At 39.0% G+C, this 501464-nt stretch overlaps 3 protein-coding genes and 1 long non-coding RNA gene across 5 annotated transcripts in view; 1 reads left to right on the top strand and 3 right to left on the bottom strand.

The window, feature by feature from the left end:
- Window positions 1-7148: 7148 nt before the first annotated feature.
- Window positions 7149-121257, bottom strand: si:ch211-102c2.8 (trichohyalin). The gene is made up of 27 exons (XM_051931940.1): window positions 121180-121257; window positions 106089-106161; window positions 103085-103176; window positions 99430-99490; window positions 98508-98633; window positions 95532-95648; window positions 93934-94041; window positions 85012-85078; window positions 81386-81554; window positions 77342-77434; window positions 74750-74862; window positions 74129-74264; window positions 67734-67904; window positions 66536-66646; window positions 53952-54233; window positions 51708-51770; window positions 51161-51256; window positions 47404-47505; window positions 43834-44016; window positions 32776-32907; window positions 29255-29493; window positions 19559-19697; window positions 17590-17673; window positions 16603-16805; window positions 15297-15372; window positions 11477-11692; window positions 7149-8786 (listed from the first exon to the last, which is right to left on the bottom strand). Exons 2-27 carry the CDS (start codon window positions 106153-106155, stop codon window positions 8721-8723), a joined length of 3312 nt encoding a protein of 1103 aa, XP_051787900.1. The 5' UTR covers window positions 106156-106161; window positions 121180-121257; the 3' UTR covers window positions 7149-8720.
- Window positions 121258-183429: 62172 nt separating this feature from the next.
- On the bottom strand, window positions 183430-438289 carry LOC114656790 (oxysterol-binding protein 2-like). The gene is given in 16 exon segments (XM_051932156.1): window positions 183430-185100; window positions 194620-194840; window positions 199343-199527; window positions 202141-202236; window positions 204963-205066; window positions 208155-208275; window positions 212152-212397; window positions 213635-213639; window positions 215718-215753; window positions 215756-215876; window positions 223211-223277; window positions 228843-228960; window positions 241477-241675; window positions 244349-244599; window positions 410371-410579; window positions 437810-438289. Coding segments are annotated over 16 exon segments (2382 nt in total). The 5' UTR covers window positions 438070-438289; the 3' UTR covers window positions 183430-184957.
- On the bottom strand, window positions 387290-388455 carry LOC127529198 (uncharacterized). The gene is made up of 2 exons (XR_007935889.1): window positions 387956-388455; window positions 387290-387803 (listed from the first exon to the last, which is right to left on the bottom strand). It is a non-coding gene; the product is annotated as an uncharacterized LOC127529198 (long non-coding RNA).
- Window positions 438290-465771: 27482 nt separating the features above from the next.
- Window positions 465772-501464, top strand: part of ap1b1 (adaptor related protein complex 1 subunit beta 1) — a 148431-nt gene continuing 112738 nt past the window's right edge. Inside the window, exons 1-3 of one of the 2 annotated variants that reach the window (XM_051931943.1) lie at window positions 465772-465905; window positions 490339-490399; window positions 497049-497154. In XM_051931943.1, coding sequence (XP_051787903.1) covers window positions 490363-490399; window positions 497049-497154 — 143 coding nt within the window. In that variant the 5' untranslated portion in view covers window positions 465772-465905; window positions 490339-490362. Of the gene's footprint in view, window positions 465906-490338; window positions 490400-497048; window positions 497155-501464 lie in introns of those variants that run through there. The other variant, XM_051931948.1, reaches the window with a different exon arrangement.

Here is a 501464-nt window from a genome sequence, read left to right as displayed (position 1 = left end):
ATCTCAGGAATTCCTTTGGTAAACAATGACGACTTCAGGCTGACTTGAACCATTAAATCTGTCACACAAAACCTGCAGGTCCCTGTACTGTACAATGTGTGAAGTCTGGACGGTCGGAGCTCAGGCCTGTGGAGCTCACGAGACATCTGTGTGTCATTCTGTCTTAATCTTACCTAACTGCACAATCTGTGTACAAAAAATAAAAAGGCGAAGGAGGTTATAAATCTGGCAAAAGGTCAGAAGTTGAGACGTACAGAAATGGTGAAGTTACAAATACCAAGTTTATTTCTGGATCCACTGAAATTTTATTCCAAGATGTTACAGGTAAGAACTTTAAAAGGTCTTTTTAGTAAGCAGGTTATGAAGCACAAGGGTCCTCTTCTGTTTAAACTGCACCATTTGCATTGGCACTTTTTGTGTGAAAATGATTTGATAAAATGCCATGTTGTTGCATTAAACATTGCAGGTGAAAATGAACATAGAAGAGAATGGCGTACATACAGAAGATGGAGAGAGCTGGAGACGATGGCCACGATCGGAGTCCTCGAGGAGAGGTTGGGGCTGGCGATAGCACCAATTGTAATATCGTCTTGGATCAAAAGCCATACTGGCGGTCTGCAAACACCCAATAGCAGGCCTGCTGGGATTTTTTGTTTTGTTTTTTTTTTAACCCTAACTGCATGTTAACAGGTTCTATAGCCATTTTTAAAAAAACAAATGAAGTTGTTATACCTGCTATACATTTAATTGTCTTCCCCATACATTCCATTTCCCAACACAAGAGGGCCCACACACTAAGACAAGTTATGATAAAAATATCATACAATTTACCAGATTTAAAAGTAAAGTACAAATAAATTAGACATTTAGTTTATGACCTTTTGCATGTAAAATACCAAAATTTGTAAAACATTGTGTTCTCAGCAATAAAATACTGTATATTGGTTCGTGGTTCACAAACTAGTACTGGAATTAACACTAAAAAATAAAAACACAAAATAACAAAGTGAAAACTACCTTTATAAGAAGTTTTGATGCCTTTACTGAGAGCAAAGTGCTTACATTTCCAAACCTGGTTATTCCACAATTAGATTTCCTACTGTTGCCCAGACGGATGGGTGGCTGTCAAGTTCACATCTACTCCTCATCACTAGTTGTCATTCTTAGGATAGATTTAACTGAGCAAACACAATAGTAAAACACAAATTAATGGAAAAATGACGAAAGTGAGTTAGGAATTTAAAGCAAAAATCTAACCCTACTGTGCTATCCGAAAGCATACAAGAAATAAAGATGGCACGGTAATGCAGTGGTTAAAGCTGCTGCTTCCCATATCTGGTGTTGAACCCCATGACATGTTGTCCATGTAGTATTCGCATGTTCTCCCCTGTCTATGTGGGTTTTAATTCCACATCACTAGAGGTGTGCAGGTCAGGTGGATTCTGAATTGGCCCAAATGTTTGGCCATGGGTCTAGTGCACTGACTAGGACCAACAGTCTCCTACCAGCCTCAGATTAAATGGGTTTGGGAATGACTGGCTAACTGATTGATAAACAATTACAGGTAAAACAACTCACTGATTGTGAAACTGGCTGGAACAGAAACATAGAAGTGCCCTCTAGGACAGAACTAGAGCTAAATCAGTGTCTTTTCAAAGTGTTTTGGACTGAGGGCCATTTTTCTAAATTCAAAGATACAGTGGGATGCCTAAAGCCAAAAGACAATTCTTATCGTAAATTTAACATTACATCTGCCATATTTATTTTATTACACATATTCATGAAAATTATCAATAGTCAAATCCAAGTTATCATCCATCGGTTTATAAGCGCTTAGCCTTCAGGACAGAGTGGTGGCAGGCAGACAGACAGCACTGATTTCAGCAGAAGTGGTGTGCGTCTCCAAGATGGGCTTTCCAGACTGATGTGAATTTAGAAGAAAGCCCTGCACAGTGACAGACATTGGCTGGGTTGGACAAAGATAAAGGGAGTGGGCCAGGCAGGGTGAACAGGAGCAGAGGGAAGCATTTGGGCTCTTTCAGAGCAGTTTTTCCATGGCTGTAGCAGTGGAGAAGTTAATTTAGTAGCAAAAGATGGGGCATAACTGCAGTGGGCTTAACTATATGTTTTCTGGGAAAACACAAAAAAATTGCTGCTTCTTTTAATTTTATGAAGTTGCATAAAGCTTCTAATGCTGGAAAACAAAGCATTAACCAAAATTGTACTCGCACTGTAATACAGAATTGTCAAAGAGTGAAATGACACAAGAAATTTAACTGCTAATGTGAAAAGGCTACAGCATATTAATAAACTATGAAGATAAAAAAATGACATAGTGGCAGACAGGGCAGTTACATTTAAGCTCTCATGGACCATATGTCCAATAACTGCTGTAACCTGAAAAGATCTTTTCCAGGAAGACTGTGCTTGCTCTTAAGAATGATTTATTTCATGGCTGGGCACCCCATACTGATATCTTGAAGAATTTACAAGTGATACTGTGAATGGGTTGGTGACAGTTTTGGTTGGGTCAGATGGGCCTGGGAAACAGATGCTATCATAAGGTATGGAGCCATCCTGAGAAGTTACACGGACGGTAAGAGGGAGCGAGAAAGAGCAGAGCTCACAATACCCACTAAATGGCTGCCAGCGAGTCGCAAAAAGGATCCTGGCTTGGATTGGCTCAAAGAGTTGGGATAAAGTGTTTACAGATGGTGTTGCCTCTGCCCCCAAGTGAGTGATGTGGAGTGGAGCTGGTGGTGTGAATGGCCACGAAAGGCATACAGCAGAGAAAAGACCATTAATCGGCACAGGAGGAGCCATCTGTGTGTGTTAAACTTAAACAAATGAAAAACATTGTGCAAATAATACATGAAGTCTTCAATGAATACACATAAACTCATCCCAACCTTAATCTCCACCATATACAAAATAATAATCCTACAATCACATTACTAAGGCACAGCCCCTAACAATGAAATAACTGCAATCCAGGATGGATGTTGAATAACCTGTTCGGTTATAAATACCTCATCTTTAACCTCATCTATAAAACAAGTGACTAAGGGGGGATGTTGCCTTGAACAAATTGATCTTGAGTCACTCAGAGATTGTAATGGTTGTGAGTGAAACAAGGCCAAGACCAAGCCTTCTTCTTTAGTTCAGTTGGATAAGGTGCTGCTTACTAACTTGGTGACCCTGGGTTCATAAGGACATGAACTGGGGAGGGCTGGAGTCCTGACTTGCTTGTGCTGAATCTAATCCTCCTTATTGACATTAAGGGACAGAATGTTGTCCCCACACCAGCTCACTGTTCCACCTCTGCTCTGTAAGGTGTTTTGTCTTCATTACTGATGACTCCCACTACTGTTGTATCATCAGCAAACCTAATGAGTTGATTTGTGTTGGATCTGGCAGAACAGTCATGTTTTAGCAGATTAAAGAGCAATGGACTGAGCACATAGCCCTGAGGGGCCCCTGTGCTCAGGTGCATGATGTCTTATATCCAACATGTACCTGTCTGTTGTCTGTCTGACAAGAAGTCCAAGATCCAGTTACAAAGTGAGGTGTTCAATCTGAGCAGACAGAGTTTCACTATTAGCTGCTGTGAGATAATTGTATCAAAGGCTGAACTGAAATCAATAAACAAAATACTGGCATAGCTGTTGTTTTTCTCCAGGTCCGATAGTAAGGTGTGTAGGACAAGTGTGACTGCATCATCTGTGGACAAACTGGCACAATACACAAACTATCAGGGGTCCAGTGAAGGTGGGAGGCTAGCTTTAATGTGACACGACTAGTTTTTGAAAATATTTCATTACGACAAAGGTCAGTGCCACAGGACGGTAGTCACTGAAGCAGGTCACAGTTGTTTTTTGGGCACAGGAATGATGGTGGCACTAAAACATTTCATTATGACAAAGGTCAGTGCCACAGGCTGGTAGCCACTGAAGCACGTCACAGTTGTTTTCTTGGGCACAGGAATGATGGTAGCAGTCTTAAACTATGTCTGTACAACAGACTGCTGGAGAGGGATGTTAAACATGTCTGTAAAAACACCTGCCAACTCAGCAGCACAGTCTTTTAACACCTGACCAGGCATGTTATCAGGTCTTGCAGCTTTATGTGGATTGACACTGCTCAGTGTCCTCCTCGCATCAGCCATACACAGTCTAAACACCCGATCACCACTGAGGGTGTGGTTTTCTTCCCTGGTGTATAATTCAGTGTCTCAATCCTGCAATAGATCTCATTCAGACTGGCAGGGATGAAGGCAGTGATGACCTCAACCTGTGGTGTTAGTTTATAGTCCTTTTTGGCCTGAATCCCCTGCCACATGCGCCTTGTATCTCTGGAGTCACAACATTTTATAGTTAATAAACTTAGCAATAGTAGTTCATTTAATTAGTAATCCAACAGGAAATTTTGTAGCCTCTGATTGGCTGACCGTCAATCATCCCTTACGGCAAGCTGCTTGTGATTTGATTTTATCATATAACCTTTTCAATGAATTAATATTCCAAGTCATTTAAAAGTACTGTTTTTAACCTGTTTGCCTTGTCAGTCACAGAAGTGCCAGTAATCCTGTATTATAAAAACATGACATACACAATTTCAACTTGACTCCTTGTCATGTTTTGAGGTCCTGATAAATAATTCACTTTAAAGTGATTGCAACCATTAATGCATATATAGATCCATTTTAATACAATATATAAGAAACACATTTTTGTGTGAAATTCTGAATTTTATTGTAACAGCAAAACAAAAAATTAAAAATAGAAAACACACGAGCAACTCGTTAATACTCATTCAAGTACTATTTTTTTTTTTTTTTAACAAAAGCAACAAAAGTGCAAAAATTGACCGAAACTTTCAAAAATCAATGTTAAAAAATAGACATAAAATCCATTATGTTTAGTTTGGGTCTTCCTAGTCACATATTAAGTTAATCACAGGTACAAAATCATTGGAATGTATTTACCATTACATTATAAAATAAACTCTTAGCAGTTACAGTTTTTCTCAATTGCTTTGGTGCATTTCTCACAACAGAATTGCAGTTCTCAAAACTGCTCGTTCAATTCCCACAACCTTTAGTCAGTTGTGCACATCATAACAGCAATTTCTGGGTGTTTTCGTCATTTTGAAATTGCTTTAGTTCACTCAGGCAGATGCTTATGTGCAATTCTCAGCTATATCATGCATCAGCGGTTGCTTATGTCATGATGATCAAAATGCATTGTGTAGCCCTCTTTTGCCTAGTCTTACACTCCAGACAAACTTGTCATTTTTTCATGATATCTTGTTCAACAAGATATCATTGGCTGTCAAGTGTATTTTATAGGTTTCTACAAAACTTTTTTTGGTTTGTATTCACAATACTAATGATTCCTGCACCACCTTAAATTGCTCTCAGGTGACACATTATTCGGGGCAGGTGTGAGATCTTAGATCAATCAAGCAACTAATCACTGAGCAGTCCCCTAAAATTGCTCCTGAACCTGCAGCTGGCAAGCATATAAAGACAAGGCACAATGCAGTGTGGAAGCACATCAAGGAAGGACAACCTGAAAATGGAAGAACAGCAAGAAAATGAACAGGGCCAACAGCCCAGACCAAGAAGAGTAGGGATGTGTGGTGTAAGGAGACAAAACAGAAGAGGTAGAAGAGGTTCAACACATAGGTCAGTTTCTGATGAAATAAGGGCCACAATTCTGGACCATGTTATAAATCATGGCCTTTCAATGGCTGAAGAAGGTCAAAGGGTGCAGCCAAATTTGGGGAGAACAACCGTATCCTCGATTGTTCAGACATTTCGCAGAGAGAACAGGTGTTTAAATCAATGATTTTACTCTGTATTTGTGTGTATTACTTTATAATGTTACAGTATGTCATATATTTACAATAGTCCACACTAGACAATATGTATGTTACTGTTGTCCATTCAGTGTTGTATTTTTACTGTGACACATAGGACTTCAAGACTTCCTGGAAGAGGTGGCAGGGGGCCTATTTGCACTCCTCGACAGGAAGAGGCTATTTGTGCTATGGTCATAGCAAATAATGCCATAAGACTCAAGGAATTACAAACTGCCATTATTGCTGACAACGATGTGTTTGAGAATGTCCAGTCTGTCAGCATCTCAACTATTGACAGAGTGCTGAGGAGAAACCAAATGAGTATGAAGCAGTTATACTATGTACCATTTGAAAGGAATAGTGAAGAAGTGAAGGAACATCGGACTGAACATGTGCACTAATATTGTAACTGTAATCTGCTATACAGCAAATAGTCCAACATTGTATATCAACATGCAGTACAGTTGATTTCACCTTGACACACTTGCTACCGCTGTGAAAGCAACATGAATGTTAGATTTGACTCTATTGTCTCCAAAATGAAAATGCATTTTACATCAAACTTACTGTAGTATCTTGTTTGATACAGCGTATAATGGACCTGGAATCAAGTGAACCACCACATATTTTCATATACATGGATGAGGCTGGCTTCAACTTGGCCAAAGGAGGAAGACGTGGGCGTAATCTGATTGGACAGAGAGCTACTGTTGACGTGCCAGGCCAGCGGGGTGGGAACATCACTATGTGTGCGGCTATTTCGGACAATGGGGTCCACACTCATATTCCTCTTGTGGGGCCATACAACACCCAACATCTGCTGACCTTCTTGAACACCCTCTACAAGGATCTCATTCCTGAAGAGGAGATTGGTCAAGAAAATGTACCACAGTATGTGATCATTTGTGATAATGTGAGTTTCCATCACTCCAACCTAATCAGACAATGGTTTGCCAACCACCCCAGGATGCTGATGGAATTCCTACCTCCATATTCCCCATACCTCAACCCAATTGAGGAGTTCTTCTCAGCTTGGAGGTGGAAGGTATATGAGCGTAATCCACATACACAAATGACACTGCTTGCTGCCATGGAAGCTGCGTGTGGGGGATATAACAGCAGACGCCTGCAGAGGCTGGATAAGACATTCTAGGAGGAAGATATCCGTTGTGATGTGGATGAGAACATGTGGCCCAATATACAGGATCAGCAGCAATTGTAGAGAGCATTTGGAGTTTCAGTATGCATATATTGTTTTCGATGTTGTAATTTTTTTTCCTTCATTTCATATGTTATGCATAAAGTATTGAAATTCATTTTTTTGCTAGACTCCAAGTGCAGTGCATGGTATGTCACCATATACCTGTGCAATCAATAAAATATTCTTCTTGAATCAATCTCCCGCAATTGGTGTTTTGTATTTTTATGTTTCCTGCCCTTGTCATTCAGATGTTTTGTGCATCAGAAAATGTTTAGATTGTGCCAATTTTATATTGATAACATGACTTTACATTTTGGCTGTCATGTCCGTGGACGATGATTCATGGACTTGGCATTTTGATGGCACTGACATATTCAGCGATGTAAATACTTGCTTTTGAGGCATGGATTAAGGATTTTGAAGAGGTTACCTGCTTTTGCTGGTCATCCATGATGTTTTGCCATTTGCACTAAGTGTTTTGAGAAATGCACTCGCTGTTATGCAAATGTTAAGTCTGTTGTGAGAAATGCACCAAAGCAACTGAGAAAAACTGTAATAACACTGTGATAAATATTAAAAAGTACAACAAATTAAAGGCACCTTTACATATGTGTAGAAATGTATAACAAAATTATGTAATTTACTCAGGCTGCTCACTGCAAAGACTGACTTGGGGACAGAAGGTGTCTGAAAGTCCCTTGTTAACGCGGACGTATTTCTTAAGTTTCTGGCGCATGCCCCATGAAGCCTTTGCATTACTGTACATGCTTTCACATAATCGACATAATCCAGGAAGCAAGAATATTCACTTTTCAATTACTAAGTCTGCATGGAATACAAATAATCAACATTAATTGAAGCTACGTCTAAACTCGTTTGTACATTATTTACATTAATGAGATTTTTGACAGAAAAGAAATATTCATATACAATATTCATATATTGTGTCATAATGAAGGATGGTTACTCTTCACTTTTAATCCCTCACTAGAAGCCACCCCAGAGCAGTTTTACTGTACAGTGCCATTTGCAGTGGTACACGCTGTACTGTACACATGTAATTAGAGCACAGACAGGCTGAATAACTGCTGAGGCCATCTTATGCTATGACAATTTTCTGAGGTTAACCTTTGTTGTTGTCTCACTTTGTTGTAATTGATGTGTATTTAAACACAAAGTTTTGGGAGAAACACAGGGTTTTGTCAGCACAAAAACAATTAAAAATTATGTATTTTATGTGAGAATAAAAAGCAAGCAAAATATATTAAATGGGTGTCACTTTACATCCAATACAATGGGACTAGATCTGGCTGATCTAATCATTATCTCCTTATTTTATATGAAAAGTGAAATGGTGTCAGCACTATATCACAATTCTCGAAATGTAGGTGATGAAATTATATTCACATTCTTAAAAGGCATTGACATGAAGTTTCTCATTGGGAAGGTCCAACTCTCCATATTTCCATTGCAGACAAACACAGCATTCGTCATGGCCTTACAGTGAGGCACATCTGCAGTTGAAAGTCCAACTCACTAGCCAGGATGATATCATTTTCAGTCATGGCTAATAAAAAGGTTGTCCAAAAAAATCCTGAGAATATTTCAAAAGCAAATGGATTCTGTGCTGAAAAAGAACAACTCACATATGCTGCCTTCAGAAATGAGACTTTCCTTTGCCTGATCTGAATCTGGAAGACATCCTCTCTGCTGGAGCTTGCATCTGTTAATAGAAGATGTTAAAGCTTGTGGCAACCATTACATAGTTCAAAAATGGCAGTTCAGGTCATTTATACTATTTGTGCTTCTTTAAATAATCTTCAAGAGACAATTATAGTTATTATGGTGTTGGCTACAGTACAATGCTTGTATCTATAGGATATTTTATGGGATAGTTAATATTTTGATATCTAGGTTATGAATTTTACATTTGCCCATTTTTATTATTGCACTTGGAGACTTTTGATGTCTGACACTCTTAAAAACAAAGGAGATAAGAGCTACAGACTTTCACAAAGGTGACAGGTGAGAATATAAGTAAATATCCAAAAATAAGTATAGATATAAAACCTCAAGTAGCAGACATCTCCACCCAGCCACACTTTTCAAAACATACCCTTATTTATAGCAAGCTGGGCAATAGTCCGTGTGTACTCCCCGCCATCACCACCAAGCCTACATTAAAAGAGTTATGTGACAATCATACACTAAAAACTAAGTATGAGAAAAGGAGATGCAATCAAGAAAAGTGACCACCACAAGGCCGCCTTCCACAATGTCTTATGAACTGTACTTTACAAGGTTAAGGCTTTGGGATGTGCTACTTAGGGTTAATAGCTGACAATGCCATTTTGCTATAACGGCAGGTTATTCATACAGGCGTCTGTCATAAGACAGGGTGCAGTAAGCTGACCGAGGAAAATTTCCAGTTTCTTAGGAATGCATCTGTTTGACACAGGAAAGATTACTTTTCCTTCTTTAGGGTCTATCTGACAAGTGAAAAAAATAAGAACAGATGACCCATTAGCATAATAAAATAAAATGCTGAAGTAAATGATATTATGCTTTTTGATTAAGTAAGGGGAAGAAGAAGAAATTATAAAAAGCCAAACAAAAAATGGAACTTTGCTCTTCTGCCTTGCAACATAGAATCCTGGTACTCATCTGTGACTGAATAAAAATCTATTTGATCGAACTATTCCTGTTTTCCTCAGGGGGGTTTCTTCCACAAGGATCAGAAGGTGTTTTGACCAAGATGTCTGTGAAGGTGGGTAATTAATCTGAAAGGTACAGAGTTTACGATAAACTGTGAAATCAGAGGAGTCAGGAATGAGAATGTGCTGTAACTGTTTGGAAGTCTCCTGCCTTGAGACTAATTCGGATTTATCAGTCATGGTACCCAAAGAAATGAGCTTAAGTTATCAAGAGTTGAGTGTAAGATTAAATACGTCTAGCAGTATGCAGACGTCAGGGGAGACCACAGAGTGTGATCCTCATATAGAAGATAATGACACAGGACCAGAAAGAGAATATAAAAAGCAAAGTCACTGGGTCATTGACGGAACACTGATGACACAAACTCTGAGACAACCCTCATGGCAAATTGCAAAAATGAAAATTTTGTCTGATCAAATTACTCCACATCCTTGAGCAGTAAATGACACTCTTGGTGCTAGAAGGCCATTGTGGCTACAGTCATCCTTCTTCCAATTTGGTTTATGGGAGATGTACAGTAATTGCACATTCTATCACTTGGAGCTGCTATTACTTTACTCTTCTAGCTGTCACTATCGAAACTGCTTCCAGCCTACATTTTACATTTCTCTCTATTATAAAAAAATTTTGGAAGGAGACGAGATGTGATTTTCTCAGAGAGACAATTTCACATACCGCGAGATGAGTCTTTGTGCCAAGAGATTTAACCACGCCCGGGGCTGGAAATAGAAGACAAAGAGTAGATGACAAAGTAGAATGTTGTAAAGAATTCAAAAACATTGGCGCGATACACATGCAGAGCAGTTTAGAGATAATGGAAGAACAAAAATTCGAAAGTCTCAAAAAAAGGATAGTAAAGATTGCATTAGTGCAAACAAACGGAAATTATTACTCAGTGAAATAATGGAACAGCGAAAAGAGATTGAATATATTGTTTGGATTGGAACTTGAAGTCGGAGACTTGTAGATCATCTAATTGTGTTGCCATTAGGGAAAAAAAAAGTAGTGTTTCTTCCCAATGAAGAGGCGATTCCACGAGAATTGAAAGATTTATTGTTTGGTGAAAGTGAAATCCACATACGCGCGTGGCAGAGACATGAAGTTGTTGGCGCAAAGCGCAGGCGTTGGCGAGTGAAGTGAGCAGGGGGCAAAGCCCCCTAAGTCTATGAAAAATCAAAATGGATTGAGGAGGATTAACACTTCTTGAACCTTCAACTTCTGTGTTTATTTTCAAAATATTTTATTTAAAGCAGCTGTTCAGTGATGAACAAATACAAAGATAAAACTGGAACTAATTTAGCCAGTTACTTGTTGTCTTCCTTGTTATTTGGGATTCATGGCTAAAGAACTAAGAGCTTAAAATTCTTGAAAAAAAGTGAAGGAAAATGATGCAAAAACATTAGACAATCAAGAGCCTTTTGTCTGCTAAACACTGCACTGGTAAGGTTTCTCGTTTTGAAATTTAGAAAGACAAAATCACATTATTATTCATTTCAAAGAGTGCAGATAGAGAGCTAGAACAAGCAGTTAACAAGACTAAATTTCAATTAAGACATTCATGGGAACAAAAACCTGCAGCCACAGCAGCCGTCCAGGTCCAGGGCTGTCCACCTCAACCCTTACATTGTCAAGTGTGTGGCCAAAGATCATGGGTAACTACCACAAAACTTTCATCTAAGGTGAACCTAGATGACTCACCATTTCACGGTAGGTCCCAGAAAAATCCTCATGAACTGACGCTATGTTATCCAAGGAGCTGCCATGATACAATGTATTCTCTGCTCTTAGCTGCTTCACTCTGTTTTTCAGATGCTGCAGGAGCTTCAAAGTACCAAATTCTTGATGACCTGTGGATGATGTTGTAGTGAGAGAAGGACTAGATGCTGATCTCAGATTGGTGTTTTTATTTTGCTTCTGGGAAATAAGCACAGATAGATGAGAGAAGCACATACATAAAAAATCACCCATAACAGATCTAAGCATATACAATATTTACTGTTTAAAATGTCCCTGCCAAATTTACACAGAACACAGAAAATGTTTTGGTTTAGTTTGCATGATGACTATAGAAATATTTATTTCCATAAATATTAAAGTGAGATTGGTCTAAACAAATTGGAAACAGCAATGGAGCACAATAACATGCAATATGCACTGCACTGACATATTTGAGAAAAGATCGTTGGATAGACGTAAGAACATTCCTAAGTTACAAGAGTGCTGCAATTGTCCAGGACATGAGACATGTTTCTTTGTTGCTGTGTATAGTTTTGTAGTATAAACCCTGAATTATTGGGTCTTGATTTAAAATATAAGCTGACAATAGCTTTAATAAAACATGGCTGAAAACCTGAAACACAGCACAGTCTTTATTTAGTGATGGCAAATCAGATTCAGTATTTTTCTTTTTTTTATTATTTTGCAGACATTACAACCTATTGTATGACATTTTTTCATGTGACAGAAGTCAGGTCAGTTTCTATGTATGTTGCAAAACTAAAAAGACTATTTTATACCTCATTCTTTTCATCACCTCAAAGATCAACAAGGTTTCATAAGCTGATGCTGCACACCACAATAAGTGAAACTGGATTACATTTTAATGGTGCCAGACACATTCCCAGTTGGGTAGTGTTCTGCCAAGAAGGCAGTGTTCAACACTCTAGGCTTATTTGGGGAAAATGTCTTTGTAAGAGTTAGAAGGGCTTACATACTGTATACTATAATTATATACATTTAACCAAAATCATCATCATCATCATTCTAACAATTGCCACACTAACTCCTCCCTAGCCCCTACAGGTTAAAATATGTGTAAATATTAAACACATATCATAAAACGGCCTTCTATCTACTAACACATTTCATTCTAACAGAATACCATAACCTTGGGCTGCCAACACAAGTAAGAGCTAAAATATTTTTCTTCAAGCCTTTTTACAGAATCTTTGAACATTCAAACTTTACCTAATTTAAGTGTATACATCTGAACAAATGATGGCTCCCACAACCCCCAAAGCATCCCCTCTCACATTTTCTTTTTTATAACTAATATGGAGAACGATGTTTATGGAGATTATTGAACACGTACTTAAACTCTGGACACATACTTTTTCAAAAGTCTCTGCAAACTAAAATCCTGTTTTCACTTTGTCATTCTGGGGTATTGAGTGTTCCTTGATGTGGGTAAAATGAATTAAAATAATATTAACATAAGGCTAAAACATAATGAAATGTAAAAAAGTGCAGTGGTCTGAATACTTTCTGAATCCACTGGATGCTGAAATTACATGAGGAAGAAACAAAAGGATATAGTTAGAGAGATGCATATGATATAATTTATCTTGCTTTTCAGAAAGCATTTGTTAAGGTCACATGTGAGAGGTTTGGCGTCAAACTAAAAAGATGTGGGAGCTCACGGCGTACTGTACAGATGAGTATAAAATTGGGTAAAACACAGAAAGCAAAGGGTTATGAAACCTTATTCACCAATGACCTGCTGATGGCAGCTGACTCTGGGCTGTTAACCATACTTGTGCTCCTTGATCTGAGCTCTGCCTTCGATACAATCTCTTATGAAGATCGATTGGTATTATTGGCACTCCACATGCCTGGTTTAAATCATATCTCTCAGATCGCACACAGTTTGTACAGTTAAAAAATTTCAGATCACAAGTTTGCCCAGTTGTTAGTGGTGTTCCTCAGGGAACACCAGGTCTTGGGTCCCTTCTATTTATTATTTATCTTCTGACCCTTGGTCATATCTTTAGGGAATTTAATATTCATTTTCACTGTTATGCTGATCACACCCAGCTATATCTGTCTACTAAACCCTATGTCACTCTTCCACCTTCTTCCCACTCTCACTGTCTGTAGGAAGTTAAATCATGGCTGTCTGCTAATTTTCTTAAATTGAATAGTGATAAAACAGAGGTTCTTCTGGCAGGAACTAAATCTGTTTTAGATACATGTGATAAAATTTCATTGACTGTTGATAATTCTCCAATCTCTTCTTCCTCCCAGGTTAAGAGCTTAGGTGTTATTCTCGATAGTACCTTAAAATTAGAGGCACATATTAATAATGTCACTTAATCTGCATATTTCCATTTACGTAATATCAGCCGTTTACATCCATCTCTTTCAGCTACCAGCACTGCTATTCTTATTCATGCTCTAGTTACATCTAGTAATGATTATTGTATTTATATCCTTTCTGGTCTTCCTCACAAACTCCTTTACAAACTCCAATTGGTTTAGAATGCGGCAGCTCGTATAATTATCAGAACCCCTTCCATAGAATACATTACTCCTGTTCTTCAACAGCTTCACTGGCTCCCTATCAAATATCACATTGATTTTAAGATTCTGCTTATTACTTACAAGACCCTTCATAATCTGGCACCTCTTTATCTTTCCGATCTTCTTCCTCTATCAATCTTATTATACCTCCTGCTCGCTTGACTACCATGGGGCTTAGAGCTTTCAGTCGAGTGGCCCCTCAATTCTGGAACTCTCTCCCACAAGACATTCGTAATATCGACTGTCTTCCTACTTTTAAATCTCATCTTAAAACACATCTTTTTAAGATGGCTTATTCTGTCTGATAATTTTAGCTGATAAATTTAAATTCAATTTTATTATTGTATTTATTTTGGTTTTATTGTACTGTAATATTTTATTAATTTCATGTTGTGACTGTTGTTATTAATGTGCTCTGTAAGGTGTCCTTGTATGCCTTGAAAGGTGCCTATAAATAAAATAAATTATTATTATTATTATTAGAATTAGGGGACGTTAGAAGTGGTTTCGCTCAGGGTCAGTGCTAGAGCCACTGCTATTTTAATGTTTATAAATGCAATGAGAAGTCAAGAAAATGACACCTTTTATTGGCTACTGGAGCAGATTACAATATGCAAGCTTTTGAGGCAACTCAGGCTACTTCTTCAGGCAGTTTGTAATGTTTAAAAATGAAATAATTACAAATATAAAGAAGTGAAACTTTTTTCCAAACGATATTTGGAACCTTAAACCTTAAGTTGAACTTTGCGATAAAATTCCAAATTGTCCAAATGGTGAAGTAGACATGGTTTAGACCTTCAAACAGTGTATGTATGTGCATGCCACCCACTAACCCTTACAAGTAACATTGCCACAGAATGGTTTCACAGAGCTGATAAGTGACAGACGACTACACAAACGTTGCACAGTGAGCCCCACCAGTGCTGTAATACATTGTATCTTGAACATCACCAGAACTATCAACTCAGAACCAAAAGTATTATTTGTAATGATTCCTGGTTTAGCAAGCATAATGAATTAGATGTAGTATGCTGTCAAGAAATCCCCACAACACATAAAACCCAACTGCATCACAAGGTAATTTGCTTAATAACAGAAAATATGTTCATGCCTAATACTGTACATACACCTAATACATATTAGTCTGAAAAAAATGTTTCAAACAATGATAGGGACAGTTTAAGAAATAAAAACTATTGCATTTGCTTGAAATTCTTACCTTTGCAAGCCACCTCATTTCAGATTCTAGTTTTTCTATTTTCTGCTGATGCTCTAATGTACTGTGAGACAGTCGCCTGGAAGAAAAACGAGCAAAAAAGTGAAGTGAATGATATTAAACACAGTGCTGTAACACAGGATAATTCAGCAGTATTAGTAATGTGCCATCAATTGCTGAACTGCTTTCAACTATTACTCTGCTGACACCTTATGGGGACAGTTATGCTAACACTTAGGCTATCATCATTAACATTCAAAGTAGTTAAACATTAGATTAGAGAGGTGACAGAAATGCAGATTTTGATTTGGGATCATCTAAATGTCGGGGGGCGGCATGGTGGCGCAGTGGGTAGCCGCTTCCCGGGTTCTCCCTGCATGGAGTTTGCATGTTCTCCCCGTGTCTGCGTGGGTTTCCTCCGGGTACTCCGGTTTCCTCCCACAATCCAAAGACATGCAGGTTAGGTGCATTGGCGATTCTAAATTGTCCCTAGTGTGTGCTTGGTGTGTGGGTGTGTGTGTGTGTGTGTGCCCTTTGGTGGGCTGGTGCCCTGCCTGGGGTTTGTTTCCTGCCTTGTGCCCTGTGTTGGCTGGGATTGGCTCCAGCAGACCCCCGTGACCCTGTAGTTAGGATATAGCGGGTTGGATAATGGATGGATGGATAAATGTCAGGGTAGCTATTTATCTATATGTCTTTAAGGGATACTCTGGGTAAGAGAGACAGATATACAGATAAACTGTAGCACTCTAGATCACATAATATATAAAGAGTTCAAAGAGTACACCTAATGTGAAACAATAACGTAAATAAATATGTCCAGAATGTAATTAAAAAGTGACATTAAAATGGCAGAAGACAAAGTTTATCCAGAGGTTATGTGGTCAAGAATAAGACTTGTGCTACATGTGCCTGGCAGCAAGAACACTGAACACTGTCCAACAGCTGACAAAATTGTTCATATCAGAACAAGTTAGTCTGCTTTTAAAGATGTGTAACCATATATTAAAGCTATTATCTATAGAATATTGCAGACTCATTTTTATTTTAATAACTTACTGTGCTTTGGTTGAGATACATTTAGTAAAATAATAACGCGACTAAAGCTTGCATTTGTGTTTTCTTAAATATCTGTAAGCCAAAACATATGAATGGTGGTTACTCATCGACATGTCACTCTGTCACTCTAAGTAATTAACATGGTAGAGCAACAGACTCTATAATGCTTAAGACAAGTATAGTTAAATATGATCTGCTTAAAAAAAAACTAAAATGGAGTCACTGTCATCACTGTTAAGCTATAGACTCTTACTTTTCAAGTTCTCCATTGAGCTGTTCTTCAAACTTGCACGCCAGCTTTGCAGCGGTCTCATCTTTCCATTTGGTCATGTTCCTCTGTATCGCTCTCAGTTCATTGTTCTTCTCCCTGAGCTGCTGGCGGAGGGATTGCTTTTCACTGTTACCTGAATCACCCAGTTGGGTCCGTTGCAGCATGCTTATTTCATCAATGTGTTCCTGCCCAAAGAAGAATATGTTGTTATCATTGTAAAATGTTTTTACTTCTTTATTCAAAAATAATGTATTACATACTGTATATTCAGATATGTGAAAGAATACTTTGAATGTTGGGCTATTTTTTCAAAGCTGTGTGTTCCACATTGAAGCTTAACCACTTAACAGGCAGTAATGTTCTATTTTAGAAAGCTATTCTGAAAAATCAGACTGTTATATTTCATTTTATTCTTTTTTACTACACTTATTTGCTGACATTTAACTATGAAAAACAATATCAAGGAATAAAAAGAAAGGCTAAAAGGAAAATGTACAAACAATACTATTTATTGATAATATTAATACAAATATTTAAGTCATTAAGTGTGTGTGGTGCAGTAGACATGAAGTGCACATCTTTGGGGAGTTACACGGAGGAAAAAAAAAACAAGCAGACAGATGGAGAATGTGCAAATATCACACAGACAACCGCCAAGCACAGGCTTCAAAAGCTTTCCTGGTAGGAGAGATGTCTTCCAGAATGACACATTTCATGACACATACGGTACAAGTTATCCTGGTGGAATGTTTCGTTTCAATGTTCTGCTATATAGGTTGACATTAGTGCTCATTAAAAGGTTTCTTTATACTTTTGATAGGTATAGAATGATTATTATCATCACAGCCCTTCTCACAACAGAAATGTTGACATGACTATAGTATAAATGACATTTCAGTTAACTTAATTGACTTGATTTAATGCATTACAGTCAAAGCCACAGTGAATGGTTATATTAAAGTTTGTTACCTGAATAAGACGTTCCTTTAGAGCCATCAACGCTTCTTCCTTTTCCAAAAGTAGTCGTTCGCGCTGTTGTTTCAGGTCCCTGTCCTGAAAATAAACCATATTCAGTTTAAATAGTTAAACCTCATTTAAATACATGAGAACACTGGAGTTTTCCATCCATCCATCCATTGTCTCCCGCTTATCCGAGGTCGGGTCGCGGGGGCAGCAGCTTGAGCAGAGATGCCCAGACTTCCCTCTCCCCGGCCACTTCTTCTAGCTCTTCCGGGAGAATCCCAAGGCGTTCCCAGGCCAGTCGAGAGACATAGTCCCTCCAGCGTGTCCTGGGTCTTCCCCGGGGCCTCCTCCCGGTTGGACGTGCCTGGAACACCTCACCAGGGAGGCGTCCAGGAGGCATCCTGATCAGATGCCCGAGCCACCTCATCTGACTCCTCTCGATGCGGAGGAGCAGCGGCTCTACTCTGAGCCCCTCCCGGATGACTGAGCTTCTCACCCTATCTTTAAGGGAAAGCCCAGACACCCTGCGGAGGAAACTCATTTCAGCCGCTTGTATTCGCGATCTCGTTCTTTCGGTCACTACCCATAGCTCATGACCATAGGTGAGGGTAGGAACATAGATCGACTGGTAAATTGAGAGCTTCGCCTTGCGGCTCAGCTCCTTTTTCACCACGACAGACCGATGCAACGCCCGCATTACTGCGGATGCCGCACCGATCCGCCTGTCGATCTCATGCTCCATTCTTCCCTCACTCGTGAACAAGACCCCGAGATACTTGAACTCCTCCACTTGGGGCAGGATCTCGCTACCAACCCTGAGAGGGCACTCCACCCTTTTCCGGTTGAGGACCATGGTCTCGGATTTGGAGGTGCTGATTCTCATCCCAGCCGCGGACCCCGGAGGCAGCTGATAGGTACCGGCAGGCCAAGCGGAATGCGGCTTTGGTGGTTGCTGAGGCAAAAACTCGGGCGTGGGAGGAGTTTGGGGAGGCCATGGAGAATGACTTTCGGACGGCTTCGAGGAGATTCTGGTCCACCATCCGGCGTCTCAGGAAGGGGAAGCAGTGCAGTGTCAACACTGTATATGGTGGGGATGGTGCGCTGCTGACCTCGACTCGGGACGTTGTGGGTCGGTGGGGGGAATACTTTGAAGACCTCCTCAATGCCATTAACATGCCTTCCAATGAGGAAGCAGAGCCTGGGGACACTGGAGTTTTCCAGTGTTTAAATGTTATTTGCATTTTATTATTAAAGTTGTTAAGGCAGCAATATGGTGGCATACATGTTAGTGATACTGGCTCACAGTTCCAGGGACCAGGGTTGAAATTCCAGCACAGACAATGTCAATGTTGGAGTTTGCATATTCTTCACTGCTTTTTCCCCCCAATATTCTGTTTTTCTAATTTCCAAAAGCATGAAGGTTAGCCTGATGGACAACTCTAAATTGGCCCAGTTATGAGTAGGCAATACTATATATGATATATGATGTGACAGGCAACACAAAAAAAGAAAAGAAAATCACCTGCTTTTTAGAAATACGAAAATAACCTCACACAACACAAATGAAATATGACATTTGTGTTTTATTTTCAGCATACAATGTTGCAGAAGATATGTAAATACTGGTATATCACCAAAAATGTTTTCCATGCCATGCAATCCTTTAGAACAAGTAATAATTCATATTTTTCTGCACTTGTTGTTATCATGCTACATATTTACATCAGGTGCCTGTTGTTGCAGAAGCAAGAATGGAATCTACTAACATTATTAAAATAAACGTGGGTTGTGTATTTCTGCTGTGATCTAATATTACAAAGATGTGAAACAACAAAAGCCCAAAACTAAAAAGTAGAACAACTGCAGATTAAACCAATTTACTAATAAAATGGGAGCTGATTTAGCAGAATCCTTGACATGATGATGGAAAATATTATGAGAGAGTAACAGTTTATGAAAAGATATTTTGATATACCTTGTCTCTGTGGACATGTTGAATGGCCATTCCTCTTCTTTCTAGTTCCTGATGCATGTCCATGATATTTTGATAAAGCTCCTCACAAGCCCCTCGCAAGGCTTGCAGGGCCTGAGGAACTGTCAGGACAGACGGAGTACTGAAAGGGAAAATGACCAAAATATAAAAAATACAGTTCATGAACAGTATGATTTACAGCCATAAGGAGAAACAAAGTCTGCACTTGTGTATGTATGACTGCCATTAAAATGTTTAGGCTGCAAAATAAAACGGAAATATCCCCTCAGAATAAAGAAATTGAAATAATTCAATTAGCTAAGCATATGAAGTTGAACATTTTCATGGTGATACTTTATATAATGTAATTGTTGTGTGTGCATTCTCTAGTTTTGCACTGCTTCTGGGAGCAAGAATAAACCAAAAGGGATGCTGCGGCACAAGCAGCTTTCCCCAATTCAGTATAAAACCAGCAGTATTTATTTAAAATATAATAGTAAGTCAAAAATACATTTTTACATATACAGTAAATAGTTTATAAATTACAGCATTACTTACACATTTCATGGATTAGGTCAGTAAATGGTAGGCAGTGTAGGAATGAAAAATTAATTTTAACTTGCCCACCTAGGAACGGTCATAATAATGTGGGAAAGAGAAGAGATTTAACTCGGTTAATCTGTAATTGGTCGTGCCTTCACCAATGGCGGCAATTGATTAAACACTTTGGCAAGGCTCCTACTTTATTTACCTTACCTTTCACTGTTGTAGGATGCAAGACCTTTAGATTTATATTAAGACTGCTGAAGCACACTCATTTTAAGAGACAACATAATACAATTTGTTGATAAACACAAGGATATAATAGACATTAAAAATGGTCAGAAATTGAGATAAACAAAGGAGAAATAAACTGATTTAAGGACTGCACATAAGTTGTGTAAGTGTAAGAGCATAGTTGTAATTGCATGTAATGTGTATTTAAAAAATAGGTTTGTATTAGTCACTTAAAGAAAGAAGCAGTTTTCTATAGATAGATAGATAGATAGATAGATAGATAGATAGATAGATAGATAGATAGATACTTTATTAATCCCAAGGGGAAATTCACATACTCCAGCAGCAGCATACTGATACAAAAAACAATATTAAATTAAAGATTGATAACAATGCAGGTAAAAACAGACACTAACTTTGTATAATGTTAACGTTTAGCCCCCCCCCCCACCCCCACCCCCGGGTGGAATTGAAGAGTTACATAGTTTGGGGGAGGGACGATCTTCTCAGTCTGTCAGTGGAGCAGGACATTGACAGCAGTCTGTCACTGAAGCTGCTCTTCTGTCTGTAAGTAATCCATTGTAATCTTCTTCTCCCATAGTTTTAGAAAAGCCATTATAATTTCCTCCCTCAAGTCTTTAGGAGACTGTAGAACAACTGCACTGGTGCAGGATGTGAAATTTACAGTAGGGGGGATGTGAGTATCAAACTGGTTTGGCAAGGCAGACTGTGTTTGGACTTACACAAGCCTATAAGCCATCCCACACAGGAAGGTCATAAACTGCCTAGCTGGCAGGGACAGGCAACAAGTGACGAAAGCAGATAGGGGATGGGTTGTACCTGAGCGCTTTCATTGGTTAATGGCTCAGGTAGGAATTGGTAAACTTATTCTATTGGTCATTGGAGTTGGATTGTGGCTGAAACGGGATTAGATGAAACAAGACAGTTGGCTGCATCCATTGGTCTAGGATCTGGATAGGAAAGTTGGTCACCCCACCTTTACCCCTCTCTCTCACCATCTGGCCATGAAGAGGAGACTACGATGAAGACAACTCTATCTCGGCAGACATACTGAGTCAGGCATGTGGCCGGTTTCAATATTCTATTTAAACGCCGTGTGGTAGAAAAGCAAGCCAGACTGATGATAAGCTGAGCGCCACCTATGGACTCAAGATGTACTGCTACTTTGTCTGTAATATTATGGTTTGCCAACACTTACATTGTACTCTGCTTCTTTAATATTTTTGGGCATATTATCAAAACACATAATTAAATGTGTAACTTATCTCCGGCCTGTTCCTTTACTCTATCTAATTGCCTGAGGTTATAGATAAAGAATGGAAAGAGAAAGGAAGTGCTAAAGTACAGTGTCTGCCCACAAGGTATTAAGTATATGGCATTTGAGGCGTTTTGGCAAGGTCTACACAAATAAAGAGTATAAAAGGGGAAAATAGGATCACAGAGGATCCTATACAACAAAACTCATAACTGCATAATATATATCGACATATAAGACAGGCCACAGACAGTCTAGACAGACAAACATAACAGACAGGCTGGCTGTTTACTTATTTTGAGTTCTAATTTATTTTGGTACAGACAAGTCTTTAAAAGGTGATGTCCAGTTGTGTGGAGATGTTGCTTTGTTGTTGCTCTCGGTTCAAGTGAAGGATTCTTCTAGCATTAGAGTGCACACTTTCATTCTGCTGTGTGATTCCTTTGTCAGTGCTGTGCCAATACTTTTTCAGTTAAGCTCTTTGTGGTGTTGTATGCAACTTCATGGGGAATAGCATTACTCTTTCTGGCACAAGAGTTTAGAAGTTGAAGTCCAGACTAGGCTCAGTGCTTGGCTTGGCAGGATGTATCTCAACTTTCAGCTCCTTAAATAGGCACTTGCTCATCAGATTTCTGGTTGCAGAGACAGAGAAGTTGTTGTAGAGCTTTTTAGTCGTTTTTTGGAGAGTGTGCCCAGGAGTGACCCGAGGCTGAGTGCTCCAAGGAATCCCCTCATAGATTCTCAGAGTTCCCTTGAGAGAGCCAGAAAGAATGTCTTGAATGGTGCAGTGAGTATTAAGGAAATATAAAACTTCTCTGGACTGGACACAGTCACATTCAGTTACAAATTCAATGTCAACACATTGGTGAGTTCTTCTGTCCATCATAGCTGTCATTCCTTGATTTATAGCTCTTTACAGTTGCTGGAGTCCATGTGTGCTTTCTGGGTCAAGAAGTTTTCAGAGGGGGCTCTGCAAAGATGTCTGTTCAACTCAGATTTACAGTACACCTCTGTTATTAGATGAAGTACAGGCTGATCCTGGTATGAAGAGTTCAGTTGCTTACTTTGGAATGTAAGTTGGGGGTTTGGCACAACTGGATTTCTTTCAAGTCTGCTGCCTTATAGGCCTGGTGTGCCACTAAAGCCTATCAGAATTGCAAATGTCCACTTAGTCCGTCTTGCAGCAGTAGGACAATGTATAATGTTGTGCACATCACTAGTCTGCTATCATTTTTGCAGTCTAAGTGGCTTGTGCACCATAAGGGATTCACTTTTTTTTGCTGCTTGTGTGTTCTGCACTTGAATCGGTTTAAAAATAAGCCATCTTAATGTTCAAAACTAACTAAATAAAACAAGAAAATGGACTGAAAAAATCAACTCAATATGTGAACTGTGTGAGCTAACAATAAGGGCACCTGAGTAAACAGCCAGCAATTAGAAATCCTGCACATTTTGACTTCACTTGAACCGAGTCTCTTTGGACTTTTTAACTCTGGACTCTTATCACATGTTAAACAAACAACTGTCTTAGATTGATTTTAAATTTTGTATCTTTACTGACTTTTGTATTTCAATATCAAGTTTGACAATTGTATCTTTTAGATCATTCTTTAAGAATCTTAAATAGAAAAGCAAACACTGATTGATTACTCTTGTTAAGTCAACGTGTAGTGAGGCCTTTAAGTTTGGATGCATGGTGGGCAGATCAGAGAAGGACGGAAGGCAAGCAGAGCAACAGAGAAAAAAGCAAGGAGAGCTGAGAAGGAGAAGAGCCCAAAGAAACTGACAAGGACCTCTGCGGACTGAACACCAATCTGAAGCAACTCTGCACCCAACTTTAAAAGACTCGTCTTCCTTTACCTTAATTTTCTGCATAAGTATTTTCAATAAGACTCTTTTTCAAAAACATTTCTTAGCCTTTAAAGTCTCTTTTCAACTATATTTCCTACTTTTGTTACCATTGATTTTAATTTCTTTTTATTAATGTTGCTTAATGATAATATTAATTTTATACTGCTTGATTGGCTCAATGTATATTTCTACGAGCACTTGGCATGGGTGATTGTCATATTCCCACAGGGAGTTAGCAGATGAGAAGAGACGTCTTCAATAAAAGCAGCGTGGTGAGCGGGCACTTGCTTTGGTGATTGGCACAGGAGTAGGTTTGAAGACAACAGTTTGGTCTGCTTGTGAAGAGCTAGTAACCCTCTTTAATTGAGGCAGCTGTCCACATGCAGGTAAGGCTGTAAACATGGGCTGCTATAAAGCAGATATCCTACACACATAAAGAAAATAGTTAATAGTAACTGTACTGTAGGAGAACCAAAATAACAAACACAGGAATCTTTATCTATACTAATTAATAAAAGGCAAAGCCCTCACTGACTCACCGACTGACTGACTGACTGACTCACTCATCACTAATTCTGCAACTTCCCGTGTAGGTGGAAGGCTGAAATTTGGCAGGCTGATTCCTTACAGCTTACTTACAAAAGTTAGGCAGGTTTCATTTCGAAATTCAACGCGTAATGGTCATAACTGGAACCTCTTTTTTCACAATATACTGTAATGGACGGCAGCTCGACGGCCGTGGGAGGAGGAGTTGAGTGTCACGTCATCACGCCTCCCACGTAATCACGTGAAAAGACTGTGAACGCAGTAGGGAGAAATGAAGGAGGAGCCGCGAACAGAGAAGAACAAAAAACTCATTAAACAATTGAGAAGGGAGCGAAACAATAAGAAGCGAGCGAGTGAAGCATACAAGCATCTTCATAAGGGAAACAAAGCACGGTGTAAAACGTAAGTTTAAATTAAGTTTATAGAAACACTCCCGCTGCGGATTGCAATAACATATTCGCGAGATATATATCTATACTAATTAATAAAAGGCAAAGCCCTCACTGACTGACTGACTGACTCACTCACTCATCACTAATTTTGCAACTTCCCGTGTAGGTGGAAGGCTGAAATTTGGCAGGCTGATTCCTTACAGCTTACTTACAAAAGTTAGGCAGGTTTCATTTCGAAATTCAACGTGTAATGGTCATAACTGGAACCTCTTTTTTCACAATATACTGTAATGGACGGCAGCTCGATGGCCGTGGGAGGAGGAGTTGAGTGTCACATCATCACGCCTCCCACGTAATCACGTGAAAAGACTGTGAACGCAGTAGGGAGAAATGAAGGAGGAGCCGCAAACAGGGAAGACCAAAAAATTCATTAAACAATTGAGAAGGGAGCGAAACAATAAGAAGCAAGCGAGTGAAGCATACAAGCATCTTCATAAGGGAAACAAAGCACGGTGTAAAACGTAAGTTTAAATTAAGTTTATAGAAACGCTCCCGCTGCGGATTGCAATAACATATTCGCGAGATAAAAGAACGCAGTAGGGAGAAATGAAGGAAGAGCCGCAAACAGCGAAGAACAAAAAATTCATTAAACAATTGAGAAGGGAGCTAAACAATAAGAAGCGAGCGAGTGAAGCATACAAGCATCTTCAGAAGGGAAAAAAGCACGGTGTAAAACGTAACTTTAAATTAAGTTTATAGAAACGCTCCCGCTACGGATTGCAATAACATATTCGCGAGATAAAAGTTTAATGAGAAGACACGAGGTATAAACGAACCACACGCCGTAGCGCAACGTTAGGGGCTTCACCTCTGGCGCTGACATTCGAGATTCGATTCCCGAGAGGGGATGCAGTGACTGTGTACGCCTAATGAGTCCAGAATTAGGGAGAAACACGTGTCGCATACTCTTTGCATTATTTGAAAGTAAACTATTAAAACCATTCTATGATCTGCTTCTGGGAACAGAAAGAGGGCACGTGGCGGACGTAAGGCGACTTGCTGACAAACCACAAGCGTGACCTGGCAGGTAACCACCCATACAATCAGATTGTGATTCAGAAAACGAATGCCATGAATGTAATTACCACGATCTACATACTGTCAAATAAACAAAACACACGCCGTAGCGCGACAGCTGTGGAAAGGGAGGTTCACAAAAAAACAGATCCTTAACAAATTGTTATTGGTATATTTTCGATCCGTTTAAAAAGGTTTTCTTTTCTTCTTAATAAAAAATTAAAAGCAGTACTTCGCCGCAACGAAGCGCGAGAATTTGGCTATATATATCTGCTTCTCGCAATTAAAACAGGGCACGTAGCGGATGTTAGACGACTTGATGACCAAGCATAAGCGTTACCTGCCAGGTAACCACCCATACAATCAGATTGTGATTCAGACTAGGAATGCAATGAATGTAATTACCCCGATCTACATACAAGGCGAAAGTCTTGCAACATTCAAAGATGATGGTTTGGGATAATTAGTACTTATTAAGTACACCATGGAACATAAAAGAGCTTATGAAGCCTTGAACCGAAAAAAGCAAGATCTCAGAGATCGTAAAAAAAAAAAAAGGAGGTAATGTCATTTTACTTGCTGTAGATTTTAGTCAAACATTACCAGTTATTCCACGAGGGAGCCCAGCAGATGAACTCAACGCGTGTTTAAAATCCATGCTTCTCCCACGGTCGGTTATATGTCGCATGTTCTCGGGTAGGTACACCAAAAAATGTATACATTTAAGCATGTAATGGGCAAAGAAAAAATGAGGTATACCCGAAGGCACTGCAGTAGTACTCAATGTAACTTTACTTCTTAAATGTTAATGTTTTACTGTTTAATAATTTATACGCTTCTTATACATTGTTCAAATTCTTTTATCAAAATACCAATGACAGCGCAATGCACGATAACATGGAGTGAATACACCATACGCATCTGCCCACGGCCGCCCTGGTGTGTGCAGATAGGAGTTGATTCTAAAATAAAATAAAATAAACATAAAAAGAGTAATACAATCATCACCCATAAAGCGGATAGCAGACGTGACGTATTATATGTGTACCAGATTTCAAGTCAATAGGTGAAACGGTTTGCAAGCTACAGGTGATTTAAAATCCTGGACAGACCAACGAATAGCCACGGTAGCAAATTATAGAAGAAGATTTTACTGTTTAATAATTTATATTTATATGAAATGTGCTTCTTATATATTACTTCATATTCTCATATGATAATGATGTTAATGTTGTTTATATTGATTTCTATGTTATTGTAAGTGCATCTATGTGTGTATATGTATGTATGTATATGTGTATATGTATATATAATATATGTATATATATATATATATATATATATATATCTGTATATGTGTGTATATGTGTGTATATATATATATATATATATATATATATATATATATATATATATATATATATATATATATATATATATATATATATATTTATATGTGTATATGTATATATATATGACAGCAACACTCATAACAATGACAACACAATTACATTGACAATCATGTTACGTTATTTTTAAAATGTTTCCTTTACTTTTTCATAACCTCTTTAACACACTACTTCTCCGCTGCGAAGCGCGGGTATTTTGCTAGTAATAATATATTCAAGGTTTATTATAAGAGCACCTGGTGTAATTGATTGCCATATTCCTACATGGGTTAGTAGCTGTAGTTAGTAGTAGCGCGGTGAGCAGACACCTACTTTGGTGATTGGCACAGGCGTAGCTTAACCGTTTGGTCTGCTTATGCTAAGCTAGTAAGTCTCTTTGCTTAAAGAAGCTGTCCATGTGCAGACAAGACTGTACACGTGGGGCGCTATAAAGCAGATATATTAAGGCAAAATTCCACGATAGTATGGCACTGCTTCTGCATGTTATCAGTGTGTCTGTCTTTCTCCTTGACCATCTTTTGTGTTCTTTCAAGTTGGTCTGTCAGCTGCCATCTCATTTTGTTTACAGTTCAGTAGAGAGAAGATGCTGTCTTTTCAGCAAGCAGCTTATTTGGCATTCAAAGTCTGCACTTGAAGTTAAATAAAATAACCACTGGTACTCCCTGTTGTGTCGAATTCTTCATCCTCCTCCGCCTTCATATGTAATTGTGTAAGATATAAACATGTGCTGATAAATATACATAAACTTCTTCTATAATCACAATTAGATGCACTCCAATTACTCCAAAAGGTGACTCATTTGCAGCCAATTAACATGCTGCCTCAGTCCTTCCATTTTCACAAAGAAGGATCACCATTTATTCTTGCATTTGCACTCAATGTTAGTCTGTAGTGTCTGAAAATTCTGTGAGTGAGCCATCATCCACTGTGGCCTTCTTCACTCATAGATTGATCACTTTATCTACTATGTCCCACTTCGTATGTTCTCCCTTCTCCAAGTAGAATTCATGCTGCCTGTATACTTCATTTTCAACAGTATGTAAAAAATAATGCAATGCCGTTTCACAAGAGTTTACTGTCATTTTTTTACCTGACTGAGTTAACTGGAGTATCAACAATACTTAGGTTTACTTTATTTAAATCACACCTAGTGAAACGATGTGATTGGCTATAAGTGTGACATTTTCTCATTAATTATTGTATAGTTGTCTGCTGAAGTAAATAGCAATTCACATTTGGGAAACAATGTTCAATGTGTGTTGCTTGTGGTGGTGTTTCAAGTAAAAAACAACAATATCACATTTTCTAAATAGAATTTCAGAGTTGCAACAACACAGACATTTGAAGTGCAGCAAATTAGGAAAAGTCAAGGAAGGACAGAAGTGTGACATACACATTTATGACATGATTAGATTAAAAACACAATGCCAATTGGCATGGGCCATTGTGCTCCTAGTGTTAAAAGTTCCTAAAATCCTACTCTGCACCACACTACTTGGTAATTTATTCCATATGTGTCTATAGTTCTTTGTGTTAAAAAAAAATTCAAAAGAAATTTTTATCTGTGTCCAAGTGTTCTTGTTCAAGAACTTATTTGAAAGTAACAGCTCAGTTACGCTATACTGGTTCCCTTCATTATCTTAAACACTTCAATCTTGACACCTCTTCATTTCCATTTGCTTAAACTGAAAAGTGCTAAAATTAGCCACTCTTCTGGGATATCAAAAATGAACACAGTGCTCAGGGTGAAGTCTCACAAGTGAGTTATACAGCTTTACGCTAATCTTCCTCGACTTGTGCTCTAGACATCATGCTATATAACCTAACATTCTATTAGCCACCTTGATTGCTTCTGTACCTGTGTGGATGTAGATTCTCATAAGCTGGACTTTCAAGTTTTAAACACTATGACACTCCTGACTGACACTATGTATTACACATTTACTAAAATACATAAAATATTTTTAGTATATCATTCACTGAATATCTGTGATATAGTTAGGATGGGGCAGCACGGTGGTGCAGTGGTAGCACTGCTGCCTCGCAGTTAGGAGACCCGGGTTCGCTTCCCAGGTCCTCCCTGCGTGGAGTTTGCATGTTCTCCCCGTGTCTGCGTGGGTTTTCTCCCACAGTCCAAAGACATGCAGGTTAGGTGGATTGGCGATTCTTGGCCCTAGTGTGTGTTTGGTGTGTGGGTGTGTTTGTGTGTGTCCTGCGGTGGGTTGGCACCCTGCCCGGGACTAGTTCCTGCCTTGTGCCCTGTGTTGGCTGGGATTGGCTCCGGCGGACCCCCGTGAACCTGTGTTCGGATTCAGCGGGTTGGAAAATGGATGGATGGATAGTTAAGATGAAAAAAATGCTAAAAGTAAACCTTTGCCGAAAATGTGATGATCCAGTTGGTGCACATCCCCGTGAACTTAGTGCAAGGTCCTTGATACGCTGACATTCCGTTTGGAGTTCCACTGCAAGATTCCTTTCCTGCCTTTCAGCATGAACCTCCTTCTCTTTCTCTAGATGAGCTGTTTCACTGAGGCGAGCCCGTAACATCTGTAACTCATCTTGTAGCTGCTGTATCTTCAGTTCGAACAGATCAGCCTCCTGTGCCCTTTCCTGCAAGTATGAATAAACACTGTGTTGGAACACTCAAATTAAAAAGGAAGCATCATCTTTTATTAGAGATAAGCAAGGTGACTGTTTTCATATTTTTTTGCTTTTGTCTTATTTGTCAAGCATAATCAGTAAATCATTTTTTCATGTCCACTTTATTTATACTCTCTGATTTCTTTATCTGAATTATGGGTGATAGTAATATTACATTTATATAGCGCTTTTCTAGACCTTCAAAGCACTTTACATGTAATGGCACACACCAGGGGGCTCATGAATAAATGGTGAATACGCACAGAAATGTTGCGTATGAACATTTCCACACTCAAATTGGGATGTATAAAAACTAAACTTATCGTAAAGCCACGCACATTTCCACGGTACCTCATACCCTGGCATACGCAAGTTCTCCGCTTGGTTTTGCAGACTGGCGGCACCCAGCGTCAACGCAGTGCTACTGTTCCTGTGTGGTTACCCTTTCTTTCTTAGATCCACATTCCTGACGTGGCTTTATAAATACACTGAAACTAACTGCATATTGTTTATTAATGTAATGTATCTGATTGCAATTAACCTGTAACAATATAATGGTCCAGGGAATAGCCAAAGTATTCCAAATGCCATAACTGCTTTAGCGTTGTTACTCTCACTGCACCTTCTTTTTCTTCTTTCAGCTGCTCCCGTTAAGGGTTGCCACAGTGGATCATCTTTTTCCATATTACTCTCACTGCACCACTCGGAGTATTTATATCACTGTATCTGAGTGTGGAATCACAGCAGTAGCTGATCGGAAAGAGAATTATTGGTATACAGCATCAAGCACACGCTGCCTCAGCCACGGGAAAATGCTTCAGAGCCTTTCCTGTACGGACCTCGCAGTTCAGAAACAGTTTCATCCCAAGAACTTTAAACGCACTCCATCAGTCCATCAAGTGCTCCTTGTAGAACTGTCTGTACTTATACGTACAATCACCTCACTGTAAACTTGCACTAGTTATAATATTGCACAACCTGCGCCACTTTATAAAGCGCATGTTTACATATGATGACGATATCATTTTTAAGATGAAATGCTGTAAAATATGTTGATTATATTATACAGATAAAACTTTAAATTCATTTAAATAATCTATATTGTTAATAATTAAACATGTGAGGACACGGTGCCACAGTGCTAGCTAGTTCACGGATTGTTCCTACCTCGTGCTGTATTCTTGCTGGGCTGGCGCACTGTAAGGATAGATGGATAGAAAAATTAACCATACTACGAAGATATTTCATTGTTCCTTAAACGTTTTGAAGAATCGTCGTTCTAAGCTTACAGATGGCTTAACGTCTATTACAGAGCTGATTGTGTGGTGATTGGGTATTTGGAGAAAGAAAAGTAAGGACAGGAATTGGAGGTTAGTACATTTGAAAGAGACAGTACTGCTGCAATAAATTATTTCATCGAAGGTCGCGCATTGCACAGCAAGCATCTTGCGTGAGATGAACAATCACTGCGCCACCGTGTTCCCATGTTTAATAACATTCTTTCATTCCTGTCATCATGAAAAAGATATCACGTATACATCTCAGTATTTTAATTATTCAGAGAGCTGTAATATTACGAATGTAATGGATTCTGTGTCCTGTTGGAGGAAGAGAAAGCCCGGAAGCACGTAGTGATTCACGCACATAGACCACATAGAAGATCAAATACAAAACATAGCATTTAACGTGCTACTTTAGTCATGATGGGATATGAGAAACTACTAAATTAAACGATTTAAAGATGAAGTTTATGATGTTCTACTTTAATGACAAAATAAACTACGTGATTAAAGTGGAAATTCTGAGATTAAAGATGACATTTCAAGCTTTTTTCCCCACTGTGTGCCTATTTTTTTCTCTCTGTACCCTAATAAGCTTTCATATGACACTCAGACGGTGGGCTATGACTCACCTTTTCATGGCGACTTTGATATGTGATAACTTCTTTTTTATTTCGGGCACTGTGCAACTTTGTGAACTTGAGCTTTAGAGTTTCTCCGACACTATATGTCACTCCATCAACTTCCTTTTGTTGATTTTATCACTGTTTAAACCAATGAATAGTATGTTTTTCCTTTCCTCCACTTGGTATTCGCTGAAATTCTTCTATTTTCCCCCGTGCTTTTCCCATTGTCTTTTCACAGAATGCTGAGCTTAAGGGCTATTTATATTGATTTGCATATTCAAAGAGGCGTAATTCTGGGAGGAGTTGGGGTGGGCCAGCAGGCACGTGCATGTGCGTTACTTTTCACGCTGATCGGGATTTAAGTAGCGGAAGGACATGGAAGCTGGCGAACGTACAGATTTATGCATCTGCATTTTTCTGTGCGTACGCAAATTCCCGCTTTTGTGCTTATGCCATGTTATAGTGTGAGTTCTATGCACAGCGTTATACATGAGGCCCCAGGAGACTGAGTTCAAATTTCAAAACCTATGTCAGTTATAATTCTTGTTGAATTTGTACTTTCACCTTATCTCTGTGTGGGTTTTTCTGAAAGTAAGCAGAAGCAGTCCTCCCATTGCTTTATATACTTTGCTGAGTTGTCATTTGATTATGTAAAAATAGTTAGATAATTTTCAAACTATAAATATCATTATTATGCTGGTTTTGTGCCTGGTATTAGATTTCATGCAAGAGAATATAGCAATTAGGTCTAGAAGTAATGTATTATGAGGAGCAAAGGCAAGTAATTTTGTTTATCAGTATGACTCCTTAAAAACATACAAAAAAAAGAATGCACAATGTGACTTTTATACATATAAAAATTGCCTTACAGTGGTGATATGTGAGTCACTTTTGTATTTGAACAAAAATGTTTAATTAATACAAAATAGGAAAAAAAAGCCTAGCTGTGTTCATTTATGTCACGCAAATATGAGAACTCAATTCAGGGGAAGGGTGTATATGTTACAAATGCAAGTCCCATAAAGTTAGATGTCTGAGCAAAAAACAAACCACTGAATAATTAGGGACTGCCAATGGGCTCAAAAAAAGATTGCAATATCAATACTACTGCTAGCCTACTAGCTAGGTGATAACCCTTAGGCTGGGCATTAACTGACAGCAACCATTTATGACTTGTTGCTTTACATTATTAAGACACATTTTTTATTATTTTATCAGTTTTTCACACCTCCAGGGCTTACATTTAAAATGTGAAAAAGAAAGAAAGTGTGTAATTTCTTCCCAATAGGCACAGCTCTCTCTTTATGACTCCTTACTGACATAAATGCAGACAAAAACAGACTCACCTGTTGCATCTCTGCTTTGACACGATTTACTTCTTTTTGCTTATCTTCCTTCATTAAGCTGCGGACTTCCATCACTGCATCTTGCTTCTCCCTCTGCAATGTCCTGCACTCAGATTCAAGTTCCTGAACCCTCTGAAGAAATAAGAGAAGGCACAATGTACGAGTCTATAACAATTAAAGAAGATAGGTGACTTAAATTATATCCCAAAGGCAGTCAACTGTCCAAATATTTTGTTTATATTGCCAATTTTTCAATTTATTTCTTTGTTATAATTTTCCTTGGGGGCATACTCTACAATTGCTTTCCCCCTTTTCATATTGTGTACCCATTCAGTGTGTGATTGTACCCATTTATAAGGAATGGGGTGATATTCAGGATTGTGGAAACTATGTGGAAAGCTAATGTCACACACAATGAAAATTTCGGAAAGGGTTAAAAAGAAATGGCCTAGGGAAGAGACCACCATAGGGGAGGAGCAGTTTGGTTTTATGCCAGGGAGAAGAACAACTGATGCAGTGTGACAGTGCGGGTCCTGTTCCATGCTCCCTCTTCCAGTTTTAGGAGCCTTTTGAACCCGTCACCATCGATAACGTAAGTGAATGAGCTGGCAAATGAGAACAAATCACACTTGGAGCAAGGGGAAGGTGTAAAGTGCAAGTGCTTTTATCAACAAAAAAACCTAAACAGTGTTAAAATAAATAGTGCCGTGATTCAAAAACGTTCATAAATAAATAATCCATAAAAGCAGGTGAAAAGTGGGGGATAAAATCACAATAAATAATTCCTTTTAAAGCAGAGGTTGAAAAGACAGTCACTGACTCTATCATGTTCTTTTCAGTGAGGGATAATCCTAGCCCACCTCCTTCTTCATCTCCCCGGCTCACCCATAACTCACACAGCTGGTGGAGACTCAGCAGCCATGATCTTCATCCCCTGATCCCCGTCTTGGCTGCCTCAGTCGGCGTCTGACAGACCGTCCGAGGTTGGATCTCCTCCCGTCATCCATCATGCAACCACAGTCGTACCTCGGATCCCTGGGGATGTCATCAGCCACGTTCACCCCACTCCACACCTTTGTTCAGTGGTGCGAATCAGCCCCTAGAACACCACGACCTACACTCCTTTGCAGGGCACCTGTTCGTGCTGCATATTATCTCTAGGTGGCCAGATTGTCCTTCCCAAGACTGCTCTTCCACCGCATTTGAACCTCTGATCTTTTACTCGTTCTATTTTCCTCCCCCTCACACTCACGCTTCTCTTTTTATTCAGGGACGTGGCAAAGGTGTGGCGATTGGCAGCTCATGGCATCAATTACAGACATAGACTATTTCTCCCATGTGCACTTAACTATAGAAACGCATGCGCCACATTGCTCCCAGGAACTGCTTCTGCCACATTACCAAGCCCCCTACTTAAAGCCACGAATGCGGAGATTATTTATTTAAAAAGGCAATCAGCTGCGGACCTGACTTTCCCACATGCAGTCCTTGCATTGAAGCAACTGATAGAGAAGCATCAAAAAAAAAACAGAAAGAACTGCATATGGTGTTTAATGATTTAGAGAAGGCTTAAGATCGAGTATGTGGCAAGAGAACTGGAGGTGCATGAGAAAATGGAGTACCAAAGAAGAATCTGAGGATATGTCCAGAATATGTATGAGTGAATGAAGACTCGAGTTAAAAGCAGTGTTGGGTTAACAGACAAGATCACAATTAGATTACGTCCACACCAGGGATCTTCTTCAAGTCCTTACCTCTTTGATCTGGTTATGGATGTCTTGAGTCATGTAATAAAAGACAAATATCCTTGGTGTATGCTTTTTGCTGATGGCATTGTGTTGAGTAGCACCAGTAAAGGGGAAGTGGAGAGGAAGTTGGAATAATGGAGAAGGTCTTTGAAAGATAGAGGGGTTAAGATAAATAGGAAGAAGACAGAATATATGAGATTTAATGATGATCAGGATTCAGAAGTTAGCCAGCATTAATGGTAGCCCGAGGTAGAAAAGTAGATAGGTTTTTTTGTGAATTTCCCCTTGGGATTAATAAAGTATCTATCTATCTATCTAGATGCAGAGAAAACACGAGTGCAGTGTGGATGGAATAACTGGAAGAAGGTATCAGAAGTATCATGTGACAGAAAACTTAAAGCAAAGGTTAAAGGTATGGTTTTCAAGACAGTGGTAAGACCAATAAATGATGTATGGAGTTGAGATACGGGCAGTTAAGGGAGCGAAGGAGAAGAAGCTAGATGTGGCAGAAATAAGAATGTTGAGATGAATGTGTAGAGTTACAAAAAAAGGACATAATAAGAAATGAGGCAATCAGAGGTACAACTAAAGTGAGACAGATATCTAAGAAAGTACAAGAAAGTAGATTGAGGTGGTATGGACTTGTGATGAGGACAAACAATGAATATGTAGGCAAAAGTGTCATGGGAGTGGAAGTATAGGGGAGGGAGGCCAAAGTGAAGGTGGATAGATAAAGTAAAATAGGATCTGAAGGAAAATGGCTTGACCAATGAGCAGGTACAGGACCGAGAGGTTTGGAGAGGGTTGATTAAGTACATCAACTCTACATAGAAGTGGGAAAAGATGAAGAGAAAGAAGAGGAGTTGTACTATAGCAGATTTCCCTTCTATCACCTACATTTTGGTTATCGACCTTGAGGACTGCTGAAAAACAACATTTAAGTCTGCCAATTATTCTATGTTATGTGAAAATTTGTTTATGTCACATCAATGCTTTAATATTTTGATTTCTTTCAAAAGCATGTAAAAATTCAACTATTACACCATACTATACAAAAAAAAAGCAACCCTGTTGCTGTTATAATTATGCCCATACAAAACTCTACAGTTTTTGTCCCTACTGATGTTCTGCAATTTAAGAATATAATGTGCTATAAGAGGACCAATAAAAAAGTAGGCATAATGCATGTTAAAAATCAACAGGACTGCTTTCTAATTCATAGACTTAACAATTCCATAAAAACAATCAAACTGATATCTGGATTGCCCTTAACAAAAAAGTTTCAAATAAAACATTATACATGCCACAAGTTACTTACTACAGGGCCTCAAATTAATTTTTGATAAAAGAAAACATACACAGCCACCTCTTGATAAAATGACAGTTTATAAAGAGCTGTAGTAGACATTTAATTGTTGTGCATGTTGTTTTCCAAGTTCACCCTCTCCATTACCGTCAACCGGCTACTATTACAAGGTATAGAAAAAAAAGAACAAGATTATAAAACTGTGTTGACCTGGTAACTTGAACAAGAACACACACAGCCTTAGTAATCCTGTCCTCACAGGAACTTGGTTAAAGCGATCTTTACAAGTGCAAAAGTATTTGTCTTCTTATTTTTTAATTCCTTTTATTTGGAAACAAAACAAAATAACAGAACACAACTCAATCAAACAATTGTAAAAACATACAATAATGTACTTTAAAAACAACTCATGAAACCTCTTCCTCTTTCTAAACATGCACTTTTGTTTAAACACAAAAAGTTTGCTTAATCGATGTCTTATATTTTTAAATCATGTAAATGGATTTGCTTGGTAGGACCACATGTCTACAAAAGGCATCACAACTAGTGTGCCAACCTAATGTACTATTCCATTTATGTCTCCTGGAACAGAGTCTCAGAGTATGTAATCAAAATTAAATTGCTGGATCCTGCTTCTAAAAGTAATCGAAGGTTATGTTGCACAAATGACTGTGTTCACACACAGTATGGAGTGAAAGCTACAAGGGAAAAAAGGAAGTTGTACACAAGGATAATTTCCACAGTTCTCTAGCCTGTATCTTTTATGCACCCTGCCTTCAGACAAAAACAAAATGTCCTATGAGGAGGGCTGCACATGGTGCTGCCAAGTTAAAAAGTAGGATTTAGCAAGACTGAAATATTCCAAGCCTGCTATAAAACTGAGTTAACAAAACTGAACAAACCATAAAAATGAGTAGAGAAAGGAGAAAGCATGGTTTTATTGCTGTTTAACAATATTCAATATCACATAGCAATATTCAAAGCATCATGTTCAACAGCTGTGCTTCAAATGCATGCTGCAGAGCCAGTCAGACTGCTGTGAAGTATACACTGTATGAAAAATCCTTGTAATCATCAATTTCAAATTACAGCTGCTATAATATATAGAAAGAAATATGCAAGTATTCAAGCAAGGAACAAATTTTAAATATAATCTCTAAGTCCACAGCACATTGTATCTGTATTCAACAGACATCTTACTGAAAAGTATAGTCAGCTTGATTGTTTCCCCTCTCAAACAGATTCTTGCACTTTATTAATTTTCTTTTTCTTCTTTATTTGCTGTGCTAGCATACTGATTCACTCCCCATCACTTTCATTTCTTCTACTTCTGACAAAAAGAGGTCTTGTAACCCCCCTCAAGTAGTCACCATATAGTCCCAAAAACAAAAGGCAATACTGCCTTCTAGCATCCCGAGGGTGTTTGGGGGTGGACTTGGGGTTCAGAGTCAGAGCATGAGGTGTTTGTCTGCAACCATTAAATGATGGTACTCAAGCCCTTTTAATGTAGTAGTATTGGTACACATTGAAAAAGCTGGTCGATTCTGAGCATTTTTTCTTTGCCTGCTGGACAGAGGAAATGACCCCAAAATGGTGGACTGTCAAGTGCTCTAACATTAGAATCCCTACCAAAATTCCATTTTACCTGAACAACCCAAGTTTCCGAACATACGTAAAGAAACTCATAGGTCCTTATTACCTTTTGTTTTACAAATGTGTCAATTTGTGGCACTCATCCTGCACTCGCCCATCCTCCATTCATCCAGCCAAAGCCATTTCTCAGCTGCAATTCTCACAGCTCAAGTCTGCGTTGAAGATTTTATCTGGCAATGAGTTGTAAGGAATTATACAGGTAATTTACAACAATCTGCATAATTGTCGGATGACATAAGAAAAGTGAGGCAAGAAATGTACGCATAACTAAAACAATTTTTTTCCCTATGTTATAGTAATAACGTGTGAAAGAAAATTTAACTGCTTGCAAGTTACTAAGGGTTAAAAGTTGACAAAGCTGTTTTGCTGTAATGGCAGGTTATTCATACAAGTGTCTGTCATTAGACAGGGTGCAGTAAGCTGACCTAGGACAACTTCCTTTTTTAGGAATGCGTCTGTTAGACACGGGAAAGATGATACGTACACAAAAAAGAAACGGTTGGCCGATTTGCGTAATATAAGATGAAATGCTTAGATGCTGTTTCATACGTAAGGGGGAGGGAGGAAAATGAATATTAAAAGCCGATGCCTTGCAATGTGGAATCCATGTACTCATCTGTGACTGAATAAAGTCTGATTGATTGAACTATTCCTGTCTTCCTCTGGGGTTACTTCCACAAACGATATAACATTGATGTGAAGTGTAGAATGTGTGAAGATTGAAGTCCAAATATCAAATATACACTTTCACAAAAGCCTGTATAGATATACGTATGTGTATGCATGAGAGAGATTGATAGAGACATAGACAGATTTGATGTCATTCAAATGGTTACTGGAGTAAAAAAAAAAATAATAACATTTTTACAAAAGGTATACTGAAACAAGTGTGCTTTTATTCGAGAATTAAACTAAATTAAAAAAAATAGTTCATATAGACTGTTGTTGTGAATGTCCATGTGCAAGGAAAACTAAGTCCATAGAAACTGCGGTGTTTGGTCGCTCAACAAAATACAAAGAAGAAATGACCCATCAGTGTGTGTGTGTCTGCTTTTATCCCTTCAGCACTAACTTGTACAAGTACCATAAGTTTATACTGACTGTTACAAACTCAAATCAAATGTATGTTTTTATTATATAATAATAATAGCTCACTACTCAAAGCACTAAATGCACAGAGGACTCAGGATTTGACCTCTAGTTGCAAGACAGCAGCATTTCCACTGCGACACCCGTGTGGATATCAAATATAACCAGTTAAAAATGAAACGCACAAACACACATGCATGCAAGCGTTTATTTTATACCGACTGATACTTGGACTTCAGTTTTTACACATTCACATCAACATGTCGTTTGAACAATTTCTTTTTCTTTGGTATTATTCTTGCAAAAAAGCAAACTTGTTTTGTTATACCTTTAATGAAAGTGTTTATTTGATATTTGGAGTTCAGTCTTTACATATTCTACATTTCACATCAACATTATGTCATTATTACTATAACATTGCATGTTTCTGCTCATCACTGTTGTAAACAGGGTGGCACAGTGGTGCAGTGGTAGCGCCGCTGCCTCACAGTAAGGAAACCTGGGTTTGTTTCCCGGGTCCTCCCTGCGTGGAGTTTGCATGTTCTCCCCATGTCTGCGAGGGTTTCCTTCTGGTGCTCCGGTTTTCTCCCACAGTCCAAAGACATGCAGGTTAGGTGCATTGGCGATCCTAAATTGTGCTTGGTGTGTGTGCACGTGTGCCCTGCGGTGGGCTGGCGCCCTGCCCGGGGATTTGTTCCTGCCTTGCACCCTGTGTTGGCTGGGATTGGCTCCCGCAGACCCCCGTGACCCTGTGTTAGGAAATAGCAGGTTGGATGATGACTGACTGACTAACTATTGTAAACAGATATTACTTGAGTATATGTCACCTTTTTGGAAGCACGAATGACTCTGGCCATTTTCCTTTGAACTTTGCCATTAAAAAGTGTTTTCAATCAAAGAACTTTTGTTTACTGTATTTTTTGCTGATTTTACCATCGTCTATTGTAAACTGTAGAGACTGCAGCTGTTTCAGCCATGCTGGAAGCAACAACAATTATACCACGATCAAAGTTACTTAGATCATACAGCTTAAGCCAGGGGTGGGCAGATTCAGTCCTGGAAGGCCGCAGTGGCTGCAGGTTTTTGCTCCAACCCAATTGCTTAATAAGAAGCCCTTATTGCTCAAGTAACACTTCAGCTTCACTTTAGTTGTCTCGCTCATTAAGATTTTGAATCCTTATTGCTTATTTTAGTCTTAAACAGCTGTATTCTTGGTTTTGAATTGCTCCTAATTAGCAATACCATGCAAATGACAAAAGAGACAAGCATTTCTCCATTTAGCTTGTTTTCATTTACACCTGTGTGTATTTATCATGCACTATTTGGTTTAATTAAATACTTGGAAGGAAAGTGAAGAGAAAAAAGTGAAGCACTGAGAATTACTCATCTGTTTTAGACTTCAAATCATTTGGATGATATCCTTAGAAAGGAAAATAAATCTAGGATATGAGAATGACCTGACATGGCAGAGTTAAAGCACTAACAAGCCATGCAATTAAATAATTGACAAGGATTGGTTTTTAATTAAGCAACTGGGTTGGAACAAAAACCTGCAACCACTGCGGCCCTCCAGGACTGAATCTGCCCACCCCTGGCTTAAGCAATAACTAAACGTGTTGACAATGTCTGCATGCTACATATATAATGAGGTACAGTCACATGATAGTGACAAAGGTAGGTGTATCTAATAAAGTGGTCACTTATTGGGTGTTTGTATGTGGCCATATTAAGAAGGGAATTTCTTGGGACCCCAGAATACAGTTTTGTCTGCTTAGACAGTAATATGGTGGTATTATAATTTATTTTTAATGCTTTAAAATATTAAGCACTGCAAGCGATGTCTGTAATATGTTATTTTAGTCTTTTTATTTGACTGAATTAAAGCTGAAAACATACACTTCCACATACAAAAAGGTGTCACTATCACTTAAGGAGAAAACCATTAATTCAATTCAATGTCTTTCATTTTTTTTATTTTAGCAATTACCACAGCAACTGGGAATACCTATTTATGGTACAATACAGTGCCTTTGGGTCTGGATATGAGATAGACATGCTCTTCAGGAGGCCACAAATTATCAAAGGGGGCAGGGATACCCAAAGAAACTGGCGATATAAGCAACACTGTGAACAGCATAAGAGGGGCAGCAGACATGGAACTGTGACTAAGCACTTTATTCCACATCTCACTGCTGCTGAAGCCTACCTGCCTGGGCGTGTGACTGCTAGCAAGCCTCAGATTTGGACTCTGGCCTTGGATTGCCTCACAGAACTGGGAGTAGTATGGCAGTCAGATTGCCTCTGACCACAGGTGATTGGAGTGAGGTGGAGCTGGCAGAAATGAGTGTGCGGGCTAAGTGGACTAGGCAGCTGGGAGCGCATGGTGGTGCAGAAGGAACAGGTGATGTGGCGGAGGAGTCACTTCAGAAGCCAAAGGTCATTTTTAGGGACACACCAGCAGTCTGGCGTAAAGTGACTGAATTTATTCCTCCATCTCTCACAACCAAAGGTTGTTAATTCAATTAAATTCAGCTTATTTTGTATAGCACTCTTAACTGAGTGCAGGGACAGAGTGCTGTGACAAGTTCTCAGGTAAAATGCAGCCAGAGATTTTATAATTACAGTGGAACCTTGGTTCACGACCATAATTCGTTCCAAACCTCTAGTCGTAAACCGAATTGATCGTGAACCGAAGCAATTTCCCCCATAGGATTGTATGTAAATACAATTAATCCGTTCCAGACCATACGAACTGTATGTAAATATATTTTTTAAGCACAAATATAGTTTATTACACCATAGAATGCACAGTGTAATAGTAAACTAATGTAAAAACATTGAATAACACTGACAGAAACACCCAGGCTCCCTGTTCAGCTGCACGTGAGCCTGCTCTCTCTCTCTTACTCTGTAACATTGCAGCAGTTCGTGCTATAGCCTTAAAACCCGATCGTTGTATAAACACTTTTTTTTTTTTTTTATGAGTTTTAAGCACAGGGGGGAAAAAAAAGGAACATTTGAACAAATCCGAACTTTATTTAAAACCCAACCACAAGCAACCAAGAAAATAATATTGTAAGAGTTCGTGCTATAGCCTTTATGATCCGATCGCTGTATAAACACTAAGCACAGGGGGAAAAAGGAACATTTGAACAAATCTGAACTTTATTTAAAAACCAACCACAAGCAACCAAGAAAATAATATTGCAGGAGTTCGTGCCCGATCGCTGTATAAACACTAAGCACAGGTGGAAAAAAGGAACATTTGAACAAATCTGAACTTTATTTAAAAACCAACCACAAGCAACCAAGAAAATAATATTGCAGGAGTTCGTGCCCGATCGCTGTATAAACACTAAGCACAGGAGGAAAAAAGGAACATTTGAACAAATCTGAACTTTATTTAAAAGCCAACCACAAGCAACCAAGAAAATAATATTGTAAGAGTTCGTGCTATAGCCTTTATGATCCGATCGCTGTATAAACACTAAGCACAGGGGGAAAAAAGGAACATTTGAAAAATCTGTAATACAAAAACTAACCATAAACCACCAAGAAACTAACCTTGCATGAGTCGAGTTCTGGCATGAAGTGAGGAGGGACTGGGGGGAGAGGAGGTTACAGTTTTGAGGGAGAGTCTGGCTCCGCGATGGAGGGATGTTTTCCTTCAGGTGTTTTCTCTCTTGTGATTTCTTGGGTTTCTGGTGTTTTTAGCGGTTTAGCTGGTGGGAGCGAAAGCCTTGTGCAGCCATTCCAAAAAAAAAGTCCTTGTGACCCAACCCTTCGTGTTTGCCCTCCACATCACTGGCAGTCTGGCTTTGTTTACATTGTGCTGCTTGAGAGCACGAGTGTTCTCAAATTGGTAAATGAGTAAACTGGTAAATAGTTTTTCCTCCTCTTCCAGCACTTGAGGCCTCTGCCTGGTTAACGCTGTAAGTCCTTTTGCAACATCAGCTGCTTTAATAGATTCTTTCTGCTTTAGAATAGTCGAAATCATAGGTTTTGACTTCTTGTACTCGGCGGCAAGATCAGTAACACGAACGCCACACTCATACTTTTCAATAATTTCTTTCTTTACTTCGATTTCAATTTTCTGCAAAACATTCTTCTCACCACTCTTCACTTGGTTAGAAGCCATGGTTAACTGCAAAAGCACACGAAATACTGTAGCGCACAAAGAGTTCACAGATAAAGCATGCACGTCTGATTGAGAACAATGAACAGGGAGAGGCTGAACAAGTGCTTAAATACAGTAATCGGCGCATACAAACCGGAAGGGAAATGAAATAAAGCACAAAGAGTTCACAGCGAAAGCACGCACGCACGTGTAAGCACGCACGTCTGACCGAGAACAATGCAACACATGCGGAAATCATCAGTGCGCACAAACCGAAAGGGAAACTGGCTTGTTCGTATACCGAGTGTGTGGTCGTGAACCGAGGCTAAAGTTTGGCGAACTTTTTGGTCGTAAACCGAGTTGTACGTGTACAGAGACGTTCGTGAACCGAGGTTCCACTGTACTAAATATGAATTTGTTAAAACACCCAGAAAACAAAGCAGTAACTGATTAACATAAATGGAAAGCAACAATATCTGTCCATTAATTAATTGTTGATATGACCAATATACACATCAGAATACCCTGCAACCTTAGATCTGAGTGGTTTCTTGTGATAGTTGATAATAAGGCTGATAACACTGATAAATGTTACATGTTAACAATGAAGAAAAAATCTTATGATTAGAACATTAGAAAAATTAAGACGAGAGAAGGCCATTCAGCCTATCAAAATTTATCAGTTCTATCCACTTTAATCCCCCAAAATAACATCAAGTGTATTATGTCCAACATCCACTAACTGTACTTTTTTAAAGATAATTACATTCTTTCATTCTCTGAGCTTTGTTTTATCTTGAGTACAGATGAGTTTTGAGCAATCAAGAATTAACCAAAAAATGTGCCTAAGGCACTTGAAAAACAATGGTGCCTGAATATGATGAGCTACTTCACTGGAGGTCTTTTGCTTATCTACTTTGCCTTTGATTGCAACAGTTTATGAATTCTAAATCTTTTAAAAAGTAGCCGGTTAAGTTTCTGCTTAAAGAAATTGGTGAGTAAACTGACAAAACTGTGGTTAAAACTTCAACACTCAAGCTGCTACATGTTCTCTAAAAGAAGATAGCTGAACTTTGCTTCTTATTAAAAATATTCAACATTTTGATATTTTCTGTATAAATCAGAAAAATAAAACATGAACTTACATTCTGCAACTCAATGATTTTATTCTGCAGGGACAAGGCATTCCTCCTCTCTCGTTCTTGATCCTCCTGCATATCAGTCAAAGCTCTTTTTCTCTCTTTCTCCCACAGATCATACTGGTGTTTAAGTTCCTTGGCCTTCTCTTCTTCCCACTTCTTTTGCTCACTCTGTACAGCATCCTGCACCTATAAGCATAGCCCCATCATAATACAAAGAAATAAGGGCAGCAAGAGAATTTCAAAATAAAAACTTTTTTAGCTAATCTTTGCCAGAATCTGATCTCAGTTATTACTATTTGGGTTTAATTTCTTATTCTGCTTTTCCAGATGTTGTGTATGTAATAGATATCTTAAGGCATACAATATCAAAATACTATGAAAAAATAAATGAACTGAAATCTGTATATTGTGCATAAGCCCCTTAAGTCCAAGTCCGTCTGTAATGATTCAACAAATTCCAGATTATCTGCCAATCCACCCACTTGGTACTATCTGAAAACCTAACCAGTTTGTTATTTATATCCCTATCAAAATAATTTATATATACACCAAAAATAGCAATGACCCTAGCAATAAACCCTGAGGGACACAACTCTCAGCATCACTCAATTCTCATAAGGATCTTCGCAATATAACCCTGTGCTTCCTGTGTTTTGGCCAATTTTGCACTCATCTACATGCTACACCCTAAACTCCAATTTATTTTAGTATGATGGTCAACCTGTATTGTGGGACCTCTATTGTGGGATTATCTGCCAATCCACCCGGTTGGTATTATCTGAAAATTTAACCAGCTTGTTACTTATATTCCTATCCAAATTATTTATATTAAATTAAAAACAGTATCAGTGCTAGCACTGACCCCTGTGGAACATAACTCTTAACATCAGCCAATTCTGATAAGGTTCCTCACACCATAACTCTCTGCTTCCTATGTCTAAGCCAATTTTGCACCCATCTGCAAACAACATCCTAAATTCCAGCATATTAGTAAAACATGATTTACCTTGTCTGAACCCATGCTTACTGTTCAGTAAAACTCCTGTTCTTGTCATGTGCTGCTCAATCTTATCCTTAATAATTTCTTACATGAATTTATTTAACAGTTTGTATTTGCATTCTTCCAAAACAAAAAAGAACTATACAAAATTATGGTCACTTGACACTAGTGGATCAATCTACACTCTGAATTCTATCTAGATTATTACAAAATACTAACTCTAGACACGGGTTTCCCCTGTGATGGTGCTTTAGCATATCATATTAAAAAACAATCACTGATTACGCCTAAAAGCTTTTGGTTTTATACTCCACGATTTGCAAGATTAGTCCAGTTAATATTTGGGTAGTTAAAGTCCCCCATGACTACAATATGCCAACATAAAGTTGACTTTTTAATATTACTAAAAAGATACGCATTGAAATTACTGTCTGTATTTGACGGTCTATAACACACTCATAAAATAAGGCCCGTTTTCCCAACGGCTTTCCAGACGAATACAGACGTCCTCATTAAGATGTGGCTCATCATCCAACTGAAGAAGACCTGCATTTAAATTCTGTTTAACATAAACAGCAACCCTACCTCATTTTTCATTCTGCCTATCCTTCCCAAAAAATGTGTACCCATGTATGTTATACTTATGCCCATCTTTGTTATTTGGCAAGGTTGCAGTTATTGGTATAACATAATTATGCTCAGTTACATAAAACTCCAAATGACTTTTATTTTTGATGTTTCAGCCATTAAGGCAAGGTTTTTTTAATTTAACTATCTCACTTTTACACTTAAACCTTGGGTTACATTTTAAAGTGCTATGGATATTCATTTTTTACACTATTGCTTGTGTCTTCAAGTGCAATTTCTAACCCTGGCTTGTTCTAAACTCCTTGCACCTCATTCCATAGTTTAAACAATCCTCAACTAGCCTAATCATACACCTCACCAACTTATTGGGGCTCCTCTGGTTGAAATGTAACCTGTCACTGCGGTACCCATCCAATTTGTTACAAAAGTAGTCCTAATGCCCCATAAACCTATACCTTTCTATCCTACACCAAGGTCTGACCAAAGATTAAGCCTTCTAATTTCCTCAGTCTTACCTGGACTGGCAAGTGACACAGGTACAGCTTTGGAGAAGACTACCTTGTTAGTTCTGCTCCTCAGTCTTTAAATTTGGATTGCAGGACTGACAGCCTTACCTTAAGTTTGCCATTTGTTCCACCATGGAAAATGAGACTCCAGACTAGCCAGGTAGAGATACATGGGCCATTGTCACAAGGTGCAAGTAAAAGATGGCATTTTGTCCAGGTGCATCAACCCCAGAACTGAAAGTATCAAACCATTTTTAGGTCCTTGCAGAACTGGACAGTGTCTCGGAAAGCTCTGAGATATTTACAGGCGTGAGGAGCCCTACGGACACCTCAAAACCAGTTCCTAGAAAGTTCTGCTAATTTCAAAGAATTCACAAACATCACTGTGGCCAAGAAGCAACTTATTCCTCTACAATAATGCATTTGAATGTTTAATTCTTCCGCTTCTCAAACCTGTCACAGATTCTGTTTTTGTCCCATTACAAATTGACTTGAACTGAACATGCAGTAAACATGGCTCTCTGCTAAATTTTGCAGCATTTAGATTAACCAAGTACTTATGCTTGGATCTTATTTGTGGATTTTAGTTCGGCATTTAACACGATCTTAACAAAGCCACTCCATGGCAAACATCTCAGTATGAACTTGGACTATGCAAAATGCCTCTAGATTTGTAATTTTCTGAAAAATATTTTTCAAATTACTCCTGACAATATGTAATATGACACTAGAAATCATGCAAGAAAATATATTATAAGGCTAACACTTAAATAATGGAATGACTGCCTCTTTTTATACACATTAATAAACCTTAACATTTACAAACCTAATTAATCCAATCTAGGGTCATTGGGAGCCAAGAGCCAATGCTGTCAGCATGGGGCACAAAGTCACATTAGTCTAGGACAAGTTCCAGTCCATCATATGGCCCACATATGAACATACCCAAACTGGGCCAGTTTGAAATAGTCTATTAACTGAAGCTGTGATTCTCTGGGCATGTGGGAGGAAATGTGAAATACTGAGAGGAAAACCCACACAGACATTGATAGAATATACAAACTGAGACAATGACCAGGTATGGGACTCAACCCTTGGATCCAGGATTCAAAAGACAGATCGCTGCCCCAACAAAATTTATTTGCAGTTCTGTTATCTATCAATAGTGGATATACTGCTTTTTAAACTTATTAATGACATTATGACAATTCACATCCTTATTATAAGGTTTAAAAAGTAAAATTTAAAATAGTCCATTAAATATAATTAAGATAATGATGCTTTGAATAAAAAAACTATGGCTCAAAATAGAGCACTTCATCAAAAAGAAAACTAGACGCCATTTGAACAGGAACAAAATATAACCACAGAACTTAAAACAACTCATTTTCATTCAGCTTCTTAATATGTACTGGGATGTCCAAATGTACAGCTTAAAGTTGAACTCTACAGCACTAAAGATAGGTTTATCCTACTTACTAGCTGTCTGGATTGCTTTTTCAGATCTTCAGTAAGATTTTTCATAGACTCCTCATGCTTCCGAATTGTTTCCATCAGCTTCAAAATTTCTTCTTCTTTTAACTTAAATAAATTGTTGTTAAATTATTAAAACTATTAATTTCCCATTGGGATTAATAAAGTATCTATCTATCTATCTATCTATCTAACTTTCAAATTTAAATATAGATAGTGGACAAACAAATCATATAATGTACAGAACAGAGGCACTAAATGTGTAATAACATATCTATAAATGTGGCACTGTATGTTTCCTGACTTCTTGTTTAATAATGGTTTCATAATTTCTACAATTCCCAGTAAATTTAAAATGACTCTTGAGCATTTGTGTGTTTTCTAAAAATTCAGATAAAGTAAGGTGTGTTCCAAATATTATTTACAAAATCTAAACAATTTACTGATCATCCTCTTGAAGAGCTTGGTAAGAGGTTTCTCATCTCTCAAAAAACTGTAATTTTTAAGAAAAAGACATTAATGTTGTAAATTAAACAAATTACCGATTTTCCTAAAGAAGTGCAACTTATTCATTTACATTCACATTTGTGCTAAAGCATTTACAAAGGGAAATGATGATTAAATAAGACAATTAGAGGGCAAATGTAGATCTCTGCACTTGAGGTATGATATCTGTAAGGACACCAGGAGTATACTTGACATAGAAGCTTAATTTTGGTGGGTGTCATAATGGGCGTTACTAAACACCAGATTAAATTAGTCTCCAAATATTGGTGTGAGCTGTTGCCTTCAGAAAGTAAGCCAAGCACCACAGCTTTAATATCATGATTATTTTGATCCTCCAATACTATCTAGCAGCCACTAAAGCTTCAACTGTGCAGAGTGTAGGCAAACACACATATATAACATAAATACCATTAAACATGTGCATTAATTCTGTATTTAGTAATTTGTTAAATTCATACTTGCACATTACCTGTAAACATGTCATAGCTTTCTGTGTACGTAATCATTGAAGAAAGCCATATAAAAATTAACTAAACTAAAGTGAATTGAATTTAATGGATCTTTTCAAATTTAGAATTGCAATTCATTCATCGAACCAGCTATCTGTTTTTGAACATGTTCTTTCCATTATATTTTTTTAAGGTCATGAACAAGCCTGGAATTGGACAACAGTCAATACCCACACTAACTCATACCAAGCTAATCTGAAGTCGCAAATTAAAACACATCCCTCTTTAGATGTTGGATGTCAACCAGAGCGCCAACAGATTTTACCAGTAGGTAACATTACTTGTTATATAATCAAAATTACAGAATATTAGCTGTCATATGTTTCCTGCTATGGCACTTGAGTTCATTTGATAAGTATTACAAATGACATCCAAATAGCAGACCTCATTCATATTCTGACAAATGTATTAATATTTTCCTAGATTTCAGTAGGTAGTTGAATGTCAGGATGCACTGCCAACACTCTACCTGACTTTTATACTTGGGAGAACACAGTGGTTAGCACTCTTGCATCATTGATCTAGTATTCTGTGTTCAAATTCCACACCTGCCATTGTTCTAATGGAGTTTATGTATTTTCTCAATCTGCTTGGGTTCTTCTCTGGTTCATCAAGCTTTCTTCTCACATATTTAAAGGCATGCAGGTTACTTTCAATTGACTCCATGTGGGTGTATGCATGAGAGGGCCCTGCAATGGACTGGTCAATCTGTCCAGGGCTGGTTCCTGTTTATCAACTGATGCTGTCGAGTTAGCCCCTCTGGGCTCTCACAACCTTAAATTAAATTAAAGAGGTTTGGGATTTTCTTTTCCCTAACGACCATGGGCATTAGGGGTTATTTTCTCTGTGATCTCTGCACATTACAACATTAGAACAATCTAGATAAGAACAGGCTATCCAGCCCAATGAAGCTTGCTTTCCAATGCACTTAATTCTTCTAAAATAACATCAAGTCTAGTTTCCAAAGCCTCTAAAGTCCCACTGTCTACAACTGTACTTGTTATCATCTGCAAACTAAACAAGCCTATTACTTATCTAAATCTTTATATATATATATATATATATATATATATATATATATATATATATATATATATATATATATATAAGACACTTTGACGTCACGCGAGACTAGACATTACAACCTTAGGAAGTAAGACCAGTGGGACAGTGACTTTTGCACGTCACGCCCTACTTACAAACAATTTAAAACAAGTTCATATACATCTAATATTGCAGTTGTTGGAATGCTTTTGGCAGACACACTTCATGTGCTCCCTTAAAATGTTATAAGCTCTAGATGGCAAGTGAACGACTAAATGAAGAAGAAAGAGCAGCATGTCGATAAGAGGCACGAAAGCGCTGGAGAGAAAAGAAGGCAAACAAGGATGCATAAGAGAACAATAATAATCTATGTGCAAATTCAGAAAATAAGGAAAGTAATAATCAGCCTGGACATCCCGCGAGAGACACTTTGACGTCCCACAAGACAAAGCAGTGAGACCAAAGGACAGCTGCTGTGCACAATAGCTGCTGTGCAGGGTTTTAAATGCCTGTGTTCAGCCCCCCCCACCCCCACCCCTCACAATGTGAGCGGCAGAGGCATGAAGTAGCAGGTGCTTAGCGCGCCCCGCAATCAGGTAAGTGAACGAAGCGAGGACAGCTGCTGTACAGGCTTTGAAATGATCGACGTGCAATGTGAGAAGCAGAACACACAGCCCGGCAGTGGGAGCTGTAAGCAAGCAGGTGATTGGTCCGCCTCTCCAAAGCGTGCGTTCAGCTACTCCCTTCACAACGTGAGTGGCAGAGACGCACGTGGCACGTGGTATGCCCCGGGGTGAGGGGGTGGGCTCGTGAAGCGAGCAGAGGGCAAAGCCCACTAGTATATATATATATATAAAATAGCAGCAACCCTAACACTAGACCTTCTGGAACACCATTCTTAACATCAGCCAATTTATATCAGGTTGCTTGCACAATAACCCTCTGCTTCCTGTGTCTGCGCCAATTTTGCACCCATCTACACACCGCACTCTGAACTTCTAGTTCTTTTAGTTTGCTGTGGCACCTTGTCAAATGCTTTCATAAAGTCCAGATAAATAATATCATATGCTCCACTTTGATCATATCCTTTTGTTGCTTCCTCATAGAATTCCAGTATTTTGGTAAAACATGACCTCCCTCTTCTGAACCTGGGCTGATTGTTCAGTAAAATTCCTCTTCTTGCCAATCTGTGTTGCTCAATCTTATCTGTAATAATTCCTTCCATTAATTTTCCTGTGATGCATGTTAAGCTTACTGGCTTATAGATGCTTGAATCGGACCAGTCACTGCTTTTAATACTGCTATTAGCCTAATAATCTACAATTTACTTATTAATATTTAAAAGGTTTAGGAGCCTAATTTAAAAATGCATAAATAAATAGATTTTGAACACTTGTAAATTGGTTTTGTATAGTCTTTTACATTTCATTGAAATTCATGTTGTGCTTTATATTAACTATCCTATAGTTAAAAAGAAAATGGGACACCACATTTGCACAGTGGTTAGTGCTGCCATCTCAGAGCTACAGAATCCTGAGTTAGAATATTTCAGACACATTACACAGCGTATTCATGTTCTAGTACATGTTTTCAGAGGTATTATTTTAAAAACTGCATGTCTATTTAGGAAAATTACATATCAAAAACAAGATGACAGTAAATATAAATGAAAGTTTTTTAAAAATAAAAATCTGCTAAATTACCTGAACTTTCTGCGTTAGTGAGCCAACTTCTTGAGTGAAATATGCAGATTGTTCCTTCAAAGCAGCAAATCGTTCTTGTTCAGAATTTTCCCTAAGCTGAGAAGTTTTAAAAAATGAGAAGTTATTTAAGATGCAAAAAAATAAATTGAAAACAAGTCAATTGAAATATTTATTAAAGTAAGTGTTTTGGAGGTGACCATTTAAACAATGATAAATGATAGAAAATAACACCCTGATAAACACAGTGATAAACAAAAAATCAAAACTATTCAGAGCATGTTTTGTCCTGGTCAGGATTGTGGGTAATCAACCCTGGACAAGTCATCAGTTCATCGAGCTTCCTACTTGCACACACACATAACTGGCAACATGTCTTTAGATTGTGTAAGAACACTGAAGCCTGCCCCATCAAAATAAAGCCATCAATGAAAGTTAAAGCATTAAAAAACTGAAATCAGTTACTTTCCTTGGGTTTATAAATAAAAAAGAAATTTTCAAGCTTAGTATGTTACTGAGAGCATCATGTGAATCAATCACATACACAAACCTTTTGCATCTCGTGCTGTTTCAGCAAGTTCAGTTCAGTTTTGATATGTTCAATATCCTGCGCCTAGAAATAAAAATACTGTTTAGTCAAACTTATGATGAAAGTAATTAATACAAAATTAATTAAGAGCAATAAGTATGGGTTGCTCACAGTTCTCACAGTAAATCGTTTGAACATTCATCAGAACCTAAATGCAGTTTATTATTTCTCCATCCATATCTGAGCAGTCTTATTCAGATTTATTATTTAAAAATACATATTCTGAATTCAGAGTTTCTTTCATGTTCACAGGTTTACATTTTTAATCTCTATAAATACATAACCAACTTAACCCTACAGCTGTTTTTAGAGGTGTCTCTAAAATTGTAGCATACATTATACACTAATATGTACACAAATATATATTTGGATTTTTTTTTAATTTGATATACTATTTTAACCCCAGTCAGATATTTAACTTTTTCTTCTGGTATATATACTGGTTATGGACTTTTACAAGCAGTGAGTTATCTCTTTGAATCAACTGTATATTAATTTGTTAGCAAGAAAAGGAAAACTGTTTACAGTATGTTAAATTAATTGACTATCAATTGACATGGTCTTATTCATCCTCCGGAAACAGTCATCATATGACCTCCATAATAAGTTCCTATACCTATGGTACCTAAAGAAATGTCTAAATATGTGTTTATTTTACATTTTACTTAAGCAAGACAATTCTATAGATTAAGCAAAAAAAAAAAATAATACATAGGAAACTTAAAAGAGCATTCTTTAGTTTAGCAATGACAAAGGGCAGACCCAAAATAAAGCTCTAGTTAGTACTACTATGAAGGCTAGAAAATTATAATTATTGATAAATCCAATAGTTACGCTGTAAAACAAACCCAAAGCTATGTGTAGAAGCTAAAATCCATTCTGTGTAAAAGGTTGCCAGGATTATTTCACAATGCAAAGTCCTTTAAAAATTTGCACAATCAGTTTGAAGACCACTCCACTCACAAGAGCTGGACTAAATCAATTCTCTCTCTCTTTCCTATATGTATTACTGTATTCATAAAAATGCAAGAAGGCATTAATTTTCTCACATTTTAAGTAAAGTAGTTTCTATTAATTAAGTAAACAGTCTTGTGCAGTGAAATTTGAAATCTTTTCAGAAAACATTCTTTTCCGGGAGATATTATTTCAGAGATAATTACTGTCAGGGTAACAGAAAGGAAGTGAAGGTGACAGGGTGTATATTTGTGCTTCTGATAGTTAACTTTCCATTAGACCAAAAATTACAATACAAAGTGCCTGAAAAACCTCAGTTTCAATCTGCTCCTGTTGAGTTTGGAAGCTAGAGCATTCATGCTCTCCAAGGGATGCTGTGGACAATGATACAGGTGAAGGGATGCTGACAGAAAGGTGACCGGAATGGCAGTCATTTGAGGGCCGATGTCACTGGACTCTTGCCCCTGTTGATTACATCTGGGAGGTGGGTGAGCAGAGAGAGAGAGGAGTAGAAAGACGAGTGAGATAAGAGAGAGAACTGAATTAGGAAGAGCAATTTTTAAAGACTGATTCTGACTTTGATTTTATCGGATTATGTATGACTATTAAAATAAAATAATAATAAGCCGCTGCTCCTCCGCATCGAGAGGAGTCAGATGAGGTGGCTCGGGCATCTGATCAGGATGCCTCCTGGACGCCTCCCTGGTGAGGTGTTCCGGGCACGTCCAACAGGGAGGACTATGTCTCCCGGCTGGCCTGGGAACGCCTCAGGATTCTCCCGGAAGAGCTAGAAGTGGCTGGGGAGAGGGAAGTCTGGGTATCTCTGCTCAAGCTGCTGCCCCCGCGACCCGACCTCGGATAAGTGGAAGAGGATGGATGGATGGATGGTATGATTATTTGTCTATTTTAACTTCCTTAAAAAGTACTTGTTTTTATTGTGGATTTATTTATTTAAGTATTGCACTTTGTTTTGAACATTGTGGAAAATAAATAGTATAATGCAATTTTTGCACTACTCTTGCTTGTTTGTATCCCCTAGTCCATCTCAGTCTCTGACTATTGATGACTCGGGTTCAAGAAGCTAATGCCAGTTGCAGGCAACCTGGGCATCGCTCTACAACTTTTTCCAGTCACCACAACTTTTTATTCCTAAGAGTTAATTGTGATTTACAGTAGGCCAACTGAGCAGTGATCAATAAAGCCAACCAGATTTTCTAAATTCTGAAATATTAAGGAGTTTAATAGGAATACCTTCTCATAGTCTTTATCATGCTGAAGTTGCTGGAGCTGTTTCTCATAATCCTGTTTAATTTTCTCAGTGCCAGCCTTCAGGGTCTCCTGATCAGTCTGCATGGCTGATAGGTTTTCCCGTAGTTTGAACATTTTAAGTTCCTTTTCTGATAAAATCTTCTCCAGGCCAGCAATCTTACTATCACGCTCATCCAGTTGAAATTGAAACTGTTTATCTTGATCCTGGCTACTAGGGGAATGGTCATTCTTGCTTTCCAGGGCACTTATATGCTCAGTCATCTTCTACAGAAAAGTAGCAAACAAAATAGAGAAAAGAAGATTAAAACCAAGCTTAGCTTGGGCAGTTTTGGTGTCCATCTTTGCACTTTTCACTGTATGGCAAGAAAACGAAAGAACAGGTGTTATACTTTAACCAAGCCAAATCATTCCCATTTTATATATCAATAAAGCAATGGCAGATTGTAGGGAATTTCAAATTCCTGGACATCACAATCATCAGTATGTGACAGTTTAAGGTGAACAGCACATAAGTCACTGCTAAGAAATTTTGTCAAAGACTGCGTTTTCTGAGACTTTAAAAAGCCTGGAGTGCCACAGAACTCAATGACCATTTTCTATAGGTCAGTTTATAAAAGAGCTTTAACCTCATGCATCACAGGTTAATACCAAGGGCAGGAAGCAGTTGCAGAAAGTGCAGTGTACCACTTTTAAAATTATTGGTTACCACCACCCTTCTGTAGATTTACTCTATAGTTATAGATGGAAATGTTAATTCACTAAGAGATTATCCAACCCATTGCATAATGTACATCATCTGCCCACTCTCCTTCTGACACAGGCTAATCAAATCCAAGACTGATGTGGACGATATTTGTGACTGAAGACAGAGAAGAAAATTAAAATTAGTCAAAACCTTTTATTAATACATACCAAGCAAGGGTAAAATGTCAGAGAAACACAGTCCCAGGACACCGCGCTTCATCTGCCTCGAGCGCAGATGTCCTTGTTCTTTTATACCTTTCTAATCTCCTGATCGTTGACCACGTAAGCAAAAAATAGCATCCTGACTCATTGTACTTTTCCAATTTTGTAAAGTCATTACCCTAAAGGTATATTTTCTTGTCACACACATCATCAAAAGAAACTTCCAGAAAGTATACATGCTTCTTGTCACGTACGCAAAACACAAACAAGTTTCATCCACTCTGTCCTATTTTCTATACACACATACATTTTGTTCAATTACATCTTTTTTTGTTTCCACACTCCTCCCTTTTTGAACAAAAATGATGTGGGCCTATATAATTCTATCTTGAAATGGTTGATGAAGGGGAAGGGGGAGAGAAAATGGAAGAAGCTATACGAGACATGCACTCATCATGTAGCACATATGCCCTTTCCATAGAGGCGGTAAAGTACTTAGATATTATATAGCAAAACAAAAGGATAATACAACAACCAACCAGGAGGAGGAGACAAAATGTCACAACCAAAGAAATAAAACAGATCTTATTCATTGTCCCCAGGATCCGAAGGAGGATGCAAACCACTGATCCCAAGGATTTGTAATGCCAGAATTAGTGGAAAGTTCTTTAGAAAGAGCAGTAAGGCCTGCCAATGCACGAGTTATTGATCCATCTGGCGCGGTATTATTTGGAATATATGTACAACAAGCATCACCAAACATAGCACAGACACCTCCCTTTTCTGCAAGTAAACATGTCCAGGGCTAGACGATTCTGCCAAGTCATCAGAGAAGTACGATCAAGCTGTTCATGTATGCCTTCAATAGCGTCTTTGGTGAAATTAAGGAAACGTTGTTGGTTATATTAAAGGTAATTAATCCAGTCTACATTCTTATTGATAGTAATTTGGGGTATGATAGATTCAAAACCAGCTGCGACTTGATCCCTAGCTTTAAATCTGTCTGGGACACCCCTAGGGACTCCAATAGCATCTATGTATACTCCAGGGCCATGTAAGGAGAGGGAGGTAAGGATAACTAATTGGATTGGAGCACAGGTACCAGACCAATTAGGGGGAAAGGTGGCAAATAATTTGGACCTACGACACATCCACCAAATATCTGATCTAGGAGTGGTTTGGGAGAGAAGAAAGAAAGACAGAACGGTGTTCAGAGAAAAGGTAACCTGAAAAGTTTGAGAACAGAAAAAAAATGGTAAATCTCCTACCCATGTCGCTCCATTAGATTTGAAACATGTATAATTTCCTTCGTGAGTTAGAAACATAGGGGTATCCATGTGACGGGTGGGGGAAAAAAGAATAGATAGATTGAACACTTTGAACTAGAGAGGGGTTTCTTGGAAGTAGTGAATAAATACAGAAGGCAGGGCAACCCCACGGGGTCAGAAATGTTAGATAATGGAAAAGGGACTGTAGCTAAATGGGGACGGGCTGCAGCACACGCATAACAATGAGAACGATTAACTTGCTTAGCTGAATAGAGAACCCACTGCAACCATCTATTCTGATCCCCATAACCAGTTTTCTACTGAAAAAATGGATGAAAAGGTGGAAATATTCATAATCTTAACAGGAGAAAAATCTGAACCAAAAGTTGGGGAGATGGGTGTGTGTGCCAGAGAATGAGGGGTGTTAGTAACAGGATCGTCAATCTTAATTAGAAATCTCCCTAAAGGGTCTGTTCCAGATACATATACCCCTAATACATAAATACCTGAGTTACAATGGTTGTCAGCACATACAATGAGAGGCATGTCCTTTTATGATAGAAAAACCGATTTTTCAAACCGTATTTTTGGGCCTCAAAAGGTTGATTAACCCCAGTTCTCAGTTCCAGTGTTAGCAAAAATCCATTGCCAGTTGTCGCAGTCACTTCCCCTCATACACACGTATTTGTCAGATCCGGTCCACTAGGCTTGTCGACCAGTCCCACAGTTGATAATAGAGCAGAAATCAAACTGCACTGATGTGGTAATTCCCAACGGGAAAGTCAAGGTGACCAGGGCAGTAGACAATTGAAAAGAAAAGCATAGTAGCACAGCAATCAAGGGTGCCATCTCTTGCAATGTGAGGCGTGAATCCAGGCAGGCAGTCCTTCAACTTTCACGGCGTGTGGTGTGGATAGAAGAATTTGGAATGATCCTCTCCTCCTAGGCTGATGCCAGTGTTTCCTCCGAGTATCTCGAACCAGGATCCAGGTGCCCAAAGGAATTGGTAAATCCTTGGAAAGGGGGCTGGTCCTCCAGGCTTGATTAACCTGCTGGTGGATTTCCTTCAACGAGGTTCGCAAACCTGCAAGACTAGAGAGAAAATCATTGGGAGAAAAAGGTTTGTTAGTGTGTTTATGAGTCCAGACTCCATCAGAGAGGGACCCTTCTTTGGACCATTTTCTCCTTTCGATATCCGTGGCTGCATTCTGTAAAGAAATAATTTGATTATCAGGGTCCTGGTCATTTCTCTGTTGGAATAAAGAAATTGGTGTGTTATTATATGCAGCCTCTTTAGCAAAGTGGTCAGCTAAATCATTCCCTTTGCTAGCAGGATCCTGTTTTCCTGTGTGAGCTTGACATTTAACAATCGCTAGCTCCGATGGTTTGGTTATAACTTCTAAAAGGGATTCGATCAATTTCTGATGTTGGATGGGTTTGCCAGTACTGGTCTTAAGTTGTGCTTAAGGGTTATCTATGCAACGTACTTAAACGCGTCTTTTCCTTCATGCTTATTATTAACAAGGAAAACATACGTGCTTGAACCTTTATTCGTATCAAGTGTGCTGACCACTGCGTCACCATGCTCTTCCTTTATAGTACCTAAAATACACAACTTCCATTCATATCACAATTAGACACACACATTCATATCACAATTAGACACATTCTGCTTATCGCCAAAAAACTTGTCTCCCTTCTCATGTAATATTATTAAAAGAGCATTTTCCCTTCAAACTTGATCAGGGTTTAAAAGGAAAAATACTTTTGTATATTTACAAGCCTTAAACAAAAGTGGAGACAATTCATTTGCGCCAAACCAATTACACAAATCGATAATTATCTTTTTCAGTTTTTAGTTAGAGCTCTCCAGGACTGGTCTTAAATTCCCTTAGTTTCCATAATGTTCCATGATCATGGCAGACTCCAAAAGCATACCTGGAATCTGTATAAATTGTTACGATCTTCCCTTCGGACAGCTGACATGCTTGAGTGAGTGCTACGAGTTCAGCTGTTTTGTGCACTTAGCTTGATGAAATTTGATTTGCTTCCAGCAGGCGGTCCCCTTGGACCACTGCGTAACTGGTTGAGGGCGCTCCATTTTTTCAATTGTAACATTTGACAAAGTACAGAGTACATTCTGATACTCATAGGGATCCCTTTTAATACACTCTATAACACACAAAATCACCCAAACCATTTTCAACACACTTCACCCCAGTATTATTCTATATTTACACTATATTTGGAAACAATGCAGCAAAGGAAACAGAAACAAATGGACTCTGAAGAAAAGCAAGTTCAACTCTTCAGGACAAACAAACATAAAACAGCCTCTCAATGATGTTAGCTGGTGTTAACACAATCCTGCTCAGCTCACAGCAAGACCGCATTCCCAGAAAAAGGCTACAGTCACAATGCACAACTTTAAATACACACGTCACAAGAAAAAAGAAAAGGACAGAAGAAATTTCATGAGAACTACATCCGTGCTTGCTAATACAGCTTCTGTTGTTGCAGCCACAGCACGAAGACACGGAGGAAATGCTGCGGCCACTGGATCCAGTTTTTTAGAAAAAATAAGTCACCGGTCTTTGTTTATCTCCATGTTGTTGCGTCAGTACTGAATTCATAAATCCCTGCTTTTCGTCCACGAACAAAGTGAATGGACGAGAATGATCAGGCAACCCTAGCGCAGGCGCAGATAAAAGAGTAGCTTTGAGGTTACAGAGCCTTCTCAGCCAGTTGTTGCAACGGCTGTGCTCTTTCAGTAAAATTTAGAACCCACTGTCTGTAGTAGCCCAGAATACCTAAAACAGACATAACCTGTTGTTTTGTTTAGCTGCAGCTTAACCTTAGAAACTTTATGGCCATTTTTCCCCCAGAAACAGCAACAATTTCTGAGTATCTATTGTACAATCTTCTTTCCGTAGCGCTACATATTATTTCCATCTACATACTGTATCAATGTACTACCTTTTTCCGGCCAGACGCCTTCTAAAATTTTGGGCAAGAGCTTAACCAGAAACACAAAGGGCTTCTCTGTATCCCTGAGGCATGACGGTCCATGTCCATCGGCGGTACCGCGTTTGACGAGATCGGGATGTACGGCGGAGATGCCAGCCTCTGCTTCGGGAGACAAAGGATATTGGGCACGGTGCGGGTGGAAGGAGGATTTCGGGTGGATCACCAGAGGCTCACAGTGGGCTATCCTTTGAAACACTACTTTAGTTATTAAATGGTCAGGAGTATCAAAATACCTGGAGTAACTTGTAACCAGTCTGTTCTTTCAAGGCATTTTTCCATCCATGGCCCTATTTTCTCCATTAACAGTGTGTGATTTAGCTAAGGAAAAATATGAGGCACTATTTTGCCAAGATAATATATGTGCTGTGAGCATGTAAAATGAACAGAAGCAGCTGCCTTTGTGGATGAAATAAAAACACAGTAGATATAAAGGGTTTCGGGGCAAGTACCAGAAGTAAGGAAAGATTTTAGCCAGGTGGTGTCTACTTCTATAGGGAAGTATTGGGCAGTACAGTGTAAAATGTCAGGGGCCTGTAAATAAGGGGTAATTTGACACAACAACTTGGGGGTTGAACAGAAAAAACAAAGCTGATTCAAAAGAAAACGATGCAGTAAGGTATGTCCGCCAGGACGTGACTGGACTTGAAGAGGTTTTGATACTTGAAGAAGATGAGGTTGTCCAGAAGCAGTAAGCACAGTAACAGTTTTGTTCGAGGTAGGGACCTTTGCCAGCAAGCGAGTGGCACCAGTATCGATTAAGAAAACAGTCTCAGTGCCATCAACGAACAATGTCAGTAAAGGATCAGTCTCTGAATTAAGAGTGAGCAAGGGTAGTTGAAAAGAGTGGCTGGAGGTCCCAGCGTTTTCCTACGGCCAGTATTGTTAGTCAGGGGTGGCAGAGGAAACAGGTGGAATAAGGGGAGGTGGGGGCTGTTGCTGTCTGTGAGGGCACTCCCGACGAAAATGTCCAGTTTTACCACAAGCATGGCAAGAGTAGGAATTAACATTGGGATTAAAGGGAGAGGGAATAAAAGGATTATCACCTCGTCCTCTTCCTCGTCCTCGTCCCCTTCCTCTAAAGCCATATCCTCGACCTTGGTCAGGAGCATTCCTGGTATAATAGTTCATCTGTGCTGCCAATAATTTGGCATGAGAGTTCGATTCGGCCTGTTCAGCATGTCGTTTGACTTCATCAAACGTGGCACTTTCCCACTCAATACAGGAAGTGCAGACCTTGTTTTGTATATCAAAGCGCAAACCGGAAACAAAAGGTGGAACTGCAGCTCGGGTGCGGTCATCAGCATTTCCCAAGCCCGAGTGATTAGCCATCAGGTCTTGAATCCTCTGTGCCCATTCATCAACTGTTTCGTCTCTCTTTTGTTTTGCAGCAGAAATAAGGGACCAGTCCGTTCCTTTTTTATATGTTTCTGCAATATTTTGTCTCAACGCCTCCCATTGTGAGTTAAATTCGCCTTCTCCACCTATCCCCTATCCTCGAGTTAAAACTGGGTTCCATACCCATGGAATGTCATTGCGGACACCCCTGCTAACAGTGGCCCATGTGGTCCCAAACTTTCGACGAAGTACCTGGGTCCATTCAGCAGCATTAGGCTTATACATGCTATCTAATTGATCAAGTTGTTCAACAAATTTTAGTCCTCCTACTTCCTTTGGATCTGGAAGTGCATTCACGGCATCTTTTAGTTCTTGGATGTCCCAATTCCGATTTATCATAACTGTTGTGGGATTTTGGGGTCCAGCTGGATGGGCAGGGTTATAATGGGGATTGGGAACTTCTATTAAAGGGCTAGTAAGTGAAGGATTAGAGGAGAAAAAAGTTGGAGCTGGTTTGTGAGTGGAGGTTTGACTTCGAGTGCATTTGGAGACGGGGGTTTGTGTAGTACAGGGTGAGTCATAGTGATCTGTGCCTGGGGAATCATCAGGGGAAACTTCTGCTAGTTGTAGTGCAGGGGGGGACAGTCGGAATGGGGAATAGAGGAGGGGATAATAGAGGTGCCTGAGGTCGGTTCTGAGGAGGGGAAAAAAATAATAGGATAAAGGGAGGGGAAAAAGATAATAGGATAAATCTAAACCTGTCTTCTTTTCTATAAATTTTTTAGGAGACCCATTTTTACGGGGCGTCTGTTGATCCTCCGAAAATAATCCCTCCAGCACTAATGATTTTGATCCCCCTGTGCGGCGATTAACAGGCTTACTGTTATAAATTCCCATTATATCCCCTTGCTCTCCCGGGTTCTGTATTTAATTTTCCAACTATATACTGATTCGCCTAATCCCTTGTACGTATGAATCAGCAAGGCATTAAGTGTGCCACTCACTAAACCTAACTGTTCCCTTCTTAGTTTCAAGGGGAGACACCTCCAACTATCGGTACTGATCCAATTTCCCAGGAGAACACGGCTTTGTTGCTTATTCCGTATGTAGATTTATTTATTCCTTCCTAACAGCAATCCTGCAATCTATGCTCTTTTCGGTTTATATTTCCATACCACCCCGTTACTCGTCCCGTTAGCCTGTCCGCTCACATCCCCGGGTTCCAGCTCAGGTGACTTCGTGTCCGATTCGGTTCAAGTCTCCATCACCTTAAGCAACCCGTTGAGATATGAGTATGACTAGACGGTCAACAGGAAACTCGCCCTCCCGTTATTTAGAAAATAAAAAATATTCGGAAATCCCCCGGTGCTTACCCCAGCCTGGAAATGTGCAAGCTCTGTCTGGAAATCCGTTCAGTCACCGTGGATGTAGCAAAGAGGAGACCAGGGGCTCCTCACGCAAGAACTGTTTCAGGACAAGGCAGTCCTAACTTTTGCCGGAGCTGCATGCTCTGCTGCCGGAGCTGAAGTTGACGGCAGTCCGCTGGTAAGACGGATCACTGAAATGGTCTTGCCGGAGGAGTCGACCGGCCGTCTCTTGCCCCACGTTGGGCGCCAAAACTGTGGACGATATTTGTGACTGAAGACAGAGAAGAAAATTAAAATTAGTCAAAACCTTTTATTAATACATACCAAGCAAGGGTAAAATGTCAGAGAAACACAGTCCCAGGACACCGCGCTTCATCTGCCTCGAGCGCAGATGTCCTTGTTCTTTTATACCTTTCTAATCTCCTGATCGTTGACCACGTAAGCAAAAAATAGCATCCTGACTCATTGTACTTTTCCAATTTTGTAAAGTCATTACCCTAAAGGTATATTTTCTTGTCACACACATCATCAAAAGAAACTTCCAGAAAGTATACATGCTTCTTGTCACGTACGCAAAACACAAACAAGTTTCATCACTCTGTCCTATTTTCTATACACACATACATTTTGTTCAATTACATCTTTTTTTGTTTCCACACTGACATTATACATTATAGCACTTTTCCACATACCTGTGAGGAGTGTGTGAAATTCACCTTAGTAAAAGGTTCAAATAAAATCCACACCTGCATCGGGCAGAAAAGTTACTTTTCATGACATACAGTATATGCACTCACAAGCAACTGTCAAAGACCACTGTAGCTTAATTTTGACTCTTATTTCCCTCTGAAAAGTAACTCTCTTAAAGTGCATGCTGTACTTCTGTCAGTCCCTGCCTACTTCTGCTATCTGTTGAGAATTGAAATACTCTCAGTAGCGCTACCACAGGTTCATCCAAATAACAGACTTTTTTATTGAACAACAAAATACAGTCAAATTGCACAATGGGAGGCTAACAAAATTTTCTATTTTTAAAGGTCAATGGAAACTGATCTAAAATAGATACAAACTGGAAACAAGATACACTAATACTTCAGTGGGGTTCTGATTTATTCGTTTTCTAAGAAAGTCTCTGCTCTCTTTGCCAGACTCTTCTGATTTAAAAGATTTGCTTTCTTACCTTGCCAGTGATCTGCTGCCAGTCAAACTTCTAGTCATACCCAACCTGCTGCCACAGAAATATCTCACCCCATCCAGCCTGTCCAGTCCCGCCTATAAACAACTCTATGCACACTGTTATAATATATTATTGCAAATGCAGAGTAGGCAATGAGTAATTTTTTTCTACTATAATGCTTTTTTTTCTCTTCAGGGACCACCATCCAATTTTGATTTTCAGACTTTCAGAGGGTCCACAGGATTTATTAAGCACTAATATCTGTATAATTTGACCTGGAGAGTTTTTACAATAATTGAATAAATATGGGCTGCTGAAGTGACAGTAATTCAGTAATTCCATCCCAGGTCAAGGAGAGGTGCAGTTATTGACATCTCCTTTTCCATCTGTAGATCAGAGGCTCCAAAAGTTGAGGATCTAATTCCAGTTCCTTTCTGCTGTCTAACTTATGGACTCATGTCTGCAAAGATGTCTTGTGAAAGCTGGCTGGTACTCCAACTATGTATCGATGTTGTGCCTTTTCATTTACAGTGGAGTAGTCGGCAGAATTTGGAATGGAAGGTGACTGAATACATCAAACTTATCACAGTAGTTTTAGCTCTCACAGAACAGCTACAGACCCTTACAGTACAAGTTGCTAATCAGGGAACTAATTTGGAGGAAGTGGAGGAAAGAAGGACAGCTCAGGAGGCAGTCTGAGTAGAAAGGGCCCTTGGCCCCTCCCAGGTACTAAACCTACAGTCGTTTTAAAGCATACCACATGCCGCTAGTGGATGAACTCCTCAATCATTTGGGCAAAGCATTCTTGCTAACCACACTGGATATGACATAAATGTACAGTATTTGCAAAGTCTCTTTACAGAATCCCCGAAGGAAAACAAAATGTTTTTAGCATCTTTAGCAGGCATTAGCATTTTCATGTCCTCTTATTTGGTATACACAGGGCACCGGCCACCTTCCAATGCCTACTTGATAAAGACCGAAGATCCCATAATACCTATAGTTCTGCCTACCTAGATGATATTGTCATCTATTACAGCACCTGGAAGAAACATGTGATGTACAGGATGACAGTCTTGTACTTACTTTGTGAAGCTGGACTTCAAATTAATCTGAAAAAATGCTTTAGTGGTTGGAGGAGTTGCCTGGCCACAGCCCTCTAGGGTTATTGCCAAGTGGCAGTTACAAGCTTTACTAGCGTTTGTGGGGTACTACCGTTGGTTTTTGACTCGTTTTTCTGAGAGAGCAGCTCCCTTGACTAATTTGATTTGAAAGTGGACTCCAAATACTGTTCATTTGGATCTACTAGCTGAGGCAACATTTTGTGACTTAAAACCAGCCTTTATGTCAGTATTCGTTCTCATTTATTTTGATTTCTCTTTACCAGTTTTTCTCCAGATTGACACTTCAGAAACTGGGTTGGGTGGTGTACTAAGCCAAGGCATCAATGGTGTTGACCACCCGGTGTTGTCCCTGAGCTGGAAAGACCATGTATGCAATAGTAGAGAGTAAGGCTCCGGTGATCAAATGGGCTATTAAACAGCTGAGATACTACCAGTTGGAACAGGTGTTCACCAAATGCATATTAACGGTGCCTTACATTGTCCTAAAAATTCAGTGCCATTGTCCTTCTGCATGGGCATCATACATTGCAAGCTCACAATATCAACCAACATTCAGCGTTACACACTTTTTGCACCATTTTGTTTGCATGCCTGATAACAAAAGGCAAAATATGCACTATGGGCAAGCCATGATGAAACAGCTATGTATGATTTTTTTCTATAATGCATGGCGAGTCACTTTTTTTGTTCAGAAGACAGTAGGAAGAAAACAACGGAGGACACAATGTTTGGGTGAGTAAAAGTAATTAGTAACTTCTAGTTTCTTGTTGGTAAACATTTATTCAAATCCATTTCATAAGTCATATCTAATTTTAGAGTTATGTACCAATACAGTATCACGATTTGTAGCAAATATAAATATACTTTGAACAAATCACATTTGAATCATCATAATAATATTACCACTACATGGGCTGAGTTGCAGCAATTTGTGAGACAACAAAATTCCTGCGTCTGGTACTGGGCACATAAAGGGTTTTAGAAATCCTTAAATATAGCACATTCATGTAAATTGTATAATTAGTTACATTCAAACTATAGTTATACACAGTATGTTTTACTGGTACATATATTGTTACATATATGACGTGAATACAGGTAGTCCCCAGGTTACAGACACTCGACCTACGACTTGCGAACTAGGCCGCAGCTGTGACGCATGCGCCTTATTAACTGCCGCTCCATCATCTTTGGCTGGAGGACGCTGCAAGTAGTGGCCGGAGGGGTGCGAATTCGCTGCTTGCGCAGTGTAGTGTCCCTGTGTCCCTCGAGCGGCTCCCTGCGGCAAGCGAGCGGTGACCCGTGGTCCATACTCACTGGGGCCACAGCTATCACTCGTGTGCAGGACAGAGGCTTAATGGGGCGGTTCGCTGTCTGCCTACTATGCCGCCGCAGCTACTGCTCCTGACTGGACACAGGCTGGATGGAGCGGTGTAGGGTGTTTCACTGCCTGCCCACTACACACGGCTCCCCCCGAATCGTTTTCGGTGGGCGGCTGGTAATGCTGCAAGCGGTGACCCGGTTGTGGCTGAACGGAGGCCATTGAGGGTGAACGGGGCGGCGGGGGGTAGGATTGTAGTGTGCTTCGGGTGGCTGCCTGTTGAATGGGGGCGGTGGTGGGCGATTCACTACACGCCTTTGGCCGCACTGTCTTTGTTCTCGGTGGGCAGATGCACGCTGCAGGCTGCATACTGTAGTGGAGGTTGGGTGGGTGGTGAACCGCCCCTTGCTACTCCCATTCATTCTCCATAGCAAGCCTGCTTGTACTGTTACGCACATAGCAGGAAGTTGTCTCTTGTCAGTACACCAGACGTGCTGACGAGGGATACCTGCCTGCTGTGATAGCTGTACAGTGCTGTGCAGAAGAGCTCATCTTAACCTTTTGTCTTCACCCTTCAAGAATGTCTCTGAAACACAAATCTGATGCAAGTGCTGGTGATACAGTAAAGAAGAGAAAAACCATCACCATTGAAAATAAAGTAGAAATAATAAAAAGGTCAGAGAGAGGTGAAACTCCATCATTCATTGGCAGAGCACTTGGTTACAGTCGGTCAACAACAGCATTTATTAAAATAATGTACTTGTTCCGACTTACATACAAATTCAACTTAAGTACAAACCTACAGTCCCTATCTTGTACGTATCCCGGGGACTGCCTGTATTGTAGAAATAAAAACAGCAATATACCCATGTAGAATGTATGATGACAAACCACTATCAGCACCGAAACAACTCTTTCCTATGACAATCATGACCAGTAAAATCAAGAGTCAAGAGAAAACAAAAGATAAATTTAATTTGAGCAGCAGTGCAATTATCTTATGTGTTTCCACTAAAGAAAAATAAGGTAAGACAAACTAACCTGTGTCTGCTTCTCTTGCTGCTGTTTTGTCTGCAGTCTGTAATTTTCCTCTTGCAGAGCAGAAACCTCAGCCACTCGTTCTTCAAGCTGAATCTGACACTCCTCCAATTGCTATTTAAACAATGAACCATATTACTGAGTGCCTTACAAAACAACATCTATGTATATATTAAAAAAAAGAAAAGTCAACTTTCTAATTTCATAAGTAGTGATACAATTTTACGCAACAGTCACATTGACTGTAACATTCTTTCATCTTAATAACTTTGTTCTGGGGCTCCAAAGGTCTGCCATATTTTACGTAATACAAGGTGGCTGAATGAGTCTTCAAGTTAGGAGTGTAGCAAAGTCAACAGTATTAAATCACTTCTACTGCTCAGTTAAAAAGATCTCCATTAGCCCGCTGCTGATCTGATTCTCTTAGCTTGTGGTCCAGTTTTCCTTAGGACAGGCATCTCTCAGGTTTGATTTGACTTTAAAAATTCAAAACTTACTATTTAATATTTTATATGTATGTACAATGTGTTTCATTTACTAATACATTTGTTATGCTGCTGGGTAATCACAAATGTGATCTGAGATTTTTCAGGTAAGGAAGACAGAAGCTTTGAAGTAAGTTATACTTACTAATCATGACACAGAAGAGTTGCATGGTTATTAGCAAGTAAGAATTTCACTGTACTCTGTGACAGCCTATTAACTACATCCCTAAAATGTACACCATAAGACAGAAAGTAGCTCTGGAAAAATGATCATTTAATTAAAGGGCACACTTGCGCACACACAAGATCAATTTAAAGTCACCAAATAACCTAATCTGTACATTTTTGGGATAAAAAAAGAAAACTATGCAGGAAAAAAAGAGAACATGCAAACTGCACACACAGAGTGAGGTGCTGTCGTAATAGGAAATATTTTTAACAGAGATGCTGCTTAACCATGTGATTGGTTAAATGATACATATGGTGATCATATGATATAGTCATAGTGTGCAAATGTGTTAGGCACAAGCTTTAGTTAGTGTTCAGTATACAGAAATACGAAAATTTCAGAACAGCATTATCCCACAATCCTTGATTTTAAGTAACAGTAAATGAAAGCACAATATATACTTACTGAATAGAAGAAAGAATTGATATTTTATTTTTAACAGTTGTAAGATGTTTTGCATTTCAACATATTTTGGTGTAAGCTTTACCTCTTGTAGTAGGTCAACTTTTTCACGGGAGCGGCGTTGCTCAGCAAAAAGATCACTCTTAGCATTGTTCAGCTGGCGCTCCAACTCTTGCATCTCAAGCATTGTCTGCTTGACTTCATTTTGCCGGCCGCAGAACTTAGATTCTTTCCATTCTGGGCTGAAAGCTGTTGCCTGCATTAATAACAAAGTCAATGACATACAAGCCAGAAGCAGCAACAGACAGACAGACAGACAGACAGACAGACAGACAGACAGACAGACAGACAGACAGACAGACAGACAGATAGATAGATAGATAGATAGATAGATAGATAGATAGATAGATAGATAGATAGATACTTTATTAATCCCAAGGGGAAATTCACAAATACACTATACAGTATATATATTGTCACTATACAGTACAATAACTCATTTGATGAACGTTACACGACAATTGGCTGCAAGAAATAAATCAATTAATGGCACTCATCAAATTATGTTTTGTTTTTTATAGGTAGTTTCATGATGAGCATAGGATGCAAGGCAATGATGACGGCAATTCATGGACAGGACGCCAGTCCATCATAGTGTGAACACACTGGGGCCAATTTAGCAAAGCCAATTTAATTAAATGTATTTATTTATATGTTATAGTTTTTATTATTTTTATTTTATGCAGGTTTTAGTGATATTTTCTAAATTTTTATTGACTTTGTATATTTCTTTTAGTAATTTGTATCTACTATGTCATTTTAGAATATTCATTGTTGTTATATGTTTCTTCAAAGTAGAACTAGAGACAAATACTAATCATTGTACAGTAGGCTATAATGATAATACATAGGCAAAGACAACAATGGCATTCAATCATTCATATATCCATTTCCTGAATGCGCTTTTTTCACTAGTAGATACTTTGGTAGTCGCATCATGCAGCATACTGCTTTGCACCAAAACCAGCCTTACATGGGCGCAACAGTGCCTCAACATGTATGATGGGATGGATGGAAGGATAGATGGATGGATGGATAGATATACACAAACACACTCACACTATGTTCGGAACATATACCAGAATTACTAAAATGGAAGAAAATTACAGTGAGGCATTATGCAGGGGTATTGCTGTTGATATAAAGGAGCCCCAGCAGTGTTTTTGACACACTTCTGCTGAATAATTCATTGCCTGAAAGTACAGTCGTGGCCAAAAGTTTTGAGAATGACACAAGTATTGGTTTTCACAAAGTTTGCTGGTACCAAAACATCCACCGAGAGCAACTTCTCCCAACCATCCAAGAACTGTTTGGTGATGAACAATGCCTTTTCCAGTGTGATGGAGCACCGTATCATAAAGCAAAAGTGATAACTAAGTGGCTTGGGGAACAAAACATCGAAGTTTTGGGTGGTCCATGGCCAGGAAACTCCCTAGACCTTAATGCCACTGAGAACTTGTGGTCAGACCTCAAGAGGCGGGTGGACAAACAAAAACCCACAAATTCTGACAAACTCCAAGCATTGATTATGCAAGAATGGGCTGACATCAGTCAGGATTTGGCCCAGAAGTTGATTGACAGCATGCCAGGTCAAATTGCAGCGGTCTTTGAAAAAGAAGGGCCAACGCTGCAAATATTGACTCTTTGTATAGACTTAATGTAATTGTCAATAAAAGCCTTTGAAACTTATGAAATGATTGTAGTTATACTTCAGTATACCATAGAAACATCTGACAAAAAGATCTAAAAACACTGAAGCAGCAAGCTTTGTGAAAACCAATACTTGTGTCACTCTCAAATCTTTTGGCCACGACTATACTCAGTGTCAGTGTGTCAGAGAGGATGTGCAGCATTGTTCATAATGTCGCTTAGTTTTGTTTTAATTCCCTTCTTTGTTAATAACTCCAGGGGATCCAGAATGTGTCCTACAGTGCATCCGGAAAGTATTCACAGCGCATCACTTTTTCCACATTTTGTTATGTTACAGCCTTATCCCAAAATGGATTAAATTCATTTTTTTCCTCAGACTTCTACACACAACACCCCATAATGACAATGTGAAAAAAGTTTTATTTTTAAATAGTTTTATTAAAGATAAAAAAACTGAGAAAGCACATGTATATAAGTATTCACAGCCTTTACCATGAAGCTCAAAATTGAGCTCAGGTGCATCCTGTTTCCCCTGATCATCCTTGACATGTTTCTGCAGCTTAATTGGAGTCCACCTGTGGTAAATTCAGTTGATCGGACATGATTTGCAAAGGCACACACCTGTCTATATAAGGTCCCACAGTTGACAGTTCATGTCAGAGCACAAACCAAGCATGAAGTCAAAGGAATTGTCTGTAGACCTCAGAGACAGGATTGTCTCGAGGCACAAATCTAGGGAAGGTTACAGAAAAATTTCTGCTGCTTTGAAGGTCCCAATGAGCACAGTGGCCTCCATCATCCGTACGTGGAAGAAGTTCGAAACCACCAGGACTCTTCCTAGACCTGGCCGGCCATCTAAACTGAGCGATCGGGGGAGAAGGGCCTTAGTCAGGGAGGTGACCAAGAACCCGATGGTCTCTCAGTCAGAGCTCCAGAGGTCCTCTGTGGAGAGAGGAGAACCTTCCAGAAGGACAACCATCTCTGCAGCAATCCACCAATCAGGCCTGTATGGTAGAGTGGCCAGAAGCCACTCCTTAGTAAAAGGCACATGGCAGCCCGCCTGGAGTTTGCCAAAAGGCACCTGAAGGACTCTCAGACCATGAGAAAGAAAATTCTCTGGTCTGATGAGATAAAGATTGAACTCTTTGGTGTGAATGCCAGACATCACGTTTGGAGGAAACCAGGCACCGCTCAACACCAGGCCAATACCATCCCTACAGTGAAGCATGGTGGTGGCGGCATCATGCTGTGGGGATGTTTTTCAGCGGCAGGAACTGGGAGACTAGTCATGATAAAGGGAAAGACGACTGCAGCAATGTACAGAGACATCCTGGATGAAAACCTGCTCCAGAGTGCTCTTGACCTCAGACTGGGGCGACGGTTCATCTTTCAGCAGGACAACAACCCTAAGCACACAGCCAAGATATCAAAGGAGTGGCTTCAGGACAACTCTGTGAATGTCCTTGAGTGGCCCAGACTTGAATCCGATTGAACATCTCTGGAGAGATTTTAAAATGGCTGTGCACCGACGCTTCCCATCCAACCTGATAGAGCCTGAGAAGTGCTGCAAAGAGGAATGGGCGAAACTGGCCAAGGATAGGTGTGCCAAGCTTGTGGCATCATATTCAAAAAGACTTGAGGCTGTAATTGCTGCCAAAGGTGCATCGACAAAGTATTGAGCAAAGGCTGTGAATACTTATGTACATGTGATTTCTCAGTTTTTTTATTTTAATAAATTTGCAAAAACCTCAAGTAAACTGTTTTCACGTTGTCATTATGGGGTGTTGTGTGTAGAATTCTGAGGAAAAAAATGAATTTAATCCATTTTGGAATAAGGCTGTAACATAACAAAATGTGGAAAAAGTGATGCGCTGTGAATACTTTCCGTATGCACTGTATAACTGAGCCTGCCCTTTTAATTAGTTTGTTGATTTGGTGAGCCTCTCTTGAATTGATATTACCAGCCCAGCACACCACAGCATAAAAAAATTGCTTGGCCATCACAGAGCTGTAGAAGATGTGAAGGATGTTACTACCCACATTAAAGGAATGCAGTCATCTATGCCCTTTCTTATATAGTTCTTCTATGTTAGGATAGGCCAGGTTTAGAACTGTACATGGAAGAATAAACAAAATAAAAATGTAAAAATAAAAATGCATAGTAATGTAAATTCAAGCCTAACGTTTAAATGCAAAAGTAAAATGAGCAACACATTAAAAAATAGCTTGCCTTAATGATAGAAGTATCAAAAATAAAACAAGTAACTTGGAGTTGTATATAGAGGAGCATAATTCTGATATTATAACAGTAACAGAAACCTGGCAAAATGTCAAAGATGGGGATGAGTATAACATAGAGGAATACACATTTATTAGGAAGGACAGAAAGATCAGAATTTAAAAGTAAGTCCTGTTCAGTTGGACGATGAGCCCCATCTTAGTGAGAAAATGTGGCTTCATTTGAGAAGCATTAGGGAAAGGAGCCTTATTTTAGGAGTGTGTTATAGACTTGCAATGCATGCAGTAATTTCAATGCATATATTTTTAGTAATATTAAAAAGGCAAGTTTAAAGGAGGATATTATAATCATGGGGGATTTAACACAGTATGTTAAAAGTACCTACACAGGGAAAAGCCTGTGTAGATTTAGTATTTTGTAATAATCAGAATAGACTTGAGGTGATTGAACCACTAGGGAAAAGTGACCATAATATAATACAATTCTCAGTGTTTTGTAAGTGCACAAATGCAAAGACCAGAATTGTTAAGATTAACTTTGGTAGCAGATTAATTTTGAGCAGATGTGGCAAAGTCTAAGGAGGTTGGAGTGGTATAAGCTTTTAAGTATGGAGATAGTTAAGAAGCAGTGGAATGGGTTCAAAAATGTTTTACATATGATGCAGTACAGGTATATCTCAAAACTTGGAATTAGTAAGATTAAAAAAAACTCAGCAATGGGTTAATAAGGAGATGAGAAAGAAGCTGCAAAGCAAAATACAGTTGTATAAGGTTTATAAGATTAATAACTCCATTGTAAGGCATATGAGAGCATTAGGGCAACGACCGAGATTAAGGGAAAAATATTGCAGATAAGGCAAAATATAACCCAAACAGATTCTTTCAGAATTTTAGTGGTAAAAGAACAGCCAAGGAGGAGGTGAACTGTATAAGGAATAGTAACAGGGAATTAAAAAATAGAGACAGTGAATTAGCAGATGCTCTAAACTTGCATTTTTCCTTCACATGTGAGGAACTGGATAACTTCCCAGTAGTAACAGGGACTATTAAGGTGGTACTGAGTGATATGGAAATTGTAGAGGGAGGAGTACTGCTTAGATTATATAGATTGAAATCAAACAGATCATAAGGAAAGATAATAGTTATCCTTGAGCTCCTAAGGAGGTTAGTAAATACATATAAACCATTGATGCACTGAATACTGGGGAAATTCTGAAAGAATAGAAAATGGCAAATATTACCCCATTATATAAAAAAGGCGATTGTACTTATTCAAGCAACTATAGGCCAGTGAGCTTAACGTGTATCACAGGTAAATTAATGGAAGGAATTATTAAGGAAAAGACACAAAGCAAGAACAGGAGTTTTACTGAACAGTCAGCATGGGTTTAGGTGAGGGAGGTCACGGTTTATTAACATGATGGAATTAATTGAGGAAACTACAAAAGGATGCGATATGATCAAAATGGTGCATACAATATTATTTATCTTGACTTTCAGAATCAGACTATTTTCAGTCCAGAATCGTTTCAGAATATCTGCAAGTGACATTGCTTGGTATTTATAGTTTGAGGTGTACAGAGTGAAGAGAAAAGGAGACAGGACTGTTTCTTGTGGTGCTCCAGTGTTGCTCACATTCATATCAGAGACACAGTCCTTGAGTCTCACAAACTTCAGTCTGCCCAAGACATAGTCCATTATTCAGATCACCAAAGGCTCATTCAACTGCATATCTCTGAACTTACCCCTTAACAGGGATGGCTGGATGATACAGAAGGCACTGGAGAAATCAAAAAACATAACCCTCACAGTGCTATTTTCTTTGTCCAGGTGAGAATTAGCATTGTGGAACAGTCTTTGTCTGATAAGCAAATTACAGTAGGTCCATGTGGTCTACCACAAGAGGGACATGCATATGCATACACATATTCACAGAAACTCACAAACTCAGTGACAGTGTTATTCTTTGCTGGTAAACTCTTTCAGCACATTAAGCAATTCTGACTATAAGAATAACTCAACAACAAAACTCACATGCTCTGAGAACTAAAAAAACTAATTATGTATCAGAGGGAAAAATGAGTGGCTGATGCTCCAAAAAGATATAATTGTGTGCCATCACCCCATCTGCCTCCTAAATAACCTTTTCTCAGAAATTAAACCTTTGATCAAAAACAATTATTTGTAAATTCAAATTATATTTGGGGCACAAGTAAAGATACCTAAAACAATTTGAGGTTTTCACCCCTTCCTCGCTACAAGTTCAGTCTAAGGAGGTTAAGGATACAGTGTTGCTTTTATTTTGCATAATAATAAAGTTAACAAATAAAATTCCTCATGAGTAATTATTATTTCTTCTTCTTTATTGAACTATGCAAAATCCAAAAATAAAAGGTAAACTGTTATAATATTAACCATTTATTAAATGTAATATTAAGTACAAAGAAGCTAAAGCATATTAAAAAACTCAGGCTCAAAATAAATAAATAATTGTTATTGCTTTATGAAGGAAATGCACATAAAAATACTCACTTCATATTGATGGGTACCCATTTGGCTTTTCTGGGCAGCTGAACACTTTCTTCTGAGCAGTTTCAGTTCTTCTTCTAGAGCCTGTACCTCTTTTAGATATGTGTCCCGTCTGTATTCCAGGAATACCAGCTCTGTTCTTTGGAAAATGTATTGTCAAATTATTCAGAAAACCAATGTGGCAATTCAGTCGTGCCTCTACTGACATTCTAGTGTGAAAATGGCTACAAACTGCTGCATTTGCTTTCCTCTCTGAAAGACTGTAAATCACAATGAGCTCGGCCAGTCACTGAAGAGGACAGAGTTTTTAGAGACATCTGAAGGAACACACTTGTTGTGTACTCCTTTTGTCTGCCAGCCTTGTTGTTAAAGTTTCATTTAACCAGTGGTTATTACTGGAACTGTGTCAGTAATACTTATTTACTGTACTTGTGCTTTCTGATGCTAAACAATTATATTGCAAGGTGGTGAAGGGTTGTGATCAAGAATGGGAATTCAAGAAAAAAACACACAAACATACACTATACATACATACAGTATGTACAAATATACAGCATTTCTTACACATACATCTCATCACTAAAGTCAAATAATGCATTACACTAACCACTTTACATTAAATACCTTGTTTCTTCTACTTGGCTTTTACTTTCTCTCAACTGTGATTCAAGAATTCTTGCCTCTTTTTTACTTTTCTCGATGGCTGTTTTCACAGAATCCAACTCCTGGACAGCATACTGAAGATAAACATAATACTAAAATTAATAAATTATGTATGTTGAACTACCCCTTTTTAACCACTTTATATTTTTTTGAAATTCTTGCAGACATACACGTTTTGTTTTATTGTATATTCATAGTAAGCATCCAATCCATCCTAGAGCATTCTAGAATCCTTCAGCATTTCATTCTCAATACCATTAATTAACTTGAACTTTTTTTGTAAACAATTATTTATTAAATATTTCCAATATAGCCACTAAAAAACTGTTCAGAATATTTATAACGGAAAATTATACTCTGATGATGCACCAACCACCCCCTCCCCCCCCCCCCCCCCCCCCATCCTGTTAATGATAACTGAGTATCTAAATTTTACAGTTTATTACACATGGAGTTACCTACATCTCAAAATAACTTGAATTTTTGTCACAACTATCCAGAAAACAAATAAGAATCTACACCAGATGACTACATGGATTTTTGCATAGGTATAGTATTTGCCATCTTAGTTTCATTTCCTGTATTTCCAAGCAATAAATAAGTCAACCCAAGTCAGCATCCCTCGAGTTCTGCAGGACCAAACTGTGCTCATTGCTGGTAATGGCAGCGGGGAGGGGGGATGTGAATTTGGAATGTGTTGTAATTGTAGAGGAATAAAATCCGCTTCTGGCCCTTTATGACAGTAATATAATTTTACCCTTTAATGCAAAGAAACAATTTGTTAGGATGTACAAACGCAGATAATAAGAAATTTAGATGAACTTAACAACCTGTTTATCTAGACAAATTGTTTCTCTCTGTTATAAATGTTCTCTTTTGGAAAACTTTTTTTAAGTCAAGTTGGACAGTGTATCAGTGCACTGTGCTCCCAGTTCTCAGAATATTCTGACTAAAATATAATTTGGTGGGCATCATAATCTCTTCTTTTAAAGAGTCTGGAAGACACTTGATTTACTAGGATTCTACAAGTAAAACATATTGCTTTTTATCCAACAGGTACATACTAAACCAAACTGAATTATACTTACTGTATATTGTATTATATGCTTATATCTCAAAAAATGTATGTCCATTTAGGTTCAATTTTTATTTTGTCAATGGTACAAATTAATTTTCATTTAGGCATTAAAGTAATTAATGATTTAGTGGTTGCAGTATTTGTAAATTAATCAAAAACCAGCAGAAATATAATTGCATTAAATATTATGCAGATATGGTCATTTTTATACTTAAATGGAGACTGATACACAGCTAGCAGGGTAAGCTTTCCCTTTTTTTAATCATTGGCCTTTGTTTATATGCATACATTGCAATGTGTAGGTTATATTTTAAGATATTAACTATACAGAATATAAAGATAAATAAATTAAAGGTATACCTGGTCAAAATGTTTTATGAAAATGTTCTACATTGTAACACTAAAAGTATTAAGTATATGCATTTACTTTGGTAAAATTGCATAATGTTTATTTACTTTTGTCTTCTTAATGTTGCTGGGTAAAGTGTAACCTGATAAATGTGTCTAATAAGGTGAGGCCAATGGTGGAGAGCCAATCCTGGACGGTTTATCAATAGACGTTTTACAAAAAGCTTGGTAGTATTTTCACTCTGAGTAATGAGTACCTGCTACAAAGGGGTAGTATTTTCAAAATACACAAATTGACCTTTTGTGTTTTGGTGAGATCTGGACTTTCTGAAAATGGGAAAGAGTGAAATTTGTTTTGCATTTGGAAATGAAAGAAGTGGCTTATGTGTACCTAACTCTTTTAATGGTCTGCTGTACAGCAATGACTAGGGCTGCCAGAAAGCAACACAACATTGTACTCTCAGATATTATGTGCTCTCCCCAATACTACAGTATGTATGACCCTCATTTATTAGTGACCACAATTTATCTTCCTACAACAAAAGCACACAAACATACTCATGCACTCTATAAATGAATAAAATCTCAAAGATTAGTACTTACTACTCCAAAAAATAAATTTGATATATGAGTAAATACGTAATAGTTTAAAAATTAGAAGTTATTTTAATTAATGTAAACATTGTTTTATACATTTTTAATAGGCACCACAGTGGTTTAACTACTAGTACTGTATTCCCTCTCATATCCTAAAAGTGCGTTTGACTCTGTCTGGAGGTGGAGAGGCTGCCTACTTAAAGACTGGCTCACAATAACTCTGAACTTGATTAAATGGAATTGATAATGAATGCATAGATATATAAAATGTCTTTATAGCAATATTACTTTTCAAAAATAAAATTTACTTTAAATATGTATATACCAGTAAAGGTAGAAAATTATTTAATCCCAGCAAAATTATAATTTTGTTTATGAAATATAAAAAAAACATGGGCAGTCATCTTTAGTTATAACCAACAATCTCCAATGCTCCTCAAAAAAACTGAATGTTCAACATTATTTTTTGGAGACCAAATATGGAAATTTGTCAAATGGAGTAAAGAAATTAATCTTATTTTCTGGCAGACCTTTCTCAACTGAAGAACACTGCTCAATGCTTTATCAGCATCTCGTAACTCGTATTTCTTCTGTAACAGACTGTCTTCCATCACAGTATGATCCTGTCAATTAGATATTAATAAATGTAGTAAGACACTTAATACAATTTACAGAAAACAGTACTGAATATCTAATATTGAACAGCTGAGTTAAATATTTTGTAAGTATGGGTAAATTAGCATTAAACTTCAAAAAATAAGTTTGTGAATAAAAGGAGAATCAGATCAGATTTGCCTTCAGCACCTGTTAAAGCTTGTCATTCACATGGAATCACTGAAGTGAAATAATTGGCTGATCTAATAAAAAAGTATTCTTTAGCAGAGTCAAGCATCATTCTTGTTAGCAAAACTGATATCATCACTGCAACATAAAAGACTCACAATTAAAGCACTGTTAATCTAACAATAGCACTCAGATTTAGAGCTAAAAGTAAATAAATAAATGATTACAGCTGGGTTAACTCAAAATTATGGTTAAATGTCCAATATTAAAATGATATTTGTTTACAATTTGCAAAAAAAAGAATTACTGGTTATCACCCAGAACTGTGACTTTGATTTGAACGTATTGCTAGAACTAAGAATAAATAGATAGAACAAATATGTTGGAGGAGGAGTTTCAGACCAGGCAGTTCCCATGTCTATGCTAAGGTAACAGAGTAATACTATAAAGTGGAATACCTTTCCAGTTAGCTTTGAAACACTAAAATGGTCAGATACCTTCTTCATCTTCTTTCGGCTGCTCCCGTTAGGGGTTGCCACAGCGGATCATCTTCTTCCATATCTTTATGTTCTCTGCATCTTGCTCTGTTACACCCATCACCTGCATGTCCTCTCTCACCACATCCATAAACCTTCTCTTGGGCCTTCCTCTTTCCTGGCAGCTCTATCCTTAGCATCCTTCTCCCAATATACACAGCATCTCTCCTCTGCACATGTCCAAACCAACACAATCTCGCCTCTCTGACTTTGTCTCCCAAACGTCCAACTTGAGCTGACCCTCTAATGTACTCATTTCTAATCCTATCCATCCTCATCACACACTGTGCAAATCTTAGCATTTTTAACTCTGCTACCTCCACCTCTGTCTCCTGCTTTCTGGTCAGTGCCACTGTCTCCAACCCATATAACATAGCTGGTCTCACTACTGTCCTATAGACATTCCCTTTCACTCTTGCTGATACCCGTCTGTCACAAATTACTCCTGACACTCTTCACCCATTCCACCCTGCCTGCACTCTCTTTTTCACCTCTCTTCCACAATCCCCATTATTCTGTACTGTTGATCCCAAGTATTTAAACTCCTCCACCTTCGCCAACTCTACTCTCTGCATCCTCACCATTCCACTGACCTCCCTTTCATTTACACACATGTATTCTGTCTTGTTCCTACTGACCTTCATTCCTCTCCCCTTTACAGCATATCTCCATCTCTCCAGGGTCTCCTCAACCTGCTCCCTACTATCGCTACAGATCACAATGTCATCAGCAAACATCATAGTCCACGGGGACTCCTGTCTAATCTCATCTGTCAACCTGTCCATCACCATTGCAAATAAGAAAGGGCTCAAAGCCGATCCCTTATGTAATCCCACCTCCAACATGAATGCATCCATCACTCCTACCTCAAACCTCACCACTGTCACACTTCCCTCGTACATATCCTGTACAACTCTCACGTACTTCTCTGCCACTCCAGACTTCCTCATATAATACCACAGCTCCTCTCGTGGCACCCTGTCATCTGCTTTCTCCAGGTCCACAAAGACACAATGCAAATTCTTCTGGCTTTCTCTAAACTTCTCCATCAACATCCTCAGAGAAAACATTGCATCTGTGGTGCTCTCTCTTGGCATGAAACCATACTACTGCTGACTAATCATCACCTCACTTCTTAACCTAGCTTCCACTACTCTTTCCCATAACTTCATGCTGTGGCTCATCAATTTTATTCCCCTGTAGTTACTGCAGTCTTGCACATCCCACTTATTCTTAAATATTGGCACCAGTACACTTCTTCTCCACTCCTCAGGCATCCTCTCACTTTCCAAGATTCCATTAAACAATCTGGTTAAAAACTCCACTGCCATCTCTCCTAAACACCGCCATGCTTCCATAGGTATGTCATCTGGACCAACGGCCTTTCCATTTTTCATCCACTTCATAGCTGTCCTTACTTCCTCCTTGCTAATCCGTTGCACTTCCTGATTCACTATCTCTACATCATCCAACCTCTTCTCTCTGTTGTTCTCTTCATTCATCAGCCTCTCAAAGTACTCTTTCCATCTGCTCAACACACTCTCCTCGTTTGCGAATACGTTTTCATCTTTATCCTTTATCACCCTAACCTGCTGCACATCTTTCCCAGCTTGGTCCCTTTGTCTAGCCAATCTGTATTGTTTATAGTTTTTCTGTTTCTTATTTTCAGTCTAATGAAAAGCTACAGTATGTGCATCCTAGTAATATTAGGTGTAAGATGAGAATTATCCTTAGACATGCGAGTAGTCTACTATAGGGCAAACTAACTCTCAATCACTGTGAGTTGCCAATTAGCAGAACATGTGGGGGCAGCGATGCTAAGAACTGACCCAGGTGCCGTCCAATAATTAGTTAGTTAATAAACCAGTGGAAAATTTTTAAATGTAACTCTCTACTAGCCACATTTTACTAGCTTATGCAAACATTTCCTCTTGCTACACAGTTTCCCATTTTAGTTCACATCCTGGAAAATTAACCTTAAGCATCACTTTTGGACATATTTTTATAATTTTTTTCCATCTAAGGGTTTTCTGAAAATAATGTAATATTGCATGTGCTGATAAGGCCACTACCACTCAATTAAAGTACTGTGCAGTCACCTGTGATGCTGGGAGGGATGAGGATGCTCCAAATACTAATGGAACTTACTGTATCAGATCTTCTGGGATTGTGCTTCATAACAATAATAAAAAACCCTTTACCACATGTATATATTGTATAGGACCCAGTAGGGCTGGGTCCTCATTTGGCCATTGAAACCTGTGAGGGGTGCCAGGTGAGAACTGGCATCCCAGCCAGAGCTGTAATAAATACTTACCTGGCCAGGATTCCCATGGCATTGAAATATCAGGGCAAGACAATTTGTGCAGGGCATTGTCTTGCCATGCTAGGTAGCAGCCCTCCTGGGTTACGGTACCACCATGGAGTCCCACAGGGCACGTTGGGAACTGGAGTTCAGCCCTGTTGGGTTCTATTGGTGCTGCCAGGGGGCGCTGAGGGGACAAGCAAGCCCTGCTTTGTTGGGCTCCAGCCTCACCTGGAAGTACTCCCAAACCACAGTCTCAGGACACCAGAAGTACTTAAGAGTTTTGGATAAAAGGAGTAGCCTGCCTCAGCTCGGACAGCCAGAGTCAGGAGGAGGACAAAGCTTCTGAGAGGAGCGGAGGAGAAAGAGACAGATAAACAGAGTTGTGGTTGTGGTGTGCGAAGCTATTACTTATAAGAGTTTCACACAATAAATCTCATGACTTCACTAGAACTTGTGTCCGAGCCTGTTTTGTTGGGAGTTTGGGAGCTGCAGTGTCCCCTTGGGACCACAACTCCTACAGATTTATCTTTAATGGCATTTTGTCAGCTGGAGTTTTTGTTTTCCTCTTCTCCTTGCCCATTTGACCACTGTATTGAACTCTGACTTTTACAGTTATAACTATTAGAGACATGCATGTAAAAACTGAGCACAACTGATAGCAATCTAAGTTAAGCACAATCCCATGTATTTCATTTTCATTTATATTAATGTGTTGTTTGTACTGTTTATTTAACCTTTGTTTATTTATTTTCTTTGCAAATTATAATTATTTCTTTTTTAAATCTTGTAAGACACCTCAAGTTATACTTTTTGTATGAAAATATGCTATATAAATTAATGTAAATAAAAGTACACAGCAAAAATAACTTCAAATCTGGACCACAGTTTTGTAATTTTTGTTAATACATTACTAGAAAATCACATTTCATCTCATTTTTTCTACTCACTTGCTTTGCCCGAGTAACATTTGGTAAAACTTCATTTTGGCATGGCTCATTAATTTGCATTTGGCTTTTGTTCCACCTTGTTGGGCTATGAATCCTCAATGTGCAGCTGTTTTTCACAGACATATCATCACTTTCATCATCTGTCATTGTCTTTTCTGAACAATCATACCTAAAATGATTGACAAAGGGACTTAACTGTAGTATTATGACTGAAAGGCAACATCTCTTTTTACTGGTTATAATGTACAGTATTATATCAAGAGAGATCCTTATGATATGCAATTGTGTGTGGCCTGTCCACTATAACTGTTTAATTTGTTGTAAGGAGAACACTCAGAATTGAAGGTAAGCCAAGACTGTGAATGCAATTAAAATAAACAACCATGCTTGGATAATAAGCCTTTATTATAAAATCCTCAGAATTTGTGTGGGAAACTGATTTACTATAATAAATACACCTACACCCAGCATTGTGCCTTGTGCCATTATGGCTGCATTAAATAATGGATGTAATAGCTAAAAACGCATATATTTAGTATGTAGATTGATATCATAATGATAGGAACAGTAGATTGGGACAGTATTTAATATGTCTTGATGTAAAATCTTCTAACAATCAACTTTCTTTTTTAGAGCTGAATTGGGAGTTTAGAATGAGCCTTGTAGCTAGAGAAAAAAAACAGCTGTGTGAGTTTTTACTACTGTATATGTTGTCATCTGTGCTCAAAAACACCTACACGTGCACCATGGAGTCAGTTCTAACTGGCCACTTTACATCGTGGCATGGCACCTGCACTGTTTAGGATTGTAAAACAGAACAAAGGGCAGTAAACATAGGACAGAATATTAATTATATATAGCTCTCTTTTCTCCAGAACATACAGTGCATCCAGAAAGTATTCACAGCGCATCACTTTTTCCACATTTTATGTTATGTTACAGCCTTATTCCAAAATGGATTAAATTCATTTTTTTCCTCAGAATTCTACACACAACACCCCATAATGACAATGTGAAAGAAGTATACTTGAGGTTTTTGCAAATTTATTAAAAATACAAAAACTGAGAAATCACATGTACATAAGTATTCACAGCCTTTGCTCAATACTTTGTCAATAATAATAATAATAAATTTTATTTATATTATGCACCTTTGGCAGCAATTACAGCCTCAAGTCTTTTTGAATATGATGCCACAAGCTTGGCACACCTATCCTTGGCCAGTTTCGCCCATTCCTCTTTCCAGTACCTCTCAAACTCCATCAGGTTGGATGGAAAGCGTCGGTGCACAGCCATTTTAAGATCTCTCCAGAGATGTTCAATCGGATTCAAGTCTGGGCTCTGGCTGGGCCACTCAAGGACATTCACAGAGTTGTCCTGAAGCCACTCCTTTGATATCTTGGCTGTGTGCATAGGGTCGTTGTCCTGCTGAAAGATGAACCGTTGCCCCAGTCTGAGGTGAAGAGCGCTCTGGAGCAGGTTTTCATCCAGGATGTCTCTGTACATTGCTGCAGTCATCTTTCCCTTTATCCTGACTAGTCTCCCAGTCCTTGCTGCTGAAAAACATCCCCACAGCATGATGCTGCCATCACCATGCTTCACTGTAGGGATGGTGCCAGGTTTCCTCCAAACGTGATGTCTGGCATTCACACCAAAGAGTTCAATCTTTATCTCATCAGACCAGAGAATTTTCTTTCTCATGGTCTGAGAGTCCTTCAGGTGCCTTTTGGCAAACTCCAGGCGGGCTGCCATGTGCCTTTTACTAAGGAGTGGCTTCTGTCTGGCCACTCTACCATACAGGCCTGATTGGTGGATTGCTGCAGAGATGGTTGTCCTTCTGGAAGGTTCTCCTCTCTCCACAGAGGACCTCTGGAGCTCTGACAGAGTGACCATCGGGTTCTTGGTCACCTCCCTGACTAAGGCCCTTCTCCCCCGATCGCTCAGTTTAGATGGCCGGCCAGCTCTAGGAAGAGTCCTGGTGGTTTCGAACTTCTTCCACTTACGGATGATGGAGGCCACTAAGCTCATTGGGACCTTCAAAGCAGCAGAAATTTTTCTGTAACCTTCCCCAGATATGTGCCTCGAGACAATCCTATCTCGGAGGTCTACAGACAATTCCTTTGACTTCATGCTTGGTTTGTGCTCTGACATGAACTGTCAACTGTGGGACCTTATATAGACAGGTGTGTGCCTTTCCAAATCATGTCCAGTCAACTGAATTTACCACAGGTGGACTCCAATTAAGCTGCAGAAACATCTCAAGGATGATCAGGGGAAACAGGATGCATCTGAGCTCAATTTTGAGCTTCATGGCAAAGGCTGTGAATACTTATGTACATGTGCTTTCTCAATTTTTTTATTTTTAAGAAATTTGCAAAAACCTCAAGTAAACTTTTTTCACGTTGTCATTATGTGGTGTTGTGTGTAGAATTCTGAGGAAAAAAATGAATTTAATCCATTTTGGAATAAGGCTGTAACATAACAAAATGTGGAAAAAGTGATGCGCTGTGAATACTTTCTGGATGCACTGTACATATCACACAATGCCTCAGAAAGGCAAACTGTACTATTAAAGAAATCAGAAATTCTGCACAGTCCATTTCCTACTTCCACGATTCTGGCATTATAACTATTAGCACTTACATTACTACAGTAGATTCAAGGTTAGTAGCTTTTATCGTCAAGGCATAAGGCTCTTCCCAAGTTTATCTTATATCTATCATTTGATGTTGCTTTTAATTCTTGGTATTGTTTTAATGTCTGTTGTTAGTTTTGTACAACTGATACTAGTCTTTGAGCGAAATGTAAGGATTTACATAGGTATAACTGCGTACATGTAGCAAAAAAATCTGAGCTTGAATTTGAGAAACAGGCAAGTGCAATGTGATATGCAAGTGTTTTAAAAATCACACTACCCTGAATGTACCACAAAATCATATAGTTTTACTAGAAAGAGTGAAAGTTTTGCTAACTATTCTTTCCTCACTCTTCAAGCAATGATATCAAAAACTGACAAGAGCTACAGTGTAAGCAAACTAGACTGAATTGAGCTGAGCACCAATTACTGTAGAGCTGAAAAGTCAAACAGATTCTGTCATCTCTAAAGTTGCCCAGGTTTAGGACTACCCTCAGATTGTTCTGGAGCTGGTCTCCCAGAGTTCCCTCTGGCAGCCCTAATTATTCAAGCATCCTTGGAACCCATTTCATAACTAAATATCATGCAATTCCTATACTATCTTCCTTCCATAATATGCAGTTGGAAAACATATACATTCTCAGATGGAATGACTGCTGTCACCTTTTGGTTTGGGTGATTCTCCTGGCCTACTGCTAATTCTTCATTGCCTCTTTCTTGTAGTAACTTCCTTTTCAAAATGTCTTATACTGCCCCTTGGTGGAGGGCACTTTGACAGTTTCTCCAGTTACCGGTGTGAACAACATGTCCAGTATCTATTATTGACTAGTCTATGCTTCTTTCTGCCCCTGACAATGCCTGCCTATCCAATGCAATCTGTTACACTATATATATAAAAAAGCTTAATAACACAACCTGTACAAAGCAAAATACAGCACAAAACTGAACGAGATTTCAAAAAACAATCTATTTTAGACGTAAGTATGCTTACCTGGACATTTCTCTCATAGGACTTTGAGCCCATTGACTGATCAGATTGCCACTGCAATTTACTGTACCTTTTAATGAGGAAACATTTTTGTCAATTTTATACCATGAATATAAATAAAACACTGTTCAATATAAGCACGAGCAAAACTTATATAATAAGTAAAAAAGATAATTATACTGCAATCATGCAAATATAAGCTTTAAATCAAAGTAATGGAAGGCATGAATATCACCAAACTTGTAATACTGTATTTTCATAACAAATTAGTTGGTTGGGATGACGCCAGTCTCCCAAATGGAAGCAAAGATTGCTTGCAATGTCAGGAGGACAGCCTTACCACCAGCCTGAAGAAGTTCACCCCAGATACCAAAGATCCCTGCAGCTTCACCACCTGTGCAATTTCAGTGAGACTGGGTGTTTCACCACTAATTGGAGGATCAGCCTCAAGAACTGTGGACCCAGAGAGGGTCAGCTTTAAACAGTTGCTCAATGTTGCTAGCTCAGCGGGTCACAACTGACTAGAAAATGGGACTTGTCATCCCTATCTGGAAAGGGAAGGGTGATCGCCTGGATTGCAGCAACTACAGGAGGATAACACTGCTCTCAGTACCAAGTAAGGTCCTGGCTAGGGTTGTCCTCAATAAGATCTGTGATCACTTTCTCACCTACCGGTGACGGGTGCAGTCCTGGCACTGAGGGTACTCATGGAGCACAAACACAAATATCGGTAGAGTTTCTTTGCAGCTTTTGTTGATTTTCATGAAGTGTTCGGCTCAGTTGATCAATCTGCCCTGTGGGACATCCTGAGACTTCTTGGGATTCCCTCACAGTTTCTGGATATCATGGCCAGCCTGAAGACTGGTACTGTGAATGCCGTGCAGAGTGGAGGCAGAACCTCTGTGTTATTCCCAGTTGACTGTGGGGTTCGTCAGGGGTGTGTTCTTGTTCCTGCTCTGTTCAATGCTTGCATGGACTGGGTGTTCGGCAAGATCGTGGAGTCCAGCGGCTGTGGGGCATCTGTTGGCAAAGAAATATTCACTGATCTTGACTTTGCCGAGGATGCTGTGATCTTCGCAGAGCCAATGGAGGCTCTGATTGGGGCTCTCAAGAGAGTGAGCGAGAAGTCTGAGTGTCTGGGCTTGTGAGTGTCCTGGATAAAAACCAAGATCCAGGCCTTTAATGAACTCTTAGGCACAGCCATTAGCAGTGTGTCTGTCTGCAGAGAGAGTGTCGACCTTGTCGAGAGGTTTACTTATCGCGGCAGTGACATTCATGTCTCTTGTGACTCTTCCTATGAAGTCAGTAGACGGGTTGGGAGAGCATGGGGGTTCATGAGGTCACTGGAAAAGGATGTGTGGAGCTCCAGATAACTGTGCAAAAGGATAAAGGTCGAAGTCTTTAGAGTCCTGGTGCTTCATGTCTTGCTATATGGTTGCAAGACATGGACACTATCCAGCTGTCTGAGATGAAGACTGGACTCCTTTCGTACTGTGTGTCTTCAGAGAATCCTTGGGTACCGCTGGTTTGACTTTGTGTCGAATGAGCGGTTGCTCATAGAGTCCTGAATGAGGCACATTACCTGCATTGTGAGGAAGTGTCAGTTACAGCACTATTATCATGTAGTGCGATTCCCCGCGGGTGATCCGACTCACATGATCCTTATTGTTGAGGACCCAAGTGGCTGGAACAGGACAAGGTGACACCCACGTAACACCTGGCTGCGGCAGATAGAGGGTCATTTCAAGAGGGTGGGACTGGACTGCGTGTTTGCCTGGGGGGTTGCCAACCAGGATCCCAAGCTGTTTTGTCATGAGGTGGGTGCGGCAATGCGCTGTACCAGTGCATGCTTGTCAACCAACCATAGCCAATTAGTGATGAGTGAACACCACTGAATTTGCTTCACCTTGACTTCAGCAAAGCTGTGGAAAAGTTCTAGATACTTTGTCGAACCCAGTGAAACTGAACTAGTTTTGAGTGGATAATAATGGTGCAATGGTGCTTTAAGTGTCCTTTGGGCTAGGGAAGCAACTGCCAATTATAGTAGACCAATTATTGTGCCCAAATAGTGACCTGAGCTGTAAGGCAGTCAGCAGCGGACTAACAAAGGTGGGGGCCCGCTGGGCTTGAACCATTGTTTGGGCCCAACCTAGGTGTTCTGTGGGAACCACAGAAAAACTAGCATGTAATATCAATGTAATGTAAACTAACCATGTAATATCAGTATTTGGAGTTGCCTAAATTTGAATAGATGCTACACAAGAACACCAAGTAGTGCAAGAGTTTGCAATAAGTGCATGGATAACCACACACCAAAAAAATGAAGTAAAGAACTGGATCTAACCAGGATAGAAAAAGAAGGGGGAGGCCCATATAGTCGACTGCATAAGAGTATAAGAACATCAGAGTGTATAACTTAAGGAACAATACCATACAGGTCCTCAGTTCTCTTTGTCACTAAATACATGCCAAATATCAGTGTTGTTGGCAAATGAGAAAAAATGACTCCGGCATGTTGAACAGGATGCACTTTTCCAGTCATCTTCTGACCAATATCTGTGTTCTTTTGCCCATTTTAACCTTTTCTTTTTATTTGACATTTTCACATATGTTTTCTTCTTTGAAATTCTGCATCTAAGGCCAGCATTCCTGAATTGTCTTTTTGTATTTGGTATGTACTTAAAGAAAAAGTCAACTAAGGACCAGCATGGTGTTTGTTTCTCAAACAACATGTTCTGATGTTCTTATCCTCTTATGCAGTTGTCCATCTTGGCCTTCCTCAATCATTTTCTGTAATGGTTAGATCCAGTTCACCCTCTTCTCTCAAGTCAGTAATAGACACCTGTTATACAATCTTCAATTTCTTGCCATTATGTCACATAAAATAGTATTATTCATTCACAAAAAAAAAAAAAAAAGACAAATGGCTGCTTCATTTTGGCCATTTTTGAATCCAGAACTTAACTTTAAGAATGCCAGTACCTTTCAACACAAGAAAACAGAATAACAGGTTTCAGATGTGCTATTGCAATTGGAAAGGTTTCTCTAATAACCATTTAGCATGTAAACATGACTAATTAAATATAACCTTAAGGGAGTTGACATTAGGTCACTGAAGGAATTTCTGCTGAAAATGGAGTTTTGTAGCCATATGTGAAAAAATACATTAAAATAATAATAATAATAATAATTCATTACATTTATATAGCGCTTTTCTCAGTACTCAAATCGCTATCCACACAGGGAGGAACCAGGAAGCAAACCCACAATCTTCCACAGTCTCCTTACTGCAAAGCAGCAGCACTACCACTGCAAAAATCAGTTATTTTAAACGGTAATGGTCATTATACACACTAGTAATGGCTTGACTATATTTTAAATCAATTTAATGGTACCTAGATGAAAAAAATACAAATTTCTATCAAAAACATGAAGATTTTATGGGTGACCCCAAACTTTTGAAAATAAGTGTATTTACTATGTTGAATGAAAGCACACAGCATACAAGATACAACACATTTTGTTACTGCCAACATGAATCTTAGTCAATTTTTTAACATCCTAATCTGTTAAAGTTTGTTTTTAAAGGCTATAGCAATGCCATTGTGGCTTTTTTATATTATTTATTGAGTAACATTAAACAAAAGGCAAAATTTACAAAATTAAAAATGCAGTTGTAATTGAAATAGTATATGGAAATTTTAACACATTATATTACAATTTATATTCGGTCAGAGTCAGAGTCAGTACTCTGGTAACCCAATCTTTGCTTCCAACTCCACCTCTGACTTCACAACTCTGTTTCCTCAGCCCTGGGGAATACTTTAAACTTTTCAGGTGACAGATACTGTATCAGATGATAGACTGTTAAGCTAAATTTGCTTAAGCTTAACAAGAGTGCTGGAAGAGCTGGAAAGCAAAGTAGGATTTTAGAGTATATTTTAGCCTAGTTGTTTGTAAGCTTGGATTTATACGGAACTAACCATGAGCTTGGTGTGGGTTGAATTCGCATCTCATGAGCCTGAGTGATAATGATGTTTTGTAACACTCTTTTTGATTTTGTTTTTGCACATAATTTCAGTTTATTTTGGTTAATTTAAAATGTCAGCACACCCTTCTAGCAGTAATGAGAACCTGCGCCTACAGTATATGACCTAGGGGTGTCCTTCTTACACTGCTCATTGGGTAAGGAGGGAGTAGGAGTTGCTGTCTTTTAAAAAACTGAATTTTTCATAGAGTCTCCTTGTGACACCCCATGTAGTGGGAATTGGGGTCATAAGTCTACACTCTAGGTGCTGACTGAAAGTTCCAAATGAAAAAGAAAAATGCACACAAATTAATGAAAACCCATATATACACAAAAATCAAAAATAAATTTGTCTTCCTCCACAGTAATCCAAGTCAGGAAGCAGCTCCTCTGAACAGTGTATAATTACCAAAACAAGAATACTGTATTCAAAATACAGAAAAAGAGAAAAAAAGTGTATATACAAAACTAAACAGTGCACCATTAAACACAACCCAATAAATATCTCCACCAAAGTAAATCCAGAGATATTTATACAAGGAAAAAAAAATATTTACAATAATCAAGGCACAAGCCGCAGTGCTTGGTAAACTCCAGATAATGTTCTACCAAGTTTCTCTCTCGATCAACCCAGAAGACCCGCTGTAAAGGTCGGAAATTTTCTTTTGTATTCGGCGCCGTTGTGCTGACCAATTAAGCTGTCGAACGGCATCCTTTCACAGGCGCGCGATAATGTGGACGCGTCTACGAAGAGTGGCGTCTCCTACCCTGCAAAATTTACTATAACCGAGCCTTCCTTTGTGACGCGAATTGCGCTTCTCTCATAAAACTGAAAGTAAGTCCTTTTTTTCTTCCCTTCTCCGAGCTACTGTCCAGGCAACTGCCGATACGGGATCCCTTTTATAAACTGCGGCAAGCCGATACTAAGACGTTCCGCACTTTCTCTTCTTCTAGCGTTATGAGGTCGCGGGAGGCACACGCACGAGTGGAAGACAGACAACGCCAATCCACTCCTACACGAGACCCGCCGTGAGGCTCCCCAGAAGGCGCTCATATAGTCTGCAAAGACGTCCCGCTGCACTTTTTAAATTGACAAAAAAGGCAAACTTTTATTCTTTATACTTTTTCTCCTTTTTTCCCCCCAACCAAATGCCTTTCTCATAACCCTGCAGAGGACACAAAACTAATTTTATTTAATGGCTGGTAATGCCAGTGAGGCACATTATCACACTCCTCTCTCTGTTTCTCTTGCCCTTTCTCACTCTTTTCCTGGGAAAGAAATCTCTTAATGTCTTTCAACTAAGAAAAAGAGACATTTGGATCTGTTTGCTGTTGCTAATTGGACTGTATGAAGATACAACCCAATCAGTCAGGTTATATGATTCTGTGTATCATTTTGTACTTGTTACGGGTTTGTAAATAAATATAGCTTGCGAGTAAAAACTTAAAGCCAGTCTCTCTGCCTAACTGCACCTAAACTATTATGTTAGGTGCATGCCACTGATTATCTGATAAAATGATGAAATAACATCTCAACAGAAAATCAGAGAAAATGTTGATTTATTGGCCTAACAATTCCTTTATTCTAGGGCTACTGATTAATTACCGGGTAACATGTACAATTACCGTGTTTAAAATTTCTGTGATTACATTTTTTTAACGCAGCCTCTACATGCATTTGTTTAATCTGGTTAATTTGACTATGCTTCACAAACTGTTAATGAAGCAGTGCCAAATGTATCAAAATCTATTACTAGTAGTAACAGGTCACGGCTACAAAGGAATTCCAGCTGAACTCATCCAGCAAAACATGCTCATCTCCATAATACTCTAACGAACTACCTTGTCAACACACAGATACATAAATGCAGCCTGAACCTGAACTGCATCTGTCTCTCACCTTCAACTGACCCTATACAGAATTCTCACTGTGCTTTTAAAATCTTGTTCCACTATCATCGGATAAAGGATCATGTCACCCATTCCCCTGTCACGTGTGCACACATTACTTTATATAAGTGAGCTAACCTTTCACCCACACCTGCCAAAGCACCCTTTTTAATCCACAGGCAGCATGCTTCAATAAAGCTGCAAAAGTGCACTTTTCAAAACTTTTCTGTCTTTTTCCTTCTAGCTACTTTCAGTCTAGTGCCAGCAAGCGAGCAACTCTAAAGGAGACAGACAGGTTTCAGGTGACTCGGTAAATTTTTTTGTTTCCTTAAAACAGAATTTCAAACACTTTGAAGATGCAAACTCCACACAGAAGAAGACTGGGCATAAATAGCATTCAAATCTAGGATACTGGATCCTACACATGGTGCCACTATGCCACCCCTACATTTTACTATGTTAAAACCACAATTATTGCAAAAACCAAAGCATATAACTTCAAACTATAAAGCTTATTATTAGTGTATATTTTGGTAAAACAATGATATCAAATGCTGTATTTTCTAGGTTTATATTAAATATGATTTCACAAGAATAAGCCTTTTTATGATACTATTGCTGTACACATTACGGATTTTCTTTACATTTCATCATGTATACAGCATAATCCTGCATTGTCACATTTTCCTAGAAACTACAAGAATTAAATAAATGAAAATAACTACATTTCCATTACACATAACACACACTTTTTTAAATGTTGGCTCTGTCCAGACAAGTTTGCTTTTTGATGCTGCTAGGAAAGAGTGCTTGGCCCTGCAACCATCACCTGGATTAAGTAGGTGTAACAGAGGATGGATCAATATTCGCTAAATACGGCTGGTATGGTGGAATAGCAGTCAGTCCTGTTGTCTCACTAGATCAGCCCATTTATAATTTGTGTGTAGTTTGGGCTTTCTCCCTGTGTGCATGTATTTTTTTTTTTTCATCCCACATTCCTGAAATAAACATGCTAGGCCAATTGGACGCTGTGAATTGACCTGGTGTGAGTGTATGCATGAATATGACCTTAAATAGGCGACGGCATTTGTGAACCTGCAACTGGATAAAGCTGAATTGGAAATGGATACAAATAAGTAATATGATTTGCTTCCTCACAAAACAGCTGCAAAGAGGTAAGTGAAGTATGAGTTTATCATCCTGTTTTCACAATGTAAACATCACATAAGATGTTTGTAATTCTTAAAAAATAAAAGAAAAACATTTGTAGTCATTTAGCATTTGCTAAGCTACTTATTCTTCTTGAACTGGTGCCGCAGAAATTCCCAGATGATTCTGTACTTATGTGGTGTATTAACAAAGGGGATAAGACAGAGTAAAGGAGTCAGGTAGAGAACTTTGTTTCTTTGTGCAAAGAAAACTGTTTGCATCTTAACATCAACAAAACCAAAGAACTGGTTATTGATGTTTGCTGCAACAAAGAGTCTTTATGTCCAGTCCCAATTCAAGGAGTGGATGTAGAGGTGATCTATTCTAGAAGTATTTGGGGATCTACATTAATGACAGGTTGGACGGGTCTCAGAACACTGAGGAACTTTATAAGAAATGGCAGAGCAGGCTCTTTCCCTTAGAAGAGTGCATTCCTTTAATATGGAATATCTTCAATAACTCTGCAATTGCCAATGCAATTTTCTACACTGTGATGTGCTGAGCTGGTAACATCACTTCAAGAGAGGCCAACAGAATCAACAAGCTAATTAAATGTTGTAGGATGCACTCTGGACCCCCAGGTGGTAGTCGCAAAGGACAGAGTTAAAACAAAACTATGTGCCATTATGAACATGCTGTACATCCTCTTCCTGAGACACTAACAACTGAGGACTTTCAGCCAACAAATCATTAAGCAGAAGTGTGTGAAGAAACACTAATAGGGCTCCTTAATACGAATAGCAATACTTCTGCATAATGCCTCAGTGTAACTGGGACTGCCATGTCAGACGTTTTCTTTCTTTTAATTTTTGTGCTTTATAGAAATTCTGGTATGTATTCAGACCAAAGTGTGTGTAAATATTTATTTAACCACCTATTTAAGTATTTATTTATTTAAAGAGCTTCTGTTAAAAGCCAAATTCCCCCTGGGGAGAAATAAAGTTCTGTATGTCATATAGTGTTAGTGGAAGTTGGGGAAGGTTGTCATCAGAAATATCAGCCTGTAGTCTGAAGGCAGACTATTAGTGTTCCTCTAAAGTTTTTGCAAAGAAAGTTGACCATATATACAAGCAAATATTTGGAGTATCAAAAGTCTGCTGCAAACTGCTACTGACAATAGTTTAATAATGCTGACCAGTCACAGCAAATTAAATTCTGTACAGTAGAGCTAAATAACAATTTTTATGTTTGATCACTTTAGCAAAGCCTTTTGCATGTGTCTAAATGTTTAAAAGCTCTTTAATATCACTCTTCCTGCTCAGTATAACTCTGGTATGGCCATCTTGGTCAGATAAATATGAAATGGCTCGGGTTATAGAGTGAAATTCTGAATCTGGCTAGTCAAAACAATCTGTTAGCTTGACAGTCTTTACCATGGATTAAAAGTGTATAAATTATGTTTGTTTTTGCAACTTTCACTTTAAAAATACACCCTAGAGAAAAAAAATGCATTGCTTCTTTGGACATGCCATCCTAGCCTGAATGGGACTGATAAGGCTGCACCTTGGACCCAATAGGGAGAGTACAATAATATCACCAAATAATGACAATGTTTTATTAATTAACATTATAATTAAAACCTTTTATAATAATCTTACATACAGTATATAAATATATATGATATACATTTTCATTTTATTTTCAAAAAGCAGAACAATAAAATGGCATACTACTCAATCAAACAAAAAATAGCATAACAGATATGTCCATTTACTTCAAAATCAAAGAGACAGCAAAAGAAAAATAGTAATTCAAAGAAAAAAATAAAAACAAGATTCAACAGATTGAAAATATTTTACCATTTCTGGTGGTGAGAGCTTTTTGAAACTGCTTCTGGACTTTTTCTGTCCTCACTGAATCCAAGTCACTGTCTATAGTCACATCGTCAAAGTGCAACAAAGGCACTCCTTAAATTAAAATATTAGTTAAAATGCTGAGGAAAAATGCCACTGATAGGAGACTATATACCCATATACAACAATAATTTTTACTACTACTATACACACATACATAAAATAGTATACTGTACATGTTTATTTATATATATATTTATTATGTATCCAAATATACAGTATGGCCAATTTTCAGTTAGAAATCAAAAACAGGAAAACATCCAAATTCAGTCACATAATAGATCTATTAACAGATAATAAATAGAGAAATAATAGATCACAGAATTCAACCAGTGTTGAGAGTTTTGGCATCATTCTCTCAAATAACCACCATTCAGCTGATGTGGTGAACATAGTTAAAGCCAAAAATAAAAGCTTAATTGACTTCAAATCTTTTCACTGAGGAAGCAATGACATAAGGTTTACTGCATTTCTATGTTCAGTGAAACGATGAGATGAGTAACAGCACTCCAGAGACTTTGTATGGGCCATTGACATCAAGGAAGATACTCTTCCATACTTTAAAGAAATGCTGCACCAATGGGTGAAGCTGGTCACTCAGTAGCAATTAGAATTGACCGGGAGTTTGAACAGATTAAAGATATACAAAACCAGTCACAATGAAATGACTAGAATATTTCACTTTTTGAGTAAAACCAGAGTTTTTTTTTGGTGTCCACCATATGTACACTTGCCTATTTGTAAAGATCATAGTGACAGTTACTTTGCATCAATCAGTTTTATACTTTTGCCTTATTTTTCACACAACATTTTATGCATAAATATGTATTTCCAGGTATAATGAGTAGTTTGTAGTACAATCTAAATACAGTTTACTGCACTGTTTAGTTTTTCAAAGACTACTCTTGAATAAATTGCTTGATAATACTTCAGGCATAAATTAGCTGTCAAGTGTGTGTTTATTCGTGCATTTTAAAATATAGCATGTGCACCATGATACAAAAGCATACACTTCAGACCAAAGTTGTTTTTTGCTGATAATGTTCTTCTTTCCATGTGCTACACTAACATCTTCACAGACACTACTCTTTCATGAAAGCTTCAGCAAGTTAAGCCGTTTTCATTAATGGCGCTCCTGCCAATTTGTGCCCAACTATTCTCTTTACTTAAAAGTCACAGAGGTTTTGTCTTCTCTTTTTTTTTTGGCCATAAGCACAGTAAAAGTGTTGTCCACTATTTTTTGTCATGAGTGACTATGCTGGTACTATATATCTTAAGCTTTATTTAAGCAATCCCCCATGTAAAAGTGCCTGCTAAATTAATAAATCAAGTTATTAATTTAACCGCCTTGGCAACTGAAGACTATTAACTGATAACATATTTTAACAGTTTCCATATTTAAGATAATTTTCAGGATATGTCTATGGAAATATGGATTTTGGACTACATGCGACCTTATTTTTTACTACATGACTTAACAATTTATTAGATAAACTTCACTGTAATTGTCTATAGTAATACAAAGCAAATAAATGTCCACTTACCTGCAACATGTTTAACAATCATATCTTGAAATGTGTCAACATAGTCTTCTGTTCCGATGGTATTTACACTAGATTGGGACCCATAATTATTGCTTTGTTTTCTGTTCATTTTATTATCTGAAAATATTTATACAAATCAATAAGACAAAAATGTACTCTTTCAATAGAATGATCTATTGATTTATATGTTTATGCTCATCAAAAAAAATCAAATCCAAGTACAAGCTTCTTGTTCTTCTTCATTTTGAATTCTTTTTTTCTTTGTGGTCAATTTCACTGAATTACAACATATGCAAGATAAATAACAGTTTACTAGGAATTGAAAAAACTGTCCCTGGTCCCCATTTCCCACCTAATTCCAACTGTTGGGTTATGTATCATGTGTTAAATGATTTAAAAATCTAAATAATCAATTAATAATAATCAATATAATTTTATTCTGTACACCCATGTACAGTGGTGTGAAAAACTATTTGCCCCCTTCCTGATTTCTTATTCTTTTGCATGTTTGTCACACAAAATGTTTCTGACCATCAAACACATTTAACCATTAGTCAAATATAACACAAGTAAACACAAAATGCAGTTTTTAAATGATGGTTTTTATTATTTAGGGAGAAAAAAAATCCAAACCTACATGGCCCTGTGTGAAAAAGTAATTGCCCCCTTGTTAAAAAATAACCTAACTGTGGTGTATCACACCTGAGTTCAATTTCCGTAGCCACCCCCAGGCCTGATTACTGCCACACCTGTTTCAATCAAGAAATCACTTAAATAGGAGCTGCCTGACACAGAGAAGTAGACCAAAAGCACCTCAAAAGCTAGACATCATGCCAAGATCCAAAGAAATTCAGGAACAAATGAGAACAGCAGTAATTGAGATCTATCAGTCTGGTAAAGGTTATAAAGCCATTTGTAAAGCTTTGGGACTCCAGCGAACCACAGTGAGAGCCATTATCCACAAATGGCAAAAACATGGAACAGTGGTGAACCTTCCCAGGAGTGGCCGGCCGACCAAAATTACCCCAAGAGCGCAGAGACGACTCATCCGAGAGGTCACAAAAGACCCCAGGACAACGTCTAAAGAACTGCAGGCCTCACTTGCCTCAATTAAGGTCAGTGTTCACGACTCCACCATAAGAAAGAGACTGGGCAAAAACGGCCTGCATGGCAGATGTCCAAGACGCAAACCACTGTTAAGCAAAAAGAACATTAGGGCTTGTCTCAATTTTGCTAAGAAACATCTCAATGATTGCCAAGACTTTTGGGAAAATACCTTGTGGACTGATGAGACAAAAGTTGAACTTTTTGGAAGGCAAATGTCCCGTTACATCTGGCGTAAAAGGAACACAGCATTTCAGAAAAAGAACATCATACCAACAGTAAAATATGGTGGTGGTAGTGTGATGGTCTGGGGTTGTTTTGCTGCTTCAGGACCTGGAAGGCTTGCTGTGATAGATGGAACCATGAATTCTAATGTCTACCAAAAAATCCTGAAGGAGAATGTCCGGCCATCTGTTCGTCACTCAAGCTGAAGCGATCTTGGGTGCTGCAACAGGACAATGACCCAAAACACACCAGCAAATCCACCTCTGAATGGTTGAAGAAAAACAAAATGAAGACTTTGGAGTGGCCTAGTCAAAGTCCTGACCTGAATCCAATTGAGATGCTATGGCATGACCTTAAAAAGGCGGTTCATGCTAGAAAACCCTCAAATAAAGCTGAATTACAACAATTTTGCAAAGATGAGTGGGCCAAAATTCCTCCAGAGCGTTGTAAAAGACTCATTGCAAGTTATCACAAACGCTTGATTGCAGTTATTGCTGCTAAGGGTGGCCCAACCAGTTATTAGGTTCAGGGGGCAATTACTTTTTCACACAGGGCCATGTAGGTTTGGATTTTTTTTTCTCCCTAAATAATAAAAACCACCATTTACAAACTGCATTTTGTGTTTACTTGTGTTATATTTGACTAATGGTTAAATGTGTTTGATGATCAGAAACATTTTGTGTGACAAACATGCAAAAGAATAAGAAATCAGGAAGGGGGCAAATAGTTTTTCACACCACTGTATATACCATACTTTATATATACTGTATATAAAATTATGCGACAAATGTATGCAGTACTGTATATTCTAATAGAAGAATTTTTAGATTTTGAGACTCTTATGTCCAGAATTGCTTCTTTGCTGCTGATGCTGCCAAGTTAGTTCACAAAACCCAGGTAAGTAAGTTCACAGCTTAGTCAGACTGAAGTTTTATTTCTTCTTATTGCAATAAAATGTATAATATTTTTAATTCCTCTGGTTAATTAGATCTTATTCTGTGGATAGTATGTAGTGTTGGTCATTCTCTCACTGACAAAGGTAAGACTTCAGTCGGGATCAGCACAAGACATTTATCCTGTTGCTATTAAATGTGTGTTTGCTCTAACCATAGGGCATTTCTGAAGACAATGCTTAAGTCAACTTTACAAAGTATTCCAGTTTTAAGTGTTGCAAATAATAAGAATAGCTTTTCTCAGTCGGTTAGAATAATTATTAACCAATAACTAAAGTGTTAAAGAGGTTTCTGCTTAACACTGGAAATACAAAGTAAAGAAACTGTCTGAAGACAGGGGCAGGTCCTACAAAATCTGGACAAAATAAGTTATAATATTTCAAAATATCTTTAAATTACTAAAAGATATCTCTAAATGGTATTTCGGCTTGCCACAGAGCTGAGGGTCAATTATCACCATTATCATTATCACAAGAGATAATAGTCAATATAATATTAATAAGCACCCTTACAGTAATTACTCCAAGGGACTAAATAACATTGAGTACAGTGTCTGAATTATAGGAAATGTTGGATGAATTACATTGAAGACAAATCAGTATTTGCCAAAGTAATTTTGCTTTAGCCTCACTTTTCAGTTTAAAAGCACTGAAAGAGAAAAGAGTAAGCGCAAAGCTTTTAAATAAATAAATACCTGTCAGTTCATCTTCTGAAAGAGTATTTGTTAGTTCTCTTTCAAACAGGACACTACCCTCTGGAATGCTATGGCTGCTACCAAGTTCAATTTCCTTGCAAACAGAATGACTTGGGCTTAATGACCCTAAAATAAAAACAGAGCATTTTACCACTTCAAACCAGAAAACCAGAAAAGATTTCTAATTCCAAGGTCTTATATAGTTAGGTCAATCCTGCAGTTGCTGGTCACGTAACTTGCACTGTACCTAACTCTCACCCTTTGTCTTGTGGGTGCTGCAGCTCAATGTAGAATTTTCAGGCTGAGCCAAACTGAGAGATGTGTGTCACCTGGCACCCCTAGCAAACACCAATCCCTCAGCATGGCTCCAGGGCTGGGTCCTCATATCTCTATTATGTGCAATGAACTCTTTGATTAATTAGAACATTTATGAGGTTAGCAGGCTTATGCTTTAAATATCAAAAAACAACTTCAAAATAAATAGAAGTGACCCTATGTATTAATGAAATAAGTGATGCTCTACAACACAAATCAATATTTACTAACATAAACACAACCTCATTCTGTTTGACTAAGAAATTTTGAAAAAACATATGTGACCTACAGGCCCAACATATAATTCCACTGCTCTTTGTTTCTCGCCACTTGACAATTTGCTCTGGTGTTTTTTTAATCTGTTTTTGAATGCTCTGTCTTGAGTTTGTTTCCATGTCCTTTACTCCCAAATTGGATACTTTTGCAATGTACTTTGTTACTTGAATTCTACTGTTATGTGCTGTCTATATTGACATATAACATTCTGCTATGTGAAAGGGTCTATAAGGTTTGACTGATTCATTCATTGAACATGAAACTCCTAAATGGCACTTGGATAAAAAAAAAGAAAAGAAAACACTTTGGAATTTCATAAAAACAAACTTACCTGTTCTTAAAACATCCATAGTATAGTCAGAGAAGCAAGTGTCTCCCCCAGCAGTCTGAGACTACAAAAAAAAAACACAACAAAACAATGAGTTTCAACCTACTAACACATAAGCAAGTGTGTATTCAACAGAGACCATTCAATATATAAAGTGAAAATCATCATTTAAAAGTTGTAACTTAGTAAATAAACTCAGACGTATATGGTCTACAGTGGTAGACCAATATGGAGAATTAGACGTAGAGATAACCCTCAAAGTGGAGGGTGAGTGGAACAATTGGAAGGGGGTATCAGGAGCATTGTGTGATTGAAGAATTAAGGAGAAGGTTAAAGGTAAGGTTTTTAAGACAGTGGTTAAGACCAGCAATGATGTATGGAGCGCAGACATGGGCAGTAAAGGGAGCACAGGAGAAGAAATTAGATGTGACAAAAATAAGAATGTTGAGATGGATGCACTGAGACAACTAGAAATATAACAAAAGTGGAAGAGATATCTAAGAAAGTAGAGGAAAGTTAGGTGAAGTGGTATGGACACGTGATGAGGACAGACAATGTATATATGGGCAAAAGAGTGATGGAAATAGAAGTACATGGGAAACAAAAGTGATGGAAGGCCAAAACAGAGGTAGATGGATATAGTAAAAGAAGATTTGTAGGAAAAGGGTTTTACTGAGGAGGAGATGCTGGACCAAGCTATATGAAGAAAGTTTGATCAGAAACATCGACCATACATAGAGGGGAAAAAATGAAAAAGAAGATATGATCTACTTTGACACTCACATAAATTTGCATTTCCTAAGTCAACACAATGCATAGTATAGAAGAAAGTGTTGTAATTGGATAGAAATGTTTTAACCAATTTACATATTTAATGTATCACTGAACATCACTTTAAATTCAAATGGCACTATTATCTTTCCTCATCAAAAAAGCAGTTCTTATAAAAGGTATAGAAAAGTGAGAGGTCTATAGATTTTAGGAACATTTTTCAACAACAGCCAAGTCACTCTGAGTGGAACGGTAGCAGAATGTTTTTTTCCTCCTGAGAGCTACATTTACAAAATGAAAACCGAGAGCTACTCATGTTTTCTAACGTTTCTTCTCATAGCTTATTTCACCCCAAACTGAATAAGCTTGTTTTGCCTGAACATTTAGAAAATTTGGTGTCCGCAAGTCACATTTTGCACTAAAACATCACAAAAAATATTTAGTTCACCTGCAACTGCATTTTGTATGTCTGTATGCATTTTCTAGTGTATCTCACACTATTGAGTTAAAACATGAATGCTGTCAAAACAAAACAATGCAATTCCAAATACACAGATGTTACTTATTCATTTGTCATTTTGTTCCATGTCACTGTTTCACTTCACAAGAGTGTTCACATGTCCAGTTGCACGTATGACGTGTTTTTTAGGTAGTCAGATGACTGGCACTGCATGGAGTCAACAAGAGAGGTGTATGGTGGAGTGTAGCCACTTAGGTTCACTCTTATGGAGTCATTTAAATGTTCATCTGTCAGTCTTGTTCTGAACTTTGATTTCATGACATTCATGTCAGAAAAGGCAGACTCACAGAGGTATGTAGACCCAAACAAAGCAGACATTTTCAGAGCTGCTTGGTGAAGATTCTTATAGTTATCTGGCTCTACTAAGCTCCAGAAATGCTGAATTGCCGTTGAGACTTTAACTGCACGTTATTTTGAAGGTTTACTAATATACGTATAAAATCCAATGTCTCTCTGTCTGTATGTCTGTCCGCTTTTCACGAGAGAACTACTTAACAGATTTAGATCAGGTTTTTTTCTATAATTTGCTTGAACATTCCGGTTGATTTTGCAACTTCTCTCATTTCACTATGTATCAGGTTTCACTTGCGATACCGATTTATTTGCACGAATCTGAGCTCCACACAACAGGCCGGGTTTATGGGGGCTTCCTCACTTACTCGCCAGCTTCGGGGCGTGTTCCTTAACTCTGCTTAGCTAGCAAACAAGATAACAAAATTCAACTTTGTTTGATATTTAAAATAAAGTGTTACTTAGGTCTTGATGAGTTTGAGTCCGGATATTTCTCTTTTAAGTGTATGCCACATTGAAAAGATAGATTGCAATTCAGATTGTGGATCGTGATTTTGTGTTAAAAAGATTGTGATATGATTTTTTGGAAAGATTGCCCACCCCTAATTTGACTAATCAAGTTTTCAAATTTATGTAGGATTCATTAACCCATCTGTGAGCTACTTGGAAAGGGGTTGCAAGCTACCATCAACTCTAAATTTACTTGGATATACTGTATATGAATAATTATGTGCACATATTGCACAGTGCTTCATGTCCATGAATATAACAATTTTTTAACTAATATTTGGAAATAAGTAAAGTGCTCTGTGTTTTTTAAAACGTATGCTGTGTAAAAAATTATTCATTTAATTTTATGAGTTCTTCAGTTTTCTGCTAGATCCCAAAGACGTGCGTGTTAATTTGATTGGCAACCCCAAACTGTCTATAGCAGACTATCCAGAGCTTGAATTTAAGTGCAGGATAATAGGAGTTGTGTGTTTTATTTTAAATTCTTACATGATTTCAAACATAAAAGGAATGAGAAATAAAAAAAAAACAAATTAAAGCATTAGTAGTGTGTAAGATTTAAAATTCTATATATTAAATGTTACTTTTCAGTGTTTTCAACAAATATTATTTCCTGATGCAAATACAAATCTCATAACAGTAAGTTTCATAAACCTGGCAAAGTGACTTGGTGACAAAATTAATGTTATGAAAAACTGCCCTGAAGAGTTTTTTAAAGTATGCATAGAGATTTCAGTATTTACTGTTTCCTGTAATAATGCTTAGATTTTGACTTTGTTAGTACTGGTTTAAGCATCATTTGTTTTTCAATTACCTAAAATGCAAATAAAAAAATGTCAGTGAAACAATTTAGCCCAAGCGTGTGTAAAGATCGATCAGGTAGACCATGTTGATCATTTATCCCTTAACCTTTAGAATCCGTAAGACTTGCATATTCTTGGTCAGTGTGGTGTTTGCACACTGTCTCTCCATGACAATCTTTCTTTTACTTTAGTTCTAGTTCTCTTCTCAACAACCAATGACAGGCATATCAGACTTAATGATGTCTCTAGTTGCCTCCTGGATTGCATCAAATACTGTCTCATATGGCCCTGGTCTTGATCAAGTAGGTTTTATAATGGATAGATAAATAGGAAGTAAATGTACACACAATTATGATGGATTAAAATATATTCAGAGCTGGTCTCTTAATTGCCCTCCACAATCTTGAAATTAAAATTCATCAGTTCAGGCAATATAATATTGAGGCATTGAACAAGGAGTTGACTGAATTCTCATAGAAAAACTGGGTCACTTTTCTAATGCAAAGTTGCAAATAAAGGTAGAATGTATGACATTGCACAACAAAAAGTGGTTGTAGAGCTTAATTATCCTTTTATGCGTCTTTATAATAAGGCGTACATTTGTGTCACTACTACGTTTAGGTAAACTTATTTTTAATAAATTACATGAAATTTGATGATCATATATAAAGACTTATGCAACAAAAAGTATACCATATATGGAGCTGTAAAAAGTCAAACTTTTCAAAAAATTCCTGATGAAGATTGTTGAAATTTCACTGACCTGCATTTCACTAAGCTGTGCGTCTATGGAGTCCATGAGAATATCACAGTGGTCTCTTTTCTGTGGACATTTAGGATGATCATTGTCCAGTTCTGAAAATTGATATAAATAAAAAGGTTAAACCAGTTTGTATAATATTCAATGCAGCAGGATAAGTAGGAGAAACTGAGTTTTAAAAAAAGTTTCCAGATCAATAAAAATAGTTTCTAGAATAACACTAGTGAGATCACAAGGAAGATTTATAGTTTATGAAATTATCTGTAGCAAGAAAAAAAATTTGGAGCCGAATTGTGTTTACAAAAAAAATATTGCACCCTCCATGACTCAAAGGAAAAAGCAAAAAAGAAGGTTGGCCTGGCAGGAAAGCAATTCCATACTCCAAAGAGGTAGCCAACAACACACTGTAACCAATTAATGTGGTAATCAAAGAAAACAGGTGAGATAATCCATGTACTGTATATAGAGACTATGCAAAGTCCATACACTAATGCTTAGCAACTTCCAAAATTAACACTTTTTAACTGGATGATCTGCTTTCTCTAATATTGGGATGAGTTTGATTTATTAAGGATATTTGTGAAATGTGTACCATGCTGTCTAATTAGATGTTTGATAACTTATTTCTCAAACTGTCCACATTATTAGCAGCTTAAAGTTCCAGGACAAGCACTAAATTATTTCCTAAGAAGGTTATGTCATAAAGACTCTGAGTTATGATATCTTTGAAAGCAATATCCATCCAAAACTGTAATATCAAAAAGCTTAAATGCACATTTTCCTAAAACTGCTAGCAAGTTATTTTAATCCTATGACTTCCAAAATTTCAGCTACTTTAAAAACTTACAAAACTAATCATTGCAGATTTATGCCAGACCATTAATAATGAAAGAACAAAACCTTTGAGATCTATCAACTGTATAAATAAGGATATATTTTAAAAATCTGTTAGCTGAGTTGAGAGGTTTCAAAGATTGCAGTTTCACAGCAAAAAATGTAAAACTTTGGTTTCTTTTGAACTGTTACTGAAATGTGGTTCTATAATGAACAGGCACTTGTATGTCAAATAACGACAAACACATACTTTTTTCACCTCATTCCCCCTTGTATCCCTCTAACTAGTAAGGGTTGTGATAATAAGCTGAGTTTAGTAATCGCCGCTTCCCTCTCCCTAGCAACAGTCTCCAAATCATCCTGGGGAATTACCAGGCAAAGAGATATAAAGTGTCCCACGTGTCCTGGACCTGTCTCTGAGCTGTTGTGACTCGTGCTTTTTCTGCGACAGCCACCTTAGGGACATCCTCACTAGATCTGCAAATAACCTGCAATGCCCCTCTTGATGTAGAGTGGCTGTGGCTCTGTTCTTAGCCCCCTTCCAATTCATCATATCAAAGAGAGATCTTTTTTTACCAAATTTTAGCCGAATAATGTCATAATCTCATTTGTCCAACTGCTACAGAAATATATGGTCAAATGTCAAAATGGAGACAAAATTATGAGCTTTGAGTACAGTAAATTCTTCACCGCCTAAACCTTCTTTTGTGAACTGCTGTAGAAATTGGACCATTTAAGTTACTCAACATGGAGTAAGTGAATGCTCTGATGAGCAGATAAAACCGTCACCTTGAATCTGGATGTAAAAAAGTCTCCCAAGTTTATGCTGGTGATCACTGTTAGATGAGCAAGAGTGCAAAAACTAACACCTCCAGCAATAGCAAGTGTTTTCCACTTTGCACAAAAGATCTCATTCTCTAATGCAGTGCTTTTCAACCAGTGTGCTGCAGTACAGTGTTGCACCATGAAAGATTCCCAGGTGTACTGTGAAAATAATAGTGTAGCACACCTGGGTCAGAACCTGAGAGGGACAAGCTCTGCAAGTGGTTGAGACCTGTCTGAGGAGGACAGGACTACCTGGAGAAGTTGGAATAAAAGCAGCTCCAAGATCACTATGTCGCAGAGACAGTACTTAGAGCACTTCAGACACGTCCCCTGGCTGCTAAAGTGCATCTGCCAGGGTGAGCCTCACAGGGCTGGTGCATAGTGAGAATATGAGTTACCTCTGAGGCAGAGAGGGGCGGGTAAAGGGACGAAGCAGCTAGGAGATGCAACGTACTGAATCACAAAGCTGATCTTGAAGCTGCTTTTTTAACCAGCTTATCTGGTAGCCCCACCCCTTTGGACAGTTGAGCATGTGTATAAGATAAAATATGTTTGTGGTTAGTAAAATAGTGGTGTGACTTGGGATGTTTTTGGTTACAAAAACTGTGCCACCACAGAAAAAAGGTTGAGAAACACTGATCTAATGCATCCTTGTGTCAATGAAATGACCCCTGCCACACAAATGAACTCAGCCTCACCATATTCATCTGACACAAAGGGCCTGTCCACATGTTATACGAGTTTAATCCCAGCCAGTATCTTTAGATTTTTGAGGAAAACAATCTGGGCAACATCTGTCCTACCCCTTCAAAGTTAGGCAATATGTAACAAGTTAGAAAAAGAACACAGGTAAGTAAAAAAGAAAAATACACAAGTTGAAATATCATCTCTCAAGCTAAATCTGAAACATTAAATTATCATTAATTGAGGTTGAACAGAACAGTTCTCTGTTTTATGATAAATCAAAATAATTTCTAAATGAAAAATTAGATAATGGCAATAGGTGCTTGGCATTTTATGTGAACACACCTAAAATGAGTCCACCATTCCCCATACACTACTGTCCTCTATTGGCTGTTTTAAGATAAAAGATTTTTAAAATGCTTTTAAAAGAGTTTTACATTTTCTAAAATGTGTACAATGCACTCTATTTGAGATATCCCAGTGAATGAATATTGAGCCTTGCACATTTAGAAATCATATTTCCAACTACTGATAGGAAACCAGCTGCCAAAAGTGAAAGGGTTAAACAACCTGCAAGAGTTAGTACATCCTACATGCTGAATTACTGAATGCTATTGGTCATTACAATATTTGACCTGCTTTTCTAATTTCTGGTACATTTTACCTGAATGCAACAATTCACTTGAATCATCCTTCCCAATGTCACTCCCCTCATTTTCACTGTCTGCCATGCTCTTCTGAAAAATAACAAGATGCACACAAAAAGTCAGATCAAGGAGATTTTGAATTGTGTTTCATATCAAACCTTCAGCTAATTAAAACATTTCAAGCAACACTGGTACATGAAACTCACCACCACTGGCACCAAAAGTCTCTATTTCTTTAAAATTAACATCAAGATTAACATTTTAATGGTTGTTAAACTAAGCCACACTCCTGTTTAATAAATCATATGTACAAAACCTAATTTTCATCATTAACAATTGTAGAGATACACACTTGGCTCCTTTTGATGGCTTTTACATTCTCACGGACTGGGGTGATTTACCCTTGTACTAAAATATATTTAACATTTTTAAGGATCCTAAGATGGGCTCACCCCTTTCAGGAACCTATAAGGCTTGACACGGCTACAGTTTTCACTTTCTCAGGCTCATCTCTCATTTTATTCTACCTCTGATCAAACGCCTTTGAAAATTTTGTACACCCTCCATTCCACAGTTGCAGCAGGTTTTCATCCTAACCCTTTTCCTAATCAACAAGCAGATTTCACTGCTAATTAACTCCCTTTCCCTTCATTTTAATAGCCCTGTTCTTAAGCATTCAGTCCTCTGAATTGATTCATTTCTTTATTAAATGGCAGCCAAACAGAAATGTGATGTGAAACAAGCCAATAGATGACCAGCTAAATTGGAATGTCAAACTCAAGCCAAATTCATTCCAACTAGTTTCTTAATTAGAAGCCACTACTTGCTGTTAATGAAAGCCATTATCGAATATCATGACTTGTTGCTGCTCTCATTCTGCCACAGGAGACTGTGGATTTTCTATTTTTTCTAAGACCACCGTCAAGATGTTTTGGTGACCTGAACAGACCGAGACCTTCACCTTTCTTTATTTTCAGGTTAGCTGGTCATGTGGCAGCTTGTTTTGTGTCTCATTATTGTTTGGCTGCTCATTAAGGAAAAAGAAACTATTAAGAGGTGTGAGTCACATCAATTAAAACAAGTTAATTAGCAGCAAAAACGGCTCACTAACTAAGAAGATGGTTAGAATGAAAACCTGCAGTCACTGCAGCCCACCAGGATTGGAGTTGGACACCCCTGTTTTACATGATCAATCCCTAAAGTGCCAATCACCACAAGTTAACATAATATGCTAATAAACTTACTTAAGCGTATGTATGATTTAATTTAATGAAAAGAATAATGACTCAAAGGGATTTTAGTAGAAATAGGGTAAAGGATGATTATAGAAACATTTTGACATGGCGACAAATGATCAGTGAGGCATAGTACAAGTTGTTACTTTTTAGACCTTTATTCCACTTTGAATTACACTGCACACTAAGGTTAAACCCCATGGGGCAATTACAATTGACACCAAAAACCTTAACATCACCTTTTTTTCCTTTTCTTAGAAAGCAGAAAAATAGTGTATATGAGGTTTCTGTCATATTCTTGAGATGTGAAAAGAAACACATAATTCAAAAGAACAAATAATTCAACACAAAAGAGGGCTAACACATCAGTTTGTTATTCCTTTCCCATTTTTCAGCTATCTCCATGGTACAGGCTGATTCCATGTAGCACATTAACCATCTTCAGATTGTATGTCCTGGAGGCATATAAACAATACTTTGGAAATAGAGGGACTATATTAAAATCCAAGGTGCAATCTGCCTAGGTTACACATTTCTTTTTGTTCAGAAGGACTGTGATGTAAATACATTCCACACAAAATAATGAAAAATTATATTGTTGTACTGTACAGTGCATGTTATCTTAATCTATGCATACATTCCTTCATTTTAATCTAGTGCAAAATCTTAGAATGAGCAGACAGTTTACAACCCGGCAGTAAAGAGAACTCTAGACAGCAAAAAAATGCACAGATAAAGCACCTAGCATCAAAACTTTCAGGCACAGCTGCCCATCACCAGATTTAGTGGCAAGTCATCTGTATGTAACATCAAAACATCTGGAGCCCCACATTACTTTTGGACATAAAAGCAGCCTGTCCAAGAGAGAAGGGTGTCTGAAGAAGAGGCATAAGGGATATACAGTAGAGAGACTCCATTTTCCATCTGGGAAACTCTATTAACCTGGATGTTGAAGAAGCCATCTATGCATCAGCCCGAGTGCTAAATTTAAACAAGCTGCCCAGGATGGCATTCTCCTTTGACATTGACATTTACTTACAGTAGCTACTAAACTTCAGTAAGCTTTCTGACTTTAAAGCATTTTTATTTAAGACTACTCAAACAGACTTTTACATCCATTTATATTTTCTACTACCTTTTCTACTGCTACTAATATTTCATGTTTAATAAACAGTAATTTGCCATTACTTTGTTTTCATTTCATGAATGACTGATGTAATAAGTTACATACAGGGCACCTGTTGTGGGGAGATTTTCTCTTTCTTTCTCTTAGGGTTAGCAGATTAAGGGATAAATTCCCATTAGAGAACAGCATGATTGGGAGTTACATATCTTTGGTTGGTAAGTTGCATTAACTAAGGTGTATCAGCATCCTTGTCCCTAGGTTATTTTTGGGGACCAAAGTATATCAGGCATTAAGTCTAGGTTATATCCAGGGACACCCATGTATTGTTCATGCCAAAACTAAGGAGTCCCTGTGTGGAATGTTGAGGAGTGATAGGCTTTGCAGACTTCACTAAAAATCAGTGCTTATGTGAAAAGGGTCTGTTTGTGCATCTTCGGTGTGTGTGTTCAACTTATGGTCAACCAATCCAAAAACGAACTTAGTGAGTTCCACTCACCCCACAGTAACACAATATAGAACAACCTAATCCGTCCATCTAGATAGCAAGGGGGCAGGAGTTTCACCAAATTCTTTTGGATTGCTGTATCTCCAGGAGATCCATATTTAATTGAGCTTCCAAATTTGTATCCTTTTATTGTATTTTGTCTCCATGTAATGCACCATTTTTGCATTAGGTCAGAAGTTGAAAGCCTTCCTCACCAATGTGTTGAACCTTCACAGCAATACAACTGATAACTGGGTTAAAAGTCAAAATGTGACTCACACTTACAGTAACACTGAGGTTTGCAGTGCTGATCATTTTTGGCTCAGGCGCACGGTATGAAGAAGTGTTCTTTCATTTAAATTACAAGAAACCAAGTTACCCTCAAGATTGGCATAGGACCTCTTAAATACTGTACCTATGTGAAGCTGCATCTATGTGACATAAAACAAGTGGCACACAGCAGAAGTCACATTAGGTCTGCAAGTGAAATCTTTCAGATATCTATTTTTTATTTTAATACTCTCATCATTTAAAGCTATGCTCCTCATCCCTAGCTCATTATATATCACTCTTCAATGAGTTTAGATTAAAAAATATAATGAAAATAATAGCCAGGCCTGGAGGTGGGGCTCGATGGCGAGCGCCTGGTGGCCGGGCTTGCACCCATGGGGCTCGGCCGGGCACAGCCCAAAGAGGCAGCGTGGGTCCCCCTTCCCATGGGCTCACCACCTATGGGAGGGGCCAAGGAGGTCGGGTGCAGTGTGAGTTGGGTAGTGGCCGAAGGCGGGGACCTTGGCAGTCCGATCTACGGCTACAGAAGCTGGCTCTTGGGACGTGGAATGTCACCTCTCTGAACGGGAAGGAGCCTGAGCTTGTGCGCGAGGTTGAGAGGTTCCGGCTAGATATAGTCGGGCTCACCTCGACGCACAGCTTGGACTCTGGAACCAATCTCCTTGAGAGGGGCTGGACTCTGTACCACTCTGGAGTTGCCCCCGGCATACTTATTGCCCCCTGACTTGGAGCCTGTACATTGGGGTTTACCCCGGTGGATGAGAGGGTAGCCTCCTTCCACCTTCAGGTGGGGGGGACGGTTCCAAACTGTTGTTTGTGCGTATGCACCGAACAGCAGTTCGGAGTACCCACCCTTTTTGGAGTCCCTGGAGGGGGTGCTAGAGAGCATACCTTCTGGGGACTCTCTCGTACTGCTGGGAGACTTCAATGCTCACGTGGGCAATGACCGTGAGACCTGGAAGGGCGTGATTGGGTGGCCCCCCCCGATCTGAACCCGAGTGGTGTTTTGTTATTGGACTTATGTGCTCGTCATGGATTGTCCATAACAAACACCATGTTCAAGCATAGGGGTGTTCATATGTGCACTTGGCACCAGGACACACTAGGCCTCAGTTCGATGATCGACTTTGTGGTTGTGTCGTCGGACTTGCGGCCACATGTCTTGGACACTTGGGTGAAGAGCGGGGCGGAGCTGTCAACTGATCACCACCTGGTGATAAGTTGGCTTCAATGGTGGGGGAGGATGCCGGTCAGGCGTGGTAGGCCCAGACGTGTTGTGAGGGTCTGCTGGGAACGTCTGGCAGAGCCCCCTGTCAGAAGTAGCTTCAACTCCCACCTCCGGCAGAACTTCGACCATGTCCCGAGGGAGGTGGGGGACATTGAGTCTGAATGGGCCATGTTCCGTGCCTCTATTGTTGAGGCGGCTGACCGGAGCTGTGGCTGTAAGGTGGTCGGTGCCTGTCGTGGCGGCAATCCCTGAACCCGTTGGTGGACACCGGTGGTGAGGGATGCTGTCAAGCTGAAGAAGGAGTCCTACCGGTCCCTTTTGTCCTGTGGGACTCTGGAGGCAGGCCAAGCGGAATGCGGCTTCGGTGGTTGCTGAGGCAAAAACTCAGGCATGGGAGGAGTTTAGGGAGGCCATGGAGAACGACTTTCGGACGGCTTCGAGGAGATTCTGGTCCACCCTCCGGCGTCTCAGGAGGGCGAAGCAGTGCAGTGTCAACACTGTACAGTATATGGTGGGGATGGTGCGCTGCTGACCTCGACTCGGGATGTTGTGGGTCAGTGGGGGGAGTACTTCGAAGACCTCCTCAATCCCACTAACATGCCTTCCAATGAGGAAGCAGAGCCTGGGGACTCAGAGGTGGGCTCCCCAATCTCTGGGACTGAGGTCACCAAGGTGGTGGCAGGGCCCCGGGGGTGGATGAGATACGCCCGGAGTTCCTCAAGGCTCTGGATGTTGTAGGGCTGTCTTGGTTGACACGTCTCTGCAACATCGCATGGACATCAGGGACAGTGCCTCTGGATTGGCAGACTGGGGTGATGGTCCCCCTCTTTAAGAAGGGGGACCAGAGGGTGTGTTCCAACTACAGAGGGATCACACTCCTCAGCCTAACTGGAAAAGTCTATTCGGGGGTTCTGGAGAGGAGGGTCCGTCGGATAGTCGAACCTCGGATTCAGGAGGAACAGTGTGGTTTTCGTCCTGGTCGCGGAACAGTGGTCCAGCTCTACACCCTTAGCAGAGTCCTGGAGGGTGCATGGGAGTTCGCCCAACTAGTCCACATGTGTTTTGTGGACTTGGAAAAGGCGTTCGACCGTGTCCCTTGGGGAATCCTGTGAGGGGTGCTCCGGGAGTATGGGGTACCGGACCCCCTGATAAGGGCTGTTTGGTCCCTGTACAACTGGTGTCAGAGCTTGGTCCGCATTGTGGGCAGTAAGTCGAACCCGTTTCCAGTGAGAGTTGGACTCCGCCAGGGCTGACCTTTGCCACCGATTCTGTTCTTAACTTTTATGGACAGAATTTCTAGGCGCAGCCAGGGTGTTGAGGGGGTCCGGTTTGGTGGACTCAGGATTGAGTCACTACTTTTTGCAGATGATGTTGTCCTGTTTGCTTCATCAGGCCGTGATCTTCAGCTCTCTCTGGATCAGTTTGCAGCTGAGTGTGAAGCGGCTGGGATGGGAATCAGCACCTCCAAATCCGAGACCATGGTCCTCAGCCAGAAAAGGGTGGAGTGCCCTCTCAGGGTTGGAAGCAAGATCCTGCCTCAAGTGGAGAAGTTCAAGTATCTCGGGGTCTTGTTCACGAGTGAGGGAAGAATGGAGCGTGAAATCGACAGGCGGATTGGTGTGGCGTCCGCAGTGATGCGGGCTCTGCATCGGTCTGTTGTGGTGAAAAAGGAGCTGAGCCGTAAGGCAAAGCTCTCAATTTACCAGTCAATCTATGTTCCTACCCTCACCTATGGTCATGAGCTATGGGTGGTGACCGAAAGAACGAGATCGCGAATACAACCGGCTGAAATGAGTTTCCTCCGCAGGGTGTCTGGGCTCTCCCTGAAAGATAGGGTGAGAAGCTCAGTCATCCGGGAGGGGCTCAGAGTAGAACCGCTGCTCCTCCGCATCAAGAGGAGTCAGATGAGGTGGCTCAGGCATCTGATCAGGATGCCTCCTGGACGCCTCCCTGGTGAGGTGTTCCGGGCACGTCCAACTGGGAGGAGGCCCCGGGGAAGACCCAGAACACGCTGGAGGGACTATGTCTCCTGACTGGCCTGGGAACGCCTCGGGATCTCCTGGAAGAGCTAGAAGAAGTGGCTAGGGAGAGGGAAGTCTGGGTATCTCTGCTCAAGCTGCTGCCCCCGCAACCCGACCTCGGATAAGAGGAAGAGGATGGATGGATGGATGGATGAAAACAATAAAATTTTAAATCTTTCAACATTAACATACATAATCACTCAACATTAAATTTAAAGGAAAACAGAGCAATTGAAGTTGAATTCACATTAACAAAGCATGACAAAGTCTAAAGTTTATAATGTTCAATATTATGCTATGATTTTTGTTCACATGCAAGTCTTATCTTGAAACTGCTTGCCAACCCCACTTGACAAAGGGGATCAGAAGATTAGATTAACAGTGGAACACAGGTTTAGGAGGCCATTGGAATTTTTTTGCAGTTTATCAAGGTCATGCACAAGGCAATTGAAGAGTATTTAAAAGAATCAAGGGGCACAGCAAATGTGGACTTAAAGACAGGTCATGTGCGACAGGTAAAGTAAATATACTGGACAGTAATAGTAATGAATATGTGCAAAAGCGCAAATCTAAAGAAGAAATAAAATGTAATAGTTTTGAAATTACTGACCAGCAGGGACTGAAAAAAACAGCATTTATTTAACAAAACATTTCATGAATTTAAGAAGATTTTTTTTTTTCTTAAACAATGCTAACTTTACTGAAAGAAGCTTTTAAAATAGAACAGTGAGACTGAAGATGCATACAGCTAGACATACCCACGGTGGCAACTTTATTAGATGCAAATACCCATTAATGTAAATATGGACTCCACCAGACAGCCTATCACATATCTAAAAAATCTAAATAAGCACTGTAAGAAACAGCCGGGACCCTGGCCTAGCCAGGACGCCATCAGCCGAGAAAGACCGGGAGATATAGCATATACAGGACATTAACTGCCCTGGGCTGCCAGATGGCATCACCCCTGGGTTGTAGCAGCACCATGGTTTCCCACAGGGCATAACAGGAACTGGAGTTCTTGTATTCAGCCTTGGCTCCAAGCTAACCAGGAAGTGCTCCTGGACCACAATTATGGAACACTGCAAGTACTACCGGGGTCACATAAAAGGAGCTGCTTGCTACTACTCCAAAAGGCAGAGTTTAGAGGAAAGAGGGCAACTTTTGCTTGGAAGAGGCAGAGATAGTGACAGAGTGAAAGAAGTAAAAAAGACAAACAGTTGCAGAGTACTGTATTGCTGTGTGCTATATCACTATGCTTGGTAAAAGTGCTGGTGGTGGAAAACACTTTTTGGAAGAGTTTCGCCACAATAAAAAGCTCTTTGTGCTCTTATGCTTGTGTCCGAGCCTTTGTGTTGGGTGTTTGGGAAGCTGGAGCACCTCCTGTAGACATGGTCAGAACGTGGTTGTTTGATCAAACATTAGAACACAATGAGGTGCATGACCTAAACCACTTTGACTATAGTCTAATTGTTGGCACCATAACTGGTGGTTCTAGCATTACAGGTACAGGTGCTATCCTGATTTGTGCATATTACAGGTTTTAGAGTTTACATGGAGTGGTGACCAAAAAAATCCAGAAAGCAGCACTTATATGAACAAAAACAAACACCTTGTTAACAAAAAAGGTTAGAAGAGAGTGACAGAAAGGTGACAAATACTCCAAGTGACAGCACTTCAGCAATTCTATGGCTGTGCGAAATGGAATCTCTAAATGTGCAAGATGTTGGAACTTTAAGCAAAAGTGCAACAGCAGCAGAACACCACACAGGGTGAAAACTGGACGAACAAACATTAGAAAAGAGCCACCTGGTCTAACAAGTTTCAATTTCTGCAACAACATGCTAGTGGAAGGGTCAGAATTTGACAAAAACTGTTGAAATCTATGGGTCCAACTAGCTTTGTGTCCACGATATAGACTAGTAATAGTAAGTGTGATGATGTGGGGAATGTTTTCTTGGGACACACATGACCTCTTACACCATTTGAACAATATATAAAAGTGACAGCATACCTAAGTATTATCACTGGCCATGTGCATCCCTTTATGGATATACTCTACCATTCTCCTCAGTTGGATACTTCCTGCAAAATAAAGTACAACGTCACCAAGTACACATCTCAAGATGAGTCCATAGAAATGACATTTACTTCAGGTAACCCTATTATCTGTCTATGTCACAGCACTCAATATAATGGAGCCCCTTGTGGATTATATGGAATGGGAGGTGTGTAGTATAAATAAAAAAACATGTTAGAGCCCAGATGTACAAATTTCAGTGACAGGAGTAAAGAGTCACCCATTTATACTGGAGTGTACAAGATTGATGTCACGGTTTTTCATTGAAGAGAAAGAAAGATAATTTGAAGACCATGAATTCCAAAATGATCTTAACTTTAATTCATTTAATAATGATTATAAGCAGTAATACCATTAAGATGATTAAACCTCTGTCAAATGAGAACAGAACTAAAAATATACAACAAAAAAGGGTAAAGTAATCAAAATATACAAAAGAAAAGTTATCAAAAGACACATCAGAAAGGCCATGTTTACAAAATAAATATATCAAGATTAGGTTAACAAACTACCTGGGGGTTAGGGTTTAGGGGCTGTTAAATTAATGAGAAAGTATTACTTAAATTGACAAGTCGGGCTCAAATTAGCTGGTTTTGGTTCCACCAAAGAGGATCTGAGCAAGTCGTACTTGGAAACCAAGGCAACTAAGTGCCATCTCTTAGCCTGCTCCCTACCACGCTAAAGGTCAAGTTTTAAGGTAGCATTGTGGATTATGAGTTCATGAAACTCCCATTCAATAATAAGCAAAACCTCAGAAAAAATTTCATTTTTTTATTTATATAATGTTGCTAAATTCTCATTTAGTTTAATCTTATATGCTCATTACAAAATGTTCAAGGATTGTAACCCTAACTGTCCTTTGAAAACGCGAAGAATTAATAGTACAGTATATAACATTTAAACTATGTCATTTGTCACTACCTTTTTTTGGAAGTGGCAGGATTTTTTAGCATTTCTAATGTAGCTGCATTCTTAGTTACACTATCATTTAAATTAGTCTCATATGTTTATTACAAAATGGTGAAACATTAAAAGCTATATTGTAGATAGAAAAGAACAATTATTGTATAATATTTAAATTATTACACCATTCATCACCATTGTTCTTTTTTGTCAGCAAGAAGCAAAACAAAGTTATATAGCAATAAAACATAGGTTAAAAGGTGTGTTCCATAAATCTAACTTAGTTAATTACAGAAAGTACCAACTCGAACTCAATAAACCTCAAAGTGGCACCATGATGTTTGCAGTAAAATAATGTATGTAGCAGAAAAAAAATGCCACACCTCAAAACAACTTAGAATCAACTATGTTTGTTGTGCTCATTTCCTTGAAAATTCTAGTGAAGTGGGAGCTCATGCACTACATTGAGCTTTTTGATTAAGTAATGATTAGAAATAATAATAATAATAGACGATAGTACTAATTAGAAAGTAAGTTCATTGTTTCTAGGCTATAAAAACTGTCCTGTTAACAAGAAAATATGATGGAGATGGATGACACAATTTAAATGTCCTATATTATGAATTTTGGGATTTTCAAAGTATAGTTTAGCTTATAATATTTTACCATCTTGTAAGAATATTAGATCAATTTAAGTGATAGTATAATAAATGCATCAACAGTGGATATGCTATAAAAAAGAAAAAGAAAACTTCTATAAAAGTCCTCAGAACCTTTCTCTGGGATTTTGCTTCTCATCAATTGTGAATACCATGAGCTCTCAATCCACAACACTCTGCTAAGCTTCATCATTAGCCAGGTACAGAGCACACTAAGAATTGATGCTTACTTGTCTTGATTGCCAAGTGCCACCTGATCCACTTTAGTGGAAGTGAAACCAGTTGAAATAAGTCCAAGAAGCTTGAGGGTCTCAGTACACTTGCCATAGTGGGAGGCTCCACTTCCCACAGACTTAACACAAGGAGATAAAAGTAAACAGCAAACTGAAATAACATCATTAAGGAATAAAGGAACAACAACAAAATAGTTAAAAATAAAAAACAAATACAAAAAGAAAAAAAGAACGCCATTTTTATTAACAGAAATAAAAACAATTCACAAAAAATAAAATAAAGAAGAAGCAGTCAACAAAACAACAGTCGGGGACAGGGCTCAAGCAAAATCACAACAATAAAGGCTCCATGAGCAGACTGGCCAAACCTAAGCACAACAAGCAGAAAGTTTACATGTGAATGATGATACAAAGAAACAAAAAAAGTTAACGTTGACCTGACTGACCCAAGTCCAATCATTAAAAATTCAAGAGCTGTTACTTGCGTACCATGGTTGTGCAATGATTAGTACTGCTGCTTCACAAGTGGTGCTTCGTAGGTTCAAATCCTAAACCCAGTCATTGCCTGTGTTGAGTTTGCATATTCTCCTCATGTCACCAAAACCTTGCAAGATAGGCAAGTTGTGGTGACTCCCCATATGTGAGGAGGCCTCATGATGGAATGGTATTCTGTCTAGGTCTTTTTTCTGTGTTGTGCCCAGTGCTAGCAGGACTGGGTTCAGCCCCTGTGATCCTGAACTAAAATGTGTGGGTTTTAGAATATTTCATTTCCATGGCCAGGACCCCTGCTTCTAAATCAGTCCCGAGAGAGTCCACCATCTCTATGGAGCACAAAAAGGAACAAATTCACCATGAATGGCTTTAATCTATTATGCTCACTGGACAACTATTTTGTCTGTAGCACTAGGATTACATTTGTGTTACTTCTACAAAATATACAGTAGAAAAAGTTAATCAACTCAAAGTACAAGAAAACTTTTTAAAAAGTTGGAGAATGCGTTGCCACAGTGTTCCATGAATATATTCAATATCGGAGAAGAGACCTAATTCAGAAAAAATTCTGTGCAACTGTTGCAGCCAAGTCAGAAGTTTTCTTTCTTTTTAATCTTCTTGCTTTTTAATTCATTCTGGTATGTGTTCAGACCATACTGCATGTGAATATCTGTTTATCTATCTATCTATCTGTTTATTTATTTATTTAAAAAGCTTCTGTAAAATGACAAATTCCCCCCCGGAACAAATAAAGTTCTATCTATCCTTCGATCTACTATGACAAACATGGAACAGAGTGAATAATCTACATATTTGGTCCATTTGAAAAATGGAAGCCATGTCCAGCGAAATGTCTTTGACATTTTTCTACAGGTATGTTATTGAAAGTGTCTTGATCTTCTCTATCACAGTTTGCTGTGGCAGCCGTCTCTGTTAAGGACATGGATACAACCATAGAAAGAGAAAGAATAATGTGCAACAATTTCAAAATAAATGATCACCCCCCTACCACCACTGTGGACTTGCACTGATTTTCCAGACTGATATGTAAAGCCACTAAGACGATCTCCAACCCTGCACACCCTATTCACCCTCTCTTCACTTCCCTTTCCTTTGATAAATGGCTTTTGTCAGTCAAGATCTGGACTAGTAGGCTTCATAAAGTATGGACATAAAGTATGAGATGCCTGAACATCTTGACCTTAGAGGTTTCTGCACTTATTTGATGAATATGTTTAAGTCTGTTAAATTTATTATAAGGGATCTTTTGGGGAATGAGGATTACTATTGTCTTTAAGCTATTTGTTTGCACCGATATTTTATCTTTACAACATTCAGCAAATACAATGCAGAAATTATCACAATAATTTACTTAGTGAACTCTTGGGAAATTGTTTATCCTATGGAAGGATTTTACACTGTTTCTCATATATATGTAGATTCTTATATGTAAAGAACTACAACAGTTAATGGGGCATCCAGGGATGTAATTCAGTAAAGTGTTTATACTACTAACCGAGACGGCTAGTCTTGTGGATGTCTGTCAGATGGATTCGTATAAATACTACAGGTAGTTTTTGACCCTGATTAGAATTTACAGTGTAAACTGAATTTTTGAGTGTGGCTGAAATTAAATACAAAAAGGCACAAACCCCTTCCTTCATACCTACAAGCAATTCAAACAAAGATGCAGCAGATTATCTAGACATTTACTGTGTAAATTGTTTATAATGACAACAATAATTTTGGAGCATAAATTACACAATAAACCGGAGTACTATCTGGCGTAAAATCATATTTCAACAGACTGATTTAAATAGTATGAACGCAGATTAGTGTACCATTGTTTAACTTTCTCAGTCTTGAAAATCCTCTAACATTAGGGCTGTTAGTTAATATTGACAGGCATAACTGCTAAAATTGTTTGATTTGAATTGAATTCTCGCAACAAAAGCTAAGAAGTACAACCATACAACTTCAAGTCTTAAACGATTACCCTGGAATCAAGTTAATTACAGACCAGATTAAAAACTTTTTCCACGTGATAAATGGTGTAGCCCTTCTTTACCCAATAGGATTTATTAGTAACTATACTCCAGAGTACACTGTAATTACAAAAGGCAGATCATCTTAAAATACCATGGATAAAACTAGTAAAGGAGGTAGAGCCTTGACCACCAGTGTACATATTACTATTGAATTATCTAATTTTAGAGAGTCCCTTTCAGTCTCGGAATTTATATCAAACCTGAAGACTTGTTTTAATTTAGAAAAGTGCAAAGTGCTACATGTGGAAAGCAGGAACATTAATTATAAATACAAGATGGGAGACACTGTCCTACAGGAAGAAACCTCTGAAAAGAATTTAGAAGTTTAGGTTGACACATTTTCATTATCTCTGTAATGTGCAGAAGTAATTAAAGAGGCAAATAAAATGATAGGTTATATTGTAAAAAACTATTGAATTTAAACTGAAAGACATTACATGGAAGCTATACTGTGTGCAGTTCTGGTCACCATGCTACAATAAAGGCACTGAAGCACCTGAAGATGTGTAGAGGAGAGCAGCCAGGTGCATACCAGGACTTAAGACCATGTAGTTCAGCAACACATTTTTCGTCTCGAGCAGAGGAGACTGTGTGGGGATCAAATTCGGGTTTTCAAAACTCTCAAAGGCATTGATAAAGTAGAATCTGCAGAATTCTTTAAGCTTAAGGGTGAATCAGGTATTTAAGCACTCCAGTGGAAATTAAGGGGAAGTGCATTTAAGGCTGAAGCTAGGAAGCACATCTTTACACAAAAAGTCACGGGAATCTAGAACACACTACCAAGCTGAAACCGAAAACATTGAATGAATCTTTTTCAGAGGTATCTGGATGAGAAATTGTGACACCTTAGCTAAACAAGCAAGCTTGATGGACCGAAAGGTCTCCTCCCATTTGTCAAATTTCTTATATTCTGGTGCACTTTATGTGTGTTACAGCTTCTGTGTTGCCTTTGCCTAATGACTGTGGGCCCCTAAGGTTTATTTTCTCCAAAAAGCACCATGTTGCCAGACTTGGGCTTTGTTTCCTACTACTCTCCTTAATATATTTATACATTTCCTTACACTGAAGGAACTATGGCATCATATTTCAAATAGGTGTCTACAGACATTCATCTATAATACTATGTGTATAATACTTGATGGCTTTGCTTTTTCAAATGACTTGTTATGTTTTTATATTAACAGTTATACTTGTAGACGTAGAAGCCCAGTTTTTTTGACTGCTGTTTCCCAAATCCAAAGCACTGGGTTCAGATCTTAACATGGGCAATGACTGTGATAAATCTTCATGTTCTTCCTGTGACTGCATAAGTGTTTTTCTGAAGGTGCTCACAAGGATGTGCCTGTTCAATTAACAGCAGACTCTCACTTGGCCCAGTGCAACTGAGTGATGGTGTGTGCAGGAGTGTGTCCTGAGATGAGCCTGACATGACCTCAAACTTAATTAAGTGGTGGTGATAATGGATGGATAGATTTTACATCAGCAAAAAACAGGTAACTCTTGACTGGAAGTGGGACAGAGTGCACCCTAAGGTGGACTGCCACTCGTTGCAAGACCTTATGCTACTGCTGCCAGCACAGGTTTCAGCCCTCACAATCCTTGCTAGATTAGATATATTTGGAAAATCAATTAAATGTTTTATCACTATGTAACATACTGACCAGTAAACAGTGACCCATTAATTAAAATGTTTACTGTTTTTTTCAAGGCTGTAAACTGGAAATATTATTTTATTTGTATTTAAAGCTTCATGACACAGCTGAAACCAGTTTCAAGGAGCTTGAACTACCATACTGTATATCAATCGACCTCTGTCTACTGTGTTAACGTTTCTGAAATATTCTTTGAAACTAGCTGTGACTTTTCAACAGCAGGCTTTCAGATACACCATATCCCTGCAATAGTACGTGAAGCACAAATCTCTTGAGCAAACGGGCTGTTCCCTAATGGCGTTTTATTCCGTTTTTGTTCTACTCGTGCCGCTCCTCTTTCCGTAGTTTTGTCAAATTTCAGACTAAACGACAAACGCTCTTACAATCTTACAATATGCTGCCGTTCTCATTCATTTTACATCTTCAGCTTCACGAAAGCGTAAGCCACTCGTGCTGTTGAAATTCTCGTGAACGCGGCTTTGTGCAACTCTTCGTTAAAATGCAGAAAGCATCAAATGATCATTTGCAAGCCCGATCGCTCCTTTTCTGCATGCCGACTTGAAGGCTCGGCGCACGCTGCTTGAGTCGTCTCTTTTGCAGCAAGTGGAGAACACGTACCCGCAGGCGCTCTCAAAAGAAAAGAGGCAGTTACTTACCTCTTGTGCCGTCTGCCGCTCTGTATTTCAAAAGCACCAAAGGTAACTCCAAACTGCTTTCCAACTTGAGACAACAGAGAGAGAGAGAGAGAGAGAGAAAAAAAAGCTTGAATTGTTTGAAATCTCTTGGCAACTGTGAGAAGCCACTAGAGGAGCCATGCGCCGTCGCTTAGCAACCAAAAACGCCGGAACAGGGCGGGGCTACCCAGCGAAGAAGTTGCTGTAGTTCTGCGGCAGGCGGGAATTACAGCGGCAGCATTGGCGCTTCCTGCTCCTCCGATTCAAATGTTAACGGATGGAGGTAACAGTTTACTGTCAAGCCCAAAGGGGCTGGAGCAGGTCAGTCTGTGAACGTTTTCTTCCATCCTTACTAATTCGGCTTCATACACAATTTAAACAATTTCCATGGCATTACTTATCGTTGCACAAAATGTAAGCCCCTAGAAGGGCACACTCAACAAACTCCCAGTCAGCAAGGGAAATGAGCATATACACCAGCTTGTTATCGGTCTGTAGTTCTTGAATTGCTAACAACGGTGGCACAATACCTTCCGTGGTTAAAATACGTGGCTAATTCTACTACCTTTTTGTCTGTACAAGTATTTAAATGGACCTGGCCTGGTGAATCCTGTCTTCTCCAAAATATTTTCAGATCGTTTTTGATATTGCACAGCCATATTAATTCCTTTGGTTTTCGACCAGATCACGTAATTCTGATAAGTCTAATCAATCTGTATGCCCAGAAAGGTCCGGGGTTATATAATAGTATCCATCATTTCATTAGAAATTGACCATTTCGCGACAGCTGTCCGAAGGAAATGGACAAATTCAGATTAAGAAAGAACAGAATACGGGAAAAGAAACGATCACATAAAAAGAAGACTTATTAAAATGGGCCTGCCATGTTCGGGTCTAGTTCAAATTTTCCAATCCACCTTAATTTCTGCTGTATTTTTAAGATGACCTACATGTGCACGGGACCATAAAACGTATGTTAACGAAATAACGCCAGTATTGATTGTTTACCACCCTTTCAGATTATTGTTTATCTCGGTATAAACATTACGTGACTTTCTGATGTGAATGATGGCTGTGTTAACACACGTGTAATGGCTGAGCGAATGTCGTTAGCTCAAAATTCTCAATCGGCCTTAAAATGAGGGAGAGGGAATGAGTTGAATCCAGTGATTTAAACGTGAGGCCACTTATATCTGCTCTGATCTAAAGCAAAGCCTCACATTGCCATAATTCCTTGGATACGTCATCTCATTCTCAGACACGTTTGATCCGGTTCAGGGTTGCGAGAAATGTATTGATAACGCTTTAAATAAAGATAAAACGGCTAAAATTGCTGCAAGTTTTCAGTCCAATTCGCTTTCAAGTTCTTCAGTGAAAAACTGATTTTATTAACTTGCAACATTGTGAAAATAGCATTTTCAAACCACCTGATTGTCATTATTTAGGTACTGCAAATTGTTCTGTGTACTAGAAGAAAGGCTAATAATGAGAAGCCGGAAATCAAAATTATTTCACACAGAGTTCTTAGGGCATTTCATTTAAAGCCTTTTACCATATTTTCTCTGAACATTCTCTTTCTGATTTTATTTTACTGCTTTTAAAATCTCATCTCACATGAAGGGCTGCCACACATGGCGGTATTCTGAGCAGTTTCACACTGAATGAGTTTTGTGTATCACTTTATCCTAGTGAACCTTCTACTGCTAACAGCAGTGAATATATCCAGCAGTGTGGAGATACATTATAATATAACATTTTTTAGGCGATTACACGTTCACTGACAATGATTTAAAACTTTGAAATAATAGGCCTGAAAATGCAAATGATTAAACTGTTAACTCCGACATTGCCTCATACCAATTTGACATTTGCCTTCATACTGATCTAGTGAGAAGTCAAGTAAAATAACACCTTTTATTGGGTAACTAAAAAAGATTACATTATGCAAGCTTTTGAGGCAACTCAGGCCCCTTGCCTGAAGAAAGTTACATAAAATATATATGTGTTTTTACTGAAAGATGTAAACTTTCACAAATCATCATGCATATCAATGAAATAAGTACTAAGTTAATAACATTACATTTCCTGTAGATGTCAGCGATCAATCTATAGTGTACCTTACTGAAATTGCTTGAAGGAAATGGTACTTTCTATGTTTGAAATATTAATATGTTGTAGCAGGGCTACCGGGGAGTAAAAACTTAATCTGCTGCTGCTGCTGCTGCTGCTGCTTGGGACAAGAAGGCCAGCGCAAGTTTTAAAAGGAGGCCGGTTATACAGAGAAAAAAAACTGTGCTGTATCTGGAGTTACCCGTCTGTTTTGTCTCCCTGTTCATTGTCTGTGGATTATTGTTCTTGTCTGGGATTATCTTCTGTTCGTGTGTATGAACTGTCTATTGTCTGCCTGCTGCGTAAGGACTGAATTTGATTGTTTGTCAACCTTCTGAGGAGGTGCGATCCCAATCCCATCTCTCTTCATCATCAGGATAGACCGGTAGGACTGTTCTTTACATTTACTTACAGCGAGCTGATCTCTGGATTATTCAGACTTCACCATTTCACTACATTGGTTACCATTTCAAATGGACTTTGTTATGGACTTTATCGTGTGTAGTTTTTGTTAGATGTTTGTTGTTTCTGGGTTCATGTTTATGGTGTATTCGCCGTAAAGGGAACTGGGGTGGGATCATTTTAGTTTGTGTTAGATTTCATTTATTATTGTTTAATACATTCTTCAATTTCTGTTTTATTGCCATGTGCTTTTTCGTCTCTGTGAGGGTGTGTGTGTGAGTCGGGCTATGGCTGGGTGCATTCCTGGGGTCCCCACCAAAAAAATAAATAAATCACTGTCAACAGGCAGTGTGAATCTTAGCTGGGCCTTTTTTAGACCGCTACAATGTAGATTTGAAAATTAACAATTGACTTTCCACATTAACACAGCTAAATGTAACAAAAATCAAGCTCTAATGAAGTAATATCATTAACAAAGGTCATATATTGCATGCATAAATAATATTTACTCATTGCTCTTAAACATAACAGTAGCCAATGTGCTGTCTTCTTAGGAACAACACATAAGTGTCTGTTTAAGCGTAATGGATCTTCACTATAACAGAATTAACCTTAAATGAACATCTCAACATTGATGCCATTCTTGAACATGGAATCCTCTAACAACTTAAAGTGAAAAGACTTTACATGTATATACACTTCAAAAGAAACAAACTCTAAACACATCAGTGTCCAGCTCACTGTATTGTGAGACGGCATCCTTGTCACCAGTTGACAGCAGCAACTTCTGTCAGAGACAATGTGATGCTATGCACCTTTTTTCAAATTAAATCACAAAGCCAGCCTTTTTAACACTTGCTCCATCTTTACTTACTATATGGTGATTATTTTAAGAGTGTTTCAATATTGATTTATCACATGTCAAGTGATAATGTATTTTCTCTTGTTAACTAGACTTGCATTCTTGTTTTCTTTACAAAGCGCCTTTTGTTAATATCTTTCATGCAGAGTGTTGTATAAAATAAAAATTTCTTTATTTCCTGTGGGTGACAGATTCGGTGACCATGTGCCTTATGGTACTGGAATAAGCTCCAGTATAAGCCAGTCCTATATTGGTTGAGAAAATGTATGAATGTTTGATCAAGGTATCTTCAACATTTAAAATACATCTGCAGACATCCTGTATTATTTTAACACAGCCTACATCACCTAAAGATGGTACTGTGGTGCAGGATACATTATTGTGTGTGTCACCTATTACAGTAAGCCAATCAATCAAATCAAAGCTATTGTCATATACTGTATACAGAATACAGTGTACAAGTATAATGATATTCTTATTTGAGTGTCTAGCTCACAGAATACAACTATCAATTAAAGGTACAATTAATTACAGTAATGAAACAGTACAACAATAACGTTTTTATTTCTACAGCACATTCTCATACAAGGAATGTAGCTCAAGGTGCTTTACACAATATAAATGAAGAGTTACAAGAGAAAAATACAGCAAATTAAAACTAGATAATTATATACTGTATAACTAAATAAGTAATATGTAAAAAATAATTTATAAAGAGTCAATCTACGTTTACATAATACAGATACACAAGTAGTAGAATCATAATTTGAAGATAAGTGTTTTAAGTCTATTAAGATAAGTCCAATCTATGGTCAGATGGCTAGGGAGGACAGAAAAAAAAATTCCAGGGGCATTCTACCTAACATAAAAGTGCTAAATTCAGTCTTTTTTTTTGTTTTAATCTTCATAGTAGGCAATTTGATGCAGTTGGTTTCATAGACGGAGTATCTTCTTTAATTCCATCATCACAAGTTGTGGCTGTGTAGCACTGTGATCAGGTGGTGAGAATCCAGAAAAGAAAAAAGAGGAAAGTTGGGATTAATAATGATAGAGCATCATAAAGTATATGATATTGCAATGCATTTATAATCTACTAGCAAAATACCCGCGCTTCGCAGCAGCAAAGTACTGCTTTAAAATTTTTATTAAGAAGAAAAGTAAACCTTTTTAAACTGAGGGAAAATATACCAATAATTATTTGTTAACGATCTCTTTGTATACCACATTGTCAGTTCGGCCCTCTGGTTGTAATATGACCAAGTTGTGCGCTGAGCTTACTCTTGAGCATGCAACGTATAGTTGGCCATGTGAAAAGCAATCTTGCCTCAAATCAATGCCAACCTTTTGTAGGGTCTGTCCCTGAGACTTATTAATTGTCATTGCGAAGCAGAGCCTTACTGGAAATTGGAAGCGTTTGAATTGAAGTGAGAGATGAGACGGTATAACAGGGATGCGAGGAATAAAAACTCTCTCCCCTGAGCCACCGCCAGTAAAAATAGTTGCCTCAATTAGATTCTTTTGCAGACACGTGACCTGAAGTCTCGTGCCGTTACAAAGTTTCGGTGGCTGTAAGTTTCTCAGTAACATTATTAGTGCCCCAACCTGCAAAATTAGATTATGCTCAGGAGTGCCTAGAGGATTTAGAGTGTGGACAAACTCTACCGCATAGTGCACCGCGTCTTCCACTTCTACAACTGAATCCACAGACTGATATGTTTTCGGTTGTGAAGGTAGTTCTTGAAGTAAAATGTGGTTTATAGTCGTAGTCATGTCATTTGTTGGTGTCAGGATAGTTCTCTCCCTCAACCATGACACGTCGTTTTCGTGGAGATTTCGTAGATTGGGGTAAACATTTTGAAGAAGGCTTTGTAAGGTATTCACGAGGAGACAGAGATGTGTCTTTTTATTTTACAATTTATTTTACAATTTTCTTGAATGAAGGTGCCATAACCTATACTCATCAGAAGAGCAGAGAACTCCCCGGCTTTTTTGTCGCCTTTCAAATGAAACATCATGTTTATTCTTAAGGTAACAACATTGATTTGTGGCCATAGGTATGAAGACTTCAGACATGCTTTAACTTCGTCAGCGCGTGTCCTCTGGGCATGACTAGTAGGGTTTGCCGGAAGTCTCCAGCCAGCAACACTGTCAAGCCTCCTATAAGTTTGTTGGTGTTTCGGATGTCTTGGAGGGTCCTGTCTAAAGCCTCAACACATCTTCTGTGTGCCATAGTGCATTCATCCCAGACAATAAACTGACAATGTCGCAGCACTTCAGCCATGTTGCTCTGGTTTGATATGTTACACATGGGGGATTCAGTATGGCTGCGGTGGGTTGGCACCCTGCCCGGGATTGGTTCCCTGCCTTGTGCCCTGTGTTGGCTGGGATTGGCTCCAGCAGACCCCCGTGACCCTGTGTTCGGATTCAGCGGGTTGGAAAATGGATGGATGGATGGATGGATTCAGTATGGCTGAGGTTCAGAGGCAGCTTGAAAGCTGAATGAGCAGTTCTGCCACCCTCAAGAAGAGTTGCAGCAATGCCAGAAGAAGCCACAGCTATGGCAATGTTACCTTCCGCTCGGATTTTCGCAAGGGGAAGGTTTATGAGGAATGTCTTACCAGTTCCTCCTGGAGCATCAAGGAAAAACACAGACAATGCTCCTCATGACTTGCTCATAAATTGTCTTTTGGTCACTATTTAGCAACAGCTCGTTATTTGTGACTATATTGGCCAATTTCGAGGTGTTGTAAGATGTCTCTTTCAAGTACTCGGGATTTGACGTAACTTCTGCCAGTTCTCTGAAAGGTGAAGGCAAACCATAATGATCAAGAGATTGACCTCCAATAGCAGTCACATAGTTTTCAAGCAACTGTAGACACTTGTTATAGATCAAATGTAACCACTGGTGGACTTCTGTTCCTATATGTTCTCTTTCAGTCTGTCTCCTAACATCTTCTGCTATGCTGTCTTTATGTTTTTCTTATAGGTTTAAGGGGTTTTCCATTTGGCAGAACACCAGCATGACAGCAAAGAGTTCACGGATCTTTTGAGGTGACCGAGACAGAGCAGCTTCCTGTAGAGCCTCGTCCCAGTTGATATCGTCCTGTAAAAAACCAAGTGCCCTGCAGGCCGACTTATAGGTTGGATGTAGGACACCACCAACTGTCCTGAGAGATTCGAAAGACGTGGGACCTGTGATTTCGTTGAGCAGCAGTCGAAGATGGTAGCATTCAGAGTTATTCGGGTGCACAGTGTAGACCCATCCCAGCACATTATCTTTTTTCACTTCTGGATGTCCTGGTACAGTGTTCCTCTGCTTCCTCCGACGAAACATGTTGTTTGCCCACACATAATATGATGGAATTTCATTATAATGAAGTTTTGCAAAATCATCGTGGTTGCAAAGGTCAAAGAACGCTAAAAGGGTCATCTGTGGTGGATTGTGTATTTTATCGGCAACATTGTCTTCTATGAAATAAATTCTTTGTCCGTTCTCAAGATGCACAGCAAGATGAACGACCGGAAGGCAACGTTCATGAATGGGAAGACAGAAAATGCACCAGGCTGCTTCAGAGCTACTAATGTAACGCCCAGCTTCGTATCGAGATACTTCGTCATTTTGATTTTGTATTGTAAATACTGCCTGGTCACTTCCCTTGTTAACATACTTGCAGATGTATTTGATCGATTTTACTGAATTGCAAAATTCGACATTGATGTGAGCATTGAAGAAGTGGGACAGCACAGGACTATAAGGGACCACCCATCTGTTGTCGATACCTACTCCATTGATGTTAATTGTATGACCTCCATTAGCCGGTGCACGCCAGCGGTACTGAGGGTAACCATCTTCTCTGGTCTGAGTTTCTGAGATGAAGGGACGCGGGTACTTCTTGCTGCATATTCCGTTTATCATGCAGGGTGATTTGATATTATGAGGTCCACATGGGCTGTGAATCATGGTGGATTTTACTGTTTTGTGGAGGGCAGGGTCAGTCTGTGGATCAGGAATTTCCGCACGGATCACTAGATCGATGACAGCTGGCTTAATCTTATCCTTTAGCCACAACAGAATGTGTGCATGGGGAATTGTGACGATACGGGTTCAGCTCCGTTCTCCCATCCACTGTTAGGGAACACTTGAACCCAACACCGTCGGTAATGTCACCGATGAGCTAGACAGTGAGGCAATAACATTTGAGCAAGGGGATGATGTAACAAAGTGCAAAAGTGCTTTTATTTAAAGTAATCCCAAAACAAAAACAGTCAGTGTTCAAATAAAGTGCAGTGCTTGTCAATTGTTCCATATAGATAAATAATCCATTAAAATGATGATAATAGCGGAGGTTAAAACAATACAAAATCTTCTAAGAACAATGAGATTAAAAATCCAATAGGAAGCAGTCCTTTAAAATTACAAAGCCCGGTGTCTTCTGTTATCATGGCGGCTCCCCTGCTACTCCCGTCTGGGTTGCTCAACAGGAGAGTCGCCTACCTGCAGGAACAGCTGCCCTTCACTCAGGTCCGGTAGCCCTCCAATCCTTGGCTACGTCGGGCTCCAAACCAGACCAAGACTTGGGTTATTTCCCCAGCGGCCAAGGCGCTCACGCTGGGGCTAAACCAGCCCAACGCCTTCTCGACTCCTGCTCCTATCGATGGTGAAGTCGATGCCTCTACTGGTCACTCCAGCTACTTAGTCGCTCAGCTGGAGCGACCGCTTCCTTCAGCCCCACTGAGTATCAGCCAAACACTCCCCTCATGGGCTCTCTTCCCAGCTGCCTGCTTTCTCTAATGCGAGCCTGCTCTTGCTCGCTCGCTCTCCTTCCTCACACCGGCTCTCTCCACCTGCTTCCTGTCTTCTCGCTACCTCCCGTTCTCTTTCTTTCCTTTCCTTTACTTTTTTCTTTTTTGTTCCCCCTCATAGCCGACTCGCGCTTCTATAAATGCCGAGAGGACATAGCAGCTGCAGCCCATTAGCAGTCTCAGGAACAATCACGGATGTGGGCAGTCTCTCACCTGCGCACTTAGGTAAGAAATGCCCACACCGCAGATCGCCCTGAGACCTGCTACAGCCACCAAGCCCCCTCGCTATGCCGTGAGCGCGGTGATTATTCATTTAAAAACGAACTGGCCTTTGCTGGAAGAGCTCTGGACCCATATCACCACAGGAATACCTCGCTTTTGTCACTCTAGATAGATAGATAGATAGATAGATAGATAGATACTTTATTAATCCCAATTCTCTATGGTGTACATGTAGCAATTTGTACAGCCGAAAATGTTACTCTTCAAGAGCAAGTCCATCATTTTGCGAATTTTCAGATGAAATACACGACAGATAAGGTCGTGGCGATCGTGAGGTTTTTGACGCGGAAGGAGAACTTCAGTGATGTCAGTCCATTTAGGATTGCAAGTAAATGTGATGAATAAGTCAGGGCGGCCATAATGACGTACGTATGTCATTGTGTCTTGTGTACGCTCGTGCATATAGCAAGGTCCTCCAGTGAACGACGATGGTAATATCACAGCTTGACCAAGTTCCCTTAAATTAGTGTCGTTTTTGTCAATAGCATCTTTCAAGTGGACGTAATTTTCAGCTCATAGTTTCTTCTGATTTAGTCTGATATAATTTAGTCTTTCGGATTCAATTTTTGCGTACATATCAACTGAAAACTGATTTAATAAAGTTCGGAAGAAAAGGATAGTATTATCATGATGTTCTCTGATCATAAGCCGGTAGAAGTTTGCTGCAGAGACGGTTTTCTTCATAGGTAACTTACTGGCAGCATGAACTTGAGGTGTAGACACAGAATAGCCATCTTCACCATAGCAGAACATGAGGGGATATTGGAAGTGCATCATAGGATCTGTGGGTTTCCTTAATGCGTTGCAGTTTATTGTCTGCTTTTCAAGACAATATCCCTATTCTCGAACGTTTGCCCAACGATGACAACACCAACTTGACGTACTGCAGGTTTATTAAACCTGCCTTTGTGTGCATTTAATGGTTTTTTGTCGGCGTGAATGACAGCTTTGAAGTTTTTGTCTTGATCTGAAATACTGTCGATTGCGGAGTGGAAGTCTTGGATGTAAGTGTTACAATCATGCAGCATTTTTTGTAATTGCTGCACCAGGAGTGTGTTAACTCCAGAAACATTAGCGCACCGCATTTGTGCTTCCTTTTCATCGTCCCCGACGAAATAAATTTGCAAAAATTTGTGTTCCTCAGTCGGCATAGGTAAAAGACTGCCAACCAAGAGAGACACTTGTCACTGGACTTTAAATGAAGGCATAAAATTTCCCTCAACGATTTGGTTAGCACCAAATGACGTCATTTGAAATGCGCCGTTGTACTTTCGAATGTTGTTCAAGAAATGCTCACTTTGAGGATGTTCATCATTTAACAGGCCCTCAAGAAGGTCAGGAACCTTATGTAAAGGAGTGAGAGAGATTTTACCACCGTTACAGCAGTACTCACAGTCAACATCCATGGATCCAATGTGTACTGTTTTGTCAGATTCATAATGTATGTTTGGGTTGTACGCAAATCCTCAATCGGCTTTTTTGAGCCAAACCTGTTGTTTTCGTATGAGCCGCTTTTCATTATTGGGATCGTACCTAGAAACAGAAGCTCTATTAACTTGTGGATTTGCCTGCGAATATTTATCGGCAGTGTGTCTATGAACTTGTGGATTGGCCTGCGAGTATTTAGCAGCAGCATCTCTATTAACTTGTGGATTTGCCTGCGAGTATTTAGCGACAGCGTCTCTATGAACTTGTGGATTTGCCTGCGAGTATTTAGCGACAGTGTGTCTATTAACTTGTGGATTTTTCTGCGAGTATTTGGCGGCAGCATCACGAAGTTGTTTCCGTCTAGCTGCATCAGAAAATGTACCACGACGTCTGACATACCTCCTTTTTACTGTTTTCTCACAGCTTGGATTGCTGCTGTCATAACTGGTTTGAGTTTCATGGTTTGTTTCAATTACGTTAGTATTTGCAGGACTTGTTGTGTTGAAGTGACATTCGGCATCTGTCCGGTTTCATCGATAACTTTGCATCCAGCTTTTGAGAGTTGAAACATTCATAAACATCAAAGTGTCCACTACTCAAATCGTCACCTGTGAATCTAAGATGTTTAAGAGGCATTGGCAGTTGTCCAAAGGTGTAAAATATTTGGCCATTTCGGTACACTTGAAAGCGACAACCGAAAAATTCAGCGGCAGCCATCAACTCACATGCAGAACCATAGGTGAAGCACTTAAGCATTTCACTCTTATAGTGCTCCTGTGTAGTATAATTATCTCCTGTACCGTCATCAGTCCACACCTTGAACCTGTCCCAGTCATTCAATACATAAGACACAATGTTCCTCCGGATATCAAGAGTGAGCCTGATATGGCCGTGCAATATGTAACACAGAATGGAAAAGGCAGTCGCCATCTCCGGGCATGGAAACCACTCGGTAAGTGACAGTTCTTTGATCGATGGTGATCACCTCGGTAGACATGTTAATGGGGGTACGGTTGGAACGATAAAGGAAATGGGTACCTGAACAATGTAAACTAAGTCTAAAATACCTACACAATAACTATAATCGTAATAAACGAACAATAAAACAGCGGAGAAGCCATGGATTAAATAAAAAGGCTGCAGTTATCAGCAGGGAGACGTGAATACCGTGGCGAAGCAAGGAAGGGAATGAAGAGACCGAAGCAACGGATGGCCTTATATAGGCAGGCAGCCAACTACGTGGGAGGCGTGGGGGTGGGGGACCCAACGCCGCCTCACACGGTGACCGAGCTGCAGGCTATGGACGTATATATGTATGTAAGTAGGATTCAGTTAGCGTTGGGAGCCCACGTACCAAATTTCTTGAAGATTGGCCCATAAGTAACAAAGACCGTTGGAAAGTTCAATATGGCGGCTGACAGTGGCGTCATACCACTGAAATAAGTAAGTACATCGGTTTCGGTTAGCGCAGGGAAGCCGCCTACCAAATTTTGTGAAGATGGGGCCATAAATAAGAAAGTTTAACATGGCGGATGTTGTCGACCGTTATGACCGCTATGCATAGAATTTCGATATTAAACCTGTTTAACTTTTGTAAGTAAGCTGTAAGGAATGAGCCTGCCAAATTTCAGCCTTCTACTTACACGGGAAGTTGGAGAATTAGTGATGAGTGAGTCAGTGAGGGCTTTGTCTTTTATTAGTATAGAAGATTAGAAGTAGAACAGAAATGAATTAAAAAAAGGCCAGACTGAAAAACTGGGTTTTTAATAGTTTTTAAAATTGATCAATGGTATTAGCCTGGCATATCTCTTTCAGTAAAGTATTCCAAATTTTTGGTGCATAACAGCAAAAGGCCACCTCACTACTTTTATGCCTAGCTCTCAGTATAATAAGTAAACCAGTGTTAGACGATCTGAGGTTATGATTGGGTACATAAGGGACAGGCAGTCCAAAATATATGATGGAACAAGATTATTCAGAGCTTTTTATACCATTGGCAATATTTTAAAATCTTTTCCAAAGGGAACTGATAACCAATGTAATGATGCCGAAACCGGTGAAATGTGCCCAGAATTTCTTTTGCTGGTTAAGATTATAGCTGCTGCATTTTGAACTTACTGCAGCGGGTTGATGTTTTTCTTAGGTAGACTTGTTAGGAGAACATTACTGTAATCTAATCAACTAAAAACAAAAGCATGAATTAATTTTTCTGCATCTTGCAGTTTTATAAGAGGTCTAACTTTTGCAATATTTCTTAAGCGAAAAAATGCAGTCCAAGTAATCTAGTTAAGATCAGAGTTCATGAAGTGGCTGAACGGGGCGGCGGGGGTAGCATTGTAGTGTGCCTCGGATAGCTGCCTGTTGAATTGGAGTTGGGCAATTCACTACCCGTTCTTGGTGGGAGGACGCTGTAGATAGCATACTGTAGTGGAGGTGACTGTGAGGTGGGCTGGTGATGAACCCCCCTTCGCCGCCCCCAGTCAGTCTCAATAGCAAACATGCTTGTACTGTTACGCACATAGCAGGAAGTTGTCTCTTGTCAGTACATCAGACGTGTAGACGGGTGCCTTCCTGCTGTGATAGCATGTACTGTATAGCGCTGTGCAGAAGAGCTCATCTTAACCTTTTGTCTTCACCCTTCAAAAATGTCTCTGAAACACAAATCTGATGCAAGTGCTGGTGATACAGTAAAGAAGAGAAAAACCATCACCATTGAAAATAAAGTAGAAATAATAAAAAAGTCAGAGAGAGGTAAAACTCCATCATTCATTGGCAGAGCACTTGGTTACAGTCGGTCAACAATAGCATTTATTAAAATAATGTACCTGTTCCGACTTACATACAAATTCAACTTAAGTACAAACCTACAGTCCCTATCTCGTACGTAACCCGGGGACTGCCTGTAATAAGAATGCTGTGGCCTATGGTGTGGAATGCAGCACTCATGTCTAAAAGAATGAGAACAGATGTATTGCCCGTGTCAGCATTCACCCGCTGATCATTAACACTAGAATTACCAAAGCTTACGAAAAAACTCGTAAACCCAGCCCACCTTAAATCTGTTTGTACCTCTCCATTAGCGTCTTTTGTTTTGTAAATGTGTCGATAAGCGCAAGCAGCCTACTATCCCATCCTCCCACCACCGCAGAAACGGCAAAAAAACTTTCCCAGCTCAAGCCTTGTTTATCTGGGAGTGCGGTACCGGGAGCTGTATAGTGTAAATAATATATTGTTATTTGGAACATATGCATTTCATGTGTGTTCCGTGTCTACAAAGATCTATATAAATGTAGCATGACAGAAATGTTGAACACATACCTAAAAGACAAACTTTTTTCATGTAGTACTAACGGCAAAATTTTGACATGATGTGTATAATGTGTGAAGACTGAAGTCCAATTATAATTAATAATTATTAAATAAGCACTTTCACAAAAGGTATAAGTATAACGAAACAAGTGCGCTTTTATTCAAGAATGTAACCGAAGACAAAGAAATCGGGTTAGTGTACCTCAGTGTCACGACTGTTTTGGTAGTACAGGTGTAAGAACTACTGACTCATAATGAACACATCGTGGGTTTGAGCCTTGCCACGTCACAAAATAAACGTTTTGAGTAGTGCTCTTATTGTTACTATTATAGTGTACAATAAAAACATACATTTGATGTGAGTCTGTAACAGCCAGGGAAAATGTATGGTTCTTGTAAAGATTAGCGTTTTTTTTTTTATTCAGTTTTATTCTTTCAGTCATGTTCACACTTGCCCCGATCTGACACTGCTGTTTTTAAATAAAGACATGCTATAACAGAGGTGAACTCAGATGAGTACGAGGGTTCTACATCGGAGAAAGAGAACAGAAGCCCTCCCCGCAAGAAATGTCCACTCACACATAAGAACAACGCAGCTGCACCAGGCATAAAGGCGAAAGACAGCACCATTTGGATGCAGCAACAGGTCAGGTGTCATCCTGCCAGTCAGTCTGCCCCATATGTGTGCTTCAAAGAAAAAGCACGGCTTACAGAGCTCGCCAACTTATCGTGCAAAGCCCAGTTTGTGATTATGTTTTGTGATGGTCTTCATATAAAAACATTTATATGTTACTTATATAAAAGCCAGACCGAATGTTATTTACCTTGATTTATTTACGTATCTTCCTAAAGCGTAAAGTCACAAGTAGACTGCAGAGCTTCCTCTGTTTGATTGGAACGGGCATGCTGACAAACTACATGTGTACTGAAGTGACTACAGATGCAGGTGGAAACTCCACACAACTGTTGTTACGGTTCTGCCTTTGTCCAGAAATGGTTTTATAAGGTTTATGACCTTAGTCTTGGAAAGTCTTTCTCCTGTGGGGCGACTGGGATCTTTTCATGAATAAGATCAAACACAGTTGCGTAGGGTGCGACAGGAGAGTGTTGGGACTGGGTCAAGGGTACAAGTGGAAGGCTTTAATTGAGTAATTATCTATGAAGTTCTGGTAAACCTATTTTACTGAAAGAACTTAGTTCACTATAGTGACCTCGATATGGGTCAATGGTATTGATACAGAACAATAATTACTGCAGAATACAAAATACTATGTAATAGCTAACTACATACTGTACAGCCTGGGGTAGTATAGGGCAGTGGAATAAACTGACCAGTATTGCTGAAAGAGCAGCTGTAATCACTGTAGTGGTGCGGGTCGCCCCCACATAACTGGGTCCTTCCAGGGAGCCTCTTGATCCTGCTTCTGGCAATAACATACCAGAGGGATGAGCCCGGCAATTGAGGACAAAACACACAAAGCAAGGGTTAAGAGCAGAAGTCCATCAGTACTTTTATTTAAAACTCCAAATCAATGTTCAAATGTGCAGAGCAAACTTTCCATAACAATAATAAGGAATGAATTGTGGAGGATAAAATCCAAATAATTAATCTATAAAAACGAGGTTAAAATCTCACAGGCAGCAGTCTGTCCTTGAAGATCAAGTCCCTGGTGCTTCCCCTTTAAAATGGATGTCTCCCCGCTTAACCGTGCGCCGTTCTAGCAGCCCAGAGAGACGTCAAACCAACAGGTTCAACCAACAGTCTTCCACAGGTTCGGGTCCCTGCTGTCCCATGGTTCGTAGCAGAGCTCCCCAACCAAACCCAGGTGAGTCACAGCGTCCAGCACCGTATCACTCCAGCTCCCAACAGCTCAGCCAGAGTGCTTCTGTTCATCAGATCCTGAGCGTCAGCCAGACACACCCCTAAGGGCTCTCCGCACGACTGCCTGCTTCCTTTCTCTTACCTACTTGCACCAGCACTCTCCTGTCTTCCTTCCTGTTTCTCTCTCTCCCCTCTTTTAACCTCAGTTCTTTTCCTTTAATTTTCCTTTACGATTCTTCTTTCCTTCATTTTCTCCTTTCTCTTGTGCTGACTCACCCTTATATGCCTCTGTGTGCGCAGCCGAGAGCCAATGAAGTAACTGAGGCAGACAGCACCTTCACGTGCAGCACCAACCTCCCACAGCTGCGCAAGCACACAACCACAGAGATTGAGCTGGCTATTTAAATATTTATTTATTTAAAAACAGGCTACTAATTTCACAGCCATGGACCTGCTTTACCATACAGCTTAGGAATTAAGAAATAAAGTGACAGTTGTGAGATTCAGTAAAATGAAAATTAAAAAGTGCTGTGTTGAGTGCTGTTACATATAGTAACAGCTCACAGATATTTGATAGTTCTTGGACTTGGCAATACATTTAGTGAAACTGCAAAATAATGTAGAGCAAAATACAGAATTTAGATCTCAAATTAAGTGTTAAGCATTGAACATCAAATTCTGACACTGTGACAGTGCAAAATAATTCTGACAGAGGCAGATAATGAGTACAATCTAAGAAATTACCGGTATACATTGATGGCTAATAGTGTCAATACTGCCTATCAGTTCTTGTTCAGTAGTCATATTGCCTGGGAATAAAAACTGTCTCTGAACCCTTTGTTCATGTATTGCTGGTCCTTAGTGTTTTTACAAAGGGAAGGAAGAGAAAAGGTCCACTGAAAGATGGCTGGAATTCTTCATCTCTTAAGGTAGCATGTACTATAGATACTCTGAATTTCTGTTAACTGCTTGTCAGTAATTTTCTGTGTTGTTCTTGGAGCCCTTTTTAGGGCTTTACGGTCCTGTGCCGAAGAGCTACCAAACCAGGATATAAGACATCCCTTGAGGATTGACACTACAGCATACCTGTAGGAAACCAGTCAGTACTGAAGGAGATCTTCGTGCCTTTTTCTGATGTCTGAGGAAGTGCAGGCATTGGTGAGCCTTCTTAATAATATCTGTTGTGTGCTCTTTCTACTTGAAGTCAGTAGTGAGGGTGACCCCAAGGAAGTTGAAACTCAAGTCTAGTTGTTTCCAGGTTTTTTTGGGTCAAGTTCAAGAAATTTAGCTCCATTTTTACTCTTTATGTGGTCTAATGGGTGCTACTTCAACTTCTAACCTATTTAACAAGGCCTCACAACAGAATAACAAAACAATGTAATTACAAATAAAAACATTTATCTTTCTTCAGGATTTGTGTAATGCTTGAATTTTTTTTGTGCTCTTCTACTGATTGGACTTCTGGGCTAATTATTTGAACTGTTATTTCCCAAGTTCTGTGTTTTGGGAACAATAATAGAAATTAGAAAACTAAGTTTGGTAAAAAGAAAAAAATAAACTAAAATGTACCAAGCAGTTATATGGGAATACAGGTAATGTATTTTTTTCTTTTTAACAATATTTTCATCTTGATTTTCATTCTACTTTTCTAGGTGTTCTAATTGTTTAATTAATCCATTATTCACTTATGGGTCTGATGCTAAAGTAGTTGCAGCCTTTGATTATTCAGTGTTGTTTGCCAGCGTGTCTGCTCTGCTCATTTTTAATTGTCATTAATAAGATACAACAAAGGGGAAAAACTGCACAGAGAAAGGGCAACATACTGTATAATGAAATGAACAAAAGAGAGTTAAGCATTTAAATCTATAGCAAAAGCAAAAAGAAAAAGTCTTATACATGTAAAAATCATGCTGCTGTGCTTTTCTGAATGTAGAATAAAAGAAAAATGATACCAGCAAATTAAATGAGCTCAGTGTTAATCAGGTGTTGTCACTGATTAGGAATCTGGTTGGAACAAAAACCTGCAGCCACAGTGGGTCCCCAGGACTGAGTTTGGGAAGCACTGTTAGAGATAGGAAACTACCCTGCAATCACTTAACTGCGTCACTAGTTAATTTAACCTGCATATCTTAAGGGGTGTAGGGGGAAATCCACACAGAGGTGGGGAAATGTGCAGGCTCTGTACGGACACCCTTCCTTCCCGTGTGGGAGTTGAAATCAATCTCTTGGATCCATGCATTAGCAGTGGTAACAATGGCATCACCCTACTAGAAAGGCAATGTTGACATTTTGTACACTGTTAATGGACAAGTAAATCATTGAGATTTTTTACCACATCTTGGATGACTATAAAAAATAAACATACACTACACATGTGGATTAAAACAATCTGAGGCATCAGCATAAGTCTTTGTTAAATGTTATTATGAACAGTGAAATTAAAAGGGTTACATTTCAAGTCTATGTTACTGATTACTCCAAAAATTGTAACTCTAACCAGAGTTATGTTGAGTTTTCTTTTTTGTAAGGTGTGATGGCTACAGTGATAGTGTTAGTTTTTAGAGATGTGTGATTTATCTGTGCTTTTCTAGAATTTGTAAATATTTTAATACCACCCCACTGTGGTAATGCGCAGCCCTCGCATTACCAAATTTAAGTTGAAGAGGTCTTGAAAGTGAAGCAGCAGCATTTATATGGCTATAAGGAAGTGTGCTTACCGTTGGTGTGTTGAGGGCGCCGTCGCAGGAACACGGGGCCGTCTACGGGTGAGCACTGTGAGGCACGGTGTGTCTGGACACACGTGGAGCCGGTATAATGGCCAGTACGGGCTCCACCGTAAGTGTTCATTTTTACATGCCGGTGTCCTCGCAGCCTGCCCAGTGCAGGCGGTTTAAAGTGCAGCGCGCCTAAAAGAGAAAGCCGGCATTTGATTGAGTCAGAGATGGGGATCCCATAATGTTAAACAAATGATTTTACTTACTGGTGAGTCAGCAACGGGTGTGCTTGAGCTCAGCATAGCCGTTGACTGTCCCGGAGGGTTTATACGCGCGCGCGACCCACAGGGGTTCGGTTTTAAATCCAGTGGAACCTCGGTACACAAACATCTCGGTACACGTACAAATCGGTTTATGACCAAAAAGTTCGCCAAACTTTTCCTCGGTTCACGACCACATACTCGGTATACAAACAAGCCAGTTTCCCTTTCGGTTTGTGCGCACCGATGATTTCCGCACGTGTTACATTGTTTTCGGTCAGACGTGCATGCTTTCGCTGTGAACTTTTTGTGCTCTATTTCATTTCCCTTCCGGTTCGTACGTGCCGATTACTGTATTTAAGCACGTGTTCAGCCTCTCCCTGTTCATTGTTCTCAGTCAGACGTGCGTGCTTTACCTGTGAACTGTTTGTGCTTTACAGTATTTTGTGTGCTTTGCAGTTAAACATGGCTTCTAAGCAAGTGAAGAGTGGTGAGAAGAAAATTTTGCAGAAAATTAAAATCGAAGTAAAGAAAGAAATTATTGAAAAGTATGAGCGTGGCGTTCGTGTTACTGATCTTGCCGCAAAGTACAAGAAGTCAAAATCTACGATTTCGACTATTCTAAAGCAGAAAGAATCTATTAAAGCAGCTGATGTTGTAAAAGGAGTTACAGCGTTAACCAGGCAGAGGCCTCAAGTGCTGGAAGAGGTGGAAAAACTGTTGCTAGTGTGGCTGAACGAGAAGCAACTTGCAGGGGATAGCGTAAGTGAGGCAATGTTATGCGAGAAAGCCAGGAAGATTCATGGCGATTTGCTGCAAAACTATCCTTCTATGAGTGGCGAAAGTGAGGAATTTAAAGCCAGTAGAGGATGGTTTGAAAAGTTTCGCAAGAGAAGTGGCATTCATAGTGTGGTAAGGCATGGAGATGCTGCCAGTTCCGACGCTGAAGTTCGAAAGAATTCGTGAAAAATTTCACAAAATTAGTGGAGGACGAAGGCTACATCCCGCAACAAGTCTTCAACTGCGACGAGACCGGATTGTTCTCCACCCAGTTCCTCCTCACTTCATGCCAGAACTCGACTCATGCAAGGTTAGTTTTCTTGGTGGTTTATGGTTAGTTTTTGTATTACGGATTTTTCAAATGTTCATTTTTCGGTTCATAGCATCAATTGTTGCAATGTTACTTTTCTCTTTTTTCAAATGTTCATTTTTTTCCCTGTGCTTAAAACTCATTTAAAAAGAGTGTTTACAGCGATCGGGTTGTAATGCTATTAGCGTGAACTCCTGCAATGTTGCTTTCTTGGTTGCTTATGGTTGACTTTTAAATAAAGTTCGGATTTGTTCAAATGTTCCTTTTTTTCCCCTGTGCTTTAAACTCAAAAAAAAAAAAAAGTTTACAGCGATCGGGTCATAAGGCTACAGTATAGCACGAACTCTTGCAATGTTAGTTTTCTCTGTTGTTCAAGGTTTTCTCAGTGTTATTCAATGTTTTTACATTAGTTTACTATTACGCTGTGTATTCTATGGTTTAATTAACTATATTTGTGCTTAAATACTTAAAAAAAATATATATTTACATACAGTTCGTATGGTCTGGAACGGATTAATTGTATTTACATACAATCCTATGGGGGAAATTGCTTCGGTTCACGACCAAATAGGTTTACGACCAGAGTTTTGAAACAAATTATGGTCGTGAACCGAGGTTCCACTGTACATAGTTGCCTGGGGCGTGTTGCGGAGCGTGGCATGAACGCGCTACCGTCTACCGGGATAGGTGCATGAGGTAGACGTGTTGGCAGATTGGCTGGACAATCTTGACGGTTTTATTTAAAGAGTTACCGGCCAACAGGGGTTGTCAGTGGACCTAAGAGTGAGGTAGGAGTAAGCACTGCTGAGCTATTTGGAGGAGCAGTTGTAATTTTGGCGGCTTTTGTATATATTCTTTTTGTCTTTTTGTATATAGAGTTATATATCTCCTAGTGATTATTTTTGGTGGAGGTATATATACTCTTATTTGGTGCTGGGATAGTTTTTGATTTTGGGTTTGGTGCAATTGTTTTTTTTTTTTGTATATACACACTTGTTTTTGTGCATTTTTCTTTCCTCCTGGAGGAATGTCTTGAGCCAGGGATAAAAGAAGACAACCTTCATTATTGGAGTGTGTGTGTAGTTTTTGTAGGAGTGCACTGTTTTTGTAAATACACCATAGTTTTCCTTTTTGTTTGTTTTTATTTATTTTTGAAGCAGTGTCAGTGTTGAAGGACAGCACTCTTGTAAATAAACTTGCACCATTCACCCTTCTGTTGCTTCAGATATTCAGATGCCTGCCTGTTATTTAGAATTCTGTTGTTTCGCTTATTTCATCTTCCAGTCACTTTTCCCTTTAATTGTATTCCCCTGAACACTCACCTTTGTTACATGTCCAGAACACAAATATTATTCTTTACTTTTTCCACGGCCCCTCCTCCTATATGCTAGCCTTCCTTGATCAGAATTCACTGGTGCTTTTCATTTGTGGTCCCAGGTATCTACCTTTTTGTTGGCATCATTTACTATGTGGCAGTCGTGTGATGAGAGTAGTTTGAAAATAAAGAAGAGTTTGTTCCAGCATTGTGCATTGCTGCCTTTGTGAAGGCCCTTCATATTTACCTGTGTGTAGTGATTAGATTCTTTAGATTAGTTGTTGGTTTTGCCTGTTTGTTGGACTATAACCCTTGCATAATCTTTTAAACTTGGATATTGTTTGCTTTCCCCTGATTTTCCTTATCTGCCAGTTCATAGCCACAACCTTGGCTTATAAGATGACCATGATAGACTGACACTTTGTCAAGGATTGGGTCTCACCTTGTACCCAACACTTTAGGAATATGCTCAGCATCTCGAGAAACCTGGAGTGACATACGGAGTGAATGACAAGTGATGACTGAGAATGAGGACTGTCAATGAATGTATCGTCTTAATAAAACTTGCATGATACATACAAAACTTCAAATATCTGCAAGGCTGGGCTAGTCAAACCTCATAGATCTGGATTGTAATTAATTAATTTTATATATCTGATTAAGTAATTTGTAGGGCTGATGGGATCCACTCTACTGGAGGCACTGAGTTGAAGTTTAGAAATCAGACTGTGATGAGAGAAGTTTGTGGCACTGTGCCTTTTAAATAATCGAGAGTCCGGGAGCATGTAGGCTCCAAGTGGGTTGATTGGGTTACTTGGCTGATTACGCATTCATGCGCAAATGCGAGTGGGTTGGTAGAATGCTTTATTCACACCTCGGAGCAGGTGATTTTAGTTTAAAAGGGAGCCTGCCTGGTAAACTCTAAAAAAGAAATGGAGGTTAAAACATGAGGAAGAATCAAAAGTGTGGCTCAGAATGGAGCTGACTATTTTGTAGAGCCCCTGATGCTAGTATAGAATTAACTGCTGGAGTGAAGCACTTTGACATGGGATGGGAGGGTAGAGTAAGAAAAAAAGTGCAATGGAACACTGAAGGAGGCAAGCGTGGGTAGCTAAGAATTCATCAGTCTCTTGGCATTAGAGTGCAGATGGAAGCAAGTGTGGGGGCACTGGATCACAAGGACAGAATCTTTGACCTTGATTTTTTTTTTTAAAAAACTAGCATTTTCTTTTGTATTGTGTTTTTTGGTTTATCTGACTTTTAACTTCTGCATAATCAATTATTTTATTAATTATTTACTTATTACACCCTCCTCCTATCTTCCAGGCTGTGCAGTTGGAAGAGAAAAACTGCCACCACATTCTCTTTACCCAACACCTGTCAGACCTACATGAGAAAAGGTATGGCTATAAAAATATGTGCCACTTTCCTACATGCGGATTTGTGCCTTTCATGCGATAGATCCATTGCCAAGTGCGGTGATTACACTCCACAACAAACAAATGTCCTAACAGGTAATACCTAAGACTGTGTATAGCCAGACCCTCCTTTTCTACAATGGAGTATCAATTCCCTAGGAAAACGTTTTCTACCAATATAGAGCATGGGATGTCTGTCTCTGCACCAGTGCAGCTCCCAATGCTTCTCTTGATGCATCTCTCTGTAAAGTAAAAGGGAAGTTAAAATCTGGACAGTACAAAATGCTTGTAGCAGCCTTATGGATTAATAGAATTGATTTCCCAGCTGCCTCGAGGATATTGCCCTGATTGGACATCTGCAACGGGTGTAGGGGCTGCTGGGGACAAGAAGGTCCAACAGAAACTTTAAAAGGGGATTGGCTAAGCAGCAAAGGAACCCATTGTTTTGTGCTTATATTCACTCATCTGTCTGGTCTCCAGTACCACCTGTGGAATATCATTTCTATCTTGGATCATCGAACCTGCACAAATGTATGGACTGTCTCATGCCTGCCTGTGTTAGTAGTGTTGAATTGGTTATTGTGCTTTATCGGCGGGAGTGCTTCCCAAATCTCATCACCCCTCACTGCCTTAGGACTACCGGTAGGACTGTTTATCATATTACTTACAGAAAGCTGTTCCCCTGGATCGTCTTCTTTTCTTCTATTCCACTTCATCTGTTACCACTGCTTTGGGACTGTGTTAAGGACTTTGTTGTGAATGGGTATTGTTAGGTGTTTATTGTGGTGTGTTAATATTCGCCATAGGGGAAGGAGAGGGTTACCTGCTTATTAGTTGTTTATATTTCCTTTTCATTTATTATATTGATAACTTATTTATTTATTTTGATTTGCTGTATCTTGTGTCTTTGTGTGTGAGTGGTGCGAATCGGGCCAACGCTGGGTGTGTTTCTGGGATCTCGACTAAGAAATAAATAAACAAATCATTATTCCTATGAAGGTGTGAATCTGAGTGGCACCAGACCACTACATGCTTTTAGTACAAATGACAGGTTTTAATTCATTAAAAGCACTTAAGGACTTGCCCCTGCCCTTGCTGGCTGTCTGTCCTCATTTTCCCGGCTCATCCTTGGGTATGTGGGACAGCTCCATTATACCAGGTCCTACCAGGAGCCTCTTGAACTTGCTACTGCCAATAACGTTCCCAAGGGATGAGCTTAGCAAATGAGGACACACGAGCAGTAGCAAGAGGTAGGTGCATAAAGGTGCCAAAGTGCTTTTATTGAAACAATCCAAAAACAAAAAGTGTTCAAAAAGTGCAGTGCTCAAAACTCTTCAGTAAAAAAATAATACTTTAAAACTGTGACTATCCATGAGTTTAAAATCCAGGGTTTAAAACAATAATAAAGGCATCACAGTCATCGGGTCATTGTTCCTTCTGACGTTCCCAGCACAACTCACATTTCATCTTACCGTCTCACCCATTGTTTACTCACGGGTCCAGCCCGACTCTGGTCTTGTCTGCCCTGAGCGGCATCGGCCGGACTGCTCAGGGTCAGTTGTCCTCCTGGTGTACTTCGGATCCCTGGTTCAGGATGCCACCTCGATTGTACCCACTCCTTTGGAATAATCAACAGGGATGATCTGCCCCTAGAGCACGATGCTCTCCACGATGCTGTTCTCACAGCTTTCTTTCATTTTTCTGTCTTTTCCTGTCCCCCTGCTGTCCCATGTAGGCTCCTTTATCCTCTGTTGTCTAATTGGGTACGGGTGCGAGGAGCTGCTCCCTCCATGGCATCATAGAGGTGTTTGACTGATCCGCCCATCTCCACACATGTATGCAGCGCAGTCAGCCAGTTCCCCAGTTATCTGCGGAGCAAAACGTACTTGCGCACACCTGCACCTGATTGGACCCTGTACCTTCTCTGGGCCACTAATTTCCTAGCCATGGACCTGCTATACCACAGTATGTTATCAACAGTTCAAGTGTCTCCCTGAAACCTCCAAGGAGTTTGGAGTCAACCTCGAAGGCCATACCCCTGTTCAAACTTAACTGAGACCAGTGTAGCTATCACTAAAGGTTCAACTGAAGATGTGGGTTACCCTTACTTGTTGAAGAGCACACAAAGTATAATATCTGGTCTCGATGAAAATGGATAGTACTAAATTAATGTGTGTTACAGCTATTCATGACATGTACTGTGCCACTGTTTTTGGACTGGGTGGTCTAAGATTTGATGCTGCATTCACATACTAAACAAATGAATATCGATTCTTTCCAGTGTGAATGTTTCCAGCCAGAAAATATTCTACAGACGTGGTAAAAATTCAGAATTATCCACTGGCTCATCTTTTTCATTAGGGGATCTTTTTCATGATCTGTACCCCAAAGTATCCAAATCAGCTAACAGTAATAATAACAACAATAATAATAATAGGTGGTGCAGTGGTAGTGCTGCTGCTTTGCAGTAAGGAGTCTGTGGAAGATTGTGAGTTCGCTTCCCGGTTCCTCCCTGTGTGGATAGCGCTTTGAGTACTGAGAAAAGTGCTATATAAATGTAATGAATTATTATTATTACTTATGTTCCCATCACACTTACTGAGAATCAACTCATTCTGGGTCTTCTGAAGTTCTTAATTATTTCTACAATCTTAGCAATGTTCAGAGCTGGCTTGCAGTGCCACCATTTTTGTCAGATCTGGTACCTTACCCGTTATAATATAATACAGTTTCTGCCTTGCTTCTCCCCAGTCCACATTCATTTCTCTACCCTCAGGTAGGACTTGTCACAGTGCATGCTTCTGTCCACACCTTTCACATTTCAAATGCACAACATTCCACCTCTCACTATGTCTTCCTTTGGGAATGAGTAATTAGGCGGGATTCTCACCTCAGTCCTGGGTTCATCCTGTGAGTCTTTTCTTTTTACTTCAGCTGTTTTATGGTTTAGTGCTTTTGATCTTGTAGTCTACCAAAAGTAGTTGTGAAAAGGTGTATACAGGGTAAGTAATTTAAGGAGAACCTCAAAGAGGCAAAATGAAAGGGAAATAAACACAACAAACTTAGTGGCCTCTTTGTGATTTAGTAAATTTATTATTTCTTTCTGTTGGATAGGGTTTGAAATGCACTTACTCAGTTCAGATCAATAGAATATAATAAACTTCATTGTCACCTCCACTGCTTTTGTTGTTACTGGCCTCTGTTGATCTGTAAATTAAACCTTAGTTTTAACTGATGAATGCACTTCAGTGACCTAATGATTGTAAAAGCCCTTCTGAGTGAGCCCAAGGGATTGCTTCCAGGGTCAGGAATAGGCTAAGGATTTGGCCGAGGCCTTTCAATCAAGAGATTTCTAATGGTTGGTCCCTAGTGTCCTTATAACCCTAGACTCTATCCTTTTGTTTAAGGGCCAACAACTCTGCCTATTATAATGGTTTTTAGGAAACCACTCATATAATAAAATGGTCTTCCTGCAGTATTTTAGTGTACTAGGGAGCCTTTGTGCCAAGGCTTCCCATTTTATCTTTCCTACCATTGAAGTGCTTCAGTCATGAGCTTCCAACCATACCAGTTTTGACCAAGCCCTCCTCTACAGCTATTTAAACCTTCTTGGTTTTGATTTCATTTATTGCTTTATGATTCTTCTTGTGTTCTTGCCTCTGCTCCAGACATTTGTTGTTGTGCCTGTATGTCAGCTTTATTTTCGAACCCTTAGCCTGTTAATCTCAAAACTGCTACTATTTGAATTATACATTTTCCGCATAGTGGCAGCAAGAATGACCAAGCTGAACACACCTCCAGATCTTATGAAGTTATCCATTAAGTGATGCTGAGTCCTCTGTTCTGTTAAAAAAGACCCACCATCTGTTAGGGGGTCAGCCTTAAGAGATGAATAGAAGTCACACAAGGCCTTGGAAAGTGCTGAACTGGCCATAATCTGGCACTTTTGTCATTGTTGATGGTTAGCCAATTCACGTAGATGTCACCAGCAAAATTTGTAAGAATGAAGTTTTGTTGCGTATCTTACCTGCCTTTGCACTGCCCATTGACATTTTGGGTGTCTAGTTTTAGATGGGGTCACACAGACCCAGAACTCAAAGTTTCAGGGCCAGGTTTATACTTCATGCGACACGTGCTCCAGTGGACGTCACTGCTATACAAGTGCTGTACTGTTTATCCATCCATCCATCATCCAACCCGCTATATCCTAACTACAGGGTCACGGGGGTCTGCTGGAGCCAATCCCAGCCAACACAGGGCGCAAGGCAGGAAACAAACCCTGGGCAGGGCGCCAGACCACCGCATGTACTGTTTATGCTTGTACATATACTTTACGTAAATCTGGAAGATTCCACCAGGTGACAGTGACAGATATCATCATGGTGAGAACAGGTTTGACTTCACTGTGTTGTGAATTGCCTGAAACATCCATTAAATTCTGAGGACATCTTGCCACAATATCTATGAAAAGGATGGATGTTTAATGATTAAATCCATCAATCCAGGGATGCGCACATTCCAGCAAGCATCGGGCACGAGGCAGAAACAATCCCTGGATGGGGCTTCAGCTCATTGCAAGGTGAATACAAGCACTCACATACACTAGTGTCATTTTAGCATCACCAAATCCCCAAACCTTCATGTCTTTGGAAGGAAACAGGAGCACACTGTGGAACCCACAAGGAAAACATGCAAACTTCAGGCAGGGAACACCAGGGGCGTGACTCCCTGCGAGATAGCAGCACTACCACTCTGTCACCGTGCCGCCCCCACATGTGTAATTATTAACAGTATTCATTAGTTAAATGAAGTTAACAATTTATCTGTAAAATGTAATATACATAGTTTAATGCATTTCATCTTAAGTGATATCAAGTATAAATTGAAGGATTCTAAATGTGCAGAGAGCTGGAATATTATAAATTTAATGTGTTCTGTGTGGCGATTGCTGCTTGCCGCTGCTATCAATGCAGGAGGAAGCCCCAACAGCCCCAACAACTGGGTCGGTTTTAAGATGACGTTTATAACTTCATTGATAAAATAAACTATGAGATTAAAGTGGACATTTAGAGATTTAAGCCAAAATTTCCACTTTTATCACAAAATACACCTTTTCACTGTGTCCCTAACTTTTTTTTTCTGTGGCTCAAATACGCTGCCATACATTCTGATCCTGTTGTGAAGGTGCAAAAAAATAAAAGGACGGCGCAGAAGATGGTATGTGAATCCTTTAAAATGTTTCATGTCATTATGATGGGGAATATGCAACGCTTGAATATACAAACATCATGAATGCATTTTTATGTCAACATTTTGCTTCACCGCATCAAACATCAAAGCAGGCACATCGATCTTGTAGGATCCTCAAAGCAGCTTTCTGTCACATGTTTATAGTAAACAGAGACTCTGACGTCACGTTCCGACTTTATCACACTGCGCCTCCTGACTTTTTGCTGGTACTGCCACTCGCACATGTGTTATGTTAATTTCTGAGGACCTGCTCAGAGGATGCGTCAAATGAATGTTGGAAACGCATGGCAGCCGTGATGTATGCACGTATGCATTTTGAGTGTGAAGTATAAACTGGCCTTAGAAAGCACAATTAAGCCAAAGGCAGAGATGGAATTGTGGTGTAGTGTCTTAGCACTTCACCATAGTATCACCAAGATGGAACTTTACATACTCAGAACTGTTTATAGCCCACACATTTGTAAATAGTTAAAGGGTGCACTTGCCTTTTTTTTCTTTCTTTTTTGCGGCATGAGGTTTGTTGTACGGGGCCTACATTCTAGGTAGCATCGCGCATCCATAGCTACAATAAACCCTGTCTTGGAAATAGGTGTGAGAGGCCCATATCAAACTACCGCACATGTAGCCATCATCCCAACGAAGCACCACTATGGAAGGTAGGCATGTTTCATAGTTGCTGGCAGAAACACGCTGGCTGAAATGGTTGCTGGAAGGAGAGAGCATCAGTGACATACATTATTGCAGAGTGCTGGAAAGCTTGCAAGCGCATATGTAAAATCTTTTATAGAAACTTATAATAAGTTCCCATAGAACGATAGGGCTTAGCGTGGCAAGTGTCAGTACGCAAGATAGGGTTTGGAGGAGCACGTGTAACATCTGCCAAGATTGGTTCCCAGGAACTGGGTGATGATATAAAATTATGCTAGAGGGCGTTTTATCTTCGGGCCCATCTTAGAACTGAGATATACTTGACGCTACGTGACATGTACGCCAGCGTGTGCAAACACTGCTGCTATGAACATACTTGTGTGCATACTTTAAATCTGGAGGATTCCACCAGATGAAAGTGCGAGATGCTGTTGTGAAGGTGCAACAAAAGACGGCAACAGTGACAAGGTGGTATGTGAGACCTTTAAATGTATCCCGTCATTACGATGGGGAAATGGATGAAGAAAAGCACCATGAATATTTTTGTATTTCAGCATATAAGTCAAATGGCCGAATCCACACTTATTTTTTCAGAAATTTTCCACTTTGCACGGACATATCTGTCTGTAATTTGCTTCCATCTCGTCTTGCACATTTGCACATCCACTTTCAAAGAGCTGGCAATTTGATGACAGCTGTTCTTACAGACATATTTGTCACTATGGAGATGTTGATAGTAAACAACAATGCTGACATCACGTGCCAAAACTTGATCACACACACCACCCATATTTTTGCTGGTATTGCAACTCGCATACGCATTGTGTTAATTTCTGACGATGTGCTCAGAGGACGCATCAAAAGAGTGCTGGGAATGTGTGGCAGCCATGATGTGTGCGCATAAGCTTTCTGAGCATCAAGTATAACCTGGCCCTTACAGGTGTAGTACAGACAGACAGAAGGTGTTGAAGAGAACCTCCGATTTATATCCAGGTGGAGTCAATCTGGGAAGGAGAGATGGGGAGCTAAAGGGAGGAATGCCATTAGATCACTTTAACTGGTAAATATTTTTTTGTATATTTTTCTCTTGTCCTGAAGAAAGAAGTTCCTGGACTGAATTATCTGTTTAAGGATTTTTTTTCTTTTGACTGCAGAACATACAGCGCATGATTTGTGAATAGTTGTAATTGATTCTTTATTTTCTGTTTTTTGCATATTGTTACTTTTTCGGTGTGTGTGTCATTGGAAAACGCATTGTGTGGTCTCAGAATATAGAAGAACTATAGAAGAAAGGGCAGAGCAGGCTCCTTTTCCTTAGAAGGCTGTGTTCTTTAACGTGGGAAGTGACATCGTTCACATCTTCTACAACTCTGTGATGGCCAGTGCAGTTTTCTACGTTGCAGTGTACAGGCTGGTAACATCACTTTCAGAGAGGCCCGCTGAATCAACAAGCAAATTAAAATGCAGGCTCAGTTATGAGATGCACTCTGGACCCCTTGGAGGCCGTAACAAAGGAGAATAACACTGACACACTAACAGTGAGGACTTTCAGTCAATGAATAATTCAGCAGCAGTGTGTCAAGAAACACTAGTGGGGCTCCTTTATAACAACAGCAATACACCTGCATAATGCCTTACTGTGAGTGAGACTGCAAAGTCAGAGGTTTTCTTTCTTTTATTTCTTTTTAATTTTCTAGCTTTGTAGTCATTCTGGTGTGTGTTCAGACCAAATTGTGTATGAATATTTATTTATTTATTTACTTACTTGCTAATTTATCTACTTGTTTATTTTTTTATTTATTTAAAGAGCATCAATAAATAGCCAAAATTCCCCCGTGGACAAATAAAGTCCTGCTTATTGCAGGACTGTGCAATAATAGTTTTTGCATGACATCTATTTTTGCTGATTATTATTTTTCACTTTGCAGTACAGTTTGCACCTTTTCCAAGTGTCTGTACATACCGTATATACTCGCATTTAAGTTCTCCCGCGGATAACTTGCGACTTGATTTTACTGTATAATTTCCAGTATTTTATAATGTTTGTCGTTTATGTCGAATGTGGAAAATTCACACTATTGGTCCAAGAGATGCTAATGTCCACCTGAGAGAGTAACTACAGAGCACACTGCCTTTTTTTTCTATGCATTGTGCCTATGTGACCACACGGTAATACCCGAACTATCCAAAGCGACGTTTGCACTGTTTTGTTTTTTTTGTATCTTGCACCCTCATACACCTTTATCGTAAGAGCATCTTTTATCTACGATGGAGCGTTTGATCAGAAGAAAATATGAAGCTGGTTTTAAATTAAGTCATTGAAGTGGCAAAAGAAATTGGTAAGTGCGCTGCTGCAACAAAATTCGACGTGTCAGAGAAACTGGAGCGAGATTGAAGGAAGCAAGAAGATGAAGAAAAAAAAAAGTGTTGCATTTTTGAACAGGCGTATAAGTCAGGGTCTGATTTCATGATCAATTTTTATTTGCAAATATATACGGTAATTCTCACTTCCTACTGGTTTGCATTAGTTGATGAACTACTAGGAACTCAGGGTCCAAGATCATGCTAAGGGTCCAAAGGCACAGGGTTCCACAGGAATCAATATAAAAGCATCCTAACATAGGCATCTCACCTGCCTGAGTGTTCAAGGACAATGTGTGAGACCAAAGACATTGCGTCATTCACTGATATGCAAAATGTAGTTGGTCTAGGGAGTGTGAAAGGTGCCCGACCCGACACAGGCTGGACATGGAGGCACACGTCAAATAAAACAATTATTTACTTTTCTTCAGCTGGAGGGCACATCTTCCCCGTGTCCCCCAGCCACAGCACAGTCCCAAACCACCAAATAAGCACCAACACACACTTCTTTTCCTCCACCACTCCTCCAGCAAGCTTCGTCTTCCTCCTCCCGACTCTGGCCATTAAGTGGAGGTTGCTGGGCCCTTTTATAGTCCACCCAGGAGTACTCCAGGTGGTTGATTGCCGAGTTCCGGCTGCATTTCCGGGTGTGGCGAATACACTGCCCATACGGGCTCAGGAGTCCCAGCTGCAGCACCCCCTGGTGGTGCCTGCAGTACCCAACAGGGCTACGCCCAACTCCAATTCCCATGGAGTCCTGCGGGAAACCGAGGCACTGCTCCAACCCAGGGGGGCGGCCATCTAGCGTCTAGGGGGAAATATTGCACCATCCAGGGCTGCTTCCCCTGAATATACAGTGAAGGTCATGGACCCTGGCCGTCTGCCACAGGAGCCATTATTGAGAAGTCAGTATTTGTCACTCCTCTTCTTCCCAAGTACTTCAAGCCATAGAACTGAATGCCCCTGGGTAATGTTATGCTGAAATGTTAGTTGAAACCCACATTGTTAAGACCTGACTGCCATGGGCTACCCTAAGCTGCTGATACTTGGGAAGTGCAAACCTGCATTAGTAAAGAAACTTGGTTAATTTAACAATATTTTAGCTAAAATATATGCATTTGGGATTTAGTGAGCTGCGGTGGGTTGGCACCCTGCCCGGGATTGATTCCTGCCTTGTGCCCTGTGTTGGCTGGGATTGGCTCCAGCAGACCCCCGTGACCCTGTGTTCGGATTCAGCGGGTTGGAAAATGGATGGATGAATGGATTTAGTGAGCATATGACTAGATATCAGGCATGTTAATTATGTAACACAATCAATATGAGATTTTATCAATTTGATATTGTTTGCTGTTGTTCAATGTGGCCTCCCATTGAAGTCCACTGTATCAGGAACTTTGCTATCTCTGTTTTCTGTAAAACATGAGAGTAAATACTTTTCACAGCCATCACTACAAACAATATGTGGTAACAAATAAAAAGCTCTAATTTTTCAGTGGAATATCTCTTTAAATTGCATGACTCAACAACATACAATAAATTACGAAGACTGTAAGACTCTGAGTAAAGCCGTAGAGTCTGTCCATAAATTAATAAGGAGCATCCAACTGTGAAGACATGGGCTAGTGTTAAGTAGGCAGAATCTTAACAGGTTTTGACCATCACTAGCTTGCAAGACAGAGCTGGCCTCACAGTGTTGACCTCACAACCACAAGATAGATGCTGAAAATGGAAAAAACACAAGCAGGCTAAAGATATTTTTCATTCTCTCGAGGAATTCTGAAGCATGGTGCCTTTTCTGTTTTGGCCACCCAGACTAAGGCCATCCTGATGATACATTTGTGGTTTGCATGCCAGGATGGGCCGACTAAAGTATTGGCAACATATCAATGAATCTGTGAATTAAGGAGGTGTGTACTAAAATAAACCCCTGTGTGCAAATATCCTTTGTAAAAACTGTGATGCTTTCATTTTTTGTGAAAATTTTATTCATTGTTCACATAATGTAGAGGACTGGTGTTCCATCTAGGCTTGGCTCCTGCCTTGTACCTGATGCTGCCAGGATAAACTTTGAGACCCTGTGACTCTGAAGTGAAACAAGTGGATTCTGCTAAGGGATGAATGCTACAGTATGTGATACATGGATACAGACACACAGAATAAAATACATTAGCAAGTAGTGCTGTAGAGAGGAAGACATTAGGAACCTTCAAATCTCGACTGTTATTTTGCAGAAATTAGGGGGATAGGTTTGATGAGTTTTATTGGTCTGACAGTTTATCTAATGTGATGTTCTTATAAGTATATCCTCTTAATCAAATACATAGGGAAAACCTGACTGTGACATGTTCATTTTGGATATGTATAATCGACTGTTATCATTAACCATTTGTTGATTAATTTGGTAAACCCAATTAATTCATCTGTCGGTTTGACAGGGTATTGCAGCAGCCTTGGGCATAAGGCAGGATCCAGCCATGGAAATATCAACAGTTCACCTCAGGGCGCACACCAATGCTCACTTATACCAAGCTGCAGTGTGCCTCAGATATAATCAAGAATTAATATGCCATTGGGATTTATGCTTTAAATGGTTATACAGACATGAATATCTGGTTTATTTACACAAGATTTACCTTGCACTTCTTTACTCATATGAAAGTATTTCAGCATGTATCTTTGGAAATGTAAACATCTAGAAAGTAGAAAAGATGATGCAGCTAAATGTCAAGCACAAAATCTTTCAAGTAGCCAAGAACTTGCTGTAATATTCTGATTACGAACAAGAAGAGAGGGGAGGATGGGCATGCATAGAATATTTATTGAGCTAATTGTGTAAATAACACTTCAATAAGATGGGTAACAGAGTTGAGCTCACTCACTCACTATTTGTCTCAATGATTAGTATAACATCTGAGTGTCATATTGCTGGAAGTTATCACGTTCACAGGTCTTTGGACCTTTTCTCTGAACCTGGTGCCTCATGTATAAACAGTGTGTGCGCCCGTTTCCATGCTCACATCGAGATGTATTAAAACTAAACTTGTAAAGCCAAGCACATGCTCACATCAGCCTTACCTTGTGCATACGCAAGATTCCAGTCGGTTTTGCAAATTGGCAGCACCCAGCGTCAAAGCAGTGGTACTGTTCCTGTATAGTTTCCCATTCTTTTTTAGATTCACATACCTGATGCGGCTTTATCAAATACACTGAAATTAACCGCATATTGTTTATAAGTTTAAGGCGTCTGATTGTAATCAACCTGTAACAATACAATGGTCCACGAAATGGCCAAACTATTCCAAATGCCATAGCTGCTTCAGTGTTGTTACTCTCAGTTTACCACTCACTGCCTCAGCCATGCGCACAGTCTATTTGAACTTTTCCCATTCAGCAAATGATTCAGAACCTTTCCTGTAGGGACCTTGAGGTTCAGAAACAATTAGATTAATTACTAACTTCATTTAAATATTGTATACTGTTATTAAGTAAACATGTGAGGGTGCAGTGGCACAGTGGTAGCAATGAGTTGGCACCCCGTCCAGGGATTGTTCCTGTCTTGTGCTATATGTTTGCTGGGACTGGTGCGACCCTGGATGGATAGATGGATGGAATAATTAAACACGTACTATGAAGATATTTCAATGTTCCTTAAAAGTTTTGAAGAATCAGTGTTCAAAGCTTACAGATGGCTTGACATTTATTACAGGGAATATCATGTGATGATTGGTTATGTGGAGAAAGAAAAGGAAGGACAGGAATTGGGAACTAGTACGTTTGACAGACACAGTACTGCTGCATGAGATTATTTTATCAAGGGTCACGTACGTCCCAGCAGGCATCTTGCAAGAGGCAGGAACAAATCTCTGGACAGGACGCCAGCTCATCGCTACCACTGCACCACTGTGCCCCCATGTTTAATACAAGCTTTAATTCATTTCATAATGAAAATTATATGAAGTACACATCTTAGTATTCAAATTGCTCAGATTTCTGCAATATCATCAATGTAATGTATTCTGTGTCCTGTCGGCGTAAGAGAAAGCCCGCTTAAGAAGCACATAGTGATTCACACACACACAGAACACATAGAATATAAAGGATTTAATATGATACTAAAATCTGAGAAACTCTAGTAAATTTAACATTGATTTTAAGTAGGGAATCCATTCCCGGGCTCCCGATTACCGGGAGCCCAGGATTCCCAGACATTTTTCATTCCCACATTCCCGGGAATGGCCAAGCTCGCATATATAGCGTGTAAAAATCGATCAAGAAATAACAGAGTTATAGTTGAAAATAATTAAAGTGGCGCTATTGCTGCAGCTTGCACTTTATCAGACAACAGCTTTGAACATCAACTTGAAATTGCAATGCGTCAGTCTGTTGCATCCGCATTATCTGTGCCAAGAAACTTGCCATCACAGAATGATGACAAGAAACTGGATGCATCAGTAAAAGCTGAAATGGCAGTGTTTCAGAGCAACAGCAAGCATGGGCGTTGTTTAGAACAAGTGTATCAGTATCTGATGATTGTGCCGCCTACTTCAGTGGAGGCAGAGCGTGCTTTCTTAGCCGCTGGCATATTTCTGCACAAAGGTGTGTTCTTGCCTGGACGACCGCGCACTGGATACATTTATAATAATAATAATAAAAAATTACATTTATATAGCGCTTTTCTCAGTACTCAAAGCGCTATCAACACAGGGAGGAACCAGGAAGCGAACCCACAATCTTCCACAGTCTCCTTACTGCAAAGCAGCAGCACACCACTGCGCCACCTGTGAGGATGTTGTGTTTTCTACGCTCTTATTACCGCAACTAAAGTTACATGTACTTATATGACAGCATGAACTGCTTGTAGATAAGGTTAGTCTTTTATTTGTGTCAACATATCGCAGTAGTTTTATTAAAATTATTTTATTAAAAATAAGTGTTGGTTGTTCTAAAACCATTCACATGTGAGATGCCCGTGCACTGTATCATGCCCGGGATTCCCGAATTCCCGGGAATGGATAAACCCGTCTGGGAATGGATTCCCTAATTTTAAGATTAAGTTTACAACGTTCTACTTTAATGACAAAATAAACTGAGATTAAAGTGGATATTTCAACCTTTTTTCTCACTGTGTCAATTTTTTTTCATTTCTCTGTACCCTAATACACTTCCATATGACACTGAAACGGTGGGCTACGACTCACCTTTTCACGGCGACTTTGATATCTGACCAATTCTTTTTTATTTCAGTCACTGTCCGACTTTCTGAACTTGAACTTTCGAGTTTCTCTGCCACTCTATATCACTTGATCATATTCCTTTTGTTGGTTATACCACTGCATAAGCCAACAAATAGTATGTTTTACCTTGCCTCCACTTTGCATTCACTGAAATTCTTTTTTTCCACATGCTTTTACCATTATCTGTTAATCAAACACTGAACGGGGAAGGTGATATTTATATTGATTTGCATATTAAGATATGCAAAATTCTGGGAGGAGTCGGGGTGGGACAGCAGGCGCATGCATGTGCACTGCTTTTCACACTGACTGGGATTTATGGAGCTGGAAGTTGGCTTATGCACGGTTTTGTGCATATGAATTTTTTTGTGCGTACGCACATTTCCACTTTTTTCTGTATGCCGAGTTTTAGTGTGAATTCTACGCAAAACATTATGCATGAGGCTTCTGGTGAGCTCTGGAGAACCTGGGCCTTGACCTCAGCCAAGAAACTTGTCCTTGTTCCAGGATGTTGATGTGGTGTCTTTACTGCTGTCCATTTCAGCAAATTAAACTAGACTTAAAAGCCAAGCTAAACACAGTTTTTTTTTTCTTTCTTGTTTTTTGTCCTCCTGTTTTGAGATGCTTGTAGGTGTTTTTGGTCTTGTAATAGGCTAAATAATTAAAGAAGTTATTTTTCTGGGCAATTGAAATGGCCCATTAACTTAACCAGACTGCCAGGATAAAGATGCTGAATAGGAGAATGTGCAATGTCCACAAATAACGGACGGGCTGTGATTACAAACCAGAACTCAAGCTGTTCAGCCTGTGCCACTGTACTGCCCTGCTGTCATGTTTCAGCCACAGTTCCTCCCCTGGCTGGGGTTCAAAGTCTTGTTTTGTGTCTTGTTTATTTATTGTTGTGCCATTCATTTATGTTAATGTTGCTTTTGTGGGTTATTCTTTATTTTTGATCTTGTCTATAATCTGCTTATGTTATGTTCCATGTGTTTTGTGGGAGGTCCCCCATGAGGCGGAGTCACCTGCCAGTCACCAACAGGAACTGCCCTCTGCTCTATAAGTCCAGAGGGTGTTCTATTTGCAGTTCATTTCATACGCACTTTGCTTTTACATATAATATTATGATAAAGCATGTACTTAGATTTTTTTTATTCTGCTCTACTTATCACATACAAGGTCAGAAAAATCTGTTCTACTCAGGGAAAGATGAGATCATAATATACCATATCAGAACCACTATAAACTAAGAATTCAGGGCCTCTACACTCAAGTTTTAAGCATGTAAAAAAAAGAAAAAAAAGATTTGACCTAGCGGAAGGGCTACAGTGAAACGTTGAGTTGATAAAAGCTTCAAGCATGCAAGTGCCTAAACAGTATTAGTTGAAATGGTGTGAGGCCTGAACTTGACAGGGGAGTTGACCCTACACTGATATCCAGGATAAATTCAGGCTAATAGAGGAGACCTGGAGTCTCCATCATTCCGACCAACCAGAGACCGCACTGAACCAGAGCTCAATCAGCATACTAAGATGAAGAACCACCTGGTTATCTACACTCATTGGATGTCTAGACTCCTGGCATGAAAAGCTGCTATCCATACAGGAAATATTTGGTACGATTTGCCACACTCAATATTTTGTTCCTGTTTTAGGCACATTAGGAATCTTCAGTTGTCTATAATATATGAATAAAAGTGTAAATATTCTCTCCTGTTTTGATTTGTGACAGGCTAATGAGTATAAAAATATGAGGGCAAAAGTAAGGATTGGGGAAACTCTATGTAATGAACAGTCTAAAAGTGAGAATAGGTTCACCTTAGAGCCTTCCACAATGAAACAATGGGTAATATCAAATTTTTCAAAAAATATTTAGGATTATTTGATGCACAGATTGAAGTCTATACAATTTCTCAATTAACTTACTTTAAACAGTAATTTTATTTGCATATAAATTAGGCAAATGTGGAAAAACCTTTATTAACATAAACTTGTATTATTTTCACACAAGATTTTATGGCCACCAAATATATTTTGTGAATTATTCCCATTTTCGAAAGCTATAAGAGCCCCTGTCAAAGTTGCTTGTGACTTTCTAGGCTTTAACTTTTGTTGCTGTGCTCACAGATTGTATTTCACCTTGTACATATCTTGCTTCCACTCACACAAATGCTAAGATAACCTTCTTACTAGCTGATTTATGTTGTGTGCATTGCAAGTCAGAGAAATAGGAGGAATGATTTGGCATCTCACTAATGACTTTTCTGTGTTCACAGACTTTAGGTAATATGGGAGATATTAGCCTTCCATTTGGAAATTTAACATGAATGTTTCTTTCAAATGATGTTTACAAGTTAGGCAATTTCAAGTCAATTTTGTCCCTGATTTTGCCATTTTTACCTTGACCTTATAAACTGCTCAAAAAATATAAAGGAACACTTTGAAAACACATCAGATCTCAATAGGAAAAAGAAATCCTGCTGGATATCTATACTGATATGGACTGGGTAATGTGTTAGGAATGAAAGGATACCACATCGTTTGATGGAAATGAAAATTATCAACCTACAGAGGGCTAAATTCAAAGACACCCTGAAAATCAAAGTGAAAAAATGATGTGGCAGGTTAGTCCATTTTGCTGAAATTTCATTGCAGCAATTCCAAATTGTACTCAGTAGTTTGTATGGGCCCCACGTGCTTGTATGCATGCCTGACAACATTGGGGTATGCTCCAAATGAGACGACGGGTGGTGTCCTGGGGAATCTCATCCCAGATCTGGACCAGGGCATCACTGAACTCCTAGACAGTCTGAGGTGCAACCTGGTGGTGCCAGATGGACTGAAACGTAATGTCCCAGATGTGCTCTATTGGATTTAGGTCAGGTGAGTGTGGGGGCCATTCAATGGTATCAATTCCTTCATCCTCCAGGAACTGCCTGCATACTCTCGCCACATGAGGCCGGGCATTGATTCTTTTGATTCAGTGGTTACAAACCTGTCACTTTTAATCATTATTGACTAGAAGGTTACAAACCTTCCAGCAGGAACCCAGGACCCACTGCACCAGCATAGGGTCTGACAATAGGTCCAAGGATTTCAACCTGATACCTAATGGCAGTCAAGGTGCCGTTGTCTAGCCTGTAGAGGTCTGTGCGTCCCTCCATGGATGGTCCCTCCAGACCATCAATGACCCACCATCAAACTGATCATGCTGAACAATGTTACAGGCAGCACAGCGTTCTCCATGGCTTCTCCAGACCCTTTCCCGTCTGTCACATGTGCTCCGGGTGAACCTGCTGTCATCTGTAAAAAGCACAGGGCGCCATGATGGACCTGTCAATTCTGGAATTCAATGGAAAATGCCAATTGAGCTCCATGGTGTCGGGCAGTGAGCACAGGGCCCACTAGAGGACGTTTGGCCCTCAGGCCACCCTCATGAAGTCTGTTTCTGATTGTTTGGTCAGAGACTTTCACACCAGTGACCTGCTGGAGGTCATTTTGTAGAGCTCTGGCAGTGCTCATTCTGTTTCTCCTTGTCCAAAGGAGCAGATACCGGTCCTGCTGATGGTTTAAGGAACTCTCCTAGAGTAACTTCCTGTCTCCTGGAATCTCCTCCATGCCCTCGAGACAGTGCTTGGAGACACAGCAAACCTTCTGGCAATGGAACGTATTGATTTACCATCCTGGAGAAGTTGGACTACCTGTGCAACCTCTGTAGGGTCCAGGTATCACCACATGCTACCAGTAGTGACACTGACTGTAGCCAAATGCAAAACTAGTGAGAAAACAGTCAGAAAAGATAAGAAGGGAAAAATGTCAGTGGCCTCCACCTGTTAAACCATTCCTGTTTTCGGGCTCATCTCATTGTTGCCCCTCTCTAGTGCACCTGTTAATTTCATTAACACCAAAGCAGCTGAAACTGATTAACAACCTCCTCTGCTACATAACTGACCAGATCAATATCCCAGAAATTTCATTGAGTTGATGCTATACTCTGAATAAAAATTGTTCCTTTAAGTTTTTTTGAGCAGTATAAGTGTCAGGATGCAACATATGCTCTTCTCTGTTAAAAAAAAAAACTAGATCCATTACAGCTTGGATCTCACTCCAGGAAATCCACAGTTGATTCCATCACCTTGACCTTGACGTACAGACTTACGTAACTGGACAACAAGAGAGGATATTATGTGTGAATGTTATTTGTAGACCATAGTTTTACACAGTTCATAGCCTGAAGTTTAGTTCAGAGAGACTGAGGTGGAGGTTTTTTCAACAGTATATGTGCATCTTGAATAAGGTAAGTATCTATAACTACATGATGCCCTCTTTTTGACTCTTATACTCTTAAGTTGCTATTACTTATTGTCTGTCACATGTTTTGTAACTCTGGTGTAATGCATACTATTTTGTTCATTTAAAGCAGTAATTTCTGATGATACTTGTAAAGTTGTGTGTTGTTGTCTTTTGATATTGTTCTGTAATACTGAGTCTTGCAGCTTACCAAGTAAGCATTTCACTACATATTATACTATGTTTATAATTGAATGTGACAAAAAGTTGACTTGATTCATGGTGTGACTGCTTTTTGCACACACCTTTATTTTTTTTGGATTGTGCTATCCAGTAAGCATTGGTCAGTCAAATCCACACACACATACAAATGTAGACAGATATGTATATCTTGTAATAGATGCTCTTTAGGGGAGTGGAAGATTTGACAAGATAATAAGGAAAGGTACCAAAAATATCCTAGGGTACAGTACAAAGCACTCCATCCAACACACTGCAGAAGTGCCACTCATCTGCTGTATATTCCCTTTATCAAAGTCAGCTATCCCCAGTTGCCAGTCACCAGGGGTCAGGCTGTGCAGCACATGTAGGTCTTGTGGTTCTTAGTCCCATGGCTAATTTGATCTCACTGGTAAGTCTACTAATATAAAATATGGATTGGCTCCAGAAGTTCTCTTACAGCTACAGATTATTGCCCCATAGCGGGTGGCTTGCTTACCTCTGCACTCTGACCCAATTTTTGGCATTTTTGGATTTTATTGTTTTACCAGGGAAGATTCACTTTGAGGAATCACTAGTAGGATCAAAGTGTTTCTGTAATAGTTCTGTTCTTCCCACTGGACCACTGATTAATTCCTGCCTTTATGGTGTTCTAATGATTTCTTCACATTTCCCTTCTCTTTCTCATTTAGTCACTGTTGAAGATGATTTTCATTCAACTAAAAATAACTTGGTTCCAGTTTTTGGCTAATTTCTGCTTTTTGTGTTTAAATCAAATTTTGAAAGTGGTATAAATCTGATTTAAGTGTGTAAATGTATGAATGTGTAGATACCCTGAATTTGCTCTGCATGTGCAAATTTAATAAAAACAAATACATCAAAGCAATAATTTCACTGTACTCTATACATTTGATAATAATGACCTTATACACCTATCAAATGTGGAAGAAGGCCACAGAGGCAACCATGAATACTAACAATATTCTGGCAGCTATGCTGCTTCAGTGCAGGATGTCTGTGAATTTGTCAGATCATGATGGCAAAAAAGAAATAGAAAATGAAAAATAAGTCCCTTCATTTTTTAGACCATTATCACTGCATGCAGTAACCTGTGGGCAAAAGAGAACAGCCAGGAATGTGAAATGATTTGGATGAAAAACTGTGTTCAGACCATTTCAGATTTTCAGTGTGGGGTGTTTGACTGCCTGTGATGACATCTGTCTGCATGGTGCATCATCTCTTTCAGATTTAGGCTCGCTTTCATAACTTACATTTACAATATTTATTTTGTGCACAGAAAACCTATGATAGTTATAAAACACCTCCCACAGGTTATAGAGCAATCAAAACTTTATTGATCTTCATAATTTCTGTAAACGGAGTCAAAACAAATTTGAAACAGCCCTGCAATCCAATATAAATCTGTTAATATGCATTAATAGAATGAAGCAAGCATTAGCAGATGAAAATAAACAATTAGAATTTGGAGTCAATGTAAATGCAGTGCCATTCAAATCAACCCTTATACTTGTCTGGAGTTTTACAAGTTTTTCAATTATACGCACAAAGTACAGAATCTAGGGTAGTTGATAAAAATGGAAATATGATGCTTAGCCAGTTAAAAAAAAAAACTTCTAGTCAATAATGATTAAAAGTGACAGGTTTGTAACCACTGAATCAAAAGAAGAGCAAAATCAAATATCACAGCATTTTCTTTTCCTATTTGAAAGTAGAAGAAAACTTTGAAGATTTGTTTTGGCTGACAGCCTTTTGGTTAACGTAGAGCAAGAAAGCCACAAAACAATTACTGATTTAAAACTTCTCCAAGCCTGTAGAAATTTCATTACAGCTCAGTCAGTAATCTTGTCTCCATGCCGGCTTGAGCAAAATTCCACAGCAGTTTCTGAGAGCAAGGAAGTGCAGTTGACGCAAAGCTCATCATTGCTGGAAAAAATACATTTTTACAAGCAATTAAACATGCCTTTAGCTTGTATTTGGTAGGTAAAAGTAACAAAACAAAATATGATCATAACAGTATCTGGAGTAACCTTAATTGTCTGTGAGGTCACTGGGATTCAAGGCTTTTCTTTTTTTTTTTCACATTTTCAGTTTGGTATACACTTTATGTTAAAGTTGTTAAAACTAATTTCTAAAAATTAATTTTGTAACTTTCTTTAATTATAAAACTAATTTCTAAAAATTAATTTTGTAATTCTCTTTAATTATAGCAAAGACAGTGTTGTCAACGGTGATAGATGGTTATAGACCTACATTACTGCAGTACAACAATTAACTGAAAAAGGATATGACATTTGACTATTTCACTTATATTTTATTGTACCTCATCACGATTTTTAGATATCATCCTCAGATTTCTATATCTGGAACAAAAAAATGCTGCAATGCATTAAAACACATTTATTCTCCTAAAGAAATACCATGACTTTTTCTCTTGCTGAGACTACAGGGACCGGCCATTCTAACCTCTACATGACATAAAGATGCGCTTACTAATAGGAGTGACAGGATTTCCCAGTTAAAACCCCTTTTCTGACTTTGAACACAGCAATGGAAATGCACTGTGGCCCACAAGCAATGCTGATAACAGCTATCAGAGATGGAGCTTGCCTGTATGTCATTTGCAAGAAAAATATGAAATTCTTTACAATAAAAACAATCAGACTGTCTATGGTCCAGGCTTAACTGCAAGTTAAAAATCAAATCTCTGGCACTTGCAATTGTAAAGGTGCATTCTGAGTTTGTAGCTTTGCAAGTTCTAGCCTCCTTCAGGAATATTCAACAAATTGTTTATCATTTTATTTAAAAAGTAAATGTCTAAACACGCGGTGGTTTCAGAAAGTATTCTGACACCTCCACTTTCTGCACACTTTGTTGTGTAGCACAATTCTTTTTAAATGAGTACATTAGCCATTTTTGCCAATCAGTCTACACTCAACAAACCATAGTGTCATAGTGAAAATGTTTTCAGAAAGGTTTGCAAATTTATTAAAAATCAAAAATACAAATCTATCATTTATACAAGGATTCAGTACCTTTGCTTTGCCACTCTAAATTGTGCTCAAATGCATCCTCTTTGCTTTATTTATCATTGAGATGGGTCTGGAACTTGACTGGAGTCCACCTGTGGCAAAATGAATTTAGAAAGTTGCACACTTGTGTATATACAGCATCAGGTCCCACAATGTATACTGCATGCCATGGCAAAAACCACCTCCTGAAGTCCAAGGAACTCTCCATAGACCTCTGCATCAAACTATGGTGAGGCATAGATCAGGACAAGGGTATACAACTATTTCTAAAAGTTTAAGGGGCACAGTGGCCTCAAACCTTTAATTTCTGTGGAAAATACAATCTATTCAGTCATCATATCATTTAAGGCAGGGGTGTCCAACTCTGGTCCTGGAGGGCCACATTGGCTGAAGGTTTTCATTCTAACCATCTTCTTCATTAGCGACCAGTTTTTGATGCTAATTAACTTCTTTTGTCTTAGTTTTAATTAACTTGACTCAGGCCCCTTTGTTGTCTCTTCTTCCTTAATTAACAGCCAAACAATGAGACAAAAAACAAGCCGCCACGTGACAAGCTCACCACATGATCTGAAAATTGGGTCATTGAAATATTTTGACATTGTTCTTAGAAAAAAAAAAACTGAAAATCAACAGTTTTGGAAATGAATGATCTGCTGTGGTAAAATGAGAGCAGCAACAAGCCATGGGATTAAATAATGAGTTTAATTAATAGCAAGAATTGGCTTCTCTAAGAAACTGGCTGGAGTGAAATTGGTTGGAGTTTGAAGCCCCAGTTTAGCTGCTCATCTGTTGACTTGTTTCATGTCTCATTTTTGTTTGGCTGCCATTAAATGAAGAAAAGAATCAATTCAGAGAGCCGAATCCTTAAAAATAGGGATATTAAAATGAAGGGAAGGGAAGTTTTGGCACTGAAAACTGGTCACTTATTAAGAAAAGGGTTAGAATGAAAACCTGCAGCCACTGCGGTTGGACACCCCGATTTAAGGCAAGTACTTCATCTGCAATAGGCTCATGGGCAACTGGAGCCTAACTTGGCAGGATGGTAGGAACCAACTCTGGGTAGGATCACCACTCTGTTAAAAAGTACATTAAGAATGACACTATTTGCCTTCCCTGTTTGTGAAGCAGAGAAGCCAGAGGGGAACCATAGGAGAAAAAAATGTTCCCTATCCTTTTTGTAATAATCAGGATAGAATTGAGGGTGTAGAGGTGATTGAACCACTAGGGTCAAGTGACCATAATATAATACAATCCTCAGTGTTTTATAAGAGTGCAGTTGCAAAGACTAAAACTGTTAAGTCTAACTTTAGTAGGGCAAATTTTGAGCAGATGCGGCAAAGTCTAAGGAGGATAGACTGGGTAAGCTTTTAAGTGTGGAGGCAGTTGAGGAGCAGTGGAACAGGATTAAAAATATTTAACATATAATGCAGGACAGGTACATACCTAAATTTGGAATTAGTAGGAAATTTAAAAAGAACAACTACTGTGGGTTAATAAAGAGTGAAAAAAGAAGTTGGAAAGGAAAAAACTGCTTTATAAGGCACATAAGACTAATAACTCCAAAGTGAATTGTAGAGCGTATGAGAACATGAGGGCAACCATTAAGAAGGATATCAGGGAGGCTAAAAGGCAGTTAGAGAGGAATATAGCAGATAAGGTGAAAGACAACCCTAAGAGATTCTTTGTGTATTTTAGTAGTAAAAGAACAGTCAAGAAGGAGGTGAAGTGTATCAGGAATAGTAAAAGGGAATGAAAAAAATACCAGAAATGCTCTAAAGTTGCATTTTTCTGAGGTGAGGAAGTGAGCAAGTGGATAACCTCCCAGCAGTAAAAAGGACTACTAAGGAGGTACTGAGGGATTTGGAAATTGCAGAGGGAAGAAGTACTGCTCAGATTAAATAGGCTGAAATCAAACAAATCACCAGGACCAGATAATATTTACCCTCAAGTTCTTAAGGGGGCTAGCGAGTACATATATAAATCATTGACATTTATTTTTAGGATGTCACTGTGCACTGGAGAAATTCCAAAGGGCTGGAAAATGGAAAATACTATCCCATTTTATAAAAAGGGTGACCAGGCAGATTCAAGCAACTAAAGACCAGTAAGCTTAACGTGTTATCACAGGAAAATTAATGGAAGGAATTATTAAGGTTAAGACTGAGCAACACATCAAGAACAGGTATTTTACTGAACAGTCAGCATGGGTTCAGAAGAGGGAGGTCGTGTTTTACCAACATGCTGGAATTCTATGAGGAGGCAACAAAAGGATATGATCAAAGTGAAACATATGATATTATTTATCTGGACTTTCAGAAAGCATTTGATAAGGTGCCACATGAGAGGTTGACATCAAATTAAAAGAAGTGGGAGTTCAGGGTGATGTTTTTAGATGGGTGTAGAATTGGCTCAGACACAGAAAGCAGAGGGTGATGGTGCGAGGAACCTCATCAGAACTGGACGATGTTAAGAGTGGTGTTCCACAGGGGTCAGTGCTAGGGCCGCTGCTATTTTTAATATATATAAATGATTTAGATAAGAATATAAGTAACAAGCTGGTTAAGTTTGCAGATGATACCAAGATAAGTGGATTAGCAAATAATTTGGAATCTGTTATATCATTACAGAAGGACTTGGATAGCATACAGGCTTGGGCAGATTTGTGGCAGATGAAATTTAATGTCAGTAAATGTAAAGTATTACACATAGGAAGTAAAAATGTTAGGACTGCATACACAATGGGCGGTCTGAAAAATGAGAGTACACCTTATGAGAAGGATTTAGGAGTCATAGTGGACTCTAAGCTATTAACTTCCCGACAGTGTTCTGAAGCCATTAAGAAGGCTAACAGAATGTTAGGTTATATACAGTTGTGCTTGAAAGTTTGTGAACCCTTTAGACTTTTCTATATTTCTGCATAAATATGACCTAAAACATCATCAGATTTTCAGTCAAGTCCTAAAAGTAGATAAAGAGAAACCAGTTAAATAAATGAGACAAAAATATTATACTTGGTCATTTATTTATTGAGGAAAATGGTCGAATATTACATATTTGTGAGTGGCAAAAGTATCTGGTGTGACCCCCCCCCCCCCCCCCCCCCCTTTGCAGCAATAACTGCAACTAAATGTTTCCGGTAACTGTTGATCAGTCCTGCACACCGGCTTGGAGGAATTTTAGCCCATTCCTCCGTACAGGACAGCTTCAACTCTGGGATGTTGGTGGGTTTCCTCAATATAGAAAATTCTAAAGGGTTCACAAACTTTCAAGCACAACTGTAGCACAATGTGTGGAGTACAAGTCCAAGGATGTTATGCTCAACCTTTATAACACACTGGTGAGGCGTCATCTGGAGTACTGTGTGCAGTTTTGGTCTACAGGCTACAAAAAGGACATAGCAGCACTAGAAAAGGTCCAGAGAAAAACAACTAGGCTGATTCCAGGGCTACAAGGGATAAATTATGAGGAAAGATTAAAAGAGCTGAGCCTATACAGTTTAAGCAAAAGAAGATTAAGTGGTGACATGATTGAAGTGTTTAAAATTATGAAGGGAATTAGTACAGTGGATTTAGACTGTTATTTTAAAATGAGTTCATTAAGAACACGGGGACACAGCTAGAAACTTGTTAAGGGTAAATTTCTGCACAAACATTTGGAAGTTTTTCTTTACACAAAAAAATGACAGACTCTTAGAATAAGCTACCAAGTAGTGTGGTAGACAGTAAGACTTCAGGGACTTTCAAAACACGACTTGATGTTTTTTTGAAGAATTAAGTGGATGGGTCTGGCGAGCTTTGTTGGGCTGAATGGCCTGTTCTCATCTGGATTGTTCGAACTAGGGCCCTGAAATGAAGCGGCTTGTTATTATTTACATCTTTTACAGCCCTGCTCTGCTAATGAAAGAGAGAGACACAGACTTTGTAAACTTCAAGTCCAGTAATTTTGTCGGACATTAAATGTATTAGTAAAGTAATTTCCACTTTCTGGAAAATGGAATAAGTCATTTAAAGAGTTGGTGTGTTGCTTAAAATACACTGACACTCACTCCTGTTGGGCCAGTTTATTCTCCAATTAATCTGAAATGCACATTGTTGAAATGCCACACTGACAGAGGAAGAACATGCAAATTTCACAGTCAGCAATCGGGGCAAGAATTAAACTGTGGTCCTTACAGCCGTGAGGCCATACCATCAATTGCTAATTCACTTTCGGGACCTGTAGTTTGGAGCAGAGAGCTAACATTCACACTAAAAGAGTCAAGTGTAATTTTCCAATTCACTCTATGCAATTAGATCATTTTTAAAATTCTCTGTTGAAGAAATTGTTATGTTAAATACTGCTTGTAGTGCTTTGGGCTGATTTGATATGAGTAACGCAACTGCACACAATTTAAGCTGTGCCTTCTACACAGAGACCTGCTGAATGACAGAGAAGGTGGTTCATGGAGAAATGGAGGAGCGTGTTGGCATGACATAGGCCAACAAAACAAGAGAAAATCGACACCTATGTGCACATTCAGAGATGAGGTAGCTAATTCTGTTAGAGATGTGTCACATTATGTCCACTTCAAACTCTTATCTGAATGTGAACTGTTTGAATGTTTTAAAACAGACTCTCTTAAGTAGTTGAAAAATTTAAAACAAAGATTCGTGATAAGAAACTAAACATGCACAAACTGTCAGTTTCTTGTGACTTCATGTGTTCAGTTTGGAATTAAAATGTGGACTGCTTAATGGCGCAATGGGCAGTGCTGCAGACTGTCACTTTTAGGATGGTGGGTTCAAGTCCCACTAACATCAGTGTTTAAGTCTGCATGTTCTCGCCACATTTGCAGGGACTTTCTTAGACATCCCAAAGGCATGCGGCCTAAGCAAGCTGGTAACTATGAATGTGCTCCAGGACTGGCTGCTGTCAGCAAAGCTCACCCACAACCCTGAAACAGAAAAAGGATGTTTCATCTTTTTAGCGGCTTTTATCTGTTCACTCAGGAAGTTATGACCATTTTTTCAGTTTAGTGACCTTTATTCTATGGTCTATTCAACTATTTAATGGCATTACTAGAGAGGCAAGTCCAAGCAGTTTCTAATAAAGCAGGTACCACTAATCCAAATTAATTCTGTCTATCTTTGCAAGTTTTATAACTGTACAGAAGTCTTGTTTAATGCAGTGCAGTGTTAGCCAATATTATATTTCAGTTTAATAAAACTGTAAGAGGCTGAGGTCTATAGTGTACAAAGGTGTCAGAAATATTTAACAGATTCTAATACACGTTTTAACATGGGGGCAGAGAAATGCAGGGTAAAGAAAGTCTCATGAATGATTCCCTGTCTCGTTTCTTTAGCACTATGTCAAAACAAACAGTTGCTAACCCTGGGTGGGACACGAGCAGGAGACAAGCCCACTGCAGCCTCCACCCGCACTCACTCACAGATGGTTTAGGTTTGCCGAGGTAAATGGGAGCAAGCCATTGAAGGATTTGAGCCCAGATGTGTGCACCTCAGCGCCTGTCTGCATACAAAAATGTAATTATTCAGTTAAGTCCATTGCTATAGAAAGTTAATATTTAAGGTATGGTTGTTTTTTACTTACAGTGAACTTGTATAACATTTAGCTTTTTTTTTACTCCTTTTTTTACTTTGTTTTTGAATCCTAAGGACACAAAACTCAAAACGTGATTTTCTTGAATTGCACCTCATAATGCTGAAGCCCACTGATATTAAGAAAAACATTTTCTGTTTTCCTTTACTTGTATTGTTTGTGGAAATAATATTTAAGCTTTCCCCAGGAGTCATTCAAATCACTGCTAGTTCGCCTTACTTTTATTAAATACCCGATTTTTATTAATATGTACTACGGGGCTTTGCCCCCTGCTCGCCAACCCCTGGGCCTGCACTACGCACTAGCCTCTTTGCAGTTCTGCCACTCGCGTATGGGGATGCAGATGTACAATTTAAACAGATTGTTATTTTCATGGGAATTGTTACATATGCATAGTAGAACTAACTATTTTACATTACAGCGAGTAATTAAGCATATTAAAAAATAGTAAAACATAATAATTTGAAAGTAAATTAAGTTTCATGTTGCGTTAAGAGTTATTCTTTGAGTAATATAATTTTGTTCTGTTTGGCTTTGAAATTAACGCGCAAATACTTTTTAAACTTGCACTTTTACTGTAAAACTTAAGTAAAAACAATTTTTTAAATTAAATTTTCAGCAATATCACATTGAATTTTGATTCTGTATTTGGACTTTCATTTTGACAGCGCAAGGTATAACTGCCCGTGAGTGAATATTGTTTCTTTCTCTCTATTAAATAAAATGACTTTTACGAATGTTTGGCTCTGAGATTTGTTAATTGTCTTTGCAAAAGCTATTCTAATGGGAAACTTTTAACGTTTTAATACGAATGGCATATCAAGATATCCTTTGTTGTCTAATGTTATCCGCGGAAGATGTACTACTTTACCTTTCTTGGAAACACCCTTCTTTCAACAGTAATTCAGGCGGTGCAAGACTGGATGGTGTTAACGGTTGTAGATATTCTATGGGATATTGTAAGTTGATGTTTTCATCTTCTGCACGATCACCACCAACTGTTTCAGCATAGTCTATTGATACGCATTTAACCAATTTGCCATGTAACCGATCGACAATTTTCGTGTTAATTCATTTGACTTCATCGTTTCTCGGTGCTAGGATTGCCCGTGTACTCATTTCTTCTGTTGATAACCCTTTGTGATGAAATTCTTCAATAAGATTTGGACATAATATGTCTTCTTTAATTGGGAACTTAAAGTGAGGAAAAATTTTAAATTTATAAGAGCTGAGAGAGCAGGAACTGTGTCTGTCAAAGCATTCACACGAATGAGAGGTGAGAGGACTGTAGGGGTGGTTGAATACGGTTGAGAGGAGGGCGGGACTTGAAAAAATCTCATGTCAAAAGTCTTGTCGCATTGCAGGATTTTTTTATATAATAGAGAGATTAATATGTGCTGAATAGTATGCAACATTCAGTATGTTTACATATGCTTATTTACAGAAACCTGATTTCTAACTTGTTTCAGATAGACCAGTGGTTCTCAACCTGTGGGGCAGGCCCCCCTAGGGGGGGCGCGATGTAACAAAAAGGGGGGCACGAAGATATGAAAAAAAGAAAACAAGAATCGAAAATATGAAAAACACATCTATTGAAATTAAAACAAATTAACTTAAACTACATACTGATACTAGAAAAATAAATATAGAGTTAGATAAATGTCGATAAAAGTTAAGTAGGTATAATAAAATATGCATCTATGATATATCATTAATTAAAAAAGAACAAATTGGTATTAAAAAAACGTTAGGGGCGCGCGATTAAAACTGTTATGAAAACTCGGGTCACAAATACTTAAAGGTTGAGAAACGCTGAGTTAGACAGATAGGGTTATTGGCCTCTAAGAAACCTGGTTAACAGAGGTAGACTTTATCTGCGAATAAACCAGTTATGTGGCCATGTAAACCCTTAACTGGGTTACTGTTAAGGATTTTGTAATATGCACATGACCACTGCACTCTATTTCATTTGCTTAGATGTGCACATCCTTACAGCAGCCACAATTAGAAGCATCCACAAAATAAATTCTCAGAGACAAATGTTTGGGTAATCACAATTTTTCTTCGCCTGGCTGAAATAATCTGTCTTAATATTGCAAAAGTCACTAAATTTATGATGATGAGCTGAACGTACAATGTAAAGCTCAGCAGTACAATTATGCGTTAAAAGTATTGTGCATTACATAGTCCAATTACTCTTTAGAGTAACGAGTAACATAACTCACTGCTCATCTTATTGAAGTAAAAATGGCAGCATTATTATTTCAGCAGCACTGAGTGGAACACAAGAAGCACGCGGATTTGGTCTTTTGCAGGGCTCAGGTGCAGAGCCAAGCTGGAAAGCGGGTGCTGCATGCATTCCAGTAGCAGAAACCTATGAATAAAGCATCAATTTGACTAAACATATTTATAAAATAGAAGAAAATTATCATAGGCATCATGCTTATTTTCGGATTCTTAGGGGCCGATGATGACGTTTGTTCAGTTTAATGACGTCCAAGCGCTATGGCAAATAAGAACTTCAGAGGATTACTTTCCCGTGTAAACACAGATTTTTAAGAAACCATATTTCTGCCTTAACCGGGTTATTCACCTTGACCCAGTTGTGTGTGCATGCTGTCTTTTTGTTTATTGTTTGTAGTTAATATGGCAAGATTCATCTAGACGGTGGCACAGTGATACAGTTGCTGCCACACAGGTGCTCTCTTTGTATGTTCTCCTTAAGTCCATGTGGGATTCTTCTGAGTGCTCTGGTGTCCTCCCACAGTCCAAAGATATGTGGATTAGTTGAATTGGTCATGCTAAACTGGCACTAGAGTGAGTGTGGTTTCCCAGTCATAGGGTGGTGCCCCCATCTAGGGATTGCTCCTACCTTATGCCTGTTGCTTGCTGGGATTGGCTCCATGACCCTGGTTCTGGATAAATGGGTTTGGAAGATGGGTGGGTGGTTCACCTAGAACATGCTCACCTAGGAAATGCACTGCTGAGGTAAGTCTTGCCTTGCATCAAGTGCTGCAGGGTTGGATTTCTGCCCGAAACAAACATGAACTTTGATTTTGTGAGTATAGAAAATCGGAGAATAGATGAATAACTGCCTTTCTACAATATGATCCTGGCATTTTTCTTTCATAAATTCCCAACCCATTTTTTAAACCTGTTTCAGCATTGATATTCTGATGTTTTTTTTCAGGGAAACAAGAAAAGAAAATGGAAGAATGCAGTGCACATTTCGGGACTTTGCCACCAACCTTAATTACACGTGAGTGGGACACACTCAGAAAGAAAAACTCACATGAACACAATGAGAACATAGTAACTTCACAGTTACTGATGGAGCTTGTAATTATACAAAACTCCTTGCACCATCTTGAAACTGTAGCAGCAACTATAAAATGATAACATTGATATTTACTTAGTACTGGTAAAAGTCAGAGTTTATAAGTAGTAAATGGTCAAGCAAATATGATAACCCAATTACTGTTCCATCTGTAGACAAGGATCACCCCATGTAGAACAAGAGCTAGGCCAAAAAAACATTTTTAATGCCTGACTACACACATGAGAATGTACTACATATCATTATAGAATTTAGTAACTACAAAGAATGAAACACATAATTCAAACGGTGGGCGAAAAATGTTAAACTGTGTTTATACAACTTTCCATAAAACACAGAGATTCTCTGCTTTGGGATCTGTTGTTTCGTCAGTATTTTGCTTTTGAAGTATATTTAGAAATTGCAAGGTTGAAACCTTAAATCTCTTCTGCTCAGCTGGAAAGAAATTGTCAAAGACAAGGGCAGATTGGAAAAAGTCAGTCTTGAATCAAAGGAGACCTCCAAAGAAGAGAGAGGTCCTAAACATGCCAGTGTGGGTAAACAGGGACCACTAGAAGGCTGTGCAAGAAGAGGAGGAGCAGCAGCAAAAGTGAGAAAAGCCCGTGGCCTGGAGAAAAGTGTGCAATGTTTCTAAAGGGCTGCTATAGTCCAGATGTGCCAGTGAGAGGGAGGACAGAGAGGGGACAACAAGACGTGCAGGCTACTAGAGGATCATAAGGACCAGTACCGAGTCATATTGAGTCTGAACTTAGGAGGGGAGTAGTCAAAGGTTCATCCAGCCAGAGGAACAGAAGCCAGGGTCAAACGGAAATATGGAATAGGATGAGGGAAGGAAGGAAATGGAGGACAACTGGATGGGCAAACCCACACAAAGGAAAAGTAGAGTGTTTGATTTGAAGAAGAGTGTATTAAGCAGTTATTATTTTTTTTCTGGCATTAACTCTTTCAGGGCTGATGTTGACTTTTGTCGAAATTCAGGGGTAGAGGACGGTAATCGGCTGTAAACTGCGACAAAACTCGCCCTTACATTTTAATTTGACTCTCTTTGCTTGAAGGAAAGTTACGTAGCTTTGCTGATTTGACCTCGGATTCCCTGCGTGTGCATGAGTAGTGAAGAGCAAACAGCCTCTAAAATGGTATCGACATCTGGCGAGACTAAAGCAAATGTGCAAAGCAAAATACTCCATGGACGTATTATCACTGAATCGGACTCTGAGTTTGATGCAAGTGATCTGGAGATGGATATTGAAAACAAAAGTGAGGTACCAGCATCAGCCTATCGGTCCCCAGGTGATCGTGGTGCTGAACACGTCTGTGTAGCTGATATGCCTACAGCTGCATTCGCCTGGGAGGACCACCACTTATGATGACAAGAGGTACAAACCATATTGCATCACACTGCGACTGCCACCATCGCCCACCTGCTCTGCAAAGACAGAGAGGTAGCCGGCCTGCCGTGCATTCCTGCTGGCCATTGAGCTGCCCCTGCGCAACCACTGCTGCCAGTGATGCAGAACAGACGTCAACAGCAGCCACAGCACGTAGCAACAGACGTTTTATGTTGATTTATGTGTGAAACCAGTGCATTGTGTGCTTTTCAGAAAACTGAGTTTTTTAGAAAAAATATTCAGCCCTCAAAGAGTTAAAGAATCTGTCTTCTATTTAATGAATTTCACAAAAGAATGATCAAATTCCTTATGTAAAAAATAACTCCTCAGCACACTAAAATCTGCATGTTTGGTTGCATAGGAAATAGGTTTAGATAAGGCAACAAAGTATTTTTAATTTTCACTTTTCTTTTGGCCTATTTAAAAAAATCTTGTTTTATTTGTGCATTTCTCCATAGAGATGGGATATCTATATCTTTATATAAATATATATATATATATTTATATATACTAGGGTGCATTGCTCGCCCACCCCTGGGTTTGGTTTACCGGATATACAATTTAAAGAGATTGTTATTTTCATGGGAATTGTTACATATGCATTATTTTCACTTTTACTTTAAAACTTTTGTAAAAACAATACAGTACTTGTCCTTTATTTCTGGCTCCAGGCATGGTTAAATCCCTTTCTCGCAGGATGTATAATGCTGCTCGTGTTGTGAAGGGAGGGCGGCTGAACGCACGCTAAGGAGAAGCGGTTGGATCATCTGCTGGTGAGCTGCGTATTCTGCTTGTCATGCTATGCGTCGATCATTTAAAAGCCTGTACAGCAGCTGTCCTTTTGCCACTTCGCATCTCTGCCACTCGCGTTATGGGGGGGGAGGGGAGGGGCTTTGGCTGAACGCATGCTAAGGAGTAGCAGTCGGATCATCGGCTGACTTGCTGCTGCTGGTGAGCTGTGTGTCCTGCTTGTTGCTTGTCGTTGTTTTAAGAGCTGGGAGCACATGAAGCGTGTGTGCCAAAAGCATTCCAACAACTGCTAGGTTAGATGTCCATGAACTTGTTTTAAATGTTGTCTCACTGCCTTGTCTCGCGTGACGTTGAAGTGTCTCTCGTGGAACGTAGTCAAATTGTCTTCCAAGAAGATCACGTCTCGTCTCCCTAGTCTTCCAGAGAGATATAAATCTATCTATCTTTACATATATATATATATATCCATCCATCCATTTTCCAACCCGCTGAATCCGAACACAGGGTCACGGGGGTCTGCTGGAGCCAATCCCAGCCAACACAGGGCACAAGGCAGGAAACAATCCTGGGCAGGGTGCCAACCCACCGCAGTATATATATATATATATATATATATATATATATATGTAGAGTTCTGAATCACAATCTGATTATTTCGGTGGGTACCTACCAGGTAATGCTTGTGATTGGTTGGCCAGTCAGCAAACAGCTACGTCTTCTCAGTTGCGAGAGGCAGCTTATAGATATGTGATACAATATATATAATATAATGTTATAAATATATGTTTTTCAAAGGGTTACCAATTTCTGACTCAAGTCCAAATCCAGGCTAATCTAGAATTAGCAAAATATTACAATTACAATCATATGGATTTTGTGTATATGAAGTAACAGCTTTTCATCATGGGGTTTCCATTCAGCCTTCAAACCTGCTGGTGACACAATCCTGTGTCACATGACATATAAAAGGTCATCAGCACAGAGACGGGCTAAGTGAAGTGTGTGTCTCCAAAGTGAAAATTGGTAGAACAAGTTGCATAGCCATCAGAGAATCAATGAGGGCTATTTATTATGGTTATACAGAAATTATATGATGTTCATGCAAGCTGAGTGGATCTTTTCCTTTCCTTTCATTGTCTGTTGTTATTGTTAGCTTAACTGTAAATATTTCTTGATAAGTTTTGCTTTGATGTACAATACAGTATTTACTAAAGCAGGAGTTTTCCCATCAGTTTTTGTCTGGTATTCTTCTGATCTCTGGCCACTCCTTTTGCATGCTGCTTGCTGCTGACCCTGTGCTTCTAATTATGTGACTTGGCAGCATTGATAATGTATGCTTTCACGTGCACCACCTTCATTATAGCAATATTACTTAAAAAAAATATGGCAAGATACTTGGTGGGAAATGTTTTAAAAAGTTTTAACTTGTTAGTTAGAGAAAAATCACAGAAAAAATCTTTAGCTTTATATTGATAGTAAACCTCAAGGCAATAAGAAAATGTCATCTTGTTTGTAGAAACTAACAGTTTAATTTGGTCAAATATTCCAAAATAGCATGTTATTTAAAATAATATAGCTATTTTTATTGCAAGAGGAAACAGTAATATTTTATTTTTTCTCCCCTCGTAACTGGGATTGCAATGTCAAGGCAAAAACAAAATAAGAAGTTTGTCCATTCTGCCCCCTCGATGAACTACAATTGTTCACTTGACAGAAACTTAAATAAGGAGAAAAATGGCCTTCATTTATAGGTGAAACATTCAAATGTTTTTAAAGGGGTGTTATTTGTGCTTAATGGTCAATGTTTTTACTTAGTGGTGTACTACTTGAGTTTTTAGTGACTCATCAGCTGAATAGCCTTGATGTTCTATATTTTGGTTGTCATGATGGCAACCTAACAAGAATATACACACTGCAGTGGCAAATTCTTAACTCTGCTCTGAATTCTGTTTACATTTACTATTCGATTGGCAAATATACAGGAGAGGTTTAGAAAATTCTATATTTCCTCAATACATTTTTATTGCATAATGATATTATTCTATGCTAGGACCCCTCCATTGAATCAGCACCTTAACATGGCAGAGTGGTTTGTGTGATCAGTGATCCCATGAGCAGTACCGTCGGGGGTCATGTACTTCTGTTAGGGCCACTCCAAGGCAACAAGGTCAGAGGTGAAGTCCTGATTAAGACTGACTCATCCACCCACTTGTCCCACTAAGGGTCCATCCAAAGTGGTGCAATTTCCTGCCGTACCTTGTCGTCTTGCACCTGGCTTGCCATGTTGTTTCCTGACAGGAAGTGAAGTGGTGTGATTGAGGATTGTGCACTCTCACTACCACCAGTATCAAGAACTCCTTTGAGCAGGTTCTTCCCTCTATCTATGTTCCTCATCCCTTCTCCTGCATCAAAGTCCTATGGTGATAGGCAACAGATGAAGAAAACTACCATTGTGTGATGGTGTATGTTCTTAGTAGGGAACCCACATGTATGGTGATGGAATGACTGCACACTCATGGATTCAACCACTGCAGACTGACCACCACGGAGAACAGCACTTGTAGCCTCAGAGCGCCAATGCTACAAGGTGGACACTGTGCCCTCAGTTTCTCTCACTGATGAAAGATCTATCACTGAAACCACAGCCAGATATACATTCTTCTGGAAAGGATCAATGGAATGGGCCTTGCTGTCAAAAATCCCAGAATCCCCTTGGCATTAGCTCTTGTTTAATGACCAGTGGTAAAAGGTTCCTATATGACGATCATCAGCAAATATGCTGCTATGCTGGATTAGAAAGAGGATGAAAAGGACAACTTCTGATTTTACCTTGACAAAGCAGTACGGAATGTTCCTGCTACAGACAAGATCACTATACTTGTAGACTTCAGTGCACGATTTGAAAGGAGTTCCGATGTCTAGAATGGTGTTATTGGGAAACACAGAACTGGAAACATGAACGCTAATGGTCTCCGTCTCTTATCCTTCTGTGCAGAGCACTACTGTATACTACCAACTCAATGTTTCCATTCCCCAACAAATAAAACACATGGGTGCATCCTAGACCAAAGAACTGGCACCTCCTGGACTATAAGACAGTCTGTGGGCGTGATCTCCAGGATGTCCTGATCACAGTAATGATGTGAGGAGCAGAATGCTGGACAGACCATAGACTTGTTCAGTCTGTCCTCCACGTTTTACTTAGACCACCTACTACAAGACAATCCCCTAAGCCATGCCTCATCGTTGCATCCCTTGCAACAATTGACACCAGAAACACATTGACAAGTCATCTTCACACTCAGCTTGAACAGATCCAGATCCCAAACATGGATGGTGACATCATAACTACCAATCCTCATGCTTGTGAACTGTGGACCTCATTGCTAACAACCCTGCAGTCATCCTCAAAGAAAGACCTTGCATTCTCCAAAGAAAAAAATCCAGACTGGTTCAAATGGCCACAGACAAGATTCCTGGTAGTCCTCCTGGTAGCCAAGAATCCATCATTAGTTTCCCTCCTGCAGAAGTGGGGAAAAAATTAAATCAACTACACAACGCAAGCTCTGTGGAATATAGAATTTCTGTTGGATCAACGAGGCCACCAAAATCTAACGCCACATATGTGAAAACAAGACCTATGAGTTCTAGAATGCATCAAAGTAATTTATGGTCCTTCTCGATGTAACATAGCTCCAGTCCAGAAAGCAGATGGTGCAACACTTCTCAAAGACAAGCAACAGATATTGGATTGTTGGATAGATAACTTTCAAGAACTGTTGAACCAAATGTATCCAGCAAGTCCTCAAGAAAATCCCCATACTCCCCCTAGGTCCCTGAACTAGATGAGTGTCCAACTCTCCATGAAGTCCAAACTGCCATCCAAGCAGAGGAAGAAAGTTCCCAGTGAAGATACTGTACCTGCCGAAATATATAAATACGGGGGATACTAAATCTTTTTGTCAAGTTGACTGATTTCTTCACTCTGTTGGAAGCTTGCCAAATTTCCAATTCAAGGAAATATGCTACCATTGTCACCATCTACAAGAAAAAGGGGGACCAATTGGAGTGTGGCAACAGCTGTGGTATTTCACTTCTGGATGTTACTGGGAAAGTCCTTATTCTTGTCATGCTTCTCTGTCTACTCAGTCAGGTTTGCGGACAAAGTAATTTCGGAGTCGCAAGCTCGCTTTCATCCCAAACACAACATAAATGACACAATCTAAATCATCCGCCAGCTCTTACAGAAGGTTCAGGAACACCAATGAGATCTCAGGCTTGCCTGCATCGACCTGCAGAAAGCATTTGACACTGTCAACTGTGAGATGCTTTGGAAAGCACACGTAAGTTTGGATGTCCCCCGAAACTCCTCACTATGCTTCGTCTCCTTAATGCCAGAATGAGGACGAAAGTCCTTGTTGGCAGGGAAACACCTGCTCCCTTTGAAATCAGTGCTGATGTCAAGCAAGGCTGTGTCCTGGCTCTGGTTCTTTTAAACATTTACTTTGTCACTGTCATTTTCTATCCAGAAATGCATTGGATGGCACTGATGGGAGTGCGGATCTGGTACCAACTGGATGGCAATATGTTGAACCTCTGAAGATTGTCCGCCCACTCCTCATCATTATCATATATAAACTCCAGTATACTCACGATTTTGCTGGAGTAGCCCTTCAGTCAGAAAGCCTTCAGAGGACTGTTGAGTCCTTACACTCTGCTTATTCCTGAATGGTCCAGGAAATCAGCACCTCCAAGATACTGACCCTTCAGACTGCCTCCCAGCACACAGATTCTCCAGTGGACATCAACATTGGCAATAAGACATTGGGAAACACACAATCCTTCCCCTACCTCTGAATATTATCTAGTGATGCCTCTGTGACTGAGGAGATTGTGAACTGCCTCCGAGTAGCCTCCTCTGCAATCGGTCACCTAAGCAAGCATGTCTTCTGTAACTGAAATCTCTGCATGGCAACCAAGACTGTGGTATATCACAGGGTATGTATATCATCACTTCTTTATGGATGTGGGTCCTGGACTCCCTCCCACAAGCAAATCCACACACTAGAAGCGTTACACATCTGCTACCTCCAGAAGATCTTTGTGGAGTGGGCATGTCATCCTCATGAGTCTCAGCTTCCCCAAATGATTCTTTATGGTAAACTCACTGAAGCATTCTGACCTCAAGGTGGACTGAAGAAATGCTAGAAGGATTTCTTGAAACATTCTCTCAAGGCCTGCTCCTTTCCACATACTGTATGCAGCTTGAGACACTTGCTGGAGACTGCATGCTTTGGACAATAATTAAAGGAGTCCGTTACTTTGAACAACAACGAACCCATCATCAACAGGAGAAGACAATGGCAAGACACTGCCATCGAAACCAACCCAGTGTGCCTGGGGAGCCCATGCCCTTGCCCACTGTGCCCCTGGATGTGCCTTTCCCGAATTGGCCTGCAATCCCATCAGCACACAGGAGGGGAAGTGAAATAAATGGACAAATGAATGGACAGCATCATTGTCAGACAGCCATGACTGACTGACAAATGCTAAGACTCATTTACGTACAGAAGGAAAAGTGTGAATAAGGCAGTGTCCCAAAATGCAGGATACCTCAGATTAAAACAAAGTATAATGGTATTTAGTCCTCCAGTGCACAAATTGATGGATTGCATTTGTTATGTGATTCTGGTGAGCAGTGACCAGTTAGTGTAACATAAATTTTTTCAAATGCAGGGACCATTTTTGACAGTTGTGTGTACACCGCTTACGTAGAGCACGGGTGACCAGCTCTGATTCGGGAGGGCTACTGTGACTGTAAGTTTTCCTTCCTGCCACTTAATCAGTGACCAACCACCGCTATTATAATTGACTTCTTTTCCCTTCATTTTAATTGCCTTGTTTCTATAAGACTTGGTCCTCTGTATCTTTTTTGCTTATATGGCAGCTTCAAACTCTAACCAATTTCACTCCAACCAGTTTCTTAATTAGAAGTCATTTCTTGTTGTTAATTAAACCTGTTATTTAATTCCAGGGCCTGTTGCTGCTCTCATTCTGACACAGTAGACACTTCCAGAATTGTTGATTTTCTTTTTTCCAAGAACATTATCAATATGTTTTGTAGACCTGAGCAGATCAACATTACTGAGACCTTCACCTTTCTTTATTTTCATACATCATATGATGGATGCGGTTAGCTGGTTATGTGTTGGCTCACTTCGTATCTCATTATTGTTTGGCTGCTAGTAAAGCAAAAAAGAAGCAATTTAAGAGGTCTGAGCCTTATGTAGAAAATAAAGTAAAAGTAAGGCAAAATAACTTAATTAACAGTACAAGCCGATCACTAAATAAGAAAATCATTAGAATGAAAACCTGCAGCCATTGTGGAGCCCCAGGATTGGAGTTGGCCTCCGATGATCTACAGTCATATGAATTGTCTGTCATTCTTTCTGTCTTTCTATGTAACAGACAACAGACAATCAGGCACTACAAGTAAAATCATATGTGTCTCATGTTTTAAAAATATATATTATTATATTTTATCTCTAGATTTGACAATTAAATCAACACAAGCAGAGGTTTAATTAACAGTTGCATAATCCATCCATCCATCCATTTTCCAACCCGCTGAATCCGAACACAGGATCACGGGGGTCTGCTGGAGCCAATCCCAGCCAACACAGGGCACAAGGCAGGAACCAATCCCGGGCAGGGTGCCAACCCACCGCAGGACACACACAAACACACCCACACACCAAGCACACACTAGGGCCAATTTAGAATCGCCAGTCCACCTAACCTGCATGTCTTTGGACTGTGGGAGGAAACCGGAGCGCCCGGAGGAAACCCACGCAGACACGGGGAGAACATGCAAACTCCACGCAGGGAGGACTTGGGAAGCGAACCCAGGTCCCCAGGTCTCCCAACTGCGAGGCAGCAGCGCTACCCACTACGCCACTGTGCCGCCAGTTGCATAATCACAAATGTAAAATTAACATTGCTTCTACTATACATAGCGTAATGTCTGAGAGAACATTTGTTAATTTGTTCAGGGATGTGTCATATTATTTTTATGTCTGTCTGCTCTTGTTGTAATTGATATTTAAAGTTTTAGAAACTACTGATACTAAAATCTTACACTTTTAAGCTACTATTGAAATAGGAGACAATAACATACATTCTATATTAAAGTACTACGATAGTATATAGTTGTTGTGATGTGAGATTTTGCATATAACTTAATAAATATTTTGTATGTCTTTATTTGTAACTTAGGCAAAGCAATGTAATATTAGTGTCACATTATTGATAATAACAGCAATGGTTTGATGGTTTAAGAACCCCTTCCCCCTTTGACGACTGAGTCTCTTTGTAATTTTACGACAGGGTTGGGGAGAAAGTGCCTCAAACTAGTTTGGCAAATGTTTCTGTGCTAAAGTCTCTCTCAACCCCCCGCAGGAAAGCCAGGCTGCCTAACTGCCAAGCTTTACCTTAACATATGGTTTTGGGGGATGGCAGGTGTGAAGGTGTTCTATCCCCCCATTGGTCTGAAGTATGGCTGTTTGGAACTGGCTTGTCTTTAGGTACCATAAAGTCCTATTGGCTCTAAGGGTTGGACAGAAAATCTATAAATTTGCTCATTCCCTCACTCTCTCTCTCACCAAACTGATGCATGAACTGAAAAGGACAACACAATGAAGAGCACAGCTCGGCATCCTTATTGAGACAGGCATGCGGCCTGTTCTGAAGAAAGCTGACCTCAAATGATGCCTTAACTAGAGACATTTTAAGTAACTAACAAGTCTGTGTGCCGCCTGAAACTAAACATCACTTTTTATCAGGTTGTATGGTTGCTAATATTCAAATGTATTTTGCATATTGTTATTATTTATGAATATTATCAATAATACATTGTTTAAATTGTAACTTAATTCCTGTTTGTCTTTTACTAAACCTAATTGCCTGAGATTATCAACGCAGAAGGGAAGGTGGGGAGAAGTTATATGGGACAGTACCTTATAAACAGTGGTAAGTCTGTGAGATTAGAGGCATTCTGACAAAGGCTACATATTAATAATACAATAGGGGAAAGTAGAGCAATATATTACTCTACCAAGACAAAACAATAGTATAGCAAAAAAATAAGCCAAATACCAAATGATGTGCAACCGTGCAATTAGGTAAAGATATTTTTTTAAATTTGTTTCTTCAATAATTTCAAATTATTCGCATCTCCATGTATGTTGTATTTCATTATTATTAAAAACATTATTGCAGGGTAGTTTTTGGTCTGTAGGTCATAGGCACTATCCAGTAATAGAAGGTGATAATCTATTTGAAGAGTTTTGTATAATGTATAAAGAATCTCACATTAGTTTTGTAGAGGTAGTGCTAATGCATTTTAACAGCAAAATTAAGTTTTTGAACATCATCTGTTGATATTTTGAGTTGCTAATACAGTGCTAATGTATCATTCAATAATGAATAACTTAGAGCCTGCTTGCTCTTTCTCCTTCTGGTTTCCTTTACATGTCATGCTAAATTCCATTTTGTGCTCACTTTCAGAAGGTAAAAACTGCTCCTGCCACATATATGAATTCACAGTGTTGTATATAGAAAAGCACACAATGGCCTCAAAATACATACAAGCAAGGTATCCATTTTCAATTTTTACTGGTATGATTTACGTAGATGAAATTATATATATTCCAAACCTGGCATGAGCTTAAAAATTGTATTCACATGATCCTGGGCCTCAGAATACACCTATTATCTATTAATTCCATTCATCAAAGTTATGGCCCTGTATTTAACCATGACTATTGCATTGTGCATATGGTGTTTGTTTTGATTCACTGGACAGTATAATAGAAAATGTATCAGCAAAAAATGGCAATAAAATATTCAGACATACATATTTAGACAGAATATAGAAATTGTGCTCCATACAAATCAGTGATTATGTCATAGTTATTCACCTTAGCCTGCAGGTGCATTAGATCAAGCAAAAAAAAAGAAGAACAAAGAAAAATTAATCATAATAGATAGTCCCCTACAAAGACTTTTGCAATGCCATTGGTAAAGAACTGACACAATGCAGCCTGTTTTTCATAATAAAGAATTTTCAAATAACAATATACACACATCTATTAAATAATAGAAGGCTGTGCTATTTTGTAGCAATAATTTCAAAGTTAACTTATATTCCTATATTTGAAACACAATTAAATTAAAAAAATAAATAAATAAAGGTTTGATTTCAGAACTAGTTGAGAGAAGTTTCAAAAGGTCTATGGGCCCAATCTTGCCACTGTAGGATTGTCCTAAAAGTCAATTAATTAGTTAAACATGTTACTATTTTGTTAAGGATCTTCATTATATTGTAAGATAACTAGTAAATATAGCAGTGTAGTACAATAAGAATAAAGGTTACATTATATCTGATATGTAAACACTTGTTGCTCCTGTAAAGGTTCATATGGCTGAAGTATTATTTCTTTATTCTGTAACAGAAGAATGGGGCCCTTATGTCTAGGATTTTGTTAAACGTCACCATTGGCTTCCTCCACAACAGTGTCCACTTCACAGCTCCTGTTCGAGTGCAATAAATTGATTTCCTAATAATAAATCCAACTCGCAAGGCAATTCTTCACACTTACTGTATTAATTAGAAATCTGTTTCCCTTGTTGAGGAATTGACTTTTGACATGGAAGCCTCTTGACCTTTGGTCTCTTGTATTTCACCCAACTGTCCAAGTTTCTGCCCTCCTTTTCTAGTGTTGTTCTGTGACATTTTCAAATCTGGCATTTGAGATTCAGATTCCCTCAAAAAATATCAGGGCATATTTTCCAGTCTTGTTTTTCTTTAGCCTCCCAGTAGCCACCCTTATACATGTAGGTCATTTCTCCAGTGGCAGAATCAACCTTCTTCTCAAACCACAGAGGCTGATAGTTTTCATACACTCGACCTATGGATAAAAAGGACAAAAATAGTAAGAAAATATTTTTTTTTATAAACACAGTATCTAAATGAGAAACTGGGGTGATGGAAAGAATCTCGGAGTGTATGCTTTGAGAGCATGTTGAGGTATATGGTGCTTCAAAAAAACATTTTGGCCGGGGGGCTTCTAAAGGCAATGGCTTGCAATTGAGGCTGAAACTGTGTTAAATGCAAATCTTCAGGTATTCACCTATAAATAAAGGAATGAAAATGTTTATTTTTATGGCTGGCTGTCACCAAAACATTTTCAAGCAATTTTATAATACAACTGATGTGGCACAATTTCTGAGCCATTGCATACAATACTGTGCAAAAGTTTTAGGCAGGTATGAAATAATGATGTAAAGTAACAATGCTTTCACAAATATATATTGTAATTATTTATTTTTTATCAATTTACAAAATGCAAAGTGAGCTAACTGAAGGAAAATCTAACTCTAAGCAATATTTGGTGTGACTACCCTTTGCCTTCAAACCAGCATCAATTCTTATAGGTATACTTGCACAACGTCAGGGATTTTGTAGGATTATAGTCAAGTGTATGATTAACCAGTTATACCAAACAGATGCTAATGATCAGCATTTTCATATGTAGGTAGAAACACGGTCATTAACTGAAACAGAAACAGCTGTGTAAGAGGTTTCAAAGTGGGTGAGGAACAGCCAAATACAGCCAAATTCTGATTATACCAAGGAGAGGTTGTGGAAGACAGCAACAACACAGAAGGTAGTTATACTACATCAGAAAGGTCTCTCCCAGGCACAGATTTCAAAGCACACTAAAGTTTCAAGATGTGCTGTTCAAGCTCTTTTGAAGAAGCACCAAGAAATTGGAAAAGTTGAGGACCGTTGATGCAGTGGTCAGCCAAGGAAACTTTGTGTGGCAGATGAAAGACACATCATGCTTACTTCCCTTCAAAATCGGAAGATGCCCAGAAGAGCCATCAGCTTAGAACTGGTAGAGACCTATGGGACCCAGGTACACCCATCTACTGTCTGGAGATGTCTGGCCAGAAGAGGTCTTCATGGAAGAACTGCAACCAAAAAGCCCTACCTCCGATGTGGAAACAAGGCCAAACGACTCAACTATGCACGAAAACATAAGAACTGGGGTGCAGAAAAATGGCAACAAGTGCTCAAAATTTGAAATATTTGGCTGTAACAGAAGGCAGGTTGTTTACCAAAGTACAAAAGTGAATGTCTGAAGGCAACAGTGAAGCAAAGTGGAGATTCCTTGCAAGTCTGGGGCTGCATTTCTGCAAATGGAGTTTTGGTCAGGATAATTGGTGTCCTCAATACTGAGAAATAAAAGCAGATGCTTATCCATCATACAATACCATCAAAGAGGCATCTGATTGGCTCCAAATCTATTCTGCAGCAGGGCAACAACCCCAAACCTACAGCCAATGTCATCAAGATCTATCTTCGGCATGAAGAACAAGGAGTCCTAGAAGTGTGGATATGGCCTGCACAGAGCCCTGATCTCAACGTCATCAAGTGTGTCTGGGATTACATAAAGAAACAGTGGTTATTTCTCCAAGATGTTTGGAACAACCTACCTGCCGAGTTCCTTCTAAAACTGTGCTCAGGTGTACCTAGGGGAATTGATGCTGTTTTGAAGACAAAGGGTGGTCATACCAAATATTGATTTGATTTAGACTCCTCTTCTATTCATTCACTTTGCATTGTTAATTGAAAAAAATATATATTAATACTTAAATTAGTTTACAGCAGTTTTTCACACCTGCCTAAAACTTTTTGTTCTAAAGTACAGTATATATTTTTATAGGTAGTGGAAAAGGAAGGTTGTAAATTTAAAAGTTTAGCTTACACATCGAAAAATTAAGTTAAAACAAATTCTTTTAAAATGCATTTATCACTGTATGACAACTCATTAATCGGAAAAGTAATCATTTCATATTTTTATAGTTTTTCTTTAACTCTGTCATAATAACCAGAAAAAGGATATGTGGTGAAGGAGTAAGCAGCACTCTAGCACATTATTGAAGTGACAAGGATAAGCAACTTACGGACAAAGATCACAGAGCACAGGGCAAAGTCAAAATCTTTTTGTTGGTAGTAGTCTGAGTTGTATTCTTCCATCTTGCAGACTAGCATAACTGAAGCTTGAGAAGAATAGCATAATGATTTTGCTCGAGTACATCAATATGTGTCTTGACATGTATTAAATGACAAGTGTAGCAACACAATAATAACATCCCATGTAGGTTCTTCTTCTTCTTTCGGCTGCTCCCATTAGGGGTTGCTACAGCGGATCATCTTCTTCCATATCATTCTATCCTCTGCATCTTGTTCTGTTACACCCTTCACCTGCATGTCCTCTTTCACCACATCCATAAACCTTCTCTTAGGCATTCCTCTTCTCCTCTTGCCTGGTAGCCCAATATACCCAGCATTCCTCCTCTGCATATGTTCAAACCAACGCAATCTCGCCTCTCTGACTTTGTCTCCCAACCGTCCAACTTGAGCTGACCCTCTAATATACTCATTTCTAATCCTATCCATCCTTGTCACACCCAGTGCAAATCTTAGCATCTTTAACTCTGCTACCTCCAGCTCTGCCTCCTGCTTTCTGAGCAGTGCCACCGTCTCCAACACATGTAACGTAGCTGGTCTCACTACCATCCTGTAAACCTTCCCTTTCACTCTTGCTGATATCCGTCTGTCACAAATTACTCCTGACACTCTTCTCCACCCATTCCTCCCTGCCTGCATTCTGTTTTTCACCTCTCTTCCACAATCCCCATTACTCTGTACTGTTGATCCCAAGTATTTAAACTCATCCACCTTCGCCAACACTACTCCTTGCATCCTCACCATTACACTGACCTCCCTACTCATTTACACACATGTATTCTTTTTTTTTATTTTATTGTTTTTATTGAAATCACACAACATTCCATACAAATAGATCAATTTTACAAGAATAGTACTGAAAAACACACATGTATTCTGTCTTGTTCCTACTGACCTTCATTCCCCACCTCTCTAGAGCATAGCTCCACCTCTCCAGGGTCTCCTCAACCTGCTCCCTACTATCGCTACAGATCACAATGTCATCAGCAAACATCATTGTCCACGGGGACTCCTGTCTAATCTCGTCTGTTAACCTGTCCATCACCATTGCAAATAAGAAACGGCTCGGAGCCAATCCCTTATGTAACCACACCTCCAACTTGAATGCATCCATCACTCCTACCGCAGACCTCACCACTGTCACACTTCCCTCGTACATATCCTGTACAACTCTTACGTACTTCTCTGCTACTCCCGACTTCCTCATACAATACCACAACAACTCTCGAGGCACCATTTCATATGCTTTCTCCAAGTCCACAAAGACGCAATGCAACTCCTTCTGGCCTTCTCTATACTTCTCCATCAACACCCTCAGAGCAAATATTGCATCTGTGGTGCTCTTTCTTGGCATGAAACCATACTGCTGCTCACTAATCATCACCTCACTTCTTAATGTGGCTTCCACTACTCCTGCACATCCCCCTTATTCTTAAACATCGGCACCAGTACACTTCTTCTCCACTCCTCAGGCATCCTCTCACTTTCCAAGATTCCATTAAACAATCTGGTTAAAAACTCCACTGTCATCTCTCCTAAACACCTCCATGCTTCAACAGGTATGTCATCTGGACCAACAGCTTTTCCATTCTTCATCCTCTTTATAGCTGTCCTTACTTCCTCTTTGCTAATCTGTTGCACTTCCTGATTCACTATCTCCACATCATCCAACCTCTTCTCTCTCTCGTTCTCTTCATTCATAAGCCTCTCAAAGTACTCTTTCCAATTGCTCAACACACTCTCCTTGCGTGTGAGTACATTTCAATCTTTATCCTTTATTACCCTAACCTGCTGCATATCTATCCCAGCTCAGTCCCTCTGTCTAGCCAATTGGTACAGGTCCTTTTCTCCCTCCTTAGTGTCCAACCTCTTATACAACTCATCATATGTCTTTTCTTTAGCCTTCGCCACCTCTCTCTTCACCTTTGCCTTATCTCCTTGTACTCTTGTCTACTTTCTGCATCTCTCTGACTATCCCACTTCTTCTTTACCATTCTCTTCCTCTGCATACTATCCTGTACTTCCCCATTCCACCACCAGGTTTCCTTTTCCTCCTTCCTCTGTCCAGTTGTCACACCAAACACCCTTCTTGCTGTCACCCTTACTACATCTGCTGTAGTTTCCCAACTGTCTGGTAATTCTTCCCTACCACCCTGTGCCTGTGTCACCTCCTCCCTAAACTCAACCTTGCAGTCTTCCTTTTTCAGATTCCACCATTTGATCCTTGGCTCTGCCCTCACTCTCTTCCTCTTCTTGATCTCCAACGTCATCCTACAGACCACCATCCTATGCTGCTTAACAACACTTTCCCCTGCCACCACTTTGCAGTCTTCAATCTCTTTCAGTTCAACTGTTCAGCATAGGATGTAATCTACCTGTGTGCATCTTCCTCCACTCTTGTACGTCACCCTATGTTCCTCCCTTTTCTTAAAATACGTATTCACCACAGCCATGTCCATCCTTTTCGCAAAATCCACTATTCTCTGACCTTCTTCATTTCTCTCCTTGACACCATACCTACCCATCACCTTCTCGTCTCTGTTCCCATCACCAACATGTCCATTGAAATCCGCTCCAATCACCACTTTCTGTCCCTTGGGTACACTGTTCATCACTTCATCCAACTCACTCCAAAAATCTTCTTTCTCATCCATTGCACACCCAACTTGCAGGGCATATGCACTAACAACATTCATCATCACACCTCCAATTTCCAGCTTCACAATCATTACTCTGTCTGACACATCCCATGTAGGATACTGTGTGCAATTAAAAATGGGACAAGTCAAATTTTTAACTTGTACATCAGTAGAAATTTTGACAATGTTTGGAGAATTTCCATACCCAATGAATAACAAGAGTACAGTAACCATGAAAACAAACTCTGTCTAAAATGATTTAGTGCTAGTTCAACAATTCAAGGTTTCTTTTTTGCCTACTCAGTGCCGTTGTGCAGCATGGCAGTAGAGAGCCTGAACAACTCAGCACATCCACATAAAACAATAAGAGGGGTGCTTTCTTGAAGGACTTTACTGGACGCATCTCGTTGTAAACTGAATATTTACAAAGAAAACATTCACGTTTTTACAGGTGTACAGCTAAAGACAATAAATAAGAAGTAATGATTTAAAAGGCAGTGCATAGCAGACAGTATACATTAAACAATAAAGCTTTAAGATATAAGCTATTACAAGGTGAGTGATTTCCAGGGTCAGATCATGACAAGAGATGTGCGTAGAGATTCAGATTGCTGTGTACCACAACTAACCAGACCCAGGGATTTAGGGATTTATATACCTTACATTATGGATGTGACTAAAACAAGAGATAAAGGGAGTTGTTCTGCTTTTCTCAGTTGTGCTTTTTGTGCTATTTTCTTTGCAACTTCATAGTGAAAAAGCATTATTCCTTCTGGCACAAGAGTTTAGATGCAGTGGTTCCCTTCTTGAAGTAATAGCTGCTTTTCAGTGTTCTCAGACTGGACCTTAGTTACTATCACAAGACTTGAATTGACAGAGTCGATCTCAGCTTTCAGCTCCCCAAAGAAAGGGCTCATCAGCTTTCAGGATTCAGAGAGGAGAGATTTTCAGAGAGTGCCCGCAGCTTTCCCCCAACAGAGATAAGTGCAGCTACTTTTTCAAGGAAGATGTAATATCTCATGGTTGGGTTAAAGTCACTTCCAGTTAAAAAAAAAAAAGCAGTCCCAGCTCTTGGGCACGTTATTTTGTCCATCACAGTTGTGACTTGTTAAGTTATAGTTCTTTGTTTGGACTTGGGGTCAATTTGGAGCCTTCTGGTGTGAAAGGGGTCTCTACAAAGATGTCAGTTCAACTGCTATTCACCATATTTGTTATAAGATGAAGTACAGGCTGACTCTAGTATGGTAAGAACTGCAGTTCAGTCATTTATTCTGGAATGTAGGTTGGAGGAAGGTAAAGCTGGATTTCTGCATTCCTGTTAAGTCTACTGTCTTAACAGGCCTTGTGTGCCACTAAAAGCCTAGCAGAATGGGTAATGGCCACTTTGTCCTTCATCATTGAAGCATGTGTTTTGGCAGTCTAGTGAGACAAAGATTGAGCGTGCACGTATTGTGCAACGAAATGACAAGATCTAATAGGCATACTAAACTTCAAACTCGTTTAAAACTAAACATAACTTTAGAACAGCTGCTTTAGCCCAGGCAGAGTGTTCCTGCCAGAGCTGTCATTTCTGCCTTACAGCTCATGGATCTGCATGGAGTTTGCACATTCTACATGTGTGTTTATGGACTGATTGGTATTAGTTCTTTTACTACTATATCCTTGGGAAAAGCGAATCACAATGCACTTTAATATTTGATAATTTGGTTTGTGTGCGTCACTTTACCATTTACAATACTCTATTGTACACTAGGTCTTTTTCATTTTCTAACTTAGAAAATGAATATTTGTATATTTTTTTAGCATGTGTGCACATGACACAATACAGCAAGTAAGTCGAGTGTTGATTGGCACTGTGAACTTACCTTGAGATAGTATCAACTTAAAGGTTTTTTTTGCTCCTTCAAAAATTTAAGGTCTTTATAAAAACAATGCAGTGTAAAAAGTTCAGTTCAGATTTATTGTTATGTGTACAAAGTACAATGAAACTCCTATGTGTGCATTCCACCACCACATTTAAATTTGGCATGACTCTCACCATAGGCTCTGTAAAACAACAACACAGAATGCAATAGGAAAAAAGTAGGCACCGTTTAGGAAAACAAAAATCACATGATTTGAACACATATCTGTCGGTTGTTACAAGCCATGGTAGAATAAACATTGAACAAACAGAATTGCAGAGACGCAACCAGATTAATACACAGCCTGAAGATTTGACAATTTGTTGAACTGGAAGGGGATTAGGGAGACACAACTCCACCCACTGTGAGCCAACAAGCGAGCGAGAAATGTATTTTTACTCCAATTAAATAGCATCAGGGATATGTGATAAAATTGGTTTTATTTCTGGTTTATTTTTGTTGTCAGAAGCATGCTCCAGAAATGGGAAAGACACACTGTCTTGAATCAAAACCTTTGCTGCTTCAAAATGGACATACTGTATTCGGTAAGTGTTAAGGCTTTTGTTCTCATGTTGAATCCTTTATCTTCATTACAAAGCACAAAAGCAGAATGGATTTTTTTTTAAATCTATAAAAATGCTTCACTTTAGAACACAGTTTTATGTGGCAAATGGATATATACCATGGTTGTAAAGAAATAAGTTTGACTTGAAAAATACCAAACTTTTCCTTTAAAATAACATACTGCAGAACTACATAATACTTAATTTATGTTATATGGATATGCAACTCTTTGGCTCATTTGGTTTGACCTAAAGGGATACGTTACTTTCAATTGTTTAATTTGTATCAACATGATCTATTCACAAACATTCAAATATATGCTATAAGAAACTGTAGCAAAACTAATTCAATCTACAGTATCTGGTCCCTGTTAATAATTAATTACCGTTCCTCTGTGTAGCTTTAAAAGTGACTAAAGAAGCCGATATAGGAAAGAGGATCTCATTTTAAAAAAGTCTCTTTCAATCACCACAAAATGAATACAAATGGTACAAAGTAGCCCATGGGTGTCCCCACCTGTCAATGATAAATAGAAAGTTGTGAACAAACTCATACCACATTTGAAGCAAATCCAGTTTATCATGCTGTTAGATCGGATGGTCTGTAGACTTTGGCGGTAAGACAAATGAAGGACAAGTAGTGAGGAAAAAAGAAGTATAGAGGTTAGAATGTAAGGATGGTGATTTTTAGCTTTTAAGATTCACAGAAAAACATGACAATGTGGAGATGGATATATACTTGAAGGTATATAGATGAATACTGCATACAAGGGACAGAACAGGAAAGGTGGTATGACATTTGGTGGGAATGTCTGAAGAAAACTGTCCAGCCATACTGGATTTGGTGTCCTTATATTTGAACACCCGTTGGATAGAGTGGTGAATAAGCAATTGAAACATTTAAATATCATTGTAGTTTAATGACTGATGAATATACTGGCCATAATGCAACTCAGTACCATGTTTATTATTTTAGAATACTCAGTGTTAACCATAACCATATTTTGGAACTGTGTGTTTTCTCTTGAAATTATTTTGCTTTTACGCTTTTTTGTTGTTTTTGTGCAGATTTTGTTAGCTTATCAGCTATATCTTCATGTCTTCCTTGGAACTTGTTGTCTGTTGAAATGGCAAACTGACCATTTTTGATTTGACCATGTCTTCACAGCTGACATTGTCTAATTCATAAAATCAAATCTTCTTCTAAACAATGGAACTAGCCTTTCTTGTCCTGTCTCATTTTTCTTTCCATATACCAATTATGGCAGCCACTTAAAATAAGTAAAGACCTAGTGTAGGTTGATGAAGCTAGTGTGCTGCAATGCAGAAAATACAAGTGGACTTAAGTATAAATGTGGAAGACCGGCATTAGGACACATTTTTGGTGTTGGTGTCTGGCCTGTCTATGAAGGAGAAGACTGTTTGGTGGCAAAGATTTGCATCTAATGCGCTTCATGTGGATTGAAGGTTTGCTATTTTGATTGTTGATGTTTGGTGATGCAATTAAAATTGTTGTGAACAAAGTTCTACTGTGTTAATACTATTTGAAACAAGGCAAAATTGTTTGGTTATATACCGTAGTATGTAAGTCTTAGAAAGGCAGCCTTCTGTGCAAGTGCAAGGAGTAAAGTCAAGGAGAGGACTAAAGAATATAAGGATGGAAGTGGCGGCTGATGACATGAGAAGGGGTGATTTTTGCTGGAAGGATAAAAAAAAAAATGGGTTAGAAATCTGGGAGGCAATTGGCTAAGTCCAGATAATGGCTTTTTAAAATACTGATGTGTAGTGTTGGTAATTTTTTTTTTATATATATATTTTAACAGGTCCAATTTATGCTGAACAGAAACTGAATCAAAATGGTGCCAGTAAATAAACAGTTCATAAACAGTGTAATTTAACATTAAAATTAAGATTAAAAAACAAAAAAAAAAACACAAACAGAAAACACCTAAACTAAATAAACACACCACAGATTTCAATGATGACTGTTTACCCCTTTACAAATGTCCTTGCTGTCTGCTATAGTTTTCTTTCTCTTCTCAGATGTAAATCCACTGCCAGTTCTGATTCCCACTCTCATTTTGTTTTTCCTTGCAGAGGGTGGCCACTAATATCCTATCCCAAAGTCCACTGACCATAAAGAAACACTACTTCCTATATGCCCCTTAGAGCGCTGTACATGACACCCTGCTTCCTAATTGAAAGAGCTAAGACTGGTGAACTGCTCATTGGAACAATAACTGTGAAACATGATATTCATTAGTTTATGAGAGACAGTATTTACCTCCATGAAGAGATTCTGCTGATTCTGCCTCTCTCCTACGGCGTACAGATCTTTGTTTTTCCTCTAACCGCTGCTTTTCCACATTTGCCTCATCCCAAAGACCATTTTCCATGAGATGCTGGTCAGGTCGTAAACGACTATCTGTTGGTGCAACTCCTTCCTCAAACTCATTGAGAGTCAGTGCTAGCTCAGAGAAGTAGTACATATTTTCTGCATTTTCCCTAAAGCACAAGAAACAGCATTTAAATAAATAGTCGAAAACACAAGATGAGCACCACCCTTTATCATCGGTGCATAGAAGTAATCTTAAATTATTACATCCAGATTGCACACAAAAATGATTTATATCATGCGTGTCATGCATCATCCAGGATTCCTCCCCTGGCTGGGGTTCAACTTCATGTTTTATGTCTATTTTGTTAATTTTTGATACTTTATTTATGTTTTTCATATGCATCATTCTTTACTTTTAGTTTTGTCTTTGAATTAAAGCTATCATTGTTATGTTCAATGTGTTTAGTGGGTGGTCCCCCAAGAAGCAGAGCAACTTGCCAGTCATCACCAGGAACTGCTCTATAAAACTGGGGGGCATCTCCCTCCCTTCATTTCATTTTGAACGTGCCTGGGAATGTAGAGTTTACTTGTGCCTTTTTCTGTGAATTTGTGAATTTCTGGATTTTCAATCTGTTTGCTTCGTTTCTGACATTGCTCTATAATTCTGTGTTGGGACCTTGTTTGACTGGATTGCCTTAGTGTTCTCAAGCAATTCTATTTTGCCTTTGTTCTTCACGGAGCTTAATAATGTTTGGAATACTTACCGGTACTCTCTAGAACAAAACTTTTATTTTATAACAATTCAGTATATGCATATATTATTAGCGGGGGTGTGATGATTATATCCCCCTGTAGTGGGCATCATTGGAAGTGCTTTTGGAACTTATTGGGATTTATATGTTTTGGGACTCACAGCAGTACAAAACACCATAAAAATAAAAAAAGTCAACTTTTTAGTCACTATATGCAGAAGGAGATACAGTTTTCGATGGTGGATAGCTACTTTAGAGACTATTGTGATGCTCTGAAAACAAGCCCCTCTTTAAGTGTACGGCTGCATCCCTTTATCCATCTGAAAGGGATAACAGATAAGCTCTCTTAGGCCTCAACTTTCCAAGCAAGAATTGTAGGCCTATAGGATGACAATGAGTTGTATGATTTGGATGATGAGGTGCACAGTTATTAAGCAAATATAAAAATATCTTTTGGAGTTTTTTACTATCCACGCTGTTGAAAAACAAAGAAACAATGAGTCACCAGTACATCTGTCTATTGCTACAGCCAGATCAATCGACTTTGAGTTACATCAGTCCCCAGCACGTTACTGCCTCACCAGTTTTTTTTCAAGCTGCTACTTTTGCACTATATACAAAAGAGATATGCAGTATTGTCAGCCCATCCCTTTTTATTTTTCATGCTATTATGATTACCGATTTAAAGCACCCCAGAATTGTAGTTAGGAAGATGTGCAGAAAGGAACAAATTCATTCAAGTACAAATTCATGGAGCAGGCTGCTGCAAGCACGAAGCAGGCTGCAGCGAGAAAGAACAAAAGAGCAGAATGGACTACTTCAATAGAGAACGGAAGTATGGAGCTGGTGGCTTCAAGAAAAGACAAAGGTGCTAAAGCATGCTAGGCACTCCCAAGGAGTGCTGGCCCTTTTGAGTGTTTTCTGGAGTGTTGCAAGGAGAAGGCTACCACTTCATCACAGTCTGGGACTCAACAGCTTTTTTGTTATAGCCCACTTGTCACTACTGAAATATGTTCAGCTGCTTGCTGCCCACTCTGAGAAGTAGTCTTTTTAACTCACCTGCCCTGTTGAGACCACCGGGTTGTGGCATGAGTGTCTCCTTTGCCCTGTTGGGTCCACTGATAGGAGGACATGCCGAGTTCCCGCCCGTGACCCCAGGAGGAGGCGCATTTGAGTTCCTGCCTTGACCCCTGGAGTACTGTCAGGGCCTTCAGGGATACTGGAGGTGAGTACTAGAGTACGAAAAACAACAACTCACCTCTTAGCTTATATGTTTTATACTTGACATCTCTGCCGGAAGATGTCCAGCTGCCTGCTTTCTGGGGAAACCACCAGGAGGTGGTCTGCCCCACCTGCTTGCTCTGAGGAGACTACCAGAAGTTGGTGTGGCAGTTTTGTTTGCTCTGTTGAGACCTCCAGGAGGTGGTATGCCAGTTTTTTAGGCTCTGCTTGGACTGCAAGGAGGTGGCCTCCAGTTTCCTTTGCTCAGTCAGGACCACCAGGAGGTACTTTTCCTGTTTTGTTTGCCCGGTTGGAAGTGCCAGAAGGTAGTTTGCCTGTTTTGTTTGCCTAGTTCAGGACCCCTAAGAAGTGGGGTCCAGTCATTTGCCTAGTTGGACCCGCCAGGAGGTGGTGTCCAGTCATTTGCCCAGTTGGGACCTCCAAGAGGTAGTTTGCCCCTCTTGCTTGCCCTGGGGGTCACCAGGAGGTAGGGATGGGAATCGAAAACCGGTTCTTGTTGAGAACCGGATCCCACTGTTTCAATTCCTTAGAATTGTTTGCCATTTTTGCAAACGATTCCCCTATCGATTCCAGTCGCCTCGAATGACGTCACCGCGTTGCGTAGCGTCATTTACCCAGCAGGAAACATGGCGCCTAAGCGGCACAAATGCTCAAAAGTTTGGTTATACTTTACGAGAAAGGATGACAACAGGGCAACTTGCAATACTTGCAAAGTAGATATTTCATCAAAGGGAGGAAACACTACGAATATGCAAAAGCATTTGCACACAAAACACGCGATAACCTTAAATGAATGTTGTGTTTTTGATCCGCTCCGGACTAGTGAATCTCAACCCAGCAGCAGCGGTAACGTTTGCACGTCCTCTCCCGTTAATACGGCAGGTAACTAATCAACTAACATTGCATATTATGTTAGCGCGATTTGCCTTATTGCAAAACCTGCTATTACTGTGCATTGCATTTAGATGACCATGACGAGAGAGACAGAGAGTCTGGCTGTCTCAGATGCTGGCAGTTCTCGCTGCAGTCTACTGGTAGTTTCTCCTTTCACAGAGGCGGGGAAAAGTAAAATGACACAGGCCAGGATAGACGAATGTCACCGAGCAGTGACTAAGTTTGTGGTAAAAGGCTTGCACCCATTTGCCACAGTAGATGCCCCCGATTTTCGGTAAGTGAATGTGTTTAATTGTAGGCTAAGTCAGGGAATGTCAAATTTGCGTGTTCTCCTCTTACCAGATGTTTCATCCGTTTCCATTTCTGAGCTGAAACGTGTTGAAGGCAGCCGTCACTGCAGATGGATGGGCAAGTTTTAGTCAAGATCATTACCTCACAGTAACGCTGCATTATGTCAGGAATGGCCATGCTCAAGAAAAAGTCCTCAAAACCAAACCAGTGTACCAGGCACAGACAGGGACAGCTGTAGCAGAGGAGACTGATGAGATCTTGGAGGAGTACGGTATCAAAGACAAGGTTGTGGCAGCCACTGTTGATAATGCGGCCAACATGGATGTAGCTGTCAAAATAGTTGATGGTTGCAGAATTGCACTGTGCACAGTTCCATTGGACTTGAGTTGATTGTATTTGTTACTGGCTGATGTAGTTTTATTTTTGAGTGCTCAGCTCATATATACTTTTAAAAAGGAGAGTGTAATTGTTACTGGACATTCTTGTGTAATTGCCACAGAATAATTTATGTTATACTTTGTTATTGCTACAGAAGAATATTTATTTTATTATTATTTTACATTTGCACCCCATCGGGGAGCCGTAGGCTGTGGATCTCTTAAGATCTCACTGTTGGGTTTGTAAGGTCATGCTACTCCTAAATTTCTATCTTGTTCAAAGATAAGATATAAAACAAAGTTCTAAGCTAATCGACCTGTGTGTTCTCCTTTTTTAAAAATAAGAATCGATAGGAGAATCGATAAAGAATCGAATTGTTAAACAGAATCGAAAATGGAATCGGAATCGTGAAAATCTTATCAATTCCCATCCCTACCAGGAGGTGGCCTGTTCATGTAGCAAATGCAATAGAAACTCTCGTGTCATTAAAATGTTAGTCACATTTCGGATGGCTGGGGCTGTATGACAGTGAACCTACATGAATCATTTATAGCAACAGGAGATTTAAAAATAAATACTGATTTGAGCCCATGAAGAGCCTTTCATGTACACACCCACACTGACACATTCAGGGCCAATTATCACCAATTGCTTTGTTGTGAAGTAGGTGGCATACACAAAGATTTGTTCCATTAGCACTGTGGTAACTGATGGTGAGAGATTCTCTCTATTGCTCAAAGCATTAAAAGCTGCTTTTGGGCATCTCTGTACTCTTGGAGTTGAAGATTCACAGATGGCCACTAAAAGTAACCATAGTGCATATGTCTACACTGGAATGGATTGTGGTGTGTCCCACCCACTCCATGATAAAACACCAACCGATGTGACATGTATTTGGAAATGTGGGAGAACATGTAAGCTGCACATAGTCATTATGTTAAAAATAATGATGAATACAACAGAAACAGGTATCACTTTGAAATAGATTATTGAGATTTATCTCCTAATAGGATTCAATTTACTTTTAGGGTATTTTTACATTGATTAGTATTGCCTGATTTGTCTTTTCTACTGGTGTGTGCATTTAATAAGGATCAAATATAATAACTCACAGTAGAGGATATTTCTTCCACAGCAATTTGGGAGGAAGGGTCTGGTACACAGTCTTCTGTTTCCCTTCAGAAGTGCTGTTGCCACAACTGCTCTGCATAATCTTTGCACACTCCATCTTTTCATCCCAGGTACCTGAAAGAATGTACTGTGCTTTGTTGTCACAGTCAGTAACCACTCCGGTAACCTGTCACATGGAAGTTTACACTTGTTAGATATAGTCTTTCTGACATAATAAAGTGGTAAATAATCTGAAAGATTTTTTTAAATAATTAACCATTAATTTGTTACACATCTTAAAAAGCAGAACATCACATCTACTGCATTTACTGTGCCCTAATACCATTTTCCAAACCACTTTAGATGCAAAATGCACATATATCCAGTATACACCATTTAGATTTAAAAACACTGTAGGAAAAATAACAATAATGTATTCTGATTAAAGAAAGCTTACCTAAAAAACTAATATCCAAGTAATAAGAGAACAGACCTCACAGATTCCTTCCTAGATCTGACAGTGAATAGCTTCTCTAAACCTCACAGGCTAAACCTATCCATCTACCTTCCAACATTCTAAATACAGTTTTGGAACATAAATGTACTGTTTAGTAGAGCAAGAGAGCAAACCTCTGGCACTGCATTATGTTTGACGAAGTTTGGTTTGCTCTAGTTTGTTGTGCATGCACTCTCAGGTATATTTGTTGTGAATTGACATGGACTTAATTTGTATTGCAATCATGCATCGCACCACCAACTCCCATGACAATCTAATGTCTCCCTGCTAAATTTGTTCTGCCACCGACCCTGACCAGAGATCAGACTTTAAATCACATTTGTTGAAAACACAAACCTTAAAATCATAGTTAGCATTGACTTTTGCCTGGTGTTTTAGTTTTAGATATTTTATATAGTGTTTTCTCTGTTTTGTCTAAGTTGTTCTGTTTTATTCTTTTATTCTTCTTAGCTATTTGTATTATGTACTTTTTGTTTCTTTTCCTTGTTTTTTTATGAACCTCTGTGTTTTGTTAATTGCATTATTTTGTTACTTTTTAAATGGGGCAAGATTCCAGATTAAATAAATGCCCACAGGTGCTGCAAGCAATTCAAGTTACAGCAACTGAGGCCTACTTAAATCACACGTTACCTTAATCTAGTTGCAGTGGCATTATCGTTGTAGTTCTGTTATTCTACTCCCGTTCTCTGTTGTGTTGTTGCTCCTTTTGTCATGAGTTTCCTGACCTTTTTATTTTGGTTCCCTTAGGTTTAGAAATTTGTGGCTCACTAATTAAGATTTAATTTTTGGATTTTGCATTTGGGACTACTTTTATGCTTTAACTTCCTTAGCATTACGTTTACGCCAGAAAACGAGTCAAAAACAGAAAAAAAATGTATAACGCATAATTACCAAAATATTAACATAAATACAATAGGAATGGTATGCCTAGTATTCACTGCTGTACTGATGCAGAATTAGTACATGTCCTGCGTGTGTCATGTTTTGAGTCAGTCACCAAAGCACAGCCTAATGTTGCAGTTGGGATAGTACAAGCGTAATTCTTTGTGCACTTTTCTTATAATATTTTTTCTGTTGCTTGTGCATCAGAGTGTAGAATGTCAAAGACTTATCTGCACAATCAATGTCCCAGTTGTGTTATTGTAGGCTACCACAGAGCAAGGCTTAGTGACTTCCACATTTCCCCTGACACAAATAAAAGTTACAGCATTATGAATAGTGCATAGGGGACTAATGTCTTTCTTGTCCTTGCACTTTATCACAATCATTTTGCCTTTTTGCTATGCACCTACTTGCCCCACTGTGAACTTTCAGGCGACTGCATTCAGTGGGTGTATCATGGCAGTTAGGTCATACAGTGCCATATGCATCAGTTTCACTATCTGTGCCAATATATGATTCACATTGTCATCAGTATCACTTGATTCAAGTAATGGTTTAATCAGTTTGTTTTAAAACTAGCTTTACAACTTCTTGTTTACATGTCATTGTCTTTATTTGAAGACTCCGTCCCACTCGTGAATACTGATGAGTTGGTTACCTTAGATTGGTGAAACACATAGAAATATTCATGATTTTTTGCAGCATGAGCATAATGTTATTTCATTCACTAGAAGGCAGTGAAGTTCTGTCCCAAGAGTTATTTGGGCATAATACTGACAAACCATTGCAAGTCACCCCGAGTCTAACTCTAGAATAACCACATATACATAGAATTCTAAGCCTGAGTCACGCTTGGAGTTAATGCCAACAAAGTTAAGCAGTTTTTTCTTTTTCACTTTTTTTTTCATCTTCTATTTTGAATTTTTTAAATTTGCGTATCTTTCATGTTTTGTTTTAGGACTCTAAAATAATTAAATTACTATTTTATAATCAATGATTTCTAGATTTAAAATTTTTTTTTAATTTCCTTAGTTAACTAATGAAATAACTTTATTTACATTTCTGCTGTGTGGTCATGTGTTTTTGACGGTTGTGTTCTCTCCACTTGATTACTAAGTTGAGTTTGCTATAAATATTTTAACAATAAGTTAAATTACTGAGATGACTTTGACTTTACTACTGATTTAATGTCGGCTGAGCAGCACCATCGGTTGGAAGGCAAGTCAACAGCCCCACTTGATTTTCATGAACATGCTACTGGTGAAATGATTCCTGAATTTTAAGAAGGCTAATACTTGTTAATCTGCAGTCTACACTCTAATCCAAAATTCAGTATCAAAAGGAATATCCAAAATGTGTTTCTTAACTGGTTGCTTTAAGAATACACCATCTCATGCTTACCTTTCTTGGGATGTCTCTGGAAAAATAGCTGTACGGTGTGAACTTTAACTGGCAGGTTTCCTTAGTTTTGAGATTGACGAGATCTATATCTCCTGACTGCACGTAAATTAAAAAAGAAAAATAAATAAATCAAACAGTACATCAGAACACATTTTAAAATTATATATATATATAATTTTAATTATAATTATATATATATTAGTGTATATATATATATATATATATATATACCCTAAGTTCTTGTCAATAAGCCGCGGCTTATCTAAGGAAAAAAGTTGTGAAAATGAAAAAATAGAATATCGGCTTATACATAAGTCCGGCTTATACATCCATCGCGGGGGTTGCGTTCCAGAGCCACCCGCGAAATAAGAATATCCGCGAAGTAGAAACCATATGTTTATATGGTTATTTTTATATTGTCATGCTTGGGTCACAGATTTGCGCAGAAACACAGGAGGTTGTAGAGAGACAGGAACGTTATTCAAACACTGCAAACAAACATTTGTCTCTTTTTCAAAAGTTTAAACAGTGCTCCATGACAAGACAGAGATGACAGTTCCGTCTCACAATTAAAAGAATGCAAACATATCTTCCTCTTCAAAGGAAGAAACAAATCAATATGTCTGTTTGGCTTTTAAGTATGCGAAGCACCGCGGCACAAAGCTGTTGAAGGCGGCAGCTCACACCCCCTCCGTCAGGAGCAGACAAAGAGAGGGAGAGGGAGAGTTTGTTTTTCAGTCAAAAATCAATACGTGCCCTTCGAGCTTTTAAGTATGCGAAGCACTGTGCAGCATGTCTTTTCAGGAATCAGCTTTACAAAAGATAGCAACGTGAAGATAATCTTTCAGCATTTTTAGACGAGCGTCTGTATCGTCTAGGTGTGCAAACAGCCCCCCTGCTCAATCCCCATACGTCAGGATCACAGATAGTCAGCGCAAGATTGACAGAAAAGTAAGCAATCTAGCTTCTCAGCCATCTGCCAATAGCGTCCCTTGTATGAAATCAACTGGGCAAACCAACTGAGGAAGCATGTACCAGAAATTAAAAGACCCATTGTCCGCAGAAATCCGCGATATATATTTAAATATGCTTACATATAAAATCACAATTTAAATGACCGCTACGCGCTCGTGTTGACTCGGCGACGCCCAGAGCAGAAAGAATGCGCTCCGGCCGCTCCAACCGCGCCATGCGGGGAGTGAGAGAGACGGCAATATCTCACACTCTCTCCCCCCTTAAAGAAATTAAATGGGCGCGAGTGAGACCACTGACCTCCCTCCCTTCTATTAGTTATAGGTTATAGTATGTTCGGCTTATCCATGAGTCCGGCTTATCTATGATACGATTTTATTTTAAAATTCGTATGATTTTTGGTCTCCGGCTAATACATGAGTCCGGCTTATAGACAAGAACTTAGGGTATATATATATATATATATATATATATATATACACACACACACAAACACGCGCACACACACATATCAAAAATAAAAAACTATTATGTAAAAGCAGGTATAAAGCAACTATCTTACAATCTTATTGGTTTGTAAATCCCAATGTCAGACGTTCTGAGTATAATCTCATGCGCCAAGACAGTGACTTCTCTAACCTACAGTTAAATGCTAAAGTTCAAATTATCTTTGGTTAATTAAATCAAAACAACACATTGAAGGGGGAGTTAAATACACAAGAGATAAATAAAGATAGTCCACCTACGGATGTTGCTTGTTAAGAAGGATGGCTTTTGCATTTTCTCACCTCATTGTAACCATCGCCTAAAGCACTTACTTCCAACTCAAATCTTATCCTTTTTCTCTTTCTCAGTACCTCAGTCCTCTTTTGCCCTATGCCTTGTAAGACTTCATTTAAACTATCTCCAAACTCTACACTTTTATGGGCTATGGAAAAGTGCAATCTTTAAATCCACAAGTGGAGTTCTAGGCACAACGCTGGAATCACTTAATTGTTAAATGACGATTAATTGGCAGCAGGAGCTAAGCTACCTGCTAAAACCTATTTTACAGAACCTATTTAACAATGGAGGTCAGCATCAACCCACACTGGCATGAAGAGATACTATAAAGGCCAGAGTATGTTCCTCTGTTTGACACTAACCTCTACTGAGCCATTCTGCTATTTAGTGTCATTCTAGTGCCACGTACAGACAGTTGCTATGATATTTATGATGCTATGTCTTTAGTGCATAATTTACCACCTCATTTACATCAGCGTTGTAAATTAACACAGTGTCATATGAAAACACAAGCCCTATGCTCTGCTGTATTTCAGCAGTAATGATACATAAGTAACAATTCATAACCCACTTCTTTTATGTTGTGTCATAAATTGTTTTAGTGAAATGTATTATATCCAAAGAGACAAACAATTAAGCCAAACACTATTTATGTATTTTTTGCTTACTTCCTCAGCACAGAATATGTAGCAATCCCTGAAGAAAACAGGTACAGGTCCCTTTTCAGTTGTTAATTATTGGGGTTATATAGATTATTTTTATTTGTATGTCAATTGATCTTTTCACACAATAATACTTATTGGTTACCCAGAAGTGACATGTTTTACTTTTGTTAAAAGGAAATTATTTAATTATAGCCATGTATTTGGATTGTCTTGCAGTGAATGGCCATAAGGTGGTAATACTCTTAAATGATATTTATAATTCCTTCCGGGTAAGTGTATTTCAGACATTTCAAAGGTTCATAAAAGGGTCTTAATTAGCAAAAATTACTGCATTATTTAAATAAATGAACAATACTTAAATGCTAATAACAAATAAAATGTTGATAACAAATGTAAACAGACCTGATCAATCCACAGCTTCCCAACAATAATATTATGAACTGTAGATGTGACTTTTCTCCATACATAATGATTCCCACTTGAGTGAAACTGTAAGTGAATGGCACCTGCAAAAGAAAAAGGAAAATGTGGTTGCAGCTCATTATTTATAGTGAATGGAACCTATCATCATTTTAACTGTGGTTCAATAAGTGATGATTAAAATAACTTTATTTTTCTAACTTGTTGGTAAACCTCTAAACAGTGTGACAATTTGCTACATATAAACTGAAGGCTTTCAGGATAATGTATATTTACAATCAAAGGGAAAGATTATTGCATATTTCTGTTTGTTCAGCTATTGCTTACCAAATTGTCTTAGTAAACATTGCTCATGATTAAGTCTTCATTGCTTAGAAAGAAATTTAACAGACATCATGTCCAGAATCCTGTCATACACACACTTATCAGACTGGCAAAACTGGTTCTTACCCTCAGTACTTTTTCACAGAGCTGTAGTAGATACTGGGATGGGACATAGCTATGCCAACATCTTCATCAGCTGGGAAAAAGAGTGTTTCTTTACTTCCTACCTAGGCTTTCTACTGGACATGTACAGAAGATATATTGTTGATTGTGTTGGTGCTGCCTCCTGCTCCAAAAGCTAGCTGCAGGAATTCATTAACACTTTTACCAGTTTCCACCCCTCTCTCAGGTTTACAGTCAATGTTTCTATTGTACATGTCTATGACATGAAAAGTCTGTGTTTTATAAGGCAATAGTTGACTTCTGTAATGAAGCACTCAGAAGCAACCTTTAAAACATCCACTCTAAGAGAAACCAGAGAAATGAAACCTGCATCTTGCTGGTCCTCACCTTCCACCCTAACACTCTACACTTTCCATAAGTCATTAAACAAAATCTACCCATTTTGCAGACTCCTTTTGTTGACCACCTATTTTTGCAAAGGACATGTCCACAGCTCGCTTCATAGCCCCCAGTCACTTTTAGTTTAAATAGGACCCGCTGTGTCATTTGCAAATATCACTCATTTCATCATCTAAAAACCTCTTTTCTTGGTGAAGGTTGCTGTAGCAGAATGCTAAAGCAGGTCATCCCAGACTTTCCTGTCCCCAGCTACAGATTCCAGCTATTCCTGGGAAATTAGCAGGCATTCCCAAACCAGCCAAGAAATATAATCCCACCAATGTGTCCAGGGTCTGCCACAGGGTGTCCACCCGGTGGGATGTTTCTGGACTAGTTCTGGGGGGCATACTTATGACATACCTAAACAACCTCAACTAGCTCTTCTTGATCTGGAGGAGCAACAACTTTACTTCAAGGCTTTAACAAATCACTTAGCTTCTTACCCCATCCCAGAGTGTCAGTCCAGTGGCCCTGCAAAGAAACCTAATTTCTGCTGCTTGTACTTGCAATCCCATTCTTTTGGTAATTACATACAGCCAACACTTGACCATAAATGAGCACAGGGATGTACATTGACCAGTAAAATGGTATTTTTGTCTTTAGACTTAATTCTTGCACCACCACAGACAGTTACAGTTCCCATAGAACAGTTCCTCTGCTCTTATCAGCTTGCCAATTTCACATTCCCTTCTTCCATTACTCGTGAGTAAGATCCCAAGATACTTAAACTCCTCCACTTAGGGAAGTTGTCCCACCCTCACCTGGAGAGAGGAATCAACTCTTTTCAAAGAAAGAACCATGACCTCAGAACGAAGTTTATGATGCAACTTCATACTCTGCAGCAAATCTTTGAAATGCATTCCGAAGGTCATGATAGATGAAGGTAAGAGGACAACATCTTCACCATAAAGCAGTGATGCTACCCAGAGCCTGCCCAACCAGACACCCTCACATCTACGACTACATCTTAATATCCTGTTAATGAAAACCACAAACAGGACTGATGATGAGACCCACCCTTGATGGAGTCCCACAGTGAACAAATTCAACCTAATGCCAAGTATTTGGACACAGCTCTCACTGCATTTATATAGGGAACAAATAGCATGCAATAGTGGCCCTGTTAACTCATCGTCCTCCAGTACCTCCAAGAACAAATGCCAAGGACATGGTCATATGCTCTTTCCAAATTTACAAAACACATCTACACTGGGTTTTCATACTCCCATGCACCATACAGCAGCTATACATTGTTACTTATTGGACTGAGTCTCCCCTCTGGCACCCCTCTATTGGATCACACCCCTCCACTCACTGGTCACTTGGATTTTTTTGTGCTATAGGATGAAATATTCAGATGCCAGCAGGAAAGCATCTTGAAGTACTGGACTGTATAAATGTGCCATGTTACATAAACACACACTAAAGGAAAGTCAGGTACAGGTATCCAAGTGTTAAAATCCAGTAAATCCAAAATTAAATAAGAATCAAAAAGGCAGGAATCAGAAACAGAGCAATGGCAAAGCTGATATGAGAACTGCCATTTCTCTTTTCATACAGTTGAATCACCAGGTAGCCCTGCCACCATGGGTTCCATATACAGAACGCAGGGCAGATGACATAGAAAAATAATACATAATCACTAAGCATAATACAAAATTGAAAAATAATTAATAACCATCACAATATTATATAAATACCACATAGAAAGAACAAAACTAAAAACAGAATCCATAAAATAATGTGAAAAGAATATTTGAAAGGTAATAAAAAAGGTCAAACAAACAAAGAATAAACATGACCCAGGGCAACAACCCTGGCTGAACCATCACACATTACAATAAATAGGATTCTGCTTAAGCCCATAACTGTTTGGGTTTTGTCTTACTGAATTATTTTCACCTCACAGTATGTATCAAAGCAAATGGTCATGAGTAATTTCTAACACTCTATAAGCATTACAAAAATCACTCATGCTTGAATTTTCATTAAAGAAAATGCTGTAAATATTAACATAACATTCTGAAAACCTGATCCAAATCAAGGTTGGCGCAACTCATCACTCCAGTCCACTGCATACTAGAATGCACACACAACCTAACAAGAATCTAACATCATATGGATGTAGAAGGAAAACCCAGACGTACATAGGGTGGATATAGTGTCTCCTCACAGATAACCAATTGGTGCAAAATGTTATCCCAGAATGCTGGATTTTTCAGATAGCAGTGTTAATAATTTTGCTTCAGTGCCTCTCATTAGCAATGTTACATGCGGTTTATTACTTACCTAGTGGCATAATAGAAAGGTATTTGCCACGAAATTTGCTTGCAATGGTTATTTCTTGCCACAGTGTCCAACCACGTCGGGAGTATACATGATGAGCAGCAGCTGGAGGGTGATGACTCACCTTTCAGAGAAAAACAGCATGCATCAGTTGTTGCAGAAAATAGTGCTGTTATTATTATTGTCACAAAGAAACTTTATTGACTAAACTTTATTTGCCTGTTCATTGTAAGTAATATTAGTCAGACCATTGTCCACATGATATAAAATTAGGAGTTAAAAAAACAGTGATTTGAAAATGTGAATGGATATTTGCCTCTGACTTTCATCCCTGTTTTCCCCCTTGTGTCTTGGATCCCTGTTTCGATTGTTCTTCCTGGATCTGTCTTGATTTGCCTCAACTACAGTTCTCCTTATTCATTTATTTTACTAGTCATGTTTCCTTTTTTCACACAATAATCTCTGGAGACACTGTCTTGTTATAAACCGACAGATCTTGAGCAACCCTAAGATCATAAATATTGTAAATGAGATCACCTGTCTTGGAGAAGAGGTGACATCTATGACGGAACAAATAAAGGCGATCACAGCTACCATGCAGCACACATTTAATGAGATCACTGCTTTGAAGAAGGCAGTAAAAAAAAAACCTGTGCAAATAATTAGTGTTTTTGAGTTGCTGCTTCTCCCTTCAGAACGATTGTCAGGGGATCTGAGAAAATGTAGAGGTTTTGTCAACCAGTTTGAATTAATGTTTAGTTTAAAGCCCTGTATGCAGACTATAAAGCTAAGGTGGGATACATTGTATCATTATTATCTGATAAGCCACTTGAACGGGCGTCTGCTTTATGCATACTGTAAATAAACATCCTAGCACTCAGAATTTAGACCTGTTCCTCAAAGAATTCATAAGAATTTTTTGATCACATTTGAAATCCCCAAAGTGCACCATTAAAATTAAAACAAAGAAATAAGCCAACTAGGGACGTTATTGTATCATTTAAAACCCTCTCTGAATATTCAGGCCAGGATAACACTACATTCATCCTAGAAGTTAATAATATTTCATCACAACAACTTGGCTGATTCTCTTCTAGATGATAATAGCAAAATATCATCTAGAAGAGATTTGGAATGTAGTTGTAAGCAAAGCCCAGAAGTCAGGAACTCAGAACTACGAGATTCATTCAGAATTTTAGTTCCTTAATTGCCCAAATTGAATGAATTTGCAATTTGTATGGATCACATGGATTTAATCTACTTGATGTTAGCTAAGATGATTTGATATTGTGTATATGTTTCAGCCTGGTGATCGTATCACTAAGGCAGAGGCATCGTCTCGACTGTTTGAACCTGATATCGTAGCACTGTCAACTTGTTCCAAACAAATTGGGTTGAGGTACTACCATTAGCAGCGTTCTCTCAGAATGCACTGTTTAATTCATCCTTGAATATGTCTCCATTCAAACAGCAGTATGGTTTCAAGTCTCCTATTTTGTGTTGCAGTGAGTCCGCTTCTTCACTTCTTGCTCTAACAGAATTTTTGTCTTATCTTTAGAAGAGCTGGTCCACCATATGCTAACAATTGATGGTAGCAAATGTCACAATGAAAATGCATGTGGATGCTAAGTGGCGCCATTCTCCTGAGTTTTCTGTGGGACAGAAGTTTTGGCTCTCTAGTCATGATTTCCATCTTAGAATGTCTGCCTGTAAAACTGGGCCCTAGGTATACTGAGCCATTTTCCATTTTAAAAAGTGTCACCACTATTACATAAAAACTAGAGCTGCCTGCTCACTTTAGACATCACTCATCTTTTCATGTCATTTTTGAAGCTCTTCTATATCAGTCATTTTTCTTATTCAGTCGACCCCCCAAAACCCCCAACTGTGTTATAGTTGAAGGGCACCAGGAATACAAGGCTCATGAGATTTTGGACTCCAGAACATGGGGGGATAGAATGGAGTATTAAAAATCTGTCTCTCCCCTTCATTCACCGGTAGAAAAAACCTGTCTTTTATTCAAACATTTTCAAAAATCCATTTAATGTGGATTTTTTAGGTTGTAACTTAAAAATAATTTTGCAAAAAATACTTACATTTTGCATGTTTTGATCATACAAATGGATACTGGACATTATGCCAAATAAGTATTGTGAAAATAATTTTTTCTTTTTTCCATGGATTTTTTCACACTGATACTGTACAGGGTTGGTTGTCTATCAAGTTGGAACATTCAGTATTTCATTTCTCCATGAAAATATGAGATTAAAATTTTTTTCTCGGCCAACACAATTACATGGGGTAAGTAATATTTAAAAATGTATTATTTTTCGGTGGAGTATTTCTGTAAATATGTTCATGCCCCTTGGTTTTGGCAAGATTTCATAGATTATTTACTTCCAAGTCTGATGGATGCACCCAAGAGTGCACCTGAAAGAGGTTGTGTCATAGTAATCTTTGTTATTTTGTGTCCATGTATGTTTTTTATCATTGAGGAGAGATGGGTTTTTAATATTTTGACAAAGCTTATTTTTTAATTTGTCTTTTGGTTTTGTAACCGGGATTTACATCACATAATTCTTATTCATTGTGCCTATGACATCAGCAACAGAGAGGTAGAAACTGTGTGATGGTCCCAACCTGCTTTATCCCTTCGTGGGATTGAAAAAAGAAAACAAACTTTGATAGAGCAGTTCATTTAAGTAGGCTCAATGCTAGGCCCTGTTCCAGTTTTAAACTCTTTTGCCTCTCATTTTGTCCCTTATGTCCTGGATGGCTGTTTCGATTGCTCTTCCCAGATCTCACTTGGTATGCCCCTGATTATGAATCTCATTACACATTTATTCCCCTGGTCATTTCCCCTTTTTCTAATAATAATCCCTAGAGACACTGTCTCATTACAACCATATACTGTATTCTGTCCTGTAATCAAATACCATGCCTATGCAGAATTTACTAATTCTCTCCATTTCCACATTGTTTTCCTCTGTGTATTCCAAATGTCCTCCCACATTCTTAAACTTTTTCCCCCTGTCAGTGTAGCTGCACATTTGAAAGGGTTCAGTGGTGAAGTGGAGTCTTACCATGAAAGGTTCCAATTCTATGTATTAATATGTGCATGAGAGGCTCCATCATTCATGATTCTGGACTGGATTATGCAGATTCGAGAATGATGTATTCTGTAAAGTGGTGAAATGCTATAACAGTAAGGGCAAATTCCCTATGAGATGTATTTTGGTCAAAAAGAGACACAAACCCCAACAGAAATGCAATCACTTCCCTGTATAACCAGTTCTTGCACTCTTTAGTAAAATAAAAATGCCTTAAATATTGGATAGTACTTGTTCATGTTAGACCTGAGGACCCTATCACACTACATAATGCTAAACTAAGCAGTTGGTATATTTATTGGTATCTTTATTCTTTAATAAAGTAAATACAGTGGGGGAAATAATTATCTGATCCCCTGCTGAATTTGCAAGTTTATTCATTTGATTGATTGATTAATTGATTGATTGTAATCTGTGTGCCTTATGGGATCTGTGGGAGCCAGAATTCTGGCTGGGTTGTAGGGGATCAAATACTTACTTCACTCAATGACATGCAAATAAATTTATAACTTTTATGTAATGTGTTTTTTCTGGATATTTGGTTGATATTCAGTCTCTCTCCATTAAAATGAAACTGCCATAAAAATTAGAGACTTCATTTCTTTGTAAGTGAGGAAACTTACAAATTCAGCAGGGGATCAAATAATTATTTCCCCCTCTGTATAACACTAAAATAAGTAAGAATGTAAATCTGCAATCAGAGTAATTAGACATTCAGGAAATAAGCTGCAATCCTATATCATGCATCTAAATGTATATATTATATATAGAAGCTATAGGAAAGCTAGAAAAGAAGTTTCACAAACTGAACCAAACACTTTTTCTAAAATTTAACATCTAAAGTTTGACTGTAACAAGTACAAATTAGATGTTGGGTAGTTGTTATTCACCTGCTCACAAATAGAACGGTAGCCATACTCTTCAAAACGATCCAGTTCATATGTCTCCCCCAGGAGTGGATTGAAGGGTTTGGCTGTTCGATGCACAGTAGTTGAATAGGAAGACACTGAGAAAGCAGCAATATAGCAGATCTGTTCCAGTGAGCTTTCACACTTTGCAGCCTTATCCAGAAGTTCATGATACTCTAAATCTTCAGTAAGTCTCTGCAGCATTGATAAAGGTTCATTAAAATTCACCTGCAAAAAATGATATATTACAGTACATGACATAAGATATGTTGTGTAGCATGGTGCAAATCATATTTTGTAGCCATATCAAATATAAAATAGAAAGCTTTTAGGTACAGTATATAATTGCAATTGTTATGTTCGGGTATGGGCGGCACGGTGGCGCAGTGGGTAGCGCTGCTGCCTCGCAGTTGGGAGACCTGGGGACCTGGGTTCGCTTCCCAGGTCCTCCCTGCGTGGAGTTTGCATGTTCTCCCCGTGTCTGCGTGGGTTTCCTCCGGGCGCTCCGGTTTCCTCCCACAGTCCAAAGACATGCAGGTTAGGTGGACTGGCGATTCTAAATTGGCCCTAGTATGTGCTTGGTGTGTGGGTGTGTTTGTGTGTGTCCTGCGGTGGGTTGGCACCCTGCCTGGGATTGGTTCCTGCCTTGTGCCCTGTGTTGGCTGGGATTGGCTCCAGCAGACCCCCGTGACCCTGTGTTCGGATTCAACGGGTTGGAAAATGGATGGATGGATGGATGTTCGGGTATTTAAGATCATAATACATTTCTGTAAATTGCTAAATAATATATTATCTTTCAAATAACTGGATTTTTGGAAGCTTTCTGCTCAACAATGGAGGCTTCTTCTTCAATTACAGTGCCGGGTCCAACCATAATAGGTTCCCTGTCTAATGAGTCACACAATATGATGTACCTAGTTTTCACTAAAATTTCCACTAGACACATAATATTTTTTATTACTTGTTATATTTTTCAATCTGAATAAAGTTAGTTCAAATTTCAGCAATGGAAACTGTATAGTATTTAAGATTGCTGTTGAGGTACTCAATAGTAATTCTAGTAATCAAAAGGCTACTATGAATTGTGTCCACAGTTATTAGTAATGAACCATATGGAAAATGGATAATATATAATATCACCCAGTAACAAGTAGCAAAAACAATGAGAAGGGTCTGGTTGCAGACTCTGCCTTCCATGCCCCCGACCTTCCACAGTCCGCCCCACAGCCTCCCACAATCTGCAGAAAGAGAAGGAGAAGAGCAGCTATACATTATTCCCAATTTGAAAAAGAAAAGGAGCTGTAAATGTTTTCCATCACTGAGCATAGACTCGCAGAATAAAAAGCTCAGCATATTTAAAGAAACTTTAGTGCCATTAAACAAAAGTAATGAGATGTACAATTATATACAGTGTACACTACAAATCCAAATGTATTTCTGCTATAATCCACTCTTCTCTCACTACTGGTACTGTTCCTTCATCTTTTAAAACTGCTGCAATAACCCCAATACTGAAAAAACCTGGTGCCGATCTAACTAATCTCAGTAATTTTCACCCTATTTCTAATTTGCCCTCCAAAATTCCTGAAAAAAATAGTAGTTATCTAACTTCACTCCCACTTATCTCATAATAATTTGTATGAAGAGTTCCAGTCCGGTTTTCGTCCTCTCCACAGTACAGAAACGGCACTTGTTAAAATGACTAATGACCTCCTTATGGCAGCTGATTCTGGTTTAATTACTATTCTCATCCTCCTTGACCCAAGTGCGGCCTTTGATATTATTTGTCACACTACTCTTCTCAATAGATTATCTTCGATTGGCATTACCCACACTCCACTAGATTGGTTCAGATCCTACCTCTCAGGCCACACTCAGTTTGTTCAGCTTAAAACTTTCACATCCCAACCCACCGCTGCTACTTTACATTACATTTACATTTACATTTACATCATTTAGCAGACGCTCTTATCCAGAGCGACTTACAACAGTGTTTGTTAGTTTTTTTTCGCATACCTCTTGGGGTCAGAGCGCAGGGTCAGCCATTGTACAGCGCCCCCTGGAGCAATTACAGGTTAAGGGCCTTGCTCAAGGGCCCAGCAGAGTAGGATCTCTTTTGGCAGTGACGGGGATTTGAACCGGCAACCTTCGGGATACCAGCGCAGATCCTTAGCCTCAGAGCCACCACTCCGCCCCTACTTCAGGTGTGCCCCAGGGCTCTGTCCTGGGGCCCCTCCTTTTCATTATTTACCTCCTTCCCCTTGGTAATATCTTTCATAAATATAACTTAGCTTCCACTGTTATGCTGGTGACACCCAGCTCTATGTCACTAGCAAACCTACTGCTTCCTTTCCACCCTCCTCACTTATTGATTGCATAGCAGAAATCAAATCCTGGTTTTCTTTAAATTTTGTTAAATTAAATAGTGACAAAACTGAGGTTCTCCTCATTGGTACAAAATCAACATTATCCAAAACTGATAATTTTTGATTTGTTACTGATAATTCCTGTCTCCACTTCTCCACAGGTTAAGAGTCAGGGTGTCCTCCTTGACAGTACTTTATCCTTTCAGTCCCACATCAATAACATCTCCCGGTCTGTATATTTCCACGTAACATTAATTGTGTTCGCTCCTCCCTCACTCGCCACATTACTGCTATCCTTGTTCATAGCCTTGTCACTTCTCGTCTGGATTATTGCAATTCCCTTTTCTTTGGTCTTTCTCGCAAATCTCTTTATAAGCTTCAACTGGTCCAGAATTCAGCTGCCTGCATCATTACTAGAACGCCATCTATTCACCATATTACTCCCATTTTGCAGCAGCTTCACTGGCTTCCAGTTAAGTTCAGCATTCAATTCAAAATCCTGTTAATTTTAAGGCTATCCACAACTTTGCTCTTCCATATCTGTCTGACATTCTCCATGTTGCCATTCCCTCCCGTACCCTTAGATCCTCTTCTTCTATCCACTTGACTGTCCCCTTCGTCTGATTTACCACTATGGAAGCTCTGGAACTCACTACCATCTGAGCTTAGAAATATTGAATCATTTTAACTTTTTACAAATCTAAACTTAAAACTCATTTGTTTAAGACTGCTTTTTCTCTTTGATTACAATTGCTCTGTCTGATATTAATTTTTGTATTTCAGTTTTGTTTATAATGTGTGTTTTATCTATTGTTCGGTGTCCTTGAGTATTTAGAAAGGAGCCTACAAATAACTACAATGTATTATAATTTTGATGACCATATCATTATGAGCCAGTGACTCTAGAATTGCCGCTAGTTTAGGTACAGACTTACTGTCAAATTAGTAGAAGCAGTTAGCAAGTATTTGCTTTTAGATAATATATTTCAGAATTTCTGTAGAACCTCTTTTTGTGTTTTTATTTTTGTCTATCATTAGATGCAACTGGGAATGCAAACTTCATTTTTTCTTGAGTAAATATGAGTTATATACAAAACCCTGAACCTTGAACTTTAATTATTTTCTTCTAAGCTCACATTCCCATTACAAATACTAACAAAACTGTTCTGTTAACTCACAGGCATGGGATCTTGGACAATTCTTTGCCAATGCAATTTTCATGATACTCCATAGATTAAGACTGTAATTTGGCTTGTCAGGAATACGGGTGCGTCTTTTCTTCTTCTGCACAACTTCTTTTCCATATGTATTATTCTCTTTAGCTTGTGTACCATCAAATACCTACAGATGAAAATTGAATAGATAAATTACATTTTATCCTTTTTAGACAATAACATACTTTTCATATATTTAATAATTTTGTGTACTTTTATTCAAATGCTTGAAGCACAGTGTCACAATAAATTAGCATTTCCCAGGTCTAGTTGTAAACAGAAAAATATAAACATAAAAGACATGCAAAATGTTTAGCATATACAAATTCCCCTATTAAACATGCTGTCCCAATCTTTCTGCCCAAAGAGAGAGAGAGAAAGAACTGAAATCTTCAACTCTATCTATCTATCTTGCCCTTTTACAGGCAGTAAATAAGGCTATATACATTTAATGGTGCATGATTCACATGGACGGGTTAGCAAAAACCTGATTACAACCTGATCTAAATAAAAGTAAATTAACTATTTTGAGATAGATTTATCCAGTGGTTCATCGGGTTTTAACCTATTGCTATTTTTGTGATCTTTATCATTTATGGTTCAAGTATGTAGATTTCAGTTTGGATAGTTAAATTTAATTATCAAATTATTTAATTATTTTGGCATAGCTTCCCAATGGCACTTTGTTTAGTAGGGCTGACAACATTTTGTGTAGCGGTTCCTATGTCACTGCTATGTACTCAGGCTGGAAGGTCATGACCTGTGATGTCACCAGTTCAACTGGTTAAAGGTTAACATGATGCACTTCCTGGTATCCAAGGAGAAGTTTGGGAGCTTGTGCTGATAGGTTGTTGCCGTACCCAACACACAACAAACCACCTTGATTGGGACAGAATGCAGTGGGTGACACCTCAGCACCACACTTGAACAGTATGAGGTTTTTTATGATGGCTGGAGTGCCAATCCTGCCACCAACCCCCAAGTGTTCCCTGTAAGTTTGAGGACCTGTTTGCAGGGCTGGATGCAGATTAATGTCATACCCAGGACAAAGCAACTGCAGGTTAAGAGCATTTAGAGTCACTTCTGGTATTTATGGGATTGGAACTGGCAACCTTACAATTGCTAGCGCAGATCCCGAGCCTCAGAGCCACCACTCTCCCCCAATAATATAGTAACACTTACTGGTATCGAAGATTGCAAACCTACCTTGAGAATTTGCTTACACATTTCTTCTGTCTAGTTTTTAAAGGTAAAAAAACTTTACCTAAAAGTTCTGACTTTGATTTAAGGTTTTTGGTTTTGATAAAAGTTAATTTTTATCTTTTGGCCTTGATCTTTGCTTGATTATTTTGACATTTTATCTTCTCTCCCTTTTTTATTTAAATCTGCCCTCTCAAATTTATACTAGAACACAAGTGGTGCAGCACAAAGTTCTTGATCTGAATTCTGTTTAGTAGGAATTCTTGCAAGCAATATATTGATTATTGTCAGCAGGTAAATACAAAGATAATTTGTAATTTGTAACAGCTAATGGGCCAACAATGTCTCCTTGATTAGCTACAGCACACCAGCCATATTTGTTTTCATTAAAAATATGGCATTGAATTTTCCTTTTAAAAATAACATTCCTGAATATATAAATGTATTTCATCCTGATTAAAAGCAGGTAGGGCTGTGTGATATTGATGGACATGGCAATAATTGCTGCAATCGTTTTTGCATGATACAGCATTGAACAGTACACTTTTTCACTTGTTTATGGTATAATTCACTTCATTACCTCGAATTGAAGTCTGAGCACGTGTTTGTTTGTGTGCTTTACATGCCTGAAATATCAATGGTTGGTACCAAACCTTGTTTTTTTTCTGTTGTGCTTGTACGGTAATGGAAAATATAATGAAGACTCCTTTACTAAACATTCAACCTTACAATAATAATCTATTAATTAAAGAATATTTAAAATAAATTAAAAATTAAACTTTACCAAAGGAATTTGGACTGCAACTACAGTATTTAAAACAATGTCACATCTCAGATGGGATTCCATAAAAACTAACACTGATTACACACCCAGCAATTAGAACACCTGGACTATTAGTTTTCAAACAAAACCTATTGATCAGTGTCTCAGACTAAACTGATATAAACTGATTACAATCATCTCAAACAACCTTTTGTGGTATCTTGCTATTATATAAAAAAATCCTGGGATGAGCCGAGACTTTTTAGCCTGAGATGAGATGCGACTCTTTCAGAGAGACACTTTCAAGTTCCATGAGACAAGACTTTGTGCCAAGAGATTCAACCACGCTCAGGGCCAGAAATAAAACACAAAGAGTAGATGACAAAGTAGAACGTCGTAAAGAGGTTCAAAAATGTTAGTGCAATACACATGCAGAGCAGGTTAGAGATAATGGAAGTACTAAAATTCGAAAGTCTCAAAAAAATGATAGTAAAGATCATATTAGCGCAAACAAACAGAAATTATTACTCGGTGAAATAACAGAACAACGAAAAAAGATTGAATATATTGTTTGGATTTAAACTTTAAGTTGGAGACTTGTAGATCGTCTAATTCATGTTGCCATCAGGGAAAAGTAGTGTTTCTTCCCAATGAAGAGGCGTATCTGCGAGAATTAAAAGATTTGTTGTTTGGTGAAAGTGAAATCCACATATGCGAGTGGCAGAGACGCAAAGTGGCTGGCGTGTAGCGCAGGATGGGGGGGGGTTGGCAATAGTGTAGATGATAATAGTGTAGATTTCTAGGCATTAAATTGAATTCTGAATCTTTATTGATTTGAACTTTTTAATTCATTCACTTAGAACTGCACACTGCTAGGAATGTCAAACAAGGGTTAATTAGCACAGGCATCATCCTGGGAAATTAACATGTAAACTTGATAGTGGTTTTAAGATTATGAATCTTTTGCCTAATCATTTTTAATTCCACATGTGGAGAAGCCTTTAAGTTTGGAATGCATGCTTTATCAAAGCAAACAAACAGAGAGACAAAGAGGACTGTCAACACCACCCAGACAAAATATCTGTACTGAAATTGGTAGATAGAAGACCCCTGTAGACTTTTAATAAACTTTTAGAAGGAGCTAGAAGGGACTCATCTTTATATTCATGATCATATGTGTCGTTACTTAAGTATCTTTCAATAAACTCAAATAGTGTTTTGTTAATTTATATTGTTTGGAGGATTCAAGGTATAGTGTTAAGAGCATATAGTGTGGGTGACTGCCATATTCCCACATGGGTTAGTGGCTGAGAAGGGACACCATCGACAATGGCAGCACAATAAGTGGGTAACTGCTTTGGTAAGTGACACAGGTGTAAAATAATGCTCAGGTCTGAAGACAATTGTTTGGTTTGCTTAAGCCAAACTACTACGTTTGTTTGCTGTCCACAAGTGGGAATGCCATACACGTTGGGTGCTAAAAAGCAGCTATACTAAAGTCTATTTTTCCTTGTGAACGCTGTACATGTGGGGAGCTATAAAGCAGTTACACAGAGGTGGCAGTTTTCTTAAAGCAGCTGTCCACGTACAGATAAAGCTGTACATGTGGGGCACTATAAAGAAATCTCATTTTGCTTAATGCAGTTGTACATGCACAAGAAAAGCTGTACACATGGAGCACTATAAAGCAGATATATATATAGCATTCATATTCGCAGACTACCTATAACTATATAGCATAAGCGAACCAAAATAATGAACATAGGAACTTTCATGATGATGCACTGCTGTTATTAAAAGTTAATGTTATTAAAACAATTGACCCTACTGCCAATTTGACAGTTATTACAGGCATTGGTAGGCGTCTAAGTGTAAAAAATAATTTTTCAATTTCTCTTATTTACTTACTATTCTTGACAATTCAACTTGATTATTTTTTGAGTACAGACTTGCAAGTGCTTTAGTAAGGATGAGTCCTGCAGCTGTGACATCCATCAGGCTTTTATTGGCTAACATTACAATAAAACACATTGATACACTAAATGTAAACACATCTTTGTTAACTTAACTCAACAATGTTAACCTCTAGATAAGCTGGGCTGCAATGGTGGCACAGGGGATGCTACATGATTTAAATTATGTTAATCATGTTAATAACAGAATTAATCTCACTAAATAACATAATCATGACCATATATGTAAGTTAATTAACTTCATAACTGAGAAAATTTCAGCTGACAATGAGGATGGTGAAACAAAATACGTTGGCCAAAACCATTCTTGGGTAAAATAATCATTATAATAATGATCAAAAACAGACAAAGTCACAGTTCTAATTAGTCTCCTCCTAAGCATTCTGTAATTTCTTAAGTATGTGCTGTACTGTCTAATAAGAAGCATATCATTTTTAAGTCAATTTTCAGCATTCCCTAAAAATATAGTACATCTATTCATATTGCACCAGTTCTGATCAATTTAGAATTACCTCGGCAGCATCAGGTGCCCACACCTACTCACACCTGAGCCATGAGTTATCAGTGGATCTAACTTACATGCCTTTAGGTTGTTAATGGAAACCTGGAGTACCTAGACAAAAACCAATGCAGATCCCCCACAGAAATAGTAACGCAGTCTTGCCAATACACCACTGTTCCACCCCGGCCTAAAAATTCAAGTACAATTTCCTTTTTGGCCTTTGCTAAACAGATATTTTGAGAGTTTATAGATCAAAGAGATGTGTGAGATGAGACAATGTAGACTCATGCTCAAAGACACACTTAAAACACATGAAGCAGACACAGTGTGCTATTTCAAAAATGATACAGGCTAACACAAATTATGTGCAACCTATACCAACTTTGACACATATAAACTGTAAAACAAAAAAAAAAAGTTGTTGTCAGCAACGTCTTACAGTGACCATCAGACAAGAAAAAACTAAGACAACTAGTGACAGCTGTGACACTCATAATCACACTAAGCAACAGACAATACCAACGCAAACATACTGACCAAACCTTCCCCTATGTCTTTGGTCATTGCCAGATGAGTACTCCCTAGAGATCACAAAAATATTTAGATATGATTCTTACATCAGCATGATACAATATATACAGGTCTTGATGTAATTCTTTTGGCAGTCAGAATTCAACATATAATTTGTAGTGTTACTACTAGATGTTAACACTTCGCAGTATGACTTTAAAAGATTTTTTAAATTATAGTACTGTGTGCGCATTTCACAATTGTTTATGTATTCATTGACTTTTGTGTTTAAACTGTATTATATTTGTAAACAGATTGTGACACAAGCCTCTAATTGGAAAGGAGAGTAAATTTAACTGAATATTTTATAAATTGTTGGAATTAAACATTACATATTAATGATATTAAATATATGCATTAAATATAATTTTTGTTTTGTATACAGTATACATTATAACAATATTAGCAAGATTTTTAAGTGAAGAATTTGACATTACAGAATAATTTTAAACATCACATTTATGTTAATAATGATTTTTGCTACCCTAAATTGCACCTCTCCTGCTTGCAACTGCCCAGTTTTCTTTGCAACTTTCTACACCTCTAATATTACCTTCAAGTGTTTAAGAAAAGTTCATTTAAAATTAATATCTTTCATATTCTACAATAAACTAGACTCATTGCTTTCTTGCATCAACTGCTTCTCTGGGTAAGTTACTTTGGGCATGGACTGATAAAAAGTTATGGAAATAGATGGATGGTTGTTTGATTATTTTTGTTCTCCTCATGCTGATGTACATCTAATGTGGTAATGCTGATGTATATCTAATTTAAGAAATGTCAAAATCTATTTAGTGGTTATTACTGCTCTGTACTGTGTATGACAAATATATGAAAGCTCTACTCATAAGTATTACAGACTCCTTTGTACTTTGAACGTTTAGGGATTTATTATTTGTTTAGGTTTCCAGCTATATCCAGTACCACACTAGTTACTTGAGAAGCGTATGCCAAATCCAAATCCCAAAGGTTCATTGCTATAACATCTGACTACAATATATTTTAAAATAATTAAACAATTAAATATTGTTTGTTTTTTAAGATCCAGTCCTCTGGATTGCTTAATTTTTTGCTTAAAAAGCACCCAAACAGAAATGAGATATGAAGTGAGCCAACAGACCAGCTAAGTTGGGGCCTAAAACTCCAACCAATTTCACTTCAAACAGATTTAATTAGAAGCCAATTTTTGTTGTTAATTAAACCTGTTGTTTAATTGCATGGCTTGTTTGTGTTCTCATTCTGCCACAGCACACATTTCCAAAAATTCTTTTTCTAACAACACCATCAAAATCTTTTGTGGACCTAAGCAGATCAGTATTACTGAGACCTTGAACTTTCTTTTTTTCAGATATTGAATGATGGACACAGGTTGCTGATCATGTGTTGGTTTGTTTTGTGTTTCATTGTCTTTTGACTGCTAATTAAGGAAAAAAATAATTAAAAGGTCTGAGTCTTAAACAGCAAGTCAATTAAAATTAAGGTAAAGTAGTTATGTAGCAGCAAAAATTATGTAAGAAAAAGGTTAGAATGAAATCCTTTAGCCACAGTAGTGCTCCAGGACTGGAGCTGGATACATCTGCTGTAATGTGTGTGAAATGAAATGAAATGAAATGTAAAACAGAGATTATGACTCTCTGTGGTCATAAAGAATCCCTATACTGTATTATTCGAAAAGTGTAGGGTATTCCCTGATGTCCTGGCTAAATTACCCATCATAGCCTTTTTCATTCTGGTCCCCCAATCATACCCACTCTCTAGTTGTCTCTCTTTTGCCCATTCACCATGTGGAGTGAGTGTACTGCCGCAAAAAGTCTGTCACTGCATCAACCATGTGGATGCTGCACATTGGTGGTGGTTGAATGGGCTTTCGAATGTCTATGAGTAGGTAGAAAAGCACAACTTAAATGTAATTATTATTATTATTATTTCTAAATGAAAGTTTACTGCCTATTTAGGGATCAGTCATGGCATTTAGCTTTGTCTTATCCCCAAGACACTTATTGTATACCGAGGTTCTGCATAGCTTATGACATACTACAGATCTGCAAACCCTCTGCAACTGAAGTAAGGTACTCTTCGCAGACATAGTCACTACTACAGATCTGAAACACCTTTCTTGTTTATACTTTTTCTATTAACATATGGGTGAGCAGTTAATAAAAATGTTATAGAATAGAAATTGTGACAAGCTCTTACTAGTAAGAAGAATTGTTAAAATACAACACACAGGATATCGTGCTCCTACACTTCTGTTAAAGCTAGCCCCACCTTAGCCCAGCTAAATATAATCTGCTGATGATCTTGCAGCAATAATAAATATACACCTTAGCAGAAATGCACATTTCTTTAAAAATGTACTGCAGTAATTTGCAAGTCTAAAAACAGATTTGAGTGTGGCTTGAAAGGTATAAAAGGGAAAGGTTTAGTATGTTAAATATTCCACACCAACTCACATGAGGGTCGAGCTTCCAGTCAATATGACAACTTCTGCCTTCTTCATTTAAGTTGCCTTCTGAAATTCTGAAATTGAAGATAAAATGCCTGAGAAAAGTTTTCTCTAAACAAGAGAAGAAGCAGAAACTGCAGTAATAAATCAAAAAATTTATATGAAACTCAAAGTACAATTTTCTTAAGCTTAATAATAATAATAATGATACATTTTATTTATATAGCACATTTCCCATGATCAAGGCTTGTAGAATCTTACCACAAATCTGTTGCATCAAGTGCCAATAAGAGAAAACACAGCTTTGTAAGCAACAAGTCAAACAATGAATTAGCCTTAGCCTAAGCAGAAGCCTCAGATTTATACTCTGCTAGTCCACAACAGAACAACATTCCTGTCACTCATTACCCATTGTTAGTGGTGTTGGGTGTTATATCAGCCTCTCCTAAAATTAATAAAGGTAACAGGATGAGATGAAGAGGTGCACATACTGACTATCTGGAGCAAATAAGGATTTTATATACCATAGACAAAGAGAAATGTTAAACATCCATGAAGAATGCAATTCTAAATATTCAATTTATTGCAACCCAGTCTCAAGAAATAAATATGAAAGATGTATTGGTTCTTTCAGTCACAGCTGCTACTGAATGTCAATTTTAACTTTATTTTACATGCTGCACCTCAAATTATTTTATATATTTAGCGTAATCTATATATATATATATATATATATATATATATATATATATTTATATATACAGTGTCCTCCATAATGTTTCGGACAAAGACACATTTTTCCTTGATTTAACGTGTTTTAATGTGAGGTTTAAAATTACAAATCAAACAATTCAGACATGATTAAAATGCACATTGCAGACTTTAATTTAAAGAAACCTGCATAAATTTCAGTCAAACCATGTAGAAATTACAACACTTTTTATACACTGTCCTTCCAATTTATATTGTATCATTCGCAAAACAGGGGATTGCCACTACAACACAAGCCAGGAGCAACAGCATGCCTACCTGAATTTAAACGCTTGTGTAGCTCGGTAAAAGGGTACCATACAGATAGAATATAGAGTTAGTGGACATTGTACATATTTCAGGATATTACTTCTTTTAATCTGTTCTTAGCTATACAGTGTTTAAAATGTTCAGTTCATTAAATGGGCCATGTAAATGTTAAGCCTGTTATTGTCAATGCTGTATTTAATAAGTCTGAGGAAACCATGATTCATCGTATACTGCTTTTGATCAAAGCCCTCCAAAACTATGCAATAGCAGAAGATTTCAGATCAAAGTGTTACATTCAAATCTGACTGAAGCTATCATTTTTACTAGATCTGCTACAGGGTAAAATTATACTTATACCCAAAATTCTCATTATTCCTATTAATTACCTGTTTGAATTAAAAAAAATACAGTTTCCTCTAAAACTGTGTTTTGCAATGACTATCAACAAAAGTGAAGGATTGTATTAAACAAGAAAAGAAGACAAAGAATCAATTATTGTGTCAAAAATACATGTATCAATCAAAACACTGGAAGATAACTGACCAACTTTTATTTTCTAACAAGTAATTATCAGATGGTGCTCATGGTGTGGCTTACATCAACCAACAGACTCTAGTGTAAAGAACATGAAATTTGAAGAAATCACTGCAGATCATGTAATTCATTTAAACCAAGTGGCGCTAGGGTGTTTAGATAAGAAAATCCAAAACTTTTCGTTCCTTAGAAGAATGTTGTCAAAGTAAACCTCCATGGGGGTATGGATGCACTACTTCCAAAACTGTAAATTTTAGATCTGAAATAAAATACTGCAACTTTGTAAAATGTCTGGGCACTAACTTGCTGGCTAGTGGCCCTGCTTCTGATCATGCTTTTATGTTTAGTGCTTTATGTTTAGTGTTTAGTGCTTCTCACACTTTTGTTGCCTTGTCTACATTGTACAAAGGGAAATTGCAAAACATTAGATAAATCACTCCTACAGTCTGTCCATTTTATTTTAAGGTGATCAGAGGTCACAACTACCAGAGATCCCTAATATTTTGACTACATGAAAATGAAAACAGCAGTCGGTCATGGACATAACTACAGAATTTGCCAATGCTTAAAAATGCTCTGTCAGAATGCATTGGAGTATATTAAATATATAATACAGCAAGCCAGTCTAACTGCATTGTTATGATAGGGTAATAACAGCAAGAGATTATGTTGGGTAACTAATTTCGATTTATAACTGCTAGCCTTGAATTTCTGTATTAGATCCTTATCACAATAAGTATATTCAGTGATAGTGGAGCAGATCCTCCAGTATCTAAAGAACCATGAAGCTGGTAAACTACTAACATAGGTATGACGATAATAACTCGATACATACAAGAAAACATTTGATAAAGTGCCATCTGAGAGGATAGGCATCATACTAAAATAAGTGAGAGTTCAGTGTGTTGTTTGTAGATGGGTGAAAAATTGTCTCAGACACAGGAAACAGGGGGTTATGGTGCAAGGAACCTTATCAGAATTGACCAATGTTAAGAGTGGTATTCCACAGGGGTCACTGCTAGGGACGCTCCTATTTTTAATATATGTAAATGATTTGGATAGAAATCCAAGTAACAAGTTGGTTAAGTTTGCAGATGATACCAAGTTAGGTGGATTGGCAGATAATCAAGAATCTGTTGAAACAATACAGAGAGACTTGGACAGAATACAGGCTTGGGCACATTTGTGGCAGATGAAATTTAACGTAAGTAATTGTAAAGTATTACACGTAGAAAATAACAATGTTAGGTTTGAAAACGCATCTGAAAATGGAAAATACACCTTATGAGAAGTATTTATGAGTTGTAGTAGAGTTGACACTATAAACTGCCAGAGAGTGTTCAGAAGTCATTAAGAAGGCTAACAGAATGTTAGGTTATATAGCACAATTTGTAGAGTAAAAGGCCAAAGAGGTTAAAGGACACAGCAGTGCTAGAAAAAGACAAGAAAAAAGTGGGACGATTAAAAGAGCTGGGCCTTTTCAGTTTAAGCAAAAGAAGATTAAGATGAGACATGATTGTAGTGTTTAAAATCATGAAGGGAATTAGTACAGCCGATTGAGAATTATTGTTATTTTAAAATGAGTTCAACAACAACACTGGGCACAGTTTTAAACTCTTTAAGGGTAAATTTCGCACAAACGTTAGGAGGGTTTCTTTACAGAAAGAACCATAGACACATGGGATAAGTTACCTAGTAGTGTGATAGGAACTTTCAAAACTAGGTATGAAGATATCTTAAAAGAATTAAGTTGATAGGAACAGTGAGCTTTGTTGGGCTGAAAGGCCTGTCCTCATCTAGATTGTTCTAATGTTCTAGTGTTCCATCAGTAGGTTTACAATAGACTACACATAAATGCGTTATCTTGTCTCCTGATCATCACATCCATATGTTATCCGGACTTAAAAGTAATACATTAGTGATGTTGTGCAATGTTGACAAAAATGTCAAAGGTATTCAGGCAAACAAAATTCATGTGAAAAAACAGGAGTCAGGGTAGAAAGTGTTAAAAAGTGTAAAGCAACCTAGTACTGTACTAAAATTTAGTACACTAAGGATTTTCAAAGTTGATCCAACAGCAACATAATAAATCACAAACTGCCATCATATTTATATTGTCACTACCACTGACATCACAAATGCAATGATCATGAGCATGTGATATGGGAAACGTGTCATGCAAATAAAACAATAAGCTGAACCAAAATAAAAAAAATAAACTTTGTCAAAACAAATAAAAGCAGTTAGAAATCAATAAACATTAGTTCTCCTTAATAAAAAACTCAAAATGCATGTGTAACATCCTTTTATTACTACATTAAATATGAATATTTTTTCCCTTTCCTTTTGTATTTTGTCCTTGCAATCATGGGCAAAAACAGAAAACGGCTTTATCATTCTTCTCTACCATTTTTTTGTTCGAAGAATTATATACATTTGTTTACTGTACAGTGGTGTGAAAAACTATTTGCCCCCTTCCTGATTTCTTATTCTTTTGCATGTTTGTCACACAAAATGTTTCTGATCATCAAACACATTTAACCATTAGTCAAATATAACACAAGTAAACACAAAATGCAGTTTTTAAATGATGGTTTTTATTATTTAGGGAGAAAAAAAATCCAAACCTACATGGCCCTGTGTGAAAAAGTAATTGCCCCCTTGTTAAAAAATAACCTAACTGTGGTGTATCACACCTGAGTTCAATTTCCATAGCCACCCCCAGGCCTGATTACTGCCACACCCTGTTTCAATCAAGAAATCACTTAAATAGGAGCTGCCTGACACAGAGAAGTAGACCAAAAGCACCTCAAAAGCTAGACATCATGCCAAGATCCAAAGAAATTCAGGAACAAATGAGAACAGAAGTAATTGAGATCTATCAGTCTGGTAAAGGTTATAAAGCCATTTCTAAAGCTTTGGGACTCCAGCAAACCACAGTGAGAGCCATTATCCACAAATGGCAAAAACATGGAACAGTGGTGAACCTTCCAGGAGTGGCCGGCCGACCAAAATTACCCCAAGAGCGCAGAGACGACTCATCCGAGAGGGTCACAAAAGACCCCAGGACAACGTCTAAAGAACTGCAGGCCTCACTTGCCTCAATTAAGGTCAGTGTTCACGACTCCACCATAAGAAAGAGACTGGGCAAAAACGGCCTGCATGGCAGATTTCCAAGACACAAACCACTGTTAAGCAAAAAGAACATTAGGGCTCGTCTCAATTTTGCTAAGAAACATCTCAATGATTGCCAAGACTTTTGGGAAAATACCTTGTGGACTGATGAGTCAAAAGTTGAACTTTTTGGAAGGCAAATGTCCCGTTACATCTGGCGTAAAAGGAACACAGCATTTCAGAAAAAGAACATCATACCAACAGTAAAATATGGTGGTGGTAGTGTGATGGTCTGGGGTTGTTTTGCTGCTTCAGTACCTGGAAGGGCTTGCTGTGATAGATGGAACCATGAATTCTACTGTCTACCAAAAAAATCCTGACGGAGCATGTCCGGCCATCTGTTCGTCAACTCAAGCTGAAGCGATCTTGGGTGCTGCAACAGGACAATGACCCAAAACACACCTGCAAATCCACCTCTGAATGGCTGAAGAAAAACAAAATGAAGACTTTGGAGTGGCCTAGTCAAAGTCCTGACCTGAATCCAATTGAGATGCTATGGCATGACCTTAAAAAGGCGGTTCATGCTAGAAAACCCTCAAATAAAGCTGAATTACAACAATTTTGCAAAGATGAGTGGGCCAAAATTCCTCCAGAGCGCTGTAATAGACTCATTGCAAGTTATCGCAAACGCTTGATTGCAGTTATTGCTGCTAAGGGTGGCCCAACCAGTTATTAGGTTCAGGGGGCAATTACTTTTTCACACAGGGCCATGTAGGTTTGGATTTTTTTTTCTCCCTAAATAATAAAAACCACCATTTACAAACTGCATTTTGTGTTTACTTGTGTTATATTTGACTAATGGTTAAATGTGTTTGATGATCAGAAACATTTTGTGTGACAAACATGCAAAAGAATAAGAAATCAGGAAGGGGGCAAATAGTTTTTCACACCACTGTATGTGTATAGTTTACCTGTTTGGATTATGACCTCTAGTTACTGTGATAAAGGCAGGTGTGTCCTCCATTGCATCAAAGTATTCTGTCTCCTCATCTTCATCACTAGTTTCCACTTTCAAAGGTCGTACACCTCCTGAAATTCAAATAATAAATTTAATAAGAACTGTATATCAATTTCTCATTAATTTCCAATCACTCATTTTCAAGTTTATAGCTTGTTGTACAACTAATGCACCTTTCCTCCTGCATGTCTATATGGATGTTTTTTCTCATTACAGCATAATGTAACATTCTAGTCTTCATCCAATTCAGGGTACTGTATAAGAGAAATTTTTCTATCATGGTAACGGCAATGTTGTGTCCAGTTTGAAATGTCAAAATTATTTAGAATTATTGGTCTATTGCTACTGCAGCTGCAACATGTTAACAATTGAAACCTAAATATTAATCTATAGAGTAAAAAATAAAAAACATGCATGGTATATTCTGTTCTAGTCTCATCAGAGTGAGTACCATTTAACAGTTCTCCATTACTTAATGTAATAAGCTACTTTGCACATCTGCTTTTGGGAAAAATAGAAGATACTGACTATTCAACAATTATCCTACATTAATAAACATATATGAATTATACAAATCCACCTTTTAATCAAAAACATAAGCATTGATTAAAGTAATGAAAGAAATTCTTCCATTTTTTAGATCTGAATGTAACTCATTCTTTGTTTCTTTGAATATAGCATTTGATAATATTGACTATGACATCTTCATTCACCATCATCAAAGCATTTTGGATCAAGCTCTTTCTTGTTTAAGACAGTACTATTTAAAGTTTAGTAGATGGTATTTCTAAAGTAAACCTTGGGTATTCCTAGAACTGTATGATCATTATCATACATGTTCTCATTCAATCCTGTCACCTACAGAAATAAAGGAACATTCTGAACCTTTTATAATGACATCAACTCTAGATGCATTCAGTACACATATGGTCTTCCTCCATTATCTGCAGCATATACACCAGCAAAAAGTAAAATTTTATTAAATGTTTGTAGACTTGATAGCTTTTTGATGTAAGCATTTTATATAAATTTATTCAGAAATGTGCAAAATATAAAGAAAAGGAGGCCTGATGGCTTCTAAAACAATTAACATGCTGTTTCTAAACAAGTGGCCAAGGGGGAAAAACACAGAAAAACAAAGTTATTTGTATATGTGTCAGTTTGGGCTTTGGTACCCCACTGTACGAAACTGGATAAAGAGAGTGCTATGTTATATATTTAATAAAAATGCTACAAAAGTGTTAAGAATATGTAATAACCATCTGTTTAATAATAATAATTATAATAAAAATACATTTTATTTATATGTGTTTAAACTGTTTAAATGCCAAAAAGCAACATTTTTCTGTACTAAATTAAGTCTGGGCATAACCTTTGAAATAAATGAAAATGTCTTGTTATAGTCCAATTCTGTTAGTATGTTTTATAATGGCTGTACTGACTTTAGCTATGGGCTGCCCAGATTGATATTTATTCTGTATTCAGCATGAAGATTTCTATTCATAAAGACTGGTACCTTTGGATTTTGCTCTGCTGTCAGTACCCGAATGGATACTCTCTAACACTTTAAGATAAACTACTTAAATCCAAGCAATGCAATGGAGATGCAATATTAGATTTATGGGAAGTGAAGTCTTCAGTTATGCAAATTAATAAAAAAATGAATTATTATTTCCTAGGCTGTTGATTTGAATATTTTTTCCCTTATTTGAACAAATTAATATTCTAGGAAAATATTTACTTAGTTACTTTGTGTATATCAAATAATAGTAAAACTGCTGTAATTGCTTTAGTTTACCATTTCATTAATTAAATGGTTCAGATGAAATAAGATAAGATAAGATAAGAACTTTATTTATCCCGAGGGAAATTCTTTTGTCATATACATGCTCAGTGCAACAAGAGGAATAAAGATACGGTAGTAAAGAGTTTAAAAAGAACAGTAGTAATAGTGCAAACAGAATAACAACTCTAAACAAAGTAACAAATAACTATAACTAATAGTTTGTATTATGTATTAAATAATTAAAGAAGTTAAAATAGTCAGAACAGTTTATAAGTGAGAGAAGGACATTAATTTAAAGTTCATTTTACTGACAAAAACAACTTTAAATTGCTTACACATATGAAAAAAAATTAAATTATGACATAGTGATATACAGTACATTAAATACTTACATAGCTTGCCTTGTATGCTTGTGTATCACCAAAAGACTGTTATTATTATTCTCAAGTGGCTGGCAAAGACGAGTTTGAGTAGGTGTGGTGCTGGCACAGTTAAGACTATGCAGGAGGTAATTTAGTTTCTTTTACTAATCCTGTTTTAAAGGGGTTATGGCATTGTAGACGGCAGAGTCTCAGCTGTAAGTATTTTAGTCTTTCTTCTTTGCACTAATTTCCTTTTTTTCCTGATTTAAAAACAGCAGCCTGTCAGCAGAAAGCAGGTTCAGGAGAAACTGAAATTCAGAAGTCAATGACCTTAAGAAAGCCTTTGTTCCACATCTGAAATCATACTCTGCTTCTTCAGATCCTCCTACAATTTATTTGTTACTAAGTGCTTTTACTTCCCTTTTGGAACACGCAATTATGTAAGCAAACACAAAAGACTGAAGACTGCCAAAAGGCTAAACTCCTTAATGCACAGATTTAAAAGGATCAAATGTGACAGCTCAGTGTCAGTGCTGACCCCGTGATCATCAGAGGTGACTGTGTGCAGAGGGTGCAGACCTATAAATACCTGGGAGTGCAGCTGGATGATAAATTGGACTGGACTGCCAATACTGATGCTCTGTGTAAGAAAGGACAGAGCCGGTTATACTTCCTTAGAAGGCTGGCATCCTTCAACATCTGCAATAAGATGCTGCAGATGTTCTACCAGACGGTTGTGGCGAGCACCCTCTTCTACACAGTGGTGTGCTGGGGAGGCAGCACAAAGAAGAGAGAAGCCTCACGCCAGGACAAACTAGTGAGGAAGGCAGACTCTGTTGTAGGCACGGAGCTGAACAGTTTGACATCTGTGGCAGAGCGACGGGCACTGAGCAGGCTCCTGTCAATCATGGAGAATCCACTGCATCCACTAAACAGTATCATCTCCAGACAGAGGAGCAGCTTCAGCAACAGACTGCTGTCACTGTCCTGTTCCACTGACTAACTGAGGAGATTGTTCCTCCCCCACACTATGCGACTCTTCAATTCCACCAGGGGGAGTAAACGTTAACATTATACAAAGTTATTGAATGTCTGTATACCTGCATTGTTATCACTCTTTAATTTAATATTGTCTTTATCAGTATGCTGCTGCTGAAGTATGTGAATTTCTCCTTGGGATTAATAAAGTATCTATCTATCTATCTATCTATCTATCTATCTATCTATCTATCTATCTATCTATCTATCTATCTATCTATCTATCTATCTATCTATCTATCTATCTATCTATCTATCTATCTATCTAGTAAGCATATGGCCTGTTAACATCCTTACTAGCTACCGGTTTCCTCCCAAACTTTAGGGTCATACCCCATAAAGACATATAGGTTAAACTGAAAAGATGACTAATGAGAATTAAAAAAAATCTTGTTGCTTATTTATCAGTACTATCATTTTCAGTGCCAGTATAAAGTGAAAGGACTGGAACCAAATGTATTTGGTCTTTGTTTACAGCAAGTAAACTGATGAAACTGCCCTCATGTCACCTACTCTAGAACTGAAAATCAGACAAAAAAAATGTGGGTCCTGAGAATTTCCACAGTATGAGCAATGGATAGTTAGTCTAATTATTTAAATTAATCTAAGGGTCTGAGTAAAAAATCTGAATAAAGATTAGAACAGAATGCTAATCCTATTTATACCAGATGATGTCACATGTGGATTGAATACTAACACACTGCAGCAGCTATAATTGGGTTGCTAAGTCTGGACTTCACCTCAAATAACCGGTGAAAAGGGGCAATTAAAAAATTAGACTAGTTTCCGTCACTTCTTTTCCTCTGTGTGTGCCTTTACTTTAATTTTAGAAAGTGCTCCAGCCTGAAAAATCTTCCGAGGTGTAATTGGATGAATGAGAGATAATTGTTAGCAGTCTACTGAGACTTCTGTTTGAAGAATTCATACATATTACAGTGGGAAAAAAATAAATAGTTATTCCCATCTTAGAGGCATGTTACAATCAAAATCTTATTTAAATGGTAAGGATGGATAGAAATATCCATTTTCCTATTTTGGCAAGTTAGTAAAATTACAATAATAATGTGTTTACAGGATATAGGAAATGAACAAGGTCAATTATTCACTTTCATTTTGTCAGAATCCCAGTACCAATGCAGCCTCTCTATTCTCAAGCACCCTTATTTATCATGTATTATAATAGATGACACTATCAGTTGTTATTTACAATATAATAAATTCATACTTAACAAATAAACACAGTATAGTACTGTCTCATATAAAAGCTACTAAAAACAGAATCAAAGTTTAACTTTTAGAAATTTCTAGAGACTACAGGTTTTATCAACAGCTGCACAATTCTGGTGCCCATCTTGTTACGCAAAAAACAAAAAAAGGAATATAAACAAAGACACAAATGCTACACAACATTAAAACGAGCTCAACATACTACCACACCTGACACAAATCAATTTTTTTTGGTCACTGAAAGTAGAAAGTGAAAAGTTTACAAATAATTAATTACCAGTGAATACCTTCATAAAAAGCCATAATGAGTTAATTTTTCTGAAAGTTTAGGGGTGCAGTATTAGGTAATAGAAAACCATTTCAAAATTGTTATGTCAAACTAGCGGTTACAGTCAAGATCATAATGTTGACACTGGTGAGAAACAAAACACCACTGCGAATAATTGACAAATGAATCAATTAAGTAGAGATAGCAGTTTTACCTACCCATACACCACATTATTTTGACATAACTCCTCTAAACTTTTACTAGTCAGGGAACTGGTTCACCTGCCTTCAGCTCCACATTTTTTGGCAGAAACTGGCCTCTCATTGCCCTCTCTGTTGGTTACTTCAAGAGTGAGAAGTAACTACTGAAGGGTGTAGGCTTATAGTGCTGCCATATTTCAGTCCTCTCTTAAGTCTGGAACCAGTTAATCTCACTTTTACTATGCCAGAGACCGTTACATTACTGCTTACATGCCTGCATGTGGTAGTGACTTTCCACCTTTTTCTATTCTGACACTTCTTCCATTCTCATAGCATTTTTAAGACACCACATAGAGAGTTTAACAATGACTAAACGCAGTGTGTTCAAAAGCTCTGAATAGCACAAGCACACTGAACTACTGCATGGCAGAACTCAGAAATAAGAACACAATTACAGTATGTATTTAAGGAATTGAGACTGAGTGTCTGTTATTCACCATACCAAGCTGAACAGTACGGGTGGCACAACAGGAAGCATTTTCACATCTGATATTGCTTGCAACATTTGAATCCTGCCTGTGGTGACATTTTATATCGAGGTTGCATGTCTTATTGTCAGTTTTTGAATGAGCTTCCCCAGGGGCCTTAATTTTTGTCTGAAAAACCCAAGCACACATTTTAAGAGCAACAGGTGCCTCAAAACTGATATGAAGTGAGCAGAGTTGGGACAGATTTTGTTTCCTTATGACAACTGACCATGAAAAACAAATGAAGGATGCAGAGCTTTTTAAAATTCTATGCATTTTTCAGTATTGTCAATTTTTAAATTCCAGATATAAAAGCACTAGCTGGTAAAGGGTAGATTTTTCTATCTACTTCAATGTAAAATAGGAGGCCAAGTTCCAGTGCTACTGGTAGTGAGGAGTGCAAAATGTAGTATTAAAAAGATACATTTGATATTTTTGAAGACAAAGTAATTTCTTCATAATTATAGAAAAAAAAATACCCAGAAACTTGTCTCATTAAGTGATGCATAATTTAAAAATTAAATGCAGTCTGTGGAAACTTCTAATTGTGGAGTTAGGCAATGTTTACCTGAAACAGTTTGCGTTGTTAGTACTGTAAATGCAAAAAAAAAAAAAAAGTTTAACACGGGTCAAGTGATCTCTACAAATGAAAGGGTGTTTGCTTTATACGTAAATAATCAGATTGAGGCTAAGCAATGGTTACCAGCTTTAACTACTCATCAGACAGGTCAGATTAGGTCATTAGAGACTGTCCAGTTGTACACTGTTTTAGCTGAATAATTATTTAAGTAAATTATCCATATTATTTGTTCAAAGTATTAATTAATTATTTCTAAAGTCTTTCAATATCAATAGATTGATATTCAATTCCATTTATTTTTATAGCACTTTTAACTGAATGTAGGCTCAGAGTGTGACAACAAGTTCAAAGGTAAAATAAAACTAAAAACATTACAAATCACTAATTATACAATGCACACATATAAAGATACATATTTGTTTAAACACAGTATAAAAAAACTGTTCCAAACTGATTAACACAAAACCTAACAACATTCACTATTTTCAATAACATTATAATTGAGCTAAGGCCAGTTGGCAAACAGAGGAGAAGAAAAAGGTTGTAAGGGCAGTTCTACAGTATCCTGGTAGGATATGGCAAATACAATGAACTATACCTTCTTTCGAGTAATATACATGGCCAGAATTGGAATGAATTATTTTCCTCAAAATAAAAACAGGCAGACTGAAGAAAACAGACATGTCAGTGAACAGATGTAGTGATGTCTTCATTTCTCTTTTTACTAATTTTAAAATACATAATGCCACAGAGGGCCAAGGGCACAGGGATTGTTTTCTAAAGACTAGGGAAAGGCCAAAGGAAAAAATATGTATTAACATATGCAGCTTCAAAAGTGAAATAAATGTATAGACTGCATGAACAATAAGAAAACCATTAGACCGCAGTAGTGGCTCAGTGGTGCAACAATAATGTTGACTCACAGCTCTGTTTTGAATAAAGCACCTGGACACTGTCTTTGTCAACTTTTAACATTCTCCTCGTCTTCTTCATGAGCTTTTCTACTATGTACTCCAATTTTCCTCACATATCACTTAACCTTGCCTATTAGCTTGACTGTCAACACTAAACTGGTATGGTGCGAGTGGGTTTGCCCATGCAATTGCCCTTCAATGGACTGGTGTCATGATCAGGGCTGGTCCTGACTTGTACAGTACTTTTGTTTTAATTCCATGCCTGATAGACATGCTTGTTATATTAACTGGAGACTGTAAATGAGCGAGTATAAGACAGTGCAGCTTTGTGAATGAGTGTGTTTTACACTGAGCTGGTAGCACATGCAGAACTTGAACCTGACTTATGACAGCTTACTGTTGGGTTAGGCTCTTGTTTCCTATGACCCTTAACCGAATAAACAAATTAAACATGGATAATGGGTTTCAGAAAATTAATGGATGATTGACTGTGACTCAGAACTCTCCAGCTGGTTCCTGTCTTGCTGGTTTGCCAGAGCCAACTAAGGTTGTTTTATATAACCCATATATGTTGAAAACTGATGTTTTGCTGGCTTGTAATATTAATTTTATGTTCCTCATCCATGTAGGTTGTCCCCGCCTAATGTGTAGTTCATATTATTGGAAGATCAAGGGGTTTTTTTATCAAGCAGATGGAAAAATAGTTGCAATGTAGCTGGCATAAGGAACTAAGGATGACTTTTGTGAGTAACCATGGTTACGTTTTAATACTTTTGCAAAGTGTGACGAACAAACAATGTTTTTTAAAAACTGCAATATGTCTTATTGTTCATGTTCCAGAAGAAGTCAAGTGCGATAGTATTTTAGGTTTAGGAATTGCTAAAAGCATCTTCTCTTTCTGCTTGAATCTGAGGGATGTCTTGGACACATTCACCATTTTTTTGTCCTCACTTCATTACCTGTCAACTACTAAAGAAAGTACAATTTGTGGAGTTTGTAGTTGTTGCAAACATAAGGACTTACATAAGCAATGGCAATTTTAAATATTAATATTATTATATCCACACAAAAATAAATTCTATTTTATTAACGAAATGTAGTTGTTTTGTACTAGAAGAGAGCATAAAAATAAACATATAAACACTTCAAGTGATGTCTTTTAAAATACACTTGACTGCAAATTGTGAATTTCCCCTTGGGATTAATAAAGTATCTATCTATCCATCTATCTATCTATCTATCTATCTATCTATCTATCTATCTATCTATCTATCTATCTATCTATCTATCTATCTATCTATCTATCTATCTATCTATCTATCTATCCAAATTGATCTGTGGGTAGTGAACAATCTTAAAGTTGACAAATGATGCACCTTCCCTGTGTCATGACTTGAACTTTTTAACATTATAGTGTTCATTTTTGTACCTTTTTGACTTGTTCCTCATCATTTACTAATTGATATACAATTGTATAAAAAAAAGATGAAGAACACTGTAAAGTTGGCTGACTGAAATGAAGCAGCTTTTCCATTAGTGACTTCAAATTAGGTTTGCTTTTGAGTGGTCTGTTAAGTTTGAAATCTTAGAAGTTTAACAGTGGATCACTATTATTTTCCAATGGCATTAATCAATTAAGATAGCCTCCATTAATATCCATATGTCCAGATTGATTTAAAAAGAATTAAACACTTTCAAAAATGAATTACTCAATAACTAAGTAAGTAGTCTAAACCAATTTGTATAGGAATCCTGACAGTTTTCTTCTTAAACTTACAAATATGCAATGTAGACCCCCTCATGTCACACAGCACACTATAGTCTGATTCACTCCTGATCCATTGTAAAATATCACAATTTATGATTTACTCACTATCCATAATGTGTTCTTCTATTTCCTCAAGTACAGAAATCTGGAAACAAACTCTACAAAAGAACGGAGGGAAAAATAGGAGATCTTAGCTAAGAAACTAGACAATAATGCCTAGGTTGTGCTATGATAGGGCATCCTCTCATCACTATTTAACCTGTAGTTAAGTATCAGAAAGACTCAGCATATAGGACTACTGAAACTCTGATGGAAATGACATGAAGTACAATGTTAGTATCACAGAGTCAAAATGCGTAATGCTTGCAATCCCCTGGATTATTATTATTATTATGCTCTCCTCTCAGCACTCATAGGTACACTGGTGCATTTGCCAGAGGTCAATCAGACCTCTCAGGCTTTGAATTCAGCTTGTTGTTCTGCTGAAGAATCCTTGAAGAATGCATGGATCTCTATCATGCTGATTCTACACAGAAGCTTGTCTAGCTGCTCTTGGAACCTGGTCTTGATGGTTCCCAGTGCACCTACAACTACTGGAGCCACTCTTGTCTCAATCTATAGGTCTTTATATTTCAATTATTATTATTAGGCTCTTGTCTTTACCCAAGAAACTTACACCATTCAAGATACATTTGGTACTGCTACTCATCTATAATGCACAGTCATAACACCTACAATCCTGAGAAGATAATGTCAGTGTAGCTTTATGTACTGAGTTAATATCTGGACTTAATCAGGAACTTTTAGAGTAAAAAGGAACATCAAGTCAAAGTTGATCTCTTTGTTTATTTGAGGTTCCTTTTTTAGATGCTTTACATTTATAAAAAAAATTTAAAATGTTGTACTCTCTGATACTTAAATTCCTTCATTGTCATTTTCTTATTTTTCCCTGGAGTATCCTCTCTTAATTGTATGCAAATATTAACAATTTAAAAAAAGTTGAGTTTAAAAGGTGTTAAAAGGTGTTGACTGCTAAATTCAATGTTATATCCAACAGTGTGCTCTGGCAGTAGGCATTGCACTGGTATGGTCATCCAGATTAGTTTGTTTATTTGTTAGTGGCAAAAAGTTGGTTACAGGGCAATATTCCAGAAAATAAATTAGATAAGCCAAAAAAGAAATGCTAAATTCTACAAATGATATAAGCAAGTTTCATGAAGTTTTAACAGGCAAAGATCAAAATGGAAAAAAAAAAAAACTTTCTCAAGAAGCTTGTCTTCTGATGATTATTTTCCATTGAGGAACAAAGTACAGAAACTAGAGAAGGTGTCTTGGTCTTTTATAAATGGCTTTATCATTTGCACCAGGAAAAAATGCTTTGATGTGCTAAAACACTCAAAAATACCCAAACTCAGGAGCAATGAAACACCAACTAGTACTGATAATGATGCCAACAAAACAATGGTAAATAATAATAGAAAAATTACTTAAATCACCCTGAGAGAAAGAAATGGCTTAAATAAAAAGGAGTCTTAAATTAAAACAAGGAAACAAACCCTAAAAACCAAGGCAAAAAAAAAAATTCATCAGAGTACACGAATACTCTGCTATATTCCTAGAAAATGTAATGTTATACTGTATATGTTTATTATAATGAATCCAGTTATTACAGGTTTGCATGTTTACAGGGTCATTATTATCTCAGGGAGCAGAGCACAGTGAACTTCCTCCTTGCGTATGCTAATCAGTATGCATCCTGATGCTGTTCACCCTTACCTGAACAATAATAGTGTCAATATACATATAATAAAATAACAAAAGTCTTTTTAATTACATTAACAAAGTAAGTTTACATATTACAGTATAGGGGGATTTCAATTTTTAGACAAGAGGATTGTCTAAGCAAGGTATACACAAACATGTACACTTCATATGTTCTAGCCATATGCAGTCACAATTTTAAGTTAATCAATATTTATTATAATTGTATATTTCCATGTCACCCTTGTCAAAGGCAGCTTACCATGTTACAACTTCTAATGAATATTTTTACTATTGGACCCCAAGGAGCTTAAGTGACTTGTTCAGAGTCACATAGTGAGAAGAAGGCAGGGACTCAACTGGCAAATCTGTGAATTAAAGTATAGTTGCTTAGCCACTACAGCATAGTGCCTGGTGTTTAACAAGTGAAATAAAGGTACTGTACTTTGGCCTTATGTTTTAAGTATACCATCTGAAGTGGATATACTGTAAATTAAAGGAACACTTCACCTAAAAATGATAATTTTTATTTTATTTACCTCATGTGTTTTGTAGTAATGACTATTACTACTGTCATACATGTGCGCTTGGGAAATGGTTTATTGGCTCAAACAGTGTCATTTCTCTGCTGGACCATGGCTTGCTGATGCTTTCTACTACTCTCTCTTTTTGTCCCTCTGCAAACTGAAAACCGCACCTCCCAGTAGCGCCGCCTCTGTTCCTCCCTGTGATGATGTCACTTCCAGCACCAGATAATGCTGTCCTATCCGGTCCACAACCCACCTCAACAGACATCACATCTTTTTCCAGCCTCCCGAAACTCCACCTCTTCCTGCTTGTGCAATATATATACCAGAGAACCCAATTGCTAACCAGTTCCATTTTAAACTCTGTTTTATAAAGATGTGTTTGTGTTTTTTCAACCTACTTTTTCAATATAAGGAGTAGCCATCCCCAAATCTTTTTCTGCTTCTGACTCTTTTCTATTACACCACAAAAATGAATATATTTTTCTCTCATGTTTTCATGCAGAACAGAGATTTAAAAAAATGTTTATGTTATAATATAAACCACTGTTGACCAATAGTATATAATGGATAACAATATGAAAAATGTCCATAGGGAAAAACAATCTCAGATTATTCATGTTTTGCATAATCAACATATGAATTATCCAGTCATTTGTTCTCAACATGCATAAAATATGTTTTAGACTAACATACTGTTAGACAAATATTTCCAGAAAAATCAGTGCTTGCCATAAACAGGAAACACAGTTCACACTGGGCTGAGTTTCGAATTGAAAACAGGACTCTTGACCAGTGAATTAGGATGAGAGGTGGATTTTCAGATCCAGACGGGAATTGTGTTTCCCATGATGTGTTCTGATTTTTCTGGAAGTATCTATTTAACAATTTGTTAGCAAAAAAATGCATGTGTTTTCCATGTAGTGAGAAAATGACTGGATAACAGACATGTGGATTATAATGGCAGATTATAATATGAGTCTTAAAATGCATAGGGCTTGATTATAAAGAGTTATGTAAGATTTTTTTCCATGATTGTTTTTCATATTGTTTTCCATTGAATAGCATTGGTCATCATTGGCTTACATTATTTCATAAAACTTTTACCCTTGTTTTCCATGAAAATTTTTCTCAGTCATCACCAAAAACACTTAGAATTAGTAACATGCAAAAAACTATTTTGGGGTGGAGTATCCCTGTAGGACAGATCAAATATCAAATATATGTGCTGGTACAGGCTAACCCAGAGCAGTGTAGTGTTCTCTCTCTCACATGCCTTTAATGGGATTCCTAGGAAAAGGCAAGCATCTTTTGTTGAGGTATGATTTGTTTGTTTTTCTTGAATTGCACTCACTACAATTCTCCATATAAAAGTAGCTAATTAAAAATGAATAAATGGAGGAAATAGCTTTGTAACAAACTCAAGTTTACTTTATTCTTTGCCTATATCCTTACTTACTTGTTTGACATTTTTAAAGCCTCCTACTGATGAAAGGCAGAAATATTTTCTTGTTGTGTGAAATAATTTCTTAAGAAAACACAAGACATATGCTCTTAGTTTTGTTTAAGCTGTTTTGACTAGTAAAGAAGTGATTACACTGAGTCGAGAAGTAATTGAAAGATTCTCACCCTTGGCTATGGAGGAGATTGTCACAAGATTTGAAGACAAAACAGGAGCTTCTCGGCAGGCTTGTTCCAGGCTGTTGTGCTGTTTGGCAAGCTGCTCAATGGTTTCCTCAAGACGAATCCTTTGCTCTTGCTCATACTGCAGGGCCCGCTGCCATTTCCGACTAGTTGTTTCAGCTAGTTCAAGGAAATCTCGACACGCCTGTGAATAACATATAAATAATTTTCATTTTTTAAGTACTTTCATCATTTTAGTTCTCTGCTGTCCAAGAAAAACAAGACCAGCTAAGAATATCTTTTTTTCCATGTACAGGCTATAGCCTGGCGCTGACAGACTTCTCACGATATCAGTGGTTTTATTATATATTCAATTTTCTCCACTAAATGAAACAAACCTCCATCCATATATCAAAAAAAAATTTGTTTTTCTTTAATTTACTTTAATTTATTTCATTTTTATATGTGTGTCACTTGTAAATCTATAACCAGGATTTGAATGTTATACTAAGATTGTTTACAAATGATACTTAAAGACAAATATTGTTGTGCATTTTATTTTTTACTTTCGTATTGAATGTTAAGTCATTTTCTCAAGTAAGCAGATGACTGTGCCATTTTCAAAGAAGACAAACAGACTAGTCTAAACATGTTCAGTGAGACTTTAACAGTCTCCCAGTGCCCTCAGCATCAAGAAAACAAAGATCTTCTGCTACAAGACTCATGGCTAGGTTACTAGTTCCCTAGAAAGCATCAACTTTGAAAACCTACAAAGAAAAATTTTACTCCCAGCTCAGCAAAGCTCAGAGGGAAAAAAAAAAAAAGAAAACCAGAGATCGAAATTTTTGACAATCAAAAGCTTTTGCCCCTGTCCACTCCCATAGACGATAGGTTATGGTGGGGGAATGCACAAAGCAAAAAAAAGACAAAATATGTGAGAGTCTCATCTGGAACTCTTACCTAAATTTTCAGAGTGTGAAAAACATAAACCAAGCCAGTTCTTCACTTCCTTTTAGTTACAACTTGCACGCAGACAATAGTTTTTACAAACAGCATGGTTGCTTGCTGAATGTGGGTGATTAATTTTTAAACGTTTACCAAAAACCTAGTACAATAAGTGAGCATTATTTGATGTTAAAAATATTTAGAGATCACTGTTGTTCCAGAGCAATAGTGAAATTGTAAGGGACCCAGATGTTACAAGTGACTCTGATCTTAGTAGGAAAGTTGGGAAAAATTAAAAGCAGAAAGAAACAGAGACAAGAAAAGTGAAGTAGGGAGAGAGTATAAAAAAATGGAAGACAGGAGGACATGAGCCTTGCACCCCAAAACACGAGGCTGAGTCTCAGTACTATAGCAAAACCAGTTTTATTCAGCTTGAAACAGGAACAGCATGGTTATTTATTGAAGTGAGATCTGCCACTCTCTCTATACACAGACACAGCAGTCAGGTAGGGTCGTGGCCAGGTTAGTGGTCAAGTTATACTGTGCCCTGCAATTATAATGTTCCTTGTATCACCCATCGACGACAGGCGCTTACAGCGCAATTGCGATCAGCTCGGATTTGCTTCCTCGGTGCTCCGCTGCAGCGCTGTGAGCCTGTTAAGCAATCTTCCACAGACATGGCAATTGTGCTTCGGTACACACTTCGGCATGTGGGGGGTGGGGGTCCCAAAAGACTTCATAAATCTCACAGTATGTTTAAATATCTTATCAAAAATTGCCATCTCTCTTATATTAGAACTTAATGGGAGTCCGGTTAATGCCGCAGTGAGGTTGAGACAAAAATACTGATGCCACAAAGACATATTAACAAGAATAGAAGCCCGTTGATGCTCTGGAAAACACCTATAGAGCTGTCAGATGCTGACAAGTGGTACAGGGCATTGGACAGGTCAAACTGGGTTTAAACTTTTGAAGAAGACTGCATAGTGCTAGTGTGGTCGTGGTGGGGTTAGCAAAAGTTTTGGACACAAGTTCATTAAAGTGCATACACATGCACTCACCCACACTGGGGCCAAACCTAACTTGCACATTCTTGTAATGCTAGAGGAAAATCCATGCAGACATGGGGAGAACTTGCAAGTCCAGGTACAACATTCAGATGCAGCATGTTGGATATACAATATGAAGCAAAAGCACTAACAAGTTTTCCACCATGGCACCTTAGTTTCAGATTAATTTGTGTTTACTTTTTAATGCACCATATTTGTAAATGTGGGTTTGTTATTAAAAAGGTGATATGTTAGTATATATGAAAGAGAACCTTTTTAAAGATAAAAGTTTATAAATACATATGCATATATATTGTATAGTAAATATACACACATATTGCATATGTATGTCAAATGTGCTTTTATGAATGTGTAATGTTATACAGTACAATGGTAAATATCAACAGCATTTTGACCTTGACAATGTGTTAAATAAAAATAAATTAAAAAAGAATTTTTTCACGAACCTGAATTAGAATTTGGTTTGAGAATATCAAATTATATTACACAAGAAACAATACACAAATGTTTAGTATTATGATTTTAAAAAGTATGCTTAAAATTCAAATATGGCACATGGTTCTTAATTTAAGTATAGGCACATTTCAATCAAAATTTACAATTTACTCTTTTTGTATATTTCCAAGGGATATCTGACAGAAAACTATTTTTATGCAGAAACCCAAAAAAAAAGGTTTTTTATTACACATTAAAAGAGGAATTTTTCTTTAATAGACACAAAGGGAGAATAAAGCACATTTATTTATAAGGGCTTAATCACTTGCTAGAGAACCAATAAAAAACACAAGTCAGCTGAGGTGACTACATATAAATAATTAACTAAGAACATTAAAGAGTCAAAAATGCTGTGTACATTTACTTACATTGATCATAGCATTGGAGGTGATCCTGAAGAGAGTGGCTCTTTCATTGACAGCTTTGATTTTTTCACCACTTTCTGAAGGTATTCTAAGGTTTTCCAGCTCACTTAATGATCTCTGTAAAGCTGCTCCATGTTTTGAAATGAGGTCATTGCATGTGTTCAGATCATCAAGCTTACTTGACAGAATCTTAAGGGTGCTATGGAGCTTGCTTTTGTCAGACTGGGAGCTGGGATCTTCATCACCAGAATCATCTGTTTATAAAAAAAAAAAAAAAACATCAAGTCAAAGCAATTTTTTATTTCACTGTTAAGATGTAAAAATGCTAAACTCCAACTACTTTCTTATTTATTCATTGTTGTGTATTTATGAGTGTTTAAGGTTAAACTTAATATATATTTCGACTGATCACAGTGGATCTTTTTCCTTGTATATCGTAGCTCTGCAAGAGGTGCTAATGTAGCTATTGGCATTGTCAGGTTGTATGTCGGCAAATACAAAAACTACTTGCAGGCGTACTTTAAAACATAAATTCACACAGATTATTTTACAGTAGCTACCAATTTTGGTGCTTATTTAGGCATTCAGTTTACAAACATGAGATGTTAGAACAAATATAATGCATTTATGGGCAATTCAACATCACCAATTAACAGTAAGTCTCTGAACCTTGGAATTACTAACCAGTAGTTCTAATTACCATATTACTTTGCTCATAATTGTGATTCAAATATCACCATCATTATCGTGGTCACTCTGACTTTTCTAAAGAGGGCTATGGTGGCATTAGCCCAAGCTGGGATGATCAGGCCTCCCAATTCCCAAGCACCATTCTGTGGCTCATCCAGGGAAATTCCCAGGCAGGAAAAAATCCCTTGTGTGTATAAACAAAACTTCTTTTGTATAATTATTACTTTTGTCTTAAAACAATATTCAAAAAGGTGTGATTTTGAAAACACAAAACAATATACTGTTAACTGTAAATACAAATGCCTATACTCATATCTCAGTATATAGACCTTCTATATTGTTTTAGTCTGTCACATTCCTAGGCTTCTATTAGTGACAGTGTAAGTATACTTGGTGTGTCTTAAAAATGTAGGCTTCCTACAAAGTCTACACAATGCCAATCAAACAATCTACAGAGGTATTCTTGTGATAAACTAAAGAAAAGTAGAATACCTTGATTTCTTCACTAGGTATTTATAAGTTTATTTACTAAAAAAGGACAATTCATTTGATAATTTTTTTATGAAGTAATATATTATATGACTCAAACACAAAAACACAAATCACTGCACAACATCATACACAACTGAAAATAGTAACTTGCAAAAATATAAGCAAAGTTAGCTTATTGGCAACAAAGATGAAGGTCTCCTATCTTATCCATTGTTTTTGTTAACTACCCCTTGAGTAATCAGTCAGGTCTTTCCCACTTTAACTTAAACATCTAAGCTATTCCTATAATCCACAACCACCACCACAGTACAAAACAATTTTGCCACCATGAACTTCTCTGAGAAGTCTTTCCCAATGTGTTCACTGTGTTCATTATCTCTGACATGGAATATATTAATTCCTCATTGCTTTTCAATGAAAAATTACCAACAGACTTGAAATCAAAGAAAATGATGTTGACACAGTGCCAACTCACATTAAAGGCCACCAACATGCATATAAAGATTATTAACATCAACATTCTAAGAAAAAAATAATTCTACCCATTTTTCTATTGCTTTCAAAAAAGAGATTCACCTTTCTCCTAACTTTTCCAGTTTATATAATTCCTGCCTACAGTACATTTACTCTTACACATTTAATTTAATTTTCGACCAGGTCTATGGTTCTGCATGCATTTAGATTTGTATACCATATAATAAGGGATGGTGGTATGGCCAGAGGGTGGCACGGTGGCGCAGTGGGTAGCACTGCTGCCTCGCAGTTGGGAGACCTGGGGACCCGGGTTCGCTTCCCGGGCCCTCCCTGCGTGGAGTTTGCATGTTCTCCCCGTGTCTGCGTGGGTTTCCTCCGGGCACTCCGGTTTCCTCCCACAGTCCAAAGACATGCAGGTTAGGTGATTTGGCGATTCTAAATTGGCCCTAGTGTGTGCTTGGTGTGTGGGTGTGTTTGTGTGTGTCCTGCGGTGGGTTGGCACCCTGCCCAGGATTGGTTCCTGCCTTGTGCCCTGTGTTGGCTGGGATTGGCTCCAGCAGACCCCCGTGACCCTGTGTTCGGATTCAGCGGGTTGGAAAATGGATGGATGGATGGATGGGTATGGCCAGAAATTTATATGACGATATAATTAAAAACTAGCATGGTTATACTATATATCAAGGTATAATGTATGTGCATATACTTTTCAGACTGAATCCAATTTCATTGGTTAGCAGTGGCCAGTTCTACTGTGATGTTTCTTTTCATAAGTATCATTTTAATCAAATAAAGTAATAATAATAATAATAACAATAAATCTGAAATTTAATTTATATACCATGATTTTCATGCTCAAAGCACTTCATAGAACTTCAGAATGAACAACAGGAAAAAAAGCACAAAAAATATGAAATACACGGATTGGCATAAAACACTAAATAAAGATAAATACAGAAACACAAAGCTTTGAATGAAATCAACAGACAATCACCCAGAATAAAATACAAATACTGCAAGAAAACAATAACAAATAATATAATTTGTGATACAAATGCAAATCATCCTGAGCACTTCCGCAAAGATGTAAACTGAAAAAGGGGTTAAAATGTCAGGGTAAGTTAAATGCCTTCCTGAACCAACAAGTTTTAATGTGTTTTTAAAAGAATGTATTGAGTCAGCTGATCTAATTAAATTCTAATCAAAATTGTACAAAATAAAGAAATAAGAAGACTTGAATAAGAAATAAACATATACTTATTGCACATGTCATTAAAATGAAACAAGATTGACAATAAAAAATAAATATTCAAAGAGCTATTTCTTTGGCTCCCTATTGAACCAAAACAAGCAAGTCTAACTAGCCTTTCAAAACATTTTTGTAAATATGAAAAAAACATTATAAAGACAAACCAAAGACAATTTAGATCTTAACTGACTGAATCTAGCAAGGGCTATTAAACCAAGCACTACAATGCAGCCTAAAGAAAGCTTTTATACATGTCACACTTCTGATTTTAAAAATCACCTTTCTTCTGTAATCAATGTTGGTAGACAATTAAAAAAAAAGATATTCTACTGAAGAAACATCATTATTTGTATGAAACAAGACATCTCCCATTCCATTACTTTCTAACTTAGAAGATGTACAGCATTTCAACATACATGGATCAAAAGATGTAAAAATAATGCTTACTGTTGCCTACTTATAACTTTATTTATACTTAAAAGTTTCCTTCTACTTTTTTAAAAACTCTGTGATGCTCAATTTCCCATTGGTGCCCAAGATATGTTCTTATTTTGCTTAATGGTTAATCCAGGGCTACCTTATTATCATTATCATCAGTGTTTGGAGTGAAACAAATAGCCTGTTTTACTCTGTTTAATCGGTTTCTTCAGAGACGGCAGAGGTAAGGAAATGGTCCCCCTTCAAACTCTGAAGACATAATCAAATCTAAAAATAACTTCAGAGAGCAGGAGGAAGGGATGGGGATCCTCTTCAAAGTATGAAGATGCAATCATTTATATAAACAGTTTTGGAGGCAGAGGCAAGGTTAGTTGGTGTCTAGTTGTGTATTGTGAGAAGTGCTGTTATGCGTACATTGGTGTTTGAATGTTCGCCTTTTTTTATCATCTCCACTGCTGTTCCAGCATATGCTGCATTGTGTCTGAAGACAACAGAACACCCGCTCCCACCCATGCATCATGGCAAAAACTGTAATTTCTACCTCTGTCTTGTTTCTACTGGTTTACAACACATCACTACCATAATATTATCATCTGCCTTGAAAAACAAAACAAGTGTTCACTGTGAAAATTAATCATCAAAATTCAAACCGTAACTTTGCGTCTTTTAAATGTATAAATTACAGTCACTGTTAAATCATTCTCCAATAAATCAAACACTAATAGGCAGCTACAGAGTTATTTCTGTTTCTGATGAATATCCATAATATCTGTATCTGTGTTCATTTATGATGTATTTAAGAGAAAGTGAATTGCACAGAACCAGGCTGCTACCCTGGGAGCATTAGATACAGTACAAACTCTAGATGGTTTGCCAATCCATTAGTGGGCACACTCATATACACTGATTTTCAGTCCTACTTTGCCAATTCAGGGTTCCCTGTCTTTAAGATGTGGAAGAAAACTGGAGTACCTAGAGGATACAAAGAGAATATTCAAACCTATAGACCAGAATTTAAATCTCAGTATGTGGAGCTCTGAAACTGCAGCAAGTACGTCTGGTGTAAATATCTTGAAATATCTTTGTGATATATTACATTTTACTCCTGATACACTTGATAATGCAAGGGGCCCAAGGTGCAATATGACCCTTGATGAGTCCAGTCCTTCAAATTGGACACTCGCATTTAATCAAAAGGGGCAAGTTTAGAATTGCCTATTAACCAGATATGGCAGAATTATGCAGGTTAAAAATGTCTTCTTACTCAAGCTCAAATTCAGGTTTGACTTTATTTGGTGTAAATTTGAAGAAGTACAAAATCATTATTTACTTACTTTTGTTATCTTGATTAAAAACTAAAAATGGTCTTAACTCTCAGTTACAATTTGAGTGGCAATTTAAAAACACACATCCATATTATTTAGAAACTGTTATTTGTAATTTGGTATTGTGAGAAAAGTAATTTGCCATACCAGCTTCACACTTATAATGGGTTTTTTGCTACTGGTTTAATGCTTAAATTTTGCTAAAGGCTACTTTATATATTTGTCCTAATTTTTATGGTTGAACACATCAGGGTATTTTATTGATAAACTGAAGACGTAAATGTGTGCTATATACCCTGATGCTTCCTTAACTATTACACTGCCAGATTATTGTCTCATTTTCAATTGTGACACTCAAATAAATAAGGCATGTAATATTGCACTTCATGGTGACTTGCTTCAAAGTCTTCATTGCTTTATTAGATAGATGGCCTACTTGATGTGTTATTTTAAATAATGAGACTAAACAAGTAGAGAACAGGTTAAGAAAGACACTGGCATTTGGTGTCTACTATTTAAGGAAGCAACTACATGTGGACCTGTAAGAAATCTGTTTCTCACACTACAGACTCTGATGCACTTATCCTCTTGTGCATGTGTATTTGGGCTTCCCTCTTCTTTTTCTATCCTGGTTAGATCCAATTTGTCCTTATCTCTCAAGACAGCAGTGGACACCTACAGTGGAACCTCAGGTCACGAATGTCTCGGACAATGTACAAATCGGGTTACGACCAAAAAGTTCGCCAAACTTTTGCATCTGTTCACGACCACACACTTGGGTGACGAACAAGCCAGTTTCCCTTCCGGTTCATACGCGCCGATGATTTCTGCACTTGTTCAGTCTCTCCCTGTGCAGTGAGTGAGCGAGCGAGAGAGAGAGAGAGAGAGAGAGAGAGAGAGAGAGAGAGAGAGAGAGAGCCCAAGCAGAAGAAGTAAACATTACAGAAGAAGTAAGTAAACATTTAGTTTACTATTACGCTGTGCATTCTATGGTATAATTAACTATTTTTGTGCTTAAAAATCTTTAAAAAAATATATATTTACATACAGCTCGTATGGTCCGGAACGGATTAATTGTGTTTACATACAATCCTATGGAAGAAAATTACTTCAGGTCACGACCAAATCGGGTTGCGACCAGAGTTTTGGAACGAATTACGGTCGTGACCCAAGGTTCCACTGTACTTCAGTTTTTTAGCACTCTGCTGCATGGTATTACCTACATTTTGCAAAACAACAACAAACTGACGTGTTTCTTGAAAAAGGTGATTCAATTCGGTCCATTTTTTAAACCCAGATTTTATTATGTTTCAACTTGTGTTTATGACTTATGGCTATTTTGCTCTTTTTAAATCATTATTCTTCATATTTTTATGTATAGAAATAAGAACACCATGCATAAATAATTTAAAACTTAAGTTAAAACTACAGACTTCCAAGAATAAAACAAATACACAAAAAATAAAACAAACTATTACATGTGATGCAATTTACATTGGGTTTAAAGAATAAGGAAGATCAATATTTAAAGGTAAAGAAGTTGCTTGAGGTAAGTTAGTCAAACTTATTTATCAATTTGTCGGAGAGTGAAGTGTCACATGTTGATTTGCATATGCAAACAGGAAATTTCAGTGTACTCTGCATACATGTCAATATTGACCATTAAAATGTAAAAATCTTTGTCAAAATAAAGTGTAATCTACAACAGTTGTAGCCTGAAAATGAAAAAGGATCCTGAATTTAAAAGGAGCCAATAATGAGAGCCAACACCTAGAATAATATGGTAAGACATAATATGTTTCATGGGAGGTAATGAAGTAATAGGGTACAAGGACAAGTGCACCTGACTAACAGACTGCAACAAAAGACTCCCAGGTGGAATAGGTAGGACAGTGCTCCCTGTTTTGGGGGATATGCAGTCTAAGATTTACAGCGACTGCATTGCCTACAAAGTAGAGTTCAAAAATGCACAACCACCTTGTGCCTCCGATGGAAGATCTGAAGGGGCAGCCCCAGGCACAAGTTACTTAGGAGTATTAATGGCTATATCAGGGATAATCCTCCCTAGCTGAGACTTAAAGGATGCTCCTTGCCAGGAGTGATTAATCTTAGAGTTAGAAGATGAACGGCAGAAAGCCCATATACAACAAAAGTACTATGGTGTGGAGGTGGTGTACAGTAGTGTGGCAGACAGTAGAAACTAGGGAATTTCAAAACTCAACTTAATTTTATTTTCGAGTAATTGAATAGAAAGAACTGGTGAACTTTGTTATACTGAATGGCCTGTCTAAATTTTTCTTTTTATTGTTCCAATGGAGATGTTTAGGGAGAAAGAAAGAGAGAGAGTTTCAGAGATGAATGGGAGGGAATTTGAGAACATGTGTAGCACAATCTATGACCAGGCACTATACACTGTAGTCAGGCCTAATATGTCAATTAGACTTTGTATATTTTTTTTTGCTTTTTCTTGTTGTGGCCTCTTTTGGTAACTGTAAAAGAATACAGGATGATGAACAGCATTTCCTGTTGTCAGTCTTGAGTGTTTACTTGTAGCCTATGTAATAAGGTCTCATCTACTTAATGTTAGTATGTTAAGGTCTGATGTGTTACTCTATTGTATGCATACAATCATTCATCCATTGCTGTGTGTTCTGTCCTATAAACTACAATTGTAATAAATGATACTGAAAGAGAGGAGTACTGACCGCGAGACAGTGAGATGTACTGTTTGGAAACCGAGACGTACTGATGTGCTGACGACATCCTCGTTAGTGTAAGTGTTTAGTGTTCTGACATACGAGTGTTAATTAAAAGACAAACTTTGCTACTAAAACCCTGTTTTTTTGTTTGCCGCTAAGGAGCTGTCCTGGAATTTTTAATGTTTTTTTTTTTGCCTTTTTTTGCTTTTTTAATACCCGCATAGTGGCAAATGTAGTTGAGTGTTTGGGGAACTTGGTTACTTGTACTTACTATTTATATTCAAAACTAGCATCAGAAAGGCGAGGCAGAACATCAGTACCTGAAATTAGTGATGAATACTTAAAAGTAATAACAAATCCTTAATGGGGAAAAAAGTTAAGGCATAAAAAGAATAATTGGATAGAGCATCATATAACACTCATACAATTAAGTGTTAATGCTAGTAGAAAGCGAGAGTATATGTGTTCATAAATAAGAAAGCATTAATGTTAAGTACAGGTAGGTGCCTGACTTCTAAGAGATTAAGAGAAGGGCTCCATGATTCTAGTGAAGAAGCACTGATCAGGCACAAACAGCTGTAGAAACAGACAAGAGAATAAGTAAATAAGTAATAGCAGGCATGAGTTTACCTAGTAAGAAGGAAGACATTTGTAAGAAGTCAGCTTTAAGGAAACTACAGCAATTAAGAGGATGACATTAATACAAAGGAAAGCAAACGGTGTGATGAAGAACTTCAAAGGTAAGGAAGTAATAATTGGGGTGGCAAAGACAGGAGAACAGAAAGAGAAAAGTAAAGTTAATCTCAAAGAAACACAAAGAGCAGGCAGTTGTGGGAAAGAATATTACAAGAGATTAAGGGGTCAGAAGGAGTAACATAATTGCAGTAGTTCTTTGATCTAATTTTTAGTTTTAATTTTGCAGGTTTTTGATTCAAAATACAGTGATCCCTCGCTATATCGCGCTTCGCCTTTCGCGGCTTCACTCTATCGCAGATTTTATATGTAAGCATATTTAAATATATATCGCAGATTTTTTGCTGGTTCGCGGATTTCTGAGGACAATGGGTCTTTTAATTTCTGGTACATGCTTCCTCAGTTGGTTTGCCCAGTTGATTTCATACAAGGGACGCTATTGGCAGATGGCTGAGAAGCTACCCAACTTACTTTTCTCTCTCTCTCTCTTGCGCTGACTTTCTCTGATCCTGACGTAGGGGGTGTGAGCAGGGGAGCTGTTCGCACACCTAGACGATACGGACGCTCGTCTAAAAATGCTGAAAGATTATCTTCACGTTGCTATCTTCTGTGCAGCTGCTTCCTGAAGCGACATGCTGCACGGTGCTTCGCATACTTAAAAGCTCGAAGGGTACGTATTGATTTTTGACTGTTTGTTTTTCTCTGTCTCTCTCTCTCTCCCTGCTCCTGACGGAGGGGGTGTGAGCTGCCGCCTTCAACAGCTTTGTACCGGCGGTGCTTCGCATACTTAAAAGCCAAACAGCCCTATTGATTTGTTTGCTTTCCTCTGTCTTTCTGACAGTCTGTGCTCCTGACGCGCACTCCTTTGAAGAGGAAGATATGTTTGCATTCTTTTAATTGTGAGACAGAACTGTCATCTCTGTCTTGTCATGGAGCACAGTTTAAACTTTTGAAAAAGAGACAAATGTTTGTTTGCAGTGTTTGAATAACGTTCCTGTCTCTCTACAACCTCCTGTGTTTCTGCGCAAATCTGTGACCCAAGCATGACAATAATGAAATAACCATATAAACATATGGTTTCTACTTTGCGGATTTTCTTATTTCGCGGGTGGCTCTGGAACGCAACCACCGCGATGGAGGAGGGATTACTGTAAATCATTTAAATTTAATTAAAAAGTCTTGCAGTTTTAGTAATCCAAAGCCAAATTTAAATAATGAGGCCAGTGCAATTCAAGTCCTATTGGATGTTGGACTTTTTGGAGGATGGCTTGGAGGAGACAGTCTTTTATGAACGGTACATCTGCGGGAGATGCCAGGTGATCCAGCACCTCAAGCTCAGTGTTGCTAAACTAGAGGAGTAGTTGGCTGTCCTGCGTCACAGTACAGAATTTTCATGCTTGGCCCAGGTGTCCTTTAGAGAGATATTGTCCAACCCTAAGGTGGCGCGAGAGGAGACTCCAGACTAGACAGTTACAGATACGAGGGTCAAAGTCACAAGGTGCAAAGCAAAGGGTGTACACTGCCCGGTGCATCAACCCCAGAATTGGAAATGCCAAATTGTGTTTAGGTCCTTGCAGAGCTGGACATTGTCTCTAAAAATTTTGAGGTGGTAGGCAGGAATGACGGACCCCAACAAGCCACCTCAAAACCAGTTTTGACAAAGAGAGAGGTTGTGATAGTTGGAGATTCAATCATTAGGGAGACTGAAGCACAGGTTTTATAGAGGCAGAGAGTATCATATCGTTTGTTGCTTTCTGGGTGCACACAAAGGAGACCTCCCTGTCTCTCAACCCTGGAAGATAGGCTTTGGCCAGAGTGGGTGGGCTCAATTGACATTGTCCATATTGGAACAAATGACATACGTAAGGGTAGTCTGTCATTTCTGCAATCCAAATTTAAACAATGTAGTCTTCCATGAGGTTTTGCCTTGCCATGCGCATCTTTTCAGGTAAGACGGAGGAGATTATAAGGATTAACGCATGACTCAAATGCGCGGGATGAAAAGGTATAAGTTTTTTGGGACATTTGTAGTCTTTTTGGAACAGATGGGATGTTTTCCTCCACAATGGGTTACATCTGCACCAGAGAAGCACCAATGTGTTGGAGAGTCGTATGAATAGGGTACTTGAGGATTGTTTAAACTAGGGAATGGGAGGGCAAGGAGATTATGACAGGCCAGGTTTAGATCTACACATAAAGGAGCAAACAATGGTGTAAAAATAAATATGCATAGTAGCATAAATTCTAACATACAGTTTAAGTGCAAAAGTAATACAAGTAACATATTGAAATATATTAAAATAAGTGACTTGGAGTTGTACGTAGCTGACCATAGCAATAACAGAAACCTGGCAAAATAACAAAAGTGGGGATGAGTATAACATAGATGGGTGCACATTTTTTAGGAAGGACAGACAGAACAGAAAAGGAGGGTGATTGCTGTTTATGTCAAACAGAACTTAAATACAGGTCTTCTTCAGCTGGATAATGAACCACATCTTAGTGACAATGTCTACATTTATCTGGAAAGCATTAGGGATAGAGGCCTTATTTTAGTTGTGTGTTATAGAGCCCCCAATGTAAAGAGTAAATTCAATGTGCATATTTTTAGAAATATTAAAAAGGTAAGTTTACAGGGGGATATTATCGTCATGGAGGACATTAAATATCCAAATATTAACTGGGCTAATCTTGTAAATAGTGGAGTACAATGGTAGGAGTGTATAGACATAATCAGTGATTATATCAACATTACTATCAGTTGAATTTCCATGCAGTAAGAACCTCTCTTTTATCACTTTTAAAAATCTGTTCATTTATTATTTTGCCTGCAAATTACCTTAGGGGTTTTATGTCCACAGAAGTCCAAGTATATGCACAGAAGCCCCATGGCGTTGATTTCCCTACAGAAAAAGCCAAGATGCTGGACAGCAATGCAGCATGCCACCTTTTAAAACATGGCTATGTTGCAGATCAGGATGAGCTGAAGAGTTCAGAGCCATAACGACCAGATAAAAATAAATGACCTTTACTTGAACGGTGAAATCCAAAGTAATCCAAGTAACAAACAGGTCAAATTACAAAAAGGCAGGCAACCAAATGCAATGTTTCCAAAGAACTAAACTCAAAAAACTGAAAAATCAAGCAAGAGTCAAAAGAAAGGCATGAAACAGTAACATTCAGTAGGAAGAGAAACGCTACACAAGAGACTTTCATGAAAGCTGAATCTACAATGTTTGAGCAAAGTGCTTCTTTTCAGTCCTGTTTGATTTCTCCTGCACATCCCATCTAATGACTGCTACAAGATTAATGTTGCACAGGGACAGAAAATGACAGAAGGGGCCAAGAACGATGTTCAGGCAAAAGGAGTGCCCAGGGACAGAGCCCCAAGCTAATTCCTGACATTTTCATCCCAATGAAGTAATGAACTAGGAATATAATATGACAAGCAACAATTAGCTTTACATGAACAAACGCAGTCCAGCAGCATAAGGTATAAATCAATATTGCCTATGCAATATTTCACCTTTTGTCGTCATCAAGATTTTGCACTGCTAGAAGCAGTTTGGTAAGTAAGATACAAAAAATTGTAAAAAGTATAAATATATATAATTGCTCTATTTGCTGCTGCATCAGAGAGCTGTTTCATAATGATGTCCTGCCTTCACAGCTATGTGCTTCAACAAGTTAAATCAATATTAAAAATCAAGCTGCTATATTTGTCTAGTATTTGAGAATAGATACACAATGTTTCCTTTACCACCTGTGTAGTCTCCCTTGAGTTATGTTTACACCCAGAAAAACAAGCCAAAAGTTTGGATTTTTCTACATCAAAAAATGTTATCATGTGTAACAGAAACAAGTAAAATACCAATCTGTCAACATAATCACAGTATTAAATATGGCTAGTGTCCTCTGCTGTACCAATACAGATTTAGTATATGGGCTTCATGTGATATATTTTGTAACAATCACCAAAGCACAAAGGCATTGTTCAAGCAGATGTCAAAACATTTTTTGTACTGTTTTTTTCTGTCACTTGCGCTCGACAGGGTAGAATGTAAGCACCTGATCCACACAATCGTCACAGCTCATTGTCTCATTTTAACCTACCACAGCACAAAACATAAAAATCTCAATATTTCAACCTGACAGCAACACTGACAACTGCTGCATTATGAACAGTGCTTAGAAGGCAGATAGATGTCTTTTTTGTCTTTCAACTTGATTGCTGTCATTTTGCTTTTTTGTCATGCAGCTACTGCATCATGCTTGCAGCTTGAAGTGTTCACATGACCAGAGTCACCAGGCATATCATAGTGGTTTGGCTTTACAATGCCATATGCATCAGTTTTCCTTTGAAGTAAAATCTAAGGCCGTTTAGGTGTAAGGTATAGAAACTGTCTCTCGTTATAAAGTAACACTGGTCAAGTAAAGGGTCTGCCAGTGACAGCACTGTCGATGTAGTGGCACTGTTTTGACTGTTGCCACCCCACTTGGTCTCTTTACTGGCGTAAAGTATCAAGTTCCAGATGTATTCAGAGCTTGCTTTGCACAGCATGTAGTACCTGATACAATATTGTGCTGTATCTATGACAGCAATCCCTTGTAACACATGACACTTTCATTAAAACTTATGTCATGATCGGGAACATAAACCTACTGCATACTGTTGAAGATTCCCTAATACACTACCACAGTTTGTACAGTTATTTGGTGCTATCTTTACCCTAGTCATTGTTATTTTTGAAATGCAACTATTTCATAATAAGTGAAAAATGACACTCACTCATAACTCATACAGACACTTATAACCAAAAATGAGTGTCTGCAACAATGGGTTTGTGTGTCAATACCATCTCTGGACTGGTTTACTCACTATGCCTTGCAGTATCAATAGACAGAAAAACACCCACATGTCGTCGTCAGCAACAAATTTATTTTCTTCACCAGACTATCATCAGCAAATCTTAAATAATCCAGATAATCATTATCAATAAACATCTTTAGATTGGGGTTACTTGTAAATGGGTGATGAGGACGTGCAGGATTGTCAGCACCAAATAGAAATATCACTGAAAGCTGCAAGTCAGAATCTGACAAACAGGTGTCAGTTTCACTGTCCATGTCAATGTGTGATAACCAATTCAGATTTGTATCACTATCACTTGATTCAAGGTAAGGTTTAGTTTCAGTTTGATCTAAGACCTGGCTTTAAAGCTGCTCATTTTCCATTGTGTTGAAGACTGCACTCCTGTCATTAATATTGATGTGTCACCATAGTGTTACCATAAAAAACTGTCAAGAAGCTTGGAAATATTCATAATTTTTTGCAGAATGGTGTTTTTTCATCAACTAGATGGCAGAAGAATACCGTCCCGAGAATTTTTCAGGCAGTACTATAACACTATACTATACTAACACTATAAAGCTAATCATTACATGTCACTTCAGGTGTGACTCAAGAATAACCATTTTGCATAGAATTTTGAGTCCAAGTTATGGTTGGGATTAATGCCAAGGAGGTTAAAGGCTATGTGCAGATATCTGGGCTAGTAATAGGCTCAGGATGTATGTGCACCGTGCAAAATACAGATGAATGGATTATCATAGCTTTAAGAGCCCACTGCATTGTAATTATAGCTCAGATTGTACACAAGTCAACATAAGTATTGAATCAAAACACATTTTATGCATGAAGGATAAAGCTAATCTGTAGATAGTGAATTCAGCATCCATATTTCCTAGTTGCACAAATGACAAAGAATAATAACTAATGAGACAGAGATGTTCTAGACATAGATTGTACTGCAGTTATTAAATATGATGTAGAATGGAAAGACAGAATGGGTAATTAGATGATTCAGGGTGAACTGTTAATTTTTAATATTGTGAGATAATTTGGGAATATACTGACAGGAGTTTTACAAAAAAAAAAGGAAGGCAAACTAAATTAATGGAGCTGACCAGGAGAAGAAACGTTAAAACATAAACAAAAAAATACAATACCGAGAACCACTCCTATTTTTCATCAAACGTATATGTTAAACCAGCAATCAAAGTTGAAGCTGAAAAAGTGTTAGACATGTTAAATAAGAAATCGTGTCAGGAAATGCATAACCCTGCCAGAACCTTAAATTTTTTATAGTGTAGTCCACATGCACTGGAAAGTGCTGTTCATGCCTCTTCTAATAGGAGTTTGCGTAAACTAGTTTCAAGCATGAAACATGCAATACTGGATGAACCTTGAAGTAAAAAGGGACAGCTAATTTATAAATAAGAGGTCTAAGCTGTTTTCTTACTTGGCAGATCCAATATAGTGAGGATTCAGATTGCAAGATGAAACTCTCAGGTCTAAGTCTTGCAAAGCAAGAAACTCTGGGGCTGATTTACACTAGCAACAGCACACCACTTAGAAGAAGTTTTGGCTGTCTTCAGCTTCTCTCGAACAAGGCTAATGCAAAATCACAGATTATCATCATTAATCCCTTGCCACCAAGAATATTTTAGTAATTACATTGTCTTGTTAATGCCAAAATGTCCAAATGTATTAGAAGAGCCCAGTCCATAACATTTCCCCATAAATCTAGTGTTTTAAAAGATTTACCTGCCAGAATTTTATTTGGATGTGGTACTGTATTTGTAACTGAGTATGTCTAATACTGAGCTCTAAATTATCAGGAAGATCTGTCAGGGTTATTGATAGGACATTTATCTGCAGGGTCATACAGTCATGATAAAGAATCAGCTTTAACATTTTTATTCCAAGTGCAATAAATAATAATAAATAATCAACTGAAGAGTAAAACCCACTGCACCTGACCTATATTCAAACATTTAATGTTTTTAATATACATTACATTCTTATGACCAGAATAACTTGTGAACAGGTAATTTGCACCCTTGGGCCAATGCCTCTATTCTTCCAATACTAATTTGATTGTCAGCAGTTCTCGATTCCTAATATCATAATTCTATTCAGTAGAAGAAACATTTATGGAGAAATAAGCACACAGATGTTTATATCCATTATCTTAATAATTTAAGATAGAATAGCCATCTGTCTTAACAATAAACTTTATGGAGGAATCTGGATGTTGAAAAATAGGAACTGAAGTAAATAATGCTTTTAAGTTTTCAAATGCATCATTAACTTCCATTCAACTAAATTTTTTAGTCAATGACTTTTTGATAAAGTGTCTGTAATAGTTTGTAAACACTACAAATCACTGAACATGCTTAAACACTTTTAGAAGCCTTCCAATTAGGAACTGAGTTAACTTCAGACTGATCCATAAACAATCCAATTCAAGTGATTTTGTAACTAATAAATAGCACAAAGTGGTTGAAGTACTTCACAAACATGTTTAATATGGTTATTTAAATCTTTTAAAAAAATGGATGCAATATAAACCAGCACATACACCTCCAACATATCATGAAAAGTATTATTTACCAATAATTGTAAGACCATATGGCTAATATTATTACTTTGTATTTGTAATGTCCATTAGCAGTGCTGAACATGGTCTTCCATTTATCACCCTTACCTATTCAAATTAAATTATAAGATCTACATATTCAATTTCATGAAGATAGTAGACCCCATAACTTGATTTAGCAATGATGAGATAATAGGAAGAAGACTGTTATTTTTAAACTGAATTTGTTCAATTTACGATAATCTCATGGTCATTGGCCGAGACTTTCTTTTCCACTAAAAAAACAAAAAACCAAAATAGCACTGATACAACTGCTAGATGGTTGAATCCATTGTCTGAATTGTATGTTATGTAAGTTTCCACATATTTAATTTCAGGTTGTGAGAGGTAACTTGTAATAGATGTGTATTTACAATGGGGTGGTAATATAAGGGATTTCTGTTTACTAAATATACCTGAGGAATCTGAATATTCTGGTGGAACTAAATTAGGAGTACAAATATTATTATAGTGCAATACAGGAACAATGTCTTCTTTAAGACAATTATAATAATTTCTCCAAGATATAAGTCTTTTCTGAAATCAGTCTATGCGTGGGTTGTGTAGTTTTAACTAGAACATTAGAATGCTAGAAAAATTGTGACGAGGACAAGCTCATCCATCCTATTCACCTAGATTGACTAAAATAGCATAAAGTCTTCTCATAACTCATACCTCGCAGTGCCTTTTTCTAGCGCTGCTGTCACTTTTTGTGAAATAAAACTGAACATAGTATTCCAGGTGAAGCTTTACTAGTGCATTGTATAACTTAAGTGTAACCATGACTTATATTCCATACATCTTGACATAAAATCTAATATCCTATTAGTTTTCTTGATCGCTTCTGTACACTGTCTGAATGCAGATAGTGATGAGGCCATTATGACTCCTAAGTCCTTCTCATAAGGTGTACTTTTATGTTTCAGATATTCCATTGTGCACAAATCTAGCATTTTAATTCTTACATGCATGTCCAGATTTTAATAAGAGCTTACCGGGGCAGTACCGACTTGTAAGGGGCCCCAAAATTAGGATTAATTTGCAGAGTTTGTCAGCAATATTTTTCTTTAATTATCTTCTTAAATTAAACTATGTGGTCTGCTTAAGCAACATTTTATTTCATGAATAGATCACCAAGGCAACAACCAATGTGATTGGTCCAATACAACATACAAATATGGCATCACGGCAAGACAGTAAATATTTTCCACTTTTTCATTTCACCATAAAATGAAAAACCAATGTTATTTTTATTTTTTTCAAGATCAAAGCTCATATTTTGGATGCATACTTATTGAAAATCCTTCTAGGACAAGCTACAAAGTATTAGCAAAGTCTCCTAATTATAGCAATAACGCTGATCCCTCGCTTCACAGGCTGTTAATAGGGATATGAACTTGGGAGAGACAGAGAAAAAAAGGAATTGAGGTATTCCAGTGTGCTATTGTGATTTTGTTTTTAGTAACTGTTCAGAGCTGCTGTCTGATATGTAGCACTGGTGGTAATATGGATTCTTTGCTGGTGAAATGACTCTTTTAGGTGGCTTGATATCCTTAAAAGGACTACCAACTGTTACTGCACTAGATGAAATTATACTGTATATATACAACTATACACTACAGGTCAAAAGTTTTAAAACACCTCAGTTTTTTCACTTTTTATGCAAATGCATGCAGTTCAGTGTCTTAATGTTTCATGAAATCAAGGCACAGGACAAATAAACAATGGTAAATAAAAAGTCAAGTAATCATTAAGTGTACAAAATTTTATTCAAATTTTTGATTCATTAAAGTAGCCAACTTTTGCTGATATAACAGCCAAACTGAGGTAACCCTTTTGATTCAGAATGATACTCTGTGCAAGTTACCAGCTCTGCCTCCAGCAAAAGAACCCCAGACCATCACACTTCCTCCTCCATGTTTGCCAGTTGGTATCAAACACTGAGAAACCAACCATCCTTTCACCAACACGATGGTGGACAAACAAACTATGTGACAAACAGAAGATTTCAAATTTTGATTCATTGGTCCATAAGGCTTTCTTTCAGGCTGCAGTAGTCCACAGCTGGTATTTCAGTGTCCTATTTTGTCCTTCAAGGAATGACTTTCTTACCTCCATTTGCCCTGTAAAACTTGCAACATAAAGTTTCCTCTTCACATTAGAAACTTAAGACTTGTTTTTTTTCGATCACTGTTAAGCTGTGATCGATTGAAGCTGTTGTGCTGTGATGCACAGACTATGCAAGCTGGTGACTCTTAGAAACTTTTCCTCTGACTGGGTTGTGACTTTGGGTCTGCCAGATCTCTTCCTATCAGAGTTTCTTCCAGTTTCCAATTGCCTTTGGATTGTGTAGGACATAGGTACTCACTGACACTTCGATTTTTTTGCAATTTCTCTAAATGAAAGGCCTACACTTCTAAGGGTAATAATGCTGTCTTATTTCATTTGTTAATTGCCATTTTCTTATTATCACTGGAATATTGTTCAAGTAGTACTTCTGAGAGTGTAGTAGCACAGACCGTTTCAACCTTGCTTTAAGACAGGCAGATGGTTTTTAAATAATTAACAGACAATGGGACAACCTGTGCAAATTGTTTGCTACCTCTTGCAAGGCGTAATTTACTTTAATTGCAGTAGAACATCTTGTAACCTATTAGATGTTATCTGAAGAAGGCCTATTTGTAATATCCTGAAATTTCCTCTTTTTCAGTTTTTGCTAACCTAAACTTTAAATGTAAACTCCTGGCAGTTTACTGTTTACCTTTTCATCATTTTAGATCAGTCACTGCATTTCAACTGAATAAATTTGAAGAAAAAATAAGGTGTTCTAAAACTTTAGACCGGTTGTGTATAGGAACACATTATGAAAAATACACCATTCAGCCCAAGTTAAATGATCTTTTTCTTTGAATGTAATGCTTCCAAAATGTCATTAATTAAAGATTTAATGTTAACATTGTGCCAATTTAAATTACAACAAAATAGTAAAACGCATTTGTGATTGAGATCTTCATTTCGCTGTAAGAAACTGGGAGATAGAAAATTGGCAGCATGAATTGTTATGCTGTATAATGATTTACTCAGTATTCAGTAAAGAAAGTGACATTTACAGTGGTGTGAAAAACTATTTGCCCCCTTCCTGATTTCTTATTCTTTTGCATGTTTGTCACACAAAATGTTTCTGATCATCAAACACATTTAACCATTAGTCAAATATAACACAAGTAAACACAAAATGCAGTTTTTAAATGATGGTGTTTATTATTTAGGGAGAAAAAAAATCCAAACCTACATGGCCCTGTGTGAAAAAGTAATTGCCCCCTTGTTAAAAAATAACCTAACTGTGGTGTATCAATTTCCGTAGCCACCCCCAGGCCTGATTACTGCCACACCTGTTTCAATCAAGAAATCACTTAAATAGGAGCTGCCTGACACAGAGAAGTAGACCAAAAGCACCTCAAAAGCTAGACATCATGCCAAGATCCAAAGAAATTCAGGAACAAATGAGAACAGAAGTAATTGAGATCTATCAGTCTGGTAAAGGTTATAAAGCCATTTCTAAAGCTTTGGGACTCCAGCGAACCACAGTGAGAGCCATTATCCACAAATGGCAAAAACATGGAACAGTGGTGAACCTTCCCAGCAGTGGCCGGCCGACCAAAATTACCCCAAGAGCGCAGAGACGACTCATCCGAGAGGTCACAAAAGACCCCAGGACAACGTCTAAAGAACTGCAGGCCTCACTTGCCTCAATTAAGGTCAGTGTTCACGACTCCACCATAAGAAAGAGACTGGGCAAAAACGGCCTGCATGGCAGATTTCCAAGACGCAAACCACTGTTAAGCAAAAAGAACATTAGGGCTCGTCTCAATTTTGCTAAGAAACATCTCAATGATTGCCAAGACTTTTGGGAAAATACCTTGTGGACTGATGAGACAAAAGTTGAACTTTTTGGAAGGCAAATGTCCCGTTACATCTGGCGTAAAAGGAACACAGCATTTCAGAAAAAGAACATCATACCAACAGTAAAATATGGTGGTGGTAGTGTGATGGTCTGGGGTTGTTTTGCTGCTTCAGGACCTGGAAGGCTTGCTGTGATAGATGGAACCATGAATTCTACTGTCTACCAAAAAATCCTGAAGGAGAATGTCCGGCCATCTGTTCGTCAACTCAAGCTGAAGCGATCTTGGGTGCTGCAACAGGACAATGACCCAAAACACACCAGCAAATCCACCTCTGAATGGCTGAAGAAAAACAAAATGAAGACTTTGGAGTGGCCTAGTCAAAGTCCTGACCTGAATCCAATTGAGATGCTATGGCATGACCTTAAAAAGGCGGTTCATGCTAGAAAACCCTCAAATAAAGCTGAATTACAACAATTTTGCAAAGATGAGTGGGCCAAAATTCCTCCAGAGCGCTGTAAAAGACTCATTGCAAGTTATCGCAAACGCTTGATTGCAGTTATTGCTGCTAAGGGTGGCCCAACCAGTTATTAGGTTCAGGGGGCAATTACTTTTTCACACAGGGCCATGTAGGTTTGGATTTTTTTTTCTCCCTAAATAATAAAAACCACCATTTACAAACTTCATTTTGTGTTTATTTGTGTTATATTTGACTAATGGTTAAATGTGTTTGATGATCAGAAACATTTTGTGTGACAAACACGCAAAAGAATAAGAAATCAGGAAGGGGGCAAATAGTTTTTCACACCACTGTATCTGTTTAGCATGTTCTATTTGATATCAACAATATCCTTACACTAATTCAATTTTATGAAATGGCCAAGATTTTCATACATGATGGGCACCAACGGTTCCTGTTCTATACACAGTATGTACTGTATTCATTCATCTATTCATGTCTGCGTAGTCTGATAAAAGATACCAGAAGGCAAGCAGCTTGCAACTAACCAGTAAGATTAAACCAAAATAATAGAGTCTTCTTGTACATGACCTAGCCTCTTGCTATTGCTGGCAGTATCAGACATTTTCACTTATTTTTGTTATACCCATGTTTTATCTTAAATACATACATACATATGTGTACATACATACTTAAATAATGAAAATGGGGGATAACCAGTAATTTAGAATTACTGGTCTGGATAAACAGTGCTGTCAGATGCCACTTGGAGAAAGACTTCCTCTTTCACTTATGTTGTGAGACTGAAAGTCTCCTTTAATGTGTAGAATACACTAAGTACAATAAATATATCCTCCACACAAATTCAATATTCCAACATGTTGTACATCACATGACAGATATTTGTGGTACAATTGAGGCAGGCCAGCAGGTTGTTTTCAGCTGAGCCTTAGTATGGGCAGAAGAGTGACTTCAGTGACCCTACTTGTGTCAGTCGAAACACTTCCCAAACATCTATTACTTTTTTGCTTTTCATACAGAACTGTTTAAAGTTTTACCAAGAATGGTATGAAAGGCAAAAAACTACTAGTAATAAACAGTCCTGTGAAAGAAAACTGCTTCCATATGACAGGAATCAAAGGAAAATGCTGAGAAACATATAAACAGGTGGTCCACAACAAGTCAAATTCAACAATGATGTGCAGAATGTCACCTCAGAACATACCACTTATCAGACTTCATATAAAATGGGCTTCAGCAGTCAAAGACCGCATTGTATGCTTATGTTGTCAACGAAAAATAGGACACTTTTACATTCCTCACACTTTTGAACAAGATCGTGCTGCCAAAAAACTCAGTGCTAGATTTCCATCCGAAGTAACAATCACCTATTTTATTATTCAGTCTTCCATGCTGCAATACACTTTAGCCTAGTTTTGCTTTTTTGACTGAATTGCTTTGTTGGTGATTTTGCTTTGCTTACATACAGAGTGTGTGCTGTATGCTGATGTCATCCTTGCTGGTGGATTGTACTGACAGTTTGTTGCTCTATTTTGTCTGGGTGTGAAACTTGATTAAAAAACAGCGTTCACTTCCTAAAGTTAATTTTTGATTGCTACAATGGGATCAAGAAGATATTTTTCCCAGTTTTTCTTTTTAGAAGGGTTTTTTGCTGCTTTTTCAGCTATATACAGTAGGAACAAAGGTAACTTTGAGTGTGTTTGAGGTCTTTCATATTGGCAGTATCTGTTAAAAGTAAATAGGTGTGTGGGTAAAGATGGAAGTAAAAGATTACTAGTTAACTTTGGTACACTAAGCGCAAGGTATCATCCACTGACTCTAGGAGGTGCAGTCAAGAGCACACATTTTAAAATCAGGATGTTTAAACAGTCATAGTATAATTGTGTTGGGTTGAGTAAAAAGGAAGAGGTGAACTGAGTTTCCTAGAGAAACAGGCAGGCAGGCAGGCTTAAGGAAAAACTTAGTAGAAAAAATAACACTTTCAGCAGGCAGCTCAAGATAGTCAGAAGGCAGAAAGCATTTAGTAGTGAGAGAATCATAAACAGTTCCTACATGAGTTTAGTGAAGGCCAGTAAGTATTAGACAGGCCCTGTAGTTTGTTAAACTCATAATTAAATTCTATTCAATATTAGAAGGGATTAAGTGTCACCCAAAAAATTGTAATCATGAGGCCAATACAATGCAAGTCCTCTATAATGTTTTCTTCATTATGTAAAGCACTTTGAGCTACTTTTTGTATGAAAATGTGCTATATAAATAAATGTTGTTGTTATGTTGGACTTTTTGAAAGCTGCCTTCAACAAACTCTGCTTCCAGGAATCTTTCATCTGTGTGAAATGCCAGCTGATCCAGCACCTCAAGCTCAGTGTTGCTGAACTTGAGGAGGAGGAGGTAGGTGGCTTACGTTGTACTAAAGAATTGATGGATCTTGCTCAGATGTCCTTTGGTGAGATAGTGTGCATCCCCAAAGTGGTACGGAAGGAGACTCTAGATCAGAGATGTAGAAAGGGGTGGGTCACAGTCGGACTTAAGCACACAGAGTTGCACACTGTCCAGGGACATCAACCTCAGAGTTTTTTGTTTTCAACCATTTTCAGGATTTTGTGGAACTGGACATTGGTTCTGATAACTCTGAGGTGGCAGGTAGGGATGATAATACCCAACAGGTCACCTCAAAACCAGTCTACAGAAAGACAGAAATAGTGACTGTGGGGGACTAAAGTATTAGAAGGATTGAGACACAGGTTTGCTCCTGAGACAGTCTCATGCGGTGTGTTGTCTTCCAGATGCACAAGTGAGGAGACCTTCTTGGAAGGGTGGGTAGACTCTGGAACAGCAAGGGATGGATCCAGTTGTCATTGTTAATGTTAGAACAAATAACACACATAAAGGCAGGCTGTCAGTTCTGCAATCCACATTTAAAGAGTTGAGTGCTAAGATAAGGAGCACTGACAAGGTGGTCTTCTATGAGACTCGGTCTATGCCACGCACCAGTCCATATAAAGCTTAGGAGGTTAGAAGGCTTAACGCATAGCTCTGATCTTGGTGTAGGATAGGAGAGCATAGGTTTATGGGGCAGTGGGACTCTATGAGGAACAGATGGAACCTGTTCCGCCATGACAGGTTACAGTTGAAGAGAAAGGGTACCAATGTATTAGGCAGGTGTATGAGTATATTAGTTGAGGATTATTTAAACATATAGTGCAGTAATATCAAACACACATAGTAACTTAATTTCTAGCCCAAAGATTAAATGCCATAGTAGAATAAGTAATACATTCAAAATTCTTCTTCTTCTTGTTTTGGCTGCTCCCGTTAGGGATCACCACGGAAGATCATCTTCTTCCATATCCTCCTGTCCTCTGCATCTTGTTCTGTTACACCCATCACCTGCATGTCCTCTCTCACCACATCCATAAACCTTCTCTTAGGTCTTCCTATTTTCCCTCTTTACTGGCAGCTCCATCCCTAGCATCCTTCTCCCAATATATTCACTATCTCTCATCTGCACATGTCCAAACCATTGCAATCTCACTGCTCTGGCTTTGTCTCCAAACTGTGTAACCACAGCTGACTCTCTAATGTACTCATTTCTAATCCTATCCATCCTCGTCACACCCAGTGCAAATCTTAGCATCTTTAACTCTGCCACCTACAGCTCTGTCTCCTGTCTTTTTGTTCAGTGTCACCGTCTCCAACCCATATAACATATGTGGTCTCACTATCGTCTTGTTGACCATACCTTTCATTCTTGCTGGTACCCGTATGTCCCAAATCACTCCTGACACTCTTCTCCACCCATTCCATCCTGTCTGCACTCTCATTTTCACCTAACTTTCACAACCACAATTACTCTGTACTGTTGATCCCAAGTATTTAAATTCATCCACCTTCACCAACTCTACTCCTTGCATCCTCACCATTCTACTGACCTCCCTCTCATTCACCCACACGTATTCTCTCTTGGTCCTACTGACCTTTATCCCTCTCCTCTTTAAAGCATGCTTCCACTTCTACAGGGTCTCAACTGCTCCCTACTCTCGTTACAGATCACAATGTCATCCGTAAACGTCATTGTCCATGGGGATTCCCATCTAATCTTCTCTGTCAACCTGTTCATCACCATTGCAAATAAGAAAGGGCTCAGAGCCGATCCCTGATGTAATTCCACCTCAACATTAAATGGATGTGGCAACTCCTAACGGGAGCAGTCGAAAGAAGAAGAAGAAAAAGATTAAATGGATCTGCCACTCCTACAACAGACCTCATCACTGTCTCACTTCCCTCATACATATCCTGTACCAAAATTGCTTGCCCTTAATACTAGGAGTATATTAAGAATAAAGTAAATGAGTTGGAATTATACAGTATCCTCCATAATGTTTGGGACAAAGAAATATTTTCCCTTGATTTAACCATTTGCTCCTCAGTTTAAAATAACAAACCATACAATTGAGATGTGGTTAAGTCACACATTGCTCATTTTAATTTATGGGATTTGCATACATTTTGGTCACACCATGTAGAACTAATAACACTTTTTATACATGGTCCCCACAGTTCAGGGCACCAAAATTTTTGGGACATTTGGCATCACAGGTGTGTGTGAATGCTCAGGCTTTTTTCATTGCTTGATTAGTGCAGGCATAAGATACCCTGGCTTGCTTCTACCCTTTGCAGTCTGTAATTGCCATTGTTCAACATGAGGGCAAGAGCTGTGCCAATGAAAGTCAAAGCAGCCATTATGAGGCTTAAGAACAAGAATATAGTCATTAGAGACATCAATAAAATCTTAGGATTACCTAAATCAACTGTTTGGAATTTCATTAAGAAGAAAGAATGCGTTGGTGAGCCCAGTGATTGCAAAGGGACTGATAGGCAGACCTCCACTGCTGTTGACAGAAGAATCCTCACTATGGCAAAGAAAAAACTGTAAAATGCCTGTCCAACAGATCAAAAACAGTCTTCAGGAGGCATATGTGCATGTGTCAGAGGCTACTATCTGCAGAAGACTTCATGAACAGAAATACAGAGGCTACACTGCGATATGAAAACCACTAGTTAGTAGGATGGCAAGATTATAGTTTGTGAAAAAGTACTTTAAAGAGCCTGTGGTGGACTGGCACTCTGCCCAGGGTTTGTTTCCTGCCTTGCGCCCTGTGTTGGCTGGGATTGGCTCCAGCAGACCCCCATGACCCTGTAGTTAGGATATAGCGGGTTGGATAATGGAAGGATGGAGATTACTTTAAAGAGCCTGCAGAATTTCTGAAAAAAATAATGATCCTAAACATACGGTTAAGGCAACAGACAAGTTTTTCCATGCTTAAAAACGGAAAATTCCTCAATGGTCAAGCCAGTCACCTGATTTAAATCAATTGAGCATGCCTTCCAAATGCTGAAGAGAAAACTTAAGGGGACAAGCCCCCGAAACAAGCAGGAACTGAAGAAAGTTGCATTAGAAGCTTGGCAGAGCATAACTATAGAAGATAATCAGCACATGGTGATGTCTATAAATCATAGACTTGAAGCAGTCATTGCAGGTAATGGAAACCCAAGTACTAAATATGAATGCTTTAATATACTTTACATTGCTATGTTCCAAATATTATAGTGCTCTGAAATGGAGGGACCTTGTATAAAAAGTGTTGTAATTTCTACTTGGTGTGACTGAAATATAAGCAAATACCCTTAAATTAAAGTCTGCAATGTTGCACTTTAATGACGTCTAAATTATTTGATTTGTAATCCATATTACTAACCGAGAATGGTAAACCGGATATGGACGCAGGGACCTGCCCGTGGACGCAGGAGACATAGTGCGCAGGCGCCACACAAAGCCCCCCTCCACAGAGCGAAACGGGAGAGACTACGAACCGTCTGACATGCCGCAAGCAGGATAAAGTGAGGTCAGAAATAAAAGACAGAGTAGGAAACAAAGTAAAACGTCATAAAGAAGTTAAACAACGGGGCCAAACACATGGAGAGCAGGTTACAGATGATGAAAACTGGAATGCAACAGCTTCAAAAAAACCTAGGCATGAAACGCATGCACAGCGAGATACAGAATATAAAGGCTGAAAAAACGACAGTTAAACGTCCACACCACACAGCGGAGGCAGACCCGGAAGGTGCAGACGCCTACATCGCGCGTTGGAAGGCGCGGGAAAGTATGAAAGGCGCCTACACAGCATGGTAAAACCCGACATAATACGGAAGGCGCAGGCGTTGCCGCCATATTGTGAGTGGCACTACTGCGTAGTGAAGGCGCAGGCGTCACCGCCATATTGTGCGTGGCACTACTGCAGAGTGAAGTTAGGAATAATGTGCTGCTTGGGATTGTACAAAACGCCGAACGTTTGAAACTGCGGAGGCAAAGCAGGCACGGGTTCAAACCGAACGAGCTCGAGTGACGGATATACGCCTACAACGCGCGTCTCAAACCGCAGAGGCAGGGCAAGCACGGGTTCAAAACAACACAAGCTCCTACAATGCGCGTCTGAAACTACGGCTGCCCAGCGGGCACGGGTTCAAAATGCCGGGGGTAGGCGAGCGAAGCCCCCTTGTATTGAACTGTGGAGCACAGCAAGGAAAAATGTTTCTTTGTCCCAAAAGTTATGGAAGTCATTGTATGTAGCTTCATATAACTATAATATAACAGGAACAACAGAAACCTGACTAAATAACAGAGAGGCATGAGTATTACTTAGGCGGGAACACATTATTTCGGAAAGGCAGGAAAAACTAAAAAGGTTGGGAATTAGATGAACCACAGCTTAGTGAGGATTTATGGATTCAATTAGACAGCATTAGGGATTAAGGCCTCATATTACAAGTGTGTTATAGACCCCCTACTGCAGACAATCTTTTTTTTAATTAACATCTTTTCAGTAACATTAAAAAAAGCACATTTTCAGGATATATCATAGTCATGAGGGGCTTTAATTACCCAAATATTAACTGTGTTAGGCTTACAAATAGCAGAGTACAATAATATATATTTTTAGATGTGATCAGTGGCTGTTTTTTGTATGTCAAGCACCAAGGGAGGAAGTATGTCTAGACTTAGTATTCTGTAATAATCAGGATAGAGTTAAAAGCATAAAAATGATTGAACCATTAGGATCTAGTAACCACAATATAATAAACTAGCTGTGTTTTCCAGCTACACCCGTGAAACTTCATTAGACAGTAGACTTCAATTATACAGCCATCAGTTAATCAGATATATAAAAAAATACTATGTAACTAAGTCATTTTCTGTATACAGTATTTTTAGGGTTTTTACCAAAGGCTAACACAATTAGTAGGCAGTGTGGTGTAGTGGTTATGGCTTTGTATCTAGGACTTCCATTAAAGGCAGACAATTAGCTTCTAATCTTCGATGCCTGTTTTATGTAATATATTCACCCACAAGTCAAACACCCCGGATATATCATTATCATTGGATGCAGGAAAAGCATTTAATATGGTTGAATCTATCTATCTATCTATCTATCTATCTATCTATCTATCTATCTATCTATCTATCTATCTATCTATCTATCTATCTATCTATCTATCTATCTATCTATCTATCTATCTATCTATCTATCTATCTATCTATCTATAACTAGAACGTGGTACCAGACGAGGATGTCCCTTGTCATTGCTTTTTTGCAAACACCATTGAACCACTATCAATTCACTGTCGAAATGCTTATGAGATAAAGGGGAATATCAGAGAAGGACTGGAACAGTAAGTTTCTCTATATGCAGATGATATGGTACTGTACATATCAGATCCACAAAATACTGTGCCTGCAGTCGTAACAGCACTAATAGAATTTCAAAAGACTTCTGGCCTAAATTTCAGTTTTATTAATGGGCGGCAAATATACAAGCTATAAAAACCTGGACAGGGACACAAATAGATGAACATACACAGACTTGGTCCGCAATAGAAATAAAATCCTGCAGTACTTTATATTCCTTGCTTTGCACCCCAATAAACACAAGTTATCGCCAATATAGTAAGAACCCAAATGTGCTTCACTCACTCAGAATATGGAACCAATGTAGGAAGTATTTTAAGACAGAGAAGCTTTTATCTGTGGCACCTCTGCACGAGAACCACCTTCTTCCACCCTTTAAAACGTGTGCAGTTTTTAATGTCTGGAAAACATTCAGGATTAAATTACTTACTGAGATCTGTACATAGAGGATGTCTTTGCATCCTACAAACAATTACACTGCAAATTTAACTTTCCAGCAACACATTTCTTTCACTACCTTCAAATTAGAAACTTTGTTAAACAGAACTTGCCCAATTTTTTCTCACCATCCACCTACCTGTATTCCGGAAAAAATATTGAACAGTCTTGAGGACTCAGACAGCATTTCTGTAATATATAAAACCATTTTATAGTCCCTCTCTTTCAAAGATCCAACAGTACGGTGGGAAAAGGATCTCTCACTCAACATCTCAGAAAAGGAGTGGAAGGTAGCAATGCACATAATTCACTCGAGCTCCATATATGCAAAGAATACAATTATTCAACTCAAAATTATATATCGGGCGCATCTATCTTGTTTAAAATTGTCCAAAATATTTCCAGGGCAAGATCCAACCTCCGAACGCTGCAATCAAGTTCCGGCCTCACTGGGCCACATGTTTTGGGCCTGCACCAAATTAACATCATTTTGGACCAAAATCTTTAAATGCCTCTCAGACAGCCTTGGTGTCACAATCCCTCCTAACCCATTAACAGCCGTGTTTGGTGTACTCCCAGATGGGCTTAAACTGGAGAAGGACAAACAAACTGTAATTGCCTTAACTACATTATTGGCACGTAGACTTATCTTGCTCAACTGAAAGAATCCTAACTCACCTGTTCTAAGTCAGTGGGTAACTGATGTTTCATACTATTTGAAACTGGAAAAAATCAAATTCGTACTTAAGAGGATCTGTACAAAACTTTTTCAAAACCTGGCAGGATCTAATCAATAACATTTTAGAATAAGCATTTAAATTTAGGAAGCAGGTTCTCTCCCCTCTTTTACTCCATTTATCTTTATTCATTTATTAATTTATCTGTTTACTTATTTTTACTAGCTTAAAGTTTTACTCTGCTGGCCTAGCACTCTTTCTCAGGGCTGGGGGTTGATTTGTTTCAAACCTATTTTTGTAAAACTTGAGTTATTTATATGGAATGTTATTTGATTTTAATAAAATCAATAAAATAAAAAAAAATCCTCCCACTGAAGTTGTGTGACCATGAGCACATCACTTAATTTGCATGTGCTCTAATTGAAAAAATGAATGAAATGTAACAAATATTATCTGAAATGTTGTATTTCTTTTTAATTGAAATAAGTAATCAGAAAGATTTTCCTTTTGTGTTTTTCATCAGTTCTTTGTTCAAGCTTTTTTGCCACAGCAAAAATATATTCATACATACAGTACATACACTACCTGTCAAAAGTTTTAGAGCACCGCAGTATTTCCATTTTTATCACTTATAATAGTTGAAAGGCAACAAATGACCTAAAATGGTGGAAGGGTTTAAATTTAAAATTTAGGTTAGCAAAAACTGACAAAACGTAAATTTCAGAATATTATAAATGGGCCTTCTTCAGGCAACAACTAATAGGTTACAATCTAAAGATGTTTTATAGCAATTAAAGTAAATTAAGCCTTGTAAGTTGAAGCAAACAGGCCCGGCCTTAGGCATAGGTGAAGTAGGCAACCGCCTAGGGCCCCGGATCAACTCCTTGGTCTAATTTTCATGCATTTCACAGAACTTCCAGGGGGGCTCCGCCCCCCTCAGGGGGCCCCTGGTCCCCCTTTCGCCTAGGGCCCCATAATACCTAAGACCGGGCCTGAAGCAAACAATTTCCACAAGTGTACCTACCTTCTGTTCATTACATAAAAACCCTCTGTCTATCTTAAAGCAAAGTTGGAAATGTGCTACTGCACCCTCTGAAGTACAATTGTAGGTCATTCATTACATTACAACTAATTAAAATTGAACAAAAACTAGAAAAACTGAGGTGTTCTAAAACTTTTGTCCAGGGGGTACTGTGATTATCACGGACTCACAGTCTGAATATCAATCATGTCCCAAGCATTTCCTGTGCAGAATTTGCACGTTTTCTTATGTATAATACAGATTTGTCTAGGGTTGGTTTCTGCTTTGCAAAACAAAAACACTTGGATAGGCAATTGTTTCCTGTCACTTATATATTCTTCTGTGTGCATACTACTAAGACAATGCTACTCAGTCACATGCCCTACCTGCTATGTTCAGCTGATATAGGAAATTGATTCAATATGGAGTGATCACAGGAAGAAAAAGTAACACTAGACATTTATGAAGGATTTTATGCTTTGTACGGTTTCTGTAGGAAAAACTGCTTTTTGTTCTCTGCCTTCTTTTCCATGCAATAATTTGTTCTTCAGGCTGCTTCTGCAAAATTGGCAATGTGATGGTCTGTGGTAAATGCAGCCCGTATAACAGAGCTATTCAATCCTGCTTCTCAAAAAGCCATTAAATAATTTCACAGGCTAGTGCTTACTTTCTTCTGTGCTGAGATGGTCCTCCTGAACATTTAAAAATACACAGGATTTGTCTCATTGTTGAAATGTTGAGAAAGGAGAAACTGAGGTGTTTGTGGTTCTCTTAGAATTTAAGAGCAAAACAGGCAAAATTTACAGCCAGAAGCTTTCATTTTTAAATATTAGTTTTCAAAACATTCTTATTCTGTTCATGTACTTAGCGTGACATGATGTTAGGGGTTTTAATGGACAGATGAGCTGCCAACTAAATTACTGTGCTCTTTAAAAAAAAGCTGATAATATGCCTGTGTGCACAAATTTTGCGTGCACTCTACCTTTGAAGGAAGAATGTTACAGTAACGACCCCCATGAACCTAAAAATAAAATTCTAACATGGAAGATCAAACTTCATGCTGCCATTATACATTCAAGTTATTGTACAATTAAGCATGTGCACTACAATATCTTATGATGCATGTGGCACATACAGTATTTTATTTACTGTATACTTGTACTATGTACAAATGACAAGTCATTCCAGTTTTCACAAATTGTATGGACTCAATCAAAAATTTCCTGCAATTTTCTGCTTTCTACTTGCAATTAATTTCACTCAATGGCAATGTCAACTTAAAATTAATCGCAACTTAATTACATTCATGCAAATGCAAATGTTTTAATTGTCAGTTGGGTAATGCAAATAATTCGTACATAAATGCAGGGGTATGCATTTTATAGGCAACTTTAGCTGTCGCTCAAAGGAACACATTCCAATACACTGTGAAGACCATCCTTCTTTAAGCCGTTGATCGTTTTGTAACATCCCAACATAGCAGGTACTATTTAGACAAATATCAATCAATAAAAATACTAATAGTTTTTAATATACTGTATGTATAATTACTATCAAAAGAGTTTTTAAGGTTAACACAAAACATTTGGAAGAGTTCCCTTTGAAGACAAAAAACATAAGTAATTGATCCTCATCATACTACCTTGATCTGAGACTAGGACTCTTATTCTGTGCTTAACTTAGTGAGTGCAATGACAGGTTTTGACTGTTGAATAACTTTAAAAGAGCAAGGACTTTTCCCAGAATTCTCCCAATGAAAGAAAAAAATTCACAGTAAAATATACAGAAAATACAAGTTAAACTGCCACCTCCATTAGCATTCTATAAATCCATGTTTCTAGTCTCTGGAGTCACTAACACGAGTGATTTCCTAACCCCTTACCGTAGATATGACCTTCAGATTCCATTTGCAAGGTAGAGCTCCAGATCAAGCAATGCTAGTCCCATGGTCTGCAAATAATCTGCTACAGCAGCTCTTGCACTTTGATGGCACAGTGTCCTTGAGTGTAAAAAAAGAACTTTCACATCCTGAAGCACAGACATACCATCATGCCTGCAGCTTCAATTACAGCGTCTCTTTGTGAACATGAGCAAAGGATCTACATTTATGAAGCCAAAGTGTCTAATAAGACAGCAATTATTATGCACTTATAAAATCCAGACAAAGAAAGTTATGGTAACTAATTGCAAAAATCAATTAAAAAAAACAATAAAAAATATAACTTCTATAAGAATCTGAATTTTCTTTTAATCTAGTTACTTTATTGCCAATGCAATAATTATGTCGTTAACTCACAATCATAGGATTGGATATAGCACTGAAAAAAGTTCATGTCAAATGCAGTCACATCTTCTATGTTCATATGAGGGATTTGTTAATTCTGGTTATATCCCAGGTTGCATTTGCTAACATCAAAGGAGTGTAAATTAACACTGACATGTTTCTTTTTGGCTTTCACCATTCTGTTGACTGTATAATTTGCAGAAGTCCCCCTTAATTTGTAATTTACTGGGAAAATGTTGGGGGGATGCTTGGCAATATCTTAAAGGAGATAAAAGGTATAATACTGTACTTTCTTTGTATAAAAGATACAATATAAATCCGACATACTAAAAAAAATAAAGATATTATACATACTTAAGAAAAAAGTATCAGGGGAAACCCAACATAATATCAGGATTAGATATTCTACATAATAAAGAGGAAAACTATACCATATACAGTAGTATGGGCTTCCTGAGGTGAAATGGCATGAAAAGAGAGGGTGATGAAGAAGTGACTCCTGGGGGTCACTGCAGCCTAGTCCAAAAATCAAGAGATCAAGAAAAACTATATAGCCCAAATGGGCCTGCCTTTCTCAGATTTAAACTCTGCAAGGATAAGGGCGTCACCCAATTTCTGACCTTGAAATGCCACCACCATACTATCTTGTACTGTTTCCGTACTAATGTCTCTCCATTCCTCTCATGAATAATTGCTTGCTGATAGGGACTGACACTATAATATCTACTCTTGTGTTACTCATAGGCTATCTGCAGAATTAGTGATAGGTCTACAAAGTCTTAAGGTAACCATGCTACATTATCTCTTGCTGGATATTTCAGTTTGTATTTTTTAAATAAATATTATACAGAAAATAAAGTGCAACCATAAAAATTATGTTAAAACAGAAAAACATTATGTAATTTATACAAAAATTTAAACATACACATACAGTGTATTTGAGGATAAGCCAAGTATTTTCCAATATGTTTTAACATTTTCATTTTTTTCTTTAATTTTGGATGTAGCAATTGTGCGAGCTTTGTTTTTCTAAGCTCCTTCAACAAAGTTACAAAACAGTCTGGTGAACTATTGATGCATTAAATAATTTTTAACATGGACGCTCCCATTTCTGTATGCACTGAAGTAAAGCAGCAAGCTGTTATCAGTATTTTTTGTGGGCTGCCAGAAGGTGTATCCAGAACACAAGTCCATCAGTACAATACAGAAACAGTGTTTTTGCCTCACTGAAGTGTTAAAGAAAGCTTAGGAAAATTCAAGAATGGCGAGTATCAGAAGTCAAGGTCCTTGAAAACAGACGTAACCATTAGACTGTAAGTGTTAATAACCAAAGAAATTATGCCAAAAAATAATGATCTGTATTCTTTAATTAATTTTTATAAACACATTGTGAAATTGGGTGGCACGGTGGCGCAGTGGTAGCGCTGCTGCCTCGCAGTTAGGAGACCTGGATTGGTTTCCCGGGTCCTCCCTGCGTGGAGTTTGCATTTTCTCCCCGTGTCTGCGTGGGTTTCCTCCGGGTACTCCGGTTTCCTCCCACAGTTTAAAGACATGCGGGTTAGGTGCATTGGCGATTCTAAATTGTCCCTAGTGTGTGCTTGGTGTGTGGGTGTGTGTCTGTGTGTGCGCCCTGCGGTGGGCTGGCGCCCTGCCCGGGGTTTGTTTCCTGCCATGCACACTGTGTTGGCTGGGATTGGCTCCAGCAGACCCCCGTGACCCAGTAGTTAGGATATAGCGGGCTGGATAATGGATGGATGGATATTGTGAAATTGTGGATACTTTTGACATGCTCTTGTATATGTTTGTATATATTTATATTCATTCTTTTCTGTGCAGTGTGGCATATTAAGAGCTTTTGATACTTCAGCAAAATGAAACTGCTCAAAAAAATTAAAGGAACACTTTGAAAACACATCAGATCTCAATGGAAAAAAAATCATGCTGGATATCTATACTGACATGGACTTGGTAATGTGTTAGGAATGAAAGGATGCCACATCGTTTGATGGAAATGAAAATTATCAACCTACAGAGGGCTGAATTCAAAGACACCCAAAAAATCAAAGTGAAAAAATGATGCGTCAGGCTAGTCCGTTTTGCCGAAATTTCATTGCAGCAACTCAAAATCGTACACAGTAGTTTGTAAGGCTCCCATGTGCTTGCTGCATACCTGACAACGTTGGGGCATGCTCCTAATAAGACAACGGATGGTGTCCTGGGGATCTCCTCTAAGATCTAGACCAGGGCATCACTGAGCTCCTGGACAGTCTGAGGTGCAACCTGGCGGCGTCAGATGGACCGAAACATAATGTCCCAGAGGTGTACTATTGGATTTAGGTCAGGCTAGTATGGGGGCCAGTCAATGGTATCGATTCCTTCATCCTCCAGGAACTGCCTGCATACTCTCGCCACATAAGGCCGGGCATTGTTGTGCACCAGGAGGAACCCAGGACCCACTGCACCAGCATAGGGTCTGACAATGGACCCAAGGATTTCATCCAGATACCTAATGGCAGTCAAAGTGCTGTTGTCTAGCCTGTAGAGGTCTGTGCGTCCCTGCATGGATATGCCTCCCCAGACCTCACTGACCCACCACCAAACCAGTCATGCTGAACAATGTTACAGGCAGCACAACATTCTCCACGGCTTCTCCAGACCCTTTCACGTCTATCCCATGTGCTCAGGGTGAACCTGCTCTTATCTGTGAAAAGCAAGGGTGCCAGTGGTGGACCTGCCAATTCTGGTATTCTATGGCAAATGCCAATCAAGCTCCATGGTGCCGAGCAGTGAGCACTGGGCCCACTAGAGGACGTCGGACCCACAGGCCACCCTCATGAAATCTGTTTCTGATTGTTTGATCAGAGACATTCACATCAGTCGCCTGCTGAAGGTCATTTTGTAGGGCTCTGGCAGTGCTCATCCTGTTCCTCCTTGCCCAAAGGAGCAGATACTGGTCCTGCTGATGGGTTATGGACCTTCTATAGCTCTGTCCAGCTATTCTAGAGTAACTGCCTGTCTCCTGGAATCTCCTTCATGCCCTTGAGACTTTGCTGGGAGACACAGCAAACCTTCTGGCAATGACACGTATTGATGTGTCATCCTGGAGAAGTTGGACTACCTGTGCAACTTCTGTAAGGTCCAGGTATCACCTCATGCTACCAGTAGTGACACTGACCATAGCCAAATGCAAAACTAGTGAAAAAACAGTCAGAAAAGTTGAGGAGGGAAAAATGTCAGTGATCTCCACCTGTTAAACCATTCCTGTTTTGGGGGTCGTATTATTCTTGCCCCTCTAGTGCACCTGTTGTTAATTTCATTAAAACCAAAGCAGCTAAAATGATTAACAACCCCATCTGCTACTTAACCGACCAGATCAATATCCTAGATGTTTCATTGAGTTGATGCTATACTCTGATTAAAAAGTGTTCCTTTAATTTTTTGAGCAGTATATTTATAAATATGAAGGATTCACTGGTCTTGTACTGAAATATGAAATATTAAGATAAATATGTCTCAGTTTAGCCATTTTTGACCCCTGTAAATTGCCTTAATGCTTATTAAGCATCACAGGTAAATTAATGGAAGGAATTATTAAGGGTAAGATTGAGCAAGAACATGGTAAGAATAGGAATTTTACTGAACAGTCAGCACAAGTTCAGACAAGGGAGGTCATGTTTGAATAACATGCTGGAATTCTAGAAGGATTTTCTAGAAGGTCAAGCCTGGATAACCCTGTTGTTTCCAAGTGGCTTGTGAGCTCTCCAGTGTGCAGGTCAGGTCTAGCAGCAAGTGGAAATCGTTCCATAGCAGTTCATCACAAAGACTCTAGTCTATCCCTGAGAGGACTGCATCAATTGCAAGCTTCTGCACAATGCGCTTTAAAGTGTCTCCGCGAATCCAGCTTTAAATTAGGTCCACTAAGCCCTGGATCTGTCCTTATATAGGGCGGTCTGTATCAATATGCCACAGACGAAACTGGCACCCCTTGGCCACCGGGTTCACAGCTGTGCACAGGATGATCTGTTGCTTCAGGAAGTCATAATCATCTAGCCTTTGGGGAGGGAGGTTTCGCACTGGGCCTCCCCAATTAAAAACGGGACCATGATAGCCAGCCAGGCTCCCCTGTCCCAGGCAAATCAATGTTGTCATGCACTCAAAGCAGAATAGGAAACATTCTTTGTCATCCGAGGGATCCATCTTCACCAGCACATCCCTGCTTCGCTGGTATTGGGATATTGTATGCCTCTTGGGGTTCCATTGGCACAAGATCCTCTCCTATACGCAGACACAGCAAATGGGCAGGGTCGGGGCCAGGTCAGTTAAAGTGTTCCCTGCATTTATAATGCTCCTTGCATCACCCATCGGTGATAGTGCAGAAACCTCACTATATATATATATATATATATATATATATATATATATATATATGTATGTATATTGTGGTAGTTCAGCCTCGGCACAGACGGACAAGGACACAATGTTCCAAAAACTTTTAATTTATAAAAGTCCAGCACACAACACAGTGCCCCTGCACCAAACACCTTTCTTCCTGTCCTTTTCTCTCCCTTCCGGACTTCTCCTGCCGCCTTTTCACCTCTCCTCCCGAGCATTGCCTTCTTCCTCCCAACTCGGCTCTCTCACTCGAGGGAGGCGGCCTCTTTTATAATCACCTGGACATGCTCCAGGTGCTCTCTGATGAACTTCCGGCAGCACTTCCTGGTGTGGCAGAAGTGCCGCATGAGCACCTGGAAGCAATCCGGGTGTCCCTGGAATTCCTTCGTCCCAGTACCTCCGGTTGTGGCGGAAGTGCTGGCCTCCAGGGTTCCACAACTGTCCGGGCCCCCCTGGCGGTGGCCCTCCTGTGGTCCAGGGGAGGTATTGTCCCTCTCCCAGTCTTTCCAGGTGTCCCGGCCGGGCATGGGTCCTGGCAAGGGGTGCTATCGACCCCTTGAACCCTCAGACAACACGTTCTGACACTAGGTAAAAGTCCAATATTATATTTCTTATAATAACAATGTACACAATGAGCACCTCCACTCCACAATACTCCATTAAATCAATAATAAATCAACACACTAAACAATCCTCCACTCCCAGCAGCTCCATTCTACACCCTCCCAACTCGGCTCACTGCTGGGATCTCCCACAGTCCTTTTATAGTCCCTGACCTGGAAGTGCTTCTGTCCCTCAGTCCATGTGATTTCACAGCACTTCCGGGTCAGATGGGAAACTCTCCTTTTCTTCAGCTCGGAAGTACTCCATTTCTTCTATTCCCATGATGAGGTAGTACTTCCGGGCTATAATAAAAACAGTTGTGCTCCCTGCAGCGTCTCCTGGCAGCCCCCATGGCATCCAGCAGGGCTGTGCATCCGAACTCCATTGTCCATAATGCAATGCGGGAATTTGGGGCACTTCTATGCTGCAGGGAGGACTCCCTCTAGCAGTCTGGGGGTGTTGGCCGGGATAAACTGCCGACCATCCCTCACAATATATACAGTATAAAGATATTTATATATATTGTGGTGAGTGGCTGGGGGCGGTACCCAGCCGGGACGCCCGGGAGGACCAGAGGAGGGATTACGCCTCCTCCAGACCACGACAGGGTGACCGCCCTGGTGGCTTTGGGGACCACAGGAAAGGAGCTTGGAAGCTCAACCTTATAGGGGCCCATGGTCACCGCCAGGGGGCGTCCCGATGCCTGAGGAGGCCTGGCCCTCAGCACTTCCGCCACACCCGGAAGTGCTGGGGGAAAGAAGACCAGGGACACCCAGAGTGCTTCCGGGTGTACAGCCTGCACTTCCACCATGCCAGGGAGTGCTGGCAGGCGCTCATTGGGAGGCGTCTGGAGCACATCCGGGTGCATATAAAAGGGATCGCCTTCCTCCATTCGATGGCTGGAGCCGTGAGGAAGAGAGACAGAGCTCGGGAGGAGAGGAGTGGAGGTGGACCTGAAGAGAGGTATTGTAGAGAGGCCTGGACTTTGGGGGTGAAAGTGGGTTGTGTGCTGTGTTTCACTGTAAATATTGTGTAAATAAACGTGTTTGGTGCTATTAATGATGTCTACCTGTCTGTGTCCGGGCCATATTCCACTCTATATATATATATATATATATATACATATATATATATATATATATATATATATATATATATATATACATATACAGTCATATGAAAAAGTTTGGGAACCCCAATTCATTATTTGGATTTTTGTTTATCATTGGCTGAGCATTCAAAGTAGCAACTTCCTTTTAATATATGACATGCCTTATGGAAACAGTAGTATTTCAGCAGTGACATTAAGTTTATTGGATTAACAGAAAATATACAATATGCATCATAACAAAATTAGACATGTGCATAAATTTGGGCACCCCAACAGAGATATTACATAAAAACTTAGTTGAGCCTCCTTTTGCAAATATAACAGCCTCTAGACGCCTCCTATAGCCTTTGATAAGTGTCTGGATTCTGGATGGAGGTATTTTTGACCATTCTTCCATACAAAATCTCTCCAGTTCAGTTAAATTTGATGACTGCCGAGCATGGACAGCCTGCTTCAAATCATCCCATAGATTTTCCCTCTCCATGAATGCCTTTGTAGATTTTGAAATGTGTTTTGGGTCATTGTCTTGTTGGAATATCCAACCCCTGCGTAACTTCAACTTTATGACTGATGCTTGAACATTATCCTGAAAAATTTGTTGATATTTGGTTGAATTCATCCAACCCTTGACTTTAACAAGGGCCCCAGTCCCTGAACTAGCCATACAGACCCACAGCATGATGAAACCTCCACCAAATTTGACAGTAGGTAGCAGGTGAAAAGGACATATGATGCTTCAGCAGGGCTTGAATCACAGCATTTGTGTGACTTTTATTTTGATAAGTTATTGGGTGTCTTTGGTTTGCATAATTAATTGTGCAGTTTTTCCGGGAACAGGAAAGGAAAATTAACAAAGAAGCACCTCTCTGAAAAGTGAACAAGGTATTAATTTCTCTGTTATATGTAAAACAAAGGTTACGAATGTTTATGTTAAGTTATTTACATGCTTTTTATTTTGTACTTTGCCTTTTATAGCTCTTATGGTGTGTTTATGAAACAAGGTCAGGGAAACGATAATAAACATTCATAGACCATCAGTCCGAGAGTTGACCATCATTCAGCCGGGGTCGCTACAGCAGGTGTTTTTCTTGGAATGCGGTGTTCTTCTTCCACCATGCAAAGTGCTTTTTGTTATGACCAAATAACTCAATTTTTGTCTCATCAGTCCAAAGCACTTTGTTCCAAAATGAATCTGGCTTGTCTAAATGAGCATTTGCATACAACAAGCGACTCTGTGGCGTGAGTGCAGAAAGGGCTTCTTTCTCATCACCCTGCCATACAGATGTTCTTTGTGTAAATTGCGCTGAATTGTAGAACGATGTACAGATACACCATCTGCAGCAAGATATTCTTGCAGGTCTTTGGAGGTGATCTGTGGGTTGTATGTAACCATTCTTACAATCTTGCGCAGAAAGACAGCAGCTGATCAAACCGCATCTCCTCAGTGTGCATTCAGCCCCCACCCCCTTGACAACACGAGCGGCAGAGACGCGAAGTGGCTGGAGCGTAGCGTACTCGGGGGTGGGAGAGCGAAACGAGCAGGGGGCAAAGCCCCCTAGTAGTTTTAAATAAACATAACTTAAATTGTATTCAATTGTTGTATAAAAGATGTTTTATATCAATGTAGTTATAGACTATCACAGCAGTTCTTAACCTGTATGGTAGGTGAGCAGCTACAAAGTGGTATATGAGGGAACAAAAAAAAAAAAAATTGGGGAAAAAAATCAGGCCTTAAAAAGGCAGATGGTTACACAGTGATCAAATAGAATTCACCATGCTTCTCCATGGGGTCAGAATTGTAAAAAAGTACTTGGAAATGGTACTTGAGTAAAAGTAGAAGTACTTTGTCAAATCTTTACTTTCACTGAAAGAAGTATTCCAGTTAGAAGTAATTAAGTAAAACTGAAAAAAATATCTTTTTCAAAAGTACTTAAGTACCAAAAGTAAAAGTACATTTTATAATAAGAAAATGCAAATCTTTGTCTAGACAACACAATACATTCAGATGAGTTGAATTTACTGTGCATCATTCAAATGCAGTGTATTTAAGCATGTGGTAAAAGCTTTGTTTTTCTGTATAAATGTATAACACCCTATTGTTAAACAACAGTGGTTAATGGACAAATGCTATCCACATTACTAACTGAGAATGCTAAACCGGATGGACGCAGGGACATCCGGCCATGGGCCGTAGCCGCAAAAAGACGTACTGCGCAGGCGCCCCAAGAAATGAGGCGCCGCGAGAGGCGGCCGCGACCACAGAAAAGCCGCAACCACAGAAAAAAGGAGTGAGCACAAAAAAAAGGAGTCAAAGAAATGAGGCGCCGCGACCACAGAAAAAAGGAGTCAGCACAGAAAAAAGGAGTCAAACGCAGGCGACGCACACAGTGCCGCATGAAACTAGCACACAAAAAAAAAGAAGCCGCTCGCGCCCCACAAATCCCACACCCACCTCCAAGCACCCCCCACCCCCCCCCTACAAGCAACGGACGGGACACACACAAAGAGGAGGATTCAACAAGCCCCTGGCACACAAAATGAAAGAAGACGCTCGCGCCCCACCAATCCCAACACCCCCTCCAAGCAACACCCCCCCACACCCCCAGACGCCGGCAAAGCACACAGCGCCGCACGAATCCCATTGCACACGAAACGGGACGCACACAAAGAGGAGGATTCAACAAGCTCCTACCACACCAAAAAAAAAGAAGCCGTGACCGCCACACCAAGCCCATTAGAGACGAAACGGGACAGACTACGGACATGGCACACGAAACGTTCACAACAACGACGATTCAGACCCACAAACACACTAACATCAATAAGAAGTGACACCCAAAGCCCCATTTCTAAAGGAACCGTCCGCAGACACCTGCTAAACGATTGCGCCACTTAGCTGACAACGCGTTCAATAATGAGTCCACTATTGAGGAAAATTCATTGGGATGAATGAATGTCATTTGCAATCATTGTCATTCACTTAACTTCCCTGAAGAAACAACTGGCAATACAAGTAATGAATTTACACGTTGTTGTCAAAAGGGTCAAGTTAGACTGCCTCCTTTACATTCATATCCTGAATATCTACAGAAGCTTCTAACTAACGATGTACCTGAAAGTAAAAACTTTATGAACTGCATTAGATCCTACAATAGTTCATTTGCTTTTGCATCTACCGGAGTAAATATCAGGCCACCAAAAGGCAATGGCCCATACTGCTTTCGCATATGTGGACAAATATTGCATCGCATTGGAACAGTGCACCCTGAAACAAATCAACAACGCAAATATGCACAAATCACGTCGGCACCTACAAAGCGCTTCTGAAACCGCGGAAGAAAAAATGTCTCGGCTCCAAAAACACATGTCACTCCTTATTCCAAATACCGGTCCCAATCACAGAAACATCGCTATCCACTATGACAATGCACAGTAACGAATAATAATATTCCCTTTGCGGGAAAGGTACTTTTATTAGGAGGAGATTTTAGACAGTGCTTAACTATTACTCCACTTACAATGCGCTCAGCTATTGTTCAGTCCACCTTAAAATACGCGGACAATTGACATTGCGTTGATGAATAATAATATTCCCTTTGGAGGAAAGGTACTTTTATTAGGAGTAGATTTTAGACAGTGCTTACCTATTGCTCCACATGCCATGCGCTCAGCTATTATTCAGTCCACCTTAAAATACGCGACGACGTCATACATAAACAACAAGAGACCGAACTACAATACATATACAGGCGCGAGACCTGATTGGTGATAATACGAAGAAACGAACAGTCCGCATATTAACAGTGAGTTCGATCCTACTTATTACTTATCCATATTCCTAACGATAAAGATCAAACAAGTCATCAATTCACGATCACGGATACAAAACTAGACGGCTCGAGTAACGGGACCACAAACACGAACCCGCATCAAAAAAAAAACTTCACCTCAGCGCGCTTCTAAAACCGCGGAAAAAAAAATGTTACGCGAACAATTGGCATTGCTTTCTAAAGATACACTTGGTACAAAACATATGATTTCCAGATCCCGAATATAACAATTGGTTATTACAACTAGAACATTGTACACTCACCAATACAGATGGACTTCACCCAGATATTATTACAATTCCTCAACCCTTCATCTGCGACGACTTACTTACGGAGATATTTGGAACAGCGGTCTCATTAGACCAAATGCCCCTTTTAACACAACGAAGTATATTATGTCCAAAAAATATTACTGTTGATCACATTAATAACCAGGTCATTTCATTACTTCCTGGAGAGTCACACCTCTTTCTAAGCTCTGACAAAGTTGACTCTGATGACGACAATGACCATCTTAATTTCCCCTTAGCATATTTCAACACTATTAACCCAGCCGGATTACCACAACACAGTCTTAGCCTTAAAAACGGAACAATACTCATGCTATTAAGAAACCTTAACACTAAACAGGGTTTATGCAATGGTACACGTTTAGTCGTCTACACCATAACACACAATGTTATTCAAGCAACAGTTCTTACAGGATCACATGCTAACAATACTGTTCTAATTCCTAGAATTGACCTTACAAGTTCTGACCTGAAATTACCTTTTACACTTAAACGGAAACAATTCCCCATTAAACCTGCCTTTGCCATGACCATCAACAAATCACAAGGACAAACCATGCACAAGGTTGCCATCTACCTATCTGAGCCCGTTTTTGTACATGGACAACTTTATGTGGCCTTCTCACAACTTCGACGTTCATCTGACGTTAAAGTTAAGGTCATAAATGCTCCATGCCAAGGAAAACTCATTCAAGTACAAGACACCATCTTTACTACTAATGTTGTTTACAAAGAAATTTTCCAATAAACCTTTACACTGTGCCAAACACTTTATTGTTTGCTTCCTATCTGCGTCATCTACACCTTCACACTATGCTATATCTCATTCATACATCACGGTCTTTGTAATTTCCCAACACCAGGGGTTGGCGAGCGAAGCGAGCAGGGGGCGGAGCCCCCTAGTTGTTGATAAAACACATTAAAGAGTCATCCCAAATTCTTTCCTTTCTGGACATGAAAATGCTGAAAGATTTAATACACTGAAGGGGATGCATTTGTACTGTCACTTAAAAGCTGGATTAGGATTTGTAAACAGACTGTGTCAACTGGTACTACATATGAAACTAATGAACAGAGCCCAGTTCATTATACAGTTTAAACCTATTTGTTAAGTGTCACAGTGATAGCATGAAGTGTGGTACTAGTAAGTGTGGATATGAATTACTGTGTGCCTCTCCGACCAGGAACCCTGGCAGCAGTACATGAGGCGCCTTCTACTCCAGACAGAAGAAGAAAATATAAAAATAAGAATAAGAACTTAAGTAAACATCTCACGACCTTATCACTTGAATAGATAAACAATATAAAAATTTGAGTGAAAATTGCAGACTTAATTTATTACATCTCTATTATATAAAAAAATCATGGGACGAGATGAGACTTTTTATCCTGGGACAAGACAAGACTTTGTGCCAAGAGATTTAACCACACTCGGGGCCGGAAATAAAAGACAAAGAGTAGAAGACAAAGTAGAACTTCGTAAAGAGGTTCAAAAACACTGGCAAGATACACATGCAGAGCAGGTTAGAGATAATGAAAGTACTAAAATTCGAAAGTCTCAGAAAACTGATAGTAAAGATCGCATTAATGTAAACAAATGGAAATTATTACTCTGTGAAATAACGGAACAGCGAAAAGAGATCGAATATATGGACATAGGTGTTATGACAGATGTACTGTATGTAGATATTGTTCGGCTTTAAAATTTAAGTCGGAGACTTGTAGATCGTCTAATTTGTGTTGCCATCAGGGAAAAGTAGTGTTTCTTCCCAATGAAGAGGCGTATCCGCAAGGAATAAAAGATTTGTTATTTGCTGAAAGTGAAATTCATAAACACTACAATCAAAATATCCGCATCTACAATAATCTGTTCGCGTTCGCATCATTCAATGCTCAAAACGTAGATTTACACGATTGAGGACCATATTCTATGAGAATCTGTGGTCCCGCAACAATTAAAGCTACTACAAGTTTAATTTCAAAGAAACCACAATTCTGTCATGTTTATATTTATGATCACAGAGAAGTGATGCAACATAGAGTCGAAAGAGTTAAACAATCGGACGTATTAGAAATTCTACAGCCAATAATGAATATAAATCCATACGTATCACACTTTACACAAAATTAATCTGAAAAACACGGACAAAGAAATTTTCTTGGAATTCTATATGAATCTGAAAGATCACGCTCGCATATATAATAAACCAACAAGTGACGAATTGCAAGTGATAATAGTTTCAAAAGACAGAGATATCAAAGAAAGAGTTGATATTTGTGTTTCTCCAAAAGCACAGCACGATTCGTCATAAGCGTCAGATCCGGGAAATGACTTACACGTAGTGCCCACATGGGGGTTGGCAAGCGAAGCGAGCAGGGGACAGAGCCCCCTAGTTTCAGTGAAGTAAACATGGACATTAAAAGGGAAATTATTACATTAAATAGTATTACAATAATTTTGTCATCATGGTTGTTCTTTAACAAGGATTCTCTTAAGAAAACTGATATTCTTTACTTAATTTGGAACCCAATTTTATCTTCAAATTATCCTCTTGAGCACCTATGCAAACTATGGAATTAATCACAATTCAACTCAAAACATATTATTAACTGTCCAGTTCAATCAGATATTATCTTATAATATACAATACATTCATATTTTTAATGCATTCCAATGGGCAAATTAAATTCTACAGAATTACATTTTCCCACACCAACTGGCATTAAAATTACACTAAAATAATTCAACATCAATATATCATAATGATGGCAATTACAAATCTGAGTGTCAGTTTTCTGCTTAAGAATGTTCTGGACGTGGATCTATTCTGTTAAATTTCAATATTTGCTCCTGAATCACGCAAATAACTAAAAATGTGGACATCTCAGAGATAATATAAGCCACACACTTTGCAGTTTAACAACAGATGTGCAGTAAGTTTCCACTTATTTGACAAGACAAAATATATTGCTGCACAAAGTTCACTCTTGCACACAAAATGTTCACTTAGTTAAGTCTCTTGTACTTCCTTTACCCATTGTGGCTGTAGAGTACATTCTGATTAGCAGAACAACTAGGGGGCTTCGCCCCCTGCTCGCTTCGCTCGCCAACCCCTGGCGTTGGGGCATGACAAAGAGTGAGATGTATGATTTAGATATAGTACAGTGTGCAGGTTTGGATGATGCGTATAGAAATAAAAAATAGAGTGTTTGGCATAGAGTAATGTTTTATTGGAATATTTCTTTGTATACAACATTAGTAGTAAAGATGGTGTCTTGTCCTTGAATGAGTCTTCCTTGGCATGGATCATTTATAATTTTAACTTTAACGTCAGATGAACGTCGAACACGTGAGAAGGCAACATAAAGTTGTCCATGTCCAAAAACGGGTTCAGAGAGGTAGATGCCAACCTTGTCCATGGTTTGTCCTTGTGATTTGTTGATGGTCATTGCAAATGCAGGTTTAATGGGGAACTGTTGGCGTTTCAATGTAAAAGGTAATTCTAGGTCAGAACTCGTAAGGTTAATTCTAGGAATGAGATCAGTATTGTTAGCATGTGATCCTCTAAGAACTGTTGCTTGAATAACATTGTGTGTCATGGTGTTGACGACTAACCGTGTGCCATTGCATAAACCCTGTTTAGTGTTAAGGTTTCTTAATAGCATGATTATTGTTCCGTTTTTAAGGGTACGGTTGTGTTGTGGTAATCCGGCCGGGTTAGTCTTGGATCTTGTTCTTTGTCCTTTATCAAGACCAAAGCAATTGTAGTTGCCACTATACCTTCTGCATTTGCTTTTGTACTGGCCTCCTTTTCAACCTCATGTAGCATTTTTATAGACTTAGCCAATGGGTGATTGTTTATGACATGAGAGACGTTTCTCATTATAAGCTTTGTGCATTGTTTGTTTTCAGGAAGGTTCATTCGTTGATAGATTGCCTTTCTCCGACTCTCGCGGACTCTTTTTGCGCCTGCGCCTCTCGCGGACCCTCATCCGCCTCTCTCGCCCTCTTTTGTCCGCCTTTCTCGGCTCCTCAGCCGACTCTTTTTGCGCCTGCGCAGTACGTCTTTTTGCAGCTACGGCCCATGGCCGGATGTGCCTGCATCCATCATCCGGTTTAGCATTCTCGGTTAGTAATATGGATAATAGATCGGTTTGTGTAATGACTAATGAGGACTTGGTGGAAAATTTAACAACGTAAAAAGTATGCTTATTGACCTAAAATTGTAGTAGGATAAAAATAATAGTAGCCCTTAATGAAATTTACTCAAGTCATGTACAAAATGCTGAAAAATGTTCTTAAGTAAAGTAACAAAAGTGATTGTAATACCTTATTATACAGCTCTGCATGTGGTTCGTGGTAACATTTCTTTCTCGCTTCCATCTCTTTGAGCTAATGCATTAACTGCCCAGGAACCATGCACCAAACTAATGTATTTTTGTGAAATAGAGTGCTTTAACAGGTAAGTTCATCCCTGACACAAACAATTGTTTCAGCTTTGGAAAACTTAATTGATGCACTATTATTTTTACAACAATTTTAGAAACTGGCAGACTTGATGCAGAAAGATAAATAATGATATATCAAAGATGAATGTTAACAAATATCAATAATAAAATAAATGATTCTAACAGTTAATTTTAGTGTTCAGCAGTACTAATCAAGAGCAGAAAGCTATTGTTTCGGATAGATTTGGCAATGTTCGGTAACCTTAACCCTTCCTTAAAAAGTAAGTACAGAAACAGGTTGAACCAAGAAGCAGTACTGCAATGAAAGTCATCAAAACTGGAACGAATCATTAAGGCCATCAGCGATATGAATCAAAAACTTTCAAATTGACTTGGAAACATTTGTTAGACTAGGGGGCTCTGCACCCTGCTCACTTTGCTCGCCAACCCCTTGTGGGCACTACACGCTAGCCACTTCGCAGTTCTGCTGCTCGTGTATGGAGAAGTGGATGTAAAATTTAAACAGATTGTTATTTTCATGGGAATTGTTACAAATGCATAATAGCCCTAACTATTTTACATTACAGCAAGTAATTAACCATAGTGAAAAATAGTAAAACGTAATAAATTGAAAGAAAATTATGTTTCGTTGCGTTATACATTTTCGTTTTTTTTTTTGGCTTTGAAATTAAAATGCAAATACTTTTTAAACTTACACTTTAACTGTAAAACCAGTAAAAACAATATTTGGAATTAAGTTTTTGTCAATATTGTTTTCAATTTTGATTCCGTGTTTGGAGTTACATCGTGACAACGCAACGTATAACTGCCTGTGAGTGAATATCGTTTCTTTCTCTCTAATAAATAAACCGACTTTTTCCAATGTTCGTTCCTGTGATTTGTTAATTGTCATAGCAAAAGCTATTCTAACAGGAAACTGTTAACATTTTAATACGAATGGCATATCAAGATCTCCTTTGGTGTGTAATGTTATCCGTGGAAGATGTACTACATTACCTTTCTTGTCGCCTGTTAAAATTTTAGAATTGTCAGAATTGTTCAACCAATTTTTAATACAACTAATCTTGTCCTATTGCACAGCCCATCACTCATATATAAATTACACAATAACATTACGATTCATCCTTCTTTCAACAGTAATTCAGGCGGTGGAAGACTGGATGGTGTTAACAGTCGTATATATTCTACAGGATATTTTAAGTTGATGTTTTCATTATCCGCACAATCACAAACTGTTTCAGCATAGTCTATTGATACGCATGTAACCAATTTGCCTTGTAACCGATCGACAATTTTCGCATTCATTCGTTTGACTTCATCATTTCTCGGTGCTAGGATTGCCCGTGTACTCATTTTTTCTGTTAACCCTTCAGGATGAAATTCATCAATAAGATTTGGACATAATTGGGAATTTAAAGTGAGGAAAACGTAAAATTCATAAGAGCTGAGAGCGCAGGAACTGTGTCTGACAAAAGCATTCAAACGAATGTGAGGTGAGAGGACCATGGGCATGGGCCGTTAATCGTAAATGATTGAGAGGAGGGCGGGACTTGAGATAATCTCTTGGCAATAGTCTCGTCTCGTCTCAAGATTTTCTTTTATAATAGAGAGACATTTTTCCACTTTTTTGACATTAAGTTGTATGTCATTGCATAACTGATCCACAGAAGAATATAATTAATAAGCTGGTTATGTTTGCAGATGATACCAAACTAGGTGGAAGGGCAGACAATGTAGAATAAGCTAAACTGTTATAGAGGAACATGAACAGCATAAGGCTTGGGCAGATTTCTGGCAGATGGAATTTAATAAAAATAAATGTAAAGTATTGCATGTAGAAAGTAAAAATGTTAGGGTTTGAAACTTGAAAGTACATCTTAAGAGAAGGACTTAGAAATCATAGAGGACTCATCAATATCTACATCAAGATGGTGTACAGAATTGATCAAGAAAGCTAGTATTATATATAGCAATGTGTTGGAATACAAATCAAGACAGGCAATGCTTAGAGTTATATAATGCACTGAGACCTCACCGGGACTACTATGTGCAGTTTCAGTCTTCATATTGCAAAAAAGACATAGCAATGCTAGAGAAAGTCCAGGGAAGAGTGACTAGGCTGATACTGAGTTACTGTATGAGGAAAGACTGGAGTTTTTCAGTTTAAGCAAACAGTAATTAAGAGGAGATTTCATACAAAAGTTAGAATATTTTTCTTCATGCAAAGAACCATACACACATGGAATGAATTATCAAGTAGTGTGGTGGACAGCAGGACTTTAGGGAACATCAAATTCTGAGTTGGTATTATTTTGGACCATCTTGAATAGGGTGGATGAGCTTGTTGGGCTAAATGCCTGTTCTCATTATAATTTTCCACTTCTTTTGATTTGAATTCATGGGTAACTTTTAGGAATCATAATTTTTATTTCATATATTACATTAAAAAATAATTCACTGAAATTTTCTTATGTATGCCAAATTCAGGTTTTTGTGACTGCCTATCTGTTGTCCCTTGTTAAACTTCCCCAGTGCAGTACTAGTGGAGATAGGGGGGTGGGAGGTGGAAGAAACACCAGATTTTGTTGTGTCTAATAAGAGTATGGTACTTAATAATTTAAGCCTAAAAAATTGTGGTACTTTAAAAAGCTTTCAAATCCTTGAAGTGGTACAAGAAATATGGTTGAGAATCCCTAGCCTAGAGATAGCATGTGAAATTTGATCAAACCTACATCTGCATTTGTCTGTTTTTATATAATGTTCAGTTAATATATAAAATATACAATTTATCTCTCTATTATATTAAAAAAGTTTTCCATCGTGTCCGTAGTATTCAGACTTGACCACTCTCCTCTACACCGCTCGGCCAGTCATTACTCTGTATATCCTAACTCCGTACTACCCCATCACACTCTCAGTGCTGCTAACTCGCTCTTCAATGCAGTCAGTTATAATGGCAAGGCAGAAAAGCAAATTATTTATTCAAGAACGTCGAATTTTAGATCGTGACAGAAAAACAGTAGCAAGAGTTGATAATGAACGTAGAAAAAAAGAAAATGAACAAAAAAGAGCTGCATAGATTTTCTATCTATAATAACTAAGGACCGAACCGTTTTCGTCAGGCACCCTGCGTACTCTTCTATATACCAACTTTTTAAATACAATCACTTTCTTTAACAGAGGGGCGCTCCGACGGCCTTCAAGTGGCTGAGTCAGTTGCCAAGGAAGAGAGCAAGGAGCTGAGCCCCCTAGTAAATGTTACATATACAGTATAATCATTTACAAATTATTACAGTATATACTTAAATGAAGTTGAAACAATTATTAAAACATAAGGGAAATGACTGAAGGTAACTAAAGGGTTAACTAAACATGGCTTAAAGCTTGCGAGGTCTGCCTCATCTCAGACTAACCATCAGCTTGATTTTCCAAGGTTAGAATGATGTAAATGAGTCATGAACACCCCTCTAGAAATCAAGGATAAAGTAATGGGAAAGTCACACCCCTCCTATGAAGCGGTGCCAAGATCAATAGTACAATTCTCACATCACCCCTATTAGTGAAGCAACATTCAGGTTAATGGGAGAGTCAAAAAGAGTCAGAAAAGGCTGGTGGCACTAGATGACTGGAAGAAATAAAAAGGCTATGCATATTAAGAGTCAGATGATGTGATGTATTAGATGAGATAATGGTAGTAGAAAAGCATAAAAGCAAATTAATTATATTATTGATTGCTCACTCCATGGACTGAGACATTTGTGCATATCTATGTGCAAATAAAGAATTGTTCTGCATTCTCATCTGGTCTGACTTCTTTGAAAATAGAGGAAAAGTTTTTTTTTTAAAACCTACCAGCAGTAACAAGGACTACTAAAGAGGTACTGAGTAATTTTGAAACTGTAGAGGGAAAAGCACTGCTTAGATTGAATAAGGTGAAATCTAACAAATCACTAGGACTAAATAACTTGTATCCTCGAGAGCTTAAAGAGGTTAGTGAATGCATATATAAGCTCTTAATATATATTTTCAGAAAGTCGGTGCACACTGGGGAAATTCCTAAGGAATGGAAAATAGCAAATATTATTCTATAATTTAAAAAAGGGTGATCAAACAGACCCAAATAACTATAGGCCAGTAAGCTTAACATACAGTACATCCTAGGTAAATTAAAGAAATTATCAGTAGTACTAGGGTGTTGTACCGTGTTAGCCATTATGAATGTAGAGAAAAGCCAAGCAAAATGACACCTTTTATTGGCTAACTAAAAAGATTACAATATGCAAGCTTTCAAGGCAACTCAGGCCCCTTCTTCAGGCAAGATGTAACAAATTAAATTATTAAAGAAATTATTAAAGAAAAGACTGAACAGCACAAGGTAAAAACAGACGTTTTAGAGAACAGTCAACATGGGTTCAGACAGGGGAAGTCATATTCTAGTAATATGCTGAAATTCTATGAGGAAGAAACAGAAGAATAAAGTCAGAGTGGAGTGAATGATATTGTTTATCTTGATTTTTAAAATTTTGAAAGGCTGTCGGCATGGTGTTAAGACAACAATCTATCTCTCAATGTTGACAAGACAAAAGAGATAATCATGGACTTTAGAAAATCACATCCTGTCCGCATCCCACTCAGCATCAACGGTCTAGATGTGGAGAGTGTTAGGAGTACCAAGTTCCTCGGTGTGCACATAACTGAGGAACTTACGTGGACGCATAACACCTCATCACTAATCAAGAAAGCCCAGCAGAGACTACAATTCCTGAAGCGGCTGAAGCGAGCAAGTCTTCCCCCTTCCATCCTCACCATGTTCTACAGAGGCACCATTGAGAGTATTCTGACCAGCTGCATCACTGTCTGTTATGGCAACTGCAACATATCCGACCACAAGCGCCTGCAAAGGATAGTGAAGACAGCAGAGAACATTATTGGGGTGCCTCTCCCTTCATTACAGGACATATTTTACAAACGCAGTGTCCACAAGGCCTGCAGCATTGTGCAGGACCCCTTACACCCTCACATGGACTTTTCACACTTCTGCCATCCAAGAGAAGATACTGCAGCATCAAAGCCAGATCTGCCAGGCTGCAGGAGAGTTTTTACCCCCAAGCTGTTAGACTCCTTAACACCAGGCTGCCACCTGGGATCTTCCACACTGTCTCAACCACCTCTAAAAACAGAACTTTTATACATGCAAGCCACTGTCCTGCAAAGACGAGTGTGCATGTAGAGAAGAACTAAAAATCACATAATTGACCTTTAAGTATTTTGACACTCTTGATATCCTTCTGCTGTGAAACATTCTGATCTGTCATTGCTTACACATGTCTTAAACAACTATTACCATACACTGATAATTTCTGTATTATCTATATCTTGTTATTTATTTATTATATTACATATCTATTGACTATATTTATGTACCTAGATTGCAAATACCATACATTGCATCAATGTTCATATTGTTAACTACACATCAATATTGCTGCCATTTCTTTGTCTTGTCTTTGCACAATGTCTTGTCTTGTTTGTGTTTTAATTTTAAATTTAAATCTTAATTTTAATTCTATTTTTAATTTATTATTTGCACTTTATGTTGTTACACTGTGGACCCTGAGCTTCGCAATTTCGTCTATCTGTATACTTGTATATGGTTGTGATGACAATAAAGTTCACTTTGACTTTGCTTTCCTGCTGCTTCCTCGGCTTTCCTTCTGTTGTCTTTTGCTACTTCAAAGGGAAAAGGCATAACTCATTCTGGCCCAAGGGTTTAGATGCTGTTCCATTCTTGAAGTCATGACTTCTCAACCTCGTCAGACTACTGGCACATAGCTTTTGCTTGATAGACTGTGTTTCAGCTTCTGATCCACAATGATAAGAATTTGTTAAATTTGGCTCTCCAAGCAAGAGGTTCATAGCTTTTTAGTTCAGAGATAAAGATTCAGATGTTTTCAGCCATTCTGGAGAGTTCTCTCTCCCTGACAGAATCCTAGGAAGGGTGCCCAGAGAGAATCCCTGAACTTCTCTCAACTTGCCATTCTCCTGTCTCCTCTCAACTCTTCCCACTTTGAGAGATGGGGTGCTTATGGTTTTAAAGAAAGGTTGAACCTTCTCCTGGTTGGATTAAAGTCACTTCCAGTTACAAAATCAGTGTCTTTTAATAGATTGGTTCTTCTGTCCATCTTAGATGTCACCCCTTGAATTATAAGTCTTTGTCCTTGCTTGAGTCCATTTCACACCTTCTGGTTAAAGAGGTCTGAAGAGTGTCTCTGGAGAGATGTTAGTGCAACTCTATTTTACAGCTTTGTTATTAGATGAAGTCCAGGCAGATCCTGGTACAAGCTGGAGTTAAGTCATTTAGTTTGGAATGCAATTGGGGGTTTTGTGCAGCCGGAAGCCTGCATTCCTTTTAAATCTGCTTTCTTAACATGCCTGGTGTGCCACTTAAGCCTAGCATAATGGGGAATACCCACTTTGTCCTGTGCTGTACAGTACAAGGAGAATAGCCATTTTAAGGGGTGTCTGAATAAAAATTTCCATTTCCTGTTGTCCATAAGGTGAACTTCTATTTCTGAAGTGAATTTTAATCAAATCATTTGTTGAAGAGATTTTAACTTTAAAAGCTTAGCATTGCCTTAATCTGATTAAAGAGGCCATATAGAAGATAGATGAAAGAAAATATACAAGCCTTTTTAAATACTCTGAAAATGTGCAATATTATAGTAAATACTGTGTGGTGATAATAGAGAAATTTTCGTAATTTAAAAATCTAGATACCAGAGGCATTTTTTTTTATTAAGGTGTCTGATATTTTGATACGATACTCTTTTATTACTGATGTACTTTTCCAGAAATGATCAAGAAATATTTGGGGTAAGAGCTCAAATAATTCAGGCATATTTAACGCCTTTGGTACCAGTTTAGGATAATTTGGCATATTACTTTGTAGAATACAGTTGGGTAAACTGCTGATCCTGATTGAGTTTTATGTGCTTGAGATTAGATTGGGCAGCTCCAGATGGAATGCCAAAAGAACTGCTGTGGCCTACTTCTTTTAGTGCATAATAAATAACCTGTATATTAAGCACACACAGTACCATATGTATCTAATGTTATATTTTTAAAATTATAATTGCTTCATTTTTTACTGTAGTATGTTACTTATTTAGCAACTGACTGCTATTCTTCCAGGAGAAAATCAATTTATCTAATTAAAGTGAAAAATACAGCTGACCTTATTATTTTCAGAAGTGAGTTAAATGCTGTAGTGCAGGGGTTGTCAAACATTTATATGCCAAGACTCCCCAAAATATTTTACCATCTGGTATGGACTCCCCCACTAATATAAACCAAATGCTGCTAAGCGGAGCATAGCCTTGGATCTTGGTTACTGCTACGATTTTGAATAATAGCAGGTTCATCACAGTAAGTACTTATTGATAGTAGACTATTATCCATCCATCCATCCATCTATCCATTATCCAACCCGCTATATCCTAACTACAGGGTCATGGGGGTCTGCTGGAGCCAATCCCAGCCAACACAGGGCACAAGGCAGGAAACCAAACCCGGGCAGGGCACCAGCCCACCGCAGTAGTAGACTATTAGAACATTACAAAACCCTTTGACAAGAGTAGGCCATTCTGCCCAACAAGGCTCACCAATCATATCCAACAAAATCCTCTAAAACAACATGCAGTTGAGTTTTGAATGTCTCTAGAGCCCAGAGTCCAATTGTCCCCTACACTACTTGTTGCCTTATTTCATGTGTCTATACTTCTCGATGTGAAGAAAAGCTTTGTGCCATATTTCCTCCTTGTCAAGTTTCCAACTGTGCCCCTGTTTTCCTGTTCAACTCATTTTAAAGTAACAGGCTTGATACACTGTACTACTTCCTTTTATAATTTTACACCCTTCAATCGTGTCACCTTGTAATCTCCATTGGCATAAACTCAAAAGGTTCAAATCCGTCAATCTTTCCTCCTAACTCATACTCTGCAGTGCAGGAATCAGACTAGGTGCTCTTCGCTGGACCTTTTCTAGCACTGCCATGTCAGTTTTAGAACATGCTGTTCTCCATGTATGTCCTTAACTCCTATTTCTTTTAGTTGAATACCCAACCTCTCATGTGGGACAGCCGTTCCACCTCATCTCTGTATGCTGTTTCATCATCCCTGCTTATCAGTCCCAGCACCGTCGTATCATCCGCAAACCTGATGATGTGGTTGGTGTTGTGCGTGGCTGTGCAGTCATGAGTCAGCAGGGTAAAGAGCAGTGGACTAAGCACGCAGCCCTGCGGTGCTCCAGTGCTCAGTGTTATGTTGCTGGAAGTGTTGCAGCCCATCCGAACTGACCGGGGCCTCTCTGTCAAGGAGTCCAGGATCCAATTGCAGAGGGTGGTGTTCAGGCCCAACCTGCTCAGTTTTACAACCAGCTTTTGAGGGATGATTGTGTTGAAGGCAGAGCTAAAGTCTATGAATAGCATCCTGACATATGTGTCTTTTTTATCCAGATGTGTCAGGGAGAGGTGAAGGGCAGAGCATATGGCATCCTCAGTTGACCTGTTTGAGCGGTATGCAAACTGAAGAGGGTCAAGGGAGGCAGGGAGATTAGTCTTTATGTGTGTCATGACTAACCTTTCAAAGCACTTCATGATGATTGGTGTGAGTGCAACTAGTCGGTAGTCATTCAAGCATGTCACTGATGACTTCTTCAGCACTGGTATGATGGTGGTCGACTTGAAGCATGCTGGGACTGACGACTGGCTCAGAGATATGTTGAAGATGTCCGTGAGGACACCAGCCAGTTGACCGGTACATTCTTTGAGCACACGACCAGGTAAGTTATCAGGTCCTGCTGCCTTGCGTGGATTGATTCTGCATAGAGTCCTCTTCACGTCAGTTATGGAGAGACAGAGTACCTGGTCAGTGGAGGGAGGTGATGCTTTTCTCACAGGCTCTTTGTTCTGCACCTCAAACCGTGCGAAGAAGTTGTTCAACTCATCTGGTAGGGAGGCATCACCATCGCTGCTGTGTGGGTTGGGCTTGTAGTTTGTAATTGTCTGAACGCCCTGCCACATACGACGTGTGTCTCTGGTGCTGCTGAAGTGTTTGTTAATCCTCTGTGCGTATGTCCACTGAGCTCTCCTTATAGTGTGAGACAGGTTGGCTCTGGCCACCCTGAGGGCAGCCTTGTCTCCAGATCTGAAAGCTGCATTTCTGATCTTGAGCAGCTTGTGCAATTCTCTCGTCATCCAGGTCTTTTGGTTGGCTCTTGTGGTAACATCCTTGGTAACAGTAACATCCTCTATGCATTTGGAGATATAGCCAGTAACAGAGTGTGTGTACTCCTCCAGATTGATGGAGTCACCATACATAGCAGCCTCCCTGAAAATGTCCCAGTCTGTCAATTCAAAGCAGTCTTGGAGAGCTGAAACAGCACCAACCTGCCACACTCTGATGTTCTTGAGGGCTGGTTTAGTGCGCTTCAGCAGGGGCTTGCATGCAGGAACCATAAACGTGCTGATATGGTCTGAGTAGCCGAGGTGTGGGAGGGGTAGGGCCTTGTAGGCATCAGGACAGCTTGTGTAAACATTGTCCAGACAGCTTCCCCTTCTAGTAGCAAAGTTCACATTCTAGAAGAATTTTGGGAGAACTGACTTCAAGCTGGCATGATTTAAGTCTCCAGCAATAATGAAAAATGCCTTGAGGTGCGTAGTTTGCATTTTGCTTTTGATCTCTTAGAATTCTGCTAGTGCCTCGTTAGCATTTACGCTTGGTGAGAGGCAGACAGCAACCTCCTGCAAGCAACTGTATTCCCTCAGCAAATAGAAAGGCTGGCACCTTACCAATAAAACCTCTATCAGTGGGGAACAGTGTTGTGCAACTAAGGCAGTGTTCGTACACCACTCTCTGTTCACATAAACAGAGACCCCATCATGGTTCTTACTGTACAAACAGGCATCTCTGTCTGCTAGGAAGATGGTCACTCCGTCCAGCTGGATGGCCGAGTCTGCAATTTTTTCCTGGAGCCATGTCTCAGTGAAAATAAAGATGCAACAGTCTCTCATTTCCCACTGCTTGGCCCGCTGCAGCTTTATATAATCCAGCTTATTGTCCAGCGATCGGACGTTCGCAAGCAGAATGGACGGTATCACAGGTCTGGTGGGGTTAGTTTTTAGCCTTGTGCTAACACCGCTGTGTTTCCCTTGTTTCTGCTTCTGATCGCTGCGCTTGCGTTTCTGCCAGCTCAGCTTCTCAGGCTGCCGAAGCATGCAAAGGCTGCGGAGCGTCTCTGTCACCCCGCTGGATATTTCAGTGCAGTTTCTTTGGAAATCGAGCAGGATTTGCCACTCGTAAATGTATGTCTGCATACCACTATCACTTAAATTTACTTTATTACTTATACTAGTTGACAAGCAGTGACAAGGACCATGCAGCAAAGTTAAAGAGTGCACTCCAACACATGAAGAATCCATCAGTTGAACACAGAGCAAAAACAAAGCCACGCCAAATGCACAACATCGGACATCATCCATAAAGACTTGGTATTGTAAACTATTTATCTGTGCCAAGTTACAGTAGAACTCTAAATATCAGTAAACAGCCAGCCAATGTGTTATATGCTTGTCTGTCTAGTCTGTCTGCGTTCAGTCTTATGTCAATATGCAGTTACCATACTTCTATTCTTCTATTCCTAATCCTTGTGTTTATTAATATATTGAGTTATTCTGTTTTTAAAACGAGTGTGCCTCATTTAACTTAATATAAGTCTAAAGTCCAGAGACCTGCCTCCAACAATAGAGAAAGTTAAGGTAAACAAGGCAGAAGCCTTTCTGAATTATTTGATTAATTATTGGTATTTCTGAAGGCAAAACTGATAAATAATTAACCAAGCTTAAAATTTCTTTTTCAAATACAACATTACTATGGCATCCCCCCGGATGGCCGTCTTATTAAGTCAGATAAACTTATTGATTATTAATCAATCAAAAGTCCTACAACAGTAGGTGCATCTGACGCAGCAATATCCCAAGGGGAGACAATTTTCAAGCAGAATGGATTCAGGACATACGGTTGATGTGCGAAAAGCTGATGTGAGCACAGACAATAGTATGTTATAGTGTAAATAACTTGATCAAAATTAGCTATGGTCAAAAATGGTCTCAAACGGTGGTTAGTGCTGGAGCTACAACATTTACTAATTTATATAAATTAACATAACATTCTCAAACTCACTTAATCCAGTTCAGGATCTCATAGCACTGCAGCCTATATCAAAAGTATAAGTCACAAGATAGGAACTAGCCCTAGACAGGGCACCAGTCAATCAGAGGGCCCACTCAGCCACACACTCATATAAAGACACTTTAAATTTGCCAATTAACATAACATGCACATCTCCATGGAAGTGGAAAAAACAGTAGTATTTTGTGTGAGAGTTGTGCACCAAAAGGCACAATTTCCCAGACACAATGTTCTGTTTTAACAATTGCCTTCTAAAGGTCTTCTTAACTGCCGTTACGATACAACCCCCTAAATAGGTTTGCCAAGCTCCTTAACATATCACAAAGAGTGAGTCCAACAACCCCAGAGAGGAATGTCATTTTGGGTTGTTGTAGCCAAGATCTGTCAGTCACTACCCAAAAGAACAGTCATAGGACTATTTACAATGCTGTAATTTAGAGTTCCTGAAATATTCTTTAAAAAGCTAATCAATGGTGGGAATGGTCCACTGACCAAAGGAGAAACTCAATATAACATGTTGTCTATGGTGGACATGGTGGGGGATTGTATGGTTCAGCTGACCTGGGAACACCAGGGAACTCCACACAAGGAGCATATGATTAATTCTGTGAAGACTGAAGTATTGCCTGCCCTCCTCAGCTTGTTAATACAGCAACACCCTCCATAGCAAAAGTGCTACAGAGGTGGGTTGAGAGTTTTGTTAATTTACTATTATTAAACAAACTAAACAATGTTTAATGTGTTTTGTTTTTACATTTTATCTTTCAAAAGGAGTACTTCAACATATTTAGCAATGATTATAATATTATGATGCAACCGTGCCACTTTGTATTCAGGTGTTTTTATATATAATGACAGTATAAAAAAAGTGTATATAGTGGAATCACTTTTTTACATTTTGCTATGTTGCAGCCTTGTGCTAAAATCATTTAAATTCATTTTTCTCCCATCATCAAGCAACATTCAATATCCCAGATGTCAAAGCGAGAGAGCAGGATATTATCATTTTTGCAAACTTATCTCTATATATATAAAATCCAACATCTGTCTGTCTGTCTGTCTGTCCGCTTTTCATGAGAGAACTACTTAATGGATTTAGATGTTTTTTTTCTATAATTTGCTTGAACATTTCAGTTGATATTGTGACTTCTCTCATCGTGTTAAGAATCATAGTTCATTTGCAGGAGTGATATCTATATTACTAAACGACAGTTGTATATATGCACGGACGCAGGACGACGGGATGCATCGAAGTGCACGCGCACTGCGACTCAGCGCCCCAGAGTCAAACCCAGCGGCTTCCCAGACTCAGTAGGTAGCGCCCAAACAACACAACACAACCTGTAAGCTAAACTTCAGGTCACAATACAACCGCCGCCCGAACGTGCACACCACCGCATATAAAACCTTCGTTTAGTAATGTTTACGAAGGTTGTATATATACATGGATGCCAGACGCAACCCATGCCAAAAGCGCACGCACACTCGCACAGCGCCCAACAGTCAAACCCAGCGGCTTCCCAAAGTCAGTAGGTGGCGCCCAAACAACACAACACAACCTGTAAACTAAACTTGAAGTAAAGCGTGTACGCCAACAAGTTGCCATGGTGACATATTTAAACGTTGACATAGAATAACTAGACGCCTCATGACTAGCAGAATCGTACGTCAACGTCGCCGCCATATTGTGAGTGGCACTGCTGTGGAGTGAAGTAATGAATAATGTGCTGCTTGGGATTGTACAAACCGCTGTACACTCCAAACCAGATCCTGGGGGATTACATTTCATAGGTAAGGCTGAACAATTGTTTTGGTTATATTTGGCCATTAGAAAATCCCGCTTTATAATCTTTACTTTAGCTAAGCCAGGCTAAGATAGCAAAGCTATGCATTTATGTGCTCAAGTGAGCCTCCACACAACATTTTGGCTAAACGTATTTAGTCACTATGTAGATTGTTGTTAGCTGGTAACATTTCTCAAACTTGATGATGTGTTTTTTCTCAAGGAGCACATTGAGGAAACACAGTTTCAAATTGACAACCATCATTTTATGCTCATGTCTTTAGTTGTGTCTGTCTTCCACAAACTAAGGCTGCACCATATTGCCAGACTGAATACTCTCAAATTACAAGATCTGAGTGAGCGAGGGGAGTGTGAAGGCAGTCCCCGAAATGTTACTTATATGGGAGGAATAGTTAATAATAATAGTAATTATAATTATTATTATTTAATAATTGCCATTATTAGTGTATAAATGGATATTAATAATTGCATTTAAATGATTTGCCAAAATCTGTTGTATGTAAATGATACTGTTTTAAACATTATTGTTTTTTCATCAGAAAACCCGGTTTCCACGTCTAACTGTATTAGTTTAAATGGCACTTTTGCCACTCGCAATAAGGCTGACGTTTCGTGTCTACTGGGAAACACAGTGAATGTGGCGTCTATCTATATATGTGTATGTATTTAAACTTGAGGTAGTGGTGACTACTGACAGTGCCAGCAATCAGCTACTCCACAGTGCCTGCGGTCAGGGGTTCAATTATGATTCCTAACAGCAAACGACTTCTAGCTAACAACACACCCATAGAAAAACAAAAACGAGACTGCATGGATAAAAACAATGAACGAAAGCGCCTACAACGCGCTTCTGAAACACCAGAACCAAACGAGTCATGGCTCCAAAAAGAAACAGCTTTACTACAAATATATTTCTTTCATTAAATGAAAACTTTCCCAGGACGCTCCCACCCTCCATGATCTTACATCCCTACAAAGATTGCAGGGAACAGAAAGTAATTGCCATTCTTGGATTTGTGATTCTTTAGAGAATCGGGGGTTTGCTGGTATTCATGCTAATCTGAGACAGAGGCTGCGGGCCGAGGGGAGGGGGAAGCATGACATCAGGAGTAGGGAGCCAGGCAGGGCCCTTCTCACTGTCCTGTTTCAGTACTATGCGGTTGGAGACGTGGGGGACAGCTAGTTATTAAAAATTAAAAAAAAAACAAACATTATATTAATACATGTATTCAGACCCTTTACTCAGCACTTAATTGAAGCATGTTTGGAAATGATTACAGTTATGGGTCTTCTTGGGTATGACACAACAAGCTTTGCACTCCTGGATTTGGGGATTTTACATTATTTTTCTCTGCAGATACTTTGAAGCCCTGTTTAATGATGAAATTCAATGGGCAGCTATTTTCAGGTCTCCCTAGAGATATTTGATTGGGTTCAAGTCCAAGCTTTTGTAGGTAAACTCGAGGAAATTCCCACAGTTGTCCCTAAGCCATTTCTGTATTGTCTTTGCTTTGTGTTTTGTGTAGATTTTCCTGTGGCCCAATCTGGAGCAGGTTTTCATTAAGGATATCTCTATACTTTGCTATGTTTAGCTTTCTCTCAACCCTGTCTAGTCTCCCAGATCCTGTCAAACAAAAAAAAAACAAAAAACACTGCAGCATTATTCTGCCACCACCACGCTTCACGTAGTATTGCCTGCCTTCTTCTAGATATGATGCTAATCGTAGCTTAATCAGATCTGAGAATCTTGTTTCTCACAGTCTGTGAGTCCTTTAGGAGCCTTTTTACAAACTTCAAACAGTTTTCCCTATGTGTTTTAATGAGGAGAGGCTTCTGTCTACCACTCTGTCATAAAGCCCAGATCAGTGGAATATTGCAGTGATGGTTGTCCTTCTGGAAGTTTCTCCTGTCTCCACACAGGTTCTCTGGAACTCAACCAGAGCGACCATTAGGTTCTCAATTACTTACCTTAACATGGCCCTTCTCCCGCAATTCCTCAGTTTGGCCAAGTGGCCAGCACTAGTAAGAGTGATGGTTGTTCCAAACATTTTTCATTTAAGAATTATTAAAGCAAATGTGACCTTGGGAACCATTAATGCTGCTGGAAATTTTATGTAGTCTTCTCCAGATCTGTGCCTTGGCACAATCCTATCCTTAAACTCTTCAGTCAATTCCTTCATCCTCATGGCTTCATTTTTGCACTCATGCATATTGTGATCTGTTGAATCTTACATAGACAAGTGTGTGCCTTTCCTAATCATGTCCAATCAATTGAACTGACCACAGGTGGACTCTAAACAAGGTGTAAAAACAACGACCAATGATGATCAATAGAATGGGATGCAATTGAGCCAAATTTCAAGTGACATAGTATAGAATCTAAATATTTGTGTCAATGTAATGTTTCAGTTTTTATTTATATTAAATATGCAAAAACTTCTAAAATCCTGTTTTCCCTTTGTTATTCTGGGGTATTGAGTGTTGCATGATGTGGGAAAAAATAAATTTAAATGATTTTAACACAAAGCTGCAACATAACAAAATGTGAAAAAGTGAAGGGGTCTTAATACTGTGAATCCACTGTATATGTTTAATATGTCTAAAATGTATAAAAAGAGACCAAATGTATGTACATATAATACATATAAAATGCATCATAATTTCAGTTGTATTTAAGCATCTGTTAATAGAAGATTCTAAATTGTCTGTAAAGAGGTTTAAAATAATGATTTTTACAATATGTGTAAGTAAGACTTGTAATATTTAAATTTTTGTGGTGCGTTAAAACAGTAACAAAGGATTATTTAGATGAGATATACTGTAGCTTTTAAGTGAATAACAAGGGTAAACAAGAATACAGAGTTAATAACAGAAAAGCTAATATTGTGATTGATGTTTCACTTGACAGAAGTTTAACATGACTGATGGGCAAGTGTTTTTAGGCAAGATGTTATCAGCATGCATATTACTCATAAGGAACAGTCTGAGGGCTGATGGGAGTTATCCAAAATCAAATGCTTGTATAGGGCCATCACTATAGATTGTATGAGTTGAATGCTCAGAAAATATGAGCATTGTGTGCTTATAAAAAAATATTTAAGTAATTGGAATGTTTTTCTACTATGACTATAATCTTCATTATATTTAGCTACGTGGTAATGACCAGAGTGGTCTCACTAAACAGTAACAAGGCCACTGATTTTAGCAGAATGCAGCAGCTCTTGCATTAGGTAGTGTAATTTAAGCTACATGATTCGCTGTATCATCCCTTTTAACCAATACCTTTCCAATGGAATTACTTCATCGACAAACTGTAAAATACCTGGATTGACACTTAGAATAGCATCCTAAAAATCATGAACTGGTTTGAGAAGAAAAGACTGCAAATTCTGTAACTGCTCATGGCAAACCACCTGATATGAAGATTTCTGTGCAGACATTGATTTAAATAGTTCAGGTTATATAATTTCAAATATTTATCTACTAGTGTTTGATATGTCTGGTTTCTCTGAAAAACAGACTTGTACAGGTTAAGGTGAAATCAAGTTTGTTTGTACCTTTACCTCACTAAAACAACCTTGTGTTCATGGACATTAGCAGTCGCCAAGAAGTTAGGGGTCACTTTCCCACCTAATCATGGTCCTGCAAGGATGCAAAGGGACACCTTTGTGCAGTCTTCAATGTGGTGGAAAACTGGGTAGAGCCAGACAAAAGGGTAATGACTGTAAGCTGTAGCCCCAGAATCTTGCAGCCTTTCTTTCTTTCTTGGTAGTTCCCTGGGGTAAGTATAACAATGTTTGCATGTAACACCAGGTTCATAGGAAAAGATTTTGTTTAGGGGTATTTTATGTCCATCAATTACAAAACCAACCTAAAAGGCTTATATAGTGCCTTGTGTGATAAAGTAAAACATACATAAAGGTTAAACATAATTCATGGTTTGACATTTTCAGTGATCCATGTGATGGGAATTGGCACCATGTTAGGGGTTGATTTCTGCAAGATACTGCTGAAACCGGCTCCAAAACATTTGTTAACTTAACTTGTATATATGTATATAATTGCAAATATGTAACAAAATAATAATAAATAACCTAATTAATTGGAAGTACATTATGTTAAAAAGTAAACTGAAGTGAAACTTTTTTGAATGAATTTCTGCCATTGGTAGAATTTACAAAAGGTATAGTGTTATACCACTTCTTCTATTCAGTAAGGATTTCATAAAAATGTATGACTAAAATTTAAAAATTCTCTGAAGCTGACATACTGCTCTTTGATTAAATTTAGGAAAAAAACAACATAAAAATAAAGTGTTTTCTATCATTAGATGCTGTTCAGTGACTGCTTTCATGTCAAGAGTCTTTCTCCCTCGTAGTCAAGTTACACTCATCTGTGAATGAAACTGTTGCTATAGAAACACATGCCCTGCTTAGAGAAACTACTATTTTTAGAATCTTGATGACACATTTTAATGATCTGTGTGAATGGCTTTACAGCCACAGAAGAAAGAAGAAATTGAGTCTATAGAGAAAACAAATGAAAGAAGAGGTAAAGTGGTAAGTATAATGTTCACAAAGCAAATACTTTTTCATGCTTGTGGTTCACATGTATTATACTTCAAGGAAAAATTGATCATAAATATTATCATAGATTATATAATAAATAAAAAGTGGCAGGTATAACACTTTATACAAGGAAAAATTGATCATAAATATTATCATAGATTATATCATAAATAAAAAGTGGTAAATTGAAATATTTTGACCTATGAGATTATTTTCATTTCTGCTTGTGTATCAGATGTGCTGTCCTGGTACTCTTAGAATATGACTCAATCAAATTTTATTGTTGAAGCTTTTTCAGATGTTTCTCTTTGATGTTTTATTTGATTAATAATAAAACTGAACTAATGTTTAATGCATATATTTAATTTTAATGAGTATATAAAAAAAACTTTAACAGAAAGAAATTAATAAAGCTCTATTATGAAGTTAAATACTATTTCTGGGTTCACAGCATTGTATGCATTTTACTATTTTAACTGTTCCACATTAAGAGAAAATATCTAACACTGCCCTGTTACCCAGGATTGCACTGAACAGGACTCCCACTAGTCAATATAACAGATTTTCTTTAACTGTAACAATTCAACAATTGTACTTTCATCTTACACCCTAACAATTATGGTAGGCAACATCAGGAATTGTAGCCTAGATATTAGGCTATAAGATTTAAATGGCTAAAAATCAAAGTAACTGCAGGGACCAGACAGCAATTATGGCAAGAGAGTGCAAAGAAGTTAATTATTACATATATAATGCTGTAAAGGATAACTTTGGTATCTTTCAAGTCAAAGGTATTTCTCCACAATCATGGTATTGTATATAGTAATTTGTCACATAACATTGCGTGCTAAAAGGAAGCATACTTTATACATTTTTAAAAATAACTAGTCTCTTCTTGCATTTTATAATGAAGTGAATTGGTACAGGGGTCCCTAAGTGAAAAAAATAATTAAAGCTTACTTTATACATCCATTTTTCAAGATAAAAATGTCCTTGAGTATTGATTTGCATCTTGAGATTGCAAATACATTTCAAAACAGCATATACACATCATTTTAAGAAGGTAAAAAAGCAAAAAGCTAAATATGTATTTATTTATTTAGCACAGTCCCCATTATGCTGGCTCCAATCAGATTGTGTACTTACTTTGAGTTAAGTAGCACTTATGCAGGACACCACCATACTTCAAAGTTGTTGTGTATAATTCAATAAACCCACAAGTCAATCAAAAGCAATAATGGGATTTTTACATACCAAAGGGTATCTTCTTTCAAATAAATCACGTTTACATGTTTTCTGCTTTCTTTCATTAGTAAAATATATGACTTGGGCACCTATGCTGAGGCAAGCAGTGCATCACAGCTGAGTGAATGTGTTTTTAATCAAACACACAGGAAGCTCCAGTCACGCGTGACATTGTGTGCTGGACAGGCCAATCAGGGGCCATTCACCAGAATGTGCTTAGTTTTGCTGACTGGGAAATGAAAAGTCACAGCTCTAATGATGGCATCAATGTGTTTATTGAAGCTGGGACTTCCTATATTGGATATCTCATAAGTGAAGCAGTACCAAAAGTTGTTACCAGGACTTATCCAAACTAGAAATCTTGGGTGGACAAAACCATTCATGATGCACTAAATACACAGCCAACTCGTACAATTAGAGCAGTCCCACCCTAGGCACATGTGGCAAGGTCTATGAACAGTAATTGGACTATAAGCAACTGCTTTCACTATGGTAGGGAAACAGTGCTCACTTTTTCAAAACACAATATAAGGAGGGCTTTCAGGAAAGTGGCAAATCCAGATGAAATTCAAGGATGTTTTCAGTTGGTGCTGATCAACTTACCCCAGTGTTCATGGTAATATTTAATGTTTCCTTTAGCCAGTCTGTTGTACCAACATGCTTTGAAAGATGCCTGTATGTCCCTTTACCTACAAAAAGCAAGTCCATTCTGCCTGAATGGCTATCATCCCACTGCAGTAATGCCTATAGCAATGAAGTTCTTTGAGAGATCAGACAAAAAAAAATCACATATGCTTTACTCTGCTAAAAGAACTTGATCCAATACTGTTTACATATTGTGCCACTGGATTTACATAGGATGCCATCACCTTGATCCTTCATATAGTACTGGCCCACCCGGACAACAAGAGAGGAAATAATATTCACATGCTATTTATAGACTATACTTATGCATTTAACACAATAATCTCCTCTAAGCTCATCACCACGCTCAGGAACCTGCATCTGAGCACTTCATTGTGCAACTGGAGTTTTAACTTTCTGACAGGTAGACCCCCAGGTGGTTTGAGAGGTTGGCAATACCTATTCATCCCACACTCTCATTACAAGCACTCCAAAGGGCTGTGTTTTGAGTCCACTACTGTACTCCCTCTACACATATGACTGTATGACTGCACATGACTCTAACATCAAAAGGACTGGTGAGCTTTGTTGGCCGAATGTCCTGTTCTCATCTAGATTGTTCTAATGTTCTATTCATTGCCAAGTTTACTAATAACAAAGTTATGGTTGACATGATATCTAACAACAACAAGCAGCCTTACTTGAATAAAGTGGAGCGTCTGTCACATTGGTATCTTAATGTGAGCAAGAGGGAAGATCTGATTGTGGACTTTTGGTCAAAGCAGCAGAGGCACTACCACCCCCTCGGTTTTAACAGCATTCAGGCGGAGAAGGTGGACAGTTTCACATACCTCAGTGTTCACATTATAGAAGATCTAGCCTATTCCAAACATACCAACACCCTGGTAAAAAGAGCACATCAACATCATCTACATGCTACACCGATCCCTCTCCCACTTGGACAGAGGCAGTGGTGCTGTAAGAATTATGTTTCTAGACTTCTCTAGCACCTTCAACACCATCAAACCTATGCTCCTTAGGGACAAGCTGACAGAGATGGGAGTAGATTCATACCTGGTGGCATGGATCGTGGACTATATTACAGACAGACCTCAGTATGTGCGTCTCGGGAACTGCAGGTCTGACATTGTGGTCAGCAACACAGGAGCACCGCAGGGGACTGTACTTTCTCCGGTCCTGTTCAGCCTATATACATCGGACTTCCAATACAACTCGGAGTCCTGCCACGTGCAAAAGTTCGCTGATGACACTGCTATCGTGGGCTGTATCAGGAATGGGCAGGAAGAGGAGTATAGGAACTTAATCAAGGACTTTGTTAAATGGTGCGACTCAAACCACCTACAACTGAACACCAGCAAAACCAAGGAGCTGGTGGTGGATTTTAGGAGGACCAGGCCCCTCATGGACCCTGTGATCATCAGAGGTGACTGTGTGCAGAGGGTGCAAACCTATAAATACCTGGGAGTGCAGCTGGATGATAAATTGGACTGGACTGCCAATACTGATGCTCTGTGTAAGAAAGGACAGAGCCGACTATACTTCCTTAGAAGGCTGGCGTCCTTCAACATCTGCAATAAGATGCTGCAGATGTTCTATCAGACGGTTGTGGCGAGCGCCCTCTTCTACGCAGTGGTGTGCTGGGGAAGCAGCATAAAGAAGAGGGACACCTCACGCCTGGACAAACTGGTGAGGAAGGCAGGCTCTATTGTAGGCACGGAGCTGGACAGTTTGACATCCGTGGCAGAGCGACGGGCACTGAGCAGGCTCCTGTCAATAATGGAGAATCCACTGCATCCACTAAACAGTATCATCTCCAGACACAGGAGCAGCTTCAGCGACAGACTGCTGTCAATGTCCTGCTCCACTGACAGACTGAGGAGATCATTCCTCCCCCAAACGATGCGACTCTTCAATTCCACCCGGTATGGGGGTAAACGTTACAATTATACAACGTTATTGTCTGTCTGTATACCTGCATTGTTATCGACATTGTTATCACTCTTTACTTTAATATTGTTCTTTATCAGTATGCTGCTGCTGGAGTATGTGAATTTCCCCTTGGGATTAATAAACTAACTATCTATCTATCTATCTATCTATCTATCTATCTATCTATCTATCTATCTATCTATCTATCTATCTATCTATCTATCTATCTATCTATCTATCTATCTATCTATCTATCTATCTATCTATCTATCTATCTATCTAGCTTTACACTTCCCAATTACTAAAGAACTTCTACACATCTGGCACTGAAAGTATTCTGACAGGAAGTAATACTGATTGGTTTAGGAACAGCCATCCCAACAACAAGCACAGCCTTTTTCACAGTCCATATGCATTTTGAATAAGTAAAGTGTCTAGAACAACATGATACCTTATCAGTTATTTAGGTTATTTAGTTATTATTTATTATTTGTCAAATGGTTCAAATTCTTTTAGTATTTTTTGATATTTATAAAGTCATGTATTGTTATTGTCCTTTTATATTCTTCTTAAAAGCACAGTCATTGGAGTTGAGCAATTATCTCACTGCATTGTACTATATATATAATTTGTATGTGACAAATAAAATTTGATTTGATTTGATTAAGGGCTGGGCGATATATCGAGATTTTAAAATATACTGGGATATAAACAGAGTGGGATATGGAATGAGACAGTATCATTTATATCGAGTTTAAATAAAGCTTTGTTTTAATCTTGTGGAAACCCTTTTTACTTATCCCTAACTGCCTGCTCCAGGCTTCAATACTGTGCTCTGCTAGCAACACTGCCCCCAGTTTTGCTTGCATGTGTGCAAACGATTCTCTCACAACATGGACAGGTATGACACACAAGATACAACTGAAGACAACTTAGTATGTAAAAAGAAGAACAATGGATTAATTATTTGGATGTGGTTTGGATTTCACAGGTCATTTGAGTAGCAGAATCGCATAATTTGCAGGGAATGCCAAAAGGAGGTTGTGTCAAAAAGTGGGAGCACTACCAATCTTTTTCATCCCTTAAAACAGCGGCACAAAATTTAGTACAGAGATACTGCAGTTACGAAGCATTTACCACCCGAAATGCCTAAACCAATTCAGACAACACAGAAAGCAAGCTTCATTAACCCAAGTCTTGCCTTATGAAAAGAAAAGTACAAAGTGGCGTGGTATCACTTGGGCAGTTACTTACTACATAGCAAAATATATGCTTTCCATCTCAACAGTGGAAAAGGAGGGTTTTAAAAGTCTGCCCAAAACTCTTAACCTGCAATACGAATTTCTGAGTCGCAATTACTTTGCAAGAGAAGCTCTGCCTAACATGTACTCATGTCAGATATACCCTTACTGACCTGATCGCTAAACTAAAACATTTTGCGTTGACAACTGATACATACAGCCGAACCTGCAAGCCATATTTAAGTATGACTATTCATTTCATTTAAGAATGGGAGATTAAACATTTGTGTCTGCAAACAAGGTTTCCCTGAAAACTACCCTGGGGAGCACACAGCTGAAGCTCTGCAAGATACTCTGGCAAACTGAAAGCTGGATGAAAAGAGGCTCTTTGCTATTACAACCGACAGTGGGAGCAATGTTATCAAAGTGGTGCAATCATTGAAATGGCAAAGGATACACTGCTTTGGGCATCAATTTAATCTGGCAATTGGTAAGCGTAAGTTTTAAAAAAATTAAAGATCCAAACAATTGAGAATGAACTGTCCAACTTCATAGTGTCAGGGCCAGCATAGCACAAAGCAGATTCCCCCACCATCCAGTACCTACATGCATGCATGTGCTTTAGTGGTCTAGCGAGAGAGAGACGTTGAGCATGGGTGTACTGTTCAATCAAGTGACAAGACCTGAACAGATGTTATAGGTAAACATTAAGTTTTGCAATATATGTACAGATGTTTAAAGAAATGCAGAGTGGTAGCACAGAGCTATCATTCTTGCCTCACAGCACCGGGATCTGCATGGAATATGCACATTCTTCTCATATACTTATGGATTGATTGGTATCATTAAGCGTCACTGAGTATCATTAGTTCTTTTATTACCACATCCTCAGTAAGAGTCACTCATCATGTGCTAAAACATTTGATAATTGTGGCACCTCAGTCTGTTTGATCAATGTTGAGCTCTATTACACAATTTGCCTTTTTCATTTTCTGCATTTTTTTTTCATGCAGGAGCACAACACGCTATGAAAAGTGCAATGTCAAGATGGCTTGGCTGTTTCAAACATCTAAGACTTTCATTAAAGTACAATACAGTGTAGTACAGTGAAACCTCGGTTCACGAATGTCTTGGTACACGTACAACTCGGTTTATGACCAAAAAGTTCATCAAACTTTTGCCTTGGTTCACGACCACACACTCGGTTTACGAACAAGCCAGTTTCCCTTTCGGTTTGTGCGCACCGATGATTTCCGCACGTATTGCATTGTTCTCTGTGCATGCGTGCTTTCGCTGTGAAGTCTTTGTGCTCTATTTCATTTCCCTTCCGGTTCGTACGCGCTGATTACTGCATTTAAGCACGTGTTCAGCCTCTCCCTGTTCATTGTTCTCAGTCAGACGTGCGTGCTTTACCTGCGAACTCTTTGTGCTCTACAGTATTTCATGTGCTTTTGCAGTTAACCATGGCTTCTAAGCAAGTGAACAGTGGTGAGAATTATTGAGACTTAATTATGAGAAGTGTTGCAATTTTACTTTTCTCTTTTTTCAAATGTTCATTTTTTTCCTGTGCTTAAAAACTCATTTAAAAAGTGTGTTTACAGCGATCGGGTTGTAATGCTATTAGAGTGAACTCCTGCAATGTTACTGTCTTGGTTGGCTTTTAAGTAAAGTTCGATTTGTTCAAATGTTCCTTTTTTCCCCCTGTGCTTAAAACTCATTTAAAAAGTGTGTTTACAGCGATCGGGTTGTAATGCTATTAGCTTGAACTCCTGTAATGTTACTTTCTTGGTTGGCTTTTAACACTAGAATTACCAGAGTCTACGAAAAAACTCGTAGATCCGGCCCACCTTAAATCACTTCTTAAATCCGTTCACACCTCTCCGCCAGCGTCTCTTGTCCTGTAAATGTGCTGATAAAAGACAAGCTGCCAGCAGCCGGCTATTCCATCCCCCCTCCTAATAAATGTTACAAAATGTAGGCATAAACTATAGAATGTGTAAAGCCCGAGTTCCTAAGATCAAATAAACACTTCCACAAAAGCTTCACACACTATACAACAGCTTCTGTGGCGTAGCGCGCTAAGATTTGCCTCTCAGAGTGAGTAGCTTTTCTCTGCCTCACAAACATGAGTTCAATTCCCTGCTGAGGATAAAGTGTTACTTCTTTTTTTTCTTTTTAACCTCAAACGGACATAAAATTTGTAAATTGGTATGCACTGTCAGTTAATGAGATTGTTATATTTTCATGTGGGATGCTCCTTTTAAAATAGTTTTTTAACAATTGAGACTACAATTAACATGAACAACTGTCCTTATAACTTATTTTTTTCAAGATCCATAACACACAGACAGACAGAGCACTGTGTAATACAGAGACAGACAGGCAGAGATATACAAATAAACAGGGAAGGCACATGTACTGAAAGAAAAAAAAAATCAACATGTGCGTTGTTCCTGCAGCACTGAATAAGCTCACCCGCTCTAACATCACCCCTCCCCTGATCTGACTCTCTAAGTAACAGCGCAAGTACAGACACAAATCAAGTGCATGTGTGTACTGTATAATATTAACAAAAAGAGCAGCTTACTACTGAAAACGGCAAATATAGGAGTGAGTGGGGATCGAACCAGGACTCTTGATTACACTTGGTTTGCGTCTGTACTTGTGCTGTTACTTAGAGAGCACAATCTACGCCATGGAAGCTGTTGTATAGTGTGTGAAGCTTTTGTGGAAGTGTTTATTTGATCTTAGGAACTCAGGCTTTACACATTCTATAGTTTATGTCTACATTTTGTAACATTTATTACTAAAATATGAAAAAGTTTGTTTTAACAATGTGTTTACACAGATTACTGTAGAAACGGTACACACATGGAATGCGTGTGTTCCAAATAACGATCTATTATTTCAACTCTAAAACTCCAGTTCACTCCCAGACAATCAATCAAGGCATGAGCTGGGAAAAGTGCGTTCACGTTCTAAGTCGGAGGGGGGATGGAATAGCCAGCTGCTGGCAGCTTGTCTTTTATCAGCACATTTAGAGGACAAAAGACGGTGGCAGAGAGATGTGAACGGATTTAAGAAGCGATTTAAGGTGGGCCGGATCTACGAGTTTTTTCGTAGACTGGTAATTCTAGTGTTAAATAAAGTTCGGATTTGTTCAAATGTTCTTTTTTCCCTGTGCTTAAAACTCATTTAAGAAGTGTGTTTACAGCGATTGGGTTGTAATGCTATTCGCGTGAACTTGGTTGGCTTTTAAATAAAGTTCGGATTTGTTCAAATGTTCCTTTTTTTTCCCCCTGTGCTTAAAACTCATTTAAAAAGTATGTTTACAGCGATCGGGTTGTAATGCTATTAGCTTGAACTCCTGTAATGTTACTTTCTTGGTTGGCTTTTAAATAAAGCTCGGATTTGTTCAAATGTTCCTTTTTTTCCCTGTTCTTAAAACTCATTTAAAAAGTGTTTATACAGCGATCAGATTGTAAGGCTATAGCGCGAACTGCTGCAATGTTACGGGGGGGGGGGGGGGGGCTCACCTGCTGATGAGTGAGAGAGTAACCTGTGCATGCAGCTGAGAGGAGAGGGGGGAGGGGGAGAGGGAGGGAGAGAGAGAGAGAGAGAGAGCGAGCCGGCGCGTGCAGCTGAGCAGGGAGCCTGGGTGTTTGTGTCAGTGTTATTCAATGTTTTTACATTAGTTTACTATTACACTGTGCATTCTATGGTGTAATTAACTATATTTGTGCTTAAAAATCTTTAAAAAAATGTATTTACATACAGTTTGTACGTTCTGGAACAGATTCATTGTATTTACATACAATCCTATGGGGGAAATTGCTTCGGTTCACGACCAAATCGGTTTACGACCAGAGGTTTGGAACGAATTATGGTCGTGAACCGAGGTTCCACTGTATGTGTAATTCAGATTTAATGTTATTTGTATAAAGTACAATGAATCTCTCACATATACTATTTGTCATCACACTTCCACTTGGCATGAAGCTTACTCTGTAGAATATGTTAAACAACACATAATGTAATAAGCGAAAAAACAGGCAGCATTTAGGAAAAAATAGTCATATTACTTGAATACGGCACTGTTTGCTGTTACAAGCTATTGTTGTTACTAGAAATATTTCAGAATAATGTGGCATGAGATAAGACTTCTGCTGTGGGCTGGCACCCTGCCCAGGGTTTGTTTCCTGCCTTGCGCCATGTGTTGGCTGGGAATCGGATTGGCTCTAGCAGACCCCCATGACCCTGTGTTAGGATATTGCGGGTTGGCTAATGGATGAATGGATGGATCCAGATAAGACTTTAGCAGTCAAACCTTTTAAGTTTAAGCAAACAGATTAAGAGAAGACATTAAAAAAGTGTTTAAAATCATGAGGATGGTTAAGAGAATGGATGTCAGCTATTAACTCAAATTAGTATTTAGACCAGAACACAGGGACACACGGTAAATTTCACAGAAAAATATCCTAGTGTGAACCTCAAGAAAGTGCAATGGTTAGCAAGGAGGAGACAACTAGCTGCTCAAAACTTCACATAAAAAGACAACATCATTGTGGTGGGTGCGGCAACATGCTGTACTCAGTGCATGCTCCAACCAACCAACGAACCAATTATAAAAACTTACATAGGTTCACGTACATCACATATCAAAATTTCTGGAAAAAGTGTTCTTGTTCTCTATTTTATATTGACTTCTATGTACAATTTGTTGTAATTACATCAATCTTTATCAAACACACTTCAGGGCAACACACTGTTGCAACCAATGGAACACTTAATATCTTCTTATATTACCATGGCTGTTCGTTTGTCTGTCCAGGATTTTAAATCACCTGTAGCTCGCAAACCGTTTCAACTATTGATCTGAAATTTGTTACACATATACTACGTGACGTCTACTATCCACTTTTGGAGTGATGAATGACCTGCAAGGTTATTCCTCTTTTTTTTATTTTATTTTATTGTAGAATCAACTCTCGGCAGCGGCCAGCAGGGAGGCCGTGTGGCACATGTGTATGGGCGCCGTTCTCATCCCTACCACCTTCGCCGTCACTTCCCCTACCTCTTCATATCTTAAATTATTCTTGAGGCAGATTGAAGACTTAAGTGCCAGCTTAAGTGAAAAATGAAGGAAAATGTACTAAGTTGCAACACAAACACTGACTTAATCAGTTTTAACTCAAAAAGATGCCGATGAAAGAAGAGAAGAAGCAGGCTGCTAGGGTGGAGAAAAGAAGAGCTGCACAGGAAGCAGCAAGCACATCAACCTCTGAGCAAACGAATCCTAAACGTAAAGAGAAATAGTATGAAAACTATGAATGCTCATGTCAAGTGTATTCACTGCACGTTATTGTACAGTGCGCCGTTACTTGTCTCTTAATATTACTAATGAGGGTGTTTCTGTCATTCAATGTTATTACCAGGAATAATGGAAATTTCTTCATGAATGCAATATAGATCACCAGAACCTATACCAGTAACTTTACCTTTCCCACAGTTGGTAACAGACAAGCAAGCACCACCTGACTGTGTATGAGAATAATAATTGACATGATTAAAGATGTGAAGTGGCTTTGAATATTGGGTGGTAGCCCCCACATGTGCTGGCATTAAGTGAATCTGTAACAACAACCCTGTTAGAGTGAAATGTGAGCAGGTGCCAAGCTGGAATAGAGGCACCAGGGATAGTAGTGTCAAACAGGTGACTGACTAGATATGGTCTGTAGCCTATTAATGGCAGAACCTGCAGTATAAAACCTGCAGATTCACAGCTTATAGGAAGGACCGTGTGGTGCCCTGACGGAGTGTTAGAAAGGGGGCCAGCACAGGATAAGAAAGAGCTGGATCAAGGAGGAACGTATGTAATACCTCCTCAGGATATTTCAGGGCAGCCATACAGCCCAGCTGACATCAAGGATGCCTAGCCAATGAAAAGGCCTAAGAAAATTTCCACAAACCACCAAATAGCCGTTAAAGTTAGTCTCATGGGAAGGGTGCAGTCCTGTGTCTTGTTCCATGGGACAGGCAAGGCCAGAAACAATAAGGGTGCTTTGTCCTTTGGAACTAGTATTGGAACTCAGTGATATAAATTGAAAAGCGACTTGAATGATATTGTATGTCTCAAGACTTCCACAAGGAAAGTTAACCAGATAGTTAGCTATAATAGTATAGCCTTTGACACTTCAGAATTCATCATGCTACTTCTGTCAGCAGTCATTTCAACAATAAACACTAGTGACTGACTTCCATTCGCAGCCATGCCTGTTCATGCCATAAAACTGCTTCCACCATTTTTCAAAGTTAGCCGTTTCTTCCCTTCTCCGTACTGTTCTCTTTCCAACATTCTGGTATATATTGATCATAGTTTCCTTTGTCCATAGAAATTTTTCCCAGAACTGGACAGGCTTTTAAAAAATGTTTTCTAGCAAAGTTTAATCTGTCCTTCCCATGCTTGAGATTTTTCAGTGGTTTGTACCTTGCGGTAAACCCTCTGTCTTTACTTTCATGAAGTCTTCTCTTGATTGCATACTTTGGCAATGATAGGTCTACCTCTTGGAGAGAGTTCTTGGTTTGGCTAAATGTTGTGAAGGAGTTCTTCTTCACCAAGGACAGAATTCTGCAATCATTCAGAACAGCTCTCTTCTGTGGTCTTCTAGACCTTCTGGTGTTGCTGAGGTGATCAGTGTGTTCCTTCTTTTTATGAATATACCAAATGGTTGATTCGACCACTCCTCATGTTCCTGCTATTTCTCTGAAGGGTTTGTTTTGTTTTCTCAGCCTAATGATGTACTGTTTTTACTTGAATGGACAGCTCTTTGAATCCCATATTGAGAGATCACAGTGACAGCTTTCAAATGCAAATTCCACACTTAGAATCAAATCCAAATTTTACATGCTTAATAGTTAATAATATAATGAAGGAACTGCTCCCACCTGGCTATGGAACATCTTGTCAGTCAAATGTCCATATACTTTTGAGCCCCAGAAAAATGGCTGTCATTCCTAAACGGCTCAATTGATATTATTGTTTGTGGTGCCTTCATCTACAGATTTGTTTTTTAAACAGTATAACTCACCCTGGACTAAGCCTATAAACTAGAAAACCTGTAGCATTGTTTCAAGAAAAATGCAGTGAATTTAACTAGATTACCTCCAATATTACAAGATGTAAATCCTAAAGAACATTGGTGGGATGAAATGGAACATGAGTTAGCATCTTTTTGACACATTTTCTAAACTTTAGTGAGTTCAAACACTAGACATTCTCTGAATAAAGGAAGACGGTAATTAGTTAAATGTCTCTAATAAAATTATCATTAAGTGTTACTGAATATGGGTTTATGTACAGTCCCTGAAAAATTCACTGCACTCAGTTCACTTTTAGTTTATTATAACACTGGGAAATCTAAATCAGCTGTTGAAAGTCTTAACTCAAAATCAGGATAATATGAACTCTGTCTTGGAAAAGTGATTAACATATAAGCCTTTTTTTTCACACCAGAAGGAATGATGGCATCCCAGTTAGGTGTGCCTTTCTCACAAGTAATGATGGTTTGCTCACAATGGAGGATCTCAGAATTGTGAAAAAAAGATCTCAGCTTGCCAATATATGTCTCACAACAAGGCCCCAGAGTCAGCCAACTTGTGAACTAACAGAAAGGTGGTGAAATAGATTTCTGCAAACTAAGGGACAAGAAAGACAAAGACAGTCAAAGCCAGGAAAGAGAGGAATAAACAATAAAAAAGAAAAATCTTAGCTGTGTATATAAAATGTAATGGTGAATTGGTTCTGCAATAATTTTTGTCGGGCGGTACGGTGGCGCTGCTGCCTCGCAGTTAGGAGACCCGGGTTCGCTTCCCGGGTCCTCCATGCGTGGAGTTTGCATGTTCTCCCTGTGTCTGCGTGGGTTTCCTCTGGGTGCTCCGGTTTCCTCCCACAGTCGAAAGACATGCAGGTTAGGTGCATTGGCAATTGTAAATTGCCCCTAGTGTGTGGGTGTGTGTGTACGCACCCTGCAGTGGGCTGGCGCCCTACCCGGGGTTTGTTTCCTGCCTTGCACCCTGTGTTGGCTGGGATTGGCTCCAGCAGACCCCGTGACCCTGTAGTTAGGATATAGCGGGTTGGATAATGGATGGATGGATCCCAAGTATTTAAACTCATCCACCTTCGCCAACTCTACTCCCTGCATCCTCACCATTACACTGACCTCCTTCTCATTTACACATATGTATTGTCTTGTTCCTACTGACCTTCATTCCTCTCCTCTCTAGAGCATATCCCCACCTCTCCAGGGTCTCCTCAACCTGCCTCCTACTCTCGCTACAGATCACAATGTCTACAGCAAACATCATAGTCCACGGGGATTCCTGTCTAATCTCGTCTGTCAACCTGTCCATCAACACTGCAAATAAGAAAGGGCTTAAAGCCAGTCCCTGATGTATTCCCACCTTCACGTTGAATGCATCCATCACTCCTACCGCAGACCTTACCACTGTCACACTTCCCTCGTACATATCCTGTACAACTCTTACGTACTTCTCCGCCACTCCCTACTTCCTCATACAGTACTACAACTCTTCTTGAGGCACCCTGTCATATGCTTTCTCCAGGTCCACAAAGATGCATTATAACTCCTTCTGGCCTTCCCTATACTTCTCCATCAACACCCTCAGTGTAAACATTGCATCTCTGGTGCTCTTTCTTGGCATGTAATCATACTGATGTTCACTAATCATCACCTCCCTTCTTAACCTAGCTTTCACTACTCTTTCCCATTACTTCATGCTGTGGCTCATCAATTTTATCCCCCTGTAGTTACTACAGCTCTGCACATACCCCTTATTCTTAAAAATCGGTACCAGTACACTTCTTCTCCATTCCTCAGGCATCCTCTCACTTTCCAAGATTCCATTAAACAATCTGGTTAAAAACTCCACTGCCATCTCTCCTAAACACCTCCATGCTTCCACAGGTATGTCATCTGGAACAACGGCTTTTCCATTCATCATCTTCTTCATAGCTGTCCTTACTTCCTCCTTGCTAATCCATTGCATTTCCTCATTCATTACCTCCACATCATCCAACCTTCTCTCTCTCTCTCATATTCTCTTCATTCATCAGCCTCTCAAAGTACTCTTTCCATCTGCTCAACACACCCTCCTCGCTTGTGATTAAGTGTGATTCCATCTTTATCCTTTATCATCCTAACCTGCTGCACATCTTTTCCAGCTTGGTCCCTCTGTCTAGCCAATCGGTACAGGTCCTTTTCTCCCACTCATACAAATCATCATAAGCCTTTTTTTAAAGCCCTTGCCATCTCTTTCTCTTCACCTTGCGCTTTATCTCCTTGTACTCTTGTCTACTTTATACATCTTTCTGACTGTACCACTTCTTCTTCGCCATCCTATTCCTCTGTATACTCTCCTGTACTTCCCCATTCCACCACCAGGTTTCCTTTATCTCCTTCCTCTGTCCAGATGTCACGCCAAGCACCCTTCTTGCTGTCACCATTACTACTTCTGTTGTAGTTGCCCAGCTGTCCGGTAACTCTTCACTATCACCCAGTACCTTTATCTCCTCATCCCTAAACTCAACCTTGCAGTATTCTTTTTTCAACTTCCACCATTTGATCCTTGACTCTGCCCTCACTCTCCTCTTCTTCTTGATCTCCAGCTTCATCCTACAGACTACCATCCTATGCTGCCTAATTACAGTTTCCCCTACCACTATTTTGCAGTCTTCAGTCTCCTTCAGATTGACTCTTCTGCATAGGATATAGTCTACCTATGTGCATTCCACTCTTGTACATCACCCTATGTATCTCCCTCTTCTTAATTTACTAACCACAGCCATGTCCATCCTTTTTGCAAAATCCACTATCATCTGACCTTCTTCGTTCCTCTCCTTGACACCATACCTACCCATCACCTCCTCATCTCCTCTGTTCCCTTCACCAACATGTCCATTGAAATCCGCTCCAATCACCACTTTCTGTCCCTTGGGTACACTGTCCATCACTTCATCGAACTCACTCCAGAAATCTTCCTCCTGCCTTCGGACACGTCTCCCACCTCTTCTTCTCCTTCTTCGGCCAACAGTAGCCCAATTTCCGCCAGCACCCTGTTGGCTAACAATACTGGTGATGGGCCTCAACCGATCCAGTATGGGAATTTCTATTGTTGTCCGCATATTGATCTGGCAAAATTTTACACCAGATGCCCTTCCTGACGTAACCCTCCATATTTATCCGGGCTTGGGACCGTCACAAAGAAACACACTGGTTGTGAGTTAACAAGATACCAATTAACTATAATAAATAAGAATCAGTTGAATGTTACAGAGTAGGCAGTCGTCAAATACAAGTTATATAAACAAAAATAAAAGAATAAGGCAATGCCAAAGTACATATAAGAGTGGGCAAAATAATGTGAGTCTAACAGAAAAAAAAAAGGTTCTATTTTTCAGCATTACCGCCAGGAACACTAATACACTGTTATAATGCTCATAATACATTCCTATGCCACTCAAATAAAACAATTTCCTGACAAATAAAGCAATGTTCTGACATTTTCATCTTTGGTACTGCACATCGCAAAGATTTATCCCTTCACACTGAGGAAAATGGAGAAGATCTGTTTAATTGGGTGGGTGTGTCATCTCTAATCTCTATTGTGTCTGCTATCTCATGAACCATCACTCTTCAAGTTTTTATTATGATTCATTCCCCAGTGGCAACATATTTCCCTTTCATTGAAGTAAAAGGCCAGTTAGACGTTGTTGTCAATCTCTGAAGAAATTATACCATAACAGAATTAGACAATCCTTCTCTTAACTGTGGTAATTGAAGGAGACTGCTGTTGTATATGTTGAATATGTGAAAATTAATTTCTGGTGTTTTCTTTGCTAGTGTTATAAATTCAATGTTGACACAATACTTGATTTTGTCATTTTCAGAATCTTTTGTTGACTTGGTTCTGAAACCAGATGCCAGAAATATTTAACTCACATACTATATGTTATCACACAGGAAGCAGTCTATGACCACATACAAAATAAGCACAGTAAAGTATCGTTTTCAGATTCAAGTTCAAAACAATTCAATATCACCTTATAAAAACAGGAAAAAATGTACATTTACTTTACGAGATAATATTGATACAAAGGTGGAAGCTACCTAAATACACTATTAATGACTTCCTAATGTATAGATGATGTTGTATAGCCATGGCAAATTAATTCTGTAGGAAAACAGAAACTGCTTCTGGTAGATGATAGAAGATATATCAAAGAGAGCACAAAACAAGAGTTATGTCTGGTAAAAAGCAAGAGTGTGAGATACACCCATCAAAGCTGCGAGTGCTGTGTTTTAGTTTGTGAATCTTTAGTAGTGTGAATGTAGATCTTTATCCATCAACAGCAACATTTACAATAGATGTTTCAGATGGAAACTATTCAGAAAATGATGAATTCAGATCTTCCTAAATTAAAATTGTTTCCTCACAAAGTAACTCTTGACAACTTTTTCTTTCACTCATATCCACCATGAACATGCACAGTTGCAACTTTGAGTATGCACTTTTCTTTCCTTGGGAAAAAGTTGCCCAGGATTACTTCGTAAAGCAAGTATTTTAATTCAGGGAGCTCTTAATTGATGATCGAGAGACTCTCTGCTGTAAAGTGGCACTTGATGGCTGATGAACTACATTTTCCAAAAATTCACCAAGGAAAACACATTACTCACTAGAGCTTTCTCTCACACCTCTGAAAGGTAAACAGTTTCTGACAGGTAATAGTTTCCATTTCAAGTTGCATGTGATGTTACAGAGTAAAATAAATGAAGAGATAATTAAATATATCTATAAAGAAATAAGCAACAAAAAACATTGCCTGACAAAATTATATTCACAAATTTTTTTGCTACTGTTTATTTATTGTCACATTTAATAATACATTTACCTTTTTATGTATTTAAATTATTTTGGCCAAAATAGTCCTTATCCATTGTGGAAGGAAAAAAGGCCCCAAAAAAAAGATTCTTACAGAACTACTTCTAAAATGTTTGGGGAAAAAAGAAGCATAAAGTATCTGAATGTGTTTTTGTGCCCAGGCTATAAAGTGTGTTTTGAAAGCAGACTTGTCCTTTTAAACATATAGTATGTGTAAACTAGACTCCTGAGCTATGGTAAAACAAACTCAGTAGTCTGGCAAGTTTCTTTTTCCCTTATCCTTAAATGCACTATTGTCTGTAATGTGATGTTGTGGGGAATGCAACCCTAAGGCTTTAATTCCTAGGTTTTGTTATCTGATTTAATAATTTTACTTATTTAAAATGTAGTTTCATAGGCTAGGGCACATATAAACCAACATCTCCCCTGCATACATTGTAGGCAACCCAGCATGCAGCATTTAGATCGACAGAAACTACAGCTAACATTCAGTCCATATATCTCACTGTTGATAAAGCTTGTACTCAGCAGAACTACACAGTCACAGCCTACCAGAGCAAGAAGAGGCTGAAGATGACTCTGGGAAATCTCTTACATGTGTCAGTTTTGAATACACCTTCCCCTGCAGCTGCTGGTAAAGCTATACTTATTAACTACCTTCTGACTCCCACAATTTACAGTAAGGGAAATCCTTTGGCTTGGTGGAGAATTCATCAGGTTAACGTTCCTAAATTAAGCAAGAACTATCTGTGTGTGCCTGCCACAACTGCACCTACTGAAAGACCATTTAGTGTATCGAGGAATGTTGTGAAATGTCACTTTTCATCTTTAATGCCCAGCAAAGTGAAACTGCAAGTGTTCATGAACAAAAATCAGATTTTTTAAAAGATGTAATACTGTTATTTCACTGCCTCTGACACAGATGTGATTTAAGGAACAGTCAAGAGGAATTAAGGGGTGTTGAAAATTAAAAGCAGAGTTACAAAGTTCCAATTTTATTCATTGACACATTGTTTACATTTACTCTCTCTTATTTGTGAAGACATTTTTACATTCTTGACAATGTATAGGGTTTAAATGAAATGTAACCCAAACACTTGGTTATATATATCACAATTACTAGAAACAACTTTTTAAATAATTTTTTGGTAACACGTTAGTTTGTTTAAGTACCGAAACAACATATTTATTACTCATTTACTCTTATGTAGCAAAACCTTGATTTAGGCTTTGTTTGGTCTTCATAACACTTATAAAATATCAGTAGATCGGTTATTCATCTCTGTGCAGTGGGACATATTGACATGACAGTAAAATTACTTGTTAATATGAAGGATTCACACGTCTTATACTAAATGTGTAAAATCAAGAGAAATGTGTCTCAGTTAAGCCACCTCAGACCACTACAAAGTGAAGATTTGTTAGTAGGTCTCAATACAGAAATGAATGAACACTTTACAGATGCTTTGTAAGTTTTATGAAGACCCAAAGAAGTGTATGTTAAGGTCTTGTTACATAATAGTAAATAAGTAATAATTGCATTTTTGCAGTACGAAAACTAAAAAGTGTGTTAGCACAATTTCAATATACTGTCTGTACTGGCAGCATGTACAATTGGTGATACTGCACAGTGCACAATCTTAATCTCTGATTTATCGCCTCATTTATCATTATTGCATCCTCAGCAGATTTATTGGTCATCACAGTTTTTCCCCATTTTGTGCAGCATTACATTTAATGTGAGTATGAATGCAAATGCATTTTATTTCCAAATACTGTACAACAATAGAGTCAGTGAAAAAGCTTAAAGGTCATGCATGGTTGTGGTAGCCATCAGACCAGTAATGTTATCTGTGTAGCTTTAAAAAGTAAGTAGAATAACAGCAGTGGCATGTGTGAAGTGAAGCTACAATCTCCTTTATGAGACTGTCACAACTTTGGCATAATGCTAAAACTCTTTAACAAGTTTTTTATGGCAGTGTGGCATGTCTTTCTCTTTTTACTTTTCTTGTTGAGTCAGTTTTCATTTTAACTACAGGTTAGCAGTTACAGTGCACTTTGCTGCATACACTGTATAAACACGACCCAATGATGAAGATGTATACTGCAAGGTGTAAACATTATCTGGCTAAATTATATAAAGTTACAATGTATATATACAACAAAGGTTAAAAGCAGTCTTTAAGTAAATTACCTTTCATCGCAGGCTGTGTAAAACATGTTTTGAATATTGATGAAGCAGGCCTCTTTAAAAATGTCCAGCAACCAGATCTGGCCCATGGGCCTTGCACCCTGATTTACATTAAAGAATTCAAGCATGTAACAGTAGCTTACAATATTAAAGACTAGCTTTGCTACCTGGTTTCTCCATAAAATTTTTCTCAATGGGCCTCAGTTATACTGCCATTGTTTAATCATGTATCAGAAGTACTATGTAACTAAATACTTTTCTGCATACTATATCTGTATTTTATTTATTTCCTGGGCCTAATATTATTAGTTTACTTTATGTGCTTACTGTTGAACATACTACATACGGACCTTGGTGGTACAGGTGTGAAAGAGATTGCAGCAGAACTATATATTAAAGTTGTATTCTACAGTACAATGTTACAAAGGTGATTTAAAGTTAATTCACGCAAAGATAAAAACTGTTAAAATCTTGACTCTCCATCAGCATCAAAGCACAAAATTAGAACTGCTCCAGTATACAGTGGGCTTCAATAAATGCATACCAAAAAAAAAAGAAAAAGTTACTAATTCCTTATCTCACTCAAAGGCACTGTTCCTGTTCTCTTCTTATCAGAATCTGAAAATTGGTATCTCCATCTGCTCTACAAAAATTGCATTTCATTCTGTTCAGTCATTGCTTGGCTCTGTCTGTTAATTTGCTGTGGTTTTTTTTCTTTTGTTATTTTCACCTTTTTTTTAATTCAAAAAGGATTTAATGTTCATTTATTTATTTTGCAAACTTAATGACGATATGCAATTGGGCAACAATGTTGGCTTTTACAAAAATACAAGGCTATATATATTATATGTAGTATAATCAGTTCCTCTCAGATTTATTGTCACATATTGTGACACAACAACAGTCTGCTGAAGCGATTGGCAATGCTGTATGATATGTTTCCCCTTTACTACCTGCATTCATTTAACAAAGAGGACCTCCTCCTACTCTTCTAATCGCATTCGATTCATGAAGAGAGAGAATCTCCCCTCCTCAAATGTTGTATGTGGGTCGTCAATAAATTTAAAAAAGGTAAAACTGAATCCCAAAGCCACAAAGGCTTAGAAACACTGCTCTACAATGAACACTGTAACGGAGAGAAACAATGAAACTATTACCCCAAAGTGGTAATATAAAATCCAGCCGTTGCTACCTTTGATGGCATGACACTTTTATTGATGCTCTTATTTAAACTTTTTGAGTGTTGTTGAAATCATTTGGAGCACCACACTAGCTGATGGGAACTACAGTCCCCACTTTAACATTTGCAAAAGGTTGCACATAAGAAAAGGTGGGGTGGTAGTATACTGTATACTAAATACCTTTCTTACTGTATCAGCTGCATGGAAATTGGCTACGTTCACAGACACCGTGCCTGGCAAGCACGTGTTAAATGCACCTTCTTTGAACTTTGCCAGACTTTGCTCCTCTCACTTTGCTTCTGCAGACGGCCCATTTCTCCATTAGATTGTTGTCAGCACTGTGGTGAAATAGGGCAAGTGCATTAGAATATCCCAATGTCTACAGCATTATTAATGACAAATATCAACAAATAAAAAAACACACAGCAGCAAATTTTGTTTTTTCTACATCACCAAATTTAAATGAAACTGTTAAGGCATTTTTGAGGTTTTTGGGGTATTTAATTTTTCTATTGTGTTTTGTTTTACCCCTAAATACTAATATATCGAAATGTCCTTTCTTAGTGGATTTCTACTGCCCTAGATGTACCAAATTTCAGCTTTTAAAATAAATAGTAAATAGTGTTTTGTTAATGAGTGACTGAGTGAGTGAGTCAACCTTGCATAATATGTGCATACATTTTAATTTCCCCCTAATCCTCTCCAGCAATAATCCTTATTTCTATTAGTCCAATAAGCAACAGTGCAAAAACATTCATACTACCATAAGTCGTCGGACTAACCACTCCTCCTAAGTACATTTTTGTTTATGATTCCTAGACTTCATAAACATACCTTTCAACATATGAAAGATGGAAACTAGTAGCTGTTAAGGCACTTTTAACTTCTAAAAAATATTTTTTTCCAAATAAGAAACAGAACTTGCTATAAATCTCTGTGATATTAAAGTACACCCTACTTGGATAGATAGATGGTTTAAAATGAATTTGGTTTAGTAACAAAATACATGGTAATATACAATATACAAACATATACATTTAGAGTAAATGTAACAGCTTAAAAAGGTGGACTACCATTCATGAGTATAAGAATATATACGCTTCATCTGTAGCAATATAAGGAATATTACTCACTAGTTCCACTAAATGTCCATCTCAATACCATGTATCATGTTTAACTATAGATACCTGCTTGGTTATTTTATTGTAGATCAAGGCTCTTAATATCAGTTCTGATTAGGTTACACTTGTCACTGGAAAGCCAATTGTATATTATGGAAAAAAGTACCACAAAATACAAAATTAATTATACTGTATATTTGAAAATAATAAAATCCAATAGTGTTAAACAGAGACTACCTTTTATCAGTGGGAATGTTTCTTGGTAGCAATAATTATTGGACAAGTATGGATGATCTCGTCCTTGCTTTAATCAGCAAATATATTTTAAATATGAACCCTATGACCTTCACATGCAAAAAAAACATACTAATTCCAATGTTCTCAATACAAAATTATCCACTTATTAAATTAAAGGACTAATTTATAATTCTTCCATAAATCATAAAACTATATTTAATTCAGATAAAAATATGAAAACTATACTGTATATGTTGGCACAGCACTTTATAGCCCTAACCCATCACACTATCCAACACAAGGTTTGTAACATTCTGAGTGGCCATGCAGATTAAAACAATTACATGAAAGAAACGGAGTACTGAAATGCATCCTCCATCAAGTGAGGTAGGTCACTCACTAACCCTTTTTAAATTTACTGAGGCAGGCAGAACTGCAGAAGGAGCGTATAGTTCCAGTCTCCCAGCAACAGCCACCCTTCATTCCCAAAGTTGAATTACTCCATGGAGCTTTACATCTTACATTACTACAGAAAGAAAGAATTAAAGCTTGTTCAGCAGTCAGCTGAATGCTGCATTACTGCACAGCCTCTCTCCCTCCCTCCCTCTCTCTCTCTCGCTCTCTCTCTCTTTCTCTCTCATACACACACACACACTCACTTTTTTACACATATCATCTTAAACATACAGACAGAGACGCCCTTTTATCTTGTGCATTACCTATTCCATCCACACATTTATCTATTTGAGGAAAAAGGACTCTGCCATAGCCATTAAAATCTAACAACCATAATGCAAATGCCTAATCCTCTCATTATGCACAAGTTAACATTGAACAACTTCAACAGAATAAGAGATGGTACCGAAATGAGTGTAAGTAACTATTATTAAATGATTTTGTCAAAAGAAAAACACTGTTCCCAAAAATAGTCTAGGTCAAAGAACAGATTGTACATTTTTTGATGTCATGTCATCAAATTTAAATTTAGATGCTGTCATCCTTTTAAGTCATAGAAGAACCCTAAAGAGGCCAAAAACAAAGGTGATCAATAAAAACAATAAATGCTATCCTAACCTTTAATATCAGTTAATTAATTTCTAAGTGTATTATTATTTTCGGGACTAGCTCTGTGAATAATGCTACAAAAAACAGATTAGGCAAATCCATGAACTTTGTATAGATACAGTACTATAATTACATATTGTTTTCTTTCCACTTCTTTTGGTGAGAAGTGCTAATCAGGGTTGACAAGACATCACATTCATCATCAAATTACATGTATTCATGTAACAGACACTTTTATACAAAGTGACTTACACAACAGGTCAGCATAATCAAGTAAACATCAGTAAATATAACGGTTTTGAAAGAAGTACCCTATGGAGAGTTAGAATCTTGTTAAAGTCTCATTTTATTTAGGTACATCATCATAGAATTGGTTATCACATTTTTGTATTGAATATTTTTCTAACAGTAAGCTATATTCAAAAATATACAATAATATAATTACGTATTTTAGTAGAGTACATAAAATATATGTTTTAATGGCATTTTAAATATCATGTGGTTAAAAACTGTGCTCAAACAGGCTTATGGTGGCTGAAATTGCTTTCATAGACAAGTGAAAAATGAATTTATTGATGTACTATTATCCGAGTTAATTGCAAGGATTATATACCATGATATTCAGAACATCTTGGACAGTAACAGAATATATCACAGAATAGACCTAAAAATCTTAAAATGTCCAAAATTAAGTCTTTCTGACTTATTTTATACAAAAATTATTACTGGAATGTTTTTCAAAGTTAAGATCAAACAAAATGCATTTTAATTTATTTTTATTTTTTATTTATTTTTTTATTTTGAGCAGTTATGTAAACAACAGTTAAACAAATCAAGCAGAGAACAAATTTACTAAATAATAAATACTGCAAAAATCCCTTAAAAAGAAAGTCCACAATGTGACACCTCATGTGCAATGTTTTCACACAACTTGGAACATAAAGTACTCAGCCAGCATCGAAGTGTTCCAAGTGTCTGAAAGCTGCACCAGTTTGACATTAGGAAACACATGAGATGGTACATTATGGACAGAAGAAGTTATGTATACAGAGTGCTGTGTGTACAGAGAGCTGCACACATCAAATTGATGCTGGTTGTGTACTTTACATTCCAATGTGTGTAAAACATTACAGTGCACAGACAGCATTCCTGACAATGTATACAAAAGCAAGAATAAACAGTCTTCTTTCTTTACTTGAGGACACAACTGCCGTAAAACTGCATGTGGGTGTGCTTTTTTTTTTTTTTTTTTGTTCTTTATTTCGCCTTATACAATTTCTTGTATTAGGAATTTGTTAGTTTTCGCATACCCCTTGGGGTCAGAGTGCAGGGTCAGCCATTGTACAGCGCCCCTGGAGCAATTGAAGGTTAAGGGCCTTGCTCAAGTGCCCAGCAGAATAGGATCTCTTTTGGCAGTGACGGGGATTCGAACCGGCAACCTTCGGGATACCAGCGCAAATCCTTAGCCTCAGAGCCACCACTCCGCCACCACACTTCGTGTGCTTTGATACATGCAAGCGTGTGTTTGTAATTCAATACATGTAAGTGTATCTAAATGATTCAATATTTGTTTCAGCATTTCCATATAGCTTTAATAAAATCATATATTTTTTTCTATAAGGCACCTCATTTGTGGCCCAGTACCACGCATGTTGTATCAGCCCTTCCATGCTCACAAAGAAAGTCTGTTGTTCATTCTCACATTTGCTTACATTGTCAGGTCTGCAAAAGCATCGTGAGTGAGCCGCCTTCATATTTTTACACACAGTTCACTCCATCCACAATGTGTTACCTTGTGTATTCTCCTTTCCTCACGTCAAATTGCTGTTAGCAATGTACTTTGTATTCATTGTGTATTCTCCTTTCCTCACGTCAAATTGCTATTAGCAATGTACTTTGTATTCAATGTCTGCAAAAACATTGCAATGCAATTACAGGTGACTTAATATACTTTTTTTAAGCTAACTGAAATAACTGAAGCATTGATAGTTTTCAGATTGGCATGTGATTTCTTTCTTTATAAATACTAAAAAATTTCAGTGATTATAAGTGAGGGTGGCACAGTGGCACAGTGGGTAGCACTGCTGCCTCGCAGTTAGGAGACCCGGGTTTGCTTCCCGGGTCCTCCCTGTGTGGAGTCTGCATGTTCTCCCCGTTTCTGCGTGGGTTTCCTCCGGGTACTCCAGTTTCCTTCCACAGTCTAAAGACATGCAGGTTAGGTGCATTGGCGATTCTAAATGTGTGTGTGTGTGTGTGTGGGTGGGTGTGTGTGTGCCCTGCGGTGGGCTGGCGTCCTGCCCGGGGTTTGTTTCCTGCCTTGCGCCCTGTGTTGGCTGGGATTGGCTCCAGCAGACCCCCGTGACCCTGTAGTTAGGATATAGCGGGAATGGATAGATGGACATTCACATACACACATCCATATCCAGTAAAAAAGGCCAGCATTTCAATACATCTATACTCAAATCATGTTTTCTTCTAAAAGGCACCTCATTCTTGATCAAGTGCCATGTTCAATCAGTCCTCCTATTTTCAAAAAGAAAGCCCACTGTTCATTCTTTGCCTTCTTTCTACATCTCCACAGTTTTATTGCCACATGCTGCGCTGTGTCAGAATATAACAGAACGCCCAATCCCACCACATCTGTCTCTTTTGAAACAAGTAACAAAGGTGGCTTTCTGATGTGCTAAACAATGGTAAAAATGATACACAAAAATTTATCACGGTTAACAAATTTCTACTGGTGTACTGCACACTGCATGCTAATTGCAGTTCATATTTGTTAACACTATCCAAAGTATTTCAATAGCATATAATAATAATAAATAATATGTAATCACTGAGAAAAAAATCTTTAGTCAAAATTATATCATATAATCATACAATTTCAAGTCTTTAGAAAAATTCAATCAAAATAATTAAATATTAGTTCACAGCCAGGGAAACCCAAAAGTTACAGCAATCTATTCCAAAATAAATAATATGATCAATCCAATGGTAATCCACAGTTTCCCATACACAATGTGCTGTACTTGAGAAGGCTCCTTAAAGAAGATTATTATTATTATTATTATTATATTCAGATATGTCCATTTTCAGGGCTGTAAAGAGCTTCACAGTCCTGTTAAAGATATACTATAGTTGTGCATAATCACCTTGTTATAACCTTGTGTTTTTTCAAACACAGCACTCCTTGTATAGACAACCACGTATTGATTCTTTTCTCACCCTAACATTACGAGATGTTACTTCAATTGAATATATGTATGACTACAAGACAAAAATCAGATATTTCTTCTGTGCATTGGACTGGTAAAAAAACAATTGTCTAATGACATAAGCATCACCATTTGGCACGCAAACAAGAGAGGTACAATGGTGATTATGGATGCAGTACACTATGTTAAAGCAAATCTCAGACAATTATTCATTGTTATGAACATCTGTCATATAGGGTTGCATGATATAACTATACTGGAAAAGAACAGAAAAAACACAAATTTTACAATGGTACAGTACCAGCATTTCAGGATTGAGCAAACATCAGCTTTCCTCTCTATCTCCCTCACCCTTCCCTCAACACTTCTTACTTCAGTAAAAAACATCTGTTTTGTAGACTTCGCAAAATGAAACTACATGCTTCAAAGTAAGTAGAACTTCAAAGGGGGTATTGCTGCAATATGATCTGGACGTCACAAGGGACCCCCTCTGCTCTATTGCTTCGACACGATTTCAAGAGGGAAGTGGTACATTGTTTGACATGATGGCACAGCACATCAAGGTGGTGATAAATTGTGCAGCGCACCAGGGAGGCAGAAGTAAAACGGTAGGGTTTCAAGTTACCCATTACTTGATTTGAAACTGTTCTGGTACCAGTACTGAGGTCTGAAAGCTGGTATCGACACCGAAATCAAAATTTGAATACAGATCCATCACTACTATGATATAATCATATTGCTACAGTACCACAGACTGTAAAAAATGCATTGAGTCAGCCATTTTCTACATACTTGATTGACAAATACATTACATAGCTAATTTTCATGCATGCCACTCTTCTATATACTTCCTAAAGATTTTTTTAACTTCGTCTCATAGTGTCTGACAATGGCTTACTGTTACAACTTTTTACTCAAATTATTTTAATATTAAACATTTCGTTTTTATTGGAAAAATATTACATTAAAAGAGTTACTCAGTGTCTCAACTTGTGTTTTTCAAACAGCGTGAATCCTACTTTTGAATGATGGGCAGAAATTCCCAGCATGTGGATTCACCTGTGCTTTTATTTATTTTTGGCATTTTTAAATAACCAAGGGTGTCTTCTTTCCAATCAACCATAAATTTACATTTGGATCACTCTCTTTCGTTAGTAAAATATGCCATTTGCAAATGAGGTGAGCATAGCATCACAGCTGAGTGAACATGCTTTTATGAAAAATCCCACCTGCACCGAGACACATACAGTGAAAAGCTGAGGTTCGGAGCATTCCAATGATATATAGTTATCTATGACTGATCATTCATAGTACAATGTCACAGCTATGCATAATAGTCAGGAAAAACTGTATGTATGATAGCTTATCTTTATGTACCATTATGCACAGTCTTCTGTGAGAGTCTTAGTGTGCAGTTTTACAGTTCAAGAATTTTAGGTTCAATTACTATACCGGTTGGCTGTCTCCTGCACATTCTCCCATGTTAGTTTTCTGAGTAGCAAAACATACAGACAGTTCATACTTCCAGTTTCAACTTTGAGTACCAGCAACATACCAGCTGGCCATCCTCCCCCCTCTCCAAGTGAATGTCACTTAATCATGCTGCACAAACTTTCACAGAAGATACTCTTCAACCAAATGTACTTGTATCATGCCAGGCCAGGCCAGGCTACAACACTCACAGTTTCATGTGTGAACCACCCCCTTTGAGTGAATGTCACTCAAACATGCTGCATGAACCTTCCCAGGGAACTGCTCTTAGATCAAGTGTACCTGAATTGTCCAATGCCACTCACAGTTTCACATGGGGAACACCCACCTTTCCCCAACAGATCAAATGTCACTGTTCCACTTCACTGTTTTGAGTATGCCAGTTTTCAACTTGCATGCCAAAAATGTGCTGTTTATGTTGATGTAACACTAAATATATTGTCCCCTGCATGAATGGTTTATGTGTATGTGTGTGTGACTAGCTGTAAACCTCTGTCCAAGGTTGTTTACTGCACCCAGGGCAGCAAAAAAGGCATTGCTTCTTCCCCTTGACCCAGAAGTGGAAGAAGCTATTATGAAAATGTATGCACATAATTAGTTTGTTCCAGTTATATATATTATATATATATAGTTACAAATGGTTTAGTTGTTACTTCAGAATGATATACAGTGTATACATATATGTAAGGTCATATATATATATATATATATATATATATATATATATATATATATATATATATATAAAAAAATCCCTATGTGCGTCCAGCTGTCCGTGTGTGGGTGTCTTCTGGTGAAGTGCGCATGCGTGGGGCACGGTGTGATGCGCGATATTACTGTCAGAGAAAGTTAGAGGAGTTTTATGGAAATACAAACCAGTATTACTGCGAGAGGAAATTAAAAGTACACAATACAGTGACGCATATTACAGCCACATACAAGCCAGTATTACTGTCAGAGGAGATTAAAGGAATATTACCGACGCGCACGCCTGTATTATCGCCAGAGAAAATTAAAGGTATATTACGGACGTACAAGCCAGTGGACGTACAAGACGGTATCCTTCAATAAGGGCGCGCACAGGCATCCTTCAATAAGGCCGCGCACAAAAAGGCGAGCCTCAAAAGGGCGACCTCAATTGGGCGCAGCGAATAAAGGCGCGCGTAAATAAAGATCTGCACCATTGTTGCTCTTCACATATTCCAGAGCCATTTGAACTAAATTATCCACGAACGCCTTTATTTGCCACGCTCAATTGATGTCGCCCTTTTGAAGCTCGCCTTTTTGTGCGCGCCCTTATTGAATAGAGCCGTACAAGACCGTATTACTGTCACAGAAAATTAAAGACACACAATACACGGCGGCAGCCCACGAAGAACGGTCAGCTCAGCAAGTAAACATCAAAAAAAGAAAGGCTGAAAGAAAGAAAAATACGACCAACAAAAACAATGAGGTCAAAGTCCCTTGCCATTTAATATAGACTGTTCCTACTAATGTTTATGCACTACTGTTCTAGCGCCCATTATTGTAACGGGCTAAATGACTACTATATATATAATAAGGTAATAAGTATAAGGCAAAGGTCTGTGATACTGTTTAGATATTGGTACCAGGAAATGCACAAAGGGAGCAAATGAGTTTTTATATTTCTAAAAGTGCCAGAGAACTGGCTGAAACGTGACTATCCAATGAAAACGCCATTAATAGACATTTGGATATGAACCCAGTATATGCAGGCTTGAAAAGAAGAACATGCAAATAATCAATCCCCCCTACCCAGCTACATCCACCTATCCTCCTCTCTTTATTTGTTATATATTGTCTTGGGTTCCTGTAAGTCTATCATTTTCAAATATGTGATTCATTTGCTCCCTTTGTGGATTTCCAGCTACAAATATATACATATATATTGTGATGGACGACCGGCTATGGACTCCGGTCGCCACCCCAGGCCGCTAGGAGGAACCCTCCGGACAGCAGGATGGTGCCCCGACTTCCAGCAGGGCCTCATGGACTCTGTAGTTTATACACACAGCCCTGCTGGATACCTTGGGGGCCACCGGGAGTCGCTGTAAGGGGGCTAGTGGGCTCTTGTGTGCCCTATAACCCGGGAGTGCGTCGGCATCACGTGTCCGGAAGGAACGACGTGCTCCCGGGATGAAGAAGAGGACTGTTTGCTCTGACCCGGAAGGAAATGGACTTGTGGGTTGTGCCAGGAACCACTTCCGGGTCGGGAGATATAAAAGGACTGTGGGAAGCCCAGAACACTGAGCTGAGCTGGGAGGTAGGGTGGCAAAGTGTCTGGGCGAGGAGGATTGATTATTGTAGAAGAGTTTATTGTATATGAGTGTGGAGTGGAGGGTGCTTTGTGCACAGTATAATTATAAAATAAATAGTATTTATACTTTTACCTCAAGTTCAGAGTGGTACCTGAGGGTTCAAGAGGTGGACAAAAGCCTTAACTGCTACACTGGCGTAGTCGGCAGGATACTCTGGTCGTCCGTTGGCAGAGAATCTGCAATTAAAATACATTTTGTGGTGGCAGAGAACCCCAGGAAGGTCCCTTTAGTAACCGCGGAGGTGAAAACTCCACCCGCGACGAAGAGCGCTGCAATCTGGAGCCGTGCGACACAGCCAGTCGCAATGGGGAAAAAATCTGGAAAAAAGAAGGTAAACACCGACTGGATGAAGACCGCGACCGACGCCGAGCTGACCTGGGCTTACCTGACTGGGTGTGAGGAGGACCGGGAGCCGATAAAGGCTGAACAAGCCCGAAGAGCACAACAGCAAGGATGCTGTCAGCAATCGGCCGCGCCGAAAGCCCTAATTGGACTAGGGACACCGCGGACAAATCTGGAGGTATGTGCCGGGGCAACGCCCGAAGGGCAGGGGATGTATCATTCATATTTTGCAGAGGCCTGCCTCCGGAAAGCAACCGGTGAATCGGATGCCTGCCTCGTACCATGGCAAGATGGCCGCGATACCTAGAAGGCAAGTCGGGCTGGAAGTCGGCTGGAAGCGGTCAACCCATTCGTGGGATGCGACCACGTGACTTCGCGCGATGGATGCCGGGACGTGAAGAACCTCCTCCGGACGTGCTCATTGGTTCCCGGTCGGCAGGTGACAAAAACAAGGAAGTAGCCTTGCCTCCGGCCGAGACAAATAACTTTATAAACTTGTGGGAGCTCGAGAAATGTCTCGCGCCCCTTTACACTTTCTTCCAGGGTCTGGAGGAACTGAAAGCACGAGTGGAGGAGCTGGGAGCTGCAGCCGAAGCGCCGTTGAAGGGACTACAAGAGTACTTACGGCGATTAGGCCGTGAAGCCCCGACCTCAATTGATTCGGCGGTGCAGGTGAGTGAAATCTGCGCCGTATATAATAAGGGGACACAGTGTGATCCGGCACCGCATTTAAAAAGTAGCGGCTGCCAAAGCACTGTGAACCCGACACTGGAGTGTGGCACCATGACTGATTGGCCAGGGGAGGAAGTGATCGTTCGGAGGCATGCGTGTGACGTGGCCTGCTGGAGCGAGTCGCCACTCCAGACCCCGACCGATAAATTAAGGGGGTTGCCGTTGGTTACTGGAGGGGCAGAGGAAGTGCCAATCGAACCGGGCCGGCTGGACAGTGCTGTTACCCGGAGCGATATGGTACTAATGACGCCGCCTCCGATAATGCATAGGACAACGGGCGTGCAAACAGCAAAGAGGCTCTCTCTTTTCCATAGAGAGCCTCACGCTGTGCACCAGCCCCAGAGAAAGCAGGGGATCCCCGAACAGAAACGCGGGTCTCCTGACATAATAAAGAAAAGGGCAGAGAGCAGCAAAGCGGCCGTTAACCCCTCCTTGGCAGAGGACAGGGTGGAGCTGACTGAATTCCCGAGGTGTTTCAGGTCTCGGGAAGAGAGGACACCAGGAGGACGTCGGCGGTGCTACAACTGCCGGCAACCGGGCCACGTGTGGAGAAGTTGTCCCTGGAGGACAGGGGAGCGGTGGGAGAGCAGATACACCGTTCCCCCAAGGTTCGCTGGGGGTTCATGACAACAGAACCACGGTCCGGATAAAGTGTTCTCCTGGAGGAGGACGTCCCTCGCGGGAATCAACACTCCGCCCCAGTGGTCGTCGCTAAGGGGGAGGGACTGTGATGGACGACTGGCTATGGACTCCGGTAGCCACCCCCAGGCCGCTAGGAGGAGCCCTCCGGACACCAGGATGGTGCCCCGACTTCCAGCAGGGCCTCATGGACTCTGTAGTTTATACACACAGCCCTGCTGGATACCTTGGGAGTCGCTGTAAGGGGGCTAGTGGGCTCTTGTGTGCCCTATAACCCGGGAGTGCGTCAGCATCACGTGTCCGGAAGGAACGACGTGCTCCCAGGATGAAGAAGAGGACTGTTTGCCCTGACCCGGAAGGAAATGGACTTGTGGGTTGTGCCAGGAACCACTTCCGGGTCGGGAGATATAAAAGGACTGTGGGAAGCCCAGAACACTGAGCTGAGCTGGGAGGTAGGGTGGCAAAGTGTCTGGGCGAGGAGGATTGATTATTGTAGAAGAGTTTATTGTATATGAGTGTGGAGTGGAGGGTGCTTTGTGCACAGTATATTTATAAAATAAATAGTATTTATACTTTTACCTCGAGTTCATAGTGGTACCTGAGGGTTCAAGAGGTGGACAAAAGCCTTAACTGCTACAATATATATATACATATATACAGTGTATATATATATATATATATATATATATATATATATATTTGTGGCAGGCAGCTGGATGCCTAGAAGGACAGAGAGAGGGAATATGCCTCCCCCGGACAATGGGAGGGCAGCCACTCTGGTTTGTATGGGGGCCACAGGAATTGAGCATGGAAACTCAACCATATAGGGGCCCGTGGCCACCGCCAGGGAGCGCCCGGACAAGTAAGGAGCCCTGGACGTCAGCACTTCCGCCACACCCGGAGGTGCTGGTGGAAGAAATACCAGGGACACCGGAGTGCTTCCGGGTGCTCATGCGGCACTTCGCCACACCAGGAAGTGCCGCAGGAAGCTCATCAAGGGGCACCTGAAGCACGTCCGGATGGAAATAAAAGGGGCCGCCTCCCTCCAGTCATGAGCCGGAGTCGGGAGGAAGAGGACGAAGCTCGGAGAAGAGGAGTGGAGGCAGTGAAGAAAGGCTGGATCATTGAAAGGCCCGGACTTGAGGGTGATTACTGGAAGGACACCGGGTTGTGTGTGAGACTTTACTAGTTGTAAATATTGTAAATAAAGGCATGTGTTTGGAACTGTTGTTGTCTGCCTGTCTGTGTCTTCCACAATATATATATACACACTTTTTTTTTTTTTTCAAAAAATAAAGATATAACTGCAATTGCAATACATGTTTTGACAGATTGTTTAGGTGCAAGAGACTAAATGTTTTTAAAATGGGGCACTTTGTGTCAAACAGTATAATTTTACAATGCTATGAGATATGAAATCTAAGAAATTAACCTTGGTTGGTTCCAGGGTTGTGCATTATAAAATGTTTTGGTTAAATACTATAAAAACAGTTTTTATGGAGAGAAATTCCTAAAATTCTTTGCAGTTTTATTTAGCTGACATTGGTGGGAAGTAGTTTTATACTCATATAAATGACTTTCTTTTAAAATGTTGGAGTGTTATATTTACTACTAGCAAAATACCCGCGCTTCGCAGCGGAGAAGTAGTGTGTTAAAGAGGTTATGTAAACATATATATATACATAAACATATATACATATATATACATATCTACATATACATATATATATATATATACATATATACATATACACATCCACATATGTATACATATATATATACACATATCAACATATATATACACATCCACATATATATACATATATATATACACATATCAACATATATATACACATACATATACACACATACATACACACACACACATATATACATATACACATACATACATACACATACATATATATATATACACATACAGACACATATATATACATATACATATTTACATATCTACATATATATACACATATATATACATATCTACATATATATAGACATACATACATATCTATATCTATATCTATATCTATATATATCTATATATATCTAAATCCCCGCGAAGTACTGCTTTTAAATTTTTATTAAGAAGAAAAGAAAACCTTTTTAAATTGAGGGAAAATATACCAATAACAATTTGTTAAGGATCTGTTTTTCTGTGAAGCTGCATTCACACACCCTCTCCGCTGTTTTATAAATGAACGCCACATAATGTCTTCCTTTTTCCTTGCTTCGCCAACGGAAGCAGCCTTTTTATTTAATCCACGGGTTGTCCGCTGTTTTTTTGTTTGTTTATTACGATTGTTATAGTTCTGTTTGTATACCACGTTGTCAGTTCAGCACTCCGGTTGTAATATGACCAAGCTGTGCAAGCACAATCTTGACAATGCAACGTATAGTTGTACAGGAGAAAAGCAATCTTGCCTCAAATCAATGGCAACCTTTTGTAGGTGTATGAACTCAATTTAAACTTTAGGTTTACACGGTGCTTTGTTTCCGACGTGCTACGTTCTACGTACTGTTACCTAAGACCCGGCACTTAAAAGTTTCTCGCTACAGCAATTTTTAATCCGTTACAAAGTCATCGAAAGTCTCGTTTATACCTCGTGTCTTCTCATTAATCTTGTATCTCGTGAATATGGTATTGCAAACGGCAGCGGGAGCGTTTCTCATTAAACTTGTATCTCGCGAATATGGTATTGCAAACAGCAGCGGTAGCGTTTCTATATACTTAATTCAATCTTACGTTTTACACCGTGCTTTGTTTCCGCAGTGTTTTCAGTTCACGTGATTACGTAGGAGGCGTGATGACGCGATACGCGACTCCGCCTCCTCCATTACAGTATATGGACAAAAAAGAGGTTCCAGTTATGACCATTACGTGTACAATTTCGAAATGAAACCTGCCTAACTTTTGTAAGTAAGCTGTAAGGAATGAGCCTGCCAAATTTCAGCCTTCCACCTACACGGGAAGTTGGAGAATTAGTGATGAGTGAGTGAGGGCTTTGCCTTTTATTAGTATTGATTGTTTAGTTTTTTGCAGCTGTTTTATTACTTTTATTGGTCGTATTTTTCACCTTGTCATTACAAGTGATTCTATTATTTGAAATACCCAGGGAATATATAGTGTTGTTTTTAACCACAGTATGGTGTTGCTGGATGTCTCAAATACTCCACTTGCCCCTATCAGCCAGGGCACTATGTCTTTAGGAACCTGAAATCTGTAGATGTTGTGTATTGTATATTTGTTGTATTTATTGCTCTTTCTATGCATCATCATTAGAGGAATCTATGGATCTGCATAACTGTGTTTTACACAACAGCTTAAACATGTTTGCTCTGGAAAAGACACTTACTGTGTCCTTTCAGCATTACTCACCATGGTATAGTGACTAACTTCGAGCTCTTAAAAGTGTTGACCCTACAAGAGAACATAACTGGAGGAAGATGAGTTAAAGTTCATCAACATACACCTTTAAGAAGCATCAGTGGTTAAAGTTAATCGCATTTCCAGAGGCTAGATCTAGATATCATAATGTACTTGTGAACAATTACAGTGAGAATGCTTAAAATGTATTCCCTGTAATTGACCATTTGATTAAGCCTAGCCGGACAAGTCCCGTGTTTTTTTTTCTAGAGAAGAATGTAAACAGTTTCTTCAGTTTTTTCAAGCAAAGATTATAAATATCAGAGAACAAACAAAGCCTGCAGCTGTTAATCAGTTTGCTGTAGATTCAATCCCTTCTCATTTTACACCTCTGAGATTTCTCAGGAAGGCATAGTATGTATTGTGTCCCAAATTAAATCTTCCATTTGTTCCCTGGATTCCATTCCGACTTCTATTAAAAACCTGTCTTACAGCAATCTGTCCACTTCTTACCACTACTATCAATAAGTCTGAGTTCTGGCAAACCTCCCACTTTTTTAAGGCTGCTGTTATAAAGCCAACTTTAAAAAAAGCCGAATTTGTATCCTGCAGTTTTATCTAATTATTGTAGTACTTCTAATATCTCTTTTATAAATCAAATGCTGGAAAAGACTTGCTTTGCAGTTTCAGTCTTATTTAGATTCAAATGAGATATATGAGATTTATCAGTCTGGTTTTTAAGCTTTTCACAGAACTGCGACTGAATTAGTTAAGGTCATAAATGATCTTCTTATGAATGCAGATTCAGCGTTACCAAGTCTTCTTATTTGGTTGGATCTAACTAACTGCTGCTTTTAATATCATAGAGCATGGCATTTTACTCAATTATTTCAATGAAATTGGAGTCTGTGGTACTGCAATGAAGTTGTTCCTTAGCTATCTGTGTTTTATTCTGGGGTTTCGCAGGGGTCTGTACCTGGCACTATTTTATTTTTTATCTCCAGACCATTCCTGAGGCTTGTGCAGTACAAACTCACTCAGTCACTCATTGAATTACCTGTAGTTAAACAGCAATAAGTCAGAATTTATACTTGTGGACACTCCTTTTCTAGTTAAAAATGTTAATCATAAATTATTTCAGTATTGATGGTCACTTAATTCCTATTTCTTTCTTGTTTACAAATTTTGGGGTTAAATTTGATTGTACACTTTCATTTCAAAGTCACATTGTGTCCTTGTCATTTCATCATTTACAGAATATAGCAAGAATTAGACCTTTTCTACAAATGCCTAATGCAGAGAAGTTAGTTCATGCATTCATCATGTCTCGTCTTGACTACTATAATTCCTTGTTTATTGGTCTCTCTGGAAAGAAAATTCAAAGGTTACAGTATGTCCAAAACAGTGCTCCACACATTATGACAAAATTCATGTAAATTTACTCTTATAACCCCAATTATAGCATCTTTGCACTGGTTACATATTAAAGAGAGGATCCATTTTACAATCCTTTTTAGTTTACAAATCTATTGCTGATATTGCTCCTGTCTATCTTTAAGACTTATTACATCTGTTAGTTCTTCACTCTCATGGTCCCCCTAACCTCCTGGCTGTTCCATAGGCAAGACTATGCACAAAGTGTGATCAAGACTTTTGTTTTATTGGGCCTCAGCTATGGAGCAAGCTCCTGCAGTCTGTCCGAAGCTCTGAGACAGTGACTGTTTTTAAGAAGAATTTCAAGAAATTTGTTTTAAGGTGCTTTTAATAATCTATAATAAGTTTTATTCTGTTTTCTGTTTTTTGAATTTTTTATCTTTAATATCTCTCTATCATAAAAGGAAATCCTGGGACGAGACTTTCTCGGAGATAATTCCAACTCCCGCGAGAGATAATTTCAGGTCCTGCAAGACGAGACTTTTTGCCAAGAAATTTTGACAAGTACCACCCTCCTCTCAAACATTTACAACCACGCCCACGGACCAATCACTTCTCATTTGTGTGAATACTATTGTCAGACACAGTTCCTGCGCTGTCAGCTCCAAGCGGGGTCAGAAATAAAAGACAAAAAGTAGAAGACAAAGTAGAACGTTGTACAGAGGTTCAAAAACGTTGGCGCGATACACATGCAGAGCAGGTTAAAGTTTATGAAAGTACTAAAATTCGAAAGTCTTAAAAAACTGATAGTAAGGATCGCATTAGCGCTAACAAATGGAAATTATTACTCAGTGAAATAATGGAACAGTGAAAAGAGATACAATATATGGACATAGGTGATATGACAAAAGTATGTAGTTATTCTTTGGCTTTAAACTTTAAGTCGGAGACTTGTAGATTATCTATTTCATGTTGCCATCAGGGAAAAGTAGTGTTTCTTTCCACTGCAGAGGCGTATCTGCGAGAATTAAAAGATTTATTGTTTCGTGAAAGTGAAATCCACATACGCGAACAGCAGAGACACAAAGTGGCTGGCATGCCCACGGTCTACTCACTTCTTATTTGTGTGAATGTTATTGTCAGACACAGTTTCTGCACTCTCAGCTCCAAGCGAGGTCAGAAATAAAAGACAAAGAGTAGAAGACAAAGTAGAACGTCGCAAAGAGGTTCAAAAACGTTGGCGCGATACACATATAGAGTAGGTTAGAGATTATGAAAGTACTAAAATTCGAACAAACAAAGCGAGCAGGGGTAGCAGTTTTAAATAGTATTATTGTTTGTATTTATGTTTTATTCATCTTGATTTGTAAATCACCAAGGGATAACAATATTATTTTAGTATGTTAAATAAATAACATTTATTATTGTTATTAGTTTACTGATTTTACATCCAGACTTGAAAATGTCTCTTTCAGTCCTGACTGTATTCTACTCACCCTTTATAAATATTACACTAATGGTGCCCTTAACAAATACAGTAATCAGCATTTATAGCCAGGTACATATTGTCAGTTAACCAGTACTGCAATGCAGTGAAGGTACAGTCTTATGAAAAAGTTTGGGAACCCCTCTTAATTCTTTGGATTTTTGTTTATCATTGGCTGAGCTTTCAAAGTAGCAACTTCCTTTTAATATATGACATGCCTTATAGAAACAGTAGTATTTCAGCAGTGACATTAAGTTTATTGGATTAACAGAAAATATGCAATATGCATCATAACAAAATTAGACAGGTGCATAAATTTGGGCACCCCAACAGAGATATTACATCAATACTTAGTTGAGCCTCCTTTTGCAAATATAACAGCCTCTAGACACATCCTATAGTCTTTGATGAGTGTTTGGATTCTGGATGGAGGTATTTTTGACCATTCTTCGATACAAAATCTCTCCAGTTCAGTTAAATTTGATGGCTGCCGAGCATGGACAGCCTGCTTCAAATCATCCCATAGATTTTCGATGATATTCAAGTCAGGGGACGGCCATTCCAGAACATTGTACTTCTCCCTCTGCATGAATGCCTTTGTAGATTTCAAACTGTGTTTTGTGTCCATGAATAATTTTACATCCATGACATCAACATGTGAAAAGGTTTTGCTCATATGATATCTCCAAAAGGAGAATTATAAATAAATAAACAAGATGTGAGCAAAAATAAATGTTGTCAAATCAAATCAAAATAAAAATAAACCACAGAAAGTAGCCCTTGGCTGAAAAAAACATACACAAAAATACACATATAACAATGCATTACACAAATTGGAGGTTTTGTTTTCGTCTCCAACCTGGCCATCTGACCATAGCATTTGTTATTATGTTGGAAATTCCATTTCTTATTCTCACAGCTTTATAAAACTTTTTATAAAAAACTGTTCTTTTATTTTTTTACTTTTGTCCATCCATCCATCCGTCCATTCTCTTCCGCTTATCCGAGGTCGGGTCGCGGGGGCAGCAGCTTGAGCAGAGATGCCCAGACTTCCCTCTCCCCGGCCACTTCTTCTAGCTCTTCTGGGGGAATCCCAAGGCGCTCCTAGGCCAGCCGAGAGACATAGTACCTCCAGCGTGTCCTGGGTCTTCCCCTGGGCCTCCTCCCAGTTAGATGTGCCCGGAACACCTCACCAGGGAGGCGTCCAGGAGGCATCCTGATCAGATGCCTGAGCCACCTCATCTGACTCCTTTCGATGCGGAGGAGCAGCGGCTCTACTCTGAGCCCCTCCCGGATGACTGAGCTTCTCACCCTATCTTTAAGAGAAAGCCCAGACACCCTACAGAGGAAACTCATTTCAGCCGCTTGTATTTGCGATCTCGTTCTTTCGGTCACTACCCATAGCTCATGACCATAGGTGAAGGTAGGAACATAGATCGACTAGTAAATTGAGAGCTTCGCCTTGCGGCTCAGCTCCTTTTTCACCACGACAGACCGATGCAGAACCCGCATTACTGCGGATGCCGCACCGATCCGCCTGTCGATCTCACACTCCATTCTTTCCTCACTCATGAACAAGGTCCCGAGATACTTGAACTCCTCCACTTGGGGCAGGATCTCGCTACCAACCCTGAGAGGGCACTCCACCCTTTTCCAGCTGAGGACCATGGTCTCGGATTTGGAGGTGCTGATTCACATCCCAGCCGCTTCACACTCAGCTGCAAACCGAACCAGAGAGAGCTGAAGATCACAGCCTGATGAAGCAAACAGGACAACATCATCTGCAAAAAGCAGTGACCCAATCCTGAGTCCACCAAACCGGACCCCCTCAACGCCCTGGCTGCGCCTAGAAATTCTGTCCATAAAAGTTATGAACAGAATTGCTGACAAAGGGCAGCCCTGGTGGAGTCCAACTCTCACTGGAATCGGTTTCGACTTACTGCCGGCAATGCGGACCAAGCTCTGGCACTGATCGTACAGGGACCGAACAGCCCTTATCAGGGGTCCAGTACCCCATACTCTTGGAGTACCCCCCATAGGATTCCCAGCGGGACACGGTCGAATGCCTTTTCAAGTCCACAAAACACATGTAGATTGGTTGGGCGAACTCCCATGCACCCTCCAGGACTCTGCTAAGGGTGTAGAGCTGGTCCACTGTTCCGCGACCAGGACGAAAACCACATTGTTCCTCCTGAATCTGAGGCTCGACTATCCGACGGACCCTCCTCTCCAGAACCCCCGAATAGACTTTTCCAGGGAGGCTGAGGAGTGTGATCCCTCTGTAGTTGGAGCACACCCTCCGGTCCCCTTTCTTAAAGAGGGGGACCACCACCCCAGTCTACCAATCCAGAGGCACTGTCCCGGATTTCCATGCAATGTTGCAGAGACGTGTCAACCAAGACAGCCCTACAACATCCAGTGCCTTGAGGAACTCCGGGCGTATCTCATCCACCCTCGGGGCCCTGCCACCAAGGAGTTTTTTGACCACCTCGGTGACCTCAGTCCCAGAGATTGGGGAGCCCACCTCTGAGTCCCCAGGCTCTGCTTCCTCATTGGAAGGTATGTTAGTGGGATTGAGGAGGTCTTCGAAGTACTCCCCCCACCGACCCACAACGTCCCGAGTCGAGGTCAGCAGTGCACTATCCCCACCATATACAGTGTTGACACTGCACTGCTTCCCCCTCCTGAGATGCCAGACGGTGGACCAGAATCTCCTCGAAGCTGTCCGAAAGTTGTTCTCCATGGCCTCCCCAAACTCCTCCCATGCCCGAGTTTTTGCCTCAGCGACCACCAAAGCCGCATTCCGCTTGGCCTGCCGGTACCTATCAGCTGCGTCCAGAGTCTCACAGGACAAAAAGGTCCTGTAGGACTCCTTCTTCAGCTTGACGGCATCCCTCACCGCCGGTGTCCACCAATGGGTTCGGGGATTGCCGCCACAACAGGTACCGACCACCTTGCGGCCACAGCTCCGGTTAGCCACCTCAACAATAGAGGCACGGAACATGGCCCATTCGGACTCAATGTCCCCCACCACCCTCGGGATGTGGTCAAAGTTCTGCCGGAGGTGGAAGTTGAAGCTACTTCTGACAGGGTGCTCTGCCAGACGTTCCCAGCAGACCCTCACAACACGTTTGGGCCTACCAGGCCTGACTGGCATCCTCCCCCACCATCGATGCCAACTCACCACCAGGTGGTGATCAGTTGACAGCTCCGCCCCTCTCTTCACCCGAGTGTCCAAGACATGTGGCCGCAAGTCCGACGACACGACCACAAAGTCGATCATCGAACTGAGGCCTAGGGTGTCCTGGTGCCAAGTGCACATATGAACACCCCTATGCTTGAACATGGTGTTCATTTTGGACAATCCGTGACGAGCACAGAAGTCCAATAACAAAACACCACTCGGGTTCAGATCGGGGGGGCCATTACTCCCAATAATGCCCTTCCAGGTCTCACTGTCATTGCACACGTGAGCATTGAAGTCTCCCAGCAGTACGAGGGAGTCCCCAGAAGGTATGCTCTCTAGCACCCCCTCCAGGGACTCCAAAAAGGGTGGGTACTCCGAACTGCTGTTCGGTGCATACGCACAAACAACAGTTAGGACCTGTCCCCCCACCCGAAGGCGGAGGGAGGCTATCCTCTCATCCACCGGGGTAAACCCCAATGAACAGGCTCCAAGTCGGGGGGCAATAAGTATACCCACACCCGCTCGGCGCCTCTCACCGGGGGCAACTTCAGAGTGGTAGAGAGTCCAGCCCCTCTCAAGGAGATTGGTTCCAGAGTCCAAGCTGTGCATCGAGGTGAGTCTGACTATATCTAGCCAGAACCTCTTGACCTCGCGTACTAGCTCAGGCTCCTTCCCCTTCAGAGAGGTGACATTCCACGTCCCAAGAGCCAGCTTCTGTAGCCGAGGATCGGACCGCCAAGGTCCCCGCCTTCGGCCACTACCCAACTCACACTGCACCCGACCTCCTTGGCCCCTCCCATAGGTGGTGAGCCCATGGGAAGGGGGACCCGGCCACCAGGCGCTTGCCATCGAGCCCCACCTCCAGGCCTGGCTCCAGAGGGGGGGCCCGGTGACCCGCGTCTGGGCAAGGGAAAACGCCGTCCAAAGTTTTCATTCATCATAGAAGGTTTGTTTAACCGCTCTTTGTCTCATCCCTCACCTAGGACCAGTTTGCCTTGGGTGGCCCTACCAGGAGCATTAAGCCCCAGACAACAGAGCTCCTAGGATCATTGGGACACGCAAACCCCTCCACCACGATAAGGTGGCGGTTAAAGGAGGGGTTTTTACTTTTGTATTTTTTTTATTTTCTTTATGTAACTGTGTTTAGCCAAGACTATTGTAAAACACTTCAGATACTTTCCTGAGCTATATAAATGTTGCTGTTGTTGATATTATGCTTTCTCACTGATCAGTCTAACACATGTCCTCATTTTATGTTGGTAAAACTTTACACAGGTACACAGTAGGATTTTAGAGCATACAGTAAAAGCAATACATTCAAGCATTCAGGACAACATCCAGTGTTTTGACATTTTATTGGAAAAATATTTTGTGAAGCACACTTATTTATTGAAATCATGAAGCTACACCCCAGAGATGGAGATTATAGCAAATCTTACTTAGGAGAGAGGCAAACTGGATTTGTAAGCATAAGTAAACATGCATATGTTTCACATATAAACATATGGCTTTATGAACATGAACAAACATATGGTTTCACCTGGTGGGCTTAATAAACCACTCACCTGAGCAGCTTCATTTGAAAGCAGTGCAACGCAATTTATTTTTGCTCTTAATTAATGGGATAGTTTGTGGTCCTTTCGTTTTTCTTTAACCTTTTGCAGCTCTTCCTTCCATTCATTTTTTACAGATCTTATGCTTTTAAAAGAGCCAAAGCAGCACAACCATCCCTGTGATTCCTCAGATTGCCCAGTAGAGGGCATTTAAACCCCGTTTATCCCTAATGGGAATTGGAGTTTCTTTTTTACTTTCATTCCATCGCATTAACACATTAAGTGGGGTTCTCTTGGTTGGAGCCCCAAGTCTTTCCTTGTTCCTCTGGTTTTGCACTCACAATTAGTAATTGAATTTTTTGGGGTATGCAAGGTTTATAGGCAGTTTTGACTCGCGTTGGGTTAAAAACGTACTAAATTTTGGAGCTGATAATATTTATTTTTGAAATTTAAAGCATTAAAGAAGCACTTCATAAAAAGATGTATAAACCCATGAGGAAAACATTTGTTTTGCCACAGTCCACAATTATAAAGAGGAGATCTAGTCTATAATAACTTGCCTTCCCTTACATGCAGCTTAGTAACCTGATGTACATCTAAAAACTTTTCATAAAAATATTTTCTGTTGTAGTTCAGAACTGTGTAATTAACTGATTGCAGCCCAATCCAGACACTATATCAGCGATCATTAATTACAAACTGCATATGACCTAACTTTCTATATTTCACAGGCTTTTGATGAAGCCCCATCTTCTCCCCTCCCTCTCCCCCCTTCTTCGGCCAACAGTAGCCCAATTTCTGCCAGCACCCTGTTGGCTCACAGTACTGGTGTCAGTTGTTGTTAACACGGGACTCAACCGATCCAGTATGGAAATCTGTATTGTTGTCTGCATGTTGATCTGGCAAAATTTTACACCGGATGCCTTTCCTGACGTAACCCTCACCATTTATCCGGGCTTGGGACCGGCACGAAGAAACACACTGGTTTGTGTATTCCCTGTGACTGGGTTTTTGATGAAAGCCCTATAAAAGGAAAGAAATTAGAAATACCCACACTTTGCCTTTAGAAATGGTGTTAGGCAAATAAAATCAAAATAGAAGGTGGATCCTGAAGTGGATGAGTCTGAAGAACAGTGGCAACAAAAAAGAGAGAGAGTAAACTGCACCATGGGGCAACCCCCATCGATCAACTGAACTGTGATAAGCCATCTCTGAATTGAACTGGTTAAATTGTTAATCCAAGAGGCACAGATGACTTTACATGGGTCAAAATGACAGAGGCCATTAAAGGCATGGAGGCATTTAATAACCTCCTAGGTACAGCCATCATGAGTGTGTCTGTCTGCGGAGAGAGTGTTAACCTTGTTGAGAGGTTTACTTACCTCAGCAGTGACATTCATGTCTCTGGTGACTCTTCTCTATGAAGTCAGTAGACAGATTGGGAGAGCATGGGGGGTCATGAGGTCGCTGGAAAGGGGTGTGTGGCGCTCCCGATATCTATGCAAAAAGACGAAGGTCCATGTCTTTAGAGTCCTGGTGCTTCCTGTCTTGCTATATAGTTGCAAGAGATGGCTGCTATCCAGTGACCTGAGGCGAAGACTGGACTTCTTTGGTACTGTGTCTCTTTGGAGAATCCTTTGGTATCTCTGGTTTGACTTTATGTCGAATGAGCAGTTGCTGACAAACTCCAGAATGAGGCACATTATCTTCATTGTGAGGGAGCGTCAGTTACGGCCATGTGGCGTGAATCACCAAGGGTGATCCAGCTCTCATTGTTGAGGACACATTTGGCTGGACCAGGCCAAGGGGATGCACACGTAACATCTAGCTGCAGCAGATAGAGGGTCATTTCCGGAGGGTGGGACTGGACTGTATATCTGCCTGGGGGTTGCCAACCAGGATCGCGAGCTGTTTCGCTGTGTAGTAGGTGCGGCAACGCACTGTACCAATGCATGCTCCTCAACCTGAACCTGTACCTGAAACTGACAGAGTCAGGGGATCTCCAATAGTAGTTAAGCAATAGGTTTGCAGCAGTAGTAGCTAGAATGATTAACATTTGCTGCTGTACACTAAGCCAGAGAGTGGATGACTCCAAAAGAAAGAGAACCTGAGGTGATAATGTGGAATGTGCACGAAAAGAACTGAGGTTTGGTAGTATGGGATCAGAAACAAACAATTTGAGGACATAGTCAGAAGTCATGGAGGAAGGTACCAGGGGCATTTAGAGAGCAAATCAGACAAAGCAGGTCCAGAGCCAAACACATTAAAAGAAGTCTGTGATGGGTTAACAGAGCGGAATTGTGCATGCTAATGGTTGGTGTTTTTAAATTAATTTTTAACACTTCTTAACACAGAATTCCAACACACTGTTGTAAGGAAATGAAGATCGAAATGCCAGACAGTCAAAGGCGATAAGGGTTTATAGAAGGCCTTGTTCAGTAAGGGGTAGAAAGAGGTTACAAGCTAAGCATAATTTAAGTGGTGAGGCAGCCTCTTTCTATCATGCAGCAAAAATCTTCAATTTACAGCTAACACTGTGGATCATTTAAAAAACTCCTAAAAACCTGCTTTTATAATTTGGATTTTTCATAGCTAGATTTTATTTGTACTCCTAACTGATTATATATGCATAGAATTATCATATTCTACATGGATCTGCCATCTTTACTAATCTCTACTTTTTCTACTTTCTTTTCTGGTCTTTTTGTGGCACTGTTCTATGCTTCCACTATCTGACTGTGGTAATTTCCAGCTGCCTGTGCTGCTCGACAAAGGCAGACACCTCAGCTGTCCGTGAGACCCACTGCATTGAATCCTCTAGGATAAAGCCAGGAAAGAATGAGGAACAACTTAAGAACATTTATGTCAGGCAGAATTCCCAGTAGGGGATGAGCGGCTTTCTGTCCTCCTAGCCTCTGACCTCATTATTATACATATCTTTAGAGACTCAGACTACAATACTATATAAAAGTTCATCACCTAACTACTAATTATAAATTTATTTTTATTTAAGCCTGTGTTTATTTTTTTTAAATTTATTCATAATTATTCTTAACTTATTTCATTTGATTTTCTTTTCTTTTGGACATCCTGTAAAGCACTTTCAGCTATATCCTACATATGAAAATGTGCTATAGAAATAAATGTTGTTGTTGCTGAGAAGTTAAGGAAATTCCACATGTTCTAAAAGAAGAACCTGGAATTGCAAAACTGGGGTACAAAAATAGGAGTGAGTTTTGAATAATTAAAGAATGTGTCTTAATGTGAAAATGCCCGCTCCAGACTAATGAGGAAAAATAAATGATTTGCCGTCTATATTTAACGCTGGGTTGTTAAACAGAGCAGTATGGAGATGCCATGTTCAAAGGCAGTCCAAGTAATTTCTCAATAAATTGCCTTGACTAAAGAACAAAGGAATTAAGAAGACATGTTTTAGGAAGAAAATTGCAAAGGAATTAGGGTGAGGGGAAACACTGTTGTACCATATGAAGCCAAGAAAGGGGTTGCAAAGAAAAGCTGATCCAGTGACAAACTGGACAGATGGTATAGGCTCTAAGACATAGTTCAGGGTCAGGAAGGGAGACCCCACCTCCCCCCTCCAACCTGTAACAGACCTAAGTGGAATGTTTTTCTAAGGGCCTTTGTGAATTCTACAAAAATGCAATCACAGATTTTATTTTAAATCAAAATTTGGAAGGGAGATATAGTGGGAGCATGTAACTTATAAAATGAATGCCAGACAATATCCATCCATCCATTATCCAACCTGCTGAATCCGAACACAGGGTCACGGGGGTCTGCTGGAGCCAATCCCAGCCAACACAGGGCACAAGGCAGGAACCAATCCTGGGCAGGGGGCCAACCCACCGCAGGACACACACAAACACACCAAGCACACACTAGGGCCAGTTTAGAATCGCCAATCCACCTAACCTGCATGTCTTTGGACTGTGGGAGGAAACCGGAGCCCCCGGAGGAAACCCATGCAGACACGGGGAGAACATGCAAACTCCACGCAGGGAGGACCCGGGAAGCGAACCCAGGTCCCCAGGTCTCCCAACTGCGAGGCAGCAGCGCTACCCACTGCGCCACCGTGCCGCCCGCCAGACAATATATTTGTCCTAATTAAAGAATGTTTAAGCTAAAAAGATGAGAAAAGGAGGACAGAGTGACAGAATGTTTGATGTTCTTCAAAATAGGGTGGTAGTTAGAGGCTATAAAATCATATGAAGAAGCAAAGATATCTATGCCCAGATATCTGCCCATGGGATACAGTGAAGCAAAATATATCCACAGCTGCATGGCAGGACCTACTAAAGTCTGTTTGATTAGGCGGAATTATTTCATTCATCGCTGACTGCAGATAGTATTCTTTCCACTAGCTTGACACTTGAGATCGTCAAAGCTACTGGCTGGTATTTTCCCCACTTAGTGGAGTCCTTACCTTGTTTCGGCAAAAGATACATCATGGCCATTAAAAGAAGGAAAAAGCAGAAAGCAATTTGGGAGCAACCCATCTGGACCTAGATGCCATCTGGGGCTTAACATTAGCAGCCTGTAAAAGCTGGAAGTTTTAATGAGACTCAGAGGTAGAGTGGCCATCAGGAACACTGGGAAATTACCTGGTGAGCTGGTTGAGCTGCCAAGCACGCCCTTTCAAATTCTCATTAATAAATAAACCCTCCTCAAGTAGTATAAACACACTTCATGTACAGGTATCTGGGAAAAGGAGGCAATCCCTCTCCAAATGGTACAACCCCATGTGGTTGAAATTGAATCTACCCATCCATCCATTATCTTAACCCACTCACTGCATGTAACCATTTTAGAGTAGACATTAAAGGTAAAAGAAGAAAGTAGGGTGGTGCTGAGAAAACAAGGAATAAGTGAAAAAAAATTGCATGGAAGGATGCAGCATAATATACAAAAATTTAGAACAGGTGAGAAAAGTTATCATTCATTAACATTACAGCACTACATTGGTTCATGACTTCAGTAGCACTGATTGATAACAAAATAGCTATCTAGTTACCTACAGCAGCACATGTGATTGGCCTTACAGTGTTTTGTATTGCCTAAAACACACTGAGCTTCTAGTGTTTTAACATGCTCTGTGTAGTTGACATTGATGTGTGGTACTTCAAATGACAATGCTGTTAAAGTTAATTCACTAAATAATGTAGTGCCACTACCTAGCTTTTGCGTGTAACTTTAGGCTTTATAATTTAGACTATGTATTGCCTTTTCAGAAAGGAAGATATTTAGTGAATTTGGGATGCATGTATTAAGCTACCAAAACACTACCTGTTATGAATGACCCTCTACTCAAAATAGATGTTCTTTTGCTTCCACAGGGACACAGTCCAGTGATGCTGATGAGGCAGGGGCAGAAGGCAGCAACAGGTATGTGCAACATTGTTTTGCAGTAGAGTGATGAAATAATGTAGATATCAGGGTAGTTTTCAATATTACAGAACATATTATGACCAATGGAAAATATTATGATTTAAGGATATGAAGACATTATCAATGGAAGGATATGCAGCAGTGTATTATAACTATACAGGCAGCATGTATTATGTATTGCAAATGCAAACTTATAATTAACAGTACACAATAGGGATGTCATGATACCAGAATTTTTGTTTTTGATACCAATATTAGTGAAATTTTACAATTCTTGATACCCTTCAATAACACAGCAAAAATAGAACTTCAATTCAATGGCTTCTTATTAAAGTACCTCTATTATTGAAGTGAATAATATGGTGCCTTTTTCTGTAATACAATATAAAATATATAAATACTAACAGTCTGCGGTGGGCTGGTGCCCTGCCCAGGGTTTTATTTCCTGACATGTGCCCTGTGTTGGCTGGGATTGGCTCCAGCAGACCCCCGTGACCCTGTAGTTAGAATATAGCGGGTTGGATATTGAATGTATGGACAAATACTAAAAGTAACATGATCTTTAAAATACTGGTATATCTATCAAGTAGTTACCCAACTATCATTTAAGTAAACAACTGTTGACATTAATAAATATTAAAATACAATGCAAGGCTTGATATTATTGTGTGGCAGATATGGAAACCATAGTGTAACAACAAATAGGGGATATTTAATCTTTCAGCATAGGGTTTATAAAGAATGATAACACCATAATCTACCTGATTTATCTTACCGTGCACACATTCTAAATTTATTCTCTGACATTTCCTGTTCAGTAACTGAAAAATACTGCTCAAAATCCAATACAAATATAAAAATTCAAACCTTATAATATATAGTATGTACTGTTAAATTAGTAAATTCCAATTTAATTCAGAATATTTCCATTTAAGCAAACTCTTTAAAGTTGGTTTATAACAACATTATTTTAAAGTTTGGTTTGTCAGTGAACCACTGTTAAGTTTGTAACATTTGCTATTGTAAGATTTATATTTGCATCATTACTTGTTAAAAAAATATTAATAAGGAGTAATATTTTTTGGATGAGTCAAATGAATTTAAGTTTCAAATGTCAGAAACTCATGGTACTACAGATATGTAATACTGCTTTGGGTCATAAAGGGGTGTTGTCACTAATGTTTTCCTCTTTTATTTTCACTGCATCATGGAGAAAACACCCAGTGATAGAAACTGACTCCACCCCTTTGGGGCCCCAAGCTATAAATCTTGCTGCTTATGGGAGAAGGCGTTCAGTCCTGCGCTGAACCTAAGAAAAGACAGAGTTACCTTCTGAGAACTGTGTCATTACGTAGCCTGAAGACAATATTTTGTGGAAGCAGTCCTAATTTTTGTTTCTTCACAAGAAAAGATTTCTGTTTGAATTCAACAGAGAGGACTGGTTTGGTACCCCAGTGACAATTAGTAGTTCCTTCACTTGACCACAGATGGCATAGTCGGCAGGATGGCCAACCAAGGGAACCTCACAGATGCATTCCAGTGGCTCACTGATCAAGTAAATCATCTCCAGGTTCATCAAGAAGAGCTACTCAACAGCAACACCTACCGGGAGGCAGCAGAAGCAGATCAAGTTGGTCCTCCCTGTCAGACAATAACCCTGGACAGAAAAGGAGGGGCTCCTTGAAATTATCAAGAGACACCGCGCTGCCAGCCAGACAGAATGTCAGTCCAGAGGAACATCAGAGAGGACAGACTGGCTGAGTCCCATGTCCGGAATGCATCCCCAGAGAGGTACAAGTAGTCCCCACAGGCCCTCTGATGCGACCACTGTGACGATCTGGGACACACAGTGGCTAATTATCATCAGGGAGAGGATCTGATGGAGTGTGGCAGGGTCAAGGGAGACAGGTACTGTTCAGCATTTGCAGCTAACCCTTTCACCCTTCCTTTTTCAGGCACAGCACAACTAAACAGGCATCCAGTTCATGCCATATATGACACCAGTAGCAACACCACCATCATTGCCCGCCAGTATGTCAATCCAGAACAATATGATGGAAAAGTAGCCAGCCTAACCTCTGTACACCGTGAGACTCAGGTCTACCCCACTGCAGTCTGTTGGATCCTCAGCCTAGGACAGCTACCCGGCTGCACGTTGTGTTACTCACAAGGCTGCCCTATGCACTGATACTCAGGCAGGACTAGCCACAAAGCAAAGCGGACTTGGACCAGCTGTGCTGGAATAGCAAGATGAGCCTGACCATGGACAAAAAAAACATTTTCCTGATGGTGGTACCCCACCATGCAAAAGAGCAGGTAAGGGCATGGCTACCCTACTTGATGAGGTGGATATCCGTATGGATGTAGGCCACATGTCTCAGACGCAACTAGCCTATTTGCCCCACTGCAACTTTGGTTTTGCTCTCTGCCCATCTCTTTTAGATGTGCGCAGTGGAATGATGATCCCTTTAAGTTTGCAAGGAATGCAATTGCAAAGAGACTGTTACCTCAATGTTTTCTTACTCCAACTCTCTTAGCACTGCTAGTCCTACCACATCCCACAGTCCTATATGCATAACTGAAGATGCTTGTGAGAGCCTGTCCCTATGCCCCTATATCAAAACCGTGACTTTGAAATGTATACGGCAATTAGAAAATGGATGGATGTTTGGATTGTTGGACATATATAAAAATGCTCTTGACAATCAAATATCGGGAATGTGTAGGACACTATTTAAAAGCAACTAATCATGTTGTCTTTTCAGCTCCTCTAACAAATGCGTAACAATAAAAGTTAAGCATTTACATTTAATTTCGTTCTCAAAGCACGTACAAATCTGTTCAATGCTTGCTCTATTTTTTGAAGTCGCGCTGAAGGCTCTCCAAACTGTCGGTACTGATGCTTTGCACTTTTTCTTTTATCAAAAAGATATAAACGTCTTGTAAATAGTAATGAATGTTTCATTATTATTATTATTTGATAGAGAGGTTTGTTTTCACTCTCCGTGTGGCGAAATATGCATGTATAGGACACGCACCTCCTTCTCTTATATTGATGTGGAACTCAAAGATCGACCTGCACATTTGGTGACAAGCACAATTATCTCATTATTTATGCTGTATATGTTTCATAAAAATAAAATTTTGAGAACCTAAAATATTTACTTATCTGTTAAGCTTCTTAAATTGAGTTCACTTACTATACACTGTATTAATGTGCCTTTATTGCTTCACATTTTATAGCATTTGTTTTTATGGAAAATGTAAACAACTGGTATGAATACTGATGCTATATTAGTTCACCACCTGCCTTAGCACCTTTGGTTTCCATGTTGTCTGTATGTTCTGTTTATATCTGCATGGGTTTTCTCTGCTAATCCTGAGTTTCTCCAAGTGTTCAAATCTGCAATGTGTCAGCCAGTAGACTAGTGATACTAACTGGGAGCACAATCATGTGCACTTCATAGTGCCAACCACTGTGTGACCATGCCTCCATTTGATCAAAGAAGACAGAACATAGTGAGAGATGTGCAAGCTTTGTAACCAGAAAGCAACCTTATGTTCCTTCAAAACAAAGAAAATGTGGAATCAGAGTCTGAAGTCAGAAGTAATGTGATCTTTAAAATCAGGAAATTCAAAATAACAATCACCAAAGAGAATAATTTTTAATCCAATCTCACTGGGTTTTTAAATGTCCCAAAGGGCTAGGGAATCATCTCCCAACTAAGCTGGACCAATTATTTTGGTCAATAAGGTGACCTGAGCTGTGAGGCAGAAGTGCCAACCACCATGTCTCCCTGAGATAAAATAAATTGAATTAAATATCAGAACAGTAAAATTTCTTATAGACAGTGTCAACAGAAGCAGGTAGTATGAATACATGGAGGCATAGACCCCACAAGCCTGGTGTACATTATATTTACAAAAAAAAACTGAAGGAGAGCAATGGAGAGTGATAGACAAGGAACCCATCTAGTTCCTGGAATTAGCAGAAGGGGGCTGGAAATCATTGCTGATCCAGAACCCATTAATTTTTATAAAGGTCAGTCTGTCCACAGAATCTGTGGACAAGTGGGTCCTCTTGTCTGTGACAACCCTGCCTGCAGCACTGAAAGCCCATTCAGACTTTAAGCTGGAAGCCAGGCAACACAGAACTTCCAGTGCATATTGAGCAAGCTCCTGGCTTAAAATCCAGCCTCATCACCCAGAACTTCATGGTGTTATCAGTGCGCATTGAATCATTTGCACCGATGAACCCCAGGTAGGCACTCACCATGTGGTCCAGCCGCTGGCAGTGACTGCTAGTATTGCCACCCTGTATCAGACTGGGTCGTTGAGGCTGGAAAAAGTCTCTCCACACATCCACCAGATTGCCACTACCACTACCACGGCTGCTGCTGCTGTTGCTGCTACTGACAGCTCTCTGATGGGCATGTGGAGAGGTAGCGGTGAGACAAAGCTGGGGGTACACCTCAAGCAGTTTGCTGGTAAGAAGGGAATGGTTGTGGTGCATTCTCTGTTCCTGCTAGCTGGGCTACATAAACTCCCCCATCTTGGCTTTGCACATGGGGTCTAGTAGATTGACCACCCAGTAATCGTCCCTCTGTTTTATAGCTTTAATCCGGGGGTCCCTCCTAAGGCACTGCAGCATATGAGCAGCCATGTTGTAGAGGTGCCCCCCACGACTACTTCCTGACTAACTTCTTCTTTTTCCTCCTACTCCTCCTGCTGCTCTGTGTCTCCCCACCCCCTGACAACAGGCACTGCTCTCTGTTCCTGCTCATCATCCTGCTGTGAGCCCCATGCCTCCTTCTCCTCTTCCTCCTGGAGTTCCCCTGCCCTGTCGGGCTGCCTATTGGGCATGTTCTCCTCCACCTCGGCACCCTCTACCACCTCGAGCAGGCCACCTAGTGTCATGTCCAGCAGGAACATTAGTGGGAGCACATCATTCTAGCCAATGTTCTCCTGGCTGGCAAACTTACTGGCCTGCTTGAAACCTTGCACAGCTGCCGCATCTACTGCCACTGGTCCCCGGTAAAATATCTCAGTGGTTCATTGCCCTGTGCTGGTCCTGCAGCTGTTCCACCATATACAGGGTGTTCCACCGCGTTGCTGCATCACAAATCAACCTCGGGGTTGAGTGACAGGAGATGCTGCTTCTATATTTTTGCAAGCAACATACTGGCAGTAGGAGAGTAGCAAAGATGGCTCCAGACCCTCCATGCCTTACTCAGAAGCTCACCCAACATGGGTATGTTTGGAGGAACCTCTGCACCACAAGGTTGAGCATGTGGGCAAAACATGGCACAGGGGTCAATCTGCAGAGTCAGATCCCGGCCAGGAGGTTCGTGTCATTGTCTGACACCACACTGCCCATATGGAGCTGCCGGGGGGTCATCCACCTCAAGACCTGACCCTAAAAGGAAGCCAGGATCTCAGGCCCAGTATGGCTACACTCACCCAGACACACCAGTTCCAGCACAGCCTGGCTATGCATAGCTATGGGGTCTTCCTCCCTAAATGTGCCTAGAACCTCCCCCAAACGCTCTTGTCCATCCTCCTTTTGGATTTCTACCCAGAGATCCCCCAAGTCGTGATCAAAGTGCTGGAGTGATTCCTCCCCAGGGAGACCTGTTAAGGATCTGGAGCCCTGGCTACAGCTCATTGGCTGCACAGAGTTGCTTTGGCTGTACTGCTGCTAGATGCTGCCATTGGCCATCTCCACAAGAATGACAGGTATAACCGCAGGTGGCTTAGAGGATGTGGATGGGTTGGTGGTCCCATCCTGTGTTGGCTGTTACAGCTGTGGGGGATGTTGTGCTGGCCTGACAAAGCATTATGGGTTGCTGTGAAAGAAGGTTCTCCTAAACCAGCCAAATTTGTGCTAAATTCCAGGTCTTTATAGTTTAAGTATATTTGCCACCCGGTAAAAAAAATGAAAGTTAGATAGTACCATGTCACCCTCTGCTTTTAAAGGCATGGACGTCTTGAATTCCGGGTAAATTAAGTTAGAATTAAGCCTAGTTTCTTAAAGAATAATTTATTGAGGTATATATGGATGCTCAGAAATAAAAATAGAAGCTTAGAAAGGATGTTAATCTTGACAGTATTGATTCTCCCTGCTGATGTGAGATGGAGGTAGACCATCTGTTCACATCTTGTTTGATTTTTTTCTATGCTGTTAGCAAAATTGTGTTGAAAAAGATCTCTATATGTACTTGTGACGTTACATGTCCAGTCTAGTATGGTATGCTAGAGAGATCACTGGAAAAAGCACAAATTAAATTATTCAATTTAATTTTGAGTCCAGGTGTCTTTTGAAATTCTGCTAATGCATTAAGGACAAACGGTAAAGATGTTTGTAGGTCTGATATATAAAGTATATAAAGTACCATATCATCTGTATATAGTAATATTTTCTGTTTGATTCCTTCTCTGCTGTATGATGGCTCAATGGCTATTGTAAAAAGCAACGGTGATAAGACAGCACCCATGTCGAGTACCATATTCTAGATTGAAGTAGTTTGAGTTCATGTTGTTAATACAAATTGAGGTTTCTAGACTGGTATAAAGTAGTTTTATCCATACAGATACATATGGGCCAAAGCCAAATTTGTGCAATGTGGTGAACAGATACTTTAACTTTCTTGTTTGCATTTAGATATGGTGTTCCTTGCAGGTCAGTGCTGAGACCAATACTCTGATTTCTCAGTGCTAAGTTCTAACAGTAAAACATATCAAAATAAATTTTTGACTTTCACTAGATATGTATCTGAATTACACTCAGCTATATATATCAACCTAATAATGTTTCTCTCATAAGGGTGAGTAAACAATGGATGAATATTAAGTAGCTTTCCTTACTTTTAGGGAAAAAAAAAACTTTCACAGTGTTTTTTTTTACTTTGCCTAGCTATCAGTAAAAGCAGCCCTCCAGCTACAGCTGAAAGTCTGATAACTATGGAGGCAGAAGTGACAAATGTACAGAAAACAGAGATTGAGTGAGAAAAACAAAATGTGAAAAGTCCCGATTCTCTAAATTGATTTTGAAATCACTAACACACATCATGTTTTTTTAATAATATCCATAAACTTGGACAAAGTATGTTGCATGTAAATAGCTCCACAGTTGTCAAGTATCTGATAATCATGTGGCAGCAATGTTGCACCTTTGCTAACAATAAAACAACTGTAGCCAAGTAGCAGCAGCTAGGCAAACAACAAAACAGCAGCAACCCAAAACAACAGACAAAATGGCAGCTTGGCAATGTTATAAACATAACAGTAAAATATTAAAAAATATACAAAAGCAATGTGTATAAAATACTGAGGTGGGATCATAATGATAAAATCATGACCCCAGTTACCAGGGAACTCAACTTGGGTCTTCAGTTCTTTTGTTTTCTTTGGGTCTTTCCTATCAGTTGACCCTTCCATGTCTTGAGTATTTATGCAGTTGTGTAGCAACTAGGGCCATAAATTGTCTTAAAAGAAAATATTGTCACATTGTCATTTCAAAACATCAATAATCTGGTGGTGGACAGATAGAAGAAATGCTTGTTTACTGCAGAAATAGCCTACACTATGCAGTGGGAGGGGCTTGAGGGGAAGGTGTGGGGATATTTTAGCTTGGGACTCTGTAGTTTGCTGTAACTCAGCACACATAGTTGTATTCAGTAATGTTACTACAATGACTCAAAGGTGATTTGTTTTAAGTTCTTTTAAAATTGCTACAAATCACAATGTTGTATTGGCATGAAATTCTAAAATTAAATACGCCTCGTCATAACATTAATTTGAATACGAGTACCAAAAGGAAAGTAGAAGTTTTTTTTTTTTCAGGAAACTAGAAGTTACTAATTGCTTTCACTCATTCAAACACAGTGTCCTCAAATGCTCTCTTTCTACCATCATCTGAAAAAAAACAGTGACTTGGAATGTGTTGTAGAAAAAAAACACACTTTCTGCAAGATGCACTTGACCAGGCTGCCTTCCCTCAACTACAGCACACTCCTGTTAAATAAGTTAAGCACGGCAATCTCACGAACCTTCTGCTGCAAATATGAGTGCCTGACAGTTTTCTTCTGAGGCATACAAGATAAAAAAGTGATTGCTGCACTTTGAGGAAATTTCTGCAAATGTTTACAGCTGATTGACGATGTGTCCAGCCAATCAGATAATGACAATACAGTATCATCAAACATCTGCTCAGACCAAATAGCAACAGTAGGATCTAATGTATTTTGGTTTTCTTAGCACTTGGGCAAAAACCTAAATATCACAGCAACACAACTGCATTACTAATTGTAAATGTGGTTCTTCAAGGAGGTAATTCAAGTGAAATGATGCTTCAGTTTAATGATATGTCATATGCAAACAATGGGCAATATGTATGCACTTTTTCCTAAAACACAGGTAAATAAATATTTCCGGAAAATCATTGCAGTCCGCACAGAGGAAACATGTTCAAATGGGAATGAGCTTTTAATTGGAAGACAGGATTCTTAATCAGTGAATGAAGTGAACAGGTGGGTCTTCCAATTCAAAAGCTTTATTATTTTTACATATTTGCATAATTTCTGTACACCATGGTAGACTGTGTTGTGGTATCTCTTTTAAGCCCTCTACTTAACTATCAGACTAGAACAGTCACTATAATTCTATCATGCAAAATATGCTTCATTCTACGTATATCAACTAATACATCCACTGCCTTCCTATAATTTGAGATGTCTATGTGTATCCTGAAGTTTCATATTTTTCCCATGAAACTGCAATTACCAAATATAACAATTGTGATATACTGAGAAATATTTTGGACAAAATAAAATAAATTCAAAAATAAATAAATGTATTGCCAAATGTGACAATAAATAAATAAAAACACAAAGACAAGTGAGCATACACAAATGTTTCATGAAATATTTGTTAGATGCTTATATATTTATGTAGATGTTTATTTCTTAATTTATTTAAGTAACACTACATGCAACATGAAATTTGCAATTAAATGAAATACGTCATTTTCACCCTGTTTTTGATTGGTGAATTGTCAGTGCTCAAAATGACTGTGAATGTTGGTGGTTGATATGAATGCAAAAAAAAGTCACCCAGAATTACTGTGCAATGTTGCTAATTAAATTCAGAAAGCTCTGAATTCATCATCAGGAGTGTGCATCTGAAGTATTTGCTGAAAATGTGGCTCTTGATGGCCGAAGTTTTATGCTCACTGGATCAACAATTTGCCAATCAAATGTATTGTCTCATTTCACAATACATTTATTTATTTATTTTACCCCAAAATATTTCTCTGTAAGTATATATCACTGTGCAGTCTACATCACTTGGCATGAGACCATCTTTAGTGTAACCATAAGCCCACATGACAATAACCTGAAGGACATTTACAATAAAAACAATTCCAAAAAAAAAAAAAAAAAAAAAAAAATCTACAGTATACTACAATGTATTGTAAAATGGTTTTGCATGTGAGCGTATCCAAAAACTGGCATGAATTTCAAATCTATCTCTTGCCAAATCAATTCAATTCAGTCTGTTATTGTTTAGCTCCACTGAGTGCAGGAGCAGAGTGCAAGTTCTCATGTAAAGTGCAAGTATAAAATGCAAGATTAAATTTTTCAAATTACTAAATACACAATTAGTACATATAAAGACAAAGATTTCTTAAAACTTGCAGAAAACATATAGATTAGCATACATGGAAACCAACAATATCTCTCCATTAATTAATTGTTAAACTAAAAAGTTTGGGAACCCCTCTTAATTCTTTAGATTTTGTTTATCATTGGCTGAGTTTTCAAAGTAGCAACTTCCTTTTAATATATGACATGCCTTATGGAAACGGTAGTATTTCAGCAGTGTCATTAAGTTTATTGGATTAACAGAAAATATGCAATATGCATCATAACAAAATTAGACAGGTGCATAAATTTGGGCACTCCAACAGAGATATTACATCAATACTTAGTTGAGCCTCCTTTTGCAAATATAACAGCCTCTAGACGCCTCCTATAGTCTTTGATAAGTATCTGGATTCTGGATGGAGGTATTTTTGACCATTCTTCCATACAAAATCTCTCCAGTTCAGTTAAATTTGATGGCTGCCGAGCATGGACAGCCTGCTTCCAATCATCCCGTAGATTTTTGATGATATTCAAGTCGGGGGCCTGTGACGGCCATTTCAGAACATTGTACTTCTCCCTCTTCATGAATGCCTTTGTAGATTTCGAACTGTGTTTTGGGACATTGTCTTGCTGGAATATCCAACCCCTGCGTAACTTCAACTTTGTGACTAATGCTTGAACACTATCCTGAAGTATTTGTTGATATTGGGTTGAATTCATCCGACCCTTGACTTTAACAAGGGCCCCAGTCCCTGAACTAGCCACACAGCCCCACAGCATGATGGAACCTCCACCAAATTTGACAGTAGGTAGCATGTGTTTTTCTTGGAATGCGGTGTTCTTCTTCCACCATGCAAAGAGCTTTTTGTTATGACCAAATAACTAATTTTTTATCTCATCAGTCCAAAGCACTTTGTTCCAAAATGAATCTGGGTTGTCTAAATGAGCATTTGCACAGAACAAGTGACACTGTTTGTGGTGTGAGTACAGAAAAGGCTTCTTTCTCATCACCCTGCCATACAGATGTTCTTTGTGCAAATTGTGCTGAATTGTAGAATGATGTACAGATACACCACCTGCAGCAAGATGTTCTTGCAGGTCTTTGGAGGTGATCTGTGGGTTGTCTGTAACCATTCTCACAATCCTGCACATATGCCGCTCCTGTTTTTTTCTTGGCCTGCCAGACCTGGGTTTAATAGCAACTGTGCCTGTGGCCTTCTATTTCCTGATTACATTCCTTACAGTTGAAACTGACAGTTTAAACCTCTGAGATAGCTTTTTGTAGCCTTCCCCTAAACCATGATACTGAACAATCTTTGTTTTCAGATCTTTTGAGAGTTGCTTTGAGGATCCCATACCGTCACTCTTCAGAGGAGAGTGAAAGGGAAGCACAACTTGCAATTGACCACCTTAAATACCTTTTCTCATGATTGGACACACCTGTCTATGAAGTTCAAGGCTTAACGAGCTAACCCAACCAACTTGGAGTTGTAAGTAATCAGTATCGAGCAGTTACATGCATTCATATCAGCAAAATTACAAGGGGACCCAAATTTTTGCACAGCCAGTTTTTCACATTTGATTTAATTTCTTAAACTAAATACTGCTTCAGTAAAAATCTTTGTTCGGAAAACACCCCAGTACTCAGATGTTCCTAGGAAATGAAAGACATACCATTGTTATCTTTTTTTTTGAAAGTTGAGTAAATTATTATGCAGGCTGAGAGGGGTTCCCAAACTTTTTTATATGACTGTAAGTCCAACATCACTGCAAGGTCTTCAGAATAATAAAAACGGTATTCGTTTAACAGTGACCTTGTTTATATGCAAATCAAGCCTCTACATTGCATTCATGTTTGAGTAGTGTAGTTTTTATTCTCAATAAGGATGTAGCTAACTAACAGTCCTGGCTGCAGATGTTGCATTTATAAATATTTTTTTGCCAGATCAGGTTATTGAAAATTGTGTGCTGGTCCTTCTCAGTCTGCATTTTTCACTGACTATTTTTATTTGTTACAAATGATTTGGAAGTATGCAATCAATTTTTCTTTTGTCCTTCCTGTAGGATGATTCTTTAAAAAATGCCAAATACCCTCACGTCCCCAGTATAACTCAGCCTTTGCGCTGGATAGTAAATCAACAGCCACACTGATATCTAGCTCCTTTTACTGAATGAGCAGAGGTAAACAGACACGGCGTTTCTGCCACTAAATGTATGTCATTGCGCTCATCAGTATTCTCCAACATAGATTTACATTAGTAGTTAAGGCAGAATCACTGTAAAGGCAAAATATGAAATACGGAAACACATGAGCAAATTCTTTAAAAGAAAACCTGGGCTGCATATCCCAATTTAAGACAAATACCCGCTGCGATGATTATAAATAACCGTAAGCTGTAAATACAATATTACGTGTTTCCGAGGGGTCCTACTTTACCCCTCATTGAACAAACGTGTGGCTTTACTAAAACTATTGGTTAAACTGTAAACTCTAGGATGATTTTTGAAAGCAAGTGTACGTAGCCATACTCACTATGGATTTGTTATTTAAATATGCATCTGAAAAGCTTTACTTACACTCCTGACAGGCATGCTTTTACCGCTCACTCGTCTTCGCGATCCATGTTTTGCTACAGCTCTGAATGATCCAAGTGCTTCTGAGGTAGATTTTTGACAGATACACGCTTTCTCGTTACGTGAGTGGACTCTACACACACACATAAAACACACCCTCGGAGTCTTGACAAGGCTGCAGCAATCAATCCTCGAAGCAATCAATTCTCACAAGCCGCCGCCGTAGTTGAGCTTGAGCACCATGGACAGAAATCTGTCCTCTCCGTCTCTTCTAAGCCTCGGCATAATCGTCACACTATCCGTAAACAAACTCAGATTTATTTGTCCATGGATACAATATATGATATTGACGAACAACTTACAAGACACAGTAACTGCCGGAACTAGAAATAAGGTCACTGTAAGAGAAAGTTAAGATGATACCGGTTTTCAACTTTAAGTACTGTATATGCACTATCATTAATAAATACTGTAATGAATAAAAAATAAACCTAAGAATAACTGGCCAGCAAGGTTGCTCACTGCTTGCGCTTGTGTTGATTCCATAGAATTCTCCTTAGCGCCGGGACCATGAAATGAACTGTGCAGATTCTGAGTTCTGACACGCGCCTGACGCTATCACGACCGGCTTCAAAATTAGGCAGGAAGTAATCCTGGACGCCGACGTGTGGAGAAAGTACAAACTCCATATTGACAACGACTAGGAAAAAAAGAGAACAAAAAAATCTTTGAAACAACAATGTCGAAAACTGAGTCAACCGGACAGAACTATTACTTTTTTAAGGCAATAAGATAGTAATAGTGAATTCTTCCAAAAGGTACTCTTTATATACTGTATATCCATTCATTCATCCATTTTCCTAACCCGTTTGTCCAAGGCAAGGTCGCGAGGCAGCTAAATCGTATCACAGCTTAATCATCGGGCATTTTAAGAGAACAAAACATTTTGTCACGCACGATTTAAAGGTAAAGTTTTCGTAGCAAAAAACAATTTTTGGCTAAAATATAATACCATCCTTTTCCCTTCGACCCCTAAGACCTTCTGGACTAATTTTTATTGATAGAACCTAAAAATACTACCCGTATTTTCATTACAATTAGCCAGTATTGCTTGAAGGATACAGATTAGTAAAATGTGAGAAAAGTCAGGAATATTGTTTTTCACAGAAGGCTTACACTGCAGAATTTCATTCTACTCGCTATTTTGAAATAGTTTTTCTAAACTTTGCTGTAAAATGTAAATAGGATTTTTTTTTTATTTACAAAATACAATTGTGATCCCAATCGATTCTGAGATCTGAAACAGCTATATCTCACCACTTGCCCCCACCTCAACCTGCTTCTTTCACACCTACTTCCTACCAAGGGTGTAAGCCTCAATTTTATATGTCAAAAACTGAGTTACAGTAAATATAACAAATAAATAGTACTGGTTGTAATGGAGAGAGATTCATTACACTCGAATACTTAGTTTATTTGAAAGTTGAACGACTTTACACTCTTAGTTACTTAAAAAAAGTCAGTTATTACACTTTGTTTATTACAACTAAGTGTGTCATATTCAAAAATAACAGTGGTAACAGAATATAATTACATGCACCAATAAACTAAATAAAAGGTGTGTGTATATATATATATATATATATATATATATATATATATATATATATATATATATATATATATATATATACACACATACTGTATATGTCGGGTTTTGGCCGTACCATATATACATACAGAAGATGGGTAGACACACACACACACACACACACATATATATATAGTGATGGATGGTAGTCGTTGCCATTCCCTGGCTGTGACGCCTCCAGAGGGGGATGGCTTACGAAGGGTGCTATCTACCCAGAGCTGCTATTTGGCAGCACCCCTGTGATACAACGGTGCCTCAGATTCCCACAGGGCTATATAGGTCATGATATTTGTTGGCTCAGCCCTTTTGGGTTCCAGGTGTGCCGCCAGGGGTTGCTGTAGGATCTACGGAGCCCTATTTTGTCAGGCTACCACCATACCTGAGAGAACTTCAGGATCTTGCTAACAAGCCACCTGGAGTACTCCCAGGTGCAGCATAAGAGGAGCTGACCGCCTTCATTCCATGAGCCGAAGAACAACACTTGACAGGAGGAGTGAAAGCACAAGGAGATGGAGAAAAACACAGAAGACAGTCCTCTTTATTTGTGCTTGCTGTGTGTTTGTGTGTACTGTGCTTCAGGTGTGGAGAGTGAGGGAAATGCGCCTCCCCACTTAAATAAAATGTGTACTGTGTAACACTTGTGTCTTGTGTGTGTTGTGTTGGGTGTTTGGGGCAGCTTGAGCGCCCTGGTGGTCTCTGATTTACACACATACAAGTCCCAATGGACAAACACTTAACTGGGACACTGTGAAAGTAAAATTTAGGGCCAATACTAAGTGTGCCAGAGATTTGGCTGAATCGTGGCTCCCATTAACAGACACTTCAACTCGAACCCAGCATATGCAGGCTTAAAAGAAGAACATCTAAATAATAAAAAAGAATTTATGACCAACACCTTCTGAACCACACCTTACTACCCGCCCCCTTACAACTTCCCCTCCATCCCCACCCTTCACCAGCTATGTATTATCTTTGATTCCTGTATGTCTAATCATTGTCCTCTGATGATGACACCTGGCAGGTTTTCGAAAGATTAGGAATAAAAAACTATTTTGGCACATGACTCATTTTCTCATTTTGTGGATCTCTAGCTACATACATATATATCTACTCTCTATATATAAAATCCTAAGCCTAAAAGAGGAACGATTTCATGTGACGTTTTTATGTGACTTTTTTATCACACGTTAAATCAGGCTTATTTTAAAACCTACATATATATGTTTGGTATCATTCTTTTCAGAATGTATCGAACTTTAATATGATGTTGTTAGATTTTCAGATTCTTTTTCTGTTTTTAAATTATATACTAAAATATCAAGAACTCACATCCTGCGAGACGAGACTTTGTGCCAACAGATTTAACCACGCCTGGGGCCAGAAATACAAGACAGAGCAGATGACAAAGACAGCTGCTGTACAGGCTTGTATATGTTCAAAGCACCGTGCAAGATGCAGATCACGCGGCATGGCAGCAGCAGCAAGCCAGCAGCTGATCGAGCAAAGAGGAAGTAAAAAAAAAAAACTGTATTTGTTTCCCGTTTCCCATTAAGAGGGGGTTTCAGAGGAGCGACCGCATCTCCTTGGGGTGCATTCAGCCCCCCTCTTCACAACACAAGCGGGAGAGACGTGAAGTGGCTGGCAGGTAGTGCAGGCAAGGGGGGTTGGCGAGCAAAGTGAGCAGGGGGTAAGCCCCCTAGTGTAAGTGTATATATATATATATATATATATATATATATATATATATATATATATATATATATATATATATATACTAATAAAAGGCAAAGCCCTCACTGACTCACTCACTCACTCATCACTAATTCTCCAACTTCCCGTGTAGGTGGAAAGCTGAAATTTGGCAGGCTCATTCCTTATAGCTTACTTACAAAAGTTAGGCAGGTTTCATTTCAAAATTCAAAGCGTAACGGTCATAACTGGAACCTCTTTTTTGTCCATATACAGTAATGGACGGCAGCTCGCTGGCCGTGGGAGGCGGGGTTGCGTATCGCGTTATCACGCCTCACACGTAATCACGTGAACTGACTGTGAAGGAGAAAGGACGGCCTTATATGGCGTTCGTTTATAAAACAGCGGACAGGCTGTGTAAAGGCAGCTTCACCAAAAAACAGATCCTTAACAAATTGTTATTGGTATATTTTCCCTCAGTTTAAAAAGGTTTTCTTTTCTTAATAAAAATTTAAAAGCAGAACTTCGCCGCTGTAAAGCGCGCCTGACTTTATTGAAAAGAAACTAAACTTGCTGCGCCGCCACTATTCAATGACACTTGCCTAACGTCTGACTTTATTGAAAAGAAACTAAACTTGCAGCGCCGCTCTTCAATGACGTGCCGCTATTCAATGACACTTGCCTATCGCCTGACTTTATTGAAAAGAAACTAAACTTGCAGTGCCGCTATTCAATGACACTTGCCTAACGCCTGACTTTATTGAAAAGAAACTAAACTTGCAGTGCCGCTATTCAATGACACTTGCCTAACGCCTGACTTTATTGAAAAGAAACTAAACTTGCAGTGCCGCTATTCAATGACGCGCCGCTATTCAATTACACTTGCCTTACGCCTGATGAGCCAAGAATTAGGGCGAAACACATGTCGCGTACTCTTTGCATTATTTGACAGTAAACTATTTTCAACCATTCTGTGATCTGCTTCTCACAACTGAAGGCACCGTGGCTGATGTTAGCTGACTTACTGGCCAACCATAAGCATTACCTGGTAGGTAACCATCCATACAATCAGATTGTGATTCACACTACGAATGCCATGAATGTAATTACCCCGATCTGCATGCTGTCAAATAAACGAACCACATGCTGTGGCACAATGTTAGGGGCTTCGCCTCTAGCGCTGACGTCCGAGGTTCAATTCCCGTAAGCGAGTGCAGTGAGTGTGTACGCCTGATGAGCCAAGAATTTGGGCGAAACACGTGTCGCGTACTCTTTGCATTATTTGACAGTAAACTATTTTCAACCATTCTATGATCTGCTTCTCACAACTGAAGGCACCGTGGCTGATGTTAGCTGACTTGCTGGCCAACCATAAGCGTTACCTGGTAGGTAACCACCCATACAATCAGATTGCGATTCACACTGCGAATGCCGTGAATGTAATTACCCCAATCTACATGCTAGAGAAAACCTCAATGAAGAAGAAACATTGTGTAAGCATACATATTAACACATGTGCAATTAAACGTGTGCATTTACGGGGTGATTTCTCAGGCTTAAAAGCTCGCCTTTTATTAAAAAGGTAAATGCAAACTGTTTTCATTCTGAAGGGCACAAACCACGTTGGATTTCAGCCGTTAAACGCGCAAAAATGTCGGTACACCAGATAAATAAGAGCAACATATTATCAGTTGTATTGTATGCTTACAATACATATAGAAATGTGTTAATCGTTAACTAATAGTATGGGATGGTGTTTTTCGACTCGCGCCTTGATTTAAACGATTCCATGTCTTGGTGGGTTTGCGTAGCTTATTGTCAATATCTTTACACCTGTTTTTAAGACTTATTGACTGAAACGGGCTTTCACGAAAAAAGTTATGGCTTTGCTACAGGATACATCCTCTACAAGTTAAGGAAGTAAAAATAAAGGTATATATTTCTGTTTTATTTAAACCTTTTAAGTTCGTATGCATAGCCCCATTTGGCTGTTTTAGTTTTTCTTTTCTTTCTTCAGTAATATTTAATCTCCTTAAAGAAAAACAACATATGCATTTGACTTTTTTTGTATCTCTTTAGTAATATTTTAGTGTAAAAGGATAACCAGTATTTAAACCTTTTATGTTACTTTATAAAGTTATTTTACACAATGTTGAAAAATTAATAACAAAAGCTACATATTTTGGCAGCTGTTGCTTTAATTTTCAATGAAATGAAAAAAGCTCTCCAAGAGAAAACCTCAATGAAGAAGAAACAGTTTGCACTATCTAAAAAGGAGAAACCCTCATTTATAAAGGTTTGCTGCAGATGACTTAACTGAAAATAAATGAATAGTTCCTATGTGTATAATACATATTTATCTATTTGACTTATGCCTTTATTCCAGCAACTTGCAACATCTGTGGTACAATTTGTTACATTACTTTTGTTTTTTGCAGCACAGGCAGGTGAAGTGACTTCCTCAGGGTCACACAGTGGTGTCAGTACCAGGATCTGAACTGACAAGCTCCGGGTTTGCTGAAATATTACTGAAGAAAGAAAAAAAATGAAAACAGGCAAATGGGGCTATGCATACAAATGTCCATCCATCCATTATCCAACCCGCTATATCCTAAATACAGGAGCCAATCCCTGCCAACACAGGGCACAAGGCAGGAAACAAACCCTGGGCAAGGTACCAGCCCACCGCAGGGCGCACACACCCACACACCAGGGACAATTTAGAATCGCCAATGCACCTAACCTGCATGTCTTTGGACTGTGGGAGGAAACCGGAGTACCCGGAGGAAACCCAGACAGACACGGGGAGAACATTCAAACTCCACGCAGGGAAGCGAACCCGGGTCTCCTAACTGGCACCTTTCACTGTGCCACTATACCGCCCGCATACAAACTTAAAAGGTTTAAATAAAACAGAAATATATACCTTTATTTTTACTTCCTTAACTTGTGGAGGGTGTATCCTGTAGCAAAGCCCTAAGTTTTTTCATGAAAGCCCCTTTCAGTCAATAAGCCTTAAAAACAGGTGTAAAGCTAAACTTGCAGCACCGCTATTCAATTACACTTGCCTAACGCCTCTCCTAAGGGGAGATACTGTGGGATCTGGGCATCAGTCAAAGCACCAATCACAGGCCCGATTACAAAACGGGAAGCTGTGATTTGCCGTCTCCCTCCTATGTAACAATCACAGCCCGTGTTACAACGCACTATGTATGTATGTATGTATATATATATATATATATATATATATATATATATATATATATATATATATATATGTAGATATGTATATATATGTATATGTATATATATGTTTACATAACCTCTTTAACACACTACTTCTCCGCAGCGAAGCGTGGGTATTTTGCTAGTACTGTATATAAAATGCTCAAAAAAATTAAAGGAACACTTTGAAAACACATCACATCTCAATGGAAAAAAAATCACGCTGGATATCTATACTGATATGGCCTGGGTAATGCGTTAGGAACGAAACAACGGCACATCGTTTGATGTAAATTAAAATTATCAACCTAGAGAGGGCTGAATTCAAAGACACCCTGAAAATCAAAGTGAAAAAATGATGCGGCAGGCTAGTCCATTTTGACGAAATTTGATTGCAGCAACTCCAAATCATACTCAGTAGTTTGTATGGCCCCCATGTTCTTGTAGTCATGCCTGACAATGTCAGTCATGCTCCTAATGAGATGACGGATAGTGTCCTGGGGGATCTCCTCCCAGATCTGGACCAGGGCATCACTGAGCTCCTAGACAGTCTTAGGTACAACCTAGTGGTGTCGAATGGACCGAAAAATAATGTGCCACAGGTGTTCTATTGGATTTAGGTCAGGCGACTGTGGGGGCCACTCAATGGTACCAATTCTGTCATCCTCCAGGAACTGCCTGCATACTCTCACCACATGAGGCCGGGCATTGTCGTGCACCAGGATGAACCCAGGACCCACTGCACCAGCATAGGGTCTGACAAAGGATCCAAGGATTTCATTCTGATACCTGATGGCAGTCAAGGTGCCGTTGTCTAACCTGTAGAGGTCTGTGTGTCCCTCCATGGATATGCCTTCCCATCACTGACCCACCACCAAACCAGTCATGCTGAATGACGTTACAGGCAGCATAACGTTCTCCATGGCTTCCCCAGACCCTTTCACATCTGTCACGTGTACTCAGGGTGAACCTGCTCTCATCTGTGAAAAGCACAGGGCACCAGTGGTGGACCTGCCAATTTTGGTACTGTATGGCAAATGCCAATCGAGCTCCACAGTACTGGGCAGTGAGCACAGAGCCCACTAGAGGACGTCGGGCCCTCAGGCCACCCTCATGAAGTCTGTTTCTGATTGTTTGGTCAGAGACATTCACACTAGTGGCATGCTGGAGGTCATTTTGTAAGGCTCTGGCAGCGCTCATCCTGTTCCTCCTTGCCCAAAAAACCAGATACCGGTCCTGCTAATGGGTTAAGGACGTTCTATGGCCCTGTCCAGCTCTCCGAGAGTAACTGCCGGTCTCCTTCATGCCCTTGAGACTGTGCTGGGAAACACAGCAAACCTTCTGGCAATGGAACGTATTGATGTGCCATCCTGGAGAAGTTGGACTACCTGTGCAAACTCTGTAGGGTCCAGGTATCGCCTCATGCTACTAGTAGTGATACTGACTGTAGCCAAATGCAAAACTAGTGCAAAAACAGTCAGAAAAGATGAGGAGGGAGGCAAAAATGTCAGTGGCCTCCACCTGTTAAACCATTCCTGTTTTGGGGGTCATTTCATTGTTGTTGCTCTAGTACACCTGTTGTTATTTCATTAACACCAAAGCAGCTGAAACTGTTTAACAACCCCGACCCCCCTGCTACTTAAACTGACAACATCAATATCCCAGACATTTCATTGGCTTGATGCTATACTTTGATTAAAAAGTGCTCTTTTCATATAGATAGATAGATAGATAGATTACACACACATACTCTTCAGCCACTTTATTAGGTACACCTTGCTATACCAGATTGGACCCCCTTTTGCCTTCAGAACTACTGTAATTTTTCGTGGCATAGATTCAACAAGATGTTAGAAACAATCCTCAGGTGTTTTGGTCCATACTGACATGGTAGCATCACACTGTTGCTGCAGATTTGTTGGCTACACATCCATGATGTAAATCTCCCATTCCACCACATCCCAAAAGTACTCTATTGTATTGAGATCTGGTTACTGTGGAGGCCATTTCATTTACAATTAACTTATTGTCATGTTTAAGAAACCAGTTTGAAATGATCTGAGCTTTGTGACATGGCGTGTTATCCTGCTGGAAGTAGCCATCAGAAGATGGGTACACTGTGGTCATAAAGGGATGGGCATGAACAGCAACAATACTTAGTTAAGCTGTGGCATTTATATAATGCTCAGTTGGTACTAAGGGGCTCAAAGTGTGCCAAGAAAATATCTCCCACACCATTTCACTACTACCACCAGGCTGAATTGCTGACACTAGGCAGGGTGGATCCATGCTTTCATGTTGTTGACGCCAGATTCTGTCCCTGCCATCTGACTGTCACAGCATAAATCTTGACTCATCAGACCAGGCAATGTTTTTCCAATCTTCTGTTGTCCAATATTGGTGATCCTGTGTGAATTGTAGTCTCAGTTGCCTGTTCTTAGCTTGCAGGAGTGGCACCCAGTGTGGTTTCCTGCTGCTGTAGGCCATCTGCTTCAAGATTTGACATATTGTGCGTTCAGAGATGCTCTTCTGCATACCTCAGTTGTAACAAGTGGTTATTTGAGTTAACTGTTGCCTTTCTATTAGCTCGAACCAATCTCGCCATTCTCCTCTGACCTCTGGCATCAACAAGGCATTTTTGCCCAGAGAACAGTGGCTCAATGGATATTTTCCCTTTTTCAGACCATTCGCTGCAAACCCAAGAATTCATTGTGGTTGAAAATCCCAGTAGATCATCAGTTTCTGAAATATTCAGACCAGTCCATCTGACACCAGTCACTTAAATCACCTTTGTTCCACATTGTTATGTTCAGTTTGAACTTCAGCAGGTCTTCTTGACAATGTCTACAAGCCTAAATGCATTGAGTTGCTGTCATGTGATTGGCTGATTAGATAATAGATAACAGGCTAGTGGTGGCTTAATAGCTTTGACAGAGAGCAGATTCCAATTCAAGTAATATAAAAATGGCATTATTGATGCCCTATTGTTTGTTCTTGGTTGTGGAGGGCCTATGGTCAAATTTCTTACACAGCATTTTTGAAAGACTCACCTGAAAAGAAAAGAAAAACTGTTTATGTCCCATTTTAAAATTGTTGGTTGCTTTGGACCATGATGGAGAAAGGGTCTGGAGCTTTACCAGTTTATTACAGTGTCAGAGAAATTCTTAATCATTATAATGTTCAGATAACAAAGCTGTGGGTTTCTGTTTAGTATAACATATACTGTAAAAACTGAGTGCATATTTATTCACTCTGTAATCAGAGAGCAATGTTTACATAATTTCTTTCCACTTATATTTTTTTTTTGTTACAGTTAACTTTTCTTAAGCAGCTGGACAAGTGAGCTGGTGTGCAAGCAGAGTTTCAGTAACTTGTATTGGGAATCTGTTTACCCAACATAAGTGGCTATCGTACATGTAAAAGAGGAAAACACACAAAATATAAAAGTTCAAGTGACCCCTCTCAATGTAAACTTAAAACACTAAGCTAGTCTGTAACTGAAGCAGAATGTTTGTGTTTTAAGATGGACAAGTTTAAAAATTCACCAATGCTTTTCAATGGGAGATTTTGAATATTCAAAAAATTTCCCTGACAAATTTTCTAGAAGAATAAGTGTGTGCAAAATTTCAATACAATCAGCCCACTTTGAGATGAGTTTTATCATGCACTCAGACAGACATGGCAGTAGCAGCAGGTACTTTTCAATTATATGCAAACACACCTTAAAAAAAGTAAATCTAACAGGTGGGAATCAAAAATGTTAACATAACCTGCCATACCTCACTATCCAATAAAGAGTGGTGTCTTACAGTAATAAGTGATGCTACACCACATTGTTCCACTTGAGTCTTAAAAGACAGAAAACATCAGTTTGATAAGAATGAAAGCAGAGTACTCAAAGAAAAAAATATGGGAACTTTTTAAACTATCTTCACTTGATATTTGGGATGCATTTACAGCTTGGATTGGGTCTAGAATATATTAAATATTCAAAGTTTCTTATTAAAAGATTTTGCATTAAAGGTTACATCCTTTTAACCTTTCTGTTATGATTTCACAGAGTACCAAAAAAGTAACATTTTGAATGTAGTTTTATTATGAAATATTGTACATTGTTAATTTTAGCACAGACACTCTGCTCTGAATTAGAGTAGAGTACAGTTAGGTCCATAAATATTTGGACAGAGACAACTTTTTTCTAATTTTGGTTCTGTACATTACCACAATGAATTTTAAATGAAACAACTCAGATGCAGTTGAAGTGTAGACTTTCAGCTTTAATTCAGTGGGGTGAACAAAACGATTGCATAAAAATATGAGGCAACTAAAGCTTTTTTTTAACACAATCCCTTCATTTCAGGGGCTCAAAAGTAATTGGACAAATTAAATAACTGGAAATAAAATGTTAATTTCTAATACTTGGTTGAAAACCCTTTGCTGGCAATGACAGCCTGAAGTCTTGAACTCATGGATATCACCAGATGCTGGGTTTCCTCCTTTTGAATGCTCTGCCAGGCCTTTACTACAGCGGCTTTCAGTTGCTGTTTGTTTGTGGGCCTTTCTGTCTGAAGTTTTGTCTTCAACAAGTGAAATGCATGCTCAATTGGGTTAAGATCAGGTGACTGACTTGGCCATTCAAGAATTTTCCACTTCTTTGCTTTAATAAACTCCTGGGTTGCTTTGGCTGTATGTGTTGGGTCATTGTCCATCTGTATCATGAAACACCGCCCAATCAATTTGACTGCATTTAGCTGGATTTGAGCAGACAGTATGTCTCTGAACACCTCAGAATTCATTCGGCTGCTTCTGTCCTGTGTCACATCATCAATAAACACTAGTGGCCCAGTGCCACTGGCAGCCATGCATGCCCACGCCATCACACTGCCTCCACCGTGTTTTACAGATGATGTGGTATGCTTTGGATAATGAGCTGTTCCATGCCTTCTCCATACTTTTTTCATGCCATCATTCTGGTAGAGGTTGATCTTGGTTTCATCTGTCCAAAGAATGTTTTTCCAGAACTGTGCTGGCTTTTTTAGATATTCTTTAGCAAAGTCCAATCTAGCCTTTCTATTCTTGAGGCTTATGAGTGGCTTGCACTTTGCTGTGCACCCTCTGTATTTACTTTCATGCAGTCTTCTCTTTATGGTAGACTTGGATATCGATACGCCTACCCCCTGGAGAGTGTTGTTCACTTGGTTGGCTGTTGTGAAGGGGTTTGTCTTCACCATGGAAATGATTCTGCGATCATCCACCACTGTTGTCTTCCGTGGACGTCCAGGTCTTTTTGCGTTGCTGAGTTCACCAGGGCTTTCTTTCTTTCTCAGGATGTACCAAACTGTAGATTTTGCCACTCGTAATATTGTAGCAGTTTCTCAGATGGGTTTTTTCTGTTTTCGCAGCTTAAGGATGGCTTCTTTCACCTGCATAAAGAGCTCCTTTGACCGCATCTTGTCTGTTCACAGCAAAATCTTCCACATGCAAGCACCACACCTCAAATCAACTCCAGGCCTTTTATCTGCTTAATTGATAATGACATAACGACGGACTTGCCCACACCTGCCCATGAAATAGCCTTTGAGTCAATTGTCCAATTACTTTTGAGCCCCTGAAATGAAGGGACTGTGTTAAAAAAAATGCTTTAGTTGCCTTACATTTTTAAGCAATCGTTTTGTTCACTCCACTGAATTAAAGCTGAAAGTCGGCACTTCAACTGCATCTGAGTTGTTTCATTTAAAATTCATTGTGGTAATGTACAGAACCAAAATTAGAAAAAGTTGTCTCTGTCCAAATATTTATGGACCTAACTGTATGTAGTACAGGCCTGGGAATGTTATTTTCAGAATTTAAATGTAGTCTATAAGAGAGGTACAGAGTTTCTGTTTTGTATATTGTACACTTTTCTCTGCTTTATACCTAGAATGCATTGAAAAACTTCATGCTGAAAAGTAAGCTTTAAAAAAGAAAGGCAACTTGGAAGTCACTATTGCTTTTAAAAGCAAACCAAGGGTTCAACCATAAATGTATACATCCATGAATGACTTAATCCTTACAATAATTGCAAATAAAATAAGCATTTACAAGTATGACACTTTATATTTATGTAAAATCAAGTTCAACTTTTGTACAAAAATCCTGCATTTTATTCTGTTGTGAGGTGGCAGAAAGAAAAATGTTTTCATGGATTGCAAAACAAAAAACAGCAAGAATGGCACATGGCAAGATTAAGAAGCTTAAAGGTCAGAGCAACACTGCCAACATGAAATGTCTTGCAGATGCTTCAAGTGAATTAGCACAAGAGTCAGTAAGTTGTGCACTTTGTGGGCATCTTTCCTTCCTCTGAATAGAAAACTGGGGGACAAAGTTCAATGTTTTCAACACCTACTGGCCCTCAAAGGGTACAAAGTCCCTTAAAGGAACATGTGGAACTTTGCTATCCCATTAATAGAAAAGGCTACTGATGGAGAAATGCCTTTCAAACCTGTTTCCTGAAGGACAATATGAAGTAAAGGGATGCAGGAACTCTAGGATCTGCCAGAGGAGCTCTTTTATGGTATCTCTGTAAAACTGCCATTGACACCAAAAAATATTCTGGTGGTTGGATTGAAGTAACTTTAGAACAAATTTAAAGGTATTCAACAACCAGAGGCTAAAACTGAAGTCAGGAAGAAGTATTGTGACTAAAGTTTACTTGGTTGGAGAAAGAGTACTATTATTAACAGAGACAGAGATTACAATATGCAAGCTTTCGAGGCAACTCAGGCCCCTTCTTCAGGCAAGATGTACATTTTGCTTGGCTTTTCTCTACATTCATAATGGCTAACACGGTACAACACCCTAGTACTACAGAGACAGAGAGATAGAGAAGAGTTGTCAAAGAAAAAGATTAGCCATATTTGGTAGGTGGACAAATATTTGCTTATAAAGGCCAATTGAGGCATTACGTTTTGATTCATTGAATGAGCCAAACATTTGAGCATATACTTGTATAGTATTTGGCATGTTATTCTGAAAGCAGGCTGTACAGGGAACTATAGACCTCATACATTGAAGCAAACAGTGAAATGGTGCAGCAGACCTGTGTTTTAATATCACATCAAGTTACTACAGTATCAAAGTTAAGATTAATGCTGAATATCTATCCATCCATCCATCCATTTTCCAACCTGCTGAATCCGAACACAGGGTCACGGGGGTCTGCTGGAGCCAATCCCAGCCAACACAGGGCACAAGGCAGGAACCAATCCTGGGCAGGGTGCCAACCCACCGCAGGTTGAATATCTAATATCTGAGAATAGATATAGATAAAATCACAAATATAATGTACAGTATGCAGTCCATAGCATTTTAGTGTTACTACTCTATAAAATAAGTAGTCTAGTAAATCTGGCACAATGGGTCTAACTCCAGAAGCACACTGCAATTGTGACTCTGTTGTTATATTTTCTCTGTATTATAATAAAAAAAATCTTGGGAAGAGACGAGATGTGACTTTCTCAGAGAGACACTTTCACGTCCTGTGAGACGAGACTTTGTGCCAAGAGATTTAACCGCGCCTGGGGACGGAAATAAAAGACAGAGAGTAGATGACAAAGAAGAATGTCGTAAAGAATTCTAAAACGTTGGCACGATACACATGAAAATTCGAAAGTCTCAAAAAAATGATAGTAAAGATTGCACTAGCGCAAACAAATGGAAATTATTACTTAGTGAAATAACAGAACAGCAAAAAGAAATTGAATATATATGTTTGGATTTAAACTTTATGTCAGAGACTTATAGATCATCTAATTCGTGTTGCCATCAGGGAAAAGTAGTGTTTCTTCCCAATGAAGAGGCCTAGCTGCGAGAATTAAAAGTTCTGTTATTTGGTGAAAGTGAAATTCACATACGCGAGCGGCAGAGACACGAAGTTGCTCGCGCATAGCACAGTCAGGGTTGTTGGCGAGTGAAGCGAGCAGGGGGCGAAGCCCCCTAGTATAATTAAAATTAGGATTCACTTGACTGAATCTTCTTTTGTTATCTGCTGAGGGAATCTGATCTGTGAAGTTTAACAAGTGTACAAGTTAATCTAGAATTAACTTTCCAGCACTGTTTGTAAGATTGTCGCTTTATTGAAAACTTTAAAAATTACTTGATTCTAGCTGTATGACTTAAATGAAGCTTATGAGAGAAATGGCTAGTATTAAGACAATGGGCACAAAGTTATTGTTGTAAGAGTACATTAGCAGGATGGCATAAAACATTTGTTGCAATGGAATGATAAAAGGACTAAAGATAATTTTAATTTGTGTAATCAGTGCTTCACCAACTGCTTTTTGATTGGTTTATGAACGTTTGGTGTGTATAGACAATTCACAGCTGTCACTTCTTTCCACATAGAGGATAACTAAATTAGTGGAGTGTTGCTGCCATATACCACCTGTAAGTGCAATGAAATCTTGGAGAGATGTATCTGTATCATGAATATGCTTGCCTTGGGAATGAATATATACAATAAGAAAATAAACCAGTTTTAGAAGAAAAACCCCAAGAAATAAAAATTGAAAAAACAAAGTTTCTCTCCGTTTTCCTTGCACTTTTAATAATTATTCATAGTCAACGTAAGTTATTTCCCTACCCTTGCTAATAACAGTCAAGGAAACATTCCATCTGTACTTTCAAAGCTGTCAAATCATTTCCCAGTATCTTAGCAAACTACACCTACACCCAGAACATCATGCTGTCAGTGTCAGCAGTCTTCATGCTACTTTCACAGTTTCAGATATGAAACATATCACCCAGTGTCACTTCTGTATTTTTCATTTTTGTTTTGTTTTCTAACTTGAGTTAAACTTTAATTACTAAAATATATATGCTGCTCTGCAGTTTATTAAGGCAATAGCTGTAATTAGCTATGTTTGCTTATGGTCATGAAGAAAACGGGTTTGCGTGTGATTAAAAATAGGAGTTTTCATACCCAACCCAATCTGGCCGGCCAAGTTCAACATCAAATAAATGGATCATTGTGGACAACTGGAATGAAGTGGGTTTGTGAGAGACAGAGGAAATGGGAGAAAGAGAGTGAGTTAGAGAGTATGAAATTGGGGAAAAATGTTTCTTTTGGTTTCCAAACATTGATGTAAATACAGGTATATCATTGGATTAGGATGCCACTGAGCACTCTACTGTTGCCACTGCCTGTTAGTGTTGCCTTAAGAGGAGGGCCTTGTGGTGTGTGCTGATCCCCCTGTGTATCCTCTTGTGTATCAACCCAGCTGTAGTGTGCATCTGACAATGCCCACCTCCAAAGCCATATTGATCACGTTGCTTTGGAAACCATTTTCTAAACTGGGGCATACTTTTTAATTAATCTTTACAAATAATGTCACAATATTCAAAGCAAGACAGTGGGCTGATTCTGGAAATCCTGGTTATGTGAGTGAGCTCAAAGAACTAAAAATTGTCACACTTGTAACTTTCCTTTCCCTAGAAAATATTTACATTTATTTTTAAAAAACAAGGCAGTACTTTTAACTCAAAGTCAAATTAAGACATTGTCCAAACAGACATTCCATGTAAAGTCTCCCCTTGTTTAACTTGATAGTTTTAGTGATCAGTAGTGTTATGAGAGGTGTCAAATGCATTTTGACCATAGCTCTTTGAAGCTGCTAGCTTTCCTGAGATACTTACCAGGTTCCACTCAAATTCCCTGTTTTCAGTCACTTATGAGATATCAAAAAACTCATTTTCAGACAGCCCTCTAAACGTTTGTGTGATTTATGTGTGTTCAACCAAAGTCTTGGCTATTTCACTCATTCTACCGTAAGTGGTAACCAGCTAATATATTGGTGTCTCAGAGGATAATTAAGAGACACAATTAATAATTAATAGAGCTAAGTCAGTCATTGCAGTTTGATTTAAGGTGTCCAGGCAATGCATCACACAATGTCAGATTTCTGTTCCAAATATGCTGTTCATTATGAACAATTCAGAAATCCTAGGTGGTTTGAGCAGGGTAGTCATCATCTCTACAAAGTCAATGGCACATTTGTTTGTATTGATGTGGCCCTTCCTGTCAGTTCGTCTCCTGGAATTGGAGGAAGCCATTTACCATTCTTCTCTTCTGATTCTAATCTTTTTTCCATCTTCCTGAATAAAGGTATACTTTGCACCCAGATTTCTCATTTTTTAAGGTTTCCTCCAGAAAGCCTTCTGCCCATGAATTGACAAGCGCATGTAGTTTAATTTAATTTATTGACATACAGTATTATTCTTTTCAGGAAAAGCCATATCAGCAACTCCTCATATTGTGTACTTTCTTCATTATATAGTAAATAATATGTATAAATCCTTCATAATCTACGTGCTCCTCAACCCAATCCTTAATTGCTGAATGATTCTTAAATGAGCTAACTCTTGTGCCACTTGTAGCAACAGACAGTAGTTGCGAAGCAGAGCACATTAAATTCAAAATGCATTAATAGGTGTTTTTTTTTATTTGAAGTTCTACAGATGCAGCTAGCTTTACTTAAATGCAAACACAACAAGTTTTCCTTATCCAAAGTGATTATGAAGAGAAGCAGGCAAAAAGAAAAGTAAAGGAAAAGAATTGGTGGCTAATATATCTGACGAGAGAGTATGGTTCAGAAGTGTACCCACTGACTTCTGTGTCTCTGTATTAGATCAAAAGAAAGAACCCAACTCTTATATATTATTTAATGTAAATTACAAGGCTATAGCTGATGCTCATTCATATTCCCATTCTCTTGGATCTTAGTCACACCTGCCATAAAGGTCTTCATAAGTTGCCAGGTGGCATACAATTGTCACCTCGGCTGTACTGTGTTATGATAGTTGAGCGCTCAAGGCTGCAGTACATTGCTTTTAGAGCAGGCATCCTTGTTTTGTAATGCCAGGACAAATTAAAAGTAGCTATCTCCTTGAGTGCTTTTCCAGAATTTCCGCTCATAACATTTTCAACTAATCTGGAGCTTTTGAACAACATACCTTTTCAGAAGGGTTGGTCCTTTCTGAATGGCTAATAGTTTTATACCCTTTGTAGAACATTTTTCTCTGGAAATGCTTATACAGTGTGACGTGTTTGTCTCTTGCATTTTTGAGTGGCTGTAGATTAGCTTAAATAATTTTAAATCGTTCCCTGTGTGTGTATATGTGCTATTGAAGGCATGTGAGATTGGGTCATGTAGAACAAGCACCTTGCTCATGGCTGTTTCCCACCTTGCATCTCAGTCCTTGGTGAGCCTGAATCAAATTAAGCAAGTTTGAGAATGTTGTATTATTAGTTTATTTCCAGGATGATGAGCTGTGTTTGTTTTTGGTTTTCTCCTTCAGGTCAGCTTTGATAATCAATTATAGGCATGCATTTTCTTAGTTTTGAACGTCATATTTCATCGTTCAGGTTTAATCAGTGTACACTGAAGTCCTGCAGAACTCTTAAGACAATCTCCAAAATTTCTATCAGATTCCACCTCAAAGTATCTTTTTTTCAAGATGCCACAGTAACGGGTTTTGACATAACTTTTGATACTGACACACAACTTTAAGCAGCTCGTCATGAATGTGGTCATATTTTTATTAAACATTTCAAAACACATGTCACAGTATGACCTTTTCACAGGATGACAGGCCCTGGCACAAACTTTCATGTACTGACAATGTCATTTCTGTGTACTCAATGAACAATGGTTCATTACTGATGAGTAGTAGTGGGTTGTCCTCTGTGTTGACTCCATATTCCAGCAGTTTTCATATGGCATTTGAAAATAAAAATTATTCTGACAGATTAAGCAACATAAAATATTTCTTTTTATTATTTATGGTTTTTGCTCATTTTATCTTTTCATGCTTTGGGAAGTTCCTGGGGGGTTTGTACAACTGGAGCAAAGGGCATGAATACATCCTTTATTTATTCATCTATGCATTTTATAAAGTAATTTATTCTAGTAAAGAGTAATAGCAAATTGGAGTCTAATCTGGAAGCTTTGACGCAAGGCATGCTCCAACATAGGATGCCAAGCACAGTTTCAGAGACTTATAATTAATCATAGTTGAATGTGTTGTAAACCTCCTTTCTCAGTATTGCAGGTGAATCATGTCCATTACACTTAAAACTCAAAGGCAGTTTCCGATTTAAGTTTAAGTTAGTATTTCAACATTGCCTTGCCTTTTGTCTCCATCTTGTGGCCAAAAATATAATATACATGATGTTCAAGGTGCATTCATTTTAAACACTGGCATTTTCCAAAAAGATGGTTATAGTACCATTTCATTCTCTAGTTTTTGTTAGAGGCAATTTATTAATCTTTGCCAAGAAAAATCAGTTACCACATTTCTTCTTCTATCCACACAGTGTGATTCGGTTTTGAATAAAATTGAGAACATTGGTTGGGTTAATCGGAGATGCTAAATTGGTTGGTTTATGCATAAATCGAATTTGCAGTGGACTGATGCCACATTCCTGGACTGTTTCCTGCCTTGCAACCAATGTTGCCAAGACAAACCTTGACCCCCATCAACCATGGACTGGAAACGTGTGTTTGAGAATGTGTGTTAGCTGTTGCTTTCCTGCTGCAACACAATGCCTAGAATATGCAGATAAAAACATCAGTGGATAAGTGCATTGTTGTAAAAATCTTTAATATACATTAGAATGCTAGAAAAAGTTTTACAAAAACAGGTAATTCAGCTCAACAAAGCTCACCAAACCTATCCACTTAATTACTCCAAATTAACATAAGATCAAGTTTTGTATGTCCCTAAAGTCCTACTGTCTACCATAGTACTTGTTAGCCTATTCCATAGGACTATGGTTCTCTACATGAAGAAAAACCTACTAACATTTGAAATTTACTCGTAGCAACCTTCCAACAAAGTCCCCTTTGCAAATGCCTACACCGTCTGTGTTCCTTCCTGTAGCTGTGTCTTTTCCAGGTACCCAAAATCGAGTAGTAAGTGAGCTGGCAATGAAGGATCCAGCATGAGTCGAACATGTAACAAAAGAAATTTCCTAGTCCAATAAATTTTTTTTAAAGAGTATTAGTGAAAATTTAAATAAGGAACAAATCACAATAATTCAGAAAAAAGTTACTACACAAGCAGAATAAAAGGGGAAAAAAGATTTTTTATACAATCTTAGTTTTCTCATGTTAAACCAGTTACTTTCTACACTTAAAATTTGTGTTATTTCTCTTTGGAAAACTTACATTGGCTTCAGTTAATACATTCAGTATATTCTGTAAACACATATGGTACAGTTTGAAACTGTTTGCCCTCCATGCTTTACCAATTGCAAGGCAGATCATAAACTGGAACTAATCTTTAGTCAGAGGGACAAGAAATAATTAGAATATTCAATTTACAGTATAGTTTAGCTTATGGGGTTATAATAGAACCTCCCATAGACTATACACTAATACAGAGGCAAACATTTTAACATAACTAACAAAATACTTCTATCAATTTAACATAACCTAACAAACTAATAAATGACTCTTACACGTCCCATTAATGAACAATTAAAGCTGTGACCTTTTTAATAGAACCAACTTACTGCTATTTTATCAAGTGAACATTTTATACCCTAATTCCTTCTAGTTAGAAAACTCACTTACTGAATACTATCCAATGCTATGCCACTGATTTATTTACTCGCTTGCATCAGGTAAACACATAATATCTTAATTTTTTCTTGCCATTTCTGTGCTTATAAGATTTTTATTAAAAATCAAATTTGTTTTCCATTCCCTCTTAAGTATTGCAACAACTGACTGTCAGGTATTTCTTATTGGTCAGGTGTTTCTTGTTGATAATGCGCATATAGAAAGTGGGTATAAATGTGAGCACGTTGGAGATTTTGCCTTTGCTCTTCATGTTGGTACCAACTGTGGAATGAGCAGGCATAACACAAAAAGTAAGGGAACATCCATTAAAAAAGTAAGCATCCTAGAAACTGAAAGAAAAGAAGAATTCAATCACAATCATAACATTAACAATTTAGAAAATGTACACATGACGTAGAATTCAGGTGTGAGTAAGTTAACTATATGTAAGTTGAGTAATTCAAATTTTTTAGAATCTTCATCCAAGAGTCAGTTATTACATACAAGGGGGCTCCGCCCCCTGCTCGCTTTGCTCGCCTACCCCCGGCGTTTTGAACCCGTGCCCGCCGGGCAGCCACGTGGGAGGATGACGCACGTTTAATACGGAGCGTTCGGCCGTGTCACTCTGGGGCCCCCCACTGTTAACACGGAGCCCCGTCTGTACTATTATGCGGTGCATTGTGGACTACTGCAGACCCCGTAGTGTTTCCCGTTTCAGTTTGTATCTCGGTCAGGCAAGCTTTTGTTTTTGAAGCTTTTGAATTCCGGTCTTCATTATCTGTAACTTGCTGTCCATGTGTTTGGCCCCCTCGTTTAACCTGTTTATGACGTTGTACTTTTCTTTCTACTCCGTCTTTCATTTCTGATCTCGCTTTATTCTGCTTTTGTTTTAATGACACCTGGTCCGCGGTGAACATATTTTCCCTTTTTCGAGTAATAATTTTCATTTTTTTGCGATATTGTGATGTTTATCGTATTGTTAATAATGCATCACTGTAATGTGATTCACCTATGCGGTATAGTTCGTGCCTGCTTCGCTTCCGCAGTTTGAGACGTGCGCTGCATGCGTCTACGTTCATTGTATCTGTCCATTTGGGCTCGTTTCTGTACCTGTGTTAGTCGAGCTTTTTGTTTTTGGAGCCAAGACAGTTTTTCTTCTGCGGTTTCAGAAGCGCGTTGTAGGCGCCTACGTTTATTGTTTTTTTTCATGCTGGCTCGTCTGTGTGGTTCCGTTACTCGAGCCGTATCGTTTTGCAGCCATGATCGTGAATTCATGACTGCTCTGTTCTTTGTCGTTAGTAATATGGATAAGTAATAAGGATGATCACACTCACTGTTAATATGGAGCGTTTTCTGTGGTTGTACGGTTAATAGTGCATCACTGTAATGAGATTCACCTATGATGTAAAGTTTCTACGTGTTCAGATGACGTATGTTTAATACGGAGCGTTCGTTTCTTCTTATTATTACCCATCAGGTGTTGCGTCTGTGTTATCTGTGGGTGTCCTGTTAATATCGTATCACCGTAATGTGATTCTAATATGTATTTTGGTCCGTTTTCTTGTTGTTTATGTATGACGGCGGGTGTCCGTGTCCGGTTTTTTAGAAGTGCGTGGATTCTGCTGTGTAGTGTGTACACTGATTTCCGATGTGTGTTGTAGGTGAATGCTCCTATCGTAGTATCTGCCGTTTTCCGTAACACAATTCGCTTTTCGTAATATCTTGGGCATGATGTGTGACCCTTTGTGGACTCTGTAGTCTGTCAAGTTTTACTGTGGTGCGGGGGGGGGGGTGACTACTCTTTGTCCGTACAATCTCGGGCTTGATTTGTGAACCTTTGTGGACTCCGTAGTATGTCCCGTTTCACTGTTAGGCGGGAATAATGTGATTCAAATATGTTGTTTTGTCCGTATTTGTGGGTTTTCTGTATGATGTCGAGTGTTTGGTTGCGGTCGCTGTTTCGTTTTTGAGCCGTAATCTCGGTCTCGATGGGTGACCCTGTGTGGAGTCCGTAGTCTGTCCCGTTTCACTTTCGGGCGTGTGTCTGACTCCTCTGTCTTGTGTGCTATAGGCTTTGTGTGGCGCATGCGTGTGACTCCTCTGTGTTGTGTGCTATGGGCGCGTCGCCTCATTTCTTATTTCTGTTAATGGAGGGGTGCTTTGTGTCTCATTTCCCATTTATGTTAGTGTGTGGACTCCGTAGTCTGTCCCGTTTCACTGTGGGGCGTGGGTCTGAATCCTCTTTTTTGTGTGCTAACGGCTTCGTGTGGCGCCCGCGTCTGACTCTTTTTTTTTTGTGTGCTAATTTCTTAGGCGCGTTGCCTCATTTCTTACACTCTGGGGCGTGGGTCTGAATCCTCTTTTTTGTGTGCTATGGGCTTTGTGTGGAGTCTGCGTCTGTATGGGCTTTGTGTTGCGCCTGCGTCTAACTCCTTTTTTTTGTGTGTGCTATGGGCGCGTTGCCTCATTTCTGTTAGTGGGCGCACCATATCTCGTGAGATTTCCGTTGGTTGGAGGGGGGCTTTGTGTGGCGCCTGCGCACTATGTTTTTTGCGTCCACGGGCATGTCCCTGCGTCCATATCCGGTTTACTATTCTCGTTTAGTAATATGGATGTGTTTATTGAACATTTTTGTGACAGTGGGTCATATTAAAAAATAAAACTGATAACAGAATACAATTACATGACTTAACAGACTACAGCAAATAGGCTTGTGGTGGGTCAGTAGCTTTCATACACAACACATTCCAAATCAAGCAATGCAAAAATGACTTTGATTGATGTATGTTGGTTGCAGAGGGTTGGTGACTAACTGATGTTCAATTTACTTAAACATAACATTTTTAAAAGCATGCTCCATACAGTAGTACCCAATAATTATCAAAATCATAATATGTTCCCCATCCAGCTATTAATATCTGCTAAAACCCAATAATTCATTTTAATTATATAAATAAGAACATGGAAAGGCAATGGGTGGTAGTGAATAATTACCAGACAGTTGGGAAACTACAGCAGATGTAGTAAGGGTGACAGCAAGAAGGGTGCTTGGCGTGACATCTGGACAGAGGAAGGAGGAAAAGGAAACCTGGTGGTGGAGTAGGGAAGTACAGGAGAGTATACAGAGGAAGAGGATGGTAAAGAAGAAGTGGGATAGTCAGAGAGATGCAGAAAGTAGAAGAGAGTACAAGGAGGTTAGGCACAAGGTGAAGAGAGAGTGGCGAAGGCTAAAGAAAAGGCATATAATGAGTTGTATGAGAGGTTGGACACTAAGGAGGTTAGGGTAATAAAGGATAAAGATGGAAACGTACTCACAAGCGAGGAGAGTGTGTTGAACAGATGGAAAGAGTACTTTGAGAGGCTGATGAATGAAGAGAAGAAGAGAGAGAAGAGGTTGGATGATGTGGAGATAGTGAATCAGGAAGTACAACGGATTAGCAAGGAGGAAGTATGGACAACTATGAAGAGGTTGAAGAATGGAAAAGCCATTGGTCCAGATGACATACCTGTGGAAGCATGGAGGTGTTCAGGAGAGATGGCAGTGGAGTTTTTAACCAGATTGTTTAATGGGATCTTGGAAAGTGAGAGGATGCCTGAGGAGTGGAGAAGAAGTGTACTGGTGCCAATATTTAAGAAAAAGGGGGATGTGCAGGACTGTAATAACTACAGGGGGATAAAATTGATGAGCCACAGCATGAAGTTATGGGAAAGAATAGTGGAAGCTAGGTTAAGAAGTGAGGTGATGATTAGTGAGCAGCAGTATGGTTTCATACCAAGAAAGAGCACCACAGATGTGATGTCTGCTCCGAGGGTGTTGATGGAGAAGTATAGAGAAGGCCAGAAGGAGTTGCATTGTGTCTTTGTGGACCTGGAGAAAGCATATGACAGGGTGCCTCGAGAGGAGTTGTAGTATTGGATGAGGAAGTTGGGAGTGGCAGAGAAGTATGTAAGAGTTGTACAGGATATGTACAAGGGAAGTGTGCCCATGATGAGGTCTGTGGTAGGAGTGACAAATGCATTCAAGGTAGAGATGAGATTACATCAGGGATCGGCTCCGAGCCCTTTCTTATTTGCAATGGTGATGGACAGGTTGACAGAAGAGATTAGACAGGAGTCCCCGTGGACTGTGATGTTTGCTGATGACATTGTGATCTGTAGCGATAATAGGGAGCAGGTTGAAGAGACCCTGGAGAGGTGGAGATATGCTCTAGAGAGGAGAGCAATGAAGGTCAGTAGGAACAAGTCAGAATACATGTGTGTGAATGACAGGGAGGTCAGAGGATGAGGATGCAGGGTGTAGAGTTGGTGAAGGTGGATGAGTTTAAATACTTGGGATCAACTGTACAGAGTAATGGATATTGTGGAAGAGAGGTGAAAAAGAGAGTGTAGGCAGGGTAGAATGGGTTGAGAAGAGTGTCAGGAGTGATTTGTGACAGACGGATATCAGCAAGAGTGAAAGGGAAGGCCTACAGGACAGTAGTGAGACCAGCTATGTTATATGGGTTGGAGATGGTGGCACTGACCAGAAAGCAGGAGACAGAGCTGGAGGTAGCAGAGTTAAAGATGCTAAGATTTGCACTGGGTGTGATGAGGATGGATAGGATTAGAAATGAGTACATTAGAAGGTCAGCTCAAGTTGGACGGTTGGGAGACAAAGTCAGAGAAGCGAGATTGTGTTGGTTTGGACATGTGCAGAGGAGAGATGCTGAGTATATTGAGAGAAGGATGCTAAGGATAGAGCTGCCAGGGAAGAGAAAAAGAGGAAGGCCTAAGAGAAGGTTTATGGATGTGGTGAGAGAGGACATGCAGGTGATGGGTGTAACAGAACAAGATATAGAGGACAGAAAGATATGGAAGAAGATAATCCGCTGTGGCAACCCCTAACAGGAGCAGCCGAAAGAAGAAGAAAAAATAAGAACATGGAAGGAGTATACAAAATACCAAGGGTACAGAAATACCAAAGGTGACAAATATCTTAAAAGATTTTAATTCCAGCCTGAAGAAACACAGAAGGAAAAGTGCAAATCTCTAATATTGAATAAAGCTAAATACTGTTAATTCAAGTACCAGAATAAAAGTGTTTTTTGCCCAAAATTCTCCTGGCCATTGTTTTGTGCCACTTAGAAGCTTAAACATGTGTGACACTAGAGGTCGCTCCTCAAACCCGATAGACAAATGCCCAAGACACCAGGTAAAAGCACCAAAAGGATCTTTTATTCCTTCTCTTCTAATAGTGATGCCTCAAAGCACCTTCGCCACCATACAAAAACACTAATAAACATAAAATAAATCTCCTCTCCTCCCAGCAGCTCTGTCACACTCACTCCCAACTCTGGCTCGCTTGCTGGGTCTCCACCAGTCCTTTATATAGTCCTTCACCCGGAAGTGCTTCACCTCTTCTGTTCACGTGACTTGTCAGCTCTTCCGGGTCAGATGTAGGATCATATTTTTCTTCAGCCCAGAAGTACTTCTGTCCTTCCGTCCCCATGACTTGGGAGTACTTCTGGGCTATACTGGAAACCCATGGCACCCAGCTGGGCTGTGTATCGGAACTCCATGTCCCATAGTGCCCTGCGGGAATCGGGGGTGCCCCTGCACTCCATGGAAGCTGCCATCTAGCGTCTTGGGGGAAGTCGCTGCCTTCCCCCATCCTTCTATTCCAGGGGCATCCCGGCCGGGTTGAGCTGCTGGCCGTCCATCGCACATGACAATGCACGTTCATATTTGTTGCGTTAAAGGGGGACTCCTGATGGTTTAAGAACCCTCCAAACCATAATACTAGCAGTTATTTTCTTCCACTTTTCCACTTCTACTTTAGACACTAGAGAAAACAATCCCAAAAGTAAAACCACTCAATTCATTTCATGTGCAGCCTGTAAATGTCATTTCTGTTCGTAATTAAGTTAAATTAAAATGCAGTTCAGTGTTTATTTTCTGAGTATATTTAACTCTCTGCTGTGCACTTATCATAGTTCACCCTGTACTGTCCAATGGGTGACCCAGAGTGCCAGGTTTACAAGTGGATTTCACAAGGTTAATCAAGGTTAATCAAGTTTGGCCAGGCAGGTATGCAAATAAATGTTACTCAGAGCACTTGGTCAGGGAAGGGTGAGTAATGACTCAGTTTCATTTTGACTGATCGTTTCCTGCTGAACTCTCAAAAAATCCTTTTTCAAATCATGTGCTGACAACCAGCTGGTCCTTGCACACTCCTGCTGGTAGCTGGGAATCAAAGTTTTTACTCAGCTTTATTGTCACTTTCTCATTTTTATGAATAACAAGCAACACCTCCAAACTTACATGAACTGGGAACACACATGCAGCTAGTTTATGCTTCTTAATATCACTTTATCAGCAACCACCATTATAATCTTTAAGATCACTGAGAATTTTATATCAAGTATCACTCTTCTAAGGTCAGATCTTACACTGGGTCACTTGAATCAGACAGTCCCGTTAATTTCACAAATTTATTTTATGAAATGTATAAAGGTATTTGAAATGTATAAAGATGTGCTGTATTGCTTATTGTTTCATACTGGATTTTAAAAGCTCATGCTTGTCCTAATTCGTTGTTTGTTTGAAGAAACTATAAATCATATTTCTTGTGTATTCATGCATCCATCCATCTTTCTAACTTGTATATCTAGTGCAGAGTCACAGGTCAGCTAGAACCTGTTTCATTCTCAACTAACTAAACATAGCCTTTTTCTTGTATTTTTTTCTTTTTTGAGGAAGCTATATCATATCTTACCCAAGGCTTATTCAACCTTGGCTGCACTGTTATAAAGATGTAAGGGCTTTTAACTGCTGACATCTCAGTTTACTCTTTAATTATTTGTAGGATGAGAAAGGGAAGAGAGCAGGTTATTATTTCTCTTTTTCTTTTATCACCATAATTTGTCAATTTTATTGGTTAGCTAAAAGATCAAAGCAGCGGCCATAAAGAAATGAAATTAGTGTTAAAGGTGAAATCTGAAATAACTCACTGTTTTAACTTAAAATCACAAAATCTCCCTTAACATTCAGAAGCAGTATATCTCTGAACAGTCATTAAACCTTATAAACTGTAATGTAATGCCAAAGGTCTCAATCACAAACTAAAGAGAAAAAAAAGTGATGGTGTTTACACTAGAGACTTGCCTAAAAAGTAAGGACTAGTTTTGACTGAATCAGCTAAATCTTTCATTCCAGCTATCATTAGAAAATCACAGATGCTGGAATATGAATGAATAAAACATTCCCACTTGTAGCATCAAATGTAGTGTCTGATCTTAAAGGCAGTGTATTTTACACAATTTACACAATTTTTTTCAAATCTAAAGTAATTGTTGTAAACAGAAATGCACCTAATGGTGATGATAAAAGAGTATATGCAAAATTTATTCACATTGGTTCTAAACATAAGCACTCATAAAATTGTAGCAGCTGGAGATTTTAACTATAACATCTAAAACTGTAAAGACAATTACACAATTCAATTTGGATCACAACCTATTAGACCTATCGAGATGTTTATATCCCAGTTCAATAGAATATTCCTTCTTTTCATTAGTACATCATAATTAACAATTGATTTTCTCTTAATTTATAATAATTCCCTGTCCACTACCAAATCTTTTAAGTATGGTGACACTCATTTTGTTTTGTACATGCATGGCTCAAATCTTGTAGGGTGGAAGGTATATAGATATATGGAATGTTGGGACTCCTTTTGGAACAGATGGAACCTGTTCCACTGGGAGTAGGTTAGTTGAGGATTGTTTAAACTAGGCTATGGGGGTGGATGACAGGCCAGGTTTAGAAATGTTCATGAAGGAACAAACAATCCATATTACTAACCAAGAATGGCAAACCGGATGGCATGGACGCAGGTACACGGCGATGGGACCATGAGACATACTGCGCAGGCGCGTACAGCACGCGTCTCATAAACCGCACGTGAAGTCGTATCCACCGCGAACGAAGGAGTGACGGCCCAAAAACGAAAGAGCTCAACTAACGTGAATGAGAAATGAAGCAACAACGTGCCCATAGCTAACGACTAACGACACAGCCATACAAAAAAGAGGATTCTGCGCTGCAGCCCAGAATCAAATGGAAGAGGCTACGGTCCACAATGATAGTACGGAAGGCGTAGGCGTCACCGCCATATTGTGAGAGGCACTACTGCGGAATGACGCTAGGAATAATGTGCTGCTTGGGATTGTACAAACTGCTGAACGCTTTACACCGAATTCAAACACAATACAGCTCAATGATACAAACACGAGCCCACCTAGATAAGATCAATGAACGCAGGCGCCTACAACGCGCGTCTGAAACTGCGGAAGCAAAGCAGGCACGGGTTCAAAACGAACGAGCTCGACTGACGGATATACAAACACAAGCCCGGCTGGATAAAATCAATGAATGCAGGCGCCTACAACGCGCGTCTGAAATGCCGCAAGCAAAGTGGGCACGGCTCCAAGACGAACGAGCTTGACTAATGTATTTCAGGATACCCAACACCGGGGGTAGGCGAGCGAAGCGAGAAGGGGGCGGAGCCCCCATTGTAGTATAAAGATTTTGAAATTGTAGAGGGAGAAGTACTGCTTAGAATAAATAGGCTGAAATCTAACAAATCACCAGGACCAGATATAATATTTACCCTCATGCTCTTAAGGAGGTTAGCAAGTACATATATAAATCCTTGACACATTTTTATAGGAAGTAACTGAGCACTGGTGAAATTCCAAAGGATTGGAAAATGGCATATATTATCCTGTTACATAAAAAGGGTGACTGGGCAGATCCATGCAACTATTGTCCAGTAAGTTTAACATGCATCACAGGAAAATTAATGAAAGGAATTATTAAGGAGAAGGTTAAGCAACACTTGGCATGAACATAAGTTTTACTGAACAATCAGCATGAGTTCCGAAGAAGGAGGTCATGTTTTACCAACATGCTGGAATTCTATGAGTAAGCAACAAAAGGATATGATCAAAGTGGAGCATATGATAATATTTATCTTGACTTTCAGAAAGCAAATAATAAGGAGCCCATGAGAGGTTGAGCATCAAACTTAAAGAAGTGGGAGTTCAGGGTGTTGTTTGTAGATGGATGCATAATTAGCTGAGATACAGGAAGCAGAGGGCTATGGTGAGAGGAACCTTACCAGAATTTGTTAATAATAAGATTGGTGTTCCACAGGTGTCAGTGCCAGAGCCGCTGCTATTTTTAATATATGTAAATGATTTGGATAGGAATATAATTAACAAGCTAGTTAAGTTTGCAGATGATACCTAGATAGGTGGATTGGCAGATAATCTGGAATCTGTTGAATCATTACACAGGAAGTTGGACAGCATAATAATAATAATAATTCATTACATTTATATAGCGCTTTTCTCAGTACTCAAAGCGCTATCCACACAGGGAGGAACCGGGAAGGGAACCCACAATCTTCCACAGTCTCCTTACTGCAAAGCAGCAGCACTACCACTGCGCCACCTGTGAGGACATACATGCTTGGGCAGATTTGCATACATGCTTGGGCAGATTTGTGGCAGATGAAATTTAATGTTAGTAAATGTAAAGAATTAAATGTAGGAAGGAAAAATGTTAGGTTTGTATACCCCGTAACTGGTATATTATTTTTGTAGTTATTTGTTTTTGTGTCTGCGGTGGGCTGGTGCCCTGCCCGGGGTTTGTTTCCTGCCTTGCGCCCTGTGTTGGCTGGGATTGGCTTCAGCAGACCCCCCGTGACCCTGTAATTAGGATATAGCAGGTTGGATAATGGATGGATGGATGGATGTTTTTGTGTTGTAGACAATGTTTCTTTAAAACCCAGAACATAATATAGTGTTTAAATGCACTAAATGGGTTTAGTTTTTGACAAATATTTTTATTGTATGCACTTTAAGCAATAAAATTGTTGTTTTTTCGAAAAAGGAAATAAATTAGCTGTTACTTTTCAGAGATGTCTTTTCTTTTTTGTATATTTGCTATTGCTCTCAAATAAAGCAAAAGTATTTCTTATCCGATTACTCAATGAATCGATGGAATAATCAGTAGAATACTTGATTACTTAAATAATCCATTTCTGCAGCCCAGTGGCGTAGCGTGGGTGTCAGCCGCCTGGGGCGGAGGAAAATTCTGCCACCCACTTATTTAGGTATGGTTCAAATTTTTACAAGATATTATTATTATTTATTGTGAAATTTTGCCGCCCCTTAAAAGTGCCGCCCGGGGCAGGCTGCCCCTGCCGCCCCCACTACGCTACGCCACTGCTGCAGCCCTACTCTGATTGCAGAACCTGTCTTTTGCCTATAAAGTTTGCTGACTGCACCGTTGAAGTGACAGACAAAGTAGATGTGTAGTATGCAATCAATGCTATCAACCGAGCTGGTGTTACATGTATATATTTAGTTTTAATCAAGTTAATAGTACAAATGTGTCAGTGTGGGCGGTGTAGTGTTGCAAAGTCAGTTTCTGTCACACTATCATGATGGACGTCTCTATGCTAAATGCTTCTTCAATAGCAAATGGTCAGTAATGTTCTTAATATATTTAGAATATCACAATATTATGAAGTTATTTGCATGATTGCAATGGGATTCCTCACAGAGTTTATTTTAACTAAAATAATGTACCAAACCTGTTCTATATTGAAATAAAGTGTAGCAATAGATCTCATCAGTGGTAAAGCAATGCAAGTGATTATGTTCACACTGCAATCATGATAAGTCATGAAAATATGAAAAGAAAAAAAAAACTTGAGTAGTTTGCATCCCATACACAAATTGTGTTATTTTATTCATGGCTTTCTTTTTTTTTCCTGCTTGTTCTACAATCTAATTCAGAACTCTGACTGTCAAATATTTATCTTTTGTTTGGTGTTTAACGTTTGATATAAGATTGTATCCTGTGTTATTATTATCTGCTATTACTGTTATTAACACAATTCCTATGTGTGTAGTGATCTTACTACTCAAAAAGAGATTCTCAAAAATAAAAAAGCATTTTTGAAATTAAAGAACTATTTGCTTAAACTTACTGCAGGTTAAAGTAACAAATGACATCAGAGAAAACTGTTTTTTGTATTTTTTGATTACACAGGAAGTCTTAAAATGTCACATTATTAGGAGAAAATTAGGAGAAGACTGAGCTTTGTCACAGACAGTAAAATTGTATGTACAGTATTAAGTTGACAGGTACAAGATGATTAATATACAATTTGACAACTATAAAGAAAAGTGTGTTTTTACACCTGCAAAAATACCTGTGTGGGCATTGTTGGTGAATAATACTAAACTAATAAAATGTAACAAACACTAAAACGTAATTGCTGAGAAACTAAAACTAGAAGAAATCTAAAAACACACACCCACTGTCACACTGGGACTATTTAACTAAGCCTACAAGGGTTTCAGAATGTGGGAGGAAAACTGGAATACCGTAAGAAAACAAGAGACATATGGAAAACACAGAGAATCCACAAATACAATTGGGTGCTGGACTTGAACTGTGGATTAGAACGTCTTTATAGTCAGTCAGTCAATTTCTAACCTGTTTAGTCCTGAACAGGGTCATGGGGGTCTGCTGGTGCCTATCACAGCTAGCATAGGGCATAAGGCAGGAATAAAACCAGGACAAGGTGCTAGTCCATCGCAGAGGCTTTATAGTGCTGTGGGTTAATTGGATATATCAGAAGTACCATGAAAGTAACCGAGTACTTTTCTGTATACAATTATTTTTTCCAGTTTACTGCAGCTCCTTATGCTTGAAAATACCATACCATATCATTTTCTAAGCTCACTTAATCCTGAACATAGTTACAGGGGAGCTAGTGCCTAAATCAGAAAGTACAGAGCACAAGGCAGGAACAATCTTTGGGCAGGACACTAGCCCATCAAAGGGTGAACACACATCATGGCCAATTTAGTGTTGAAAATGTCTTTGGACTGTGGCAGGAAACACGAGCACCAAGAGGAAACCTATGACCCAGAGCATGAACCCTATGATCCTTAATGCGAGGCAGCAGTGCTACCACTGCACCACCATGTCACCCATTGTTGAACATAGAATTGCACGGAGCAAAACAATTCTGTCGTATATTAATTCTTTCTTTTCCTAGTGACTTGGCCTTTTGTTGATGGTCTTTGGAAAACACTGTTTCAGAGGAATCTGTATCCTTTTAAATTTTAAACAGGTAATTAATAGGAATAATGGAAAATTTGAGTATAATATAACTTCACCCCGTAGCAGATCCTATAAAGATGGTAACTACAGTCAAATTTAAATGTAATGCTTTGGTCTGTAATCTTGTATTGTTACAAAGTTTCAGAGGGTTTAGATCAAAAGCAGTAAACACAGAATCATGGTTTCCTTTAACTTATTAAATACAATGTTGATGCTGTGGCACACGGCTGGGGGTGGCACCCAGCTGGGACGCCCAGGAAGACGGGAGGAGGGCTTATGCCTCCTCCAGACCACGAGGGGGCGACCACCCTGGTTCCTTTGGGGGCCACGGGTGCAGGGCTTGGAAGCCCAACCCTGTAGGGGCCTGTGGTCTCTGCCAAGGGGTGCCCCCATGCCTGAAGGACCCAGGCCCCCTGCACTTCCGCCACACCAGGAAATGCTGGGGGGGAAGAAGACTGGGGACACCCGGAGGGCTTCCGGGAGCACAGCCGGCACTTCCGCCATACAGGGGAGTGTCCAGGGAAGTGTCGGGAATCACCTGGAGCCCATCCAGGCATGTATAAAAGGGGCAGCCTCCCTGCAAACGATGACTGGAGTCAGGTGAGGAGTGGACAAGAGTCGAGTTGGAGAGGAGTGGAGGCGGTCTGAAGTAAGCAGGCACTGGAAGAAGAGGCCTGGACTGTGGGAGATTGGTGCTGGAGGCACTGGGGTTGTGCATTTGAGGACTTTGTATATAGTGTAAATAAACGTGTGGTGGATTTTAAAATGGTGTCCGTCTGTCTGTGTCTGGGCTGCTTCTCACAATGCTTACTGCCAACATTTTCATAGCTCATGGAAGGAACTCAACGTTTTAAGCATTGTACAGATAAGAACAGGTAAAAAGAAATTATACTGTGAACTATGTACAATGTCCACCTTATCTAGTGAACTGTGCAGCATTTAAACTGACTAAAGCTGTACAAGCTATTGTCTGTTTATGCTTTGCAACCCAGAGCAGAGCAGCACATCGGAGTCTGACCTCAAAGGGGACACCCCAGTTCTCCAAATGTTGCATGTATTTTACCACCAAGCCAACCCCCAATACCTCCGTTCTTTGAAGTTAATGTATATAAGAGCGTTTGACAGTCCAATTTAGCTTGAGTTTGAATTAATTTTTTTGCACATTGTGAGGATTAAGAAGAAGTTAACAGAATAAGGAGAACTGTATGTACCCAAGGAGGTCATTTGCTAACCATGTCTTTTTTGAGTTTTGCCTAATTTTTCTTTGTCAACTTCTCATCTCATTTTCTATGCAGTTCGCCACCTCATCTCTTTTTCCTGTGCAGGGCAGCTGCCCTTTTTCACTCACCACTGGCCTCATTTCTCTGCATGATTGCCGTACCACCTTGTACTGTGGCACTGTTCTGCTTGTAGCTTTCACTTGCATGAACTACATGCTTCATTTCTCTGCACAATCACAGCTGAAGCAAAAAAAGACATGCTCTCTATGAATACTCCACTTGTTACAGTTTTATTATCAACAAATATCTAGTAATTTAAAACATTTGTCAGCTAATTTTCTTTTTCTATAACTCTAATTTCAGTCGAATCCAAGGCATTTTTGAGATTTGGGGGTATTTAGTTTTTCTATGGACAGGTTTAGCCCTAAACATATATTAATAGATATTTTCTTAGCTAATACCTATTGAATTAGATGTGCCACCCTGCCAAATTTCAGTTTTTTAACTAAATGGAAAAGTGTTTTTGTTGATGAATGAGCAAGTGAGTGAGTGAACTTGTCTCTGAATCTGATGGTATGAATGTGAATGGTCCTGTACCATTTGACAAAAGAGAGGAAAAAGGAGAGTGACTATGCCACATGGCTGGGGTTTTTATCAACGCTGTTTTCATTTCCAAGGCAGTGAGTGTTACAGTTAGGTATGTCCTGAATAGAAGGTAACTGGGTGCCACCAGTAACATTCTATGCTCCCTTCACCACTCACTATAGACAGTACTTTAAAATCCTGAGATGAGATGGTGCTGTAAGCAACCAGTGAGGATGGACTCCATTATGCACGTGCAGAAGTTAAAGAGAACATATAGAGAAATCCACTTTTTCCTCAGAGGAAGTAGAGGCATTAGTGAGCCTTTGTGACAAGAGCTGAAATATGGTTATAGTCATTCCAAGCAATTCTTACCCTCTCAACCATATCCCCTCTGATTTCAATGGGAATGGGATGTGCTTTCTATTTCTTGAAGTCTATGACCTGTCTCATGGTTTTGCTGACATTAAGGATCAGATTATGACATGTAACATTATTGCTAGATATCAGTTGCCACCAGCAACTTAATTGATGGGACTGGACCTGCATCTGGTCATTCAGGCATAGGTGAACAAAAAATACAGAAGGAAGCTCAGCACACTGCCCTGTTGAGTGCCGGCATGGACAATGTGATGCTACCAGTCTTCACATGCTGAGGTCTGCCAGTTAAGAAGTCCAAATGAAATCCTAAGATGAAAGGTTTGGTAGTTAGCTTTGCTGGTACAACAGTGCTAAATGCTAAGCAGTAGTTTATAAACAGTTTATAAAGAGGACATTGGCATATAATGTTCTCTATGGAATGGTTGTGACAATTTGTAAACTGGAGGTGATTATAAGTATCTGGAATATACTGTTTAATGTATTTAAGCAACAGTCCCTCAATGCACTTCATTACAGTAAGAGTGAGTCCAACCAGTATATGGTAGTCCAAGCTAATCACTTTTGTTTTTTTAAGGCATATCAATAATTGTTTTTTTTAAGCAGGCAAGGAGTGCTGATATTGCACTGTAATTTTCTCAATGAAGATGATAGCTACTTGTTTACTACATGTTTTTAAAACGAGCCTTGAAATTCCATCTGGACTGGATGCTTTATAGACATTAACTTATTCAAAAATCCTCCTTATATCATGCTCAGAGACAGAGTCCCTGGCGGTGTAGTGTGTTACTGATGGTAGCCTTTGTTACTTTGGTCCCAGCTCTCTGCAGGTCATTCACTAGGTCCCCCCGTGTGGTTCTGGGATTTTTGCTCACCGTTCTTGTGATCATTTTGACCCCACGGGGTGAGATCTTGCGTGGAGCCCCAGATCGAGGGAGATTATCAGTGGTCTTGTATGTCTTCCATTTTCTAATAATTGCTCCCACAGTTGATTTCTTCACACCAAGCTGCTTACCTACTGCAGATTCAGTCTTCCCAACCTGGTGCAGGTCTACAATTTTTTTTCTGGTGTCCTTTGACAGCTCTTTGGTCTTGGCCATAGTGGAGTTTGGAGTGTGACTGTTTGAGGTTGTGGACAGGTGTCTTTTATATTGATAACGAGTTCAAACAGGTGCCATTAATACAGGTAACGAGTGGAGGACAGAGGAGCCTCTTACAGAAGAAGTTACAGGTCTGTGAGAGCCAGAAATCTTGCTTGTTTGTAGGTGACCAAATACTTATTTTCCACCATAATTTGCAAATAAATTCTTTAAAACCAGACAATGTGATTTTCTGGATTTTTTTTCTCATTTTGTCTCTCATAGTTGAGGTATACCTTTGATGAAAATTACAGGCCTCTCTCATCTTTTTAAGTGGGAGAACTTGCACAATTGGTGGCTGACTAAATACTTTTTTGACCCACTGTAATATATAATTCACTAAGCAGCCGACCAGGGCACGCAAGACAACCATGGGATACGCACGACACAGCCACGCCCGCCAACTCACAGAGCCCCGCCCACCAACTCTAAGACCATGGGATACGACAGAGCTCCGCCCACCAACTCTAACCCTCCTCCTGCGTCATGGGATACACACGACCGCGTCCACCCTCGCAAAATGTTTAACACGCTGCATACAGCGATTCGCATCCGCAACAAACATGCTTCTTCTTAGATGGTCCTGCAGGAACAGGGAAAACATTTGTCTACAAATACCTGATGCATACCATACTAAGAGCATAGTGTTTTTGTTGGCTTGCCCGCCTGCCCAAAAGCCCGCCTGACTGTTGCCAGCATTCACCGCAATGTACTGGAGTGTAAAACTATCACTGCTGCTACCTCACAAACTGTCCTTATTCCCCACGTCCACCCTCGCTCTCGAGGCATTCACACTGCCTGCTCATGTGCCCGGACGCAACAACTCACCAAATACCGCCTCAGTCGCTTTCATCTCTGCTACAGTCCACATGCACCTCTGAGCCACGTTGACTTTTCATTATTCTTTTCGGTTCTGGCTGCTTTTCTATATATAATCCACCAAGTCGCCCGACCATGGGATACGAACGACAGAGCCCCACCCACCAAATCTAACCCTCCTCCCACATCATAGGGAACGCACGACAGAGCCCAGCCCGCCAACTCTAACCCTCCTCCCACGTCCACCCTCGCTCTCGAGGCACTGCTTGCTCATGTGCCCGCCCCCCAACACCTCACCAAACACATTCTCACTCGCTTTCGTCTGTGCTACAGTCCACATGCAGCTGTGAACCACGTTGACTTTTCATTTGCCTACCATGGCCACCGCTTCAAATGTATTTCATGGAAACAACACTTCTTTCAATGTTATACAAATTCCTGCATCAGGTAACTGTTTGTTTCTATCAGTCGTTTTTTTCTGGAAAAATGTTCACTTACAGTCGTATCCTCAAACCCACCCCATTTGGACAACTGTGTCTTTTAGGAAGTGTTCACCCAGCCCCGCCCACCAACAATTCGAGCGAGAGCGAAATCATTTGCCAAGAATGTTTTCATTAACCAAGAAGGAAAGTCGGAGGTTCGAAGACGATCAGATTCCGCCGTAGTTCCGACCATAAACGATGCCAACTGGCGATCTGGCGGCGTTATTCCCATGACTCGCCGGGCAGCCAACCAGGAAACCAAAGTCTTTAGGTTCCGGGGGGAGTATGGTTGCAAAGCTGAAACTTAAAGGAATTGACGGAAGGGCACCACCAGGAGTGGAGCCTGCGGCTTAATTTGACGAAACCTCACCCGGCCCGGACATGGAGGGGATTGACAGATTGATAGCTCTTTCTCGATTCTGTGGGTGGTGGTGCATGGCCGTTCTTAGTTGGTGGAGCGATTTGTCTGGTTAATTCCGATAACGAACGAGATTCCCTCCTGCTAAATAGTTACGCGACCCCCGAGCGGTCGGCGTCCAACTTCTTAGAGGGACAAGTGGCTTTCAGCCACGTGAGATTGAGCAATAACAGGTCTGTGATGCCCTTAGATGTCCAGGGCTGCACGCGCGCTACACTGAATGGATCAACATGTGTCAACCCAGCACAGAGAGGCGTGGGTAAGCCGTTGAAGCCCATTCGTGATGCAATTGTTCCCCATGAACGAGGAATTCCTAGTAAGTGCGGGTCATAAGCTCGCACTGATTAAGTCCCTGCCCTTTGTACACACTGGCCGTCGCTACTACCAATTGGATGGTTTAGTGAGGTCCTCGGATCGGCCCTGCCGCGGTCGCTCGCGGTATCTGGCGGAGCGCCGAGAAGACGATCGAATTTGACTATCTAGAGGAAGTAAAAGTCGTAACAAGGTTTCCGTAGGTGACCCTGCGGCAGGATCATTACTGGTTGTGCCGACCCATCGTTGGACAGTTAGGACCTGAAACCTCTCGGGCCCGCTTCCCCGCCCTCTCTCCGGAGAGGCAGGGGGTCGGGGCGGAGGGGGCGGAAACGGCGTCCTCCCTGGGCATCCTTCCTCTGTCCCCCTGTTCCGCCCTCCACGCCCGACCACCGTCCAGCCCTGTCCATCACTCTGGGAGGTGGGGGTGGGGCGGCAGTCCTCCAGCTTTCAGTCATGGACAATTGTATGTTGCTCTCTCCAGAGTTCCATCTCTTACTTATTTACTCACTTACAGTCATATCCTCAAACCCACCCCATTTGGACAACTGTGTCTTTCAGGAAGTGTTCACCCATCAATACATAATTATGCGGCGTATGCTATGCCTCGGGTTGGCTAGTGTGTCATAATACATTTATATACTACTAGTCGTCCCCCATGGAAGTGAAACAGCACAGCAAGGAGGGCCTTGCCTGGCTCCCTACTCCTGACATTACGCTTCCCCCTCCCCTCAGCCCCCAGCCTCTGTCTCAAATTAGCGCAAATACATCGCTCCTGCAAGCGAACTATAATTCTTAGTGAGATGAGAGAAGTTGCAAAAATCAACCAGAATGTTCAAGCAAATTCTAGAAAAAAGCCTAATCTAAATCCGTTAAGTAGTTCTCTTGTTTGCTAGCTAAGTGGATGTAAGATACATCCCGAGGCAGGCGCACGAGTGAGGAGGGATGTGCCCCCCCCCCCTCCGTCCGCTGCGTGTCTCTTGGATTCACACAAATAAATCAGTACCGCAAGCGAACTATGATACTTAGCATGATGAGAGAGGTCGCAAAATCAACCGAAATGTTCAAGCAAATTACAGAAAAAAACCTGATCTAAATCCGTTAAGTAGTTTTCTTGTGAAAACCAGACAGACAGACAGACAGACAGACATTGGATATTATATATGTAGAGATAACGTTTGTTCTAATGTTCGGAGTAAATCAATTAAATGATGTTTTGAACTTTACCTCTAGAGCAGGGGTGGGCATATTCAGTCCTGCAGTGGTTGCAGGTTTTTGTTCCAACCCAGTTGCTTAATTAAAAACCAATCCTTGTCAATTATTTAATTGCATGGCTTGCTAGTGCTTTAACTCTGCCATGTCAGGTCATTCTCATATCCTAGATTTATTTTCTTTTCTAAGGATATCATCCAAATGATTTGAAGTCTAAAACAGATGAGTAATTCTCAGTGCTTCACTTTTTTTTCTTCACTTTCCTTCCAAGTATTTAATTAAACCAAATAGTGTGTGATAAATACACACAGGTGTAAATGAAAACAAGCTAAATAGAGAAATGCTGGTCTCTTTTGTCATTTGAATGGTATTGCTAATTAGGAGCAATTAAAAACCAAAAACACAGCTGTTTAAGACTAAAATAAGCAATAAGGGTTCAAAATCTTAACGAGCGAGACAACTAAAGTGAAGCTGAAGTGTTACTTGAGCAATAAGGGCTTCTTATTAAGCAATTGGGTTGGAGCAAAAACCTGCAGCCACTGCGGCCCTCCAGGACTGAATCTGCCCACCCCTGCTCTAGAGGATCTGTAATACCAATGAAAGTAGTAGTACAAACGAAATTTAATATGCACAGAATCCTCAAAAAATGGAACTTCAGTATTAAAAAAAAACACACTTGGGGGATTTAAAATTGGTTCACTTTATAAAGATTCAGTTGTACAGTATTGTATAGGTAGTCTCATGTTTCTCCACAGCACTACCATTTAAATAACTTTCATAGCTGTACTGCCACCTGAGAAAAATAATTTGGTTAAATAAGTTATATGACTTGCCAACTTCTTATACTTGAAAATGATATTTTACGGGGAAACAAATTAAAAATACTGTAACTGAATTGGGCATTCTTATAGTATTTCTTCATACCTAGAACAATCCAAATATAGCCATAAATATAAAAAATGGTGGATTTGTTAAAATGTAAAACAAATATTGGAAGGTTTAATAGGAAGAACAAATGTACCAGCAAACTAAAAGTCTCTCTAGTTGCCTTTGCTGTCTCTGTCAATGGTGGAATTAGCCAGTGACTTAAGGAGCTCCAGGAAAACCCATCATGGGCAGAATGAACACCATTGGTCATGACTTGTCTAATTTTGGACACACTATCTCCAGTGTGTCCAAGATGCACGTGTCAAAATGCACAAAATAAAAACTCCATCCTGTGCATAGAGTTATTTAATCTGTTACATAATACCGTAGGACATACAGCTGGCAAATTAAGATTTCAGCTCGTCATAAAAACAATAATTTGAGAATACTCATCTTAACAGAGTACCATGCCTAAACTGAAAATGAACAAATTAATCTTCCTTGTCTCAAATTTAGTGCAAACTTTTAAGAATATCTGAAAATATCTTTTCAGCCCTTGGTTATTTAGCCTAGATTAAATAATCTTTCAAACATAAATCTACTAATAATATTAAAAACATTTTCGGTAGCATAAATACAAAACATTAATTAACTAGTCTGTATAATAATAATACACACTTATAATAAGTGAAGTGTAAATGACAATTGAATAATATACAATGACATTCATTCTTACTGCTTCTGAGCTTGTCTTTCAGACATTTTCAACCACCACATCACGTGGCAAACAAAGGCTGTATTGTTTTATAAATAGTTTCTGAGTTGGTTTTGTTCTTAGCACAATAACCCTAACCAGCAAAGTCAGAAGTACAGCAGTTTTGAGCACAGCAAACCTTACATACAATTTTCATCTAATTTTCATGTAAATTACAAAAATGTTCATGTTCTTATTATATTTATTCAAAGTGGGGTTAACAACAAATGAAAAGCTTAATATGCTTTTCCCTTATCTCTGTTGCAGTCTTTGACCAAACCCATGCAACTGGGCCCTAGTCTATTTCTAATCCCCACAAACAACCATTACCTCTTATGTTACAAGACTTTCTTTTACCACCACAAAATTCCTATTAATACACAACCACAGGACAAGTGTACTCAGGCACCTTCGGAGAACTGTGTTATTACTGATATTTCGCTTAACACTCTTACAGACTGAATTATAATCCCATTCATTTTCTGACCCACAATAATATTACAGTATCTCTGAGAACTCAAACCAAACCTGACCCAGAACTGGGCTCAGTTAATCACACCAATTTCATGCTGTATATTCTTAAGATGTGAGAAGAAACTGGAAAACCCAAAGAAATTTCAAACATGTAGTGAACAAGCAAACAATTTGCTGACTCGGCTTCAGGAGAGGTTTCTGGAGCTGTGACACATCAACACTAGTCAATACATCAAGGTGTCAGCCACAATTTAAGCCCACCTTCTTCATTTTTACAATTTTACATCATTTTTGCAAATGAGATATATCTGTAATTAACAATTGCTGCTAACAAGAAAATTGAATTTAAAAATGCTAGTCTAGACAGCAGACATCTCTTCAAGAGCATTACATGCTTGAATTTTTTTTCATATTTTCAGAACTCTACCTGACTGATCGTGCATCATTCGAATTGCTTTTGCCTTTGCTAACTCCAGGCCAGTCACCCATCTCTGCCTCTCGACCTCTGAACTTGCCTTCAGGTGGTATGTCCGGCCACCACTTGTTAGAACAATGTTACATGAGTCCTCTGTATCGATGTGGGCTGTGGCCAGGTTGATGGTACCTCGACAAGTATGGGCCATCTCTGCTTTAGTCCTAAATAATAAAAATACAATATTAATTCTATCTTGGTTTCAAAAAATATTACAGAAAATGATTAATAATTCATCTGGATGTCTTTATTTATTGCTTCTGGCAAGCACTTCTTACAAGAGACAGAATGATGCCTACTTTTTTTCTATAAATTCCATTTCAATTACAAATTACAAATTCCATTTCTTTCCAGTGCGACTGAAATCCTTTGTTTCTTTGGGGATAAATAACTGTACATCTAAAAAGTGAAAAAAAAATCAATTTAAACATTGTAAACTACTGTATTTGAAATTTCAAAACTAATTTGAATCCATCTATTTATCAACTTATTCACTTGAGGGTCTAGGAGCCTATCGTGCAAGCGCTGGGCCAAGCCTGGCCAGGGCCAGTCCTTTGCATGGCACACTCATGCATGCAATCATATCAGGCTGGAGTGTCCAGTAAACCTAATATGCACATCTTTCAATATTGGGAGAAAGCAACAGTGCCCAGGAACTCAAAGAGAGAATCTTTAAACCAACAATTATGTAGAGATCTGTACTACTTAAGAACACCACCTTTACTTTTCTCATTACCTAGCTGCAAGACACTGGCAATCAAGCTTGATGCCAATGTTAACCACAGCACGTTGACTGTCAAATACATTGTTTTGATATACAAAACACTATTAATTCCATCTCCCTGATGCAGGGCAGGGTTACTGCCTCAATGTATGAATTATCTAAGTTGTGAGAAGTCCACCATCTAATACTGTGTATTTTCAATGGATAGAGGAGACATTCTGCATGCTACTAACATCTTGCAACACAAAACACCACTTCTGGTAGGTTAACATAATGCTTGAAATCATTCTCAAGTTGTACTTTCTGTGGACACTGACAGTTGACACAAGCCTAAAGATTATGGAGCTTGGTGCACAAATTTCGTGGGCCATTTTAAATGTTGGGTTTTCATTTATGGTTCAGTTTGCAGCTAAGCTCACAACGATAAAAGAATGAACATCTGAATGTCTAACTTTTTTACACTTCTAATTTAAAACCAGCTAATCAAGAAAAAAAATTAAAAAGTAAATCTGCTTGCATCTGTTTTTTGCTATAGAAATAAAATTAATATTGTTTGCAAAAAGTAAAATATTTGCTCATATTTTTTTAATTATGTTTAAGAAAACATACATTTTAAGTGGTTCAGCTAATGTTCTGTTATCATGCTATCAGATTTTTTAACTATTGTCTGATACCCTATTTGCATATACATTATATGGCCAAAAGTATATGGACAGACAACCCTCCAAATTATTGAGTTCAGGTGTTTCAACTGCACCAGTTAACAGTGGCATATAGCTATGCAAGCTCCACTGATGAACACTAGCAGTAGAATGGATCATACTGAACAGCTCAGTGACTTTAAGCATGGCACTGTCATACTGTAGGATGCCACCTGTGCCACAAGTCAGTCTCCTTGATCTGACCCAGTCAACAGCTTAGAAGTGGTTGACCATGCAGATTCATAGAGCAGGTTCAAAGAGAATTGTCATCAGCTAAGAATTTCTATCTGTCGCTGGAAACGAGACAGTAGTGTTAACTCTTGCATCATAACCACCATTAGTTCTTTGGCAAATCTTTATATATTACTGTTTACATTTGGGTCTAATTTACATGCACTGTGCCTATTTTTGTTTTTGACTTTCTCTTCTGTATTTCATGTATACTAGCACTGTATTTGGTAATTAGTATAATCAGTACTGTATTTTAACTGAGAATTGTTCACAGCACTCTGTCTCCACTCAGTGAAAAGCAATATGCAAAAACAAGTTGTAATTGTAATATGTGAGACAGGCTGGCATGGATGAAAAGATCTGTTACAAAAAAAAATTAAAACAATTACTCATATCACATGAAACAACATGATATTCTCTACTCCACTGAAAGAGAAGAGTAAAAGGTTTATAACTAAAAATGTTACTTACACATTAGTGATAAATATTGATATAACTTTCTGTCTTGTGTTAGGATGCCAAATATGCAAGATATTTGTATTTCAGTATTGTATGCTGCATGATGCAATTAAATTAAAAATATTTTTAGGAATTATATTATATAATTTCATTAAAACATTGAAATGGGGATGGGAAATGAGTGGTTAAAGGCCATGTTACATTACATGATATTTCCAGTGATTTTCAGTCATAGACTTTATTAACATAATCTTAGCAAGTCAAGGGCAGTTGCTGTACACTCCCATGACCACCACTCTGATAAACCCAGCAACTCACTTCAACTAGGTTTGATTTTGTCTTAATCACAAGCATCTTGTAGATTGATATGCTACAGTGATAAGACTGACAAGGTTGACATCCCCTGTGACTACAAGTTGTGTAATGTTCCCATCTCTGCCCTACTGCATGACTAAGTAAGTTGCTTAATTTGCTTATGCTCAAACTGTAAAAATATACATATAAACAGTTATACTATGTATCTGTACTTAAAAAATTTAGGAATGCTCCAATCAATCGGCTGGCGATTAAAATTGGCTAATTTTCACTAAAAAAAGACTCGATCAGTGATCGGTAAGAAGGACAATCACAAAAACCAGTATTTTCATCGCTTGCTTTTCTAAACTTTACAGTAATTTAGTTGTAGTGTTCCTTTATGCAAGGTATTATGGTAGTTGAGCCAGCAAGTGTATCTTTTTCTTTTTTTCTTTTGCAGCAAACTTCTTGCAGTGTAAGCAAAGAGCAGCGACTGGAAGCCTCTTTTATCAGTGAATGAGAGGTGACTGGTATATTAGCCTTCAAGTTAAAGAAAGTGGAGTAATAAACTGAAAAAAATGTGAGATAAAGACGAATTTGAAATTTCTGTTTAGTAAACAATAGACTTTTTTTTAAAGATTTGTAATATGATTTTTATGGATTGCTGTGAGTCATAAAGCATAGATTTTGGTAAGAAACAAGTACTACATAATTAAAATGGTAATCCATATTTTATAATTACACCTATGTCTAGATGATGCAGGTCAGGTCATGTCCAGTTGGAGAGCATGCACTGGTACTGCACGTTGCCGCACCTACCACAAGATTAAACAGCTTGGGATCCTGGTTGGCAACCCCCCAGGCAGACACGCCCTGGAAATGATCGTCTATATGCCACAGCTAAGGTGTTACGTGGATGTCCCCTTCGCCAGGTCCAGCCACTCTGTTCCTCAACAATGTGGATCCTCAGAGCCGGATCACCCTGTGGGAATCGTGCCACAAGGCTGTAGTGCAGTAACTGACGCGCCCTCACAATGCAGGAAATGTGCCTCATTCGGGACTCTGTACGTATCCACTCATTTGACACAAAGTCAAACCAGCGGTACCCAAGGATTCTCCAAAGAGCCACAGTACTGTCTTCATCTCAGGTCACTGGATAGCGTCCATGTCTCACAATCACATAGCAAGACAGGAAGCACCAGGGGCCTCATGTATAAACGGTGTGTATGCACAAAAATGTTGCGTACTCCCATTTCCATGCTCAAATCACGATGTATAAAACCTAAACGTGGCGTAAAGCCACGCACATTTTCACGCTAGCTCAAACCCTGGTGTACGAAAGTTCTCCGCTGGGTTTTGCAAACTGACGGCACCCAGCGTCAAACAAGTGCTACTGTTCCAGTGTGGTTTCTCTTTCTTTTTTAGATCCACATCCCTGACGCGGCTTTATAAATACACTGAAATTAACTGCATATTGTTTTTTAGTTTAATGTATCTGATTGTAATTAACCTGTAACAATATAATGGGTCCACAGAATGGTCAAACTATTCTAAATACCATAGCTGCTTTAGCACCTTCTTCTTCTTCTTTCAGCTGCTCCCGTTAGGGGTTACCACAGCGGATCATCTTTTTCCATATTACTCTCACTGCACCACTCAGAGTTTTTATAGCACTGTATCTAAGTGTGGAATCACAACTCTACAGCAGCTGATTGGAAAGATAATTATCGATATACAGCATCAAGCACACGCTGCCTCAGCCATGCTCTCTATTGAACTGCTTGCTCTCATACAGCAAATGCTTCAGAGCCTTTCCTCGCAGTTCAGAAACAGTTTCATCCCAAGAACTATAAACACACTCAATCAGTCCATCATGTGCTCCTTGTAGAATGCTTTGTACTTATAAGTACAATTACCTCACTGTAAACTTGCGATATAGTTATAATATTGCACAACCTGAGCCACTTTATAAAGCGCATATTTACATATGATGACAATATCATTTTTAAGATGAAATGCAGTAAAATATGTTTATTATATTATACAGATAAAACTTTAACTTCATTTAAATAATCTATATTGTTAATAATTAAACATGTGAGGACACAGTGCCGCAGCGCTAGCGAGGAACTGGCTCTCCGTTCACGGATTGTTCCTACCTCGCGCTGTATTCTTGCTGGGGCTGGCGCGACACTGGAAGGATAGATGGACAGAATAATTAAACATGTACTACGAAGATATTTCAATGTTCCTTAAAAGTTTTGAAGAATCTGCGTTCTAAGCTTACAGATGTCTTAACGTCTATTACAGAGCTGATTGTGTGGCGATTGGGTATTTGGAGAAAGAAAAGTAAGGATAGGAATTGGGGGTTAGTACGTCTGACAGAGACAGTACTGCTGCAACAAATTATTTCATCGAAGGTCGCCCACGGCGCAGCAAGCATCTTGTGTGAGGCATGAACAGTCTCTGGACAGGGTGCCAGCTTGTCACTATCACTGCACCACCGTGCTCCCATGTTTAATAACATGCTTTAAATGCCTATCATCATGAAAATTATATCAAGTATACATCTCAGTATTTTCATTATTCAGAGAGTTTTAATATCACGAATGTAATGGATTCTGTGTCCTGTCAGAGGAAGAGAAAGCCCATTTAAGAAGCACATAGTAATTCACACACATAGAGCACATAGAAGATCAAATACAAAACAAAGCATTTAACGTGCTACTTTAGTTACAATGGGATTTGAGAAACTAGTAAATTAAACAATTTAAAGATGAAGTTTATGATGTTCTGCTTTAATGACAAAATAAACTACGTGATTAAAGTGGAAATTTCGAGATTAAAGTTGACATTTCGTGCTTTTTTCCCCCACTGTGTGCCTTTTTTTTTCTCTGTGCCCTAATAAGCTTTCACATGACACTCATACAGTGAGCTACGACTCGCCTTTTCACGCCGATTTTGATATCCGAGAACTTTTTTTATTTCGGACCCTGTGCGACTTTGTGAACTTGAGCTTTCGAGTTTCTCCGACACTCTATGTCACTCGATTGACTTCATTTTGTTATTTATATCACTGTTTAAACCAACAAATAGTACCTTTTTTCCTTGCCTCCACTTTGTATTCGCTGAAATTCTATACCAACTCGGGTGCATTTGTAATTGTTTTTTCACAGAACGCTGAACTTAAGGGCTATTTATATTGATTTGCATATTCAAAGAGGCGTAATTATGGGAGGATTTTGTGGAGTAGCAGCAGGCGTGTGCACGTGCGTTACTTTTCACGCTGACCGGGATTTATGGAGCGGAAGAACGTGGAAGTTGGCGAACGCATAGATTTATGCATCTGGATTTTTTTGTGCATACGAACATTTCTGCTTTTGTCCTTACGCCATGTTTTAGTGTGAATTCTACGCACGGCGTTATGCATGATGCCCCAGGACTTTAAAGACTTGGACCTTCGTCCTTTTGCATAGATATCGAAAGTGCCACACACCCCTTTCCCACAACCTCATGACCCTTCATGCTCTCTCAGTCCATCTACTGACTTCATAGGAAAAGTTACCAGAGACTTGAATGTCACTGTAGAGGTACGTAAACCTCTTGACAAAGTTGAAACTCTCACCAGAGACAGACAAACTGCTGATGGCTGTGCCTAAGAGATCATTAAAGGCCTGGATCTTGATTTTTATCCAGGACAATCACAAGTCCAGACACTCAGACTCCTTGCTCAGTATCTTGAGGGACCCGATCAGAGCCTCCAATGGCTCTGGAAAGATCACAGCATCATCAGCAAAATCAAGATCAGTGATTCTTTCTTCACCAACAGATGCCCAACAACTTCTGGACCACACGACCTTGCTCAACACCCAGTCCATGCAAGCATTGAACAGAGTGAGAGGAAGAACACACCCCTCTCAAACCCTAAAATCAACTGGGAAAAACGCAGAGGATCTGTCTCCACTCTGCATAGCACTCACAATACCAGTGTACAGGCTTATCATGATATCTAGCAACCTTGAGGGGATTCCGCGAAGTCCCAAGATGTTGCTGGGCAGCTCGATCAATGGAGTCAAACGCTTTACGAAAATTGACAAAGAATGAAAGAAACTCTGCCGATATTCGCGTTTGCACTCCATGAGAACTCTCAGTGCCAGGATGTGGTCGATGGTAGACTTTTTAGTTGATACACAGCAAAAAATGGTAGTGCAATTAATGATTTAAGTTTATTAAAATGTACAAGTACATAAATATTTTCATTAAGCAGTGTTTAATTGCCAATATCAATTAATTGTGTGAGAAACAAAAATATATATATACTAGAGGGCTCTGCCCCCTGCTCGCTTCACTCGCCCACCCCTGGGTTTGGTTTACCAAATATACAATTTAAAGAGACTGTTATTTTCATGGGAATTGTTACATATGGATTATTTTTACTTTTACTTTAAAATTTTTTTAAAAACAATACTTGTCCTTTATTTTCGACCCCGGGCATGGTTACATCTCTTTCTCGCTGGACGTATAACGCTGCTCGCGTTGTGAAGGGGGTGCGGCTGAATGCACGCTAAGGAGATGCCATCGGATCATCTGCTGTCTTTCTGCTGCTGGCGAGCTGCCTGTTCTGCTTGTCTCACTGCCCGATCATTTCAAAGCCTGTACAGCAGCTGTCCTTTTGCCACTTCGTGTCTCTGCCGCTCACGTTGTGAAGGGGGGGGGGGGGTTAGGGTGGCTGTATGCATGCTAAGGAGAAGCGGTCGGATCATCTGCTGGCTTTCTGCTGCTGGCGAGCTGCGTGTTTTGGTTGTTGCTTGTCATCGTTTTAAGAGCTGGGAGCACATGAAGCGTGTCTGCCAAAAGCAATCCAACAACTGCTAGGTTAGATGTCCGTGGACTTGCTTTAAATGATGTCTCTCTGCCTTGTCTCGCGTGACATTGTAAAAACAATACTTGTCCTTTATTTCCGGTCCTGGGCGTGGTTAAATCTCTTTCTCGCAGGACGTATAACACTGCTCACGTTGTGAAGGGGGGGCCGCTAAACACATGCTAAGGAGATGCGACTGGATCATCTGCTGTCTTTCTGCTGCTGTTGCTGCTGTCGCGCTGCCCGTTGATCATTTTAAAGCCTGTACAGCAGCTGTCCCTTTGTCACTTCGTGTCTCTGCCGCTCGTGTTGTGAAGGGGGTGCGGGGGGGGGGGTTAGGGTGGCTGAACACACGCAAGGGGAATAGGTTGGATCATCTGCTGGGTTTCTGCTGCTGGCGAGCTGCGCGTTTTGCTTGTCGTTGTTTTAAGAGCTGGGAGCAAGTTAAAGTTTCTCTTGCAGGACTTCAAATTGTCTTCTGAGAAGATCACGTCTCATCTCCCTAGTCTCCCTCCCAAAGATTTTTTTTTTATAACAGAGAGATAACCTGTTGCGAACATCCCGAGAAAAATGCCTTGAGATGGCATTCTTTATAGAAAGGTGCTACATAAAATAAATATTGGTTGGGAATTTCCCTTAAACTAATATTCTTTACAATGTAATAATTTAACAAATGATAATATACTGTATACTAATGGAAAAAAAGAAATGCAGCATTTTTGGAATGAAATAATGACAGTTATAGCTTGTGTACTTTCATGAAAAATGTTATTTAGTTTTTAACCCTCTGACCATTAATAAAGGTTATAGAGTGAAGCATTTTGACAGATGCACACAAGATCATTATGTGCACTTTCAGCCAATGAGCCTCAGGAATAATAATACCTGATAAGTTCACCATTAAAAAGGTCACATATAAAAGCTTAGTTAACAGTAAGACAAAAGTCACAATTTTCTGTGCACTTTGTATTGACTGATTGTCAACCAGAAGCAAAGAACAGGACCAAGGGCATGCTGCAGGCAGTCATGTCATGTGCCAGAAATATCTCAGATTATGCATAAAACCACTCCACTGTGTCCTCAAGTTTCCACAACAAAATAAGACTGACACATCAGACTGGTCAATGTGAAAATCATTTCAGGTCTGCAATCTGCATTACTGTTTAAATTGCCAGCAGGTACAATCAATGACAGAACAATGGTCAACAGGCCCCATGTTGCTGGCCATAGAGCAGGGAAACCTATTAGAGGCCCTCTATTCATAACACATAGACGTCTAACCCTACAGCTAGACAATATCAAGCCACACAACACTCAATGTGGTCAGAACCATCCTGTTGGAATGCTAGTGTGTAGGTGCTAATTTGGCGTACCTTTTCTAATAATAAATAACCACCTTACATGCACCTTTGGGATGTCCCAGACATCACCAACTGAAAACATGAACCTTTATTTGTCAATTGGCAACTTTGTCATACCTTTCTGCAGGATATAACACTGCACAACTACAAATTTAGACGCTCACTGACTACATGCACTAGATGGGTGAAGCAATGGTAGATGCCAGAGGCTGGCAATATACTGAAGAACTATAAGACAACCGTTGTTAATATGCACATTCATATTGCTTTTAGGTTGTTTTTGTTATTCTTTTTCTGTTAGTCTCAGTTCTTTATTGTTATAACAGCAATGAAGCTTAAAATGTCATGCAAATAGGTGTTGCGTTTCTTTTTTCCATCAGTATAAAAACAACTATCAGCTCATGTCATGTGCCAAAATTTACTAAGGTCAGCCTATTCATTATACCAAATATCAACACCCTTAGTTTATTCATGATGCAAGCTGTCTGAACTTAATTTTTAGTCAAGAGTTGAAACATAAGAAATTTATGTATTCAATTTGGTTTCTCTTTCATAACAATAGATATACAAAAACTTTGTGACTGCCAAAAGTGAGTCTTTTGTCAAAAATAATTAAAAAGTAATTATATTCATAATAGAACATTACATGCTAGACTATATAAATTATTTTTCTTTCAGTTTTGCAAATACTATGCATTATTACAAACTGCAAGAAGACCCAACAGATCTCTACAAAAAGGAACTAAAAAAAATAGTAAGTAGCTTTCCTCTTGACATCAGGGATCATGTAAACAGTTTAATTCCTGAGAACCCCAAAATGGGTTACTTCTACATGCTTCCTAAAATCCACAAAGAAGGGAACCCAGAAAGGCCTATAATCTCAGGAATTGGCTCACTTACGGAAAATGTTTCAGGTTGGGTGGAGCACATCCTTAAACCCCTCACCCGTAATACAACCAGCTACATCCAGGACACCACTGACTTCTTAAAAAAACTGTCTGCTTTAGGCCCCTTACCTGAGGAAACCTTACTGGCCACAATGGATGTTGAGGCACTTTACACTAACATCCCCCATGATGATGGCATATTGGCATGTGAAATGTACCGCAAACAACATGATTTACCCAAAAAGTCAGTAATAGAAATGATAAAATTCACTCTGACACATAATCTATTCTCTTTTGGACAGGATTGCTACTTGCAACAAATGGGGACTGCAATGGGATGTCGGTTTGCACCTCACTATCCAAATCTTTTTATGGCAAAATTGGAGGAAGATTTCATGTCAATGTGCATTGCAAAACTAATGTTGTATCTCCGTTACATAGATGACATCTTCATAATCTGGACTGCCAGTGAAAAGGACCTCCTCCATTTTCATAATGAATATAATTGTTTTCACCCCAACATAAAGCTGAAGCTGAATTACTCAAAAACAGAAGTCAGCTTCCTTGACACCACCGTTCAACTGAAAGCCAACACCCTTGTAACTTCTATTTTTCACAAGCCGACAGACAGACGCACCTACCTGAAAAGTGATAGCTTTCACCCCAAGCATATAAGGCGCTCCATTATTTTCAGCCAAGCAATACGGTACAATCGTATTTGCTCAGACCCAACAGACCGGGATCAACAACTGCAGGAGCTCAGACAAGGTTACACCCCGAAAACAACAGACACTCAAATAAGAAGAGCTACTGCCATACCCAGAGACAACCTTCTGGAATATAAAAACAAAGACAACAAGGATCGCATCCCCCTTGTTGTCACCTACAACCCACATCTTGAAACACTTCGAAAAATTATAAAAGAACTTCAGCCAATACTAAACAATGACCAAACACTGAAAAATGTATTTCCTGAACCTCCCCTCCTGGCATACAGACAACCACCAAACCTTCAACAATTAATTGTCCGAGGCTCCTTAAGTGAACCAACAGAAAATGGCACATCTCCATGCCTACATAAAAGATGCAAAACATGTGCCCACATCTATGATACAGACCATATAGTTATACCACACTGCCGACTTGAACATCACATCAAGGGATCATTTTCCTGCAGATCATCTAATGTAGTCTACCTAATTTTCTGCATGAAATGTCCTGACACTGCACTCTATGTGGGAGAAACTGGACAAACACTCCGCCAGAGAATGAATTTACACAGGTTCCACATTAAACATGGCCACACAGATGTTCCTGTGGCGGCCCACTTCAACAGCCATGGACACTGTGAGAAGGACTTTAAAGTCACAGTGCTTATGGGCAACTTCAAAACACAGCAACAGAGAAAAGAATGGGAAGTTAAACTCATGCTAAAATTTAATACTTTACAACATGGATTGAATAAAGACAAGAGTTTTATGGCCAGATATGAGGATTGTTTACATCTCTCAGAATGACAGACAACCTGTCTATAGACCCACATTGTTTTGAAAAAACTCATTACAAACTTCAAAAGACTTTGTTGGACAGTTATCTTATCCAGAGATCTTGACAATACATTGTTCTTTTCTCTCTCGTTAAATTAACCCTAGCCTGAATGAATCTATTAATTTTTTACATTTAAAATTTCTCATTTAAATATTTACCAATGTTGTTTCTTGTCCTAGAGTGTGTATATAAACATAGGAAACTTCAGTTTCTGTATTACATCTTGCCTGAAGAAGGGGCCTGAGTTGCCTCGAAAGCTTGCATATTGTAATCTTTTTAGTTAGCCAATAAAAGGTGTCATTTTGCTTGGCTTTTCTCTACATTCATAATGGCTAACACGGTACAACACCCTAGTACTACAAATACTTTTTGAAATTTTTGAAGCCTTGCATATAAAAATAAATGATTTGTTAAAGTTTAGCATTTTTCAAGTTGAACTTATTTCTTTAGTTATGGTATACATTAATTTGCAACATACAACTGTGTTTTAAAGTGAAGCATTTATTTTTATACATTTTTTAAAATACCTAGCCTGCTCTTGAGTTTTCAAATGGAAATGAAAGGGCCAAGGTACAAACATAAAACAAAAGCATTAAAATGTACTGAATATGTCCACTTTGAGCAGAAAAGGTTTCAATATAAGAAATATGCCTTCCGCATTTCTGAGATATGCTTGTGATAACAAAAATAAACTGGAAGCAATACATTTTATCACATATTATTAGTACTATTTTCTTGAGGTAAGAATATGTTTCCTGTTCTCTTGTCTGTTCATAGCTGCTGTGTTGGGTGGAGTTTTGACATTTTTCAATGGTGCATCCACAATTCATCAAATTTTGTCTCTGCAGTTCTGTTTCTTCAATAGATATATTCTGCTTTGTCTTGTAACAAATGATATTCTGCACAAAACTGTGCCGAGTGCCTGATATAGTAGCAATGCTGTCATTATTGCCAGCAGCCATACCACCAGCACTTCAGAATAGGTAATCCACCAGGAAATCCAACCAGAAAAATGTAGGTTATTTCTGATAGAGGTATTTGTAAGGCCATTAATGGGCATTTACCCTGTTGTGTTTGTGTAGATCCCAATGCCCCAGTGCAGTAACGGTAACATTGAGTTGTAAAATTTGCCATCACCCTTTGAAAGACACCCAAAACTGGGGTCCTGATTCTTTGCGGCTATAAAAGAATCCTGAGCATCTTTTTAAAGAGTAGGGTGTCCCCCATTGCCCTGGCTAAAATGACCATCATGATGCTGTCCATTCTTGCTCCCTAATCTTTGCCTGTCTCTAATTGTCTATCTCTGTCACCCCATCAACACCTAATAGCTAATCTGTGGTAGGCATACTGTCTCAAAAATATCTTTAAAAATACCACACTTATCCTTTATTAGCCACAAGGAGGGAAGAATTCAGTGTGCTCCAATATACAATTAAAGTAAAAAAATATTTAAGAATTATATTATTTTTTATTTAATTAAAAATGTTTAAAGTATATAACCTTCAAACTTTTAGCATCTTCAATACTGGCCAACAGACATGACAAATGCTTGATTTTTTTATGTACAGACACATATTCACCCAGCAAGCAAGTCAGATATACACTTTTATCCATCAACACATTAAAAAAACATATGCAAGCTCCAGAAGCACCAACAAACACAGAAGTGAGCATACGGAGATGTTGTGAAGACCCATTAAGTCATCTTTTTTTTTTTTGATTTTGTATACTTTATTAATTCCAGAGTGGAAAATGTCTTTTCTAATGACCTTTGGGGTCAGAGTGCAGGGTTAGCCATTGTACAGTGCCCCTGGAGCAATTTTCAGGTTAAGGGCCTTACTCATGGGCTCAGTGGAGCAGGATCCATTCAGACAGTAACGCATTTGACCAGCAACAATATCAGATTTATAAATACAGATTTTTCCTTACTCCTGTTGTACAGTTACAATAGCAATCTTTAAGACCAGCAAAAAAACAAACCAAAACAGCTGCCTTTCAAATATGAGGTTTTAATTTGCAAGTCATTTTTTATAGGCTGATAACTTTCTACAATTCAAATATAAGTAGTTGTAAACTGGAGAGAAGTTTAATAGCAGGCAATGAAATGTAGTCAGGCAGTACAGAATCTCAGATAACGGTACGAAGATCAGATTGCAATGTCAGAAGATACTATTGCATAGCTGCAGGACTGATCCAAGGAGAAGAGTTATGTGCAAAAGGATACAGAAAATAAATAGCACTCAAACAGCAACATGTTAGCCCAGAAAGGTAAAGTCTATCAAACACAATCGATTACTGCAAATGTTGATAAGCTAAACTGAAAGCAATAATTTTCTAAAACTGGAAAGAACTGTTATTACAATTAACACACGCAGCTAAAATAAAAGTGTAAAATGACCCTTCAGTCTTAATCTATTTATGAATATTACATTATTAATAAGGAACTGAATTTCTTGTGTTCATTACTGAAATTTTAAGTAAGAATGGTACTGACAACCCTGAATATTTACAAGCACTAGGAATGATATCTGAAAAAAGCCTGAATAAAAATATTTAGGATATATAATAAATGCTTAAATTCAGTTTAAAAACTAATCACATTTTTTTGAAAATTTCTAATACAGTACTTTTCATTCTTGTAATGTAGGATGCAAAGAAAATAAAATATGATATAAACAAATGGATAAAGATCTCCTTCATCATCCATGCTTTCTGCAAGAAATCATTGTCAGTATTAACACTGACTAGCTTGTTTCTTTGGAAATACATTCACTATTAATAGTTTATACTCATATAAGAAAATGTTTTTGCCACTTTAATATTGTATTTATTGTTACCTTTCAGCTTACAGTACAGCATTATGTTTGTTCATCTTAACGTTTTTTAAAGTTTGTAGAACTTCTTCAGCATTTACTTTGAATGAGAGGTAGATATCATTAACCTTTGACCTATTATTTGTTTTTGGTTGGTGCAAGCAGGGTTAAATTCCACACCAAGCCTTCAGACAAGTGATAAGTCACACTAGCATACAGAAAAGTCCTGCATAATTTCAGCTGGAAAGTGCAGGGGCCACAAGTGGGAACATGCAATACTTGTGAGAAGGCAATACAGTAGTGAACAAGGTTGCCTGGACCTCTAGCCTAAGATAAAGTGAAAGAAAGGTGATCCCAGGAAATAAATACAAGAGAAGGCAAAACATCCTCACTGCTAAAGGGCACACAGTATGGTAATTCTCCAACTGAGAGAGCATTGTAAGGACAAAGAGCAGCATCGAGGTTGCCTGGACCTCTAGCCTAAGATAAAGTGAAAGAAAGGTGAACCCAGGGAATAAATACAAGAGAAGGCAAAACATCCTCACTGCTAAAGGGCACACAGTATGGTAATTCTCCAACTGAGAGAGCATTGTAAGGACAAAGAGCAGCATCGGTAGTACAGAGACATGAGCAATCATGGCCGACCACTAGATACCAGAAGTGAATCAAGAACTTCACAGGTAGTAAAAGGATAATGGCCATTATGACTCCTAAGTAAAGAGTAACCGAGGATGAGGCTGAGTTAGGGAGGAAAAGTATGCCTGGCTCACAGAATAAAAGATGGAATAAGCAAAGTGCTTTGGTATGGTACTATGGTGGGAAAGTAGCTGAGCTATTCCATCAGACAGAGCCTGAACAGTCATTTGAAAAGAAACTCCCACTGAATGCTAAAAATGGTATATAAAATAAATCATAGACCCAAAATAAGTGTTGCAGTATGTCTCCTACCATATAACAGTGTATATTACTGTACAGTATCTGTATTTTGTGAGTTTGAAGTGTTATGCTGTAATTGGTTTTTAAATTTGTTACCATTTGTGACTGTTTAGAACCTATTGATTGTTCTCAACAAAGCAAACATTTTAGAATTTTGCCAATTTGGTGTTGTACGTCCCTTCAGGAAGAAATCTCAGAAAAGAAACCTTTTGTCTTTTCCAGAGGTCAGTAAACTGACTTCTTCACAGCTTTTCTTCCTTTTGTACCACCTGTAGGAGATAAAGACTCAAGAGATGGTCCCCCAGTCTCCATTCTGAACTCCCTGGCTATGCTGGTCCTCTTAGCCTTGTATTCTCTATTTCTTTGGAGAATTCTGAGTTGTGCAACTTTGGTTTGATCCTGAAAAACAGAAGAATAAGTACTGAGGTAGTCATAATTCTCATATCCCCTTTTTGTGGTTTCCCCTTTGACATACCAGCTATGATAAACCTTATTACTACCTTTTAAAATATTTTTAACATCTATAAAATTATCAACCATATATACGGTATGAGCATCGTCACATAAGGTTGCAGTTGTTGGTTTTTTTTCCCCCTTGTTCTCATGTGTTATATTCTTGTCGATATGGATGAAGCGAAGTATCAAAAAAGTCACTGCACAAGCCACTATGTCCTTTTGAGCCCTAACTGTATGGAAACTGTTCAGTTGGACACCCTGACCTTTGAGGACCTGAGCCAAAGGTACAATTGTTAACTGAATTGCAGTGCAGCCAACTGTAGGTTTACTGCCAAGAGTATAAAGTATGAATGGAAAGGAATAACTCTTGACAATTTTCTTGTTGACCCAAGATCAACATTGTCAAGTTTCAGAACTGCTTGGGCTGCACACAACACCTTGTGCTACCTAAATCCATTTGAAGTTAGTGCGGACATTTCTTAAACTTTCGTATCTGTTTTATTGCCCTACCCAACTCTTCTCTTTGTAATAAATAAACATGCAGCTGGTCACCCGCTTCAGAATAGTGATCAATATGTATAATTAAGGATTTCACTATTATTTTTTCACAAGCACCATGTCTAAGTCTTGGGTTACCCATCCTTGTTTTATTGTAAGAATCAAGTCAACAGGTTAGACTAAATCACATGACTTTATTACAATTGATGCATTTGTTTAATTTCCAACATGCTTATGCAGTTTAGAGACACAGGGAGCCAGCGCCTAACCAAGCAGCACCAGACATAAGACCAGTAACCAACTCTGGTAAAGTAACTAGACCACTTTAGGACTTAATTTAGAACTGCCACTTGACATAACACAAATACCTTTCCAATTTGAAAAGAAAACTTGAATGCCCAGACAAAATCCCATGGAGACATGGGAGGAATGTACAATCTCCACATATAATGTGTCCAGGCCAAATTTCAAACTTAGAACTCTTCAGCTGTAAGGGCACTTTACTACTAAATGTGCAGTATGTGGTGAGACTCATCAGTTCTGGGGAAGCTACTTCCTGTGTTGCAAACATAAAAATGGTGGTTTTCTGTGCTATGATATTGACATTATTAATTAACTTGCCACAGAAAAGCTTTTCTTAGTTTTGCCATGGTGTCATTTTCTGAGGATAAGAGTTGAATATATATAGGTAACTGATAAACAAGGAAACAACTACTGTACACAATATCTATAACATTGATAGAGATTATGATAAAAATTTTTACTAGTTCTTTCTCCCTTCCCACTGCCCTCTTCACCTTGTTTCCCGGATGAAGCTAAGATGAGACACTTGAAAATCCCTTTCCTGTGAAATGGCATTATGCATGCCATACTCAAAACACAAAGATTACCCTAATAACAGTGTAATAAATTGCTAAAATTATAATAAACACTAACTGTAATAGACACTCCGATAACACAAAGAATAAAAAATTAACCAAAAAAAAAAAAAAAAACACAAAAAGAAAAAACTGCCAGACTACAGTAAATAGTGGAATGCATAGATATGAATTATATGTCTATATGGAATTCAACTAAGATACATATTGATTATTTACATCCAAACAATTCTTTCTCTAGTTTTTAAAAATAAGAGAAAAAGGACAAAAAGAGAAAGAGGAAAAAAATACAAGAGATATTAAATATTATTATTAAATGTAACAATCAAAAACAAGAGAGTGGTTTAGATTAAGTCCACCCATCCATCCATTTTCTAAACCCACTTATCCAGAGCAGGGTCATGAAGGAGCTAGGGCCTATTTCGGCAAGCAGTTGGTGCAAGTAAGGCAATTCCTGGCCAGTCCATCGCAGAGTAAAAAACAAATTCAAGAAATGGTGACAATCCAGTAATGTTAAAAATAATGGTGTAGAAGAGAAAAAAAGGGATGTAATGGCCAAAAATGGTGACAGCAAAGCTATTTCTTGCGTTTTCCTCATGACAGATTAGTGAGCAATACGTACATCAGCACACTTACATACTGACATTCGCTATTCACATTTTTGGTTGATGCCTAGTGTGGAATAAGTGCTCTGTTGACACCGACCTGAAAGAGACTGACAGCGGAAACATGGGTAAAATAAACAAAAATATTTTATTGTCTTCAGCCAAGGGACAAGTCTTCCCACGTGTCCCACTGGCCCTACACAGTCCCCAAAAACACACCAAAAGAAAAACACCACAAGATCACTCTTCCTTCTCCTCCCAGGCAGCTTTGTCCTCCTCCTGACTCTGCTGGCCTCGAGTAGTGGCTGCAGGCTCTTCTTATAGCCCACCCGGAAGTGCTTCAGGTGATATTTAATCTAATTCAGGCTAATTCAGTGGATGTAATGTGCATCACATGGCTGCTCCCTTGGATCCAGTGTCCCGGCGTCCCGGCCGTCCACCACACTAGTTAGGCTTTAAAACTACTAGGAAGAATTATGTAATTATTTCTTTACCTCTGTGGGCTGCTTGTATATATTTTTGTAACTTTCAACTATGACTCACAATTTAGTTGGAAAGATATCATCGCAGCCACTGTTTAAAAGCATTATGTGCATCTTTTTCCAGTGTTTGTTATATTTGATAATGAGAGTCCTCAGATAATGTTTACAAGGTAAACAATGCTTTCTTATGGTTTTTCTTTAATAATGTCTTAAGAGGATTTTAGTGGTCAAAGAATTCTGTAGGGATTACACATTCTAGCTCCTCCAGAATTCCAAAAAAATGTGTTTTGTAACATAACCACTTTGTTAATGATAGTCGCTATTTGCTGCAATTGTTGAGGACTTGATCAATGATGAGTGTTGGGATTGACTGGTAAAATAAGAAGATGGTCTACCTTTATCCTATGGCGGACCACAACATCATATTTGGAGGTGCTCATCCTTATCCCCGCTACTTCACACTTGGTAACAAACGATCCACTCCGAGTTACTGCCACAAGTGAAGGGGTTTAAGGACCTCGGGGTTTTGTTCACAAGTAGAGGGGAAAAGGGATGGTGAGATCGACAGACACATTGGGGCAGCAACTGTAGTTATGTGGTAACAATACCAACCTGTACTGGCGAAAGAGCTTAGCCTGAAGACAAAGTTCTTGATTTACCAGTCGATCTATGTCCCTAGCCACACCTATGGACATGAGTTTTACGTAATGACTGAAAGAACAAGATCAGAGGTACAAGCAACTGAAATGGGCTTTCTCCATAGGGTAGCTATCCATCCATTTTTTTAATCCACTTACCTAGGTTAGGACTGCGGAGGAGAAGGAGCCTAATCCAGCAAGAATTGCAAGCAAGTCCCTGGACTGGGTGCAAGTCCATCACAGGGTGAACATACACATACACAAACTAGGGCCAATTTAATAACACCAATCCACCTAACCTACATGGCTTTGGACTGTGAGAGTAAACTGCAGCACCAGAGGAAATTCACTTGGACACGTGGAGAACATATAAGCAGTATTCATTCTGGATTTGACCTCCAGTCTGTTTTTTGGGAGGAAGAAGTGCTAGCATTGCACCAGTCTGTTCCCAGATATAATCTTTCACACATAAAAAATACACATTATCATCAAGAGGTTGCATCAGGAATGTATAAATGATACTGTTACCACCAGAGAAATACAGATTTTGCCTAATTAGAAACAATGGATGAAGAGTAAAGTTTAATTCCTGCTCCGAGCACAGAGCATCCATAAACAACCACAAAGCAAACATATAAACTGCAAAGAAAAACTACAAAATATACTGTACATTGAAAGCTTAAAAACCATGGTGAATGTTTCAGGTTGCTGTGCCAATCACTATGACAGCAATATCACTTGAACAATAGCAACAGCTCTTCCAGCCAAACTTCACATCTTCAATGCTGGTTTTAAGTCAAACAATGCTAGGTGAATATGTTCTCACACTATTCACTGATGAAATAAGGAGATCTTCAATGACAGTGAACCCTTACAAATTTGAAGGTCCAGACAATATCCTCAGATGTTGACCCAGACAATGTGCTGACCACCAGGCAAAGACCCTCTCTGACATTTTCAATATGCGTCTACCTCCTAAGTCAAGACAACCACCACTGTATGAGTGTCAAGCACATGCAAAACACATGATTGCTACTGGCTTGCAGGATTCACAAAATCCACCATGAAGTAATTTAAGTATCTGGTTATAACACATATAAAAATATATCAGAATCACTACACTTGCATCACATTACCTATTGTGCAAACAGATCAATAGAAGCAATCCACGAAAGGAAAGTTGTGAGAAGGCTGTTTATTGACTTTTGCTTGGCATTCAACACCATCTTCGCCCTGGAGCTAGAAGTGAATTTACAGGGCTTTTGGGCTAAATACCACCCTATGTAACCAGATCTAGGAGTTCCTGACTGGTACACCATAGACAGTTAGACCTCACATCAAACAGTTTCAACTTGAGTACTGCAGCTCCCCAGAGCTGTGTGGTTAGCCCATTGCTGTTTCACCTCTTTCCAAACACATTAGAAATTCTATTACCAAATTTGCTGATAACACAATAGTAATAGGTATGATTGCCAATAGTGATGACACAGTCTACAGGGAGGCAATTAAGTTAAATGGTGGAATAACAGCAATTTGTATCTCAACATCAGGAAAACCAAACTACTGATTATAGAATTTGTGAAACTTAAAGGTGGACATGTGCTTATTCACATTAATTAGATTGCTGTGAAAAGAGTTATCAGCTTGGGATTCTTAACAGTCCATGTCACTTAGAATCTGACATCATCCCCAAACTCAGCCTATGTTGCATGAAAGATTCTATATCTCCATGTCTTTTTGAGAATGTTGAGGAAAATCAGTGTGTCTACTAATGTACATGGCAGAGCACATTGGTTAACTGCATTACAGTCTATTATGAAAGCAGCACTATAGGAGGACCAGTAGTGTATGATTAAAATGGCCCCGTTGATCATCGTGGTCACCTTCATATTCACACATTGAACACAAGAGATGCCTGGGAAAAAAAGCATTTTCCATCATCACAGTCTCCAAAACCCCAGTGACAAACTGTTGGCCAGCTCTAATCCAGGAAGTGACACTGTAACATTCAGTGCAATATCAGCAAACATACAAACAGTTTTTACATTCACACTATTAAATGCTATCTGAAACCCTATACAATGATCTGTTTGACCTTTGAGCAAGACTCCATTATATAAGCACCCAAATTACTGCTAGGTTTTGATTTCCAGTTCAGTATTACTGACCATTTGTAGCTCAATTACTTATTGTGTCTTTATGTTAATTGCTAGGTCTGATACGTGCTATATGTTTATTTTTCACATTTATTTATTCATTTATAATAGTTCTGCACATTTATTCATATTAATTATTATCATTTATTGTCATTGCTTTGTTTAGTAATATATTGTGTCTATGTCCAAGTACTGAATTGTTCTTGCTGCATTATTCTTTGTTTCTTAAACATCAGGACTACTTTTAATTATACTGAAAGGTATAATGGTAATAAATTAAACTGAACTGAAATATAAAACATCTTGACACCATTCATGTGCTTGGAATTAAATGTAATATATATCAATATAAATGATAACACAACTTAGCTTTTAAAGGTACATCTGACAGTAATGACACCAAATCAAAGTACTATAAACAAGGTATTGGATAAAGAACATAAGACACTACATTTTATTTTCATACTGGCACTCACTAAATAATTCAGAGCAATCCCCCTATCTAAGGTCTCCGAAGCAGAATTTTTGTTCAATTGATTCCGTTTCTTACTGTAAAGAAATGAGGATAGGATGCCCTCTAAAATCTTACAAAAATACTTTCATAAGCAGTAATTTTTTAAATGAAAAAAGAATACTTTGAAAAAATTTTGATTTTTAGATGTATCAGTTCCAGGAGGCATAGTAACAAAGTAAAATTATAGCCAATTACAGCTACTGTATTTTCATTTTCTTTACTGTTAAGTAATTTAAATTGTATCCTAAACTGATGGTTTCATTAAAATGGCTTACAAATTACAAGTAAATAAATGCATATATCAAACAATAAGTGCATCTATCAATTATACATACAGAAAACACAAATAAGCACCTAGGATTTAAATTTACATAAAGTATGAGGTAACTAGATTGTTATTAAGATGATATCAGGTCCAAACACACTTCCTATATAGGTTGCCAGTTCCTGATATTAAAAGCTGCCATTACTTAATATTAAAAATACATGGCATTAAGTTTTAAAATATTATATCCCCAGTTTAAATGACACAAGTTGGAAACTTAGGAAAATAAACAACAAATCAGACATTAAACTCTTGGAATACATAGATAATTATTAACAGCAAATGTATAGGCCATCTCTTCGCTTTATGAGTGAGAATATGGGTATACCTGACTAGTACGGATGGATACTTACATCATCATCTGTGCTACATGTATTGGATTTTAGTCCTTGCACAAGAAAGGATTTACAGACTATGTGAGAAGAATCCAAAACAACTGCAGCTTAATTAACAATTACTTATTAGCAAAATAATTTTGCTAGCCAACAAAAAAATAATTATTATGTTAAAAATATCTGTAATAGTATAAGGATCCAGGTAAAGTTCTCATATCAAATAACCTGAAATAAACATTTTAATGCAACTAGCACTAATCTTGTGTCTTAGAATATACTTTCGGAATCATCTGGAATAACATCATGTTTCAATTGGACTGTCAAAGTACAGTCATATATTTGATTGGCTTAACAAAAATATCTATCTGCAGAGATTCATTAAGATCATTAAAGGGCCTAAGGCTATAATTTTGGAGGCCTCCCCATCACACTGCCGCCTCCCCATTACACTGCAATAGTACGCATGGCCACAGCTAAGCCTCAACAGTTTGTGCCATCCAAAAATGCACATATAAATCAACATAAAAGTCACTTCTAATAAGGTTACAATAAATTATCATTTAGAATGGGCCTATCTTAGAAGTGTTTGCTGTAATTGGAAAATACTACGTGTTTTCAGTAATGTCTAGGGCACATAGAATGAAACATTTAATACAGGTATATGTTAAAATGATGTGCTCTATTTCTCCTCTAGCTCAATGATGCAAAATGTGACTAACAGCTTGGCTCCTGGTATTTTTGGAGTAGAAGCATGAACTCTAAAACATACATGATGAACATTAGCAGCTAATATGTTAGTTTAATCACTCTGAATTGGGAATAATATGCATTCATTCTGTTTTGTCATGGTAGTGTGTTGCATGTTGGTCTGACATGCCTATAAGAATTTGATTGTACTCTGCACATCCAATAATACTAAAACTTCCTTAATCCACCACATGTTTGCAAAGAGCCAGATCCCTTACAGCAGGGGTCCCCAACTCTGGTCCTGGTGGGCCAAAGTGGCTGCAGGATTTCATTTCTAATCCTTTTCTTAATTAGTGACCTGTTTTTACTACTAATTAACTCCTATTGAATTAATTTTAATTAACTTGCGCTTAAAGACTCATCCGCTTAATTTTCTTTTTTTCCTTAATTACCAGTCATATAATTATGAGATACAAAATGAGCCAAAACTTGACCAGTAAACTGTGTCCATCATACAGTATCTGAAAATAAAGAAAGATGAAAGTCTCGGGAATGTTGATCTGCTTTGGTCCCCAAAACATTTTAACAGTGCTGTTAGAAAAGAGAAAATCGACAATTTCAGAAATCTATGCTATTGCACAATGAGAGCAGCAACAAGCAATGCAATTAAAGAACAGGTTTAATTAACAAGAATCGGCACATAATTAGGCAACTGATTGGAGTTTAGTTTTACTTTTAGTTTGACTTAGTTGGTTTTCTGTTGGCTAACTTCCCATTTAATTTCTGTTTGGGTGCCATTTAAGAAAAGAAATGAAGCAATTCAGAGGAACGATGAAATTCAGGGAAACAAATATTAAAAAACAAGTCAAGTAAAATTAATTCAAAAGAAGTTAATTAGCAGCAAAAACATGTCACTAATTAAGAAAAGGGTTAGAATGAAAACCTGCAGCCACTATGGCCCTCCAGTACCGGAGTTGGGGACCCCTGCTTTACAGGCATCATAGATTTATTACTATCAATCTCAAAAATTACCAGAAGTAAAAATTGAATGTGCCTAATCTACATTTTACAAGTAAATAGAATTTTAAAATTATTAAGAGCATTTCCATTAAATTAGTTTTTGTAATTAATTATTTCCAAATAAACTTTTTTGTTTTTGTTAAATGTATTTTATACAATACATTTAGTTTATGGGAGAATATATTTTTTGCAGTGGTATGGTATTTAACAAGGTCGTTTCACAGCTTCAGTGTCCAGGCTTCAAATCCCAACTCAGAAACTGTCTGTATTCAGTTAGGACCTCTATGTGATTTTACATTGTATGGCCCTGTGTGCATGGTTGAGCTAGAGGACGGAAGGGTCACTACATCAAGAGTTGGTTCCTGTGCCCGTGTAATGCACCCAGTGATGCTGAAGTAGGTTCCAGTCCCTTTTTATTATTCAAGTTTGAAAAATGTTATGCTACATTATAAATGTTCATAAGACCTATACAGCTGTTCACCCAACCCTTCCATAATCTTTACTTAGACACAACACTCCAGGCAAGTGTCCAAGAATGCAAGGACGGCATGCAAAATAATTTACAGGCCATATTCTAGGATCTGTGTGCAAAGATCTGTTGATTGACCTGAGCAAACTTTTTAAATGGCACAAATGAATCAAACCTACTGCTGAAAAAGGGGTCTTTGGCCCTTTCTGCATAATATGAAACTAAAATATTTTATTTGTGTATTATTCACTCACTGTACTAACAGATATTGCTTGCTAATATTACAAAAACAACACTCTTAACTGTAATTTTAAAGGAGAGTTATGCATATAAATTACGTAGTAGGTGAAACAGAATAATTTTTATATATTCTGGCAGTTGGTATCTGGGTTTCCTGATCATACTGGATTAGTTATTGCTTACCTGTTTCACATTATATTTTAGTGATGTGTAGGCTGGGTATAATTCATGAACCCCCGTGTTTCTCCTCATTAGCAGGATCATCTTGGACAACACTTTCTCTGGTAAGCAGTATAGCAAATTATCCCATTTTTAAAAGAACATTTCAAAATATAAGAAAGGAGGCTTACTTAAATTGTTCATACTTAACCTTATTTCTATAAAATACAGTATCCCCATATTGGTATTCACTAAAGTAGAAACTGATCTTGCACATTAACTCATGTCTTCTTGATAAAAGACAGTCTGGTACCCATTTGCACACGGCCTTTAAATTATTATTATTTGCAACTGAATATTTGTAAACTAGATAGAAATTATATCAAGATTTTAATGTCGTGTTTGCCATATGAACTTTTAATGTATCAGTGTTTGGTACATCTTAGCAAATTTGAAATAAAATTTTGTATAGCACGAATTACACCTTTTGCTTCTCAGCATAAACCGTACTTTATTCATCAAAAATAACAGCACTGTTTCATTATAGCTTACCTGAGTTGGTTTAGTTTAGTCTTTGGTGTCATGTTCTGAATAACTAATTAATTATACTACTTCTGCCTCTTAGGAGAATCAGGCTACGTTTTAATGATTTAGAAAAATACACAACGTTACCATTCTATTTCTGGACAAAATTAATTTCTGCTATAGTTTTGATCAGTTACAAAGGCTATCTAAACTTTTATTTCAGGTTTTTTTTTTGTTGTTTCTGGAGTAACACATGCTGCTTACTCCACATGTATATATCATGTATATAAACCTATCACTGTAAGACATTCCACCTGCCCAAAGCTCTTGGACACGATGACCTGCCAAAGGAATAACGGGAACAGCAATGTAAAAATGAATACATTGGCACACACAGTCATCACAAGACAACTTAGAGATGTTAATTGACTTTACAGCATGAAGTTGAGAAACCTCATGTCAACCATGCAAAATTTGCACAGACACCATCACAGTCAGCATACATTTGATAATGAACCCCAAGTTTGACCTAGTATAGTCTTGCAGGGCATGTCTGGAGACAGCCATGAGTAAATTTAGCTTAAAACTGAGTGGGAACAATTAGGCAGCTCACTGAGTTTAAACCAATCCAAAGCCGCATGAAATGGTGCTCAAAGTAGGGAAGGTGATTTTCAAATGCACAGAGCAGTGATGCTGGTCCAACAGAAAGCAAGCTTTGGATTACAATAAACTGTTACAAGCTGAAAAGTCTCTTTAAAAGACCCTATTAAACATGTAAATGTGTGTTGCCTGTGCAGAGAGCACATTACATATGTTAAAAATAAACATAAATTTTTGGAAGCAAAAACCTTTTTGCAAAATCAGATTACACATTGGCATTCAAAGACATCAATGGGACTAGTGTCAAAAGTGCACAGTACGCTGTTGCAGGTTCTGTGTGTGCTCTCTGTTGTTCACAGTTAGGATGATGGTGTAGGAGACAATGTAAGGTGGAAAGAATTAGCAACTGTGTTAGTGAAAATATGAAATGCAAAATATGCAAAAGGACTGTTGTTAGGAATGGTGACAACAAAGAGCCACAGGATAAGCAGATTTCAGTACTCAAAACATCCGAATCAACAAATTTTGCCTAACAACACCAGTAGAAGCAAAAGACTGCACAACATCCACCACTTGACTGCATGTTTAAATGAGTAACTAAAAGGAAATTAACATTAGTGCCTAATTAGAAATGCAAACATATCATGCCAGACTGTAGTCAGAGTTTTAAAACATAGTATATCCATAGATCACAATATTTATCTATACTCGACTTGCTGTAGTAATGCATATAGTGATAAAATATTCAAAGTGATAGAAAGACATCATAGCAGACGGAAGAGCTTCTCAAAAGCATGGAGCCAAGTAAATGCAGTTCTCTATGAGTAATGTGTGTGTGTGTGTGTCTGTCTGTCTGTCTGTCTACTCTGTCACAGCACTAACTACCATTTACAAATTGTATAATTAAGCTTCAGTTAATATTTGCTATGAGATCCTGAATTGATAACAGCAATTTTAGATTTTTATTTTCTCTCAACATCAGTCTTTGGTTCAGTTCCTTTTGCTCACTGCCAGAAATCCCAGTGGTTTCAAGTGCACAGACTGGATGAAATGGGTTCAGGTATTTTAGAAATAAGCCTTATGGGTGCAGACTTTCCAGCAACAGATATTGCCACTATTCACTACAAACTTTTCAACATTTGTCTCCAGACTTGCTCAGTGTCACATTGAAAATTAGAAGAATGAACCTACATAATGGACAGCACTTCACTTTGAGTGTGTCTCCTAATATCCCTCTGTTTAAGTATGTTTTGAGTTCCAAAGATACATAGCTTAGTCCTAACAGCAGCTCAAAAAGTTCTCCTTAGGTAAGTAAACTAGCACTTACAGATGTGTTTCTTTAAAATAAGACATAATCCCATCAAAACAATGAATTTGATTTAAGTGTGTCAGTATACAGTGATCTGTGCCATCTTATTAAAGGAAAACATCAAGAGTTTCTAAGATCTAATTATGTTCTGCCACCCTTCTCTCCTCCCTTAAGCCAGTATTAAATTACCTGTCGCCATCTACCCTCAAAGTCAGGTTCAGGCGAGTGTTTTTCCTTTTGACATTGTGATATTCTTTATAGTACATCATTAATATCTTCTCCCATAAATAGGATCTGCATAGATTTAGTAAAACATTTGCACAGTGAGAAAAACTGCAAACAGGAATCACTGGGATGAACTTCATTAATAACAACTTAATGATGCGAGTACGATTACAAAATAATACTGTCAAAATGTACTTACAAAACATTAAGGCGATTATTGTTTGGTGAATGATTTAAAAAACTGAAAAAAGGTAACAAGTAGAAGAAATCAATGAGCCAAGTCTTGCATTCACTCACAATGACGGCCCCATTATGACATTAGCTGTATAGTAGTTAAGAATATTTCAGTTGCCCTTACACTGAAGTGCGCTAAAGTTCACACCATGCGGCGCCAAGCTCTTGGACACGATGACCAACAACAGCAGCGGCGAATGAGCCCTGGCAGCTACAGTACTTGCCTATAATAGGACAGCAGGCCGTTGCTCAGTACGAACCAGCGACGCTGATAACCCTTCAGGTAGTTTGTCCACTTGAAAAGCCAGCCCTTGTAAGTGTCATATCCAGGTACAGCCGTTGCCAAGGCGGCTCCTGTACTCTTCAGCGGGTCGCTCATTCTCCTGCTTTTGTGCGGCTGCAGTTTGCACGACAAACAGGGCACCGCGCTGAGAACGGACAGGATTCCACCGGAGCCGCTGCACGGAGCAGCCGCTTTCCCCATGGGCTTACCGTCAGAGAACTGGAAACCAGTACCTGCGGTGCTTGTACTGTATGACGACACTGTGGTGGCACGTTAAAGCAGACACATACTAGCATGGGGCACCAAGGAAGCCCCTCCAGCGAGCTGACAGCCGATCACGTGATTACGAACGGCTGGGCGCCCCTCTTCCGTCGTGACGCCGGAGGAGAGCGCTGTCATCAACTCATAGCTCGGCTGCTGCGTACCGTTTGTTTTGCGGTGATGGTATCATCGATGCGTTTTTTCCCATTTTTTGACTTGCTGAATCGAAGTGTTGGGCAGTATCCCTCCAGGCCCACAGTTAGCCAATTGTCTTTGCATTGGCTTTACTATTATTTCAATCGGCACGTCTATTTTCAACAGCCAAGATTTGTTTTTAATACATTGACCACACAACATTCATGTATTTTTTTCATCCAGTTCAAACCGATCTTGCATAATTAACCAGTGTCCTTGTCCGAATTTCACAATATTATAAATAATTATTAAGGAACTGACGATTACACATTAAAGGTTATTTCTTCAGGTAAATTAAGATTTTTGTAATACTTCTTACACCGCTTAATTGGGGGATTGTAAAAGGTTTTTAAAGGACATCACGCCCAATCGCACATCCATTCGGCCATTTATTTTCTGATTAGAACATTAAAAAATGGATCCAGCTGTATGCAAACTGAAAGATAAATCAGTATACATACACATTCTTTTATTCTGCAATAAGGGTGATTGTTCTCCTTTATTTACTTTTACTGTTTTGTGAATTAGACAGTGGGGCTACACTCCAAACTATAGATCCAGATACCTTAGTTTTTTTCAGTGTGCATGCCCTTCTGCCCAGGCACAAGATTTGTTTAGAATAATGTGTGGTATGGTGATACAGCAGTTGGTGTGTTACCTTATGGCTCCCATATCTTATATTCAAACCCCATTCTCACTTGTTATTTGTGCATGTGTTGCATATGTCTGCATTTTTGCACAAATACTCCTCTGGGCGTTCTTACCTTTCCTCCCACATCCCCAACAATGTGCAGATTAGGCTAACCAGTGACTCCAAAAGGACCCTATATGTGTCTTCGTGGGTAGGCCCTCTGACTATTGATTCATCCAGTCCTCAGACAAAAGGGAATGGAAAATGTAACCAGAGTTCGTGCGATGTCCAAAATGAAAGAAAAAAAGAAAAAGAGCATGGAAAACACAAAGAAGCATCAATAGAAGAATGTGATGAAACATTAGGCCAAAAGACTGAGTACCGTGTGTTATAATGGTATTGATCTTGTGTAAAAGAGGTGAGGAATTACTTTTTAGCTTGTGGAAGCTGTATGATGTCTATCTGTGCTTGTAGTTTGTTTTCTTCTTCAACTTGCCTTCTATTTCTAAAGGCTTGGGTGCATGCACCAAGGAAAGAACCCATCAAAAGCAAAAAAATAGATAGTCATGCTCAAAAAAACTTACAAAAACTGTACTAGAGTCTTATAACTTACTTTGAAAAAACTTGCATTACATAAAAGACTTATTGTCTATTACTGACTATGTAGCTGTGTCTTTGCCAGGTTCCCAAAATGAAGCAACTACTGAGCTGTCAAGGTAGGATCCAGCATGAGTCAAAAGTATAACAAACTTCTCAGTCCAATTAGAATATTCCATTTCAGTTTAGCTTGTGGGGGTTATATCAGAATCTCCTATAGAATATGCATTAATATATAGGCAAACATTTTAACATCACTTAGAAAATACTATCAATTTAACATAACCTGACTAACTAGCAAATGGCTCTTGCAAGACATTTTTGGAATTAATAAATATTTTTTTTATCTTTAAGAACAACTTGGTTATCGAGCAGACCCATGAGATCACAATATACTAGACAAGGTAAGACAGTTAAAATGAGGAAAATTAGAATAATTAATATTTTTTTTTAATGGGATATTTTCTTTTTTCTTTTCCTTTTTTGTTTTCTCTTCAATGAGAGCAAAGAAACAATTAACCTAAAGACAATTATTTGGCCAGTATGCTGCATCCTAGTTTTTTTGCTCTATACCTCAAGGTGCCTATTACCTGTAATTGTGCCAAGGATATTGATCTGAGAGTTCTGTGAGGTGTGGCCAGTATTTGACCAAGCCAAATATAACTTTATAATTTAATCTGACAATAGTACAGTTTCAGTATCTCTTAGTTACATGGTGAAGGCAAATTTCATAAATATACTTATCGTGATCCACTCACTCATATATTTCATGAATCACTGTAACCCATTTCAGTGTTGTGAGGAACCAGAACTTACCACAACAGCACTGGGTGCAGGGTAGGAGCTTGGTTTGAATGGAATGCCAGTACATTGCTGTGCACTCCTGCATTCACTAAAACACACTTATACAATGCCTGATGCAAATATGATAATCTGTTAGGATTTTTAAACAACTTTTTGAGGTTATACTAGGCAATCAATAAAATCTCTATGAAGAGGGAAATACTTCAGAAAGTCTACCATTTTCATAAGAACATACGATGGAACCCAATTAATCTTTGACAAGTCAATTAATAAACAGGGTTCTTTTGTACAAATAGAATAGTTTTTCAGCAAATTACAGTAGTCAGGGAATATTAATTTTAAAGGCTACAAAGAAGTTCACCTTTATGAGATTCACCTAAAGGAATTAATCAAGTATGTATGAAAAATGCAAGTTAATCAAAATACTGTATAAGTTGGTAATCCATACAGGAAAATGCATGTGAGTTCAAAGTGGTGTTTGTAATTCCAAGGCCAGATAGATATAGCAATAAAATAATACTGAATTTTAACTGCATTCCTCGTGTTTCATCATCATTTGAGTACCTGTTTATTTTGTGGTTGGAAATACTTTTCTCAGTGACAGGAACAACATTGGCCACCTACTACATGCTGTGATTGGAATAGCAATGATTGGAGAGACAGCAATTAAAAATCAAGAAACATGGTCTCTGGGAGGTCACAGGGATAAGACTGAACTGAGGTATAAAAGATGTAGGGATCCATTTGACAAGCAAGATCATCATGAAAACAAGAGTTAAACAAAACAAAGCCTGAAAATAAAGTGAAGAGACAAAATGAGGATAAAGTTTAAGAAGCATACAGAATATAAAAAACTGTTTGTAAGGGAACTGTCCATTACTAACTAAAGAAAGTCAGCTGTTAGAAAATAATCTCAATTTGCAAAATGGGTCACAGGAATGTTTTTGTTATAATATTTGCAGCTAAAAAAAGGATGTGCTGGGGCTTGGGCTTCAGAAAAAAAAAGAAACACACTGTCACATTTGCTCTGATATTATTAAGTTCAGTAAGCTAAAGGGAAGTAAACAATTCAGACCTTAAGAAGTTAAGAATATTTTTAACACAGTTCTTAATCTGACTGGATGCCAGTGAAGAGAATGACTGATACATCCATTTTCTAAACATATTTGTTACTGGCAATAAATTCACTTGTAGTGACTCCAAGGTCTCAGCTACTATATGTCTTTCGGGAGACACTTTAGGGATTTGAAATCAAATACAGATCACTGGAATCAGAGTCACCAGTTCTAACCCTCAGCTAAAAGAGATCAACATTTAACCAGTTAGATAATAAAAAAAAATACTGAAGTTATTAAAAAGTAGATACAGGAATTCCTTTAAATTTATATTCAATTTAAACATAGGACTATGCTGTTCACAGTCCAAATCCATTAGAAAACATCACAGTCTGTTTGTTGTTTGGTGAAAGTGAAATTCACATACACAAGCGACAGAGATCCCCTAGTAATATTTTAAAAAAAAAACAAGTTTAGAGGGGGATATAACAGTCATGGGGGGCTTCAATTACTCACATATTAAGTGGAATAACTTTACAAGTAATAGAGTGCAAGGAGAAGTTAATCAGTGACAGATATTAGGGTAAATTATTGCTGATATAAAAAAAATGTAAAAAGGATATAGCCTTTTTAATAGCAGCAATGGAGTAGGTTTACAAAGCATTTCACATATAATTCAGGACAAGTTTATCCCAAAATGCAAAAACAGTAAGAAATTAACAAGAACTTCACAAAGGATATAAGGAGTGTCACGCACGAGCGCACAGGGAGCAGCTTAAGGACCCGACGCACACTGCGACAAGTAATGCCAGGGGACAACGGCGGCGTACTAACCACTCTCTTCTTATTTCCTTAGAAAGAACGAAGCACCGCCAGCATAATATCACCCGGACGACTAAAAGAACCGCAGCACTTCCGGGTCCCTTTCTGCCCTCTGGTACCCGTTTGATGATGTCAGCCACCCATCCATCACCACGCTTTTCCCAGCATTCCACTGTTTGATTTCCGGTCCGACCCTATAAGTTGTCCGTCTACCCATCCTTATGTGTCTGATGATTTTTTTGCTTGAAAATTATTGACCCTTTTTGTTACAGTATACAGGGCTAAAAACCCCAAATCTTTATGCGTGTCCTTGTTTCATTACAGTGGCGTAGTCGGCAGGATATAGCCCAAAAGAGCAGGACCTCAATACAGTCCTTACAACACTGGCGAATGACCTCCAGACTGTCAAGATGGACCAGGCAGTCACGAAGACGGAGCATGTCGAGACCAAGAGACGGCTGGCGGCAGCGGTAAAGCCGGAGCTTGCACGGCCTCCAGCACCTCCTATCATTCCCCTCTCAGGAGCGGACAACATCGAGTCGTATATGTCCATCTTTGAGGGGACGGCAACTCTGAACCAGTGGCCGTGGACGGAGTGGGCATCCATCTTGGCATGTAATCTGAAGGGCCCTGCACAGCGGGCCTATCACGATCTCCCCGAGGAGTAAGCCACCCAATATGACCTCCTGAAGGCTGAAATATTCAAATGCTACAGAGTAACCTTCAGCCAGCAGGCAAGGGTATGGCGGCAGTGGAAATTTGACCTTGACCACACGGCTAGAGCCCAGGCGATCGAGTTCTAGGACAAGCTTGGGCGCTGGCTACGGCCAGATATCAACCAGGCTCGCCAGGTGGTCAAACAGGTAGCCTGCAAGGGGTTAGTGTATGCTATGCTGGACTACCTCGCCCAGCAGGTCTGGAGACATCCATTCAATATGAGCGCCAACTGGTGGTGACCCAACTTGGGGGGTCTGAGAAGCTGGCTTGTGGGGTCCGACAGGGACGTGTCACCACCCCTGAGCCCACCCGTCACATCGTGGAGGCTCCAGCTAAACCGAGAGACAGGGTGCCCGCCCCACCGCACTGTTTCAAGTGCAGCAAGCTAGGGCATATGCTTCCCACCTGTCCCCTCAACAATGAGCCGATGGACTGCAGCTGGGCGAAGGGTGAGAGGTACTGTGCTCTATGAAACCCTCTGGCGGTCACCAATATGGGAGTGGTGTTGTTAAATGGGCACTCGGTTGTGGCATTGTTTGACTCTGGGTGTAACATTACCATTGTTGCTCACCGTTATGTTCTACCGCGACAGTGGGTGGCTCAAAGAAAGAGAATAACTTGTGAGCATGGGGAGACCAGGTCTTACACGTCCACAAAGTGTTTCATAACCTGGGAGGGGAGTCCAAAACAACTGCTCATCACTGTGTTGCCCGAGCCCTCCTTTTCGGTTATACTGGGACAAGACTGGTCGGAAAGTAAACATGGTAGAACTGCCACCACTCATACACCTAAGTTGGGTCTGATTGTGGAGGGTCAAGGGGCCAAAGTAAACATGGTAGAACTGCCACCACTCATACACCTAAGTTGGGTCTGATTGTGGAGGGTCAAGGGGCCCTCCCAGCTGCTCCCATGCCGTGCTCCTCGGCAACTAATGATGACGTGGACGGCCAGGGGGAGCCCTCTTCGGCGACCGACCTCGACCCGGAAGTGCAAGCGGACCAAACACATGACCTGATCGCCGGCATAGACTATCAATTTCAGTCTACACCGGCATCATTTAAAAGAGAACAGTGGAATGATGATTTCCTGAAGTTTGCCCGGAATGCCATCGTGTCCATAGACAACATATCGTCAGTAGATTCAACACCACCGGGACCCTACTTTGCTTTGGAAAATGAACTATTATATCGAGTTGTGGAACATGAAGGTGAGGTGCGGAAGTTGTTGTTAGTTCCATGGACCTACTGGCAGGAGGTACGCAAACTAGCTCATGCCCACCTCTTAGGCACCCATCTCAGGGCCGAGAAAACATTGGACAGAGTAAAACTCCGGTTCTATTGGCCCAGGATCAATGAGGAGGTCCAACATTTCTGTCAGTCTTGCCCAGTCTGTCAGCTACGTCAGATACCCAGGAGGGACCGCGCTCCTCTAGTCCCGATTCCCCTTATAGTTGTGCCCTTTGAGAGGATCGGTGTCAATCTGGTAGGACCCCTAGAACCTTCGGTGTGAGGCCATAAATACATAATGGTTATGGTTGATTATGCAACTCGATATCCAGAAGCGGTTCCCCTGCGAGCTGCTAATACAAAAAATATTGCACGGGAATTAGTAGGGCTTTTTTCCCCCAAGTGGGTATACCTAAACAAGTCCTTACGGACCAAGGTACGCCCTTTACATCGGATACATTCAGGGAGGTTGCCAAGTTACTCCGTATTAAGCATCTCAAAACATCCATCTATCATCCCCAGACGGATGGACTGGTGGAAATGTTTAACCAGACCCTCAAACAGATGCTCCACAAGGTAGTCAGCGCGGACGGTGGGAACTGGGATCAACTTTTGCCCCTAGTGCTTTTCGCTTACCGGGGGGTGCCACAAGCCTCCACTGGGTTTTCCCCTTTTGAGCTTCTGTATGGGCGCCAACCCCAGGGCATTTTGGACGTGCTAAAAAAAGGTTGGGAATGGGAGGCACTTACCTCCACTAACATCTTAGAATATATCGTGCAGTTACGCGATAGATTGGAAAAAATTCGACCCCTACTTAAAGAACACATGTCCAGGGCTCAAGTAGCGCAGGCCCAGAATTATAACAGAAACTCCTACCTGCGCGTATTTCAGCCGGGAGATCGTGCAATGGTGCTTGTGCCCACTTCTCACTCAAAATTGCTGGCCCATTGGCAAGGCCCTTACGAGGTTAGAGAGAGAAAAGGGCTCGTTAACTATTTAGTGAGCCAGCCAAACCATCGACCGAGCGAGAGGGTATATCACATTAACTTATTGAAGCCACGGAAGGACAGGGAAAAACGCCCTTTTTCCGGCCCCACCCTCTCCCTTTTCTCAGAAAAAGCTAAACTTAACCTTGGCCACAATTTGACTTCCCACCAGCAACGGGAGCTTGAAAGTGCGATCCTGTCTGTCCTGGAGGTGGTCAGTGAAGCACCAGGCCGGACCTTGCTGATTCAGCACGACATCATGACAGACCCGGGGGTGGTCATCAGGGAATGGCCTTATCATCTCCCAGAGGCAAAACGTGCTGAGGTGGAGCTAGAGGTTCAACAGATGTCCTCATCCTCATATCTAAACCAGATGGGTCGTGGAGATTCTGTAATGACTTTAGACGTGTTAATCAAGTGTCCAAATTTGATGCCTATCCTATGCCCTGAGTGGACGAGTTCCTCGAGAGGCTGGGGATGGCCCGTTACTTGACTACTCTTGACATGAAGAAGGGATTCTGGCAAATTCCCTTAACGGCATCCGCAAGAGAAAAAACGGCAGTTAGCACCCCTAGTGGACACTGGCAGTACAAGGTCCTTCCATTTGGGCTGCACGGGGCACCAGCAACTTTCCAGCGTCTGGTATTGCTACGGCCCCACCAGTCTTATTGTGCCGCCTACCTCAATGACGTGGTCATCTTTTCCGGCACCTGGGAGGAACACGTACTGCAGGTTTATGCTGCCCTTATGACGCTAGCAAAAGCCAGGCTGCGTATCAATCCCCGGAAGTGTTACTTCGGGATGAACGAAGCCAAATATTTGGGCTACGTGGTAGAAGGAGGATTGGTGAAACCACAGTGTTCCAAGATAAGACATCCTCAAATGGCCCCGTCCGATGGTCAAGAAACAAGTGCAAGCCTTCCTAGGACTAGCGAGTTACTACTGCCACTTTGTACCTCATTTTTTGAGAGGGCTGCCCCCTTGACAAATTTGACAAAGAAAAGGGACCCTTTACATGTGGTGTGGAACAATTTGACGGAACAGGCATTCAGTGACTTAGAAATGGCCTTTACAACAGCACCTATTTTGAGAACTAATTTTTCTCTTCCTTTTCTCCTCCAGATTAATGCTTCAGACACAGGTCTAGGTGCCATGCTGAGCCAAAGCATCGACGGTGTCGATCATCCCCGTAATTTACCTGAGTCGGAAACTGTTGGACTGGGAGACAAGGTATGCAGCAGTGGAACGAGAAGCCTTGGCCATCAAGTGGGTGGTAACTTACCTGCGGTACTACCTGCTGGGCCGGGAGTTCACCCTGGTGACGGACCATGCTGCCCTCCAATGGATGGCCCTTCACAGGGACTCGAACCCTCTGGTCACTAGGTGGTTTTTGGACTTGCAGCCGTACAAGTTCATTGTCACTTATCACTGAGGTAACCTCCAAGCCAACGCTGACTCTCTCTCACGGGTTCACGACCTCTCGGTTCAGGGGGGTCATGTCACACACAAGTGGTTGAAGAGCAGCTTAAGGACATGACACACACAGCGACAAATAATGCCAGGGGACAATGGTGGCGTACTAACCTCTCTCTTCTTATTTCCTCAGAAAGAACGAAGCACCACCGCCATAATATCACCGGGACAACTAAAAGAACTGCAGCACTTCCGGGTCCCTTTCTGCCCTCTGGTTCCTGTTTGATGACGTCAGCCACCTATCCATCACCACGCTTTTCCCAGCATTCCAGTTTAATTTCCAGTCCGACCCTATAAGTTGCCCGTCTACCCATCCTTATGTGTCTCATGATTTTTTGCTTGAAAATTATTGACCCTTTTTGTTACTGTATACGGGGCTAAAAACCCCAAATCTTTATGCGTGTCCTTGTTTCATTACAGGAGCTAAAGAAGAAGTTGCACAGTGAAAATGTTGTGTAAGGTGTACAATACAACAAACACCAGTACTAACAATAGGGCTTATGACAGTCCTATTGTTAAAAGGTAATTAGTGCGAAATATAGAAAAAAAACAAAAGTCACTGCATTCTTTCAGCATTTCAGTAGAAAAGAATGGTCAAGAAGGAGGTGAAGTGTATTAGAAACAGTAATAGCAAACTAAAATATACACACAGTGAAACAGAAAATGTTCTAAATATGTATTTTCTTCAGTTTTTAAGTGAGAAGATGTCAAGGACATTTGGAAATGTGACCACAGAATTGTTGCTTAGAATAAAAAGCCTTGGCAAATGTTTCAAAAATTACTGCTCACTGGGGAAATGCAGGGTATGAGTCATGAGAAAAGACTGAAGGAGTTGAACCTTTTCAGTTTAAGCAAATGGAGATTAAGAGGTCACATGACTGAAGTGTTTAAAATTATGAAAGGAATTGGTATAGTGGATCAAGACTGTTACTATAAAATGAGTTTAATAAGAACACAGGGGCACAGTTGGGAACTTAACTGTAATATTTACACAAACATCAGGAAGGATTTCTTCACACAGAGAACTAGAGACACAAGGAATAAGTTACCAAGTAGTGTGGTGGTCAGCAGGACTCTAGAGAATTTCAAAACTCCACTTGATCTTGTTTTGGAGGAATTAGATAGATAGGACTGTTAAGCTTTATTGGGCTAAATTGCTAGTTCTTGTCAAAAGTTTATGTAATGTTCTAATGTCAGAACCACAATCTATTCCTTAAAATGGGTACAATTAACTACTTGATCATAGATTTCAGGAAGTGGAAGGCAGACTATACTCCTATATACAGTGCTTTGGAAATGGTCAGTAGCTATACATTTCTGATAGTCACCATATATAAAGAAAAATGGGTTGGTTAATTTTCTTTTTTATAACAACATCAAGTTTCAATCAAATCAAAAAAACATCAAACATTTTTGGGTATTTAGTTGTTCTATTTCCTAAATTTTATATCAAAATGTCCTTTCTTAGTGGATACCTATTGCCTTAGATCAGGGGTCGGCAACCCGCGGCTCTGGAGCCGCATGCGGCTCTTCAGCCTCCTTGTAATGGCTCCTTTTGGCCTTGACAAAAAAAAAAAAAAAAACATGAAAATGAATAACGGCAATTTCTTAATTTAATTTGTATATAATATATGTAATATATATAATGTTTATTTACTACTACTACTGTTATACACTTTAACATCTAATTTTTATTTTTTATTTATAATTTGTCAACTAAAATATGCGTCACATCTACGTCTATAGCCTTCGCCTTTACCTGCAGGTGGCTTCTGGAGTGTGCGACCCCTGCACTAACCATGAATAAATCCCAGAAGAGAACAGAGTGTTTAATTCTGCGTGGACAGAAGCATTTGCCTTCACCGCCAACGACGCTGGCTTACCGGTGCGCTTAATATGTGGCGATAAATTATCGAACAACAAAAAATGTAACGTTGAAAGACATTTTCGAAACAAGCACTCAGCATTCACTGAAAAATACCCAAGTGAAGATGAGCGAAAGAGAGCAATTTCGGAACTGCAACGGAAAGCTGTTTAGAGCAAACATACTTTCAAAAAGTGGATCACTTCTCCACAATCAACTACAGCTGCTAGTTTTGTGGCAGCTCAAGAGATCGTAAGGAGGGGTAAGCCGTTCACAGACGGAGAATACTTGAAAGAATCGTTCATAAAAAGATCAGAGCATCTATTCTCTGACTTTAAATGTTTTGGCGTTTGAGCGCATGATGACAGTGTTTGCCAGAGATGTACAGAAAGGTACACTCTCTCACTTCCCCTCCCTGAGAGAGTTCAAAGCAGTGAACATTCACATAAATTGTGATTATTTCCACCGTACAATTATTGCAATGCAAGCTGCATTTAGAGAAAGATTCAGTGAGTTCAGAAAGAAAAAAAACACTCTCTCCTTCCCTGGACATCGACCCATCCCTGCTGAACACATCCGCATTCACAGGAGTAAGTAAGCCCGATCTAGAAATTGAACTGGCCGCATAGCGGATAAAGATTTATGGGTGTCCAAGTTCAAATGCCTGACAGCGGATCTTGAAGAAGTCGCCCGTCAGAAGGCTACTCTCGCTAAAGAGCACAAATGGACTGATATTGAAAACCTCCCCAAACCCGACAAACTTGTTTTCAATACATGGAGTGCCATTCCCGAAACATATATGAACATGAAAAAATATGCATTTGGAGTCCTGTCCATCTTTGGCTCAACATACTTATGTGAGCAAGTTTTCTCAAGCATGAACTTCATAAAGTCCAACTATCTCTCCCACCTCACACATGAGCCTGCAGTCCTGTGTGAAGGTCAAAGTCACATCGTATAGCCCCGACATAGAACAACAACATTTATTTATATAGCACATTTTCATACAAAAAGTAGCTCAAAGTGCTAGAGATGATCTGCAGCGAACTTCAGAAACAGAAGTCACATTAAACAGGTGAGAACAATAGCATTTAATAGGCTAATATTTAAAAAAAAAAAAAAAAAAAAACACATTTATTTCAGACCAGGAGCTGATGTCGGTTTTTTTGTATGTTCAGGTGCTTCAGTTGATTGCTGGCTGAGAGGGAAACCTGAAGAGGATGAGAGCACACTGAAATGGAATTTTATGTTTACTTTTTTAAAGCTGCTAAGCTACAGCTAAATGTTTTATTTATATTAAAGTGGGCTAGTTTTTATTTTAATTTTATACAGGTATAGGAAGGACTCAAATAGGCCTGCAGAGTTCAGTTAAATTTATTTCAAAGTAGGCCTACACATGCACACTGCACTTCTGTTTGTTGTATTCTGTGGTTGTAACATGTAAAATCTAAAAAAAGATTAAAACTTTTAAAAGTTTATAAGCTGTGTTATGTTTTGCGGCTCCAGACTATTTTTCTTTGGAGGAAGAGGGGGCAAAATGGCTCTTTTGATAGTGAAGGTTGCAGACCCCTGCCTTAGATGCATAATCCTGCCAAATTTCAGCATTTTAACTAAATGGAAAATAGATTTTGTTGATCAGTTAGTGAGTCAACTTTGCATTATATATACATTCCTTACCTAAGATATGTTGTATCACCCCGGGATGAGATGGAGTGCTGTCACCAATGGGAGGCGCTCCCGGAAGGTGGCATTTCATTTTGGAGTTGATTTTGCTAGAGAGAGTTTCTAGTGTGACCAGTTTGAAAAGGCAACTGTCCTAGCAATATAATGCCATTGCGCATGTTTTGTTTGAAATTTTGTTTTTGTTCGAATTAAACAGGGTTTTGTCCGGTTCACACCCAAATTATTAAAAAGCACTCTGCCCCATCATTTGCCCTGCTACATATATATAGTACATATATCTATTGTAATGCAGCACATATGTGTGACAACTTGTTCCAGGTTTTTGATTTTTGACTGATAACCATTGTTGATCATACTGTACTGCTCTCCTGTCTTAGATTCATTTTATGAGCAGAATCCAACATATGCATCTTCTGAAGTTAAGCACCAGCATGCGTTAATCATATTTGAATTACAAAAAAAACGCTGCCTTATACTCTGCTTTTTCAGTTATTCCGTGTACCTACTCTATCTCATATTATCCCTGTTCTTAAATGACTTATCCCAAAATATATAATAATTTATCTACTTTTAACTTTAAGGACAATATAGGCAACTAAATAATGTCAGTTAGCTGTATTTCTTTTTATGGAATTTTATTTGGAATAATATGCTGCACTATTAAAATTACGTACATGATATCTGTGTCTCTTCTTTCTGAAAAAAGTTAAAAGCATCAACATGGAAAAAAACTTCTAATGTTAATACACAAATAAGTCAATTTAGATTTGGCATGAAGTTCTGTTTTCTTGCCTACTAAAATGGTATTTGGTGGTTTTAGAAAAATGATCAATGTATTCATCTTAAATTGGCTTCACACAAGTCCTAACCAGAAAAATAAGCAGACAGACATCACTTGATGGATCATTGTTTAACAGTTCTAAACAAGAGCAGCTAGTGGTGTTGAGGTCTTCAGTCTTACTACTTATCGGTGTCATAGTCTGAGTAACAGTCTGGGCACTGTCTCTTCAGAGTTTTTCATTCTCTCCATGTCTATGCTGTTTTGTCTCCCACATCCCAAAGACATGTGTGAAAGGTTAATTGGTTACTTGAAACCTGCAAAGTATAAATGTATGCATGATTTTGTCGTGTGAGTTCTAGCATTGAACCAACTGGTGCAGAGATGGACAATGGCACATGTGACTGTGCATTAGAGTAACCAAATTTGGAAATGCATTTATGGGCATGTTCTAATCACTTTTAAAACCATTTTTATTCATATGGATACCATGCAATTGGGAATTTTATGAGGATCCGTCTGTTTGCATGCGAGATGATCACTCAGAACTCATCATCTTGCTCTAGCATACCTTGATTTAAAGCTGCTGATTACCTGTTTATATTGCAACTCTAGTAGTCATTTGCACAAAATACAAGCATTATAATCATTAGGAATTGTAATAACCCCCTCCATTTTGTTTATCTCCCTGCTACTACTATACCCCCTTAAATGTTTCTTCTACCCACTGGAAGTGAGACTAAAGAACTGGGAACCTTGTAATCCAAGCATAAGAGGATTTAACCTCCAGCACGTTGTGGCACACGGCTGGGGGTGGTACCCAGCCGGGACGCCCAAGAGGACCAGAGGAGGGCTCACGCCTTTTCCAGACAATGAGGGGGCGACTGCCCTGGTTGCTTTGGGGGCCACAGGTGCAGAGCTTTGAAGCTCAACCCTGTAGGGGCCCGTGGTCACCGCCAGGGGGTGCCCGGATGCCTTGGCAGCCCTGGACCTCAGCACTTCCGCCACACCAGGAAGTGCTGGGGGGAAGAGGAGCAGGGACACCCGGAGTGCTTCCGGGGATACAGCCGGCACTTCTGCCACACTGGGGCGTGTCAGTGGAAGATTGCCAGAGCACACCTGGAGCACATCTGGGGGCTAATAGAAGGGGCCGCCACCCTTCAATAGGGCTGGAGTCGGGTGAGGAGAAGGACTGAGCTTGGTGGAGGCGGCCTGAAGAGAAGAAAGGTAGAGAGTGTGAGAGACCTGGACTTTGGGGAAGTTTTGGGGGTTTGTTGTGTGTGCACTTATTGACATTTGTAAATAGAACTGTAAATAAACGTGTGGTGGTGAATTTACCATGTCTACCTGTCTGTGTCTGGGGCCCGTTCCACAATGTACCTACAAAACTGCAGAAAAGTCCAAGAGGGGGTGGGTTCCAGACACCTTTGGTCATTTGAACTGCAAAATTATTTGATTCTGACTGTAAATTTGTCTGTTACATTGTACCACTGACTGTCTAGAGGTTAATTTTCTCCAGAAGTCCTATTAACTGGAGTTCTTGTCTTCCTCTCCTCTGATGTCAACTAACCATATCTCAATTATAGAGACATACTGTATGTTTCCATAATTTGTGAATCACTTAAAGAGATGTTGTGATTTATCTTGTGTTTAACTTAATCTATGTGCTCATATGTGTAAATCATGTATGGTTTAACCCCTACGGTGCCCATGATGACATCGCCCTTTAAAGCCACCATTTTTGCACATATGAGTCAGTTCTGTTTCAGACCTTGAGCTGAACACAACTCAGCAAAAAACTTACCCATTTGCAGCCAGGGCACATTATACGAGTGGCTGCCCCAAACCTTTGATATCTCCTGTTCATTCTTGTTATTTTATATATTGTGATAATAATTGAGTTCAGACATCATAAAAAAGTTTGGGGCAGCCACCTATATAATATCCCTGGCTACAAAAGGCTTTTTAGTAACAGAGATGTTAACCAGACTGAGTCCAAAACAGAACTGATTACATGTGGCAAAGATGGCAGATTTAAAGGCCCGTATAGGAAGTGACGTCATCAAAGGGGCCAGAATCGGAAGTGACGTCATCTGGACCGGAAGTGACACCATCAACGGATCCAGAGCCAGAAGTGATGATGTCTGGACCAGAAGTGACATCATCAACGGGGCCAGAAACATAACTGATGTCTTCAGAGGCGCCAGAACCTTGCAGGATTTCCTAAAAAAGGTCTGAAGGGAACCGAGAAAGACAGTCAGTGTACCCCGCTGCCCCCTGGTCAGATGTTTTATTACAATTATGTAAGCCCTTTAGCTGCCTCTTACTCACACGTGTGTGACAATATAGATATATATAGCAGGGCATCAAAAAGCCCTAAACCCCAGCACAAACATTAACATTATACAAACATTAAACATTAACATTATACAAAGTTACTGTCTGTTATACCTGCATTTTTATCACTCTTTAATTTAATATTGTTTTTATCAGTACGCTGCTGCTGGAGTATGTGAATTTCCCCTTGGGATTAATAAAGTATCTATCTATCTATCAAACACACTAAGAGTCCCTGGTTTAAATAACAGTGTGTTTATTACACACACTCCTTAAGAACAAAATGTTACACAAACTTAACACAAGCACAAAATTCTCTTTTTCTCTCTCTCCACAATACTTACCACCACCACTGAACTGCTCTCCTCCAACCGAGTGTTGCCCCACGTCCTCCCAGCTCCGACTTGCCTGGGTAATTGAGTGTGGTCCCTTTTATTAAGGACTCAGGAGTACTTCCGGTGCCAGGATCACTGCCCGATGGAAGCACTTCCGGGTCATGTGAAAGTCCATTATAACAGACAGCTTGTCTCCCTGCAGCACCCTCGCAACACCCAATGACCCCAGCAGGGTTGCTCTGCCGGACTACATCTCCCGACATGCCCTGCTGGGCACTGATATCTGTGGCTGCTACCATTTAGTGTGCTCCAGGCGTATCTTGCATCTGCTTAGCAAGCGAACGAGAGAACTACTTAATGGATTTAGATTGGATTTTTTTTTCTAAAATTTGCTTGAACATTCCAGTTGAGTTTGCAACTTCTCTCATCGCGCTAAGAATCATAGTTCACTTGCAGGAGCAATATATTTGAGCTAATCCAAGACAGAGGCTGCGGGCCGAGGGGAGGGGGAAGCGTGACGTCAGGAGTTGGGAGCCGAGCAGGACCCTCCTCACTATCCTTTTTCACTAATATGCGGGCGGAGCTGAGGGGCGTGGCTAGTATATATATGTTATACAGTATGCATTTTTGCATCCCCTTATGGGGACTGACCCTTGGACATCAGCACCTGAGGCGAAACTTCTGACGTTGCACCATGGCGGTAGATTTGCTTATTTGACAGACTGAAGACAGGAGCATTACATTCTTAGGTCTAAATTGCAATTTGATTATATGGCTGGTTACCTACCAGGTAATGCTTTTGGTTTGTCGGCCAGTCGGCAAACATTTGCCATGTCCTCTAAGTTGCGAGAAGCATATCATAGATATGTTACACAGTATCTGCCAAATAATACAATAAGTATATGACATGTGTTTCAACCTTATTGGGGCTCATCAGGCATATGCACTTGTATTATCTGACCATTCCCTTTTTGGGGATTGTCTTGCTGTTGCCTCTCCAGTGCACCTGTTTACAATTTAATTTGTACCAAAGCAGGTAAAGTTGATTCACAATCACTTATGCTTCCTAACTGGACAGACTAATATCCCTGAAGCTTAAAGACTTGGTGTTAGACTGTTAGAGTGCTCCCTTAATTTTTTGAGTAGTATATATATTCACACGTGTCAGAAAGGGACCTTGTTTTTCGATTTCCTGGATAATCCAGTTACTGATTGTGTCAGGGTTGTCTGTGTAGGTATTTGCTGTCTTGCAAAGGAGTCACCACTTTGAAGTCTGGCTGGTTGAGTATACAAACAAAACCAAGTTGTATAAAAGAACTGCTGCTTCCTTGGAAGATGTCTGTATTTACCTGAAATTAACATGTCTGACAATATTGGTTTCTAATCAGCAGATCTGTACTCATTAATGGTTGGTAACAATACATTTTGTTAACTTGTGTTTTCATTAATTGTTAAACCCAGGAAATTTAGATGTGCCATTGATTAAACTGATTGTCCAGGACTGACAACAGCAGGGACTGAAGGAGATTTAAACTCCTGGGCAGCAGAAGGCAGGGGGACAGTCCACTGAGAACGCTGCCAAGACACTCGGACAGAGCACAGGGGCTCGTAGGCAGACGAGGGTACCTGGCTGGCACGACGTGAGGCAAAAGGACGACAACACTTCCAGGGAGGAAGAGACAGCTCCACAAGGAGATGCCGGATGTGGGTTCAGCGAGAGAGGGAATCCGCATGAAAGGACCAAGCAAAGCTGACAGATGAGAAATGAGGCGTGCCTAGGTCACAGCTACACAAGGAGCCCAGAGTGGAAGAAAAAGGAACAACGAAGAGACGCTGACAGGGATTCAACAATTTGACACAACTTCTGTTGGGAAACAAGTGTCCGGGGAACAGAGTGCATCCATGGACAGTTGAACGATTAAGTGTTAGGGTAACACAGTGCGCAAAATGGACTCTGCACCACTAAAGGTTGCATCCTCCAATTCTTGCTTTTAACGGACTTTTAGAGGGTGGACTGTGTATTTTCCTTTTAAAAAATGGAAATTCGTTCCTGATATGTTTAGATTTTGTTAGGTTCATTTATCTTTTAATGTATTTTTTTACTGTCTTGTGTAATAGAACTTACTGTTGCTTTTTTCTGAAATTACTGTTGTGTCTTTCATTGCGTGTTTACTCACCACCCAATTTAAAGAAACCTGTGTGCTATTATTGGTAAATTTCAGGAGTTCCCAGTCTCTTAATAAAAGTGGGTGGCATAGTCGGATATTTAAATGGTGCCTAAATTAGATTACCTGTAAGTGTGACCAGACACCTGTTACACATGCATGCTAGGAAAACAACTTAAGGGCTTGTCAATTTATAATTCTACACCAAACCAAGGGCTGGTGCTGTCTTGTAACGTTTCTCCTTTCCTTCCCAGAAACCAACATGTCACCAGCACCTCACTTCACCTCTGGTTTCAGGGATCCTGGACCCACCATTTCTGCCTTACCAACTTCATAACTGGCACCACTGACAGTCTTTCTCCTGTCTAATGACAGACTTGCATACTGCCTGCACATGTTAACTTGAGTTTATTGTTTTTGCTTAATAATACATGGGATATGCCTGAGGGTGCCCCAAATCTTTTCTTTGCTTTATTATATATATATGGGGAAACATGGTTAAAGGTTATTTCCATGCTGAGAAGAAAAGAAGGTAAAAGACACAATGTTTTGGTTGTATTGCCTTAATCAGGTGTATAACTAAAAAGGGAAAACCAGGTAATACAGTAGGAAGGGAAGGAAGAAACAAAGTTAGGGAAGATGGAAGGAGAATAGGTGAGAGTAGGTGAGAAAGGGTGCCATTATAGTTGATGAAGGGAAAGATTAAAAAGATGACCATTAAGGCCTGGAGAAATGTGTAATCCCTGTGTGAGAATGAGCTTAGTTTATTCCGTTTTTCTTTGAGAAGAGTTTTTAAAGACATGTGAAAGAACACTAACAGAAAGTTTAGTGTGGCTATGATCAAAGGATGTGACGTGTTCTACAACAGGGATTACAAGGTCTTTCATTTTAAGAGCTCAAATTGTTCTCTGAAACAATCTGCATGCCATCTCCATGTTTCACCTATGTAGATGGCTGGAAACTTCCTGCTAGAAATGCAGTAACTACATTTTTAGGCAGGCAAGAGGTCAGTTGTTTAATATTGAATTTACCAGAGGTTCAAGATACATGGATATTGTTGATGACGTATTTGTGGGAGACACAGTGGCTCCTGTTACAGCTCAAAGTGCCTGGTGACCTGTGAGAGAGTTAGAGTGTTAGGGATTCCCTTAAGTGTGGATGTTTCAAGGCCTACTCCTGGCTTGATTGACAGCCTTTACGGAACATGAGATAGGTATTGTCTATCAATGAAGAAACCTCTCATTCTGAGCACTTCATTGCAGAAATTACCCTCATCATTGCAGAAGTGGCAGAGGCTAAGGAACTGTGAATGAGGTAGAATTTTAGTATGCCAGGGATGGAATGAGCCATAGAGAAGCTAGTTAGTTGACTTACAACAGACAGATATTTTAAGCCCTGGAAAGCTAATAGGAAAAGTGATATCTAAAAATGGTAGCATTATCGTAGAATGTAGAGATGGACGGAAACTAGTACAGTCATTAATGAATTCCTATAGCAGGCTTCTGGAACAAGAGGAGGCCCCAACACAATCGCAAAGTATATTTTCGTATAATACTTGGGCCCCTTAACTGGTAGGGCTGTGGTAGGGCATGTCACAGCAGAATATATTTATGATTTAATTTATTAATTGCAAATGGTAATCTTTTTTTTTTTTTTTTTTTTTTTAACTTACCTGAAAGTTAACCAGCACCACCAGGCACATGCACTCGAGTTAAATGTCATTTAGCTCCATGGAAAGTGCATGGCATCATCTGGGTTGGCCCCAAAGATAAAAAGGTGAGGGCCAGGTAAGAAAGGACAAAAAGAAATCAAGAGAAACGAAATTGCAGAGTGAGAGAGTGAGCTTGAGAATGGCGAGAGCCAAGAAGGATGGCTAGACCTATGGACGGGCTCTGTGAGAGGAGAAAGCGTGCACATGAGCAAGACAGCTAGAGAGCATGCAGAGTTTGGACCAGCCTGGAGATGTCCGTTTCTGCTGAATAACTAAGGGAGTAGTGCCGGCAGAAAGTAGCTGGCATTGATCCCACAGTTGCTTTTTACAAAAATAAATTTTAATATTAACAATATAGTATGCACTTACACAAATGAATATTAAATAAGACAAATATATGAGTTTATGTGATACAAATTATTTCCAGTATTATTTATACATTTTTCACTTATGCATTGTCTGCAAGTTTCTGTGATCTTACAGCAAGCTCCAAAAATATCCCCATTTAATTTTTAACGGCCAACCCACAAATAATTGAAACTACCAATCTGGAGGGATGACTCTGAATATAGGAATGTTACAATACAAAAATTGTTGTATTCAATATCAATACTACTAAAATTTCAAGATACTCAATATCTTTTGATAGCACTACAAAAACAGAAATCCTTTTCATGTTTTTTTTTTTTTTACCCCAGTACCCCCAAATTATTGAAGTGGAAAACACTATGCCATTTTCTGTAATACAGTATAAAATATATACATACAAACTGTAATTACAGCTTTAAAATACTGGTATCACCATCAAGCATTATCCAACAAAACCTTAAGAAAACAAGTATCGGCATTCATAATTATCAAAATACAATGCAGAGCATGAACTTTAATATATGGCAGAAGTGGGGATCCCCACAGTGTAACAATAAATGAGGATAATACTTTAGGGAGGAATTCAGCATAGGGTTTATAAAGAAGAACACATCACAAACTACTAGAAATAATTTAGCTTGTGTACATTTCAAATTCCAAAGACATGCTGGTTAGGTGCATTGGTGATCCTAAATTGTCCCTAGTGTGTGCTTGGTATGTCGGTGTGTGTGCCCTGCGGTGGGCTGGCACCCTGCCTGGGGATTTGTTCCTGCCTTGCGCCCTGTGTTGGTTGGGATTGGCTCCAGCAGACCTCCGTGACCCTGTAGTTAGGATATAGCGGGTTGGATAATGGATGGATGGATGGATAAATGTGGCAATAACACGAGCCTCTGTGTATGTTTTGCACCCAGCACTGAAATTTTCTTGCACAAACTCAAAAGAATTTCTACATATGATCTCTGTTGTTTTTCTTTTCAACATGTGTTGATGCAGTGCTATATCATCACTACAGTGAAACAATTCTATACAGTGCATCCGGACAGTATCAGCTTTTTTACAGCATCTGTAGTACCAAGAAACTCGGTACTGTGCTCCTGCATGGAATTACACCAGAAGGCACAATAATGCATGATGAAAACTGAGCAAAAACTACATACAGTGCATCCGGAAAGTATTCACAGCACATCACTTTTTCCACATTTTGTTATGTTACAGCCTTATTCCAAAATGGATTAAGTTCATTTTTTTCCTCAGAATTCTACACACAACACCCCATAATGACAACATGAAAAAAGTTTACTTTTTTAAATAAATTCTTCAAAAATCAGAGAATGTGATTTTCTGGATTTTTTTTTCTCTCATAGTTGAGGTATACCTATGATGAAAATTACAGGCCTCTCTCATCTTTTTAAGTGGGAGAACTTGCACAATTGGTGGTTGACTAAATACTTTTTTGCCCCACTGTGTATATATATATATATATATATATATATATATATATATATATATATACAGTGTGTATATATTATATTATATATATACTGTATACTGCTCAAAAAAATTAAAGGATCACTTTTTAATCAGAGTATAGCATCGAGTCAATGAAACTTCTAGGAATACCGATCTGGTTTGTTAAGTAGCAGAGGGGGTTGTTAACCAGTTTCAGCTGCTTTGGTGTTAATGAAATTAACAACAGGTGCACTTGAGGGGCAACGATGAGACGACCCCTAAAACAGGAATGGTTTAACAGGTGGAGGCCACTGACATTTTTCCCTCCTCATCTTTTCTGATTGTTTTTCCACTAGTTTTGTATTTGGCTACAGTCTGTATCACTACTGGTAGCATGAGGCGATACCTGGACCCTACAGAGGCTGCACTGGTAGTCCAGCTTCTCCAGGAAGGTACATCAATACATTCCATTGCCAGAAGGTTTGCTGTCTCCCAGCACAGTCTCAAGGGCATGAAGGAGATTCCAGGAGATAGGCAGTTACTCTAGGAGAGCTGGACAGGGCCGTAGAAGGTCCTTAACCCATCAGCAGGACCGGTATCTGGTCCTTTGGGCAAGGAGGAACAGGATGAGCACTGCCAGAGCCCTACAAAATGTCCTCCAGCAGGCCACTGGTGTGAATGTCTTTGACCAAACAATCAGAAACAGACTTCATGAAGGCAGCCTGAGGGCCCAACATCATCTAGTGGGCCCTGTACTCACTGCCCGGCACCATGGAGCTTGATTGGCATTTGCCAAAGAATACCAGAATTGGCAGGTCCACCACTGGCGCCCTGTGCTTTTCACAGATAAGAGCAGGTTCACCCTGAGCACATGTGACAGACATGAAAGGGTCTAGAGAAGCCATGGAGAACGTTATGCTTCCTGTTAACATCTTTCAGTTTGACCAGTTTGGTGGTGGGTCAGTGATAGTCTGGGGAGGCATATCCACAGAGGGATGCACAGACCTCTATAGGTTAGACAATGGCACCTTGACTGCCATTAGGTATCGGGATGAAATCTGTGGACCCATTGTCAGACCCTATGCTGGTGCAGTGGATCCTGGGTTCCTCCTGGTGCACGACAATGCCCGGCCTCTTGTGGTGAGATTATGCAGGCAGTTCCTGGAGGATGAAGGAATTGATACAACTGACTGGCCCCCACGCTTGCCTGACCTAAATCCAATACAACACCTCTGGGACATTATGTTTCGGTCCATCCGATGCCACCAGGTTGTACCTCAGACTGTCCAGGAGCTCAGTGATGCCCTGGTCCAGGAGCTCAGTGATGCTCTGGTCCAGATCTGGGAGGAGATCCCCCAGGACACCATTTGTCATCTCATTAGGAGCATGCCCCAACGTTGTCAGGCATACAAGCACATGGGGGCCATACAAACTACTGAGTACGATTTTGAATTGAAGCAATGAAATTTCGGCAAAATTTCAAAACGCAGCATACTCAATAAAGCAAATTAAACTCAGTTCAGGTTTACCTGATCATCATAGAATATTCAAAGCTAAAAACCAACAACTTGTTTTCTAGATATATTCATAAAAGGGTTTTTTTCACATTCTTTAAAGACTGTGGTAGGTAACCCCCTGCTTAATAAAATAACCTTGACTGCTCTATTTTGGATAATTTTAAACATTTTAATTTGCCTTTTTAATGATTTTTTTTAATGATTATTTTCAACACCAATTGTAAGAGATACTGCAGTTATAACAAACTGTATAGTTCTTCAAAAGATTTGCACCAATCACTAACCACTACTTTTATGGGGTTTTTTTTTGTTTTTTTTTGTGGTGGCCACATTGTCAATGTATTCTGTACCTGCCATTGATGTAGAGAAGGATATGTATAGCTATAACTATTGATGAATCCTGCTGCAACAAATCTTACAGGCGGTTCATCATAACAATAATTAACAACTTCATTACATTTCAGGGAATGCAAGCTGGATGTTTTTTTATGGGCTTGTAACCCACAGAGCTTTATTTTCTCCATGATTACATCAGCTTGAGTTTTTGTTTTCATCTTTCCCAGATCATCTGAGCAGAGCCTACTGTATGTTATTAATCTGGATTCAGACTTTACCCAGTATAAGCTTTAGAGACTTAAAAACAACCCACAGTTAATAATAACTTGAGTTATAACTTGAGAAAAAAATGATACCCATACTAGTATGACAAAGCACTTCCAAATGCCTGTCTCACTTGGCAGAAGGATACCCTAGACAGGATACCAATGGGCCTAAGAGTGAAAAACAAGTTAAATAGAGCAAATTGAGAATCACTAGAGGACATTCACACCACCACAGAATCAAAGGACCTAGCAAAACTGGACAAAACCCTACTGCTCATGCATGACAGGCAATTTACAAACATTATCGGGGTCTGACTTTCCAAGACAGAGTTAAAGGCTTTGTTGAAATTGCAGAAGACGAGATTAAGGGGGATTTTCTAACCACTTTAAACAACAGAAGACCTGGAAAATGCTGTGCATTTCATATTTTTTTTTTTTTGAAAGTACCTCAAAAACCTAGAGGAGGGTACTTTTTCAAGGTGCTAGCAACCCTTAAGTTTGGTAGAACAAAGACGGTAAATCAAGGATGAACTTTAAATGTCAATCAGGAGATGAGTTGGGTGAAGACTCATTAATCAAATATTGCATGCATACATTTAACCTCCTTGGTGTTAACCCTGAGCATGACTCAGGCTTGGAATTCTATGTAACGACAGTTAAACCCAAGTAAGATTTGATTTTACTGTGTTAAACCTGAATAACTCTTGGGACAGTATTCTGCTGCAATACAGTGCATAAAATAATATACTGCAACAAATCATGAATATTTCTATGAGTTTTCCCAATTTAAGGTAACTTCAACCAAAATACAATGGAACAAACTGAAATTGAAACATTAGTTGAATCAAATGATAGTCATCCCAGTGTGAACTGGTCATCAGACAATGACTTGGATAGTAGAAGTGATGCATGCAGCACTGTACGACTGAACCGCCATAGTATATCTGGTGAATTTTGCTACCTGAAGGTTTACTGTGCAAGAAGCAGCGTGGCAAAATGATTGTGATCAAGTGAAAGGACAAGAACGATAAAAATTTAAGCTCTGTTCATGATGCAGCAACTACTAACGTTCACGTCTGGAGAAATGTGGAAGTCATTGAGTCTTGTGCTGTTGTAATCTAAAACAACACAGTGGGTTCATCAATTGTGTGGATTAGGCCCTGACATTCTACTCACACTAGGGGGCTCAGCCTCCTGCTCGCTTCGCTCGCCAACCCCTGGTCTTGGGTAACCTGAAATAGATTTGAAAGAGATTATTATTGGCGTAACCCGAAATACATTGATGAATGTATGCGATATGTGCCTGCATTGCTTGCGGCATTTCAGACGTGCGCTGTAGGCGCCTGCATTCATTGATTATATCCAGGCGGGCTCGTGTTTGTATCTCCGTCAGTTGTGGTCTTTCATTTTGAACCTGTGCCTGCTTTGTTTCCGCAGTTTCTGACGCGCGTTGTAGGCGTCTATCTCCGTTAGTTGAGCTGGATCGTTTTGGAGCCGTGACCATGACTCCATTAGTTATCCGTTGTCTAACGTTAGTAATATGGATAACTGCACTTACTGTTAATACGGAGCGTTTTCTGTGGTTGTACCGTTAATAATGCATCACTGTAATGTGATTCAAATATGCTATATGGTTTGGACGTGTGAGGATGCCGTGCGTTTAATACGGAGAGTTCGTGGCGCGTTGTTGCCTCATGTCCTATTCAGAAGCGCGTTTTGGACGCCTGCGCCTTTCGTACTTTCCCGCGCCTCCCGTACTATCTTTGTGGACCTGTGGGGCCTCCGTAGCCTCTTCCGTTTGACTCTGGGGTGCAGCGCAGAATCCTCTTTTTTGTGTGGTTGTGTCATTAGTCGTTAACTATGGGCGCGTTGTTGCTTCATTTCTCATTCACGTTAGTTGAGCTCTTTCGTTTTTGGGCCGCGACTCCTTCGTTCGCGGTGGATAAGACTTCGCTTGCAGTTTATGAGACACGCGCTGTAGGCGCCTGCGCAGTACGTCTCATGGTCCCATCGCCGTGTACCTGCGTCCATATCCAGTTTATTCTCGGTTAGTAATATGGAGGTGCAAAGAGCAACAGAAGAAGTATAAGAAAAGTGTACAAAGAAAAATGCTTCTACTGTCTCAATTGCAACATCAGGCTGTGCGTTGGTGACTGTTTCACAACATGTCACATGAAGAACATCTGCCTCAGTTCAGCAGTGGACACTAAGCATGCATTTTCTACTATATTCATGTTGCTGTTTTGATATTCACATGTTTCTGTTATACATAATAACATTTTTTCTTATTGAAAAATATTCAACATTTTTGACTCGTTTATCCAGGGATAAACATAACACTAGCGACATTAAAAGAAAGCAACGATGTCCTTCTGAAGTACAGCATATCTATGAGATAAGGAAATGTCTGATTAGGTTAGATTAGATTACACAAACTTTATTAATTCCAAAGGGAAATTTAGATGCATACAGCAGCAGAAACACAAAAAAGCAAAGATACAGGCTCCTGTGACAAATACTACAATCAATCATTAGAAAATCAGAGAGAGAGAGAGAGAGAAAGACAGATGTTGGAAGCATGCACTGATACAGCATGACAAACCACTCGATAAACCACCTCAGTATCCCAAATTAGGACCTGAGTGCAGTCATGCAAAGGGTGACACATCAGCACCACACTACTTTGAGGTTTTTTATAGTGGCTGGAGTAGACAGATAGATAAAATATGAAACAAATAATAATATGAATAAATCATAATTAAATAAATGAATGTATATTGTGCAAAATATACTTAAAAGAGTATAAACATTTAAACTTAGACATCAAAAGAAGAATTGAATTTCTCGATTGAAAAGATTCCACATTTGCTTCTTAGCACAATGTAGAGCAATGAGCCTATGGTTAAAGGTACTCCAACACAGTGCTTCATGGAGGGAAAGGAAGGGATATTTCATTATGGCTTTCAGGTTTGCCACCATTCTCTTTTTTACAACAGCTTCCAATGTGTCCAAGGTTAGCCCAGTGATGAAGCAAATTTTCTTGATAAGTTAGTTTAAGCATAGTATGTCTTTTAAACTGAAGTTGCTTCCTTGGGAGACCACAGCATAGAACATCTTTAGAACATGTTAAATGAAGTAGAATGAATACTTTACCCTGGTGGAGAAAACCCTGAAATGACATACATTAGTGAAAGTGGCAATAAAGATTTACAAATAGTAGAGTTAAAATATCTAGTAAAAACAGTTCTAACCGAAATAAAAAATAAGTTTGTGCATATTCTGCAATGCACTAACTCAGTCCCTACACTGACTCTGTCCCTACCTTTTGCCTGCTGCTACAATTATGTACAGTACATATTTTTTGAAAATGTGTAAGCTTACATAATGCTGTACACAATGTGTTAAAAATTGTGTGACAATGTTAAAGAATTTCAGCTTTGAACCTCACCCATATGTTTCCATCTTGGCAGTATCACACACAATGCAGACACCACCTGTGAACAGTTTGCCAGTCCTTTACAGAACATTACACACATACAATTCCATTCACTCATTTATTCACACATTTTGAGTCACCAATTTGTATAGTGCCTTGAACATGAGAAAGGCTCTACATAAATAATATAAAAAAATAAATATAAAACTAATAATATAAAACAAATATTTAAATAAAATGCGTTATTACTATTATTTTATGTGGAAGAAAAACTAAGGTATTCAGAGAGTAACCCATGCATAATGTACATGGAGAAATGTGTGAACATCACACAGACAGTAGCCTGATCAGTATTCAAACTTAGGACTCTGAAATCTTCCAGGTAGCAGTACTAAACACATTTCATATTTATTTTGCCTATTTCACTATAAATACTTAATCAGTGTGTTTAATATGTCTATTAAAGCTGAAAGGGTCTAACTTTGAATTAAGCCACTTACTGTACTTATTTATGGTAACAAAGAAAAGAAGCATTGATAGTACTACTTCTAAGTTTGAGCTTAAAGTTCAGCCCATAAGCTACTAAAATACACATACGGTAGTATTCACACAATAAATATATAAATTGGACAAATACAATTGACAAATATAACTTAACAAAATCAAATTAAAGTCAAGAGTTGTATACCTTGAATTATCAGCATGTCCTTTGGAAGATCTGCAGAAGACGTAACAAATAGCTTGCAACTAGTTATTTACTATTGGGCAGTTTGATAGATCTCCCTAAAACTTTTTAAAATTTTAAAGTCGAGTTCAGGAGATGTGTTTCAGCATAACCCTCCCTACAGGTGGCACAAGTGTAGGACAAGGATACGCCGGAAGTGGCTTTCAATCCGCTTCCGCTTAGCAGGTGACAGAACCGCCTGGTCGGACATTTTGAACCTTCAAGAGGACAAGGATATCGGGGATCATCCTTTAAGCTCTTTTGCGATCATTCTTGTGATTAAGACTCTCTGCTTGAAAGGTAGGAGAACAGAAACGGTCTTTTTATCCAGAGTTTTTTTTCAATCTAAATACTATCGTGTTAGAATTATTGCGGAAGCACTTCGCCGGAAGTAGGGATCAGATGATTGCCGTAACAACACGGGGGAGGGGAGGATTTTAGGATTAGTGGAAGAAATGGAAATGTTCTTTTCTATAAGTCCAGAAAATAAAGTACCCTGCAGAATTTCCAGTGTTGCAACGGAGTTCCGTTTTATTTGAAAAGATCCTCCGCGTGTTCGAAATCCGTATAACTTTGTGCCTGTTCCTTATGACATCAAGGTTTGTAGCTCGCGAGTCATTCATCCTATGTACTGTACGTGGTGGTAGTTTGCAAATGTAATCCGTAAAGTAAAGAATATATTTGCGAATGTTTCACTGCTCACTCCGCCGTAACATTCCTTCATTCCAGACGTTTAATTTGGACCTGTTAAGAACAGATAGTTTGCATCCGTAACGATTCATTTGAACATATTACAGTGTTACCGTATTGTGTACAGTCACCCTTTTACAGAGAGTTACTGCAAACCTGAAACAGCTCTCGCAGTCTCACACTGTATATTTTGCTTAGATCTTTATTTCATTCACCTGTTTTTTGTAATAATAGCCTATTCCATCTGCGCCCCTGAATTGAATAGGTAGATTTTAAGGATATGTTGCATTTAATCATTTCAGCCAAGCTAAAAAAATACTTGTTATTCTTAAGCATAATACAATATTTTTTCTTCGTATTCGTAATGCAGGCTGCCCTAACAAATTCTGCAAATAACATTTTGTAAAGAAACCCCATTTATAGAACTGTGGTTTATGAAATTTCATTTTCAGATATTTAAGAATCTCACTGACCAATGTCATGTAATTTTGCTTTAACCTCTTTTCAAATTGATATGCACTCTGACATTTCCTTCACTAACAGCATACTTTGAGGAAACAAAAAAATCAGAGGGATTATTATTTTGATCCTGAATAAGAATTGATATGATTTAGATTTTATTGCTCATTTATTGCAGAATATTGCAGGTACTGTTGCTGTTGTGCAGTATTTAGGCACTAGTATATGGTTCCAGGAGCTCTGTCCTTTCTTGCATGTTTACTACATTACTTGATTGTCTACAATAATCCAAAATATATTGTATGACATGAACACTAACATCTGTCCTGGTTGGTTGTGTTTGTGTGCATATAATGACAGACTGAACTTAGTAAAAGTTCTGGTATTAAATGTAAAAGCTGAGTTTTTTTTATGGTAGCACATAGGTGGTTACATATAAATAAAATGAGCCTGATGTCAAAGCAAGTCCACCAAGTGGTAACACTTTACATTCACAAATATTTTGACAGAAGAATAAGGTGCATGATCCACATTGACAGTGGTTGTCTTTGTATTTAAACCTGAATTCACAGAGTAACCATTGTGCTTTCTGCCACCCCAAACTAATTTATAAACCTCCTAAGAAAATGTATAAACAGAAAGTAACAATTCTGGCTACCAGTAACCTGTGATTTCAGCAGCAAGATTAGATTAGACCTAAACACCACCCTATAAAGAAGAACTTTTTATCATTATGTTCTTAGTTTTTTTTTCTGTTGGCATCCAGCCCACCAAGCGGGTCTTCCAACTTACAGGGAAAACTTGGGGGTTTGGTGGCAGGATTGGCACTCCAGCCACCATTAAAGAACCTCACACTGTTCCAGTGTGGTGCTGAGGTGTTACCTGCTGCACTCGGGTCCCACTCCATGTGGTTCGGCATGTGGAGGGTGCGGCAACAAGCTATCCGCGCATGCTCCCAACCTCCTGTTGAAATTCTGTCAGTTTATTTCATTGTTTAGCTAAAAAATATCATGAATCAAGACCAATATTTGCTGGCCAGGAAGTTAACTGACTTTGTTATAGTTGTTCCTGAAACAGGGGAAAGTTAATTTGCTTTCTTATATAAGATGGTGTTAGCAGCAATTGGCTTGTGCTTAATTAATATGTTCAGCTTCAGTGTTTATCCAGCATAGTTGTTTATCCACCTGTTAATTTTCTGAACCTGCTTATTTCAAGGCAGAGTTTTGGGGACACTTATCCTTTTTAAGCCACAATGAACAAATGGCAAAATAAATACTTCCTTGGACATCAGTTCATGTCAGTTTATGCTCACACAAATAACTAAGTTTAGAGGTGCAAGTTAACTTAATGCAGACATAGTTGGGATGTAGAATGCAAGTAACTCATGTGGGCATAGGAAGAATGTGCAAACTCTACTTAGACATTAACTGGGCCAGTATTCTGTCCAATGTCTCTGTAGATGTGAGACAGGAACAAATTTATTAATACTTTCGTATTTTTGTATGTAGTCCTGATGGAATACATTTTGAGTATCCTGTTATCCAGGATAATTGGATTGTTCCATTATCTGAATTTTTCATAGATGTTCCCTTAACATGTTGTTCTAAAGTAATTTAGTCAAAGAACTGACATATTGAAAGTCTTTAAGACAGAAATTTTTTCAGGTTAAAATAATTGGCTTGGTACTGTTGTATCTTTTTTTGTGTGATGTGCTGAATTCTAAGCCTCTTTTTTACATTCAATTCTTAATACCTGTATGTGTTAGTCATTACATATTTAGCAATATTTTGTAGGGATGCACCGATACCACTTTTTTGGAAAACGAGTACGAGTACTTGCATTTCAGTACTCGCCGGTACCGAGTACTTAATAAAAACATTATTTAAATTTACAGGTAACAGCTTTAGTCATATAACTTAACAAAAAAAAACAAGAAACTCTCGTCTATCCACTGGGAGGTTAGGCTAATTAGCGACACGGGGCTAACACTGCTTGTCCAAATATCCGTGGTGAAACTAAACGCAGAGGAGGGTTGCAGTAGGCTGTGGATATGTTTTTTCACGGAGTCGTGTAGTTTAGGCAGCTCCGTGTCAGTCATGTAGCGGCGGCTTGGGACATCATATCTGGGCTCCAGAACATGGAGGAGACGCAGGAATCCCACATTTTCTACCTCCAAGAGTGGCTGGTCACTCAATGCAATGTACTCGATAATTGCCTGTGTTATTTTCACAGCACGTGGATTGTCTCTGGACATTTTCTCTTGTCTTGCAAGAGTTTGCTGCAGCGTGGGTTGTGTTAGTTTAGAAGCGTGGGTAAACTCTTTGTACTCGTTGTCGTGTTGGGATTTTAGGTGCTTGATTAAATTACTTGTGTTAAATGCGCTACCTTTTGAGCCTCCTCTGGACAATTTCGCTGAGCACAATTTGCAGTCTGCCTTTGTTTTGTCGTCTTCATTCACTCTGAAATAGTTCCACACGGCTGACATCTCTCGCCTCACCTTCTCCCCGCTCTGAGCTGCAGCCGGGGCCTGGGGGCGGGCACTCGACGCCTGTGATTAACCCCTTACACGCCGCTCAAACATAGACATTTCTCAGACCGTGGTATCGGTCCCCGGTATCGGGGGACTTTTAACGAGTACGAGTACTTTAGAAAATGTGGTATCGAGGCCGATACCAGATACCCGTTTCGGTATCGGTGCATCCCTAATATTTTGGAAATATTTTAAGTATTACTTGGGGTCTTCATCCCCTGCTCGCTTCGCTCGCCAACCTCCTGGCCTGCACTATTCACCAGCCACTTCGTGACTCTACCGCTCACGCATGTGGATTTCACTTTCACCCAACAACAAATGTTTCAATTTTCATGGATATGCCTCTTCATTGGGAAGAAACACTACTTTTCCGTGATGGCAACACAAATTAGACAATCTACAAGTCTCTGACTTAAAGTTTAAATTCGAACAATTTATTCGATCTCTTTTCGCTGTTCCGTTATTTCACCGAGTAATAATTTCTGTTTGCGCTAATGCAATCTTTACTGTCATTTTTTTGTGACTTTCGAATTTTATTACTTTAATTATCTCTAACCTGCTCTGCATGTGTATCGTGCCAACATTTTGGAACCTCTTTACGACGTTCTACTTTGTCATCTACTCTTTGTCTTTTATTTCCGGACCCGGGCGTGGTTAAATCTCTTGGCACAAAGTCTCGTCTAGCGGGACTTGAAAGTATCTCTCTGAAAAAGTCACATCTCATCCCAGGACTTTTTTATATAATAGAGATTTACTTATTTATTTTTATTAAAGCCTCAAATTGTCTTTTACTTAATGAATGCAGAAAGAATCATGTAATACAAATGTTAACATTTAACTTAGACTTTACAGTGGAAAGAACTCTGTTACCTGACCCTGATCTTATTTGTAATAAACACTCTAATAACACAAATTTATAAACAAAGACTTTTAATTTTTCTAATTTGTATATCTTATTTATGTTCTTAAATACTTTTTGCATTGCATAACACAGCTCTGTAGTATAATTCAAAATTAAGTCTGCATGGGAAAAATAAGTGATTTGCTAGAAATTTAACATTTTACTTGTAGAACATTGACAAGTGTATTTACTTGTACAGACTAAGTCACTGTTCACACATTTTCTATATATGAAGAAAAAGTGTAGCTGAGGTTTGCAAATTTTGCAAACATTAAATCATTTTGGTATGATATGTGAAACAGTAGAATTAAATATGTCATTTTGTCTTCTTATTGTAAAACATTGATAACAGGACATTCTTATTTTTTTATATTTCATCACATTCTGTTTTTTTTATTTGTTTTTATGTGACTACACTGTGCCTTATAATGATAGACTATGTGTTTTGGAATTCTGTTTTGGTATATGTAGTGTTTGTATTTGAGACTTTAGTCAGTTATATACTCCTGTTATTTTTAATAAGTAATGTGTTGCATCATTAGTTATTGTAGCACCTCCCCTAATTTGCTTTGGTCTTCATTTAATTTGAAATATGCTGTGCTCAATTTTTCAATGTTAATGTGAGTGCATTGGAAAAATCTCCGTTAATAGAGCAAAATAATTATAAATCGACTTTGTATGTTTTGTTGGTATCCAGTATAAGAATGTAATAAAATATTACAAGCTAGAGAAGGCTGCTAATCCATATTGGCACATTTAGTTATTTGCACATTCAAGATGCCCAGATATGCTTCTTGGAATATTGTAGTATGTCTGTTTTTTAACTGCATGACTAGGGAAATTGATGTTGACTGACTGTGTCATCTGGGTAAATGAGATAAGAACATCCACATTTTCTGATATATGTTTGAAAGAGTAGTCTTTATGTAACTTAATTTTAATTGTCTTTGAAGTGTTATTTTATTATTAGTTGACCTAGAAAAATATTAACATTGCAAGATATCAATCCATCCATCCATTTTCCAACCCGCTGAATCCGAACACAGGGTCACGGGGGGTCTGCTGGAGCCAATCCCAGCCAACACAGGGCACAAGGCAGGAACCAATCCCGGGCAGGGTGCCAACCCACCGCAGGACACACACAAACACATCCACACACCAAGCACACACTAGGGCCAATTTAGAATCGCCAATCCACCTAACCAGCATGTCTTTGGACTGTGGGAGGAAACCCACGCAGACACGGGGAGAACATGCAAACTCCACGCAGGGAGGACCCGGGAAGCGAACCCAGGTCCCCAGGTCTCACAACTGCGAGGCAGCAGCACTACCCACTGCGCCACCGTGCCGCCCCCATTGCAAGATAGACACAGTTATATTTTTGTCACATGCAAAAAATCTAATTACCTTGAAAGTCAAAGTTTGAAACATGTTTCAAAAAAGCTCTGTATCCATGTACAGCAATCTATATAAAATTCTTTTCGCGTTTGAAACAGAAATTACGTATGACCACGTGATATGGAAATTACGTATGAAATGGAAATTACGTATGACCACACTATATGGAAATTACCTGTGACCACAGAACATATTATAATACAAGAACTGATCACTTTGTTTGTAGACGCCATTTTTATATCGTCTTTACGAATTGTTATTATTTGTGTGAGAGTTATTTTACTGCTGTTGAAAAGAAGTAAACACAAACACACTGATCTATCCCATAGAAGTGCGCTCCGCGTCGCCCTCTCCCAGCCTTCCTGTCTGGACTACAGCTCTGAGCCGTCCGACGCCAGGCGCGTTTTGACTAGAAAAGTTTTATTTATTCGTCGACGTGACTGTTGCTGAAACTGCCACATTGTAAATTTTTTTAGTTGGCAGTACTTGATAATAGAAGAGATTAGGAAAACAAAGTGGACGCTGGGAGGTGCGGAATGTAGAGCTTCTCCGCCGAGTCGACAGCTTCACAGTTTCAGGCAGCGTCCTCTCTTCTCACACTGTTTGTGACACTTCATGTCCCCTGTCGGCTCCTGGGAGAGTGGAAGTCTTTGCGAATGAGTGTAATCGGCGCCATCGAGGCAGGTCTCTGTTTGTAAATTGCCCTGCACAACTACTTACTGTCCCTTAACACTAGAATTACCAGAACCTACGAAAAAACTTGTAGATCCGGCCCACCTTAAATCCATTCACACCTCTCCACCAGCGTCTTTTGTCATCTAAATGTGCTGATAAAGACAAGCTGCCAGCAGCCGGCTATTCCATCCCCACACCAACTTACAACGTGCACGAACTTCTCCCAGCTCATGCCTTGATTGATTATCTGGGAGTGAAGTGGAGTTTTAGAGTGGAAATAATAGATCGTTATTTGGAACACACGCATTTCATGTGTGTTCCGTTTCTACAGTAATCTGTGTAAACACATTGTTAAAACAGAAACTTTTTCATATTTTAGTAATAAATGTTACAAAATATAGGCATAAACTATAGAATGTGTAAAGCCGGAGTTCCAAAGATCAAATAAACACTTTCACAAAACGTTCAAGGATGACACAACAGTTTCCGTGGTGTAGCGCGCTAAGATTTGCTTCTCAAAGTGCAGTAGCCTTGCCGTGCCTCACAGACCCGAGTTCGATTCCCCACTGGGGATAAACTGTTACTTTTTTTTTTTTTTTCTTTTTAACCTCAAACAGACATAAAATTTATAAATTGGTATGCACTGTCAGTTAATGAAATCGTTATATTTTCATGTGGGATGCTCCTTTTAAAATATTTTTTTAACAATTGAGACTGAAATGAACATGAACAACTGTCCTTATAACTGTTATTTTTAAGATCCATAACACACAGACAGACAGAGCACTGCGTAATAGAGAGACAGACAGGCAGAGAAGTCACTAAATATATAAAATAAACGGGGAAGACATATGTACTGAAAGAAAAAAAAGATCAACATGAACGTTGTTCCTGCTGCACTGAATAAGCTCACACGCTCTAACATCACCCCTCACCCTGATCTGACTCTCAGTAACAGCACAATTGTTTCTGCTGCTTTCTCATTAATTGCTACTCCTCCAGTTTTATTCACATCTGCAAGTATGCTAAGCTTGATAAATATAGCGGTACCAGTGACATTAGAACACAGATCACTGAGGGACTCCACTCTATGCAAAGAATTCTCCTCTCACCTGCACTCATTGTCACTGGCCTATTAACCAAAATTAAATTCAGTTTTGTAAATTTTATCTTATGTCAATCGCTTCTAGTTTTAGAAATAATCTTTGGTGTAGATCAGTATCAAATTCCCTCTCAATGATCTCTCATTATAACTTTTCAGTCATTGAGGTACTACTCCCATCTCAAAGAATATGCTAGTAGAAGTTAATAAGCAATCTGGTTTTATTTTGTTGAAGACTAATTGTAAAATCCCATCATGATTGGTAGTTTTATTGAAATACACTGTATCAAGGGCTTGAAACTCATTAGATTCTACAGTTTTAAATCTCCAAATTTGGAAGTTGTTTTACACAGAAATAAAAAAATAAAAACAAGAGTAACACAAATATAATAGCCCAGTAGCATATCTGGGTTTGCTAATTCACTTACAAAGCAAAACCAATATATGCCCTTCTGACCTCTCATCATGCACTTACACTCTCTCTCTCCCCTACCCCACACCCTGACTTATTCAGCTGATTGTGAGGAACATTAGCCCCAAGCCATTGTGTGTTTTCCCCTATCATTAAAAGCAGTGGGTGGACTGCCAGTAATCCATAGGTACCAAAGGCTTTATGACATCCAGTCAAGAAGCAAATTAAATTATTGTGTATTTTCCAAGAGGGCACGCTGTAACCTAGTTGTTTACTTTTTATGCACCACTTTTTATTCTTTAGGTTCCCTGGCTACCAAAATGACTTCAACCTTACTGTACACATTCAGTGCAGTGTGCAGGCTTTAAGGAGTTTGGAAACTCTGCAACAATTTTATAAATTAACTGTGATACATCTAAAGTGACTGCTCCAGAAGAGTGGCAAGATTTTATGAACTGCAGTCTTAAAATAAGCCTTCCGACTTAATACTCAGTGTTATGGAATGTTAACACTGTCTTTAGACAATAATGTGATTTTCTCACTTGCCCCCAGAGCAAATGTATTTTTGCAATTCTCGATTTCTATTAATAATTTAACTTAAAATGTAAAGCAATTGATATTAGTATACACAGCGTGTAACGTGAAGGTGCACTTGTGGACTTGCTTCACTGTTTTCAAAGTTGGAGCATTTTTGTTTAATTCATTAAAGACAAACTGTTCCTTTTTAATTTGTTTAAATATGTTTGTAACAATGACATATTAAAATAACAGTAATGACAAAATTAGGGCTGCTGCGATTAATCAATGTAATCAACAAAACATGAAATTTAAAATTTTTTTAATCAACTATTTCTACTTGCTTCTCCCCCACATACCTTGCAGTGACTCTGTACTGTTTTTGAGTAGGCAAATTATGGTGGCAGCTGCACCACATTCAGCAGAAGAAGGTTCCTACAAATTTCAAGCAAAATTCTCTTCTCTGTGGAAGCATTTCATCTGAAAATCTGAGAGACTGGTTGTTAATTGTGTTAAAAGTAGATGGTGTTCCACAACTAGGTCAATGAATGCACCTGAAGAGGAAGCACACTGAAGTATAGCAGCAGACAAGCCAACGATATCATAAGTAACACACTTAACAGTTCTTAACTGTTCAACAGTAGTTCTTTCAGTGTTGTGAATCTGTGTAACTTGAGAATTTCATGCTAGTGAAATGGTATGGGAATGAAATTTATTGCCATGGTATTTCTTCGGACAAAATATGAATTGTCTCCAAAATGCACTTGCCATTTGCCACTAGTGATGTCCCGATATCAGAATTTTTGTCTTTGATGCCAATGCCAGTGAAATTTCTCAATACTCTTTACCTATTCAAAACCACTACAAAAACAGAAATCAATTTCACTGGCTTGTTAATTAAAAGTAACTTCGTTATTTAAGACGCTATATTGCCTTTTCTGTGATAGAATATTAAATATATAAATACTAGTAGTGACTGCAAATTTAAAATCGCAGTATTAAAATGAAGTAGTTTACCATCTGTCACTTAAGTACAACTAGTTTTGGCATTCATGAGTATCAAATTATAACATTAGAAAAACTTAGATGAGAACATGACATTTCTTGATGTTCATTTCCTTAAACTGAAAAGACTCGGCTATTTTCATCTTGTACCCAATACATTGTTGCAGCCTCCTGCAAGCCATTTACTGTCAGTAGTGTTCTGTTAGTTTTTCACGTTTAAGGCTGTGTTATCGTGCTACAAAATCTGTTTTACTGGCTAAACTAGGCTTGCTGCAGCAGTAGTACTTGCACATTCTTCCAGACTGTATAAAAGCCAGCTGAAGTCCAATAGCTGACTAGTCTGGAACTTTCACTTTTCCACTCCTATCTTTTGACTCTGAATGAGCGATATGCCTTGCAGTCACAGTTGACGTGCTGTGGGATTCATCACTGCATTTTTGTTGAGTTTATGATTTCCTTTGCATACAAGGCAGGAAAAAAAAAGTTTTCTGCTTGGGCTAGCATTTCTTTGCTACATTTATTTATTTATTTACACACATGCTAAAGTTACATGTTTTCTCAAGCTTGTAATGCAGGGCCATAATTTAGCAGTGTGACTGTGACCAAAAAAAAATCCAAATATGGCAAATTAGAATCTGAATGTTTACTAGCTAGTGCCTAATGACACTTTTTTTTATTCACCTGTCATGAAATTCTGTTTCATATGTTAATGTTTTATTCACATTGTAGAGGGCTGGATTAAGACTTGAATTCTTCCTCGCTTCAAAGTGAAAGTCATGTCATTATGCCTAGCCTAGCAAAGATTGTGTCCATATGTCTCTATCACATAATGTTGAATTAACATTCAACTTACTGGGATGACATCAAGTCTTCCTCCTCACAGAGCCTGTCATGATATGTTTCCTATTCAAATGTTTGTGCATCTCCTTTGTGCTCTCGTGCCATATGAGGTCAGACCTACGCATTTTGCAACTCATACACTTTTTTTTGAAGCTACACCTAAAAACTTTTTTGTTTATCTACTAGGGGTCTCCGCCCCCTGCTCGCTTCGCTCGCCAACCCCCGTGTTTGGTTTACCGGATATACAATACAAATTTATTTTTTGTATAGCCCAAAATCACACAAGAAGTGCCGCGATGGGCTTTAACAGGCCGTGCCTCTTGACAGCCCCCCAGCCTTGACCCTCTAAGAAGACCAGAAAAAACTCCCAAAAAAAAAACCCTTGTAGGGAAAAAATGGAAGAAACCTTGGGAAAGGCAGTTCAAAGAGAGACCCCTTTCCAGGTAGGTTGGACGTGCAGTGGGTGTCAAAAAGAAGGGGGTCAATACAATACAGTACAATACATAGAACAGAATAAATCCTCAATACAGTATAAAAATAAAAGTACAGAAGTACAGAGTAGAATTTCACATTAGATGATATCACATAATATGATTTGGATTTGTTTTAAGTCCTGGAGACCTCATTCATCAAGCCACCTCCCCCATTTTGCCATTCCACATCTGAAATAGCGCAAATCCGATGAAAGAACCCCTCATTCCCACGTCCCCATTCATCAGGGATGACTTTACCTTAGGCAGGCAATCTACAATTTAAATAGATTGTTATTTTCTTGTGAATTGTTACATATGCATTATTTTCACTTTTACTTTAAAAACTTTTGTAAAAACAATACTTGTTTCTTTATTTCCTGCCCCGCGCGTGGTTACATCTTTCTTGCCAGACATATATTACTGCTCGTGTTGTGAAGGGTGTTGCGGCTTAACGTACGCTAAGGATATGCCTTTGGATCATTTACTGTCTTTTTGCTGCTTGCTAACTGTCTCTTCTGCCTGTCGCATGCCGTTGTTTTAAGAGCTGGGAACACATGATGCTTGCCTGCCAAAAGCAATCCAACAACTGCTAGCGTAGAGGTCTGTTGACTTGTTTTAAATGATGGCTCACTGCCTGGTCTCATGTGACGTTGTAAAAGCAATACCTGTCTTTTATTTCTGGCCCCGGGCATGGTTGAATTCTTTCTTGCAGGATGTATAGCGCTGCTCGCGTTTGGGGGGGATGGTAGCTGCTGTTGCGCTGCCCTTCGATCTTTTTAAAGCCTGTACAGCCATTGTCCTTTTTGCTACGGCCCTGGGACAATCTCTTGGCACCAAGTCTCATGTTTACGGTCCCTGCGAGACGCACCGTGGCAAGTCTCCTTGGTCTCGCTGGTCTTTAGAATGTTTTCCGAGATGATCACGTATCGTAGCCTTGCATTTGCTTTCCAGGACAGGATTTCTTTTTATAATAGAGAGATTAGTCTAGCAATTATTTTTTCAATTAATCAATTTTGGATTACTCTGTAAAATTTAACAAAATACCAAAAAGCAAACATGAAAGTGTTTCTCATTAGAATATCAATACTGTATTGTGTAATAAAATGCATAAAAGGAATACAAACTCCATGTCTTTCACAAATGAAAATAATTTTTGGTTCGAATAAACATTTGATAACAAAAGGAGTACAGTTTGAATTAAGTATTATAGATCAGGGTTGCCTAGCATTACAACTTAAGTGCAAAAATGCAAGATCAAGTAACAGTAGAGTTTGTATTAGATTTCAGTAACACAAACATATAATCTGTTTAGCAGTCCAGTATTAGTGCAAATATCACTTTAAGTAACACTTCAGATTATATAGCAAACACGTGGGCAGTCTGAATCAGATCAAAACACAAACCAAGTTTTTTTTTTTTTGCTTTCTCCATCAGTCTGTATCTGAATGTAACACATAAAAGCTATCCTGAGCTATAGATACAGCAAGGGTTAAGTTAGGCATTACAGTAGAGGAAGGTAAGCATGTCTACATGATTTGCATTCAGACTTTCTCTTTTCTTTGCCACAATATTCCCTGCTGCTGAAGAAAGGTGTTCTGAAGGAGTTGATATTGCTGGGACAGACAAGTATGACTTTGACAGGAAAGCCAAGTGGACTCTTATCCTTTGGAATGGAATGCTCACCAAAGTACAGCACTTCCTCATTCCTCACCATTTTACTGTTAGCAGCGTTTACATGGCCATTTCCAGGTTGAGTCTAAACCAGGTTGGATTCTTCTTTGAATCTTGTGATTGAGCACTGGCTGAATCATTCTGTTTCACACTTGCCTGCTGAAGAGAGTGTTGTTTCTTTTCCATTTTTGCTTTACGTGCAAGAGCTTGCACTTTGACCTATACTTTTAGGACATCCTCTGGTGATTAGAACTTGAGTTTCCGGAATCATGGATCAAGCTAAGGAAGCTGCCTATAGAAGTGGGGATAGAACACTCTTTAGACAGGCAAGGAACACACTGACAAAAGAAATCAGATTGGCTAAAAAGAGTTACTCTGAAAAGCTAAAAAATCTATTTTTATTCAGTGACCCTGCATCAGTGTGGAAAGGACTACAAAGTATTAAAATTATAGGAAACCATCCCCCCATATTGCAGTAAATCACCAGCTGGCTAAATTGAATGTTTTTTTACTGCAAGTTTGATAAGACCCAAAATACAATGGACATTATCTCCAGCCCTCTCAGTGTACAGACTTATAGACTCTCCCCCCTACACATTGTCCCACTCAACCTGCATTAAATATCTTTGAAGAGGATATGTGTCGGCTCTTCAAAGGACAACACACTTAGGGCTCATTTATACTTCACTCTCAGAACGTGTACGCACCAGCATCATGGCTGCCATGCGTTCAAAGCGTTCATTTGATGCGTCCTCTGAGCAGGTCCTCAGAAATTAACGCGATGTGTGCGTGAGTTGCAGTACCAGCAAAAAGTCGGGGGCGCAGTGTGCTAAAAGTTGGACTGCGACGTCAGAGTCTCTGGTTACTATCTACATGTGACAGAAAGCCGCTTTGCAGATCCTACGAGATCGGTATGCGCGCTTCGATGTTTGATGAATTGGTTCGAAGTGGTGAAGCAAAATGCAGACATACAGAAGCATTCGTGGTGCTTTTATATTCAAGCGTTGCATGTTCCCGATCATAATGACACGATACATTTTAAAAGTCTCACATACCGTCTTCTGTGCTGTCTTTTTTTTCTCGGGCTTCCTCCGGTACTGACAGCAGTGGCAAACAGTAATAGATCACCACACTGAGCACATTAAATGTATGATATTCCAACTCTCTACACATTTAGATTCCTTAGATTTATACTTGATGTCACTTTCATGATGAAATGCATTGAAGTATGTATGTTACGCTTTACAGATATATCGGTAATTTCATCTAAATAATGAATACTGTTAATGATGACACATATGGGGGTGACACGGTGCCTGTGGTAGCGCTGCTGTCTTGCAGGGAGTCACGTTGCTGGTATTCCCTGCCTGGAGTTTACATGTTTTCCTGCTGGGTTTCCACAGTGTGCTCCGGTTTCCTTCCAAAAATATGCAGATTTTGTTACACTAAAATGATGCCAGCATTTATGTGTGTGCTTGTATTCACCTTGTGATGAGCTGATGCCTTGTCCAGGGATGGTTTCAGCCTCGTGCCCAATACTAACTGAAATGGACAAATCCCTAGACTGATGGATTTAATCATTAAACATCCTTTTCAGAGATATTGTGGTAAGGTGACATCGGAGTTTAATGGATGTTCCAGGCAATTCACAACACAGCGGAGCCGAACCTGTTCACCCCGTGATAATATCTTGCACTGCCACCTGGTGGATTACTCCAGATTTACGTAAAGTATGCACGCAAGTATAAACAGTACAATGCTTGTATAGCAGGAGCATCCGCTGCAGCATGCATTGCGTCGCGTGAAGTATAGATCCGGCCTAAGAAAGCATCAGGTCCGGATGGGGTCTCACTCTCCTGCATAAAAATCTGTGCTGATCAGCTGGCTCCTGTCTTTACTCCGACTTTCAACAAATCATTATTGTTGTGTGAAATTTCCTTATGCTTCAAACAAGCCACTATCACACCAGTCCTCAAAAAATTCAGTATAACAGAATTGAATCACTACAGGCCTGTTGCTTTGATATCTGTGGTCATGAACACCTTTGAGAGACTGGTGTTAGCTCACTTGAAGGACATTGCAGCTCTTTAATATAATATAATATAATAAAAACATACATTTGATTTGAGTTTATAACACTCAGTGTAAATTTTGGCTACTTGTAAAAGTTAGCACTTGTTTCTTTGTTATTCACTTTTATTCTCACAATGACGTTCATGTGGTACAACAAACTTGCCTCTTCCTTTCTGAGTTGATGACATTTATCTCCATGCTTTTCACAAGAGCAGCGATAACCACTGTGAGTGCTGTGGCTGATACTTGCACAGAACTATTTGTTGTACCAGCAGTGAAAGATACAATATCCCGTGAACGCTAACAGACTGGACAAAGGTAGGACCATAACAACAGACAGCTGTTTCACAGTGCTTTTGCTGGCTAATAGACTGCTGCACCACAATGCAACTCTGCATGGCACCGTAAAGTAAAATGGGACCTCCACCTGCAGCTAAAGTCACTTTAGTACGTGAGAAATTCACCATGCTAGTGTTTAGATCTGGCAGTGTCATGCTGACAGTGTATGTATCCAAAAAGAAGAAGCCTTTAATTTCAGTCTGTAACAGCCAGTGTAATATTTTGCTACCTGTAAAAGACATCGTTGAACGGGTATAAGTAGACAGACAAACGCTGGTTATTCATGTCTTTGTGGTATCTTTTTGACTTGTTGTCTCCGAGTTGGCAATGATAGACTGGCCATCTAGCTCTGTGAAGAGGATTACTTGTGTTCTGGTTTTTTTTTTTTTTTTTCCTTCTTCTTTTTCTTAGGGTGTCAAGGTTTGAGGTCAGTCAAACAACAGGGCCTCTTAAAACCCTGTGTGATTTTTGGGCTATACAAGAAATAAATTCTTGTTGTTTAACTAAAAGACTGCATTACACTAACCAGCATAACTTTCAAATATGATGTGTGCTTTCCCTACATTTGATAGATTGATCTTTATTGTCATTGTCACTTTTACAAAGGAACAACGAAATTGAAGGATTATATGACTACACATTAGTTTTGCTTCAAAATCCAAGTAAATGACTCAAACATAGCATTTGCATGTCTGTATTTAGCAATGAAGTATGTCATTTTGCACGTCCTGATAACTGGCATAATTGAAGTGCTTTGTTCTTCAAAGCAATAAACAAACTTTATTTTGGTATTAACTAATTTCATTGCCAGTTTAAGTAGGCCAAATAACCAGTTCATTTAGAAACTTACCTTGACTTTTACTTGCTACAGCTGTTTGCACTGATAGCACACACGGTGTATGCAATATTTCCCTCGAAACCTTGAACTGTATCTGCCGCCCATAAATCACAAGGAAGGCCATTCCACAATTTTGGTGCAACAGGCTGATAAGCCTGATCCCCACACTCCTTTAGCAGAGTATGTGGAACAATAAGAATGCCCTGGTTAGATGACCTAAGTGGGTCATAAGTATAAATATAATTCTGCAAAAAATCTGAAATATATTGTGGAGTTGGACCATGCAGAGCTCTATAGGTGATTACTAATGTTTTAATATAGATTCTAAATGCCACTGGGAGCCAATAAAGAGAAGATAAAATCCACCTACAGGAGCAGGTTAACAGTGTAGCAGCAGCATTTTGAATAGACTGAAGATGTCTTGTTTAAACATGTAAAATAAGTATTACAATAATCAAGATGTGAAAAAAAAATTGTCTAGGGAAACAGTGACTTTACATACATTTATTAACATAAGAATAAAGTCTGTGATCAGAATGTTCTGTGTTTTACTGCAGAGATTCCAGCCTGAAACTCATTTTAGTAACTTCTGGTGTCTCTGTACCTTGGGTCATCTTTCTCCCTTAAAGAACTTGGCCTCCCAAGTAGTACCTTGGCAGGCTACTACCTGCAGAAAGCAGTGTTATAACCTGTGGCAAAAGAGCAGGTGAGAACTTGTGTCCTTCCCAGTCTTACCCTTAAGTGAGCATCTTAGCAGTAGCTTTCCCAGCTAGATGCTATGTGCTGTCACCTGTTAGGCAGGATGTCTTGTGGAATTTTTGTCTGTTATCTCAGGTTTCTGGGTTCTGTCGGTGGGTTAATGTCACATGCTCATTGGGCAAGTTAATGACACTCACAAAATATGTTAAACTAGGGGGCTCCGCCCCCTGCTCGCTTCGCTCGCCAACCCCTGGTGTTGGGAATGACAAAGAGCGTGATGTATGAATGAGATATAGAATAGTGTGACGGTGTAGATGATGCAAATAGAAAGCAAACAATAAAGTGTGTGGCACAGTGTAAAGGTTTATTGGAAAATTTCTTTGTACACGCCGTTTAAGTGTAAAAGGTAATTCCAGGTCAGAACTTGTAAGGTCAATGAAGATGGTTATTGTTGTGATCAGAGTCAAGTTTGTCAGAGCTTAGAAAGAGTTGTGTCTCTCCAGGAAGTAATGGAATGACTTGGATATTTATGTTTTCCACATTAATATTTTTTGGACATAATATAGTGCGTTGTGTTAAAAGGGGCATTTGGTCTAATGAGATTGCTGTTCCAAATCTGTCTGTAACTAAGTTGTCGCAGATAAAGGCTTGAGGAATTGTAATAATATGTGGGTGAAGTCCATCTGTATTGGTGAGTGTACCATCTCTCAGTTGTAATAAGCAATTGTTATGATCTGGATCTGGACATCGTATCTTTTTTACTAACTGTATCTTTTGAAAGCAATGCCAATTGTCTGCGTATTTTAAGGTGCACTGAACAATACCTGAGCGCATGGCATCTGGAAGAATAGCTAATCATTGTCTAAAATCTCCTCCTAATAAAAGTACCTTTCCTCCAAAGCGAATATTATTATTCATAAACGTTTGTAGAAGTTTATGAATGGTGTTGAGTAAGTGACTTCATGCCATTGTACATTCATCAATAATTAACATTTTTTCAAGACGGATGTCACGTGCAGTGCCACCGTTAATGTTCATAGTGGATACCGATTTGTAGGATCTAATGCAGTTGATAAAGCTTTCACTTTCAGGTACATCGTTAGTTAGAAGCTTCTGTAGATATTCAGGATATGAATGTAAAGGAGGCAGTCTAATTTGACCCTTTTGACAACAACGTGTAAATGTATTACTTGTATTGCCAGTTGTTTCTTCAGGGAAGTGAACTGAATGACAATGATTGCAAATGACATTCATTAATCCGAATGAATTTTCCTGGTGTATGTTTTTGCTTGTGCCGTTTGAGAGGCGCGTTGTTGCATGTGTAGTATTTGGACGTGTTGTTTTTGAGCTGTAATTGATTTGCCTGTGCTGTGTGAGAAGCCCATTGTAGCCTTCCTTGCCGTTAATGTATGTCTGAGACGGGAGGTGTTTTCGTTTTGAATCCGTGCCTGTTGCGATGCAGCACTTTGATTGATAGATTGCGTCATGTGGATCTAGGATGTAGATTTGTGCATATTTGCGTTGTTGATTTGTTTCAGGGTGCACTGTTCCAATGCGATGCAGTATTTGTGCACATATGGGAAAGCAGTATGGGCCATTGCCTTTTGTTGGCCTGATATTTACTCCGGTAGATGCAAAAGCAAATGAACTATTGTAGGATCTAATGCAGTTCATAAAGTTTTTACTTTTAGGTACATCGTTAGTTAGAAGCTTTAGTTGAGCTTTGCGTTTTTGGAGCCGAGACATTTTTTCTTTTAGAAATATGGATAAGTAATAATGAGTATTGCACTCACTGTTAATATGGAGCCTTTTCTGCGGTTGAACGGTTAATAGTGCCTTATTGTAATGAGATCCACCTATGCTGCATAGTGTGAATTGTGTTTGGTCCCGTTATCCGAGCGGTATCGTTTTGTACCTGTGATCGTGAATTCATGACTTGTTTGTTCTTGAGCGTGAGAAATATGGATAAGTAATAAGGAGGATCGCACTCACTGTTAATATGGAGCCTTTTCTGCGGTTGAACGGTTAATAGTGCCTCATTGTAATGAGATCTACCTATGCTGCATATTGTGAACGTGTTGAGATGACGTATGTTTAATACGGACGGTTCATTTAGAAATGGGGCTTTGTGTGTCATTTGTTATTTATGTTACTGTGGTCGTATTAATAAGGAGTATTGCACTCACTGTTAATATAAGCTCTGTGCATTGTTTGTTTTCAGGAAGGTTCATTCGTTGATAGATTGCCTCATCTGGATCTAGGATGTAGATTTGTGCATATTTGCGTTGTTGATTTGTTTCAGGGTGCACTGTTCCAATGCGATGCAATATTTGTCCACATATGCGAAAGCAGTATGGGCCATTGCCTTTTGGTGGCCTGATATGTACTCCGGTAGATGCAAAAGCAAATGAACTATTGTAGGATCTAATGCAGTTCATAAAGTTTTTACTTTCAGGCACATCGTTAGTTAGAAGCTTCTGTAGATATTCAGGATATGAATGTAAAGGAGTCAGTCTCTGTAACGGTGTTACTTGTGCTTTGCGTTTTTTGATCCGAGACATTTTTTCTCCCTGAGTTTCAGAAGCGCATTTTATGCTCCGCCGTCTATTTTGTTGTTTCTTTCGTGTTTGTGTGTTTGTTCCTGTTATCCTTTCCTTTTCGTTTTGTACCCATGACCGTGTATTCATGACTTGTTTCTTTCTCAGCATGCGAAATATGGATAAGTAATAAGGAGGATCGCACTCACTGTTAATATGTTTCCTTTTCTGCAGTTGAACGGTTAATAGTGCTTTATTGTAAGGAGATCCACCTATGCTGACACCTATGCTGCCTAGTGTGAAGGTGTTGACGTTCACTTTAGAATATGTGGCTTTGGGTGTCACTTCTTATGGATGTGTGTGTGGGGGTGGGGGGGGGGTGAGGATTGTTGTTGCGCGAGCGTCTTCTTTCTTTTTGTGTTCCTGTGTCTTGTTGAATCCCCCTCTTTGTGTGTGTCCCGTCCCTTGCTTGTAGGGTCTGTGGGGTGGTTTTGTGTTCTTTTTTTTTTTGTGTTCCATGGGCTTGTTGAATCCCCCTCTTGGTGTGTGTCCCGTCCGGTGCCTGTAGGGGGGGGGGGGGTGCCTTGCTGTTGTGCGCGAGCCTCTTTTTTTTTTTTTTTTTTTTTTTTGGGTCTAGTTTCGTGTGCAATGTGTTTCGTGCTTTGCCTGCGTTTGACTACTTTTTTATGTGCCTTTTCCTTTTTTCGGTGCTCGTTGTGCCTCATTTCTTTGACTCCTTTTTTCTCTTTTTTCTGTGCTCACTCCTTTTTTCTGTGGTCTAGTCCGCCTCTCGCGGCCCCTCATCCGCCTCTCGCGGCCTCTTTTGTCCCCCTCTCGCGGCTCCTCATCCGCCTCTCGCGGACTCTTTTTGCGCCTGCGCAGTACGTCTTTTTGCGGCTACGGCCCATGGCCGGATGTCCCTGCGTCCATCCGGTTTAGCATTCTCGGTTAGTAATATGGATGTCTCTAGTAAGGGTTGTGCTGTGCATATTATGCTGAAAACCTACTGTCGCTATACAATGCTCTACATCAGTGATCACTGCCCAGCAGGCAAAATTATCCTGGCATTAAGGGAGCAGTTGAGCAGCCTTGGCATTCTGCGAAGATCTGGCTGTGATTAAACAGCTTCACAGAAATTGGCTATCGAAGGTAAAGTCCACTCCTGTCACTGTCAATGGAAACAAATCCAAGGTAAACAAGCTGATGTCTACTTCAGGATAAAAAACAATTTAGATCAGGCTGGCACTCTCTTCGATCCTGCTTTCAACTGTTTGCTCACTAGACATTTTTATCTTTGCTGAAATACAGTTGCATAATAACATCTTTGACACAGCAGTTCCATTGGATAGACTGACCACTTTTTTAGGGGACCAAGTTGCTTCAGCAACCAGTAAGGTGCATGGAGGCAGTTTGCATGAACAACGCATTTATCAGAAACTCAGTATAGTCAAGCCACTGCTCTCCAGTACTGGAATGTCAAACTGTAAAGTTCTGTCGTTTTTACTTGCCCTGGGAGATTAGTATTATTTTTATTCTGTCCATTTACGTTCCCTTTGGGAGTTGATTCTAAAGAGGTGCCAAGTGTACTTTACAAAACTGTTACAGTGCTGCAAACTATGCATCCCAATAGTTTTACTATTGTGGCTAGATTTTTTTAATCATGTGAACTTGAAGACAGTTCTCCGCAATTTTTATTAACACGTGAACTTTCCAACCAGAGGAGAGTACAAACTCTTACAAAGCTGTACCCTGTCCATGCTACTGCCTGCATAAAGAACACAGCTTAATCAGTCCAAACCAATACTTAAAACAAATCAGTATGTGGCCTGTGACTGTCTTGATCACACGGTCTGAACAAAGTTTTAAGCAGCTGCCAACTGTAGTCATCATATTAACATTGAGGACTATGTATCATCAGCCACTTGCTACATTAACAAGTGCATAGATGATGTAACTGTCTCAAAGACCATCAGAACATGCAAATTTGAAACCGTGGGTGTCACTGGAGGTACGTGCACTGTCAAAAGCCCACAAAGCTGCCTTTAGATCAGGGGACATGTTTGTTCTCACTGTCCCGAGGGCTACCGTATCTCAGGACATCAAAGCAGCTAAGCAAAAGTATGACAAGAAAATCCAAAGCCACTTTAACTCTTTTAGGGCGGATGTCGACTTTTGTCGACAGGAGGGGTTGAAGGCGAATGTTGACAAAAGTCGACATCCAGGGATAGGAGGCGACAATCAGCTGTTAATGGCGAAAAAATCTCACTGTCATGTCACAGGCATTCCCTCTGTGCTTGGAGGAATGCTAGATTCGTTGACTCGGCAACTAAACCTTGCGTGTGTGTGAGTTGCGAAATGTAAACAATGGCAAGATGGCATCGACATGTGAAAAGGGAGCGAAGCAAGTGCAGAAAAGAAAACACTCGGCAGACGATGTTTTGCGCATTATCGCGGAGTCGGACTCTTGATTTTTCAGAATCGGATTTTATTGGTAGTGATCAGGAGATCGAGCAAGAGAGTGAGAAGCAGGCATCAGCTGATCAGACACTAGCCGATGCCACGCCAGCGGATCTGCTGCCAGTTGAGTGCCTTCACGCAGCCGATGCATCTACGGCAAGGTTCGCATGGGATAAATACACAGACATTGATCCGTTGAGAGCCGATCTGGCTACCGGAGTTTACAAGACGGCATGGCTTGCTGTTGGACACGACAGATCACCAGCTGCTGTACTTCAGGCTGCTCTCTCCTGATGCTGCTTTTCAGCTACTGTCAGATGAGACAAACAGGTAGGCAGAGATTTTTTTTGAATCGCGGGCTGCGTTTGCATCGCATTCTCGTTTTTCAAAGTGGAAACCCACAACAAAAGACGAGATGAAGCGCGCTGTGGCATTACAAATAGAGATGGGACAGAACTGGTGATATAACTTCAGGGAGCATTGGTCCAAACGTGTTTTGTACCCTGGTGGCTTAGGTATGTGCTGCTGCAAAGTTTTATTCACTTCTGTAATAAACAGAAGCAAATCCCATGGGGTGAGCCAGGCTATAATGCCATACATAAAGTTCATAAAGTTTCAGAAGATGAAAAGAGGTGACAGTACGGTTTTCATGCAGGCAGAAAACTTCGTGGCAGTGGCATGGCACGATGGCAAATGGGTGACTTGTCTCTCTACAGTACACACTAACAATATATGTGAGAAAGTGCAGCAACAGACAATTGAAAAATAGGCACCAAAGCAACACATATTGTAAAAAGTGCAATGTGGCAATGACTGAAATTGGCTGCTTTGAGCAAGATCAGACTTTGCTGTGTAAAATGTATGTGATATGTATGTGAAATCATAGAGTATGCAGGCTCATACAACATGCAAGACAGTAACATTTGTCAAAAGTAAATATTTTTTGTTGATTTGATATGTTAAACAATTGCTTTGTGTTCTTTTCTAAAAAATGTTAGTTTTTGGAAAAATATTCAGCCCTGGGAGAAAAGAAACAAAAAAAAAATGAGCCCTAAAAGAGTTAAAGACACCAGAGACGCATGTTGCTTGTGGCAGGAAATCCAAGCCATCCCAAACTGTAAGACAAAACCATCTGTCTGCAGTGGTGATACATTGATTTGGTGCCCTGAACTACATATAGTCAGGTCCGCAAGTATTTGGACAGTGACAAAATTTTCATAATTTTGGCTCTGTATGCCAACACAATGGATTTGAAATAAAGCATTCATTATGTGATTAAAGTGTAGACTTTCAACTTTAATTTAAGGGGTTTACCAAAAATATCATATGATCCATTTAGGGATGTGAGCAGTTTTTCTGCATAGCCCCCAAACCACCCACCCATTTCCAAGGGCTCAAAAGTGTTTGGACATTTGACTGACAAGCTGTTCCATAGCCAGGTGTGAGCAGTTCCCTCATTTTATTAAGTATCACATTTGCAAAATAAAGGTGCTGATGAAGTGGTGCGAAGGAATTTAAGGGATTCTAGTTTTAAGCAAGTAAAATATCTGGAATTGAATCCAAGTGTGAAATTTGCATTTGGAAGTTGTTACTAAGAACTCTCAATATGAAGTCCAAAGAGCTGTTTGTGCCAGTAAAAACAGTCCATCATTAGGCTGAGAAAACAAAATAAACCCTTTAGAGAGAGAGAGCAGAAACGCGAGGAGTGGTCAAATCAACCATTTGGCACATTCTTAAAAAGAAGGAACGCACTGGTGAACTCGGCAACACCGGAAGGTCTGGAAATCCATAGAAAACAACTGTGCTGAATGATTGCAGAATTCTGTCCTTGGTGAAGAAGAACCCCTTCACAAGCCAAACCAAGACCACTCTCTGGGAGGAAGGCATATCATTGCCAGAGTCTACAGTCAAGAGAAGACTATGTAAAAGTAAAGACAAGAGGGTTTAGCACAAGGTGCAAACCACTGGTAAACCTCAAGCATACGAAGGACAGATTTAGACATTTTTTTAAAAGCCTGTCTAGTTCTGGAACAATATTCTTTGGATAAGGGAAACCAAGGTCAGTATATGTCAGAATGTTGGAAAGAGAAGAGTATGGAGAACAGATGAAATGGCTCATTATCCAATGAATACCAACCACATCATCTGTGGAACATGGTGGAAGCAGTTTTATAGAATTATCATGCATGCCTGTGAATGAAAATCAGTCACTATTGTTTATTGATTATATATGACTACTGGCAGAAGTCGCAGGATACATTCTGAAGTGGATAAGGCTATACTATCTGCTCAGCCAACTGCTGCAAAACCAATAGGATGACACTTCACAGTACAGATGGACAATGAGCCAAAACATACTGAGAAAGCAAATCAAGCGCTTTTCAAGGCAAAGAAGTACAATATTCTTGAATGGCCAAGTCACTCAAGTGACCTCAGCCCAATTGGACAAGCATTTCAGTTGCTAAAGACAAAACTGATTTCAGAAAATACAATGAACTGAAGATGGCTGCAGTAAAGGCCTGGCAAAGTGTCACTATGGTGGAAACCCAGCACTTGGAGCAATCATAATCAAATGAATGAAGTTGATTAGTATAAACTTTACATATCTTGTTTTTGTACTATTTTAAATGAAATATGGTTATAGGAGCTTTTACAATCACCGTTTTGTTTTTACTTAAATATTACATCCTGTTCCAAACATTTTTGGAAATGATGATATACTGAGGTTTAAAAAGATATGTCACAGTGTGTACAGTGGGTATTACAATTCAGAAGACAAAGCAGTTCTTTTTTTATGCTCAATTATTAGGGTTTAATTTATTGTTTTCAAAACTTTTGTAAAAATTGGCTAAAATTTTGTACCTACTTTATATCTATATCTAGCTATCCTGGTTTAGCTCAATTGCATCTTGAAAAACAGTGGAATGTTACTTTTTTTTTTTTTTTTTTTTTGTGCTGTTCTGATGGTAAATTTAATGTCTTTCAGTTGGAGTTACAAATGGTTGTTTTTTCCGTGTGGTGTTTCCTGTTCTCATGCTTTATCAGCAGGATCCTAAACTGTGGATCAAACTGCGGATCATCTACTCTCTCACACTTACTTAAATCTTTTCTTTTCTAGAAATACAGACTGCTGACCGCAAAAATGACTGACTCAAAGTATTTCACCACAACAAAGAAAGGTAGGCTACAGAAACATGATGATTTACCTTGGTTAATGTTTTTTGCCATGGCGTCATTATAGGATTTCCTTAGTTTATTATCTGTTAGGCAATAGGCAGTATATTATCCAGTCCATGGTATTGCATCAAGTTTACATTCAGGTTTATTGTCATGTGTACTTAATACAATGAAATTCTTTCTTGCATGTCTCCACAGCATAGTGAGAATAAACAGTAAATCCCATCAAATAAAGAAGCATATTGGCTGTTCTTGCCTATTTTTTGTTGACACTCAGTAAACCATGCTTGACCCAAAGAGTACTGCTCTTTTGTGGCATGCCATGAATATCTGTAAACAGACTACAAAGATGTATTATTTAATATGAACCAAGTTTGTGATACTTTCCCTTGAAGCTTTAGTTATTTAGATACAGTGTCTCAACATGCTTTCTCAATTTTTTTCTATAATTTCAAATAGTGTTGTACATGCCCAGCACTAACGACTCACTGTGTTTTATTGGTTTCTAATTCTTGAATCCATAACATTAGTTAAAATGACATTTAATGAGATATCAAAGTGCCTGTAATAGTGAAAATTTTTCCTGTGAGTAACAGTATTAATTTTAAAGGATACTGAATATTTTCTGCATCTGTTGTACAAAAAAGCTTTCTTGTTAACAAAGCAACCGGGTATGGACTTCATGCAATATAAATATAAACTGCTACCCTGGATTAACATATCTGCCTGTCTGATTGCCTTGCTATCACCCTGCTTGAGAGCATAGTTCATATTCAGTTTCTACAAGATCATGTGCAATGAAAACCATTGGGACTAGTAGGCAGAAAGATTGAATTCCAATTTAAAAGGAATGATTGTTCTTTATGAATTAAATGCAAGCGCATATTTATATGCTCTAGTGGTTGTAGAAGAAATTGACACTTGTACTGTATATTTCCATCTCATTACAAAGGAAACTAACCAAATTAACCTAAAAGATGGGACTGTTGATTTTCAAATGTAAACTGTCTGACTTAAGAATTATTAATGAAACTACAGTACATTTTTATTACAATACTTCTCATAGGATATGATCATTTTATTCATAAATGTTTTACTTTATATTGGATAGGGCTGCCATTAATAATGATTTTGTAAACAATCTATCAACTATTTTATTGATTAATTGCTTAACCTACCAACTTACCAATTTTTGTCCAACTAATTTAAGTAGGCTTATGAATATTTGCTGTATTCAAATTTGTATAGAATCGTTTTATAAAGTCATCAAAAATAATAGTATAAGATTTATTTAGAATTTTACATGAAGACTTAAAAAAATGTTTTCTGTCTTAGCTTGAATTTAAGCAATTTTAATAAATTATAAATTAAATATTATGTTGTTATAGTCTGTACATTCACTCTAAGGCTGATTATACATGTATTTTTAAATTGTTGATCTTGAAATTTACTGTACATAAATGCTTATGTATAGATGTTGTGAATATACAGTTAGGTCCATAAATATTTGGACAGAGACAACTTTTTTCAAATTTTGGTTCTGTACATTACCACAATGAATTTTAAATGAAACAGCTCAGATGCAGTTGAAGTGCCGACTTTCAGCTTTAATTCAGTGGGGTGAACAAAACGATTGCATAAAAATGTGAGGCAACTAAAGCATTTTTTTAACACAATCCCTTCATTTCAGGGGCTCAAAAGTAATTGGACAATTGACTTAAAGGCTATTTCATGGGCTAGTGTGGGCAAGTCCGTCGTTATGTCATTATCAATTAAGCAGATAAAAGGCCTGGAGTTGATTTGAGGTGTGGTGCTTGCATGTGGAACATTTTGCTGTGAACAGACAACATGCGGTCAAAGGAGCTCTCCATGCAGGTGAAAGAAGCCGTCCTTAAGCTGCGAAAACAGAAAAAACCCATCAGAGAAATTGCTACGATATTACGAGTAGCAGAATCTACAGTTTGGTACATCCTGAGAAAGAAAGCAAGCACTGGTGAACTCAGCAACGCAAAAAGACCCTGGACGTCCACGGAAGACAACAGTGGTGGATGTTCGCAGAATCATTTCCACAGTGAAGAGAAACCCCTTCACAACAGCCAACCAAGTGAACAACACTCTCCAGGGGGTAGGCGTATTGATTTCCATGTCTACCATAAAGAGAAGACTGCATGAAAGTAAATACAGAAGGTGCACTGCAAGGTGCAAGCCACTTAAAAGCCTCAAGAATAGAAAGGCTAGATTGGACTTTGCTAAAGAACATCTAAAAAAGCCAGCACAGTTCTGGAAAAACATTCCTTGGACAGATGAAACCAAGATGAACCTCTACCAGAATGATGGCAAGAAAAAAGTATGGAGAAGGCGTGGAACAGCTCATTATCCAAAGCATACCACATCATCTGTAAAACACGGTAGAGGCAGTGTGATGGCTTGGGCATGCATGGCTGCCAGTGGCACTGGGACACTAGTGTTTATTGATAATGTGACACAGGACAGAAGCAGCTGAATGAATTCTGAGGTGTTCAGAGACATACTGTCTGTTCAAATCCAGCTAAATGCAGTCAAATTGATTGGGCAGCGTTTCATGATACAGATGGACAATGACACAAAACATACAGCCAAAGCAACCCAGGAGTTTATTAAAGCAAAGAAGTGGAAAATTCTTGAGTGGCCAAGTCAGTCACCTGATCTTAACCCAATTGAGCATGCATTTCACTTGTTGAAGAGAAAACTTCAGACAGAAAGGCCCACAAACAAACAGCAACTGAAAGCCGCTGCAGTAAAGGCCTGGCAGAGCATTAAAAAGGAGGAAACCCAGCATCTGGTGATGTCCATGAGTTCAAGACTTCAGGCTGTCATTGCCAGCAAATTGTTTTCAACCAAGTATTAGAAATGAGCATTTTGTTTCCAGTTATTTAATTTGTCCAATTACTTTTGAGCCCCTGAAATGAAGGGATTGTGTTAAAAAATGCTTTAGTTGCCTCACATTTTTATGCAATCATTTTTTTCACCCCACTGAATGAAAACTGAAAGTCTGCACTTCAACTGCATCTGAGTTGTTTCATTTAAAATTCATTGTGGTAATGTACGGAACCAAAATTAGAAAAAAGTTGTCTCTGTCCAAATATTTATGGACCTAACCGTAGCTGCAATATTATTTTTTTCTGAGTCTTGTAGCAATGGCTTGACTATGTGTGAGTGTGTCATAAGGCAGCTTAATATTGTTTGTAAAGTCTAAATGATACCAACTGAAAGCATATTGCAGGAAATGGCAACTCATATCTCTTGAATAGAAAACTCTGGTAAAACCAGTACACCACACTTTTGCAGCCCTGGTGTATTAAATAGTTAAACTTTTGATGTAACAGTTAATTTTGGCAGTTTTCTGTCTCATTCTACAGAGGTATTATCTGCACATATTTGGTTTAATAAATATTTATTGTAAAATTTAATATTTTATATTTTAAAATATTTTGGTAAAAATACATGTGTTCGGGGCATTGTGAACATATGACTAGATAACTTGATGTACACTAGATTATGCAACACAAGTTAGGGGAGATTAAAATGCATGCATTTTTTGGGTGGAGCATTCCGTTAAGAGAGAAGGCTGAAAGAGCCCGGAAATACTCCAATTCAGATGTGCTGATTTATATATAGTAATATATAATATATATATATATATATATATATATATATATATATATATATATATATATATATATATATATATATATACTTTTTCTTTTAATGTAGGAACAAGGATTTACCTGAACTGTTTTTGGTTCTGCAGTTTATCCTGTATGAATTGCAGTGATGTTTTTCATTACAAAAAATCCAGCCTCCCAGCAGCAGCTTGCCTGTAGACAGAGCACTGATTGGTGTTCTGCTGCAAACTTTCTTTCAGTTTGGGTCAGCTGCCACAACTACACTACATTAAAAAAAAACATCTAGGTTCTCCCAAATGTAAATAAATCACACCTCAGTAAACAGTGTAATCATTGTAGAAAAAAAACTAAAAGTAACATAATAATGCTGTTATATGTTTATATAGGATTTTATCATTAATATATAGATTTCTTTCAGATATACAAGATTACAGTTAAAAAGTTAAAACTTGAATATCCTTGCATTTACATGCACATACATTACCGAGATAAGGTGAGTGACCTGGCATAAGCAGAAACTAATGCCTGTATTTATCAACCATCGCAGAACTGGAAAAGTGGTCCTTACTGGCTCAAAAATCTCAGAGTGATCCAATTTTGATCCTAGCAGCCATACCACATTCACTTCAGAACAGGCAATACAGTAATCCCCCGCTGTATCGCGCTTCGCCTTTCGCGGCTTCACTCTATCGCGGATTTTATATGTAAGCGTATTTAAATATATATCGCGGATTTTTTGCTGGTTCGCGCATTTCTGCGGACAATGGGTCTTTTAATTTCTGGTACATGCTTCCTCATTTGGTTTGCCCAGTTGATTTCATACAAGGGACGCTATTGGCAGATGGCTGAGAAGTTACCCAGCTTACTTTTCTCTGTCTCTCTTGCGCTGACTTTCTCTGATCCTGACGTAGGGGGATTAAGCAGGGGGGCTGTTCGCAAACCTAGACGATACAGACGCTCGTCTAAAAATGCTGAAAGATTATCTTCACGTTGGCTACCTTCTGTGCAGCTGCTTTGTGAAGTGACATGCTGAACGGTGCTTCGCATACTTAAAAGCACAAAGGGCACGTATTGATTTTTTTATCTGTCTCTCTCGCTCTCTGCTCCTGACGTAGGGGGTGTGAGCTGCCACCTTCAACAGCTTTGTGCTGCGGTGCTTCGCATACTTAAAAGCAAACAGCCCTATTGATTTGTTTGCTCCTTTGAAGAGGAAGATATGTTTGCATTCTTTTAATTGTGAGACAGAACTGTCATCTCCGTCTTGTCATGGAGCACAGTTTAAACTTTTGAAAAAGAGACAAATGTTTGTTTGCAGTGTTTGAATAACGTTCCTGTCTCTCTACAACCTCCTGTGTTTCTGCGCAAATCTGTGACCCAAGCATGACAATATAAAAATAAAAATATAAACGTATGGTTTCTACTTCGCGGATTTTCTTATTTCGCGGGTGGCTCTGGAACACAACCCCCGCGATGGAGGAGGGATTACTGTACACCTGAAACTAACCATCTTTTGGCCTGACCAGCACTTGGATGAGAGACCAACCAGGAAAGTCTTGGGTTGCTGCTGGAGGAGGTGTTGGTGAGGCCAGCAGGGGGCATTTACCCTGTATTATGAGTGTGGATCCCAATGAAGAGGACACTGTGGTGTTAAAAAAAAAAAAATGGCACAGTTCTTCAGACGAGGCCTAAAATCAAGGTTCTGACTCTATCTGGTCATAAAAAGATCCCTGGGGATCCTTTGTAAAGAGTAGTGTGTATCTTGGTGTCCTGGCTAAGTTGCCCACCTCAGCCTAGTCATTCTGACCCCCCGATCATCCCCTGTCTCTAATTGGCTTACTATCTGTCACCCCTTCACCACCTAACAGCTAATGTGTGGTGAGCGTACTAGTGCAAAAATGGCTGCCATTGCATCATTCTGGTAGATGCTACACATTAGTGGTGGTGTAATTGGCTCCCCATTCACTATATAAAGAGTTAGTATTATTACAAGCGGTTTATCAGTTTTCTTAGTTAGGAAACTAATCCTAACTTCACTTGGATTTAGGAGAGCTCATCAGCTATACTAACTCACTAAGAGCTGCCAGAGGACTGTGTTCAGGCATTGATCGGTACGCACATCCCAGGAAAGGATGAATGTTTTGGGAATGCTGGGTAACAATGTTTGAAGGGATCTTTCTTTGGAGAATGTGTTGCAATTGCAGCCAAGATTAGCTTACTTATTAATTGTACAGAGCATCATACCACGTACAAATTAAGCTGATGAATAGACATTTAGTCAATTAAGAAAATGTGATTTAGATTTAATTTTATGTGTTGTTGAGTCTGCCAAGTGCCTAAGAGACATTTTCAATGCCTTCAGTTTGTTACTTTATGAATAAATAATTTATAAAATAATAAGTTGTGAACTGTGCCTCATTTTTACATCCAATGTTGAGATTTGTTTATTGGTACATTCATTTATATTTACTGCCAAATAAAATTAGATTTTTCATCGAGTCAACATCATCACTTATATGCAACAAAAAAACACTTGCACAAAAAGGTGGTAACCTTACCTTTACAGAGTTGCTTACTCTGCCTACCAATTCAGTCAGAATAATGTACATTTACTAAATAGTGCCATTCCCACATTAGAAATTTGCCAAGCTGAATGCCAGATCACATTATTTTTAAAGTCATGTTTTCTAATTAAGAGTTAGTTTAAATATGTGTTACTTTATAACGTGTAAATTGATGGTTAAAAGAGTATATCAGGCTCATTAAACACTTACCAGGAACTGAATCAATAGTCCAAAACATTTTTGCATTTGTTTCTAGTACTAAAATATTAACCTACCCTCTAGCTCTCTGCAGGAATACATTGAACTTCCACCCATATTGCATATCTTTTTAAATTCACTTAGCTTCTTCACTTGGCTACAGTAGTCATTATCAAATCATTTTCTGATGAATTATGCATTTAGACTGTTTGTTACTTTTTCTGCAGGAGAGATCTTTGAGCTCAAAGCAGAGCTAAATAGTGACAAGAAGGAAAAGAAGAAAGAAGCAGTGAAGAAGGTGATTGCCTCCATGACAGTGGGCAAAGATGTTAGGTATGTTTTTTCCTTCTTAAATCTACATTCTAAACACAAACTGCAAACAGATGAAACCTTACATATTCTTATACAAATACAATAGTTATTTGAGATACATTACTAAAGAATACATTTTCCATTTTAACATTAAGGAGAAGTTTACTGATGATATTAATTATGGAATTAAGTATGGAATCCATATTACTAAACGAGAATGGTAAACCGGATATGGAAGCAGGGACATGCCCGTGGACGCAAAAGACATAGTGCGCAAGCGCCACACAAAGCCCCCCCCCCCCATAGTGAAACGGGAGAGACTACACACGTGCGCAGGCGCCACACCCCCCCAACCCCCCCACCCCCAACAACAGTGCAAAACGGGAGAAACTACGAGCCGTCAGAGTAGGAAACAAAGTAAAACGTCATAAAGAGATGCCGCAAGCAGGATAAAGCGAGGTCAGAAATAAAACACAGAGTTGGAAACAAAGTAAAACTTCATAAAGGGATCAAAAAAACAAAGCACACCCCCCCCCACGAGTTAAACGAGAGAGACTACGCGCGTGCACAGACACCACACAAAGCACCCCCGCACCAGAGCAAAATGGGAGAGACTACAAACCGTCAGAGTAGGAAACAAAGTAAAACGTCATAAACAGGTTAACGAACAGGGACAAACACACAGAGAGCAGGTTACAAAACAAAGCCACCCTCCCCACAGTAAAACGAGAAAGACTACGAACCGTCTGACATGCCGCAAGCAGGATACAACGAGGTCAGAAATAAAACACAGAGTAGGAAACAAACTAAAACTTCATAAAGGGATTAAAGAATGAGGACGAACACATGGAGAGCGGGTTACAGATGATGAAAACTGGAATGCAACAGCTACAAAAAACCTATGGAATTAAACACATGCACACCGAGATACAGAATATAAAAGCAGAAACAACGACAGTTAAACGTCCACGCCACACAGCGGATGCGGACCCTGAAGGTTCAGGCGCCTACATCGAGCTTCAGAACGCACAGTGAAGTACAAAAGGCAAATGCGCCTACACAGCATAGTAAGAACCGACATAATACGGAAGGCGCAGGCGTTGCCGCCATATTGTGAGTGGCACTGATGCGCCATATTGTGAGTGGCACTAATGCGTACGGAGTCCACAAAGGTTCATACATCAAACCCGAGATGGTACGGACATGCGTCTGAAACCGCGGAAGCAAAACTGTCTCGGCTCCAAAACCACACAGCTCAACAACTAACACAGCTTCGACACCGAGCCCGCCTGGACAGATCTAATGAACGTGGGATACGAAGTGAAACGGGAAACACTACAGAGTCCGCAGTGCTCCACAATGCACCGCATAATAGTTCGGAAAGAGCTACAGTGACACGGGCGAACGCTCCGTATTAAACATACGTCATCCTCACACGTCCAAACTATAGATAGATAGATAGATAGATACTTTATTAATCCCAATGGGAAATTCACATTTTCCAACAGCAGCATACTAATACAATAAATAATATTAAATTAAAGAATGATGATAATGCAGGTGAAAACAAGACAATAACTTTGTAGAATGTTAAATGTTAACGTTTATCCCCCCCTAAGTGAATCACATTACAGTGATGCATTATTAACAGTACGATAAACATCACAGTATCGCAAACAAATGAACATTATTACTCGAAAAAGGCAAAATATATTCACCACGGACCACGTGTCATTAAAACAAAAGCAGAATAAAGCGAGATCAGAAATAAAACACAGAGTAGAAAGCCAAGTAAAACGTCATAAACAGGTACACGGGCGAACGCTCCGTGTTAAACGTGCGTCATCCTCACACGTGGCTGCCCAGCGGGCACGGGTTCAAAACACCGGGGGTAGGCGAGCGAAGCGAGCAGGGGCCGGAGCCCCCTTGTTAAAAAATAAAGACAATGAAATAGCAGATGCCCTAAACTTACATTTTTCTGAGGTCTTCACAAGTGAGCAAGTCGATAGCCTCCCAGAAGTAAACAGGACTACTAAGGAGGTATTGAGAGATTTGGAAATTGTAGAGGGAAGAAGTACTGCTCAGATTAAATAGGCTGAAATCAAACAAATCACCAGGATCGGATAATATTTACCCTCGAGTTCTTAAGGAGGCTAGCGAGTACATATATAAACCCTTGATACATATTTTTAGGACGTCACTGTGCAGTGGAGAGATTCTGAAGGACTGGAAAAAGGAAAATATCATCCCATTGTATAAAAAGAGTGACAGAACAAATGCAAGCAACTACAGGCCCATAAGTTTATCATGCATCACAGGAAAATGAATGGAATTATTAAGGATACGATTGAGCAACACCTGTCAAGGACAGGAGTTATTAGCAGTGAGTATGGGTTCAGAAGAGGGAGGTCATGTTTTACTAACATGCTGGAATTCTATGAGCAGGCAACAAAAAGATATGGATATGATTAAAGTGGAGCATATGATATTATTTACCTTGACTTTCAGAAAGCATTTGATAAGGTGCCATATGAGAGGTTGGGCATCAAACTAAAAGAAGTGGGAGTTCAGGGTGATGGTTTTTTTAAATGGGTGCAGAATTGGCTCAGACACAGGAAGCCGAGGGCGATGGTGCGAAGAACATCTTCAGAACTGGCTGATGTTAAGAGTGGTGTTCCACATGTGGTCAGTGCTAGGGCTACTGCTATTTTTAATATATATAAATGGTTTAGATAGGAATATACGTAACAAGCTGGTTAAATTTGCAGATGATACAGTACCAAGATAGATGGATTATAAGATAATTTGGAATCTGTTATATCATTACAGAAGGATTTGGATAGCATACAGGCTTGTGAAGATTTGTGGTAGATAAAATTTAATGTCAGTAAATGTAAAGTATTACAACAACAACATTTATTTATATAACACATTTTCATACAAAAAGTAGCTCAAAGTGCTTTACATAATGAAGAGAAGAAAAATAAAAGACAAAATAAGAAATTAAAATAAGACAACATTAGTTAACATAGAAAGAAGTAAGGTCCGATGGCCAGGGTGGACAGAAAAAACAAAAAAAAACTCCAGAAGGCTGGAGAAAAAAATAAAATCTGTAGGGGTTCCAGGCCACGAGACCGCCCAGTCCCCTCTGGGCATTCTACCTAACATAAATTAAATAGTCCTCTTTGTAGTTCGGGTTTTTCACGGAGTCACTTGATGCTGATTGTCATACAGACTTCTGGCTTTTAATCCATCCATCATTGTTGGAACATCATGGTGCTTTGGGTAGATGGTGGTGGCGCACGCCACCACCAACAGGACACCGGAAAAGGAAGCAGAAGAGAGAGTAGGGGTTAGTACAGATTTTGAATGAATAGTTATTATAATGAATTGGATATACAGAGTATCAGGATTAAATTACAGTGAAGTTATGAGAAGGCCATGTTAAAATAATGTGTTTTTAGTAGTTTTTAAAGTGCTCCACTGTATTAGCCTGGCGAATTCCTACTGGCAGGCTATTCCAGATTTTAGGTGCATAACAGCAGAAGGGCGCCTCGCCACTTCTTTTAAGTTTTGCTCTTGGAATTCTGAGGAGACACTCAGTTGAGGATCTGAGGTTACGATTTGGAATATAAGGTGTCAGACATTCCGATATATAATATTACACATAGGAAGTAAAAATGTTAGGTTTGAATACACAGTGAGCGGTCAGATGGATGGACTCTAAGCTATAGACTTCCCGACTGTTCAGAAGCCAATAAGAAGGCAAACAGAATGTTAGGTTATTTAGGATGATGTGCGGAGTACAAGTCCAAGGATATTATGCTCAAGTTTTATAATGCACTGGTGAGGACTCATCTGATGTACTGTGTTCAGTTTTGGTCTCCAGGCTACAAAAAGGACATAGCAACACTAGAAAGGGTCCAGAGAAGAGCGACTAGGCTGATTCCAGGGCTACAGGGGTTGAATTATGAGGAAAGATTAAAAGAGCTGAGCCTATACTGTTTAAGCAAAAGAAGATTAAATGGTGACATGATTGAAGTGTTTAAAATTATGAAGGGAATTAGTACAGTGGATCGAGACTGTTATTTTAAAATGAGTTCATTAAGAACATGGAGACACAGTTGGAAACTTGTTAAGGGTAAATTTTACACAAACATTAGGAAGTTTTTCATTATACAAAAAATGATAGACTCTTGGAATAAGCTACCAAGTAGTGTGGTAGACAGTAAGACTTTAGGTACTTTCAAAACTCGACTTATCTAGATTGTTCTAATGTAAAGTTCTGGTAGATGAAAACTTGAGGCTGGGTTGCATTAAGTAATTTCATG

This window comes from Erpetoichthys calabaricus, chromosome 1, assembly GCF_900747795.2.
Source record: "Erpetoichthys calabaricus chromosome 1, fErpCal1.3, whole genome shotgun sequence".
NCBI classification, from domain to species: Eukaryota; Metazoa; Chordata; class Cladistia; order Polypteriformes; family Polypteridae; genus Erpetoichthys; species Erpetoichthys calabaricus.
The sequence above is the reverse complement of the archived record's forward strand: the minus strand, read 5'-3'. Positions and strand labels throughout refer to the sequence as shown.

Excerpts from the sequence above, each read along its gene's own strand:
- si:ch211-102c2.8 (XM_051931940.1), bottom strand. The coding sequence starts at position 106,155 with ATGGCAGACAGTGAAAATGAGGGGAGTGACATTGGGAAGGATGATTCA. Across the intron at positions 81,555-85,011 it reads CCTATGAGAGAAATGTCCAG|GTATGATTGTTCAGAAAAGA; the intron begins GTAAGCATACTT and ends CAATCATTTTAG. Across the intron at positions 74,265-74,749 it reads AGCCAAGTAGAAGAAACAAG|AACAGAGCTGGTATTCCTGG; the intron begins GTATTTAATGTA and ends CATTTTCCAAAG.